The 576716-nt window shown below is 39.6% G+C and overlaps 3 protein-coding genes across 3 annotated transcripts; all 3 read right to left on the minus strand.

Moving 5' to 3' along the window:
* Window positions 1–7743: 7743 nt before the first annotated feature.
* Window positions 7744–270096, minus strand: XKR4 (XK related 4). The gene is made up of 3 exons (XM_084864907.1): window positions 269083–270096; window positions 96800–96999; window positions 7744–10253 (listed from the first exon to the last, which is right to left on the minus strand). Exons 1-3 carry the CDS (start codon window positions 269910–269912, stop codon window positions 9307–9309), a joined length of 1977 nt encoding a protein of 658 aa, XP_084721033.1. The 5' UTR covers window positions 269913–270096; the 3' UTR covers window positions 7744–9306.
* A 154759-nt stretch (window positions 270097–424855) lies between these two features.
* On the minus strand, window positions 424856–498218 carry RP1 (RP1 axonemal microtubule associated). The gene is made up of 18 exons (XM_084864901.1): window positions 498018–498218; window positions 471928–472551; window positions 471252–471423; window positions 455017–455180; window positions 452787–452873; window positions 450150–450282; window positions 444879–445030; window positions 443778–443856; window positions 441466–441541; window positions 439897–439973; window positions 439759–439790; window positions 439467–439596; window positions 437372–437475; window positions 434772–434948; window positions 432650–432862; window positions 430687–430864; window positions 426997–427128; window positions 424856–425885 (listed from the first exon to the last, which is right to left on the minus strand). The coding sequence occupies exons 2-18, from the start codon at window positions 472537–472539 to the stop codon at window positions 425869–425871; spliced, it is 2535 nt and encodes an 844-aa protein (XP_084721027.1). The 5' UTR covers window positions 472540–472551; window positions 498018–498218; the 3' UTR covers window positions 424856–425868.
* A 38252-nt stretch (window positions 498219–536470) lies between these two features.
* On the minus strand, window positions 536471–542904 carry SOX17 (SRY-box transcription factor 17). Its single transcript, XM_084864915.1, has 2 exons — window positions 542027–542904; window positions 536471–540945 (listed from the first exon to the last, which is right to left on the minus strand). The coding sequence occupies exons 1-2, from the start codon at window positions 542340–542342 to the stop codon at window positions 540050–540052; spliced, it is 1212 nt and encodes a 403-aa protein (XP_084721041.1). The 5' UTR covers window positions 542343–542904; the 3' UTR covers window positions 536471–540049.
* Between the last annotated feature and the right edge of the window lie 33812 nt (window positions 542905–576716).

Below are 576716 nucleotides of genomic sequence, written 5' to 3' on the forward strand. Positions count from 1 at the left end.
AGCAGTGCTTACTGGCAAAAGCAAATGAAGTGGGTGAATATTCATAGCATGAACGATGAGGAAGCAGTAGCAGGAATTCCCAATACTCTCCTTCACCGGGGTCTTCCTCTTCGGCAGGCCAGGCACATCACCATATGGCACAGAATGCAGGGCTCCTTCCAACTAACAGATTCATTTTCCCTTGCAGCAGCTTGGCTACCATATTATAAGTCAAGAATTTGCAAGATTCAAAGGTCTGTTGAATGAATGAACACAAATCACCTTCAGTAAAGCTTGACAAGTTCCCAGACGGCTCTGTGAAAAAGAGAAGGGAATTGATGGCATCAGCAATATGCAGCTTGTGACATGGAGGCTTGCTGTCTGCGTGTGGCTGGCTCGCCCCCTTCCCCTTCCTCAAGGCAGGGGAGGTTTCTTTTCACACAACACCAAGCTTCTGATTCAGACCAAGGAAAACGTCTCACCCCAGGCTTTCCCAACATACTTCAGAGATCTGTTTTCTTTCCTATGTACAATACATTAGAAGAGTTAATAAAGAAAGTTGACTATTTTAGTTCTTTGAAAGAAGGAGAGAAAAAGATAACTCTTTGACTAGCTGACAGACCTCCTTTGCTTACAGGATATGTGCGATGGCTCCCAACTTAAACAGAATAAGAACTTCTGGAGGGCTAGATAAAAAGCCACAGGTCAAAGGTCAGTTGCTAAGTGAATGCAACAGTACCTAACACACCCAAACACAAGAGCTCATCTTCCAGAATCACAATGGGTTGAAATGCCTGTGCTGATTAAGATATGTCCTACTGGTTTGTAACTGAATAGGAATCTCTTAAAGTAATAGAAACCCCAACTATATTTTTGGCATACGTGGGGGTGTTTTAGAACTTACTGGTAATGAATTAACTTGAAATAATTGTGTTGATTTGATACCAGAATGCCACCAGAACAGTTAGATTAAATTAGCTTAAACTCAACATCTCCATTTGTTAATATTTGTAACAGTTAATGAAATAAAAATTTGATTATTTCCATTTTAATGCAAATCAAGCAACAGAGAGAGAAGGGGGCTCCCAGCTTAATTTTGTAGATGATTGTATAATAAAAACATGAAACCTTACATTTTCCGAAATTCTAATAACAGAGTAGGTGACAGGCTGCAATAATAACACAAGAGAAAATTGTGTTGGTACTGTTCTGGTAATATTTGCCTATCAAGTTGATTAATTAGTTTTGATGTTAATCTCTTTTGTTAAACATCTTTGCTCTGCAGACATTGCATCAGAAACTATGCTTTTCTTGTTTGGTGCAGTGGCTAAAACAGCAGTAATCAGGGTAATGGGGGCATAAACCTAGAAATCGTGCCTTGGACCTCACACCATTATTCAGTCAACTATTTTATTAATGCCTAATGGGACCCACCAAGGAACTCTTTGAATTATTTGGAATCTGTAAAATTACTATATTTTTTTCTCTCTCCTTCCTTTTACTCTATAGAGGAGCTATGGGTTTATACATTCCCTGACCAGAATTATTTCACTTATAATAATTAGTTATGCAAGTTAATAGATATCTTTAAGCAACAAACTCCTTAGCTATGTGGGAAGCCAATCCCTGTGGGCCACAAAGCAGAGAGACTTGGATTTGGAATAATGCCAGCAGGAGTTTTCACACAGGGAAACTGTCCTGACTCCTGAAGGTAATGCAACACAGGGTTGCTCTTCTGGGTACCCCAGGTATGGCTTGAGCACAACCTCTCAGGTTGCAGTAACCGAGGTTCATGACTGGAAATTTGTTATTCCTAAATAATCGGTATGCTGGAGACAGATATTGTGTGCTGGGCAGGGATGTTTTCTAAAGGACAGAGAAGTGGCCTATTCAAAAGTTCTTCAGACATCTGAGAGACATCTAATTTCATGCCTTTTCTTAAAAGAAAGTCTTAGGAATATCCCCAAAATATCTAGAGGTGATTGTTTTGTGTCAAGTATTATGTGTCAAAAGAGTATTTTAACTTTTTTTGTCGTTGCTTTATGACTTTGATTGAAAAATATGTAGTTTTGGAGCAGCATAAAAATAAATTATAAAATTACTCTTCTCTTTATAGGCTGTCATCTGTTGTGCCTTTATCTTGTATTTATATCATTACCTCATATTTGTCATTGTGAGGCTTACAGAATACAATATTGGAAACCCTTATGTTTCTTTATTGCTCTGGTAGAGAATTAAATATAGATATTAAAAAGATAAGCAGTGTGGTAGAGCAGAAAAGAGGTGGAGTTGAAGTCAGAAGACTCTTACTCTGTTACTAACAACCAAATGGGAGTTGCTGGAGTGTGAGAATCCTTTTGTACTTGACCGAGTATTGCCCAATAATGCAAATCATATAGATCATGCTTTTTAAATGAAAGACTGAAGGAATTCTGATTACAAACATTTTCTGATTTTTTTAGAAGCTCAGTTGTCTCATCTATGAAAGAAGTGTGCTGAAGTAACACTTGCGTCTTTTTTTAAATGCTATTTTCTATAGAAATTAGTGACTGCTAATTTAATATAACTTCATAAAAATCGGCTTAAATCCTATCCAAGTAAGAAGATGGATGATTACTTATATTTTTAATACATAAGTTCAGATTGATCATCATCAGGGTTGAGAACATTTTTGGTTTATTATTGACTACCTTTTTAGCATCAGTTCCAACAACAACAGACAGAGCTTACTATACAGCATCATTAAATGGGCTATAACTCTGTCTTCCTGTAAAATACAGACACCTTACATCTAAAATGAGGAGGGAGATGAAACATTAATTTATTTATAATCAATTCAACAAATACTTGCCAAACATTTGCTATAGTCTTTGCATCCAACCTTTCAATCTAAGAGAAGGCTCCTAGATTTGTATGATGGGAGAATTTAGTAGTATAATAATCTTCTTAAATATTAAATTTTGTGATCTGAAAAACATGAAATAAATAAAATTTAGGGGGAAAAATATGAGAATGGAATAAAACAATGGTGCTTCAAGGATTTGTTGATCTATCTTTCCTTCTTCTCCCTCTCTCTCTCTCTCTCTCTCTCTCTCTCTCTCTCTGGTCAGGGTATCAAAGTAAGTTATGGGATTTAGTTACCTTTTAGTCTGCCTCACTGGATGACAGTAGCTAACACATATAGAATACAAGAGAAGAACCATCAAGTTAATTTATACTTATTACTTACTTTGGTGTAGAGAAGGGCCATGAAGGGGCTGGTTGTCTGGGATGGAAGAGTAGCATTGATCTGCCTACTATGAATTAGGGAGTTGAAGTAAACTTCAGTTAAGGGTGATAGAGACTTTCATTTCTCATCACTGACTTGCTTGTTTTTAATATTTCCTTCTGAAAGGCATCCTTGACTTTTAAATATAATTTTCTCTGAAAAATTTGATCGTGAGACCATGATTTTGTTTCCCCTGAAATCTTGCCAAACCAGGAATAAATTTTGGTGGGAAAATATTCTTTGGTCTCTCCGAAGGATCTGCGGTTGTTAATCATTGTTACAAGCTGTGTTTGACTCTCAGCTCCACTCTTTCGTAGCTGTGGGAGTTTGGCCATTTATTAATATCTCTGAGCTTACATTTTGTCATTTGCAAATCATATTTATCTCACAGATGATTGGGAGGATAAAATGAGATCACATACAGGTACCTCTTTAACATAGCACTAGGCAAATGATAAATTCTTGATCGTGGTAAGCTACTTGCAATATGGGGAACTGAACTGTGAAAAAATCTAAGGAAAAAATAACCAAAGAAAAATTTGATTGAGCCAGTGTTTCTGACAAATTATGTCAGTATATTATCTGTCAGTAAAATATTTTAGCAAAAACAATTAGACATTTTGGGGACATTAAGCCATCCCTTATTTAGCAGAAGACAGGCCACAGAGATTGGCTGGGGTTTTTCATTTCTGGGCTAGATCACTGGGTATAAAATAACAAAATTCTGATTTTTTTCCTTGCAGAATCTAGAGAGAAAGAGCTCCAAATAAATGGTGAAACAATGTGATACCTTAAATATCCAAGGGAGATTCTGAACGCCTCATTTCTGTGGGCAAATGGCTGTTGGCCACTTTTTCCACGTGGCTTTCCGCTGTGAGAGCAGGTTGTCTGCGAGCTCACCTAATTGCTACAATTGGCAAAATTAAATGGCTCATCGTGTTTTTATACAATTCCACCCACATTCCGCCGAGGTTTGCTTTTGACTGAGTCATGATACTGTGGAGGCTGTTGACACAGGCACACATTGACACAGCATCTGGATAAGACCTCTGTCCGTGGACGGTCTTCTGTGGATAGTCCCGGGGGAGGGAAGAGGTGCCGCCTGACTGTCACTCCACAGCCTGATCCAGGTAAGGGCCAGAGCTTTGGAAATGGACGTGGGTGGTAGAGGGAGGTGGCCTGTCCTTAGCTAGTTTGAAATGCTCCAGCTTCAGATGGGGGTAGGGGAAAGGGGAGGGTGTTATGAGTCACAAGCTGGCTAAAGCAATCGTTTTGACTGTTGTCAAAGTGACACTGGATTCCTGAAGATAAATGAATGTGAGTTCATCTGCATCCATCACTGAAATGATAGAATCGGCCACTTCAGGCCTGCTGTGTTTTCATCATGCACCTCAGCCAATGCTCTGAGCTACATTTCTGAGAGGCAGTCTGAGCTATTTTTAAAAAAGGCTGTAAGGAATGCTCCTCAGAGACGCAGGCCTCGCATCCAAGCTTTATATAGAAACAGTAATGGCTAATGGCAAAGACGTGTGAGAATGCAGGGGAGCGCATATATAGTCTAGAAAATGGTTCATTAGAAAAAAGCATCTCTGGATTTTTTGTCTAAACATTGTGTCAGAATTTCTTTCCGCTCAATCGCATCTGGTGCATTTAAAGGCAAATGTGTCACCTTACACAACCCTGGTAAGGACACCAGAGGTTTTCTTGGCTGAATTCAATCAGCTCAGAGAAAGAAACTTTGAAATGACTCAAAACTCTTCTTTTCAGCTTCTTAAAGGATGAGATCCTTGAGAAGTGATAAAGCTCATTCAAGCTGAAAGTGCTAGATCGTATCTAGGGGCTTCCAACTGGAGTTCATAGGTGTGTTGCTATCTCACAGACAGGCTCTGCAAGCTTGGGTTGGTGCTGAAAAATGAGGAGGAAGAAGTTTTATTTATCGAAAAGCTCATGTGTGAGTAACATACCAATTTATATGCATAAGAAGGGAGCACATACTTTATCCCTTTCATCTGTTACTCTATTTTTTTTTTTGTGTATGTGTGATCTATAACATACACACATATATAGGATTATATATATATATATATATTTTAAAAATCATTGAGATGTCATTTTCCCCCATTTACTTTTAAGTTCTCATTGCTATGCTATTACTTCATTTATTCATAGAGCAAACCAAAGTGGGCACTTAGAAATTAAGCATAAGGGCTTCATTATACTTTATCTTCAGGTTACCTTTATATATTTTGCTACTACTTGAACTGCATATTTTTGCTATGTCAATAAGAATTTATTTCATTTGCCGAAGCCAGTTTGGCTCAGTGGATGGAGCGTCGGCCTGTGGACTGAAAGGTCCCAGGTTCAATTCCAGTCAGGGCATGTACCTTGGTTGCGGGCACATCCCCAGTAGGGGGTGTGCAGGAGGCAGCTGATTGATGTTTCTCTCTCATCGATGTTTCTAGCTCTCTATCTCTCTTCCTTCCTCTTTGTGAGAAATTAATAAAATATATTTTAAAAAAAGAATTTATTTCATTTGTTGAGGTCACTGCAGTATCATAAATGAATAGTAACTGCAGTCAATATTACTGGACTGGACAGTACACAGTTAAGTAGGACAAAGCATATGTATGAAGAAAATTTGAAGGACATAGTCATTTTGAGGGAGCAAACTTTAACTTAGGTAAAAAAAAATTTTTTTCTTCCACACAAATACTTGAAGTCTATGTGGTCAAGATACATATGGTTCTAAATATTAGCTATGGTTTCATTTTAAAATGCTACTTTGAAAGTGAAAAAAATGTATAATATTTTCTTTAAGAAAATTGTATGGAACTATGCAAAAAGTGAGTACTGAGAGCAGACCCCTCCTCTTCAAGAAATCCAATAAGCTTATGCACAGGAGGTTGGAGCCCACAGAGAAAATGCCCAGCATTCCCAATTTGTATGCTAACCATGGGTTCTTCCTTTTGGTTCCTCACGTACTCTCTGTGGAGGGTTTAATGGCAGATTAAAAACGAAATCTTAGGAAGAACTAAAAATATAAATATCAAACTCTGTCCTTTGTACATTGACAATGTCTCTTTAAGTCCTAATGCTTTATACTCTCTGTTATCAGTGTGTCTAGAAATGAATGAGTTGTCATCCCCACACAGTCCAATGGCAGTGTCTCTAAGTCATGGAAGATTAAATTATGATTTACCTTCAGAGTAGATTTTTGTTGTTGTTATAATCTTGAAAAAAATTGTAATTTACTACATGTAGGAGATGTCATTTCCTTAGCAAGAATTTTTGACTAAAACAACATAATCTTCAAGTATGTTAGATAACAGAGTATTTACAGTATTTGGAAAATTATTGTAAAATTCAAACTTCTTACACCCTCCTGACTACATTCTCGCCTCTAAAACAAAGCACAGTACATTATCTTTTAAAAAAAAATTTACATAGCACTCATTTTGGCTCTTAACATGTTAAATGGGGTATACAGTTGAGAAATAATTTAAGACTTACATGTTTGAAGACTGATGGAGCCTGTGGCATTTGTGGTGATTAACGCTATTGTACTGTTATCTGTTATTTGCTCATGGAATCAAAGGTATAGTTCAACTGAGCAATTCAGTTTCCATAGATCATCAATTAAAAGGTGTCTTGGCAATAATAAAGCTAATAACTCATGGCTCTGCATAAAAGTGGACAATTTGTCAATATAATCATTTTTTTCCCTTCTACAGTGGAGGCAGATCATTTTCACCAATTGCTGACAAGAAGGGTATCTTCCTGGGCCTTGACGGGTGATTAGGCAATCTTTTCACACCAATCAACAGATCATTGTTTTTCAGTGAAAAATCTTGTTTGGAGGATCAAATTATAGCAGAATAGGAAAGTATACCTGCTGATAATAATGGTCTATTTTTAAACACGGCTTTAGGGCTTGTACCCAAAGAAGTCCTATGTTGAATGCTCTACCATTTCCTGTGGATGTCATCGCGGGGACAGCAGTCTCTGCAGGGCACACCCATTACAGGTTGTGGCTACAGACCTTGATTATTGGACAGTCCCAAGAACTGGATAATGAAGCTAAACTGACTGCTTTTCATTTTTACTTAGAGCCTTCACCAATATGTCAGTTGGGTTCATATAAACCAGGGAAGGAAATTTAAGACATCTTCTACTGTGGTCAAGTTTGCCATAATGGGTGGATGAAAGTAACCATTTACATCTCTGATTTCCTGCGAAGCCATGGCCAGTCTTGACAAGCCCTTTCTAGTTAAGTTGATTCTCTCATCCCCTGATATCCTGACTGCACCCCTGGCCAGGCTCCTGGGGACACAGACATGGCACACAGTAGGGTGGATCTTGCAAAAGACAAGTGTTCTCAATAAGCCAAGGCAGACTGAGGGAATTTGTGGACCCGGTTTCATCCCAAGTAATTGTGATACTTACAGTAATTTTAAATAGTTCCAGGTCTATTAAAAAAAAAAGTGATGATGCCTCTATGCATACCCTATATTTCTTTATTACAAAAATATTGAAATAATCCATGAGTTATTCCACTCTGCACCAATTACAAAAAAATACTATCAAAGTTTGACCGGCACTTTTAATGCAACAAAAAAGCACCATGACCGAGGACACTGGGAACAGAAAACGGGGAACGCTTACTTGCTGTACGGAGGTATTTAAAACCAGAAGCTCGTGGTAAGGGTACAACTTTACAAAGGATTCAAATACAAATCTTAGCTGAACCTAGTGATAAGCCCTCAATCAGTTCAGAAGGGTTTTCCCCCTACCATATTCTCTTGTCTGCTCATACTTACTAAAAAGTGTCCCAACGCCTCTAAAAGACACATCACTTTGACCTTGAATTGGTGGTGGTGGGGGAGTCTGTACACAGTGGAGAACTTGAAGAATGTTCATTCCTGTTTCCGCCTCTGTGGGGCTCATGCCACTCCATCTCAGTTATCCAGGGCTTCCAGGTGCATCCTGGGATAGGATGGTGTTTGGCACTAGAAAGATGAGGCATGGCGTGTACTGGAACTGTGCCTGCCTGTGCTCAGGCAGAGCCACGCCTTCTGAGACCTGACACATCCAGTTCCAGCCCGGTCCTCTCTCGCCAATCTGCTCTTATGTTCCAATGTGCACTGCTCAGGCCGGGAAATCAGATGCTCCTTTTGCCTTTCCCCCCACTTTCTCTTCCTGTGTTTATTATTAAATCTTTGCAATTGAACACTGAATCACAATTACCATTTAATTTATATCACTAAGTTATCGAGCCCCTTGGTCTTACCCAACGCCATCCATGTGCTGCATCGGACTTCTGTCATTAAAGATGTTCTCAAGTGAAAACTTAAGATTAAAAAAAAAAACACAAAAAAATACACCAATCCTGACATGTGTTGAAAATGAACCATCCCTTCACCTCTAATACACGTGTAAACACATTTGAGTTTGCTGTCCACTGGACAGGCTTTTCACACATTGGTTTCCAAATGAGCATAGTTTATGAATTCTTTTCTAAGCAGTACTACTTTTTTTTTTCTGGAGTCTTGAGGGATATATTCTCTCTCTGTTTTAATATTCCTGTGAGAATCAGAGCTTTTCACCAAGAAAAATCACCTAAGCTATTTTGACAGAGGACTGGTGGTGTTGTGTGTGTGTGTGTTAGTGTACGTGTGTGCATGTTATGTGTGTGCATGTAAGACAATATATTTTGACGCAAAGATCAGTTAATTTCATCAAAACACCCTATTGATCAGAGGCAACGTTTTCCATATTCGTAGGACCCTCCGGTGGATGCGCTGAAAGACAGTGTAGGAGAAGTTGGTAGCAACCAGGAGTCCTCCCAGTGGCAGGAGACTGTCGGGGCAGCTGTTTGATTTGAAAGAAGACCAGCAGCAGGCAGTCAGCTGATGGAGGGTCAGACAGTAACCATGACAACGACGGTCAGACTACAAGCATGACAGCTCATTTCCCTACTCTTAGGATGGAGTTTCATTATTGCCACACGCCTGCCACCACCCTTTATCTGGCAGTTGTGGCTCCTCCAGTGTCTTTTTGTTTCATAAAGTGGTTTCATACTCCAACCGCTCCTGAATCAGGGCATCGTCTTTGTACTGCAGCCTTGGAGGAGACGGGGAACATTCAAAGGCTAAAATGGCCTTCCGGAGGCTTCGGTCCAAAACATGTCTCTCCCATGCTGGGTACCTATTCCTGAACAGGTCAATTTTAATGACAGATTCTTCAATCCGTGGCGGGCGCGACGATGGGGTGGATGGGGCTGTGGGCCTCACCTGAAAGACAGGCACACAGCCATCCCGCTCTGTAAATTTCTGGTCGCGGTCACTGGCCACGCTGCGGTTGTTGGAGATGGACCGCAGCGTGCTCGAGGCCACCTCGGGAGGCAGGGTGAAGGCAGCGACGGGATCCTCACAAGCACAACTTGGTGACTGCCCGAATCTGGGTCCATTGGGGTGAAAGAAGGCATAATACATCAGCATGAAGACCACGCCCGTCAAAAAGCTGCTGAACACCACACACAGCGCGGGGATGGCAAATGCATCTGCAATCTGAGGGGCCTTGTAGAGGTACCAGAGGGCGCTCAAGGCGGTATTTTCTAAAAGGATCACAAAGTAGTAAATGAAGAGCCTGCAGCGTGTCCTGCCTTCCTTGACGTTGAACCAGCTGAAGATGTAGATGATCCCCACCACCATGTCGAACACAATCTCTTCCCATTTGGTGATACAGAACTCTGTCTCACAGTGGACGATCCAGAAGGTCATGATGCACCAGTGAAGGACGATGAAGATCCCAAAGTACAGCTGGAAAACCGAGGCGAAGAGGGCAAAGGTGATGACCCTGGCAGCGATGGTGAAGAAGTGCCAGCAGAACTGGATGACGACCGCCATGTAGCTGATGGGCTTCTTGTCATCTCGAGAGTCCCGGAGGGCCTTCTGGTAGGAGGCCAAGGCCCAAGCCAAGGACACCAGGGAGGCTGCCGCTGTGAAACCTACAAAGGCAAATGGGAAGACATTCTGTCAAAAGTGAGACGCAGTGTTGCCTCCTGAAAATAGTCAAGTGGGTTGGGGGGCTTGAGACAGATAGGCTAGCTTTGACCTCAGCGAAGGTTGTCATTTCTTTTGAGTTTTAACTGGGCCAAACACTCAGAGGGGGTTCCGAGTGTCTGTCCTCGGTGGGACCCAACCACATGAAGAAGTCATGAACTAACCATGAAATGTAGGATCTGGAAATGGGGTGTGGATTAACTTCCATGTATTTGGTGTACATACACTCAGGAGGTAGTTTTGTGTAGTGGGAATATAGCCGTGGGTTGGAGGTTAACAAGATGGGGTTGCTGTTTTTACTTTGCCACTTATTACCTGCATGACTTTAGATAATTGTTTAAAGTAGTGTCCTCATTTATAAAGTAGATGATCTCTAAGGCTCCCAGTCAGCTTTGAGCATCTGTGATCTAAAAGCATGAACAGTCCCAGGAAACTCGAGGGGCTAGCTGATTTACCATTCTGCTTCTAAACAAGAAAGTTGACTTAAGAATAAGAAAAGGAGCCCTAGCCGGTCTGGCTTGGTGGATAGAGCATCAGCCTGTGGACTGAAGGGTCTTGGGTTCTATTCTGGTCAAGGGCACATGCCTGAGTTGTGGGCTTGATCCCCAGTGGGAGGCATGCAGAAGGTAGCTGATTAATGATTCTCATCATTGATATTTCTATCTCTCTCTCCCTCTTCCTTCCTCTCTGAAATCAATAAAAATACATTTTAAAAAAAGAATAAGAAAAGGAGTCCATAGAACCTCGTTGGCAGTGTTTCTTGTGATACCTGCTGTGCAGTTTGTCCCTCATATAATCTGACACTTGCTCCTACAGCTTTTGTATATTCTTTGCTGTCTTTGCTGAGTGAGAAATGTCTGCTCACTCTCATCTCTGAATCTTTCATAAGTTAAAGATTATACAGAAATCACTCCTCAACTACTTCTCTCCTTGTTTGATGAGCCCCATTTGGTTAGTATTCCTTCTCAAAGTATGTTTCCAAAATTTAAAAAATCACTTGTGCTGCTTCCTTTCACTTTGTCTGAAACATCACCTCGAAGGTCCAGATGTCCACAGGGCTCACTAAAAACACACTGGCCTCTTTTAGGAGGGAGATGGTTTGGGAATTCCACTCTGCCACTGAAATGTTACACCAATTTGCATCGCAGCTGGTGTACTTATTGAGTTGTACCAAGACTTACCGAGACTACAAATAGTTTTGTGTTCTGCTGGCTTTTCTTCACCAGACTCTTACTCATCATAACCAGGCCACCTTATAGTCTTCTCCCGCTATGGAAGCAATAGGAGGGGATTGCCAAGAACTTGTACTTTCTTTTTGTTATATTTCAATAGAGAAGAGCTGTTGTCTCTGGTTCTTAAAAATGAATTTAACAAATGACTCTTCTGGAAAAGAGCCACATTAATTGATAGAAAAAAAAATTCAACCTCAATAGTTATTTCTTACTTATTCTTCTTGAGTAAGATGAATTCCAAAGAATAATTATCGATAAAGAAATTAACACCTAGGTCTCATATCTATTCCCAATAAAGTCCGTAGAAAATCTCATCCTACACTGGACCTTCAGTTTTTCTCTGGTCAGCACAAAATCCTTTATTACCGTAACTCTCAGGCAGTTAAGGCAATATTTTTAGGTCAGTTGGAGACCAGTACACAAAGGAGTTTATGTTAATGTAATTTCTACACGGTGGAAACATATTCGCCAATGATACCTAAATTATATAGCAAATTTGTAAGTGAAAAGAGAAGAAAGGAGAAAATGTTTACAAAAGAAAGAAGGTTAAGGGATAGGAAATAAAAGGTGATGGAATAAAGGTGAATTATGTACTTATTATAGTTTAGAATATAAGAACAGAAGTCGTGCAATTTTAAGTCTAACACCTTGTATTGTATAGAAGCCATTCATGACCTTGCTCTTTGCCAGTATGTACTATTAGCAAAGGTACTAACTGCTTCTTGAATAGACTGTGTTCTCTTTATGCTTTTAAGCTGTGAATGGATTGCAGCTTCTCCACAGGCACAGCTTCCTTCTTTTACCAACCCACATCCTGTAGGACAGTGTTTAAGCACAGTGCCACCTTCAGGAAGATCCAGCATGGTCCGCCAGGCTTGGCCAAAACAGTGGAGTGGACTGATCAGGGTACCAGTTTGCATAGTAAAATGCTATAAAAGGCTGTTTGTCAAAGCAGTGAAAAAGGGTAAAAAACAGCATCATAAAATTATCTGTTGTCATATTTAAAAGAATTAGAAAATAAGGTTGGTTCAAATTCTTTTGCAATTTTCATACCTTTTATTAATTCAGCCTGCTTTGACATTCAAGGAACTTGTTAAGACACTATTCTGACAGTAGAAAACGAATATTTTTCTATCAGTCTTGCTTTCTCTGTATCTTACAATTTTTAAGACATACCAATGATATATGTGATAAGGGGTTAATTTCCAAAATATATAAAGAAATCATACAATTCAACAGGAGAAAGACAAGCAATCCAATTAAAAAATGGGTAAAGAACCTGAATAGACACTTCTCCAACTAGAACATATAATGGCCAAGAGATATATGAAAAAAAGCTCAATGTCACTAATTATCAGAGAGATGCAAATTAAAACCACAAGGAGGTATCACCTCACACCTGCTAGAATGGCTACTATCAATAAATTAACAAATAACAAGTTCTGGTGAGGATGTGGAGAAAAGGGAACCCTAGTACATTGCTGGTGGGAATGCTGACTGGTGCAGCCCCTATGGAAAACAGTATGGCGTTCCCTCAAAAAATTAAAAATGGAACTGTTGTTTGACCTAGTGGTCCCACTTGGGACCATATCCTAAGAAACACCAAAACACCAATAAAAAAAAAAAAATACACACTTCTATGTCCATAGCAACACAATTTTATAATAGCTGAGGTCTGAAAACAGCTAAGTGCCCATCAGAAGATGACTGGATAAAAAAGCTGTGGTACATTTATACAATATAATACTATGCAGCAGTAAAAACGAAAGGATCTATTACCCTTTGAGACAGCATGGATGGGCCTGGAGATTATTATGTTAAGTGAAATATAACAAGAGAAAAATAATTATCACATGATCTCATTTATATGTGAAATCTAATGAATAAAATAAATTGATGAACAATAAAATAGGACTGTAGACATGGAAGAATGGAACAGACTGATAGATCTCAGAGAGCAGAAGAATGGGAAGAGATTAATCAAAGAATTTATTTGCATAGCCCATGGACACAGACAAGAGTGAGGTGAAGGTCTAAGGTGGGGTGGGAGCTAAGTGGAGGGGGATCCCAGGGTGGAAATTAGGAGACATCTGTAATACCCTCAATAATAAAAATAATTTTTTAAAGAAGAAGTATGAATCATGACCAATTACTTTATGAATTCTCCGACTTAGCAACAATTAGAATTTCCCTTGTTCGTTTGATTGTGATTTTCTTTATCATCTGTTTAGCAACTAGTTTTTAGAAGGCAAATATATTCCTGAACAGAAAACATAGGGCCATTCTAGAGTTACTCCTCATTACAAATTTATACCTGTCATGAAATGTTTAGTTCTTAGTTTTTACAAAACACTGTGAAATAAAATCTGTATGCCTGTCATGTGGTTTGATGTCTGGGTGTAAAGAAGAATTCCTGGAAATCCCCAGAGAATGTGTTAGAGGATTGAGGATTTACAGCCTACTTTTCTAAATGTACAGAGTCCGGGGAGTTGAACCAACTACTCTAATTCTATGACTTTTCAACAAACAAAATGAGTCCATCTCTTTCCTTCTCCTGTTGAAGGAAATAACCACAGCCCTTCCCCCTCAACAGGCTAGCCAAAGGTTAGTCTCAGGGAAACATCTGGCCACTGGCCCATCTTCACAACCAAACTGCAGCTGGTGAGAAGGAGCTCTTCTTTTTAGCTTAAAGAGTTGTTGTTATATAAAACTTCTGACATAAACAAAAAGCAGAGAGAAGAATACCATAGATGTACCCTTCAGATGCAGCATCAACTAAAGTCTTTTACCGAGTTCTCAACTCCATCTTAAGGCAAGCATAACTTTTGGCCAGCAGGGGGACCCCTCTCGATGGAGTCCTGGATCCACTCCTTCCTGAATCTTCCTGCATCTACCGGTCCCTGAATGCTCTTTTCTCCCCAACTGACAGACAGAAGAACTGTGTTGAAAGTTGATTGGCTACCAGCTGGTGTTTCATTGCACATCTATGGCAGCCTGACCTGGTAACTCTCTGGGCCACCTGAACACCTGGATCACGTTGGTGAGCCTCTCTGTGCTCCAGCCACATTGCCATCTCTCCAGTCCTCACAGGCTGAATGAGACCACATTTTCTGCCCAGAGCCAGGAAAGGCTGTGCTCTCCTTGGAAAGTCACCTTTCAGTTTTGGGGGTAAGCATTATTCCTTTCCGCAGGGAAGCCTGTCCTTGCCCCTAATCTAAATCCAATCACCTGGTTTTAAGTGCCACAACACTGCACTTGCTTGTTCTAGATAGCATACCTTAGCCCAACCGTTGTGGTCCTCTACCTGTGCGGGTGCTGATGGGCATGTCTCCCCATCTTTGGCTGACCGCTGTGTCCCCAGCATCTGTCACTCTGCTTGTGCAGCAATTTTTGAAATGAGTACATTTGTCATCCCGTGGCTGGATGTCATACTGTTTCCCTATCTGGTCACCATTTTGATTGCAAACATGTTGCTGTCCCTTCCTTTCTCACCATTTCTCTATCCTGCCTGTCAATTTCAATATTTTGGGGAGAAATTTAAAGTATGTTTTCACCAATAGTTTGGGAACGAATGATTTACAAGATAAACCCTCTTTGTCTATGGAGGTGAAACTATGCTATGACCATTCATAACATATTCAGTCTGTTCATCACAAACATGATAATTTTCCCCCCACTAATAGTACAATCCCTGAACAAACAAACAAACAACAAACAACAAAAACAAAAACCAACCACTGAATTTTAGATGAAAGCATAATATTGGGTTCTTATAGTCAAAGAACTTAATGATTTTCTTAATGAATCGAAGCTCAGAATCACAGACAAAAGAAGGAATAAGCATTTGTTGGGTCCTTATTTTGTGCAGTGATGTGCTCGGTACCTACATCCTTCATCCAATTTAAATTTTGTGATGACACCTATAGGCAAGCACTGTTTTTGCACTCAGGAAGAGAGGTTAAATGACTTGCCCAAGATCATGTAATTAGCAAGAAGGGCAGGCATCCAATTGCATAAATTCACAATTCTAAACCCCACAATATGGTATGGTTATCTGTACCGACAAGTGGGAAGGTGAGTTCTCGAATCTCCCACAATATAAACTCATGAGATAACAACATGGAGGGATGTCAATGACCCCGTAATAATGCCATCTCTTTAGCATCTGACCCCCCAATCTCCAAGCATCTGACTCCCAAGAGACTCCCATCACACTCCTCCTTCAAGCTCAGAGCAACTAAATTTGTCCCCAGGCCATTTTGGATTAACTTCACAAAATGAACCAGAAGCACAAGATCCTGAGAGGAAAACCATACTATTCATTTCTTCCTATTTTCTGAACTTAAACAGCTCACTTAGTTTTCCTGGATTTTCACCTAAAAAAAAAAAAAAAAAAAAAAATACTGCCCGATTTGAGCTGATCCAAGAGTAGCAGGTCATAAAAGGAATCCTGAGAAACAGAACGGTTTTCTGTTTCTTCAGCATGCAGAGCTTGTCTCTTAGGTAGACGTGAAAGGCAGTAGCTCCACTTGGCTGGGCTCCTATTTGAATACACCCAGTTGAAAGAATGTAACAATTGGGAAAAAATGTAAAGCCTTCTGGGCTCTCATCTTTGTTGAGTGCAGGTGAAGGTAAGGAAGGCAAGACAAGCTCCACTGGGCTTAAGGGCTTCTAAATCTTCTTGCACTGAAACCATTCATCTCTGGTTTAAACCTTGCAATATTCTTACTAAAAATACTCAAATGCTCTAATATAGTCAGTCTGGGCAGGGATATGCATTCTTTTTGTAAGCCATTCTGAGGATTTCAAGTTCTTTGCAAATCAAATTGTAAGGCTGTTAAAGGGTTGATAAGGGAGACACTGAATTGAAATTTAAAAAATGGTTACTATGAAAGTAGTTGAAAAAAGTTGTTGGGAGAGGCAAAGTGTCCCTCCTCCTCCTCCTCCTCCTCCTTCTCCTCTTTCTCTTTCTTCTCCTTCTTCTTCAGTTTATTTTTTATTGTTGACATTATTATATATATTCCCTATTTCCCCCCACCACCACCCACCTCACGCCCCACTCCAGGCCTTCACCAAACTACTGTCTGTGTCCATGGGTTATGAATCTATGCATATAAGTTCCCCCCAACCCCCTCCCCTCTGAGTTCTGTCAGTCTGGTCCATGCACCCATGCATCTGGACCTATTTGCTCATCAGTTCAGTTTGTTCATTAGATTCTGCATATAGGTGAGATCATGTGATATTTGTTTTGCTCCAACTGGCTTATTTCACTTAGCATAATGGTTCCCAGGTCCATCCATGCTGTTGCAAAGAGTAAGAAATCCTTCTTTTTGATAGCTGCATAGCATTCCATTGTGTAGATGTACCACAGACATTTTATCTATTCATCTGCTGCTGGGCACTTGGGCTGTTTTCAGATCTTAGCTACTGTCAATAATGCTGCTATGAACATAGGGGTACATACATTGCTCCTGATTGGTGTTTCAGGATTCTTGGGATGTATTCCCAGGAGTGGAATCATTTGCAACATGAAGGGCAAGAGGGCTCGCGTGTGCGGGCTGGTCTCCCGCAGGCTTTATTCTGTCCCTGCCTGTGGAGGGCCAGCCCCTGTCCCTGACAGGGCATCTGAGACAGAATCTTCCCTTGTTTCTCCTTTCCTATACTCCCAAGGTGCCTTTGCAGTCTGCCACATGTAGGAATTTGATGGACCGTGTGCCACAAATCACCTGTTAGCGTCACCAGTATCAGCAGTTACTGGCCTATTTAGGGGGATCTATAATTCCATGGGGGCAGTGACAGAGTCTGGGTCTCCGGGGTTTACAATCAAGCGCTCGCTCTAATGAGGACTGCTTGCAGTCACCCACATTCAGAGTTACCCATGCTTAGAGGACTTGGAAGCGAGCCCAGAAGATGGGAGATGGGACCCAGCTGTGTCCCGGGTAAATAAAGCTAAGGCGAGTGAGGCATGCTTGGGGTGGGTGGCATGGGGTGGAGGCAGAGCCAAGGATCTGGGGCGTGTGTGATGTCCATGATGCTATGAAGTGGCCTGCGTATGTGTGCTCATGGACAGCGGCAGCGGCAGCTCCTTTTTGGTAGGGGAGAGGTAAGAGTCTGTTTAAATGGGGCTCTGCTACCTTGGAGAGAGGAAGGAGGAAAGAACACCCGTGATGGGAGCGTTTCCAAAGGGGAGGCCACGGAGGGAATGCAGGGAGAATACATCGGTGCCATTTGTGCGGATGTGCGGTTGGCAGCATCTTCCAGGGACCAGGGGCTCAGCCTCAGCTCCTCCCCACCTTCCTGCCTCCCTCTGTCCTTCCTCCAGCAAAATTCTGTAACACCTATTAAGTGCCAGGCCCGGAGGCACTGGCAGTCTCTGGGAGACGGGCATTTATATGCAGCACGCAGATTTCCAACCTGGATGGGAAGGGTGGAGCAGAGAGAGAAAGGCTTTGTCCTGAGGTTCTGTCCTGGAGGGGAAGGCAGCTCAAAAAGAGATGGCAGGTGCCAGGCCTGCAGGCGTGGCTGAGGCCAGAGAGGGGAGTTTGAGGAGGTGCAGGGAGCTGGCTAGAGGACATGGACCTGATATACCAGAACAGGACTTGGATGTGGGGCTCCTCGGAGGCGATGGCACCTACAGCAGCCTCAGGGACAGGTGTGCGAACCCTGAGGTGGCAGGGTGCAAATGGGGGCCTCTCCAGGCAGAGATGGGAGGCTTTGCAATACATCCAGGGAACACAGCACCGAGGAGCAAGGAGACTTCAGACCTACCAGCTGTGTGACTCTGGGAAAGTCACTTGACTTTGAAGGAGAATTAATGAAATTGTGTCTATTCAAGTATTTTGTATCACTTCTGGCCTTTTGGCTGAGATCAAGTGCAAAGTATTTGCTGAGAAAGACTTAATATATAAATAGGGGGAAAAAAACCTTCCTATATAAATATTAGTCATTACAAACCCTAGCTTTCTTCTCAATTTTGCCCTCTTCTGCCTCCCCCCTCCCCTCTCTCACTCCCCAACTCTTTTATGCATGGATGTAAAGGACCTGTTACCTGAGGATGTTGGCTTTAATAGAATAAGGACAGAAAAAGCATAGAATTAAAGACATTTCCTTCACAGGCATTAAAGAAATTCTTTTGACAGGATACTATTTCTAACACTCACTTTGAAGTTGGAGGAAAAATAGGCGGCATTATTTATGTAGGTGGACTATGCACTTCATTTTATTTGGGTTAAAGACTGATAAAAAAAAAAAGAGGCCACTCGGTTGGAAAGAAGGAGAGGATGTAGGGGAATGGATTGAGGGTTTGCAGGAAAGGTTGAGGCAGCTTTTGAAGGGCCGGTTTTGGGAAATCCCAGGACAGTATTAGTTCTTAGGAGAATTCCTGAGGAGCTGCATGGCTTAGCTTAGAGCAGGGATGACCTCGAACCCCAGGACCTCCAGGTTCCGATCTCCAGGCCCCAGATGGTTCCCTCCCAAGGCTGGGAAGAAGGTGATGGGCAGGGAAGGGTCTAGGAGAAAGGGGGCTGGCTGGAGGACAGCGAGGGAGAATGGATGGCTGCCCCCTAACTATAATGAGGCCCTTGGGAAGGGCAATAGACACTTCAGTTCTCTGCTTTTGATTTGCTTACTTTTCCTGTTTTTTTTTTTTTTTAATATATTTTATTGATTTTACACAGAGAGGAATTGAGAGGGACAGAGAGTTAGAAACGTCAATGAGAGAGAAACACCCACCAGCTGCCTCCTGCACACCCCCCACTGGGGATGTGCCCGCAACGAAGGTACACGCCCTTGACCGGAATCGAACCCGGGACCTTTCAGTCCGCAGGCCGATGCTCTATCCACTGAGCCAAACAGGTCCCGGCTACTTTTCCTGGTTTTAGTCCTCAAACAATTTTTGCTAGAAATGGATGCCCATTTAAAGTATCTTGCTTCTTCTAAGATGTAGCTTTCTTTAAGGAAGAGGCCTCTTTTGGGGGGTGTGGGTTGGGACCCGCAGCTCCTGCCGGATTTCCCCGTGCTTTCTAGCCCAGCAACAGCTTTCTAGGTGATTTACAAAAGAAATGACTCCATACTCGGAGGACACATATACTGGTAGCATCACCTGTTCCTACGGTTGGACGGGCTCAGAGGAAGCGCACTCTGCAAGGAGGACCCCAGGCCTCACAGATGGCCCAAAGTCAGCCTTCTCAGCCACCCCTTCCTCACGCTCTCTGCCCCTGCAGGACCCGAGTCCTTTCCCCTCTCCTCTTTAGGGGTCCCCTGGCAAACTCCTACACCGCTGCCTCTGTGCTTCTGAGAAAGGAAAGCCCGAGAGGAAAGGCCATAAGAGCATCTGCTAACATGATGACGGTGGCCTTGTAGAGCAGAGGAACCAGCTGCTCTCTTTCCATGAGCCATGTCTTTTGGAAAACCTATCCTGCCCTCTTCTCACTGTCACCCGGAATCTGCTCTTCGGTGCTCCCTGAGCACCTCATGCACACTTTAACTTTAACGTTCAAGCTACTTATGAGCCTTTCTCTTTCTGTGGAATCTATGCAAGTATGGACGGAGCTCTGTTCTTGCGCTACTTCGAGAGACTCAGAAAACACCTAGCACACTTGATAATTACTTGATAAATTGCACTGAAATGAACCGAACTGAACTTGGAGATGTTTTGAATTGAAGTATTGTTCAGATGCCATTCTTGCCTATAATAAAGAGGCACAAATGACCTGAATCTGGGACTATTTATTAGCGGCGTGGGGCTGTGCCAGCCCTCAGGGACAGAGTGTGTAACTCACAAATCACCAAGATTCCAATGTGCACTCCTTCCCTGACCTGGACCTGCTCCTAATAGGATAGAAAAAAATTAAGTGCATGCCATTACCAGGTGTAAAGGTTTTTCAATTAGAATTCTGTATCCTAGGAAAGTAAAAGAATAGTAATTTCCCAAGGCAGACTCCTTTAAATGGAAATGACCAAGTCCAGATTCAAGGCTCCCTCCAAATCTTCTAAAATTGACTAGAATAAATTATTTCAAGCTTTCTAAATGCAAAGATGTGTGATTTTAAAAATTGTATTAAGGGAAATTTAAATGGAAGTTTAAAAAAAATCCTGGGATTACACCACATGGCTCAGAATTTTTCAATTAGTATAATGCAAGGAACAGTACAATTTGGAAAGGCTGATATGCAAGTAGTCCAATATCCATTACATAATCACTCTAAAGCCAATAGGCACCATTCAGTTTATTCTGAATGATAAACTTGTAAAGAAAACTTGAAGCAGGTAATTATCAAATAAACATAACTAAGTAAATGATTAATAAAGAATAACTAAGAAAGAGTAACACCACACCTGTGCTAGTATTATTATTCTAATAGAATATTGAAATTATGAATTCACAAGATGCTAAAGTTAACTGAATAAATAAATAAGTTAAATAAATAAGTAAAATAATTCTCACTATGGGATAAAAGCAAGCAGTACCGGTCATAGTAGAAGACTGTAAAAGTAATGAACCAGCACAATCATTGCATTTTTCATGGGGTGGGTCCACAGACTATTGTTTCTATCACAGATTTTTCAAAAATCTAAGCCAGTTTATGTACACACTAGGTCTGTAATGCATGTAGTTGTCTTCTCAGAAATGAGACATAAGAAGGGCAGGATGGACCTAAAATCAGAATCAAGGATGGCATGAAACTAGCTTTTGTTTCTTAAAAGGGAAAGGGGATGTCAAGCATGAACAGATAAGGAACTGGTGTGCATGTAAGGTGGTCTCTACATTGCAAAAAAGATCTAACCAAAATCACTGTTCTCTGCAAGGTAGTGGCCTTCCCGGGACTCAACAGTTCTTTATCAGACACAGAGAGAAAGCAGGCAGATCTGAAGACACTGTTACTGCTAAGTAGGAGTGAATGAAATCTTGAAGGACAGGATTATTGTGCATATCTGGCATGCAGTGCTTCCTTGTCTCTGTGGTCTTGAGGGGGGCACTTGGGCCTCGTGTGTGATTTCCACTGTGAGCCCTCCAACACTATCTATTTGATCTTCAGGTGGTAGAGATCTCAAACTGACTCAGGTGTCCTCTCCATCACTCCCTTTCCTAAGCCCTCCTGTGAGCTGAGCTGCATCTGCATTTTATGCATTCACGGGAGAGAGGGCACAACAAAACCTTTATCAGAATACAGGCGATATATTTGATGAGGAACCACATTCTACCCTTTCATCTTCCCAGGGCCTTGAAATAGTGGCTATTGCTCTGCTAAAAGCAAAATCCAATTCACAAATCCATATCCTGTATGAACAAATATGACAACTCTGGAAAAAGTTGCTTCAAATGTTCAAATATATGTATTTTGATAGAGGAAGATTATTTTACATGTGGTGGACATGGCCTGATTTGGAACAGTATCTAAAATAGTTTAGTGTCTTCTTTAGCTTATTATAACTTTTTTTAAAATCAGGTGCTGAACAACCAGAAAGAAGACAAGTAAGGAAACAGAGAACTTGAACAATGTAGTAATTAGACCTAACAGATATATACAGAATATTCTACCCAATAATGTCTCAGAATATACAGTTTTTTCTCAAGTACATGTGAAGCATTCTTCAGGATAAACCCTATGTTAGGCCACAAACCATGTTGAAATTATACAAAGTATCTTTTTGCTACAACGAAATAAAAGTAGAAATCAATAGTAAAGGAAAACTAGAGAATTCAAATATGTGAAAATTAGACAATACACTCTTCATGAGTCAATGGGTCAAAGAAGAAACCACAAGGGAAATTAGAAAACATCTTGGAACAAATAAAAACAAAAACACAACACACCAATATTTATGACTACACAGTGCAAAGAGGAAAATTTATAGCTGTAAATACTTATATTATAAAATAAGAAAGATCTCAAATAAAAAATCTAACATTATACCGTAAGAATCTAGAAAAATAAGAACAAACTAAACCCAGAGCTAGCAAAAGGAAATAATTAGAGCAGAGATGAATAAAATAGAAAAACAATATAGAAAAGTCAGTGAAATCAGAAAAAAAATTTTTTTTTTCAAAATTGACAAACCTTTAGCTATACTGACTAAGAAGGAAAGAAAGAAAGGAAGAAAGAAAACTTAAATGATTAAAGATGGGACTGTAAATATACAAGAACATAGCATGTGCCTGTTAGGCATCAGGAGTTCAGCAAATGTTGGTTTCCTTCTTCTCTTTGTCTCCATATGTGATCAGTCTTCCTTTGAAAGGGAACGGTGATTATTATACAATTGTCATAGATCAGTGTTGGGAGAGGATGGGAAGAGCGGCTTTGGTGGTTTGCATAGGGTCTCCTGTGAAGAGTTAAACTGTAACATCCCAGGGAACAAGGAATGATTGTCTTTGTTTTTTATCATAGGTCCAACATGCTGCTTAATAAGTGTGTAGATAATAATGACTGGATTTTGTCAACATGGCAAAATAAACATGAGAATGGCATTCACCTAGCTTTGATGACAATCTTCAGGGGGAAAAAATAGGTCATCCTGACCTTTGGGAATAGAATATGGCTTTCAGTCCTGGTAAAGCTAATACCTTATGCTTGCAGAAATCTGGAGAATAATGAAAACTAGGAAAGAGGGAATGCAAGGATCATGACCTTACTATTCATTCTTTCCTTCTTCTTGCAATGTTCTCATTTTTCTACATTGTGGGGGGACAATTTGCAGGAGCAATTGCTTTTCAGCTCTTCTGACCAACTTGCTCCTAAAACTGCTCCTCCTCCCTACAGCCCAGAGAATTCTGGGGGGACACATTTTGGGCAGTAACATCCCTTCCTCTCACCGTTACTCTCAAACTCAAGAGAAGTAGGATGGAAGAAATGAAAGAAGTCAATGAAGGTTCCCAAATTGCTGATACTAGCTATTATTTTCCTTCCCTCTTACTTTCAAGAGAAATGCATGCTCTGGTTCATACAAAAAGGGGGAAGGCACACTTAAGGATTAATACATTCATAAAATAAAGGAAAATCTCTAGGCTCCTTCCTGAATTCCAGCGGTAGCCCAAACAAAACAAAACAAAATCAGGAGAATTGTGAGCTAAAGACAGAGCAACAGCTGGTCTGGATACATAGCTGAACACTGTGTAAATAAATAATTAGAGACCAAATTAGTATTATTAGTGCATGATGGCTTTCCTTGCCAAACTGCTGCAATCAGTTGCTTTGAATTCACCCCGTCATCCTTGCAAGTTTCAGCTCCATGGCCTGATGGGTCCCAGGAGCCGTGTCACTGCAGGTGTGGAGAGCAAAAGCTCTCTTTGCTTGTGAACTGACCACACTTCTGGGACACTTTTCAAGTCCTTAAGCTGTAAATTTGCCAGAACATTACCAGAAAAGATACTTTGCCAGTCATTGTCTTTGCCAAAGATGGAGCCCTCTGGTCCCACGGTCTCAAGGATTAACCTTTGTGTGTCACATGGAAGGTGGGACATGCTTTACAAAAGGCAGGACAAAGGATATTGAGAGGAAGTTGCTTTAATCTTTTTATACGCTTATCTGTAGGTCTTTTTAGTGAGGTATCTGATAAGCTCTTTTTGCCTATTTTTTAAAAATCAGGTTGTTTGTTTTGCTATTATTGAGTTTTGCATACTTTATGTATTTTGGATAACAGTTCTTTATCACATGTGTCTTTACAAATAATTTTAGTCTTTTGCTTGTCTTCTCATTCTCTTGACATCTTTTTCACAGAGCAGACATTTTAAATTTTAATACAGTCCAGCTTATCAATTATTTCTTTCATAGGTCATGCCTTTGGTATGGCAGACAGTTTTGAGAGAAAGAGGAATTCAATTACGTTCATGTCAGATTTGCGTCCCTTTTGGACATCTATTTGGATATAGCGTACTGAGTTCAGGAGAAAGGTTTGGGCTAGTTCACTGGGTTCCTTCCTTGCCTTCCTCCCCAGAACTCATGCACTTGGACTGAAGCTCAGTTCCTCCTGAAGGCTCTGCAATCCATGCCACTGTCTCTTTTGGAGGCTCCCTCAGACGGTCATTGCGGCGTTCTTTTCAAAAATAGCAGGACGGCCTTCAGAGACAGGAAAAAGCTTCTGTTCCATGGCTTTCTGGGACCAACTTTTAGTCTCTGCCACTCAGGAAGCAAACACTTTCTACACGCACTGTTCTCAGGGGAGAGGCTTTTACACTGAGTGATTCTTGGCTTTGGATTCCCAAGTAGAGTCTGGGAAATCTTATTTTCAGCTGCAAGAAGTGCGTGAGAGAGAAATTGTTTAATTTGCATTCTCAAGAGGCTTTGGCTCAGATACTCCTGTTGGGATGACCATAGATTTTAAACCACAAAAAAAAGGAAGTTGCAGCATATGAGAAGGCAGCATAACTACTCTAGAAATCTGTAAGGTTTCAGTGCTGTGCTTTCTGCTTAAAATGTTGAGGACAGACCACATCTCAGGCTAACCACAGCGGACTTCACATGGCCACGTGGCATCTAGGCCCTGGTTTGTGTGGGGAGTTCTTCAACCTCTGGATGGGGGTTTGCCTGAGCCACAGAAGATGTCAGTAGAGAGACTTACTCAGGCTCCTGGTTTGGATCAATTCATAGCAAATGCTTAGAAATGAAGTGGAAGGAGATTCTGTTATTAACAATCTGAACAGGTGCCTCTTCCCTGATACCTGGAAAATAGTAAGTATCAACCCTAGAAACTTAGATCATCTCCTGGGAGATTCCTGAATTTGACTTGATATGTATCTCAAATAGGCCAAGTTGTAAAATGGGAAGAGCTGACTTGCAATGGAGTAGGATTAAAATTATTTTTTGTTTCCTTTTCCCCTTACCTTCATGTAAATCAAAGCTCTTGAGCAAGTTAAGATGTGGAGAATGAAGTTCCATTCTGTATGATTGATGTGGAGTGCATGATTCTGCAGCTTCTGTACAAGTCCCTACGACAATTCTGAACATGAAACTCTCTTTGGTTCCTGAAAGTCCATGCTGTCCAATTACAGCATCTTTTCCATAACTTTGCTGCCAGGGCATCCTGTTCCATATCAGCCCACCTCATTCTCTGACAGCCTTTCTAACCATTTCAATATCTATATTGGCCTTCTGTTATAGCCGTTAGCCTCATGATTGCTTGACCTCGTAATGAAAATCCCCATCTCCTAATTGCAATCACAAAATAATAACTTTGTTTTTGCGTTATACTGCTCTGTTTTCAAATGCTTGAACTTGGCATGCTCCTCTCATTCTCTTTCCCTTTCTCTGATCCTAATTCAGCCTTTAACTACCAACTAACAGTTATCACTATTCTGCTCTCACTTATATCCCTATCTTATTCAGGTACCATGGTCAGATATTTTAACTTATCTTTATTAATATTCAAGACCTTCTTAGCACCTTGCTGTGCCCAATTTGCTATCATTTCATATCATTTGTTCTCTTTTCTCCTGGGCTGCAGATCATTAGCAAAGAAAATGCTGGAATTTTGCCAACCTGATCTGCTACACGTCATGTAAACTTCAAATGGGCACTCATTTCTGCTCCTCAATTTCATCACTCCTGTCTTTTTGTTTCCTTAGAAGACCAGGATTGTCCTCTAAACAGGTGTATATCCTAAAATAATTTTGAAAATCTATCTATGTTCACACACATTTTTAAATGAACATGCAAAAGCTTTTAGCAAATTTCAATAGTTAAAATATGTACTTTCTGGAATATTGTAATATTGACACTTAAAAATAAAAGTGTTGCATCAATCCTAAAAATAACCCCCTGGCAATAGAAATACCTGGCATTATCTATTTAAAATGAGCAATCCACTTAAAAACACACACCAACAAAGACTTTTTTTAAACATAGATTTCACATTATTCCTTTTATCTCTTGAATTCATATTCCATTCTGCTTCCTCCAAATTTTATTCTAATGTACTTTTATGATTAATGTTGTTTCTTCATCACTCTATCAGACTTCATACAACTAAAGGCTTATGTACTTTATTCATGTTTAATTACTATGACCACAGGACTCTATGCATTAACACAGAGTTTTTTTTTCTGGAATAGATTATCATAAAAATACTTATGAGTATAGATTTGATTAAAACATCGGAAATACATGGCAGAATTTGAGAAATATTATTAAGCAAATATCTTAATCTCCGAATTAGGCATCTCTTAATTAGCCTGCTAGAAATGGGTAGCTGGTTACTTAATAAAAGGAACTGGTAAACTTTTTCTTTGTTTCCTACGCCTGAATTTTTAGACTTGGGTAATGTGTGGAATGAATGAGAGATCTGCCTACTTTTGAGGAAGTGCAGGAAGGGAGGCTGTGAGGGGGAGTGAACAGAGAACTGCAGGATGAGCCAACCCATAGGGGCTTCCTCCAGGAAGCCATGAGCAAGCAGAGGATCTGGAAATCGATTTCCTTCAAGCACCCCGTGCCCTGTGCTCTCAGGGTTCCTGGCATCCCAATTTGAAAACCAATGTTCTGAACTCTCTCCTCTCCTCAAGCCCCGGTTCCCAGGCAGTGAGGACAGTGGTTGAATGAGATCTTCATTTTCTATCCCTGCTGCTGCAAACGATCTAACTTTCCCCTTTTCTGCTCTCCTTTTCCCCCCTTTTGGAAGATGTATCATTGCATGTAAGGTTAATTTATTCCTTCTCACAAATGCTGTTTTTGCATGTTTTTAATTGCATCCTCTCTCCTACTATCATCGTCAATTTCTTTGTTTCTAGTTTCTTTCCCTTCTTCCAATAATGTGCCAGTCTTTCCTATTTGAGTATTTATAAAAATTTAGCTAAAAATTTTCTTGATCTTGTTGCCTCCTCAGTACTAAGCTATTTTCATTCTATCTGTGGCTACATTTCTAGACGTGTGTATTTAACTCTAATATGTCTGATTATCTCAATATTTTACCTGCAATGATCAACACACTCTATCCTAGATTTCCCCCACTTTATCCACACCAAGAAAGACTTAAATACATTGATTTACATTTTTTAGATATTCTACCTCTCGGACATCAACTAATCCATCTTACTTTCCTGTCTCTCCACGGGGTAGGCCCCAAGTATACCCAGGTAGCTTCTCTTGCCAAACCCTTCTCTTATCAAACCCTGCTCAATGTCGGGGTTCTCCTCTGACTCAGGATTTCTAAGCTTCCCTGAAAGGCTGCCTTTTCTTCTGAAATTCATTTATTGAATTTTTAAAGATTTCCCTTGAGACTTCACCTTTGACATATTTTGAAGTGCACTGTTTACTTTCTAGATGTTTCCACTTGGCATTCACTGACAATGCAAGAGTAAGGGGATCAGCTTGGCTTTTAAATCCCCAGTTTGGCTCAATTTGTTTTAGAGCCTCACGTCCCTTTAATACTTGCAACAGAAGCCCTAGTTCCAGCATAACTTAATGTTCCGAACCGCTTCTGAATATTACTTTGGGCTTTTCTCACTCTAAAATTTTGCTTATACTTAGGATTCTTTTAAAACCAGGTTTTCTTTTAGTTTTCCAAATAATGGTTGCAAAGTCATCTTAAGGCTAGTCTATTTCTTAGTTTAGAAAAACACTGTAGTTGAAATTATGGAAATGTGATAAGAAGTGATAATTCTGAGGAAACAGAAATAGCCTAAAGAGTGATCATATTAATGTCTAGAGATTGAGTTCCTAACCACATACCCAATTTGTTCCCACGCAATACAGAATACAAGACTTAAGAATGTCTGACGAATGTCTGTTGTTGTTTGAATGAATGACTCTATTGTCAGTTCTCACTCAAATTAATTTGCCCTGAGAATTTGAATAAATTCTTCAAGTTTTCTGAGTTTCTTTTGAACAGGGCTAATAATGATTAATTTGCAAAATGCCTGGGGTAAAACTATCTCATAGCTGCAAAGGCTTTTAAATGCATACATATGTATATAATTAATAATAGCATAGCATGAGGTTTCATAGAATAATATTACAGTATTTAATCTCAGAGAACAAGTACATATAATTGAGGCTTGTTAAATAATGGAATATAAAAATAATTTTTGAAAACCTAAAATACATTCAATAAAAATTATTAGGTAGCAAACTTAATGCAAACAATCACATTTTATTGTAACCATTTGAATTTATATTATACTTCTTAGTTCAAAGAATTTAATTAAATAATTTTTAACAAAATCAACATATAATCATCCAGTAAAACCTACTGGTGAGTAAATGAGTCATGGAATCATACTTCTCTATGTAGGTATGAACATGACTTGATAATTTCTTACATGAGATTGCACCAGTTAAAATGCTGTTTCTTGCTTTGAGTGCATTTTGACCTTTAGAGAGATCATTCTAGAATTCTTCCCTTCATTTGTACTGTTGTACTGCTGAGCAATGGCAGTTGAGAACACTGTTACTGATTTCCCTCTTATGTCACAATGGGTTGGTCTGGAGTGAGCACCATTGGCCAATGGGCCTCACATGGGAGTTTTTTCTTTTTCTCTTTTTCTTTCCTTCTTTCTTTCTTTCTTTCTTTCTTTCTTTCTTTCTTTCTTTCTTTCTTTCTTTCTTCCTTCCTTTCTTTCTCTCTCTCTCTCTCTCTCTCTCTCTCTCTCTCTCTCTCTCTCTCTCTCTCTCTTTCTTTCTTTTTTTAAACTCCTTCTTTCCTTGGGAGACTCATGAAAATGCAGACTCCTTAGCCATAGAATTGTAAAATACCAAAGTCATCCCGAAATCAGCTTTCTTTTTTTTTTTTTTTTTTTAAAGCATTCTAAGTAAAATCAGACCTTGTTAAAACTTATAAATCACTGGTCTGAAACAAGACAATCCATATTCTCAGGTATGGCATTTCTCTGTACATGGCAGAATTTGGCTCACCTACCCACATCCCTGGGGCATTAGATATAGTGTGGTCTATTTAATATTGCTCTCTATGGCTTGGCCGGTGTGGCTCAGTGGTTGAGCATAGACCCATGAACTAGGAGGTCACAGTTCAATTCTTGGTCAGGGTACATGCCCAGGTTGCAGACTCGGTCCCCCAGTGTGGGGCGTGCAGGAGGTAGTCAGTCAATGATTCTTTCTCATCCTTGATGTATGTTTCTCTCTCTCTCTCTCTCTCCCTTAATCTCTGAAATCAATAAAAATATTTAAAAATATTGCTCTCTGTATTTGCCTGTCATTTTACATCACTTCCGCATCAGCTGGTGGGAACAGAGGTTACTACTTTACTCTTTATTCTATCACTAGCTGCTATCCTTATCTACTGCATTGGTATCTGTGTATTGTTGAGTATCACTGATGACGTACTATACTCTTCTTTTCATGTGTTTATAGGTTCTTAGGTTATTGCTTTTAGTTGCATACATTATGTCTATTTTGTCTCCCTGACCAGATCTTAAGCTCCCTGTAGACAAAGAGGATGGCTTATTTCTTTAATAATCTGCACCAGTGCCTTGCTCAGAACTCTGAGACCAATAATTTTCATCAAGTGCATTTTAACAGGCTGCTTTTCTGCATGCACATATTCAATTTTAGAAGAACGAGTATGCCCTGGAAGCTCTATGACACTGTGCCTGTATATCCATGTACAGGTCACCTGATGGCATACTGCATACAGCAGTAGGCGCTGGGTTCATTTGGAAGCTCACGAGAGGGAAGGTGCCAGTTTGGTATAGTCTCATGAACAGCCAGGAGGGATTTGTGATTAATTAGAAATGTTAGTGATCATCAGTGCCTGAGAGTCAGGGAAGATAGGCATTCAGCATCTGCTCTAATTATAACTGAAGTGCCCCCCAGATTGCTTATATTCTAGTCACCTCTAAGTAGAGATATTCTAGGAACATCTTAGAATAATAGATGACATTTTACTTAAGCCAATTAGCATTTTCCAAAAACCCAAGAATGCTTTAGTTTCTTCTTCTAAAAAGAACTTTAATATTATTTTTTAAAATATTAAGATGATTGTGTGTGTGTGTGTGTGTGTGTGTGTGTGTGGTGTGTACATAGGTTGTGAACACTTAGCAAGGCTATCTGATGTTTAGCTGTAATGAGGAGAGAGCATATTTCATTAATGTGTGCTGATCCGTGGGTGGCATTTATTCACAACAATGAAAATGGAGATACAGCCCAAAGTCAGGTTTCATATCCTTGTGGTAGCTGCTCATCAATGATCAGAAAATTAGTGTGTGTGTTTTGTGTTGAAAAGTCAGTTTTTAATTTAATATTTAAGTGAAGCTTTACTGGAGGAAATTATTAGAAGCAGCCTCATGAAATGTTTCACTGCCCTTGTGCGTAGAAAATGCCATTTGTGATGTGGATCTGAAGCTTCCTTTAGAACTTAGGCAAGGAGGTACTTGGGTTTCTCAGAGAAACATGCACACATATTTCTTTATGAAAATAGGAACTGTGTAATTGACAGTGTCTGCCTTTTTTGGTTGGTTGCTAAAAAACTTAGAGCTAAATTTAAAACTGAGCTATGCCAAATTATATAGATTGAACAGCTGAATAGCTATGTTCTTTTACCATCTAGTCTTGACACTCTACTCTTAGTTTTTATTTCAAATGCCCCTACCTGGAAAAATATGGAATTATTACATTAATACAATAAATGAAATAAGGTGGTTACATTGTGATTTATAAGAGGGGAGATATTGGACAATTTTCATCTGCAAAAATAAGCACAATAATACTTTCCTATCTACTTCACAGGATGGCTGTGAGGATTAATTTAGGTCAAGTCAATTATAGGGAACAATACCAATGGTATTTTAAAAAATATATATTTTATTGATTTTTTTACAGAAAGAAAGGGAGAGGGATAGAGAGTTAGAAACATCGATGAGAGAGAAACATCAATCAGCTGCCTTCTGCACACCTCCTACTGGGAGGTGCCCGCAACCAAGGTACATGCCCTTGACCGGAATCAAACCTGGGACCTTTCAGTCCGCAGGACGATGCGCTATCCACTGAGCAAAACGGGTTATGGCCCAATGGTATTTTTTTAAGAGAAGGTCCAGCTTTAAAGTCTAAGCTACATTTACTGTGAGGATTCAGACACATCACTAAGGTTAATGAGGCAGGAAAAGCCAGACTGTTCAGAATAAGAAGAATCCTAGAAACGAACTTATCCTAGGTAAAGATAGGGTTAAGGTGAGCTCCATAGTTGTTTAGGATCAATGGATCAATATCAGTGGGTAGAATGATTTTATTTATAGTATGCTAGTTTTTTCATGCTATATTTATGCCAGGTTCCTGGGGAGAGAAAGTATAACACTTAGAAGAGTGGTTTCACTGACATTTCTGTAAGATACTGAGAATGTAAGGTGACTTTTATAACCAAAGAACAGTAAAAGCATAAATCTACCCTTGCTGCCTTCATTTCCTCATCTTCTATTTTTGATTCAACTACTTCAGTCTTCTTAGCTGATAGGTCAAAGCGACCTCAGCTTCCCTGCAGAAATGACTTTGATAAAGTTCAGCAATGAATGCTTAAGAGCAAAGCCCAATGTCTCTCCAACTGGTCTCTCTGGAATATGGCAGTGTCATCACTTCCTGTTGGAAATGCTCTTTTCTTGACTTCTGGAACACTATCCTCTCACCTCCTAACCATTTCTCCTCCCCTCTTGCTGGTCTCTCTGCTGCAGCCCATACTCCAGGATTGGAGAGAAAGGCAGTCAACTCTTCCACCTGTCTTCTTTCCACTAAACACACTTTAGGATTCTGTGTATCCCATGTGAGAAGTTCTATGTACTAATGATACTCAGAATGACAATGAAGGTTAATTATGCACTTTTAAAAATAGACCATGTTCACATCTAACAGACCACATTTGCATTTTGAGATGACTTCTTGAATAGGAAAAAAAAAGGAACCAGCATGAGAAGGATTGCACTTAAACCTAAACAGAGCCCTCAGCATTTCCAGACACATATGTAAGTGTCATTTTTGTAGAGGAAAAACATTGAGAGCCACCCATCCAATCTACCACCAAAAATGTGATGACTCTAAATCTGTATTACCATTCCAGAAGTTTGTCCTGATTTCCAGACTAACACTTCCCATCGAATTACAATACCTGAGTGTTCCTCAGGAACTCAAACTTATTGTCATTTTCCCTTGAGTACATTCTCCTCCTCGATTCATCAACCTACCTGAGTTTATCCAAGATGCAACCTTCCCCTGTACAAAGCTGTTTGTATTTCAGTGCCATTCTTTACAAATCTGTCCTTTCCTCCCAATCATTTTCATACTTTAGTAAGCATCTGAATCCCCTGCAGGGCTTGTTACCATGTAGATGGTTGGGCCCTGTCCTCAGAGTTTCTGATTCAGTGTGTCTGGCATAGAGCCAAGAATTTGCCTTTTTAACAGGTTCCCAAGTGATCTGCTGCTGCTGCTGCTGATTGGGATGGCGGTGGGGAAGGGGTGGGGGGGAGCGGGCAGGAGGGGGAAAATTACACTTTGGAAATCACTGCATTAAGTCTATTATTATTATCTTATTCTTTTCTCTAATCTTTTCTCACTCATCTTAGGTAATGGTCCCCAATGCATCTCCTATACCAGTGCTGTCCAATGGAACTTCCTGTGATGACTGAAATGTTCATTCTGTGCTGTCCAATGGAGTAGCCATTAGTTACGTGTGGCAATTGAGCATTTGAAATTTGGCTACTGCAACTGAGATACTGAGCTTTTAATTATTAAATTATTATTTAATTTCCAATGTAAGCAGTGGCCACTGTATTGGATAGTGCAACTCCATACTGTTCCAAGACAAGAATCAATTCATATTCCTTTGTTTAAAATGTTCTGATGGTTCCACATTGTTCACAGACTAAAGGTGGGTTGTAGTGTAATCAACGCCCAGCTTTCAAATCAGGTAAACCTGATTCAAATATTGGCTCCCCTACTTAATAGATGTGTTGCTTTAGGCAAGTGAGTTAATCTTTAATTTTCAACAATTTCCTTGTCTGTTAATGATCAATAAGTAGAACCCATTATTTTATTGAGAAACTGATAATCATTAATAAGCATGATAGGAACAATAATTATTATTATTGCAAACTCCTTGTAAGGCATCCAGATCCCTTCACAATGTGGAGCTTTCTTGCTTTCCAATTTTAATTTTGTCTTGTGCCTTAACTTGCAGACTTTCTAAATTATTCACATTTTCCTCAAATATTGTCACCTAATTCATACTCCTGTGCTTTTTTTCTTGGGTTTGTTTCTTGCTGGTCTACCCTGGTGAACACAACTTTTCTTTTTATATTAAATCCAAGGGGTTACCTTATCTATGAAATCCTTCTGCTTTCCCCTGTCACATTAGTCAGAACTGATTACTCCCTCCTTTTTTGTCAGAACAATGCACGATTTCTATCACAAGCATCTATCAGCTTTTATTACATTTTTATGCCCCCATGCATCTCCCCCTCCTAGGCTATGTTTCTGGAAAGCAAGGCCATTTTTTTCATTTTTGTATTTCCAGGACCTCGCTCATCACCCATTACAGGCACAGAATACATGTTTGTTCAGGGAATGAGGGGCCAGGTCCTATGAGAAGGTAGGTTTCGATAGTTCCTTGAGCTATGGAAGACTGTTCAAATCTTTGGTTCAGGATTTGTTCCTGAGCAGTTGTGTGACCTCAGTAAGCTGATTCACTTCTCTGGCTTTTTCCAGTGGGGCACTGAGGTAGAGGCTCTCAGAGCCTGTCCTGATTTAACACCCTCAGCCCTCAGTGTCTTTTACACAGACCTTTTATTTTAAAGTGCTGCTACATTCACTCATATGTCACATGCTTTTGGCACCAAGAAAAAGAAACATTGAGCTTTTTGAATGAGGATAAAGATTTACAATTATTATGAATTTTTTTTTCTTATTTTAGCTAAAGCATATATTTTAAACATTTAAACACTGAAAACAAGAATTCAAAATCAAACATAAAGGGCAAGGAAACAACAAAATATAGAATGCATTTAGGAAACAGCAAGTATGCTGGGTGGCTCAGACCCTGGGCATCAGTGGGAGAAGACAAAGAAAGGCTTGGAAAGCAAGGATGGGCATATTGCAAAGGGACTGCATCATCAACAGACATAGAGAACTACAACAACATCAACACAGCTGCAGTGTTTCGGGTTAATCATTTCAGGGAAGATATAAAGATGACAAAGAACTTCCAACACTGAGTCCTGGAATGACATGCTAGGAGCCTGATCTAATATGCTGGTAAAGATTGAAAAAAAGCTAAGAAAACCAATATTGCAGTGAACAAATATTCTGACTGTGGAGACTGATTAAATATGGGGAGAGATAAAGATGATGAAAAGCGATCCCTTATTTCAAGGTCTGCATACCGAGAAAGAGAGAGACACAAATCCCAGGAATAAGGAAAACAAGAAGACTGAGAGGGATGGCAAGAGTTTGGTTTTGGATACCAATTGTTTTATAAGAATGCAGAGTAGAAATCTGAAAATTAAGAGAGACAACCTGAAGTTGAGACTTAGGGCTGAGTGTTTGAAAAGGTCAACCAAAAAACTTAAGCAAAAAAAAAACCTTGAGTTGAACATCAAGAAGAGTCAGAACAGAGTAGGACTTAAGGGATCAGCTAGTTTAATTTTCTCACTTATGAGCTAGACGTTCCACAGATGAGCAGCTTTTGGTTTAATTAGATCAAATTCCTGTTCCATGGATTTGCCTGGATTTATTTTGATGGCAAAGATCCTTTCAACCAGTGACTTATAAAAGAGAAATGTTTAGGTGTTCAAGGCTAAGCTTTATTTTACACAAAATGGCTTTCAACTCATTGATTGTTCATTAGACACACTGCATCTCAATCTCTGGCTACAAGTCCAGATGTATGAGCATACAATGGCAGATGGAAAGTCTCTTCAACAAATATGCCCCCCCCCCCCCCCCCCCGCCGCCCCGAGTGGTGATTATTTTATATGAATAAAAACAAGTTCAATAAATCATCTGGTCATGCCAGACATATTAATAGACACATACAAAGCATAGAAAGGAAACCAATTTCTTCTAAAAATACACCGAAAATAGAAGGTGCAAAATTGTACAAGCTTGGTTCTTCCTACTTTACTGTTCTTTTTAGCCTAAGTGACAAGCAGCTTGCCTGCTGGGGAGCTTGTAACCACAGCTGACTCAATCAGGAGTGAGGGTGGCTGCCTGGTGTTGTCTAATATTCTACACCAAGAGTATTTGACAGACAGGTACCATTTACTGTGAGAGGTTAATGTTACCCCCTTTCCAAATGAGTCGTTTAATAAACCAAGCATCAAAACGGAGTTAAGAATGCTAGAAAAAAAACACACAAAAAAACACAAACAAACAAACAAACAAACAAAAACACAGATGGAAATGAAAGGTGTATATTGGCTGCCTCTTACAACCCCACAGGTTAGAAAAGGTCTCAAGAAAGAAAAAAATACCTTGCCTGAATTCTATTGCAAGCTGCAAAAAACTGCTGGTGACATGCAGTTTCTTTTCTGTGAAGGGAGGCCTGCCAGCTTGTCTTTTAGATAGTAGAGGATGGATGCTATTTCAAGGCACTCGACAAACTCAATGAAAGAATAATGATAATGTACCAAGACTGACATAGCAGTGAAAAAGTGTAAAAAGGCTTAACCAGGAAAGTCTTTGCCTCCACCCCCTGCTGTTAACCTGGTTCCTTCTTTTTTTCCTTGGCCAATCTTCTTAGAATACCAGTCTGCATTTGCTAATTTCACTTCCTCCCCGCTCCATCCATGACAAGAGCACTGGGGGTAAGAGAACACCATTTATCTTCCATTGATTTCAAACTTGGAATGATGCACAGATTTGGCTCCCACTGCACATCTGATTTAGGTCATATCTTCTTTCAACTCTGGCCACATAAAATAGCTTCTAATATTCTCCTGTATTCTTTGGTTTTTTAACTATGAACACTTCCTTAGATGTCATTTTTATTGTCTCATAACTGGCAGAACATACAGATCCTGTTCAGAAAAATGGTCCACATAGGAATCTATCTGTGCATGTTTATTGTCATGGGGTTTATTCTCTATTTCAACTTTGCTTTATTTTCCCCCAATCAAATAGGCTATACCTATTAAAAAATTGGGTGAGATATAAGACTAAGTCTCTTCTCTGAAGTTAATGTAAATTAGATTTATTCCTATCCAACTTTTCATAAAAGAGGGTATTTTTGAAAATAAGCGTAGAAATGGGTAGTACAATATACTTTTCTGTTAGGGCATATTTGTTGAAGAGACTTTCCATCTGCCATTGTATGCTTTTGGCTCCATTGTCAAAACGTAGTTGCCCATATATGTGTGAGTTTATTTCTGTTCCATTGATCTGTGTGTCTGTTTTTCTGCCAATACCTTTCTGTTTTGCTTACTGTAGCTTTGGATGTGTTCCCATACTACCTATTAAAGTTTAATATACATACAGCCCAATGGCTCAGTAATTGGGCTGTAGGTATATTAACTATATGCATATATATCCACTAGAGAAATCCTTACACATGTATCAGAAGATAAATATAAGGATATTATATCAGCATTATCTGTAATTATGGCAAAGGAACCTAAATATACTTTGATAAAGTGGGAAAATAACAATTGTGATATAACCATATCATGGAATCCTATTCTGCCATGAAAGTGAATAAACAACAGCTCTATTAATATGAAAAAAAAAATTAAGTATAGTATTTAGTGGAGTAGAAGCAAAAAACAAAAGGTGCTGTACTCTGATTCTTTTATATCCATTTAATTTTATATAAAGTAACTATATGGATACTGTATTTAATCTGCTGCTTTAGCCAGCCATTGAGAGTTTAACTTTAATTTTTTAATGTTTCACTTCTATACATTCTATTGGTCCTGCTCCACCTGATCGCCTCTTGCTTCTGCAGATAGCTTGCATTTCTTCGAAAAGACTAAAACTGCCCATTTTGACTCTGACAATTCCAATGGCTGCTCCCTTTGCAGGTCTATTTCTGAGGACTTCTGCCTCTCATTCATGGTGGCTGATTTCCTAGTATGTTTAGAGAATTTTGGCTGGGAGGCAGCTTATGCTCCTTGGGAGTGTATATGTGGACATTATTGGAGGCATGGATGTAAAGTGTATTTGTGTTTCTTTCTGACACGTGCTTAGAGGGGGGAAAAATCAATCTATCCCACTTCCATTTAAATTTTTGGCTTGAGGCTTTGTATATCCCACGGGTAATGTGAATTTAAGACACGTTTATATCAGAGGGAGCAGGTGCTTGGAAGTTCTCATTGGAGACATTTTAATCTTGTTTGCTTCTCTGCTCAGCGTCTTGGCTGAGCCATGCAAGTTCCCTATGCAAGACCATTTCCTCCATTCCCACCTCCTCTCTGCTCTGATTTCTCCACCCTTGGCAGTTCTGGATTTACAGGGGGCTCTCTGATCAGCCCTCTCCACTACTTGGGCTTGTTAAAAGTCAGGTTCTCTGCAACTGGAAATGAGCAGATGTCCTCGGACTAAAACCTGGCTTCATACTCACTGTTCTGGATTATGCTTCCCTGCTGTGTGTACCTTTCTTGTCCTTTTGTTCCTGCCAAACTCAGAGACGCCTCAATAGCCTAAAATATAGTTTTTCCAATATTTTATGAGTTTTGACCAGCGGGTTTTCTTTATGCATATAATAGGACATAGTAGCTGGCATAGAAGACCACTGATCTTTAAATTCAATTCGGACAGGCTCATTTCTTTACCTTCTTTGATAAGCTTCTCTTTTTTTATCCTCCCTTTGTGTTTTGCCTCCTATTTCCATATTTTATTCACCTTTAGGCCAGTAAGAGACCTGTTCCGAGTCACGGTTCCCTGACCATGCACTTTGGTGCATTGTGTTAGTTTATTGCTTGGTGTTCCCCTTTGAACTGAGTTCAATACTAAGTTAACTTTTTAAATCTGATAATATGCCACTAGCATGCCACTCACCGAGTCATTGTGGATCCACCCTCTCCCTCTTCAGCTGCCAACTCTCACATCTTCTCTCATGGTTATACCTAGGGCCTTTTCAGTTCTAATCTATTCATTGTAGCTTCTTTAAAGGAGAACCTATGCTTCTTCACATTCCTGCTTCTTTGCTCTTTGTAACTCACTTAACATTTTCTTTGTAAATTTTTTACTCCTATTGTTGATGCATCTAAATTGCCAATGGGGCTTATCAGTGAACCACATACAAAACAGTGCTTAGTCAAAATTATTATAAACATAGATCTATTATTTGCTAACTTGGCTTGGGTATTTTCTATGTGTTTTAATCATTATATAGCATTATTTCATTTAATCCTTCTCAGGATAGTTAGCTATCCCAAGAAGTAGGTATTATTTAAAATCCTCATTTTGTAAATGAGGAAGTTGAATTCTATACAGATTAACTAACTTGCTTACATCTTATTGTTATTGAATAGTTTAGATGGACTTGACCTAGACAATCTTCCAATAAATAAAACTATGTACAGTGGCTAGCATTGTCTGGGTCACATTTTAGGCACTCAACAAGTGTTTGTTCCTCCTCTTTATATGATTCACATTCTCAGATCCATATGATTTTGGAGGCTGCTTGGATTTCTTTATAATAAGGCTCTAAAATGACTATGTTGGTAGCTAGAAATCTAATTACAATAAAAGAAGCTTTGAACTCAGGTTATAAACCCTTCAGATTAGATCAGCATCCTTAGACTATCAGCTGTTAGACTATTGCAACCCTGATTCAAAAATGACATGAAAACTTCTAAATTTGATTGACTAGATACTTCCCTCCTTAATATAGCAGATTGAATAAGCTGCTTGCTAAAATCATTTCTTGGTTCAGGTTGGCTATCAGAATCCTGCTATCAATACCTCCATGCACATCTTACTTCCTTTACAATTTTTTTTTTTTTTTTTTTAACTGTGAAGAACACATATTCAATCTTCAACCTCTGTGTTGAATTCTGAGAAGAAATAACAAATCCCATAACTTTTGTAACATAGGTTTTTTTTTTTTTTTTTTCCTTGTTAAGGAAACTAGGTATGGAAGATATAGAAATGAGAGTAATGAAGAATTCTGAGCACGGAAGAGTGTGTCTGAGAGACCTTTCGTAGCACACAGGCCGGGGGCTCAGATGATCTAGCAGCTGGACCTTCTGTGGTATTTGGATCAATCAACTCTTGAAACTTGAAATGTGCATAGATATTATCAAGTCCAACACCTTTATTTTGCAGAGAGGGAAACAGAGGCTCAGAGAAGAGAAGTGATTTGCATGGTGACCATCCCTGAACCCTGTGCCTATTGTTATAGAAGCACGGGACTGAGCCATTCTCTCTCTCTCTCTCTCTCTCTCTCTCTCTCTCTCTCTCTCTCTCTCTCTCTCTCTCTCGTTTAGAATAGAGAACACTTCTTTGACTTAGTTGTTTTTATAAATAGCTTCGCAACTGAATGTGACAGCATAACAAACTGTGTATTATTTCGATTTTTGTTGCATGAAGCCCATGCTTTCCATATATATATTTTTAAATTTGTCCTGCAGGATGAAGACCTACAAGAGATAAAAGATTTAGCCCAAAAAGTGGAGACTCAGTTCAGCTTTTTCTGATGGTGTGATTGTGAATGACAACCTGCAAGCTGCATGTGCCAGGTGTCTGCAGTTCAGAAGGCGTAGAAGCCTCCGTGGGGGCAAGAAACATGGGTTTTCTCTGTTGCTGTCTTAATGAGGCCTCCTGCTTAATGCTAGAGTTTAACAATGCTCCCCATTACAGAGAGCTGCAGTATCAGACCCATTGTAATGTATGCAACTTTAAAGGACTGCAGTTTATTACATAATCTGAGTTGCAAAAAAAAGTATTCACCTTATGATTACATAAAGTTGCCTATTTGGCTTTTAGAAAAAAAAATAAATAAATCTTGCCTTACATCATATACAACACTGGTAGGAATCTGAGCAATATTAAGGCCCAGGTCATTTCTGCTCCTATATGCTTGGCAATAAATTCTGAATGTGTGGGGTTGGAGGTCAAAGACCATGGGAGAAGAGTCCTCTTGGAGTTGTACAAAAAAAGAGAACCAAATGTCTTTCCAAACTAATGGAAAAGGATTTCTGAGGTCAAATTGGAGCACACCTCAGGAATTTTCCAGGATAAACTTCAACTTTTGTACAGCACCATTCTAATTTGGTTGTGTTAAATATAGGCTTCTGATCAGCAACGTGTCAAACAGATTTATTTTTAAATCCCTCTTTACTTAAAAAGCACATCTGTGGAGTATTCTTAGCAGAGCTGTAAGACCAGTGACACACTCATTTCTTAACTGCAGCAATCAAGGGTTACTTTTTGGTTGGCCAAATGAATACTGTTATTAAAATAGAAGCCCTGTAAAATAAGGCACCCAGGCATTTGGTGTGAATGAAGAACCTGCTATTTTGTCTTAATAAGGAAAACGTTTCTGATTGAATATATTATATGGTTCATTAAAAACCCTATCCATAAAATGGCTTGCACATTAAAGATTATCATAGAGGTAATAGATTTGCATATGTAAGAAAAACTGTGTACTTGATAACTAGGTAGCATTTGATAAAAAAATATGCTTCAACAAAGAGTGATTTGTAACAGGGCAGCTTGTTTGGGGCAGCTCATGTGCAGATAATTTTGCAGAATGTTATGTGTTTTTTAATACTCAAAATGAACACCTGCAGCTCTTTGAGGATCAGCTGGAAGGTTTCAGGGGCAGCTAACATCTCTAAGTATATATTTTAAGAGGATTAAAAAGTTAAAATGCCTTGTTTGCCCATACAACTCCTAGGGCAAGGGAAACAAAAGAAAAAAATAAACAAATAAGACTACATCAAAATAAAAAGCTTCTGCACAGCAAAAGAAACCATCAACAAAGTGAAAAGATAGCTCATGGTATAGGAGAACATATTTGCCAATGATACAATAGATCTGATAAAGGGTTAATATGGAAAACATACAAGGAACTCATACAACTTAACAAAAGGAAGACAAGCAATCCAATTTAAAAATGGGCAAAGGACCTAAAATGACACTTCTCCAAAGTGGACATACAGAGGACAAGAAACATATGGGGGGGAAAAGCTCAAGGTCATTAATCATCAGAGTGATGGAAATTAAAGCCACAATGAGGTATCACCTCACACCTGTCAAAATGGCTACCATCAACAAATCAACAAATGACAAGTGCTGGTTAGGATATGGAGAAAGCAAACAGAGGCACTCCACCGTTCTTTCTATCATCTAATAGCATTTTGCTTTATCTCATGGTGAAGACTAAACTTCATTGTGAGCAACCCTAATTATTTTTCCATTTAATAAATGTCCAGTTACTTTAACTACATTTGTTTTATTACTTAATCAAACACCTTTACAAATACATTGTAAAATTATATAAGTTTTATTGTGAGATAACTGTAGGTTCACATGCAGCTATAAAAAATAATCCACAGAGAACCCGTATGCCCTTTCCTCAGTTTCCCCTAATGGTAACAGCTTACTGAACTATAGTACAAAATCATGATATTGAAACAATCAAGATGCACAACCATTTCATTTATATGTCTCCCTCTATCTCTATAGTTATACTCTCTTCCCTTTATCTCTACCCCCTCCTTGATTGCAGGCCACCACTAATCGGTCCTACATTTGAATGATCTTGGCCTTTCAAGGATGTTATGCAAATGGAATTATATGTTTGTTTAGCCATTGACCTGTTGAAGGAAATCTGTTTTGTTTTGTTTTCCAGTTTTTGAGTATGAAGAAGAAAGCTATTATAAACACTTATATCTAGCTTTTTATGTGAACATAGGTTTTCCTTTCTCTAGGACGAATGCCCAGGGGAGCAATTATGGGCTATGGAATTTACATAATTAGTTGTGGGTTTTTTTTTTTTTTTTTTAAAGAAATTGCAAAACTATTCTATGGAAAGATTGTACCATTTTAATTCCCACCAGCAATGTATGTGGGATCCAGTTTCTCATTATCTTACCAGCATTTGGTGTAATAGCTATTATTTACTATTCTGATAGGCATATAGTAATATCTAATTGTGGGTTTAATTTATATTTTCCTCATGGCTAATGATGTTGAACTTTTCATGTGTTTATTTGCCATCTATATATCTCTTTGGCAAAATGCTCTTCATATCTATACTCATGACTTAGATTTTTTTTTTTTCTGTTTTTTTTTCTGTTGAGTTTGAGAGATCTTGATGTTTACTAGATACTAACTTTATGGTTTGCAAATATCTTCTTCCAGCTGGTCTTTTTATCCCTTTAACAGGGTCTTCCATGGAGCAAAAGTTTTTAACTTTTATGAAGTCTAATTTATCAATATTTGTATGTATTTGCTTCTGCTGTTAAGTCTAAAAAGTCTTTGTCTAGCTCTAGATCACAAAGATTTTCATGTATATTTTTTTCTAAAGGTTTTATAGTTTTGCACTATACATGTAAGTCTATGACCCATGTCCTGATTTAATTTTTTTAAAAATATACATTTTATTAATTTTTCACAGAGAGGAAGGGAGAGGGATAGAGAGCTAGAAACATTGGTGAGAGAGAATCATCGACCAGCTGCCTCCTGCACACACCCTACTGGGGATGTGCCCACAACAGAGGTACATGCCCTTGACCGGAATCGAACCTGGGACCTTTCAGTCCGCAGGCCGACGCTCTACTCATTGAGCCAAACCGGTTTAGGCCTGATTTAATTTTTGTATAATTTTTTACTTAAGTTAATTTTTTCTCTTTGCTTTCTTTCATCAGCGTTTTGTGATTTTCGGTATCAAAGTCCTATACATGTTTTGTTAGATTTTCATAGAAGGAGGAGGGCTGCTGGGTGGAAGTGAAAGTTCAGCCTCCACATGTGGTCTCTGCTGACATGGAGAGGGGTTAAGATGATAGAACTGATCACTGCCTGGTAGGGAAGGAAGTCCAGATTCCCTACTCATCTTCTCCAATACCACTGCCATAGGATTTGGACAACTTGTTACAATCTGATGAGGAGGGAATCTAGCTTCCCCACTTAGCCTTGCTGCTGTGATTAAGATTAGGATGGGAGTATTAACTGTGATGCTTGGCTGGAGTAAAGTAGTTATTATCTAAAAGCTTTCTGTCTTGCTAGGGTTACCTCAATCTTGGTCATTTAGCTAGAGGTAGCATTTCCAGGTTGCCAGGCTTAAATTCTGGAATATATGGGGCACAAAGAAAACTCAGGAAACTCATTGCTGTGTTGTTCACTGGGTACCAAGGTCTCTACTAAGTCTCACTTATTCTCTATACCTTTCAGAGCCTTCTAATATTTATTTTGTATATCATTTCCAGAGTAATTGTATTTAGTGAGTATATATATATATATATATATATATATATATATATATATATATTTCCCCCCCAGAAGAAGTCCTACAAATATTTTTTAAAATATATTTTATTGATTTCAGAAAGAAAGGTAGAGGGAAAGAAAGATAGAAACATCAATGACGAGAGAGAATCATTGATGGACTCCCTCTTGCAAGCTCCACACTGGGATGGAGCCCACAACCTGGGCATGTGCCCTGACTGGGAATTGAGCTGTGACCTCCTGATTCATAGATGGATTCTCAACTACCGAGCCACTCCGGCTAGGCCCTACAAATGTTTTAAAGGCACAGTAAGTTACACAAGCCTTATCCAGTTTTAATCAACTGAAAAAATTATACAACACTCTGTCTCAATAAAATTCGGTTCACACAAATGATAATCTGCACTTAGAGACTTCCTATAGCAGCCCCATTATGGGAAACTGAGTATTGGTCTTTCAATTAGCTCATCTGCAGAACTGAGATAATGACTCTAAGCTATAAGAGAAGGGACCATGCCTTTTTTTTTTTTTTTTTTTTTTTACCATCATAAACTTGGAACACATACTAAGGGCTTAATAAACATTTATTGGAGGAGTAAACAAATGATATCTCTGGGAGGATATAACCATTAAGTCAGTAGAGACTTTTGGATAAGACATTTGTTCAAGAACATTTGTTTGAGAGAGTCTATTATTTAGTTGAAATAACTAGTCCTTCTAAAATTAAATACAGGCAGTTCCAAAGAGCTTATTGCATAGAGTGTGTATGACCAATAAACCTTTATAGCTTGCTAATTTTATGGAAATGGAGGGAACTGTCCCCCTTGTACTATATATTGGCCTGTAACAAAGCTTTCAACTTACAGTTAAGAATAGATTTTAATTAATGAAATAAAATATGTCAACTTTTTATACTTGCTCATATATATTTTAGAGTTAATACATCTTTTTATTTTTTTTTTAGCCATATATATTTTAGAGTTAATACATCATTTTATTTTATTTTTTTTAGCTATTTTGGTAATAATCCTGTAATATACTTTTATTTTGAGCACATCTCTTCCAGTAATTGGATGTCTATTCTATATACGGTGGAACATTGTTTACAGCTGTTTTAAGGTAAGTGCTGAACATTACATTCAATAATGCTGTTATTATCTAAATATATGTTTCTGTGGAAGCAAAATATAGTATTACAGTAATAATCTAAAAGACTGTCACTAACAATTACCGTATTTTATATGTAGCACTGAGCTAATTTGGTTTTACTACCTGAAAATTCTGGTAAATGACTTGCTGTGAATGGCAACTGTAGACAGTGGTAGGAAATTATTATTTCTCAAATGTTATTACATCATTTATAAATTTACAGAAAGTGATTCAATATTAAAAACTCAATTTATCTGTATGATTGAGTGAACTATTCTTTTGTCTAAGATACTAAGACTTTGGACAAAAAGAAAGTGTATCCAACTGCTCAATTTTTTTAGCACAATTTGAGTTGGTCTCCTGATTGGAGAGTGGTAAAAACATCATCTGATTTTACAATTATATTATCCTATATACCAAACTCTTTCTTAGTTTCTAATCCATGTTTTCAAATTTTCTGGTGTCATTATTTGTTTTCTCATTCATTCATTCACTTATTCATTCAGTAGTTTTGCTTACTTCTGGAGAATCGAAGAAGGATAATAATACATAGCTTTGCCTTTAAGCATGCACAAGTTTTAGTAAGAGAGATATAAATGTAAAGAAGGTAATTAAAATATGATTTATTAAGTTTCCTAGTAACTGTAAGGACAGGCTTTTAGGGGAACATATATTTAGAATGCCAAACAGCCTCTACATGCATGTGTGTGAGGAAGAGAGACACATACAGGGAGGTCAGGGGTGTGTGATGCTACAAATTTAGGAAAGCCTTCTGAGAGAAGTTACCTGAACACAGTCTTGAACACTGAGAAAAAAGTGAAGGCAAAGGCAAAAGGAAGAAAAGGAATTAAATTAGCATTACGAAGCAAAATAAACTCTGCAATTGTTCCTACTTCTATCTAACTTTGAAAAGTTATGTTCTTTTTTTTAACTAAATAATAGACTTCTCTACTGCTGTTTATGAACAAATTCCTTACAATAGTCTCTACCTATTTATGTTTATATCAATCTAGAGATAGCTTCTATCATTTATCTACTTGTTACCTGGGGAACTCAAAGCACTTTGGTGTCGTTGGGAAACCAAGAAGGACATAAAATGTGATGGAAACTCAGTCTGGAGGTGGGGTAGGGGTGGAGGGCTCCAAGCACTGAGAGCCTCTATGCTATATTGAAGGAAAAATGAGTCACTATTAGTTTTAAGTAGCTGGGGCGATTCAATTACATTTAAATTTTAGCTTGACCACTCCGATGTTTCTGTGCAGGGTGCCCTTGCAGAAGCCTTGGACAGCAGAATGGCTACTACAGGATCAGCTGAGAGCTACAAAGCTCAAACTAGGAAGCAGCAGAGTGGATGGTGAAGAGATAATGGCTTGAGAAATATTTAAGACCTGAGATCATCAGGTCTCAGTGTTTCAGTGATTTGAGAAGAGAAGGGGAAATCATCCCAGATTTCTGGTGCTGATGAGTGAGAGGATGGCACTGACACATTTGGACTATGATGGAAGATGCACTGTCAGGTTTGGGCATGCTGAATTGGAGGTGTCTCCAAGACATACAGGTGGAGATGTTAAGGAAATAGTGACTTAGGACTAGAGGTCTCCATCTGATAATCATCAGACACAGATTCTAAGAAAGACTAAATTCTCAAAGGGTGAGAAATCAACCTCTAGCTAAGCATGTGAATTCCAAAATGGACACTGGTGCTACTTTCTGGGACTCTTTGAAATCGTGGATGGCTTAACTTTAGGTAGAATCATAGTTAGTCCTGATCTGAGCTTACTGTATGCCTCCAGGGGCCAGGCAAGACCTACCAACCAGAGGCTGCTTGGTTGTTAGAAAATAAATAGCTAGCGGTTGAGGGCCTGTACGCTGATTTAAGGCAATGGGGCACCTCAGTTGTCTTCATACAGGATACAGGTAGAGGATGCCCACTCTTCCAGCTTTTCATGAGAATTAAGTCTAGATTTTTATGTAAAATATTCCACTTTTTCAATCTGGGAAGTTAATTGAAATTTAAAACCCAATGTAGGGTCAGAGGGAAAACATCAATGTCTGTGGCCTACACTTTGTACTCCCTGCAATAGGCAACTTGGGTTGGAATAACTGAGAACAATCCTGAGGGTCAGGGATCTGTGAAGGCCCATTCACAGGGAGAGCATTCCATCAACAAGTATTTCACTTGTGCCTAACATATGCCAGTTTTGAAGGATTTACTGGTGAATACAAGTCACAAATTCTGAAAAATTAATTACATATTAGGAGATTTCTCCCCCCTCCCCACTTTGTGGTTGGTGATATTGACATGTGGTTGAAACAAACCTCAGTGATTGTGGTAGAAGAACCAGGCCAGCACTTGGCTGCTGGTGTCAGAATTAGTTCACATTTGACGCTGCCACTTATTTGATGCCGCGTATGTGGCTCTGTTGAGGGCATCTGTGTTGATTTAAAGACAAGGGGAAACCTCAGCTGTCTTCATGACAGAATACAGAGAAAGATCCTTGAGTTCTCTGTGCTTGTTTTCTGGCCTGTAAAACGCACATAATGATAACAACTTACAGAATCATCCTGAGACTAAAGGGAGATGATGTCTATAAAGTGTTAAGCCCATGTTCTGGCTTATATTACCTACGGAAGAAGTTAGCTATCATAATGATTACGATGTCTGACTTGGCAACCTGCCCATGTGTCTAAAACAAGTGATTTAATAATGCTTACAGAATGTAAATGTGACTTTTGCTCATGGAAGTGGGAGCAGCCATTTGAGAGGCAGCCCTGTTTTTGAAAGCCGTACTTTAAGGAAATTGATTTCTGGAAACAAGGCAATGCCCTAAAGTGATTCTAAGCAGGTGCAGAATCAAATTAATTGCCAATCAGTTGTATATGCTAATACAAATACGATCCCTCCTGCTGAGCTCCTGGAGGGCACAGATGTGTATTTTGGATCCTGTAGGGATTGGGGGTTGCTCTCGATAGTGGAGCTGCTTGAGGGGAAAGAGGTTTGCTCCCATTAACACAACTGACACCTCTTGTCTTTCAAGTGAACGGAGTAACAAAAATTCTGTGCCTGACCCTCTGTGGTGAGGGGATACAGCTGACCTCATGAGTCAGAACTTGTGATTTTGATTGGATCTGATAAGAATCGTGCATATTAAAATGTCTCTCTTACACTATAAAGCATTTTCCCTTCAGTGACTATTAATGAAGCATTTCCTATGCACCAGGCACTGAGCCAGGTGCTGGGTATGAGAACAAAATGGACAAATTCCCACACTTCATGGAGTTTATAGTCTAAGGAAGAAGGCAGGCTATTCAGCAAGAACTAGCATAGGTTCAGCTTCATAGTACAGCATGTAGAAGGAGCACTTAACTTAATCCGAAGGATGAGCAATGGCCTCCCAAAGGAAGTCATGTCAAAACTGACACTTAAACTTCAGTAACAGAGTCAGCCAAACAAGAAAAATGATGAAAAAATTCAAGAAGAGTAGGAACAGTGTTTATTACAAAACTAGAGGCCTGGTGCATGAAATTCATGTACTTTGGAGGGAAGAGGGGAAGTTTCCTCAGCCCTGTCTGCACCCTCTTGTGGTTTGGGAACCCTTGGGGGATGTCCAACTGAAGGCTTAAGCCTGCTCCCTGTAGAGAGCCAGCCTAAGCTGGCAGTCAGACATCCTTAGTGCTGCTGCAGAGATGGAAGAGGCTCCTGCCTCCACCACTGCACTCACCAGCCATGAGTAGCTTCTGGCACTCCCCCTGTTGGAGTGCACTGACCACCAGGGGGCAGCTCCTGTGTTGAGCATCTACTCCCTGATGGTCAGTGCACATCATAGCAACTCGTCATTCCGCCATTCGGTTGATTTGCATATTAGCCTTTTATTATATAGGATTAAGTAAACCATCTTTTGACACTGTTGGTCACCATTTCTTAATTATGTGTCAACATTTAGTTTTAGGATCGTTTTCAAATCGTTGTTGTTGATTTAATAGATTATATTATTAAAGGACACACTGACTGGGACATGATCCTGGACTTACTGCCATTTTTATTAGCATATTGCCTCTACCAACCTCATAGATCTCAAAGACAATTGCATGTGCATCAATGTTGCAGGAAGATAATCCATCCACTCTGCATTGTCTCTTCCTCCCATTGCCACTTCTCATTTAGCTCTTGTTGCCCTTTACTGAATTACTGCTGCATTGTCTTCATTGATTTCCTTGTGTTTTATTTTCCCCCTTACTTTAGTTCCTTGTATGCTTTGATGCATTCTATCATTTGCCTGAGATGCTAGTAATGAATCATTCAACTCGGTATTCAAAGCTTTTCATGTGATTCTGGCTTACCTTCTCAGCTGCTCTCCCATGGCTCTGCAAATGAGTTTGCGGAGCGAGCTATAGCTCATACAGGTTAAGAAATGAGCAGAATAATTAAGAAGGGAAGCATGTAATTCAAACCCACAACCAAAATATCTTTGAAACAGATTCTGAAACTTCCTTTGTTAACCCAGAAGCCTCTTTTGCAAAAATCTACATGAAATGAATAACAACCATCCTTTCCATAGCCATCCGTCAGAAGCCTCCATAGCATCCCCTTTCCACACTCTGTAGCTTCATTTCTGTGGGCTTTTCTCACTGGCCCGATTTCCCAGCCCTTTAATCACTCTCAGTGCATTCCTCTGGAGAGGTCTCCTAATTCTACACATTCATTTAATGTGCAGGGTTCCAGACCAGGCCTTTAATTACAAATGTAAAAGTGATGGTGGGAGTGGAATCATAATAACCTCATATTGCTTAGTGTTACGCTTGCCTCTAAGGAAAACATTACTTTGTTTCTATTGTGTTCACTTTTAGGTTCACATTACTCTAAGCTGGCGATATTCAACCTGTTTCATCTTATGGCACACATAAACTAATTACTAAAATTCTGTGGCACACCAAATATATATATAGCCAATCTGACAAAAAAAAATAGGTATAATTTTGATTAATTCATACCAGAGGGCTGTTGTCATTTTTTAAATTTAACAATCTAAAAAAAAAAAAAAAAAAAAAAAAGAGGTTGGTGCCCTGATTAAATTGTCAGACATTTCATGTTTTAAAAATTCTTGTGTCACACTGGTTAAAAATTGCTACTCTACACCTTGAGGTTGTAACAATTTTTATCAGTGTGATTATTATGAATAATAATGATAACTTCTCTTTACTGTATGGCTATTCTATGCCAAGTTCTGCATTAGAGGATTTTCAAGGGATTGAAATCTAGGGATTATTTAAATTATTTAAATTATTAAATCTAGGGATTTAAGCTTTCTATCCAAGGTCACAGATGTTAACTTGCAAGGCCATGATCAAGCCTAGATCTCTCTGATGCCATAATTATGTGTATTCACCGCATAACCACTTCCTTAAAACTGTTTTCTAATGAAGTTTTAATTATTTGAAAATTAGAAACTAAAAATGCTGTGGACCAGGAATTCTTCTGTAATGGTCTCCTTTGAAGGAGTCTAATGATTTCCAAACACAAAAGCAATACATTGTTGATAGACATTCAGATTTGTTTTTCTTCTTCATCCATGGACCCAGCACATGGCCCATAATAAAAACTCAATGCACACTTGCTGAATGCAAGGTTAAGACCTAAGAATGTATTTCTTTTCTCACATGACATGAAGGTAACTCAGCTGATAGGCATGTAGCTTCAGATGTAATCATGACATTTGACATATGAAGTTTTGGACAGATTAATACATTCTTTTTTCCACTCTCCCCCCATGTGTAGATCTGATCCTCCCCTGCCTCAGGGCGGTGCCTCCCATCTCCCTGCCTAACACAAAGGTAACAGGGCAATCAGAAATTCGGAAAGGTAAAAGTTTTCTCTTATACCTTATCTAAATAATCTACGATGAACTCATAACTTTGAAAAGGAAGTACATAATGCTGTCTGGCATTTCTTTGTTAAGCTGTCTTTCAGACCCCAGTCCTTTCTTCAGTAAGATCACAGACTCTTGTTAGCTATGCAAGGTGAGCTCTGCCTGTTTTGACAGAACTAAACATTCCGAACAGGAAACAAGGAGAGGAGATGTGTAAAGCTATCACTTAAACACACTGCCTCCTAGCTCCTCGCTTGACATGGCTGAGGGAAAGAATATAATGATTCTTTAATACTATAGAAGACTGAGCAAGAGGCATATAGCATGTTTCTCCCGTTGCCAGCATGCTAATTAAATTTTTTATTTAAGATGGCTTTGGAAAGTTAAATGGGTAACTTCAGACAAAATAGTGAATCACGTTATCCTGAGTTAGCATTTAAAAAAGAACTATAGTATATTTGTGGTCCCCAGCCTCAAAGACAGCCCCCAGTGATCCCCACTTCCTGGTCTTCATGTGCTCATGTAAGGTCCTATCCTTGGGTGTGCACTGGACTTAATGAATAGAATATAACACATCTAAGGTGAGGTTTTAAAACAACTGTGATTTCCATCTTGGGTACTCTTAGACCACAGATGAGACTGTGGCCACAGCTGAAAGCTTGACCTTAAGCTCATGAGACACCTTTAGACAGAGGAACTTAGCTCAGCCATACCTTGACTCCTGTACTGCAGTAGCTGTGATATAATAAATATTTTGCTGTCTTAAACCTCCAAATTTTTGGGATGACTTATTGAACAGCAATCAATAATTAATATAATATTAAAAATGCAAAAAGCTTTCCCTCTACTAAACTCCTCTGGTGTTTTCTGTTCCTTGTCCTTTGTGATAAAATTCTCGTGACATGCACCAGATTTTAACCTACATTATAGATGTGTCATTTCTCCTGCTTGTCTATAAACAGAATCCCATCGCTATTAATTTTTGAATGTCTCTTCTTTCCTCTACTTCCTAGAAATGAGCCTCACATGTTGCAAATGCTGAATAAATATCTGACTAGTAAATATGTGGATAAATCTTGCCTTTAAGGACCAAGATGCAGCTGGGTAACTTGACATTAGACAAGGCTTCTATTTGATCTGCTAATCATTTCCTGACTCCTCATACATCTTAATGTATTAATAACCGACTTTCAAGAATAATCTCTGCTGAGATTTCTACTGTAGAAGATACAATTAAAGCTTGAATAAATGATGTGGCTTCATTATTTCTCTATGATGTGAGGAGTTTATAACATGCAATCACAAATCAAAACATAATCTGTATTTCTACTATCCAACAGACATGTTTTGTTTTGTTTTTGGTAAAAATTAGTAATCACTTGAATGTATAAGAAAATGAGCTTGTCTCATTAGCAATTCTTGGAACTATTACTAATAAGCAGCAAAATATAAACATAAAATTTTACGTGAAAAGCAGCAAAGCGGTATTTCACGTAAAATTTTATGTTTATATTCTTGTCTGCTAGTAGTTTGTTATTGTTATCTCTTAACATAAACAAAGCTAGTACAGGGAGAAGAAGGTCACCAAGATCAGTTTGGGGAAGTGGAAACTGTGGGCCTAATATAAACTAATGTTTCTTGTGTAACAGAACAAGCCACTCTGGTTATTACGCAAATTGTTAGGAATGATATTGAGTTTTGAAGGATTTAATCAGGTTTTAAAATTTTTTTTATATTAAAGGAAATTTAAAACGTGGCCTCTTGCTGACATCACAAAAGGAAGTAGTAAGGACGAGAATCTTTAATTAAGCCTATTAGAGGAAAGTGAAGATACATCATTGGCATATGGTCAATATAGCAGCTGACTTCTCCATTTTCATTTCTTGTCACATAAAGTGGAAACAATCAGTAAAGCAGTCATATATATGATTTTTGTACAAATGTTACCAACTAAAGGTGCTGGAAATGTCAATACAATTATCCAGGGTGAATCTGGTTTATTTGTCTTTTGTCACCCTCACTCCCCCCCTTCAGTGTAGACCGTCACTGTCAATGGCTTTGTTATCTGACTCAACAATGAGGATAGTTCTGCTGGTGGCTTTCATTACTTTCTCATCAAGGCCACATTGGGCAGTTTCAGAAATTAAATCTTTCCTTCCTAGGACACCTTAAAGGACAAAAGATCCTCCTCCCTCCTTTGTTCATCAGACATGGCAGAACATCACTTGGCTTAGTCAACTTCAGTTAGGCTCCTCAAGAGCTGTGTGTGCATGGTGGGAACAGAAGAGTTGAGGGCATTTCCCGAGTCTTCCCACATCCGTAACATGGTTGGTCTCTTCTGAGTCAAGATTCTCCAATTCAAATTACACTGACTAGCAAGAAGGTACTCCATGACTCTTAGGTTTCAATTCTAATCATTTTATAAATACATTTTTGAGGGCTTAAAATGTCTCAATTTATATATGTCATATGGCCTCTTGAGACTGAAGGAAGGGGACAGCTTACATTGGGTGAGCAAAGGGTACTTGGTACAAATGTTGTGCATAAATGAGTCAGGGCCAAGGATGTTAGTCTTGGGTCTGCCATGGTAACATCATAGATTTTGCATTCTTTTTAACAATAAAAGAGGTCGTTATTTCATCTTTTCTTATCTGAGAACGATGGACTGGGATCACAGTTTATAGGATGACAAGTTAGGAGCCAGAAAGCACTTTGGAAACCATGTAGTTTCCCCTTCCTACCTCAAATTTATAGAGAAGTGAATTCTCATTTTCACACATGACCAATGGATGCCTGAGCTTGAGCTTTATAGAGAGCTTGTTCAGGACTCAGTCCATAACCCACAACACTTGCTTCTGTTTCATTTCTACTTTCCCTTAGTGAATAGTCTAGAGATGTATACATAGCACCACCCGAATTAGCCTCTACCCTTCTGCCCCATTACAATTGTCAGCCATGGATTTCAGAGTTCCCCACATCTGGAGCATATAGAAATTTTCAACTGCTTTAAAGAGATTGGATTATGATCCAATGTTTCCCTGAGTAGGTCCCCTATGATTTTGGGGAGATTAAATGTGAATCTAGACGAGCATCTTCCAGGGAAGTGGGCTCTTCGTGGAAGCATTTCTGTGTCCATGAGCTGACAGGCTGTGTTGTCGCTGTCTTTCACGAATAAGTGCAGCCTGAGAGCCATCAGGCATGTTTGGGCCTGGGGGTGGTGGGCACCCACTGTGATCCATCATTACTGCACCTGGGCTATTTCCCTGAGCTAGTAATGATAATATCAAACTCCATTTCACTTAGCTTAAAGACAGACCCTGATGGTCAGGGAAAAGGAGGGGAATGCTGATCTACTTCACAAGGTTGACCCTATTCCCCCATGGTGAAGGAGCTTGGGTCTTCAACTTGTAGCCTGATTTTTCATGTTGTTTTTTTTGGCATCAGTGCCACATAGGCAAGTAGGCAGCTGAACAAGAACTAGCAGAAACATTCCAACTTCACATCCTTCTGGGATTGTCTGCATGTGACCCTGAGTCCCTGGACTTAACTAATTTTTCTTGGAAGAATTCCATTTTGAAAAATGCACCGAGTGATTTTCTACTATTCTGAGTACAAAACTGAGGAATAATAATAATTTTTTAAAAAATCAAAGATCACACTTAAGGAACATGAATTATGGATCAGGCTCTGAGCTAAACACAGGAAGTGGAATCAGGAACATGAAGGGAGAATAATCATATCTCTTGCCCAGCAATCCAGAGCTCATTAGTGGTGACTCATATTTCAGGTCCTGGTGGTCCTTTTGCAAGGCCTAGCCCCTTAACCACCACCTCGGACCCAAGAAACTCATGATCTCCTTGCGGGTGGCACTGCAGAAACTTCTAGTCATCATAGATATGCAAACAACTAGCATTAGCATGAGACAAAATTAAATAATTATTAAATTGTGGTGAAAGCACTATTGACGTGGGAATACAAGGTAAAAAAGCTGGATGTGACTCAGAATGCTGCTGACTGAGGCATGAGCAGGGGATGGACCAAGGCGGGGGCGTGCTGTGTCTCAGCAAGGCCAGTGCTGGGCAGGCCAGAGTGTGTGCTCCACAGAGACCTAAGGTGGGAGAAAAGCATGGAATGCAGTTTGTAACAAAGTCATGAATGAGTCTGAATCCAATCCAGTTACGTGGATTTTATCCCGTAGACAATAGGTACCAACTTTACATTTTAGAGCCGAGTGTCACGAGCTGCCCAGTGTTCTGGGGAAGCAACTTTGATGTCAGCAGGTAGATTGAGGTTGGAGAGATGGGAGCTAGGAGGCCTGTCCAGGCCCAGGTGAGAGGTAGGAGGGGTTGAAGTAGATCAGGGACAGGTGGGTGGGGGGATGTGAGAAGTAGAGACATGGCAGTGGAAGGCCTGGTGACAGCTTACACACGTTGGGGGGAGGACATTGGTTACTAGCATGGGTGTTAGAAAGGCTGCAGGAGCCTCCGGGGAAGACAAGGTAGCCGGGAAGGACAGGTTGTGGGACAGGTTTTTGAGCTGAGGATGGTAACCCCAGTGACACTCAGTTCTTGTGTGTGACGGTCCTGCAGATCCCCTAGGTGAAAATTCCTAGGGGAGCCCAAAGGAGAACCCAGGGAGAGATCAGGGCTGGGGCAATTAGTGTAGAAATGCCTGGTGAAACCCCCACCGTGGGTGGATGGCTGAGGGAGGTAGTGGAGAAGCAGACATGAGGATGAGGGCAGGATCACAGGCACCTTCCCCAGGGAGCAGAGGAGAGCTCTAGGCCAGGAGGTATCTGAAAGATGTGATAAGAAGCAGAGGATGAGAAGGAGGGTGAATCAAGAGATGGCAGGAGAGGCCCTTAAACAACAGAGAGGACTTTTCCCATTTTCATTTCAAAGGCCTAACTGATTTTTTTTAAAGGCAAATGATAGAGAGAAATCAACTAGCCATGGCAAACAGAAATAAAGCAATTCTCCATCATCCCCCAGCTCCAGTCAGACTGTTCAACACAATTTATTTCAGACACATGAAGATGTGTTCCAGTGTGTGCCTGGGAGCAGTCAATTAAAGAGATTAAAGGCAGAGAGTCACTGCAGCAAAAGTATTTAAGTTGTAGTTTCTTCTGCAGCTGTGCTTGCTCCACTTCTCAGCAATCAGAATGTCGTGATACTCTGTTCTTTCTGGCTGTTGGAATCAAAGGGAAGCTATTTCTTTTCCTTCTACTTTTTTAAAAAAAAGATCTTAGAATCATAAATTTCCATCATTTTCAGTACTTATACTATATAATAAAAGGGTAATATGCAAATTTACCCAATGATGGAACAACCTTTTGCTATGACATGCACTGACCATCAGGGGGCAGGTGCTCAATGCAGGAGCTGCCCCCAGCCCTGCTGGCCACCTCTTGGTACCTGCCCCCTGGCCAGCAGGCTCTGATCTCCCGATGGCAAACATGGAACTGGGGGTGGGAGGCAGCGGGTGTGGGTGGCACCAGGCCAAAGTCCCTGCCCTGCCAGTTGTCCCACATACAGATGGTGACCTGCAGAGAGAGGCAGACAGGCAGGCAGGCAAGCTGACAGGAACGGCCAACCTCTCGGTCTCTCCCCCTGACCTGCAGACTCTGATCACCCAATGGGGAATGGGGAACTGGCGGTGGGTGGCAGCAGAGGGTGATGCCAGCTGCTGGCAGCCAGGGAAGATGGCCTTGATCACAGGCCAGGCCTAGGGACTGTATCGTGCATGAATTTTGGGCCTCTAGTATCATCCAAGCATAGGTACACTTCATTTAGTTTAAATTACTTCAGCATGCCTAAAGAACTCATCCCTCTATCCCCAGTTTATAGCTGAGCAAATAAAAGTCAAAGGTTTTCCTAAAATTAAATATTGTAGGTTAGGCAGCTTAAAAAAGAAATCAAACCTTTGTTTGATTTCATTGATCTCTCCAGACAAACATTATGTCAATATCTGTTCTTGTTGAGTTAGGACACTTATGAACCTAGAGACTTAAAACTAAAAGCATCTGTGCAAATCACCACATTCCACCTCTTCTTTTTACTGACCAATGCTCACTCTAGTTAATGACTCCCCAAAGTCCTGTGGCCAGAGATTTCTGGGCCTCACCAGGAAAAGCCCACAGCTCCCATAGCTGCAGTATCTTCTCATTCTGCCAACAGGCTCAGTCCCAGCCCTGAGGGTGACTGATCCTTGGGCAGGAGGGAACTGAGGAACTAGCAGGCAGGTCACTTGAGCTGATGCAGCTTTGACACATGAGTTTCCACCTCACTCTTTTTTTTAATATATTTATTTTTCACAGAGAGGAAGGGAGAGAGATAGAGAGCTAGAAACGTCGATGAGAGAGAAACATCAACCAGCTGCCTCTTGCACATCCATTACTGGGGATGTGCCCGCAACCCAGGTACATGCCCTTGACCGGAATCGAACCTGGGACCTTTCAGTCCGCAGACCGACGCTCTACCACTGAGCCCAACCAGTTTCGGCCCACCTCACTCTTAAAAGCAGATCCCTGGCAGCCCAGTGGTGCTCACTGAAGGTCTGTGTTGTTTCTGTGCCTCAGTTTCTGTCTTGGTCCTATGTCTAGTATCTTAGTCCCTGCTGGACATCAGAACCTGATTTAGACTTCCTCCTGATGTCACGGCCCTATCTCTGAGCTAGAGCCAGAGTCTGGGGCCCTGTCACTTTCCCATGAGTCCTGAGCTTGAATGTCTCATTTCCTGGCTGCCAAACTTTGCTGGCCTGTCAGGAGACGTTGGCTCTCTCAGGGCTATTGTGTCTGGAAGTATTTAAATGCGAGGCTCTGGACTTCGGCCCTTTTGTGGCTGTGTTTGCTCCTTCAGAGCTGTACCACCCACTGGGAGGAGCTATTTCTGAGTCCTGCCCCCCCTCTACTCTTCCTTATCCTTAGATTTTACACAGAATTAGTGAAAAGCACAAAGCCTGGATTTCTAACTTCTGAGTCAGCATTTACCATCCTTTCTCTTTCATTTCCTGTAGGACTTAGGCCCACCACTTACTAGAGGGTGAATGTAGGCAAAAATTTCTACTTCTGTTGGCATCACTTTCATGAGATGAAGTATCGAGATGATACTATTAACTCCCAAGAATTGTTACAAGATTTAAATGAGATATAAGAATTTGTGGTATAGACAAAATATGTTTGATATCAGCTAAAGACTATGGTTTTTGACACTCACCTTCTTATAACTAATTACCTGCATTCTCCCTGTACTAACTATAACAGGAAGTTTACAACAAAGCTAAGCACTATATTTGTGGATACGCTTTGGTGCAGCAATATTGATCCAGCTCTAATGTGACTTGTTACTGATTCATGCCTTCACTTACTGCACCATTAATCTGGGTAAGTGTGGACATGCTTTTGGATGTTGGTGTTATGTTCTCAGGTTAGCTACACCGGAGCATCTAAAAATATACCCTGAGATGGAATCAGTTGGCCCTATTTTTAAGGTCCTACCAAAGCCATTTTTGGCCTATGTTCTATCTTTCACAAAATAATGGGCATGATGACACTTCCCTATGAAAGTGTAAAAGCAAAAATTCCATATGGAACAAAACCTTTTACCTGAAATATTTAGCAGACATAAGCACCTTGGGCAGAGCGTGATCTGCCCAGGAATTTCTAGGAGGTTCTCTAGCACCCGGCACTCTACGTATATTATCTGACTTAGATAAACCGAGGTCTAACCTTCCCATTAACATTCTCGATGTCTTTATAAGAGCAACTAATTAAATGTTACAAATCTTATTACTGTCAAATCACTTTTATCCAAAGGTCATGATTCCAACCAGCTGCCTGAGGAGGAAAAGAGACATCTCATTGCCGAGCCCAGGGTTAACGGATCAATTGCAAATTAGTTAAAATTGTAAAATCTAGGTGTGTTTTAATGATGGTTCACAATCACAGGGCCTTGATGATATTCATTGCTGGGTGGTTGAGATGCTGGCCACTCCTGTATGTAAACAGAAGGCCTCCTGCCTCAAAGTCACCAAGCCTATTTCCACTACTCTTACATACCACTTAACTGGCAACAGTCAAGTTCTTATTGTAGAACTACTTCCTTTTGGATAAGTTACATGGTGTTTGGATTGAGAGTGTATTTCTGAATTCACTTCTTTGTTCAGACATCCCGGAAGTAGTCATATTCCAAAAATTAAAGAAATTTGTGAATTGAAGAACTTTAAGAGTGTGTTTCAGCAGTAGACTATAGATGCCTCAGTAGCAGATCAGGGCTGGCTGAATCCTCTCAGAGGCAAATGTCTTACAGGTCAGGGGTTATAACGTCTTCCTTTCTTAACTTATATGTAACGGATAGAATCTGGGAAGCAAAGAGGTGATGCGTTGCTGGCATCTCTTGGCTCTCTCCTTGCTGTAAAAACCATGGGGTGTTTGAAGTTTCAGGAAGCAAATGATAAAGCCAACTAGCTATGCTTTCCTGATGCCAGTTGCCATCATATCCATAATTTAAGCTTTTTCAGGGAGCAAATTCCAATGTGGGCGGCGGGCTTTGCTGTCTCTTGCCATTAGATTTCCTTACTCTTTCTCTGGCCTCTCTCTTGGCCTGCCCATCCTGGCTGTCAAACCTCATTCTTTATTACACGCATCTAATCTGACCATAACAACACTGACGGATTGACTTCAAAAGAGGAGGAGAGGGTTTCTTCGCTCGCCCAAAGAGTGTTAGGAGACCTGGGACATCATTGGTATTTCAGGCAAACTGCTCTTCATTCTCACCAAGCAGAGAAACACTTTAAGAGAAATGTCTAAACCACTTGGTATATTAAGGCATCACTTTCTTGCACAAATTGTAACAGATGTTGTTTTTCTTTCTTTCTTTTTTCCCCATCGTGGAGAGACAGAGATTTGGGGAAAATGTCAAATCACATAAAGCTACAGCACACCACAGCATCAAAGATGTAATCTCTGTTTGTCTCTTTGTGAGGCAGCAAGGCAAGTAGGCATTAATATACCTCTTGGGTGAAGTGGATCTAACCACAGCTTATGTCTCTGCCACAACGGGCAGGTGACTGCTTGCCAGAGTTATCCTCCTTTTCTTGCCTCCTAGATATCCACTTCCTTTTTTCCATCCATGAAGCAGCCAGCAGGACGGGCAGGAATCAAGGGTCTATATATTAAGAACATTGGTCAAAGTCTTACTATTGAGCACTGAGATGGGCTTGGACTGAGCAGTTCAAGCATGTGAAATGTACATCTTGTTACGGATTGGTAACAGCAGAATCAGGAAGGTAAATGGATACAGGATTTTGCTGTGGTTGGCACGGAAGTGATGCTTGTTTACTTGCTGTTTCTTCGGGCTGGAAGCTCCTAGGGAATGACTCTACCTCTGCTTCCAAACACACAAGGCACAAGGCAGTGGGGTTTGTGGCTCATCCTGGTTGCTAAATGTGACTTCAGGTTAATTTTTCAGGTCCCTAATCATGCAACAAAAGGATGGTGCTCTAAATATCTCTCTACCTATCTTCTATTTCTACACATACACACATATTATAATAAAAGGCTAATATGCAAATCTGCCAAACAGCAGAACAACCAGTCACTATGATGCATACTGACTACCAGGGGGAAGACGCTCAATGCAGAAGCTGCCCCCAACCTGCAGGCCCCTGGCTGGCCAAGGCGGGTGCCCCCAAACACAGAGGTAGGTGACTGGCAGTGGTGGTGGTGGTGAAGGGGCAGGGCCTGCAAGTAGGTGGTGCCAGGACAGCCAAGGCAGGTGCCAGCAGGGGCCCCTAATCGCCCTGCCGGTCAAACCGCAAATCAGCCCTAATCACTGGCCGGTCTATGGATCCTACCCCTGCACAAATTTTGTGCATTGGGCCTCTAGTTGTTTAATATTCTTAATGTTAAAAAATATTAATAGAAACAGTGTTAATATTTTGAAATAATATAAGGACATTATAAACAGAGTTTATAGTAATTTATATATTTACACACATAATACATATATACAAACTAGTATATAGTTATATATGCACACATATATTCACATATACCGTCTTTCAGAAACTGTAACTGGCACTACTCTACTGCTCTCGTTTCAAGGTTCTAGAGCAGGCTGGTCAAGGGCATTGAGGGGTTCCAAAAGAGTGATGTTGACATCAGCTAGAAGGAGTGCAGCCAGGTGTGCTACTTGCCAGGTCTTAGCAGTGACACCAGTAAGCTTTCCACTGGGTAAAACCCAGAGTTTTTAACTGCATGGAAGTTCTTATCGTATTAAATGTTTGAGGGAGAGGGGCAAAGAAAGAAAGAGAGGAGAAAGTCGATGGGGACCGGCTGGGTAGAAAGTCTGACAGAGTCTGCTTTGATCCTTCAGGTAATTGTTCATGTTAAATTGTCTCAAACAGCATCTTACTTTCCATGGTGCTGCTTATACAGACTTGCCAGATTAATACATGGTGATGAGACAAATGGAAATGCAACCTTTTAATTACTTAATTGCTGGCCGGGAAGTGATAGCTGACTGCCAATAAGCTAAGGCTTGTCTGCAATGGGATGGCATTTGGCTAAAGAAAAGTCTATTTTCTCACTTGTCCTTTGCAGGCAGTTGTTTGTAGTTTGATCAAGTTGCTTCTAATTTACTTATCTTACTTTAATTATAAATTGTTCCCACATAAGTAGCCTTGCTTTTTTTTTTTAACTGAGAGAATGTTAAAAAGTTGGGAAAACTATTTCAAAGCCCAAATAGTAGGTCACTTTCAACCTAAAGTCAGCAATTGAAAATTTAATGGAAACTAGTTCAAAAGCGTATGTAGAAATCTCCAAATACTCAAAGCTGACATGAAATATTATTTCTGAAAATAAAAAAACTAACTACTAATAAAGTTGACTACACTAATAAAAGAAAAAGATGCAAATTGACCATACCTCTGTGATGCCCACCAGCCAATCAGGAGTGAGTATGCAAATTAACCCAACAAAGATGAGGGGTTAATTTGCATACACAGGCATGGAGTGAAGAATGAAATCTCAGGCCCAAGCAAATACTAAAGACTAAAAACTGAAGACTGAAGAGGCTAGGCCTCTCCACTCCAGCCACAGCAATGCTTGGCTTCTCCGCTGTGGCCAGAGTGAAGACCTGGGTCCTGGATGTGGGAGGAAAACCGGTGCCAGCAGCCAGGGGAAGGAAGGCCTATTGCATGAATCTTCGTTCAACGGGCCTCTAGTAATTACATAATACCTTATTATTAAAATGATGTCAGATAGACTCTGTAAGGACACCAATGGCATCTGGTGGAGCAACCAGCGAACCAGGACCTCCATATCTGGGAAGCCTGTTGCTGCCAACCCAGTGTTTTAAGATGAAGGCCAAGTCCAGCCTGCTTTGTTCTTTCTGATTCTGATGTGTGATGTCCCTGACCCTGTACTGAGTTGGCCAGAGTCTGACTCTGGCTGGTGGGTCTGGTCCCCCTTCCCGTTGCTGCATTTCTCGGCTGGGTCATCTCCATTCATCTGGCTCCAGCTTATGAACCTGGAGTTGGACCCTGTTTTCTTTCCTTGCTTGAAACTTCAGTTGATGGTCATTATCTTGAATGTGACCCTGATTGCAACCCACTAAAGGAGAAAAGCAGGCAGTGCTGGCCATGTTGCCCCATGATGGATCAGGGTCCATATTTTCAAAGTGCAACTTAAAAGAGCCAGCACTTTGCAATGAATGCCTCTAATCATTTGAACACTAGCTGTGGAAACCGGTCCTCTGAAGACTGGTGGGTCAGTCTAGGAGGGGAGGAGCTATGCCTGGCCTCCATGGAGTGGCAATCCCGCCTTTTAAGAAGCACTGCTCTGCAGGCACCATGAGAGTGACAATGTTACCGTTTGGGGACCACAGTAGCACATGAGAAACCATCAGCTCCGAGATCCATGTAGTAATGTTTCTAAGACCTATGCACAGTGGTTCATAGTCTAAGTGACTGGCCTGCATTGGTGATGGGTTCCAGAGCACACACAGCCAGGGACCTGCACAGGGCTGAGCCAACTCCACTCTCCACGTAGGGTGTGGCCACAGGACAGCGGTTCTCCAAGTGTGCCCTAGAGACCCCTGTGGTCTCCAACACTCTTAAAGGGGGAGGGGAGATCTTTGAGGTAAATTCTGTTTTCAAAATACTACTTAGGTATTTTTCACTCTCCTCATGAAGTTTTCTAGAGGCCACCTGATGATATTACAACAGACTGAATGCAGAACAAGATACAAGAATCTTCCATTAACCAGATAGAAGAGAAACTTGCAGAAATGTAAAACAATGTCACTTATTATTTTTCTTAGTTTTGAACAATGAAGTAATTTTTCATAAGCCAGACTACTATTTGTTAACATGCAATAATAATTTTAAATGAATTAATAAATGAATATTTAAAATATTCTCAGTTTTAATTTCTAAGGTGGTAAATAATCCATATATGGCCAACACGAAGGTCTTTAGGGATCCTCAGTAACTCTAGCAACTGTGGAGGGCTCCTGATCCCCAAAAGCTTGCAGACCGCTGTCCTAGTGGGAAATACGTGGGCTTTGGGATGAAACTAATGGGAGGAGGAGCTGTATTCATAGGGCCTGAGGTGGTCAGGCTTGAATCCCAACTTGTCTTAAAGTGCCTGCACTTCAATTCACTCACCTAGTTTCCCTGCACTTCAGTCTACTCACCTATGGAAGGACAGTACGACTAAGCCCCAGGGAGACGCTGCAGGTGAGCTGAGATACAGCATGGAGAGCTGTGATAGCCAGCAGGCACTCCATCACCGTGCCCACAGCCGTCCATCAGGCCCTCAGCCAACAGCTGGGGAGGAGGCTGACCTCATTTGTGCCTTTGTCCTCAGCCAGATGCAAGGAGGAGGCTGCTTTCGAAGAATTTCAAGGACCTAATTCACTCCTGTGGGCTCCTTCTCCTTCCCTCTTATCTGTCCTCTCCTGAAGAGTCATGATCATTAAAATGCCTCCTGCTCGCTCTGTGCTCTGGGATACCAGATGGTAGGGGATGGGCCACTTCATTCACTAAGGGAGGTGCACGAGGACGGCCACAATCACCGCCAGCTCAGTTGCCGTGTCCTCTTCGGTTACAGGTGGAACAAAGGGAGCACACCACGTCTGTCCACTATCTCCAGTAAGTGGGGAGTCCACACAGATCATGTTTCCTGTGTGTGTCCAGTTGGCGGCTGCCTCTAGGCTGCTCCTTGCAGATCCGTGCTTTCCCCCGGGCAGGCACCAGAACTGGCCTAATCAAGTGCCATATGTGTATGGATAGGCATGGGCAGCCATGAGCTGCCAGCTGGGTGCTAGCAGTGTGAGCTTGAGTCTACGCATCACCTGTCTTTCTCCCACGGTGGGACTTTAAGGCTATGATCTTAAGGTCTTTCTCTGGGCGATTCCGTTCCGTGTGGTACTCAGGCCTTCACTAGTCATCGGGGGAGGCTTGCAACACCCTCACAAAGCCAGCTCAGCGTATACACAGGCAAATGTGGAACACAATGTTGAGTAGGAAAAGCAAAGCACAATTACTCCAGATTTTTAAAGCAATATGTAAATATGCCCAAATCCATGTCATCCAGGAAACCACTGCTCACCTAGGTGGTAGAACTCGAGATCTTTCCATTCACTGTTGGGAAGGAAACCTCGTGGGATGGATTAGACTATGGATTGATTGGGCAGCATGGGGAGAATCTGAGTGGGCTGTGGATTCTCACGCTGTTTTACTGTCATCCGTCTGTCTGCCTCAACCTTGCTCTGACCCTCTCAGCCCCACCCAGCGGGGTTTCTTTCTCTTGCCTGGTCCTATGACCTCAAAGGGAAAATGATCCCAGAGGGACTATGTGTGCCTCATGGTCATGGTTTCACTAAGGCAACATTTCTCCAAGTGTGTTTTAGTGATCGCATGCTTTCCTACTCCACACAGGCTGCATCAGATGATCAGGGTGGGGAGACGGAAGGAGGAGCTATATTCATAGGGTCCACTGTAGTTCTGACAAAGCCCAAATTGAAGAACCATTGCATTATAATCATTACATATATGAATCTTGGGACCTTGATTTAGAGAGCACATTTGCCTGAATCTAAGGTTGGGTCTTATCTGAGTATTTTCACTGAATATTCCAGAAGACTGTATGGCTGCCATATAGGAGTAGGGAGGAAGGGATGGTTTAGGGCAGTGGTCAACAAACTCAGTCAACAGAGCCAAATATCAATAGTACAATGATTGAAATTTCTTTTGAGAGCCAAATTTTTTAAACTTAAACTTCTTCTAATGCCACTTCTTCAAAAATAGACTCGCCCAGGCCGTGGTATTTTGTGGAAGAGTCACACTCAAGGGGCCAAAGAGCCGCATGTGGCTCGTGAGCCACAGTTTACTGACCACGGGTTTAGGGGGTACAGTGATTCGCAACTCATTTATGAACAGGACACTGGAAACTGAAATTGGGAGGAAGTGTGGAGAGTGTAAGTCTGAGATTCTTTTGGTATTTCCTAGAGAGACAATCTTTAGCAGATCCCTTTTAGGGAAGAGGAAGTAAGATGGAAGTGGATGAATCTAAGGAGTGGGAGGAGAATGTGAGGCAGCCTGTCATAGACTGGAGAATTGAGGTCTCATAAAGTTCTTTGCAACTCCAGTTGGCTTCCTCAGATTTTGAAACTTGTCATTTGAAAGGCTGACTTATATGTTGGGCTGCGTCCTCTGAAATGGTGTTTTCTTCACTGTGCATGGGTATTTGAGATTTCCAACCTGTGTGAGATGTGCCACAAAGGCACCGATGAAGTCTGTCTGTGCTGGAACGTGAGCTTTCAGGAGAGTAACAGATACTGAGCATGTTGGGGACAGTGGAGACAACCCAACAGGGGAGCAGCAAACTGGAGACTCTGCAGATCCTCGATGTCCCTCCCAGTGCCCTTGGCATGCTGGGCTGCCCTGTCTGGGTAGCTTGTCCTCTACAGACTCCCAGTGTGTGTGTCTCTCTATGGGGTCCTCTCTCCTGTTCTTGTATTCACTTTGCCCAGGAAAAAGGCACAGTAGCCTGTCTGACCCCTGCCTGTTAACCAGCCTGCTCTGCCCTCCCCTGGGGCTGGACTGGCAAGAACACCCATGTCAGGAAACTGTGTGAACAGTGTTCCTTTCAAGGACAATTGGGATCACAATTGGGATCACACACTTCCTGTCTGTACCCTCATTTAAAATCTCAAGCCTCTAACACATTTCTACACATTTTGTGGGTGGGGATGGGATCAGGGACGTGCATTTTAAATGACAGAAATGGCAAGAGAGGTTTAATAAAATCAGGTAAAATTCAAGATTATACAGACTCCTCCGCTGACACATTGAACATGTAGCTTCAGAGCTGTCGCTGGGAAGAAGTTACCGCACAAACCTATTGTTTAGCTACTGGCCTGTTCCAAGAACAGTGGCTATAAATGCCACTTGTACTTGAGGCTGAATTATACCTTTTTTCTTTTGGTCCTTTCTGCCGCCTCCCAGGTCAGCCATCCACCTTTTGTACATAGGGACAGTAATAGCTATAGGAAGTGGGAGGGTGGAGAGCGAGACATGGTCGTCCCATATGGTCCTGCCAAGACGCATGTTGTGGGAAATGCAAATCCCTCTTAGAAGTCGGGGGCAGAAGACAGGTTCCAATTCCATTCTGAATAAATCTTTTTCCTTGAGGTGGTCCAGTGCAGGGCAATAGCTCACTCATCCTAGAAAACCTTTATTGGCAATAGATGGAAAACAGGAAATACAATGCTTTCGTGCACTAAAATAATGCCATGATGCATAATAAAATTTTGAAACTGAAATACTATAATATTAGCAGGCAAGTAAACTTCCATAGAAATCTTACCATTTCTATAAAACCTCTAATGCACCAAAGCATTATTTTTCTCAGATTATAATATTCAAAGGCAATAAGAACCTAAAAAACTCTTTTGTGAAAGGGTCACCCAGGATGTCCATGCAATAAAATTACCAAATGTTTTATTTGATTTAAAAACTTTTAAAGTCTTCAGATTTCCACCCAGCCCTATTTCCTTACAACCCTATCTGTTCACTCATTTCTAGCTACTTCTTGTCTCCAGCTGATGGTTATGAATCTGATGCTGGATATGTTTTTCAGATCTTTATTTTAAAGATGAAGGCACAGAGAGGTAAGGTAATTTACTTAAGGCCACAGTGCCAATTAATGCCCAAGCAAAGATGAATATCCCATCCATCTTCCATCACTTCCACTGAGTGTTCTTTCATTGCAGGATGCTGCCTTGCCTCATTTTTGTAATCCAAGCAACACATAACAAAACTTAAAAAAAATAAATAAATAAAACCAGCCAGCTTGGCTCAGTGGTTGAGTGTCAACCTATGAACCAGGTACAGTGGTCAGCAAACTCATTAGTCAAAAGAGCCAAATATCAACAGCACAATGATTGAAATTTCTTTGGAGAGCCAGATTTTTAAAACTTAAATTTATAACGCCATTTCTTTAAAATAGACTCACTCAGGCCGGAGTATTTTGTGGAAGAGCTACACTCAAGGGGCCAAAGAGCCACATGTGGCTCGCAAATCGCAGTTTGCCGACCATGGAACCAGGAGGTCAGGGCTCGATTCCTGGTCAGGGCACATGCCCAGGGTGCGGGCTCGATTACCAGTGTGAGGCGTGCAGGAGACAGTCAATCAATGATTCTCTCCATCACTGATATTTCTATCTCCTTTCTTCCCTCTCCCTTCCTCTCTGAAATCAATAAAAATATTTTTTTTAAAATTTAATTATGATATATTTTTACATAGTATGCTATTTTGTCTGACATGAAAATTTGTAAAGGCATAAAACAATATCTCCAGAATGACAGCACAGACCAAATCTAAGAATATCTAAACAAGGACCTTAGCCACTGATAAGCTTTCATTTGCACCCTAATTTGACTGGGGGGTGCCCATGGAAGTCATCATCACCTTTCTGCAGCCCCCCGTGGGGTGACCAGCTGCACTGTGAACAGGTATGTGGTTCCACATCTCCTGGTGACTCCTTTGGTTATGGACAGCTCATTTTGGAGAGAAAGAGTGTTTCCAGGAGGGCGAGAAAGTTTTATTTTTCCCATCCTTTCAAAGTACACATACACCTGCTAGGATATCAAGAGCCTTTGTATGCACAAACCAGTTTTCTATCTGTAAAAAGACTACAAGGGTTGTAAGTAAAACTGGGAGATAGTTTAGTTTGGCCCGATTTCAAATGATGTTTTAGGGTATATATAGACCCCCCCAAAGAGGAAGTCACCTCGGAGTAGTTAGATCAGAACCCCTCAGGAAAGTTCACATTCTCGGAAGGGCGGGGGTTGAGGTCTTTGGGAGGTGCCTGGGATGAGTTGCAGCAGAGCCCATGCATCCTACAGAGAATCAGCTAAATCGGATCCGCTAACTGCGTCAGAATATCAAGGGGTGGGCCCGGGCAGCAAGGTTTTGCAAGATGTGCAATGAGACCTGGGGCTTCCTTAGATAACAGCTGACTATGATAATGGGACTTAAAATGTACACCCTGCTTAGGAGTGTGTGTGCATGTGCACGCGTTTGAGTGTGCATATGTGCATGTGTGTGTGTGCGTGTGTGCACCTGTGTGTGGTGGAGTGGAACAACAGGAAGGAGTTCGGAGGAGATAAAAAGAAAGTTGTGCTTCATTAACAGCCCAGCTCTGATAATGGCAAGGTCACAGCTCACTCACTGTACGGTATCGATTGCAGTTGATCCTTAGCCACCTCTTACTTTCAGGTCACATGTTTCCAAATCGGCTAAGCCATTTCAGACAGGGGACCGATTCAGTGTCAGTGCCCTGCTCAGCCAGGGGGTGGAGGTCTGTTGAGCACAGCTGAGGGGGACTCTGGCTTTCTCTGCACTGTTTTCTGAAAACCTTTCTATCGAGGTTACACAATAGAGACTAATTATTGCAGCAAAAAGTTTAGACTAACATGATCTGTGACATGCAGTGTCTGGTGAAGAATTTAAGTGAACACCACGCAATTCACCTCTTAAAAATGTTCAATTGCAATAAAGAGAATAATTGAGGTGAAAGTTAATTTTATTCTGAATTATCTAGAATATTGCCTTATTGCTCACTTTACATGTACAGACAGAATTAGATGAGCCAATTATAGGGAAATGGTGGGGAACTCTCAGTCCTCAAAATGAAAAGACAGCAATGGTGGGGGGGGGGAAGGAACATTTGTAATAATATGAACAATAAAAACTTATTAAAAAAAAAAAAGAAGAAGAAAAAAAAAAGAATTTGAAAATTTACCAACATTTCCTTCATCTTATCTTGTTTTAAGGGTATAATAGTCAAACCGCTCTCTGAAATACAAGGATGGCTATAAAATTATTGTCAGATGTTGAAAAGTATATTCAAAGAGATTTCGCAGTAAATGTTGTGCTTTTCTTATAAATGAAAATAACTCAGCCACTACAACAGTTGAGAAATCCAACGTGTACCTTCTTTAAAACATAGTTTTGGTTATTGAAGCATTGTTAAACTTCATCAAATTATTTTTAACAAACCCATGGCTGGGTGGTAACATGAACAGAGCAATGTGCACTCAGGATATATTTATTCTTCTTCAAAGAAATCACAACTGCGTGTTGTCAGTTCTATTTCACTCTCTCATGCGAAAGTCAATATCCGAGGGGGTGGCGCTGGCCGGAAGTACAGCTGGGAAGTGGGTGAAAGCTTTGCCTTCCACTGCGCTGCCCTTGTTCTCTCCACTCCCTGGGGAGCTCTGGTGACAGCCCTGTCTTTCCTCCAATCAGGCGATGCTCTCAAACTGACCCTCAATCACCTTGAGTGTTCCACAACACTGAGTTCATCCCTTGCAGTAGACCTTCCTCTGACCCTTTATCCCAACGAAACTGTTGCAGGGTATCTGCCTACCCAAATGATAAACCAGCGAGCATAAGATAAATCTGCTGTTGGTATTTTCCCCAACCAGCCATGCATGCATTTTCAAAAAAAAGGCCTTGGGTCCCACAAGAAATGAGTCTATTGAGTATATAAAAACTGTCAGCAGTAATTTCAGTGGGAAAATAATCTGTGAAGGGCAGTTTTCTCTGCTGCCCTTAAATTGTACCTCTGGGATGACTACACTGCACCTAGATGTGAGGTCCCGGATGGACCCAGCCACTTACAACCCCTCCTCGCTGGGTCTTTGTCCTCAGCTCTTGCTTCATCCTGCTCAGTGTGCTGAGTGACCACTTTGGAGCAGTGAGGTCCAGACCACAATCCCCTCAGTAACCTTCCCTGGTTACCAATCACCAAGCAGATGAGCTCTGTTTTCTGGACATCCTGTGGGCCGGGTTTGTCCTGCCTTCCTGGCCTCTTGTTTGGTTACACTCGGGAGCTCTCATGGCATCACAGGGCAAGGTAGTGTGTGGCTGCCTTGATCTGCCCAGACCACCAAAGTTTCTTCCATATTAGCAATAAGGTGGTTTCGCTTTATTATTCAGGTGCTCACTGGAGTAGCACTTTTAATTTCCTCTAAGAGTATTTTCTCTGCATTCACAACTGGCCAAGAGGACTAACTTTCAGCCTATCTCAGCTTTTGACCTGCCTTCCTCATTAAGCTTAGTCATTTCTAGCTTTTGATTTAAAGTGAGAGACATATGACTCTTCCTTTAAAAAATATATACATATATAGTACACACACACACACACACACACACACACACACAGATATATATTTGTATTGATTTCAGAGAGGAAGGAGGAAGGGAGAGGGATAGAAAGATATAAACATCAATGATGAGAGAGAATCATCAATCGGCTGCCTCCTGTAAGCCCCCAACTGGGGAGAGAGTCTGCAATGCAACCTGGGCATGTGCCCTGACTGGGAATCAAACTTCGACCTCCTGGTTCATAGGCTGATGCTCAACCACTGAGCCACTATGGCTGATCATGACTCTTCCTTTTAGTTGAATATTTTGAGGTCTTAGTAGAATTGGCCTGATGTCTATATTTGTTGTATCTCAGGAAATAGGGAAGCCCACGGAGGGGTGGAGAGTCATGAGAATGGCTGGTAGTCAGAATACATACAATATTTATCCATTAAATTCACTGTCATATATGGGCATGGTTTATGGTGCCCCCAAAATATTATAATAGTAACATCAGAGATAACTGACCATAGTTCACCATCTTCTCTAATAAAAGAGAATCATGCAAATTGACTGTACCTTCACTATACCCACAAGTCATGCCAATCAGGATGAGTATGCAAATTAATCAAACCAAGATGGCAGCTAATTTGCATACCCAGACCAGAGCAAAGACTGAAGACAGTGTAGAAAGAAGCCAAGCACTTCAGAGAAGCATGCAAGCAGGACAGTGGAGAAGGCAGGGAAGCAGGCAGGGTGGGGAGAAGGGAGAGAAGTGGGCATGGCTGCAGAGAAGGGAGGGAAGCAGGTGGAGCAGCGGAGACCACAGGAGGAAGCCCTATTGCAGGAATCTTCCTGCAAGGATCCTCTAGTAACAAATATAATACAAGTAAAATGTTTAAAATATTGCAAGAAATATCAACATGTGACACAGGGACATGAAGTGAGCAAATGCTGCTGGGAAATGGCACTGACTGACTTTCTCCACACAAGGTGACCACATACCTGCAACTTGTGTGAAAAAACCCCACACAGTATCTGTGAAGCACAACAAAAGAATGCATGCCTGTATTTTGTTCCGGAAGCCCCAGTGGACTGAGATAGTCTGCTATCTTTTTTAATCCTCACTGGGCCAGAAATGCATTGTTCTGCACACAAGACAGAAGAAGGTCAAGGTGCTGACTAGGGAATTACTCAGGTAGATTCATGGGTACAATCTCAAGATTTGAGAAAAATCTAGTTCTCATTTATTTACCTGGAAAAAGAAGGCATCTCTAGTTTATGGTTTAAGATGGAATTTCTTTGAAGAGAATGTTGATTATTACCCATATCCTTTAAAAGGAAAGCTTTGAATATCCATTTGAAACTAGTGACCGGCTTGCTGATGTCCAACCATGACTTCCTTTCCAAGGACAGTGTCATCTACAATGGGGTTGATGACTGCGGAGGGCAAAGAGCAAGCCAATGGCTCCAAGGCTTCCATGTATCAGAAAATAACACATTTTCTGAATTTGTTATCAAGAAAAGTTTCAAACAGAACAAAAGTGGAAAGATTAATATGAGCCTGCGTATATTCATCACATAATTTCATCTGCTAGTCTGCCTTCCTTTCTTTTCATTTTTTTTCCTTAAGAAGTATATTCCATGCATTTGCCATTCCAGCCTTACTTCAGAAGAAACACAAAACTAGTTATGCTTTAGAAAGCCCAGGTTTTAGAATGTCCTGCTTGATTCATTATGATGTTATGTAACTTGATTACCTTGTTGTTCTTTTCAGGAGAGGAAGTGGAGTTATGTCCTTCAGAATGCTTCATTTTAGGAGATACACAATGTCTTGTCCCACTCTGTGATGCTACATTATGAAGTTTTCTATCAAGCTATTACCACATGATTTTATTCATTAATGGGCCTTGCTAAACCTGTTATTTTCTTTGGCATTTCAAACTAATGATTTTCTTATAATTCTTTCATTCTTTCCAATTTATTAACTGAAATTCTTTTTGAACAGGCACCTCATATTTCTTATTTTTAATTGGCAACTTTGGAGTAAAATGTTGGGATCTAAGTTATTTCTAAAGTGTTTAATAATCTTTTCCCCCTTTTGGGCTTTAAAAATATGTGCATAACAATTCAAACATAACTTTAAAATAGATTAATGCATTTCAATCAATTGCAGTTGTTATCTTAATTAAAATTGTTCCATCTTTAGCAATGAAAGTCTGTTCATGTTGGCTTAGGTTTCCTTTTAGTATGAGCTTTGAGTCTTTGGTAGCATTTTTGCTTTTCTGGGACAACAAGATATTCCAGGTTCATATTGTATATTTCCTCCCCTAGACTGGGAATCAGCCTTTCCTTCAAAGAATTCCCTCCAGTAACAAATGGTATTTAGAATTGGCAGTCTGGGCTCTTCATGTAGTGACTGCAGTTTTTCATTTCTTCTATTCCTTTTTAGTGGACATATGTGTGAATTATATATTTTGGAAAAAAATCATGAGCTCACACTGTTGTGTTAAATATAAATTAGAAATAATAGCTTTTACTTTTCTTTTCTTTTATATTTATAAACTTTTCTTTTATACCAATAATATTGGTTTCTAACACCATTAATGTAATTACTTTATTTATCATTGCACATCATATGTAGGATAGTTTCAAAATGATTGGCATTAATATTACACGGTTTGACTGCTTACAGTTCAGATTTCTTTGTAGCTCTATTTTTCTTTAGAATATGATCACTAAGTTAGCTTAGCCCAAATATTGTTTTAAGGACATCTAAATTAAGTCTTTTCTTTGTAGTTATGTTATTAACCTTGCCTACAGGTAGATTCATTTATATACTCATTTTTAATTTTTGGCATTTTTATGTTACTTCCAAAATCAAAGTTATAGGTGAGGCAAAAGTAGATTTAAAATTGTTCATGTGGAAAATAATACAATAATAAATAGATAATACTATAAGAATAAACTGTTTTACATACTTAGCTATACATTTACTTTTGCCCTACACTGTATATTACAAAATATAGTTAGAGACACCCTTTCATTCCTGTCCCTTCCATCCTATTCTTTCCTATTTTCATTAATTTTGGTTCTCCTTTTTACTGTTTCCTTTTGCAAAAATGAGAGAGATTTTTCCTTATATAAAAGGCTATCTACTAAAATACTTCTTTAAGATTTTAATTTTTAACAGTATATCTTGAAAATTGCTCCAACTAGAACATAGATTTCATTCTCTTTTCCGTTTGAAGCTAAATTATGCTTCATCGTGAGACTATATTCTAATTTATTCAACCAGTGTCTTATTGATGGACATTTGGGGCTAATTCTAATTTTTGTTATTATGGTTCATGTTGTAATGAATAAACTTGTTAAATATTTCATATTTTGGAGCCATAACTTCCTGGTAGATTCTACGAAGTGGGGTTGCAGGGACAAGGACAAATGCAAGGGCAAACTTTGTTAGGTATTGTCCCGCTCCAGTCCACAGAGTTGTATCCTTGTGTGGCCGCCATCAACTGCCCGGGGGCTCCTGTTTCTCCACAGCTGCCCCAACGGACAAAACTGTCACACGTGTGGATTTTGTTAATGTTATAGGAAAGCAATGACATCTCAGCGCAATTGCTCCTACCGTCAGGGAGGCAAACCACTTTTGCGTGTTTTATATGCCCACAGAGAATGTTGTCAAACTTACGGTTATTTTTAGAGTAAAGCACTTAATCAAACTCACCATGTAACCTGCCAGTTTGAGAAGTCAAATTTATTTTTAGGTTTAAAAATGTGGTAACAGGGAAAGAAAAAGATGGGGATGATTTACAAATCTCCCCCCTCTAATATATTGGGGGGCTACCTCAGATAATTAAATGCCACCAGCAATGACAAAGGAGCCAACTTATTGTCATGGTCACCACCATGGCCCTGGGGAAGCAACCAGCTCCAGGTGGTTTAGGGCCAGAAGTTGGCAAATGAAGAATAGACGAGAGAGCAAAATACCATTTTGCAAATTACCATAGGAGATAACATCTAGCATTGATTTCTACCCCCTCACATGTATTGTGTATTTGTGTTCCTTATTTACTACTTGCCTGTTGATTTATTCCATTTTCCTTTGAAATTTTATATTAAAATGCACTTCTTCCAATATATTTTCTGATGGCTTCCATGAGACAAACAGTACAAATTAAACTGATTCAAACATGGGTTCTAATGTAAGGAGAAAGTTCCAAGGACTCACTGCTATAGCTGTTGATAATATGGAGAGTCTCCTCCATGTTAAGGAAAAGTTGGTGTAAAGTATAATGTATGTAGATGGGACAAAAATGCAGGGCTTACTTTGTGAATTCTCAAATGTGACAGCAAATGACACAGGACAAAGTTGAATTTCTTTTTGACATTAAACTTATATTTATTATTAAGGCCCTATATTGCTAACCATAAACTTTAGGTTAAAATTGACAAATTATGGCAATAACCTAACTGCCTCTTTTTTGTGTATGTGTGCACGACTTACAAAAACATCACTAGAAGCTTAAGGCCAAGAAGTTAACTGAGGAAAGAAGTAGATTTTCTTTTTGTTTTTAAATATATATCAGCCTGAAGCCTCCACATGCTCACAAATGAGTTGTTGGATTTATCTCTTGACCGATGGGCAACCTTACTGGAAACTGAGATAACTGGAGACCCATGTTTCCATTTGTCAAAAATAGGTTCTTTCCCTTAGCATTTTCCCCTGGGACCAAGGGTTACCACAGAGGCCCCTGTGCAGCTTGCACATAACAATTAGAACATAGAAACCAGCCCATGGCAGGGACTTTGACGGTGAGCCTTGGGTCATACAGAAACAAGGAGAGGTATCAGATGTATGGGTTCTAGCAGGCACTGGAAACCCGAGGACATAAAAGTGTTTCCAAGTAACAGAAAATATAAGTAACTAAGCAGAGATGGGAGTGGTTCTGCAGGGACTTAAAGATAGGTTTACAACTTCACTTTATTTCAGCAGATATTTAAGAAGTACCAGGACTTGCCCTAACTGGTTTGGCTCATTGGATAGAGCTTCAGCCTGTGGACTCAAGGGTCCCAGGTTCGATGCTGGTCAAGGGCATGCACCTTGGTTGTGGGCATATCCCCAGTGGGGAGTATGCAGGAGGCAGCTAATCGATGTTTCTCTCTCATCGATATTTCTAACTCTTTATCCCTCTTTCTTCCTCTCTGTAAAAAATCAATTAAAAATATATATAAAGAAGCTTTATTCCAGCTGGATACAGCCATGTAGATGGGGCTTTCTTCCCCACTGATCCCCTGATTGCAAAGACATAGCTGGTTGAAAATACTGGGCCCTGATCTCCCTGCCCCATAGGACAGATGTTCTATGCTGGGAGGGACAAGTGGAGAAGACTGGAGTCTACTATCTCTACCCAGAACTCCAATAACATAGCAGGGGTTTTGTGCTGAGAAAAGTAGGTTGCTGACTGTAGTCCCAGCTTGGTTCAGTGACTATACTTAGGGGGTGTGAAAAGGTGACACAAGTGGAGCCATTTTAAAATGGAGCAAGAATAGCCATTACTCAAGAACTGCCTTGCATGTCTTGTTCTTGATCTGGGCAAAATAACCTTTAGACCGGGCCCTAGCAACATTGTCTTACAAAACAATTGCAAGGTCAACAGGAAAAGCAGACATCTTCACCCCAATGACTATTGATTATGGACATTCTTCCATAGAATCAGTAACCAGTCATCTATAGCCAAAGAGTAATACAGCTTGTCAGTACCAATAGAAATTTATTCTATTCATATAATTATTCTCTTTCGATTCTCATAAAAACTCCTTGACTTCACCCTGTAATTAAGACACTATTTGGGTTTCTGCCTGAATCTGTGCTACTCAAATTGCAATTCTTTTTTTTTTTTTTTTTTTTATCTCAAATAAATGCTGGTTGCTTCTCATTTTGGCCTTTTATTTTTAGGTGAATAGGGGAGAGGTAGGACTTAAAAACAGAATGAGTACTTCAGTGTATTTGCCTAAAAGGGATCAATTTTATTTGAAATGGAGTATACAGAAGTTCATGCTTAAGGGCATTGCCAAAAACAATGGAGAGCTAAATGGTGAGCAATTAAGGTGATCTATGACACTTTATAAAAAGAGTGAAATGATAGATCATCTAGAAGTTTAACTGAGAGAAGGAAGAAAAGAGACATCCGGAAAAGAGCCCTCCTGGGATCAGAGCAGCCTCAGGATTGACAACGTCCTGTTCCTTCAAAGGGGTACAATTTTTAAAAAATTATATATTTTATTGTTTTTTTACAGCGAGTAAGAGAGGGATAGAGAGTTAGAAACATCCATCAGCTGCCTCCTGCAACACCCCTTACTGGGAATGTGCGGGCAACCAAGATACATTACCTTGACCGGAATCGAACCTGGGACCTTTCATTCCGCAGGCTGATGCTCTATCCACTGAGCCAAACCGGTTTCAGCAAAGGGGTACAATTTTAATTAGATCAGACCATGGACAATTTATGCCACAGAGTATTATCAGAAATTAGTAGCCCTGAGCACAAATCTGTGCGCCAGTAGCGCGCTGTAGTCCTCCAATAGTTCTCTGCCCACTGCCCCACCCTCCTGTAGCTCCCCCCATCCTCCTCCTTCCCTTCATAGCTTGCTGCCCTACCCACTCCTGTAGCTCTCCACCATCCATTTGTAGCTCACTGCCCCACCCTCCTGCTGATCCGTGATCCAGTCATTACACTTCACAGCATAACAACCATTTCCATATTACATCTTTATTATATAGGATGATGGAGCAATCAGTGAGTAATTAGTGGAGTCTAATGGCCAGGTGTGATACTAACAGAGACAGACCAGGTAGAAGCCTAAGTGAAGATGAGGGAAAGAGACAGAATCCAGCAAAAGCACTGGCAAATTAAGACCAAGATTTCAAGTTGCTGTAACTTCATACGACATTTCATGTGATGTATTATGTTGTTAATAGGTATTTACTAAATGGTATGTATTAAATCTGGATTATTTATTTTTTTTTTAGGAGGGAGGGACTAGAAAATATAATACATGTTATAATAAAGTTTTTTTTTTCTTAGAAAGGAATTGAAAAATTGTTTAAAAACAAAATAAAGTAAATGTGTTAAAAGGACAAAACCCATTGGTTTAAAATAAGGTATATTGATTCCACTGGTTTGTACTTTCACTTCTCATTGTGAAATATAGGGTTCCAGAAGTTATTTTTAATTTATTTTTTCAGAAGTTATTTTTAAAAAAAATTATTAGTTCCATATTTGTCTCATCTTTGCTTCTACATCCCATGATATATTAAAGCCAAATTGCCAGAGGGGCAGCATAATTGGAATCGCCTTCATTTCCATTTTGGCACTAATGGGTGGGACTCATCAGTACAGAAAACTTTTTATTGACCACAATTTAAAAAGTGAGCACACATATTGCAAAGATGTCAATCTGCCTGGCCATTATTTAAATGAATGCCTTTTTGTTTAGCTGTATACAGGCCATTAGATGGGATTTTTACAAAAACGCTTTAATCAGTTCTTTTGTGAGGTGTGCTAATAGGCTACTGGAGACAACCAGCCACGAGAAAAATCAGGGCCATGACTCCCTTCGGAGGTACTGTCAAGCGTCCCTGCCTCATGTGTGAAGGTCATGCATGGGGTGGGCTCTCTGGGGCCAGCTCAGAGGAAGCTCAGTGACCTTGAAACACAGTGATGCAATACATACCCTAATCCCAGGAAGTGATCTTTATGGATTTGAACGTTACTAAATTTAGCATCCTCAGTGCTTAAGTTGTTGATTATTTGTTTTTCTGTAGTTCTATATAATGGATAAGCATTTTGATGTCTTGACATTTCATTAAGCATAGGTGTAGACAGTATTTGCTCTGATTTCAGAATCTCTTTAAATATACGTTGGATAGCCCTGGCCAGTGCGGCTAAGTTGGTTGGACATCTGTATGCCACAAAAGGTTTTCGATTCTATTCCTGGTGAGGGCACGTGCCCCATTTGCGGGCTTGATCCACATTAGGGGACATGCAGGAGGCAGCTGATCAATGTTCCACTCTCACATCGATGTTTCTCTTTCTCTCTCCATCTCCCTTCCTCTCTCTGTAAAATCAATAAAAATATTTTTAAATAGTCTTCGGATAAAGTGGTTTAAAAAATTTTTAAAATATTGTACATATGCAATATCTAAGCAACTGACTGAGGAAAACAAAGGCAGCACACAGAATGTGAAGGCATAATTTGTTTCTATCACATTCCTAGTTCTTTTTGGATTCCTTTTGTTGGTACAATGTAATGCCTCTCCTATTGTTTTTTTCTAATGAGATAGGCACACTATGTACAGCAGTAAGGCTGTGTACTTTCTAAATAGTCAAACTAAAAATGGACCATTTCCTTTAAAGAAATATACTAGTATACATCAAAGATAGACATTGATTTTTCAAACATGTTTCTAAAGAGGTTTTCTATCTCCTCTCTTCTGTGATGCAACTTTGCTTAACATTTTCTGGAGTTGGCTTATTTCATTCACTTACTCAGTAAATATTTATTGTGTGCTTATTATGTGCTCTCTGGAAACACCAGGTACAAAGACAAATGAAACATGATTCTTGACATCAGGAAGCATACAGCTTATAGAGGAAGGGAAAAAGAAAGGTACATGCCAGTGGATGTGTTTCATGTTCTACCGAGGGTCAGAGAAAGATTTGCAGTGAGGAGGTAATATCTGAACAAACTCTTAATGGATTTTGGCAGATTGAAATGGAAAGGGGTCAGGGATCAGGCCTAGTAAACAGTAAATGAAAATCACATGGGCCTAGAGTTTCTAAGCTTAGAGTATTAAAGTATTTTCTATCATTCAAGTAGAATATTATGGGAAATGCAGAAAGAATTGGCCAGACAGTTGGCAGAACTTCTAATAGGAGGAGCTTCAGTCAATAACACCCATGTCTTTCTTTATAATCACAATTTCTGATTGACCCCACATTGTATTGTAAATTTAAAGCATTCTTATTTTCCAGGCATAATTCTGTACTATTTTACATTTTCAAAAATCATACTTACTGTTCAATTTTTTAAAAATTGCTGTATTGAGGACATTCAAATTGTATTGAGGTCACTAGTCATGATGGTAATTCTCAAAGAGAAGTCCCTGGTGTATTTTAAGCATGACTAAGCCATTTTGAAATCTGTTTTGGAGGTAATGTAAATTATTTGAAATTTGTACATTAGGTGTAATTTCTACAGACTCAGAGTTATTACCTTATAAACATACTCCGTGAAGGCTGATAGATGGTTTCACAGGCATTGCCCAGCCACTCTCTGTTACTGGCTTCCATTTGTTTTCTCAAAAGCCTATATTTACTGTCATTATGCCTAATTCTCTGTTTACTACTTTGTAGATAAATGTTTCCACAGTAGTTTGCTGCCTCAGTAGCTGCAGGGATTTTTTCCCTCCGGTTAGAATAACCCTAACTAATTCTTTTAGTCATTCTACCCGATGGTTCAGTTAAAAGCAAACAAAGCAAAAAGCGCAGAGCCTCATCTGCAATTGCCATTTCTGATCCTATTTTTTTTTTCATTTATCTGCTCCCTTGATAAAAGTATTTCAGCAGTCAAATGGGAGTTGCAAAGCTACTATTTCTTTTAAATATATATATATATATATATATATATATATATATATATATATATATATATATATATATTATTGATTTTTTTACCGAGAGGAAGAGAGAGGGATAGAGAGCCAGAAACATTGATGAAAGAGAAACATCAATCAGCTGCCTCCTGTACACCCCCTATTGGGAATGTGCCCACAACCCAGGAACATGCCCTTCACCAGAATTGAACCTGGGACCTTTCAGTCCACAGGCTGAAGCTCTATCCACTGAGCCAAACCAGTCAGGGCAAGGCTACTATTTCTACAACTTTTGTGTTCTGACCTTGTAACCATTCTTTCTCACTCTAATTGTGATCTGACGTTAGACACAGTCAATAAGTTAATGTAAAACAAATAACAAACTTGAGATCTTGCTGTTTTCCCAATGCACACTCACTGATCCTCCAGAAAAGTATTTTCCTTAAACTTTTGTGCACATCCCTTTTCTGCCCGAGGGAAGATCTGACTCCTACTTGCTTTTCCAAACGTAGCCCAAGACTTCCACTTCGACTCCACTTCAACTCCACTCGACATCTTCCGGCAGGGAGCACAATGTGTTATTCCTGAAACATACCTCATGCCTTTTGCTTTGAGGTGGGCTGTTTCCTCCTCTTGAAAAGTCCTCCCTCCCAATAGTACACGTTCGAGTCACATTCTGCATGTCCAACATAACACAAAGACGATTTGCAGCAGAAACTTGTGGGTTAGGACTCAGAGTCTCTCTTGACTCCTCCCATTAGTGATAATATGTGATAATGTAAGACAGAATGTGACACGTTACATGGGGAAATATAGTGCGAAGTATAGTGGAGAAGGCATATGTGCTGTCTCTGCAACCAGATCAACTAAATTTGAATCCTGGTCCTATCCTTCTTTCTTCCTAGTACCTTAGACATTATTTTCCGGCACCTCTATTTCCTTTTAAATTGGCATTGGTATAATAAAGTGCCTACCCAATCTTCTCAGATAAAATTGGGATAACACTAGAACTTTAAAGGCCCACTGGGAGGGTTAAATGAAATTAAAAGGGCAACAATTAGACCATTGTTCTAATTATTAGGATAATGGAAATCATTCCAAAAATGTTAATTATTTAATACATATTATCTTGGCAAATTCCAAATCATAGCACCAGTTGCCTAAAAATTAAAAAAATAAAACTCAAATCAAAATTTTCTGTTCTTTCCAATGCTTAAAATGCCTAACCTGATTAACTGATTTACTCTCCTTCGTGTTTTCTTCAGGCCCGTAAGGAGGCCCTGTAGCTCTCTGCTGTGTGTACTGAGGATCAGAAAATGTGCCAGAGACTGGAGATATGTAAAAAAATTCTCTTCTGGTCAAATTAGATAGATCAAAGGCTGGGTGAATGCAATTGCTTGCTGTCTGTTTAGGCTTCAGCATTTGCCCTGTGGTGTATACATGTACTTATCTGACTCCCACCACCATTCAGCCTATCTTTGGACTATTTGGGGAATCAGTGAGGTCATGTACTTAAAATAATGAGTAAGCTTTGAGGAACCAGAAAAGAATCCGATATTGTACCTGGGGGGAAAAAAATAAAAATAAAATACTGAGAAATAAAAAAGATGCTAAAAAGTATAGTGTTTATAAGTGGAACTTCCCTCTAGCTAGCAGTTGGTATTAGTTGGACAACCTTCTATAACAAAACAATTTTTTATAGACTAACTAGGGGCCCAGTGCACTCAGGGGGTGTCCCTCAGCCCGGCCTGTCTCCTCTTGCAGTCCAGGACCCCTCAGGGGATGTTCACCTGCCAACTTAGGCAATTAGGCATCCCTCTGGCAGTCCAGGAGCCCTTGGGAGATGTATGACTAATGGTGAGGAGCTGGCCTAAGCTGGCTTCTGGCTGAGTGGTGCTCTCCTTGTGGAAGTGCACTGACCACCAGGGGTAAGCTCCTACGTTGAGCATCTGCCTCCCTGGTGGTCAGTGCACATCATAGCAGCCAATCGTTCTTGGTCTTTCCACTGTTAGGATCAATTTTACCCTTTTATTATAGAGGATTCTCTACGGTTGGGATGCTATAAGTGTCAATGGAGTCAACCTAACAAACTTTCAGAAGTGAAGTTCTGACCTTCCAAATGCCCTCTCTTTCTTCTTCCAAAGGCTTCGCTGTCGTGCTCTTGGCAACATTAAGCATCACCTGATTGCCTTTATTGCTATAAACTCTAAAGCAAACCCCCTCAGCCAGATCAGCCAAAATAGATCACCCCTCAGTAACTCAGTATCATATTTTATTGTGCTTTTTCAAAATCTAGAAGCTAGCATTTATTCTTTAAGTTATATTCACAACTGCTTTTAAAAAGTGGTGATCTGAAAATGAATGCTGCCAATTTATGTAAGTGTCATGTTCAAGCAATCTTGTTCCAGGTCAATGACTACTTCCATTCATTACTGCATGTTCCTATTGGAATAGAGTTAAGTATAGTCATTCTTTGAGTTCTACTAAAATATCAAACCTCAGCATTATGCACATAATAATTCTCTTTCTTTGTCATTTAGGATAAGGAAGTTGGCAAAGGCATCTCTAATTTTAATGTTATCAAGAGTTAAAGAATAACTCTTTCCTTTACTAGTGGTATTTATAATTTTTATAGTATCTAATTTTTTTAAGAGCTTTACAATAGAAACGCAGTTTAACTGGAAGACAAGACACAGGTCTCTTTCAGAACTTGATACAACTCTCCCCTTAGTATTATTAGTATTAGCTAGTATTAGCCTTCTAGGTTAAAACTCAGCTCCTTATTTGGAAAATGGGAACAAGAATACAGATCCCATATGTAGAGAGAGAAAGAGGCATGACAGAGGTGGAAATGCTTTGATATCTTTAGAGTAGTCTCTTGATGGTAGCAGTCTTTTGACTTTGCTTCTCAAGATGCCATAACACATTTTGGTGCCCAGCATTTAAATTTAAATTTGGTTATTCCTTAAGGATGCTTGGACATGTGTTTGAGAGAATTGTATGATGCCAGATCTCCTCAGCTGGGCTCTCATCAGAATCAAAGGAGCCAAAAGGCAGCAGGCAGTGCTTCCTAGGACTGAAGCTTTTCCTTCAAAAATGACTGTAGTCTGGCCTGAGTGACTCAGTGGTTGAACGGTGACCTATGAACTAGGAGGTTACAGTTTGATTCCAGGTGAGGGCACATACCCAGATTGTGGGCTTGATCCCTAATAGGGGGCATGCAGGAGGCAGCTGATCAATGATTCTCTCTCATCATTGATGTTTCTCTCTCCCTCTTCTTTCCTCCCTAAAACCATTTAATTATGTTAGTTAATATTAAGTACTAGGCCTTGAGCTCAGTGCCTTACATGCACTATGCTGTAATAAAGTGTTCAAGTGCTCATTATAATATTTGAGGTAGTTCCCAATTTCAGAGGGAATAAATTGAGCCTTTTGGAGTTTAAGACATTTGCCCCAATTTTCAGAGCTTGGTGCTCAACTTCAGAGACAAGGTGGTGGATTTTCCCACAGTCCCCCCCCCCCCATCCCCCCTAAAGTGTTTCTGGCCAGGGAACCACCCAGGCATTTGCAGGCAGCTCTGCTCTCAAGATGGAGACTAAGGAGCTGGCAGCGCCAACAAAAGTGTGTCTTGATTCAGATGACATTGGAGCCTGAAAGGAAGTCAGAAGAGAGCAGCCCAAATCTGTTCTCATTTGACTAACAAATCCAAGTGAGTACCAGTGAACACCAGAGCCTGGGAAGTTTACACAATGCCTTGAGCACATTTGTAACAAACACAGCTCTTATCTGGGCTCTGAGGAATTCAGTGGGAATCAGCAGCCAGGATGGGACTTGACCCACAGTAGGCACTCTACAACCACATGTGGAAAAATGAGGACAGTGGATGTTCCTGTCTCTGGATTCTGCAAACCAAAAGGGAGCATTTCCTGGAAATTCTATTGGTATGGTGCTAGCTTAGTCCTGAAAAGCATAGTTACTTTTTTTTTTTTTTTTTTTTTTTAATTCTGGAGAAACTATAAATCGCCTATCAGCATTAAGTAAACTGAAATAATTGCATGCCTCTTGAGTTCATTATATTGGTATTTTGCATTCAGAGAAGCTCTAGATGACAAGGTGACAGACAGAGAGAAGTGTGTAGTTTCGGTGCCAGACAGGACCACTCACTCCCTCATTGTAAGCCCCATTGCTGACTTACCGTACTATCATTCCTTATAAAGGCCCTCCAAAATTCTGCTCAACTAATAGCCAGGTTACTTATAGGGTTCACCTGGGCTAAGAAAATAAGCTACTCTACTAATCAAATTGGAGTGGATGATTGAATGGTGACTTTAAGATGTTTTGGTTGTTTGGCTAGGTGGCTCAGTTGGTTGGAGGTTATGCTGTATGCCAAAAAGTTGCAGGTTTGATTCCAGGTCAGGGGGTATATATATATGTAGGTTTCAGATTCAGTCCCCAATGGGAAACCAATAGATGTTTCTCTCTCACATTGATTTTTTTTTTCTCTTCCTCTCTCTCTAAATCAATAATAACAAAACAACAACAACAATAACAATAATAATAAACATAACCCCAGGTGAGGATTAAAAAAAGATTTTTTTGGTTTTGCATGATTAAAAGATAGTATTTCCCCAACATGACTTACTCAGCAATATTGTATTTCATATGATAAACATAGAATTGGATAGTTTCAAACTGGAAGGAAATATAGTGACCATTTAGCACACTAAGGTGACATGCTAGTTACTTAGCTAGTTAGTAGGAGACTCAAGACTTGAATCCACTGCCCCCAGTCCATTCACTTGCCATATTCTACTCTCTCCATATATCTCTTTAAGTACATTTTATTGTGAGCATCCATAGTGTCTGTGTGGAGGTCCAAGAAGAATAAAATACTCTTCAAAAATTAAAATTGGCCATTACCAGTGTTTATGAAGTGCCTCCCTCCCTCCACCTCATCCCCATGGGCAACCACTTTCCAGAATTTCAGGTTAAGCCTTCTCTTGTTTTTCTCCATAGCAGCTTACCTCTCTTGATTTGCAATATTTCTTTTATTATGAGAGCCAAATGCCCAAGTGTCCCCAGAAGCACAATGGATATTTTATAGCTCTAATATAAGGTCAGAATTTTAAAGCCATAAAAACAGCCAATTAGGCTTCCAGATCAATCTTGTACTTGTACCCATTAGTCCCTTTGACTTGAAATGACACTATTGTTTCTGACCATTAAGAACTCATGCATTTCCACATCTTTTGATAATGTGAATTCGTAAGAATAATGAGCTTCTTTTGGAGATTCTGTTTCTCTAACCTCATTGTATTTACTTATTTTATTGTTCTGCTAGAGGCCTGATGCACGAAAATTTGTGCAAGAGTAGGCCTTCCTTCCCCTGGCTGCTGGCAATGGCTTCCCTTTGGCCCCAGCTTCATTAGGAATGACGTCTGGCCTAATTAGCATATTACCCTTTATTATTATAGATTGTCTCAAAACCAGATAACAACAACAAAATCAGACTTTTCCTCTTTCCAAGCATTAAAACTGTTTACTGGGGACAAACAAGACAGTTGTTAACTTCTATTCCCTGATGAAGACAGTATCTGATTGGTACCATGGCAACATGTTGCTTTGAGCATCGAATAGGTATTACTCACACACAATCTCATAAATTTTCTTTATAAGTGTTAGAAAAGGTGTGATCTTCTCTTAGAACTCACTAAATTAAAAAAGGCTGAAGAAAATCTAATTAGGGTTTCCACAAATGCCTTTCTGGAGTCTGATAATATCAGATTATTGTTTCATATTTTTTCCTGAAGCACTTGGTGCAGGTGCAGCACATATATGTCCCAGCAATCACCAAGGAAGTAGAAAACTATGGCAACACCAGCGCATGCAAGCACAAACTCATTGGTTCTGGTGTTTATCTTTGACTTGTGATATTTCAGGCTGCTGCATTTTCCCCATTCCTTCCTTTTCACCTTCTCATGGCCCTGCAGATCTGGCTCCCAAGCATTTCCACATTCAAACTCATTTCACTCATTCTTTCAGGTCCAATACTTCTTCCACAAAATTTCCTAGCATCGTTGAGTTGAAAGAAATATCTCCTTCTGTGTCCAAAAAACATTTCAAAATGAAATTTACTTTAAATAATTTTGGTAGCTGCTTCACTTTTTGATTTTGGTTTTGAAAATCTGTGTGTTTATTTACTACCATTTAGTTCAAAAGCCAATGGTAAAATATTTGTTTCCTTTTTACATAATTGGGAATGTGTTTTAGAAATTTTAAATTTGAATTTTAACTTAGTGTTTCAGCTAACAAAAAATCTGGAAGTACCTGCCTTCATGGAAGACTACACATGGCAAACTCCGACATTTCCATCCTACCTTGAGAACTTCATGCCCTATGAAATTGTCCAAGTGTTTGAATGGATAATACTGGGGATGTTTAGAAAGTTTTGGAGTTCTGGAGTCTTCTTAGTCTCACAGACTTTTTCTACAGCTGTTGGAAAGCTGTGGCAATTTAGGTTCACAATGAAAATGCTGACAAAACCTTAGGCAGGCAGTGTGCTCAGCAGGCTCTGTCCTTCAGCAATCAGCGGCTCATTGTGAGCTTTGAGGAATGAATCTCCATGTGGTTTAATTCCAAGGGCGGTTTACATACCAATCGAATCAGTCTCTTATCCCCCTTCCTGCTGACATCTGGCTCCCTCAGGGCTCTAGATCTGTTGCATACATACACACTCCATGCATGAGCAATACATTAGGAAAAAAGCCTTTCTTGAATCACTCAACAGGAAATGATCCCAGTTCTTTATTGCTGCTGAGTCATCAAAAAAACATTAGCTTATGTGTCTAAGGAATGCTTTAAAACTCAGTCTAACTCCAATCTGCCTAATAAGTGCAAAATGAGTGGCCAGATTATTATGACCACCTGACGTTTGTAGGCAAATTAGCTGTACATTGCATCATATGGAATATGGAAGCCGAAGGTCTGTTAGAACACCTTTGCTGTCTGCAATTCACACAGGAACACAAGGATTGGACAGTCGAGCACTGGAAAAAAGTCATGCGGTCCAATGAATCACATTTCCAGTTGCATCATGCAGATGGCAGAGTGAGAATTTCACAGAAACAACATGAAGGCATGCACCCCACATGCATGAGTACAACCCTTCAAGCTGGTGGGGGCAGTGTTCTGATTTGGGACGCGTTTTCCTGCATGATTTGGGCCCATTAATTCATGTGGAACAACATCTGAATAACACAACATACCTAAGTATCATTGCTGATCAAGTTCATCCTATCATGTTGATGACGTATCCCAATGGAGATGGCTTCTTCCAACAAGACAATGAGCCATGCCACAGTGATTGTATTGTGCAGGAGTGGTTTCAAAAACATGAGGGAGACTTTACCTTGCTAGGGGGCCCCCACAATCACCAGATCCCAATGCAATTGAGCATTTGTGAGACGAAGTTAAAAGAGCCATCAGGCAGCTGGTTCTACAACCATCAAATCTCACAGAACCGGACAGTGCTACTCATCAGGCATGTGGCAGATTCCTGGCATCACCTTTCAACATCTCTTGGAGTCAATGCCAAGAAGAATCGCTGCTGTATTAACGGCAAAAGGTTGCCCAGCAAAGTACTGATGGGGTGATCATAATAATCTGGCCACTCAGTGTATTTGTAAAACAAAAGGCACCTTTTAGGATGACAATGTATGTCTATAAAGAACAGGTTTTATAATTTCATAGTGAAAACTATTTAAGTGGTTGTGGGAGTTTTGCTCATCCACTCACCCAACCAGAATTGGACAGAAAATCCTGATCACGTGACTGTCTGTGGCTTCCTTAGGAAAAAAAGCTGGTTGGAGAACTAGCACAATTAGCCATTTTTAAATTTTTTATTAAGTTGACTTCACCTTGTCCCTGCTCAGGGAGCATTTTGATTACTATTCACACTAATTATTCTTAGTGTTTAGAAATAATAGTCAAAGTATATTGATATTCAGTCTAAGGAACCTGCTCTGATTTTGGGATAAAGGTCAGGTGAATGGAAAATAAACATAGCTTCTTTCCTTGAAGGTGTGAAAGTGCTGAAAAACTACTCAAATATGAGGAGCTTGGAGGTTGGCAAAGAAAGAAGCCATGAGAAAGACAAAGGAACAGTGAGTGTCTGGGGACACTCTTCACTGCAGAGGGTCTGTTATGTGTGCTTTGTCCCGAACGGGTTGTACCAAAGTGTCTGTTTCCTGTTTACATCATTGGAAACGTGTTTTAGATTTTTAAAATGTGAATTTTAACTTAGTGTTTTAGCTAACAAAAACCTTTCACCAAGTCTCTCCCCTTCATAACCATGCATGTGCAATTAATCACACTATCTGTTCACTCACACACATGTTCCTATCTCTGAATATGCCTTTGAGCTCATTCTCATCTCACAGGAAAGAAGAGCAAGGGAGAGAGAAGGAATAGTGAGTGGAAAAATACCAAGATGTATACTTGATTATTGGAGATAATTAAGTGGAACCCAAAAATAGGCCCTTATTTCATATTATGTTCAAAATGATTCAAATTCAAAGCTATTCACAGCTGTGCTGAGGACTGATCTACCATATAGAGTTGATTTTAAGCACTCGAATCAATCATAAGCAAATGAAGCTTCTCTCTGTTCTTCTACTTTTTTTTTTTTTATGGTCCTAATTGCAATATTTATGTATGACCTAATATTCATTCTGTATGAAAATTTCCCTAGTTTTCTTCTCACATATATATTTTTTCTAAGTATAACTTGGGGTGGTATTATAACTCAGAGGCTATCAAATGTGCAATAAAGAGATCAATATTATCATTACCCCATTATACTTCATTGCTTATTTTGCCAATACTTTTCAATAGGGTAGAGCAGTGGTTCTCAACCTTTCTATTGCTGCAACCCTTTAATACAGTTCCTCATGTTGTGGTGACCCCCAACAGTAAAATTATTTTCGTTGCTACTTCATAACTGTAATTTTGCTACTGTTAATGAATTGTAATGTAAATATCTGTGTTTTCCGATGGTCTTAGGTGACCCTGCTAGCAGTTCTCAACACAACATGAGGAACTGTATTAAAGGATCACGACATTAGAAAGGTTGAGAACCACTGGGGTAGTGCAATATGGCCAATACACCATGTCAGTTTTGTAAATCACTCCTTACAAAGTTGTTGATGGTGATGAGTTTTTAAAACTCAACTGCATTAACGTACTGATCAAGCACACTGGTAGTTTACTATTTTGCTGATTTATTAATTGATAATCCCATGTATTGAACAATGCAAAACACAGGCTGAAAAGTAAGAAATACAGGAAAATGGATTGTGCTTTTTTAAAAAAGCAAATGTGCAAGGATTTACCCTAGAGGGATCTTTCAAGTCTGAGGAATATATCTTTATTTTGTGTTATAACTAACACACATTATCCCATTGTTTTGAGGACACTATTATCACCAGGACTACTGAACAGACTTAAATGTGGACCAAACTTTTTGCTGGTTTTATATTACGTTTAATCTCCTTTTCCTTACAGTACACGACAAAATGTCAGGCTTCATTGATGACACAGCCCTAAGGCTACCTTTTTCATGAAAACTTTCCTGATTTTCCAACATTCCCTGATATCCATCTCTTTCAAAAAGCATGGCTTTTCTACTTTATATCATTTCCCATAAAAGCTCATTCTGTGTCACCAGAGGGCCTTAACATGGCCAACAATAGAACATAGCACAGTGAGTTATAATAAATATTTTTGGTCTTTCTTTTCCATGAGATTGAATTATTTAAGAGCAAAAGCTATGTCCTCCACCCCCCACCCCCCCTTTTTAAATGAATCACAACTAGCATAGGGATTTGTCACATAGCAGGCATCCATTCTTTTTTCATTTAACAACTATCCATTGATCGCCTACTATGTGCCAAGTATGGTGGTTCCATGCTATCAGGAAGGCATGGGTAATAGCCTTTGGGTGCTATCGTCATCACTAGCATCACCCTTGTTTGTGTGCCCTTCCTACATTTATCAGGACTTGGGAGGGAGGACAGGCTGTCTTTCTTGCATCCCCACAGGGCTTTGCAGTGAATGGTATGGGAGGAATTTAACCTATTTACAAAGCCAAAAAGAAATCACAACTGTCCACTGGAGAGGCTGCTGTTTCACATTTATGTGTGTGTGTGATTTAGCTCTTTACATATTTTCTTTAGTCAGAATTTTGTCCTGTTTTGATAAATTTATTTCTGCTTTCCTTTTATTTTGACTCAAATCACAAGTCTCTGTTGAAGCTGTTCTTAACATTTTGTTTTATCACGAATGATATACTGCAGCTTACGAATAATAGACTAGGTTTAATCAAGTTTGTAAAGCCAGATACAATGAGGTTACAAGGGAAGGAATTAAGACAATTCTTGGAATTAAGCCCTTCATGTTCAAATAGGTACCATTAAGAGTTCCTTCCCAAATATCAAGAGATTTGCCCCAACCTCAGTCCTTGTCACATATATTGCCCTCACTGACCTCCTGTGCATTTAGACCAGAAATGTGAGACACTGTAGGATGTTTCCTAAGAAATGTACTTTAAAATGGGCAGTTTGACATTATGGATCAAAAGCCTTCAAACCTGACATGTCCCTGAATCTAGTAATTACACTTTTAGGTACTTATTGTTGAAAAGATACTTAAGGATATTTGCAAAGACTTAGTTCTTAATGTGTTTATCATAATATTATTTATTATAGAAAATATAGATGTTAACATATGATTTCAAAACCAGAGACTTAGTTGAAAGGAAAAGGATAATTCATACGTTGGTATATTATGGAGTGGTTAGAAATGATGTAGAATTATGTATTTTATTGTGGCATATGCTCATGATGTGCTGTCAAAAATTTTTAATTCTACTTTAACATAATATATTAAAACACAAAATAAGTTTTATAACTGTAAGCAATAAAATACCTGTCATCCTTAATTACTCTTCAGTGGCAAGATTTTTATTATTCCTGAGTGACAGGAAGGTGATTTTTATTTTCTCTTTTTGTATACATGTGTTTTCTATTTTATCTTCAAAAGCAGGTGTCATTGAGAATAAAAAGTTAATATTTAAATTATCCCAAATATGTAGAAGTGTTAAAAATACAATATTTTGGGGAGAACTTTTACCATCTTTGTTATTACGAGCTGCCTTCCTGGTGAGATGGTGGACCTGCGGTCGTATGTGGGTAGTGAAGGTGGAATGATCAGAGTCATGTTGCCCTTTACCATCCCTTCCAACATGGAGTCTGTGACTCAGTCAGAATTGCCCCATAATGAGCTGTAAGGCAAAGGCTGTGTGGCCTCTTCGTGGCGATGGGGAGCTACATATGCTCTCAGGGCTCCTCTCGTGCTAAACTATTCCATGTAGAAAATGGAACAGCTCATTTTGGAAGACACCCAAATAAATTAAGTGTTTCTAAATATGTTTTGTCTCATTGTTTAGAATATCAAATAAGTTTTAAAAAGAAGTGAGCTTTTTTAGGTCAAATGTTGCAGAGCTTCACACACCATCATGCACACAACAGACCGTCAATAAATGTGTGAATTGACTAATAAAAATAGCAACTGCATAGAAGGCAGATCTAAAGGGACACTGTCCCACTCACAGACTGGCACTTGGGCCTACCCTCTTCCTCCCCAGCAGAAATCCAGAGGTGGACTCAGGCACAGGCAGAGAGGAGGCAGAGATGGAAGGACTTGGGTCTGAAGGTAGCTTCTAACCTGAGACAAGTAAAGGTAGCTGGGTGTGGCTCTACCTGCTTTACCAGAAAGCTGAGTAACTCTAAGTCCAAGGATTGTCTTGAAAGTCCTCATCAGGATATGACAAATAAGATGGTTTTCTCACTTCAGGGGTGTCTTAGTTACCCCAGTTAGCTGGGTCAGTGTCTGCCACATGATGTGGACAGCCCCTTTAACTCTGACTTCCTCAGCAGTCTCACAGAATGCAAGGCAAGAATAATTAGAAACTTCTTTCAGCCTTCTCTTCTCTCTCTTACACATTTGTCACAATAAACTGTTGGCAAGAGGGGCAACTCGTGAGTTTTTAGAATACGAAGAAATCAGAATGGAAGTAGGTGTAAGAATGCTTTCCTGCTTAGCAAAGTCTTCCTGTGGGAAGGCATTTGTTCGTAACTCACTCTATACATGACAGCTAAATACACTTAGAGTGCAGAATGAGATTTTCCAAGGAGAGTAAGAAAGGTGGAGACTGGAAATGAACTAGAGCTATCAAGGAAAAGTGGAAGCATTTGGGCTGGTAGATTGGCAACCACTCGCGTCTGGTAAGGGCCTGGTTTCTTTTGTGTTATCTAGATGGCTCCTCTACAAGGAAGGATTGTTTCTGCATGATGGGCATGCACACCTGTCTGTCAGAGCCAGGTGACTGTTAAATGCAGCCTGGACTGTGGTTTACACACTCTTTGTGAAGGTTACATGGTATGCCCTGGTCCTACACAGCATTCCCTAGGCTGCTCCAAGGAGAACACTCATGGACTGCATGGAGCACGGCACTGCTAGGTTGCTAGGGAAAGCCTCCAAGCATGTCAAACTCGTGGCCAGCGGGCCGCATGCTTTGTTATTTAAACAAAGCATGCGGCCCGCTGGCCACGAGTTTGACATGCTTGAGTGGACCCTTGTTTGTAAATGAGTAGTATCTTTTCTGCCAACTATAGGAGGCTGGGTCTACAAAATCAAAACTGAATGTTCAGAGAACACACTCACAAAACTTACAGTGACTTTAGAAACCCTTTAGTCCAGCTTGCTCATTTTACAGATTCTCAGGACTATGCAAAGGTCAGTCTATAGAAGGTGGACACATATCTTCCTATCTTTGCTTTCACCATTTAGATAAAATCAAAGGTGTTAGATGGGTCTGAGATGTTGTTTGCAAACGGGACTGACAGGTCTTGGACCATATCTTCCTGTTCATGTGTCCTCTACATGGAGACTAACAGGAGTTCCATTGTCCATCTCTGTTTATTTTTTATTTTATTTTTTTAAAATATATTTTATTGATTTTGTACAGATTGGTTGGGAGAGAGATAGAGAGTTAGAAATATCTACGAGAGAGAGAGTCATCGATCAGCTGCCTCTTGCACACCTCCTACTGGGGATATGCCTGCAACCAAGGTACATGCCCCTTGACCGGAATCGAACCTGGGACCCTTCAGTCCTCAAGCCGATGCTCTATCCATTGAGCCAAACCAGTTTCGGCGCCCATTTCTGTTTACCAGGCAGTCTACTCCCCCCCTCCCCCCCCAATCTCTCTTCTCTCTCTCATTCTCTCTCTTTATCCTTCTCTTCATTGCTTCCACACTACCCCTCCCACCTCTTCTGGTGGGAATATTGGATTGGACCGGAAAACCATAACAAAGTATAAATTGGAAACTCTCTGATCACAGGATGCTATACCAGGTGCTGAATCATCTACTGTGCCATCTTAGCGGTGCATGGACTATTGGAACTCTTTGAGTGTTTTTTTATACTCGGAGTTGGATGTTCCTAGGGGAAATGCAGCAGTTCTGTCTAAGGGACAAGTGTGGCATGAAAAAAAATTGCATTCACATTCAAAGTCCCACTCTTCCCTGATTGCTGGTTTCAGAACAGGAACCAATCTGTCCTTCCTGGAACAGTACAAACTGAGAGACAATTACCCTTGAACAGTTCTCCATGGAACCTGTCAGCCTGCAGCACAAGGAGCTGCCTCTGATTTAATTATTCAATAAGTAAGGAGAGCGGAGAAAAGGTTTCCACAGTTAACGGTATTATTGCAGGGCTACATCACCTTCCTTAAGAAGAATATAATTTTTAAAGAAAAGTTTTTAAATGTCATATCTCTTGTTTGATTTTCTTATTGGTTTTCAAAGCGTATCCTTCAGCGAGTAGTAGATGGCTAACAGTCGGGTTAAAAAAGCAATTTTCTTTCTATCCTAAAAAAATAATTTTAGGCATAGTCACACACGGAAATGACTTGCAGACCTGGGACCACTCTCTATTTGCTAAATAAGAATATTTTGGAGATTTTAATTCAGAGCCATTTGCAAATTCTCCACAGGTGTCATGCCGCTGATTATTGGTATTCACTACGCAAGCTGTGTTTTTACATATAAATTTCAGGCATCTTTGACCATAAAGATGTATAAGAATATAAGTCAGACTAGGTTCCATCACATTAGTTTTTCTTTTCCTAGAGGGGAAAAGCTCTGTTCTTATCATTCATATCAATTTAATTTATAAGCTGGCTCCTCTGTCATCTATCAGAGGAGGATTATTGAATTTAGAAGCTCTTTCTGAAGACAGGTTTCTTTTCGCAATGGAAAAGGTTTTCTATAGCATTGCCTGAGGTTATTTTCAGGGGGTGTGTAGATGTTATTGTTCACTGTCAGGTATTTCCACTCTTTGGTTTTTTTTTTTAATACAGCTTTCTGCCCACCTTCCTTGTTAAAAAGTGGCAGCCGTAAGATTCACCTAGCGAGCTTATTCTTCATCGTGTGCTCCATTACTTGCATCGATCTTAGTGATCTTTGTAGCAACCTGTCTGACCACCATGGGAGTGATATGAAACATAATTTCCCTAGGACTTCCTGGTGTTGACATCAAGACTTGCCTTGGCCAGGGATGAGGTCTGGTTCCCAAAGTCTGTAGCAAACCTAATGCAAATTTGAGCTTAGTAGGTAAGTTGGGAATATGTGGTTGTCAGGAAAGAGCTGCAACGCTAAGCAACATACATTTTGATCCCTATGTTTTGGGTTAATAGTCTGATAAAAACTAAAGATGATCTTTTTTCTATTTATTTTTTGGTATAAAATTTTATATAAAACTCTCAAAATGAAAGATGATCTCATTTTCTTAGACACCCACACCCCCCCCCCCCCCCGCCACCTTTCCTCCTCTATCTCCATCCTCTTTAGGATAAAAATTTCTTCGTGATTTTCTAAATAATTGAGACAATTAGTAGAGACACTTAGTAATCTTGGGCCACAGGAAGGTGGTTAGCAACCCTCTACATTTGTCCTTGGGTTTTCCTTTTCCAGAGAGTTTTCACTGTGTAACTATGAGGGGCCAAGTTGTTCTAGAGATGAGTATTGGACTCTTTGACAGAGATTTTGCTCCATGTTGCTTTTCAAGTTGTATGCTCATTTTCTAATGCATGCTGGCCCTATGGGTTTCTTAGGCATGTATTGATGCAAACATGAAAGAATGGTCATGTAGTTTAGCTTGTGACCTTTACATGTGAGAAACTGGGGCCCAGAGAGATTAAGTGACTTGCACAAGATCTCACAGCAAGAAACGAGAAAACCAAAGCAAGAACCAACTTGTGCAGCTTTCACTGCGAAACATAGTCACTCACAACTAGTTGATAATAAGCCTTGCCTTCTCCCACATTTTCTCTCCTATTTCTGTTCAAACACTCCACTTTCTCTTTCTTCCAATTTGCTTTCTGACACTTGAGAATCACACCCATGGATCTTTTTGGAGTTTTCTTCAAACATCTTAGACCAAAGCAACTTCAGCGTGGAGCTAGGCTTGAATCAGGAATTCATAAATAAATGGGTAACTGGCTACAAGACACCCTCCATCTTCCTTTACCTATAATATGCCTCCCCAATCCCCACTTAAAGCACTCAGTCTAAGCTAATGTGCTTCTTATTATGAAAATTTATAAATGTATTCTAGAGATTCTCCAGGCCAACCCGATCAAGTCTCAAGTTAGAGCATGGCCCAGACATGCTGAAATGGAAACAAAATGAGCATAGTGTGTGACTGTTTAATAACATCTATTCAATTACGGGTTTTCACATTGCAAGGAAACTCTTTCTATCCATCACCCATCTACTTCTTTATTCTCCTGTCTACCACTGGTCTGTCTAATCTTTCTGCTTCTAGAGAAGATTTGAGCATCAGGCCTTCAGAAACATCAGAGCAAATCTGTCACAAATGGGAGAGTACTACTAATCAGATTATCAAAGAACACAGCAAAACATGAAAATATTAATCTGACAATGATATTCACTTTACAAAACTTAGTAGTATAAAAACAACATATCGTTAAATATTGACTTTTTTTCTAGGTGTCCTTTTAAAAATACTAAATTAATCCCTACCATTTTATTTTAATCTCTGGATCTTAAAGTAAAAAAAAAAAAAAAAAAAAAAGGTAGAGAGTACTCTAATATTCATATGTATAAGTAGATATTAGAGAGACAGAAAGAGCTATGACTCTTATTCAGCTTATAAAAAAATATTACTCTAGCAATACAAACCAGAAAGCCTTAGTTGACTGTATTTTCATAGTGGCTAAGTACAAAATCATAAAATTCATTTTTCCTACACAGAAGGCCAAAACAAATGTCTTTCTGTAAATTAGAGCTGACAAGAGATGGCCAAGAACAAAATACGCATCATTCCCAAATTCAGTGCCATACCAGCGGGCATATAGTGGGAAGCACCATGGCCTGTATCAACAAAGAGTATTAGAACAGTTCCTTGGATGTGACAAAAGTAGCCAGTCAGTCTTTCCCCAAATTTAGAAACCAAATCGCAAGCCCTTACCTTGGAGGGCCTGTAAGCTATGAGTCTGTACGATAATGCAGAGCTGCAGGACCAGCTGTGGAGCACTTTCCAGAAAGGTGGCTAGCAAATGCAGCATACTCACATCTGCATACTCATACACCATTTTCCAGTAAAACCTCCATCTGTCATTCTCCCCACTCTGTCGGCTTCGAATACCTAAGTATATTGTGTGGAAATATCTAGAAAGAAAACATGGGGAATAAGAAAGAGATGAGTGATAATTTATCATTCAAACACCAAGGCTATTTTTTTAAAAAATGCAAGACACCATATACCAGCACACACAAGAAACAATGACTCTAGTGGCTTTTTTTTCCAGGCCCAACGTTAACTATTTGAGTTTCCTTATTCTTAAATGTTCACTCAGAGAAGGCACTGCAATTGTAGTCTTCACTAAAAGCATTCCATTGAATTGCAATAGGAAGAGTGAGGTGAAATGTGTTAGAAACTTGGGTGTAGAAGAGATTAACCCATAAAGAAAATAAGAATTGAAAAAAAAGAGATTTGCTATTTTTAAAATCTATACACACACACACACACACACAACACACACACACACACACACACACACACACACACACACACACACATGCTGGGGTCAGTTTCCCTATGTGCTCAGCAGTGTTCAGAAGATGGATTTCTCCTGGGGCACAACACAAGTCTAAGGACTATACTGCATGGGTTTGTAAATACTCCTCACGCCTTTTAAAAACTTATCATTAAAAATTTCAAGCATATGCCAAAGGAGAAAGAGCAATAGTGTATTGAATCCACTATACACTTCATCTAGATTAAGTAATTATCAATACATTCCCAATCTTTTTTTCCTTTGTATTTTTACTCCCTGCCACCAGATTATTTTGGAGCAACTCCCAGACATCATGTTATTTCATCTGGATGTATTTTATTAAGAAGATTTACAAACAAAAATTCAATACCATTATTATACTTACAATATAAGGACAGTGTTGATATTATTAAATACTCAGTGTTCATTTTTTCCCTGATTATATATTATTTTACAGTTTGTTTGAAATACAATCCAAACAAAGCCCACACATGATGAGTATTTGATATGTCTCTTAAGTCTTTTTTACACCATAAATTCCCCTTCTGTTTTCTTTTCTTGCATATTTTTTATTGTCTTGATTTTGATGATTGTATTCGTGTGGAGTGGTTAACGTTTCTGTTCTGTGTATTTTCTTCATGTGGGTAGTATTAGAGTTTTGATCAGATTCAAGCTTGGTCATTTTTAACAGGTGATGTTGAGGACTTCCTCGAGGGATACTTTCTTGAGGAGGCACTAATGTTCTCTTTTATTGTGTCATTATCCACAAATGATCATATCCTCGGCCCACTCACTCTTTAGGGATTGAAAATACTGATATTCTGAATCTGCCACCCTTCTTTCTTATTGGCTAGACTACTTCTCAGCCCTAATGTCAATATCTTCACAGTATGTTTGGTTGTCTGAAGCTAGCAGATCTCTTAAAAAGGTGCTCAGGGACACAGTTCTCTGACTTCTGGCATGTTTATAACAGCACATGGTCATCAATCTTGTCTTGGGCGAAGATAAGGTTTCTTTTGCTGTGTAGACCCTAAAGTCTCACAACTTCACTTGGACATTGGGGGACCATTTCTAGGATATGGGAAAGAACTGAACCTACCCAGTACAAAGGCTCTCGGATGCCAAGAGAGAAGGATAATAGTGGGGATACAGCAAGGAAGTGAGAGAACAGAAAAGCCTGGGCAACTTTTTCACTGGAGGGTCCGGTTGGATAGTTGTAAAATCCATGCATATGCTGTGCAAGATCCAAGATCTGCAATTTATTTATTTGAGCATGTTAAATCTGTTACTTTATTGCATAAAGTGTTGTAGGAAAGTCTGATAACAATCTTATATTCCTTCTCTTATAAGCTACTTATTTTTTTTGCTTGGATATCTAAAAAAAATATTTTGTTTCTTTTTAAGAACTATGATTTTATTAGAATATATATTGATATTGGTTGTTCTACATCCAGTTTCCCAAAATGTGGTATGCCTCTTCATTTTATAGATTCAAGTTTCAATATGCAGTTTCAAGTGGTTTTGAACTACCGTGTTTAGTATTTCTTCTCAGATCCATTGCTTTGTTTCTTCTTTGGGGTCTCCTATTTATTTATGTTCTATCTTCTGTATGTCCTATATCTATTAGATTCTCTGAATATTTTTAATCTCAAGTTGATTTTCATATAAAGAGTTTTCCCCCTTTTCATCTTTTATAAATCTTCAAATTATGGTGTTTGAATAGTGTCAAAATTCGAGTTGAATTTTCATTTCTGACCTAATTGTTTTTAAAAATGAGAATTCTATATTGAGTTATATCATTTTCTTAAATGTTAGCTTTTCTCCTCATTTCTTTAAAAAAAAATCCTCAACAGAAGATATGTTTATTATTGATTACTAGAGAGAGAGAGAGAAGGAGAGAGAGAAAGAGAACAATTTGCACCTCCACTGGAGATCAAAGCTGGCCGGGCTATTTTCTCACTTTTTCTAATCATGATTTATATTGTTCTTTCATGGCTTTTATAATTTTCTTAAATTATTCCAGGTCATTTTGAAATATTTGTTTTTATCTGTTTTCTACATGTGTTTTTCTGGTATACTTTCATTATCTGTAGAAAAATCACCATTTTTCTTATTCATTTTTTCTCATAATAATTTTGAAAATTTTCTCATTGACAGGTTTTAAAAATTGGTTAATTTAATCTTCATATACTTTCAGGAGGGGTTAAGTGGGCTAAGAGCTTTATTGGTGTCAAAACTTCAAAGGCCTTCCTCCCTTGTTCTCATGAAGTGATAAAAACAACATCCCTTGTTAACTTTCCGAGATCAGCTGCCTCTGTTCCCCTGCCCCTTCCTTCTTTCATTGCTTGTGGTTGTCCCTGTTTTGCTCAATTTGAAATCTATTCCTGCAGATTCTCCTTAGTGTGGAGGCTTGTGGAAGGCTCTTCAGTTTGTTAGGGATGACTCAGCTTTAACAGCATAAACCCTTATTGCCTTACAGTCCCCTTTGGCTCACTCTTGCATTGAATCATTGAGAACACACTTCTAGTCTCTATTGCTCCTCTAATTTGGCCCAATGCACTTTGCAGTGAGTGCCTGTTGGGGATTTGGAGGTTCTCCTCATCTCAAGGCCTTCCCTCTGCCTCTGCCTTGCCTATGTAGTTGCAGATATCATGAGGCTCTTATAAGCTGTAACTAATTTGTTCCTGGGTAATTATGGGAGAATCTCAGCACTGAATTTTATTATATACACTAGAGGCCCAGTGCATGAAAATTTGTACACTGTGTGTGGGGGGAGTCCCTCAGCCAGGCCTGTGCCCTCTCACAGTCTGGAAGTCCTCAGGGAATGTTCTACTGACAGGGATGACACTGTCCCCACTGCTGCTGTCACCCAGCCTCCTTCTGCAGGAACTGATCAAACAGGGGATCAGGGATGGAGCCACTCCCATAACCCTGCCATTGCCACCACCTGCCTCCCTCTGTAGGAGGAACCAGACAGGGGATCAGGGGACAGTGCCAGCCCCACCCCTCCAACACTCCTCTACCGCCACTGGTTGCCACCTGCTCCCCATCAGCATCCCTGTCTCTGCCCACTGGCACATCCCTTGGCTGGCCTGTTGCCACCTGCTCGTCGGCCCCGCCCCCCACCAATTGGTCATTCCGCTGTTTGGTCTATTTGCATATTATACTTTTATTATATAGGATTGCCCATGATTCTTCAATTTTGCTCTGATTATTTTAATGGGATACTTTTGGTACATTCAAAAACTGCTGCCATTGCCACTATATTTACAGAACAGTAGCATTTTAAAACACAAAACTGATTTAATCATCCTTCTGAGTCTTTGATTTCTCTCTATTAGTAGGTATAAGATGAAGTGTGCTACAGTGCAATTTACAGAAACTTCCATGAAAAAAAACCCCATGCTCCTGTACCACGCCACAGCTATAGCTTGTTGACCAGCCCAGAGCAAGCTGCTGGTGTTACCTTTCTTATAATTGTGCCTTGTCATCAGCTCGTTCTTTTCTTAGAATAGCCTCTCTGCTTCTCTGACTGGCAAACTTGTTTTTGAACTGATAGTATTTGTTCAATCATTACCAATAATCATTCGCTCTTCCATGCATTTATCTATCTACCTGTGTCTATTAGTTTCTCAGGGCTGCTTTAACAAAGTACACAAACTGGTAGCTTAAACAACAGCAATTTACTGTCCACCAATTCTGGAGGCTAGATGTCTGAGCTCAAGGGCTGGCAAGGTTGCTTTCTCCTGAAAGCTGTGAAGGAGACTCTATTAGTGCCTTTCTCCTGGCTTCTGGTTTGCTGGCAAACTTGCTATTTCTTAGATTGTAGATTCATCACCTTAATTTCAGCTTTTATCCTCATCTGGTGTATTCTCTCTCTTTCTCTCTCTCTGTGTCAGTTTGTGTCCAAATTTCTCCTTTCAATAAACACAGTCATATTGGATTAAGACCCACCCTACCATCTCATTTTAACTTGATCATTTTCAAAGATGTTAATTCTGTTTCCAAGTAAGATCCCATTCACAGGCACAGAGCATTAAGACTCCAACATCTTTTAGGGGAACACAATTCAATTGATAATACTCCTCTATCAATGTTCGATCTGGTTAACCCTATGACTTCTCCTGTTTGGTGACTTCCAAATCTGTACCTCCCACTCCAACCCTCACCAGAGATCTGAAACTGTATGTCCATCTGCTTACACATATGTCCATCTGCTTTCCAAATTTCCCACGGGTATATGAAAACAAACATATTCAAAACACCTTATTGCCTCTAAATTTGTCCCATCTCCAATACCAATTGTCAGCAAACTGCGGCTTGAGAGCCATATGCAGCTCTTTGGCCCCTTGAGTGTGGCTCTTCCACAAAATGCTATGTGCATGCACGCACGTACAGTGTGATTGAAACTTCATGGCCCATGCACAGAAGTCAGTTTTCGGCTCTCAAAAGAAATTTCATTTATTGTACTGTTGATATTTGGCTCTGTTGACTAATGAGTTTGGCAATCACTGTCCTATACTGATAATCCATACCACCATTCATTCAGTCATTTAAGCTAGAAGCTTAGGGGCCATGCTAGGATCTTATCCTTTTCTTATCCCTTACATTTGATAAAGGACTGTGTTCTGAAATTTTCATCTCCTTAATATGTTTTCTTCTCTTTCTAAAGTCTCAGGATGATTCGGGAGCCATTACAGTATTTAAAGCCACAGGCCAAGATGAGATCACCTTTCAGTGAAATTGAGCCAACTTGGCATATCATCTCACTGGGCATGGGTGTGATGCCCATAAAGAGAGGGGTTTTCCTTTAAAAGGCACCATATCTAAGTATATGAGGTAACTCCAGGGACAGGGAATCCAACTTCTTTCGGGGAGGTGTGAATTCTCAGGAAATCTGTCCCTTCCCAAGGCATGGAGTGGGGAAGGAAGACTACCTAAGGGGACCCAGGGTTGGCTGCCTAATGTGCCAGGGTTATTTCAAACTCCTAAGAAAAAAATTGAATCATTTTTTTCTCAGTGGCTATGCTAGCAACAGCCAGTTACATTCAGAAACTTCTTACTTGTAAAGTAGTCAGAAATGGCTGGGCTGCCCTTAACTTGAAAGGAAGGAGAATAAACACAGAGAATCTAAAGCACCTTCAGGACGAGTGTGAGCCTATGGCCCCTTGTCATACATGCTCTGGTACAAGCTAAGGGTTTTCTCTCATGTACAGGGCAGCAAGGCTGAGGACTAATGTCCTGGGTCTGTCCTCTGCCAGTAACAAGGGGGAGTAGGAGGATAAATATCCTATCTGCCTCACATTAAATAATTCTGAAATGTGCTCTCTACTCCCTGGCAGGCTGGAGTCCCAGTTGCCCACAGTGGTAACCTACTCATTAACATATGCTCTTGGACTGCCTTACCTGCCCATTTCCCTGTCACTACCAGTGCTTCCCAGAATTGTCTTCAAGTAAACCACTTGCACTCAAACCCTGCCCCTAGTTACATCACAGGTTCCAAGCAGCACCCCAATAATGCACTTTGATCCTCTGGTCATAAAACCTCCAAAAATATCACTGGCATCATCTCAGTTTCATGCTCAATAACCCCAACATGGCTCCCAATTTTTCTATTGTATTTTGATTGCTCTGCTCAGTTCAGTAGAGCAACTGCCAAAGCAACTTCAAATTGCTTCATGTGCTTTTTAATCTTGACTCTCATCTATGTATATAAAAGCCTAAGTGACTGTTCAACTGGTAGCAATGATGTGCATTGACCAACAGGGGGTAGACACTCAGTGCACAGGCATAGAAACATGGAACAGACTGATGAATCTCAGAGGGAAGCGGGGAGGGGTAAGGGAATGGGAAGAAGAAATTAGCCAAAGATCTTATATGCATACTAGAGGCCTGATGCATGGATTCATGCACCAGTGGGGTCCCTCATCCTGGCCTGGGGAGATTGGGCCAAAAGTGGCAGTCTGACATCCCCCAAGGGGTCCTGGATTGCGAGAGGGTGCAGGCCAGGCTGAGGGACCCCACTGGTGCACAAATCTGTGCACCAGGCCTCTAGTTAGTTTATAATAATCCCATCAAGGTGGTTATTCTGTGCCAATCTAACTCATCAGTCTAAATTTTGATTCATTAATCTATACTTAGAGTTGTACATATCATATATAAGAATATGAACCTCATCATTCATATATATATATTCAAGAATAAACATCCTTACCATGAACACACCATATGCCACACAGGCTCAGCTGAAAATGCATCTTTGTTGGCTGACAACTGATAATTATGAATGTAATTAAATATTAAAAATTCTAATACTTTGCTTGTTTTCAGTTGATCATTCTGCTGCACAGATCTCTCTTTGGTGCCATAACACATTTATTATCAACGAGTGCCTCTGAGCCAATTTTCTTTAAAATCACAAAATAAATCAAGAGATAATCAGGCATGTACATTCTTTCAGGATATAATTTGAGCTATACTGGTAATTTATGAACTAAAATTATATACTGTGTTTTAGACTCAATTGAGTAACATCAATGGTCAGTGTAACTTGATTTTGTGTTTTTAAAATTTATCTTTATTGTTGAATAAATTGCAGATGTTCCCTTTTTCCCACCATTAACCCCCCTACACCACCCTGCTCCCGCATGCCCCCTACCCCTCGCCTTCACTGCACTATGTCATAAAGGATAATCTAAGTGATTTCCTGCTTTATTTTAGAGGATGGATTTGAAGAAAAATAATACTAGTAAAAATCTAACATGCTCTTATAGGCTTTTCCCAAAATTTCTTTTGTGGTTTATTTATAATGATGTATTAAATATTAAAAGCAATGTAAGATTTAATTGAAACTTATAGGGCAGTTTTTCTTAATTTATGGTTTATGGCATAATTTTTAGCATGTTTCATAAATAACAGAAGACAATCTACATCCTTCTGTGGTTTTACCATTACCCAGAATTAAAAGTACCCTTGCCTGACATTTTTAAAAAAAAGTGTTATCCCACCCAGACTCAAACTTCTGACCTGGTTTTGAATGGTAGCTGAGGGGCAGTCCATGGAACTGAGGTATGCCAGTGTATGTGAGTAGTTTCAAGGTTGGCCTCTGCCACTCAGTCCCATGGAATAAATGCACATGATTAGGTAAAAGGAATTAATAACAATTTTCTACCTAGAATATATTGGTACTAGGTAAAATGGTTTATATACTTTCTTTGGGGGGTCTTCCAAGACACTTTATAAAGGTAGTGTTATTCACACCCTTTAACCTATGAAGAATCTTTGCCAGAAGAGTCTGGTCAATTATGAAGCTCACAGCTAGTGAGCTGTTGAGCTGATCGCAGACACCATGTTTGTCAGCCTCCAAAATCCATGTTATCTAGACATGGCCATTTCCACTTCCTAGCATCCTAAGTCATTAAATAACCTCAGATTTCCAGTCTAGGAAAAGATGTCAACTGCCCATGACTGAATTGCCACTGGTCTTATATTAAAATACTATTTGGGTTAGAACTAACTAAGTCCCTTAATATGGACTTGAAGCTGATAATATACTGTGTAGTTCAGAGTAGCCTTTGAAGTGTGAGTTTCTAGAAGGCAAAGCTGAGATTCCTAACATCAAGCAGTCTGCTTGTCAATAGCTGCATGAGAAGGTTGAATTTATTTATTGATTAACTTCACACACAGACAAGTATGGACGAAAGGAGCCACATGCTAACCTGACAAGCTCAGGGGAGGCCTGCATGGCAGTCTTGCAAACTCAGAGACCTAAAATAACCACAAAAGATGGTTTGAAAATTAAATATTTAACTACAAACAGGTTATAGTGGGTAGTCATGTCCTACCTAGGCTATTTTCCCTGACGAAGATCAACTTAGATCTTCTTTACTGGCCTTTTTGCCTCTAAGATAACATATCTGTGAGATGTTTGGGTAACTTGTAACTTCCCTTTTTTTTCTGGAGCCCCTGGGGCACAACCAAATGTGGTGGGCGCCAGGACAGATGCCTCAAGTTCCTTCATTATCATGTTAATTGTTCCTGTACCCATCTAAGTATGTGTCCATCATTTTACTTTTTATCCAATCCCAGGGGTTTCCCACAGCTTTGCTTTATCCCACCTCCTTAATCCGTCACCAATGAATTTCATGTGACTCACCTATGTCCCTCCTTTGATTGCAATGTATAAATAGAAATGTAACCTGCCATTCTTTGGAGCATTATCTCAATTCACTGAGGTTCTGCTTCCCTGCATATGTCGACAGTTTGGCTCAAATAAACTCACAAAAATTCTTTACAGGTTTCAATGTTGTTGTTTTCTTCATTAACACAAGCATGATCTTTCTTGAGCATTTGTAAAATTGTCTCTATAAATCCAAAAATATCAAAAATCATGCCCTAAGGTTTTAAATGACTGAGAAGTGATCCTGCTTGACTCACCTCACTTCATTGTGTCCTGTCTCCCAGCCTCCAGTCCAACTTCACTCTAGCCCTTACTGAGTCCATTGGCTTTGCACAAAGGGGAACCAAATAGCACTTTGCTGAAGCTGCAGTTTTTCCTCCTAATCACTGTCCCTGGACTATTTACCCATAGGATCACCCTTGACAAGGAGGATCAGAATCATTGAATTAAAGCTCTCTTCTTCCCTTTTTTAGGCCTGTCAGCTCCAGCTGTTCTCAATGGTGGCCAGATTGAGAGAGCACCCTGGGCTGGCAGGCCTCCCATTTTGTCTGCCATTCCTGCTCCCCGAATAAACCACGTACATACTCCCTCTTAGATCAGGCTCTGGTTTTTGGTAGACTCAGGCTAAGATGTGTACCATAAGTGAATCTAAAGCTTGGTTTTTCTCATCAAAGATGTGTGGGAGGAGGGACTAGGTAAGTGACAGTTGCCCAGATTAAAGAGGCATTTTTAAAAATATATTTTATTGATTTTTAAAATTATTTTTTATTATTTATTTTTTAAAATTAATTTATTTTTTTATTAAATTATTATCTGTGTACATATGGGGGGCAATGGTAAGATATTTTATTTATTTTTTACAGAGAAGAAGAGAGAGGGATAGAGAGCTAAAAACATTGATGAGAGAGAAACATTGATCAGCTGCCTCCTGCACACACCCTCCTGGGGATGTGCCCGCAACCAAGGTACATGCCCTTGACCAGAATCGAACCTGGGACCCTTCAGTCCGCAGGCTGACTCTCTACCACTGAGCCAAACTGGTTTTGGCTAAAGAGGCATCTTTAAAAATAAAATTTAGAAGAGCAATTTTAAAAAATAGATTCTTTTTTTTAATTTTTATGAGCAGCTCTCTCTCAAATCCATCTGACTTTCCATTTTCACCATGCCTGACAGAATTCTTGCATTTTAAAAACTTATTGCTCAATTAATTTTGTCATACAGGGCATGCCAAACCACCTGTTCCTGTAATCAGCTCATGTTTTCCAGCAGCTCAGGCAGGAGACAATACAGAAGACATGCTGTTCATAGCAAAGGGAAGACACTTCCTGTTGAATATGGCAGCAGGGTAATCATTACGCGTTTGACTTTCCTATAACACCACGAGGAAAATACCTGCCTTTCTTGTCAGGAATATAAAAAAAACTACTTATCCTGTTTTCAGAAGAACCACAGGGTTCAGAGCTGAGAAAAACTACCGAAGAGTGTCCTTTTAGAAAACCTTCTTCCAAGGTATTTCAATAATGCTTTCAAGTTATGTGAACTTTTCAGAGTCATCTCCTTTATATCTACCTGTTTATTAAAATACCCATTGAATTTACCATTTGCTATTTCCCACTGAATTCATGAGTAGATGGGCAGTCACATCCACAGAGTTGGACATGATGTAACGGCAGAGAGATATATCAAACCTCAATATAAAGTATGTATTTACAAAATGTCAACATTTCTATCCCTAAACACTTGCAAATTTAGGATTATTTGATTTATGGAGTTCAACTATGAAATAGATATGTTCAGTAGTTGTTATTTGTCTAATAATAGAATGAATGAATGTTCATTGTGAACCTAATTATACAGGGTGGGGCAAAAGTAGGTTTTACAGTTGTGAGTACGTGAAACCCCTTGTATACACATCACTATGCTAGTCACTGAGAGATCCAGAAAAGACTAATAATTCATTCTTGACCTCACAGTGTGTATACACAGTAACAAAAGGTTTTCTTGGTAGTGTACCTCCAAGAAAATTATAAATCCAGGATTTAAATATACTCTGAAATATCTCCCTCTCCTTCTAGTCCCCTCATTTTTTCTTCCCATTATCACTAAAATGTACTTAATATGCATTATTTTAATGGGCCCTTGTTCTTAAAAAACTCATATAGAAACTGGAGAAATATGCTTCCCTCAATGATAACGTCTTATTTAACTACTAGAGGCCCAGTGCACACATTCCTGCATGGGTGGGTCCTCAGCCTGGCCTGTGCCCCCTCCCAATCCAGGACCCCTTAGTGGATGTCAGACTGCTGGTTTCAGCCCATCCCTGCAGGCCCTGTAGGGATCAGGCTGAAACCGCAGTCCAACACTGCCTGCTGCTCCTGCTCATCCCAGCTCTGCTGTGCCTGCTGCGGGGTCACACCCAGTCTCTTCCGCTGCCACAGCAGAGCTTGCCAGCTGTGAGCCCTGTGTCTGGTGCCCGTTGATCAGCTGAGCAGCGCTCTTGCTGTGGGAGCACACTGGCCACCAAAGGGTATTGAGCATCTGCCCCCTGGTGGTCAGTGTACATCATGGCAACTAGTTGTTTGGTCTCTTAGGCTTTTAGATAGATAGATAGATAGATAGATAGATAGATAGATAGATAGATAGATGTTAGGACAGTTATCAAACCAGGACATTGACATTGGTGCAATACTATTAACTAAGCAGCAGACCTTATTTCCCCTTTCACCAGTTTTTTCCCCCTTTTAAGTGTGTGTATGTTTAGTTATTTTTTTTTTATCATATGTGTGGATTTATCTAACTATCAAATTTCATAGCATGCATAAATTCATCTAACTTGAACCATGATCAGGATACAGATCACCTCCAAAAAAGATCTTTGTGCTAACCATTTATAATTATACCTAACACCAACGCTAACCCTGGCAACCTCTGATCTATTCTCCATCACTATACTTTTGACATTTTGAGGATGTAATATAAAAGAGAGTAATGCAGTGTTTAATATTTTGAGATTAGATTTTTTTTTTCTTTCAGTATAACACCCTTGAGGCCCATCTAAGTTATGGCATATATAAATCATTCATTTCTTTTCATTACTGACTAACACAATTTGTTTATCCATTTGCTCTTTGAAGGGAATTTGGGCTTTCTTTAGGTTTTGGTGATTATGAATATAACTCCTATCAATAATCAAATTTAGCATTTTGTGTGAATGTAAGTTTTCTTTCTCTAGAATAAATAGGCCACATGGTAAATGTATGTATAACATTCTGAGACACTGGCATTTATTCTGTTGGCATGCATTAGCATACTAAATGGCATTGTGTTAAAAATATTTTACTTTATTTTTCACCCAGTGCCATATTTTTATGATCCACAGATATTGCTATGTATATCTAATTCATATAAAAATTATTTCTTTAAACTGCTGCGTCGCATTGCAAGGAAGCTCTTTACTTCAAAGAATCCTATATTTAGTCATTTTATAAAGCAAAAAATTTCTTTAAAAAATATATATACACCGTATATAATTTGTTTAGTGAATTTAGATTTCTACTTATTGGTGTTTCTTAATATAATATGTATATTTATTGCTTCTGGGTTTGTTTCATGGTTTTGCATATTGCTGAAAACATTATTAGGTGCTAATAGCAGCTGTCTAAGATAAGACCCAGCTCATGCATGCAGAAAAGTCTCTATGTTGTCTAAGAACTTTTCAAAGTTCACAGAAGCAGAGCTCATTATCCATGCATGGAGCAGTTCCATAGGCCCAGGCTTTCTGTAGGTTGTTATCAAATCAAAACATCTGACCTTGGCATTTATTGATCCCAGTCCATGGCTGAATAACCCAGAAACAGCATGAAGTAATTCAGGAGCAGTATCATTAGCAAAAGGGCCTGGGAAAATTAGCAACAGGCCTTAAGTACATGATTTTCACACAAATCTAGAGTGCACATATCAAGTCCTTCCGACACACGTGTTTTTGTTTGTTTGTTTGTTTGTTTGTTTTGTTTGTTTTTTTTTTTGTGTGTGTGTGTGTAGCTTTCTTATATAGAAAAGGATAACTCTAGGAAAGTCCCACAGGTTATCTATAGATTTATACTTATATCCATCAACATTTCAGGCCATCAGGCCATTTGTTGCTTTATTAAAATTTAGAGGGCCGGTGCAGAGATTTGTGCACATGGAAAGGAAATTAATTAGAAGGTAGCCAGTGGGGTAGGACTGAGCAAGACGGGCGGACTTGCCCAAGAGCCAACCTCTCATGGTCCTTCACCAGCTGGCTGCACCTAGGACAGTGCCGTGGCTCAAAGGGCGTCTGCGGAATGAGTGGGTTCCCTCTGGCAGGTGGGGTCCCTCAGCCTGGTATACAGGGATCAGGCCCAAACTGGCTCTTAGACATCCCCTGAGGGGTCCCAGAATGGGAGAGGGCACTCTGCAAAGTTGCTGTCACTGGGCAGGTCCTGCATTGAGCATCTGTACCCTGATAGCCAGTGCATGGCATAGCTACCAGTTGAATGGTCAGAAGGTTGCTTATGCTTTTATATAGATAGATAGATACCTAAAACGTCTGAAAGTCACAGGTATAGGAGCCTAGTATTTTTGGTGATTCCAGAGAGTTGATATTGGAGAAAGAGACTTAGGAATATTGATTTAGATCAAGCTTAAGTGTGCATAAGAATCACCTGGAATCTAGTTATGGTAAAACACAAAGTGCTGAGACCTTCTGTCAGGGTTTCTGATATATCAGAGACAGGGAAGAAGTATTTTCTGAAGCTGCTGGATGATGTTGAGCATCTTTCCTGTAGATGGAGTGGGACCAGGACCCAGCCCTAAGATCACAATTATGCCTGATTAATATGTACGCCTGTGCCAGGCCTTCCGATTTGATTTGTATCCTCCAGACTCACAGAGGACCTCCATAATTGTATTTGTGAAATAACTGACCCCATATTTTCTTTCTGGCAGCAGCCACTTTTGTTCCCCTACACAGTTACTTCATAGCAATTACCAAACACTTGAGCTCAACATTCCAGGCCATTTGCTCCTCTCAGCCAGCCATCTATTCTCAAATAATGCTCTCTGTGCTCATATATTCAGGTTAAAAAGATTTTATTCTTTTCTGTTTCTTTCTTTTTTAAAAAATTGTCCAATGACTGATGTCAGCAAGATGGCCAACTACGAGGCCCCAGGTGCTTGCTCCCTAAGGGAGCCATTAAATAAACAAGGGAGACTGGCTAAAATAACTTGAGAAGACCTCTGGAAATCAATCAAAGAACTACGACAACCAAGTGAACTCACAATAAAAAAAAAAGCCATATTAAAAATGGTAGGATATTTCACACAATGTTATTCACCCTTTTCTTACCCCTCTCTAGCACTATGCAGCATGGTTTGGGGCAGTGTCGACAAACTCATTAGTCAACAGAGCCAAATATCAATAGTACAAAGATTGAAATTTCTTTTGAGAGCCAAATTTTTTAAACTTAAACTTTTTCTAACGCCACTTTTTCAAAATAGACTCGCCCAGGCCGTGGTATTTTGTGGAAGAGTCACACTCAAGGAGCCAAAGAGCTGCGGTTTGTCGACCACTGGTTTGAGGGAAGCAGCATCTGGTCACCAGGGTCCCTCCACAAACCAGAGAGACCAGAGCACACAAAACTTGCAATGCTTTAACCTGTTTGGGTGCAGCTGAGGGATTGGTCTCTGTGTCACTTAACAAGGAACACAGAAAGCTAATAGCAGCACAGCTTAGATTTCAGGCTAGCAGAAGCCATGGATGACAGTGGTCATGCCTCAAGGAAACTACAGACCCACAGATACCTGCAGCAAGAAATTATTTTTTTGAGGAATGCAATAAAACATCTAAATCCTTTAGAAGAAGCAGGGGTGAGACTCCTAGGGAAATTAAGACATTTAAGCCCTGCCAGCATAGCTCAGAGACTGAACATTGACCTATCTATGAACCAGGAGGTCAGGGCACATGCCCAAGTTGCTGGCTCAATCCCCAGTGTAGGGTGTGAAGGTTGCAGCTGATCAATGATTCTCTCTCATCATTGATGTTTCTAAGTCTCTCTCCCTCTCCCTTCCTCTCTGAAGTCAATAAAAATATATTTTTAAAAAGTTAGGACATTTAAAAGCAGTCATGTAAAGAGGAGAATTTCAAAAAAGCATATACACACACAAACCCAGGGGAGATGCATATTGAGAAAAGGCCTGAGCTGACCTTAAGCCTTCCCACTGGGCTGATTAGTGAGGATCTCAGATTAGTGGCTCTCATAGGGAGCTAGTTTGCAAAAACCAGGAGAGGTGGTTGTTTTTTAAATGCCAAACTTTCAGCAAAAATCACAAAGCATACAAAGAAACAGAGGAGCATGCCCACTCAAAGGGACAAAATAAAATCTCTAGAAACACAAGTATTGGACTGCATGTGTGGTGGGTAAAAATCAGGAGGGGTATCTCACCTGGGGAGGTCCCCCCTGAGGAGAGAGGAGTCTCAGCCCCACACCAGGCTCCCAGCCCAGGGTTCCAGTGAAGCATAGTAACCTCCATCTTCCAAATGGGCAGGGAAGGATACCCACCAGGTTTTGGTCCCAGTCATGAAAGAAAACTAGGAGCCAATGCTCTCTTATTGAGAAGCAGCTGGCAGCCGGCGTGTTGCCTTGCAGGCCTGGGTGACCATGCCCAGGTCAGGGGTGGCAAAAAACCCAATTTTAGGAAAGTGGGGGAGGCCTGTTTGGAACAGAGGGAAGTGGTATCAGCCCTCTGTCACAGGGATTATAGACCCTGTGAGGTCCTTTGACATCTGAGACCCTGTAAAGGGAAAAAGCTCATGTGGAAGAGCTACCCGCTTAGTCCATTCTGAGAGGGCGTGCCGCCCCTCCCAGAGACCGTATGCAGTTTAAGGACAAGTCAAGTAGGGGGGACCCTACTACAGGGACAGCTGTGACTATTTGGTATAAACACATTTTAAATTTCTTGTCATTTAAAGACAGTTACTCTTTTGTTATAATACATTTAAAAAATATATTATGTTAAAGAGTCCATGAAAAGGACTGGCAAGGAAAATCAGAAGATCTTAAAGCAGGTCAGTATATTTTTCTCCTTATATAATTCATCCGAAACTTGGCAATTCTTAATAAATAAATCATGGTGATGCATTTCTTTGCATAAATTCAAAAAGACCGGTTTTCAATAGTGGTTTTATTGACCGAAAACTTTGACGAGAATATCATATTTTAAAGAGCCCTGCCTAGACTCTGAAGACTTGAAGCCAATAAGACTGCCATGGAGAATGCCTGGTATCTTGCTCTGAAAATAGATGACGCTGGAGCACCAGGCCCATTCCCTACCATTGCTGGTGGTTGGTCAGAATAGAAGGGGGGCAATAAGGATGCCTCTGCATCTCTGTGGGACCCCCATACACTCTAGGCAACAAGGAGTAGGAGGGCTACTGAGATGAGCCTTGAAGCCTAGGGAATGGGCCCAGGTAGAGCCACTGCAGGTGAGGAATTCACCCAACTCAGCAGATACTACAGTCAGGCCAGACTGCAGCTGGATGACTTGGCTTCCCGGTCCTAAGATTCAATCATAAAATTCTGGCAAAGGTAGTCAGTTACCATTCTTACTGTGTTTATGCAAACAATCAGGCCAAATTAAATGCAATAGATAATGTAGCTCTTTTAATAAACATAAGGGTAATTTTAAGGAGAAGAATTCCATTTCAATAAAAGCTATTAGAACTGAAATGTTTTCTTTCCCTTTTGCCAGACATATTTGTTGTAACTCCTGCTATTCTAAGTGCTCAATACTACTAAATTTTTTTAATACAGTTTGTCTCTGCCAGGTCACAAGCCCACCTTCTTCTGTGCCGAAGCATCATTGTCCCCATGACAGACAGCAAGGATCTCTTGGCTCTGAAAGAAAACCCTTCAGCATGGAAGTAGTCAGAGGAGCCCACAGACGTCCATTTTCTCTGAAAGAATTCAGAACCAGGATCCTTGAGGGGATATACTAGTTAGACAGACATGAGCAGAGCAAGGACAATGGGCCAACAAGCGCTAACAGATGTAACTAAGTCTTTCCACCTCTACATATGTGAGACAAGGGGCATAGCCAACAGGGTTCTCACCCAAAGTCTCAGCTCCTAGAAAAGGCCAGTAGCCTACTTGTCAAAAGACTTGACCATGTTGCATCTGGTTGGCCCATCTGCCTCCGGGCAGTAGCAGCTGCTGCTATACTTGTCAAGATAGCAGACCAACTGACCCTAGGGCAGAAGCTAGTCCTAACCACCCCACATACGCTTAAGGCTCTACTCAGGAGCACACCGGAGTGCTGGATGTCAAACACTCAAATCACCCAGTTTCAGGCTCTTCTACTCGACCAACTATGCATCATGGTCCACAAGACTCTTGCCATCAACCCAACCTGCCTCCTCCCAGACAATGACTCTGATAAACCTCTACATGACTGTTCAAAGGTCATCAACTTAGTACAGACAGCCCACCCTGATCTCAATGACACCGCACTGGCATCTCCGGATGAGGTATTGTTCAAGGATGGGAGTGATTTTACCCAGGAAGGAATCAGGTATGCGGGGGCGGTGCTAGTTACTTTAGACCAAACCATCTGGTCTCAGGCACTCACTCACAGGATGCCTAACAGAAGGCCAAGGTAATTGCCCTTATTCAGGCTGTCCGGTGGGCAAAAGAAAAATCAGTAATGATTTATACTGATAGCAGGTATGCATTTGCAATGGCTCACGTACATAGTTCTATCATTTACAAGGAAAGGGGACTCCCTGGAAGCAAGAGGGAATTGGACCTCAGTCGAAGCGGCACGGGAAGCTGCCCTAAAACCAGTGGGGCCCTTACAGAATGTAGAAACTCTTCCAGACTCTAACCTACCCACCTCACCAGCTAACACGGAAAAGGAAATAGACTTCACAGAAATCAGGCCCGCTGCAGCAGGATATAAATATCTCTTAGTTTTCATAGACACCTTCTCAGACTAGCTAAAGCTTACCCGACTAGAATAGAAAATGCCGCCATTATAGCTACCACCTTACTCCTCAGGGCAAAGTGCACTCCATATCCAATCTTTACTCAAGTCCTTACAGGCTTTACAGTCCACACAGAAAGCAGCCCATAAGCTTGTCTGAGATGCTCTGCCTGTGCCAATTTCTGATCCGGTCCATCCCTTCCACCCTAGTGACTCTGTTTGGGTAAAGAAATTTGCCACACAAGGACTGCCTCCTACCAGGAAAGGACCACACACTGTCATCTTGACTACCTTCAAGGTAGTCAAGGTGGATGGAGTCCCTATGTGGCTTTATCACACCCAGCTTAAGGTAGCCCAGGAAGAATAGAGAGTCCAGGACTCTCCAGACCCTCTCAAGATAACTCCTGGCCCTCATTCCAGGCCCTTATCTTATAAACTGGCTTACTGAATTTATTTGGCAAAGAATTAATTCTATCAAGATTATAGTCCTCAGGGGTCAATATAACTCCCTCCCTGACAATGACCCACAAGAGTCAATGATTTGACTCAAGTACATAAAACCAGTGTAGAATAAAGCATAATAACTTCCATCTTACATAAAAACTGCTGTTTGAAATTTTAACCCTGCTATTTTGGCTTCTGAAAAACCCTTGCTTACTTAAGTAATAGGGAAAAAGAACACTACTCCCATTTCAAAGAGGCCATAAACTATGTCCCAGACAGAGTTGTAAGTGCTGGTGCCAGGCCAGGCTTTGAGATATGGTCTCATGGCCCATTCCTAGCACACAAGACTTCTTTCTCAGAAGGTCTGGAAGTCTCATTCCAAATTTGGAAGACCAAGAGCTAGAAGAAGTATAAATAGGGAAGATTTCCTCTGGTCCCCTCATGTGGGGACCAGAATTTGAGAAGCAATATTACACCGAAACCAGTTTGGCTCAGCGGTAGAGCGTCGGTCTGCGGACTGAAAGATCCCAGGTTCAATTCCGGTCAAGGGCATGTACGTTGGTTGCAGGCACATCCCCGGTAGGGGGTGTGCAAGAGGCAGCTGGTCGATGTTTCTCATTGATGTTTTTAGCTCTCCATCTCTCTCCCTTCCTCTCTGTAAAAAAAATCAATAAAATATATTTAAAAAAAAAAAAGAAGCAATATTTCCTCTGAGCCCACTAGCACTAGCATAATAAAAGTCTCCAAATTAATTTGGCTTATTAATTAAGGCATCTTCTGTTTTAGCTCGCTGATTTACAATATAACACCAGTGCTGGTAAAAAAAAAAAAAAAAAAAAAAGTCTCCATTATTTCTGGCTGTAAAAATCTAGAGGCGAGTGTGGTTGAATGATACAGGACTGCTGGAGCCCAGGCATTCCTCTTAAGGGGCCTGCAAACAGACTAACTCAGACCCACTCATTTGAGCTCCCGTGCTGAGGCAGAAGCTTAGAGTGCATCAGAGACATATGGGGAAGAACTGAGGTGTCAGATGTCAGGGTGAGATCTGTAGGAGCAGGTTTCTCTCACAGAGAAGGGCTAACCGAGGCCATTGTTCCTGGTCTGAGCCCTCCTCGCACAGAGCTGGCAGGTAGGAGCCCTAACAACTGGGCTAATTCTGTTGGCCCCACCCTAGTGATTTCTTGAGACTCTTGTAAGTCCACCCAAGCTGTTTCCAGTGGCTTTTCCATATCAACAGCCTGTCTTGGCTCAAGCTTCAGCCTTTCCTAAAATCTCTCAAACAAGGGCCATTTGGTCTTGGTGCCCCATATGTCTGCCTAAATGGCCTCATTCCCATAATCTAGCAGCAACCAGCCTTGATTCACAGCTTGGCCTCTTCTGGGCAATTCCAAGCCCAGCACAAGTAACAGCCATCTTCAGATTGCTCTGTAGCTCAAGCTGGGTGGCCCTGGGAAGGATACAGGCAGTGGTTGTCCTTGGCTTGCACCTCCTGGCAGGCCCCAGAGCCACCTCCACGAGTGACACACTCAAACAGTAGACTCAGTGAGCACCAAAGCCTACAAGTAAGTTCTGTTCTTTGGGGTCGGCCTCTGTACAGCTGATCCTCCACAGAGGTTGCAGCCAGTTCTTATAAACAATCAGCCTGGGGCTAAATCACTCTCATTGACATTCCAACAGCAATCAAGGTTCAACCACGACAAAAGAATGTGCACAGCTCACACTGGGGGTGGGGGTGGGGTTGCACCTGGAGTGCGCATCTCAGGTAATCGGAGAGGCTGTTCCAGTAAACTGGACAGAACATCTGCTGCACAAGGCCACTCTACCGAGCCCAGGAGACGCAGCAGCTCTAATGCAGAGGAACCAACACAGGGAGCCTGCCAAAATGAAGAGGCAAAGAAACATGTCCCAAATGAAAGAACTAAACAAAACTTCAGGAAAAAAACAAACAAGTGGAGGATCCACCAAACCATTATAACAAACAAGAAATGTTAAAGGGTTTTCTTTAAGAGGTAAGGGGGTTGGAGGAATGGATGAAAAAGGTGAAAGGATCCGGAAGTAAAAAATTGGTGGTTACAGAATAGTCACGGGGATATAAGACACAGCATAGGGAATATAGGCAATAATATTATAATAACTATGAGTTGCGTCAGATGGGTGATTAGACATTATATGACTAAAATAATATTGTATGTAATATAATATATAATATAATATTGTATGTTAATTGTAACTAAAAAACTAAAAAAAGTATTTAAAGTAAAAAAAAAAATTTCAATTCACAGAAACTGTACTGTGAACTTTTCTAAGAGATGCTTGACACCATCAGAACGCTTTACTAACATTTTGATCATGAAGCTGTATCTCACTTTCTGCTGCTGGTGTTAATCATGTGAATTTGGCAACTGGCATCTTCTTGTGGCTTGAAAGGTCAGGCAGACTTATTTCTGTCCATTTCAAATGTCACAAAAGTCAAAGTCATTATACGGAACATTTGTTTTTACTCCCGTATTTTGCTGAGTTGTATGTCAAATATGGTTCTTTATGACTAAAGAATGTTAATGAAGTGTGGGGCAATCACTGGAAGAGGCAGTGCCACATCTATGTTTATTAAAGGACACAAATACTATTGGATGGCAAGGTCTCATTCACAAATGGCTTTGGCAAAGTACAACTTTGAAGCAATTTAATCCTATAATGACCTTAATTATCATGTAGTGGGGAGGTTTGTTTCTAACTCCAGGTTGACATCAGTGCCATGCCCAGCAATGAATTAACATTGTTTGTTCAAAAAAAAAAAAAAAAAGGAGGGGGGACTGCCTTAAATATAGTACTTGGCAGTTTGTCTTCTTTACAAGGACCGATTTCCCTTCTTCCTCTTGATTTGGGGACAATATAAAGCCTTCAAAGCAAGAAATGGATTTTGAGCACGTATTGTAAACATTTTACTTTTCCAAATGGGGAAAAACATCTAGCAACTTCATTGAAAGGGCCCTCACATCAAGGTTACTTGTAGTCATTCTGTGCAATAAGTCAGGGTTCTTAAGATGGCCCTGTTCCCCTCATTTAGGTGCCTACTGACCTTAAGCGCTGGTTTCTGGACAGGCAGTCAAAATCTTCGGGCCAGTAATGATCAGACATGTTTCTTATGTGCTTTGGAATGAACTTAACTGATGTGTGTTTCTTCTTGTTACTAGCATCCTAGCTCTCATCTTGCCTCTTGTAAAATGATTTCAAGCATGGAGGAGCAAGTGAATGGGCTTCCTTGTTGTTCCTGAAGCCATCCTGTGCCATAGCCTCACATTTAGCTGTTGGTCATATTCATTTTCTGGACTCTTTAGGTTTCCTGGTCCTTGAAAATGCAAATTAAATAGGCTTAGGTTCATATATAATTTTGCAGGCTACATCCATAATCCTAATTCACCTAGCTTTCACAACTTTCAAAACCATTTGAGGATAACATTGTGTAGTACAGCTTAGGATCCAGAGAAAGTTGATTTATAAATCTCATTAAGCAAATAATACAGCTCTTTTTGGTTGTTGTGAGAATTGGAAGTAATGCATGTTAAACACCCATGACAGGGCCTGAAACAGAGAGTATTAAACAAATGGTGGTCATTATTACAACCAGTATCCTCATCTCCTTCCTGCCTGGACAATTACAGTATACCCCTAGAAGGTCTGCTAGCCTCTAGTTTTCTTCCCTCTACATTTATCATCCTAAAGAGTACTCACATCTGGTCATTCTGCAACTCAGATGTATTCAGAGATTCAGTGGTTTCTGTTGACTACAGGATCAAATCCAAAATATAGGGTTGGGCAAAAGTAGATGTATAGTTGTGAGTACGTGAAACACAGAATTTATCCCCGTTTTATTATGTATTAACTAGAGGCCCGATGCATGAAAATTTGTGCAGGAGTAGGCCTTCTTTCCACCAGCTGCTGGCACTGGCTTCCCTCTGGCACCCAGGACCTGGGCTGGCTTCTCTCTGGCCTTGACTTCATCCGGAAAAACACCCAGTCTCATTAGCATATTACCCTTTTATTATTTAGATTATTGTATTTTTTCCATATAAACAACTATCCACCTAACTTTGTCCATCCTGTATTTGGTTTGGCATTCAAAATCAAAAGTTACACATTCCACACTTCATCCTTATTTTTATTCTAATCACTTGCACATTTATGATTCCGATTTTAAATTTATCATATTATACAATGTATAATGGTTTTCCCCCTTATGAATAAGCTTTATCTCAGATACTGTATATGAGTTTTTTAGAAAGAAATTACCATGACTCATTCTTCTTAAAACATTTCCCATGGAATCTATTTGTATAGTGCCTCTTACATAGAAACTTCCTAAAAAAAAATTGTTCCTGATAGTGATAACATAATAGGACAAGAAGATAGAAAATTATAAATACAATGGTGAGAAAAGTGAGCAATATTTTAATAATTAGTGCTTTTTGTATTTTGTCACGTCTTCTTGAATCCTTCTAGAATTAATTAGAAAAGAAAATGACTTTAAAACTGATATAAAGGACAGTTTACATAAAGTTTTTTTCATAAAGTCTTCAACACTCTTTAGGTTGAAACAGTATTTATACTCAAATTCAAAGGAGAAATTTTTTTCATCTTAAAACTGAAGGTCCCACTGAATAATTTTATTTATTTATTCCTGCACAGTGAATCAGTGGGAAACCAAGGGTCAGAATCAGATCTTTCTATCTCACTATGTTTATACTCAAAACAGAGAGATTAATGAAAGTAATTCTTGAGGGCAGGAGGCCCTGGGAGCAGATTCAAAGTTTAGTTCAGTTAATATAATGAAATCTAATCCATCAAACTTGTAATAAATATTTAGCCAAGTGTACAGGAAACATATTCTTCTGTTTTTGTTTTCTGATATAGCATAGACATGGTAGCATCTTCCAAATGGACTACTCTTTGAGGCTGCTAGCCAAAATATAGCTAAAATTACACTTCATATTTTTTCCTTTGACTAGATTTCATTTAGATTTCTCTCCCCCACCCCCCCCAAATCTCTTTAGCATGCATTTATTTAACATCTATTTTGTGGTGACATATTTTAAGAGATACATAAAAGAAATAGAAAATTCATATTAGACTCTCAAGAATCTTTTATTCATATTGAAGACATAAAATATACAATTACCAATGGCTCTATAGGATCATATGCTTTGAAAGGTGGTAAAATATTTGTATAGGTGGCCAGCTGAAAAGCTTTTAAAATTTGTTAGGGTAAGGGGAAGCTTTATAAGGTTGTGTAAGGTAGCAGTAAAAGTATAGTTTTTTGTATTAGGCCTTCTTGAATTTGAATCCTTGTGCTGACTATTACTAATTATTTGATCTTAGAAAAGTTGTTTCCTATCCCCGAGTCTCAACCTCCTCTTATAATCATTAAAGAACAATGCTTTTGTTTTTACATAGTAAAACTATTTAAAATTCACCAAAGTGTCACAAATTGCAAAATATACTTTATTTCTGAGTATCAAGTACAAACTTAGGACTATTTTACTTTTCTTTTGAATATTTCTTAGGAAAAAAAATAAACAGAAAGATAGTTACTATAAGAGTCTTTTTTATCTGACATGATCATAAAATTTTACAGTATATTCCTCTCTTTCCTCTCTCTCTCTATAACATAGGATGTCACAATGACCTTAATAGCTTTCCATGGAAAAAAATTAGATGCAGAGAGCAGGCTGCCACAAAGAGAAAAAAGTGAACAAAAGCCAGACAATTTACCATTTCCTGGGAGGCACTGATCTTCTGTTTTGACAATATGTACACTACTAGCACATTCTTATACTGAAATTTTCATATTGAAACCGAATTTTATTATTCCCATATGCTCTTTCTTATTGTGGATCTATATCACCCTATTTGTTACATCTGATAATAGACAAACTTGTGATAACTCGTTTCCTGCAAAGTGGGAAGTGCTCTCTTGTACCAAATCCCAGTGTTGAGGTCACATGTCTGATGAGAGCAGACATGTTCATTCCTGTAGAAATGGTCTTTCTATTGGACTGTAACCTATTTCAAACCAGTAACCATCTGCATTCATATTTGCATCCCAAGAGTCCAGCACAATGTTCAACACATAGTAGGTTCTCAATAAATATTTCTAGATGGAAAGCATAAATCCATTTCCCAATTCTGAGAATTCCCATTGCACAAAAAGGCAGAACTGCACTTTGCCTCCTCCCTGGTTTGGGGCCATGCAATAAAGATACCCTTGGTTTTTGTTTGAGGTTGGAACAAACTGCTAACGGGCACAGAGGACAGGCACTGTCTTTTGTTTATACCATCATAGCCTCCTGCACTTTCTCCAGATGATAGTAGGTGCTCACTAAATATGTGCTGATATAAATGGGAAAAAATTCATTGGATTTTTATTTTACTCGAGAATAAACATTTATGATCAAGAAATTATACATTTCTTGATCATAAATGTTTATTTGGCTTCAGTATCCTCAAGATTATCTTTTATTTCTGTACCAATTTGTCACGATTCAATAAGATGAAAGAAATGGGCCAATGATTCAGGCTAGCCAGGGTAGTTTTTTTAGCAAGATGTTTACAAAATAGGAGATCACTGTGCCTGTCTCTTAAATGATTCATTACTAGAAGAGAGATGAACCCAAGCCAAATAGTGATGCAACTTAACATTAGGACAACTTTGTGCTGGTTGTAGTCTGACCCTGACCATTAATTCGAGTAAATGGAATTATTACTCAGTCCCAGTGAATAAATTACATCCAGGCACTACATTTTCAGGAAATGGTTTCCTATCTGTTTTCTTTTCTTTCTGTATTTTCCCGCCCCCCTTGAGCCTGAGGATGATGCATCTAGGTTGTAGACATTATCCTCAGGCTCAGGGTCCTGTTCTGAAGTCAGTCTCTAGGGCCAGGACTCTGCCCTTTCTTTGCCAGCAATCAAGTCTGGGCTGCTGGGTGATTTCCGGAATGTTTTCCTGACATCATGCTTTTCTTGCCTACCTGCTGTACAGGTTGAGCACAGCAGTCTGCTACCCACAGCAGTGGAGTGACCTCCAGATATTGAGCCTTTCATCACTGCCTGGGCTGAGCGTGGATGAGACCAAGGTCTGTCACAATCACTGGCTGGAAGGCTAGGGCAGACATTAAATGAAATCTGAGCTGAAAACTCTTATCCACAGAGATATCAGAGCTAATATGAGTAGTAGCTGGCATGGAAACACTGTAGGATATGAATCCTGCTTTCTCAGATGTGCTATAAATTTTTTTCTAACAAAAATTAAATGGGAGAATATTTTAATTTACCAAAACCTTGCTCAAAGAGAGACCAAAATCCCAGACCCAAAGTGACAAAATAAATCTGACATTATAAAAATGATAGCTAATTGGGGGGAAAGGGATTGAGTTTTTCTTTATTGGTACTCAATGTTTCAGACACATTTAGATGCAAAGCAAGACAAATTCCTTACCACTTCAGATGTAATTGTTTTGACCACTCATCATCTAAGATAGTATGCCAAGTAATTCAGATAAATATTTGAAATGACTGACTCTAAAATCTTTCAGAAATGAGCACGCTGAAAACGATCTGAATTTTGTTTTTGTTCCTAGTTTGTAACTTTCCAGAGCAGATGTCTTCACATACTCTTGCAGAAACAAAAACAAAAACAACAACAAAAAAGTGATTTTTGTTTAGGAGGTGGTAGGAATGCTGGGGTACATGTGAATGGGGGAAGGAAAATAGAATAGGAGGAGAGAAATGATAAAGACTGACTGGACCATTAAGAAAACAGCCAGTCTGAACGTTTCTAGAAGGAGCTGGGCTCTATGCTTGTAATAAAGCTGTATGAGTCTAACTCTCTTTCGCCTTAACTTCCTCTTCCCACGGATAAATATCTCTCCATCTTGGCACACCAGGCAGCGTGACTCTGGCTTGCCAATGTCTGCACACAGTGGGTTGCAATCCTTTATTTTTCCTGAATAAATTGTTTTGGTGACAAAACACCTCGTCAATATTAATTTTCAGTCGACAAAGTAAAAAATTCAAGTTTAAACACAATGAACTGAGTTGTATTTATTTTCTTCTAGTATTGCCCCATTCTATTCTGCATAATAGAGGAACAATATCTACTTTAGGATGGAAGAATTTGGCATAACAAAGCCACAGATATTCTTCTAAGAATGATCTTTGAAAGTTCATTAGTGCAACCTTTTTACTTTGTAGACGAGATAAGTGAGAGCAAAGTGCCCTAGAACTAGAATTCAGATCTCCAGAGCATTGTACAGATTCTCTGTCCGTCATGTTATTTAGACATTTACATGTCCATTCATTTGGATCCCTCTGTTTTTGGGGAATTATGCCAAGGTTTGCTGACAAAACACTAGGAAATCAAATGTTTCCTACCCTGGATTCTGGGTGGGACATCCAGAGAGTGAAATGTCAAGAACAGCATGTCTTATGGGAAAAAGTGGCTCAGGAAAAGAAAGGATACAGAAAGGAAGGGTGATGTAAAGAGATGTGAGCAGGGATAAGATGTAAGTGATTCTTTTGTTGTTGTTTTTGTTGGAGGATTTGGGTAAGTGATTTTTATAGTTGAAAAAATATTTAATGTAATAAGCAGGTGCTGACATGAATAAAATTTCGGAGAACTCCGATGAGTTATGCGCAGAGCACCGGCCACCACTAATTCAAGTCTTCCTGAAGCAATTATTTCGTGGGAGGTATGGTTACAGATTTAATTGACCGAGTGCCTCTAAAATGCTAGGAAAGAAAGATGGATCCTTAACTATTATAAGCAAATTTAATCAATCTCAGGCTATTTTTAACAAATGCTACAGAGTCATCCCTACCCTCTCCCTGCCCCTCTAGCGGTCTTACGTTTGAAACGTAAGACAGTACATGTTTATTAAAAGCTTCCCGGCCAGCTATCCCTTTCAATTAGCAGTCCGCTGAAGATCCGATATCCTTCAGTTATCCCCTTGGGAACCATTTTAGCTGCAATCTGCACTTAATATTGAATTTGTACCAGAGAAATTAATTAGATACAGCGAGTGTAAGAATTTCTTTATGCTTTCATTCTTTTAATTTTGTCCAAACCACTGCGCCTCTGAGTCACAGCAACATACGGTTGGGGGCTGAAGTAGAGAACAGGTGGAGGAGAGCAGGACCTGAGGCCAGAACAAAGTACTGACAAGGGAACCGGGTATTCAGATGGGTCAGCTGCCATACAGGGACCAGGTGGAGCAGGACCAGAGGAAGGGGCAAAGGGCAGGGGGAGGAATGGGATATTATATGCGGTTAGTGGCCACACAGGGCAGCTGAGTTTTTGTAAGCCATCTTTCTAAGCCAAAACCAATGCGACTTCCTTTCAAGCTGATCTACAAATGATACATCTGCTTAGCAGAGTTTCAATTTTAAATATATTTGTGCTAGAATCGACTTTGAAAAAGAGGTTTATCTAGACAAGTTACAACTTTACTGCTGACTCAAAGGGATGTGCTATGTCCTAGGCACTACCACATATCAGGACTTGAGAGCCCAGCAGTGTGAGGTGGGTGTGGCGAAGCTGGGGCCTGCATGTGACCATTCCCTTCTCCACAGCCTGAGATTTGGTGCTGCTGGTCATAAGGGCAAGAACAGGGAAGATTCGGTGTTTGAGTGGGGAACTTCCCTCAACGGACTTTTAAAACATAAAGGAGGATGCATGCGAATCTGACTTAGAAGTTGTGAAAAAGTAACAGACATCCTTGTTAGGTGAACCATCATAAAGTGGTTTAACTGAAATCATGAAGATCCTTACGTTTTAAAGACTCCACTCTTCAAATAACCAGTTTGAACGGCTCCTTTACTTTCGAGCTGATTGTTTGGCTTTATGTAGCCATGAGCCAAAGTCTAAGATCCCAAGATAGCAGAGACTTCATGAAGCTCATGAATAAGTTTTCACGCCTTTAGTTCAAATCACCCCAAACCATGAGGGTCTACCCAATTTTTAGCATTTTCAGAGATGCTATAGTGTTCCTGTGCAAAGGCTTTTACTCAGTGAAGAGTATTAAAAATATGGAAAATGCATTAAAAAACTCCAGTCTTTCTTTAAATCATTAAAATCATGGGTAGCCACTTTCTTCTGTTCATAGAATATTTATTAAGCACATCTTGGGGATTTTCTGGACAAAAGGCACCATGAGGTGGTTTTATAGCATAAATAGTTCTTCTAATATAATGGGCTCTAGGTCCTTCTTGGGAATGGCACAGCCCAAGAGTATGGTTACCAGCAGCAGATCTGTCCAGAAAGTCTCTTTAAACGACCAGGTTCATTATCCTTGCAAAGCTCTATTTATTCTGTAATATTGCCCAGAAAATAGTCCTCCCTTACACTGACCAAGGCTGGACAGGAGATTCAACCATTTCCTGCATTTCCAAAATTCCATCAGAATCATTGGACTTCAAACTCCTGACATTTAGCACCTGGTTCACTCATCTTTTTGTCCTTGGAGTCCAGTACAGTGCGGAGTGCACAGCAGCTAGTTCATCCATGAGTGCTTAGTGCTAATTGGTAATGAAGTTAGTATCTGTGGTTTCAAATAGGTCTGTCCCATTCCACTCAGGTATCAAGGTAACATTGCTCTAACCTGGATTGCTCTTTCACTAGAAGACTTCAAAAAAGTCTTAAAGATTGCTACTAATGAAAACAATGCCATATAATCACCTACTTCAGGGATGGCAAATGTACGGCATTGGTGCTCTCACCCTCATCTTCTGTCCCAGTAGTCAACATTGATGGTCCATCAGGATGTTTCTTCCAGGTGGGCCTTTGGATCTCAGAGCCTTCACCACTCTGATGTGGTATTGCAGAAGAAGCTGCTTTCCCCTCTTGATCTAATTCAGCCTTGCTATTTTATTTTATGGATGGAAAAATGAGTTCTGACTATCAGATGACTCTCTCAACAGTTAGGTAGGAGAAGAGGAGATTAGCTCCCAGACTTAGGCTAGTTGTTACCCACTGTGCTCTCTCTCTCACTTTTTCTGTCAGATCTTTTTTGTTGTTATGGTTACTGTTTGGAGGAGGGAGGAAAGAATAGGAACATAAGGATAACAGAAGTGGAAAACTTCGCAAGAATATATTTTCTTACTTTTTTCTTCTCTAATCATGAGCGAAATGAGGGCCAACTGACTTAAAAATTATTAATAGGAAAAAATGAAAGCTTGAAATTGTTTATTTTATTTTTAACTATATCTTAAGATTACTTCATAAGGACCATCTTGGATACACACTTGCTGTCATAAAAATACCTTTCTTTAATATATTGATATGGAGAGATTCAACCATATGTGAAATTTACGGGAGAAACCAAGATAGCAGCATAGGTAAACACCTAAAATTGCTACCTCGCACAACCACTTCAAAACTACAACTAAAAGACAAAATGGACATCATCCAAGACCACAGAAAGGCTGGCTGAGTGGAAATTATACAACTATAAGGAAAGAAAATTCTACAACTAGAAGCACCTGAGACTCAGAGGAGGTACAGAAGTAAAGTGCAGAGGTACAGAAGTGCACTTGGAAAGGGACTGGCAACTGAGTAAGCAGTTATCTTTGTCAATTGTAAGGGAGACACAAGCTCCCAACTGCTCTGAACTCCAGTTCTGGGAAAGACTCTGGGGACCCAGATTCATATGGGGGAAAACTGGACTGTCTGGCAAAGGGCGGAACTCGAGGGCGGCTTTCTCTTAGAGGTACTTGCAGCGATTACTGCGTAACACTGAGACCCAGGGCCTCTTAGGGCAGGGCTGAGGATCACCCATAGCAGTTTGCTCTGCATAGTTAATTCCCTGAGATTCTGCCCCACCCAAGCTGTGCACAGAGGCTTTTGCATATGAAAGGCCTAGCCCTTTGAAATCTAAAATTATTGAACAAAGTGCAGCTGAGTCAGTGAGACCCAGAACATTCAAAAAAAGGCCTAAGGCCCCAGAGCAGCTTGCAATACTTCACACCTGGGTCTCATCTGGGCACCTCCAAACCCCAAACAAAGAAGAGGAATCTAAGAAATCTCTGTAGCTTCTTCTGGGTGTCCTCAGGCAGAGGCTAAATTAGCACCTCCTTAAAGATTCAAGAGCCAGTGTACCCAGTGGTCAGAGAGGGACCATCCAGATTACAACTCCTCAGATCCAAAAAGGACACACTCAGGGGGCAGATTCAGTGAGCACCAAAGCCCCACTGAAGCAAGTCTTGCCCCATAAGGGTGTCTCCAGCACAAAAGTTCTCCCATCATAGAAAACATAGAAGTTCTCCCATCTGATCCTCACAACCAACTGGCCTGAAGGTCAATTCTTCCCAGTGATACCAACAACAATCAAGGCTTAACTACAACAAGACCGTGTACACAGCCCACAAAGGGGTGCACAAAGAGTGTCCACCTCAGGTAACTGGGGAGGCTGAGCCACTGGGCCCTATACACACAAAGCCTAACACACAAAGCCACAGGGAAGCAGCCAAAATGCAGAGACAAAGAGATAGGTCACAAATGACAGAAATGGAGGAAAACAAACTACAGTATATAGAGTTCAAAACCACGGTTATAAGGTTTTTAAAAGAATTTTCTAAAAACTGCCTAAAAAGTTAGTGAGTCCCTTGAGGATATGAAAAAGGACCAACTAGAAATTAAGCATACACTGACTGAAATAAAGAATAATATACAGAGATCCAACAACAGACTAGAGGATTGCAAGAATCAAGTCAAAGATTTGAAATATGAAGAAGCAAATAACACCCAACCTGAAAAGCAAAAAGAAAAAAGAATCCCAAAATATGAAGATAGTGTAAGAAGCCTCTGGGACAACTTCAAGTGTACCAATATCTGAATTATTGGGATGCCAGAAGAAGAGAGGGAGCAAGATATAGAAAAGTTATTTGAAGAAATAATGACAGAAAGCTTCCCCTACCTGGTGAAATAAATAGACTTACAAGTCCAGAAAATGCTGAGAACCCCAAACAAAAGGAATCCAAAGAGGACCACATCAAGACACATCATAATTAAAATGCCAAGAGCAAAAGACAAAGAGAGAATATTAAAAGCAGCAAGAGAAAAACAATTAGTTACCTACAAGGGAGTACCCATACGATTGTCAGCTGATTTCTCAACAAAAACTATGCAGGCCAGAAGGGAGTGGCAAGAAATATTCAAAGTGATGAATGGCAAGAACCTACAACCAAGATTACTTTACCCAGCAAAGCTATCATTCAGAATTGAAGGTCAGATAAAAAGCTTCACAGATAAGAACAAACTAAAGGAGTTCATCACCATCAAACCAGTATTATATGAAATACTGAAAGGTGTTCTTTAAGAAGAGGAAGAAGAAGAAAAAGGTAAAGATAAAAATTATGAACAACAAATACATATCTATCAACAAGTGAACCTAAAAATCAAGTGAATAAAAAAATCTGATGAACAGAATAAACTGGTGAATATAATAGAATCAGGGATATAGAAAGGGAGTGGACTGACAATACTTGGGAGGAAAGGGGTATGGAGGTGCAGAAAGATACTGGACAAAAATTGTACACCTATGGATGAGGCCAGTGGCAGGGTGGGGGAGTGTAAGGGCAGAGGGTGGGGTGGAAACCGGGTGGAGGGGAGCTATGATGGGGGGGGAAAGGAACAACTGTAAAAATCTAAACAATAAAGATTTATTTAAAAATAATAAAATAAAACAAAATAAATTTTCCATGGTCACAGTATCTAAATAATAATAATAATAATAATAATAATAATAATAAGTAGTAGTTGTAGGGTTTTAAAGGCAGATTTCTTAAGGCTAAAAATAAAATATTATGGTCAAAAAAGTCTGCTCCTTAAAAACAAACAAAAGCATTTCCAGTTTAAGATCTTATCAGAAACATGAAGCAATTCTCCAGTAATCTGTAATAAACACAGCAAAGGCGAATTTGGCCATCACAGCGTTGTGTGAGCATGGCCGTTTCCCAAGGACTTGAATGTCAGAACAAATGGTGCCTCCTGCTGTTCTGCAAGGTTAGTGCCCCAGAGAAGTGGGCCTGGGTCCGAAGGGCGTGCCAGGATATCTGCAGCCCAAAGAAGACCTAGTATTGGGTCGGCAGCTAAGTAATTGCGGATTTTTTAAAGAAAATCAAAGACAATTTTTTCATGGAACTAAATAACTTTATTCTGTAATGTATTGCCCATTTTGATCAATGACCTTTTGCCATCTTTCAGGCAGCATCATAATCCCACGTTCAAAAAACTTCTGTTTTTTATTAGCAAAAAACTGAATCAGGTACGATTTGACATCATCATCATTATTGAAATTTTTACCATTCAAGGAGTTTTGTAAAGATCGAAACAAAAAGTAATCAGATGGTGCAAGGTCAGGACTATATGGTGGATGTGGCAAAACATCCCAACCAAGCTCCATTAATTTTTGCCGAGTGACCAAAGATGTGTGTGGCCTTGCATTGTCATGATGGAATACAACACCTTTTCGATTTGTCAATTCGGGCCACTTTTCTTCAACTGCATTGTTTAATTTCGTTAGTTGTTCAATGTAGACATCAGAATTGATCGTTCGGTTGGGTGGTAAGAGTTCAAAGTAGACAATTCCTTTGTAATCCCACCAAACTGATAACAAAACCTTCTTTTGATGAATATCAGCTTTTGATGTTGTTTGAGTTGGTTCACCTGGCCTGCTCCACGATCTTTTCCACTTGATATTGTTGTAAACAACCCATTTTTCATCGCCAGTTATCAGTCGTTTTAAAAATGGATCATTTTCATTACGTTTCTTTAGCAAATCGCAGCTGCTAATGCGTTGCGTTAACTGTGATTCTTTCAGTTCGTGAGGAACCCATGTATCGAGTTTTTGAACATAGCCAAGTTGTTTTAAGTGATTTTCAATGCATGTATGTGATACATGAAGCTTCTCTGCAATCTCACGTGTTGTACTGTGACAGTCCGAATTGATTATTGCTTTGATTAGGGCGTCATCAACTTCAACTGGACGACCAGAGCGTCTTTCATCTTTGAGTGAAAAATCACCAGAACGAAATTTGGCAAACCAATTTTGACACTGCCGTTCTTTTAAGGCTTCGTCACCATAAACAGCACATAACTTTTTATGAGCTTGTGATGCGTTTTTCCCTTGCGGAAATAAAAAAGCAAAATATGACGAAAATGTTCCTTTTGATTTTCCATTTTTCAACGAACGCCAAACAAAAACTACAAAACAGATCAAAAAACTTTTTTTACTGATTAACAGCTGAATAGCCAACTATCAAATACAAAATGTGTTTTACATTTGTACTACGTCTGCAAACCTAAAAATTCAACTGAAGCCATATATGTGTGAAACCCGCAATTACTTAGTTGCCGACCCAATAGAACTGCCGTGTCTCCTGGGATCGGCATGTGCATGTCCGGGGCTGGGCTGTAATTGAGTTACCTCTCATCCAGGGAAAAACATCCCTGACCTAAATCCCGGGGATTTGTCTGCCAGCTTTTGGCACAAGGCTGGCTCATCATTTCACTCCCATTTAAAAATCTTAATTGCTATAATAGCTGGGCCTGCCAAGTTTACCAGTCGGCCAAAGTCTTAGAAGAATTTTAACCAAAGGATAGAATTTCCATCTGGTGGTGACTAAATCCTGAAATTGCTGCCACCGCTACTGCTGCCGCTTCTCCTTGGCTTCATTTCTGTGGGGACCGACCATGTTTGGAGCTCACCTATAAATCAGAAGTTAACATCATTGTTGGTGGCTCTCACTGACAAGGCTGAAAACTGCGGCACCCGGCGTTTTAATGATGAGGCAGGATTACTGATCCTTCTGCAGACAGAGCCTCACTTGGATTTGTCATTCTGCATTGTCTGGTTTCCTGGAGAAATGCCGTTTGCAATCGGGAATTCCAAGTGATAATGGAATGAGAATAGAGCCACAGTTGTCCAGTAATCATTCACCTCACTAGCTATAGTTAAGAGATTTTCTTACAGACCCTGAGAAACTGGAGGGTGAAGCAAGGCTGTAAAAAAATAAGCTGCCTCCATGGGCCCATTGCTCAGAAAAGAAATACATCTTGAGAACAGACCAAGGACAGGACACGCTTTGATTTGGTTGCTGTGCCAAGACCCTGATGCCCTCTGGGAGTTTCTCTTAGGAGCACTGACCATTTTCCGGTCCCAGGAACGGGCTGAGCTGTTTATAACATCATAGAAGACTAGCCGCCTTGTGATGGGACATGGAGCTCCTGAAGGTCCGACTGCAGACCCTCCCCTCCCCTTTTCCTGTTACACTGTGGCTCCCAGCTGCATGTAGCTATCTTCTCTCTTGTGTGTATAGAACCAGCCAACTGGCAAGTGGGGGGTCAGAGCAGATGTTTGTGGATGCCCTGCTGCTCTCCCATACTGCCGGCGTTATTGGAATAAACAATTAGTTAGGATTCAACCCTGTCTCTGCTTCATTGGCTCAAGGAGTGGCAGGAAGCCAGGACCCCTTGGTTGTCTGGTTACACAAGGATCAGAAGATCGAACTGGGGTCCTTCCCTAGTCAGGTCACAGCGACAGCAGGTGGCCACAGCAGACTTGGGGCGACTTCTAATATTCAGCATATTTCCCTTTCTGTAATGCAGCAATTTTCAACCTTTTTCATTTCATGGCACATATAAACTACTAAAATTCTGTGGCTGGCACAACAAAAAATATGGGTTTTTTTTGCCAATCTGACAAAAAAAAATGGGTATGATTTTGCTTCATCCACATCAGATGACTATTATTGTGTTGGTTGTCATTATTTTATTTGATAATCTAAGGGAAAAGAGGTCAGTACCCCTGACTAAATAGTCAGGTACTGCATGTTTTAAAAATTCTTGCGGTACAGTGGTTGAAGTTCACTGCTGTAGAGATGTGGCATTGGGGAATACGGAATTTACCCTCATATTTCTTTATTGCCAGCTGGCTTATGGGGTATTGACTAGATTGAATAAGTAGACACACCCAATCCATCATGTTCAGTGATTTTCAACCTTTTCCATCTCATGGCACACAAATGAGATGACAAAAAAAGGTATAATTTGATTAATTTACAAAAGAAAAAAGTAATTACCTACTCTTTTTGCTCTAGAGTGACTTTTTAAAAAATCAAATACCTATACTTGTATATAGGTATTTCTGGTACCAAGAATGAACTGGTATCAGGAATCAGACACCAGTCATGCAATGTGACCAATAAGATACAACTCTATTATATGATCTGTATATTTATGGTTTAAGACAGGGCATTCACACTGGATGGCTATTGTTATATTTTTATTTTGATAGTCTAAGTCAGTGGTTCTCAACTTTTCTAATGCTGCGATCCTTTAATACAGTTCCTCATGTTGTGGTGAGCCCCAACCATAAAATTATTTTCATTGCTACTTCTTAATTGTAATTTTGCTACTGTTAATGAATCATAATGTAAATATTTGTGTTTTCCAGTGGTCTGAGGCTCTATAGCAGTGGTTCTCAACCAGTGGGTCATGACAGGTTGAGAACAGATTACAATACATTAACAGTAGCAAAATTACAGTTATGAAGTAGCAACGAAAATAATTTTATGGTTGGGGGTCACCTCAACATGAGGAATTGTATTACAGGGTCACAGCATTAGAAAGGTTGAGAGCCACTGGTCTAAGTGAAAGGCAGTCAATGCCTTTGAATAAATAGTCAGGTATTTTATGCTTTAAAATTCTTTTGTGGCACACCCACTTAAAATCATGGAGCTGGTGGTTTTGATAGCAGCCTGCTCTCTCAGAGCATCTTGGAACTTTTTTTCCAAACATCATGCTGCTGCTATATAACTTGATTTTTTCCCAAACATCATGCTGCTGCTATATAACTTGATTCCTCTTTTCTACTGGAGCCAGAAAGTGTTCGGGAGACTGCCAAAGCTACTGCTTCCAAAGCCCTAATACCACTTTAATCTTTCCCGAAATAAATTTTAGCCAATTATTACTCCCTCCATTGCACCCATTACTCTAATAGCAACCTCAGATGGGCTGGACACTGAGCTTGTATAAATCAATGTTGTAGCTTCTTGCCAATTACTGTTTATCCTAACCTAAAGTATTCCTCCTACTCATGATAGTAATGTAAAAAGAGCGCAATGTATATAGCAATTCTATTTTGAAGAATGAATTAGGGAATCTATCAAAGCACTAACAGACTAGAAATGCATAATAACAACATTTTTTTTTACTTCCATGCATTCTACCTACCAAGAGAATTATGTGTGCTTTATATAAAGCCAAGATTAAAACACAACTAAAATGCTATGAACCCAGAGAAAGAAAGGAGAATAATGTAACCAAATAACTGTGTCATATGACGTTCTTTAAGAAAAACTAATCAAATGATCTGTCTTGTTTAAGGCATCTAAACGCAAAACTCTCCTAAGGGACTAGATAGAATGATTCTCATCTAACAGCCACTGCAGTCTGGGTCTTGTCTTTCTCCTCATCTTTATTTCATCAAGGAAGGATCTTAGACTGTAGTTGGCTTAGGATTCCAGGGACTGGAGCATTATCAGAAAGATTTAAATTAATTCCAAAACAATGAAACAAAATTTACCTTCATTATAAAAAAAAATACTCATGAAATTCATGAAAAGTGAGTATTTGTTGGGCATTAATTGCATTAATGATGGAATTGTTCCACCAAAACCCAACAGGAGGAATAGTGGTATCCCCAATAAATTCCAATGATCAGACCCTTAGGTCTGTGCAGTTTTGACTAAAGACCCACTGTTAAAAATCCAACCAAAAGTGCTAAACTGCGATCCTAGTTTAGGGCTCTCTAAGGTGGCAGATACAATCACACTTTGGGAATTTATATCAACTTGTGAAAATATGCAGAGTAATTATAATGTTGTTGTCATTGCTCATATAAATGAATGAAATAAACATCAAACTTATTACTCATGTAATGAACCTTGAAAAAGACAACAGTTTCATTGAAGGCTAATAAGAGCTGAAGTATTGGTCTTAACTAACTTGAAATAGGTTAGTAATCTGTATCAACAGAAATATATAAAGTTGATGTCCTATTTTCAGATGGAAATCTCTCATTTTTCCCTTCAAAAGAAATACAAAACTCAGAGGGAACAGGCAAAATCTTCATTGTATCCACCGCTAAAAACAACAGTACAGGTTTAAAAGTAGGTACATTTGCAACCAAAAATCACAAAGAGGCTCACGGCTAAAAGCTTTTTGGAATAATTATCATTTGACCATGAAATTAAATTGTGCTAGAACAGGCTGTTTCAGAGCAAATCTAAACAGTAACCTGCAAATTTAATTCAGTAGGTAGCAGATTATTCTGGAGCACAAAATGAGGAAAATCCATAACATTATTAACATAATCACCACAGAAATTCCTCTCATTTTTTTTTTTTAAGCAAAATTAGAGAGACATTTTTTGGGGGGTTGTTTTAGGCTATACATACATTTGCTTTTGCCTTTCAGTATGCAGAGGATACATAAAAATTTTAAACCTACATAGATTCAATTCTTTAAAAATAATCATCTATCCCCAGTGACGCCATTCTCTATAATTCATTGATGTTAATGGGAAAATAGGATGCATTCTACAGGCTATCACCTCACTGTACATTAAGAAACCTGGGTCTTCTTCTCAGCTAATACTTGTCCCTACTCAAACAGAGAATGATCCTAAGATCTCATAAATGAACTCTCCTGACTCACTTCAGCACTCAGCTGCTCCTACCCTCCAGCCTCACCATAAGCCATTCCTCTCTCTTTGGACTTGTTACAGCAGTCCCCCTTACCTGCAGTTTTGCCTTCCATGGTTTAGTTACCCATGGTCAACCACAATCCAAAAATGTTACATGGAAAGTTCCAGAAATGAACTGTGCTCCGTTCTGAGTGGTATGATGAAATCTCCCCTCTGCTTGGGATGTGAATCATCCCTTTGTCTAGCACAGTGGTCGGCAAACTCATTAGTCACCAGAGTCAAATATTAACAGTACGATTGAAATTTCTTTTGAGAGCCAAATTTTTTAAACTTAAACTATTAAAGTAGGTACATTGTTATTAACCTTAATTGGGGTACTCCTATGCTGGCCTTTGCTAAAAACTCAAGGGGCCAAAGAGCCGCATGTGGCTTGCGAGCCGCATGTGGTTTGCGAGCCACAGTTCGCAGACAACTGGTCTAGCATCTCCATGCTGTCCATGTACCATAGGACATTTTGAGAGAGACCACATTCATGTAATTTTTAATACAGGATATTGTTATAATTGTTTATTTTATTATTAGTCATTGCTGTTAATCTCTTACTATACCTAATTTATACATTAAACTTTATCATAGGTGTGTTGATAGAGGGGAGAAAACAGTATATTATTTAGGGTTTGTTACCATCAGTTTCAGACATCCATGAGCGTCTTGAAACATATCTCCCAGGGATAAGAGGGACTATTCTATACTGAGCTTATTTTAATTCTTTGCATACTATGTTCTCTTTAGCTAGTTGGACCATGCTTACTTCTCACCATCTTCCTACTTTGTTTAACTAATTCCTTCTCTTCCTTCATTGGGTCTGAAAGTCCTCCCTAAGCCCTTCCCTGCAACCAGAGGCTGCCATTAAGGCCATCCCCTCTGCAGTCTTCAGCACCCTCTGTGTATCTGCCCCTTTCTAATTGGGTAGCTGTTTGTCACTTTCCCCCAGCCCATTACAAGTGCCATTCAGAGAGAGAAAAGCTCCACCTTGCAGATGTTGTCAATGTTTTGCCTATGTCTCCTTGGATCCCTTTTTCCATTTCTGACACATTCAGCTCCCAGGTGTGTTTTCTCTCCTCGAAAAGCCAGCACTGGCATCTTTTTGCCAAAGGGCTGCCCTCAGGCAGTCAGCATTTGCTTTGCTGCCTCTTGCACAGAGCAGGAATTTACTTGAGCGTGGACGGCATTCAATAATGACCAGCTGGTACGGAGGTATAAATACCCCAGTTCTCTGGCCTCTGGTGGAGATGACGCTGGGGGTGATTTACATCGCCTCTCTCATGCCTTCTACAGGATTGACCCTTTGTGGGTCTTCACTTGACCTCTTTTATTTTTTTTCTCTGTCTCACTTCCCTATCCCCTCTAAGTTTTTCCTGGGTACTCTAGCATAAGCTTTTTCTGATGAATCACCTGCTCAAAGCTTGCCTCTGGGGAATTCAACCTAAGAGCCTAAGGGATTCCCCATACATTCTTGTTGAGCGAATTAATGCACTTTGATAAGCAGACATAGAATCACCCCAAATTCCAGTCTTAACCCTCTTCTTTTATGGATTGAGGCTCAGAGAGAGTGTGATTTGTCCAAACTTACTTGGTAAAGCAAGTCTACCAACATCAGCATCCCTTCCACTAAATTATTTACCCTGTATTCTGTTATTTTGAAAAGTTCCTTTGAAAAGCATAATCAGAAACTTTAGTTCTTTCAGTTTTAACCTAACAACACTAACAAGAGCTAATATTTATTGAGTTTTTCTATGCTAAATGATTTATATACACTATTTTATTTAAGACTCACAATAAATATAAAACATGCAATCTTATCTTTCTCATTTTTCAGGAGAGAAAACTTAGGTCTAGAATGGATAGCAACTTTGTCAAAGATCACATACCTAGTGCAAGGCAGGTCAGGGATTTGAAATTTAAAAGTCTGACCCCAGAGACCATTCTACTAAAACTGTACATGCTTTCTGATATTAAATAAAGATGCAATTGTGCATAACTTTACTTTAAATAGCGCGCACACACACACACACACACACACACACACACACTCATATATATATATAAAGTTTATACTTAGTATGTTTCTAAGGGCCTTGTTTCTAAATTATAGTATTACAACATTCTCAGGTAATCATTCTTGATCTTTTTTTAAAGTGGGTATCAAATCCTTTGAAAATTATAGACTCTTTTGAAAGATATACACACATTCACGTATATGGTTTAATATAATTTGCAGGTGAAATAAGGACCCCTGAATCTAGAGAGATAGGTTAACATCCCCTGTGTCTATTTAGACATATCACCATTAATAAAAAGCACCCAGATGATTACTGGCATATGAGAGGGAGCTAGTGCACAAAGACAATTAAATAGCCTTCTCCCTTCCTTCCACATTTTAACTAAGACAGCTCACAGTTATGGCTATACTAATCAGCAAAGATAATGTTCTGTAATATTTTTACTGAAAATGTTATTGAATAATTATATTCGCATATAGTTGTACAAATAATACAGAGAGAGCCTTTGTACATTTCATCCTGTTTTCCCCAATAAGAATATTTTGCAGCCCTAGCTGGTTTGGCTCAGTGGGTAGAGCATGGGCTGGTGGACCAAAGGGTCCTGGATTTAATTCCAGTCAAGGGCACGTACCTCAGAGAATCCTACCTCAGATGCAGGATTCTCTGGCCCAAGCCCTGCTCAAGGCACATGCAGGAGGCAACCAATCGATGTGTTGCTCTCACATCTATGTTTCTCTCTGTCTTTCCCTCTCTTCCACTCTCTCTAAAAACCAATGGAAAAATATCCTCAGGTGAGGATTAAAAAATATTTTGCAAAGATATAATAGTATAATATCTCAAAAAGAATATTGACATTTACAATCTTATTTGTATTCCAAGTTTCCATGTTCATATTTATGTGTATTAAGTTCTATACAATTTTATCACCTGTATAAGTCCATGTATACACTACCAGTCAAGATAGTGAACAATTTCATTACTACAAATACCCATTATGTTGCTTTTTTTTTTTTTTAATAACAAAACCCACTTTCCTTCCATGTTCCCCTCCTACTCCCTTTCTGAAGTCTTGGCAACTCCTAAATCTGTCCTCTTGTGGTCATGTCAAAAATGTTATCTAAAAAAAAATCAAACATTTTGTGGCTATTTTTACCACTCAATATAATATTCTAGAGATTCATCCAAGTTGTTGTGTGCATCAATTGTTATTCTTCTATTGCAGAGCAGCATTCATGGTGCATGGATTACTTTTCTATTGTTGCTGTAACAAATTACCACAAATTTAGTGGCTTAAACCAACACAAATACATTATCTTATGGTTTAGTAAGTCAGAAGTCTGGTATGGGTGTCACTGGGTGAAAATTAAGGTGTTGGCACTGCTGTGAGTTTTTGGAGGTTCTAAGGAAGAATCCATATTTTGACTTTTCCTGCATTGTGGCCTACACTCATATTTCATGATCCCCTACATCCATCTTCAAAGGATTAGGTTTTCCTCACATTGCATAACTCCAACCTCCCTCCTACATTTCTGAAGACACTTCTGGTTATATTCAGCCCACCCACAAAATCCAGGACACTTCCCATCTCACTGTCAGCTGATTATCAACCTTAATTCGCAACCTTAATTTATCTTTGCATGTGACCTAACATACTCACAGGTTATGGGGGATTGGGATGTGGATAACATTAGGGGACCATTATTGTGCACATTACAATACATATATGTTAGGTCTGATTAAATAATTAAACTGATACTTCTCCCCTGGGATTGACCATTAGGCCACTTCACAATGGACATTCCACTTGCTTAGACCACATTCCACTTACAAAGACCATTATCTTTCCCCTCTGGAGTTTCCTGGAATGCAGACCTGCACAGAGAATTCTCCCCCCCGAAAAAGCTTGCCTAGGGTCCTTTAAAAACCTCTGACTCCCCATCTTTGGGGGTCAGCGCCATTTTGGGTATCCATCTGGTATCCAGATGACCTAATAAATTCATAATTCTTCACCCCTTTGTAGCTTCATGCATTCCTCCTTCAGTGACTCTAATAGTACATATCACAGTTGACTTACCCATTCACCTATTGAAGAATATCTAGGCCGATTTCAGTTTTTGGTGGTTCCAAATAGAACACTCATGAACATTCTGGTACAGGATTTTGTATCAACCTAAGTTTTCATTTCTCTAGTATAAATGCTCAAGATTGACATTGCTAGGTATGGTGGTGACATTTTTCTTTTTTTTTTTTAAACTGCCAAGGGTTTTTCCAGAGTGGCTGTAGGATTTCATATTTCTACCAGCAATATATTAGTAATCCAGTTTTTCCACTCCCATGCCAGAAGTTGGTGTTAACACAATTTTTTATTTTAGTCATTTTTATAGACATGAGGTGACATCTCATTGTGGCTTTAATCTGCACTTCCCTAGTAGTTACTGATGTTGAACATCTTTTCCTGTGCTTATTTGCCATCTGTATATCCTCCTTAGTAAAATGTCTCTTTATATCTTTTGCCCAATTTCTAATTGGATTGTTTGTTTTTTAGCTGTTTAATTTTGAGAGTTATTTATATCTTCTAGATACTAATTCTGCGTCAGAGGTGTGGTTTGCAAATGTTTCCTCCCAGTTAGGAGCTTATCTTTTTTATCCCCTGTTATGGAGCAAAAGGTTTTCATTTTGATATATATAACTCCTTTCTTTTTACTCAGATACAGCTACTGAATATGCTGTTTGACCTATAGAAATTTCTAGTTCCGACACTCATCTATCAGCCTCCCTCTAGGTTTACTTCCTTTAATATGCAGCTTAGTCTGTTATCTATTATTTTAATTGTTTATTTGCCAAATAATTTTAACTCCCTTCTTTTATTGCTCTTTATAACGCATACACTCAACTGGCTCAACTGAACTGCTTGCTTTACTTTTTATCTGAGTATGACATGTTCCTGGAAGTCACTCTATTAACATGTTGATGTTTATGAATTCATGGTTCTCCAACCTCACTGACAGTCCTACTGTGCTCCCTAGTCACTCTCCATTTCATTTTTCAGGCAGACCTTACTCTCTAAGGTAACAGTTCTCAACCTGTGGGTCGCGACCCCTTTGGGGGTCAAACGACCCTTTCACGGGGGTTGCCTAAGACATCCTGCATATCAGACATTTATATTACAATTCATAACAGTAGCAAAATTACAGTTATGAAGTAGCAATGAAAATAATTTTATGGTTGGGGGTCACCACAACATAAGGAACTGTATTAAAGGGCCGTGACATTAGGAAGGTTGAGAACCATGTAAGGGATCTTCTCCAGTCCATAGTTTCAGTGACTGTGAGTTAATGATGCCTAAAACTATGTCTGTCTTAGAGACCTAGAAGACAGCTCTATCTGGAAGTCTGACAGATATCTCAAATGTATCATGTCTAAAAGTGTATCCAGCCACTTCCTTCATCTACAAAGCTGCTTCTTCCAATGTTCCCAGTCTTAGTGAATTGTAACACGTGACATTCAGTGCACACAACAAAATTTTAATTGTCACACTGAACTTCCCTAGTGTTCATTCTTCATATTCTATCTCTAGATATTATACCATATTTATTTCAATGTGTTCCAATTTTCATCCCAATTTTACTAAGTCCAGATCACAATAATTTCCCCTCTTCAGCACTCTGAATAAGATCAAGTCACTAAATTATCTTTAAACATTACCCTTCTAAGAAACACACAAAAAAAATATGCTCTGGACTAAAGTCCTCCAATGATCTCCATTACCCTCAGAATCAAGTTCACATCCTAAAACCTTCAGCACTTGACTCTGGATTATCTCTCTAGTCTGTTTGCTTCTCTCTCATGCTTTAACCTTAACATGTATAATACATACATGTTACCTGTATATATATACACATGGAGGGTGAGGTGAAATAATAAAAAAATATTGATATATTAAATTTGGAGATTTTAGGGTAAAGAATATAGGAGCTCTGTGTATTATTATTGCAACTTTTCTGTAAGTTAGAAATTATTTACCAAAAAAGTTTAAAAGGAAGTTCTAAGAGTTTTGATTTTTAGTTTTATAACTGTTGTCAAGCAAAAGTGAGAGATTCTGTTCTCATCATTATTTTTGGTATATTAGAGCTAAAATTAAAAGGTGTTATAGAAATTCTTACAGTACAAAATGTTTTGTTTAAAAAAATTTGCTGGGTAAAAACCAGAAGAATAAATTATAAGTATAATCAATCATATGTGATATTTAGAAGAATTTTGAGTATATATAAAATATTATCATTGAATAATAAAATTGTTGACAAAATTTTACATGATTTTATATTCCTTATTGTTTATGTTTTCTAATTTAATAAAGCAAATAGCTATATAGTGGTTAATAAAAATGAAAATAAATCTAAGTGTGCTTTAACAATGAACAGAAAAAGGAAAAGAAAGCTAATAAGTTCCATCTCCATAGCCTTGGCTGATAGGTCTGGGAATAAAGCACATTTAGACAAAGTCTTCCTTAAGAGCATCTCAGGTTACTTGATATCTACATACCTAAGGAGTATATGTCTTTCTTAGAGAAAAAGTATTCACAAAAGTGGTATAGGTTTAAAAATTATGACAATTTTCTGAGCCTCTTTTCCTTGGTTTCAATCCTTTCCCAATAAAGCAACCCTGGCCTTTGCCCTGTAGGATATGCTTTTTTTTTTATATATATATATTTTATTAATTTTTTACAGAGAGGAAGGGAGAGAGATAGAGAGCTAGAAACGTTGATGAGAGAGATACATCGACCAGCTGCCTCCTGCACACCCCCAACCGGGGATGTGCCCGCAACCAATGTACATGCCCCTGACTGGAATCGAACCCGGGACCCTTCAGTTCGCAGACCGACGCTCTACTGCTGAGCTAAACCGGTTTCGGCATGTAGGATATACTTTTGCATTACGATAGTCATGGCCAGATTATACAACAGGCACTTTATGCCAAATCTCAAAAATCTTCCTAAAATTTGGATCCTATATGCTAATGTTACGTTGTAGGCTTTTTAAGAACAGGGACCCAGCACATTTCAATCTTTGCACCATATTCTAACTTATCTTGCCTAAACAGCACATTTTCTGTCCTTTCTAATTTGACTGTCAATTTTAATTTAGTATTGGATGTTGGTTTTAATTAATAAAATTTTAGTTCAGTATTACTCATTTATCAAATCTGACAGTTCCAGTCTGAATTTGGGGCCCCTTCTAATGGTGTTTTCCAAGCACCTAATAACTCTCTTTGTAACTGCATTTATTAGATTAGACTGTATTGCAATGGCCTGTCTACTAGTATTCAGCAAGCCCTAAGCTCAACCCAAAAGAACAGAAGCTCCTTGAAGCATTACTTTTCATGTCTAGAATGCTGTGTGGCACAGAATAGGTTTTCACAGAGTATTTTCCATTGTTGACAAATCAAATTTGACATTCTCATTTTAAGATGAAGAAATAGAGACCTTGGACAGTTAAACATCTTGTTCGGGACTGCACAACTAAACATCTATGGACAGTAATAAGAATCCGGGCTTCCTCATTACCACCTATTGCTCTTTCTTTTTATTGATAAATATAATTCTGTTCTTCCTTTAATATACTTCTGTTTTTTTAAAAACATAAGTCTCTTCACCTACATATGTTCATAAACATATAAATGCTTTGAAACAAAAGCTGTAGTGAGTGTGAAAGCTGCATTTTATCTCAGCAGTCCTGCTTGATTTCCCCAATCTTAAGGTCTTCTCTGATCTAAATATCTAAAATGGGTATGTCCATCTTCTGCTCTCAACAGGAGCTCAACCATGACCTTCATGTATGCACAATTGACTTATAATTACTTATCAACTCTCTAAATTTTCATTAAAATTTAATTCCAATGATAAGTTTTTATATGGTATCTGCATTTGTTATCTTCATAAGAAAAAAAATAAAATAATAGTGACACACTAGGCAGATGGATAAAGGAGCAAGAGGCCTTCATCAATGAAATGACTTGTTTAAAATTTTAACAGATTATGACAGAAATCATTAGTCAATGCCCAATATCCAAGCCACACTTTTCTCTTAATAATAGGATGCCATATTTCAGCTGGTCCCATGGACATTCAGAGACTCCCTAGCAGCAGCAGCTGAGGATAGCTGTGTACCAACTTCTAAACAGTGGAATGAAAATGGAGTGATATGTACAGCATCTGTTTCATTCCCTTGGAGAGCACATGCCCCCACGGTTCTCTTTTTTCCTTTTTGCTGGCTGTAATGCTGGTATGTTGGTGGTAGATGGGATGGATGATGTGTGACAGGATGTCAGAGCAGCAAGATATAAGGAGCCTGGATCCCTGACAATTGCCCAGGCCCATACCAGCCATGGCCATTTATCTTTGTTTTGTATGAAAGAGAAATAAACTTCTATCTTATCAATGTCACCATTATTTTGAATTTTTCTTTTACAGCAGGCAAACTGATAGCCTATGAAATATGATCTTCATTTAATGCTATTAAATCAAAGCCTTAATAGATTTGTGGAGTATGAAATAATAAAGATAGAATAATCATGAACTAAAACCACTTGAACATAAAGTAAATACATATGATCAATAAATGTATCTCGTTTATAAGCTATCAGGAATGGATAGGTTATTAGTATTTATACTCTGCTGGACATTTTACTTAAGTTCTTGGCAATAATCTTCAAAAACAAAATTCTAACCAAGAAGAAGCTTTAAATCCAGTAAGTACTAAACAAACATACCCTGTAAATCATTAAGTAACTTCTTATCTCAACGATCCTATTTTACACACACCATTTTATCCTTTATCATCTCCTCTACCCCCACTTCACACAGCCCACTGCTCCAGCTAAACTGAATATTTTCAGTCTGACAATTTCAGCCTGATGTAAGAATCACTTAAGATTTCATTGTTTCTTTGTCCATGCTATTAGCACATAGTAGATGCTCAATTAATATGCATGGAAAGAATGGTAAAACATTTTCTTCACCCAAGAATCTATCTTATAAAACCTAAAGTATGAACCTCAAGTTAAATTTCCTCTGAAAAATAGTACTTGATGCTCATAGCTGGAAAAGACCTATTTTTCTGACTTCTCATAACACCTTTACTGTGTCTATATAATGTCATTTATTACTACTTTCTGTCAAATAAATTCATAGTTCTCTTCCCTCCTATGTGGAGCTTGAAAGCAATGGAAGAAGGGAACACATGCCAGAATCACCTCTCCATTCCTTTCATGGCCAACATTAGTAGTATTAACACATACTAGTATATTAACACATGGTATGAAATACATATATTTTAGGTATGTTTTTATAATAAATTATCCAAGTGGTTTTGTTGATTAGGCATGGAGAGATAATAAACAACAAAGAAAATATGAAAGGTATATTAATTTAATACTACTGTATTGACTTCTTAAGAAGCAAAGAAATATGAAAGTAAATGAGATTCATTATAGAAATGTAGTTGGGTTACATTTCCAACTGGTTTAGTATAAATCTCCTCATTTTACCCCTACAGCATTAAGATACACTCAGAAACAAAGGCTAAAAGAGTCACCTATTAAGCAACCAAAGTAGGTATTCCTTAAAAATGCTAAAGAATATCAGAATAATAAAATTTCCAAATGCTTAGACCCTAGGTAAACAGATTGAATAGGCTTAGAGATAAGGAGGAACAGGGATCGAGAATAAAGAATTTCAAAGTTATGGGGGTGAAGAGTCAGCAATGAATTGCTGCTCTTCACATTGTCTATTAAGAATTACCAATCATCTGATATTGTCCATCAGTTTTCTAATAGGAGAGATGTTCATTTATGTCCAAGGCTCTACCCAGAGCCCCACACTCTCACAGAATCTAATTAGTACAGGTAAAACCACTGCTCCACAGCCAAGATGGAGAGATTAGTGTATGTGTTAGGGAAGTGGAGGGGACATGGATATATTGGAGTGACGATAACACGAAGGAAAAACATGCACTTGACCAACAAAGGAGTGGTTAGTTTGAAATTTACCATTAAGGCGGGACTGCAGAGAAAGCCTTTCCCTGCTCAAGAGGTTCCTAGAGAAGGTGAGTTTTAAATTAAGTCTATGAAGATAGCAGAGAATGCCTGGAAGAGAATCCTAGACTGGGAAGCAAACTAGCAGAAATAAGCAATTCATGAGTAATGGGGACTATTGATTGGTAAGTAAAATAGTGCCCTGCCTATGTGGTTCAGTGGTTGAGCTTTGACCAATGAACTAGGAGGTCATGGTTTGATTCCCAATCAGGGCACATGCCTGAGTTGAGGGCTCAATCACCAGTGGGAGACGTGCAGGAGGCAGCCGATCAATGATTCTCTCTCAATATGGATGTTTCTATCTCCCTCTCCCTCTCCCTTCCTCTCTGAAATTAATAAAAATATATATTTAAAATAAATAAAAATAAAATAGTGATGGTGGATAATAAGAAATAAAATTGAAAATATATAAGGTAAATTGATATAAGGCTTTGAAGATTCCATATGGGTCTCAGTGCTCACATTCCTATTTCCCAGTGTCCTAGGTATGGATTATTTTAATAACTTAATGTTTGAAAAAAATCAAATTTAGATATTGATGGGACATTCAAGTAGTTAATCTGATGATAGCTGGAATGTAGAGCTTTAATTCAGATATTAAAAAACAAAAAATGAAATAATTTTTTTCCTGAGTATTTTATTTCCCAACAATTGGTCTAGGTTTTGTCATATCAAGTTGATTATGAAAGAATTAGTCTAATTAATATCCTAAGCTCAGATTTCTCATTCAACCTTATAAATGCCTATCTATACAAAGAAACAAACAAAAATAGTTAACATTTAGTACAGAAAGGTTTTAGAAAAATAATCTAAAATAGTATATTTTCTTTAAAAAAAAAAAAAAAAGGATCATCTTTCCAGTTTCTTCCTAAAATGGAAACAAAAATCTGTGGCTTTACTAGAATGCTTAAATAATAAACAAAACATATGAAGTGTTTATTTTAATAACATGCAAACTGTTTCTCAGATTTTAAAATGATAAATCTTTTAAAATGAACATAGGAAATATTTAGAAAAACACAGGAAATCTTGAGGGTCTAGGGCCAAACAAATATTCATATATTTTATACCAAAACATGATCTTTAAAAGAAGATCAACAGATTATGTGAAAATTAAAACCTTTTTCTCTGAAAAATACCTTGTTAAGAGGATGAAAAGACAAGCTATGGTTTGAAAGTATTTACAAACTACATATCCAACAAAGGACTAGTACCTAAAATACATAACAAACTTTCTTAAACTTAGCAATATTAAAAGAAAACAATTCAATTGGAAGTTGGGCAAAAATATAAGGAGACGTTTTACCAATGAGAAAGTACCAATGACAACTAAGCGTATAAAAGATGTTCAACATCCTTAGCCATTAGGGAAATGCAAATTAGAACTACTAGGAGACATCACTAAACACCTATCTGAATGGCTAACATGAAAAATAGCAGCCACACCAATGCTAGCGAGGGTGCAAAGAAACCACATCGGTCATACATTACAGGTGGGAATGTAAAATGCTATGGCTGCTCTGGAAAATAATTTGAGTTTCCCATAAAGTTTAAGATACATCTTCCATATGACTCAGAAATTGCATTTTGAATAGTTAGTCCAGGGAAATGAAATACGTTCATATAAATGTGTGTAAATGTTTCTAGCATCTTTACTCATAAGAGTAAAACACTGAAAACCACCCAGGTGTCTTTCAACAGGGAATGATACACAAACTGTTGGGTACATCCATGACTGGAATACTACTCAGCAATTTAAAAAGTACAAACTGTTACTACCTGGAACAACTTGGATGAACATAACTGCACAAAAAGCCAATGCTAGGTTACATACAATGCTAAAATGCTACATATGATTCCATTTATGTAACATTATTGAAAAGAGAACAGATTAGTGGTTGCTAGGGTTTAAATTAGGGACAGAAAGTTTGGTGTGGTTATACGTTCCTATATCAATGTTAATATCCTGGTTGTGATATTGTATTCAAGTTTTGCCAGATGTACCGTTGGGGGAAACGAGGGAGAGAAAGCACACAGCAGCAGCAGAAAATTAATTATTTGGTGCACTAGGAAGATGAAACGAAAATGACTCTTATGTGTGAATTATCATATCTCGTTTCATTCCAGAAATCACCTCGGGATCCTCTGCAGAAGCTGCTAGTTTGAAGTTTCGAAGCACAAAATTCTTAAGTGTATTAAATTTTACATCCCTTCATTTTCTTGGCAACCCCGTTAGCCGTTACTTTTTAATTAAGGCAAAGCAGCAAAACATGAAATGAAGTCACCAGGCACAGTCCTTGTCACAAACAACAGGCTCTTTGCTGGGTTCCTGGGAGCCGCGCTGCAGGCTCGGTGGGAGGCTAAGCACAGAATGCTCTCCTGGTGGGGACACACTGCGCCGCACCTGATATAATTCCCCATAATCTTCTGAGATGAGAGTCGGAAAGGACATCTCAGCCAGGCCCCAGCAGTAAGTCAGAGCCACTTTTTGTCCCACGGGTTCAGATGAGCAATGCTCAGAGGAAGCCTCTACTTACATTTTGGTTGGCAGGTTTTTGGTTTGTTTTTTGTTTTTTTTAGCAACAGTACAGTTCTCCAACAGGGTTTCTAATTCCCATAGACAAAGCCCCCGGGGAACAGCATTCTGGGTAAGGCCCTTGGGAGGGAAGGGATGGGAGAGGAGGGTGGCGTGGCTGTGCCCCTCCGCACGTGGCGAGCAATCAGTCTGCAGAGAAGGCCTTCTGGGAGCCAGCTGTGGCGGGCTCCGTTAGTTCAGCTGTGTCTGGTGAGCACACAGCACTTTCCTGCATCCATTTCCACGACGTCCCCGCTCTCATTAGGTAAAAGGTTTTCTTTTGCTCTGGGTTCCCTAACGGGAATCCTGAAGGCCTCGTAGGAGAAGCTGAAGCATCTTGGATATGGAGAACTGGTTTTTGGATATTGCGAAGGCCTGTTCTCACCAGCACTTCAGGCTTAGCAGATGCACCTGAGGTCTCTAGGATGCAAATGTGCTCACATCCAAATTGGTTTTCTAAATAGGGCCTGGAAACTCAACAGCCCGACTGCAAGGTTGCCCTTTTGAAATCTCCAGTGACCAGAGCCTGATCACTCAGTATGCAGATTGCATTCTGACTTTTAGCACTGCTGATTGACTATTTATTTTTCAAAAATATAAATTGGTTGAAAATGTTTAGTGATATGCTTTTGAATTTTTTTAAAAAAAATTTTTTTTAATGCTTTCTGGGTGATTGGAGGGTTCCCCCCCCCCCAAGAAATATTTGAAATACCTCGATGTCCAACCTCAAATTATAACTTTCTCTTCTGTAATTTGATGGTCTATAAAAATTCAAAAACAGAGTACCTCTAACCAACTAGATTTTGTTAGTTTGTATGTGTTACAGATATGGGAACAACTTGAACTAATTTGCCACAAAAAGAATTTGTAAAGTCTGGGGAGAAAAATAGAGATGCTGAAAATGAAAAACAATGTAAATCAAGAAATAATCACAAAACTATGCTGTATTTTTTTTAAGTAGATAACCCCCTAGACCAGTGGTCGGCAAACTCACTAGTCAACAGAGCCAAATATCAACAGTACAACGATTGAAATTTCTTTTGAGAGCTAAATTTTTTAAACTTAAATTTCTTCTAATGCCACTTCTACAAAATAGACTCGCCCAAGCCCTGGTATTTTGTGGAAGAGCCACACTTAAGGGACCAAAGAGCTGCATGTGGCTTGAGAGCCACAGTTTGCCTACCACAGCCCTAGACGAAATAACTATGCTGACTAAAACAGTGTAAAGACACATTTTGTTGGAGGGCATTCATCTGGTCCGAAGCAGGTCACTTCACGTGTCTTTCCTTGGGACACAGACCTTTAACATTGGATGGTAAATATTTGAAAACTCTGATATTTTGAAGAAAGGCTGCCCTATCTGATGGGAGGTGGGTCCTGACACGGAGAACATTCTCAGATGTTCTGAATTAAATTACTGCAGGTGGAGAGTGAGGGAGAGAGACCGAACTGTTCTTCGTAGAGGCTGTGAGCTGGATAACAAAAGCCTCTTCTATTCCTTTCGTGTCTGCTGGAACATCCAATTAATTTCAGCGTGCCTCTTTTCGCAGATTGTTTGGCTCGGGCACCCTCCTTTGCAGGAGCCTCTGCCTCTGTTTACCAGTGGGCTTCCCAGGCTGCAGCCCATAGCCACTCCTCGGGGCGGACAGCTCTTTATTGGAATGCTGTGCTTAGGTCAGAGCTGGCCACCCTTCACCTTCCCCCGCCCCTCTGCCTACTGCCAACGTAAATTCTTTAGGTGGTTGGCATCTTTCTTCCCCTTCCTCCGACTTGATGCATAAAAACACTTGCAGACCCTGAGACAATGGACACGTCTTTCCTACCAAGTCCTACCAAGTACATGTGGCTGGTTGGTGGTTTATACTCCATGCCCCAAGGCTGTCTCCTCCTCTTCCTCTTCTTCCCTCTCCTCCTCCCTCTTCCCCTCCCTCTCTTTTCTCTCCTCCTCCTCCTCCTCCTCTTTCTCCTCCTCCTGGGAGCAATGGTCTAACAAATCCTTTCTTTTAAAAAGACTTTCAGGCATGGAGATCAGTTTTGTTGTTGTTGTTTAACACTACTGATCACATATAAGAAGTTCCCGATCACACACGTTCACTGCCCAGGAACAGAGGACGGGGGACAGCCTCCCACATGTCATTGGCCGTCAGCGGAAGGCACATCGCCAGAAAGGCTTGCAGATCTGTTTCCTGGACAACACCGGCTGCTGGCCTCATGCCCAGGACCCGGTGCCCTGCTGTGGGAGGGCTCTCCCTCTCCAAGGATGCTCACTCCTGCCTCCCTGTGGGCTCCCACCCAGAGCACAATCCCACAACCCCATGTGCCCATGGAGCCAGGACCCATGGCTTCATACCCAGTGCTTCCAAAGCAAAGAGGCTGCTACTAGGCAAATGTGTCTTCGAAAGATGTCTGTTCTGAGCATTCACAAGAGGGGCCTGGGAGGATAAATGCAGCCTACTGTCCAAGAGAAGCCCTGAAGACTAAACCCTTTCCCTGGGAGTAGCCCTGAAGACTGATCCCTTTCCCTGGGTTGTCCTCTCTCTCTTCCCATTTTCATAAGTTCTATATTTTCCTTTTCAGCCCAGCTCCAGCCTCCCTGTCTTCTGATTTTCCCAACCTCGTTGCGGTGTGATTCCTTGTCCTTCCTCTGCCATTTTACGTTCAGAACCAGAACCGCTCGTTTCACAATTGTCATTTTGAAATGGGAGACCGTGGGGGGAATCTTCTTTATTTAGCATTGGGACTCTTTGACAAAACCTATGGCAATCCTTTTTACTTACAGGAAACAAATGTGACTATTATTCTGAGGTCATGTACTGCAGGGCTCCGTGCAGCCTCCTCAGAAGGTGGATTTATACATGCAATGGGTGAAGAATCAATAATGACGGCATGGTTCCTGCAAGCCTCCTCTTGTTCCTATTAGAAAATAAACACATGCTCGCTGCTCAGTGTCCTGCATGAGGTAATGTCTTGAATAATGTAAGAAAGAGAGGTCTGATAGGCTAGGACATAAACCTAGGAATTTTGTCCCAAAATTAAGAATAACGTTGATTTTGTTTTTTTTTTAAAGGAAAGTCAGTGTCCAATTCCTAGAGAGAAAAACTAACTCCCCCAAAATTCTGTGATTTTCCCAGAGGCAAACCAGGATTTTATTTTTCCATTGGTTCCTGTTCTCATCTGAAACCTGAACCATTATGAACCATTCCTCTTTTTAACCAATACAAAGCAGAAAATGGTAGGACGTGTAATTCTTCATCTAGTTCATTGCAATAAAACCATGAATTCAAATTCAGAATAAAATCTTCTCAGACCAATCTAGAACTATTAATTATGAGAGTTTGCTTTGATGTTCAATAGAAAGAGGATGAATTTTCTTCTTTATACCCATATGTAGTATAAAGTTTTAATGTATGGAACAGTCATTATTTAGTTCTGTTTTTCTAAACTTATTAATTTTAATAAAGTCATTAATATTATCATTAAATGGCCTCTGAATAATTTATTATCATATCTTAAACCAAATATTTCCCCCCAAATCCCAAATATCTTCCTAAAGTGATGCTTTAAAAATTGCACTGACATCCCCAGTTGGTACTTCCTTAATGGGATGAAGTTTTTCTACTAATTAAAATTAATGAAAGAATTTTAAAACTATAATAACAAAAACTTTCTAACAATACTATCTTTACAACAAAAATTTATGAAGTTATAATAATATCTTCATGATGTATGATAATAGCTACATATTTAGTGATATTGCTGATATAACATTAAGAAAAATAATATTCTGGAATAAATATATAATAATTTGTGAGTAATACATGCTATATTGTACTATTTAGCAAGTGCTGCTGATCCATAGCCTAATACTTAGACTTATGTATTAATAACTTATCTTAATCAGCATTGTTATATTTTTTCACATAGAAACAATAGAAACAATATTTACAACTTTTTGATTTTGACATTTTGAAGGCATATTTATTAAGGTAGGAAGAGGAACACACTAGAATGTATTTCATTCAATAGTTGTTAAGATTGGCTTATAACTTTTAAATATTTAGACATGATACGTTGGCCTCCATCTGTGTTCTTGCTGTATAGCCTGAACATGTCTCAGGAGATATGTGCATGTAAGTACCTATATACACTAACAAAATAGTTACCCAATAATATATTGGCGGATATACTTTATTCCATTAGCAACACCTTAGCATCATGGATTTATAAATGATGTATAGGAAACGAATGATGGTATCTGAGAGATGCACATAATTGAACAGCAATCGTTTGGAGGATCATATGGCCATAGCTCACACTGACCTCCATGGGAACTGAGTGAGTATGCTCAAGGGCAGGATCTGCACACAAATCCTGGGAGGCAGTCATTCGATCAAGCATTGCTTAATAATCCAACGTGGCTTATATCTGGCTTCTCCAAATGCTGTCAGCGTCAGAGGCAGCCGATAAAGTCTAGTCCTTCGGTTTAAATCTTCCATAAATAGTTACAAAAACAATGTTTTATGCTAATACTGTAATTTACTTGGCTTTGCCTAAAATATAATTTATTTTTCTATTGTCTGACTGTATTTATTTCATTCTTTCCCTTTCCGGCTCAGATACTAGATGTTGATTTATCTCTGGAATTTGCAAAATAAATAAAGTCGCCCCATTAAAAAATTATTGCAAAATGGAATGACAGTTAATGATTTGTTTCTGTCTGGACATTTCAAAATCAACAACAATTAATGTGTCCAATATTTACTTAAGTAGTATAAATCAAATTTATCTGTAATCACTTATTTAGAAGACAGTTAAGAAAAATGATGGACTATTTTACATTAGAACTCTCAGAGATTGTGGTGTTCTAAGGAATGGGTAGAAAATACTTAAGGTTTTGTCTTTGCATCACTGTCTACAAATTAATGCGAAGAGCTGCACTATGGTTTTCTAGTGTGCAAGCTGTCTTCTGCCAAAAGGTGGAAGGCTGGGAGTGATTATTGATTTCTATATGAAGGGAGGCACTGGGCGTCTCGATTGTTACATTTGCTATCTATGTTATAAATCTGAGCAAAGGGAATTCAAAAGAAAAGCAACCTTCTTATGCATTTGTCAGACCACGGACATAATTTTGCCTCAAACCTGTTGTTTTGGAGAAAGTAAAATATATTACTGAGAAACTTGATTTCTCCAGGTAAAAGCACCATTGGCTTTCTACTATTTATCACCAAACTGGTGTATTCCAAGAGAAAAAGCTTCTGTTCAATTCAATATGAGAACCAGAAAAATACTGGCATTTTAAATGCTGTGTGAGGTGTAGTTCAATCATTAGGGGTTCACGGTGTGATTTTGGACTTTTCTAGTAGAGAAAAGCCCTAACTCTCAGTATCTCAGAATGTGACTAGATTTGAAGCGAGGGCCATTCAAGAAGCGATTTCGCTAAAATGAGGTCTTTTGAGTGAGCCCCAATCTCATATGACTGGTGTCCTAAAATGAAGAGGAAACACACAGAGGGAAGACCGCATAAATACACAGGGAGAGGGCAGTCATCTGCAAGCCAAGGAGAGGCCGCAGAAGCAACCTACCCTGCTGACGACCAACCCTTGGTTTTGGGCCTTTGGCCTCTAGAACTGTGAGAAAATTAAGCTAGCAGATATTGTAATGCCTTCTCCCATTGAATGTGAATATATGTCACGTCCCTTGGAGACAAGCTGGGGGCATTATAGGTATTTTTGTTGTTGTTGAAATTCAGTAAACTGGGCAAGACTGGGCAGTGGTATTTATTATTTATCAGGAGTTTATGCCCAATAAGTTTGTCATCTCCAGAAATGATTCATTCGGAGAAAAAAGTAAATCAGTCTACAGATAATTAAAATTTACTCTAAAACAGAATTCTTAAAATTCATCCTTAAAGGACAGAATAGAGTGATCAACGATTCACGATAATGGCAGCTGAACACAGAGGTGTCATCTGCAGCTGATTTAAAGGGAATGAGGATGTTTCTGTAAAACAGCCCTTGTTGGGTTCACTGATTTAGCACCTTCGGGATGGTAGAGCCAGAAACCAGGGAGAGGCAGTTTGATACCAGCTGATGAAGGTGCAGAAGACAGATTCTGTGAGAGATCCTGGGGACATAGCTGGGCCTGGCAGATGGACAATTAGCAGAAATCTGGTCTGAAGTGCTAAGACCCTGTCAAAGATGTTACAAATCTGCAATTCTAGGAAACAGGCTTTGATCTAAATGCTGGATTGTCATAAGCTCTGTGGCAAATGGAGGGCCGCCTCAGTTCTGCTGGACGTCTTCTCCTTTGTCACCGCTCCTTTTTTTTTTTTTTTTTTTTTTTTATAATATATTTTTGTTGATTTTTTTTTTTTTTTTTTTTTTTACAAAGAGGAAGAGAGAGGGATAGAGAGTCAAAAACATTGATTATAGAGAAACATCCATCAGCTGCCTCTTGCACACCCCAGATGGGGATGTGCCTGCAACCAAGGTACATGCCCTTGACCGGAATCGAACCTGGAACCCTTCAGTCCACAGGCTGATGCTCTATCCACTGAGCCAAACTGGTTTTGGCTATCACTGCTCTTCTTAATGTGCTATCCCAGTGGTCGGCTTGTGAGCCTCGGTTTGCCACTCTGTTGACTAATGAGTTTGTCGACCACTGTCCTAGACTCTCAATTCCAATAATTACAGGCTGTTGTTTTTCCTTGTGATTAAGCCCCTATCCCAGTGGTCGGCAAACTCATGAGCTGCAGTTTGCCGACCACTGAGCTATTCCACTCCACAGTGGCTTTCCCTGGCAGCATCTTTAAGGCACTACTCACACCATCCTAAAGTTTATTTGCAATCTGATTGCTTGTTAATCTTGGATTACTACTCTCTTTCCCCGAAAATAAGACAGTGTCTTATATTAATTTTTGCTCCCAAAGATGCACTAGGTCTTATTTTCAGGGGATGTCTTATTTTTCCATGAAGAAGAATATGGTACACATTTATTGTTAAATGAAAATAAAGGAAATTTATTATCTGTATACGGTAATATAGTAGTTGTCAACACAAACCAGACAAACTGTGAATCCTACAGTATCAAGAATTTACTCATTTATTCAATGACAATCATGTCATCATCTTCTGGAACATCATCATAATAATCCAATTCCTGAATTTCCTGATGAATTTCTTGTGACTCCATTTCTTTCAGAATCAATGGACCAAATCTCTCATGTTCAGCCTAGGGGGGCCTTATTTTTGGCAGATGCCTTATATTTCACTCAGAAGGAAACCTGTAAGTAGGTCTTATTTTCAGGGGATGTCTTATTTTCGGGGAAACACGGTAACTTCCTCTAATTTCCCCCCCCCCAGATTAAAAGCTTTCAGTGGTGTCCTTGCTCTAAGAATGGTAGTACTTGACTATCCTTGTATGAAGATACCTTTGCCACTTTAGTAGCTGCTTCTCTTATGGAGAATGACATCATTTCTTACTCCCTGCTTTGCTAGCAGTTGTTTCTCTTAAGGTCTAGCTCTACCTAAACATCTCTATAACCAACTCTCCCAGTTTTGCAATCCCAGTTTTTGCCCCCACCATGCTTATGAAACAGCTAATTCTTAGTTCACGTCTCTGTCTTCAGAGACAGGATATACAAATGGACGATGGCCAGATGACATACATAAAAACAGAACTTCGACTCACAATCTGCAGCAACCTCCCAGGAAACCAACCTAGAGCTACAATAAAAAACCCAGGAAGTCAGTGACTGTAAGTCAGACTGCTGTCTCTAGCAACAATCCAGGAAGCTAAACAATAACTTCTGTAGTAACCAGCCCCAAACGGCCAGGACTTGATTAATAACTGACAGCCTCTCTAAATTCTGCCCCTGCTCCCAATTTAGGAGCAACCAGAGAAAGCCTAATACACTCTGCTACCAATCCCTGACTGCACCACTTCTACTGAGCTCACTGACAGCTTCCCCACACCAGCAGCCTTCAATCAGGGGAGGTGTACCAGAACCCTTCCTGTTTTGCACTATAAAGCTCTCCCACAACTCTGCATGCCCTTGAGTCTCTGCCAAAATGCAGGTAACATGGCTGACCCCTTTGCTAGAGTGAGTTCAAAATACTTTTTGCTTTTCTCATTTAGATGGCTTCATTTATTTCTACCAATTTTCTCTCTTCTCTCTCTTCATTGTTACTTTTGAAGCCTTAAAACAAAAAAAAGAAGCCATCAAAGATATGCATACTTGGCTTCAGTATATTTCCATGGGTATATTTCTTTTTGAGTCAAAATGTATACTTTCTTTAGTAATAGTTGCTACTGCTTTCCATCTGCCTCATTCCCTTAGCTTTATATTTATTAATGATTAACTCTGAGACATTATGTTCTCCTGAATTAAGAAGGAAGCAGCGGAGAAAGACAGGAGACTTCACAGGTCAAGAATCTAGGACCCGATGACTTTCTATGTGGGAGGATATACATACATGGGAGGGGTGAGGAAGAAGAGTTAGAAGTCAAAGATGACTGTGATGGATTGAAGCCCAATGATGAGGAATATGGCCATACTTTCCAAAGCAAAAAGTGGCAGTCTGGTAGAAGGGGTATAGCAGAGGTGCTAGCCATCCACCAAAATTCATGCTCTCCACTCTTCTTGAGCATGCAAATAGGACCCGTGGCCTAACCTCTCTTGCACTTAGGTATGGCAAGAGGATAATGTCCTGATCTATGGGATCGAGCAGAAGTGATGTGGTGCACTTTAGGCCAGAACCTTTAAGGCCAAGGTATACTCTCTCTTTACTCCCTGTTATTGGCCGGGATGGCTATATGCAGAATGACCTGGAAGTCACATGTTAAAGAAGAAATGAGTGGCCCTGTGAAGAGAGCATCAGTAAAATGGAACACCTATCCTGATCCTATAACCTGATCCACATTCTGCCACTCTGAAAATTTGGGTGGACTTCTTAGTAAAGCAGTCCAGCCTACATTGTAGAATGTAAGTAAGCTTGAATAATCTATTCTGAGAGGGGTATAATTGAATTTAAACCATATCGTGTGAGTACCAGTAATGCTGCAGATATTATGTTAGACCCCAGGAACATAAACTGGGATAGTACACAGTGCCTCTTTCAAGAAGAGCACAATGGGGATGATCATGTAGGCAAACAAGATCAACCCCCTGGCAGAGCTGATCCAAAGCCCTGATATTTTCATGGCTTTGGATATTTTCATGGCTTCCTGTGAGCATGGAGAGGGGTCCAAGATGAAAAACATTTGAGCTGCCGCTTGAAGGATGACAAGAAGATTCCAAATGGCCAAGATCTCAGCAGAGGCAATAGTAGGAAGTAGGAATTAAGGTATAAATAGAGTGAGTGCTGAGCCACAGCATGGCAAGGCACAGAGTAGGTATTTGGCCAATTATTATAAACCAGAGGTCAGATGCACGAAATTTGTGCAAGAGTAGACCTTCCTTCCCCCAGCTGCTGGCACCAGCTTCTCTCTGGCACCCGGGACGTGGGCTTCTCTCCGAGGACCCAGGACCAGGGCTTCCCTAAGAGCCCAGGCTCCATCCGGAAGGACGTCCGGTCTAATTAGCATAGTACGGTTTTATTATTATAGATATCAGGTAAAGATGATGACAGCAATGTCAATGGCTCCCAAATTATACTTCCAAATAAGCAGGACATTTGTACCATCAACTTACCACAGTTAACCTCTTTACTGGTTTATTTGTTCAGAATTTATTTACTGATATTTCTCTACTAGGAGTGTCCAGTTTACTCATTTACCAGTTTACACAGAATCCCTGAGCACTGTTATCAGTATGAAAATATGGGGGGAAAAAACCAAACACTAAAATAGACAAAACATCCATTTCTATATTCCAAGAGTTTTGGGGGGTTTTATCCTCTCAGTCTGTGCTCTTGGGCAGTTGTTCAAAAAAAAAAAAAAAAAAAAAAAGATTCTTAAAGGCTAACGGTAGCTCTGCACAGGTGCTGCCTTTGTGAGGCCAGCCTGCCTCACCCTGGCTCTGAGCCTGTTATTTACTAGACATGCCTTTGGGGGATCGCTCTCATTCTAATCCCTCATATCACCATTCTTACTCTGTCCACAGGCGTGCAGCATTCTGGGAAAGGAGAATTTACACACCTTCAACAACTCTGGGAACATCACGTATGCACAGAAGTACATTTTGTCCTGGAAGTTGAAGCTGAAGGCTTTCTGAACCATGCTGATACTTCCAAATTAAATAACTGCTCAGGGTGGAGTGATCATAAAAGGAATTATAGAAAGTAAAGTAATACTAACATTTTCTTCTTGTATCTTAAGCAATAGTACCTCAGATATGCCACAACCTGACTGTTTAAATCACAGCTTAGAACAAAAAGAGACCAAAATGCAAACAAATAGCTAAAAGCTCTAGAGCCACCAAAAATACATACAATTTATTTCAAAAGTGTATTATTTTGTTTAGAGCAAATCATCTGAATGTCATTGAGAGATCATTTACTGTTATTTTACACATAATTCCAACTATTTTGGGTCCTGTCGGTCTGACACCACTCAGAATAGGGGCTGCAGCCAAATGAGAACAAAATGGAACGCCTGAAGTTCACTGTGAGTAATCTAAGCCAACAAGGAAAGATTTATTGAATTCTTTTTTAGTGGAACGTGTGCTACATGCTTTAGTACAAATTCATCCAAAATGTTTAACACAAATGTAGGGACTACAAATGTCTCTTTATTTATCTGGATATTTATTTATGTAGAACTTATTCTCTAACAAAGCTAAACACTCCGAGCCTCCACTTGCTCACCTATAAAATGGGAATAGAAATATGGCATACTTACAGGATTGTTGTGGGAATTAATGATTTAATGCTGGTAAAAACAATTAGCACAGTGCTAGGCACATTGTAAGTGCTCAACAAATGTCGGTGTTGTTATTGTTATTATTAGATTGATTGTTGCGTATGTATTACTTCTATAATTAGATAATTTCCTTTTTTTAAAGCAGGGTCAATATACAAAAAAATTCTTTTTTTTTTCTAAATCACTCAGGACAGAACTTCATTTTGGATAGGTATGTAATAAATATTTATTGAATAAAAATACCGCTAATATCATATAGCAATTGTCCATACAACCTATTACCGTATCTATGATATCCCAATTAAAAACATCAACATCATTTGCCCAAACTGTCTTTTTTTTTTTTTGGTGCCATTTCTTCAACATTTTACCTTGAGGCTACCATTGCTATTATTGTACTTATTTACTATTAAGATAAAAATAAATTCCTTTTAAAATTATTATCTTAAAAAGTTATTCTTGCCAGATCTCAATTACAATGCTGAAATATGACATGCTTCTCTTTCTCGAAATGAAAATGGATGATTTTAATTTATGGAGAATCTTGTTACTCCCTCTATTCATTTTAATCTCACAAAGGTAAGAGCATAATGTACTCATGATGGCAAAATCAATAGACCCATGTACTGTTTCGACAATGCCTTTTCATAAGCATATATTACCCATTAGCTGATGTAATGAACATCCAATATAGGGCAGACCAAACTACATTGCTTTTTTCCCCTCCAATTAATCTCTCAGTCTCACATTTCCATAACTTTTTTATTCCTTAGCCAGAAGTTTTTTCTTCTAAATTAAAATCATTTAAAAAAAAATAACGTTATTTCAGTTTATACATAACTATTAACTACTCAGCAGGTCAACAATGTTTCAGGAGACCACTCCCCTTCCTGTGGAGCACTCACAAGTGTGGTAAAGGAAATAATGTCACATAAGCACAAGGACACAAATAGTCTATCTTCTCCCAAGTTCAGAAAGTGGCAAAAAATTCATCTTTTGATAATTATAAAATTATTGTAGCCATTATAAAAATAAGGAAACTTTATTACAAATATGGACAAAAATAGATTAAAAAATAAAATCCATAAGCCCACAACACTATCACAACCCTTAAGATGTTGCTTACTTTTTATTACAGAAATCTCTTAGTTATGATCTAGCTAATTCTGTCTATCTATCTGTCTGTCTGTCTATCTATCTATCTACCTATCTATCTATCTATCATCTATCAATTAACACAAGAAACCTGTCTTTGTTTATTAAGCCACTTTGGGAATGGCTTCTTACAGTAGCGAGTGTGCAAACCCCAGACTAATTCAGGTTTTCTGTCCTAGAGACTGTTGTTTGTTTTTCTGAATCTCACTTCTTCAACTGTAACTGAGAGTAATAATATCACACCATTCTACAGGGTTGTTGGGAAAGGTAAAGTATACAGTACATGTAGATGGTGTTTCATAACCTGTGCAGTGTCATATAAATGTTGGCTATTAGCATTGGTCTTCTTGTGTGATCCAATTTTATCTAATTTATTTGTAATACCTGAGAGACAAAAGAAGTCTACTACATAGTTATTATTTTCTAGTTTGAATAATCCTAATTATATTTTATTTTTGTCTGAGCCTCTGAATTAGCCTACTGATCTTCAGCTTCTCTTCCTGTATCCCCCCCACCCCTGCTCACCTGCAATCTAACCATCCTCATGTTCTCATTATACTGAACTCTACAAAATGCTTCCCTCTCCATCCCCATCTTTATCCCCATCCTCATCCTCATCTTCATCCCCATCCCCATCCCCAAAGTTCTCCATCTTCTTTTGTTCCAGCAGTTATGAAAATATCAACTACTCTTTGAGATGTTTATGTATAATGGGAGAAAATATAGCAAATGCAGTTTGACATGCAACTCCTATAATTCCTCTCTTGGCAGGTACTGAACACATATCACACAATTGATTCCATAAGCAGGTGATGCTATTGATTTTTAGGCATGATATTAACTGTTTAAAATCTGTGCTCTCTACCTGGTTTGAATAAGAGAAGTCCAGAGAAAGAGGCCATGCACCTTTAAGAGGAGCAAATAGGTCCAGGGCAGTTAGGGTGGAGGTAGAGTGGGGTATAAGAGTATGGGGTGAGGGTGTGGAAAATAGATGGCTGTTCCGGTCATTGCTCTTATAGAGAATCACAGATTCCTGATCCTTTAATAGCACTACATGGCCATGCCATATAGAAAGTCATAAAGCCTTTCATTTCTGATCTTGTACCTGAGCAAATTGCTTTTCCCTCTTTCTATGTCTACACCTTGTATATGACACTGGTTGAAACTGACCTGGTCTTCAACTTTTTCAAGGTGTGTTGAATTTATAACTTCTTTAGAAAGAACTGAGCACTCCTCCTTTGTTGGTGTGCTACCCTTATTTTCCTGCTATTATTCTATTTATGGATTATATCTGTGACCACCCTGACTACGGACTTTTAAGTTAGGACTGCCCAGTGACACATGACACACTGATGATTATAGGGGTGGCTTAAGAAAGCCACTGGAAACACTAGGCTTGCTCCGTCCCTCTCTTATACTCCTGACCATACTCATCCAGCTCCTGGTCAACTTTGCTTCATAACTGCTTCAGAGGTTGCCTCTTAATTCTAGACCATCAGACTTGTAATTTTCCATTTCTTACTCTTAGCTTGAATACGGTCTTTATATCTTTTCTAATTATCTCCCCTCTTTCCTTCTCTGGGTAATTTCTTCATCCTTCAAACCCAGCTCAGGAATTTGGGCTCCCTCTGCTCAAGAACCAGCTGCCTGGATGGGTGTACTTACTAGTACAGGCCAGCCATAAGGCCAAGTGGGGGTACTGGACTCCTGGAATAATTCATAACTGCCTCTAAGTAGCATACAAGCAAAGCTGAGTTTGGCCCTGAAATAGGCACTGCATAATGCATGTTTTGAAGCAATGGAAGATCTCACATGACACAGTTTTCTAGTCCATATTTCCTGACACGTTGGAGAGCACTCAGCGGAGATAACAATCTGCCAAGGGTCTGTACGATGATGGATCTCTACATTCAGGATAGTTTTCTTATACTGGTCACAGAATTGACAGGACCACCAGGATGAAGCCTCTGGAACATAATCTATTTGTCAGTACTGAAGTCCTACTTGCTGGAATCCCTCTGCTTGACGGACGAAGGGTAGAAACTGGCTGACAGTAGAATGTGCAGGTTTCCCCTGGTAAGTGCAAACTGAATGGTCAAAAAAAGCCATAGTTTAAGAAAATACAGATGGTTTGTGGATTTCTGGGAAACAGCTGCACCAGATAGAGCCATCTGGAAGCTAGCAGAAGGGGCTTTTCTTTCTTTTTTTTTTTTTTTTGAGTTTGGGATTCTCACATATATTGCCAGGTCTTAAAATTATTCTTCAGAGGTAAATAAAAATCATGTATATTATACATGTGTGTGCATACTATATACACACATATACAGACACAGTACATGCATTATGCCTATATTCTGTATAGAAAGAATCAGACACAGGAGGGGAGTGATGGATAATGATCACATTCATGTGTCACAATTCACAGGCTACTTAGTCATTGATGTAAGAGTTTCTGCCTTGAGACAACTTACAGACCATGGAAATATCTTCCTTTTACGTGGTTTCTATATAAAATCACAAATCTCAAAGAAATTCAAACATAGTTTCATATACTAAGCACCAATGTGTTTGAAAGCTTGACTTAAAAAAATATACCCTAAGAACAGTTAAACACAACTGTAAATAAATATACTGATTGTTCTAATCACACCACAGACATTATCCAGAGGGCATTTGTTTATCCACTTATTTATTCATACATTGAATATTTATTGAGGTCCTGTATGTTTTGGGAACAGTTTTAAGCCTAAAATACACAACAGTGAAAAAATAGGCCAAGTTCCTGTTCTCATGAGCTTGTATTATGGAAAGGAGGAAAAATAACCCCACAATATATAACCATAAAGTCTGCCGGTTGCTGATGAAGGCAGAGAAGAAATATAAAGTAGGATAAAGGGAATCAGGATGGGATAGGGATGCTATGCTGGACCCAGAAAAAGGGACTGAGTGAACTGGGATGACCATGGCGGGAAAGAGTCTCCAGCCAAGAAAAGAACAAGTTTAAAGGTCCTGAGGCCAGAACATGAACAGTACGCTCTTGTAAGAGAAAAAGACTGGAGGAATAGGAGTTAGAGGTGCAAGGGAGACGGTGATAAAACATGGCACGTGAGGTCAGGAGGCAGATCACATGGAGTCTAGAAGACACAATGCCTCAGCTATAGGGTGTGTTCTGGATGGCAAAGGTAGCATGCTGCTATAAAAACAGCATGGAGCTGCTCTGGTCATCCACACGCGGCTAAGTATTCGTTTCCTAATTTCAATCAAGAAAAGGAGAAGGGCCCCAACCTTTGGCACATTTCTGCACACCGGAGTGCAGCTTGATCACTGTATTTACTCAGGTGTTGGTCACAGCTGAGCATTGCGTTTCAGTCCCTTAGTTCTTCCATGCCCACTGAGAACTACAGCCCCAAAGACACGGACCACTGAGGACTCAGACCCCTTTGGAGTGAAGGCTTGAGTCAGTGCATCAGATACAGAACTTCAACAAGCTGAAGCCTTGGCTGAGGACCAAGGAGGCACAGACAGGGCAACACAGGAAGTTACATATGACTAAGTAGAAAAGACATTTATTCTCAGTTGTGGCCTCTATGTTTGGTAGCTAGCTGCCTAGGTCAGGTAACCCAACGAAATACCCAGGAATGGCTTGGAAGGTGAAAGGGAGAAAGAAATTTACGATTCAAAATAACATTTACAGAACAATTGAATGGAACATTGATGAGGATTAGAGAGAAAATATTTATAAACTGCTTTGCTATCCTTGGGTGAAAAGGTGTTATATAAATAGCATGGCTGATTATTTTAAATATGCATTATTTACATCTGCATGCAGTTTTAGCTTCACAATGGTAAGTATCTATTTTTGTATTTATGTCAGCCTTTATCCTTTGCAAAGCATGCCTGCTTCTTGGATCTGGCTGATCTTAAGGCGGAAGGCAGTGAAGGGACCGAGAAGGTTATTGGATCATGCGAAAGAGTCACGGGGACAGGGCACAGAGCGCCGCCCTCAGCATCTCCTTGTGATGGGTTGTATTTTCCACAAAGATATTGGGGGCACACCATTGCCCACCCCATGTGTTTCCTACAGAGGAACACTGCCACTCCCCCATTACACTGATTGATTTAAACAGGAAAGTAACATAAAAGTGTTTTTGCTTTAAAGAGATCATTCCAGAGCTAGGATGCACAGAAAGGGTAAGACTAAAGACAGAAAGACCCAGGGGGAGAAAAGTTGCCAGATTAAGGCAGGAAGAGCAGGGGAGATCAGAGAGAGGGACTGGAAATCAGGTAAAGAGATGGATGCTGTAGGGCTTAGAGACTGATTCTGTGAGGGGACTGGTGGGGAAGGGAAAACCCTAGAAAGACATTGTCTACTTTCTAGGTTTCTACTTTGGTGAGAAGGGAGTTGATCTCCATTATGCTCTAGCCCCTTGGACAACAGTGACCCAAAATCCTTTGGTGCATTCATCTAGCCCAGTGTTTCCCAAACTTCTCTCATGATGAGAATCACCTGTTGGAGTTGTTAAAATGCAGATTCCTGAATACCAACTAAGAAGTGCTAAACTAGAATTTTTGGGAACATATAGGTAAAATTGTATACTTAACTAGTGCTCTAAGCACTTCTTAGTTGGGATTCAGGAATCTGTATTTTATAACTAAGCTTAGAGCACTAGTCAAGTATACAATTTTACCTATATGTTCCCAAAGATTCTAGTTTAGTACTTCTTAGTTGGGATTCAGGAATCTGTATTTTAACAACTCCATCAGGTGATTCTCATCATGAAAGAAGTTTGGGAGACACTGGGCTAGCCCATCGATTAACCCTTGCCCATGGACAGCTTTCTTGATCCCAAATCCTTACCAGCTTGGACTTTAAAATCTGTCAGGGCGGGGTTCTGCTGGCAACTCTACCACTGTCTTAGCTCAGGCTGCTACAAACAAATATGCCAGACTGGGCAGTTTAACCATCAGTTTATTTCTATTGCCGTGAAGTGATTAAGAAGTCCAACTGCCAGCTGTAAAAACAGCCATGGGAATATAAGGTACTGCATAGGGAATACAGTCAATAACATTGTAATAATGATATATGGTGTCAGATGGTCAGTATACTTATTGGGGTGATCATTTCATAAGTTCACTGAACATCGAATCACTATTTTGTATACCTGAAACTAATATAAGATTGTATGTCTACTATAATGGAAAAAAAATTAAATTAAAAATAAACATGGGCAAATTACACTGAGGGGACGAACAAACATGTACAACTGCCCTGGGTGAAGGTCCTTTGTACAAAGTTATGTGTATGTCTCTCTAATTCGAAGGGAAGTCGCTTATCTCTTTGTGTCCCAAATAAAACCAGGGTGTTGTGAAGGGATTTCTTCATGGGTAAAAACCATAACTAATTTTATAGAAACAAAACATCTTGTCCCAGGAAAAGTAATGTTAGTGGTCAGAGCATTGCTCTCCTGCTCCTAGTATAGCCGGCAGTCTGTGGACCCTCAGCACCAGGGGTCAAGGCCTCTGGTGAGCACGGCCAACAGGGAGTTCCTGGTGCAGTGTGACAGAGTCTCCCTTCCCTGTCCCCAATTTCAGTCCCATTGTGATGAACACATTTGATTCACCACCTGGCCAAGAGAAGGCAGTTTTCTTAAATCTGGACAGATCCTAAAACGAAGATGCTATCCCACGGCTCCCTGGTGGCTGCATTTGAACAGCCCAGCCAGTCTCTGACCTTTCAAGATTGTGGCTGACACAGGAGAGCAAAGAACTGGTCAGCACTCTAGAGGCCCCTTCCCCATAGGTGTGCAGGTTTGATCATTAAAATAATAATAATAATAATAATAATAATAGTACACAGTAGACCACTAGTGTACTATTAAATTAAGATCTGTGTTGGTTAAATAGACAATAAAACTAATTGGGTTTACTTTGGATCTGACATTACTGAGACAGAGCTGTTAGGTGCCTTGCCAGAGGTCACCAGTTCAGGACTCAGGGCTGGGATTGGAACCAGGCCAGTCTACTCCTGTTCAGAGCTTGTGGCCTGATCCATTTCACTAACCATACCCACTCTGTAGTGCTCCACTGGTGGCAGGAAGAAGCCTAGTGGCGAGTGGGAGGGACACCTCAGAAGAGAGAACAGAGTTGGTGTATGAGGAAACAAATATGAGCTGAGAAACATTTTGAAAGTCAGAGAGACAAAGAAACAGAATGCAAAAAAAAACCCTTCTCTGTGAGCCCCTTCATTTAAGAGGGAGTAGTTACTATATCAGTTCAATATTAATAAAGTATCATATACCCTTAAAAGTTTAAAAGGGAAACCCATGGGTATTTGGGATATATATGTATATATAATGTTGATTCTGTATATATTTGCATAATAGTTTAAATTTCCCCCCTTGAAGAAAAACAGAAAAGGGCTGCTACAGGATTTTTAGAACATTCGGCAGAGTAGAATATAGTTTCAAATTCTCATGAAAGGGAATTTGTTTTCTCCTGTGATTCTGATCTCTCTCTCTCCTTTCCTCTTTTCCTCCCTCTCAGTTGCTCTTTATTCTTTTTCTCCTTTGCTAACTTCTCTTCCTTCCTTTTTAAGGTGACTTTCTTTCTCATTAGAAATATTTATTTTTTATATATTAAACTGTGAATATATATTATTGAATAAACTCTTATGATGTTGTTCTTTATTTTAAAATTTGTGGGTTGACGGCTTCCTCTTGTTCTTAAGAAAGCCCTAGGAAATTTAAAGTAGTCATAGGTAAGCTTTAATTGCTTTCAATTGGATCAATTTCCTACTTATTCTATTGGTACTTTAATTGTTGCTATAAACAGTAAAAATTGAATATGAAGGTTACCAACAATGTGGGTTTCTCTACCATCTACCAGGAAAACAACATAGTGTATCTTACCATTGCTTTGCATTTGGCTTCCGAGGAGGATAGAAGTTTACTGCTAACTTTACTAACAGTGAACTGAGAATAGAATATTAACATAGGAAGGAAAAAACATAGAATAGCAACTAAAATTTTCAGATCACCCAAATACTCCATCTTTTTGCAAATTGTTTCTGCACATGGAACTCTTCAACAAAGTAGTTTTTAGGCAAATGATTTGACTTTTGGTTTTGACCCTACCCTATTCATTCATGTATCACACCCTACTGGCTCTGGTTTTAGGAAACCTAGAAACCAAATTAACTTTCTCCTTTTCATCCCCACCTGAGTACAGGGCAGATTGGGGCCATGAACTCCAGGAATAGCCTGTGCTTTTCTCATTTGATCTCTCTGCTCTTTCTGATTCTGACTCACATTTGTTCTCTCCATCTTCTGCCTCGGACCCTTTCCGGGACACAGAAATGAGTTAACCCCAGCACATTTCTCTTATCATCTCAGATACTTTTATAAGTATCTCTTCCATCCAAGAAGCGTTTCGCATACACCAGCTAATCAATAATCAATAACCAATGCACTTTCTGGCATAAACAACACATGTTCTTACTTAATACATGGCCCTACAGGCAGCTTCTCCCAGGAATGGCGCAGTTTGGTGAGGGAAAAGTCTCAGCATTTTATGCATAAGACAATAGACTGATACAGCTTATGGATATCACATTATTATTTGCAGCATCTCCTGATTTTCCATCTGGGGCAAATTAGTTCCCATAGTGCAGTCTCTCATGCTGTAGCCTTTCAACAGACACTTAAATACCTGCATGGTTCCAAGCTTAGGCAGTTATGATGCAACCAGAGGCCTGGTGCATGAATTTGTGCACGGGTGGAGTTCCTCAGCCTGGCCAGTAATTGGGCTGATGGGAAGAGGCCAGCTACAGGGAGGGGCCATGTTAGGTTGGCTGTGGGAGAACACTGACCACCAGGGAGCACCTTCTGCATTGAGTGTCTGCCTCCTGGTGGTCAGTGTGCATCACAGAAACCAGTCAATCGGTCATTCAGTCGGTTGGTTGCTTAGGATTTTATATATATAGGTAATAAAACAAAAATAGTCCTGCCTTCCAGGGTGCATGGTTGAGATCCTTTAGTCTGAGGAAAAACAGGATAATCAAAGGCAAATCCTTTATACAGTTCTACATCTGCATTTTGTTTTTGAATAGGATATTTCAGCAAACTTCTCCAACTTGACGTAGAGAATCAAATAGAAAAAAATGAAGTCATGGACCAATTTGCTTTTCTTATGCTTAGTGTCAGTTGCTGCTGCTCTGAAGAGCTCTTTCTTAAACCACAGGCTGTAATGAATTTAATTGGGGAAGTTTTCTACAAATGCACATAATTTAAATCTGTTGGAGGAGAAATGACATTTTCACAAAGTTTTATCCATTCTATTCTAATGTGGGACAAATACAGATCATATATCTAGGAAGAAACTGATACTTCTACAGATACACAAAGCCTTGGTACTTATGGGATTGCCAGTGAGAATAATATGCTGTGAAAGAAATTACAATTACAGCCCATAATGGCAAACAGAACAAATATATGATATAAAAACTGACCAGATATGGAAGCAAGGTGGGCTTAGGGATGAAAAAGCGAATATATTTGTTTTAGAGACTGATAAACTATGCTGACATATTTTTTTACTGATGGCTCAAACCAAACATGTGTGAAGTCCCTAAAGGAAAAAAATGAATGTTACCCTTGTGACTGTGTTTGAAAAGAGGCATAAGGGGCAAAAGTACTAGAACAATGAATTCATGCTCACTCTGAACCTCCTAGGCTACTGTATTAAAATCAAATATAGGATAATAGACTTCCTTCATGAGATTTAGATCTTGATATTATTTTAAATTTTGGGGTTTGTTTTTTTGTTGTTTTGGTTTTTTTACTTAAACCAGAAACAGTCCCTCACTATCTCCAAGGTATATGGGTTTATACCCTCTTTTCTAGCTCCATATTTAATGATCTCATTCAATGATATTTATGTCTAAAAAAGTTAATAATTTGACAGCAGTAACAAAGACAATATCCCACATAAACCTTGCCAAATAGCCAGCTGCCACTTATATGCAAATTGAAATTCAACATCTCCTTTAGGAGTCAGTAGTTGAAAGCAGTATCAGAATCCATTCATCTTAACCCTAAATGGATGTCGGTTATTTTCAGAGGTCTGGACAACAACAGAAAGTGATAACATTGATGGGAGCAGGTAACAAGAAAGGACCTCATCTGTAATTATACCTATACCTACAACTATATCTAGTTCTATTCTGAACCTGGGACCCTTCAGTCCACAGCTTTTTGAAGGTGTATCTCATTCTGAGTTGGGTCCTTAGCCACACCGCATTACAGTCAATAAATATTGTGGAATCTATGAATATATTTTTCTCCTAGAAATAAGGATGAATTATGATGGCCACAGTTAGTGGCATAATACCAATTTGTTGTCAAACTGCAAAATAACAAAGTTTGCATTTTTTAAAGGTAAAGATCACTTATTATTTGAATTATTCAAAAAGAATTGCCTGGTATATACCAAGTTCTGTCTTCATTTCTATTTTAATTGAACATTCTAAAATTGGCATTCATGGTTGATATTACATTTTTTCCATTTCACACAAGATGATTACAAGTTAGAGGATATATTAGATACTAGAAAGTGAAAATGCTATTAAAATATTTTTAATTTAGAAGAATCCATAGCAAGCCCAGGGTAATTCTAGATTCCCTCACAGGAATTAGGTAACTCATCCAGTGCGCCTAGGGAAAAGTCTCTTTTGAAGCTCTAAAATAGACATCCAAACATACAGTACCAGGACACCCAGAGCTAGAATGTGAAAAAGCAAATACATAACGGAGACTCCGATAACCTGTTTTTTTTTAGAGATTCCTCAATTTTTATAATAAATAGTTCATTCTTCTTAGATATCCATAATAACTTTCTAGCCCAAACCATTGGAAACCCAAGATACGTTTTTTGGTGTTTTTTTTTCTGAAAGAATTATGAAATTTAAAAATGTACATTAACAAATGCCATTAAGTTATAAGTGTATGAGAAAAGGCTCATGTAGCTTATTTATGCTATAAAAAAGACACATTTAACTTCTTGGATAATTTTCTAGAAGATATTTAAAAAGTGTTAATAAGTAGTTCCTTGGTTATTGAAGTTTTTGTTTCCAAGTCACATTCTTATATACTAGAATACAAACAAAATGATGCTATTTATTAATGTATAATTCTATATACAAATTAATCTAATTAATATCGATATAAAGTAAGAATAATAGTAGACACATTATATATACAGAATACTAATCATAAATGGGATACTTAATTTGATATGGCTCCATCATTGGCTGGTTTTAAACAAAGTTTTTCTTTTTTATTTTTTTAATATATTTTTTATTGATTTCAGCAAGAAAGGGAGAGGTAGAGACAGAAACATCAACAATAAGAGAGAATCATTGATCGGCTGCCTCCTGCACACCCCCTACTGGGGATTGAGCCTGCAACCTGGGCAAATGCCCTGATCGGGAATTGAATCCAGGACCCTTCAGTCCACAGGCTGATGCTCTATTCACTGAGCCAAACTGACTAGGGCTAAACCAAGTTTTTCTATTTCACCTTTCTATAGGTCTTTGTGGACATTTTTTGGTGCCTCTTCAACTGTTGCTTAGTACAAGAGAAATTCCAGACAGTTGGAAAGAACATTATTATTGATAGAAGTCCCCAAATCTTAAAACTCAAATGGCTATCTGAAGTTGCCAACCCATAAACCATGCGTGCAGCATTGAGCACTTGGTCCAGGAATCCCTACTGGGTAGACAGAGCTAAACATGAGAACCAGGAATTCAGAGACTCAAAGGGGATGTCACATTAAGTCAGGCCCAGGCAACCATTTTGACCTTGTATAACCTTAGTTGACAAAGCCAGTCTACAGAGAGAAGGATGATGTTGTGTGAACAACAAGAGAGACACTAAAGTCCACAAGGCTCCACAAAAGGGACAATGTTATCTCCAATGACTTCTACATTTCAGATCTAGTTCTTCATGAATACTCTTACGGTATATTCATGCCTTAAACTGCACAACAGACCCCTTTCATTAGCATGAATAGAGTTTTATTTTGTTATAACCAAACAACTGCTGACCAGAATCTGAACTTCATGAAAGCAGGGACATGGCCTGTTTTGACCATGACTTAAGAACCATACTTACGATCATTAAAGATGGTTAAATGCATTAACTACATAGAGAGAAATATAAACTGCTCTAGAGGAATCTGGGAAGGAAAGGTGGTGAAGATAAAAGGGGAGTAAGGCCTTGAATACTGAGTAGGACAGAAATGAGAAAAGAAGAGGAAGAAGTTTTAGGCTGATAGGGGCACCATCTAAGTGTTTCAAAATTGTATTTGACCAACATTGAGTGTGTGCCTACGCTCCAGGAATCATGTTAAGTGATTTCACAGACATAATTAACAATGGAGGTTATGCCTCAATGCCTTAACCACACCTTGAAAAACCCAGTCATCCTTTCTTATGTCTCCACTGAGACATGACAGTGAAGTGGAATATGGAAAAGAATTGCTCACAAGTCAGTCTGAGATCAAATTGCTCTCAACCAGCTATTCTGAGACTCCAGTCTGCCTACCTTCCTCAAGGTAGTGCTTTATATAAATATCAAATTGATAGGGACAGAAAAGAATCTGGGAAAAGCAAAGGAAATAAAGTTTAACTTATGTAAAGGAATATTAAGTTTGAAAATATGCTGATGCTTATATCTGCTTGAATAAGAACATGTAAATTGTTTACATGCAGATGCCTATACGAAACATGCAAAAAAGTTAGGATAAGTGAGGCAGAGTGAATATATGAATTTGTTGAGACGTAGAAAAGCTTTCTTGTGTTTACAAGGCACTATTACGGTAATACATTATTTTGATAGGCAATACGGCATTCATCACTGTATGAAGGACACTGAGGGAAAAGCTGTGTGCAATGCAATTTGATTTTCAAACTTGGCTGACATTTCTACTAATCCTGAGCTATGATGCTAGTAAGAAGCAATCACATATATGTATGAATGTAAAACGACAGAAATTAAATTACAGAACAGAGGATAAATGCTCTTTGGGATAAATGCTATTTAGAAAGCAGATATAGCATCATATGCCTGTGAAAAGGGAAGACAAAAATATTGGAAACGTAAAGATGAAAAGTACTAGGCTTTCAGAAGAAAGATGATAAATGCTCTAGGAAGAGGCCTGCAGGCTTTCTCCATTGGACCTTTGGTAGGGTAAATCATAAAAAAAATTAATGTATTTCCATTCTGGTTACCTAAAGAGTAGCTCAGGAGAGCTGTGTGACCTGTAAGAGAGTGGCTAAAGCAATGTGCTTATAATTGTGAATGCAGAGAAGAAATGAGATTTTTAGTCAGGAAGAAAATGCAAAGGGGGTGAAAGCATAAGGGTGACAGGGAAGTTCAAGCACTATCTCCCTGAGTGTTTAGTAACATTTCTATGTTAAGAGAATATAGGATTTAGAATTGGAGGCCCTGCATTTCCATCTGACTCTATCTCTTTTGGCTGTATGGGCTCAAAAAGCCATTTCCTTTCTCTAGTAAAATGATAATAATGGCTTTTGCTCTATGGAAGGAATGTGTGAAAATCAAAAGAGCTAATGCTTGTAAAAGTACTTTCAAAATTGGTGTTATATAAAATCCATCATTAAAAAAAAAAAATCCCTTTGAGGAGTCCTAGGGCAAGGTTGGGGTTGGGCAGTTTGGCAAGTAGTTTAAGTGGTGGGTTCTTACGTTAGCTGCTTTCTCGCACTAGGGATGAGTCTGGGCATATAATTCTAGGATAATGTTTATCTCAGAGCCCCTTCACCCAGCTGGAACCTCTGGCTTCTTTATTATTTGGAGCACATTTTCACTTTCAGAAATCCCCTTGCTATTCATATTAACCCAATTCTTTTTATTTGGCTTAAAGATATTGGAGGGGGGAATGATTTCCCATAACTCTGTTCTCTAAGAATGCCCCTGCCTTTTCCTCATCTTTCTGGCTTGGATTTTATGTGACCCTTCTCCAGACATAAGATGTCTTATCTCTCTCTGCAGGTCAGCACTCAGCTCACTCCTAGAGATTTCCTCCACGAAATCCAGAGCACAGTGAATACAATGAAATCTCCATGATGCTCTGGGAGCTGGAAAATGAGGAAGGTGGGGGGCTAAATGGTAGTAATTGATTCAAAACACCACTCCAAGTCACTGATGAAGCTGAAGATGGAATCCAAATCTCCTCAATCTGGGCTCGAAATTCACTGATGTATTTCTTCTTGAAATCTCCCAGAATGTTCAATACTCTCAATAGTTTTTGGAGGCATTTGCTTTACACATCTCAGATTGAAGAGCAAAGGAAGATTTACATGCCCACTATTAATTATATCCCTGGTGGGCAGAAGAAATCCTTTCAAGGGATTAGCACAAAGAAATCTTTGGTTCCATAAGCCACAACGTCCAAAGCAAATCAGTCTATTTGATTTTTCCACAGATACAACTGACCAGGATATTTTTTCATTTCCTTCCCCAAATTATGTTCTGGCTGCTGACATTCTAAGGAAACCACAGCCATGTTCTCCTGTGATAAACTCTTCTCCTATTCCTCCCTACTGTCTGTGCTGCCCTAATGACCTGCCTCAGGTTATGTCCATTGCTACTCAGATTTCAAGCAACAGGAGATTCTCATTCAAACCAGCCTTCCTTTGAATCCTCCCCCATTTCCTATATATACACTGAGTAGCCAGATTATTATGATCTTTGAACGCATAATTATCTGGCCACTCAGAGTGTGTGTGTGTGTGTGTGTGTGTGTGTGTGTGTGTGTGGCTTGGTGCATGAATTCATGCATTCGACCAGGAGGAGGGGATATGGCATTTGGCCAGCCTGCCTGCTGGTCGAACTCCTGGTTGAGGGGACAATGACACTGGCTTCCCTCAGGCACCCAGAACCCGTTTCTAAGATAGAGCTAACTGTTGCTGTGTTGGTTTGGGTGTAGCATGAGAAAGAGAGAAGGGTCAAGGAGACCATGAAATGTCATGGCCTGGTCCAGCGGGATCTTCAGTTCCTCAGTGAAATGAGGAGACACTTGGGCAGCAAATGTCTGCAGAAAACTCAAGAGTTCTGTCTTGGACTTGGTAATCTTGGTAAACTATTGGTCCAAGTAAAGCTGCTAAATAGGCAATAGGATCAAGAACAGGAGAAATGGGACCAGCGAAAAATACACATGCACACAAACTCAGACACAAAACCAACAAAAACAACTAAGAGGAGCAATAAGCAAGCTAAAGAACAAGCAATAGCCTGGATTGATTAACTGGGAGAAGTGTAAACCACTTATTTTAAATTGCTGTACCACACTGTAGGATCTCTTTTCCATAAAAAAAGGTTGTATTTCTTTACTCCAAAATAAATGTAAGAATTTTTTTGAAAAATGTAAAATAACCAAAAAAGAAAAAGAAAAATAAGAATGTTTAATATTCAGTTTATAGCCATTGCCAATTTTTCCTCAATAAGCATTCATGTACATATACATATAATAATTATTATAATGTTCATTGTGAATTTATCAAATACATGGAAGGCACTGTGTGTGCAATTACCTGCATTGTCTCACTAAATTTCCACCATTTCTTGTCAGGTGTCAGGGATCTCACAATCATCTTCCTCCTAGAATTGTTCCCTTGGCAGAGCAGGGATTAAAACTTGGGTTTTTGGTGTTTTTTTTAAACTAATTTTTTAGAGAGAGAATGGAAGAGAAAAAGAAACATCAATTTTTTGTTCCACTTATTTATGCATTCATTGGTTGCTTCTTACATGTGCCCTGACTGGGGATCAAACCTGCAATCTTGGTGTACATATTAGGAAGACGTTCTAACTGAGCTAATGGGGCAGGGCTGAAACTCATGTTTTCTGATGCCAGAGCCTGTCTTCGCCTACTGCACCTGCCAGCCTTATAGAAATTAAAATATGCATATTCAACAACAGGAACTCCTACTCATTGCTGGTGGGAAAGCAAAATAATACAGCCACTTTGGAAGACTGTTGGGTAGTTTCTAACAAAGCTAAGCATAGTCTTACCATATGATCCAGCCGTGAAGCTCCTTGGTATTTCCCCATAAAAACTGAGAAGTTATTTCTATGCAAAAACCTGCACAAGATGTTTATAGCTGCTTTATGCATAATTGCCAAATTTTGCAAGCAACCAATGAAAAGATATGGAAAAAACTTAAATGTATTTTACTAAAGGAAAAAAACATCAACAATCCAGACAATCTGAAAAAGCCACAGACTGTATAATAACAGCAATATGACAATCTGGGAAAAGCACAACTACAGAGACTAAAAAGAGGTCACTGGTTACCAGGGATTTTGGGGAAGGGGGAAGGAATAAACAGGTGGAGAACTGGTAATTTTTAGGGCAATAAAATTTAACGTTGGAACCCTAACTGGTTTGGCTCAGTAGATAGAGTGTTGGCCTACAGACTCAAGGGCCCCAGGTTCAATTCCAGTCAAGGGCATGTACCTTGGTTGCGGGCACATACCCAGTGAGGAGTGTGCATGAGGCAGCTGATCGATATTTCTAACTCTCTATCCTTCTCCCTTCCTCTCTGTAAAAAATCAATAAAATATACTTTTATTAAAAATGGAAAACTCTACCCCGCTTAAAAAATAATTTAATGGCCGAAACCGGTTTGGCTCAGTGGTAGAGCATCAGTCTTTGGACTGAAAGGTCCAGGGTTCGATTCCGGTCAAGGGCATGTACGTTGGTTGTGGGCACATCTCCGGTGGGGGGGGGCTGGGTGCAGGAGGCGGCTGGTTGATGTTTCTCTCTCATCGACGTTTCTGGCTCTCTATCTCTCTACCTTCCTCTCTGTAAAAAATCAATAAAATATATTTTTTAAAAATAATAATAATTTAACATTGGATAGATGTTAAAACCTACAGAATGTACTATACGTACAACATCAAGAGTGAATCTTAATGTAAGCCATGGACTCTAGATGACAACGATGTGTAAATGTGGGTTCATTGATTATAACAGTGAGAGAGCTTCACAGAAAACTGTGGGGATGATGCTGCCATACCCCCCACCCCCATCCTCCCCTCCCTCCCAGGAGGCCTGGATGGCAAAGCATCAAACCAAAGAGGATTATTCTTGGGTTTTAAAATCTAATGGGTTTTGTCTTGCTAAGTTTTGGACTTGCATAGACCCATCACCCTCTACTTCTTCTCTTCTCCTTTTAGGAATGGGAATGTCTACCCTATGCCTGTTCCATCATGCTATTTTGGAGGCACATAGCCACTTGGTTTCACAGGTTCACAGCTGGAGAGGAATTTTGCCTCAGGATGAACCTATCTTAAAATCTCACCCATATCTTACTTAAGTGATACTTAGAGGAGGCTATGAATTTTAGACTTTACCATTGACACTGGAATGAGTTAAGACTTTTGGGGCTGTTGGGATGGAATACATACATTTTGCATACAAAGACATACATTTTGAGGGTTTGGGGTGGACTGTTTAGGACTGAATGTTTGTGTTGTAAACCACCTGATCTATGGTATTTTGCTATGGCATCCTACGGGTGCCATTATGGAATCTTATAGCTGATTGAAAACAAATTCAGATAGAAAGAAGTTGAAAAGAGTAAGAACAAAGCAAGTATTTAACAAGTGAATGCACATAAGTTGCACTCATTTTAGCACTTTATAAATCATTTAGAATATAAAATAGTTTTATAATAGTAATGCTTCTAGGAAAAATAAGGGATAAAAGTTTAGGACTTTTATATTTATAAATACATTTATAGCCATATCATTGTCAACGTTGTTGTTGCACACAGCTAACAACTAGGTGTAACAACAACATAAAAAGACTGGATGCTTGGTCTCTGCCGGCTAAAGCCAATCTGATTAGTAGGGTGAAATAGTCTGTTATAAGAGGGCCAGGTAGGCCGCTGCAGGGTTTGTAGAATGGCTTACCTTTCCTATAAATCAGAGCATAACACTGAAAATGAGAAAATTCTCTCAAATTGGAATTGTTTTCATCACAATTGGCTTCCAGATCGACTTCTCTCCTGGGTTCAGTTTCCCTGTAGGGAACATTAGAGTTTATTTTTCTCCTATCACTCTTTTTTAGTGTGATGAGTGAGGCTCAAGTAATTCCTGGCCACCTACAGTTTTAATCTTTTATTCCATTTAATCATGTTCTCTCACACTCTTTAACCTCTATTTTTCTCCTCTGCCCCAGGCTTACCCTTAATACAAAAAGCCTCCCAACTTCTGGGCCTTTCTCATCTGTCTAGCTCATCCCTGTTTTCCATTTAACTTCTCATTTTGTGAAGGTTTTGTTTTTATAGAGCAGTTTTAGGTTCACAGCAAAACTGAGGGGCAGGTACAGAGATTTCTCTTATGTCCCCTCTCCCATCAACAATATCCCCCACAAAATGGTACATTTGTTACAAATGATGAACATATGTTGACATATTGGGGTATTATAATTACCCCAATTCCCTAGTTTATTTAGGGCCAATAAATATATAGTATTATATATGAGTGTTATGTAGTATATGAGTTTGGACAAATGTATCAATATAATGACATATCTATTATTATAGTATCATACAGAGTATTTTTACTGCCCTAAAATCCTCTGTGCTTTGCCTTTTCATTCCTCTCCCTCCCTCTCCTTAACACCTGGCAACCAGTGGTCTTTTTACTAAGTCCATAGTTTTGCTTTTGCAGAATGTGAGATAGGTAGAATTATACAATGTATATATAGCCTTTTGGACTAGTTTTATTCACTTAGTAATACACATTTAAGTTTCCTCCCTGCCTCTTCATGGCTTGATAACTCCTTTTTTTTGGGGGGGGGGGGGGTTGGGGGGCGGTTCTGAATAATATCCCATTGTCTGGAAGTACCACAGGTTATTTATCCATTCATGTACTGAAGGACTTTTGGTAGTTTCCAAGTTTTGACAATTATGAACAAAGTTTCTGCAAAGATCTGTGCAATTTTTTTTCTAAAATATATTTTTATTGATTTTAGAGAGGAAAGGAGAGGGAGAGATATATAGAAACATCAATGATGAGAGAGAATCATTGATCAGCTGCCACCTGCACGCTCCCTACTGGGTATCGAGCCTTCAACCGGGCATGTGTCCTTGACTGGAATCGAACCTGGGACCCTTTAGTCCAAAGGCCAATGTTCAAACCACAGAGCAAAACCAGCTAGGGCTATATGCAAATTTTTTGTGGATATGTTTTCAACTCTGGGTAAATAGCAAGGTTTCCATTGCTGGATCACATGGTCAGCATGTTCAGTTTTGTCTTTTGTTAAAAAAACACACACTACCAGGCTGTCCTCCAAGGTGGCTATACCATCTTACATTCTCACCAGCAATAAATGAGTTTTCATTGCTTCACATCTTCTTTAGCATTTGGGATTTTCTGGGTCTAGATTTCAGCCTTTCTAATACAGGAGTACTTAGGAGATAGAGCAGGTATTTGACCACTGCAATAAAGTGAGTCATAAATCTTTTTGCTGGTGGAGGGTCTTGTCTTCAATTTGTAAAAATATATCTGTCAAGCACAATAAAGCAAAGTGGGATAAAATAAGCTATGCCTCCCCTGATTGGCTCAGTGGTTGGAGCATCGAATCTCAGACTGAAGGGTCCAGGGTTCAGTTCCGGTCAAGGGCATATACCTCAGTTGCAGGCTCGATGATCCTGATCCTGACCCAATAGGGGAAGAGTGTAGGAGGCAACTAATCGATGTTTCTCTCTGTCTCTCTCCCTCCTTCCGCTCTGTCTAAAAATCAATGGGGGGAAAAAATACTCTGGGGTGAGGATTGATAACAATAACAAAAACAAGGTATGCCTATAGGTGTATATTGGCATCTCATTGTTATTTCGATTTGCCCTATGGACACATATGTGAAGCAACTTTTCATATGCTTCTTTGTCATCTATATTTTTTCTTTGGTGAGCTGTCTGTTGGGGTCTTTGGCCCCATCTTGGTTGGGTTTTTTTTTTTTTGGTTTTTTTTTTTAAGTTTCAGAGTTCTTTGTGTGTTTTAAGCGGTGTTTTTACCCTTTAAAAAAAATCTTCATGATCCTTACTATTGAGGATATAAATAAATGTGATCTTACTGGCCAACTCATGAGAAATAACTGGAGAATAGAATCTGTTTAATTCAGCTCAAAGTTGTGTGCACAGAGACTGTGCCAGGCCCTGCACCACGTGTAGCCAGGAGGGGTCATGGCTAGACATACGAATGTAGTCATTTTCCTAATTGTTGAAGAAACGGGGATGAACGGGTTTTTAAAGGAGAACATCCAGCCTAGGAGAGTTCCAGGGCAGAATGTTAGGAAAGTGTCCACATGGAAAGGCCAAAGAGGGAAGAGCAGCACAACGATGGCGTGGAAACTGGGCAGAGGAGCTGGGGGAGCACACAGTGGTGAGGACAGTGTAGGAAGCACCGCGCACAGAGACACGCTCCAATTCTCAGGGGCGTCAGTGAAAAGATGCTGTGTGGTTTTCAAGGAGCAGGAGGCATTTTGAAATTGCTCTGGGCTGCAGGCAGTATGTCTTTTGCATATAAAAAACATCATATGGTCGAGCCTCGAGTTTATGGATATTGATCTGTTGCCTTCCTTTTCTATCTGAACCCAATTTGAGCTATCACCCATGACCAAACAAGATACTTTACGGATAAAGTGACATGAATTCATGACGTTTCTACCAAACATGGAGCAGCGAAGCTAATAGGCTTTTCAAGCTTCATGTTCCAAGAATCTATTGATATTTCAAACATCACTGTATAAATAAAATTTACAATTGTGAACGACAAAGGCCATTAAAACAGACCCCCCCCCCCATGATTACGTTTTTCACATATTTAACCATTGAAACTGAAATAAATCTTAGCATGTATTCACTCAAATGCATCCATAACTAGTAGAGGACAAACATGTAGATTTGAAGTCAGATTTAGGACTGAGTCTAAACTCCACTTATTTACTTACTCTCTATATGAACCGAGATAAATTATTCCTGTTCGCGAAACCTCATTTATTCATCCTTAAAGTGCAATCAGAATAGCTTTGTCACCAACATAATTGGGCAATACTTAAGGTTGTAATTTATGTTTTTGTTTTCTCTTGTATGTGATAGACAGCTGACTAGGTTCCAGCACTAATTCTCCCCCTTTCCTTCTACTGATGGAACCACCCTTTCCTCCAGGATTTTGGCTAAGCTCATGGCAGCCAGCTCCTAACCGTGTCTTCCCCATCTTGCCTCTGGGTGTGGCCATATTTAGTTTAGAGCAAAGCGGGTGAGCAGAAATGATGTGAGGAACTCCAGGTCACCACCTCAGCCATGCTTGCTCGGGATTGTGCTTCCTTCTCCCCGCTGGCTGGAAGATGGAGCACTTTTTCAGTGCACACCAGGTGTGATGCCGACACTGGCTAAGCAGGCCAGAAGGGAGACGAGCCTCGGGGTTTAAAATAGTCAGACCACAACTTTATGCCAAGAGGCCTGAGCCGGCGCACCACAGAGCCAAACTCAATATGAAAAATCATAGCCCAGAGCTCAGTCAGAGGCAATTTAATTAAAGTGAGTTGGTTATCTAGGCTCAATTTGTAACTTGGCAACCAGCAGCAAAATGCTTTTTTGACGGATTCTTTGTCCTCTGTCACCCAGGATCCGGCTGTGGATTGGTTTGGCTTTCTTTTCCCTTTTTATTACTGTGGCAGCATTTTGTGACAAGTTTTGCTTTCAGGTCCTTTTTTAAAAACAACAACAACAAGACATGGACAGTTTGTATGTAAAGGAGAAGGGAGGTAGGGAGGTACTTGATGTTGTGGGGAAAGGTGATGTGCCTATAAATGTACCTGCAGGTGACTCTACGACAAATAAAAATGAATTTACATTTATTAAGTGTGATCTTTTTACTTATCACAGTAATTAAGAGCTAAAACATATATGCTCTGCTTATCACATACAAAGTACTGTTCTAAGTGCTCTATATCCATTACCTGATCCTATCTAATAAAAGGGTAATATGCAAATTAACCATCACTTCATCACAAAGATGGTAGCACCCATAGCCACAAGATGGTGGTGCCTAGTCCTCTCAGCCCCACCAGAGTCCCCCAATCTTGTGGGGGTGAGGGTGCATGGCCTCTGAGAGCCACAGCATGAGTGGCCTGGAGGAACACTTGCTTCATCACCACGGCGACAAGGCAAACATTTAGCGGTCCAGCTTTGGATGGGCCTCTGGGCAGTGGGCATGGAGTGGCCAGGCTCCATAGAGAGCTACTGGCACACAGATTTGTGCGCAGGGCTACCAGTATATCAATCTATGAGTCCAATAGTCTTAGCATCCACATTTTGCAATGGAGGCAACTATAATGGCTTAAATAGTGACCACTTCCCCCCAAATTCATGTCCACCAGGAACTTCAGGCTGTAACCTTGTTTGGAAATAGGATCTCTGAAGATATAATTAAACTAAGAATTGAGATGAGAGCCTACTGGAATCGAGTAGCCCGTAAATCTAATGGTTGGTAACATTATAAGAAGAGGACACACAGAGATATAAAGGAGAGGTCACGTGAAGATAGAGGCAGGGATAAGAGTGATGCATCTACCAGCCAAGGAGCCCCCAAGGACTGCTGGCCACAGCAGAAGATAGGAGAGAAGCATGAAACGGATTCTCCCTCAGAGCCTCCAGGAAACACCAAAACAAACCTGCCAACAACTTAATTTCAAACTTCCAGCCTCTTGGACTGCGAGGATACATTTCAGTGTCTTAAGCCACTCAGTTTGTATAATTTGTATGGAAGCCACAGGAAACTAATACAGAGACAAAGCCCTTGCCCAAGGACACATGGTGGTAAGTACAGAGTCCCTATTCCTAATCACTCAGCTGTGCTGCTCCCACAGCCAAAGGGAATTGTGGGTCCTGAAAGGTTCCCTAGCCCTCATACCTGCCTCTCCCTGTGCCTTCAATGCATATGATTATTGTATTCTCGGGGATAAGCCATTCAATTTCCCCATTTGCTATATAATATTCCTGTGTTTGCTTCGCTGGCTGCCAGATTACAATGCCTGTTAAAATAAATATGCTCCAATTACCTTAAAATCACTCAGCATTGCCAGTGTTCCTACTGATAGGAAACTACTGGGGTGATACAAATTTTAACAGGAGTTTGAATTTGGAGGTAATAAGGTTTTGTGATATGTGTAATGTGGAGTGATTTCAGGAGAAGACATTTAGAAAGGTCTGGTCCAGGCTGAAAACATGGAAGTTCAGAGGCAGTCTGAGACTTGGCCCTCAATGGTATTTAATTTGGGGTGACTACAAAATCTGTGCCTCCTGATTTTAGCATTGTAGTTCAAAATATATGTTTGCTTTTTGAAAAGGTATTTTAAAGGTAGTTTTAAATGTATAAGAATAGAAAACAAAGCATTTTTCCAAAAATCTGACTCTGCATTGCTTTCAATGTAATAAGAACATTTTACTTTTTGTTTTAGAAGAATATTCAAATCTATAGGTTGGGTAGAAGCTTGACAGATTTTCAGGTCTGAGGCAGTGTCAGGTCTAAGGAGCTCCTGGCTGTTAAAATTGTACTAGTGTGAAATTGAAAGCTTCATCTATGTGGTAATGAAGGTTTCCCTATTCTGGTCCATGGGAATTACATTTTTCTCATAGCTTTCTTGGCCACAACCTCCTAAATCTTGTGTGATATTAATTTGGACTTCAGGGGATCGATAATGGCCTTAACTGTGGTACTTACCCATCAGCTCCTCCTGCCTCTAACACACATTTTCAGGGTTTCCCATTTAGGACAGTTTTTCTTATCTAAGTTCTGTTTTTCATCTCTAAATTCACAAATGCAATAATCACAACCTCTGAAATACTGTATTCTGCTCCCGCATTTTTTCAGAGTACTTGCAGCTGGTATATTCTTGTTATATTTCTTAACCCAATATTAAAGGACAGTGTTTCGATTGGGGTTAAGGAGCTAAAGCAAATGTGGGAAAACCTCAACTTCACAATTTTTCTGCTTTCTCTTAAAGTCATAGTTTAGGCATTCGCACACTCTGGGGATATTTCTCTCCCACAAAGAAGCTCTATGATTGGGACATCATGTCTACTTGGCTGTGGCAGGGGTCATGGTTCTTGGCCATGTAATTAGATGTGCTCTGCATAGGTGGCATGCCCACACCTTCTCAAAGAAGCCACTTCCTTCCAGAGCCTGTGGAGTGAGTGTAAGCCTGAGGGCACACCTTCCTCCAGCATAGCTCACTGAATCAAGTGCAGTTCTGCCCTGAAAGGGTGCCAAGTACCTTTGGACTGATAGAAACAAGGGCGGGCTGGGTCAGATTCTCCCATGGGGAATTAGGAATGGGATAAGAGATCAAGTTAGTAGCAAAACAGAAACCAGTAGACATGAAGGAAAATAGATGACTTTCATTCATGGCAGAACACTAAAGTAAAAGTCCATAAACTGAAATCAATGAGCATGCTCTAATTCCTGCCCATTCTGAGGCCAAGTCTGTGAGACATCTCTGTGTCCTTAAAAAGCATTTCCTTTTCCCACTGAGTGACTTTAACTAAGTCCAATCAATTGCTTAGATTAGAATACAGAGTGAAAAGTGGCCAATAAAGAGAACTTTCCCCAAATCAGTCTGTTCAGGCTCCATATACCACTTTCTCTACCGTTAATGCACTGTCCCTCCTTCCTGTCCAGGCTCCACTCAAAGCGGGCAAAGAAGACATAGATAGACACAGCCTGAAAAGAATGTAGGCATAGAAGGGGCTACAAGGTCCATCGGCCTGGCCTGAGCCCTCTCACAATCCAGGACCCCTTGGGAATTGTCAGAGAGTGTTTTTTTGCCCAACCCCACAGGTCAAGTAGAGGGACCCCACTGGTATACGAATTCATGCACCGGGCCTCTAGTATGTTCATGAAAATAGAAAAAAAGCTTGATCATTCCTCTGACATTTCCATGGAAACTCCACATATACCAAATGTACAGGGATTGACCAAATTTTTCCTTTCTTTTTTTATATCTAGGGATAAAGTATTAATGTAATGGTGGTATATGATTCATCTTTACATGCTTTGCAAACCGTCTGCAGATACTGAGAGAAGCTCAGTTTCAAGGCTGTGAACATATAGCACACTCCACATCCCAAACCCTGGCTGGCAGCTGGGCCCTAATGGGCGCTTCCCAGCGGTGCTCCCAGCTAATGGCCTATTCCTGGCTCTCAATCAAGCATTACTGAGGACCAGTACATTGCCTGTGCACACCAAAAGTGAGAATTCCACTTTTACATCTGAAGAGAGCTATCCAGGGGTCCCTCCATTTGTCCATGACTTTTAAGAAGCAAGATGTGAGAAGGGATTCAATTTTGAACCAACAGTGTCTTCTCCGGAAAGGAAAAAAAAAAAAAATCTTTGTTTTATGAGCCCATCCATCAGTTTGATTCTGATGTCAATACCAAAGAAGTATTTTTGAAACTTCCAGGTACATTAAAAGAATCTGAGATGAAAACCTCACCACCACCACTCTCAGCCCCAGGGTTGGAAATCTGCATATGAATATACCCCAGCTAAGTATCTTCAGCTCTCTCAGCCCTGTGTTCCTCACTACAATGACTGGTGGGGAATCTTTCAAATTAGATGGATCAGAGTAGAATGTATAGGGTTAAGTACTTGTGCTCTGTAGACCCTGTGTTCATGTCCTGCACTCATTTTTCACTCAGCTCTTCCAGGATAGCATAGAAGTCTACATCACAGGCTCATGAGATCACACCCATAGGCCAAAATTATGGATCACAAACCTAACAATTCCTTTGCCAAAATTATACTAATTGCTATGAATGATTGATCATCATCCTCCCCTTTTTTGTTTTGTTTTGTTTTGCTTTGTTTTGTTTTGTTTTGGATAGTTCAACTTGAACTCTACTTTAGTCAGAAAGGGAAGGATGGGGGTGAGGTGGAGGTAAACAAAACAAAATCAAAGTGCCCAAAAACAACAATATAAGTTAAATTAGTAGTTCCTTCAAGGCTAAATTAAGTGGGAGGAAAGATAGTCTCTTATGATAATTAGTGATGGATTCAACCTCTGCTGCCCCACATACACACACACACACACACACACACACACACACACACTAAAATGATGTGTATAAAAGGAGTATTTTTCATCATCCTATCCCCCTTCACTCATGATGTTCTCTGCTTTCCCAATTTACAGATGTCCATTTAAGCAGGAGTGAATAAAGAATGGTTTCAACTTAATACTCTGGCTTTCCCCTCATCCTTTGATGGGAAAATCATTGCATACAATCCTATATATTTTGAGTTTATGTAACAGAAAACCAGATTTAAGTGAATATAATTATCACCTTTGATTAGGTAAATCAATCAACATTGAAATCTTTTTTAAAAATTATTGATTGATCTTAGAGAGAAAGGAAGATAGAGGAGGAAAAAATACATTTGTTGTTCCAGTTATTTATGCATTCATTGTTGATTTGTGCATGTGCTTTGACCGAAGATGGAATCTGCAACTTTGGCATATCAAAATGATGCTCTGACTGGCTGGTGTCTCTTGGTGGTTGAGCATTGACCCATGAACCATGAGATCACAGTTCGATTCCCTGTTGGGGCACATACTCAGGTTGTGGGCTCAATCAATCCCCAGTAAGGAGTGTGCAGGAACCAGCCAATCAATGATTCTCTCTCATCATTGATGTTTCTATCCCTCTCTTTCTCTCTCTTCCTCTCTCTGAAATGAACAAAAAGATATTAAAAAAAAAAAAAAAAAAAAAAAAAAGATAATGCTCAACCAACTGAACAATCTGGCCAGGGCAACAATACAATCTTTAGAACTAGAAGAAATCTCATCATCTTTAACTTCAAAGTGTTCATTTCAAGGAAGAGTATAGTGAGGCCTAAAGAGGTCAGGCAACATGTCATTTGCCTCTTCTTTTTAATTTTTCTTTTTAATTTTTATTGAATGTGTTGGGGTGACATTGATGAATAAAATTATATAGGTTTCAGGTGCACAATTCTATAACACATCATCTGTATTTTGTACTGTGTATTCACTACCCTGAGTCACGTCTCCTTCCATCATCATTTATCTGCCTCTTAAGTAAAATCGCCAGTGTCGGAAGTAATCAGACGGGGCTGCGTCAGGAGGAGAGATAGACGAAGAAGAAACACAGAGAACTCCTTGAGGCTCAATGGGGCTGGATAGTGCGTGCTGCTGCAGGGACGTCTTCGCCAGTCCGAGGAACAAGGAGATAAAGGGGAGCTTTTCATAAAAGCATTGTTTCCCATTTAAAAGGTTGTCTTCTATCCTGAGTTTGTCATGACTACTTTTTAAAAATATATATATTTTATTGATTTTTTTATAGAGAGGAAGAGCAAGGAATAGAGAGTTAGAAACATCGATGAGAGAGAATCATTTATCAGCTGCCTCTTGCACACCCCCTACTGGGGATGTGCCACAACCAAGGTACATGCCCCTGACCAGAATCGAACCCAGGACCTTTCAGTCTGCAGGCCGACACTCTATCCACTGAGCCAAACCGGCTTCGACATCATGACTACTTTTTAGGTTAACATGTCTTTCCCTAAAAGTAATAATGGCTATCATAGATGGCAATTTTAAAAACGTTTTCTAGGAAAAATAAAATAAGCAATTTCTCTAATTTTTTTCCTTTTTTTTTTTTCCTCCCTAATTGCTCTATTTACTGCTCTGTCATTTCTAAAATTTTGGGAAACCACTGCCTTGAGCCATAACGACTCACTGGAGATTTCTAAATCAGAGACTAGAATGAACAGAGAAGTAATTTGGGAAAATTAATTGTTCTTCAGTGGATAGAATCAACTTTAGTGAGAAAGAAAATGGAGTCAGGAAGCCTGCCTAGAAAACAATTACATCGCAGTCAGCATAGAGTAGGAAGAATGAGCTGGGGGGCGGGGGGATGGAGGGAGGCAGCAAAGGCCGAAACAAAGGAGAAGCATGAGGCGTAGATGACTGGGAGATTTCAAGCTCAGGCACTCAAAGGGTAATAATTTACATTGGTCCAGGAAAACTTAGAGAAATTAGCAAAATGAAAAATAAACCTCATTACTGTGGTGATTGCTATATTTGCTTTGAGGATATAGTCGATGCATAATAGAGAGTACCCAACGAGGAAATTTGGCCAAGCAGAACCAAGATTCTATAGGGAGGCCAAGGGAATACTAAGGGAAAGCCACAAACGTGGAGGAGCCACAAGAATGGAGAGAAGAGAGACATACAGAGGACCAGGGGCTGGAGAGGGTGATATGTGCCTTCAGAGAGGGAAGGATTTGCAGATAGTGATGGACACGGAAGATCATCAGCCCAACAGAGAGAAGAAACCCTGGAAGAAAGGCGAGTTTTAATATGAAGGAAATTAGGTTCAATTCATTCCTTTCTCCCTCTACCTCCCTATTCCCATCCTTCTTCTCATCTACCCATCCCTTCTTCCATGTATTTATTGAGCATTCACTATGTCCCAGACTCAGACTGTTGCTCTGGGTAAGGGGAATCCTGCAGTCTTGGTTTGGAGAAGGAAGCTATCAGGTTCCAATGAAGGGTGGAGTGCAAGGTGAGGCTGTACCTTCCCTCTGCTAGCTCAGGGTCCCCCAGCTCCACCTCTCTCCCCCCATGCTCTTTTACCTCACGCCTCTGGTCCCGATCGAGTGCTGAGCCAAAAAAGAAAAGATGTGGACTGTGAACGCTGCCCACTGTTGCAGGGAGCAGGGCAGGCTCCCATGGCCGCCTATGCTACAGGCAGAGGAAACTTAGGCAAAGACCATGAGGTTCCTTATCCAGGGCAGGCCTGCTTGGTTTGGGAACCCCATGGATGCCTGACAGCGTGCATCCAGTTGCGAACAGCAGCTGCTGCTCCGCTCCTTTGCCAAGACTTTATTCAGTTCTTCAGAAAGAAAAAGGCTTTAATGGCAAGATAGAGACATTTCTGACTGAAGTGGAAAGCGATTCTTCCTGAACCAAACAGCAGTCAAATAGAAGAGTCCTAACCACCAGGGCTGTTTGGAAACAACCTTTACTTTTAATAAATCCCCAGATCCAGAATCACATTTCAGAGAGAGAAATCTCTCTCTCTCTCTCTCTCTCTCTCTCTCTCTCTCTCTCACACACACACACACACACACACACACACACACAAATGCATAATCACATTTCAACAAGTATTTATGAAACAAAATGAAAACAAATAAAATAATTACAACATGGTAAGCTATGAAGAATGCAGATATGGTGCTCCTATATAAGGACCAACAAGAGAAGTCCTGCATTTAGTTAGGTCTAATTTCCTCACTTTGTAGATGAGGGTGAAGGCCTTATTAAATTATTCAACCTGTTACACATTTTAAGCAATTTCCTTAATTAAATTGTAACCAACAACATACTGATTTTTTTCCCCTTTGTGGGTATTTTAACTATTGAATTTAATTATTCCATTTCTGTTTCACACCTATGCCCAAGGCTTCTGAGAAATGAGAGCTCTGGCAATACGTCAGATAAATAATACATGATAACTAAAAGATACTCTGAAATGACTTTATGTTCAAAGATGACTTTCCTTAGAAGCTACCATTTCCTATAGGTTCACCCTCTGTAGATGAAGAGTAGTTACTTTGTAAGTGTTGTTTTTTTCCTGACACCTGGTATTTATGGCAAATCGAAACCAATGGCTATGTTGTAAAATTTGCTATACTCAAATATATGCATGCCTTCTGTCTCCTGTCTTTCACTATCTCGATTCCTACAATACAGACATGCTAAAATCATGTGATGTCCATGAACATAAAGACTACACATACATATCCAGTAGGAGTGAAGGGAAGGTAGTGCTGGGAGCTGCTTAGAAAATAGGACAGGTCACACTGGATGATTTGACTGGGCATCAGGGATTCCAATGAAAAGGGAGGAATCTAGAAGAATCTTTAAAAAATGAATCAGGAAGATATATTTCTTTTTCTTTTTCTTTTTTTACCCAACAGGATTTGTCTCATTCCAACACTGCTCCCATTCTTATAAGCAGACACTCATTTCACAGGTCACAGACCGTGTGAAGTCCTTCTTTATCATTCTTTTAATTTCACACTTAACAAAATTTCTCCTTCAGTCTAATTTATATGTTCAGTCACCCTACCGCTGTGTGTTTTCTCTCTCCAGTGAATTAATTCAAGATTCCTGTATATCTGAGAAAAGAATTATAACCCTACCTTAATGTTGAAGCTTCTTTTTTTGTTTGGTTGTTTATTGTGGTTCACAGATGTGGTTTTTACAAATTGAAGGTAAGACCTTCCACCAGCAAACAGATTAGGACTCACTTTGGTGAGTCCTAATATTTGCTTTATTGTGGTATTTGAAACTGAATCCACCGTACCTCTGAGGTATGCTTGTATAATTTATATAAAGGTATGATTATATGTATAAGTATATTTTAAAATTTACCTTTATTGTTGAAATTTCTTAAAACACATTTCCTGCCTTTTCTGTCTCCTTTTGTAAATCCTTAAATAAACTGTATTTTGTTCATCTTTATATATAAAAATGTTATTGGCCTACCCTCATTAGGGAATGTTGAGGTTCTTGGTTATATTTTGAAGGACCTTTTAAATGCTGCTTCATGAATGGTTTTGGCCCAGGCATCTATGTGAATGGACCATGGTCGCTGGTGGATGCAGAATGGATGACCATGGAAGAGGGCAGTTATCTGACTCATACAGAAACATGGGTCCTAAGACTTTGGCCATTTTCCACTTGTTATACCCAGATTTCAAGATCACCAAAGACCACCAGGGAGCCAAATCCGATGCAAAAACAAAGAGCCTTTTATTCAAGCTAGAGCCCGGTCTCTCCACCTCTATTGAAGCAGTGGCAGGATGCAGAGAGCCCCAAGTTCTGAAAGTACAGCCTTTTTATAGGGCTTAGGGTTGGGTGATGGGGTGAGGGCCAGGGTCCAGTTACACAAGTGGCTGGATGTGGTTAGCTTATTTGGCCTTCTGCATTCCTATTGGCTGATTTAAGGGTGAGTTAGGCAACTGGTATTATTTTTTTTTAAAAAAAAACTGCTGTTTAAAAATGTTTGCTTTCTAGCCTGTGTTAGCCTGTTTGAAGATAAACTCAGCTATATGACCTTGTAGGCCAGAGACTAGATATGCCCATACTCTCAATGCCATGCCAGGTGCATTTTTCAATTGAATAGAACTATGTTGTTTTCAAGGCCAGCATTGAGATAACCACTAAGTGCACACAGGGCTGGTTCTTCAACAAAAAGGGAAGTACTGCTTATAGCCTTGCTCTGCCCTTTCACACTCTTGTCAACTCTGGTCACAAAATGCCTCCCATGTTGCTTCACCTCTTACAAAAAACACACAAACTTCCTGACTTTAAAAAAAGCTTAAGATATACTAAGACCCTTGAGGTATTATAACAATACAGCTGATGTGGAGTATCTAGTTTTACTTGCTGGTTAGTACCTGTTTCCAATATTCTCTAGAAAACAATGAAAACTGTCAGCACCATACAGTACAATGTCATTCATTCAAAACAACCAGTCACTGTGCTGGAATGACTTTGATGTACATATGATGCTGTGGGCATTTGCTAAGAATGTGATAATTTCATGCTTAATTCAGCCCTCGGCTCTGGGGTCGACTAGCTAGCATTATGGGTCATTGCTAAACCTACCATTTGTCTCCATAGGAAGAGAACAGACAGTCCCATCTATATTTCCGCAACATATGGCTAATATAATCATTTGTCATAGTACCATGATGGAGTCAATAATAACAATGATTCTATTACACAACCCATTTAGGCTGTAGGAAATGCAAAGAGGCTAACAGGCAAAGAACACCAAATAGCTCATTTTATAATCTCTGCCACCTAAAGTGCAATTTCTAAATTTTAAATTGTGTTATACAATGCATATGTTTATATGTAAATAATTATATAACTTTGTTGAGTTAGTCATTATCTTCTTAAAACAGTGGGAAGTATGAATTGAAACATTATTCCTTACCAAAAATAAAAAGTAGCCAAATGAGGAAGTAAAAGAATCATTCAAGCTCATGAAATTTGAAGAATGGCTTGTCACGCAGTGTGACTTTATGTTGTTTCTATACTAAATGAAACAGATGTACTCACATTAATAAATTAATGGGAGCACAGGAAAAGCTCAACAAGGGTAAAGAGTGAAGTTTAAAAAAATACATATATATAAATTTATATAAATTTAGTAAAGCAGTATTCTTTCCTTCTCACTAAATATAATGTAAATAATTCTAAATAATTTTTACCTGCAAATTTAGTCATTGTTTAGAGCTAAGTCTCTCCTTTGATTTTTTTTCTTTTCTTTTCTACAAGAAGACATGCATATCTGTCACCAGGAGAGAAGTTGTGGAAGAATAAACAGGTTAACCTTACCATGTATAACACCAAAACCATCTTTCCGCACCCTGTCAAGTCTGAAACCCTCCAAAGACAGATAATAATATGTGTCCAAGTGCGCATGACAGAAACCTAGCCTTCATGCTGAATGTCTTTGTCTCCCTTACCCCTATATTAATTCAACTAACAGCTAAAGCAACTGTTCAAGGAGGTTTGGACTGAAGGTAACCAACCACCTTTTTCATTCTAACTACACCAAAAATTTAGAGGAATTTCAGTTACTTTCTAGAAATGCACTGAAAGAATTTCCTCTACTTTCTTGAAATGGAGACTGAGAGAAATGCCATCGTTTCCTTTACAAATCTTGAAACATTCGTTCATTATATCACTCCCTGGATGTGTGAAGTATCTCGACTATCAGGTGGACTATAAGCAGGAGGAAGAGCACGCTTTGCCTTGCTTTCATCTTTTAAATTTTTACAGCATCTTATTTATTACTGAACCTAAATGACATTTTAAATAATCTCTGGACAAATTGATGAATAATAATACTAATACAAAATCAGAGTACAATGTAAGTACTTTATTCATCATGTGTATTTGGAGAAGTGAAGGATTTGTGAGACTAAGAAATGGTATCTCAGTTATGTAGCCAACATTTCACCCTGGCTGTCTTTGTTAATTCTTGCAATAATGGTGGTCATAAACACATGTGTTTTATGGACATTCTTTGATTTTGTTTATCCAGTCCTATCACAGTTTTTCTTTGAGTAACTGAGTGTGCCTCCCACTGCAGTCTGGCTCTCGGTAAGGTGTTCTGTCCTCTCCTGGTCAGGAGTGGGAAACAATGTAAGTTCAGCCAATCAGATGCTCTTCGCAAGTAATTTGAACATCAAGTGGAGATCATTGAACCTCATGATGTTATCTAAAGAGACATTCCTCTATATCCACTACCTTGATCCCTAAAGCTGCCTGGATCCTGCCCTTTCTATGGCATGAATACCTTATATTTCTCAAAAAAAAAAAAAAAAGAGGCCCTTCCTTGGGGGGGAAAAAAAAAAAACTAGCCAGAATTAGGTAAATGAAACAGAGAATCATAATGCTCTCAAGAACTAGGCTTCCTTATACATACACATACAATAAAGTTTTTAATCATTAAATCAATTCAACAAAGATATACCAGGGGCTCGATGCTGGGAATAGAATGGTGACAAGACAAAGTTCAGCCTTTGTGGATCTTTCACTTAAGGAGATAGAGATAAGTACATAAACAAAAGGATAAAATACATACAGATTGTGATTATTGTTATAAAGGGAATTAATAAAGTTCTATGATGAGTAATATTTCTTATCTACCTTAGATTAAGTGATCAGAGAAGGCTCTGAGATGAACAAAAGCGTCCTCACTAGCACTAAAGTAGAGTGTAGTATATGCAAGGCATAGTTTTAAGTACTCTACATTTAATTTTCACAACAGTCCTGTAAATGAATATCCCTCTTTTTAAAGACTATGATTAAAGAATAAAATTGAGATTAAGTAACTAGCTCCTGAACAACTAGTTAGTAAGTGGTAAAGCTAGAACCAGATATTGGAAGTAGAGGATAGAGAAAAGAGATGGTAAAGCCTACAGGACAGAGAGCCCAAACAAAACTGGCTGAGGTTTAGGAGTGGAGTTCAGTGGAAGACTCTGATTGGGGGCAGGGGGCACATGGGTCCATGAAGCTTTGTCCAGTCACATCATCATCTTCCCTACCTCACATAGAGCTGGGCTTGATGTGTATTGGTTCAGGAATCGCAGGTTTCAGTATATAAAGCTACCTGGTTCCTGGAGCCACAGACACTGTTATATCTTTTTAAAATTTTGTTTTTTATCCCAAGAAAATGAATCATCTCATTATTTAATGTCCAAGAAGACTCACATGCCTTCCTTCCCTTGTGGCATTTAACTATTTCCAGAGTCTTACCTTTGTTATACTTAATCACTCGTTTATTCTATTCATCTGATTATACAAGCCAAGATTTGAAATCTATAGTTTTTAATACCACAACTTTTTGATCTAACAAATGAAGAACCCAGTCATCTGGAGGGAAAGATAGATGTAGAATTAGGGGCACAATTTTTTTTCTAGGACTTCCTGTTTCAGCAATGCATTTGCTATGGGCACATACTCTAGCATTTTATGGGAGGACATGCTCCCACTTCTTCAGAATTCTTTATTTTAGCCATACCTACTTATCACTTGCATATTAACTTTAATAGTTTAGTTTCCATAATTATCAGGAACTTTATAAGGACATAATGTAAAGTGTTGCTATATAAGACTCAAGGAGGTAAAGCATCAGTTCATTAAGACTGTACTAAGTGCCAATGTTCTAAGTGCCAATCATGTGCTAGTCATGGGGCAGTGTGAGGAGAATATTAAGAAAATATGTTCTCAGCCTTTGAGAGCTCATGGTCTAAAATATACACATGTAAAAACATACATAGGAGAGTCCTAGGTGGTGTGGCTCAATTGGTTGGAGCATCATCCCATGCACTGAAAGGTTGCCAGTTTGATTCCTGGGCACATACCTGACTGTGGTTTTGGTCGCTGATGGAGGTACATGTGGGAGGCAACCAATTGATGTTTCTCTTTCACATCGGTGTTTCTTTCTCTCTCATTCTCTAAAACCCATCTTCAGGTGAGGATTAAAAGAATACACTGGAAAAACAAAAAAGGAACTACCAATTCTTCTCTTTCCTTAAAGCTCCCCTAGGCCCTAACCGGTTTGGCTCAGTGGCTAGAGCATTGGCTGAAGGGTCCTGGGTTTGATTTTAGTCAAGGACATATTGCCTTGGTTGCAGGCTCGATCCCCAGTACGGGTTGTATAGGAGGCAACTGATCGATGCTTCTTTCTCATCTATCCCTCTCCCTTGCTCTCTATAAAAATCAATCTATAATAATAAAAGTGTAATATGCTAATTAGACCAGACATCCTTCCTGGATGAAGCTGAGGCTGCAGCTTGGGATTGAGGCAGACGCTGGGGCTGTGAAGGCCCACTCTTGCACCAACTTCATGTATCGGGCCTCTAGTAAAATATATTTTTTAAATACCTCCCTAGAACAGAACATGTATAGACATATACATCATATTTTAACTCTATTTCTATGCTCTTGTCATCAAAGCATAAGAATAGCGAAGGTTATAAGAAAGCAAACATTTATGGAATAGTTTACCTATCTACACACCTCAGGTTTGGCGTCTTAAAACAAACATTTTTCCAATGGGAATGAATGCACTATTTGGCTCTGAGGGGCGAAGAGAGGTTGTTGGTTGCAAGGCTTGAGGTTTGGGTACCTTCCTGACTTATCAGAAATTGACTGAAGAGCGAGTACCATTCATTATGCAGAAACACGCACACATCCTTTTCAGAGTTCAGCAAAAATAACTGTGATATTTTAGTTTCCAGAGCCTCTTGGTAAGCAGATCCATTTTGAGAAACCACTAATGCCACTTCCATCGCTGCACCTCAGCCAGCGCCTCAGCCTGCATGTTCATCGCAGGGCAGTTACACTAGGGCTGTGTGATCCTTTGCCAAGAATGAATTGCTCCTCTCAGCAGGAACTACAAACATCCAGGGTGAAGTGGGAAGAGCGGTTCTGAATGGGAGGAACAAAGGTCCATGGCAGGACCAGGAATGAAGCAGCCATCCTTTGCTATTCAAGGGCCTGGCAAATGACAATGCATTTGACAGGTACCTGAAGCATTACCGCCATTTCCTGTCATCCCTTAGCCAGGAAGGGAACTGAGCACCAGATTGCTTGGGAATGGCTTCCGGAAGTCCAAACTCTGGCAGGGTTCATGGCAGAATAAAGGTCTTTGTAAAAAGAAAAAAGACTGCTTCAAGAGTGTGATGTGAGGTGGAGCTTATTGAACCTTGGAGGTGTTTGCCTGCTCCTGTGTGTGTCTCGGATGTGAGAATAATTCCTGCAGAACGCTAACTTCTCCATAAACCAAGCAACAGTTCTGAATGGATGAGGGGAATGCTTCTTTTTGCAGAAATGTGATAACATCATGGGAATTGTGGCACCATTATCTTTCCTTGTTCAAATTGATGCCTATTTCAAAGAACATGCTAACTTGTGACTAAAAACTGAAATGTTCTGTATGAAGGTTTATGTCATGAAGGCAAACAAGATCTATGGGCCCACAAATACTGGAACTATTTTAAAACCAGGTTTCAAGAAGAGATGTAAAATCGCCCTATTCTTATAACTGAGAAGGAATTGGTTGCAATAATTTTGATACCAGTTTTTACTGTTTAAATTTAACTCTGCTGAGGACTTTTATTTATTTTTATCACTTACAATCTATGCAGGATAAATACATATGAGATGGTGTCTCAGACTCTTCTCACATGTAGATAATTCCCACTTAAATTTTAGGTTACCTTCCCTCATATTATGCTACATAGAGAGTTTGGTTTTTTGACAAAAGCAAACTGAAAGTCCTCCTCTTCCTACAGAAAACATCCTTTGGTTTTAAAGGATAATAACCACATGCCACAGGACATAATTGAATCACTTGTTACAAAAATTAGCTTTCATAACATAACTGTGAATGCAAAACTTAGCTCTACCATTTCAGAGCTGTGTGATTTTGTGTGGATAATTATACTTTCTTGGCTTTAGTTTTCTTATCTCTAGAGTCTAGTAGCATAATAAGTAGCTTACTGATTCTTGTGAGGTGTAAATGAGAACATTTGTTAAGTGCTGACCCCACAGTCCCTGTTCTCCATCTCCTATTACCTTTTGAGAGAGACAATTGTGAAGAAGTCTAAGAAAAAAATGAAGGTAAAGAGGCATGGGGAGAGTTAAGAAACATCATTTACTGTTATTTTCATTTTGTTTTTCTTTCTCTCTTTAAATATATTCTTAATCATTTCAGAGAGGGATAAGAGGGAGAGATAGAAACATCAACGATGAGAGAGAATCATTGATCTGCTGCCTCCTGCATATCTCCCACTGGGGATTGAGCTCACAATCCGGGCATGTGCCCTTAACCAGAATAGGGGCGTGCAGGAAGCAGTCAATCAATAATTCTCTCTCATCACTGATGTTTCTGTATCACTCCCTTCCCCTCACTTAAATCAATAAAAATATATTTTAAAAATATTTTAAAAAACACAGTATTGCTCTTATATAGATTGTATCTACAAGTTATTTATTTATAGTTTTACATAAATCATTTTTTCTGAGCAACATTCTATCATTTGAATATACCCCAAAAGAGCAAAGATATTTCTAGGTTATAGACTCAGGAAAGAAATAGTGAGTATAGAGAGCATTCTTGTGTTCCATTTTACAAGGTGATGCCAAGTTCCTTTCTAATATGGTAGCACCAACTTAACTCCCACTAGCAGTATTATAGAAGATCTTATGGCTTCAGTCTCCTCCAGTGCTTGTTACTAGATTTCTTAAATTTTATGAATCTAGAGCACATGTGTCAAACACAAGGCCCGCGGGCCAAATCCAGCCTGCCAGGCCTTGCAATGTGGCCCGCACCGCGCTGTCATCACTGCACTCCGCTGTCAGTTTATGACATTGTCAGTTTATGACTGTTCAGTAAACCATTCGGCCCGCGATTTAGGCTGGATTTTAGATTTTGGACCCTTCTCTGATTGAGTTCGACACCCCTAATCTAGAGGATACAAAATGGTATCTTTTGGTAGATTGCATTTGGGTTTTTCATATTACTAATGTGATTTAGCATATTTTCATGTGCTGATTAGTCATTCGCTTATCTGTTCTGTGAAAGAACTATCCATGTTATTTGTGATAGTCTTTTGAACTTTTTTTTTTTGCCAAAGATATTTATTTATTTGCAATTTTAATGCTTTCTTGCTTGCATGTATGAGACATATATCTTATTTTAGATTTAGGCTTGTTCTTCCCTTATCTTTATGGTAATTTTATTAACAGACATTTTTTATTTTAATGTTGTTGAACTCATCAACCTTTTATGGCTATCACTGTTTTATGCTTTGTTTAAAACTCATCACCTTTTTATGACTAAAACCTTTATTGTCTAGTTTAAAAATATTGTTTCCTACCCTGAGTAATTAACGATATCACTCTATATAGACTTCTAAAGTGTTGCTTCTAAGATTTATCTTTAATCCATGTGGACTTTATTTTTTGTATGATGTGAAGTAAGATCCAACTTCAACTTTCCCATATTAATAAACAATTGACTCAGCACCATTTGTTGAATGGCTAGTTCTCTCAGTTATTCTACTTATTATTATTGATTTAATCCCAAATCAAGTATGGAGTGGGGCAGTCAAATTTTCCTCTTCTTTGAAATGGGTATATATAAATAACAAAACAGTAATAATTAAAGTTTCAGAAAAATATATACATACTGTGAATGATCTTTAGATGTTTTAGGACCTTCTTAATAAAGTTGTCTCTGACCAATTAACAAGTTAAGAACCCAATTTGAAACCCACAAGAATTTCCATTTTTCCTTCTTCTTATCATTACTTACAAATCTGCCACTTTATTCATGAGAGACAGATTTAAAATATGCAAAAGCTCTAACAATTGTCATAGAGAATAATTAAGCTCACATTAGTTCATTTTGATCATACCTATGTGTGCCAGATTTGCCGAAGAAATGTCAACTCCAAGACCAGATCAAAAGAACTGGCCATGTAAACACATAAGAATCCAAAACAGATGATATCTGTGTTTCTTGACCTGGTCTCCAATATAAGTTCATAGTTCAACCTGGTCTCCAATATAAATTCATAGTTCAACCTTTGTACAAATCACTGGATCTTTCCATAACTAGGTCTTGAAAAAACAAGTGCTCTTTTAAAAATACGTTCTTATTAATTTTAGGGAGAGAGGAAGGAAGAGGGAAAAGAAAGATCGACATGGGAGACACATCATTTGATTGCCTTCCTCACATGCCCCAAACAAGGACCATCAAGGGCAATCTGGGCATGTGCCCTGATGGGAATCGAACTGATGACCTTCCATTGCATGGGATTATGTTCAACCAATGGAACCAACTGGCCAGGACAAAAACAAAGCAAGCAAACAAAAAAACACAAGTGCTCTTGCATCTAAAATTCTTTTACTTATGTCTTGGGGGAGCTGGGGAGAGAAGGGGTGTGGATTTGAATCAGAAAAAGGCATGATTCTAACACTGGCCCTCCCATTTAAATCTTACTTGGAAGGTCTAGCAGGAACCCAAGCCATACGCAGGCTTCTCTGGGAAGGGATTTGCTATGGCTGATGGATGTCACTGGGCGGGCTGTGTGTTGTGAGGTGAAGACAGGAGGAGATTCCCCTGACCTACAGAGCAGAAGAACAGCTGCATCCAGCAAGACCCACCTGAGGGTGTAGCAAGGTCACCATCAAAGCCATATGCAGGGCTTTGGGCTGCCCTGGACCCTGAGGTGAACTTGGTGACCCCATCAACATGCCTGCTGAGCACACCATAGCTGGTATGTGAAAGAATTTTGCAAACTTTACAGTTAGGATTGCTGGCCCCTCACCCTACCTCCCTGAACAACTACCTTAAAAACCGTGTTTTAACAGGGTCAGGTAGAGGCTGCACAGGGTAGTTTTTAAAGTTTTTTTTTCTTTTTCAATGTCATTTAATGTCATTTTGTACTAGTTTCAGATGCACAGCACAATAGTCAACTAACCACACACTCCACAGAGTGCACCCACCTGGCCCCACACAAAGTCATTGTGACACTATTGACCGTATGGCAAAACAGTTGCAGAGATGTGGTTGCAGCATGGGGAATATGGTCAATAGTGCACAGGGTAGTTTTGGGGAGGATGTGCTCTGGGGCCCCTGAGCACCTGGTTCAAATTCCAGATCTGCCAACTAGCTAGCTTGAGAACCTAACTAACTAGCAGATTAACTGACCTCTCCGGGCTCAGCCTGCTGGTCTGAAAATGGGAATGAAGAGGATGATGCCAAAAGGGTGATTCTGACAATGAAGTATGTAAATACAAGTAAGCCACTGAGCACAGTGCCTGTACTTAGGAAGCACTAGGCAGGAGGATAAAAGATTTAAAACACACACACACACACACACACACACTCACACACACACGATATCTCTTTTCCCACCATTTTTCTTTCTCCCAGGGGTGTTCTGAGAACCCCTCCCCCAATTAAAAACACTCTAAGTCACATGTGTCAAACACAAGGCCCACGGGCCAAATCCAGCCCGCCAGGCCTTGCAATGTGGCCCGCACCGCGCTGTCATCACTGCACTCCGCTGTCAGTTTATGACATTGTCAGTTTATGACTGTTCAGTAAACCATTCGGCCCGCGATTTAGGCTGGATTTTAGATTTTGGCCCCTTCTCTGATTGAGTTCGACACCCCTACAAGTGGAAAGGGAGTTTAGCTGGCTTATAATAGCCTATTTGTAATCAGGGCCTGGGTCCCACAGCTGTCTGGTCAGGCACATTCACTTTAGAGAACCGCGTAACAGTAGAGCTGGCGTTCACTTGAGTGGGTTGACTTTCCAGAGACTCCCAGTGGGTACTGCATGGCCTCGACTGGGGAACCTGCTGCCTGGGAGCAAAGAGTACTTTTCTGGGAAGATACTAACTTACAAGATGAGAAAAAAGAGGGGGAAAAAGGAAAGAACAAGGAAACCATTGGCAATGCCAGTAGGCTATGAGTACAACAGAACTCTCTTTTCTTCATCCTCTGCACCCTCTCTGCTGGCGTCTGTCAACCAGAAGGATCATGTGCGTAATAGGTGGGGATTGACAACACAACAGCATGTCTACTCGTGTGTATCAGCACAGGCCAGGCTTGCGGGGGTGGAGGGAGGGATCCCCACTCAGTAGGGATTCCCTTCATAAAACAAAACAAACCACAGCTATGAGTAACTGCTCCATTTAATCACCGTACTCAAAATAGCACAATTAGAAATTCCTTTAGCATATTTTCATGAGTGGGTAAGAGATGTATTGGGAGGGAAAATGGAACATGAGAAATTGATATCTCTACGATGATGTGTGTCATAGTATTATCTGGTCTGGTGCCATAAACTTGCGTTCTTTAAACTAAAAGACAACGGTTGGATGAGAGTATCTCCATCGTTCTGCTCAAGAGGGGAGGTAGCAGGAAGACTGTGGGTCCAACATCTATCAGTGCGTGTATGAACTGTTTCCCCACATTAGCTTTATTCAGGGGAGCAGAGGATGAGGAGAGAGGGCCAGAGGAACTCGGAGCCTGAGAAGGATGAGGATAGAGGCAAGGTCTAGACACCACCATTCACCTCATTGGCTTACTTTGATCTAATCACATTGCAGATGTGAACTTGGTTTTTTGTTTTTTTCTTCTTCTTCTTCCTCTACGTAGCTTCCTTTGTTGTGTGGCTTGACCCACTTTATGAGAAGATAAACAGGGATTAAGTTCCCAGGTAGTAGGCATTCCATAGGGGCAAGAGATGTGTGTGTGTGTGTGTGTGTGTGTGTGTGTGTGTGTGTAGGGTAGATAAAATAGTGTTTGCAGGGGAATGAAGAAAGCAATAGAAGGAGGAGCAGGGACAAGGATAATGATGACAAGATAATAATGACACCTGCTATGGCAGAACTCAAAACCTAGTGGAGTTGACAAAAATGTCATACATAAAAGAAACCCTAGTACAAGCACAGTCCCATCCAGGGGAAGAGACTTCATGGGAATTAGGGCTGGGGAGACCACTGAGAAAAGGTTTGGAGACAGAGAATGTGAGATTTGCACAGCATCCCGAAGAAGCACTGGGGCTCACGTCAGGGAGGGGAGAGCTGGGTTGTCCCCATTTGAGCAGAGGTCAGTGCACAAATGGCCCACCAGTGGGAGCAGCAGGGGTGGTGGGCAAGCCACTGGGCTGAGGTCAAGTACACAGCCTCTGCCTATCCCACCCTGAGCCAGGCCCCCAGGACCCATGCATGCCAGATGTTAAATTATAACTAAAAGCTCAAATTATAACTGGAAAAAAAATAAAGCTGTCCTCACAGCTGAGGCAGGGATAGTTGAGAACGTGGCGGGGCAAAGTACCAAGTTATTTATAGCTTTGCCTCCCCTCCTCTGCTCGGGGCACCTTCAGAAAAGAATGACAAACTTCAACATGGTTTGGGAATCTGGGGAGTGTGAAATTTTTCTTTCAAGCCCCTATTTCTTGTTGAAATGCCATGAGGTTCACAGGACTCAGACAGCTGGGTGTTCCTGAGTTGACAGACTGTCCCCGTGAGGCTGAATGGCATTCTAATGTGTGCTGGTTGCTCTGTGAACAAGACAGACTACAATGGCCTTCTTGCAGAAATGGTCTGGCATGCTAAGCCTTGGTATCTTTAGTATAATTCACCTCCTTTCTTTCTGTGATAATTACATGGAATTTCCTTCACCACTTCCAAGCTACATCTTTACTCCTGACTCTGTGTGTATGTGTGTGTGTGGGGAGGGGGGGGGGGAGGGGGGGGACGGACACAGTCTCCAAAACTGTATTTTTCATCAGAAATTGGTCTCTTTCCAAATTCATAAATATGTCAAAAATCAAATACATGCCAAGTGAATGGTGCATCTTCTTTTGCAACAATATTTTCACGCTTATCCAGCAATTTCTTTCTCAAAGGCTGGAATTTTCTTCTTTATAGTTGTAGGCTTGCCCTGCTCTCCTCTCTGGCTCATAGCAGACACTCAGTAAATGCATATGATCAGAAAAAGCCCACATCATTATGGTGTGTTGTGGATAAATGAAATTTCAAAGCCCTAGCCAGTTTGGCTCAGTGGATAGAGCGTTGGCCTACAGACTGAAGGGTCCCGGGTTTGATTCTGGTCAAGGGCACATGCCTGGGTTGTGGGCTTGATCCTCAATAGGGGGCGTGCAGGAAGCAGCTAATCAATAGTTCTCTCTAATCATTGATGTTTCTATCTCTCCCTCTCCCTTTCTCTCTGAAATCAAATAAATAAACAAACAAAAGGGAACTTCATAGACTCCACGTACTATTTTTAGCGTCATAAGAAGACATGACACATAAAGTTCTCAGCATGAGGTCTTCACAAACAAAGCATCTACTTGAATTTTTGCATCTGGTGTTTTACTAAACATAGACATTTTGTTGTGGATTTACAACTTCCTTAGCTTGTTAAATAAACTGTATTACAAAAGAATAGAAATTAAACAGTGTTGAGTTCTCCTGGTCAAACTTGTCACTAATAATTAACTTCCTCTGACTGCCCTGTGAAGATCAACCTGTGAGGGTATAACCTATACAGATTAGCAAGACTATCCTATACATTCCATTCCCTGGGTCTGAGATGGAGTCGCTCATATCCAATCTAAACATCTGGGATGTTTGAAGAAGGAATTTGAAAATGGCTCACAGCTCCTCTGAAAGGAATGAGGTGCACTGTTGCCAACTCACATTCATCAGAGCTACGCTATTTTCATCCCAACTTCCAAGTCCCTTTTCCCCAGTGAATGCAGACATGAGGTGTGCTAAGGCATGATTTGGGTGCCAGGGGAGGCAGAGGAGGGGGAGGACAGCATGGCACAATAGCCCAAAGCCAAGTTACAGCCTCTGGAAGCAGGACAACTGTTGGCAGGTGTTCAGGTCTGCCTATTACTACAGATAATGAATCACAGCCGGTGCCAACTGTGACATGCGCACCACATGCCTGTCATTTTATCAAGTGCTTGGTAGCCATTCTATGCCCAGCTCTGGACTTTGTTCCACACGGACCAAGCACTCAGGGACGTGCTCTTATCTGCCACCTCACATGCCTGCACCTTTGGGAATAACCCCCAACTGTGGCTGGATTCAAAGGTCCTCCCTAAAGGTCTAGGAGTGTGGGTGGGCTGAGCTGCTCGGTAGACTTTGAAAATGGCCACCACTCAGACCTTGTAAAAAAATAGTTTGCATCTGACTTTCGAAATGGTCTTATTTGTTTCTTCATCTTCATCTGTGATGAAGTCTGACTGTCCTTGGCTGAAAAGCAAAATCAAATCTTACCCAACAGAAGGCACTCTTACACCTCAAAAGGGTCACAAGTGTACAGAGATCCTTGGGCAGGACATTGGAGCAGCTGAAGTCTCCAGACCAGTGTCCTTGAGCCATAAGTGCTCATCATTTCTAGGTCAGCAGTGATGACAAAAAGTTGGGAAGCACTGTCTAAGTAATGGTAAGTAGAATGCTGAGCAGTAAGCCTAATGTGTTTGAGGAGCATACAGATTATATCTCGGGTAAATGTTAATGATGGTCTGGAACTGTTTTTGAAGGCATGGAAGATGAATTCAAAATCTGTCAAGGGTCCCTGTGGGGTGGGCATCCTTTCAAGGAAGCACTCCAGTCTAGAAGGTACATTGTTTGGTCCTTTTCTCTCAACCTCCTAAGGCAACTCCCAACCTCCCTTGGTAGCCATCCCACTCTGGTTCTATAAATCATTTCACTTCTCGTAAGGCCTCGAGCCAGCTGGCTGTAATGACATATCGAACTTCTGGTCCCTCATGCCCCTGGCTAATTAGATATTCACTAGCTTTTAAAAGGCAAGCCCAAGCTGTTGAGTATCCTTCAAATTTTGGAACCAATTCCCTTGTTAGGACTTTGTCCTTCTGAGGAACTGAATAGTTGTTGGCACCAGTTCCTTCCTCTTCACACTATTGGCCGAAGTCAGAAGGATTCTTGAGCAATGACTATTCTTTACTGTAGAAAATACTGAACAATGCTAATATCAAAGCTTCCATTTTACACATAAAGACATTTTGTCTCAGTTTTAGCAAGCAAAAAATGATGCTCTTTTTCAATATTAAGAATGAATCTGATTTAATAACAGATTTCCCAAACGACATAAAGAGAGCCTTTATTTGGACAACAAGATGTTGATTGGAAGCTGTCTCTTCCTATAAATGTTCAACTATGAAGACAACAAGATGCCGTGCAAACTTAATGGGAATCCACGGGCAATTCCAGTGCCTTTGCAGAGCCATCAGTATGTGGGCTTTCATTTTGGCCATGCAGTAGTCACCTCTCATTTCACAGAACACTGGAAAATTCCAGAATCAGATCTGAAGCTCCATCCTTACATCTCATAATTACAAAGCTCTCTCTCTCTTGCCAGTTCCACAGCAGGGTAAGAGGTGAAGCTGGAGGGAGGAGAAGGCTGCTCACTGCACAGTTGTGCAATCTCTGATGAATTACATAAATTCTCTTGATCGCAATTTTCCTAGAAACGCTATGAGAAAATGACGTATTTTAAATTACTCTGGAGTCTAGGGAAGACAGGAATATGTAAGTGTAACACAGTATTCTCCTTACTGTGTGGGTTAAACTAAGTTTGCATTATAACAGCCTGGGCTCAGTCACCACACAAATCATCGACATAGAAATGTCCCAGTGACATGACAATTTTGCAGATGCATTGTCTTCTCAATCTGCAGCCACAAATATCTGTGAGTCCCTTTTATTTGCCTGCACTGTATCCAAGGCTCTGTAGATGTAATTGTCAAGACAGAGAAAGTACAGGTTAATCTTGATTTCTTCAAGAATTTCAACTAGGAGATATAAAGTCAGCTTTATGTACTTGATTTACTTTCAGATTCATATTTGTTTCATTATCTGGGCTGGAACCAATACTTATCCTTTAAAAAAGCCAGAAAACAGTAATAGCAACAACAAAAATCCCTGAAGAGATTTATAAGATGTTCTGCTAAAAGGAAATGCTACTCAAATAAATAATAGTTCATTATAGCTAATACAAACAAAAATGTTTTAGTGAGATTCAGCTAGTTTACACTGTTAACTAGGATTCAACACTGGTATAGCTTAAAGCAACTGCTTATAAATATTTAGTTTGTCTTGGTTTGTTACCTGTTCAGCACTTATTAAAACATGAAAAACATTATTGTTTCTGTTGACATTTGCCCTGGAAGTCAAGGAAGGACAGACTGGTGATCAAGCTACCAGTGCTCCTTACAACTTTCATAAACAAAGCTTTCTTAAATATTAAAAAAACAATAAAAAAAAAAAAAAAAACAAAAAACGGTCTAAATCATACTACTGTGTCATCATAGTATTTCAAATGTGAATTAAATAATGACCAGATTTACTGGATAAATACAGTGATTTTTAACTAACTTCTCAAATGATTGGGAACACTTTGATCACTTCTATTTCCAATAACACTTCACTGATATCATTTTTTAAGATATATTTTATACAGAGAGGAAGTGAGAGGGATAGAGAGTTAGAAACATCCATGAGAGAGAAACATTGGTCAGCTGCCTCCTGCACACTCCCTACTGGGGATGTGCCCGCAACCGAGGTACATGGCCTTGACTGGAATCGAACCTGGGACCTTTCAGTCCACAGGCCAATGCTCTATCCGCTGAGCCAAACCAGTTTTGGCCACTGATATCATTTTTACAATTAACTTTCTTGGCAAGTAGATGAAACATAAACTTTTGGATTGCCTAAAAGATCTGCCAAAAGTTCTGAATATTTCACTCTAACTGTAATAATTTTCCTGGCTACCTTTGTCCTCACCATCTCTGATCAGAGCTGTAGCTGGAGTGCAGACTTAGCCACATGGTATCTTCTAATTGAAGTGAACTGATAGAGTGAAACAGTTAGAAGTTGAGGGTTCTGGATGTTTCATAGTTTCCCCAATTTGCCAGCTACACAACTTCAGGAAAGTAACTTTATCTTTTTAAGCCTGAGCTTCTTCATCTAAAAAATGGTGGGGGGCGAGGGGGGGAGTGAGAGTGGGCTAGAGAAGGTCAATAAGGGGAAAAAAGAGAGACATCTGTAATACTTTCAACAATAAAAATACATTAAAAAATACATTTAACAATGGGGATGATAGCACCTACCTCAGAAAGATATTGAGTGGATTAAAGGACAATGCAGGTTAAGTGCTTAGTTCAATCAGTGTCACATAGTAAGTTTGGGGAAGATATTAGAGGTTAATATTGTGTAGCTATTTTATATACATAATTCAACATTAAATCAGCCATTCACTAAGTAGAGGATTTTCTGTTTGTCTATTTTCTCCAAGGTTGGTGGTATATAGCTATGTATGGTCAAGAAAGCTGGCAAACAGGAGAGGCCATGGAATTAAGAGTGCAGTCTTTGTGCATTAATCCTGTAACTTTCTCTGAAACTAGAGGGATGGGCAAAAGTAGGTTTACAGTTATGAATGCGTGAAACTCAGAGTTTATTCTTATATTATTTATTTATAATTATTGGATTATTATTAACCTACTTTTGCCCACCACTGAATATGCAGGTCATTAATGTCCATGAGCCTTTCTTCCCTATCTACACAATAGGAAATAACCTACAGGAAAGTTGGTCAAGAAGATGTAATAAAATAACCATATGTAAAAGTACTTTTTAAATTGTACAGCACCTATGACATCTAAGCAATTATTAATGGGTAGGAAGTAACAATGAATTAATGATGATAACTAATAATTATCCAGTGTTCCACATGAGGCAGACACAGTGCTAAGCACTTTAGACACATTGTCTCCTGTCTCTACATATAATCTGAGATTATGTATATGGAATTTTGCTGATTTTAACCTCTCTTCCCTTACATTACAATTATTTTTTTAAAGCCTCACCCAGTTCATCGTAGTTTGGAAAATGCCTTTGACCTTTTGTCATTGTGCTCTTATTACCTCTAGCTTTGTAATGGACCATTTTATAATACTACATTAATACATAAGAAATAGAGCTATGACCACATTTATTGCCTTAATCTTGATGCCTACATTAAGATAAGTTTTTAATAGCTTCTTTGTATGTGAAATGAATACTTTCTTTACTTTTAAAATCACTTTATATATCCTTTCCAATTGTAGGAAACAGGTGTTTTTAGCTGTTTCAAACGCTAGACTATCAATGTGCTAAATTTATGGTCAAATTATATTTTCTGTAGACATAGGATTTACACTTTCACCATAAAGCAGAGAAGGTGGAGATGTGTTTGTTACATTTGTCCTAATGTTATAATGGGACTCTGGGCCACCATCTACACATACTCACATTGTAATGATTATTTATTTATTGTGACAAATTTCTGACATATATGAGTATATTTTTTCTGGAAGTTTTAAAGATGAGTACAATTTTTCTAATAAAAATAAGTGTTTCACAACTATTTTCTAACTGATGACAAGTATATATCCAAAAGTGGAGCCTACTTCTTAATTTTTTAAAGGTACCCATATGGGTTATGTCTTATGGGTTATGTCTATATAAATGTGTGTATTTATGTAACATATATTTGTACATAATAAAAATATTTATATACTTAGAAGGTTATATTTATAACTATTGGTGACTTAGACATTCAATAATTTAATCCTTATTTTTAAGTTTTTAAAAAATTATTTTGATTGATTTTTTTTATTCATCTATATCATATTCTGAAAAAAAGTTATTGATGTTCAGGAAGTTGTGTTTTAGATTTTGCATCAAACTATGTTATTGATGTAGAGTAGATGAAAGTTAACCTTCTTATGAGCCATTACTTTGATAAAATCACTATCAGGATAGCAGATATATGTCCACCCAGGGAGGCCCACCTAGCTGACATTTGCAGGCAGAGAACTTCTATTCTTTCTATTTCAGCTGCTATTTTGGGATCAATGGCAGCCATAATAATGATATTCCAATATTTCCTGAAAAACAAAACAGTACTAGGGGCTGATACTGCCAAGTAGGCAAGACCTTTGATTTTCAAAAACACACCACTTTTTTGGTCCCTGTAGATATTTTTAGGTTTTTCTGATAGTCTCAAAATATTAAGCAAATATTTTGTAATATACTTTCAAACAAGGGTCTCAGTTATTAAACTTCATTTCTCAAAATTTTGTTGAAGCCAGTGCTTTGGTGCTGGACAAATTCTATTCTAAAGATTGAAATATAAAACTCATTAGGAGCTTATTTTTTCCATTTATTGAATCACATCACAGTGATCACAAAGTGAATGCCTATTGTCCATAGAATATAAAAAAATAAAATTTTTACAATAAGCTCGTGAACAATTGTCATGGCTAAGGATACTTTTTAACAAATATTACAATAGCAATGTATTACCTAATATGAAGGTGAGTGGTGAGTGGAAGGATCTGTGAAACATGTCATTGGTATTTTAATAGGGATTGCCTTGAATCTATAGATAGCTTTGGGTAATATAGACCTTTTAATTATGTTAATTTTTTTGATTCATGGTCATCATCTTAAACAGTAGTCTTCATATATTTGTTTGTATACTCAAAAGAATTATAAAACTAGACACATCCTCTGATATTTAACACAAATAATCTGAACTTTTTCATTATGTTTTAAAAATTGCAAGATTTATGCCATTGTAAATTTTTAACTGTTATATCATCTCTTTAAATGTTTGCAATGGAGTCTACATATCTAACTAATTTGATAGCAAAAATCGTCCACTTAAATATATGAAAATGTTATTTTTTAAACTAGAATTTTTAAAATAATTCATTTTTTCTTAAATTTGTATTTTCTTTTTACTTCCTTTATTGTACTTTAATATATTTTTATTTTGAAAATTTAATTGAAACATTATATATTTAAAATAAAATTGAAAAAATTGATGTGCACTGTAGTTCTCTGAAGTGTCTTACTGGTAAAAAAAAAAACAACAAAAAAACTTGTTACTTTTCATTATATTATTAGTAGTATAAAAATAATAAAAAACATAAATATAGTTTTGATAGATATTTATTAATATTAAGACTCAAATTTGATGGCAAATGCATCAACAAATAAGATGGATAATGCTTTTTTCTCAATTAGTTCATAACCTTATGTGTGAAAATATATAGTTGGAATTGACAAAGGGCAATATTAACTCTTCCTTTTTGCTCCCTTTTTTTAGAATTAAGAAACAGAACACTCTGTCTACCCAAACAGATGTGCATGGAAGTAGTTTCATTGTAGTGACCTACTCAATTCATTGTATTCCTTCCAAGCCGAATGTATCAAATCATAGTCATTTATCAAAAAATACAATTTCTAATTGTATCAACTTCCTTAGCTCCTCCTTCAATTTTGTTTAAAGCACAGTATTGGAAACCAGCTAATTGTAAAAGGATTTGTTAGCCATAATTTTTACCCATTCATTAGCATCACTAATTTCTTTTAACAACAGCATTCCTGCTCTATTAATTTGACACCTAGGAAGTGTGTAAGCTCTAGCACTATGAACCATATTAGGGTTCCAAATGCATATGACTTTTTTCCCCCCTAAAGTTGAAAAAGCCTGACGGTGAAAGGGATAATAGAAAGGGGGAGAGATGAGTAGATTAATTTTAGGGAAATGCATAAGGAAACAGATGATATAAGAACTCTTTGAACTGAAACTCAGTGGATAGAGTGTCGGCCTGCAGACTGAAAGGTCCCAGGTTCGATTCTGGTCAAGAGCATGTACCTTTGTTGCGGGCACATCCCTAATGGGGGGTGTGCAAGAGGCAGCTGATCGATGATTCTCTTTCATCGATGTTTCTAACTCTCTATCCCTCTCTCTTCCTCTCTGTAAAAAAATCAATTATATATATTTGATTTTTTAAAAAAGAACTCTTTTACATGCTCAAAACCACCATGTTTCTCCAAAGGTATGTTTATACCCTTACAAGGACTTGCCTTAAAGTCTGCAGAGATTCTCTAAAACAGACTGGTACCCATGGGGTGTACCAGTATAAGAAAAGAATGGTATCAGACAGCCATGACATATGGGCCGAAGGTGCCCAACCCTGAATCTCCTGTGGGGAGAAGGGACACTCCCTCGTCTTGCTGGTGAGGTCCTCAAAGTAGGTCAGCCCTAAGACTTGCCATAGCGCCCAAGTTCCTCCTCAGGAAGAGAGATTTATCCGAAGCAGCCAGAGAGAGTGGGCTGGCACCCCACAGTCATCAGCTGACTAAAAATATTCCAGGCACTGCAGGGTTGAATGACCTGTCATTTCAGTGGCTGCTGGGGGCACCAATCTGTCAGTGTGTTCAGTTGCAGAACAGAGAGATCATTCAAGGGGGATGGAGGAGCTGTTCCTTCTCCTAGACATCAGAAAATCTGACCTGGCATTGAGTTACTCAGTTACTCTGAAGGAAGGTGGCAGCTGACCCAGAGACAGGTGAGTGCTGCAGGGTATCTGGAGCGCAGACTGAAAGGTAAAGAGGGGTTGGAGCGGGACCTGGGGCTCAATGTGACGGGAGGCAATGGCAGGCCCCTCTGGGGAAGGGGAAGAGGATGCAAGGCCAGCAAGGAGCCTGCAGAGACCTCAAGTTCTCAGAGCTGTTGTTTGAGTTGGGAGAGCGGTCAGGCAGGTGGCCTAAGTTCCTGCATCTGTCCTTCAGTGATCTCATACCCAGAGCCCCCAAATGCAGCAGGGGCATGGCTCAGCAGCAGCTGGGTGGCTGGGGCTCAGGTGGCCTGAGGGCGCCTGCCTTGAACGTCTGAGAAAATCCCACTGAGTTCCAGTCTTTCCAGGGAGGCTTGGGCTCTGCTTTGCTTCAGGTCTTTTCTAACTTGGGAACTCCTGCTTCTGCAGACAAGCAGGTTTGTTGCTCACTGCAGGAGAGAACAGGAGTAACTTGCTCCTGAGGGCATGGTCAGGAAGGAGAACACAAGTGCATGGACCCCAGAAATGCTAATGAGGGGCCCACAGTGGGACCCTGGGCCACCCCAGACTCTGCCTCCATAAGAGAATCAAGCCTCAGGTGGGTGAAGGTTAGGCCGCAGTGGGATTGTCATGTGTGGGAAGTGTCGTAGGAGTTGTCAAAGTAGAAGAACAGGAGAAAAAACCCACCTATAAAGACCATCACCTTTAAGGGCTAGATTTTCAAAATATGAATTTAGGGTGGAAGAAAAAACACAAACGTTCAGACCATAACAACTATGTTTCCTGAGTCCCATCACTACCAATAGCAGGCATTTTTATCTTTTGTTCCTGGACACAGAGCTTCTCCCACTGGACAAGAGACCCTCTGTCTCATGACCCTGGGGTGTAATGCCAGGCAGTCTAGGATCCTGCAAAGAAACACTGCAGGAAATTATTCAAATTCTTGTTGTACAGTAGTTACAGTAAGCCACTGTCCTAGCCACTTATCCACTAGGTTGTAATTGAGGATGTCAAATTCACAAATGCAAGGGTTCCTGTATTAAATTGTGCGTAACAGATACATATTCTGTCAGACCAAAACAAACATTCTCTGTGGATTAGGGACTGTGTTATGTAAATGCTGGTCTTAAAAAAAAAATAACTAAGAGAGGTTTATCTCTCATCGTAATTACTTCTTTAGTAATCACAGCTCATATAATTGCTTGTTCCCTAGATACTGGCCACTTATTTGATGACTACATAATTACTGATTACAAATATAATGGTCTATTATTTCATTATTACTATTATTTTAATCTAAGGAGAATACTTTCCTTCAAGAAAACCAAGACGTATTATAAAGCACATTTGAGGTGGAAAAAGTATACACTCTGTTTAAAAATTCAGTTGATTATCTCAGATGGATCACTTCTACTTGGATTTTTTAAATATTGTTTTAAAATTCTTACAATTTTGTAATCTGTTTGACTTGTGTAAGCGCTTTGTTAACATAAATGGGGTCCACGTATCTGCAGGAATTAGAAGAGAAGACTTACATCTAAACTATCATTTCCCTGACCTTTCGGGAAAACATCAATTAGTAATTTTGTTATGTGGATCACGCATGGGCTTATACTGATATTTCACACTATTTTGAGAGGTGAAACAGTCCATTGCCAGCGAGGGTGGGATCATTAAATCACTGAGTTTGCAGTTTTCTTTTATCACACTCTGGGGGCACATTGAATGTCTGGAACCTTAGAGAAGGTGTTAGAGAAATATGGGGGTTTATTTACTAACATAAATATGAAACTCTTCCCCCCAAAACATAAATAATTTCGAAATTACCAATCTTTTTCAATGAGCGATTCCATGCTTTGGTTCCATTAACAACCCCATTGGCTTTTTTGAGCCTAAGAAGTTCACAGGAACTTGGAAATGACCTGATTGTATTAAGGCCTCAGCTGGGCAAAGATGGCAATGAGTTTACAGTCAATTAGCCTCCCTCGGTATTTTTACTCTCTTCTGGGAAATTTTTACTGTAGATTAATAAGTGAATAGTCTTTAATTTCAACTACAGCCATGATGCATGTAGTTCTCTACAGAGCTACATATTTTACCCAGACATTTTATTTTATTTTATTTTATTTGCTTACCCACAGAAAGTGATGGCAAACCCTTAAGAGTTCAGAGTTTTTGCATTTCACATAATGCTTAAATATTTACCACTGATTTTCAACAAAAAGTTCCAATTTTATTACTCTAGTTATTATACGAATGGGTATGCTAGCCAGAAGGCCTTTCATTAATTTCTGAATTGTCTTACAATTACTTAAAAGGTCACTCAAATTGTAGTTATTTTCTGTTCGTGTCCATCTGAAAACCCAGCAGATATCAAAAACAGACTCATGAAAGGTAGCACATGAGCATTGGATGCATAAAGGAGACAAGGTGAGAATAAAGCAATGGAAGGTGACCTTTCAACAGGAATGATTGCCTCAATGCCACTAGGTAGGCATGGGATTTCTAAACTCAAACTTATCAATACTGGAAACAATGACTCTAGTGATGGATGGGCTTTGGTTTGAAATGGTTTTGCAAATGAGGCTGCCTCAAGCAGTAAAAACAGAATCCCCATATTTCTCTAACACCTTTTCATCAAGCCAGGCTATTAAAATATAAGCTTGCTTTGTGTCACTGCTTAACAATACAATGTCTTGGGATCAGGGCACATGCAAAAATTATTGTTTTTGTTTTTTTTATAAATTTAAATGGACTCTCAAGTGGTATAAGATTATAAGATTAAAATGCTATAACTGAAAATTGGCATTCACTATTGAATATTAACATAATTGATATTTATGCCTTTTCATAGTTAATTCTACAGTTGCATATTATTATGCTGTGACTAATAATGACTTAGCCCTAAAAATGAAAAATGAAAATATTCCTAAGAAGAATGATTTTTATTATCTAAACACAACACATATCCTGAATAGAAGACAGAAAAGCTAAGATTAATGCTAGAGAAAATTAGCTTTAAAGACTACAGAAAAGTGATGTTTACCACAGACAGTGCTAAGATCATTACCGTGCTTATTTAACATGTACTCAAGAGTGAGCCATTTTGGCACAGATGTACAAGGAGTTTGTTTCTTTAAAAGCACCAATGTAGCTGTACAGACACACAGAACAGGTACACATGAATATGGAAGAGAATAGCAGGAAAATACAGAATTTTTATTGTGAAAAGTCAGTGCTTATAAGTGTCTAGAAATATGTAAGTAACATTCTGCCAGCAGAGAGCTTCAAGAGACCATAATTCCTACAAACAGGGAAGCCCAAGGGCAAAACAGCACAAATTTTTATCAGTAAGATGTGGCGACAAAAAAAAAAAAAAAAAAAAAAAAAACCACAGAGATTTTCAGTTCTCAAAAATATTGAGGGCATCTAGTTTCAGCTTGGGGGTGTTGAAAATGTCATGCCCACTCTTACAAGAAAAAGATTCAACAAAAACAAATTAACTTGTCTTAAACCTATGAGAAAATTGTGGTTGGAAAGCAACCAATGACAATGAACTCTGAGGAAAGAAAGACATCTACAGGGGGCAACAGAACCCAAGCACTTGATTACCTGGAGCAACAACACTGCTGGGCACTAAATGAGCTGGTGAGAGGAGTCAGCTAAAAATATTTTTACCAAATTGCTAAAGACCAAATGTGGTCCATTTAAAAAAAAAAAATGCAGACTAGGAGGATTCACACTCTCTTCTAGGATTTCTCTCCATGAATCGAAATGAAATGCCAGAATGAACCCTGTGATGCTGAATTAGAGTTTAATCTATCAGTATGTACTCATGTTTATTTTAACAGATAGATGATAGATGGCAGATGATGATAGATGATAGATAGATAGATGATAGATAGATAGATAGATAGATAGATGATAGATAGATAGATAGATAGATAGATAGATAGATAGATAGAGAGAAATAGGTGATAGAGGTAGAAATATAAATAAGTGGCCAAAGCTGGTTTGGCTCAATGGATAGAGCGTCGGTCTGCATACTGAAGGGTCCCAGGTTCAATTCCGGTCAAGGGCATGTACATTGGTTACAGGCACATTCCTGGTGGAGAATGTGCAAGAGGCAGCTGGTCGATGTTTCTTTCTCATCGATATTTCTAACTCTCTATCCCTCTCCCTTTCTCTCTGTAAAAAAAAATAATAAAATATATAATTTTAAAAAAAGAAATATAAATAAGTGTATATACATGCCTTAGTATGCACACATGTATTTCCTAACTACTAGTACCTAGTGAAAAGGACTAGAAGCAGTGACCCCAGGTAGCAACCAACACATCTAGTGCCCCGATCTTGGATTCTAAACTGCATTCTCCAGAAGAAGGAATTGGGCTCCTTGGAGAAACTGTTGATTATAGGAATAGGGGAAATACTTGATGAGTGTGGAGCCTCTTGCTGTGCTAAAAAGTAAGAAAGTGCTTAACCACCCCTTCCCCCATAAGTTAATCATGGGTCAAATGAAAAAGGCACAGCGGCTAATTGAAAAAACTCCCAAAGGCCAAAACTAGAAAAATTTTAGCAATAAAAAATATAATGATAGTTCTGCATTTTAACACAAAAATTAAAATAAATATCCATGCCATGCAAATATACATAAGTGATCAAATAAATAAACAAATGGGAGAGAAGCCACAAGTCTTCCATATAGAAGCATTATAATCAACAAATGTATGAAAGTTAGAGAAACAAACAAAAAAATCACTATTATATCACTGTGGCATTAATTGCTACAGGCAAAAATTCATTGGTGAATGCCAAAATTACTGAGTGCAACTCTGAGGAACAGTAGAATATTTGCATAGCCTTAGAGTACCTCCTCCACAATATTTACTATTATGGCCATTTTAACATCTATCCACAAATTCTTTGACATTCCTCCCTCCAGGAGGCAGAGCTTAACTGGTAAGTTCCCTTCCCTTGAGAATGGGCTGGACTTACCAGTAGTGACTTGCTTACAAAGAATATAGTTTGTAAAGGGAAAATGGTAACTTACAGTAGAGAAAAATACCTGGCAATAGTTCCAAAGTATTAAGATTATAAAACTAAAAGAATGACTCCCAAATTCCTTTGGCCACATTGACACCCCCTCTCCCCCCAACAATAACAGCAAAAGTGATGTGTGGGGATTGAGGTACCTCTTAAATAAGGTAAGCAGGTATTTTCATTGGAGCTATGAAATTTACATATTCATTTTTCTTGCCAAAGGCTGATACTAGTTTCATAGTCATCTAATTCATGCACATTCACACAAGAAGCATTCGCACACCACTCCATGCAGCTGTGCCTATCTAGGAAATCTCTGATGGATTAATTATCAACAAATGCTGAAATATGTGATGCCATCAGTGGCCTTTATAAAATGCCTTTTGTTCGTGAATCTTTTCAACTATCCAAACTAAGATGGTTTAGTTCACTTGAACCAGTATTTAATTCCAATAGAAAGGTTTATAATCCATGTATTGACATCAATATGTAGCTCATTATGTGTATAATTGTAGTAATATTGTGCTTGAACATCGGAGCACAAAAAGAATGACTTTAATCAAAGTCTTCTAGGAGCATACTAAATAATTCTAGTTTCTCCTAGAAGGGGAAGAAACTCTTCTATAAAGGCTTCTCAGACATTTCCAATTTTCAGTGAAACGAAAATCTAATTATATTTGTTACTTGTAATTTTATTATAATAAGGATATTAATGGAAATGGCACAAAAGACAAATAAAAAAGGGTAAAGCGGAGAGAATTCCTACTATATTCCATTACACCAGCCACACTTGCTTTTTATTACAATCCATTCTGTTCTATTATGGTGCATCCAAGGAGCCCAAACAAAGCTGTGTTATTACCTAGGCCACAAAAATAGAGTTGCTCATTTTCTGGTTACAAATGTAGAGAATAAATATCCTATTTAGAGTTAGCCATGCCTTTGGCATTTGCCAATCTGAATGCAAATCTAAACTTCCATAATTTATACAAAAAGTTGACTATTAAATCATATTTTAAAAAACCAACCATTTTTAGGCTATAGATTATTTTCTAATAATCAGAAGCATAGCACAAAATCAATTAATTGGTGGAAATCTATGGGTGAATTGAAATTTGAAAATGTGAAAGATTACTTATTTGGGGGCAAAACAATATCTCTCTTAATAAAACTGGAGAATTTTAGAACTGAAATGGATTTGGTAAGCCTTGCATATGAACACTGACCTACAACAGGCACACACTCAGGGCAAGATGAGTGAGTGATGAATAGATTGAGTGTCTGCCCGGTGATGTGGCTCAGTGGTTGAGCATAGATGAACCAGGAGGCTAGGGTTTGATTCCCAGTCAGGGCATATACATGGGTTACAGGCTCAATTCCTAGTGTGGGGCATGCAGAGGCAGCCAATCAATGACCCACTCTCATCATTAGTGCTTCAATCTCTCTCTCCCCCTCCCTTACTCTCTGAATCAATAAAAATATTTAAAGGAAAAAACGCTCCTGCCAGTGAACAGAGCAGTACTTTAACCATCCCAGGAAAATTAACCTGTTTTAAAGTTTCAAACGCAGATATTCCAAAAACTGTGTGGTAATTTAATTCGTGATTATTATTATTGGGACTTTTCCTACTAACAAATTCTATTACTCTATACTAATTTCCTATTCCACAAATTCTTACTCAATCTGCTGCATAAGCTTGCTTCCTCTTGTCTACTTTTTTAGAGGGAAAAAAGGAAAACCAGGTTCTTACACACCTATTAACACAGTGCTCAGATAAATCCACTTTGCCTCACCACATTCCATTAAGAAAAGGAAAAACAGCAGCATAGTCTGAATTCTTAGAAGAGTAGGATTGGATTATTCTGCAAGGAAAGCTGAGGCAGCTGGAGCGATGGTAATACCCAATATCCTGACCCAAGAGTGAGCAGTTGGAATGGCTATTTTCATATTTGTAAACCAAGAACTGTTAGAGATGACATAGTTCCCCAGGGTTTTGTATTTCCTAGTCTTCATGCTGTATATGAGGAAATGAAGGTCAAAAGAAGTATTGATTTTTCTAAGGTCACATGACTAGTAGTATCCAACCGGGGCTAGAAACCAAGTTTTCTGATGGTCAGCAGGGTTCTGTCCTTACCCACAATATACACATCTTGATGGGATATTTTACCAGGAGAAGACATGATGGAATGATAGAAGAGGCCTTCTGCTGGCTAGGGTCAGCAGATCTGCTTTACTAATAATTATTAAACCGAGAACACTTAAAAGTATGGCAATACCATTTTTAACCTTCACAATGATTTAATGAATTAGGTGATATCACCATTTCCATTTTGCAAATTAAAGCACTGAGTTTAAGTTGTTAGCTCAAGATCACATAGTAATTGGCATAGCTTGTCCTTGAAATTCACCCAACTAGATCATTTAACATTTCTCAGTTATTACTTAGTCAAGACAATGAAGGAATAAAACTCTTAGGCCACATAGTTTATGAAACAAATGAAAGAAATAACCTCTGCTTTGCTGAAAATTTCCTAAAGGGCCTCCAATATCTCTTACCTCTAAGCCCCTTATATAGCCACAAGCACAAGAATGTGTTAACACCAGTCAGCAATGCAGAAATTGATGATGGTGAGATTTGCTTTAGTCCTTGATAGGACAATTCCAGAGCCCCTCTGTAGGGTGAGCCAATGCTGGTTGCTGATTGCCTACTATTATAGTATGTAGTTCTAGCCAGTGGCCTAAGGGGTTGGGAACTAGAGTTGAGCAGGGACTCTGTAGACATCACTTTAAAAAAAGGAAATCTGCTTTCAAGAGATAAAGAACAGTATGAGAAATGCAAAACAAATCAGAACCATCTTAAAATTCACAGCAGCCATGCTATGAAGCCAAACCCTCTTCGAAAAAAGCAATGTGACCTTTATAACTTCAGAACAATGACATCCCTTCGGATGGTGTCAGTGAATGCTATGTGTAAGGAATGACAAAGAGGACAAGTCTTTTCCCACAGGAGGGAAGCTTCCAGGACTCATAGACCAGCTCACGGAGACCCTCAGAGCTAGCTCAAGTCAGGGAGAATAAATACCTTTCAAAGATAATAGGAGATGTAGGCCTGCGGAACATGTCTAGTAAAAAGGAGATTCAGAGGTGAGCACAGAGTACAGATATTCTTGTACTCTGCCACGCTCAGTTTCTCCCTGAAAAATTGACTATGCTTGGATTGAGATGGCTCTTGGGTGGGAGCTCAACATGTAACTGATTAGGTATCCTTACAAATATAAGAGTCAATCAAGGAGAAATATATTGTGTTATATAGTTTTTGTGGTTTTTTTTGTTTTTGTTTTTTGTTTTTTTTAAAAAGGATACCTGACTGATATTTATGAATTTAACATTTCTGCATGTAATTATTTGAAAATTATTATTAGTAATTACATCTGTTGTTTTGTAATTTGTCAATGCACAAATTTGCCTTGTGCACAGTGAGATCAGTGTTGGAATATAGAAGTGAGTTTTCCAGGGAGTGAGATAACTGGTCCACACTTCCATGGCTCACCCCATCACCCTCATCCTTGGCATATGGTTCCATTGAAATCATCAGACTATCATTTACTGAAAAAATAGAAAAGAAGGAAGAAAATGGCCATCCAGTGGGAGAAACTTTTAATAAATGTGAAAAGTATACCAAGGTGTGCCGTGAGGCTTATGAACAGGAAACACACGATTCTCGACAGAAATAGGTCAGATCAAAATCAGAAGCTAGGCCACATTTGAAGATTTAGACATTTACAAAGGCCCAGAGAGAAAACCCTTGTGAATGCCTGGTGCCTACCAAAATAGATTGCTTTCAGAGAGCATGGCTTCCTGCAGTGTTTCCAACCCTGACACACATAAGAATGAACGGGGAGGCTTTCCTCCATACGTACATGCACATGCTCTCACACACTAGCCCCTAGCCCACGCGTGGAGTCTCTGAACACTTGATGGAGTTGGGGGCTCTGCCTTCAGATGTCTCTTCTAGAGGCAGGGGCTGAGCACAGGATGCAAAGATGGGTTCGTTTTGAGCCCTTTGGGTCATGAAGGGACCTAAGCTGTGTTGTGGTGTTAATCCCTAAATCAAGATGCTATATTTATAGACTATATACTTCTGACTCTTTGAAAAATGATGAAATGTAAGTTTTATTTATATTAGTTGCTGTGCAGAATTTGTTCTTTTGTCCTGACAATGCAGATCTGCGTTTTGTCTCAGACCACCTGCATCCTCTGTGATTTATTTTATTAGGTAGCGTAGAGGATGTGTGCTTATCTCAAGCCTTAGAAGGGAGTTTCAACTTCATATCTATCAAGCACAGACAGAAAAAAATCTCACATTTTTACATATATTAGAAATTCCATTCTCTAGAGTATGAAGTGCCTATTAAGTGATTTAACCTATTTCCCCCAAGTACAGTAACTAGTAGGAAGGGTCCTACACCCTCAAACATCCCTAAAAGTATGGACCAGTCGCAGAGTTGATACTTGTTTATTTTATTTATTTACTAATTGTTTTAAATATTTTTATACATTGGCATATTCCTTTCATTTATAAGTGAGTCAAAAGCAGATCCCTTTTTATAAAGAGAACCTAAAATCAAGCTCAATCAAGAATAGTGTGTTATTTCTAATCTGACACTGTTGGTATTCTTTATTTGCACGACATAGGTCTAGCTATTAGGAAAGCTGAAATTTGGAATAGGATGCTTTCTTCATGAACCTAGTGTCCTGACAGAACTCTGAACTTAATAAAGAGCTCACGGCCGAGACCGGTTTGGCTCAATGGATAGAGCGTCGGCTTGGGGACTGAAGGGACCCGGGTTCGATTCCGGTCAGGGGCATGTACCTTGGTTGCGGGCATGTCCCCGGTGGGGGGTGTGCAGGAGGCAGCTGATCGATGACTCTCTCTCATCGATGTTTCTGACTCTCTATCTCTCTCCCTTCCTCTCTGTACAAAATCAATAAAATATATTTAAAAAAAAAAAAATAAATAAATAAATAAATAAATAAAGAGCTCACGGAAGACTTCTTGAGCCACTGAATAACAAAGCACAAATCTTGATTATTTCAGCAGGAAGCTTTAATAATAAAACTAGACACTAAAAAAATTAATCAACATTCATTGGTCAAGTAGCTATATCCCTTAACTATGATTCCAGAGCTTTAGAAAGCCAGACCTTATATTATTCTTATATTATTGATAATCCATTTAAACTTTAGTACATAGCAACCAAAATATTGGATAGCAAACTGCTTTTTTACAAAGCTAATTTTTACTATACAGCTTTGCGCTATAAAACCTAAGCTTCTCATTAAAATGTCTTGAAAGCCTCTTCAACCATCAGGTGAAAGTTTGGCTTTAAAATCAAATTATTCATCATCTCCTGGGTTTCCTGAAAAATCTTATATAGATGATAATAATGTTCAAAATGCTATCTTTGGGTACACTCTGAGCCAAATGTAACAGCATTTTATTCCTTGTTATTTTTTGAAGTATATTATTTAACATTAATGTGTTTGTGCATACAAAATTCTGGTCTACTGAGAAAATCACCTCCTTCCAGATTTCCACTGAGAGATATATTGCCTTGGTCACATCGCTCTGATTGTCTTCTCATCTGGGGAGGAACTTAAGACTCCAAATGGGGGTTGTGGAGAACAACCACAGAAAAAAAGGCATGATATGAGGTAGTTGATGGGGACAATTCCAGAGACCACATCTGTGGAAGGCGTCTCTGGCACTGCCGAAGAAGTTCCATTTCAAGCCTTGTAGGCGATAAACCAACCCTGAATTATCTTTAACTGCAGTGTGATTGTCCTGTCAACGGGGAGAGACTAGTGACATTTACTACTTCAAACACCTGATAAACAGTTGAAAGAGGTCAACACCCCAAGCCGTCCAAAGGAGCCTTTATGACAAGGAGCCATGTATGACAAGGAGCCATTCAGTCATGGATGGAAGGTAATAGAAATAAACATAAAGCCACGCACGGCATATTTGCTGTATCTTTTTTCTGGGAAACGACTGCAACAAACAACAAAAAAACCAACAATGTTCAATTAGATATTCAGCAAGCATTACTGAATGTTGTACACCAAGCACTGTGCAACACACTGCACACTGAAGAATATAGAAGGTGTGGTTTCCATTCTTTTACTAGAGCGCAAGCAATAAATACCCATTTGTTCTTTGGAAGGAATTCAATACAGGATGCAAAGAGACTGGTTCTCCCCTTCTTTTAGGCGGATGTGAGATCCATTAATGCTGTTAATAAAAATTGACCTCTAAAAGCCAGGTGATTCGACATCTTACGATGAAGGGTTTATGCAAGAAATCTAGAAGACATTTTTTTCAGAGCTTTTTCTAACATAAACACTGAAAACTGTCATTGGATTAAACATCTTCATCTTTTTTTTTTAAATATATTTAATGATTTTTTTACAGAAAGGAAAGGAGAGAGATAGAGAGTTAGAAACATCGATGAAAGAGAATCATTGATTAGCTGCCTCCTGCACACCTCCTACTGGGGATGTGCCCACAACCAAGGTACATGCCTTTGACCAGAATCGAAGCTGAGACCTTTCAGTCTGCAGGCCGACGCTCTATCCACTGAGCCAAACCGGTTTTGGCTAAACATCCTCATCTTAATTGGTGGTATTACCGCACAAGCCACATATGTTTGGGCAAAGCTAACGTGCTGGCCCTATAACCATCCATTGGTTCAACAAGCATTGTTCCTACAATGTGCCTGGCCCTGTGGTAGGCAATGGGTTGCAGAGATGAGAAAACTGGAATAAAAAGCAGTTCCTCCATGAGGAAACCAGAAAGGGGGGTGGAAGCATTGGGGAGAAGGGCAGTCCAAGAAGAAAGGGCAGCATAATTAAAGGCATAAAGCATGAAACAATGTCAAGTTTTAAAGCCACACATACTTCTATACTGATGGTGCATGACATATAAGACAATAGCGGAAGGAGAATATTTCAAAATTAATTTAGAGAAGCAAGGAGGGGTAGGTCATACTAATAGTAACAGCAACAGTGCGCCCATGTGACAGGCCGGGAATTGGTGCTGGCGTGCCCGCGTTAACCCATCTAATTCTCACCACACTGCTGGAGGGGCACTGCTGGCTGAGTGCCCGGGGGAAGCAGAGCAGGACACTGCAGTGGTTGAGCATTTATCTGTGATGCTTCAAAGCTGAAGGTCTAGCACGCTGCGAGGAGAGCACCCACAGCAACCCAGCTGCAAACAGTGTGGAAGCAACACTGACCGCTTCCCTGGTGCCATGATGAAGGCATTGCACAGTCAAAGGAAAACAATCACACTGTGCTGCGAAACCAAACCCACCAAACATCAATCACACAACAGCAACAAAGACACAGGGTCAGCACATCAAGCTCTAGCTCCCCAGGTAAATGAAACCTTGAGCGGTTCCCATAAATTGCTGATACCTGAAGAGAAGCCATCTTACCCCTGGCTTTTCCACTGCTGATGTCTGACCATGTGTCACAGACTTTGTGGATATGCTAATCATGTGAGAAAGTGAATGTTTTTTTCTTTATGAACAGACTAACTGTAAACTTGTTAAATCTGGTAACATTATGTGTGTGTTTTAAATACCTGTGCTATTTTAAATTCGGTTTTCTTCCTTGCATTCCCACACAAGTTAATTGCTTTCTTTTTCTAAGTGCTTTTGATTCTGAGTTGTTTTCTTTTGTGGTGTAAAAAAGTTGCTTCTTTTTTTGGACATTTTAAAGGTTTTATATATATTTATATGTGTGTGTATGTGTGTGCATGTCAATTCTACTTTTATTAAAGAACATAAAAGAATGCATAGTATGAAATTCATTGCCCACTTGCAGCAAAAGGAGCAACTTTTGGGAGAGGCAAATGCAGGAGTAAGATTTTTCACGTGTTTCATTTTTAAACCATGGAAATATTTTACCTATTTTAAATACAGTGAAGTTCTGAAATCCTTGAAGGGCACATAGTATTATTATTTCAATTTCTAGAGATGAGAAAGCTGAAGCAGAGAAAAAGTGAGTAACTGTTGAAAACCCTTATCTTGTACATGAAGGAAACTGTCAAATAATTTTAATGGCTGGACAGGTGTATTTTACAAAGATCTCTGTTGGGGGGGAGGAGAACAAAATGGCAGAGCTGGACCTGGAGGTGGGGGAAGCCAGGAGGCAGTATTTCAGGTGAGGGATGGTGAGGGTTTGACTCAGGAAGTCCCGGGAAGGGAGCTCAGGGGTATTATTATAGAAGGAGACATAAACTGAACCTGTTACCCAACTGGCAGGTGAAGTGATGGGAGAGTCTGGAGCAATTCATGGTCTGTAGCTTAAAGTCAATGGATTACAATGTCCCCAACTGAGATGAGGAAGGAAAAAAAAAAAAAAACCCACGAAATGCAACATTCAGGTGGAGATCTCATAGATACAGAGGGAGTAATTTAGGGGACTGGATGAAAAAGATGAAGGGATTGAGAAGTATGAATCGGTAGTTACAACATAGTCACGGGGATTTAAAGTACAGCATAGGCAATATTGTCAACACTTAGATGGTGCTGGGTGGGTATTGGAAATATCAGGGGGAATGCTTAATAAATTATATGATTGTCTAACCACCATGCTATACACCAGAAAGTAAATAAAAATAATATTAAATATAACCTGTAATTGAACAATAAAAAATAAAAGTTATGCACTAAATATATACTTTTTTTTTTAATCCCCTCCCCCCCCCCCCCCCCCAGTCAGATTAGACAACTGTGCAGTGGTGCAAGTCAGAGCTGGAAACAAAGAATAGGGAGACTTAACATGATGCCTAGGTAAAATGTCAGTGACCCTGATAAGTAGGTAAAAGGACATATAAATATGTGAAATAAGACCCATATTGTTCCATTTTGTAGGTAGACTCATGAAGACGCTGGGCTTTTTAAGAGACTGTCAAAGGGTGTATGGCTAAGTATAAGACGTGGGATTCTAACCCAGGTTTCTCAGCCCCAAGTCCCATTTTCTTCCCTTCTTCCCACTTTGCCTCACCTTCAGATGTTGTGACAGATGCTTGTAAGAACGCATTTTCTATCAAACGCATTTTCTATAAAATTCTGCGTTATTATTTCATACATGTTCTTTGTTCAGAATCGCATTTTTATTTTTCTGTCATAAATACTGAAAATCATCTTCATTATCCCCTGAGCTCTTTTTATTGTATAGTGTATAGATGTATCAGTATTTAGATCCATTTTCTACCCATCTGAAGTAAATATATTAGATATTTTCAGTAAACATGAATTTCTAGGAAGTATATAATAATGTGGCACCAAAACGTACTCCAGAAGAATTGACTGATTATTGGATAACAGTTCCAGGAGGCAGAAAATTGACTGCTTAGGGAGGAAGGGTTGACAACACATTTGACTTCTCTGACGCTAGGTTTTCTCATCTATAAACTGTGGAATAATAACTATCTTATACACTTGTGAGGAGATTGAATGGAAAAAAAGAAAAGGAAGTGTTGAGAGACTTTGACCTTCTGCGCTGACAGGGAAATTATGAGCTGGGTGGGCCACCCTTTGCCTTACACTTACTAATACCCAGAAAGTCAGACACTGCTACCCCGAATGTCCTGTTTCCTGTTGACTGACGGCACTGTTGCCATAGAACCCCTCATGGTGGTCTCCTTGCCTTCCATATTCAAATGAGTGCAACCAGTAGATATGAAAGATGATCAATGCAGCTGTCTCACTAGTAATTTCCTATTGCTACTGTAACAAACTGCACACATCCAGTGGCTTAAAACACACAACTTTATTTTCTTACGGTTCTATGGGCCTCCCTGGGCTCAAATCAAGGTGGCGGTAGGGCTGCATTCCTTCTGGAGGGTCTAGGGGGAATTGTTTTCTGGTCTTTGCCAGCTTTTTGAGGCCACCCGCCTTCCTTGACTCATGGTCCCATCCCTCCATCTTCAAAGCCACAGACAAGGACCTGAATCTCTCTGGTCCTTGTCTGGGTCACATCTCCCTCTGACTCTCCTTGGGTGCCTCCCTCTTCTGCTTTTAATGATTCTGTGATTATATTGTGTGCACCTGCATACTCTAGAATAACCACCCTACTTTAAAGTCAGCTGAGGATATCATTGGGGGGGGGGGGGGGGGCCATTATTCTGCCTAGCACGGTGCCCTACATACCTGACTAGTTCATCATTTGTAATCCAACAGTGGTATGCTTGGAATATGCTGTAAACTTTTGTTGAAGTAAGTAAATATGAAGAATATGAATATGTGTATAGAGGAGGACCGTTACTGCCTGTTTTGTTACAGTATAACATGATAAGTTACTTTCATAACTCAGCATGTATGACAGATTATAAAATGGCAAATAAATAAAAGCTGAACTAGGGGTCAAGTAGATATTAGCTCACATTGATTATCCTTACAAGGATCAATATTGGTTTAGTAAGAAATTAAGAACTCCTTACATCCAATGTCCCCTTTTTATTTAGTATTTATTTGCAATATATATAATAATAATAAAAGCATAAGCCGGGACCGGTTTGGCTCAGTGGATAGAGCGTCGGCCTGCGGACTGAAAGGTCCCGGGTTCGATTCCGGTCGGGGGCATGTGCCTTGGTTGCGGGCACATCCCCAGTGGGGGGGGGGGGGGGGTGGTGCAAGAGGCAGCTGGTCGGTGTTTCTCTCTCATCGATGTTTCTAACTCTCTGTCCCTCTCGATTCCTCTCTGTGTAAAATCAATAAAATATATTTAAAAAAATAATAATAAAAGCATAATATGATTTTAAGGATGACCTTCTGGAGACAAAGCTGGGGCTTTGAGGGAAGCCCGGGTCCTGGGTGCTGGAGGGAAGCCAGTGCCAGCAGCTGAGGAAGGAAGACTTACTCTTGCACGAATTTTATGCATCGGGCCTCTAGTGTGTGTGTGTGTGTGTGTGTGTGTGTGTGTGTGTGTGTGTGTGTGTATATATATATATATATATATATATATATATATATATCTCCAAGATCTAAAATTTAATTTCTGATTAGTAGATATTTCCTGCAGTTATACAATTTTGTCTTTATTTAATTGAGGAAACAACTTAATGTCATTTTATCTGAGATAAGTAAAGTTTAATTTGATGGAAAAAAGAAAACAATGAAAATTTTGCACACTGGTACTTCTGAGGACACAGGAGGGAGGATGTCCCAATCTTGAGTGCCCCTTCAGTCATAGTTTTATGAAAGGACCAACCCTGATGCTGGATTCTTATCCACCTGATATTACAATATGTAGGAATGGGACATAAGACACAGAGGGCCTTGAGAAAGCAACAAGTCAGAGCTCCTGTGTAACCCTGAACTGAAGACTTTCATATTGGCATCTACTGTTCAGATTCTACCATGTTTCCCCGAAAATAAGACATCCTCTGAAAATAAGACCTACTTACAGGTTTCCTTCTGAGTGAAATATAAGGCATCCCCCCGAAAATAAGGCCCTCCCAGGCTAAACATGAGAGATTTGGTCCACTGATTCTGAAAGAAATGGAGTCACAAGAAATTCACCAGGAAATTCAGGAATTGGATTGTTATGATGATGTTCCAGAAGATGATGACATGATTGTCATTGAATAAATGAGTAAATTCTTGATCCTGTAGGAGTCACAGTTTGTCTGGTTTGCGTTGACAACTACTGTACTACCGTACCGTATACAGGTAATAAATTTCCTTTATTTTCATTTAACAATAAATGTGTACCGTATTCTTCTTCATGGAAAAATAAGACATCCCCTGAAACTAAGACCTAGCGCCTCTTTGGGAGCAAAAATTAATATAAGACACTGTCTTATTTTCGGGGAAACAGGGTATCTTCACAAAGAGATGAAACCACTGATGAGCATTACTGCCCTTTTTACCTGGCCGCCTGTCTTCTTCCTGGCAACTTCAGTCCAGACAGGCGATTAGAAACCACCCCTGGCAGAAAGGCTTAAAGAGCTGCAGAGCCTTCCCCAGGGCCAAGGTCATGGGAAATGAGTTTTACCTTCTGAACTGTACGTAAGACATTAGCAAATGCACCAGGTACAAGAACTTTGAAGCGTGCATTTCAAAAAGCATACGTTAAAAACCTGACTGCTTACTCTTCAGAATTCAATATGCAACATGTGCCTTTAAAGACTAAAAACTGGATCAAAAATAGTTTTAAAGGAACATGACTTGAAAAGCTGTACTTGTTTCTGAAATGCTCATTAGGAAGCAGTCTACCAAACGTGAAGTGGATTTTCCGTAGGCCTGCAGTCTGTTCCACAGGACCAGAGTTAATCAGTGAAATAGATCCAAACAGAACAGTAGACTCAACGGAATTCAGTGTATATACTTCGGACTTAATTGCCATGTCCTGATTTGTAAAACAAAGGTAAAAGTCTTGGAATTTCTTGCTTATGTAAATGAAGATAGTATAATCACCAATGAAAAGCTGACAATGTGGTTTCCCAAAGATCATAAGGATGATCTGAATGGGTTTTTACCGTAATTCTGATAGAAGATACAGTGAATAGGCATATGAATTAAAACAACAGAGCAAACAAAGACACGGGGTATGTAGACAACAGGGCATCTGTTCTTCCCTTAGTGGGGCTCGGTGCCATTCATTTTAATTACCTCAGAGCAATATTTCCAGATTGATTTTTCTGACTCTATAAAATAAAGCACAGGAAAGAGGAAAAGTTTACAAAAGGGGGAAAACGGATGCATTTAAAAACTATTATAAAGTAATTCAGGAACTTCTCATGTAATTTAGAATTCAACACAGGATGAAGAATTTGATATGTCACTCATCTCCCACTTCTCAATTTAAAGCATTTATTATTTCCTCTATATCCTTGATGAAAAACAGCATCACAAAGCAAAAGAAGTAATGAAATCAACTCAGATCCATTCCAACCAGTTTACCACTTCTAGCCCAGTCCAAGCTTCCTTAAAATTGGCAAAAACTTTAAACTTCTATCCTTGCCTTCTTACAATCTGTTCTCAACACTTAGTCTAAATGATCCCTTTAAAATGTAAATCATATCATTACCCTCTAATGTCTCCATGTCTCATTCAAAGCAGACCATCTTTGCTCAGGCCCAAGAGGTGGTACTGGATTCAGACCCCTTTATTTAGGTATAAATAGGCAGAGACATGGTTATTTGTTTTTGTTGCCGTGTCCACAAAGCAGGGATATAGTATTGGACATATAGTAGGGGCTTAAGAAATGTTTTAAAATTAACAAATGAGGCATTTATCTTTAAATGCTCTGGCTAGATGCCTGCTCACTAAGTATTGCCACAATGCCATGTATCATGGCAAAAGAAAATGATAACTGCTCTGGCTCAACAGAACAGAGACAGTTGGGTTGATGAATTATTGCCAATGCAACAGTTATTGGACCACAGTTTGGGCAACACCAACACCATGGCTTCCTCCTTCCCCAACTCATTTGCTTCATAGAGACAGCCAACTCCACTGACTTTGTAGCACATTCAATGGTTTTCTTGCTCCCCATTAATTTTGTTCAAAGTTGTGCCCAAAGTCCTTTCTGAATAGATCATACTTGACCCTGCATGGGAAAGATATACAAAGAGCAAAAGTAAAAAGGATCCCCACTCATTTTATTTGCACTTTGGTTATTTTCTCTCAGGACATATAAGCATTGGCATCCTACTTTTCCAAAAGTTTCTTTGATTCTCAACTACCTTTTAGATGAAGAGATAAAGATTAAAGTCACTTTAATTTTAAAATACCTCTTTACCGAGATTGCAACACCAAAATTAATTATAGAAATTTAGAATTTAGCAAAGGTTTTATAGATTAGTTTCAGATTTTTGTTTTGTTTTGTTTTTTAAAACATACTTCACGATATTTGTAAGTTCAGTATTGCCAAAGTTTTATAGAAAACTATTCAGGCAGCCCTAACCAATTTGGCTCAGTGGACAGAGCATTGGCCTGCGGACTCAAGGGTCCCAGGTTCAATTCAGGTCAAGGGCATGTACCTTGGTTGTGGGCACATACCCAAGTGGGGAGTGTGCAGGAGGCAGCTGATTGATGTTTCTCTCTCATCGATGTTTCTAAATATCCCTCTCCCTTCCTCTCTTTAAAAAAAAAATCAATAAAATAAATTAAAAAAAACAAACAAACACTACTCAGGCAAATGAGTGGGGGTGAGAAGGGGCAATGGGGAGATAGAGACACATGTAATACCTTAATCAATAAAGAACAAAAATATCTTATTGCTGGGACTTATAATTAATGTTTTATAACATCAAGAAAATTAAAAATATATAATTTTCATGAATACTAATGGTGCATAATATGTATGAAGGTCATTACATGGTCAAGGAAAGGTCTTAAAATAACTGGCATTTTGATTAGCCCTGATTCCTCTTTTGTCTTCCTGTACATGGATTCATTAATACACCTCTAAGATGTCATTAGTCTCACAATGAGAGGTTCTTTGAAATCAGCACTCTAATTCTAAGTAAAGAACAGTTAACCAACTTTGTCTCTTCATCCAAAAAGAATTTTTTTGGGGAAAAACAAGAATATTGAATTTTCATGATCTCATCTTCTATGGGACCTGAACATCCTTCTTCCTCTGTGCTACAAAGCCATAATTTTACAGATTTTTGCCTTCTGCCAAAAAAAAAAAAAAAAAAAATGATCACCCTGCCTCCATGTGAATTCAAAGAACTGATTCTGAACAATCAGTCCCGAAGGGCAATGGAGAGATAAGAAAATTGTCTCCGGGAAGTGATTTTAGAACTATATAGACCAAGTCAGGAAAGTAGATTATAAGGGTTAGTTTAAGCATGTAAAGCAATACAGGGGTCAGCAAAAGTAGGTTTACAGTTGTTAGTATGCAAAGAGGAGTTTATTCTTATTATTTACTTACTTATTATTGTATTATTAATACAACTGCAAACCTACTTTTGCCCACCCTTGTATATTCTAGCTACTCTAGTGAACAAAGTTGAACACAAATCTTCCACATAATGGTTATATGAGTTATTATATGCCATACAACTGCATATTGAACAGATATTGAAAATATTTACTAAAGAGCTTATAAAATTGAGGAAATTCTTAGTATGATAAATGAAAAATATAAGACGCAAAACACTATGCACAGTGGGATCAGAATCATCCAATAAATGCAGAGAGAGAGAGAGAGAGAGAGAGAGAGAGAGAGAGAGAGAGAGAATTTGGCTTTATGTGGTATAACTATAGATGATTTTTAATTTTTAGTTTTAGTTTTCTGTATACTTAAATTTGCCAATAATAAGTGTACAATAAATTTAAAATAGGAAAGAGATATATTTTACAGTGGTTTTTTTTTTTTAATATTTCTCTAAATTTGATGTGACTTTCATGCCATTTACAGGCAGTTTAACGATGTTCCTTCCTCTCATGCAGCCAACAGCTAAGCATTCTCAGCAGCCTCTTGCATAAGCACTTACAGAAAGGGTACTAATCAGAAGGGTCATTTCTGGGACTCTGGTGCTCTGTCAACTAAGCAGTATTCCCAGAAAACTTCAGGTCAGATTAGGACCAGGTTTACATATACCCTGTGATATGTGAAGCTTCTTCCTCCCCTACCTCCACTAAAAGCTGTTGATGTGAGGATTTTGGCCCTTCTAAGAAAGTCAGAAGAGGATGGCTCTTAAATAGATCTGAAGTTGTCAAAGTGGATGCCTTTGCCCAGCCCTGTTCTCCCCGCTTACTCCTTTTAGTCCAGTGGTCTCAGCAGTCCGTGGTTACACTTGGATTTAGTCTGCTATTATCAAATGCGTATGATTAGAACAGTGATGCTAAGGAGACATTTTTTTCATGACATAACTCCAACTTGGTACTCTTATAAATGATCTCTGCCTGTGAGATCCCTAATACAAATCTCTCTCTTGGCAGACAGTCACATGGCAGCCAATCTAGGTGATGATTGTCATCCTTCTCGCTGAGAGGTCTTGGCATAGGACCAGGAGTGGCATCAGATTCAAGAGCTGTAGGTATCGTGGTGGCTGACGGGAAAGAGAAAAATAAAGATACCAACTCTGAATTGGTAAATTCACATTCCACACCAGAGCTGTCTGAAATATCTAAATCTCGGCTGAATAAAAGCAAGAAATGTTAAGAATGTCCCAATTATATTTCTCTTTTGTCTGAATCATATTAATTTTCTCTAGTATTCTAATTTCACAATGACTACATAAGTTTCCCTTGTAAGTTTCTACTACCTCTATTTTTAAACCGTCGCTAAATATCTCTATAAATAATATAAGACAAGGATCAATGTTTGGTCAACAGATAACATAAAAAATCATTAAAGTTCACAACTTGCCCAAAGTCACACAGTGTAGATGGTGGTTTGTTCTAGAATCCCATAGGATGACTACGCCATGAAAAGTTGCTGTAGAAGCTATAGGAGCAGATAGTAATAGCCAGAGTGGATTGGGATAGGTGGTCAATGATGGAATAGTCAACACAAATGTGGTCGGAATAGCATTAACTAAGACCAGATAGGGGGCCAAAAGCTGGAGTAAGAGAGGTGCCTCAGGGTGCAGACTGCAAGAGAGGCAATTTAGTATCCTGATAAATCAGCATAAATCTGGATACTGTCAATAAAGAAAAGCATCAGTACAAATCCAAATGGAATGAGACAGTCTAAGAGTAAGAATCAAGTTGTGTTGGTGGATAAGGCAGTCAATTATCTTAATTCTTCTTGTTTTTATTTCTCTGAAAATAGAGCAGAATCCAGACCTTAAGTGGCACACATCTGAAGGCTTTCTAGGAAAGACCACTGGATTTAGAAAAGACCAAATTTGGGGAAAGAATTTAGGAAGTGGATCTTTCGTTATATTCCAACATGTTGAAAGTTCAGACAGAGCCAGCCCAAAAATGAAAATCTTCCATTTCGAGAGCAGTGAATAGCCAAGAGATCACTTGGCTAAATAGCAAAGGGTTGATTTCATTTTCTAGGTCCCTACGCAGTGGGGAGTAAAGACAACAGAACAATGAACTATCTGCAGGAACAGCATGCACCTTAAAACACAATGAAAAATGATTATATATATTCACTGAGTACCAATTTAGAACATGATGTAATGGGCCCTATGAAAACTGCTTTATCTTTTACTAGAGGCCCAGTGCACAGATTAATGCACCGGTGAGGTCCCTCTGGCCTGAGTCCTCTCACTATCTGGGACTTCTTGGGAGATGTCAGACTGCTAGTTTCAGCCGATCACCGCAGGCCAGGCCGAGGAACCCCACCAGTGCATGAATCCATGCACAGGGCCTCTAGTGTGCATATAAGATCTTTAGTTAATCTCTTCCCTGTTCTCCCCTTCCCTCTGAGATTCATCAATCTGTTCAATGTTTCCATATCTGTGTATTGTGCATTTGCCCCCTCAAGGTTAGTGCAGGTTAGAGCTATTGGTTGAATGGTTGAACGGTCACTTAGGCTTTTATATAGATAGATAAATGATTGATAGATAGATAGATAGATAGATAGATAGATAGATAGATCTGATACTACATTTGGAACTTGAGATATTCAGTTCAGCTCCCTGGCTAGCAATTTTCTTAGGAGCTGGTTTACCTCAAAAGATTCTGGAGACAATCTGTTAGTGTAGCCTTTCGCCCTCTACACCATGATGTGGGTCTTCCTATGGAAATAACAAGATGTTGACTCCCTGATCACATTTATGGTGTGCACTCCTTTTCCTGTCTCTTCATTCCTTTAAGCATTTTAAAACTTTTATTTAAGTTTAAAATCTGTGTTATTATTATTTTAAAAGTCAAATAGTATTTAGATTTACATAGGAATAAGGGCTACCCATGCTCTATTTTTTTTTTTTTTTAATTTCAATGCCCAATCCCATACCCCAAATACTTTCAACTCTTTTAGGTTATTTTTGCAAGCATTTATCTACTATCTTTTGTTTCTATTTGTTGCCTTTAGACATGTTTACAGAATTAACTACCTTTTAACATAAAGTTTTAACTCAGATCCAACCCACTGTTGCCTCTCTTTACTGTCTCATATTATGACAATGTGATATAATCATCATCTGCTGTTCAATTCACTTGATTACATACCCCTACTGACAAATATTTGTGAATATTTCTTTAAATTAAAAATTGTCTCTTTTTCATGTCTGTTTTCTTATATATCAATTGCTCCAAACATCCAACAGATTTGCCAAAAGCCTTGCAAGATATTTTGCCAAATATACAAAAACAACAGCAAACAGTCTACTTCATATTTTCTCCATGGAACTTTCCCTTCCACCATCACAAGCATGATTCTCAGCTCCACTGAAAACTGGGTGCTCCTGAAGGCTGCTCTCCTATGTCCAGAGCCCAGTTTCTTGTATCTGCTGCGTTACTCCTCCGGGGGGAATTCTTCTTTTGACTGAATCACATCTCCCAGCAGGTTTATGAGATAGGTTGTATGAGAAATAATTTTTTAAGTGTGTGAGTCATTGTATGTCTCAAAGTAGCTTTATTCTGCTCTTATTCTTGACAAATCGCTGAATGTAGAATTTTATATGAAAACCATATTCCCCTCAGAATTTTAGGGTGTATACACACTATTTCCTATTACCTAATGCTGATATGATGGTTAACTGCTATTCCCTGTGAGTCAGTGAGTGATCCTTTTTCAACATTTTATCTCTGTTATTCTGATATTTTACAATGTTTAGCATGGGTATGCGTGTGCTTTCTTATTTAATTAGGCTGAGCATTTGATGGTTTCTTTTAATTTAGAACTTTATATTATTTTTTAATATATATTTTTATTGATTTCAGAGATGAAGGGAGAGGGAGAGATAGAAACATCAGTGATGAAAGAGAATCATTGATCAGCTGCCTCTTGCACACCCCATACTGGGGATCAAGCTCACAACCTGGGCATGTGCCCTGACCAGGAATCGAACCATGACTTCCTGGTTCATTGGTCGATGTTCAACCACTGAGCCATGCTGTTATTTATGTGTTATTTCTTAAATAATAACTTCCCTATGTTTTTACCTGTTCTTTTTTTTTTTTTCCAACTTCAATTCGTTATGTTACACTTTTTGGATCACTCACTTAAGATTCTTATCATTTTTTTAACTTAATGTCTTTACTTTCTAGAAGGTTTATTGACTTCTTAAAAACCCTCAACATTTTTTTTCTTTTTCAACCTTATTTCAAATTTCCAGGAACTGTTCATTGTTTTCTGATGTTCCTCTTATTACAACAGCTCCTTATTTTATATTATATGAAATATCTTATCTTTAAAAAATATTATTATTTTGAATTTTTTTCTTCTGCTCCTGTGTTATGTTTCCTCCAAGAACTCTTTTAAACAAATGCTGGTGGGAATGTAAATTGGTACAGCCTCCATATAAAACAGTATAGAGGTTCCTCAAAAAATTTAAAATTCAACTACCAAAGAGCCAGCAATCCCACTTCTGGGTATACATCCAAAAAATAAAAACACTAACTCTTAAAAAAAAAAAAAAAAGTATCTACACCCCCATGTTTATTGCTGCATTAATTATAATAGCCAAGATATGGAAGCAGCCTAAGTATCCAATGACAAATAAATGGATTAAAAAAAAATGTGATAACCACACACACACACCCCACAATGAAATACTATTTAACCATAAACAGAGGGAAATCCTGCCATCTGTGATAATATAAATCTCACTTATATGTGAAAATCTAAACTAATTTTTCTAAGTCATTGAAAAAGAGCTCAGATTATTTACCATTGCCAGAGACAGGGGGTGGGGTTAGGGGAATTGGATAAAGGTGGTAAAATAAGTGTTATAAAATAAATAAGTTCTGAGGATATTATAACAACATGATCATTATGATTAACACTTCTGCATATTTATAATCAAGTTTAGAGAGAGAGGAAGGGAGAGGGGGAGAGAGAGAGAAACATTGATTGGCTGACAGGGGACTATTAACTATTAACCTGTAATTTGGATATGTGCCCTGACTGGCAATCAAACCACAACCATAGGGTGCATGGGACAATATTACAACCAACCGAGCCATACTGGCCAGGACTACATGGTATATATGCAAGTTGCTAAGAGATAGTATATTCTAATATCAATAGTTCCCACTGCAGGAAAATACATGTATGTAAAGTCACCTGTGCACCTTAAAGTTATAGAGTTTGTGTATCAACTATATATCAACAAAACTGGGGGAAAGAAAACTCTTACTTTAAAAGTTTTTGGTCTCAGTTTTTCACTGGGAATGTTCTAATGTCTGGTGAGTTTTGGTATCTGCTCATATTGAGATATTTGTGATTTTGCTTTCTCTAGGGTTGTTCATTTTCTTCCAAGAATACCGAGGAGTATACAGCTAGTTACAGGGTGTCTGGGACCAGAGTGGGGAGGTGGCGGGGGATCTCATAGATCAGCAGCACTGTATTCATTCTCTGTTTTCATTCTTACATCTCAAACCCTACTTCCACTAGACCTGTTGACCCAAGTCAAGGCTCTCTTACTTGACTTCTCTAGGAAATCAATTTCTGGTCTGTAGAAATGGTGAGAAAGAAAAGTCATCTTTCTGCCTGGAGTAGAGAAGGGAGCTCCATGAACTGCTCAGACACCATGTGGTTAATATGCCATGTGTATACAGAAATCTTCTTACTTAGTCCTCACACTGTATTCTGGTGCTATTTTCTGACTGTGAATATAAATTTTATAATAATCCTTCCCAGTGAATATGTACCTCTAAATCTTCATTTAATTAACCTATTTGCACCTTAATAAATAAGTTGCTTTTAATTAACTATAACCACTTTCTACTAAAGCTGTTTAAATGAGTTGAAGTAATAAACTAATAATGAAAATAAAGTTCTTATTTCTATTAAAGTACAGTGTCCTGAAGAACAGACCTTTGGCCCCAGTATATATCCAGTAAAAGTTTTTAAGATGATTTTGCCCAGTATCAGGAATATGGAAAGGATGCTATGAGGTCTGAAGCCTAAGGCAAGCTAAAGAAAGTGAGTTAACCAGTTCCTACCAACATTTTACGTAGCTTGGTGGAATCTCATATCTGATGTCATTGATATTAAACACATTTTCTATATAATCTTTAATTTTTTAATAGAGAAAGGTCCCTAAAGTTTTAGATACATCAACTTTTGCTGAGTTTTTTTGTTTTTATTTATATATTTTTTTTATTTCAGAGAGCAAAGGAGAGAGAGAGAGAGAGAGAGAGAGAGAGAGAGAGAGAGAGAGAGAGATCCATGATGAGAGAGAATCATGGATCGACTGCCTCCTGCACACTCCCCACTGGAGATCGATCCCAAAACTTGGGCACATGCCCCGATCAGGAATCAAATCATAACCTCCTGGTGTAGAGGTCAACACTCAACCACAGAGCCATGTCGGCCGGCAATCAATTTTTCCTGGAGTTAAGATTTTAATACATATGATATACACACACAAATCACAAGAATAATATAAAACTTTTTCATACAACTTTCTCAAAATTTTGTTAATATAGATTCAACAACCATGACTTGAGTGATCATATTCAAAATATTATTAAATTTTTCCAAGAATTACAGTAAAACAATCTCTTTAAATAATTACTGAATTAGTAACAGAATCCAAAAGTAGATTTGCAAATTCAAAAGTGTGTGTTAAGACCAAAAATGAAATGCTACTAACCTTCCCTGTGTTTCTAAGGAGAGGAATTCAATCTTCTCTCCTGTCATTAAGAGCCCTAAATGCAATCAATGGGCCATATATGCTCTAATCTGTGCCTAGAGCTATAAGAAATGTCAATAGAATCCGTGAGGGAAGATCAAGGGCAATGAGTTTATCAATGTGTTTACCCTTCCTGGGAATACACTGGCATCAAAAGTATGCTCAAAGCCAACATGCTTTGTCAATTCCCCAATACCTTTGAATTGTCTGTATGCCTAATATTTTCATGAATTAGCAAGCCTGACTTTCCTTTTCCAAGTGGATTTGCATAGACTCAAGCACTGAATTTATCAGTTAGAAATGGAGAAAATATTTTATCTGTCTGCACTAAGGACTTGATCTCTATTTTCATGCTCAGAATCTCAACAGAACTGGGCACTTAAAAGTAAGTTAAAATTTGGTGTCAAAACAAGCCATTCAAAGAGTGGTAAACTTATTAATTTGAGCATGTTGCCTTTGTATTGGAACTCAAGGAATGTTCTCAGGGTTGCCATCTACAATTAAGTGTGTAGAAACAAGAAATCCAACCTGACCCACTTGTCATGTGTTTTGTTTTTGTCATTAAGTGGATATACATCAGTGAAGACAGTTCTCCTGCAAAAACAGTGCTAACTTCCTCCTGGTCTCCTCTCTGGAAGGCTGAGATGTTGTTGTATATGCTCTTTGAAGGTCTACAGGTCACAGAATACTAGTCTCTGAATATTTCTCTTTTAAAAGTCCAGTGTTTTGAGACATAACTGGATCTTTCTCCCTTATATTTTCACTTGCAAGAAAACTAGAAGATAAAAGCTCTGAAGTGTCATTTTTAAAAATTTGTCCCAGAAAAAGGTTTCCTATAGCTCACTTGGACCACGAGTTGTATATAAGCTGAGTAAACACAAATAACCCAAGCCTTTTAAAATTTAGAGATCTTTGCAAGGCCAATTTGATGATACAATTTATGTGGCAATTAAAGCAACTAAGGTCAACTCTAGTGTGGAACTTCACTCTTAATCGTTCTAAACCAAACAAGTACACTAAACTCAACCCAGCGTAAGCCTAGACTCTTCTGAGGGAGCACCTGAACACTATGGGTCAAAAGAAATAGGAACTATGACCTCTAGCTCTTCACCAGGTCAATCCCAAAGCTTTGGGTTATAAAGAATATGTACCATATCAAGTTAGGCCCTCCAGTAACATTGCATCATTCAGTTCTCACACTTCCTAAGTGACTAATCAAGGCTCGTAACAATGAACTCACTTGCCTAGGGTGAATCTAGTTAAGAGGTGAGTTGGAATTAGATCTCAGTGTCTCAGTCCACAATGTTATGTAATCCATTACATTCTCTGATAAATATCACTTCTCATTTGGATCCAATTGCTGAATTGACTGCACTTATAGCAATATAAATCAATTGACTTTCTCCTTCACTTTATAAGATGGCTGGCAGGGGAGGACAGTTGTGGGCAATCAGGTCAGCAGAGGAGGGCAGTTGGGGTGACTGGGCTGGCAGAGGAGGGCATTTTGGGGTTCCAGGCCTGCAGGGGATGACAGTTGGGAGGAACCCAGGCCTGCAGAGGAGGGAAGTTAGGGAAGAGGGGGGCGGAGAGACCAGGCCTGCAGTGGAGAACAGTTACAGTTAAAGGTGACCAGGCTTGCAGCAGAGGGCAGTTAGGTATGACCAGGCCAGCAGCAGAGGGCAATTAGGGGCAATCGGGCCTGCAGGGGAGCAGTTAGGCATCGATCAAGCAGTCAGGGGAGTGGTTAAAAGGTGATCCAGCTGGCAGGCAAAAGCGGTTAGGGGCAATCAGGCAGGCAGGCAGGTGAACGGTTGGGAGCCAGCAGTCCTGGATTGTGAGATGGATCCCAGATTGGAGAGGGTACAGGCTGGGCTGTGGGACACACACACACACACACACACACACACACACACACACATGCACACACACGTGCACGAATTTTGTGCACCGGGCCTCTAGTCCTTTTCATAAAGAGCTGAAGTGAGATGGGGAGGGAAATATTAGCCCTCTTATTGATGTAAACTTAGACAAAGCATCTATTCATTCTCCATTCTCTCTTAATCTTTCTAACATTGATTTTTGGCACTTACTGTGCACAAGACTTTGTGGAACTCTCTATAAAGAAGACACTATCCTTTTCCTATGGATCTCACAGTTTATTAGAGTATAAAAACACACAAGTGGTAGTGATGTGTGATAAGATAATTACAAAGGGCTATGCAAGTCTAGAAGATAAAACATTTAATTGTCTGATAACATCTGAACTGGCATTTCTAGGATGAGAAGTTTGCTAAGCAGAAAAGGTGAAGAGGGAGAGAGTACATTCTACACAGCAAGTGGAGTATAGGGCTTACCAGCAGGAAGACTCGAGGCCAGCTCATGGACCAGTGAGCATCATGGTGAGACTAAGGTACAGAGGTACTGGCAGGGGCAGTGTGTATTAGGTTTAGAAATGGGAGAGTTATGAAGGATCATGCATGATTTGCTAAGTATGAGTGATATCTTTAGATAGATCATTTCATAATTGTTGGATAGTCAAATTGTATTTGATCTACATAGTTAGAATAGCTAAATCTGCCCCTCTAATTATCAACTCTCTCCCTCAGTATTCCTTCTTCAGCAACTTGTAAAGCATACCAGTGTTAGTTTGCAATGAACCTGCTGTGTTTAATCTATAACCACACATTTGGATGTAAAATCAACAAAATAAGAAAAAAAGCAGTTGCGGTGAGTTACCCAATGCATTTGGGTACAGTTATAAAAAAGTGCTTGATGATGAAACTATTGCTTTGATTAATTTCAAGACTAAAAAGCAATGACAATTTTAGCAAATAATCCTTGAAATACTCTTTATGTTATCTTAGAGATGTAAAGCACAATAAGGATCATATTTTTCTACATTTTTACAGATGGGAAAAAAATGAGGCTTTATGTTGATTTGTCCAGCCAGGGGTAGAATGGCTAGTACTCATTCGGAATCCCAAGTTCTTCCTAGTTCACCATTGGTACACCAATGAAAGTCAGGCATATCCAAGATAAATAACAGATCAATATGGTTTTGCCTTGTACGGGATTATTACCAATAAATACCTAAGGTTCCCAGTATGGATTTTGATAGGCAAGCCTCCCTAGACCAAGCCCCTCATGCTGCTATGAAAGGTTCCCATAAATCGCACCATAAGGTAGAACCTGTTTCTGCAATAGGTTACAAAGAACAAGGCTCAAGTACAACAGCCAGTTCTTTCTCTCTCTCTCTTTCTTTCTTTCTTTCTTTCTTAATATATTTTATTGATGTTTTACAGAGAGGAAGGGAGAGGGATAGAAAGCTAGAAACATCGATGAGAGAGGGACATCGATCAGCTGCCTCTTGCACACCTACCACTGGGAATGTGCCCTCAACCACGGTACATGCCCTTGACCGGAATCGAACCCGGGACCTTTCAGTCCGCAGGCCGACGCTCTATCCACTGAGCCAAACTGCCCAGTGTCATCCCTTCCTTTTGTTCACACTGCCCACATCCTCGCTCTTTCTAAAGACTTTTCACTTTGAGAAATTAAAACACAAAGACCTTCACTGAAAACATTTGGGGGTCTTGAGCCAAACAAGAACAAAAATTAGCCCTAACCAGTTTGGCCCAGTGGATAGAGTGTCGGTCTGTGGACTAAAAGGTTCCAGGTTCAATTCCGGTCAAGGGCATGTGCCTTGGTTGCAGGCACATTCCCAGTGGGAGGTGTGCAAGAGGTGCTGATGGATGTTTCTCATCAATGTTTCTAGCTCTCTATCCCTCTCTCTTCCTCTCTATAAAAAAAAAAATCAATAAAATATATTTTTTAAAAGAACAAAAATTATTTTAAGCCTATATTTTCCTCTATAATTATACTGTCCAATATGGTTGCCACTAGTTACCATATTTTTCTCATTCCAGGTGATGATCATGTATAAGATGCTTCCATGTATAAGACACCCCCCATTTTTCCTATCCAAAATTAAGAAATCAATATTTCAAACATAAAACAGAACACATTTTTATTTAGAAATTGCCACAGGTAATGTTCACATGCCAGTACTATGATATTATACAGCATATCACTTTAACTTTGTTAGTGTTCTCATGGCCAATCCTTCTTCCCTCATAAAATTTAAGCACCATTTTGCCTTTTCTGTAAAATCAATAATGTTCATTTCGCTTGCAAACATTCTTGTCTGACACTGAATAAGCTTGGTTGACACACATAAGCCACTCTGGCACTGCTCCACAATCCAAGTCTGAAGCCTCTGCTCCAGGTTTGCCCATTTTGATGGTTTTCCTCTTAAGCCTTATTCTTTTTTGGCATCTTAAGGAGTTGTTCTTCCTGTTTTCTCCACTGTCTGATCATACACTCAGTGGGAGGAGGTCCAAATTATCTCTCTGCAGCTCTATTTCCGTGCTCTTTTGCATAGCTGATTACATTCAGTTTGAATTTTGCAGAGTAAGACAATGGGTTACCAGTACTTATCTTTTTGTTTTTTGACATCTTACTGGGCTCAGAATGCTCCAGTCCCTGTTGCATCTGGCACTCTCCACCTCCACCTCCAATGACAGCATCAGCTGACATTAGTAACCATAAGGATCCTGATTGGAGGAAACCTGTTTGACAAGGTCTGGGCAGCTACACACTCACTCAACTCCCTCCTTGGCTGACTTCCCTGTATAAGACACCCCTCAATTTTCAGTCTAACAATTTTAGAAAAAAATAGCATTTTATACATGGAAAAATACGATAGTTCAAGTTCAAATTTCATTTTCTCAAACACAATTGCTAACTTTCAAGTGCTCAATAGCCACATATTGGACAGCACAGATGTAAAATATTCCCAAAATCGCAGGAAGTTCTATAACAAAACGTGCTACTCTAGAAAATACGGTACTTTATAATAGAATGGTATTTGTCCTATTGGGAGCTAATTTGCACCTCAATGTAATCATTACATGCTATTAACACAGTTTCAGCTAAGTGGGCTTCATCAGCTTCTTGGAAACCTGAAGCTTGTATTTCTCACCCCCACTGCAAAATGTCCTTCCTGCCTATTGTCTCTGTGAAGTGTGTAGCAGCTGTTTGGGAGGGCTCCTGGGAAAGTCTTGGCTTTTCCTAGGAATTTCAGTCTTGTTATGGGGGTAGGTAAGGAATGCACATGCCAGACCTCCTGGAACGCTAGCAGTGGAGTCACTTTGCAGAACATAAAAGGTATAACAAAAACCGTGTAGCCTTAGATCACATTTCATGCTTTGTGGTAACTCAGGTTACAATGTCACTTCATTGTTCATTTCCAAAGCACTAGCTTTACTTCACAGCTTACCCACCCAGTAAAAATAGACCTAAGATAATATCTACATTACCAAGGGAGCTTAAGATAATTTTTCTAAATATAAATGAGGGGTGATATCTTTATTTCACAAATAGATCTGCTTCCAATAATAAAATGCTTCAAATCTCATGAGACTACTTGATTGAACTGACCAACCAACAGGTATTCATGTTGTACATAAAATTTATGTGATGGAAAGCTATAAATAGATGACCCTGGTCTTATGGATTTCTCCAGAAAAATGCACCATAATGAGCATTTATATAATTAAACGCATTTAACTCAAAATCCAGACTATTCAAATGTTTTTAGGTTCTTAAATAGCAAACAAAACATTTTGAATTAAAGTATGTGTGCATAGCAACTAACTGAACAGTTGCTAAAATATTTTGATCATTTTGATGAGCTATAGATGCCATCTCACAATCAGCCAAACAAAAGAGCTATTGAGCATTCTATACATGCCACAAGTTATATCAAATTTTGCTGGGAGGAGGGGTGCAACAAAAATGGATCTAAAATGTGAGAGCAAATAATCCCATTAGAAAAATTAATTTTTTGAATTATAAATATACTGATATTAAATCTATTCTGTTAAAAAAAAAAAAAAAAAAAAAAAAAAAAAAAAAAAAAAAAAAAAACGGGAAAAAAACAACAACAATGTATCCGGAAGTATTAAGAACGACTTCATGGACAAACTAGGATGTTAGGGGAACTTTAAAGAAGTGGGATGGATGAGTGAATTAAAATGCAAAAATGGCCTGAGAGACGGCCACAGAAATGAGTGGATTTGTTCTATGAAAATAGGGGACGGCCCAATCTAATTAAAACTAAGCACTTGTGTTGGAGAGAAAGGGAAATAATGTTAACTGGGAGGGGAGCCTAGCGACCGAGGGTCAGAACTACTGGATGAGGTAAATGCATATATTTATTTGATGCAGGGCAGAACTCACAAGTAGCTTGGGAACCACACTTCACAGACAGAACTTTTCCCCCCTATGGTTTGGTTTTTGACTTACAAGTTTTCCCCAAAATCTAAATATACAGAGATTTCACAGGAAAATCTGGCCTTCCCAATTCATTTGAAAAATGGAAAATCTAAAAACTCTAGGCCAAAATCCATCATGGCAATGATCCTAGAGCTAAATAGCTGCAGAAATCTCTCTTTAAATGGGGTTTCCTGGGTTTCCACCACTGTTTCCAGTTGGTATTGTGCTGTTGCTATTGATTTTCTTATTGTAAGATTAAAAGGGAGGTAATTTTTTTTCTTTTGATGTGGTCTGTATCAAATCAGGGAAATGAAACCAAGGCCAAGAGGTGCTTGGTTAAAAAAAAAAAAAAAAAAAAAAAAAAAAAAAAAAAAGGGAACAAAGAAGAATTTTCCATGTACTTAAAGAATATTACTGGATACATAATATCCCATATACATAAAAGACCATTATTTGGCTTCCTTTATTCATTTGCATTACCTAGTCCCATAGGCATATGGGTGTGTATAATTGCTGTTGAAGAGTACTGACCAGAAGAAGTGCAAAATGAATGTGTTATTTTGTAAAGACTAATTCAATCAGTAATATGATGAAATATATTAGAGGTATTAAAGGTGAAAGAAAATACAGGTGAGGAAGCCAGCTAAGTAAGAGGTTGTTGCAATAATTCAGTCCTGGAGCAACGAGGATCTGAATTAGGGAAAAGTAATGAAAATGAAAAGGTAAAGGAAAAGGGTCAATCTGGTGTAAATGCCAGATTAGCGATTATAGATAAATGTCAAGTAAGAATAAAAAATCACTCCAGCAAAGCCCTGGATGATATGGCTCTGTTAGATGGAGCATAGTCCCATTTGATTCCAATTAGTGCACATACCCAGGTTGTGGGTTCAATTCCCGGTCAGTGCATATGCAAGAGGCAACTGATGTCTCTATCTGTTTATCTCACTCTCCTTTTCTTTCCCTAAAGTCAATTTTTAAAACTCACTCCAGCAAAAATACTGTAGAGATTTTCTCTTCCATGAAGGCTTAAGCTCCTACACCATAATACTTTTTTTTCTGCCTTTACTAGAAATTCCCACAATGTTTAGTGTACTTTCCAGAGGAGGATGCCAAACTTGTCTGTGGAATTGAATTATAATAAAAGAACATGGATCATACACATAAAAGACTTGAAGGCAAGTTCTTCCCTGCCACTCTTTCATGGTATGACTATGTAGTCACAGGGTATTTCCAAACCCTAGGGGATGTGTTTCATATCTGGATGCTCTAGATGTCCTCTATGATCTCTTACTTGAAAAAGTTCAGACTCTTCTGTGCCATTTCCTTCTTTGATGAATGGTTCCTATTGTTTCAGAAATGAGCAAAATGCAGTTTTTACACCTCAAAGATATTAGCTCGTTTGAGAAAAATTAAAAATTCATCAAATGTTAAATAATTTCTTTACAATTTAGAATCATCATCAAGAGGTAAGACAGCTTTGTAGACTACTGTGCAGCGCCTATTAAGGCCAAACATATACATACCTTATGACTCAGCAATTCTACTCCCATTCGTATGCCCAAGAGAAATGTGGACATATGTTCACCAAAAGGCACGCATAAGAATGATCACAGTAGCACTTCCTGTAATAGCCCAAACTGGAATAAGTTCCCAAACATCCAGCAATAATTGAATGATGTGGTAAATTTGCAAGATGAAGTACTTCACAGGAAGGGGACTAAATGAGCCATAACAACACACAACAAGAATAAATCTCCTCAGTTTAATGTTGAGTGAAAGAAGTCAGACAAAAATGAAAATATATTGTAGGATTCCATTTATGTGGCCTAAATAAATAGGAAAAACTACGCCCTGGCTGGTGTGGCTCAGGTGGTTGGGCATCCTTCTGTGCTTGGAAGGGTTGCTGGCTCGATATTTTTAAAAAGAAAGTTACACCTGATTAGATGCAACATCTTTGCTTTGGTGGAGCTTAGCATCAATTCTCAGACACCATGTTTTAGAAATATCCAGGTATTCTTTAGCTGTTGTTATAATTGTAACATATTTCTAGAGCATCTAAGTAAGACTTTGTTTTTTAATCTAACATATATATTTTTTTCTAGAAGATTCTCTGAATATTTTCCTGTGAGTTAACTTTAAGAACTTCTCTCATTGCTCCATGTTGCAGATTTCTTCTCCTCCTCCTCCTCCTCCTCCTCCTCCTCCTCCTCCTGAGTACATATTCTTATCTACCCATTGATGGACGGCAAAAATAGAATGAATTTCCTCTTTTTTCTTTTTATTTAATACTAGAGGCCCAGTGCAAAAAATTTGTGTGTGGGGGGGGGGGAGGGGGGGAGGGAGGGGCGTGTACCTCAGCCTGACTTGCACCCTCTCTAATCTGGGAGCCCTCAGGGGATGTCCTACTGATGCCTTAGACCCACTCCTTGTGGTTCTCTGCTCTCTGTGGGGCCTGCGTGCTCCACACCATGGCCATGCTGGATGCTGCCGGCCGGCTGCGCTTCACTGCTCCCAGTCACTGAGGCTGTGCTGGGTGCTTCCTGCGGCCATACTTGCCTGCTCCCCAGTAGCCACCGTGATGGCCAAGCAGGCCATGCTGGGAGTTGCCTCCTCCCTGCTGTCAGAGGCAATGAGGTTAACTTGCATACTCACTTCTGATTGGCTGGTGGGGCATCACGAAGTGACAGTCAATTTGCAAGTTTCTCTTTTATTAGTGTAGATGTGTTTTTTTTATTGATGAGAGAGAGAGAGAGAGAGAGAGAGAGAGAGAGAGAGAGAGAGAGAGAGAGAGAGAGAGGAAATGAAAAGGAAAGAACAACATAGATTAGCTATTTCCTGTACTCTCCTCAAACCTGCAACCTGGGCACATGCCCTGACTAGGAATCAAACCAGTGACCCTTCGGTGCTCCAGATGATGTTTAACTAACTGAGCCACACCATCATATCTTTTTATAAAAATATGTTTTTATTGATTTCAGAGAGGAAGGGTAAGGGAGAGAGAGAGAAAAGCATCAATGATGAGAGAAAATCATTGATTGGCTGCCTCCTGCAATCCCTATACTGGGGATTGCACCCCCAACATGGGCATGTGCCCTGACTGGGAACCAAACTATAACCACCACTGAGCAACACCAGCCAGACACCATCATATCTTTTTAACTAACTTATTAACAGCTAATAAACTGGCCTAAATAAGCTAAATGTTAATAAATAAATAATTGAAGAGGCTACCCTAAAACAAAAAAGGCATCCTTTGCACTGATGAGACATAAATAGAAACTTTCTTTGGAACTAGCTCTCCTCCTTTGCCATTTTAGGATAACAAAGTAATGGCAGGACTTTAAAGAGTGAAGAGCCAGGCTCCTCGTGTCTTTTTAAATATAGAAATCTAAGTCCCATACCTTCCCCTCCCCCAGGAAAATAAAACTTTTGGTTTTAAGTATTAGACCTTCCTTAGCTATGAGAATTTATAAATTAAACATGCAAAAACATTCTTTCAGAATACCAGAACATACTTCTTAGTACAAATAATACCATTATGTGTGCCCTCCAAACCAGATATTTAAAATTTTCTATTCTAAGTATTCTCTCATTCAAGGTTAGTTCTTCCCTCTTCTGTAATTTTCTGTGATTTGTCCATGTGTCATCATTTTTAGCTTTATTAGTTGTTTGTATTATTTCAGGTATTTTTATATTTTATTTATCCAATTACGTAATAACCCTTAAAGGATTTGAGAAAAACTGCTATTCTTTAGATTCCCCTTTAACTTAACCAATGCCTTGATTAGAGTAGGTGTTCAAAATATAATTTGATTGGATAATAATGGATAACCAAGTGATCACCTTAACAGTAAATTTACCACATAATTCAATTATTGATGATGGGTTGGTATCAGAAGTATTCCTACAAATGAGTGTACTTTATGATGACATGTAACCAAGTAAATAGGATGTGGTTATTCTGCCATTTGTTTTTGTCCCATCAGAATTAAGTGAAAAATGTAGTGTTAGGGTCTAAGAAAATGGTGGAAATTGTATCTCTTGCTCACTCTTCTCCATTAGACAAAATAAGAATGGGACCATCGGAGTAATAACTCATGGCTGTCGCTAGGGAGCCCTGGGGGACCTTCCCGGTGGGATGCTCCCTTCAGGTGTGTGATATGCGAAGACAGGTTTCTGTGGCTGCTTCTGGAAAGGGGCAGCAAAACAGCAAGACTAAAGCTTCTATTTTTAAGGGCCAGGTTCATCTTGGGTTTGGGAACCCAAAAAGGTACACAGTTTTCTCTAGGAGTCACCAGCCCCTCTTACAATGTTCTTAAAGGGAAATGAAGGGAAATGATAGGCAAACTTGGATTACCCAGTGTTTTTGCAAGCCAGGGACTCTGAAGTCCTGTGGCCTATGCCCTGGGGTCAGTGTCAATCCTGCAGAAATCCACTCCTTTGGTCCTCTGGCCTGATACCAACCATGATATCCAACAGAAAGAGCATGAGGCATGCTACCAGGTGATGTCCTGGGCATCATATGTATTTTTAATCCATGGATTGAATTCACAAGTAAAATGGAACATATAGAAATGAGATATTTACCCAAGTCTTTCATTATAAAGAACATAAAGCTCTCTAATAATCTGCTGATTTTCTTTCCATTCATTTCATTGACAAAATATCTGTTAAGTGATAACAATGTGCCAGACACCATATTATGCTGGGGACACTACAGTGAACAAATCAAAGTTTCTGCCCTCACAGAACACATTCCAGAAAGGACCAGAATTTGCTAATGAAAGTGACTAGTGTGAGTCTGATAAAACCGCCATCTATCAGTCTGAATAACTAAATTCAAAATAAGCAAGAAATATTATTGAAGACATGGACACCAGTATATAAATATCTTCCAAATGGCTTCTCAAAGTTGTTCCTTTTATTTAATTTTTTTAAAATCCTCACTTGAAGATATTTTTTCCATTGATTTCAAGAGAGAGTGGAAGGGAGGGGAGAGACAGAGAGCGAGAAACATTGATGTGAGAGAGACACGTGGATTGGTTGCCTCCTGCACGTGCCCCAACCAGGGCCGAGGATCCAGCCTGCAATCCAGCTACCTGCTCTTGACCAGAACCAAACCCTGGGCCCTTCAGTCCACACAATCCATTGAGCCAAACCGGCTGGGCCCCAAAGGTATTCTTCTACACACCTGACCCACTGCCTAGCCTCTCCTCTCCCCTCCTTCCAGTGCACTTCCTCTCATTTCCCTCCGAGGCCCCCAGGTGACCACAAGAGAAGCTTCCAGTGACTGTGGTTTAATGAACTTTTCCTTACATAGCACAAAAGAAAGACAGCACTTTGCTGCAAGTCACAGCATTGAGACCAGAGTTCACGGGAGCCATATTTCTTTTCCTATCATTATTGCTAATTTGCTGGATTTCAGAGCTTTCATGTCTATAGATAATTTAAACATGGCTCTTCCTTTCAAGCACGTGAAAAGTGACTATTCAGCATTTCTGTTAAACCGCCCCAAAAGTGCCCACAGACTGCCCACTCACAAATCATCCCATTCACATCAACAGACTTAGATTTATACTCAGGACAGAGAAGCACGATCGTAATCCCTCTCACCGCTAAGAATTCGGTCTCAACCAGATAAAATGCCTGACTTTATTTAACGCACTAAGTTTTAGTGTCCTTCCCAGCCTTTACTAGAATTGTCCTTACACATCATGTAACAATTCCAGCTTTACAAATATTTGGATACAATTTTAAAGTCCCAAAAGTTGGAGATACAGAGACGAATCTGGAACATGTAGTGAAATGACTATGCATAATGCAAAGACACTGGACACTGCCACCCAAGTTGCTTGTATGTAGTACAGAGGAAATAAGGAAATTATCTGATTACCTCATTTAGGCTAAAAAGTATTCATGTGCATCTCCTTTGTTGCTGTAGTTGAACAGATGAGAAAAACAATTTTAATTCATTATCTGCTTTTAAAAATTGCAAAAATAATTCAGATCAATCTTAATTAATACCATAACAATTTTAAAAAAAACAATTCTGAAAAGGCCTTTTAAAATGTAGAGAAAGTAATTTTCCACCATTCAATTGTATACAGTTTCCCTTCAAGACCATGGGCATCCAAGTAAAAGCTGAACATAATGAGTGTATAGGCTGCAGCCACCCCTGGGCAATTGATTGCTCATGTCTTTGGCAGAAATCCAGAATGTCAGAAGGTGTGTGTGTGTGTGTGTGTGTGTGTGTGTGTGTGTGCGCGCGCATATGTGTGTATGCATGCGAATTGGAGTGGGTTGTGCATTTTTTCCCTGAAAAACAGAAAGTATTTACCTCGTGGTTAGATTATTTAAGAAATAATTATTGAGCAAGTTTACAAACCCATGAAAATCACTCATTTCAAAGGTAACATTTAAAAAGACTAATCTTATTCCAATAGTTTTTCTTTCATCCATGTGAAACTAGAGAGTTGGTGCCAGAAATCAATGTCTAGATGTCTAGCAGAATAATGCCACACAACGACTTAAATTCATCACTGGAGTAATTACAGTATTTTACTGTAATTTAAATTTTTATTATTTTACCCATTTCTGATTTAAGAATAATTATATGATTTGTACTCTAAAGCACAGATTATAACCAGTAAAACACTCCAAAATTTTAGTGTGTCTGTAACTTGGACCAATTAACTGTTTCTAGAATAACATTTTGCCTCCTGGTTCACCACCTTTGTACCCTAGAATGGGGGCATTTGGCATATGAAATGGTACGGCCACTTTAAAAGACAGTTTGGCAGTTAGTTTCTTATAAAACTAAACATACTCTTCTTATAAGTTCCAACAATCATGTTCCTTGATATTTACCCAAATGAGCTGAAAACTTACATCCACACAAAACCTGCACACAAATGTTTGTAGCAGCCTTTTTCATACTGTCCCTGTCAACACTTGGAAGCAACCAAGAGGTCCTTCAATAAATAGGTGAATAGGTAACTGTGGTGCATCCGGCACTGGAATATTATTCGGTGCTAAGTAGAAATGAGCTACCAAGCCACAAAACATATGGAGGAACCTTAAATGCATATTGCTAAGTGAAAGAAGCCAATCTGAAAAGGTTACACACTGTCAGCTTCCAAGCACACGGCATTCTGGAAAAGGTGAAACTAAGGATGGGTGAAAAGATCAGTGGTTGCCAGAGGGGAGGAAGGAATGAATTAAGTGGAAAACAGGGGCTTTTCAGTGAAACTGTGTTGGATCTATGATCTGTAATAATAGATACATGTCATTATACATTTGTCAGAATCATGCAATTTACAACACAAAGAGTAAACTCTAATGTAAAGTATGGCCTTTAGTTAAAGATACTATTTCAGTATTAGGCTACCAATTATATCAAAAGCACCACACTAATACAATATCAGGGAATAACAATAATCAGTAACAGGGGAAAGTGGAGATGAGAGGCTGTATATGAGAATTCTGTACATTCCATTCAATTGCTTTGTAAACCTAAAACAGTTCCAAAAAAATAGTAAAGTCTACTATTTTAAAAATTGAAAACATGTTTAAAGTTGTTAGGTGAAGATGTGCTGAAATAAAGGAGGTTACCTCAAAAGTACCTCTCTCTGTGGAATCTTTATTGAGCTAAGTACCAAAGGAGTACTTGCCACATCCTAATGTCTTAAAGGACCCTGTCGGTTCAAGGAACGCTCCTTCATCTACAGATTTCTTTTCCAGGTTGAAGTTCACCTACCTACAAAGAGAACAGAAATTCACTTCCTAATGCAAGAAAGGCAAATCCCACTGAGAACTAAAAAAAAAAAGAAAAGAAAAAGAAAAAGAAAAAAAGCATCCAGAGGCAAGGAAATTGAGGAAAGGGAGCATCAAATTTACCACCAAACTTCTTTTTTTTTTTATAAAAAATATATTTTATTGATTTTACACAGAGAGGAATTGAGAGGGACAGAGAATTAGAAACATCGATGAGAGAGAATCATCGATCAGCTGCCTCTTGCACACCCCCCACTGGGGATGTGCCCGCAACCAAGGTACATGCCCTTGACCGGAATCGAACCCGGGACCTTTCAGTCTGCAGGCCGATGCTCTATCCACTGAGTTAAACCGGTCCCGGCTACAACCAAACTTCTTTTAGGCTCAACAAGAAGCCCATGAGTCCAGCCGGTGTTGTTCAGTGGTTGAGCATGGACTTATGAGCCAGGAGTTCAGGTTTGATTCCCAATCAGGGCATGTGTCCAGGTTGCTAGATCTGTCCCCAAGAGGGGGTGTGTAGGAGCATCCAATCAATGATTCTCTCTCCTCATTGATGATTCTATCTCTCTCTCCCTCTCCCTTCCTCTGTGAAATCAATAAAAACATGTATTCTTAAAAACAACAACAACCAAGAAATCTATGAATGAATAGCAGTCAGTCACCTTTGGCTCGGGAGGTTAATCGGCTGGCTCATCACCAGGAATCCCAAAGTAACCTTTCTGAGGGGAATCCGCCCCCCCCCCCCCCGCCCCCGCCCCCCTTCCCGCAACTGGTGTTGACTGTAAAAACAAACCCTCCTTCTGAGGAGCACATATGTTAATGTGCTATTGTAAAAGTTCAGGGTAGTTATTACCGAGTTGTCACAGGCCCATTAATTATCCACTACACTGTATTTAGCTTTACTCTAGTAAATCTTTTTTAATTACCCAGCGCATCTTTGCTCCCAACTCTGTTTATGTTTATGCCTTTTCCAATAGCTCATTAAATAAGAATTCTTAACCAGGACTATCAGAATCCTCAGTGCGAACCAGCCACTGAAATGGCTTTTATCTCACTCCCTCCTAACAGAGCAGTTTAAAGTTCTCAATATTGTTCTAGTCTAACTCGCACTTTTTCTTGTCCCTGCTTCTGAGGAGTACAGGACACATCCTCATCCATTACTTCCAGGCTGTGAGTCAACCCTCCCCACTGCTACAAGGCAATTGAGAATGCATTTCTGACAGTGTTCCCTGAGCCTCTATTCACCAACGGAATCAAGCCCAGGTAATGAGGAAAGCACCCAAGGCCCGGGTTAGTTTGGCCCCAAACTCAACCTACCTGCTACATTCTTTCCCTCACAAGTTCCACAACAATCATTTACAGAACACAGCAAGCATATACACTGAGTGGCCAGATTATTATGATCTCTGAATGCATAATAATCTGGCCACTTAATATATATATATTAGAGGCCCAGTACATGAATTCATGCAGGGTGAGGTCCAACCAGCCTGGCCAGGGGGAGAGGACATAGGTAGTTGGCTGGCCTGCCTGCTGGTCGAACTCATGGTCGAGGAGACAATTTGCATATTAGCCTTTTATAATATAGACTATTCACTGAGTGGCCAGATTATTATGTGTTCTGAGATCATAATAATCTGGCCACTCAGTGTAGTGTCTCTTCCCTTCTTTTCTTTCTGTTGAAAAGTCTCGTAGGTCCCACTGATATATTACTCCCTCCTGAAACCTTCCAGACAGAAGTCCCCCATGTCAGCCCTACCCTCCCAATCAATTTGGTTCCTGCCATTGTTGATGCTTGACCCCCTGAGGTATAAGCAGGTATAAGTGAGAGACAGGGAGTGCATTTCATAGACCTTGGTGTGTTCAGAACCTGCCCACAGCGAATGGTCAACAACTATGTATTATAAGAATGAATGGAGGCATTTTTCACTCCAGGCTATTTGAGTTTAATTACATCATTTCTGCTTTTTCCAGCATAGCCTAACCTACATAACCACATGATCAGCTAGATACATAGAAGAAAATCATTAGAAAAATAACAGTAATGTAGATACACATATTTCTTAAAGCATAATTACTACTTAGGACTAAAAAAAATCTAATAAATCAGAACCCATTGCATGTCATGAACATTAAAAATATTTGGAGCCCTGGCTGATGTGGCACAGTTGATTGGAGCATCATTCCATGCACCTAAGGGTCTTGGGTTCAATTCCTGGTCAGGACACATAACCAGGTTGTGGGTTTGTTCCCAAGTCATGGAGCATGTAGGAGGCAACCTATGGATGTTCCTCTCAGATTGATGTTTCTCTTTCTCCCTCTCTCTCCCTTCCTCTCTATCTAAAATAAATTAAAAAGAAAAAATTTGGAAATCACTCAATCTCTTAGAAACATTATACTTTGCAAAGATGCCATTGATCTGAAAGAAAAAATTATGACATTTTTCATGAAATGCCACCCCAAAAGGAGTTGTAATAAGACTGCAGCTGGAGCCGAAACCAGTTTGGCTCAGTGGTAGAGTGTTGGTCTGTGGACTGAAAGGTCCCAGGTTCGATTCCGGTCAAGGGCATGTATCTTGGTTGCGAGCACATCCCCAGTAGGGGGTGTGCAAGAGGTAGCTGGTCGATGTTTCTCTGTCATCGACCTTTCTAGCTCTCTATCTCTCTCCCTTCCTCTCTGTAAAAAATCAATAAAATATATTTAAAAAAAAAAAAAAAAGACTGCAGCTGGAAAGCCCTTTCTAAGTAACTCATGTCCACTTTGGGGGAGCATCTTTTAAATACACACAAGGGAATTCTTTTTATCTTTGGAGATGAACATTTAGAATTGCTTTTATAAAGATTCTGATTCTAAAGATTTACATTGTGTGCATTTGAGAATGAATTTTTTAGCTGTGTCTGCTTCTGAAAACGTTGAATTGTGTGTATTTGAGAATGAATTTTCTAACACTTGCATATGCTAGACTATTAGAGAGTTGGTCCTCTGAGATAGGTCTTAGGGGTTGATTTTGAAGTTATGTCACGTAGATGTAAATCCTGCTGGTCTCAGAGGGAGAGATGTGACCGAGAGAAGGGCTCTGCCTTGCATGCTTGTAGCTGAATTTCTAATTCATAAGCAGATGTGGGGTAGAATAATAGTATATGCAAAGCATGACTGCATGCAAACTGAGGATTTAAATATAGGTTAATTACACACTATTCACACTGGACTGGAGCCTACTTAATATTCTTTAGTGTCATGATTTCCCAATGGCAATTACATGTACTAGTATTTTACCAGTACATGTTATCAAAGGATATGGACACATTTTGGATAAAATTGATCCATAGTATCTGTGTTTGAAATAAGGTATAAAATACCAATGCCCTGAATAGTATATTAGAAACCTAGACTGTCAATAAAACATGAATATTGTTCCCCACGTGGTTATGCAATTAGGTGTATAATATGCTCCATTTGCATACCATGTGTCATAGAATTATAGATATGGAAGAGTTTTTAGAAATTATTGGATATCTCCCACCCATCATTTTATAGCTGAGAAGCTTTGGCAGAGTCACAAATCAAATCTGACCTCCCTTAATCAGGTGCGTCAGAGGAGAATCCATCATTGGTCTTAACTAATTCCCAATGGTGTCAGTAAAATTTAATTCATCATAGTTTTCAGCACAGTTGCTGAAATGCTTCTCCAGGTCAGGAAATGCTTCTCCGGGTGATTCTCTTGGATTAATTGTGGAGAGGGAAGATAGGGAAAAGCATAGATTTGGAAGCTGAAGTCATGAATGTGAGTGCAGACACTTGCTGCTCAGTAGCTGTGTGCACTTGGGCAAGTCTCCTACCTTCTCTGAACCTCAGTCAGTTCATCTCCAAATGACAACAATTATAATATCTACCTTGAGAGGCCGATGAAAAGACTGGATGGTTGAATATGAGTGAATGTGCTTGGCAAACTACAGTGGCGCTTTCAAAGGTTTAGGCTTTATTGTCATCATTAAATACTATTCATTAAACCACCATATAAGCCCAGCATGTCATTAGGCCCTAAGCAAGGCAGGAGCAGGGAAGACAATGGGCTTTACTCACATGGAGGGTTTTATCTTCCAAAGAGTCCGTTTTTCCCAGCAGGTAATCTTACTGGCAAAATCCATTAAGTCAACCTGCCCCCAGCAGTGTAACTGCTCACTATGCATCCCCTGGTAACTTGTAGCAAAGTCTTGTTCTTGGTATTTTGAAACAATTCACTTTGGATTTTCCCTCTTCTCACTTCTAGAGCAGCTCTTCCCAGTAGAAAAATAATGCACACATGTAATTTTAATTTTCGGGTAGTCACATTTAACAAGTGGGGAGAGGGGGGGTGAAGGCAGCAGATGAAATTAATAATATATTTTACTTTACCCAATATATCCAAAATGTTATTGGTTCAACATGTAATTAATATAAAAATCATCAATGAGATATTCATCACCTCCCCCTCTTTTTTCCCCCTCTACACTAAGTCTTCAAAATCAAAATCCCCCCTGCCCTAACCAGTTTGGCTCAGTGGAAAGAGCGTTGGCCTGCTGACACAAGGGTCCCAGGTTTGATTCGGTTAAGGGCATGTACCTTTATTATGAGCACATACCCGGTAGGGAGTGTGCAGGAGGCAGCTGATCGATGTTTCTAACTCTCTATTCCTCTCCCTCCCTCTCTGTAAAAAATCAATTTTATATATTTGATTATATATATATATGATTTTATATATACATATATTATTGATTATATTATATGATTATATATATAATCAATATATATAATATATAATATATATATTATATATAATCAATATATAATATATAATATATATTATATATATAATCTATATATATAATATAATCATATAATTATATTATATGATTATATATATAATCAATATATATATAATCAATAATACATGTATATATAAAATCATATATATATATATAATCAAAATCCCCTGGGTATCTGACACTCACAACACACTTCAATTGTAAACAGACACACCTCCAATGCTCACTAGCCATGTGCAGCTAGTAGCTCCCATACTGAAAAGCCATACAGGTCAAGAGAGCTGGCAGGGTGACCACGCCTACCCATAAAGCCGACAGTGAAAAATCAACTTGGTAACTCTCCATGGAAACACTGAAGAACACTAAAGGAAACAATCTCATCCCAGCACATAGACGGGGAAAGAACCCTAGCAACAAAAGTGACAGCATAGCAACACCAGCTGTTGTATGAAAGGGAAATTAGAAAACTATTACTCTGAAAAGAAGCACTTCTGGGAAGGTCATCCTTTTCTATTTTGTTTAATGCGAAATAGGAAAATTGATGCTACAGCTACACAAATATACATTTTATAAGGCACCATTCTCGTTATCTCATTATTCTACAATGCAAACAGTGCCATGTTTTGTCATATTGTTGAGTGTTATTGGGAGGATAAACAGTAAAGTATGAAATCAGACTGAAGCATCATATTTTTTCCCATGTGATAGCCTGCCTTATGGGTGACTGTGAGGAGGTGAACTGCATGGAGCAGGTGGATTGACAATCCTTCCTTATTATTATTATCTAAAAATACCCTTGGAACTCCTGGCCAGCACCTGCTCTTGCAGGCCTAGATGCCTAGCTCCATTTTCTTCTATTCCTCCCTTAGTTCCTCTTTCCCAGTAGAGATACACACACTAAAGACGAGGGTGAGAGAGATGCCTGGCTACCTGACCTCCTGCTTCACTTGATATCTAATGGTGGAATGGCCTTTATTCATCCTCATGGCCGCTTCTTTCTCACTAAAGTGTGACTAAGAATGCCACAACCAGCCCAGCTCCACCTCTCTGAGCAAAGACTACAATCCTTTGTCTTGGTAAAAGGTGCCAGCCCTACACCCCTCTCCTCATTCTCTATCCTCAAGGTCTGGTTACTCTGAACCCAATACTTTCCTTAGTGCCCACCTACACTGAGAAGGTTGGTCTTTCTCTCACCACCCAATGCCTACTCCATCCCAAATGAGAGCATGGCACAAGGTCAGAGTACAGTGTAAAACTGTGTGAGGTGGGCAGTCAACGTGCTGGATTATTTTCCTAAAGATCAGCTGTGAACAATAAAACTACAAAGTGATACATTTTTAATAAAAATTCACTAAAATTTCTCACTTTCTTTAGCAATGGAAGATGTTATAGTTTTCTTTCTTTCTATAAGAAGGTTCCTTTGTGTGTATATGTGTCTATCCATTATAATTTCTAAGCACCAGACCCTCACTGTCATACTGGGTGAGCTAACTTTGGTGAGAAGGCAAGTTAACATGTGAGGATCCACCATAATGTCCAGCTCAATTAGCTTACCCTCACCATGGCAGCGGAAAGGGGTCATTCCGTCTTCTATAGCAGAGTGGATGCTACTCTGCTTCTCCAGCTTTCATGTGTGTACTAATCTGTATGAATCCTTTGGCAGTCTTCAAATTCCATTTGTGCTTAAACAGGTTTTGGGTGAGCTTGAGAATCTGCATTTCTGAGACACCTCCAAGAGAGACTGATACTGCGGCTGCAAACCCTACTTTGAGTTGCAAAGCAATAGCTCTCCTCTTTAACCTGTATCAGACAGATTTCAGGGGTATGAACATGACTAGTCTCCTTTCCTAGACAGTGACAGCACATCCTTTTTAATATAAGTTCCTTGCTATGATTTTAAGCTGATGTGTTGTGGAATCCCTGACTGAAAATGTAGACTCCGAGAGGGAAGGCGGGGTAGGTGGGTGGGTGGGAAAAGATTAACCAAAGAACTTGTATGCATATATGCATAACTCATGCACACAGACAATAGTGCAGTAAAAACCTGGGGCAGGGGGTGGGCATGGACTAGAAGGGGTCAATGGGGAAGAAAAGGAGACATCTGTAATACTTTCAACCATATAGATTTTTTAAAAACTTACCATTAGCCACTTTTTTTTTGTCATGCTATTCTCAGCAACTGATCAGAATGACCAAGTAGCATGAGAATGAATCAATGAGCTTTTAATGAATTTGCACATATCTATAGTGACTGAGTGAACACCTGCCTTTAATCACAGCACTCTGCCATTCCCACACTGAAATGAGAACTTGGTCTCCATTCTTTGGTCTTACTTTCAATATTTGACCAGGAAGAAATTATATAATGAGAACATTAGTGAAAGAAATTTCCTTCTAGTTTTACATTTTGAAGCATGAACATCATGATTGGCTTTTGTGAAGCCCTAGAATTCAGATTCTTCCCAACATTTACTATTAGCAAATTTGTTTCCAGCCTCACTCGGATTCTCATTTGTGATGACATGCCTTGCTTGAACTTGACCCTCTGGCCGCTGACTCCTTGCCTATTTCGGATGTGTGTGATAACACAGGACTCTCAGATCCAATACCTTCAGGTTGTAGATCCCACTGGTGCCCTCATATCAAATTGATCCCACAAACTTAACCATTGTTATCACAAATTCAGATCCACTCACTTGATTCAAAACTGATTTTAAAGCAGATATTGTGTCTTTAAGTAACTGGAACTATTATTGATTGCTTCTCAGAAGTATGAACACAGCTAATATTCATGCTTTCATTAGGATGATATTATGTTAGCTGTTTCTATCTAGAAGTCAATTTGTCAAGCCCGACCATCACTAAATCAGGAAAATTCCCAAAGGACATCTGTGACTGCTACTCTTAATAGTACTACATCCCCTGGAAATACGAATTCCTATGGTACATACTTCCTAATTTCTGTTATAACAACAGACCCAAGTATTCTAAATCGCTTCGGGGAATCTTCTGGAATTGACCTACATTTTTAAAAAAAGATAATTATTAGTTTTATTTTTGTAAAACAGGAAATTAATTGAGAAGCTGAAAGTCTATCAAAACAAAGGAAGCCTTTACAGATCCTTTCCCCTGCCTTCCTGAAGGAGCATTTCTTCACTGTCATGTTATATTGATACCGTGATTATGCCATGTGAACTAATGATGGAAATTATGGGGAACCATTTTGCTACAATGGCTACCTTTGTTTTAGTTATTGACTCTCTGTTACTGATAAAAAAAAAAGACCTGAAAAGTAAAGAAGTCAGCCCAAAACTAATACCATTATTCATAACTATTATCTGAGCTACAGAAAGAGAAATCCAGACTGCTTTTAACATGGCTGAAATCTCCAGATTGGTGGTGCATAAAGGTGACTTTGTCCATTTTAAATAGAGTGTGCTTGATGGGGAGTCATATCAAAGTCATTTCAAGTCTTTCAGACTCCTATTCCCTACAGACCATAACTTTTCTATATATTCATGATTTTCTGTTTGATTAATCCTCACCCATCTCACACACTGCCCACTGCTTTGTTTACCTCAAGGAATCCCTTGACAGGAAAACAGGGCATATGCATAAATTAAACAAACAAAGTAGAACTGATTCAGACAGCCTGTTTATGAGTCATGAAGATGAGCGTGCTTCAGATGATTTTAAAACAAGTGCTTTTCTTTTCATTTAAAAATCTGCAATGTTGTCATGGGATTGAAATTGTTCAGCTTCACAACAAATCCTTAGTACTCAAGGGATCCAGTCAATGCCCATGAGGGAAGGTTAATGCTTCGTCCTCTTCCTGAAGCTGAGTGTAACATATCCCTATTCTTTAACAAGTACAGCCCTGGACACAGGATGGCTATATAGAGTTTAAATTCGATTTCTAGCACATTAGGTCAGTGACAGTGTAGCCTAGGCCAAGCTTTTCACTTCAAGGCAAACCTGGCTCTAACAACACTTTCTCGTTGACATAACAGATAGTTCCTTTTAAGCCTGTGAAGCATTGTTCCTATTTATGAATCATAGCACTCCAGCTGTGCATTCCTGACTACATGAACTATAGATGGCAATTTTAGCTCCCCAATCTATATGGTATGTACCTTTAAATTTGTTATAAGTTAACACTTTTACCATCAACTCCAAATATTTAGATACATTTTTGTGAAAATGACTTCATTCGATTATAACTAAAATTCAAAAATGAGACAAATAAGTTACATTATACTAATAAGCTTGACATTGTCTTTTTGTGTGTAAATATCAGTTCTTGGGGATTGGACGGTAATACTACCAAATCTTGGAAATCCTTTGTAGAGTGCCCTTTGACTTACTGGTATAGAAACAGAGAAATGCTGTAACAATGGCCTTAAAAGAATAAATTCAGAACTTCTGGTGCCTGTACCCTGGGGACTGGGCAAACAAATAATTTATAATAAGATCAAGATCAGAATTTTAGACCAGAAAAAAACACTTGGATACTCTTTTTTTTTTTTTTTTTTTTTTAACCAATCACTTCATACAGATAGAAACATGACACACAGAAAAAAAGATCTATACTGTGTGGGGCCCTAAAGGCTGGCTACCTCATCTACCATGTGGCTACAGGTAAGTGAGAGCAGTTGCAGAGACTGGTTTGGCTCAGTGGATAGAGTGTCGGCCTACAGACTGAAAGGTCCCAGGTTCGATTCCAGTCAAGGGCATGTACCTTGGTTGCGGGCCCATCCCCAGTGGGAGGTGTGCAGGAGGCAGCTGATCGATGTCTCTCTCTCTCATTGATGTTTCTAACTCTCTATCCCTCTCCTTTCTTCTATGTAAAAAAAATCAATAAAATATATTTTTTTTAAAAAGGTCTGAACTATGGAGCTGCCAAATCATCTCTCTGACCCTTTACTGAGTTTAATTCCCCTCTCGAAGCAAGATCATCACTAGTATTCTGACTAGGATGCTTTACCTTATGTTAGTGTTAGGGAAGATTGAATGGTGTCATACAGACCACTTCCTGCCTCTAGGAAATTTCTATCCCTTCCTTAATTTCCCTAGCAATCAGTAATCTGTACCAGTTCTATCCATGTACTAGGTGGTGGTAGAAATACTGGTGAGAGCTACGAACTTTCATTGAGTATATAAACAGAAAGACCCAAAATACCAAATACCACTTTGTACATAAGTATATTCTCAAGCAATCAAGCGTAGGTAAGAAAATTAAGGGGAAAACATCTATCCCAAATCTTCCCCAGTCTGGCTTTTCTATCAACAAGAGCAGGAATGCCAAATTGAGATTCTAAATGAATCTTTCTCAGGGGATAACTGGCATTTTGTAAAATGTAGCCCTCTTCCCCTAATGATGGTAATCTAAAAGGGAGCTGGGTGATTGGTTGTATCCTTTCTAGGTAACATGGCACCTTTTCAGATTCATTGTCCCATTAGAAACTCAAGAAGCAACCATGCAGCAAGTTCAGCTACAGGGTCATAAAGAAGAATAGGCTCAGAAAGGAACTCACTACAGACTGATTCATTTGCCTCTCAGCATAACCATTATGGCTTGTCTCAGTTTCGGTTCTTATAAGGGTATTTCTTGGATCACATGATCTCAAGCATCTAGGGGAAATAATGAACAACATAAACTGATGAACAAAAACAGACGTAGACACAGAAACAGCAATCAGACTGTCAAACCTCAGAGGGAAGGTAGGGAAGGGTAGGGATACGGGGGAGAGATCAACCAAAGGACTTGTTTGCATGCATATAACCTAGGCAGTGGTCATGGACAACATGGGGGTGGGGACATACATGGGGAGGAGTTTGGGATGGGAATGGGGGGATGAGGACAATTATGTGATACCATAATCAATAAATCAATAATAATAATAATAATAATAATAATAATAATAATAGAAGAATAGGCCTCATTCCCAGATCAGTAAATACTCATTGGCCATATATTCCTACAAATGGAAGCTCCACACCCACGAGAATGACGTGTTGAGGACTTGCCATGGTCCTCCTTTCTGACCAGCCATGCCAACAGTTACAAAGACACCATCATATAGCTGTGAGGAAGTCAGAATGATGCAATGCCATTCGAAATTATATTTCCTGTTGAGAATTATTAAATGTGTTGTCCCCAAAATCCATCTATATATTACAACTCTGTTATGAGATTACACCTGGTACACATTTTCGGCCCAGAACTAGCACCACATTGCACCTTATATTTGATAATTCCTGGTCTTGCTTCCAGAGGCCATGCAATTCTAAAGCAAGTCAATTAACTGTGCTAGTGAGATCAGCCTACGAGTCCATGCAAAGGGAATTATTCTATGTATCTGTTTCTCAGTGACTAGTGTGATTTAAATTAACAGGTAGTCTATTCATTCAAACTGTAAAATCTGAAACCTATTTAACAGCAAGTTGTGTACTTGAATATTCAGACATAAGTGACTGAGCGAAGACTTTGAAAGCTACTGACTCAAGAATTTGGAGACGCTGTTCAAAAATGATAGCATACGTGTGTATAGATATAACTCTCAGCTGCTCTGTGGAGTTAGCCTGCAATTCCATTGGGAAGCAAAGAGTGTATTGTTCAAGGAAATGGAAAAAAATTACAGACTGCACTTATTATTGCAAAGGTATTAAAACTTACCACATGAATTTATGCACAAATTATTCCAATTCATACTGAAACCTAGGTCAGTTCTCAGAGGACTGTCTGATTGTGTGTGGATTTGCTAATATACGGTAAAGTCAGAGATTTAAATACCAAGCCCAGGACTCAAGGATGTTGCATGGATTTTCTGATGCTCCACTGAAGATATTGGGCTCATAAACCAATGAATAGATTTCCAAGTGACACAACTCCAGTATTTCAAGCAAACTCCTTCTTTATCATCCACAAAAAAAAAAGCAAAGGTAAGTCCACTATGTTTAGAGCAGCACGTAATGACAGAAACTCAAACTCTCAGGGCTGGAAGATAATCTTGTTCATAATAAAGTCTCTTCTTCTGCAACTCTGCCTACAATTTTCCAAACAATACTTAGACACTTCAGTGACAGGGAACTCACTGCTTCTAAGGAATCTTAATTGATCTTGAGATCCCTTAGACCACTCAAAAAATTCATCTTTACATTAACTCATATCTCTGCCTGTCAGTACCAGAGCCTAAGTAAAGTCCATTGCCTCTTCTAGGTTAAAATATTTCAGTGCTTTCTAGAAAGCTCTCAAGTTTTTAGGCTCCTTTTCTACCTAATCATCTTCAATCTCATTAACCATTTTTCATGTTGCTTTTCCCCCTCCCATGTCAATTATCACAGATTATTCTGAGGATCAAATAAGATAAAAAATATGGAAGCACTCTGAAAATTGAAGTGTGATAAAAATATAAGGAATAAGTTTCTAAAGATCAGGAAATCTAAATTTCAATAAAGGTGAAGACCACAGTATCCTTAGAACAAAGAAATCTTCAAAAAATAGCAAAATAAATATTTGTCAAGGATCTACCTTATTATAAATGCAATTAAAAATTTCAACCATGCTAAAACCGGTTTGGCTCAGTGGTAGAGCGTCGGTCTGCAGACTGAAAGGTCCCAGGTTCGATTCCAGTCAAGGGCATGTACATTGGTTGCAGGCACATCACCGGTAGGGGGTGTGCAAGAGGCAGCTGGTCAATGTTTCTCTCTCATAGACATTTCTAGCTCTCTATCTCTCTCCCCTCCTCTCTGTAAAAAAAAATCAATAAAATATATTTAAAAAAATTTTTTTAAAAAAATTTTTAATTTTAAAAAAATAAAAATTTCAACCAATCTGTTTTTCTGGAAAAAACATTTCCACCATGTTAGGCCTATTATATGCCCCAATTATATCTAATATCAAACTCTTTAAAATCAATAAATTTCCATGAATAAAAAAAATATGACTGAGTTATTGGGGAATTGATTGCATGTCCTCTGAAACTCAACATTTTACCATTCCATTGGGTAAGCCCTATTAACACTTTATAACAATCCCTTGCCCTTATAATCCTTCAATGGTTTCTCACTGCCTTCAGAATAAAATCTAAAATCCTTTCATTGTCCAGCCCAATTAATTCCCTAGTCTCATCTATAGCTACTACCTCTCACTCACTCTATTCCAAACACACACTTAACCTGCCTTGTTCGTTCTTGCCCCTCTGCCTTCACAATAATCATATCCAAAGCTTTGCAGCCAATGCTCCACTTTATTCATATAGCAGATTTCTTCATCATTCCAACCTTTGTTCCAACATTCACTGCTCCAGAGTCTTACCTGAAACACTTAGGTAGTTTGAATTTCCTGTTTCTATTACAGTGCTTACTTATTTTCTTATGTTGAAATTGTTTATCTACTTTTCTGTCTTCCTCATTAGACGGTAGATTCCTTGAAAGAAGATCTGTATTTTATTCATCTTGGGATAATTAGTAACTAGCATAGCACTCTGCATAGACTTGGTGCTCAATATATGTTGACTGAATAAACTCATGAATATGCAATAAAAGGAATACAAATATACAGAAAATGACCACTCAATAAACTCAGAAAAGGGCACCAACCTTGTCTGATCTATATCAGAATTCAGAACTAACTCAATCAATAAAGCCTTTTTTTCAATAGCCAAAGTGGTAATCTATATGTTTTCTATTTTCCTACCCAATCCTTATTTCTAGAACCTCTTTATCATTTGCAAAGCACTTTCAATTATTCATATACATTATACCATTTAATCATTAATGCTACTACAAGATCATGTTACTCAGCTGGGATTTAATACAACAACCTCAACACGTCCAAATGGTATAGTAAGAGCACTGGACTTAAGAGTCAGAAAATCTGAGCTTAAGTCTATGTTCTGCCATTTAACTACTGGAGTGTTCTTAGAAAGATCTCCTAACTTATCCAAACTGCAACTCCCATTTTGCCATCCTTAGTCAAAGTAAACTGTCATTTTTATTCATTATTGTCCTTGTTATCCAAGTTGGCATTTGGAGGCAGCTAACTGAGCCAGAAAGAACATACACTTTAGGGTAAACAGGCCTGGTTTTGGGTCCTAGCCACATCACATAATAGTTGAGTGATCTTGTGCCAGTTACTTAATCTCTCTGAGCTGGTTTCTCATACAGAGAGATACTAATGGTGTTTCCTCTTAGATTACTGTAAAACTTAGAGAAAATAAGGAATATAAGCACATTTGTAGATTTTTAAGGAACTATATAAAATTGTTATTATAGTTCCTTTTTGGCCAGGAACTATATAAAATTGCTATTATGGTTCCTTTTTGGCCAGGTTTAAGAATGGCATAGCCCCGTGGTCAGCAAACTGTGGCTTACAAGCCACATGCGACTCTTTGGCCCCTTGAGTGTGGCTCTTCCACAAAATACCACGGCCTGGGCAAGTCTATTTTGAAGAAGTGGCATTAGAAGAAGTTTAAAAAATTTGGCTCTCAAAAGAAATTTCAATCGTTGTACTGTTGATATTTGGCTCTGTTGACTAATGAGTTTCCCGACCACTGGCATAGAACAATATTCCTCAAAGTGCTTTGTGTGCCACATCAAGTACAAGTTATTGACAACTGCACATTAGCCTATTAAAGGCTCTGAGAAGTCCTGCTGTAGATAGATCTGTCATTTTCCCAATATATTTGAATATGGAGCACATGCTAATACCTTGGAAAGCACCAAGTATAAAAAGAGCAGAAAAGCTGTTTTTTCACCCCTGTCACTCTCATGATAAATGTCCAGAAACAAAATCCAAACTAGCAAAAATAGTAAATACTCCCCCACCTTACTACAAAAGTGAGGGAGTATTTACTAAAATAACAAACAAAACAAACAAAAGCAATCAGGTAGAATTTTAAGAATAAGTCATAAATTCTGAAGGAAGAAGATATCTAGAAATACTTGATCAGAGGTATAAACTAAAGACTGTTCTGATTGAGCATTTCTGATTCCCACTGGATGAACTAGCAACTTCTGGGATTATTTGAAATAACAAGAAAGAAAAATACTTTCTCATTCATTCTCAGACACTGTTCCTTTAAACTTTAAAGTTTAAAGGCATAATTGCTCTTTTCACATGGTAGCAAAAGTTTTTTCCCAGAATAAACTCCTGTGACTTTAAAAGTTACCATTAATTTCCCCATGGTAAATTTTAATTAAAATGAATATGTATCATTGCTTCCAGCAGTTGAATCTGTAATAAATGTATAAATAAATGTGAATCCATCCAAAATATGCAGAACAGATATTTCTGAACAAGCAAACACTTTGATGTTATTTCAAAAGATTTTATCTACAACAAGCTTTTAGAATCTGGCTCTTACCTAAAGTAACTAGAATTTCATGGATATACACTGAGCAGTTACCAACTTGACTAAAATCTATTCTATTGACCTTAGTTAGAAAGTAGCATGTTAAAAAATGAATAATGACCTCTGAACTTTGAACCATTCAGTACCCTTGTGTTTTTGCAATATTTGTGTACTCTTCATTGAAAAGAAAAGTTAGAAGAGGCAGAGGGATGTTCTAATTTAAGAAATCATAGTGGTACATAGTACAATAATATTAGATTAATTGCAGTTCACTAGTTTGTTGTCAAAGATGCATCTCTAAGGTGATCAGACGTCCCACTTTTGGCGGGACAGTCCCAATTTTTAACAATTTGTCCCACTTCCCGCAGCGTTTTAAAAAAGTCCCATTTTTTGGAAAGATCCTACACTTGAAGAAGATGAAACTATTTAAGGTGCATCTGACTGTTAAATTCAAAGAACTTTTTGATCCGCTTTCAATTCAGGTTAAAGTTTTAAGAAAATGAGGTCGTCTCAGATCATGCTTTGAACCAAGTTCCCCCCTTCATCCTCCCAATATCTGAACCACAATCCAGGAACAGTTATAGTAGGTCATTCAGATTTATATATTAAACACATTATTCCGAAACGTGGATAAATATCTTAAAATATTTTCAACAATACTTCCTTCCAGGTGACCATGCATTAGCAGAAGAAACTTTAGAGGATCTCAGGAAAACATTGCAGAAATGCTTAACAAAAAGGTGTACTTTGTGAACATGTTTCTCCATGGGCTGGATCAGTTAATGCATTTGTCTGACAGCCTGTGGTTTTCCTTCTGCCTTCAGCCTTACCCCTCCTCTTCTCCTCCCCTTTGACATCTTGTCGGTATGGTATGGCCAGTTGACCCACTGTCTGTGGTCTCATTGAGATGTGTTTAGGCCCTTTTCTTACTTATTTCCCTCTTGCCACATTTTAAGTCTTGAGATAATAAACATCATTTCTAATTGGGAAAAATGTTTGATGTATTAAAGGGTAGTAAATACAACTGTAATTAAAACAGCTTCCTCAGTTCACAGAATTTGATACCAATTTCCCATCAAGTATCCATCAGTGGGAAACATGGATAATTCTTCAGTCAATAGATTGAGAAGGGTTTGCATTATATACATAAACACAGAATTTTAAAGGTGACTAAAAGTGATTTCCAAATTGTGCATAAAGTTTGCAAAAGTTGCCAGATACAATGTTAAGCAGGTTAAAACTGCTAATCATATGCATTCTAGCCACTAAACAATATCAGTAATTAAGTCAAGCATTCAATTCAATTCAAGAAGAGCACTAAGCTGTACATCTTCACAATAGTCAACCGTGGGAAATACAGCAATCACATTTAAGTGACATTTTATAAAGTCCTTTGAGTCCAAGATATGGAAGTCTCCAAGATCAATTTGTCTGACTGCATATTATATACCACTTTTTCAGAAATTGTCTGCTTGGAAATAAAAGTTTCACAATCTCAAAGGTCACTGCCTCTGGCAAGGCTTGCCCTGGTTTACAAAGCACGAGTCCCAGGAAAGGTTGCAAAAGAATTACCAAACTTGCTCTTTGCAATAAAACACTATTGTTCATCATAAACAAGCATACGTTTTTGGTTCTGTTCTACAAGTGATTATGAACTTATCACAAAGTTACTCTTATCACCTGGCACAAAAATAACTACATATGAAATGGAAAAGGACACTGGCATAGCAGAATGTAGCCCCATACAGTGCACTTGCTAAGTAGGGTTTTTCATCATTTCACTTACAGTAGGTCATTTTAACCCAAAACGCTCTGGGATGTAAGCATGTAAATCCTTTGAGACAGAGAACTTTTGTAGATATAAAATACTGCTTCAAAAGCTCTTAAAAGCATGTAAAAGTCCCAGAACACATTCCTGAGCAGACTGCTCCGTTATATTCCTAAACCCAGGCAGTGACTGCTCAAAGGATAGTTCCCTCTGCCTGACAAGTTTAGCCTCAAATTCCAGTTTGAAAGTGGAAGTGATATCCGTGTAAGGAGACTTGGTAGGGAAGATGACAAGTAGCAATGCAGCCAAAGAAGATGCCAAGAACTATTAAAGTTTGCAGGATGCACCGCCCCTTTCCAAAGGGTTCTTAGTTATATGAGAAATTAGATAACAATAAAGCGCACCAGAAAAGTAAGTCTAGGTCCCATAAAATGTACTAACTCATTTTTGGAGATATATAGAGATATTAGATATTCTCCAAAAAAAAGGCAAGCCATAGCCCTCCTAAGCTTTTGACGTGGAGCACAGCACTCCTCTAGCAGTGATCATTAAAATGTGGGTACTCTTCAAAAGCAACTACTCCCACCTAACTAGAATTGGCAATTTTTCTCAGGGAACAAAAGAAGCCATCCAAATTGCCACATACACCTCAAATTCAACATAATTTTTTTTAAAAAAAAAGGATTTTTCAGACGATGTGACAAGGATCCTCTCCTATTCACTGAAACACTATCACTAAAAATAGGAGGGGGGAGGGTTGAAGCATATAAAGAGAGATGCTAGTGAAGCAGAGTGGAGAGACAGAGGGATGAGGTGAGCAACGCCACTTTGCTGCTTTCCCTTGTTTCTCACTTCCCTCCCACCCTAGGTTGTGATCACAAATTTAAAAAATGCAGAACCCAGTTTAAAAAAAAACAAACAAAACTGAGAGTGTGACTAGGGTTACTACACAGCAACCCTACACGATTTTCGTGCAAAAGCAAAAGCAGTGGGGATGTAGTAGCAGCAGCAGCAGCAGCAAATCTCCCTCTTCCCCCACCCCTGATACGGTACCTCCAGATTTGCCCGAGCTGCAAGATGTGGATGAGTGACTGCAGGAGCCAGATGCAGAAGGAGCAGGAGGCAGACCTGTGTTTGCCGCTGGCCCCGCTGCTGTTGCTGCCACTGTTGGGAGCGGCAATGTTGCTCTTGCTGGCGTTGGAGGCTTGCCTTTGAGGCGTGGAAGGACGAACCTCTCCTTCCGCGGCTGCAGATCCACTTCTCACCAAGGTCTTGCAATCTGCTCCAGCTCCGGGCTGCGAGCAGCTGGAGGCGGCGGCCGCGGCGGCGGCGGCCGTGGCGCTGTCCTCGGTGCTGAAATCGTGCACAAACCAGCGGAAGCTGAACACTTGCACCGAGAGCGAGCCGAGCACCACGAAGAAGAGCGTGAGTCCGAACCACCAGCGCTGGCCGCGCAAGTAGTAGTCCACGGCGAGCCAGATGTCCGTGCCCACGTCCGCGAAGTACACGGCCACGGCGGCCAGGATCCAGAGGCAGTCCCACAGCGAGTAGCGCCGCTGCTCCCTGCCCAGGCGCAGGCACAGCGCCGCCGAGCTCGCCCCGCCGCCGGGGCCACCAGCCACGCTGCCGCCGGCGCCGCCGGAGCCCCCGGAGCCGCCGCCCGAGCCGCCGCTGCCCGAGCAGCAGCAGCAGCAGCGCGAACAGCCGCCACCGTCCGGGCAGCAGCCGCTCCCAGCCGCCTCCTCGTCCTCGGCTCCCGACCCCGACGGCAAGCCCGGCGCCAACCCCTGCACCGAGCCCGAGTGGTCCGAGTTCTGCAGCGGGGTGAACGCCACGTCGCTGCTCTTCTTCATTTTCAGCCTCCCGTCTGACTTAGCGGCCATGATGCCTCCGAAGCGGAGGAGAACCCTCCTTTATCTGACACCTTTCCCCCACGCTGTCTCCTCCTCCTCCCGCCACCTCCTCGCCTCGCCTCGCCTCGCCTCGGCTTCCCTCCCTGGGCGTCGCGGCTCCCCCTCCTCCCGCTGCGCTCCTGCGCCGGCTCGCCAGCCGCCCCGCCGCCCGCCTGCCGCCGCCCGCCCGCCGTCCTGGGCGCGGGGCCGGGCTAGCGGCGCGCCCGGGGCCGGCTGGAGCGCCGCCTGGCTGCCTGCGCGGAGCCAAGCTGCTCGCGGCGCCCCACGCGCGCCCCTGCCCGCCGCCCGCGCTCCTGGCCGCCCTGGCCCCGCCGCTCACGCCCGGTCCGCCGCCGCCGCCGGCAGCTGGAGCAGCAGCGGCCGCCCCGGCGCTCCTCGGACAGGCACATGCCTCTCCTCCCCGCGCGCGCGCTCCCTCCTCCCTCTGCCTCCCTCCACCAGCTGACTCCGAGGGAGAGGATGACCTCATCCCTTCTCTTCCAGCCGCCGCCGCCGCTCCCACCTCGGCTCGGGAGGGGCCGGGGAAGAGGAGGGCCCCGGAGGAGGGGCCGGGGCCGAGCCGAGCCGCCGGGTGAGGGCGGTGGGTTTGGCTGTCCCCTGGGGGGTCCGGAGGAGCGGCGCGGGGTTGCAAAGGGAGACGGATGCCGGGATCTCGGGGAACCCTGGGTGTGTGCGAGTCTCAGACCGGCCATGGCGGGAGGGGCAGGAGGGTGCGAGAGGAAGGGTCCCGGCTCGGGTGGCGGGGGCGGTGGCGGTGGCCTGGCGAGGGAGGCGCAGGCCGCTTTGTATTCGCTCTGCTCTGCGGGTGCCTGGGAAGGGCTGGGTGTGCTGCTGGGGCCCGAGAGGGCTGAGAGACTGGGTGTAACCGGTAGGCGCAGTGGGTGTGCCCAGCCGCGGAGAGCTGGGCTGGGAGACGGTGTGCAGAGCGCGCGGAGGCGCAGAGCGAGGCGCACAGCCTTGGGCCGCGAAGGTGGCGGCGGAGGGTGGGCGGGTCCGCCGGAAACCAGGAGCCGGAGCCGCCCCTCGGGGGTAGGAGCGGACAGCCCAGAGGCTCCGGGCTTCTCCAGGAGGCCCGGCACCTGGCTCCGCGGGGTGAGGGAGCGAATCGGGCGCCCTCCGCGGCCCAGAAGCGTCCAAGCCTGGAGGAGCGGCGGGCAGGCAGCGCGGGGCCCCCCTCGCTCCTCCGCGGCTCCCAGCGCTGCTAGGCGGCGGGGCGGGGCCAGCGGCCGCGGGAAAGTACCTGCCCGAAGGCTGAGCCTGTGGCTGAGATCTGGAAGCTGGTGCCACCTCCCTACTCCAAAGCCAGAATCACCTTCTCTTAACGCTGTAGGAGTTGCAGACTCGATGTATGGTCCCAGGACTCCCGAAATGACTTGAATAAATTAAACCTGTGATTAGAGTGGTTCACCAAATTAGACATAAAGAGAATATGAAATATTTTGCTGCTTGGAAAAGATTCTTAAATATTCAGTGCATATAAAATTCTCACGTCCTTTTTTAAAAAAATAAAATAAAATAAAATAAGAAAATTTAGCCGAAACCGGTTTGGCTCAGCGTCAGCCTTTGGACTAGAAGGTCCCAGGTTCGATTCCAGTGGGGGAGAGGGGTTGCAGTAGGCAGCTGATCGATGTCTCTCTCATCGATGTTTCTAACTTTCTATCCCACTCCCTTCCTCTCTGTTAAAAATCAATAAAATATATTTATTTTTTAAGTCCCTTTCTGTGAGTTTTTTTAAAAAAAGAAAATTTAGGGTTTTTTAAATTTGTCTTACCTAGCTCTTGCAATGGGAGAGTAAGGGAGTGTAATTCTTAAATTATACTGTGAGTCACATGTTTTAAGACCAGAGGGAAGTGAGATAACGCGTGTTACACTGTGGTCTTCTAAATCTGGAGGCAAAACCTAACACCCTCCTTCTTCCCTGTCGTAGACATCAGGCCCAGCTCGGACTGGTGCTATGTGCCATTCTTCATTGGTAGCATTCTGAAGTAGGAGTGCACAAATGTCTCTGCATGTAGAAATAGCCACCCCAGACATGTGCTACAGCTCATCCAACCTGGACAAAGTGGAGTTTGCCCCAGCCCTGGAGGCATCATTCTTTATTGTTAGACTGGTGCCCTGGGCACTGCCTTACTTGGCAGGTACAAGTCCAGTTTTTCTTAAAAAAAAAAAAAAGAAAAAAAAGAAAGAGCATGATTACTTGGTGAATGACTGTCAGTGCAGTACCATTCAGCCAGGCAGAGTCTACGTTCAAATCTAGCTTTAAAATTGGACCCTCTCGCAATAGAAAAATCCTTTTGGGGAAAACACGTTGGTTCTATTTCCCCAACGTCCAAATCTAGGATTCCATCTCCAAGGCACTACAGCTGAACTTATTTTGGACCAAACCAATGGGGAGAGAAATGGTCTCTCAGGCAACTGGGTCCTAGGGGATAGAAGAGTATATTGTAGGTTGAATGCAGCACCTTAAAGTTGCAACCAGGTGTGAAAGGTTCTGCAGAGTGTCTGAGCTTCAGGAGGCCTGAGCTCACTGAAGGTTCGTTCCTTATTTAATCACATGTTCTGTGCCGAGCATAGAGCCTGCACGGAATATTTGCTCAATAAATTGCACTTGAATGAACGCATGAGTTTATAGAAAGAACATTGCACAAGAATAAGAGTGCTACATTCCGTGTTAATGTTCCCATGGAATTATGAAACTTACCTTGTTAGGTTCTAAGAAAGAAGTAACTAGTAATGGTTTCCTGATTAGCATTTATTAAAAACTGATTGGACTCTTTAAAGTATCTGTCTGAACCATCCCTAGAAGTTAGTGGAAGGAGTAGACAAACAGGAGGTCGGAGGAGGATCATTCACATCCAAGCTCAGCTACTTACTGGCCCCACCAGGACCTGGGCAAATTGCCTAATGCAAAGGGTTAAGATGAGGATGAAATGAGATAACGCATATTATTGGGCTTTGCCAACAACATTCATCTCAAGAATCTCTAATCCCATTAGTCTATTATTCTCATCTCAGGATGCAGATTTTAATATCACCTGTTCTGTCACAACCAGTACACATGACATAGGGGTAAGAGCTCAGAGTTCAGACTCAACCAGAGGTATCCTTGGACATGTTATGTAACTTTCCTGGCCCTCATGTAAAATTAAAATAATAACAATCTCTAGCAATGGATGCAGTTGCTAGGAATAAATAAAATGAGGCATATAAACTGTTTAACATGGTGTTCAGCACATTTAAACACACGATAAACAATATCTGTTAACATTCCTCATGCTTTTTCCACCTCTTCATGAAACTTCACTTGTAAAACACAAATTGAAGGTTAAAAGATGGCAACTGCATGCTGAAACTGGTTTGGGTCAGTGGATAGAGCATCAGTCTTCGGACTGAAAGGTCCCAGGTTAAGTTCCAGTCAAGGGCATGTGCACTGGTTGCGGGCACATCTCCGGTGGGGAGTGTGCAGGAGGCAGCTGGTCTATGTCTCTCTCATCGATGTTTCTAACTCTCTATCCCTCTCCCTTCCTCTCTGTGAAAAATCAATAAAATATATTTTTTTAAAAAATAAAATATGGCAACTGCAGCTTATTAAAAGCTTGAGGTCCTTCTAAGCATGGAGCCCAGATCTGCACAAGTCACACACACCCATAAAGCCAGCCCTGACTGATTTCTCCAACATCTTCTCATCTTGCACTGTATAAGGAAAGTTTTCATATGGGCGTGCAAGGCCCTACACAATCTGATTCCCAAGCAGCCGGTTTCCCTCTGACCCTATTTCCTGCCATTCACCCTCTCATTCCTTCTGCTCCGGCTACACTGTTATGATTTCTCAAACACACCAGGGGCTTCGCATGTGCTCTCCTTTCTTTCTGTGATGCTCTTCTCCATGTAGCCAGACGGCTTGTTTCATTTATCCAAGTCCTCACTTCAAATCTTCCTTTGTGTGGCCCTTTATCTCCAGCTTAGTCATCTTCGTTTGAGTAGAGACCCTCTCTTCCCCTTACACACTTTGTTCTGGTCAAGAGAAAGAGGCCTGATTCTTTTGCCTGTCTACCAAAGGCTCCTACTCAGTTTTTCCATTCAAGGTTCTACCATGTTCTGTGGCTAAGCTGGGAATAACCTGTGGATAACCTCCCCATTCTTGCAGAGAGCTCACACACTTCCCACTAGGCTCTTAGCTTATCCAGTAGGCTCCAACACAAAAGCAGCATCTAAAAAAATTCACATCAGGCGAATTTAGAGGAGGGAGAGCAGAATTTGTTAGGGTTCACCTACTGTTGTTTTTATTTTCTTATAATCCAAGTTTAAGGAGGAAATATATGGACTCAGGAGAAGTAGGGAGTACAAAAAAAAAGTCAATTTTAAATATTCTGTGTCACTTGATTTGACCCTGAAAAGGTGGAGGTGAAATAAAGAATTAAGGATACTTCTTGTGTGTTATAGACTGAATCTCTGTGTCCTCGTAGTCTATGGTATTTTGTTATAGCAATTATGTTGTACCCTATGTTTTTCCAAAACAATTGCCATATTAAGACCTAATAACATGTTTGTGAAAGAACACAAACAGACATCCTATCATAATATCAAAAAAGAGAGGGAGAGTCAAACAAGACTTTAAGATTTTGAAAGACTCAAAACACAATTCTTGTGAGATAAGTTAATTCCCCCCTCCCCTCCACCCAAAGCTATAGAGAATCTTAAAGCATCATATATAATAAAAGGCTAATATACAAATTGTCCCCTCTACTGTGAGACCAGGGGGCAAGGCCAGCCAGCCAACAGCCCCCAGCCCTTCCCCACAGCTGGCCCAGCTTAATCACCCTGATTAGGGTGGGCTGGCCAGACCCCACCCATGCACAAATTTGTGCACTGGGCCTCTAATTTAAAATAAAAGAGTGGCATGACTATTTTTTTATTTTAGGCAGACCATTATTATAGCAGAGTGGAGAATTATAGGGAAATCTTATATTAAACTCTTTATAATTTTTAATATTCCATCAATCCTCCATGTATATGTATTAGGAATTTTATTTATTTATTTATTATTTTTTAAAATATATTTTATTGATTTTTCACAGAGAGGAAGAGAGAGGGCTAGAGAGTTAGAAACATCGATGAGGGAGAATCATTGATCAGCTGCCTCTTGCACACCCTCCACCTGGGATATACCCGCAACCAAGGTACATGCCCTTGACCAGAATCAAACCTGGGACCTTTCAGTCCGCAGGCCGATGCTCTATCCACTGAGCCAAACCGGTCCTGGCGTATTAGGAATTTTAGAGGGATATAGGCAGGTTTAGGGAATTTTTAGAATTGGGTGTCCATGAAAAAAAAACACAAAAACCCACAGGTCTACAAACTGAGAGAAGTTACATTTCCATAAGTCAAGGAAGCAGCAACAGCTACATTTACATAAGACAAAGGAACTGGGAGTAACAAAAGGTCTATATTTACAAAATAAAGAAGGAGTAAGAAAGCCCAGAAAGTATAGGAGAACAATGAAAGAGGAGGGCTTCCCAAGTCCCATGTAAAGTTTGACCTTTAAACTCAGGAGTTACAATAGTAAGCAATTAAAAAAGGAATATTGACCAATCAGAGGGGCTATCAGGACACAGGAACTGCATTGGTAATAAACTGGGGAAACAGGAAGTCCATGGGACATTTTCCCCCTCCCCATGTGGGAGTCTGTGTTGTGAGATTCTTTCCCCTTCTTCATGTGGGAGTCTGTACTTGTTCTTCAGTAAATATCCACCTTTGCTATACCATCTTCAGTCCATGGATTCATTCTTTGACTCAGACGAACAAAGAATCTGGGGAACACCACGTGTTCCAGGCCAAAAATCACGTCTGATATACACTTTGTACTCAGAGCCTTACACAGTCTCTGCCATATAAACAGATATTTGATAAATATTCTGAAAAACATTCCTCAGATGAATAATCTGCACCTCTTCCGAGAACAATTAGAACTATAACAGTGGCTTTCAAAGGGCAAAACTAAAGCTCCCAAAACAGAGACTTCTGAAATGGAAGAAAAAAAAGAATTAACACAAATAGCCATTAAACAAAATTTAGAGCAATATAAGAAATGTAAAGTTTGGAAGTAATTAGGGAAGGAGTAGATGAGTGCTAAGGGATACAAGTACCAAAACCGATCATTAGTGGGATTCGGAGGGTTGAATTACCCCAATTAATTTAATTTCCAAATTGGTATAGCAACACAAGCTGAGTAAAAGAAAAGAAAAGAGGATGCAGTTTAGGGTCTAAAATAAAGTGTCTACCAAAGATTCCTACTCAGTTCTGGGAACACAGGTTTTGACTTGATGTAGTAAAGGGGGAGCCCTGGGTTTCTTTCTATATTTCATAATAGCCATCAACAGCTAAGTGCATTTTGTTTCTCAAGTGTGTTAGTGAGTCATTTAGGTCTGAAAATGCATTTTTTTTTTTTTTCTGTAAGAAAAGAAAACGTTCAGTGGTGATTAAGTCCCCAAGTCAGTCAGTTAAAACCTGTTTAACCCTGACATAATTGGAATGTTCATTTGCAATAAAAAATTTTAAAAAATTAAAAAAAAACCACAGAATACACATCATTTCCGTATGAGGACTTAGAAAAAATTTTAAGTTACTACAGTATTGGAAAATAAAGAGTTTTATTTGTTTTAGATGCTGGTACTTGATAGGGAAGTAAGAGAATTAAAAAGCATTCAAACCCCTTCAGAATAGGGAGCTTAATTTCTCCCCTCACCCTCCACCTTGAGTGTGGCCTGCGCTTTAATAAATCACTCCGAAGAACAGAGTTTGAGAAAGGAGGGGGAGTAAAGAAGTGTTCCAGTGGAGAAACTGGCAGACATTTCCTTGGCTGAAGTCAACATTGACAGTGATAAATCATGTTGATAGCAGGTATCTCTAAAAAAATGGGATGAAGACAATTATCTGTGGTCTTCCCCCCTACACCCCAAAATATCAATACCACCTACATCCCTAGTCTTAAGTACCAGGAGTGGTCTGAATTTTTAAAATCGATCACTTTATTAATTCAACAAATACTGGTTGCACATTTCCTAGTGTCAGAAACTGTGATCTGTGTAGCTGCCCACAGGAAGTGAGCATAGTGGTGTCTTAAGTGAGCCTGGACTTTGACATCCAACTGGCCACAATTTCTTCCTGTACTGGAATGCTTTCTTTGGGAAAGTGGTTTCTTTGAACAGCATTCTCTGAGCTTCACTCTTCTCAACTAAAACTATATTTGAGATGCTGTTTTTCTTTTTGTGATGGCTGTGAAAATGGTTTTAAAATTAGAGACAATGTCAACAATATGGACAGTAAGTTTATATACAGTAATCCTGGCACGTGGGAGAGGAGCATAAAAAGTGGAGAAGATATGAATGATTTTTTCAAAAGCTTTTAGTCTAGTCCAGGCAAACAGGTACACATACTACTAATATAGTATGAAAAACATAAAAGCAATATGTTTTAAAAGATAGAATAAGAACTCAAGGTCAAGTATAATTAAACTCCTGGAACCAAAGATGCCTTTGCAGGGAGATAATGTTGGGTGAGGGTTCCTAAAGAATCAGCAGAGCAAGTAGAATTTCTAAGAATAAAGAGGCATAAAACATTTAGCATATTTACTAAACTATTTGAAATTAAATTTCACGAAAAGGTAAAAACAAGATAACTTTCGAAACCATGAATCTAAATGGAATATACTCAAGATGATTAGTGAAAAAATAAGTCCACTGAAATCCTTAAAAAAAAATTGTTTATCTTAAACTCATACTACCTCTAACCCTAATTCTAATTTTACCTCAACTCTAATGTTCTTCCTAATTCCAACACTAACCTTTTTTTTTTTAAATATATTTTATTAATTTTTTTTTACGGAGAGGAAGAGAAAGGGATAGAGTTAGAAACATCAATGAGAGAGAAACATCAATCAGCTGCCTCCTGCACACCCACCACTGGGGATGTGCCCGCAACCAAAGTACATGCCCTTGACCAGAATAGAACCTGGGACCTTTTAGTCTGCAGGCCGATGCTCTATTCACTGAGCCAAACCGGTTTGGGCCCAACACTAACCTTAACACAATTCATCATAAACCTAATACTAACACTAATCCTAAACATAACCCAAAACTACCCTGACCCTAGCCCCTAATCCCTACCCTACACTAACCCAAAATATAACCCTAATTTGAGCCATCACCAATATCTTGTGTTATAAGATAAAAGTTTCTGGTATTGATATGAGCAAAGCCTTTCCACAACACTTGACCTGCTACCTTTCATCCTTCTCTAGACTGGCTCCCTGAGCTTTAAAGGATCACAGAGAGCAGATCCTGGCTCCCTGAGCTTTAAAGGATCACAGAGAGCAGATCCTTAGGTGCCAGAGGCCCATGCTCCTATCTCCTCCTGAATCTTCTGGCAGCTGGAGCGCCCTTGGAAGTCTGAGGGAGAATGGGGCTGGGCCTGGATTCAGAGGCTGCTGAACTCTTTTTCCTAATTAAGCTCCCAGGTTCCTTGAGGAAGAGTGTTAGAGCAAATTGAGGTGATTCATGCATGCTTCAGAAAATATGAACGCAGGGAAGGCAGTGGAAATGGAAATTCCCTCTTGTTTGTCTAATGAAACTGGAAGTAATTGAAGAACCCGGTGGCTTTACATTTTAACTTCTTCATAATTTAGATGTAGAATTAAAGTATTTTTTAATTATTCTGATAGAAAAGATATGACTAAACAAAAATTAAAATGACTAATAATGCAATAATTATCTTTTCTCTCATATGGCACTTTCAAAAAAAGCAAAAAGGAAAACACCCAGCAATACTCAGCCAGAATTATAATAGATATTTAATGTTTTAGTGCTTCTGCTGCTTCCAAAATATATGTTATAGATAAATTGTGAAAACATAATAAACCACTTGTCAGGAAGAATAAAAATATGATAGTCTTTTACCTAAACAATCTCAGGAGTATTTGAATACAATTGAACTAAATTAAATCATGACACAATTTTAAAGGTGATAATAAACAGACATTAGTAAAGCAGCAACCAAAATATATAGATGTCATTTTGAACAATGGGAAAATCTTAAGGAATTATATAAATATATTAAAAATGTACAGAGGGTGAATGTGAATAATTAAATAGCCTAAAAAGCCTAGCAAAATAATTTCTCCACTCAAAAGCAGTTTTTATTTTCTAAATTTATAAAGGTTACATTTGATTGTCTGCTGCACATAGGAATAAGAACAGAGAGAATTATGAAAGAACTCTCAGAAGGCAGGTTCAAATGAGAAATTTGGCTCACTTAAACTTGCTAGGGATAACATAGTGAATAGTGTGTGATCTGAACACCCATAACAGCCTCCCAAAGAATTTGAAATTCCCTGGAGTTTATTACTGTGTAAATTCAACACAAGAATGTTTTTTAATAGACAAGTTATAACCAAAATTGGCATGTGCTTCATTCACAGAGACTCTCGTTCTGGTTGAGCCCTGGGTATCGTTAAGTCCAAGGACACTGAGGTCAGTTGGACTTTGCTCTTTGCTTTCAAACCTTGGAGGAAGTAGACTGAGTTCTCTGAATCAAGAAAATGGGGTGTCTACAGCTTTTTTCATAGGTGATAGTTCTGGTACAAGAGGTACTTAATGGTGAAAAAGAAGATCTGGCCAGGGTTGGGGTTAGGAAAGTCAAGACTTGTAACTGCTCAGATTTTAGCATCAACAGAGGGAAGAGAGACATAGCTCTAGATCACATATGTCAAACACAAGGCCCGCGGGCCAAATCCAGCCCGCCAGGCCTTGCAATGTGGCCCGCACCGCGCTGTCATCACTGCACTCCGCTGTCAGTTTATGACATTGTCAGTTTATGACTGTTCAGTAAACCATTCGGCCCGCGATTTAGGCTGGATTTTAGATTTTGGCCCCTTCTCTGATTGAGTTCGACACCCCTACTCTAGATTCTTGAATCTTGTATTGCACTTGAATCTTGAAAATAATCTAGCTGATAATAAAAATTAGTTGAAGCCCTGAAGCTGGATGGTAGACCAAAGTGTTGTTGCCCAGACATCAGTGGGGATTGTTATGCTTCCAACTGTGTTGAACACATCAGTATAAAGACCTATAAGAGTTGAGGAATGTGGAAAAGAACACAGTGATCTTCACTCAGAAACACTGGATCAATAACCATGCAGCTAGCTGCTAATCAGACTCCCCTGGGGTATCAGGGTAGGACTTCCTACTCTTGGCCACCCAGGAAAGGGCATGGCAAATCTTAAAATGGGATCTGTCTATGGTTGTGCTTTTCAAAGATGTAAATAAGTCAGGTAAAATTAATGAGTGAAATAAACTTGTATTTTGAGGTTTTAAAAACAAAAATTGAGGTGCACAACGTAGCTTGTTGTTCTGACAAATACATTGTAAGGAATCATTGAAGGTTCCCACAACCACAGAATTTTATTGACATAAGTTCACCATAAAGAAACCTTGTGTAATGTTCACTTTTGTTATATTAATAAAAACTATGTGTCCAATGTGGATATATTCAAATATATATTGTTGAAATAGACTCAAATGAACAAAATTCAATACCTTGTGGCATCATATCCATCATCTAAATGTGATAAAGAACAATAATAGCAAATTTCCTATAGAGTAATGGCTAAATGATAGGATCAAATTTGTTAGATTAACTCAATAAATACTTGCCATTACAAAAATATTTTTATTCCTCTACAGATCTTTTTACCCTAATAAATGTTAAAATCTCCTAACTAATGGTTTCCTGAATATATGAAATTTTAAAGTGATTTTTTAAAATATATTTTATTGATTTTTTACAGAGAGGAGGAGAGAGGGATAGAGAGCCAGAAACATCGATGAGAGAGAAACATCGACCAGTCAACTCCTGCACACCCCCTACCAGGATGTGCCCACAGCCAATGTACATGCCCTTGACCGGAATCGAACCTGGGACCCTTCAGTCCGCAGACCAACACTCTACCACTAGCCAAACTGGTTTGGGCTAAAGTGATTTCTTTACTAATAATGCCTCATAGTTAAATTTATACCAACATATGTGACTATCTATTGTATATACCTACCTACTTATTCAGAGTCAGATATATTAAATATCTATCTAAAGTGCAGAAAGTGTAAATGCTGAAAGAGAAAGGGCCTCGTTCTTTGTTAAAAATGGATAACCCATTCTTCTATATGTGCCTCTTCTCTCCTTTTCAAATAAATCCTTCCTAGTTATTCATTCAGTTGATTTCCCCAACACTATATTAATATAAACAACTTAGAAAAGACTCTCCTTCTTAATGGCCTGGAACTATAATCTCCAAGGACAATCTCTAAATTAAGAACTGGAAGTTGCCACTCACTCCTTGATCAAAATAAAAACAATATATCTGAATATGTTTAAGGTCAAAATACAGTTATTCTGCATGTTGTTGATCCATAATGGATGAGCACACTGATTAGACAGACAGATGTGGTAAAGGCCAGCTCTTTTGCCCCAAAAACAATATAGTTAAGAAAGGAAAGTATTCTTTATTCATAATGGAAAATAAGTTTAGTTAGGGTTTATTTACACATGAAAATCCAATATTGTAAAAAGAGAATTAACGCCAAAACTGATTTGGCTCAGTGGATAGAGCATTGGTCTGCGAACTGAAAGGCCCCAGGTTCGATTCTGGTCAAGGGCATGTACCTTGGTTGCTGGCATGTCCCCAGTGTGGGGTGTGCAGGAGTCAGCTGATCGATATTTCTCTCTCATTGATGTTTTCAACTCTCTATCCCTCTCTCTTCCTCTCTGTAAAAAAAAATCAATAAAATATATTTTTTTTAAAAAAGAAGAGAATTAACATTACATACAATGAGTGAAAGCATAGTAATGTGACCAGTAATGCACACAGCTAGTCACAACAAAGAGGTTTATTTAATGAGTACTGATACTAAGTAACAAGACTATACTCCCCAGATCAGAGTTAAGATATGTACCAAGCCCTACAGAAATTATATTTCTGAAGAACTACTGTGTTTCCCCGAAAATAAGACCTATCTACAGGTTTCCTTCTGAGTGAAATATAAGGCATCCCCCGGAAAATAAGGCCCCCCCCTAGGCTAAACATGAGAGATTTGGTCCACTGATTCTGAAAGAAATGGAGTCACAAGAAATTCACCAGGAAATTCAGGAATTGGATTGTTATGATGATGTTCCAGAAGATGATGACATGATTGTCGCTGAATAAAGGAGAAAATTCTTGATACTGTAGGATTCACAGTTTGTCTGGTTTGTGTTGACAACTACTGTACTACCATACCGTATACAGGTAATAAATGTCCTTTATTTTCATTTAACAATAAATGTGTACCGTATTCTTCTTCAAGGAAAAATAAGACATCCCCTGAAAATAAGACCTAGCGCATCTTTGGGAGCAAAAATTAATATAAGACACTGTCTTATTTTTGGGGAAACAGGGTAATATAAAGCCATTATTTGTCTACTTGGTTTCTTTGAGAAACGACTTGACTTATACCATATTAGGACACTCACAAGAAGGATAGGCACTTCCAGGAAGAACTGATGACTTTCTGTTGGAAGAAAGGATACAGCTATAGAAGATGGTCAGTCAATAATCATTCCTGAGTGTGCATGAGCAAAAAGCTTTAATCTTAATTCTTAAATTAGTGTTATCACACATAAACTTTGTATTAAGCAAACGACTAGAGGACAAATATTTGGTCTACAGGGAAAAGTCAAGAGAACTGGGTAATATCAGAATCTGGGTCTGATATTTGAAAGTTCCCATGTGTATGTAGAACACTTCAGGTATATTTTTCTAGTCAATTTTTTGAAACCTCTACAATTCTTATTTCTGATCAGAGCAAGAAGCAGATGCCAAATCTTATGAGAAAGGCTGTTCACAGGGTATTTCTGGCCTGCCTGAAAATAGGAAGTGCTAGAAATTTCATAGGAAAGTCAGTTCTTGTTAGCTTTCAGATTCAATTTTTGCAAACCAAAGTGATTTGGCTAATTAAAACCTGAGAAAAACAATAATTATTTTAAAAATGGTAATAATCAATGTGAGAAAGCAGTAAAATATAATGAAATGAAAAAATATATATATAATGAAATGCCACTAGAAAATAGATCAGAAAACCTGAAATTTCTTTCTAATCCTTTTTTTAAAAAATATATTTTATTGATTTTGTACAGAGAGGAAGGGAGAGAGATAGAGAGTTAGAAACATCAATGAGAGAGAGTCATCGATCAGCTGCCTCTTGCACACCCCCTTACTGGGGATATGCCCGCAACCAAGGTACATGCCCTTGACCAGAATCGAACCCGGGACCTTTCAGTCCCCAAGCCGACACTCTATCCATTGAGCCAAACCGGTTTCAGCTCTTTCTAATCCTTAAATTTACTGTGAGACCTTGGACAAACCATTTAACTTCCTTTAGCCTCAAATTTGTAATATTTAAGATGAAAAGGTTATGCTAAATCAGTAGTTCATATATTTAACTCCCTAAAAGTTTCTTCAAAATAAATATTCTGTGGATGTTAAATAGCAAAATCATAAAAATGGATATGCTATTTTTGAGAAGAGGCTGGTTGTCACATAGCATGTGTTCAATGAACACTTGTTGAATGATAGACTCTCAAAGTCTGTAAGAGGCAGCTGAAGAACACCACAGTGTATTTGGTTGAATTGTTTTTAAAAATTTGATTAAAGAGTAAAGGCTTTTTCTGACATAGGAAGATCTAAAGAGAAAGAGGGAGAGCTTTAGGAAAAGTACAACTAAAATGAAATAGATGTCTGAGTCTTCCTTAGATATCTGGGAGGTTGCATTCATTTGCATGCTTCATTTGCCAAAAACAGAAAGCATGATGCAAGCTGGTATGAGAAAACCTGGTAATATATTGATGAATGTAATAAACCATGGTAGAGCTCTAGCCAGTGTGATTCAGCAGTTAGAGTGTTGACCCACACACTGAAGGGTTGTGGGTTTGATTCCTGATCAAAGGTATGTACATGCAAAAGTATTCTGCCAACGACAGAATGTTGGGGTCCTTGGAGGAGCCAAAATGTGCTCACAAGGGTTGAGTACATCTCAGTTATTACTAGGGCTGAAGCAGTGGGCCTGATGAAGTTCCCACAACAATCTCACTCCATCCATTTTTTTTTAATTGATATCAAAGAGAAAGGGAGTGGGAGAGAGAGGTGGAAACATCAATGATGAAAGAGAATCATTGATTGGCTGCCTCCTGCACACCCCTACTGAGAATCCAGCCAGTATCCTGGGCATATATCCTGAACAGATTCAAACCATGACCTTGTGGTTCATAGGTCAACTCTCAACCACTGAAGCCACACTGCCATTTTTATGTGCATATATGTGCATTCTGACCTGGGAGAAGATTTAAAGCTTTTCTAAGGCTTGTTAAAGAGACAACCTATTTCAAGTGATTAAAATCCTGCAGATTTCAATGTTACGGTTTTGTGGGGAGCAATATGGGTAACATCCATGCTGGCACATGAGACCCTGGTTTCTCAGCGGGCTTGTGACGTACCAGTGAGTGAGTTCTGACAATTCATTGAATCTCTCTGAGCCTCAGTTTTCCCATCTGTGTAGTAGAGATTTTTACACAGTCTCAAGGGCTTTTGTCTGATGCACTATCTGGTGCAAGGGTGTCTGGGAAATGCTCAGTCCCTTCCCTTTCCTCCTGTATGTCATTCAAATACAGATTATTTTCTGATTTTGAGCAAGTTGTGCCAGGATGAGATGAAGGTAAAAGCAAAGCAAAGAGCCCAGGGGTGGGAGCAGCTACAGAGTTTGGACAGGTTCAAGCCTCGGACTGAGGAGAGGGCACAGTCCTCTCATGGCCACGTGCAAGTCCCAGCTTGGAGGGCAGGGCTCTCCCAGCACAATGATAGCCAGCAGCTGTAGTTGTAAGCTCGAACCTGTGATCCGAACACATGGCTCCATGTGCCTAAGTGATAGAGGCTGCAAGTAAACAAAGCTTGATCAGGTGCATGTAACTGAGTAGAATTGAAGCCCATGAGAATGTTGTAAACATCTTGACCATGCCCTTACTTTGACTCATGGCATCTGCTACAAAATAAAGACACGGATTGTGGGCGTGGTCACTGTCTCTCAGAGAAGCAGTATCCCTCTGAGACCCAGCTTTCATTCTCTTGTCTGTCTTTTCTAAGCCTTTCCTCAATCCCACTCAGAGTCACCCTTGGCCGTGCCGGAGTGGCACACCCAGGTGTGAGAATTATTTCATTTTTGGATGGATATTTCAGGACAAGAGAAAACCCCTGCTTTATGTTTCCTTTACATGAGCTAGTTCTTGAACTATTAGCTTTCTTACCAGTTCTTAAACCTCTTGGGTGGCGGTTGAGAGAGGCAGTGAGGATTTGAGGGCCACACTGAGCAAGGAGAACAGCTGAAGAGGAACATTCAGGTTTAAATAGCACTTTATGTTTTGTTCATGTAGCAAGCACTAATAGAAAAAAATATAATTACACAACACTATTAATAATGTTAGAGAGTGAGAATGTTGGACCATACTTCCAGAAAGGCCCTGGACTGTGTCCCAGATAGAGTTATCAGTGCTGACACAAGGCCAGGCCTTGAGATACTGTCTCATGGCCCCTTCCCAGCACGTAGGCCTTCTTTCAAGGGCAGAGCAGGACTGACTCCGTTTTGTATTATGTCTTCCATCTTGTATAAAATGTATTTATACATTTACCCAACCCACCCTTAAATCAGCCAATAGAAATGCAGAGGGAAGTAAACCAGCATAACCGGATCCTGGCCCTGACCCCACCAATCAGAACCAGCCTACTCAGTGGTCCGAGCATCACCCCACCACCCAACCCTAAAAGCCTATAAAAAGACCACACTTTCAGAGCTCGGGGCTCTCTGCATTCTGCATCTATAGAGGCAGAGAGACCAGACTCGAGTTTGAATAAAGGCTCCCTGGTGGTCCTTGGGGATCTTGAAATCTGGGCATAACAATAAGATCCCCTTCAGTGTTGGAGTCTCAACTTATTCCCAACTCTGCCTTCTTAGGTGCCAGGTTGAAGTTCACAGACACTTATCAGGCAGGCCATCACTCTAAAGCTAATCATTCTAAACTTTATATTAATTGTATTTATTTTATTTGGATTGGCCTGTGTTAGGGACTGAACATTTGTGTCCCTGCAAAATTCATGTCGATATGTCCATCCCTGAGCCCCCAGTGTGACAATATTTGAAGATAGGGTGTTGGAAGATAATTGGGGTTAGATGAGCTCATGAGGATAGGGTCTTGATTTAGTGCCCTTATAATAAGAGACTATATATATATATATATATATATATATATATATATATATATATCCCTCTTCCCCCTCTCTCCATGCACAGGAACTGAAGAAAAACCACGTGAGAACACAATGAGAGGGCATCCATCAAATGTCTTGTTAGTTAAACCAATAGTTTGTGATATTAATATTTTGTTATAGCAACTTGAGAAGACTGATACAGCCTATTTTTAAGATATTACAGTAATAGAAACTCTCACTTTCTAAAATGTGTGTTACCAAATTTGAATCTTTCTACTTCTTAGAAATTTATTACTGCATGAGGTGTATTGTATCCAAAGTCCTCAGTCTGACACTATAGGCCCTCCATGATCTTATTTCCAATGAATTTCTAGCCAAATTTTTCCTCTTTATCCCTGTGTTCCAGGCAAGCCAGGTTGTTCCCTCTTGCCTTCCTGTGGTGTATCCATTTGCTCACAGTATTCCTTCTACCAGCAATGCCTTTTTCTTATGCTTGGTAATCCCAAGGCTTCCTCCTCTCAAATGCTCTTTCCCCATATCCATTTCTACTCTAAAGTAAAACAGACTCAAATGCAAAATACCAGAAACATAGCCTGAGGGAAAGAGGGGAAAACAGAGGTGGACAAAGTGGGGAAAATGGGGAAGGAAAGAGACTGCTTGGGGCGATGGGTGCGCGATGCAGTGCAGATGATGTTTTATTGAGTTGCACACTTGAGACCTGTATGGTTTTGCTAACCATTGTCACCCCAATAAATTGAATAAGAAATAATTTGTTATAAGAAAAGCAATATGCATGCCAATACCTCCTCTCCAGTATTAGAGTGGAATTGCCCCACTTCAGAGATAATATATATAAACCTTGCATTCCTCTTTTCAGCACAATATTATTTGATGAAATGAATGACTGAAAGCTATATAACATTATTTTTTGGTTCCCACATTTATATTCTCTGAGTTTTGCCTGTGTATGTAGGGAAGAGAATGACTAAAAATCAAAATGAAAAAAAAAACTAAATAAAATTTTAAAAGAGCCCACATGACAGGTTTGTGATTTCCTCTCATAGATGTAGCTGTTGACATTTTTCAAAGTCAGGTGTGTACTGTATGTCTCATCTATATGTGTTTTCTGCTCTCTTCAAGAGATTGTCAAGACATTCCCTAAAAGAAGATAGGAATATCAGAAAACTGTGGGAACTCAAAATTTGAGTTTAAATTCCCAGGACAATATTGAATAAAAAATGTTTTATAACGTGAAATTGTGAATAATAAGATCTATAAGTAAAAATTTAGGGATTTTGTATGGGGAGGGGGATAAATAAAATATAGTAAATGAAGTTATCAAAATAAATTTGAATTTATAGAAATCCTTAAGAATATCATTTTCTGGCCAAAACCGGTTTGGCTCAGTGATAGAGTGTCGGTCTGTGGACTGAAAGGTCCCAGGTTCAATTCCGGTCAAGGGCATGTACCTTGGTTGTGGGCACATCCCCGGTGGGGGGGTACAAGAGGCAGCTGGTTGATGTTTCTCTCTCATTGACGTTTCTAGCTCTCTATCTCTCTCCCTTCCTCTCTGTAAAATATCAATAAAATATATTTTTTAAAAGAATATCATTTTCTGAAGTTTAAAAATATGAAATATTCAGAGAGAAACTTAATTCAAGTTGCTCTTAAAATGGTATTATCACTTCTCCTTTCTTACACTTTCTAACTAATCATTGTTGTCTTTGAGCAAGGATAAATTCTTTTCTTTCATCAAAAGGTGGAAAAAGTTTAATCAAGCAGACTTTAGTTATCCTAACCCAACCTCCATCCTTTTCTTTCTTTCACTCAGCTTCTCTTACTTTAAAAAAAAAACCAAAAAAAAAAAAACCTTTCTCTCCTCTTTTCTCTCCAACAGGTCACAGCTTGCCAGCTATTATCACCTTCTGAGACAATCCCTGGCAAAATGTTAAAAATGTTGGTAAGCTAATGAGAATTCTTGGTCTCCTCAGGCCACTGTTCTTGCCCATTATGCCATCTGATTAGCAAGGCCATATTGAAGCACATGCTGGGTTCTCAGAAAAAAATAGGTCTTTAAATGTGATATAACTAATAGAGAACAGAATCTGGACTCGAAAACCTACATCTGAATCCCATCTCTGTGACTACCAGTTTTGTCACCTGATACTCTCACAATCCCACTGACCTTCATCTTCCTCACAGGAAAACTGGATATTAACAACCTCCTCCGAGGGGGCTCTGAAGACTAAGTGAGAAAATACAAAGCTCTTGTATGAGAGGGCGTTGTGTGCTTATACAACCATGTATGTGCCAATGTAACATTGGGCTCTTAATTCAAGAGGCTTCCGCATTCCAAATTGCTATGGTCCATTCACAGCTTGAGAAGTAGAGGTAGGAAAATAACAACAACGAAAACAATATCCTTGATAATAATGCTGACTGCTGCTTATTAAAAGCTTACTTCTCAGCATGTTATTCACATGCTTTATGGGTATCATTTCTTTTTTTAAAAATAATAATAATATAATAATATAATATATTTGACTACTTTCTCAGGGTTTGAATTTTAAGATTTGCTTTCTTTTTTTTATTTTTATTAAGGTATTATATGTGTACATATCTTTCCATTGCCCTCCCCCTCAGAGTTTTTCGTCCATTGGTTTTGCTTATATGCATGAATACAAGTCTTTCAGTTGATCTCTTATCTCCCCCATATCTCCCTACCCTCCCCGCTGTAATTTGACAGTCTGCTTGTTGCTTTACTGTCTATATATATATCTTTTTGTTCATCAGTTTATAACATTCTTTATTATCCATAAATGAGTGAGGTCATGTGGTGTTTCTCTTTTATTGATGGGTATCATTTCAATAAATCTTCACAATAACCCAATGAGGTAGAAACTGAGACTCAGGGAAGTTTGGGTCACAAGTCACTGAATTGTCAAGCTAGGATTTGAACCTTTATCTTCTCTTACACCAAAGCCTGTGTTCTAATAACAATGTGACCTGTTTATTGATAGCCATTCTGTCTTATCCACACCTCAGACATCTACTTCTGTCCCTGGGCAGGAAAGCTGGACCCACCCTCATGGCAGAGAGGAAGGCTGGTGCAAAGGACAATAGCTAAGAAACCTGCCCACCCCCCCACCCCCCCCCTTCCCCCAACAAACCATAGTAGCTAACATTTTTGGCTTGACTGGCACATTCTCTTGTCCCTTTTTCTTATATTTATAGCACCCCCTCTGTTTGTAGAACTTTTTCCCATGCCCCATTGCTGATGGAGCTATCACATACTGTGTCCCAAACTCAATCTCTAGCTGAAGGGCGGGCATGTGACCCAGGCTGGGCCTATAACAGTAACGCATCTCTTAGGCAACAGTTATTAATCTACGGTTGGGGACCTGACTCAGGAAGGTCAACCAGAGTCCATTCCCTGGAATGAGGTTTGGACTGGGAAGTGATGAAGTCTCTTTATTCAAATAATGCTAAGTAGAAATGTAGGAAAATTATGAACCTAAGGTTCTGTCTTGCCTTCTACCCTGGCAAAATAGAGAAGGTACATCTTCAATAGGAAATAATCAGAAGAAATTATGAGAGAGCTGATGTTATTACTTTTATTCCTAGATCCAGCCTTGCCCAAGGCCAAATCCGCCTCTAGGTTTCCTAGGAACCCAAACAAAAAAATTTCCTTTTTTGAGTTGAGCTAATTTTAATTGGAAGTCTACCTCTTGCAAACAAAATAATCTTTAGCAAAGTGAAGCAAGCTATAATAGAAAGCTTAGAGGTAGAGATGGAAATATATTAATAAATAGATTTTTTGAGATAGTTTCACTATCATAAACAACTTACAAGGTAGTTCCACTCTAAGACAAAATACAAATTTGTGTACAGACCTATTGCAAAGATGGAGCTGTGTTTTCTCCCTGAACATTCCTCTAATTTCTACTTTAAAGAAGAAAACAGTTATAAGCTATTAGGGAAAAATACTCAAGTGACAAAGCATTTTTATATGCTAAACATTCAGATATAAAGATTCTCTGTGTTTCTATTCTTACTGCTGGCCTGAGGCTTATAGAGAAACACTCCCAGGGAGGTACTTATTACTATCTCCATACCCCGCACCAAAAACCATAACATAAAGCTTTAAAATTTTAGAAAGTTATTCATAGGTGATAATGGGCATCTTGAGGACAATTCTCAAAACTCTAAAGGTGAGTTTTGATCTCAGTTAAAGTACAGTCCAAACTGCAGTTAACTGAATCCCACTAAATTAACAACATCAAGCAATAGAAGACCGACTTCTACATTTTAAATTTTGTTTCTTCTCCCAGTGTGAAATGCTATTAAAGAATGTTTCTATAACCTATTGAGATAGATCTTGATGCTCTGGCTAGGTCAGTGGTTAGCAAACTCATTAGTCAACAGAACCAAATATCAACAGTACAACGATTGAAATTTCTTTTGAGAGCCAAAAACCGACTTCTGTCCATGGGCCAGGAAATTTCAATTGCACTGTACATGTGCACCCGCATGTGGTATTTTGTGGAAGAGCCACACTCAAGGAGCCAAAGAGCCCCATGGGGCTTGTGTGCCACAGTTTGCAGAATCATTGGGCTAGGTAAACAGGCAGTCATGTTAGATTTTATGTTTTTCTGAAACACACACACACAGATTTCTGAGTAAATCAGACTTAGTGAAGATAATTCATCATTTTTAGGTTTGGGACTATATGTATTTACTCACTGAATATATTAGCGATTTTGATAAGTACATATAAGTACCATATTTCAATTTTGAATCCTTCGAATTAGTTATTTGAGGCTACTTTGCTGACTTAAGTCATGCAATGTCAAAGTCAGTGAACTGGGTCAAAAGCTTTGTGACCTTCACCTCTTTGAACGTTACATACTTTATAGATAAAATTATAAGATTGTGGTAAGTTGTCTATGCAGCCCTTCTAATATATAACTTCCGATGAATACAAACACCAATACTTATCCCAAAGAATAGTGTTGTAGCATTCCTCTCACTTGTACAAAATCAACTCATTCTTATTTATTTCATAGTTCTGGCATTTAATAAACATGAACATTGTTTTTTTTTTGTGTATGTGTTTTTTAATCTAAGTGATCATAACAGTCTAGTTTATTTATGTTCATAAAATATAAGGAACATACTTTTCTACCACTATTCCAAGGAGAAATGCTGACATGTAATTCATTGATTTGACTTATGACAAAGCACATGAAGAAAACAGTAGACTCAAGCATATTTAAAAATGCTCACTGAAATTTGATTAAAATGTATGGCTTTCTGCATGCTAGTATTTTAGTAAGGACTATTGTACTATAGAAACTGGTTCCAAAAGTTAAACAGTCTGCCTCTAATTATTTAAATAATTGGTAGAAGGGGAGGCCTAAATATCCTACATATTTTGTCCCATGACCTTTGAATTGCTGAAGAAAGATAAGGCTTTCACATCCTTATCATGATCACAAGAAAGAAGAGGATCATAAAAAAAACTGAGCAAACAATTCATCTGTCAACTCTCCAGTGATGGCAAGAACCTGGCCAATTAAAACATTCTATAAACTCTGGATTTTGCCAATCTTATAGATTTTATAAGTGATATACAAAATTGTTTATATGAATGAGAATTTCCCATACCTTCATTAACTTAACATACGTTAGTATAGTTTGCACATATAAGAAATCATTTATTTGTCATAGCAACCCTATGATGTAACTATTACTAATACCCTGGCTGTACGGATAATTTGGAAGATAAGAAGGTGCATCGCTTCTATAGGACACAAGCTCACAAGGGGCAAAGCCCAGTGAGGATGTCCAGCACCATGCCTCTCACCATGAGGAGGAGAATAACCAAGTTTGACTCTGGAGGATCTTGTGTGTTCCCATCAGCTAGACCATAGACAGTTTATAAATTGTATAATGGTTTCTATTGAATCCTGTTTAGAGGGAAATATTAAAGAGTTCTTATTTTATCTGAGAATGTCCCTAATAGATGAGAAGAACATTGAAGCTGTATATGAAGGTCACAGCAGGGAACATTTGAGCTGCCTAGCTAATGGGTAATGGACTCAAATGAACAAAGTACTCTAGTGATACAGGAGGACCTGGTGAGTAGGAGTATATGGCCTTTAATGTCAATGAATGTAGGCCAGAGGAATAAATGTCTAGAGCCTGGAGGATTATGCAAGACATTCCATTCTGTGGATCACTCATGCAATAAGGGAGAGTTACCCAGTGGGAAATAGATGTTCTGTGTCCATCTACATAAAGCCAGAGATTTCCTCCACCAATTAAGATCCCCAAGGCGTATTCAGACTGTGTTCCTGGGAGTCAAGACGTAAAATAAGCAGATGACTGACACCAATAAAGATGGTGGCCATGTGGGCAGAGGGGCTGTGATGACATGAGGAGTTAAGCTGCAGAAGGTCTAAGTGCTGACAGGTGCCGGGTTTACATCCCTATGGCTGAGAGGCTTGGATCCACTTCAGACTTCACATGCATCATTTAGGACGGCTTCAGCAGTGTTACCCAGGAGCCAATACCCATTAATAAACTGCTAGATGGGAATAAAAAATCAAAAGCAAAAACGAAGCCTTGGAATTCAGCCAGTGAACCTGCTACCCTACAACACTGCAAGTTTGCTGCTGTACATGTGATGCTAATGTGCAACTATGGATTCCATAAGCAGCAACTGCAATAGACTGAACTGAAAAAATAGGGAACAGAAACCATAGGAGTAACAGCCGAGTACAGTCCAAGCCCATGGAAGGTGCAGAGAGCAGCTAGGCATAGGGGTTACCAGAGATGGTGTGACTTTTCCTTTTTTTTTTTTTCTTCCTTTTCCTTTTCTTTTTGAAGAAGCAGAATCAAAAATAGCAACGAGCTCAGCAAACAACCTCTACAGCTGCTCGGGAAAGAACAGCCTTCATTCAAATGCACTGCAGAAAAATACAGCTGGTCACATTGGTCTTTTCAGCCTTCCTCGTGCACATATTTAGCAACACAGTCAGTGGCGGTATCTTGAATATAAAAGGCCCTGATAGCTATCTGGGATGACTCCAGCTCAGTGAAGTGCTTCTTAAGGAGAACTTAACCAGTCCTTTTCCATCATGCCCAAATTCAGTCCCCTCTGCCTGTCCCAGATTCTTTGTTTTAAAAAGGCATGTCGCAGCCTTTAAAATAGAAAGGTGTGGGGCCAAAGCAGGTTTACAGTGGTGAGTATGTGAAACAGAGTTTATTTTTGTGTTATTATTTATTAATTATTGTATTATTTTCCATACAAGCAATGGGAACCCTTTTGTCCCACCCTGTATAGAGAAGTCAGAGTATTGGAAGGTGAGATTTGGGCTGGTCCAGGTTTGTGACTATACCAAGGAGGTGGATAACAGGATATTTCCTGTATTTGTTCAGGGTTAATATACTCTTTTTTTAAAACCAGTGTGGCTCAGTTGTTGAGCCTCGATCTAAGAACCAGGAGGTCACAGTTGATTCCCAATCAGGGCACATGCCTGTGTTGTGGGCTGATCCTCAGTGTGGGGAGTGCAGGAGGCAGTCAAAAGGTTGGTAACCTTTTCAAGTTACCAACCAGCAATTCTTAATTTTGAAATGGAGTACCTAGAGGAATGAGGTCCCCACCCAGTTACAGTTTGAGAAATGGACCCAGCAGACAGGCATTTAGTGACACCACACTGAGCAGCCTACAGTAGTGGAGCCTGCCTTTCCTCTGGGAAGATGTTGACACTCAGACATAGGCAGAGCTGATGCACAAATAATTTACAATACAAGGCAGAACAATTACATACAAGAAAGTATAGGTACTAAACTCCTGGGCCCTGGTCTTAGAGAAGAATTTATGAATTTGATCCCAGAGATAAAAAAAGGAAAAGCAAAAATAAATGAATGGGATTATACCAAACTAAAAAAAACTTCAGCACAGCCAAGGAAACCACCAACAAAACAAAAAGACAACCTACCAAATAGGAGATGGTACTTGCAAAGAACAGCTCTGGCAAAGGGCCTGCAACTGAGATATGTACCCTTGGCAGGAATCGAATCCAAGACCCTTCAGTCTGAGGGCTGATGCTCTTTCCACTGAGCCAAACCAGCTAGGGCTAAAAATATTTTTTTAAAGTAAAAATGAATGAAATGCACATGCACATGCACCCCTGCACATTTTCTAAGAGGATAGAAAGAGGGAGAGTTTACACCAAGAAGAATGAATCAAGAAATGTGTAGGACATGGACCTGAAAGAATTAGCAGATGCTGACAGATGACTTTGAAATAGGACAGTGGGAGGAGTAAACTTGAGAAACCATGAAGTCACTTAGTTCAGATATAAAAGAAAAAGCCAGAAGGAAAAGCTGAGCCATATGGAAGGTTTTTGAGCAAGAGAGTGGCATGGTTAGGGCTGCTGTTTCAGAAACTATCCTACATACTCAGATATTTTACTTTTTATGATTGCTGCCCTCTGAATGCAGGAAGATCAGTGAAAGAATTATACAGAATAAGTTTGGAAATGTAAGATTATTTCTCATAACCTCTTAGTAAAAAAATGGAATAAATTTCAAATTAAAATCTTTATTCTAGACAGACAAGAAGCATACAGACAAAAAAGAAGAATTATGATTTCAAAGACTAATATGGTCCCAATGCATTCAATGGTTCATCTAATGCATTCTGACAAAATGGGGAAGGTTTTTTTTAATCTACATTTTCAGAATGGGAAGCTCAGGATTCGCCTTCAGTGTCAGATCCTGGTCCTGTACAGTCATGAGGTCATGATCCTCTGTGGCCTCCCACTAAGCCCCTCATGTTTCTTCCTGGCTTCCTTCTCTAGAAGTTTGTCCCTTGTGCTTTGACATTTAAAAATATCTTCAGTAAAAGCATCAAACAGTGTCAATCCTCAGAGGGAAGGCAGGGGAGGGTTGGGGCGGGGTGGGTGGGGGGTGGGTGGGTAAAAGATCAACCAAAGAACTTGTATACCTGCACATACTAGTAAGCATAACCAATGGACACAGACACTAGGGGGATGGGGGCATGTACTGGGGGATGCGGGTGGCCAATGGGCGGGGGGGGGGGGGGGGGAAGAGCATATGTAATACTATATGTAATACTTTAAACAATAAAGAATTAAAAATAAATAAAGTATCTTCAGCTGGGTAAGAAGTCCTTCACTACCCTTTATCTTTCTGTTTTTCTTCTTCATAAGTCTATTTTGGGAGACATAGCCTGCAAATGTAGTTGTCAAGGTAAACATTTCTTGTTAGAGAAGAAAAGTCTTGAACGGTTTTGGAACTGATTAGCAATATAATGTGGAAGGGAGACCAAGAAAACAGCCCAAAAAACTCTCACAGACCTGTGTGACCATCAGAGCAATGGCACAGGAATTATGGACAGAACTAGACTGGTGCAACTAGAGCAGATATTAAAAGAGAGTTTAGCCCAGCCGGTGTAGCTCAGTGGTTGAGCCTCCATCTACGAACCAGGAAGTCACAGTTAGATTCCCAATCAGTGCACATGCCTGGGTTATGGGCTGGATCCCCAGTGTGGGGAATGCAGTAGGCAGCCAATCAATGATTCTCTCTCATCATTGATGTTTCTATCTCTTTTTCTCCCTCTCCTTTCTTCTCTGAAAGCAATAAAAATATATTTTTTAAAAATAATGAAAGAGATAGATTTTTTTTTCTTGAATTTCAAGCTTACCAGGGTTAATAATGAACTTCCTGCCAAGTAAATCAATATAAAAATAAGATTTGTTAGCACTTTAGCTGGGAAGCATCAGGAAGAAAAAAAAAGATTAAACTTGTATTATATAATAAGCTTGGAAATTTGCCTTTTGAAGTCCCTTGTTTTTCTAGAACTAAGCACTCCCCATCAGGAGGAAAGAGAGCTCAAACATAGGCTTCTAGACTTAGAGAAGCAGGAGTCATCTTTACCTCATGCTGATCCAGTGTCATCCAAGACAGGAATAGGTGTTTGCTCCGTGGGTGTGAGGGGGAATCTGTGCCCAGTAGTCAAGCCCACCTTTCCTCTACCTTCTTAGGAGATGCTCTCTTTTCCAAGCAGGTAGCTTGTGACCTCTAAAAGCTGGGGTCACTTGTGCCAGAGAAAATCACCTGCCAGACAGGACAAGGCTAAGGTAAGAGAGAGGAAGCTTGTTCTTTTAAAAATGCCCAGCGAAAGGAACGATTCCTCCAAAACCACGAATCTTTCGTTGTAGAGTTCCAAGCACCTGGGCGTTGGGGTAGAGTTGAGTGGGCGTGATGGAAGGGTCCCTCGGGAGCATCAAGCTGCAGAGGCAGCTGCACCACTAATTGACACACTTTTAGTCAAGAGCAACAGCTTCAGGAGAGAGGCTGGTTCACGGGTAGGTCCTGGCAGGTACCTCAAGCTGCAAACACAACTGCAGCGCCCTAGGCCATGAGAATCTACATCCCATCTGGTGAGGGGAGGGAGAGTGACCCCACTGGGCCTTGGAATGAACAGAGATCCCAGGAGTGGCTTCGGTAGGCCTTTTGGATACGAATGAATGGAACGTTTGCTTTTCCTTTCTCCTTCTTTTCCCAGGAAATGCAAAGCCATGGGCATAGCTTGCAGAGCTTTCGGATATAAACATTCACCGGGAGAAAGACTGTGCTAGACCCACAGTCTTTTGCAATTCAGAATTAAGGTGTCAGGAGTACCTTATTGGAATGCAGACACTAAAGAGGAAGGTTTATAAAAAGTTGTTGTTTAAATATTTATTAAGTATGCTAAAGAAAATAAGAAGGCCCCGGGAAGACCCGAGGGCTAGATTTGCCTGCAGCTAAAGTTTCTAAAGTGAGTCAGAAAAATAGTGTTTCTGGAGACATTCTGCTGAGAGGAGGCAGTCTGCATAGTTTTGGTAATATTTTTATAGTCAACCTACTTATGGGAAACTTCCCCCAAATGCATTTTACATTCACTGTTGACAGTGTTTTGATAATTGGTGTGGACCTAAATTAAAATGGCTCTCCCCTTTTCTCTATCTATGTGTTTCCTCCTACAGGCACTATCTCTGCTCTCCTCCACAGATAATAACAGCATAATAATAGCATCCGGGTCTAGAGGGCAGTGTGGTTTGGCTTCTGCTTGCTGGGGAGACATTTATTGTGTGAAGTTCTTTTATGCACTATGGTGTCGGGCTCTGGAATTTAACACTTTTAACATCTTATAGATGTGGAATGGTGGCTGCAATTCACTGCTTTGTTCACTTAGCTCCTGAAAAGGAAACGGTGGAAATATAATAATGTTAGTGATAACACTGTAATTAGTCCTTGTCCAGACCTTTTATAATAGAGGCTTTATCTAATCCACCACTTTTGACCATGAAATTTAACAGGTGAGCTGAAACTGGTTTAGCTCAGTGGATAGAGCATTGGCCTGCGGACTGAAAGGCCGCAGGTTCAATTCTGGTCAAGGGCATGTACCTTGGTTGCGGGCATATCCCCAGTGAGGAGGCAGCTGATCAAGGTATCTCTCTCATCGATGTTTCTAACTCTCTATCTCTCTCCCTTCCTCTCTGTAAAAAATCAATAAAATATATTTTTTTCAAAAAAAGTAATTTAACAGATGACTGATCTGGATCTCTACTCTATGAGAAGTGAGATTTATTTGAGATTTCTAAAGCTCTTGGACTGATATTTCACCAGGAAATCTTGGTAAAATAGCACTAGAGTAGGAGTCAGACCTGGTTACTAAGAGCTGTTTGGTCTTGGGCAAGTTATTTCCTTCCTGAGTTTCATTACCTTTAGAAAAAAGAGGTTGAACTAGATGATTTATCATGTCTAGTTATTAATAACTAGGGGCCCAGTGCACGAATTCATGCACCTTGAATGGCACTGTGGGATGCAAGACTGTGGTAGGCACAGGGGCAGGTCTCGGCCATCCTCCATGTCCCTGCCTGGCCCCTCCTGTCATGGCCGCCGGTTCCCTGCCTGCCAGTAGCCCTGGTCCCACTGCCGCCGCTCCCATGTGCTGACAATGCAGAGTGATTGGGGCCAGTGCCATCAGCAGTGCGAGCCATGGCTGCCGGCCCTGACCACCCCTCAGGCCGAGCAATTGGGACAAGCACTGGGCATCAGCAGTGGATGCAGGTGAGAGCAAACCCAGCACCAGCAGCAGATGCGGGTGCTGGGTGGGAATGCAAAGCACGGGAGCAAAGAATTTTCAGTAATCACCAGAGGCTCACCCTGATGACAGCAAACGACACCTCACCTTGGTCTGGCACCCCAGCTCACCTGCTGCAACATCCCACAGCGTCCAACACCTGCCATGTTCTTCGCACGCCCCCTGGTGATCAGTGCACATCATAGCAACTGGTTGTTCAGTTGTTCCGTCATTTGGTCTATTTGCATGTTAGCCTTTTATTATATAGGATAGAAAAGAAGCAAAGAGAAAGCCAGACATTATAGGCATGTCATTTGGGCAGCTTCACCAGGAAACTGGAACTTTGCACTCCCCCAGGAACCACTGGCCTATTCCCTACAAAACATTGGGGGAAGGGACCCAACAAAGGGAAGATAGGTGCATTACCTGTAAAGCTGTGGTGACATAGGGAAGGTACTGTCTATCAGTAAAGCCTGGGGAACCATGGATTGGCCAGAGTAGGCAGGGACACTGCAAGTGCACAAAAATTGGAGAATACATAATCTCCTGAACAATGGAACTTTTTCTCTTGTTGCTCTTGGAGTGCCTGGCTAATGACTCTTCTGACTCTTGGCTCTCTTACATTTGCCTGTATGTTCCTTGGACATGTGGACCCCACACGCAATGGACTAATGGGTTTCAGTGAGGACTCACAAGCTACACTAGTCTGATGTTGGACTGGACCTGGCTCCAACATGGAAAGGAAACTCTGGACACTGCCTCTGATTTTAGCTATACTTCTTCTATGACTGGACTAAGAGAAATGGGACATTGGGAACTCAGGAATTTAAAACCACACAAATAAAAAGCATTCAATCTCAGCGCAAGTGTCAGAAAATTCTTTTTTTCCGGATATTGCAAGAAATCCACCCCCACCAGCTATCAGGGGAGACAAGGCCCTCCCCCCTCTGTTAACATTAGCATTGACTTACTCATCTTTGAAGGTGTGTAAGGAACTGAATTAATTCCAGTGGAAGGTGACTCAAACTTCAACCATTGAGCCAGATACCCTAGACCACACCTGGGACCCACTGGCCAGGGCTGAGGAAAAAAAAAGAGAGAGAGAGAGAGAGAGAGAGAGAGAGAGAGAGAGAGAGAGAGAGTAAGGAAGGGGGAAACTTTGTATGTATCTTGAAAGTTTTCTTTCTCTAAATTATCAGATAATAGAAAATTTAAGCAACTTATACTGATACTATTCTAGTTTACGGAGAGTATTCAGTACACATTGCTTTCTTCTATTCATTGGACTTAACTGGTTGATGCAGTTGAACATAACTCAAGGTAATAGAGATAAGGGTGATTTTCTGTCCTAGTGATTAAAGGGTATTTTTTTTTTTAATTTTAGCACAATTTACTGCACAGTGAAATATAAAGATCTCTATTTTATAGTGCTATGAGTTTTGACAAATGTTTGTAATGCACACCCTGATTGAGATATAGATCATTGTGAGATTATAGAAAATACAGATACTAGTATATTAATCTCTGCCCTTATTTTTTTTGGTTTGTTTGTTTTTTTTTTGGCATAAGATTACTTAAACCCTTATAAATTCCTAAATGATAAGAGAACTAGGAACATCTTTGGTTCTAATGTAGCAACTTGAGTGGCTCCTGGATGAGAGCTGGTCACCAGAAAGACCAAGCCATGATTAGAAGCTGTGGATTTTCAGCCCCAGCCAACCCCCCACCCCACCCCCCACCCCCCACCCCCGTTCTCCAGAGAAGGGAGGGGGGCTGGAAATGGAGTTAGTAATTGATCATGCATATGTAAGGAAGCCTCCATAAAAACCTCACAAGAGCTTGGAAAGCTTGGGGGTGGGGGGGGAGGGAGGTGAAAAACCCCACGCATGGAGGGTGAACAGATGCTTCGGGGCTTGGATGTATGTCTTCCTGAATTCTATGAGCTGCTCTAGCAAATTAATCAAACCCCAGGCGGTGTGGTGGGAATCTTCATTCTATAGCAGGCAGGTTCAAAAGCACAGGTGATTATCTGAGCTTGGGACTGGTGTCTGGAGTGTGTACCTGTGCTAGCAGTTGGGGCAGTCTTGTGGGACTGAGCCCTTGGGATCTGACACTATCTCCAGGTAGGTAAATCTCTAGGTAGATAGTGTCAGAATTTAATTAAAGTGTAGGACACCCAGCTGGTGTCGCAGAGAATTGCTTGGTGTGGGAAAAATCTCCACACATTTAATGATCAGAAGTGAACTATTTTATGTGGGCAGTAAAAGGGACTCATAGGAGAAACTTGGTTTTTCCCTATGTAGGAATTTCATTCATGATACAAGCTTTTAACAAACTGTAAGAGATTTCCTCGATTAGAAAATGGCATGATAAAAGCCCACAGCTAACATTAAACCCAATGGTAAAGACTGTATCTTGCTCTTTTTGGGTGGAGTGTCCCATACATGTCAACAAGGTTAAGATAATTGATGGTTTTGGTCAAACATATATTCTCACAGGTTTTAGTCTAATGGTTCTATCAATTATTGAAAGAGAAGTGTTAAAATATTTAACTATAATTGAACTCAACTATATTTCTTTTATTTGTCTCATTTTTTAATACATTTATTTTGAAGCTCTGTTATGAGTTAAAAACAGTTAGGTTTGTTATGTCTTCCTAGTGAATTGACCTCTTTATCTTTATAAAATGTCTGTCTTATCTCTGATCATATTCCTTGTCTTGAATTATACTTTGTCTGACTTTAATATGATCACATTAATTTCTTATGCTCAGTCCTTTCTATTTTATATCATTCCCATGTTTTCACTTTCAGCTTCTCTTTATATTTAAAACTTATAAACCATATGCAGTTTGTCTGCTATGTTTTTGTTTAGTCTGAAAAATCTCTGATCTTTAATGAGAGCATTTAGTTTACATACATTTATTTTTAAAAAGGTTTTGTTTATATCTATCTTTTCATTGTTTTCTAATTATCCACTCTACTCCTTTGTTTCTCTTTTCCTGAGTTTAAAAATATTATTTAAGCAATTTTAATCTACCTTGAAATAATATTTTACTACTTCTTATAAAATATGTAGTGGTATACTTTGAGCCATACTCCTTCAGTTTTTGTATTGCTATAGATATATTTTTCTACACATGTTATAAACTCAATGATACAGTGTTTTTTGTTTATTTTTATTTAAAAATGTCGAGTCACTTAATGTAAATATAATAAAAGAAAAATCTTGTTTTATATACATGCATTACATGCATATTTTTCTTCCCATAGAGTCAAATTGTTTATGGTATCATTTATTTCCATCCAAAATTACTTCCTTTAGCCTTTCTTAAAATGCAAGTATGCTGGTGAAAAATTTTCAGAGCTTTCATTTATTTAAAAGTGTCATTATTGTACTTTAATGTATAAATATTATTTTTCCTGAATAATAGAATAGAATTATATGTTGTTAATTACTTTTTATTTAACACTTTAAAGATGTTGTTTTAGCCCTGGCTGGTATTTCTCAGTGGTTAGAGCGTCAGCCTGTGCATGGAGGGTTGCAGGTTCAATACCCTGCCAGTCAGGGCACATGGGAGGCAACCAATCAATGTGTCTCTTTCACATCAATGTCTCTCCCCTCCTCCTCCTCCTCCTCCTCCTTCTCTTCCTCTTCCTTCTCCTCCTCCCTCCCTCCCTCCTTCCCTCTCTTCTTCACTCCCTCCCTTCCACTCTCTCTAAATAATTAATGGAAAAAATTTCCTCAGGTAAGGATTAACCAAAAACAATTTTTTAAAAAGATGTAATTTTATTACTTTCTGATGTACATTATTTCTGATTAGAAATCTGCTATAATTTTATTGTTGTTTATTTATATGGAATGTGTCATTTCTTCTTGTTAAAGTGTTGGATTTTTTTTGTCTGTATTTCAGCAAACTGCATAGATCTGTCTCTTATAATTATTCTACTTATTTACTTTAATTTCTTAGGTCTATAGGTCTAGAATTCTTATCAAAAATTGGAAAATGTCTTTTTTGTTGTTATTCTGTGTGACATCTAACTGGGTTGCAGTTTTTCTTTTATTGAGACATAATTGACATATAACATTACATTAGTTTCAGGTGCACAACATAATGATTAGATATTTGTATATATTGTGAAATCATCATGATAAGTCTATTTAACATTTATTACCATCCATACTTGCTATTACTGTTGCCACTGTGGTCTAAGGCTCAGCTAATTTCCCTCATTTCTGAAATGTGTCTCTATCTACAGTTAACCAACTTCTCTGGTCTGACTATACCTATATTTGATACCTGGCCTCATTTACATAAGTTGCTACTATGTCTGAATCTATTAAGAGCTAATTTCTTCCTGTGATTCAGTGCAGCAGGGTTCACTTGTATCACTTCTAGCCCTGAAGAAAACATGCTCAGAATTTTATCTGGGTTTTTCTTACTGCTTTTGAGAATATAAAGATTTCTTCTCTTTTTCAAAATCCTAAATACAGCACACCTTTCTGAGGTGGACTGGGGCAATGTCAAATTGGTACAACATCAATATAAACAAAGCTAAGACAAATTTGGAAAACTGGTCTCAGAGGGATGCAGAGAAGACTTTTTCTGATTATTTGGTTCCTCTTTCTTAGGTGGGACACTGGCATGATTAAGATTCTCCATGGGCATGAAGGGCAAAATCACCTTCCACTTCTCACTTGTGTGGAGGAGAATTGGTGAGAAAGATCACCAGCAATGTCTATGGGGCAGAGATGGTAGAGGTGAGGTAGAGATTTGGGACAGTTCTTGCTTTTTGTGGTATTGCTGACTCTGGATTATTTCTTTCTTTCTTTGTCTTGTTTAGACTTTGTATTTCCATTTTGGAATGTTTTTGCCTCTTTGGTGACCTAAGATTTATCCGTGGCCTCCTCACACTTAGAAACAGATGACTCTATCTTTACATGATCAAGTGAGAACAAGGGTTAGGTCAGGGAAAAAGGGGTTAAGAAAAAAAGACAGGAGGTTTATCTTTGGTCCAGCCTTATTCACCAGATTAAAAGATCACAAGCTTTTCATAGTATGAGAGTCTTTCTTTGCCTGGAGAATTCTGTGAGGTCATCACCTTTAAAATATGTGGTGATTATAGACAGCTAAGCAAAAAGTCCTTGATTTGGGAGGTTAGCCGAATGCTTCTCTCTTACAATGCTTGACATTTGTTCCCTATATTGTTGTGAGAAGCAGATGAGGTTCTATATAGAAGAGGACTCCTCAATCTCTAAAGTCCTCTGTGAATAATAATAACTACTTATTTTTTTATTATTATAACCTATATTTTTGTAAAGAGGAGCTTGGCTGGACCAACCCATTTGGACATGGACTTCCAAGTCATCATAAATTATAGTTGGGCATCTAACATCTCTCTTAGATGTGAGGGGAAAAAACAGAACTGAACCTCCAGGCAGGAGATGACTTGCAGCTCCAATGTTTTTGATCACAGTGTTTTGCTTTGGGCTGCACTATCTTTCCATTGCAGAGCTGGGTAAGGCTGCCTGGCACTGGGTGACCCTGGCCTGGGCTGGGAGAGGGGGGTACATTTTTTCCCTGAAGAATGTAAAATAGGCACTGTGGGCCCCAAATAGCAGAGTTGAGCTCCATTATGGTAATTGGCTTTCTATTCCATTGTCTGTGCATAAAACCTTATTCGGGGGACTGAGAAGGATTTGCAGGGTCTATAATCACTGAAACGTCTGCCTATGTCCTGACAATGGCTCTATGAGAGCAGTCACAGGGGGCTGAAGACAACCCATATTTAGGGGGCTAGAGGTGAGCATCTTTAAAAGTCTTCCTCTTTTTTATGCCCATGTAGTGTAGGAAATAGCTGGGTGGAAGCATTTGACCTCTTCATGTGACACGTGGGGGAGATCTATTGTAGAAGTCTGCATCTTGGTTAAAAGTGCTTCCCCCAAGCTCCCTACACACCAGGTTGCCTGGCGAGTTTTAAGGATCAAATTTATTTACTTGCTTCAAAAACATAAATGAGCTCTCTTCTATGAGTTTCTTCAGATGCAGTGCTTTAATATCTAATTTGCAGCCAAGAAAAAGAAAGTAAGACAGCATTTACTTGGAAAGGTTATCTCTGAGCACTGGCTTTCAGCAGACACTTAGTGTTCCCGGGCCATCTCAATATAACGCAAGGGTCTGCTTGTCCATGATCTGACTATTGTACACTCCCCCAAACAAACTATTATTAGTCAGTATTACTGATACCACTGTAATAACCAGGTAATTAATAACTGGCAAGAAGCAAAGGGAAGCTGCAATTTAGATGCATGCCCAGTAAGGTCTGGGTGATGCTTGCCTGTCAGTCACACCTAGGAACAGCTCAGTGGCCAGAATTGTGGCCACCACAAGGGCCTGAAACCTGACATACTTAACTCCTGAGCAAAGGATGTTCTCTCTCTTGCTACTCACTCATGCATGACTCCTGTCTTGCAGGGCTCTTATGCTCTGCCCTCCTCCATGTGGCTCACAGCCATGTGGACGCCACACAATGGACTAACGGACTTTAGCCTGGTGCTACATCAGACCCCCCTCCGCCATGGAACAAAAACCCTGGACTCTGGCTTTGCTTCTAGCTCCACTAAAGACCCAGCCACACCTTTCCTATGACTGGCTTGAGGGACATAGGACTTTGCAAATTGAGGGATGTTAACTCTACACAAATAAAACCCACTCATTCTCCTGTGAGAGTCTCAGAAAATTCTTTTTCTCAAGATATCACAAGTACCCCACACCCTAGTGACGGAGAAACTCCACCAGTGCAATTCTCTGGCAACATTTTTAGTCCTCTGAATACTATGAGAAATATACTTCGTTGTCCCCATTTGATAGAAGTATCGATTAAAGAGAGACAGCTTCCCCAAGATTACATGACTGCCAAGCGATAGAGATGAACTTCAAAATTCAAATCACTTAACCACTAGGCATGCTGTCTCCCAGACTCCTAGGAAGTAATTTTCCAGAGATTACCCAGCATATGAGTAATGGAACCAGGATTCAAATTAAGGTCTTTCTAATTCTCCAGCCTCACTCTTTCTACTTCTGCCTCATCCTTTTTCTTTCTTTCTTTTTTTTTTTTTTTTTTTTAATATATTTATAATGATTTTAAAGAGGAAAGGAGAGGGAGAGACAAATAGAAAATGAGAATCACTGATCTGTTGCCTCCTACTGTCTCCTGCACGCCATGCCTGCACTGGGGATTGAGCCTACAACCTGGGCATGTGCCCTTGACTGGAATCACACCCGAGACCCTTCGTCCACAGGCCAGGCACTCTCTCCACTGAGCCTAACCAGGTAGGGCTGCCTCACCCCTTTTCAAGATCCATTGAGGAGATAACAGGCAGCCTTCAGAGTACTAAGAGGCAGAAAACTCTGCATACGGTAGATTGTTAATTCCTTCCCCAGAAAGTGGGAGATGAGATAGTTAACATTTGTTTCACATTTTACACATACAAAACACTTCAAAATGTTCAAGGCTTTCAGTGCTCACAATAAGCCTGATAAACAAGAATTATTATTTCCATTTCCATCTGAGGAAGCCATGGCCAAAGACACGGGCATTTGCTCAAAGTCATAGTATTCAACTCCAAGCCACCCCATCGGGCTCCAGACTCTTTGGTGCTCCCAGTGTACAATTTTGCATAAACATTTCACCCTTTAGGAGGTTGAATTCTCTTTGTCCTTTGAAATGAACCAAAGAGTTATGGTACCTTTTGTGGATGTAAAATTTGCATGGGATACGCAGTTTTTCAACTTCAGCATGGGCATTTGGATGTTCTTGCCAAAGTAAAACTTAGGACCTTACCTAGGGTGACCTCGTTTTATTCAACATAGCAGTGGCTATGTAATGATATATGTGACATGGTATCTGCTAATAATAATTAGTTTCCTTCCTTCTCTTATCCGAATTTTCCTTTTGCTAGGACTGCTGTAGACTCTGCTTCCTATGGCCTTTAACTGGTGGTGGAGAAATGAATTCAACAAGTGTGTCCTTCTGTAATCAGTAGTTAGACAGATGTGAAATAGCAAGAAGGGTAGGCCAGGTACAGAAGGTCACCAGGACAGAAAGTAAGTCCCAGGTCCCTAGCAATGGGCAAAACTGGGAAAACAAGACCCTCATCCCCAGGGTAACCTTCCCTCCTCAGCACATCACTGGGAAGGTGGTATAGACCCCCTGGCACTTCGTATCACTGGTCATTTACAATAGTTCGGACCCGCCCTTGACCTTTTCTCCCCTAACACGTTGCTGGTCATGTGGGAGACAAACAAGGGGACCTGAGAATAGCCCTTAAGCATGAAGTCCCCAGGGAAATGAAATTTTGACCTGCCTCAGTTGTGTTTCAGTTCCAGCCCCAGGAAAGCAGCAAGGTCACGGGACAAGTGACACTAAGGCTGTCCTCAGGACCAGCCTTTGCATTAACTAATGACTGCCTGCCCTGGTGCCTACCAATCAGTGGAGACCACCACCCTGAAAGAACACACCTGAAAATATTCTGTTGAGATCTTCCTCCAGGGACCTCCCCTAAAATCCCTTCCCTTAAAAGCCCTTAGGACAGAGTACCTTCTATGCTGGCCCCTTTCCTCTCCCCACCCTCACCCAGCACATTTTGCTTACCTCTCTTTCTCCTAAGCTCCAAAGACCCTCCTTTTGCCTCAATAATTTGTTTTCTAAGCCCCTTTCTTTTGTGGGTCACTTCTTCTATCTCCATGACTTTTTTGTTTTGTTTTAAATAATCTTCACCCAAGGCTATTTTTCCACTTCTTTTTAGGGAGAGTGCAAGAGAGAGGGAAACATAGAGAGAAACATCGATGTGAGAGAAACACATCAATTGGTTGCCTCTTGCAGGAGCCCTGGCTGCCCGGGCTGAGAAGGAGCCTGCAACTGAGGTACATGCCCTTGACTGGAATTGAACCTGGGGCCCTTTGGTCCACAGGCTGATGCTCTATCCACTGAGATAGCTTGGGCTATCTCTGTGACTTTTGAAATAAACTTCCTCTTATAGTTTGAGTCTTGGCTCTGAAATCTTTCTTACCCAGAATTCAAGTACCGAGGTTGCTCAACTGAGGTCAGGTCAGACCCCATGGGTATAAACACCAGGTGTGTTTTCCACCAAGACACTTGCTGCCATGAGGATATAAATAGTGAGGGCCACCGAAACCAGTTTGGCTCAATGGATAGAGCGTCGGCTTGGGGACTGAAAGGTCCCGGGTTTGATTCCGGTCAAGGGCATGTACCTTGGTCGCAGGCATATCCCCAGTAGGGGGTGTGCAAGAGCAGCTGATCGATGACTCTCTCTCATCGATGTTTCTAACTCTCTATCTCTCTCCCTTCCTCTCTGCACAAAATCAATAAAATATATTTAAAGAAAAATAGTGAGGGCCTATTCCCATTGTGCCCTGGGCTTTCTGGGGTGAGCAGAAATAGAATCCTGGTATACTTCAGCCTCCTGCCTGAGTTCTGATTTTCCTGCCTGTCATAATGGCTCAGGTCCCCAAGGCGATCTGTGTTGGATACATTTGCTTTCAACTTTTCTAGCTTACTTAAAGGATCCATTTGACTTGCTAATATGGAAGGTAATGTGATGCAGGTTTCCCAGTTCAACAGCCTCCAGGACAAAAAAAAAAACAACAAAAACCCTCACAAGAACAACAGCAAAAGACATCCAGGGTTGTGATTAAGCCATTGAAAAGAGAGTGGAGAAAACATTCAAAGGTAAAAAAATAGAAATGTATTTTCTAGAGAGAATGAAAAGTGGAACATTTTCCTGCCTTTCTGAGGACATGCTTCTGATTAGAGAGGTCTCTATGTTTCTACTGCTTCTGAAGATGAACATTTTAAGATGAACTCAATTTCCCAAGTCAGGAGCAGGAGTAGAAGTCAGTGTCACCTGCCACAAGCTCCCGTGTGGTAAGAAAACCACATTCTAAAAAAGGCTATGCTCTAAATATAACCTGGAAATGTGCTTTTAAGTGATGGCATCATCTTTTCACTTAAAAGGAACACACCCAAATAAAAGCTGAAACAATTTTCATTAAAAAGTTACATTGAGTTCCAAATTTTTACTACTACTGTAATGATTGTAATAACAATGACAAACTGTTTTATTTCAAAGATCTATAATATGGCTTCATATACACTATCAGTAATGTATATACATTTAGATCTGTATAATGTATTAAATCCTATAAGTATATGGATAACTTTTTCAGTAAAATATATATTGATTTGAAGCTTTTCCGAACCACACATTTAAGAGAAACTAAATTCTGAGAAATAATATCAACTAAAAGTTTGCAACCACTATTCAACAAGTCTATATGGCATAGATATTATATCTATTACTTCAGTTATTAAGTATTACTAACTTAAACATTATGCCATATACTATATTTGGTGCTAAGAATACAGAGATAGTAAGTTAAACCATAATTGCTTTTTTGATAAGTTAAAAACAATTAATAGCAAATTAAACAGCCATTTAACGTGACATAAACTAATTCAAACATGATCCTTGTCCTTAGTCTGGTAAGGAAGACAGACTTATAAACTGATATGTGCAAGTGTAGGGTGAATAATTAGAGCAGATTTTAAACGGTAAGTTATATTTTTTTTAAAGTAGGAGCAGAATGGGTGGTACAGCAACAGATGGACTTGGTTACTGTGGATTAGAACACTGAAGACGAATTGAAGGGCTGGAAAGAGGAAATGCAATACATCATTTCTAAAAGTTTGGCTGAGAAGCTGAGCGCATCATTATGTTTGGATATGGGTGTGTTTTGGGACACATACGTTTGCTTTTCTCTTAAGAGGGGAGAAGGATGTTTATGCGCTGAAGGGGTCAAGGAGTGAGGAGGAAGGTTGTGGAGAGTGACCCTGAAGAGGCCAGAGGAGAGAGTCGAGCATGGAATGTTTGAGTCCTGGGATAACATGGATTGTGTGCACAAGATGTAGCAAGCAGGAAGCATGCAACAAATGTTTCTTGAACTGGAATAAAAACAATGCTAGATTTTTTTCCCATCTAATTTTTGATAGTACATTGTTCTTCTCTACTAAGGAAAATCATGATTGAGCATCAATTCTGGGGAAGTCTTGAGATTTTATTTCTAAAATTTTTAAGGAAGTAATGTCATGAGGAAAGGAAAATAAAAAGAAGGGAAACAAATACTTAAAAGATTTTGAGCAGAGCCCAAAGCTTAGTCAAAGAACAGTTTGAGATAGAAGCAAGAAAGAGATCAACAGCAAGAGGATGAGCCTTGCAGTGGAAGGACGAATGAATGAAGACTGGATAAGATTAAAGGTGTTAAAGACGAAAAAAAAATCATGAAAACGATGGGCTGTTGAAGCTTAGAGTACAGAATTCTAGAAGAGGCAGCAAGAAAACTATTAGTCCCATTTGACAGAAAGAATGTTGTTGTTAGTTACTTTGTGTGATATAACGGCTCTCCCTTTGTCTGACTGAAGGCTAATCCATAGAGTGTGTGAGTCAGTGAATGGAGAATTAAAAGATGGTTACATTCTGAGGAGGCATCAGAATCAGGATGACTGCTACAGTAAAATAAGCCCACTTTCTAAATTAACGGGGCGGGGGGAAGGGGGAGGTGGAGCTAAATAGTCAAGGAATATAAATATTTCTAAAATCCTGAAGTTAAAGTAAAATAAATGAGAAGATTTTCAAAATATTTCAGGCCAATTTAACTCCTATTTCAGAGCTCTTGCCCCAAGGAGTACTTTCCTGAAAGGACAAAGCTTATCTGTCACCTCCATGGTGTAAAGACAGACAGATCTGCTCTGCTGGTGGGCTGGTGGGGATCCAGAGCATCATCATTTCAATTCTCCCTCCTCCTCAGCCCATCCCTTTCTAACCTGTCCCTTTCCCCAGCCTCCTGTCTGGTAAGGCGTCTCCATGGATCTCAACGTGAAAACTATTCTGTACTCTATTGAGTCTTTTAAAAATGATCCTTGATTTTGGAAATTTTATTCAAGTGACCAGGGGTCAACATAACTCCCCGAATCCCAAGTCCCACCCCTACCCTGTCCCCACCATCCCCTAGAACTCACTACTGCTGGCTTCCCTAGATACTAAACTAGTGGCCGGCGAACTCATTCGTCAACAGAGCCAAATATCAACAGTACAAGGATTGAAATTTCTTTTGAGAGCCACAGTTTTTAAACTTAAATTTCTTCTAACAACACTTCTTCAAAATAGACTTGCCCAGGCCGTGGTATTTTGTGGAAGAGCCACACTCAAGGGGCCAAAGAGCTGCAGTTTCTGGTTCACGAGCCGCAGTTTGCCGACCACGGCAATAGACCATAAGTGGCCCAAAATCACCAATTAGTGGGCTGGTTTCTGGGTGGTGCCAAGTGTGTGTCTGGATTATGTATGGTTGTTACTACTTCACAGAGGGGCTCTGCTATGTAGCACCCACTCCATCCCCATATCCTGCTTTGCTTTGTCACCAAGGGGAAGACAACTGATATTACTAAGAGTTGGAAGCCTCAAACTGTTAACTCTTTGTCTGATATCCCAGAGGTCAAAAAGAGAGAGAGCAGATCAAGTAAATTGGAGATCTTCTTTAAGCAAAGTACCAATGTTTTTAATAACATAGACTTTACCTCAGATGGTTCTATCTTCAACTCCTTTTAACAGGCATTACCTGCCAAGAGAGTTTAGCTGAGTGACTTTACCTTTCGGAGTCTCAGTTTCACCAAATGTACAAAGAAGACAGTAGTCTCTATGAATAGTTTTGATTTTTAGAAAGGATAGAGGTAAAATTTCTAGCACCATTCCTGACTCAGGGAAACCACTCAACAAGTAATCATTATTAGTATTATTTTCATATGGTCTATTTTTTCCCTCAACTTTTCCAGAACCTATGATTGAAATGGCTTCTTACATAGAATGCATCAGAGTTGGGATAATGCATACACCAGAGTCGCCTGCTTAAGAACAGAACTGAAGGTGGATCGATACTGCTAGCACCCATACTTCCCCGTCATAACATTCTACTTAAACAATCAATAGACAAATAGAAAGACCTTAATGATTTAGCATATCATTAGCATAATGCAGTGTCTGCTTGGAAGGCAACCTGAGCTACAATGGGAAATTTGAAGTCAGTGATTTTTTAAAAGGCCATTCTGCTTTTTTGGCAACTCTCCACTGACAGCATGTTACTTTTGCTTTCTTTGTCAAGCACAGAAAAACAGGAAGCACAAAATCAATTCGTCCGGGGGTGGGGAGGCAGAGCTGGCAGAGACACAAGCTGTTTTGCGCAGTAGGGTCTGATCCAGATTTTGCAGCAAGAGATGGCTATGAACTTGGCCAGGGTCTCCTGCTTTGAGCATCTTCAGACACACAGAGAAATTCTTCTGTACGTGTGGGGTTTGTAATTCTCTCCTTAGGACCTGGCTTTTTTTTTTTTTTTTTTTTTTTAATGCCTGCTGGGTGTGCAGGGCCGTGGAGTAAGTGGGGGATGAGAAGACTGAGACATGGATATGGTCACAGCTTTGCAATGTATTAGCTATGGGACCTCGATAAAATATTTTAATAACTTATGACATCAGTTTTTTTAATCTATAAGAGCATTAAACAAAGAGGACGAATTTCCCACTCAAATTCCAAGGAAGGCAGGTGCTGTGGGAAAGCAGTGGAGGTGACCTGGAGGCCGGTCTGGGCTTGTGCCCAACCTAAGGCATTAAAATTCAATAAAAAAAAATAGTTATGTTTCAAGAGAGAACACTTGTTAGCTGTCCCTTTGAGCCTTCTCGACCAGGTTATGCGTAAGGTCCTTTTTGGTTCTATGATTCGGGCCATGTTGGCACCAAAGGATCTTGAAGAATGTGCAACTAGAGCCACTTACCAAATAACACTTAGCTATGCATTATAAGAAAAGTTTCATAATGAACAACGTAAACTGATGAACAAAAACAGATCCAGAGACAGAGAAGCATTGATCAGACCATCAAACCTCAGAGGGAAGGTAGGGGACGGTGTGTGTGTGTGTGTGTGTGTGTAAGGGGGAGAGATCAACCAAAGGACTTGTACACATGCATATAAGCCTAACAGACACAGACAGACACCAGGGGAGTGAGTGAGGGCATAAGTGGGGAGGTGGGGGATGTGGACATGTGTGTGTGTGTGTGGGCGGGGGGGGGGAATGGTAAGAAAACATATGTAATACCTTAATCAATAAAATATATTTTTTTAAAAATCAAAAATTAAAAAAAGAAAAGTTTCATGTGTGTAAAAAGCAAGCTTGCTCTAGTTATACTAATTCTAAAACTAAATAAATTCCAGTTAAATTAGAATGAAATCTAGGACTCATAGGTAGCTTTTCAGGAATTTTTAAGCATACCAAAAATGTAGTACTTTGAGAAAAATCTATTAGATGATATTAGCTCCAGAATCAATTATCATCTTCCGTGCAACTGGATACATACCTAGCAGACAGTGCTTCCCTTAATGGCCACTCAGCAGGGACTCAACCCATCTGTCTCCAGTAACAGAAAGAGGAAGTGTTTTATTTATAGACCAACTAAAATATCCACTGTTGCTTTATTCTGCGTTTTAAAATAATGAAGAAACACAGATGCTGCTTCCCAAATTCTTCAGCCCAAGTAGGACTTTATTGATCAATTCCCAAGTCCAAAGAGTAAGAACCTAGAAGGCAGTGACCCAAACTATCACGTGACGGACAAGCATCTCAATTTGCATCCTTTAAAGGGTTCCTGATTCTGCAGCACACCACGTCTTAGAAATAGTGAGCTCCACGAAGCATCAGAGCCAAATTAGAATTAAAAACAAAAACAAAAAACCTCTTTGTTTTGAAATAATTACTCTGTATAGGTTCATAGGAAATTGCAAAGACAGCACAGAAGAGACCAGAGTACCTTCACCCAGTTTCTCTCTGCTGGTTACTCTTGATTACACTCTCAAAACTAGGAAACTTGACACTGGGATAAAGCATGTGGATGGTTCTGTCACTGCATGAGCAGATTTGTGTCTCCATCACCAGAATCAAGATACTCCACTATTTCATTGCCACAAAGTTCTCCGTGTGGTACCCTTCCACAGTCACCCTCATCTTCCTACTCCCACCATCCCTGATCCCTGGCATTAACTTGCTCTCCATCTCTACTATTGTGTCATTGTGAGAATGTTATACAATGGAATCATATGGGAAATTATACAGTGACTTTTTTATATTGGATTTTTTTTCACCTGGCATAATGTCCTAGAAATGTATGCAAGTTGTTCCACTCCTTTCTATTTTTGTGCATTCTTTTGATTACAGAATAATATTCTATGCCATGGGTTTAACTGTTCACCTATTATAGGACATCGTTGTTGTTTCTAGTTTAGGGCTTTTTTTTAAAACGAAGGTGCTATAAACAATCACATATGCTTTTTTGTGGACAATGATTTTTTTAAAATGTATTGTTGACAATATTACAGAGGTTCCCCCGTTTTCCTGTTTATATCCCTCTACCCATCCCCTGCCCCACCCCAGGTGTTCATCTCACAATTGCCTGTGTCCATTGGCTATGCATATATGTTCTTTGGTTAATTTCTTCCTATTCTACCCAAACCCCTTCCCCTCTGAGATCTGTGGATCTGTTTCATGAATACATGCCTCTGGACCTATTTATTTCATCAGTTTATTTGAAAATGAAATGTATTTTAATAAACACTGCCTTTATAGTTATTCAAAGTATATGTATACATTTGGGGGGGGGGGAACTCCCTATATATGTTATGTTTTCTTATCCATTCAGCTATTCTAAGTCTTTTGATTGAAGCATTTGATCCATTTACATTTAAGGTTAATGTTACATACTTATTTATTGCCCTTTTTTTCTTTATACATGTGTTTCTCTTCTTAAAGCTGTCCCTTTAATATTTCTTACAATGCTGCTGGTGGTAATGTACTCCTTTAGCTGTTTTTTGTCTGGGAAACTCTATCATTTTGTCTTAAATTTTAAATGATAGCTTTGCTCGATAGAGCAGTCGTGGGTTCAGGTCCTTGCTTTTCATTACTTTCAGTACTTCATGCCAATCCCTTTTGGCCTGACATGTTTCTGTTGAGAAATCAGTTGCCAGCCCAATGAGAACTCTCTTATAGGTCACTCTGTCTCTCTCTTGTTGCCTTTAAGATTCTTTCTTTGTCTCTAAAGTTTGTCATTTTGATTATGATGTGTCTTGGTGTGAGGTTCCTTGCATTCATCTTGTCTAGGACTCTGCTTCTTGAACTTGTGTGACTTTTTCCTTCTCCAGGTTAGGGAAGTTTTCTGTCATTATTTCTTTAAAGAAATTGCCAATCCCTGTCCTTCATTTGATGCATTTATACCATTTACAGTAAGAAGTCCAATGTACCATGTACCGTGAAGCCACCTATTAGATTATTTTTAATGTGGTATTAACATTATAGTGCCCGCAACCAAGGTACATGCCCTTGACCAGAACTGAACCTAGGACCTTTCAGTCTGCAGGCTGACGCTCTATCCACTGAGCCAAACCAGTTTCGGCATTTTTTTTTTTTCTTAACCCTTTAGCTATATTTCCCATGTACCTTCTGACTCAGTTATAGAAGGATATAATAAATGTAAGATAAAACTGTTTTAATTTTAAAAACAGAGATAGAAAAAAAAATCAGGAAAAGGAAATGCATTTTCACTTTTTTCAATCAGCCACTTATCTGAGCAGAACAGAACACAACAATGTGCTCTTTCTGTGGCTTATATTGCTTCTACTTTAAAGCAGAAAGCCAGGCAGTTAGGAGAACTGAGCTGTTTTAGAAATTGTATATGTTTCTTAGGGGGATAAATTTATACCAGACAGTAATTTAAGAACCAAAAAGAAATTGCTCTAGTAAATAAAAATGTGTATGATGGCTGGATAGTAAAATATAACTCTATTTTTGAGTAGCATGAGGAAAATGTAAAAAGACTCTCCTGTAAAGGCAATCCTCACATAGGTCTTAGCAGCTGAGCAGCTGATGTATGACTAGATTTCAGCTGACTGGCACAATATTGGTGGCAGTGGCATATGTCTCACCTGATTTCCAATATCGGTGTCTTGGTGGCAAAGGCATTACTTCACTGCTTTCCTGAATTCTAATTAAAAAGGAAACTGAAATTCAAATTAACGTTTTGGCAAAACAGTATGTAAATGATAATGTGCATATGTATTTATTTGTGGTAAGGCAGTTGAGTATCATTAGATTAAGATTAAACTGGGAAGTCTACAATGTGATTTTCTATTTAACTTTATCCTCTTAGACACTGTTCTGCATACTGAACTGGTTTGTAAACACACACAGTATTTTTGTTTTTAATCTTCACCTGAGAATATGTATTCATTGATTTGAGAGAGAGAGGAAGGAAATGGGAGAGAAAAAGAGAAACATTGATATGAGAGCGAAACATCAATCTGTTGCCTCCTGCATGCGCCCCAACCAGAAATTGAACATGCAACTGGGTTATGTGTCCGAACCCATGACGTTTTGGTATAACGGATAATGCTCTAAAGAGAGTCACATTGGCCAGGGTACACACAGAGTTATTTTGAAAAGCTTTAAATCTATACATCATTTTTCATTTTTTTTATGCTTCTTTGACATAATCAGTACTTTCACTGGTTTGGATATGTCTGAAATACTTCTAATACCAAATTAATTACTTAAGACCTAATACAATACAAAAGAAAACAATAAAATGCAACTCTCCTTCTGATTTTGTGATAAAGTCAGCAAAAGCCCTTTGTATTCTTGAAATTCACAAAATACTTTATAACAATGTTTGCAATATTTATTGTTCTTCAGAAATATTTGTTAAATTACAGAAGTTATTCAAGATTTTTAATAGCACATCGTCTATAACTTAATTTTCTAAAAGCAGATAACAATGATACACTTTCTTTAATAAAATAATGAAATTAAGGCTAGGTTATTAAAAAAAAAATTAGATAACCTGTGGAAATAATGCAGAGTTAAGTAACAAAATATTTTCTTTCTTTTCCTCTTATAATAGAAATAAATTATAAAATACATGTAAGATAAGCATTTTGCTGTTTGCAATTGTATCACACTTGTACCTTTTGAGAACAGTATTAAACGAATCTAATAAATTTCCAGACTTGACCTTCTAATTGCATTTCCTAATTTAATAAGAGAAGATGCAAGAATGGTCAGTACAACTCATGATAATTTTTACATGCCTGGATCATCCAACTGAACATCACAATCCCTCCCAATTACTGTAGCTCAGAGAATATGAGTTTTGTGGTTTTAGGAGTGAATTTATTAGTATCTTTTCTCAAATTCTACCAATAAGTGATCTCAAAAATGGAAATAAAATCAAGTTCTGCTGACTTCAGCACTGCCTGTTATTCTGAATCTAATCCAAACTCTTATATTTGCCATAAAATAGAAACAGTTTTAATGCTCCCTAACAACAACATCAACAAAAATGCTTGGCTATATCAATTCTCTTCCAATACTATTTTAGAAAATTATTAGCAAGAAGTCCAAAGACACTTTGTCAATTTGAAACATTTTTACTGTGATAATTCCTCATTTCATAAAAAACTTCTAATCTAAGCATGGGTCCTTGAGCAGCTACTTTTATCCCAAGGGGCTTGTCGGTGGTTGCTGAGACAGCTAGCAGGTGAACCAAAGGTCTCTTCATGACAATCAAGCCTAATGGCAGTTTATCCTTGAGCACAGATGACTAAGCAGTAGCTATAAGAAGTATTGGCTAAATAGAAGAGTATGCACGTGTATATATTACATGTAATTATTTAGGCCTCATAAAATACAAATGAATAAATGTCTTCTATACATATTAATTCATTTTAATTGAATTTATTGGGGTGACATTGGTGAATAAAATTATATATGTTTCAGGTGTACAATTCTATAATACATCATCTGTACATTGTATTGTCTGTTCACCACCCTAAGTCAAGTTTCCTTCTATCACCATGTATCACCCCTTTACCACCCTCTTTTATCTTCCCTCCCCCAACCCTTTTTCCTCTTGTAATCACCGCTTATCTGTGTCTATTTTTTCCCCTTTGCTTAATCACTCAAAGCGAGTGGGAGAGAAATAAAGACAGAAAAGCAGCCTAGCTGGTGTGGCTCAGTGGTTAAGTGTTGACCTATGAACCAGGAGGTCACAGTTCTATTCCTGGTCATGGTACCTGCCCAGGTTGCAATTCCATCCCCTCTTCTTCCTCTCCCTTCCTCTCTCTTCCTCTCCCTTCCTCTCTGAAATCAATAAAAATATATTGAAAGAGAGAGAGAGAGAGAGAGAGAGAGAGAGAGAGAGAGAGAGAGAGAGAGAGAGATATCAGAAATGGGTACCACAGACATAGCCCAGAGTTCATTCTGGGTCTCAGAGAGGGAAGGAATCAGGTTGCCACCTGCACTCTCTGCATTCTAGTAAAGTAAATAAATACCGTGATCATTCTTGCCTGAGTGTTTGGTAAGCACTGTGGCGGAGCCCAGTGACCAGGTGGATACAGAGCACAGAGGTGTAGCTGTGACTGTCTAGCAGCTGCCATTGCCAGGCAGAAATGAAAGCCATGGAGCCTGGCCCCTCAGGCCCCTCCAGAGCTAGTAGCAGGCCCAGAAGAAGCTGTAGCAGTGAGTGCTGGGCTACAGATCACATTATCTGCAGCGCTGAGAACTGAAGAGGCAGAATCATTTTTCCCTGAGTGGTAGATACACGCACGCTGCAGCTAATCCCAGTGATAGGGGTGTGGGTACAGAGGTGAGACAGCTGAGGACTCAACTGCACATCAGCCAATCTCTTCCAGCTCACCCTGACCCACCCACTGTGACTGAGCTCACCCAGGGTACCTGGCACTCCTGTGGCAGTGAGGGCAGCATCTGGTTGCAGGGGACAGAAATGGAATTTCACAGGCTCAGAAGCCATTCCCACCACATTTCCCCATGAGGATGATGTCCTGAAATGAAGACGACCTGGTCACAGAAGAGATGCCACCTACTCAGGAAATACAGGGCATTTTCCACTGACCGGAAGAGACGCTAGAAGCCAGAGCATTCCAAGAGAAGCTAAAAAACTGCACTTCAGCACCACCTACTGGAAACCAAAAGAAAGACTTCTTATCAACCTACTAAATAGAGAAGTGCTTGCTAGCTATAATAATAAAAGCGTAACATGCTAATTAGACCAGTCCACCTTCCAGATGAAAGCCAGGGCTGCAAGAGAAACACAATCCTGGGTGCCAGAGGAAAGCCGGTGCCAGCAGCCGGGGAGAAGGAAGGCCTACTCTTGCACGAATTTCATGCATTGGGCCTCTAGTTCTTAAATAAAAAGCAGATGTCATTACCATAGAGTCATTCCCATAGATACCTAGATAGAGAGGAATCCATCAAATGAGGCAGCTCAGAAATAAAGATAAAAAATCTCCATCAACTGAAATATGCGATTTAGATCATAAAGAATTCAAAATTGCACTTCTGACAAAACTCAACAAGAAAACTCAGATAGGCAGTTCAATGAACTCAGAAATAAAATTAATGAGAAAAAGGAGTACTTTACCAAAGAAATTGAAACTTTAAAAATGAACAGTTGAAATTCTGGCAATGAATAACTCCATAAAAGATATGAAGAATGAACTAGCAAATTTAGGAAATAGGGCTGATAAATGGAGGAAAGAGTTAGTAGTATTCAAGATAGAAATCTAGAAATGATGCAGATGGGGGAAAAATAGAGACTTAAGAATAATAAATAAATAAATAAATAAATAAATAAATAAATAAAAACTCTATAAGAAGTATCTGACTTCATCAGAGAGAACAATAAAAAATAATGGGTATACCGGAAGAAGAAAGGAAGGAGACAGAGAGCCTAATCAAACAAATAGTTGATTAGAACTTCCCAAACACCTAGAAAGAAGCAGATCTTCCGATCCAAGGAGCAAAAAGAATAGCCAATTATCTTAATCAAATAGGTCTATTTACTGGTAAGGCACATTGTATTAAAATTGTCAAGAATGAATAACAAAGAAAAATTCTAAAGGCAGCCAGGGGAGAGAAGACAATAAACTACAAAGGAAATCCCATTAGATTATCACCAGATTTTTTTTAGTAGAAATCCACAAGCTAGGAGAAAACTATTGAAAGAGAAAATTACCAGCTGAGAATAATATATCCAGCAAAGTTATCCTTTAGATATGAAGGAAAAATAAAGACTTTTTCAGATATACAGAAGCTGAGGGAATTTTCCACCACTAGAACTCCAAACAGAAAATACTGTAGGGGGTTTTTCTACCTGAAACGAAAGACAAAATAATACAAAAGTATAAATAAGGTGACTAACAGATAGACAGAAGCAGGATATTACAATCCTTTTTCAGAATAGGGTATTTATATACTTAAATATAACTTCAATGTTGAAGGAGGTAAAAACATTAAAAATAGATAGAGGAATAAGACAATATACACTGTAATTTGGAAATGAACTCATAGCATAAATAGGAATAATTTGTGACAACAGAAACATAAAATGGGAGGAAGTAAAGATCTGAGTTTGCAAAGGGAAATGGAGATAAGTTGCATTCAGAAGAAAAAAGACTACTATATATATATATAAAACTTTCTTTTGCATAATCATAATGGTAACCACACACACACAAAAAAAAATCCAAATCTGAGAGATATAACTTAAAAAAAATAAAAATAGCCCTGGCCAATGTGGCTTGATTAGTTAGAGCATATTCTTATCCTGTGCAGTAAAGAGTCATGGGTTCGATTCTCAGTCAGGGCACCTACCCAAGTTTCAGGTTTGGTTCACAATTGGGGCACATATGGGAGACGACTGATCAAAATTTCTCTCTCACATTGATGTTTCTCTCTCTCTCTCTCTCTCTCTCTCTCTCTCTCTCTCTCTCTCTTTCTCTCTCTCTCTCCCTCCCTCCCTCCCTCCCTCTCTCCCTCCCTCCCTCCCATCCTCTCTTTCTATTATTAATAGAAAACATATCCTAAGTGAGGATTTTAAAAAAAACAAAGAGGAATAAATCATAGAATAGGACCATTAAAACAACAGACAGAAACACAAGAGGAAAGAAACAATGGAGACACAGAGCTACCAGAAAACAAATATAAAACGCCTTTAGGAAATCTTCATATATCAATAATCACGCTAAATGTAAATCAACTGAACTCACCAATAAAAAGGCACAGAAGAGCAGATTTGATCAAAAACAAACACAACCATATGATGCTATAGGAGACACATCTCTTAGCAGCGAGGACAAATATAGACTAAAAGTGAAAGAGGAGAAAATGATCCTCCAAGCACATGGAATCCAGAGAAAGTGGGTGTGGCCACACTTATATCTGACAAAATAGATTTCAATATTAAAAAAAGGTAAAAAGATGCCAAAACCGGTTTGGCTCAGTGGATAGAGCATCAGACTGGGGACTGAAAGGTCTCAGGTTTGATTCCAGTCAAGGGCATGTACCTTGGTTGCGGGCACATCCCCAGTAGGGGGTGTGCAAGAGGCAGCTGATCAATGATTCTCTCTTATCGATGTTTCTAGCTCTCTATCCCTCTCTCTTCCTCTCTGTAAAAAAATCATACATACATACACACACACACACACACACACACACACACATACATATGTATATATATGTGTATATATATATAGTAAAAGGGAACAAAGATGGTCATTTTATAATGACAAAGGGGACAATGTACCAAGAAGACATAACCCTACTCAATTTATATGTACCCAATCAGGGAGCACCAAAATATACAAAGCAACCACTAATAGAACAAAACGGAGAAACTGACAAAAACACAATCATAGTAGGGGACTTATGTATTAAATTATACAAATTCTGGTCTACTTCCAATTCATTCTACACACTTCAGCCAGAATGACTTTATTAAAAACTTTAATGTACATTTTCTGGGGAATTCCCTTTTTAATTATGCAACATACAACGGGCGCATACTCTTTCACTAGGAAGTGTCAGTACATCACACCCAGTGGATGTAATTTTATATTATTATTTTTTAAATTTATACTTAATTAAAATAAATGAAATATATTTTTCCTTTATTTATATATAAAGCATAAAGGAAAATACAAAATTACAAACAAATAGAAAAGAATACCAACAAAAAAAATGGAAACATCGAATTAAAAAATTATAAATTTTACAAACAATTATAAAGATTACAAAAAATATATACCGTTCCTCTCAGGGCGCAACATATATTTCAAGGACGTATTCATATGTCCTACCTGTTCCCGATAGTGTTTACCTTTGACGTATTTATAAGTCCCGCTCGGTTAACAGGTTAACAATCCTCTAAATCCCTACACTCTTGCCAACCTCAGCACGTGCTCTCAAACCATTCTCCTCCATGCTGACTGCTCTCTAATCACAGTGGACTTCTTTTATTCTCCCCAAGCATTCCAGGCACCTCCTCTGTGTGATGTGTTCTTCTGTCTGGAAGACTGTGCCCTCTCCCCTCCTCCCTCTACTTTCTCATCTTCCTACTCCTCTGATCAGTGTTATGACGTCTTGACAGAAGCTCTTCCTGATACTAGGCCAGAAGCTACTGTCTAATGCTCCCCAAATACCAGAGTATTCATCTCACTTTGTATAATAATTATACACTCATTTGTGTAATTTTTAAATTAATATTTGAGGAAAGGAGCTATATTTGAGAAAATGGGCTATATTTGTATACCTAACACAATGTTTAGCACATAATAGGTTACAGTTTTTTCATGCAGGCTGGAGATGGTAGCTTGGGAATATGAGGGTTGAAAAGGGCAAGAGAAGGTCACTAATTAGAGTAGGATAGAAGGTTCAACAACACAGTGTGGAGAAGTTGGTGCTTAGGGAAGGTCTATAATGGACCAGGTCAATCGTCTTTTAGAGCAGTGATAGCTGGGCAATTTTTCATTGTCGTTCTTTTGAAATTACCTTATGACACAGATTTCCAGCAAGTTAGTTAACTAGTACAGTCAAGTTTTCCTTATTTTCTGGGAAATAAAGGTAAAATTTCATATAGGAGACTAACTAGATCAACAAGAGGTAAAACCATATATTGAGACGGTAGTTAGATGGCAAGAAGTGATTAGGAAGGGAGTCCTAATAGCAGTAGTTTGAAGTGAGAGATAATAAATGACAACTTGGAGAAGAAACCCTCAGAAATCTTTAAAAAAATGATGGAATGTCTTATACTCACACCATATGGAAGCCATAAAGTATTTAATTTGGATATTAAAAGAAAATTATGATCCAAGAAGATCTTAAAAGAACAGGATAATCAGTTTACACAGAGAAAGAATAGTTCAAGATTAACATTGATAGTGCTGGTTTGCTAAGGCAATAGACTCAGGAAATTATTTCATTGGCAAAATAATCACACTATGATGATAAATTCATCAAACTGCCTTAGTCTGATGCCATTAAATATTCAAATCACTTATTGATTTTCCCTTGATATGAATCTATGCTTACCCAGCAAACTTCTGGTTTTATTCAGCTTCCCACATAAAACTAACCAAGAGACACCACCCTTTAGCGTTTATGACAGTTCATTTCTCACTGTGCATTAATAAATTGATGTTCTGATTTTATTCATCAACCTCATGCATTTGTTTATCTTAAAAATGAAACCATTCTCCATTTGCTGTTGAAGTCAATTTTCAAAGTTAACAAGGCTAAGTGCTAACCTCTGGACTGAAATTCTGCCATCCTTCGGGGTCCTGTCTGAGTGGGATCCTTTTCCAAATGATTCCCCTCATTCTCACTTGAGCATTTTCTCTGTTCCTTTACCATACATACAAGGATCTGTGTGGGGGGAAAAACACACATTCATTATAAAAAAGTACAAATCTGATCCCTAAAAATTTTGAGAGTTTATAGCCTATTTAGGAAGAAGAAACATCTTTATAAATACCTTAATTTATTCAAAATATTTATTGATTGAATAGTACTATATGTTAATGATACAGAAAATAAGTACCAGCATAAAACTATTTTAAAGACAAATTAAAATAACTTCATTTTTAAAATTAAGTCAACTCCAGTTAGAGAAATTAAAGAAAAGCTCCAGATAGGAGAGCATTGAATTAGACTTGCAGGATGAGAGAGATTTGGGTAGGAACAGATTTTAGGAAAGCAAAAAGAACAAAAGAGTCAAGGGAACAAGGTGTGTTCAAATGCTACAAGTAAAACAATACCATTTGTTGAGTTGACTGCCCACTCCCTCCCCCCAATTTATACTTTGAAGTTCTACCTTCAGGACTTCAACATATAACCTTATCTGGAAATAGTGTTGAAGACATAAGTACTTAAAATGATATCATTAGAATGGATTCTAATGCAATATAATTGGTTTCCTTATTTTTAAAATAAAGAAGGAGACATTTGGACATAGGGATACACATGGGAGAATGTTATGTGAATATGAGAACACCCTTCAACTAACCAAAGCAAGAGAACTGGAGCAGATCATTTCCTCACGGCTCTTAGAAAAATCCAGCAGACACGTTGGTCTGGGACATTTGGCCTCCAGAACAATGGGTCCAAAAAGTTCAGTTATTTAAATGCACCCTCCCTGATGTGTGGTACTAGGAAATTATACCATTGTTTTAATAGGAGTTTCAGACATGAAAGTGATAAGAAATACACTAGATAGGCGCTTGAAAGGTTTATTTCTTCAAGAGTCATAAACAATTCAATGTTTTATCTTGAAGAGGATAGAAAGGGGCAAGACAATAATTATTTACCAATCCCCTCCCAGTTAACAAGTATCGTTATCTCATTTATTTCTCACAGGAAACCCTAGGGAATGTGCTGTTAACATAGCTATAAACTGGACACCAGTGATCAGAACCTAACTACTCTGGCACTCAGTGGGTTGAGTGAATGAACAAATAATGGGACTGCCTTGCTTGGGTTCAACCACTCAAAAGTCTTAGTGCAGTGCTTTCTGCTTGGTAGATTTTTCATAATATTTCTTGGGTACATTCCCAAATGTCCTGGCTCTCTCCACAGTTCCTACTAAATGTAAAACATACCACATTTTCCGGCGTATAAGATGACCCCCCTAATAATTTTTTTTTTTTTTTTACAGTTAAAACATAGGTTTAGGCCTATATTCTCTGTATAAGACTACCCCTCACTTCAAAGAAAAGACTTACTTTGCCGTCAAGATCTGCAGGTAATTTTTGTGCAATTTTGTTTTTTTGCCCCCGATTTTCGGTTGACTTTTTTTCATTTCAAAAGTCGTCTAATACGCCGGAAAATACTAATCAATTTTATTTCTATTTTAAGGGCCAGTGCCTCACAGAGGAAGAGCAATTTTTTTCTTTTTAATAGCAAGATCAGATGAAACAAAATGAATTATATTTTAACTTGAAAATGTATTTTCACAACTATAACTTCATATGTTCACTACCTACATACTATACTTTTTTTTTTTTTTTAAAGAAAGCTAATTATCTGTTTTCTAGTTCATATTCATCACTAGGACATGGAAAAAATGCCAGCATCTCTGGTCCAGGGAATTGATTGTCTTTGGTACCTTCTTCCTGTTTCTATGCATTGTGCTCCTTTCTTCCTTCAAGCATTTGTGGCCAGATTAAGTAAAAATTAGAAAGGTCAAAAGTCTTTTTTTTGGAGAATCCAAGATGGCTGCTCGGGTAGGCACCTAGCCGCAGCCGCACGCAACGATTTCAATAAAATACAACTAAAATATAAAATGGACATTACCCAGAACTACAGGAAAGTCGACTGACTGGAAATTCTACAACGAGCAGCAAGGAGAAAACCAGAAGGAAGCGCGGAGGAGCTGTAAAAGCCCAAGGTACGGAGACACGCAGTGCGCGCGGAGAGGACGGAGCCGGAGAGGAGGGAGGCCGAGTGCCTGGCTGGCGTTCCCTAGCGGGAAGGAGATAAAACTCCGACTGTGCTGGGCCCCCGACTGCTCTGAACCCCAGTTCTACGCCAGACCCCAGGGACCCAGGCTCATCCATAGGGAGCTGGGCTGTAAGGCGAAACCCCGGGGAAGTGGCGAAAGGAGGTCCCTGCTGCGAGCACACTGCGTGCGCGCAGAGAAGGGCCGGCCGGCTGTGCCGTAGAACTGCCCTGGCGGGAAGGAGACAGGGGCTCCAGACTGCTCTGAACTCCATCTCCAACTCCACTTCCAACTGAACTGAACCCCCGTTTCGGGCCCATTGCGGGAGAGCCTACACTGTTTGGTAGCAGGCAAAAATCGAGGGCACCTTTCTCTCAGAGGTGCTTACAACAAGTACTGAAGGACCCTGAGTCTCAGGAGTCGCATAGGGCGGGGCTGACAGAAGCCAAGGCTGTAGGCTCCACCCTGAAACCCCGCCCCCATCAGAAAAGCTGCCTGCGAAAATGCCTAAACCAAATAGATCACAAACGAAAGAAATGGAGGACGAAAAGCGACTGGATATAGAGTTCAAAACCACACTTATAAGGTTTTTCAAGAGTATCCTAGAAAAGGCCGATAAAATAAATGAGACCTATGAGGATATGAAAAGGAATCAACAAGAAATAAAGAATACATTGTCTGAAATAAAAAATATTATACAGAGTCCTAAAAACAGAATAGAAGATCGCAAGAATCAAGTCAAAGATTTGGAACATAAAGAGCCAGAAGACATTCCCCTGCAGAAGCTAGAAGGCAAGAGAATCCAGAAAATTGAAGATAATGTAAGAAACCTCTGGGACAACTTCAAACGATCCAACATCAGAATCATGGGGGTCCCAGAAGATGAGAGAGAGCAAGATATCAAAAACATACTGAAAGAAATAGTGACAGAAAACTTCCCCCACCTGGGGAAAGAATTGGACTTACAAGTCCAGGAAGCACACAGAACTCCAAATAAGAGGAATCCAAAGAGGACCACACCAAGACAAATCATAATTAAGATTCCAAGAGCAAAGGACAAAGAGAGAATATTAAAAGCAGCAAGAGCTAAGCAGGTGGTTACCTATAAAGGAGCTCCTATACGATTGTCAGCTGATTTCTCAACAGAAACCATGCAGGCCAGACGGGAATGGCAAGAAATATTCAAGGTGATGAATAGCAAGAACCTACAGCCAAAAATACTCTACCCAGCAAAGCTATCACTCAGAATCGAAGGTCAGATAAAGAGCTTCACTAATAAAAAAAAGCTAAAGGAGTTCATCACCACCAAACCAGAATTATATGAATTGCTGAAGGGGGTTCTTTCAGAAGAGAAAGTAAATAAAGATAAAAATTATGAACAACAAATATGTAACTATCAACAAGTGAATCTAAAAACCAAGGAAATTAAAAAAAAAAATCTGATGAACAATATTAACTGGTGAATATAATAGAATCAGAGGTACAGAAGGGGAGTGAACCGACAATTCTTGGGGAAAAGGAGAGTGGGGGGTGTGGGAAGAGACCGAACATAAACTGTGCACCTATGGATGAGGACAATGGGGGTTGGGGAAAGGGCAGAGGGTGGGGTGGGAAGGGGGGGGGGAAAGGAACACTTGTAATAATATGAACAATAAAAATTTATTTAAAAAAAAAAAAAAAAAGTCTTTTTTTTTTTTTTTTTTTTTTGCCAGTAAAATAGTCTTTTCTAAGGCTCCTTTATACTTTGTAAGCCTGGTCAACTAGAGAGAGTAATAATGTAGAATTGCTCAAATCATTGTATCATTCTGCTGTAATGAAACAAGAAGAGAAAGCCCTCACACACAGGAAATAAAAACTACTGATTTTCTGTCCCTTTTTAGGAAGCATCATAAAATGCTGTGGCTCAGTCCACATAGCTCACCCACCTAATGTGCACTTCTGAATATTGTTGGTGTATAAATGGATTAACATGTAAATTCTCCTTAACATACTCAAACCCAAGCTGAATTCCTTCTCATTCTGAGACCTAGCTGTACCTGTGAAGACTGGTAGGGAGACCGATCACACATGGAAAACTGAGAGCCTCATGGAAAAGAAAGAAAGAATTTACCTCAAGGGACTAGAAAGTCCATGTGTTCCAAGCTAAAAATTATGGGGAATGAAGGATAAGACATGCTGCTTATTGCTCAGGTTGACTTAAGGTGTGGTCTCCAAATGTCCTAAGTCCTCGGAAAAGAAGACCACCATACAATAAAGAATAAAGAGCTTTCCTATAACCATGGTGGCAGCCCCAAAGAGGCTGAGGGCAGTCTGGGTGCCTGTGGACAGGAGATAAAAGCCACATGAGAAGCAGTGGTAGTCACGGGAGGGTCTCTAAATCCCAGTACAGTTCTCCACCATCCAGGGCTTCCCTGTTACTCAGCCAGGGACATGACTCTGAGCTGGACATTGGAGGACATAGTGCCTCACTGGGCTTCTGCCCCAGCGCAGGTGAGCTGGAGCTCTCAAGAATGAAGGAAAACAATGTTCTTTGCTGGTAGACAGGTGCTCTTCCTTTTAGCTCCCAGGAGGCACGGCTTCCTGGAGTCTCCAAGACCTATTTGAGGGTGCCTAAGATGTGAATGCTTCCGCAAGGTGTGCAGGTAATAGATTAGACAAACACAGTTTTGATGTTGCCTGGGCTAGCCTTCCCATCACTGAAGTCTCAACTCAAATGTCAGCTTTTCAAAGCAGCCCTCCCTGAGTTCTCCATCCATCTTGAAACCAGCCTTGAAGTATGAAACCTGCCTGGTTGGTAGTTTTTAAATCACTTACAAGTACAGCATTTAAAAATAAATGCCTACTACATAGGTACTATTGTTACGTACTATTTTATCTTGTGTCTCTCCTAGTGAATTTAAGGTCTGAGAAGATAAGGACCCTAAATGGAATTTCCCTTTTCCATCTCTAGTGTCTAAAATAGTACTGGGCAAAAGGCAAGTTCTTAACAGGAGCTTGTTAACTGCATGAGCCCTGACCATGCAATAACGTATGCAGGAAGAGGTTGGGATACAAAGGAATAACCTTAAGTTATCCATATCTTACTATAAAGTGAGATCTGGGACTCAAGGTGAATAGGATATTTTTAAGGTAAAGGCATTATTATGGGGGCCCAGAGAGTGGCCTGGATTCCGGTGAGGGTCCCAAAGCTCATTGGTATGCCTCCTTCAGCCGCCTCTTGGTCTTCAGAGATATGGGTGACAGCAGTGCTCAGATGGCCTGCTTCCCCTGTTGCAAGATTGAAGAACAGCCAGGCATGTAGCCTTGGCCAGGCAGTATCTTTAATCTCGCTGGAGTGGCACTAAGTAAGTACCTCCTGAGAGCATGCATGAGCCTCTCTTGCTCACATTTCTTTGTTCAGCAGTTGCCATGGCACCGACCTGCCTGGTTGACGTCTAAATATAGTGATAAAAGATTTCATCTGCTTTCAACAACTAGAAGACAAATTTGAGGAGCAAAGAAAAATAAATGTTCTTGTGCCATTTTTTTAAGGAGGGGGGGGGACACTTTTTAATCTATTAATTTTCAGATATAAGGAAGAGAGTGATTTATAACTTTTATTTATATTTCTGAAATTATTTTTGCATTATCATATTGATGCTGTTTTGAAGTTTGATTTCTTTAAAGATCATAAGCTTTTTTGGTGGTGGGGTGGTGAAGAACAAATAACTATGTTTTAGAATGACTATTTCAATAATTCTTAAGTAGGTGTTACATACATGAAAATAACCCAGAGGAAATTCCCTGATATCATTCAGAACAATCTAGGTTAAAAAGAGAAAATATATATTGAGAGAAAAAAAGGAGGGAGGGGCAGAATTTCTCTATCCAAAACCATAACCTAAAGAGAAATGAGACACTGCATTGCTTTGTGGCCACATATTGTAGAACACTGCAGTTTAGAAACAATCAAGTTGACAACCCATTGCAATGTTCACATTCATTAAAAGGCCAATAAAAGAATTTGTTCCTTCTCATTTCCAAAATATTGAGCAACAACTGGAACTTTGATAGAACTCACAACATGTGAGGCACTGAGAAACAAAAGATAATGCATTAAATCTCTTGAACCCTCACCTTCATTCAATATGTGGACCACAGCACAGGTATGAGGTACAATATGTACACAAATCCTGAACCTCATCAGCTCCTTCTTTGAGTACTTCACTTAAGGCGTGGCACCCTCACAGGAAGTTCTCATTGTTCCAGGAAGTTCATGCCTATGCCATTTCCTCATCTAAACCACCTCACTTCCACTAGTTTTGTTACATCCATTCAGGCTTAACTCCACCCAAAACCTTCCCCTAAAAACTCTACTTTAGATCACTCATTTCCCTTAACTTCCATAATGTTCACAATATAGTCAGAGAATAATTGATATTTCTTCTTTTATATAACTCCCTGGTTTGTGTTTATAGTTTTGTCTCTACCCTTTCTCCTCCGCCCCATGCCTTCCAATGTCTTTGAAGTCAGTGATCATTTCTTCATTTAACAAGCACACACCCTAAATTGTTCATTGACCTGATCTAGTAGAAAAAAAGGCACTGAATTGCCCTGATCCTAGTGGAAAAAAAGGCACTGAACAACAACAACAAAAAGTACATACAAATATGATAAATCGTGACAAGTGAAAAGAAAAAGAACCAAATATTATGAGCAAAAAAAAAACACTGGCTGAAGCTAAGTGATAGAGGAGGAAATTGAAAGCAGATGATGTAGCACAACTTGTCAAAAGGGCATTTATTTGTGGGGGGGGGGGGGGGGGGGTTGGGGGGTGTCTCACAAGTCACTATGAAGGGTCCAAGATGTTAATTGGAGGAAAAGGAGGCCAATGAAAAGATTTAAGCAAGAGAGTGACATAATCTGTTATATATTCCATCACATAATTCTATCAAGCAACCAGCCCAACTTTAGGCATAAAGTTTATTATTGAGTCCATGAAGAAAAGAACAGAGAGTAATGGTAATTTAATTGACTTAACACTGAAATACCTTTAGTTAGATATGCTCAGGAGTGACCCTGTACTATTATTATAAGGGAACAAACTCTGAGAGAGACTACAACATGCCATATAATGTTTTTTTCTTTCCTTTCTATTGGAAATTTTATCAACTTAAAATAAATCGGTCAATTTACATAGATGGCTAGAGTTACCAGATGTAGAGTTCAAGCACTATTCCTAAACAAATTTTACTTTGAAGATAAATTTTTTATCACAAAGAAATTTTAACATCTTTAGACTCTTTATTGAGTTGAAATAACTTATTTCTCTGTCAATTGAGAAAAAAATAAACATTTAAAAAGTGTATTATTCTCTCCATATGCTCTGAAAGGGGCAGCTTAGCTAAAATGATATGATAATAGTTCGTCAATATTTGAAGTCTCTTTCCAGACCTATTCAAACATACAGATCAGCTGTGATAGTTTATTTCATGCCTTTAACCAACAAGTAGATATTAGACACCTATGTGATTCACGAAGACCTATTATAAATGTTGTTGGAGCAAAATCCTGGAAATAGACATTTTCATGGAAATGCATTCACCTGTTATCTCCTTGGCTTATTTGCCTGGCCTATTTGTGGATCTGGAATTTTATTTCCATTGTTACTATCTTTGAATAGAAAATTAAATGTGAAATTTAATCTCCATTGACCTTACAGCTGGTGTTTGGCTCACAAGGATGAAAAGTCTATCATTTTCTAAATGAGCTTTCAGTTCATGGCAAATCCATTTCAATATTGATGTTTTCCATTCTTCTTTGTACATGCCAATTCTAGAATGCAACAAATCTAATATTTATGTCCTCAGGAGCTGGGTTGTTGTATAACTAATTTAATATTTTGACAGCACTTTATTTCAATGGTAAAATATAGTTGCTGTTTACTAGAATCTTTGAGGCAAGATAAAGTCTTACAGATAAATCTTACAAGAAAATTGTATTTTGTAAGAATGTTAATGCAACTTTAAAAATGAAAAATCCCATTTCTGGTATCCTTACAAATGTTTTTATAGTCTAGACCTAATGGAGCACTTTTCTACATTAACCCGTTAACCGAGCGGGACCTATAAATACGTCAAACGTAAACTATATCGGGAACGGGTAGGACATATGAATACGTCCTTGAAATATATGTTGCACCCTGAGAGGGACAGTATATATTTTTTGTAATCTTTATAGTTGTTTGTAAAATTTATAATTTTTTAATTCGATGTTTCCATTTTTTTGTTGGTATTCTTTTCTGTTTGTAATTTTGTATTTTCCTTTGTGCTTTATATATAAATAAAGAAAAAATATATATATTTCATTTATTTTAATTAAGTATAAATTAAAAAAAATAATAATATGAAATTACATCCTCTGGGCGTGACGTACTGACACGTCCTCGTGAAAGAGTACAAGCCCTTTACAGGTTGCGTAATTAAAAAGGGAACTCCCCGGTTAACAGGTTAAAACTATATGGAAATTAGGCATAATTGGCAACTACACCTTTTAATTACCTTCTTTAACTCACTAGCCCAAAGCCATAATATGTGGCCATTCACTAAATTTATTAATCTAGTTAATAAAAGTATCTTATTTTTCAGAAGATAATAATATCTATACACTTTATTTTGTATTGAATGATTTCATTAGTCCCCAAATAAATATTGATGAACATGTAATAGTTCATCATAGCATAATAATTAAGAGTTAGTTATAGTTAAGATTTGGAAACAGCCTAAGTACCCATCAGCAGATGAGTGGATTAGAAAACTGTGGTACATCTACACAATGGAATACTATGCTGCGGTAAGAAAGAAGGAATTCTTACCATTTGCAACAGCATAAATGGAATTCTAGAGCATTATGCTAGGTAAAATAAGTCAGTCATAGAAAGATAAATATCACATGATCTCACTAATTTGTGGAATATAATGAACATAAACTGAAGAACAAAAACAGATCCAGAGACAGAGAAGCATCAATCAGAACATCAAACCTCAGAGGGAAGGTCTGATGTCCTTGATGCCATCTAGATCTATTTTTGTTAATCTTCACCTGAGGATATTTTTTCCATTGATTTTTCTTTAGAGAGAGTGGGAGGGAGAGAGGAGGAGAGAGATGGGAGGAGAGAGAAAGAGGGAGAGAGGGGGGGAGAGAGAGAATGGAATATCCATGTGAGAGAGACACATCAATTTATGGATTGAACCTGCATCCCTGATAGGTACCCTTGACAGAAATCAAACCTGGACCCTTTGGTGCTTGGGCCAGTGCTCTAACCACTTAGCAACACCAGACAGGCTGAAGTCAACTAATTCTAATCAATTATAATATACCTGGAAAGGCACTGTGCAAATGATCTTTTTCAGAGGCAACATATCATCTTCAAGAGAGAAATTCCTTTTTGAATTTGAAAGAACCAGTGACCCTCAGGACAGGGTGATCATTTACTTCAAAGAAATTTCCTTTTAGGACTTGGACATACTTCTAAGGAGCCCAAGGTCATTTTAAAATATTATCCCAGGAATCAGGGAGGAAGGCATTTACCTTAAGCCAGTGGCGTTCTATTTCAATTAATGGAGCAGTGAACTATTTCCTAAAGAATGTGGCAGTGTTGAAGAATTCATTCACCTTCTGAAGGTGAAGAGGATGTAACTTGGTGCAGCCCAAGCACTCAGAATAGCTCCTGATGTAGGTAGTAATTATCAGCTTTATATTTCAAATGGGGAAAACAAGGCAGAAGATCCAAATGATTCTGTGTTCGTGTTTAGGAGAGTCTCTGTCTCTTACCTTGAGCACAGCTGTGACTGAGGGCTGTGATCATGACAACCAGCCCTGCTACGTGATGGATATTGTCCTAAGAGTCTTCCAAGGTGTATTTTCACAAAAGCCCTAGGAGGTTGGTGCCGATTTCATGTTTGTGTTATAAATTAAGAAAGAAAGAAGAAAGGAAGGAAGGAAGAAAGGAAGGAAGGAAGGAAGGAAGGAAGGAAGGAAGGAAGGAAGGAAGGAAGGAAGGAAGGAAGCAGAAAGAAAGAAGAAAGAAAGAAAGAAAGAAAGAAAGAAAGAAAGAAAGAAAGAAAGAAAGAAAGAAAGAAAGAAAGGTGGCACAGAGTGGTTCAGTGTTGAGGAGCTAGGACTAGAAGTAAGGCAACCTCTTGGTGAAGCCTGTGTTCCTAAGTGCTGCTACTACCCCAAACCAAGAGGCGGAACTGCAATGGCTGACCAGTAAGTGAGCAGGGAAGGAAAGGAAAGGCTGAGAGGACCCTCAGCAGAGGGCACATAGGAGGGAGGGTCAGAGAAAACCTGATGCTTTCAATGAGGAAAAAGAAGGGTCTGTGGGGTGCACACTGAGTGTGAGTTGGAAGAGGCAAGGTCTGGAAACAGCACTGTTCTCGACCTAAGGAAAGATACCTGGTTGACTTTACCAAGTCACAGTCATCAAAACCTATAAAGCCTGGGAAAGACAAATATCACATGTTTTCACTTACTGTCTTGATCCAGCATTTAGAAGGAAGGGTTAAAGAATCTGGAGGAGATGCTGTGTGTAAATTGATTAAAGAGTCCAGAGACAAAACATAATTTTGGAAGACATTCTGGGGGCCAGAGAAGACTTAGCTAAAGAATCTAAGTTCCCCCTTGTCTCAGGACCCCTTGATTTTTATTAACACAAATTGTCCTAAGGCAGTGGAAGGCAAACTGAGGCTCACGAGTTGTGGTTTGCCACTCTGATGAGTTTTTAGACCACTAAAAACACTTAAAAAAAAACATTTTAATAATGTACTAATGTCTTTAACCTGAAGTCAAAACTTCTGGGTAAGGGTAATGTCTCACGCAGTGGTAGGCAAACTCATTAGTCAACAGAGCCACAATTTGCCAACCACTGTCCTAAGGCAAAGTAGATAGACATCAAAGGCCAGGGTTTAGTATACAGAATCCATTGTCAGATTGGAGGAATTGCCTATGGCTGTCCAGGTGTTTGGCCAGTAAGAGGCAATAACATATAAATTGAAATGCCCTCAGTTATCTGACAGCAAGCAATCATTGTATGCATCCTTTTCAGGTTTGGGGAAATGCCCTCAGCCATTCCAGATGATTCAGCCCTGCAGACCTGCTCGAATTGGCTTCTGGCATATGTGGAATGTAGAGAACAAAATAAATGAACAACAACAACATGACCAGCTGGCATGGCTCAGTGGCTGAGCATTGACTAGACCTAGGAGGTCCCCTTGCAATTCCTGATCAGGGCACATGCCTGGGTTTTAGACTCAATCCCTAGTATGGGGCATGCAGGAGGCAGCTGATCAATATACTCTCTTGCCACTGATGTTTCTCTCTCTCTCCCCCTCTCCCTTCCTCTCTGAAATCAATAAAAATATATTTAAACAACAACAACAACAGAAACAGACTCATAGATACAGAGAACAAACTGATGGCTGCTAGTTAGGAGAGGGCTTGGTTAAAAAGGTGAAGAAATTAGAAGTACATATTGGTACTTACAAAGTAGTCACAGAATTGTAAAGTACAGAATGGAAATATAGTCAATAATATTGTAATAACTATGTATGGTACCAGGTGAGTATTAGACTTATTCAGGGATCACTTTTCAAATTATATAAATGCCTAACCACTATAATGTATATCTGAAACTATTATAAACTAATATTGAATGTAAATATATGTATAATTATGCTAAATGTCTTAAAAGAACCTAAAGTGAATGTAAAAGATATTGGAGAATACAGAGCCCAAATAAGCAAGAATATGGTTTATAGGGGGTATCTAAACATAAATAAGGTAAACATCAACAGAGCACCATTTTGAAAATGTTGAAAGAACACTCACATCGAATCAGAATTCTATAATACACCCCCTTGAAAAAATATATAAATATTTTTTCTGTGCTGAAAAAAAATATCAAAAGGAGGGAAATAATCTGATTCCTTAAAAAAAAAATACGTTGCATAAGATACTGTGTTTAAATGTCCATAAAAATGTAACCACAATTCAGAAGAAAGGAAATAGAATCAAAAGTCAGGGAATCTGGAAAAGGACCACTCACTTTCCTCTTGCTGAGCCTCTTTCCCCGCATCTGAGGTCCCTGAAGCTTGCCAGGCGTGTCTGCTGCAGTAACAATGGAAGGAACGGCTTCTCTCCCTGAAGCAGGCACTCATTCTCATAAGCTAAAAACACTCTTGATTGGTGCACACATAAACTGAGTTTCATGTGACCTCTTGCCCTGGTTTATTTCCATTTTAAGTGAAAGATGGAGCTACAGCAAACCAGGACCTTTGCATCTTTATCAATTTCACCGTGTGATTGGATGGCGCATAAAGTTCTTTGGTCCACAACTTTGTGGTTAAATCTCACTGAAGGCTAAAGCACTCACATTAGCTATAAGATTGCAAATGGGGATGATCTATGTTGTAAAGATCATCCATTGTCCATGTTTCCAGCAGTGTCCAGAGGTGACACCTCCACGGGGGTCCTAACCCTGTGGGTAAGCCTCCAGCTATCAGAGGTGATATAAGTGTGCAGTGATCCATAGTCTGAAAATCATATGGTTAAAGAAAGTAAAGAAATATGGTCCTTTTGAGAAGAACAAGTGTGGTCAATAAAACCCAAGAAGGGAAATCTGGGTCATTTTCAATAAAAAGCAAACTTTTTCCCCCCATCACAAAGGTAACCTTGCTGTGGGTTTTACTAAAGCAGCTTTCTGGTATTTACTTTGCATGTCTATAAAAAGAGTAAACCCAGGAGAGGTTGAGCTGAGATTACCCACTTGGCTGTAAAACAGACTTGGGTTCCCTTTCTCTCCGCACCACTCACAATCTGTGTGTCCCTATGTAAGTTATTTAAAGTCTCTCGACCTCAGTGACCTTATAGATAAGAAAGAGGTAATAGTCATGTCTCTCACAGTGTCTCTGTGAACAGGACAGAAGGAATATAAGCAGGATGAGAGAAAGTGCATGCAAAATGCTGACAAAACCCCAGCATCTAGTTGAGATGCTCACAGTGATCCTGTAATTATTCACACCGTCTGAGATTTCTAGCTCTTGACCATTCCCCCATCATTTGTGTTCAGGGCACAAGTGTTGACTAAGTGGCCCATTTGGAGTGATCTAAAATTAGAAGCAGATCAGGGAAGAGCATTGTTCAAGGTTTTCAAAGAGATAAAGCAATTTCTTAAGGGTCACCTTTTTTTAATTTGAATGAAAATCATATCCTGCTCTACGGTGCACGACATCATAGCTGGCGGTAGACACAGCAAAGAACTGGGAGTGACCTTGTACCTGCCAACCTACTACTCAGAGACTACCTCTGAAAATGATCAATAAGTAATACAACTTAAATAATTGTTATCTTCACTAGAGCAGTGTTTGCATATTGTGACATCAATTGTAGAATTTTAGAACTGAAAAGAAGAGACCATTTGCTTCACTCATTCTTTTAACAGATAAGGAAACAGATTTAGAAAGGCCTAAATGCCCCCAATATAGACTTTGCATTTGACATTTAAGTATAAGTAATAAAAGTACTGGCAGTACACTCCTAAGCAGCAAGTGCTCATTGGGTGGCACAAGCCTATTTAAGTAATTTAAGGTATCATCAACTCCAAACATTTCAGTATTTTGTCTCAAGCATGATGAGTGTGTTTGGGAGGGATAGGTGGCCTTAACCCTGCATCCTCAGCCACTGGGCCCCTTCTGCACTGATGAAGAGCTTCCGGAAACAGAACTCTAGGCTCACTGACTTGCCCTGTGCTGAAGTTTCACTGAGTAGACCAGATGGAAAGTAATTTCCATCACAAGTAGTTATACCAGCCCCATGCTATTCTAAGTAGCAAGAAGTTACATGGTTCTCAAAACATTATTTTAAGATTAAAGCTAGAGTCAATTGGGGTGGAGGGATAATGCTCAGATTAACAAGACATCTAAGGATTTTCTCCATCACTAAAATTCTAAGAATAAGATCCCACTCCTTGGAAAAGTCATTCTGTGTCTCAAGGTGGGGAGAAAAACACCTTGTACTCTTGGCTTAATCTGGTTTTGCAATACCACTTTTTTTTGGTACTGTCTTTTACACTGAATAACAACCCTCATAACAAATGAGGAAATTATTTTTTCAGGACTCCTTGGATATCTGGGAACATATAGGAGAATTTGCTAAATTGATAATTCTGTTGCTGTTTTTCACATAAATTCTACAGGCCAAATTTTTTAGAGAAAAGCACCCTAACTGGAGTAGCAGGATAATGCTAAGTGAGCAAAGAGAGGAGTAGTAAAACCAGCAGATCTGGTTTTAAAACGGTTCTTCTACAAATATAAATGCATGGCATAGATTTTTAGGAAAATATTTTACACCCTGCAGAAGTTACTTTCAGTCGTTGGTGAGCATACTGAAGACTGTGAAATCTCTCTGTATTTTATTTTATTTTTGGTTTTATGTAGTGGTTGTCAATGCCACTGTTTCTCATTTACTGTCCACATGCACATATAATATTCTTCTGGTTAAGAGGGCAGAAAACATAATGTCCTTCAACTCAAGGCACTTGTTTTTGCTTTTGCCATTAATTAGTTGACTAGCATAGATGTCAAGTTTAATATAATCACCATCATCTGGCTGCTCACTTACCTTGAAAACCATTTCACTGATGTGCCAAGTCGACTCATCTAATGAAGCAATTGGGTTCCTTAGTAAGAAATCTTTACCAGAATGAAGTGCCTCAGTGATGGTATCTTGACCTAATCAAACTAAATTAGAGTCTAAATCCACACAGATTTGCTTCATTAGGATGACAACCCAAATAGGCCTAGACCAGGATTTTTAACAAGGATGTATGAATTTTAAAAGGCATAACCAAGTAGGTCATTCATACAGAAATGCCACTTCACTCCCCAGCAATTTCAGACTCCCTGTACATACAACGCTCTCCTCCCTCTCCTATCCTACCCTCTAAGCCACATGTGTCAAACACAAGGCCCGCGGGCCAAATCCAGCCCGCCAGGCCTTGCAATGTGGCCCGCACCGCGCTGTCATCACTGCACTCCGCTGTCAGTTTATGACATTGTCAGTTTATGACTGTTCAGTAAACCATTCGGCCCGCAATTTAGGCTGGATTTTAGATTTTGGCCCCTTCGCTGATTGAGTTCGACACCCCTACTCTAAGCCTTCCCCTTCCCAATCCTTTTAGAGGGATAAGACTTATTTATGTTTTTTAAAGATAGTCAATTATCATTTACTTTTAATAGCCTTCTCTGCTCACCCCCAAATTTACCTCTAAGTCCTATTGATTCTTCTTAGTGCTTCTGTAATTCCCAGCTGCCTCCGCATACCCATCAGAGATCTTTCTGCATGTATCATAGTTACATCTTAGTATGGCTTACTCTCCCACTGGAGTTATAAGTGTACGGTCCATAAAAGAGGGCATAGTAATTCCCTAATTATCCTCAAGTGGGCTAGGACCTAAACTAGAACAGAATCTAGATATAATAAAATATACTTTATGGATATATGATCTAGTAATATTCCTTTTCAAATAAATTTCCAAGAAAATATTTATTTGCACTAAACCCTGAGAAGAATGTAGAAGACAGCGTATTCCATGAGGGCAAAAAAATATGAGTTCTTTATCTATATTCCCAGAAGCTTAGCATAGATGGAATAAATGAGCGCAAAGATGAGTGAGGCAAAACAATACAGAAACAACAAAACCAAAAGTTTTTCTTTGAAAAGATAAACAGGATTGACACAATCTTAGCTAGGCTATGTGGGTGGCTTAAAACCTCTTACATATTAGGAAATATATATTTCTCACAGTTCTGGAGGCTAGAAGTTCAAGAACAATAAGATCAGTGTCCTTACAAAAAGAGGTATCAGAGAGCTTGCTCCCTTTCTTTGCTTGCTCAGTGAGTGGGAAAAGCCCGTATGAGTACATGGGTGGAAGGTGATTACCAACAAGCCATTTCTCAGCAGGAATCCATTCAGCCTTTACCTTGATTTTAGACTTCCAACCTTTAGAACTGTGAAAAAATAAACTTCTGCTGTGTAAGCTACCCAAACTGTGGTATTTTGTTATGGTAGCCTGAACAGACTAATCCACCAAACAAAAACAACAGAACACTCAAATTACTAAAATTGGGGGTGGGGGTGGGGGTGGGGGGAGAAGTTATTTTATACAAACTAAAATGGTTTTGAATAAGTACTAAGAATAACAACAACAAAAGAAGAATTACTAAGAACAGCTGTATGCCAACAAAGAAGAGGATTAACAGAAGAACAGGACTGGAAAAGATAATACAGTTGCTTAATAGCTAAGACATCAATTACCACCCTAGCCAGTTTGGCTCACTGGATAGAGCATCAGCCTGTGGACCAACCAGTCCGGGGTTTGAGTTTCATTCCGGTCAAAGGCACGTACCCTGGTTGCAGGCTCCTCCCCAGCCCAGTCCCTGGTCAGGGCTTGAGCAGGAGGCAACCAATCAATGTGTTTCTTCTCACATCCATGTTCCTCGCTGTCTTCCCCTCTCTCTTCCCCTCTCCCTAAAAATCAATGGAAAAATATCCTCAGGTGAGGATTAATAACAACAACAAAAAGACACAAATTGCCTTTATGACTGTCCAATGGTACACCTTAAAGCATTGGAATGCCTCTGCCAAGAACCATGTGGCTATAGTCTCCTTCTGTGCTTGTTCCTTTGTTTTTCATAAGCCCGGTGTTCCCGGATGGGCACAGTTTATTTTGGAGGCAATGAAATGCTGTAGCCGAAGCAACTCTGAACATATCCTCCATTCTAGAATGTCACTGGAGCAACACAACCCATTAGGACACAGTCCCCAGAGAGGTGCAAGTCAATACTGGGCCAGGCCACATTGGGCTTCCTGACATTTGTGGCTTAATAGTGTCCGCTTTGTGGACATACTGCTATAACCAGAAGCTTAAATGCTCGTTTCATTTTCTCTGCGGCCCTGTTGCGATGTGTGCTACACAGTAGATTGGGAACCAGAAAACCCCATGCAAGTCCCCTGCATAGCTTCCCAACTATGTGGAGCAAATGCCTGCCTGTCTCCAGACTTCCTCCAGATAATCATCTAGATCAGTGGTCTGTAAACTGTGGCTCTCAGCCACGGTTTGCTGCTCTGTGGACTAATGAGTTTGCCGACCACTGCGTAAGGCATTACCCTTAACAGAAGTTCTGACTTCAGTTTAAAGACATAAGTACAGCCCTAGCCGGTTTGACTCAGTGGATAGAGCCTGTGGACTGAAAGGTCCCAGGTTCAATTCTGATCAAGGGCATGTACCTTGGTTGCAGGCACATACCCAGTAGGAGGTGTGCAGGAGGCAGCTGATCAATGTTTCTCTTCCATCGATGTTTCTGACTCCCTCTCCTTCTCCCTCCCTTTCTGTAAAAAAAAAAAAAAATCAATAAAAATATATATTTTTTAAAAGACATTAGCACATGATTAAAAACTTTTAAAAGTATTTTTCCCTAAGGCAGTGGTCTGCAAACTCATTAGTCAACAGAGCGGCAAATGGCAGCTTGCGAGCCACATGTGGCTCTTGAGCCACAGTTTGCCTGCCTACCACTAATCTAGATTATCCTATTTTTTATTTTTTTTTAATGTCAGAGGAAGATCAAATCAGCAAGGGCACATTCACAAAACACAACTTCTAAAAATGGTGACTTTTGTTGGAAATTATAATACTGTATCAATAATGCCACTTCAATGACAAGAGCCCCTTGTGTAAATTAGTTGAGGAGAAAAAAAAAAAGAAAATAAATCTTTTGTTGGTGTGAAGGAATGATCATATACCTAAATACATATGCATACATCTACACTATTTGATGCCTAGTCATATTAGCTGGTTATCCCTGACATTCCATCACATGGAAGCCTGTATTTTGAAATTCTGACTCTGAGCTGATTTGCTGCACAGGGCTTTCCTGGTAATTAGCTGCAGCTCCTGTGGGGCAGGCACAGAACCCGGAGTGTGATTATCAGTAAACTCCTCAGACCTGAATGAGCGGTGCAGGGAGCCCTCTCTCCGTGTTTGTCATGAGAAACTCCAACATACTTAACAGCTCAGGAGGCCAGCAATGCCAAACTGACACACCAGCTGCGCAAACCTTCAGGGTTGAATTATTATTATTACTCCAATAGCTCTCTCTTAATGTAGTTTTGAATCATCACTGAGGGTCCTGTGCCAGCAGCTCATTACAAAGTTCTAACCCTGAGTGTTTGCCCGCTATGGAGATCCACCGGCCAGAGAGTGCATTCTTTAAAATCACTTTCGAATTAATTTACCCACCGGCCCACCACTCACATCTATCACGGGAGGAGGATGGTGAAATTGGCAGGCGGGCCTGCCGATTAAGGTTGGCTGTTTGTTTCATGATCCTACCAGCTTCAGCACTTAACAAAAAATAAAGAGATTTTCTATCTGTTCTTACAAAGAAAAACAACAAGATATTCTTAAGTGCGGGCTAGGAAACATTTAAGGAGAGTTTTTCCCTTGCTTTTTTTTCTTTATTGCCAGGACAGATGAATCAGGATCTAATATGCTTACAACTGAGGGATTTACACAGAGATTTTGATGTCATCAGAGGATTATCTTCAGCATCTCAGATACTTAAACTATTCTTTTTATTTTTAGCAGGTCAACCAAAGTGGCAGATGCTTTTGTCAAAAAGCACCTCCAGAAACTCAGTTTATTACCTTTTGGGGATTATATGTTCTGAGCACATAGCAGCACATTTGGAACAATAGTAATGACCTCTTGCAGGAAAACAACAGTGAAAATGGGTTAATATAGGATGACTTTGAAGCTTGATTTCCATAGGCAACCACCTGCTGTTCTCCTCCAATTATAAACAATCCTGCAATTTTTAGATCATCTAATAAAAATCAGAGGAGGTGTATTTTCCAACACAATAAAAACCTTTACTACTGTAACTTAGCAATTAAAATATTTTAAAAAAATAAGAACCTTAAAAAAAATAAGAACCTTGTATGATAGCATGTCATTAGCACAATTGTAAAAGAGCAAGCCAAATCACGCTAAGAGTTTTATACTTGAAAAGGATCTGTCCTTCGCTGGTTTGGCTCAGTGGTTTGGCCTGTGGATTGAAGAGCCCAGGGTTCGATTCCAGTCAAGGACACATGCCTAGGTTGTGGGCTTGATCCCCAGTGGAAAGAGGTGGGAGGCAGCCCATCAATGATTCTCTCACATTATTATGTTTCTCTCTCCCCCCACTTCCTCTCTGAAATCAATATGATCTGTCAAATTCCTGCCTGTATGGAACCAGGGCTCAGCCCTTGTATACTTCCTATCCTCCAGAAATAGGTAAGAAAAGGTGAAACACAAACAGAAGAGGATGCAAATGTTTTGAATTTTTACTTGATGGCAGCCTCAGCTTTCTCTATCTGTGGCGTCTCTGCTGTGCAGACCCACGGTGTTTATGGCGGCTCCTTCACTCCCAGCTGTTCACACTGCCCTCTCATACACCTGTGCTTTCTGAAGAGCGGCTTTGGGGACCAACCCAGAGCACACAGACTGCTCACAGCCAACGACAAAGGTCAGCTCAAAGCTCAGGTTTTGGTAGGAACATCACTGTGATTCCCCAACTTAAAGCACAAACACATACAAACACACACAAAAAAAAATAGTTACACTCATGGCCTCTGATACATACAGTGCTTGCTCCAGGGATTATAAAGATGAGCATAACCTCTATCTTCAAGCATCTTTAATCATTCTTCAGAAATTACATGAAAAGAGAATAATGGAACTGAGATGCTGCTTCTACTTCTAATATTGCTATAGAATAATCCAGAACAATGCTTTTCTATCAAAATGGAAGGTGTGCTATATATGCAGTTTTACAATACATTTTCTATAATAGTAGCCTCCTTAAAAAGGCAAAAGAGCCCTGCCTGGTGTTGCACAGTAGTTAGAGCATCAGCCCATGTAACAAAGGGTCACTGGTTTGATTCCTGGTCAAGGGTACTTACCTGGGTTGCAGGTTTAATCCCCTGCCCCGGTCAGGGGGCATGCGGGAGGCATCCAACCCATGGGTCTCTCTCACATCGATGTTTCTCTCTCTCTCCCTCTCTCTCTCCCCTCTCTCTCTTCCCTTTCCTTCCTTCCACTCTCTCTAAAAATCAATGGGAAAAATATCCTTGGGTGAGGAGTAAAAAAAAATAATTAAAAAACGGTAAAAGAAAAAAGTGAAACTAATTCTAACAATACATTTTATCCAACACTATTCTAAAATATCATTCAGCTTGTAATCAATATAAAAATATTACTTCTTTGTACTAAGTGATTGAAAGCTGTGGTATGTTTTACAGGTAAAGCACCTCTCCATTTGCACTAGCCATGTTTCAAGAGTTTGTCACTAGTAGCTATTGTACTGTACATGGCAGGTCTAGATTGCAAAATGTAAATTTTGAATTTCTGTTGACGCAGGTGATGAATCTGATCTCATGTATTTTATGCATTATTGATCCCAGTGTTACTATTTTTATTTTTGACTACATTTGTTTAAGTTTTTGCTTTCTTGTTGGTTGCTCCAGGAATTATAAAGATGAGCATAACCGAGGGTGAGAGTTGGAATTTTATCAACTGTTGCCTTCTTCATAAGAGGTGACATACTCTAATAGAAACAGTCCTAATTAAGTAAAAGCTGTGACTTTTCCTTAAAAAAGAAGATTCTGTTTGCTTGGGGACATGAAGAAATAAAAAAACTTAATTAAGAAGTAGGTATGAAACAAAAATATACAGTTCAGCACAAATTTGACTAATTCAAATCCTGTCGAATACAGTCCTAGATCCCCACTGTGATTTTCTGTGCCTTTTATCTGCCCAACTCTGCCCTCTGTTCCAGCTTCTTTGCTTTCCAGGCCCCCAACCACACTCCATGATCTAGTCATACTGAATTATTTACCCTTCCCCTAACGTGATTATACACTAGCCAAAAAGGCAGGTGTTTTTACCACTCTGTCACAGGTAAATATGTGAAGGTCAGTAGGAGTAAATGACTTGTCCAAGCTCACGCACATACTAAGTGGTGAAGCTGGAAAACAGATCTTTTTTTCTTTTAAATATATTTTATTGACTTTTTACAGAGAGGAAGGGAGAAGGAGAGAGAGTTAGGAACATCGATGAGAGAGAAACATCAATCAGCTGCCTCCTGCACACCCCGAGGATGTGCCCGCAACTAACATACATACCCTTGACCGGAATTGAACCTGGGATCCTTGAGTCCACAGGCCGAGGCTCTATCCACTGAGAAAAACCAGTTAGGGCAGGAAACAGATCTTTTGACACTTGCAGTGACCCTGCCCCTCTCCGTAGGAGGTAAGTAGACCTGGCTCTGCAGCCCCTTCGGGAAGAGCAGCCTTGGTTGCTCAAATGATAGTGCAAGTAGCCAGACCAAGCTTCCTGCCTGTTCCCTTTCAGCTTGCTGCTCTTCACGAGACAAACAAAATCTCTTATTACAAGCATTTGACTCGTATTTTGCAGTGGAACCTAGCATGTCAAACTCATGGCCCAAGGACCGCATGCCCCATTTATTTGGCCTGTATTAGCCTTTGAATTTGACATGCTTTCTGTACACACTTACAAAACACAAAAAGGCAAGGAATTATGGTTTTGTTTCCATTTCAAACCGTACTAAGTATTTAACTTCTGTTATGTGGAAGGCAGATCGGTCTAAGAGCCTGACAAGGTAATTTGAGGGAACATTACAAATGATGCCTTTGAAATTACTGTTGTGGCTTTGGGTTTTTCTCCCGTTGTTTCTAACAACCTACTATTTGACATGGGTGAATAAAAAGTTGTTTTCACTTAGAAATTGCTGGTATTACAGGAGTGAGTTTGTGGGTTAGCAAATATTTTAAAGGTGAGGACCCTTTTTTGGAAATAAGGCTTAATACCTCGCAACTGCTGCTGTGGTCCTAGAAGCCTGGAGAAGATGTCAGCCAATGCCAAGCCAAGCAGAAATGCCGGAGGTGCCTTGTCAAATTGTCCAGGAAGGAATAGAGAAGCTTAGGGAGGTGGGTGAGCTGGAATGAATATTGTTTGTGCAGCCAGAAGACCCACCGGGGGATTACATTCCATGAGACAGTCCAGAGCCATGGTCGGCAAACTGCGGCTCGAGAACCACATGCGGCTCTTTGGCCCCTTGAGTGTGGCTCTTCTATAAAATACCATGGCCTGGGCAAGACTATTTTTGAAGAAGTGGCGTTAGAAGTTTAAGTTTAAAACATTTGGCTCTCAAAAGAAATTTCAATCGCTGTACCGTTGATATTTGGCTCTGTGGACTAAGGAGTTTGCTGATCACTGGTCCAGAGAATACATCATTCACCAAAGCCATGAGGAATGCGCTGGTGAGAGGGGTGCCCACATTACTAAGGAGCTCAGTGTTGGCTCCTCTGCAGCAGGGCTGACCATAAGAGAGGCATCCCAGACTGGGCCCATTATGCCATTCTAGTCTTCAGAGTTATAAAGGCCTGGGGGTAGCACTGGGCCACCAGAAGCCAGCAGGCTACAGTTACTATGACTAGGATGGTTAGCGGGGTGTCCAATGGGGCTTGGCCCACAAAGAGTTATAGACCTGCTCCACGAAAAATGATACACCTGTGATTAAAAACATAGGAGAGCCACCAAAACATGCCACTTGGCATCTATAGTCAAAAAGAATAAGAAGACTAAGGGCAGTTGTCCCCAATTAAACATCACAATCCCCTGTGTCTTTCTAAGACCTGAGCAGACTTTCAGGTTTGGAATCATTGGTTAAAGAAGAGTCCAGGTTCCTAGGAAGAAGGACCCCACAAGACCACAAAAGTAGATACTCTAATGGTTCTCCCAGTCTGTCCCAAAGAGACGTGTGGCCATTTACCTGGGTGATATATACTGAGGAAAGGTGAACACCCAAGTATTTGGAGTCCTACTTGTCATAGAGACTTAATTGATGTTATACCTGAAGACCTTAGGTGTCATCATGGTTCCTCCTTAAGGTGGGGATGGAGGAGTGAAATTAATAAGCAAAGGCCTGACAGTCTGCAATAAAGTTCAGCCCACAGAGTTCCAGTCATCCTCCCCCCAGGTCCCAAATGTATGATTAAAATTGGTGTAATTAGCAGTTTTATATTTCTTGTATTTTCTTCTCAATATTAACAAGTATTTTCATATGAAGTTTTATGTAATTCTCAATTTCTCTCTATATATGCTTTTGGAAAAATTTTGGATTTTATTTTTATATCAGCACACCTCTATGTTTTTACTTCCCCCCCCCCCCCCATTGTGAATTGTGTATTGCATTATGGATACACTGTCTATTCTATTTTAAGTTGTTAACTTAGTGTTTCAAAGAGAAATAACTGTGATTATAAGTACTTTATGCAGTTAGTAATGTTTTAAGACCTGACATTTCAGTAAAGCAACATACACTTTATAGGTTTACAGCAAGGTCAGTCCAAATATTAATATTTAGGAACCATCAACAAAGAAATGGAAAAAAAAGAAAAACCCTAACAATTTTTTAAATCTTCACTTAAAATATTAATAAAATATATGTAAAGTCTTCTTTTTTTAAAGCCACTGTTCTGTAGATATTAAAATATAGTTTCAAATAATTTTTTCAATATTGTCTTTGTTTAATAAATTACATGCTAGGTATGCTGGGACATGAGAATTTGCATTTGCAGCAACTGCATTCTTGGATATCTACTTCTAACGTCTCCTTTTCCAAAATTACTTCTCTGTTGCAAAACTTGAGTTTTTATTTTACAGGAAGGATCCTTTTTCTCGAATAGGCAGGGAAGATGTCGTATCTGTTCCAGATGCTGACTGCACCCCTATTCACACTCACCCATAAATGAACAAAGTTTGTATAAAATAATACTATGAGTGATGTTCTCTATTATTTCATTTCATTACAGAGGCTTTGAACTGAAGTTTGGAAAAGATGGAGGGAAATTATGTAATGCAGCAGCAAAACCAAGTTGCTGTGATAAAGACAAACAACAGCATGGCTATTACCAGAAGCAAGGAAGTGGGGGGGGGGGGAGTAAAGGGTAAGGGGCTAAAAGTGTTGGCAGAAGATGATCTGACTTTGGGTGGTGGGCACATAACGCAATATACAATATATATCATTTACATGGAAATGTACACCTGAAACCTATATGACCTTATGAACCAATGTCACCCCAATACATTTAATTAACAATAAGCTAATTACAAAAGATGATTATGATGTAAAAAAATGCAATCTGCTACATTGTTTAGACTTTTAACCCCTAACCTATCATGAGTTTCATTTACATGAAATTTCTATTACACTAAGTAGAGAAATTGCCTTCATTTCACTGTCCATAAGAAACACAGAAGAGTGAAATGAGCAGGGTTAAAAACTTTGATCTATTAGTTAAATGTTACATGCATCCATTCAAATGTAACAATTGATATGCAATACTGAGCAGTACCTTGTTTTGCTTCATTTCTCTCTCCAAACATAGGCTAGGTTATAGAAAAGGAACTTTAATTGTAGCCCTATGCCCTCAACATGAAACTATAAAATGACAAAAACAAATTGCGGGGGGGGGGGGGGGGGAGGAGAAAGGCATTATAAACAGGAATCCTTTCATAATAGAATTCAAAGCATATTTGGTTATTGACATTTTTCTAAAGTAGGGTGGCATCTGAGCAGTTTTGCTTCCTGTCAACACTGTTGCATGTAACATCACCAAGCCCAGCCTTTGGAAAATGATGTCGAGCAGCTAGACTGAATTTTCAAGGCGTCTGCCAAGACTCTCTGGCATTTGGGATTGGCAGAAAGTTGCAAAATAAATTTTCTTAGACAATTCTGGTCTTTGCTGCATACCCAAATGTCTGAGAAGTAATCCCAAATGTTCCTCTGATCACGGGTGTTCCTTCACATCTCTTGCTTTTGTTACTTTTTATCTGCCGGGGTTAAGACAGCAAGTCATGCCCGCTTGGGAAGAGATCTGAGGCCATGCTTCTTTACTCTGTAAATCCCCTTTAAAAAGCTACTGTGATTAAAATTAACACTTTTAAAGGTAAACTTGCCAAATTTGGGTCATTATTTTAAAGACTTTAAAAAAATATATTTTATTGATTTTTTTTTTTTTTTTTTTTTTTTTTTTTTTACAAAGAGGAAGAGGGAGGGGGGGAGAGAGTTAGAAACATCAATGAGAGAGAAACATCGATCAGCTGCCTCCTGCACACCCCCTACTGGGGAGGTGCCCGCAACCAAGGTACATGCCCTTGACCAGAATTGAACCTATGATCCTTCAGTCCACAGGCCGATGCTCTATCCATTGAGCAAAACCAGTTTGGGTTTAAAGACTTTTTTTTTAATAGCAGTTTTAAGGTGTTAGGAAAATTGAGAGCAAGGAACAGAGATGTCCCATATACTCCCTCCCTTTACACATAAACAGTCTCTCCCAGTAATAACATCCCCCACCAGATGGTACATGTGTTACAACTGATAAATTTACATTGACATATCATCACCCAAAGTCCATAGTTTACAGTAGGGCTAACTCTTGATATTTTATATTCTGTGGAGGTAGACAAATGCATAATGACATGTAAGCAGCAATCTATATATATAAAAACCTAAGCAACCATTCAGACCAAACAACTGGAACAACCAGAACAATTGGTCAAACAGTCGCTATGTTGTGCACTGACCACCAGGGGGCAGACACTCAACACAGGAGCTGTCCCCTGGTGGTCAGTGCACTCCCACAGCCAACCCCCCCGTGGCCAGCCAATCTCCCATGGACCCTCCCTCATTCCTCCCTCGTCCCAGTGATGGGTGCCCCACCTTGGTCTGGTGCCCCTGCTCACCTGCTCCACCATCTTGCCACAGTCGACAGCCACCATGTTCCATGCTCTGCCATCTGCTGCCAATGTCCGCCATGTTCTGCACACACACCCTAGTGGTCAGCACACATCATAGGGACCAGTTATTCGGTTGTTCCATCATTCGGTCTATTTTCATATTTGCCTTTTATTAAATAGAACTAGAGGCTTGGTGCATGAAAATTCATGCACTGAAAGGAGTGGGGGGGTCCCTCAGCTTGGCCTACCCCCTTTCAGGGGTGAAAAGCTACCTGGCAATCAGAGGAAGGCGATGCCCCATCATACCTCTGCTGCTGGCACTGCCAGCAGTGCAAACCTCAGCCAGCCCTGGTTACCTGAGCTTTGGGCAGCCCTGGGCAGCTAGGGGGCTGAGAGTGGGTCCAGCCACACCATGAGCCTGCTGCCCTTCTCCCTCGGGCAGGGCTGAAAGGACTGGGGGACTCCGACTGGCCTGAGGAATCTGGGCATCACCATCTTTGTGATGGCATGACAATTTGCATATTCCCTCTTTATTATATAGGATTCACCTATTGAAGAACATCTTGGTTGCTTCCAGGTTTTTGCAATTACAAATAAAGCTGCCATAAACATCCACATGTAGGTTTCTGTATGGATGTCAATTTTCAACTCCTTTGGTTGATAGTCAGGGCTAGGATTGCTGGATCGCATGGTAAGTGTGTTTAGTTCTGTAAGAAACTGCCTACTTCCTTCCAAAGTGGCTGCACCATTTAGCATTCCCACCAGCAATGGGAGCTCACATCTCCTCCAGCATCTGGTCTTGTCAGTGTTTCTTCATTCTAATAAGAGGTTAATGGTATCTCATTGTTGTTTCATTTGCGTTTGCCTGATTACACAAGACTGGGAGCATCTTTTCATATGCCTATCTGCTATCTGTGTGTCTTCTCTGCGGAGGTGTCTGTTAAAGTCATTGGGCCACTTTCCAATTGAGTGAACCTCACAAGTGTTTCTTAGTTGCCTTCTCCTCCCTTTATGTGGGACAGGATGGCTAGCACTGAGTACTACACACTTTCCCCTCTGTCAGCTCAGACAGGCTCCAATAAAACTCAACAGGTGGGCTGTGCTTAGACAGTTTCTCCTGAGTGTTGGCCTTGCGAAGAAGAACAGAGTGCTCTGGCATGTTGCAAAAATGGTTCCTTCCCCCCTTCCTCATGGAGGTGAAGGGAACCCCCCACCAGAACCCTGACAATATCTACTGTGAGAACCTGTTAGAACTCCTGGAGGTAAAACTCACAGAAATGTGGGTCCCCTAATGGCTGGGTCCCCTTGAGGTTTTTAACTATCAAACCTGTCTACTTTGAGCTTCCAGCAATTCATCCATCACAGTTTAACACTTCCTACTCTGGCTTTGGTTCCTGTGCAGATTTCAGCTCCTAACTCTATGCTCTAGTAAGTTTCAATTCTCTGTTTTTGCTTGTTAGTCTCTAATTTGTATTATTATTATTATCATTATTATTATTATTATTTATTAGTATTATTTCTTGTGCAGTTTGTTCAATAACTTTTTACTTGTTGTTATGAGAAAATGGCGACTTCCAAGGTCCTTACATGTGGAACCAGAAACTGGAATTCCCTGGGCCATTTGTCAGATTTGTAATATTCTATGCAGCAGACTTCCCTCTGGTTCCAACACAGACACACTGTTAGAGCAGGCAGATAGAGAGATAGGAGCTGGGAGAGGATGGAGAGGCAGCTGGGGCTTGGAGGAACTAAGTGTGAGACGTGACAAACTGAAAATAGACAATGGAGGCGTCAGGCCCTCTGCAAGCAGGAAAGATTCAGAGCCCTCCGGGGTGGGATCTAATGGCAGAATACCTAAATAAAGAAGACTAATAAATTAAAGACACTTTTATTTTTTATTTTTTTAGAAAAAAGGAAGGGGGAGACTTACTGAGGAGCACTCAAGTCCAGGGTATAAATGTCCCAAACCCCACCCAAGTGGGGCACTCAGTTTCACCAGCTGAGTTGCCCACTCAGATTCTATCTGAGTGTATTTCTTTTCTACAAATAAATCCTCACTTGTTTTTGCTGCCATTTGTAGTCTATTGTATAAATTCATTCCTACAAGCAAGACAAAAACTGGGTTCACAGAGTACTGCCTCTAGACAGAGACCCCCTTGACCACCGCTGACAGTGCCATTATGAGACCCATCACTTGGCAGAAGGATGTGTTGACCTCCCTCCTTTCTCTTTCCTCTTCTTTTATTAAATCAAGATAACAATTTCCTCCTAATCTTTGAAATAATCATTATTCAAATCTGCAAATATTGTTTATACTATATTTAGGCAATGCAGAGAAAATTTTTTTTTGGAATAGGTTTTTCTACTTCATATTGCAGTACATGATATTTGCTAGGTACACAGCACTTTGTAACTCACAATAAAATTCAATGTCTCCCTCCTTCCCTTCTACTCTTTCTAAAAATCAATGGAATAAATATCCTCAAGTGAGGATTAACAAGAACAAAAAAAAGAAACAACAAAAAAGTTATACATAAAAAAGACTAAAAGCTTGACTTAAAAGCCATTTTGAAATATAAGATGGTATTATATCATAAATATATGCATCATTACAAATTTGAAAGAAGCCAGACAAAAGAAGCAAAAGTTATAAAGGTGAAAATATGTAAGAAGGCAGGTTTTATGTAGCTCCACTAAAAACTGGGATTTACCATGAAGTCAAATGGCAGTGAGTGTCTATCACTGTCCCCATTTGATAGAAATCCAAGTAGGGAAAATGATTCTTTACATTAGATGGTAAACAAGTCTTTGCTTTACAAACTATGCATGATCAGAAAAAGAAAAGACCTCTTCTTTTGATAGAAAATAACATTCTTTGCCAAAATCCTGACAGTAAATGCGAAGAACTAGATGAGTCAAAAATTTGCTGGCAAAAGTAAATGCAAAAGTTTCAAAATGTATCACATTTATGAAAAGTGTTTGTGAAGTGTCTTTACTGTCTGTGATCCCTAGGGGTATGACTGTATTATTGAAGCCAAGAGTCACCCAGTGACCCTGAAATATAAAGCTAGATCTAAAAGCAGGGCAGCATGCTCATCTCAATAGTTCAGCTGGGATTCATAGTGGTACATGTTGCTCTCATGGGATAGCACCCCAAACCCCTTGGTAACCAACCTACGCAGACTTACTGGCAAGAAATCTCCTTGTCAGGAGACAGAAACTGGCCTCCATTCTCTGATGTGAATAAGCAGTTGAAAAATGTACGTGGATTACAATAGAAGGCTCATTTGCTGATCTCTACCCTCATACCACTTTCCTCTTCCATGTTCTTGGACTTTTACATTAGTACAATACTGTCTCAATGTCCTCCTAATTATGGAATCAATCCTCTGTCTGAACACCTTCTTACATTAATATGCAAACCAGATTTAAAGCAGAGGAACTCTGTACTGAAGATACAGAGTTATAGAAGAGGAGGGAAGAATACCCCATGTCATATCCACAAAAAATCCCAGCTGGTGGTTTACTTGGCTTTTATATGGGAAGTGATGGGAAGGTAATCCGCTGGGAAATAAGATTCTATTTCCCCTGTATTCCTCACCTTTGGATGCATATTAGCATGAAAGATGGAAGAGTGTGTGAAGATTCATTCCCACAACAAGCTTCTAGAATGCTAGAAGCAAGATACTATGGGAAACAGCCCAGAGATGGAAGACGCTGAGGACACCTTACCATACTAGCAGTCAGCAGCTGTGCATCACTGCAGGTTGCCCAGGACCAAACCAGAGAGGGTCAAACCTACATCACCACCATTTGTCCACCATCCAGAAATGAAATATCATTGCTGACACGTACACATAAGGAATTGTTTGACATAGAAATTGGGACTTAAAAGAACTGTAGGCCCAGAAAGAAACTCACCAGAGACTGATTCATTTGCCTCTCAGCATAACCATTATTGCTTGTCTCATTTTCAGTTCTTATAAGTGTATTTCTTGTATCACATGATCTCACTCATCTAGGGGAAATAATGAACAACATAAACTAATGAACAAAAACAGACCTAGAGACGGAAAGCATCGATCAGACTGTTGAACCCTAGAGGGAAGGTAGGGGAGGGTGGGGATAAGAGGGAGAGATCAACCAAAGAACTTACATGCATGCATATAAGCCTAACCAGTGGTCATGGACAACAGGGGGCTGGGAGCATGCATGGGGAGGGGTTGGGGATGGGAATGGAGGGATGAGGACAAATATGTGATACCTTAATCAATAAAAAAAAAATTATAAAAAGACACAATGGGGGATACAAAGTATGTTTCTCACTCATGTTGTGTTCCAATACAGTTGGATTTTTTTAAATTGCCATTTAGTCATATATTGACTTCAATATTCTAATTAATTAGATAATTCAAATATCACTTATATGCATTTTAGAATTAAACATTTCAAAAAATAACTTGAAAAATTAACTCAATTTCTCAGTCGTCTATTGTTTTCTCTAAACATTATTTAATTCACTGTTGGATTTTGATTTTAGATAAATTGGATTTTTTTATAAATACTATTAAGCAGGTTCAAAACGTATTTTTACTTATGTTTTATAATATTCAAGCAAAGTGTGTATCTTAAAGTCACACAAAATGAATGTCTTGAAGCAGTGGCATGGGTCAAGATGAAAAGCCAGTCACATCTGAACTCACATCTTACCAATCTAAGCCACCTATAAATTGAAATAAAAACAAATACATGGAAATAATGTTTTCTTTTATATCTTGAAATTTAAAATGCAGGCAGACTCAAGTGAAAGATTCTGGACAGTATAACAAGCAGGTTGGAAATTGTAGCCATTTTCTCTCTGATTCTCCCTTCCTAATTTGTTACTAAAAATGAACTTAATGAATGTCTGTTGTCTTTTCTTCATTGAACATGGATACTTTCTGATAAGAAAGGGCACTGAGAATTTCCATGTTTGAAAATCTAAGAGTATAACCCAAAACTTCTAAATTAATTGGTCCCTGGAAATCTATGCACTCTTGGGACTACATTCCCCAACACTTGCTTTAATAAATAGGAACAATCCTGACCAGTTTGGCTCAGTGGATATATTGTCGGCCTGCTGACTCAAGGGTCCTAGATTTGATTCCAGTCAAGGGCATGTACCTTGGTTGTGGACACATCCCCAGTAAGGAGTATGCAGGAGGCAGCTGATTGATGTTTCTCCCTCATAAATGTTTCTAACTCTCTCTCCCTCTCCCTTCCTCTCTGTTAAAAAAATCAACAAAATATATATTTTAAAAAAGAAACAGGAATATAGTCTAACAAACTACATATATAAAAGCCTAAGCAACCAACCGACCAACCGACCGACCGACCATTTGACCATTGACCATTCAGCTGGTAGCTATGATATGCACTCTGACCATAAGGGGGCATATGCTCAACATATAGGCATGGAAACATGGAACAGATTGATGAATCTCAGAGGGAAGTGGTGGGGGGAGGGAGGTGGGAAGATATTAACCAAAGATCTTATATGCATACTAGAGACCCAGTGCATGGATTTGTGCACTGGTGGGGTTCCTCAGGTTGGCTTGCAAGGATCCAACTGAAACCAACAATACAACACCTCCTGAGGGGTCCTGGATTTGGAGAGGGTCCTGAATTTGGAGACCCCACTGGTGCATGAATCCATGCACTGGGTCTCTAGTATGACATAAAACCAGTAAACCTAGCATTTTTTGTTTTTTCAAAGTGAAGGGCTTCTTTAAAATTTTTTAATAATAAGAATGCTTAGACACTTGTAGATTATGTTGTAGCAATGCAGTTCTATTTAAATGTGTTATTTTTATCTTATTCTGTTATAGATGAGAATGAAGTTCCATTTTGAAAATTATTGCATGTGTTACTACTTAAGAACAATATGGAATTAATCTAAAATAATGAAAGAAGTTAAAATAGCAATGCTTCATTAAATGTCCCTAAGTATATTTAAAATAGCACAAAGTGGTATGGTCAGCTTAGAGGTAATTATTTTAGAGTCCAAACACTGTACCTTCTTATAAACTCTTGGGATTCAACGTAACTTGCGACAGCCTAAGGAATGCACTGTTCCTCCTGTAATTAAAGAGCAAGCACCTTGGGGATGCTGAAGGGAAAACAGACATTGGAGGCCACCAATTGACTTAAAATACGTCTTCCCTCCTATTTTTTGGCAGCTTGTGAATATTTTTGTGTGCATTTAACTTGTGTTGATATCCTTATCTTCTTAAAAATTTAACATCAACACAGTTCAAATAATCCTATTATATTTGTGGCTTTTAAGAAACTTTTCTAGGTAAAAAAAACAACAACACCAACAACAAAAAACAAACAACAACAACAAAAAACTAAAGTGCAATGACTCCGAGTTGCCCATGGGAACAGAGTTGGTTAAGGCAAGCCAGAATTGGAACTCAGGTACCCTGAGGCTTGGTCGGGTACCCTGAGCTCTACTGGTATAGAAGCAATTAGGAATTTTAAGCACTGCCACTGTCAATGATATACAGTGTTTCTAGAAGCGTCCATGCTCTGTTTAAAGTTCCACTAAACATATCATTGCTTGTCAGCTGCTGGGACATACGTAGCTAAGATGTCACATGATCGCATGTGCAGGAAGACAGACAGGGTATCTTAAAGGAGAACCAGAAGCCCCATCAATTATTACAGCCTCTGTATTCAGCCTCAGGAGCTCAGAGGGCCACACAGAGTGGCTCAGAATTGAGTTCATGTCTCAGGAGCTGAAAACAAGCATGCAAAGAGCGCAGAAGGAAACCAAAACTTGGGTCGCTGCCTAATCTTACCATGAACAGGAAATAGAGAAGGGGAGAAAGGTGAACTTAGACCAAAACCACATGGAGATATTTTCATTATAAAATTACTTTTCAAAAAATATATTATGTTAACAAAAGGACCCATCTCTTATTTTCCAAAAGATTGACCCAACATAGAAGACAGAGCAATGTTTTATATGTCTTATATAACTCAATAGCACCTTAATAAGTATCAAGGTAATAATTAGGAGCTAATACTGTACTGTGAATGTTACTAAGGATAATTTATCACTATTCAAGTTGCCAATGCCCTCAGAACTAGAAAAAGGCAATAGACTGAGGAGTGCCAGTGCGGGGGAAAATCACTATTATTTTCTCTTCCTCAAGGTGATTCTGTTGCTCCAGAACAGTACATTCAGTAATCTTCCTGTCTGGGTACAATTTGAAAAAAGCGGCAATCACTATTGAAAAATAAAATCACCAAAAAACAGAGGCAAGCCTAATTTGAGGTTTTTAAGTCTTTTTCTGGCTCAATCTGGTACATTTTAAAAAAGCATTTTGAATCACAGGACAATGTACCTAATTCACGGCATTACATCCTCTCTTGGGTTAGTAAAGATCACAAAATAATTTTTCATCAATCCAGTCAAAACAAAGGTTTAAAACAAAACACATTTTGCCGAAACCGGTTTGGCTCAGTGGATAGAGCGTCGGCTTGCGGACTGAAAGGTCCCGGGTTCGATTCCGGTCAAGGGCATGTACCTTGGTTGTGGGCACATCCTCAGTAGGGGGTGTGCAAGAGGCAGCTGATCAATGATTCTCTCTCATCGATGTTTCTAACTATCTCTCTCTTCCTCTCTGCAAAAAATCAATAAAATATATTTAAAAACAAAAACAAAAACAAAAACAAAAAAAAAACCACCACATTTTAAAACAGATAGATGCAGCACCTGTGAGAGAATGGTGGCTGACGGGGGCACTTAGTCTGATTGGGGAAGTTGGTAAATTGACGAGGGGGAGGAGCTAAGGAAAAACAAGATGCCCTATGTTATTTTGATTCACAGGTGATAGGAAAAAAATGTCTTGAAGATATTTATTTTTAAACATGTTCTTGCAGCTCTTTTCAAAAGCTTTTCCCATTGGATGATATAATGAAAGGGTTCAATTCCAAATATTATGACATTTTATGCAGTCATTATTTAAAATACTTCTTAAAATGCCAAAAAGAGCATAATGCTAATGAGAAAAAGGCAATTTTGCATAGTCTTGTCAGAATTAGAATAAAAAATATACTCTCTCTTGGGAGCAGACGCTAAATACAGAATTAATATACTTAATAAAGGTATAATACTTGGAAGGATATAAATCCATAAGAAAAACACAACGTTCTAACTTCTTTATGAATTGTAAAGTGAACAAAACTCACAAAAGGGAAAACAAGTTTTTAGTGTCACTAGAAAATTCATTTGGCACAAACATTAAATATGCACTGAGCTTAAACTATGAACATAATATTATAGAAACACCAACCCATACATTTTTAGAGCTATAGTCAACAATAGGAGGTACTTAAATAGATTTTCTTAGTAGAAGACTACATTACCCGCTCATAAACATAGCTTTAGAATTGAGTTAAATATTCCTCCTTAGATCATTTAGTTCTGCTGGTACTTTTAGTTGGTTTCAATATCTTGTGTGACTAGCAGTCTGACATACAGAGAAAGCAATAGCAGTCAGCATGAAAACCTTGGAAGGTTGAGTTCAGAACACCAGGTCCTTCTATACCAAATTTTCTAGAACTGTGAGCTTCACTAAAAGAATCTATCTGTGAACGCCAGAAACTTTTGAGTGCCGGAGAGCAGAGTCCCTGATGTCTCATTTTTGGTTGCATAAAAAAAGAAGCTTGTTCGGCCCTGGCTAGCAGCTTGATTGGTTGGAGTGTACACCACCTCTGAAACCCTCTGGGATCCAAACTGGAACCCTCCCATACACACCCGGACAGGGAACCAAATCACAACAAAAGGTCTGGGTGTGTATGGGAGGGTTCCAGTTTGGATCCCAGGTGGGAGACAGCTGATCAATGTTTCTCTCTCACATGGATATTTCTCTCCCTTCCATTCTCTCTCCCCCTCTCTCTCTCTCAAATGATGTAATCATGTCAATAGATGCAGAAAATTGACAAAATTCACTATTGTCTCATGATACAGACTCTCAACAAATTAGTATAGAAGTAATGTAACTCAACATAATGAGAAAAAATGTTAAATATGTGCTAAATATATAAAAATTAATTACATTTCTATTGACCAGAAAGAAAGAGTTAAGAAGCATAATCCAATGAAACTTACAGTGTTGAATTGCTATAAAAATTTAAGAATGTATTGGCAAATCTATAGACAGATGTAGTATAATTCATAGAAAAATTTATTTAAATTTAAGGAATGACATACACAAAGAGCTATCCCATATCTGTAAGTACAAAAATAATTAGAGAGGTATAGGTCTCTCAAACCAATTTAAACTTTAGTGTCATTAAATCAAATTCACCACAAGGTTTTACAAGAATATTGATGAGCAGATGATAAAATGTATGTGGATGAGGGAAGCCCAAGACTGTCAGAGCCACTCCTGATCAGAGTAAGGTAAGAGAGTCAGACTAATGGTGATCAAAATGTATTACTATAAATCTATACTAATTACAACGAGGCAGCATTGTTGTTGGCGCACATAAGTTGACCGATAGAACAGGAAAAAGAATTCAGGATTGACCTACACATTTACACAAATGTGACACTTATAGTCCTTGCTTTGTGCAGCGGTGCAGAGCCGCCTAAAAGACAGCACGCTGAAGCCCTGCCAAGCCATCCTTCTAACTGACGAGGAAAATGATGATCATTCATTGTGAAACATGTTTGCTGAAACATCCAAAGCTCTCTTACTGCTAGTTAGAAAGTCAGAAGAAAATAAAAATTTAACATGAATATTTAATATATCACAATCTAAAATAGAAACATTGAGAATTATAAGGTCTAGTTCTTTGTAAATAATTTTTTTAAAACCTTCAAAAGTATTTGATGAACAAGAATAGATGCAGGGACAAATGGCAGGGGAGGGGAGAGTTAGAGAGCAACCAAAGGACTTGTATGCACACATATTAGCATAACCAATGGACACAGACACTGGGGTGGTGGGGGCTTGCCCGGGATGGGAAGTGAGAGGGTGGTCAAGCAGGGGAAAAGGAGACATATGTAAAACTTTAGACAATAAATTTTTTTAAAAAGGAAAAGAAAAGTATTTTGGATAGTGCTTGCCTTTTTTACAATATACAGTAAAAAGCAAGTATCTTTTCTATTCCAAATTGTAATACCCCTTTCTTAGTTTTCATCAGCTTCAACATTTTATCACTCTGTGCTGTTAATGTTGTACAACATGTCTGAGCGTTCCTTCAAGGTAAAGTTTTTACCAACATCACTTCCTCGGGGAGGTGTTCATCCTTTTTGTCACAACCACTTTTCTCGCTTATGGTCAAAAGCTCCCTTCCCAAGTTTCTCTGCTGCTTAGAAAGTCTCTCAAAAGTCTCGCAGCACTCCCACAGTCACATTTTTCTTTGGCATCCCATTTGTGTTTGATTTGAACTCCAGCATTATTACTTTCTATTATTTTTTTGTCATGCTTTCATCTTTGAAGTATACATTTTTGTAAAATGTCACATGCGTGGATCACTGGGAGACATGGAGTCAATACAATGACTTGCTTTGCTGTTTGTGCATGAACTTGTGACACATACATGGGTAGTAACACATCACCAAAAGGCTCGGGAAGAAGTAAAGTGACTGGCTGCAGATCACAATGTGCATCAACTATTTATGCAGTGATCTGTGGACTGAAGAACTAGCAGTGAGTGAAGTTTATACTTTATACAATAACAAACTGTGGTACCTGACATGTGAACTATGTTGTCGGTGGATTTGTCCTAATTAACTAAATAAATGTAATTGAAAGCAGAGCAAGGACTGCCTAAATTTGGTAAAGATAACTTTGTAGAGCACGGAGGAAAAGATGGAGTGGGTGATAAATAGTGGTGGCACAACTGATTACCCACACAGGGAAAAAATGAAAGTGGATTCCAGCTTCAAGTCATAAACAAATATCAACTACAGATCCAGTAAATCTCTATAGCTTAAAGGCTTAATATATGTATACATGTGTTCAAACTTGTTAATACATGCACATACAAATATATGAACATTTATTTATAGAACACCCTAGGAGTAGACTTCTTAAAATACAAAACATGCTGAACATTAGAAAAAATGTCACATTGTTAAATTCAACTAGATTAGAGTTAATAATTTAAGTACATTAAAATATATCACAAACTGGACAAAATAGTGTGGTAGTACTGCTAGTTGTTTTCCCCTTATTCAATCCTGGCAGTGTTAGAGCTCACATTTCCCAGGATTCTTTGCACTATGTATAACATATGACTAATTTCTCAGCAAGAAAACATGAAGAGAAGTAGTGTGGGCAGTTTCCACCTCACTTGCTTTGAAATGACTTTTGCCTTCACCCTAAATATTATCATCAAGAACATGTATTTCCACAGAAAAAGAAACATTAAAAAAATGAAAGAATGCGGAATCTTCTTAGAAATCAGGAAAATGCAAATTAAGAACACAATAGGATACCAGTTCATAACCATTCAGAGAAGGCAAATATTAAGTGTTCCAGGTGTTTGTGGGGATATTGCACAACAGAAATTCTTGCTTACTGCAGGGAAGAGTAAAATAGTACAATCCCTTTTGGGGGGAAAGTGCTTGATCTTATAAAGCTGAATATAATCATATTCATTGATCCAGCAATTTAATTCTATGCATCTACCCTGCTGCAGGGTTTCTAAGCCTCAGTATTATTGACATTTGACTTAACAATTCTTTGCTGTGGAGACTGTCGTGTGCATTATAGACTGTTTAGCAGCAACCAGGCCTCCACCCACTAGATACTGGTAGCACCCCAAACCAATGTAATAACCTGAAAGACCTTCAGACATTGCCAAATGTCCCTGGAGAAGGCACAATCATTTCCACTGGGAATCCCTATCATAGTGGAAGTTTGTTTTTATACACTAGAGGTACATAGTCTATTCAGTTTGTTTGCGACAGCCAAACTGGAAAAAACACATTTTATAAACAAGAGATAAAAATTTAATTATGTGAATCACGCAACAAAACATTCCATAGGCATGAAAATAAATTATCTATAGCATCACCTAAGAAGACGAGTGAATCTTAAAAGCATAATCTTGAGTGGAAAAATTAGTCACGAAAGATTTCAGATAGCATATCTCAATTTTTACAAGACACAACTGTCAAAAGTATTTTCAAGGATACCTGCATGATTAGTAGAGCCTTTAAAAAAAAAAAAAGCAAAGATAAAACATCAAGGAATAATAAGCCAAAAATTCAGAATAGCTACTTTGGTGGAGAGGAATAGCAAATACAGGTAGAAGCGCTGGTATTGGTAATTTTCTAAGGCTCAAAGTGGGGCAGTGGGTTATCAGACCTTATATAATACAAATTTTGAAAATCATAGCCTACGTTTTCTATTATAGTAATTTTCTTTTCTTTTAGTGAAAAATGTGCAGAATGTATAAAGGAGAGATTAGTTAAAGACTTTTAACACTATGTATAAAGCCCTGGCTGAGCAGCTTAGGTGGTTAGAGCATTATCTGCCAAGTTTGTGGGTTCAATTCCCAGTCAGGGCACATATAAGAATCAACTGATGAATGCAAAAACAAGTGGAACAACAAATGGGTGTTTCTCTCTCCATTTCTCTCTCTGTCAAATCAATAATTTAAAAAAGGAAAATTATGCTAAAGAAATTACTTTCAACCTTTCTTAACTGAGGTCAAATTGCCTTACCCTATCAGAGAAATACATCAAAATTCCCAACCATCCTGCCAAAATCTAGCTCTCACCTTCAGCCTGCCTATCATATTGTTTGTGTAATATATATATATATATATATATATATATATATATATATATATATATATAATGTCTATCATGTTTTCATCGTTTCTTGGAGGAGAGAATTATATACTTCTGGACTTGGCAAGGCCGCCTTGCCTGTGGTAGCACCCTGTGTGTCACTTTAACACTGTGTGTCATACTTTATTATACTTGCTTATTTCCTCTGTGTCTGCTCCCACTAGGCCCTGCCTTGTTCACATTTGAATGCCCAACCTGTGGCAAAGGGCCAGGCATAGCATCTCCTCCTCAAAGCACTCTTTTCTTTTTTTAAAATTTTATTTTGTTGTTTAAAGTATTACAAATAGTAGTACATATGTCTCCTTTTTTTCCCCATTGACCTTCCCTCGGCCTCCCTTACCCGCTGGGCCCTCCTTTCCCCCCTCTCCCCCCCCCCCACCCCGACACACACATGCCCTCACCCCACCTTCCTAGTGTCTTGTGTCCATTAGTTATGCTTATATGCATGCATACAAGTCCTTCGGTTGATCTCTTACCTCCCCACTCCACTCCCACCCCCAACCTTCCCCAGACTTCCTGCTGAGACTTGATCCAAAGCTTTTCAACAAATGATCTGAGTACCACATGAATCAAAATTCCCTCAGGTGCTCATAAAAAAATAAACCAAAACAAGCAAACAAACAAAAAACCAGACAGCATGTTTCTGATGACTCAATAACCACTGAATCAGAATCTCTGGGTGTAGGTCCAGGAGGCTATGTGTTTGTTTTAAGATATTCAGGTATTTCCTAAATATTTTGAGTCTTTGCTAAGTTTGCTGTAAACATAAGGCTCTACTGAGGCTTTCTCTTTATTCTATTTGAGATTAGATACCCACAGACACAACTTGGTTCAAGTTAAAAGAATAATGTTGGGGGAGGGGCATGGAACAAGGGAATTGGGGGAGAAAGGAACATATGTAATACTTTCAACAGTAAAGATTTTTAAAAAGAAAAAGAATAGTGTTAAGAAACTTCTCTTTTTAGCAATGGAAAGGAAAATAAAAGGGTTGCATGTTTTTGCTGAAGTGTTTCCTATACATGCACAGATTTTGTTAATTGGTGTTTCACTGACAAACAAACAAACAAACAAACAAACCACTATTAAGACATTTGTAGCTTTTAGCTCTTTAAACATTAAAAATTATAATGTTTTTTTCCTTTTTTCCTTCCATCATTTTTATTTTTCTTAATCAACCAAGTTGGTAATAGCACCTTACCCTGCAAATGTCCAGCCAGTTCATTCAAACAAACCCCTCCCTCTTCCTCCTTTGACCTGAAGTCCCTGGGATTGCCGTGCAGGTGCTGTTGCTATTGTTACCACAGCGCCTCAACATCGTCTCTTTCAGCATTTGGGGTTAGATCTTCTGTTTCTCTCTCAACCAAGAGGAGTCTCAAAATGATTTTTTTTAAATGTAGAGCCTGGTTAAGCCAGGAATTCCTATCAGCTGCTCTGTTTGATTCATGCCCAAGTCTACAATCTTGACTCTCATCAGCTTTTCTGCAAATCCATGCACTTGGGATTTCCAGGGAGACTTGGGATAAATGCTAAATCTCAATAGAAGTTTTCATCCTTCATGACACCGTGTATAGAAGACAGTATATTATGTCTTTCCTTCCTCTATTTAATTCCTTATTCCTGCCTCTTTCTAACAATTTCTTCCATATAGTCCTCAACTCATTTTATCATGCATCTATTTTCTTCCTCTACAATGCCACCTTCCCTTTTCTTCTTCCTTTCTCTTTGAGTTGTATCTAGAATACCATGCTTCTTTCTGGTAAAGGCCATTTTTAAGCTCTAAGGACTGTATTTGGTGCTAGGAGAAAGGTGAATAATATGTTATACCATACATCAAAAAACTAAAAATCTAGCAAAAAGAAAAAAAATATAGAAATAAATGTAATAAATGGTTACTTTTGGGTCCTATGATATAAGTTAAAATATGTGGTTGCATTTTAGTAGTGAAGAACGGAGGTTCTAGAGTCAAACAAACATATGTTTGAATTTAATACATCTAAGGAAAATAAGGGAGATATTTATTTATTTATTTATTTATTTATTTATTTAAATATATTTTATTGATTTTTTACAGAGAGGAAGGGAGAGAGATAGAGAGCTAGAAACATCAATGAGAGAGAAACATCAACCAGCTGCCTCTTGCACACCCCCTACCATGGATGTGCCCGCAACCAATGTACATGCCCTTGACAGGAATCGAACCTGGGACTTTTCAGTCCGCAGACCGACGCTCTACCGTTGAGCCAAAAGCTAAGGGAGATATTTAAATATTGGAATTGACTGGACTAGTTAACAGGTGTGGAAGAGGTAGAAGGTGAGGAGAGAAAGGGAGAGTCAGGATGATTTCACTTTCCTGGTTTGCTAAAAGTGTGGGATAAGGAACCCAGCAGAGACACATCTGTAGGGAAACATGATAGATGAAATTTTGAATATTACCGAGTAGAGCTGGGTACTTTACATAGACACACACACACACACACACACACACACACATTTTCCTAGAAATTTTTCTTCATAATAAGTAGCAGTGAGCTTTTTAAGTCCTATAATAAATATAATCTGACAACAATTCATTTAACTCTAATTTACTAAAAGAAAATTTTCTCATCTCAATTTTACATGAATTGTACATTCATTATTTGTTTCACCTGCCTTTTATGTGTCTTTTTATAAATATTCAAAACAAATTTTTTACCAAGAAAGCAAATCTTACTGGGACCTGTGCCATCATGACTAATCAGTACTTTCTTCAATTTTCCAAGGGACACTGCCTCAATGGAAAAAATATCAACCTGTAAAAGTAACGGAGTGCTGTTAAGATAATCCCTTTATCTAGAAGGAAAAAAAAGCATTGCAATCAGTACATTATTAGTAACTACAGTACAATGTTACTATATTATTATATTGCTATATATTACTACTATATCATTATTACTGCCACTATAAGAATCACATTTATTATGTTATGCACAGTCCTATGTTAAATATACAAACATGTAATATAATTCTTCCCCTCCTCAATCATATAGTTTAATAAAAATATTTTAAAATTTTAATCACAACATTTATTCTAAGTCTACTACTGCTAATTTCTTACTCATTTTCTTATTTTATTTAAAAAAATATATATATTTTTTATTGACCTAGCTGGTTTGGCTCAGTGGATAGAGTGTTGGTCTTTGGCCTGAAAACTCCCAGGTTCAATTCCAGTCAAGGGCACATGCCTAGGTTGTGGGCTTGCACCCCAGAAGGGGCCGTGCAGGAGGCAGCTGATCAATGATTCTCTCTCTCCCTTCCTCTTTGAAATAAAAAATATATTTTAAAAAGCAATTCCAACTTAGGTATGTAAATATTCCTTTCTAACTTAGAGTTAATTGATTGCCAATAAGAAGGTGGAAACGAATAAATAAAAATTGATGCTGAGGTCCTAGAGGTTCCCAGTCCCTGCTGCAGTCAGCAGTGACATCTAGAATACACATCTTGATTATACTGTCTCCACCTCTTTCCTTCTCTCCTTCGCTGCATTTCTTCTTTGTGCTTCCTGGGTCACCTCCTGTCCAGGATCTGCCCTAGGCTCTGTTTGGGGAGAATTCACATGAAGGTCTCACTTTTCAAGTGAGAGTTTACGACAGCCTGCCTTTACTGCTGGGCCCAGACTGAATCCCAGCCTGATGAGACCTCTTAAGTCTCCACACAGCATCACAGGCCTTCACTGTCATTTTCTGATTGGCTTCTTGCTTCTAAGCTTCCATTTACAAATGGCTTCTCCTTTGGACTTTCTTCTTTCCAAACTTTTGAGCCCTTAAGCCTTAACTTCCTTGGCAGCTCTCCAATGCCTTTGAAACCTATTTAAAAGATGTTTATCACCCTGGCCGGCCGGTTTAGCTCAGTGGATAAAGCATTAACCTGTGGACTGAAGGGCCCCAGGTTTGATTCTGGTCAAGGATATGTCCCCTGGCTTTGGTTGGGGTTTGTGTGGGAGGCAACCAATTGATCTCTCTCTCTCTCTCTCTCTCTCTCTCTCTCTCTCTCTCTCTCTTCCTTCTTACCACTCGCTCTAAAAATAAATGGGAAAATATCCTCAGGTGAGGATTAACAGCAACAAAAATAAATAAATAATAAAAGATGTTCATCAAACATTTCTAATTCTCAGCAGGATGGCCATTTTGATACACGTTAGACTGCCCTAGCTGGAAGTAGAACCTTGATTGTTTGTTTTTACTTTTGTTTCGTTTATTTTTAATAGGAGAACCTAGGACTTACTATGGTTGCATTGTCCTGGTTTAGGCCCACTTCAACTCAACTCCAGAACAGTAAGATGCACACCAAGGAGTGACCTCACCTCTCTATATTTCCTATTTGGTACCAAATGACTATCGCAGAAATTTTCTGAGTGTGTGTCTTTTTAGATAAAAAAAAAAATTACAGGAAGGGTTGGTGGGGGGAGAGAACAATTTATAAAGATCTTTTTATTTTTAAGTTCATGTTGAAACTTGACTTTGTTATTTTTGGACTGATGAAGCCTTCGATTCCCCGAATCCCCCTGGAGCCCATGAGGTTGATAAATACATTAGACTCTGTCCCAGCACCTGGCTTCCTGCCAGTGCATATGTAGACTTCATAAGCCACCACTGAAATGTCAGAAATCTCATATTATTTTTCTCATTTTCATTTTCTCTTTGTATTTATTAGAGACCCTGAAGAAAAATCCAACTGTCCGTTAATCTAGTTGACACAACTTTCTCTATGGTACTTGGGCTCACTCCTTTTTTTATGTGTACCCCTATTCAAGCATACTCTCCACCACTTCATGTTTATCTCATTCATACAGATGCCCAGCCATGCCCACAACTACTGTTTCAAAATAATTGTTAACAATTATGATTTCCATTAATCACTATACTTTCACAGTTATTATAAGAAGTTGTACTTAAAACACACACACACACACACACACAAAACAAAACAAAAAAACACCTCTTTTTTCTCTTAATTAGATGAAAGTGGCAATTCCCCTCCCCCCGAAGTTGGCCTATTTTAATCACAGCTGGTCATTCATGCTGCTCCTTCATGGAGATTACTATTCTGTGGGGATTTTTAATAATCTTGATAGATAAGTACAAAGATCCTAGAGAATTGCAAATTTAAATATAAGTCTAAAGAAAGAGTGAGGTACCAGCAAATCTTAATCCACCATTTTTAAAAAATATATTTTATTAATTTTTCACAGAGAGTAAGGGAGAGGGATAGAGAGCTTGAAACATAGATGAGAGAGAAACATCGATCAGCTGCCTCCTGCACACCCCCTACTGGGGATGTGCCTGCAACCAAGGTACATGCCCTTGACTGGAATCAAACCCGGGACCCTTGAGTCCGTAGGCCGATGCTCTATCCACTAAGCCAAACCGGTTTTGACTTAATCCACCATTTTTGACCTTAGAATTAAGGTAATTTCTGAGACACTGGTAAAAGTCACTAAATTTAGAAAAGAGACTATTCTTGCTGGCACTACTAATATGAATAATATCTTGGACACAATGAGTACTCGTTATTTCAAGTTCTAGAATTCTTTATAAGTCACACTCTGTGCAGTTGAACAGTTGCATTTATAGAAATCTACATTAACATTTTCAAAAAAAACTCAGACATAAAAATCCAACAAGAAAACAAGGTACGTGAGAAACATTGCCTGTTTCCATCATGCCTGACCTTTAAAAAGACAAATGTGGTATATTGGGAAATGGTGTAAGCAGAGAAGATAAATCAGCTTCTTGTGCAGTCTTACATATTCTAAAATACCCCAGAGTGAAAGCCAGCTGAGCTGAAGCAAAAATTTAGAACACTTCTCATGAATTTAGGACAATGAAGAAAATCTTTTAAACCGCCTATAAAGGAGATCTGGTATCACAGCCTGTGCAGCTACCTGAGATGAACTGGCTGAACTTACCCTGGAATGCTTCATGAAAACAAGTATGTGGACAAGCATGATTGGAAGTCTTACAGGGAGACCATGATTTTGTTTACTAGAATTTTTTTTCTTCATTTCAGATGATAGGTGAACTTTTTTACAACTGGAAATAAAAAAGAGTACATTTAAAATATTAAAACATCCCGGCTTGGTGGCTCTGTGGTTGAGAGTTGACCTATGAAGCAGGAGGTCATGGTTCAATTCCCGGTCAGGGTACATGCTCCAGTTGCAGGCTGGATCCCCAGTAAGGGGTGTGCAGGAGGCAGACAATCAATGATTCTCTCTCATCTATCTCTCTTTCTCTCTCTCCTTTCCCTCTTTGAAGTCAATAAAAATATTTTTAAAAATATTATAACATAAAGTTAAACAAACTAATCATTCATGGTTTAAAAAGTATACACCAAAAATTATTTAGAACACAGACCATATATTTGTAGCACTAAATGCACCACTCAGCCCTCCCTCAACCATTGTACCTGCCCTGTGATCAATCCATGCCCCTTCTCTGCTATCTGCACACACCTCAAATACTTCTCAACACTGTTCCCAGGAACAAGTTTAATACACACAAATGGGCCAGAAAATTTCCTCCTAGATTTAGGCAGCTACTGACAAAGAAATGTCTGGGAAGTCATCTTCACAATTTAGGATGATTTTGGGTAAATTATGAAAGTATGTTAAGTATGTTTTTCATGTCACCAGAATTATCAATGATAATTATCAATTATCAAAAAGCAATAGCCATGTTGACAGGATTGTCTATTGTCAAAGCCACTGTCTACCCTCACACTGAGCATATCCTGCAGGACTGCACTTATCCAGGTATTGTGCGTCTTGGTCTGTGTCCTAAACCTCATGTGCCGTTAAGTGCAGTGCTCACATCTTTTTCCATTTTGAACCACTACTTCCCAGCACATGTTAAATGTTTACTGAATAATCCTGAGTAAGTGAATGCCTTTCACTCCCTCCATCTAGGAAAAGTGTTGTGTGCTGCTCACAGAACTGCTCAAGCATGAATCACTTAAAACATTCTGTGGCTGCTCACAAGACTGAGTCTCAAATCAACCCCACCTTCCTAGGATCGTTTTGCTACTAACTTTGCTCTCATTGCCCAGATTATTTCAGGGTCCAGATGGCTTCTGGCCCTTTGGATTTTTCTTCTGGTCTTAGATTGATATGAGCTATCAGGAATTGACAATAGAATTTGGCTTCCTAGACTGAGCCTCTCTGAAGACATAAAAAGTATCATCCTTCCAGCTGTACCCTTAAAAGTCACAGGCTTTCATTCTCCTCCCAGTGTACATGGTTGAAATTTTCATTAGGAAGTGACATATGGAACTTATCCTAGAGAGATGTGCCCCTGTGCAAACGTGTGTAGATGGACACACACACACACACACACACACACGCTCCCTGCCCTAAGTGGAAGCAAACATATTACTGCTCAGTGAAACTCATGGGACCTGACATTTAAAGTAGGGCCCAAAATGGAAAATTCTCCACCCAGGGCCTCCCAAATATTTAGCTCCCCAATTCAGAGATGATGGTACGGCAGAGTCTCCCAACTCCTTCCAGCTGGCAAATGACCATGAGGCCACGGGGCCCTAATTTCTCAGTCCCCTTCCCTCCATTCATGGAGAAAGACTCTCAAAACATTTCAGGTCCTATCAACCTGGGGTGACATAAACAAATAATCACTGCGTCTAAGGTCATGAACTTTGCACTTGTGCCCCCAAAGTGCACACAATAGCTTTAGTGGATGTAAGGGTTTTTTATTTTTTATTTTTTTTCTAATTAGAAAAAAGAAATTCAGCTGTTTATGTTTGGAGGACTTCCCTCGTGCCATGTTTTTATCATGATGTTCAAATGTTCCTAGGTAATACTCAGTGACCTTGCCCTGCCAAGCCCTTATGCCCTGTCGGGTCCTTATATGCTGTGTGAGGCAGCTCTTCTCTACACATGGGTACCTGTGATGCTGCTCCTGCCACCTCAGGAGCATAAGCATCACTGCTGAAACATGGGGAACTCCACAGGCAGCACAACTGAACTTCCCAAGACAAACCTCTCGGCTGAATCTTTAATTTGATTTAATTAATGGACTGTTTCAGTGCTTTCTCTCTGTCACCAAGAATGAAGCTTTCTCAGCATTCATCATGGTGAGATCACATTGATACAAACTGCCCAAGGAAATCAGATCTCAGATACAGATGGTAAATGAGATTCATTGGTAAGCATGTGCCGACACTTTAGTCTGCACTGAAGGTTTGTGGTCCAAGATTTTATATACATGGGTGTTTAGGGCCGAAGCTTCATGTGCCTCTAGATGGTAAAATATTTATTTCACCTTTGAGCTGTAGGAGGAAGTCCCAGGGTGGGGAGGGAAATGGAATTTCTTGCTATTTTGTAGAAGGTCTTTTCACTAGACCTAGTGAAAAGATCCCTTGGACCGGAAACCTGACCCAAAGTAAAGGAGCTGGCTATGCAGAGGCCGGGGAGGCACAGCACAGCAGATAAAATGGAAGAGCAGAGGCCCGAGGGCTAAGGGGGCAGGTGCCCTGAGGGAGCACTGAGGCTGGAGTTGTGAGAAGGGTGATAGGCCTTGCAAGAAGTTGTGATGATTTCGCTTTTACTCTTGGTAAGTGGGGAAACCTTTGGAGGGTTATAAGTGAAGGAGTGACATAACCTGCCTGATATTTTCAGGAGACCACACTGGCTATGGGGCTGAGAACAGCCTGTCCTAAAGCCAAGGTTTCTTTGTGTTTGCCCTCCCATTGTGATAGCAGCTCAGTGCTATGAAGGAAGCATCAAAGAAAGACAAGTCAAAGGGAGGATGCAAAGGCACTGCTGAGTGCCTGCTATGTGAAAAATACTGTATTCATACCTTTTCACATACTCCTGATGGACACATATTTCTGGTTTGCCTGGAATGGTCCCAATTGATACCTGTTATTCTCACATAGTCATTAACAGTCATTCTCTTCTCAAAAAAATGTCCTGGTTTGGATGGTGAATTATAATGGTGATCATGATCTAATCCTATATAATAAAAGCTAGGTAGCATCATGCCCTCATGCGCAACATTGTCACAAGATGGCCTCCACAAGACAGTCGCCACAAGATGGCCGCCCTTACATTGTCACAAGATGGCCTCCACAAGATGGCCAGCAGGGGAGGGTAGTTGGGGATGAACAGGCCAGCAGGGGAGGGCAGTTGGTGGCAATCAGGCTGGCAGGGGAGCAGTAAGGCATCAATCAGGCCAGCAGGGGAGCAGTAGGGGGTGATCAGGCTGGCAGGCAGAAGTGGATAGAAGCAATCAGGCAGGCAGGCGAGCAGTTAGGAGCCAGCTGTCCTGGATTATGAGAGGGATGTCTGACTGCTGGTTTAACCATTTGGACATCCCTGAAGGGGCTCCAGATTGGAGAGGGTGCAGGCTGAGCTGAGGGACCACCCCTCCCCGCATGCACAAATTTCATGCACTGGGCTTCTAGCTTAATAATAAGATTAATGTGCTCCATTTCATAGGCAAACTAACTAAAATTGAGAAAAGCGGTGCAACTTGCCCTCATTCCAAAGCCAGTGATTGAGACCAATATTTGATCCAGACTCTGCTTCTCTGAGCTCCAGCTGTTTCGTTAATGAAAGGGTCTGTCTCTGTCCAAAGCCCACATTTCCCCTTGAACCTAGTTATTGTAGTAAAGGCTAAAGCATTAAAAGAAACCTGGTTATTTTTTTTTCTAAACTTATCTTAACTTGGCTATTATCATCCACAACTTGCTGTAAGGTATCAGAAAATGTTCCAGAAACATATATTTTCTCACTATTTGAAGTCTAATAAATGTATATATTTGGAAGCAGACACGTTTTCTATTCTGATGGTACTTTCTTACAGTCACAGATAGTTATTTCCTATCTCGGAGCAAACCGCCAAGCACAACTGTGCACTTGCAGGAACCAAGCATCAAACACTTCCTCAAGCACAGAGGTGGTCCAAGACCTCACCTCACATCATCATCTGTCTCTCCTGAAGAAAGCCTGGAGCCAGAACGTGTGGAGCAGCTATGGTGAGCTCAGTTGACATTCTTATCATCTCTAGGCCAACCCCACCAGCCATTAAACTAAAGATTTTTAAGGACAACCAACCAAGGGCGATCAGCAGCTCCTGGTGCCTGTGCCCAGGAACAGGACAGACAGTGAGCAAATCGGAGCTGGTGTGGATGAGTTCAGCTTGGCATACTAGCACCTGGGAGGAGATTGCTCTGATCCCACCAGCTACCTAGCTCAGCCCCCGAAGCGTGGGGATTTATAGACAGATACTCCCAGAAAACCTTTTCTTTGGAAAACATTCCAGTTATCATTTGAAAAGAAGAGGCAGTCATAAAATTAATTGGCTCGAGTGTTAAGTTCCAATGATAAGGGGAAGGATTATTTTCTGTCCCACTAAATTAAATAAATAAATAAACAAACAAATAAAAAAAACCCTCAAGGGTATCACTAGAACGCTATCCAGCCTGGCAACCCTAAGCATTAGTTTTATTAAAAACAAAAAGTTCCCCTACATTTTTCTTTGTGTTCTTCCCTGGGCTACTTCAGAAAATGTTGACAGATGGACAGACATATCCCAAAGTGAAGGTCAACCCCTCCTTTCAAACCCAGAACAGAGAAGCACCAAAGCATTGGTTTGAGTCTGCTCTGCCTTCCTTTGATGGCATAGGAACAGGAAGTGAACCTATCAGTGGCACCAAGAATGACTTTCCAAAAGCAATACTAAGCAGGACCAGACTGCCCCTTGCTCCTCAGTAGGTTTGTATCCCCCGTTAATTCCTGAACATTGATGTGTTTTGTTATTTTTTAATTTTCTTATTTTAATGATTTCCCTCTCAATGTCTGGGAAAAGGGCAGCTGAATTGATTTGCCAGAATTGGAATAAATGGAAAGGACTGGATCAGATTAGCTTTAGGTGTCGTGTATTACATGACATTACTTTATAGGAGAAATTGCTGTAAGAAAGGGTGGGTGTGCTTCGGCTAAGAAAATACACCTCTAAATGGGAGATGCTAATGGGTAAAGTTTCATTAGCTAGTTTGGGAAACGGGTGAACAGAAAGATGCAGAGGAGACATGCTGAGCTTTTATTGCTGCTCAAGTTAAATGAACCCCAAAAATCAATAGTTCATTTAAAGTATAATGAGTTTCTTTTGTAGCCTGAATTTTTTTTTAAACCCACACAATGGCTTTCTATGCTTTTGCATACAATATAGTTGTGCAGTTGAGTTTAAGTAAAGTTCTTTTTTTAAATAATGCAGCTTTTAAAAACACAATACATTGAGAAATAACAGTATATCAGACCAATAAGATTTCTTCTGTTTCTTATTGGCATTATGTATTTAAAAGTTCTTCTATATATCACTTGTAGAAAGAGTGGATTCTTGACTGAGTGGAGAATAGTATAGCTAGGTCCTAGAATTCTGGACTGCTAGATGTTAGCTCTAGTTTTTTCCTTATCTATCCTCTGTAATTGCTAACATTCCTATATTAGTTAAGACCGATTCATGTAGCAGAGCATGAAGCATTTGCTGAGTCTTTAAAATTTTTTATTCAGTTTATTTAAACAACATAAATAAGACAGTTTACCCATTTCTCCCAAACCCCAACTCTCTCCACTTGTAATAACTAATCTGTTCTCTGTATCTAGCTGGTTGTTTTTTGTTTGGGTATTTTTCTACATATAAGAAAGATAATACAGGATTTGTCCTTCTCTGTATTTTATTTCATAGCATAATGCCCTAGACATCTGTCCATGTTGTTGTAAATGTCAAGATTTCGATTGATAACCACTTATATTATTTCTATACATTGGTTATTGCAAGTAATGAACATGATAGTGGATATATCTTTTTCAATTTATATTTTCATTTTCTTCAGATAAACACCCAGAAGTGAAATTGCTGGACTACATGGTGGTTTTATTTTTTAGCATTTAAAGGAAATGCCATACTGTTTTTCATAGTGGCTGCACTATAGCATGCCTACCAACAGCAGCACACTAGGATTCCCTTTTATCCACATGCTCAGGTTGGGATGTGGTAGTTCAAAGCACGAGTGAGCTGTGGAGGGAAGCCTTCTGAGGAGAGCTTAAGAGAAGAAACTGATGAAAGGGCAGAGGGAGGGAAGACAACAGACTGAACATGTTAACTGAAGCCATGAAAACTAAACAGTTTTTGGGGAAGAGGAGCCCTGTCTGAATTATTGTATGTCCTCTGGGTCCCATTACACCAGGCAGCTAATGACCACTGTATACATATGTTTACCTTTATTTGTGTGGAATGGCAGGATAGACCATGAACAGGTATTGAAGATAATGAGAGTGAATTGCCTAATGAAATACTGAGGTTCTAAGCAAGAAAGAGGACAAGGCTGAAGATGAAATGTTAGTCCTCTGTGTAAAGTTAGCAACAGGAGTTAGGGAGAGGCTGAAAAGGACAGTGACAAATCAAGTATTTAAACCTATATGTTCAAGGAAAGAGAACCACTTAGAGGTAGTTATTAAAAAAATTTTAATGGAGGAATCAGTAAAGAATTATGTTTGTATCATATAGCCAAGGTCATGGTTAGAGGATAATAGCTAGTATTTATTACTTGATTCTATGTACCAGGAAGACTAAGTACATTATGTCATGACTTAAAACAATCATATTTTCGTCATTTCATAGATGAGGTATTCTGGCTAAGGTTAGCACAACTAAATATATCACCAAGCCAAGACTAAACCAATGTGTTTAGTTCCAGAGTCCCTAGAAGTCTCTGCCTATTCAAATGAGAGATCAACAGTGTCAAATGCAGTAAAGAGTCCTAGGACACAGAGAAAACACACAGACACACAGTTAATTTAGGACAAAATGGCCGTTCGTATCCATTAGGAGAATATTTTCAATACAGCAGTGAAAACAAGGTGATTACAGTGAATTAACAAACAAAAACAAAAAACCTGAGTGAGGGATTTAGGTGCTCCTAAATTCATGATTGATAACATTTACTAACACTATAGCCAAGAAGAAAGCCACTTTGAAATGGCCAGCAAACCATTTGCAGAAAGATGAATTGACAACACACATACATCCTTGTACATTTTCACCTTTGAACAACCATGCAAGTGTTAATCCTAAAGCCTGATGTAAGGAAAGCTACGGCCTATCTGCCAAATCTTCTAGCATCCATTTTTGTGCAGTCCAGTAGCTAAGAAAGCTTTTCACTTTTCTTAATGGTTAAAAAATTTTAAAAATAAAAGATTATTCCTTGATAAATTAAAATTATATAAAACTATAACTACAGTGCCCATAAATAATTTTTAATACAGCCACACTATTACTTTACATATTATCTATAGGACCTGAACAGTTTCAAGACTCCATGGCCCACAAAGAATAGATATTTAGTGTTTGGATCTTTACTGGAAAAAGTTCCTATTCTCTGTTCTGTATCATTTAAATTATTTTTATCTTTAATATCAATCACAAAGGAAGCAAAATTAAATACCTGGCAAAGATGCTTTATTATTTCTCACAATGGGCATTTCTTTCCATCTATTGCAATCGTTTTCATTCTCAGCCATCCAGGAGTCAACAGTTAGACAAAACAGCTCCTGTGTGTCCATGTTTTCAAGATGAATTCCTTCCAGTTACCACCTGGGATCCTTTCCACTGTTGTCATGTCCAATGCGTACTTTGTAGATTTCACCAATACCTTTAAGATTAACCTGCAACACAAAGGAGAAAGGGGAAATAAAATTTCCTACTTCTCTGATATGATTTGTCAAATTACAAATTCACATTCCATTGTGAACTCATATCTACTCCCCTCCTAAATATTTCTTACTAATTTCCTTTAAAACTAGTTACTTGTAAACCGGTTTGGCTCAGTGGTAGAGCGTCGGTCTGCGGACCTGAAAGGTCCCAGGTTCGATTCCGGTCAGGGGCGTGTACATTTGTTGCAGGCACATCCCCAGTAGGGGGTGTGCAAGAGGCAGCTAGTCGGTGTTTCTCTCTCATCGACGTTTCTAGCTCTCTATCTCTCTCCCTTCCTCTCTGTAAAAAATCAAGAAAAATATATTTTTTTAAAAAAAGAAAACTGCTACATTAAAATAAATAAATAAATAAATAAATAAATAAATAAACAAACAAACAAAACTAGTTACTTGTAAATGCTAGTACTTATGGCAAAGCATAAATAGTTCTTCCTCCAGGCACTTGGCTAATTCACAATTTTGGAGCTCACATAACCCCTATTTACTTGGCCATTGTGTATGGCATAGGGTGGAGGCAGTCCTTCCTCGCCTTAGTGTAGTACAGTGTCTACTTCTTCCTGGACTATTTGAATTACTCACAATGCTCTGTATTTTTTTTTTCTTTCTTCCCGTACAGATAGAAACAAATACATTTTTGTACATAAATAAGAAACAAAGCATATATTCATGGTATACACAATAAATTTTCAGTTTTTAAATTTATTACATTTGTATCTATAGAAGATATAAACAATTTGCAAAATATAGAAAATCTACTTATCATTTAAATTAAATTATTCATGAGTCACGTTTCTCATTTATTTCTTTAGTATTCCATGTGATGGAAACTCTGCTGCACTGAATGACATCAAAACTATCCAAAATCATGGTTGATACACTGAAAGCTAACATTCCTACAATCAAATATGCTACTCGCTGGGTAACTTCTTGTCACAATTTGCAGATTGTTTAGGTCCTTTACAGAAGTTAATTTATTAAAATGTCAAATGACCTGGAGCTTTACAGGAATCCCATTTATTAACACCCCTTTATTTATTAAAATCATAAGTAATAAAACATAAACTGTTATATATACCCTTCTTTGCATGACTGCATTTTCTACACTTCTTATTCTCTTTTCTCTTTTGAATATAATTACTAATTCATGGCTTTTCACAGACTCTCCTTGTTTCAATTAACTGTTATGATTATTATCACTGTTACGAAGATGGCACTTCCAATGTAGCCAATGAAAGCCCCTTTAAATTCACTCTCTGTCAGCACTGCCCTTGACATTTTTGAAGCTATCATTGACTGCAGAAACAGATGGATATTCCAGACCAATTCTGTTGTGTGTTTTTTTCCTGATCAAAGACAAAGAATGAATGTATCCTGATTCTTTTAGGCAGTATGTATTATTCAAGACAAAATACGGGCACCAGCAGACACATGTGGGTTGTGTGTGTGTGTGTTTTGTGTGTCCCAGCTGCTGTTGGGACAATTAATGGTGACATATTATTATAGTAAAAACCATTTCCTGCTTTCCCATCTTGATGCTTCTTCTCAGGGTACTCTCTCCATATGGATCTTCTTGTGGATTCCTGGGGACCAGGGTTCCTTTTACTCTTGCGCGGACATCAGTCTCCTGTGTTCTGGGCCCTGCAGTCATGCACCTCACCTTTCCCAGGTCCTCCCACATGCCCAGTCCCATCCCTTCTCTGTCCTCTGTGGTGAGGTCAGAACTGACCTCCTCTTGAGTTCCCTCTGCAGTCTTCAGAGCTTCACTCATAGATTCCACCTCACCACACGGCCCTCCTCCTTCGGCAACTCCATCATTTCCTCCTTCTTTGGCTCCATGGTTTCTGGGGTTGGCAGGATCTCTGCCTTGTTCTGAGACCCTGGCAGTCATTTGCCTCTGAAAGTTTCTTGGGAGCAAAGAGAGGTGGCTGGCTTTTCCCAGGGGCATGCACCCTGAGCAAGGCGGGTGTTACCACACCTTCCACCCTTCCCCAGCAGGGCCTCTCCTAGAGGGGACCTGGGCCTCAAGTTCCTATGAGATGTCCTACATCCCAGGTCTGTGGTTACTCTTAGTTTTCCATGTTGAGATTTCTCACTGCTACCAAATCTCAATGTGTTGTGAGATAGATGCTGTTCTGAAAAGCCTCAGGCTAAATAAATCAGATGGCTTTTTATAAAATAGCATTTCTTAGAAGCAAGAGGACAGGAAATGTCCTGCCAGAACAGGCCATCATTAGCATAAGGTTTGCATTTCTGCAAAGACGATGCTTATTGAATCCATCTCACAGTTGAGGAAATTGAGCTAAAGTAACTGGTCCAAGGTTGCAGAAGAAGCATGCAAATTAAAAATGCAGATGCAGTGCACATTTGGTTCAAAACTGCCAGTCAAATTATTTCCTAACCAGGGCAGCTTTACATGGCCTTGGCATGAGAAAATGACCTAACCAAGTGCTGTTAACATACCGAATCTTTGAGATGTTAAAAACGATTAAAGAGTTTTATTTGTATCATTTTCCTTACTTTATAGAAAAATTCTGCTTGTGAGCATTTAGGTTGGTCAAATTTCCTGGTAGGAAACACAAGCTCTATAAAGAATGGTTACATTTTCCAATTATGAAATGGCTTTCATAGTTCTTTTCTGAAAGTAAAATGAAGTAGGCCACATATTAATTATGACTTTCTCTGCAAGTGGAATTTTGCAATACTTTAACCCAAGTCTAATTACAATAAAGAGTGCATATTACTTTTAGAAATACATATTATGTCTGTATGAGCATCAATAGAATTAACAGGTGGAATAATGAGGTATTTTAAAGTCATTTAACAAAATAATATTTCCCTACATATGTAAGGGATGAAATTATTTAGAAAATTAACTGTGACCATTCCCTCTGTATTAAACATAGTTTTATTCTGCACACACACACAAAGACACATATTCAGTTCCACAGAGTCACCTACTTTTTCTGCAGTTTTCAATTGCAAAATCTGAACTATCATTCTAAAAAACATTAACATTATAGAACTTCAAGGCAAGCATCTATTTTCTTTTAAGTGCAGGGTGGGGTAAAACTAGCTTTACAGTTGTTTGCATGGGAAATAATACACTAATTAATAAATAATAACACAAGAATTTTGGTTTGAGTGCTTACAAGTATAAAACCCCTTTTGCCCTATCCTATATTAGAATTGATATTCATAATTTCTCTCTCTCTCTCTCTCTCTCTCTCTCTCTCTCTCTCTCTCGAGATTTGAAATAATTTGAAAACAATATTTGAAATAATTTGATAATAATCTACTTCAAATGTTAAGAATATTGTTATCAAACTATATTGTCCACAGTATGATAAATCAATATTGGATATGCTTATACATTAGAATACTAAAAGTGAACACAGTCCTTGAGTTGATGCAAATATTAAGTACTGATTATTAATAGGCCATTTATTTCATTTAATAAAATTATAAGAAGAGAGTTTCTAATTAATTTATTTTGATGGCTTTATTGCAGTATACTAGTGACATACAAAAAGCTATATGTGTTTAATGAACGTAATTTGATGAATGAACACATGCATTCAACTACCAAAATCAAAGTAATAAACATGTTTCTCACCTCAAAAAGTTTCTCTTTTTTGAGGTGAGAAGAGAGGGAAATTTTAAAGCTTGATTCTGACTTGAGAACTAGACAATAAGCTTTTCTCAGCTTAGAGCCATTCAACAAACATTTCGTAAAGTATTTTGAAACTAGTTCTTCCATATACCACCTGACTTATAAAAGTGTGATTCTGTCGCAAGGGATAGAACTCTGTGGTGAGTGGAGTCAGAGCAGAAGAGAGCTGTGTGAGCCTCTCCAACGGATGGCTTAGGCTTGCTCCTCAGGGCAGTCGGACATCCTTAGCACTGCCACAGAGAGGAGAGAGGCTTCCTCCACTGCCACTGTGCTTGCCAGCCATGAGCGGGCTTTTGGTTGAGCAGCACTCCCCCTGTGGAAGTGCACTGACCACAGGAGGCAGCTCCTGCATTGAGTGTCTGCCCTCTGGTGGTCAGTGCATGTCATAGTGACTGGTCATTCCACAGTTTGGTCAATTTGCATATTAGCCTTTTACTATTCTATATAATAAAAGCCTAATCTGCAAATCAATTGAACAGCAGAACGACGGTCGCTATGATGCACACTGACCACCAGGGGGCAGACACTCAACACAGGAATTGCCCCCAGCCCACAGGCCCCTTCTGGTGGCGATGGCTAGCCAAGGCTGGTGCCAGCGGGGGTGGGGAGGGCCTATTTACCCTATCAGTTGCCCCAAATTTGGCCCTGATCACTTGCCAGGCCTAGCGACCCAACCCATGCACGAATTCTGTGCACCAGGCCTCTAGTATAGGATTGTAAGTACTGTTAATGATAATATTCTGAAGGTGGATTTGGGGATAGTTAGAGGGAAATTCTGGCAGGAGGGCCATTAATAAAGATGCTGCAGAAGTGAGAAGACAAAGTCTGGCTGAGGTTGGAAGTGGTAACATTTGCAATGAAATTTGCACATCACAACAAAGCAAGAGGGATAGAAACTTATGCCAATCAAGGAGATTTAAAAGTTTCTGGGAACAACACTTTGACAATCAAATTCAGTAATAATAATAATGGAAAAATTCAACAGATAAATTTCAGAAAATCTTTTTTAACAAATGATTCACTATATGCAAGAAAATAATTGCCCATGGAAGAGGACTAAAAATTACAAATGTTCAGAAAATGCCTTATCAAATAATCTTTTTTTCTTTTTTAATCCGCACCCGAGGATATTTTTTCATTGATTTTAGAGAGAGTGGAAGAGAGAGGGAAAGAGAGAGAGAAACATCCATATATTTTTGGTTGCCTCCTACACATACCCTGACAAGAACCTGTGCCGGGGAGAAGTCTGTAACCAAGGTACCCACCCCTGACCAGAATCAAACCCATGTCCCTTCAGTTCACAGGCCGACCCTCTTCCCACTGAGCCAAACCAGCTAGGGCTCTAAAATATTGATGCTAAGATAAAAGCAACCAGCTTAGTTCCTGTCCCTCTTACTGAAAGCCTTTTGAGAAGTAGGGAACTCCAGCATACAAGTTGTTTTAAAATATTGCTTTGTATCATTTTTATCCCAAGATAATTACAAGTTCATGTTGGTGCCAAATGCAAATTATGTTTATTTTGTTCTGAAAACCATGGCAGGGATTTTAATGGCATTTGCTAGAACATATGGTCAGATGTGTGCATTCTTTTGTAAGATTACTCATGTATGTGTGCTCAAACACACATGTAACACTGTCTAGAATGGGGCTAGTGCTCACTGCTCTAAGCTCTCATCAGTTGATTGCATTTTCAGGTGAGCTTTTGCACTGAATGCTCAGCAGTATTGACTGATGAAAATCATACTGTTTTGCCAACTGGAATACTGTCAAACATTTTCAGCTTTCTTTTTTCACACTGCATTTGGAAGAAAATGCTCTCACTATCACACTGCATCACCAATGACTTTCTTAGTCCCACCTTCAGCAGAAGTCGCTACTTCATTGTCAGCATTCACCTCACAACTGCAAATGTCGTGCATGCAGTTCTCTGGATCAAGGTAGGTTGCACAATTAGCTCCTGGAGAGAGAGCTAATTTTTCCTAGGAAAGCCATCAAGCAAAATAGATTTTTATTTTCCTTATGGTACAATGGCTGTGAAAGAAACAGTCATCTCTAAGTACAGCAGGTCTTTCTGGAACAAGGTTAAAGTAAATACAGGGAATATGTTTAAATTTAAGGGTTTTAAGAACAACTCAGTCCCTTACTACTTGCCCCCTGCATGAATAGTTTTTCATAACTCCATGTCAGCACCATATCCCACCTCTTCCAGTGGACTCTCTTCACTGACACTGTCTTGCCAGGCTAGTTAGATGTCCGGGGAGAACTGGACCTCCTCTGGGAGCATCCACAGAACTCCCCCTGATCCTGATCCAAATGTTGCAGCACAGAATGAAGAAAAAGAATGGAGGAGTAAGAATATGAGTCTCTTCTCTGTGATAGCATAAGGTGTTAACAAGCTGTAGGTGCCTCTACACTTCAGAAAGATCTGCAATTTCACGGAGAGACCCACATTCTTTTCTAAGTAAAGGCAATAAAAGAAAAAGCAAATGCCCAGGAAGAGTCGGTAAAGTATTATGCAACGAAGGTCAGAGTACCACGGGAAATCATTTGGATAATTTAAAACTATTCAAGAATTTTCTGCAAATAGAACTTTTAACTTTATAAAGAGCTCATCTTCCTTATTCACGCTGTAAAAATGCATTGATTATTTATGCTATAGGACAGATAATATTGACAGATAGAAAGAACTTACACATTTTAGTGGACTCTATGAAGTGGATCTTGGTTGAACTGGATGTGGCCATCAAGGACTATTTTAATCACACCACTGACTTTTCAGATAGAAAAGAAGGACAAATATTAAGCAAGTATATATATATCAATGTCTGTGCATCAGACCCTCCCTAGTTCTAGAAAGTTATTATATCCATGCAGGAGTAAGTTTTTAAAGAAACAAATGATAAAGAATGAATCTAAAAAATGAATAAAATTTGTACACAGGTAGGGCCCCTAGGCCTGGCTGGTGATTTGGGCTGATCTGCAGGACAACCAGTGGGATGCCCATCTTGGCTGGCCTGCCTCACTGGCCCTACCCTCTGCCATTGCTGCTGATCGCCTCCCTTGTGGGGTGACTGGCGGGGAGATCAGGGAGGCTCCTGCTTGCAGCCGCCTTGGCTAAGCCTGGCCCCCTGCCACTGCCACTCAGGGTCTGCAGGCTGGGGGAAACTCCTGCGTTGAGCATCTGCCCTCTGGTGGTCAGTGCATGTCATAGCAACTGGTTGTTCCCCCAGTGTTTCTGCCATTTGGTCTATTTGCATATTAGGCTTTTATTCTATAGGATAGCTTTGAACAAATGTGTGATGCCATTATAATCTCATACAGAATATTTTCAGTGCCTTTAAACCCTCTGTGCCTTGCCTATTCCTCTCTCCCACCACCCAATCCCTGGAATCCTTTTACTGTCTGCATAGTTTTGCCTTTTCCAGAATGTTAGATAATTGAATTCATGCAGGCTGGGGATCAAACCTGCAACCCAGATATGGGCCCTTGATCAGGAATAGAACTCAAGACCCTTAGTGCATAGGCCCATGCTCCAATTCCTGAACCACACAGGCCAGGACACTTTGCTAATATTTTGTTGAGGATTTTTTGTATCTATGTTCACCAGAAATATTGGTCTGTAGTCTCTTCTCTAGTTATGTCTTTGTCTGATTTTGGTACTATAATAATGTTGATCTCGTAAAATGAGTCTGGAAGGACTCCTTCTGCTTCCATATTCTCAAAAAAAAAAAAAAAATCATCTTCTTTAAATGTCTGATAAAACATCAGTGAACCCACCTTGGCCTATTGCTTTCAGTTTTGAAGGTTATTCATTATGATTCCATTTCTTTATTAGATAAAAGTTATTTCTTTTGTATGAGTGTTGCAAACTGTGTCTTTCACAAAATTGGTCCATGTTATCTTGACCCTTTATTTGTTTTATTTCAAATTTATACCTTCAGTTTAGTGGAAAAGTCACAAACACCATTCTTATTTACTCTGATGCTAGAGCCCAATATTCAAGCTTAGTGAAGAATGTCAAGGACAATAATACCGCTGTAATATGATATTTCACCTGAAAGGCAGCTTAGCATTAGAAATAAATAACCAGTGAGGCATAACGAATTCATAAAAATGCATAAATACATTCACAAGAATAAAAGAATTAATTTATTGAAACAATGTTCAGAAGATGTTTGAAAGATCTGAGCAGGAAAAAAAAAATCAAAGGTGTTGATAAAAACTCTGTTACCCAGGATGATCTAAAACATTCTCAGTAACAAATATTTTGTCAGTATTTTCTCAAATTCTAGACACTGACAATGTACCTTATGGAATCTGTCTCCTTTGTCAGGGCTCTTCAGATGTTGATAAAAATCAGAATAATGTGAGCAGCATTTCAGACCTCAGAATCATACGCTCCAAGGTGAAACTTGAGCAGTTCTACATGAAAACTCCACACGTTTCTACTGGCATGCAAATTTAATCAGGAATTCCATGTGCATTTGAAATAAGAAAATATTATTTATTAATAGGGTGTAGCACTTGATATATAAATAAAACATCAGTCTTATTGATTATGTTATTTACTTTTTTATATAATTGATTAATTCGAATCAACTTGACATGTCTTGAAATAAGAGTAACATGAAAGCTTCTTAATATTAGTGGGTTTCTATTCAAATTCTTGCATCCCCTTGTAGTTTTTGTTTAGTATGGGTATTTCTTGTGTTATTTTATGCACTGGTATTCATAACAGTTTTATCTTCCTTGTGGAATGTAGCTTTTAACATTACAAAGTGTTCTTTTTATCTCATTTAATGTTTTTTGGCTTTAATGCTTTTAGTTGTCAGTTTGCTGCCCTTGTTTTCTTTCTTCTTTTTTTTTTAAAAAAAATATATATTTCTATTGATTCCGGAGAGGAAAAGAGGGAGAGAGAGAAATTAAGAGAGAGAGAGAGAGAATGGGAGAGAATTAAGAGAGAGAATTAAGAGAGAGAGAGAATTTGGGAGATGATGAGAGAGAATCATGGACCAGCAGCCTCCTGCACACCCCACACTGGGGATCGAGGCCTGCAACCTAGGCATGTGCCCCAACCAGAAATCGAACCTGACCTCCTGGTTCATAGGTCAACACCCAACCACTGAGCAACACCAGCCAGGCAGCCCTTGTTTTCTTACTTTTCCTTTTTGCTTGGTAAATCTTTGTCCACATTTTTTTTATATTAGCCTTTTTGAACTAGCAAATTTTAAGTGGTTCTCCAAGATATTAACATTCATGTGTTTTATCCCACTAAATTATTACAATATATACTATTAGGGTTGGTAGTCAAATTTTTAGGTTTTAATGTAACTTGAAATAATTATTGTCTGTGTCCTTACATCATCCAGATACAAAAGTTGTTTCATTTTTCTTTCACTTTTATGGGTTATTATTTTTTTAAAATTACATAAAATATATGTTTCCAAATCAAAACTGCAATATGAGGTTTATTCAAAGAGGTTTAGTTTCCCTTCCTAACCCCTCTGACCTAGCCCATCCTTCCACAAATGTAATCATTTATTAGCTTATAGTTAATCTTTCAACGATTTATTTTTTTAAATTTAAGAATATATATGTGTAAACATATGGATATATTCACATAATGTCCCTTTTCTTAAAATATGGTAGCATATATGTTTTCTCTACCTTTTTAACTATTTATATATCCTGTAAACTTAATAATAGTATATGAAAATAACTCTACTCCTTGATACAATAAGGAATTATATTAATGAACTTATTCAACAGCACTTTTTTCTGAATAACATTTGGGAGATGATACTTTGTAATTCCATTCTTTTTCATACATTTTTTCTGGACCCTTAATTTTCTTAGGTGAATACTTATAACTAAAGAATAAGCCAAAGTGTTTAGTGGTTTTTAAAATATATATATATATAAGATTTTGCAGGCTTGGATGCCTGACAAGTTTATAGGGAATGCTCAGCAAAGGGATAACTCCTGCTGTGTTTGGGTTGACAGTCTTATATTTGGGAAACACAAAGAAGACCGGAGGAAAAATGAGCCAGGAATCCAAAGAGAGGCCAACATCCTTGCTCCCTTGAGCTACGTAAGCTACCTGGCTTTCAAAGAACGACATCTCCAGCTCACCTTGATCCCAGTTGAAAGGCCCACCAGTCAACAGCTATAAAGGGTTTAGCTCTGGCTGGTCCCAAGAGAGAATGCAGATCCTTTCTCTGAGCCCCTAAGCATGTTCATCTATACTGCTGAAAGGGCACCAACTCATAAAATTTCTGGAATCCTACCTGTCTTATGTGTACATGTCCTTTTTCTTCAATGTGATTGCTTTGTATTTTATAGTTCTATGCCTATCAGAGGTCTTAACACAGTGTTGAAAATGTTGTGTGCTCTATAAACACTTGATGAATTATATTACAATAAATGATATCATTTGAACATCCTATCTTTAGAAAGAAGGAACAATTTGGTCTTCTTAAAATTATTTTTGAGGAACTGGATCAAACCTTTTGTTTATATTTTATTCTACTCCACTTAAGAACTGTGATAGGGGTTTTCCAGTGTTCCTATTCCAACTTGAAGATATTTATTATTTTCCTCCTTAAAAAGCCTATGTTCTTAAATGTCTAATGCATGTACAATATCAAAGATCATGATTAGAGGGAAAATTTTTAATTTAAAAAGTAAATTTTCTTAGTTATAGGCTGTTTTCATCTAAATTAAGGTATACTAAAAACTATCCAGTTGTTTAATATTATTGGAGAAGAAGAAAACATAGTAAATATTATTCCAAGACTATTTTACCTTGATTTATAGTTCTTTCTTGATTACAACTTCAATTTCTCTTGCTAGTGTCTAGGGCATTTATTCTCTTCTTAGAGAAAATGGAGCATTGTTGATTTATATTCTAAATAATATCTTATAATATTAACTGATTACTGATTAACAACTTCAGTTAATAACAACTGAGGAGATAATTAAGACTTCACTGCTGACCCTAGAAAACATGGATTATATGGGGTGATAGGAGAGAATCCCAAACTGCAAGTGATTTAGGAGGAAATGGGAAGAGAAAGAAGTGAAGCAATAGGGTAAGTTCATATTTCAAAAGGTTTGTAAAGAGCAGAGTAAGAATCATTTTTTTAAAAGGGAAGACATATGTATGTTGGTAGTTTGAAGGCAAGGGTTAAATAGAATCATCAACTTTACTAAATATATAACATTTAGTTCAGAGTAAAGATCAGCAAATGCCATTTTTTTTTCTTCCCACTAAAGTTTTGGCTTCTTCAGGAGTGCTCATGCCAAACTCTTTTGGTAACCCTCCAATAAACAAACAAAAATGATTGCTATCTGAGGCCAAAACCTTTGCATTTTAATATTTAGCTATTCTGAGAAAATTCAGCTATTAGAAAATGATAATCTGCTTTCTGTAATGTATTCTGTATTGGGGTTTTGGTTTCGGTAGTTTGTTCTATATTTAAGTAGAGAAACTCCTCTGGGTTCTCTTGATAAGAATTTATATGTGAAAATGTGGTGGTCCAGATATATATGCTTTTAGAAAATACTTCAAATTTGGTAGCTAAAGAAAAGATTAAGTTAAATTGTCCCTGGGATCTGCCACCCACAGGAATGTCGGCTGTGTTGGCAGGACACTGCTCAGCGCTGCCAAATGGAGTCAAAACTCCATTACTGAACTCCAAATTTCAAGTCCATCAGGAAAAGAAAAGGAGGGGAAGGAAAAGGAGGGGAGGAGAAAGGGGAGGAGAGATGAGAGGAGAAGGGAGGGGAGGAGAGGGGGAAAAATAGATAAAGAAAGAGGATGGCTAGGAGGAGGAGAGGGGAAAAGAAAAATATAAAAAAAGAAAGTCATACAGAGTTGTGCCAAAATCAAAATGACACACTGGCATCAATGTAGTTAATGGCTAGTAATTTTCAGATCCACACAGACACCTGACCTTTAAACACTGAAAGGGCCCAAGAAAAACGTTCTTGCTATTACTTATGCGTTCGCTGCTTTACTCTAGTCCAGCCAACCTAGTCTTGGCTCCCTCTACTCCTTCCTCCTACTCCAGCCTCCTGACATGTTTCGACATAGAACTCCCACGCCAGCAATAGCCACCTACCAGCCATCTGCCAAGCTGCCTTCCTGCCTTCATTCATCTGAAAACTTATTTTCAATTTCACCCCAACAAGAAGTCTACCCCGATTTGTGGGCAGGAGTATAAAGACAATAATATTTTATACTTCATACCAAGTATTTTGATTTTTAACTCTTTCAATATATACAATAATATTATAAGGTCTTATTGTACCCATTTTACAAAGGAGGAAATTAAAGCTTAGAAATGTTAAGTGATTTGTCCATATTTCCTTAGCTAGTAAAGGTCAGAGGTGGAACTCAAACAGAGATCCTCTAATCCCTGCTGATCTAAATTGCATTTTAAAAGGCAAAAAAGTCTATTTTACATTTTATTCTAGGAATATAAGGAATATTCAAATAATTGTGAAAGTGCCCTATGAGCTCATAATATTAAACCTATCTATCTACAAAATTAATTGACTTTATATAGTTCTGAATCAGAAACGGGAAACTATTTTCTAAGAGTGAATGGCTTAGCCATTAACTTTTCCCAAGCAACAGAGAATACTATTTAATGTTTTGATTTACAAAAATGCAATAAAAGGCTCAGCTAAATCTCTGGAAAGATTTATAAGTAAATAATAACCATACAAGAGACACGGGATGCCTTTATTATGCCCTTAAGGTGAGAATGATCACAGGAAAATTCAACAATGAATGCCTCAGGTGAAAGTAACAAATATTAAATACATTCCAGCAAAGTCATTTCCATTAAGCTTTCATGCTTTCAACAAATATTCATGAGTGTCTAATCTATGCTACTCAATGGAGAAGATTAACAAAGGTGAACAGAATAGCCAGAGTTTATATGCATATTCCATGGACACAGACAAAAATGTGGTTAGGGCCAGAGGAAGGGAAGGGGAGGGCCTGCATAGAGGGGGGCAAAAGGAAGTAGGGGACATCTGTAATAATGTCAACATAAAGAAAACAATAATTCACGACTTAGCGAATGAATGAGATCTAGCCCCTGCAGTCTAGGAAATCCCCTCTGACTATCTTCAAACTTTCTGCTATAATGGACTCTTTGTTCTGATTTTTGAGTTGGTCATTTTTCTGAGGATGTCTCGTTTCCTTCAGTCTAGTTCTATGAATCTTAGCAAGAACAGAAGGGTTAGTGCATTATAACTTGGTCTATTTCTATTTCTCTCTCCCAAGCTCCACAATACCCTACAAAAAAAACACAAAAAAACAAAAACAAAAAAACAAAAAAAAACACTGTGACTGTGGCAGCTGAGAAAAACAGCAGGAAGACAGTCTACATCAGTGATTCCCAAAGTGGTCTATATCGACCCCCAGGGGTCTATGACAACCTGCAAGGGGTCTACGTCAGCGAAAAAAAAATTTGGGGGTCCATGAAATGAAAATGGGGGTCCACGATAGTGGATCTCAACATACACTGATAGTACCTATTTACTTACATCATATTATCTTATAATATAAAAACATATAAATTATTTGTAAAAGTACCTATGAAGTAAAAAATTTATTATATATGTTTATAAAATTGTGTAAGTTGTAGGATAAAAACCTGCACATAATGATATACCAGTATCATCTTGTTACAAGCATACGCGCAGTAAACATTCTTGCCAATTTTTGTCTCAAAGCTTCCCGAACTTGCACCGACTTGTTCAATTCGTCACTCTATAAATATGAATGTGAGAAAAATACGTTCATTCGTTTCCTGAATCTTGAATAGGAAAGTGCTGAGAAAATATTTAAAAAAATATAAACTGGTAGTTTATCATACAAATTATAGTGAATCAGTGTTATTTTGTTTGAGAATGCCGGAGAAAAGTAGGTACATTATTTTTTATTAAGTTTTAACACTAAACTTCACTACAGTTAGAAATTTACAAAAAAATCAATATCAGGTAAGTAGGGGGTCTACCCAAAACCGAAAAACATGGCAAGGGGTCTACGGCACAAACAAGTATGGGAACCTCTGGTCTACATAGTCTAACTATTGAAAGCCAAAAACAAGAAGAAAATTTAAAAAGTGGCAAAGAAAACAATTCATCACATATAAGGTATTTTCAAAAAAGTTAGCAGTTGACTTCTCATCAGAAATCATGAAAGCCAGAAAGTAGTAGGGTGACACTGTCAAAGAATTGAAAGAAAAATTGTCAACAAAATTTTTCATCTTAATTTGACAAAAACAAAACAAAACAGAGAGTTCATCACTAGCTGAATTTCCCTACAAGAAATACTACAGGGCCCTAGCTGGTTTGGCACCATGGAGAGAGTGTCTGCCTGTGGACTGAAGGGTCCCTGATTTGATTCCAGCCAAGGACCTGTGCCTGGGTTGCAGGCTCGATCCCTAGTAGGGGGCATAAAGGAGACAGCCAATCAATAATTCTCTCTCATCGTTGATGTTTCTATGTCTCTCTCCCTCTCCCTTCTTCTCTTAAATCGATAAAAAAATATATTTTAAAAAAGAAATTCTTCAGGCAGAATTAAAATTCAAACAGAAGTAATTCAAATCCATCAGGAAAATTAAAAGACAAACAGAAGTAATTCAAATACCATCAGAAAAATTAAAAGACAAACCACAAAATGGGAGAAAACATATGTAAGTCAGATGTGTGATAAGAGACTCATATCCAAAATATATTAAAAAAAACCCTTCCACTTATTAGTAAAAATATTAAATAATGCAATTAAAAAATGAACAAAGGATTTGAATAAACATTTATTTCAGTGAAAATGAAAATATACAAATGCTCAACCAGCACATGAAAAGATGCTCGATATAATCAGTAATTAAGGAAATCCATATCAAAATCACAATGACACATTACTTCACATCCACTAGGATGGCTAGAACCAAAAGATAGACAATAACAAATTTCCATGAAAAGAGAAATAGGAACCCTCATATATTGCTTGTGAGAATGTAAAAATGACTTCGTTACTTTGGGAAACAATTTGGCAATTCCTCAAAATTGTAAAACATAGTCACACATAATACAGTAATTATTATGTGTATCTACCCTAGGTATCTACCCAAGAGAAATGATAACATATATCTATACAAAAACTTATATGTGGATGTTCATAGCCCATAATCGTATTCCTAGAAGAAAATTGGGAACAATCAAAATGTCTACTCACTGATGAATAAAAACAACATGATATATCCATACAGTGGAATATTATTTAGCCATAAACAATGAAATAGTTATACATGCTACAACATGGATTAACCTTAGAATCTTATACTAAGTAAAAGGAGAAAAGGCCATTCACAAAAGACTCCATGCTGTAATGCTTCCATTTATACAAAAAAACCCAGAGCAGGAAGATCTATAGCCATTGTAAGAAAATTCCTGGTTTCCTACGGCTGGAGAATAAGGGATTGGAAAGACAATGGGTACCAGCTTTCCTCTGGGGTGATGAAATGTTCTAAAATTAGAGTGTGGTGATAGTTACACAACTCTGATTATACCAAACACCCACTGTGAATTATTTTTAAATGGATGATTGCTATTGTATTTCAATAAATCTTTTTTAATAAAAAGATAAGAAGTAAAGATAAATTGCATTGATCCACAGTCACATACTTAACTTGAAAAGAGGTGCTGAGAATTTTAATTAAAAGGTGTTAAGAACTACGTATGGCAGAAACAGATACCATGTTTTGGGGTGTGTATTAATGATTTAATAACAATGAAAATTTATCAATTGCTTACTATATCTTGCCAGGCACTGTGCTGTAAATTAGACACTTTTCAAAAATTTAATTATTTTTAATTGCACCACAGGATATATTTTTACTGATTTTTAGAGAGAGAGTAAGGGAGAGAGAGAGAAACATCAATATGAGAGAGAAACATGGATATGAGCAACACCAATCAGTTGCCTCAATCAGAATCAAACCTGCAACATGGGTATATATCCTAACCAGAAATCGAAACCGCAACCTTTTGGACGATGCTCCAACTAACTGAGCCACCTGGCCAGGGCTAAATTAGACACTATTAAAAGTACTTTGTTACAAAAGGAACATAAACAATCCAATCAAAAAAATGGGCAATGGACCTAAATAGATACTTTTCAAAAGAGGACGTAAAGAAGGTCAAGAGACATGAAAACATGCTCAAAGTCACTAATCATCCGAGAGATGCAAATCAAAATGACAATGCGGTACCATCTCACATCTGTCAGAATGACATTCATCAACAAATCAACAAATGACAAGTGTTGGTGAGGATGCAGAGAAAAAGGAACCCTCATGTACCTACACCCCAATAGGGGGCGGGGCCAGGTGCCAACCACCCATGGACCCTTTCCCCAGCCAGCCTGGCCCAGATCGGCCCCCATTGGGGCCAGCTGGCCAGACCCCACTCATGCACAAAATCATGCACGAGGACTCCAGTTATTTATAATAGTAAGAATCTAGAAGCCATTTAAATGTCCATCAACAGCAAATAAAATGATAAACTTCGAATACACAACATTTATTTAATAAAATTTATAATTATCTCCTTTTGCAAATAAGGTACTACAAAAATGTTTATGTACTATAATATTCATAGCAAACACTCATTAAGCATTTTAGGCACTACACTAAATACTTTACATGGATTAATTTATTTAATCCTCATGATAACCCTTTGAGGTAAGGCTTATTGAGGCACATAGCAATTAAGGAACTTGTACAAGTAGCCATGCTAATAAGTGCTAATTCTTGGCCATTCAAATCCTGGCCACCTGACTCCTTCGACCCTGTCTTGGCCATTCAAATCCTGGCCACCTGACTCCTTCGATCCTGTCTTGGCCATGGAGCTCACTACCTTTCCATCACATTGTACTCCTTGGACATGAACAAGGACGAGAAAAGAGAGTCAAAATGGAAATACTTGACCTGATGGTGGACTAGAAGTAAATTTTTCCTTAATATATTTTAAATTTTCCAAAGTTCATATACTGTGCTGCAAATAAAAAGGGGAAACAAGCAAAAACTTTATTTCTATTATTACTCCTGTTTTCCAACTCCATCAGGATAAAAAAGAAATCACATTTCCCAAAAAAATGTCACGTACATGCGAAACAGACACAATTCTCTATTTCATCTTAGGGATTGTGGATCAGGAGATATCTTTATAAGCAGGTGATAGCATATCAATTTTACCTTGAACATATCTGCGGTGTTGGGGTTAAACAGCTGGTGTTTCCCAGATCCTAAAATAATTGGACCCGAACATCTTGCTTCTCCATACACATAAAGGGATACTGTTGCCGTGGTGCCTGCATTTTCAATATTCCTCAGTGACAACAGTCACCTTCCAATCTCCTTCTGCAAAAGGAAAAAGAAAATCAATAAGAAATTGTGGAGGAAAACCATATTAATATTAGGAAATGAGGAATTCTACATAATCTAGTTAGTTGTGAAATGAATAATTTGTGAAATCGTGAAGTATTGAGATAATTGTTAATCATGAACTCCTTTTGAAGCTAGCATGTAGAAAAATTTTAGAAATATTATAGCATTTTAACTGCAAAGCAAAAAAGTAGCAAGCTTTTTCAGGACAGCATATATTTGAAGCAAAAATGCAGTGTTGGAGGCATTTAATACTGTTTGGCTAGAAAAATTAGAAGTTTATTTAGGCATCCCTGTCAAATCTTTGAGTGGGAAGAATGACAGACATACTGATATCCGGACACTATATGTTGTCATCTGTACCAGAAAATGCCCTATCAGGTTGAGGTTAGTAATATAGTCCTAGCAGAATCACGGTAAGAACACAGAAGACCACGATGAAGCAAAAAGAGCTAAAAACGTTTTCAAGAAAGATTGCTGGAGTCCCTTAAAGGTTGGAATGAACCAATAAATAAGGAGCAACACATTGAAAGCAGTACTTACAAAAGGAGTTAGGTTTGAGAGAGGGAGGGTGAAGAAAAGATGTATTTGAAATGGAGAAAGACAGGGTGTATTATAAGCAGACTGGATCCCCATGGTGATGGTGGAGGCACAGGGAGACTAAGACAAGCAGGACATGACAGAAAACATCTTTTAGATTCTAAAATTTAGAAGATCTACAACTTGTGCTGTGACTGGTTGGGTTGGAAAGATAAATTGAGATAGGATTTCTTTATCCTTCTGTGCACTTTGGAAAATTATACCATCAAACCCACAGCAGGAAAACCTGCTCATGCTGAGCCCACTCCACGTAGTCAAGCGTAACAGAGGGTAGTCTTTTCCGCTAGAACTCTACGGAGGGCGTGCAACGCCACCCACCCGGGTTATCCCTGGATTGAAGGGACAACTTAAAGATGTCTTTATTGCTATTTTCAAAGGCTCCGCCAATGCATACTGCCTTGTGAGTATTTTTAACGTTTACAAAGATGAGTAAGGCCTGCCACCATTCTGGACACACGGGTTCTCAGTCACTCCTCCACTCAGATGTTATCTTTCTTTTTAATACATAACGTTTTTCCCTTCCCCCAATACATTCACAAAGATCATTTTATTATCTCTAAGCCGTTTAATAATACTTGCAACAAGTAAATTTTGCATAATGTTACAGTTGATTTAAGAAAAAATTAGAACTTAAGCCTCAGCACCCAAATGCCATAGGAGGTGAACTCAAGTGGGGTTCACTCTACACTCCACAGATGCTCTGAAGAATTTCAGCTCATCTGGGAATATAAGAAACTTTTCCAACTATAGTCCCATTGAGAATCCTATCATGATATTAGTTCCTACAGAAAGCCTTTTTTCCACCTGTGTTTGGATGCATAGTTCCAAAAGTTACAGAATCTCTTTCCTTTTTATAAGATCTTTTTATAGATCTTCTTTCCCACCCCTTCCTTACCTCCTTCCCCTGCCCTCTGAGCCTACTCTGGGATTTTCATGTCACGCTATCACGGGGGGAAGGACTGGCATAGCTTTGTTCGTGGGCTTACGGATCTTGTTCAATGAAACAGAGACAAACAGCAGGGAACCATGGAATTATATAATGCTCCTGTGACCTTTCCACCGGGAATTAGCACGTCACCATTGCAGGAGCTTTGAACGTGGGGTCACTAATGGAACGTCTTCCGTGGCAATTTTTGTGGATTCTCAAGTTTTCCTGGACATCATTTTCTTTTTCTACTGCCAGAATAAAATACGTGTTTCCTACTATTTTGTATAGTTTACTTTTTAAAATATGATCGCTTATCTTTTCCAAGAATGTCTCACTACCTAAAATACAAAACGGTTATGATGAGAGATGTAAACAATGCAAGCAAATCTATTAACCCTCATTAATCTCCCAGCTCAAGAAACCGTTTCCAGTCACGCTCCCACCAACCCATAAACACCAGGTTTATTCACCATCGGCAACCTGGACAAAGGGCCACATCCTGCTATGTCTGGGAGCATATTCAAAGAAGGCCTGACTGATACCTACTAACCCACTTGCTCTTTTGCAGTAACCATTTGACTGCTCTATTAAGAGGTGGAGTCTGTTCCCCTCCCTTTGAGTCTGGGTTACCCTTGTCCAACAGAATGCATCACAAGTGACATTCTAGACCCATTCCAGGGTCTAGATAGACCTGGGTCTGTTAGAACACTCCCTCTTAGGCCCCAAGAGTCTCCAAGCAAAAGTCATATACCTGAGCCACATCAACCCACTGAAAGGTGCAAGATAATTAATCATTGTTTAGAGTCACTCGATTTGGGGGTGGTTTCTTGTGCAGCAACAGAAAACTGGAATGGCTGCTGAAAGCAATTCTCAGATAAGAGCTCTCTATTATCTTTTTACTTAAAAATACCATTAGTGTGTATTTTTAAGTAATAAAATCAGGAGGTCTGATTATTAGCGTGTATGCCAGGGGATTTGATGGAGGCATCACTCTCATTTCCCAGGTAAAGGGAGGAAACAGATTGCAGGCCTGCTGTTAACCTTTTCCTTTCTAAAGGTTTCCTTATTTAATGGGATATTTATTTTCAGGAAGGCATAGGTGGTTTCTGTTGGTGAACAAAGTCCCTATAGATGTTGAATAGCCCCTTCCTTAGATCTTAACATTTTATCCTTCTTATCCTGCTCAGAATCCTGTTACAGAGCTGGCATGCATTTTTTACTCTGTAGCTCAGAAAATGGACCCTGTGGTTGAATAAACATCTGTGTCTAGACACATTTTCAGTTACTTGGCAACTACCCACTGAAGACAGTCCTCAAAGAGATGCAGGGAAGATGCATGTAAATGAAGCTCTTCACGTGTAATTGTTAGTCCAACAGACGGAGGGAAAACTCAAAGCCTAAGTCACCAGAATGCACAGGGAAAACGATGGAACAGGCGTGCTTTGCCTGATGACACACCGGACAGCAAGCACAGTCACTTACCTTAACAGCAGGGCGCAGTGAGATGCAGTGAGAGGGACAAAACCCACTGCTCCTCTGCAGACCGCAGCCTCCCTGAGTACTCGGTGCATGTGGCCCTGACTTGGTGGAGAGGCTGAGCATTGTGGCAGAGGGAGATGGAGGAGAATGGGGACAGCAGGTGACTTAAGGAGCAAAGGCTCTAACGTGAACCAGATTCACCCCCTTTCCCATAGCACTGTGAGGATCCTCTGGACTCCAGAGGGTGAATCCAAGAATTCCTTCCACCCACATCCCCTTTGTTTCCAGAGAGAGGTCAGAATAAGTAAAATGACCTCCCTCTTTACATCCTTAGTGACGTTTTAACATGGCTCATAAATCGGCATGCCTAAATTCAACTCTGTTCATGATACTGGTGCCCACAGCACCACTTTAAGCAGCCTCTGCCCCCTAAGAACCCATTCCCCCTGTAGCCACTTTCCCTTGCACCATCCTTTATCTATCCTAAAGGCTCCTTCCCACCTCTGGGACTTTGCCTGAAATACCTCTGCCAGAATGTTTCTCCTCCAACTCTCTTCTCCTCCTTCCATCTGGTGAACACCTTTGATTCCAGGCTCAGCTCACAAGTTACCTTCTCTAAGAAGCAATTCCAGACATCCCTCGCAATAACTGGAATGAACCCATCTCTCCTTGTTTCTGTTGGGCCCTGTGCACACTTCGATTCTTAGATATGTGAATAAACGCCATCGGTCTGTTAGCCCTACCCCCATATACCCACCGAGATTGTGAGTCACTTAAAGGCGAACTTTTGGTTTTAAGTGTCTCCATATTCCCATTGCCTCATTATTAGTACAATACTTCACACATAGTAGTCTCTCAAAAAAAAAAAAAATGAAGGAGTGAATGATTTATAAAACCTTTTGGGATCCATTAAGGAGTATTTTTTGAAAGACTGCATATGTGAGGAAGAATATTCAAGGTACCATCAAAATGTTTCAGAACAATATTTAACTATTTTATAATTTAAAAAGAACAAGTCCTTCTGATGAGGTTTCATTAGTGTCATTTTTTGGTACAAAGGAAAAGACATTGTTATTTGCCTTGTAATTCATCTTGTTATTAGTACAATAATAATAAAAACATTATTGACCTTGTATCATCCAAATATTGAAGGGCATGTAAATATATTTAAATGAGATCTGGCAAAGATACTATAGAGACAAACTATTACTTTATTCTAATTTTTGATAATTTCATCTCCAAACAAGTCTATGTAAATAAACTCACAAGTCCTTCAAAATATAGATTCTTAAGATCATGAGATTTTTTTTGAATTTTTTAAGTACTTCAGAAGAACTTTTATTTTTTCCAAGAACAAATAATATTAATCCTACTATACATGAAAAGCAATCGAAAAATTATGTGCTGACTAGCATAGGAGTTGGGATATTTGACACAGAATTAGAAGCAGCTATGCTGCTTAGAATAAAAGGGTTTCAAATAATGCTCAGGTCCCATGATGCATTTTAACTCAAGGAAAAATGTAGTCTAAAAAATTAACATTTATTGGGTAGACGTTTTATAGATATTATTTTACCTAATCATTACAGCAACCCTGATAGTTTCTATTATTGTCTCTATTGTATCAGAAAGTAGGAGGCATGGAAAGTACAGTGATTGCTCCATGCCACGCAGTGAGCAAGAAATATAGTGAAGATTTAGAAGCGGCACTATCCCCAGGATGCTCAGGAGCTTTCTTGCTTGTTGGCAGCTGGTTGTATGTCTCTGTTAAGGAAGGTTAACTATTCTTCAGAGCAGTGTACCATGAAGCCCTGCCTCTCTGCTTAGTACATTCAACTCCATTTCAAACCTTGATCCTTGTCAGGGAGAGCAGCATGATAGCTAAATGTCATGTTCTTCCCAGGTGCCCCAGAGTCCTGCCAATCAGGATTCTAGCTTCTCATCAATGGCATTTCCATCTTGCCTTTACTCCAAATTCCCCTCAAGCGTATCCTTCATTGTTGCTGCTAAACTTCCCCCATATCCCTGCCTTGACTGATCATCCACCTTACCTTAGCTAACATAGAAACCTATTCTTACGTCTCTGAGTATTTACTAACAGTTCTCAAGTGCTTCATTTGCCAACCTCCAAGCAATTTACTAGATCCACTTCACGGTATACCTCTCATTAGGATAGCAACTCATAATCCTCAATATATCCAGAATTCAAAGCTTGACCTACATACATAGGCAGGTCTACATAAACTACCCTCTACCAATTCCATGGCTATAATTATCTATTGCTTTGTAACCAACCATTCTAAGCTTAATAGGTTAAAACAATGATAGTCATTTATTTTGCCAGTGAATCTACAATTTGGGTCAGACTTGGCATAGAAGGACCAATCCCTGCTTCACAGTGTCACCTGAGATCGCTCAACTGTGGACAGGAGGATCAGTCTCCAAGATGGCCCTCTCAGATGCCTGGCAAGCTGGTGCTGGCCACTGGCTGGAAGCTCAGCCAGGGGACGGGGAAATAGCCTGTGTGCCTCTCTGCAGAGCTCTCCATGTGGTCTGTGCTCCCTTATGGCCGTGGTAAGTGGCTGGGTTCTAAGGACAAACATCTCCTGAGAGAGATGAAGAGGGAAACAGCCAGGCAGAGCAGCACTGATTTTGGTGACCTGCTAGTGTTCAGCGGAAAAATCGCATAGTATGTATGACTCCGGCTGCATACTCAATCTCAAAGGTCCACCCAGGTTGATCCTGCCTTTTAATGGGGGATAGCCAAGGTCTGGAAGAGCACATGGGACAGGAAATGTTCTAGATGTTTTCAGTAAATGCAGTCTGCCACATCTACCTTTCCAGACTTGCCATTGAACATTTCTCAGCCTCTCTCCCATCAGGACCACTAGTCTCTAGGTCAGTGGTTCTCAACTGGGGATGATCTTGCCCCAGAGGACATTTGGTGATGCCTGAAGATATATTTTGTGGTCACAATTTAGGGAATGGGGTAGGTGTTATTAGCATTCAGGAATGATGATATATTTGACAGTCTCCCAAGAGAAAAAAGTTATTCAGCCCAAGTAATAGTTGTAAGGTTGAGAAGCCTTGCCTCATATTAAGAATCACTTAATTAATTATATTTTACCCAAAACTGTACTATGCTTTCTGTGAATTAACTCTAAACTGTTTGAGAATAACTCTTTTGGCAATGTTTCTTCATTGCTTTTAAACACTCTGAAGATGCTAAGATCATAGTATTACTGTTTCAATGTCAAATCCATTCCATTCAATTTCTATGTTGAAAAATGGATATTCTGTCTGTCAGGGAAAGGTATAAAACAAGGTTTTAGAATCAAGGAAGGCTGAATGGCTATCTAAACACTGGATATTTAACTTGTTTGCATATTGCTTATCTGCATTTATCCATCACATTCATATCAGCTTTAAAATGTAAACATACCAATAATACAATTGTGGTGGATTTAAAGAAGACATAATTGAAAAAGCTAACCTCAAAAGACTTAACAAGAAAACTAGAAATCAATATACAAATTTAATAAAGAAAAAGTACAATGAATAGAAATTAATCATTTGAAAATGATTGTTTCTCTTATATTTAAATTATTGAAAGGAAAAAGCATTTGGAGCTAAGGTCGTTTATGTTATTTTCTTTATAAATCAAGCAATAATTTGGTCCGAAGGTTGTGGGTTATTGTTAAGCTGATTAACATAAATCAAGCAATAATTTAATGTTTGTGCCTATATTCATTTTAAATATTTTTCTATCAATAGTTTAATAATATACAATAAGAATAATAAAAACTGGTCAGGCTAGGTCATCTTGAAAAATAAATTGGTTATTTTAGATGATTAAAAGATGAAAAGTGGCAACGAGATTTACCATTTGCTTCCTCTTGTATTTTAGGTTGATGATTTATTTGCATTTCTGCAAAAAAATAAATAAATAAAAGTGAAGTGCAGTTAATAATAGATCTGTCTGATGATATAAGTGGAAGAAAAAGAAGTATGAGTTTAACTATTTAACAGTATAGCAAATCCTTGGACTAATTTTTAACTTACAGTAGGGCAGATAACACTGCAAGACACATCTTCATATATGTTTTTATTTTCACAGTGAAAAATAATTATAAATTTGATGCAAAGGGTAAACTATCAAAGAGGACATTCTGGGGACAACTGGGGATTATTCCATGGCATCCAGTTTATCAAAATCATCTTGTACTTTCTTGTACTGAAGATTTTGTTAATCCTCACCTTGAAGATAAAGTTTAATTCCTGAATAAATTATGCTCTGAGCTGAAACCGGTTTGGCTCAATGGAGACTGAAGGGATCCGGGTTCGATTCCAGTCATGTACCTTGGTTGCGGGCATATCCCCAGTGGGGGGTGTGCAAGAGGCAGCTGATGGATGACTCTCTCTCTCATTGATGTTTCTGGCTATCTCTCTCCCTTCCTCTCTGTACAAAATCAATAAAATATATATATATATATTTTTTAAAAATATGCCCTGAGACATAAAGGGAAGCAATCGGAAAAAAGAGAGAAAATTAATTTCTGTTTTCTTAATTTTTACAATAAGTCTTATTCTTCATTGATTTTGAATATTAAAAGGTAATTATTAAAATAGCTTTAAATCAAACATACTCCAATATGCTATGGACTCATCACTGGTAAGTCACAACTGTTGTTTGCAGAATAAAATACATAAATTACTAACCCTGATAACCATCTACCCTTTCAGGTTTACCAGTCCTTAGTCAGGAACACTTGTAAATGCAACTGCGGCCCCTAGGGAGCACTCTCCACACACCAAGCTGTAACAAAGGCAAGCCGGGTCTAAGACTGAGCCTGATACGTGGGCTAGGTTCAAAAATGCGGCCTGCAGATAATTTGACACAGAAAAATAAGCCTCCACCCTTTTAATAAATCCCCAATCTTTAATACAACCTGTATCTCTAACATCCTCTGTCTTGCTTTCTCATAGCTTTCTTTAATATCTTTCCTTCATTGTCTCCAAAAAGAATATTACCCTAAAATTTGATGAAAATATTACCACTTTGGAAAATGTACTCAGGGTGAATAATAGCTAATCATACTGGCTTCCCTCTCAACCAACAAATTCTGTTAGAAGTTCCTTTTGGCAGAAAAAGCCAAGGCTGAACCCGGAAAGCCATCCTTCCCACTTGCTGGCTTTGTGATACTCCTCTCTCTACTAAGTTGCCTGCCTCACAGAGGTGTTGTGAAGCTGAAATGAATAGTCACGTAAAAATATTTTATGTACTCTGAAGTGGTACATAAATGTTACTATTTTCCACAATAACCACAGTTATTGTTATTTGAGTGATTCCACATTTGAACATACTTCCATTCCTTCCATCTATTCAATAAATATTTAGAAGCACCTTTTGTGTGGCAGGCACTTTGCTAAGTGCTGGGAATACAAGAACGAGAGGGACAAGGAAACTGTGCTGAAGAAAATTTCAGTGTGAAAGAAGAAAACAGATGTGGAAAGATATCAATTCACCAATCGATACCTTTAGGTGTTGTAGGTGATGTAAGAAATAATTACAGATATTATAGGAGAAGAGGCGACTGACCACTTCTTAATGTCAAGAATGGGGAAGTAAAGGAATAAAGAACAAACAAATTTCAATAAGGGTATGATATTTGAGCGACAGGTTGAACAGTAAGTAGATGTTTGACAGGCAAACAAGAGGTCAGGAAGGCACCTTAGGGAGAGACAATAGCACTGGCCATGGTACAGAAATGAGACTCCATGTGGCTGGAGCACGGGAGCTGCAGGAAAAGACATGAGAGGTGGGGAGTAGGAAAATGTGGTGGTTACTGAACCCCAAAATGCCAAAGTATTCCAAGGCTGAGTTGTGGGACTTATTACTCCACACTGGCCTTGGAGTCACCAGATAGTGCTGGAGTTGGGGTGTAAAGGTGAACTGTGAGCTCAGACAGTTCTACTGAGCTGTCAGCACTGCTCATCTTTCCATTTTTCAAAAGCTAGGGACTTGCTTATCCATACTTTGTATGCAGCCGTCAGCAAAAAAGCATACTTGAACAGCCCAGAATTGTGGGCTAAATAAAAATACAGAAACAAAACAAAAAATCTAGAAAAAAACATTTTCCCCAGACTTTTATGGTGAAAGTAGACAACCATGGAATGCGTTTGAGTGATCTTGCCCTTAAAAATATGGGCTGTTTCCGTGGGAAAAGAGCATAAAAAGTTGACATAGCCTAGATCTTGTCTGTGATACATTTTACATGTGGCAACCCCTGACTCACATTGAATATGGCAGAAGAAATGCTAAATGCATGTAAGAAGGTTCTATGTCTCCGGCCCCATCCGAAAAAACGAGCAAGACTCATCCCTGCGCCTCATTCTGTCAGTTTCCCACCATCACTTCTTGTCAGTTTTGTACCAAGGATTGGCTCAAACTGACAAAGAAGAGACCAGAAGTCTGCAGCAGCACAAATACACTCTCAGAATAGCAAGAAATTATTAAGAGTGGCCTCTTTTAGAGAAAAAAATAATCTGTGAAGGCTGTTGGACAGTTCCCAACATTAAAGATTCAAAATGCCAAAAACAGCACAAAGTTTCTTATTCCATGTCCACAATAGATTGGGTTTTCACATGGAAACCTCTTCTTATTCAACCGCAGTAAAGGGTGTGGGGCCCATCTGCTTCCCTGGGACTGAGAGACCAAGTGACACTACACTCAGTGCCTCTGTGCCAGCGGGGAGTTTTCCTGAGACTCAGTGAAAATCTAGAGAGCAAGGCTTATAGGCAGGAGGGCCAGGTCAGAGATGGAGGGAGTTGCTTCCTGGGCTTGTCATTATGGGGCTCAAGGGAAATCCCAAATTATCTAGATCTTAATCGTTGTCGTTTGTCTTTCTTTCTTTCTTTTTTTTTTTTTAAATATATTTTATTGATTTTTCACAGAGAGGAAGAGAGAGACAGAGAGTTAGAAACATCGATGAGAGAGAATCATCGATCAGCTGCCTCTTGCACACCCCCCACTGGGGATGTGCCCGCAACCAAGGTACATGCCCTTGCCCGGAATCGAACCCGGGACCTTTCAGTCCGCAGGCCGATGCTCTATCCACTGAGCCAAACCGGTCCCGGCTCGTTTGTCTTTCTTATGTGCTGTTCTGAGAGTTCTCTCTAAAATTTCCCTCACTTAATTCCCTTATGAAATTGTTATATCTCGACGATTTTACTAATGTAAAGAAACCAATATTTAAACAAATATTCTTACCATGTATGTGATAATTCTCAGTGTTAATCTTTTGGCCCTTTTGTGACATAGAGCACATTGAAATACCAAGAAATTACAAGACCATTTTCAAGTATATTTTTATTGATTTGAGTGAGGAAGATAGAAACATCAATGATGAGAGAGAACCATTGATCAGCTGCCTCCTGCACGTCCCCTACTGGGGATCCAGCCTGCAGTCTGGGCATGTGCCCTTGATCAGAGATGAACCTTTCAGTGTATAGGCCAACTAACTTTCCACTGAGCCAAATCAGCTAGGGGGCAGGATAATTTTTACTACCAATAGATTATTTACTTAAACAATAATGAGTGATACATGCTGTGGAATACTGAGTCAATGACACAACTCCACACACCTGAAACACACACATACACTCACACACACAGCATTGTCCACACTGAAGCACACTCTCTTGAAGTACCATGGAGACCAGCCCTACCTTTCACAGGTGAAGAGGGACTGGGACTTGGTGCCAGGTTCTCTGAAGATGACCTTCTCACAATACCAGTACTGAGATTTGTCACTGGCCTCACAGCCCAACAGCACCTCCTGCAGTTGGCCAAGTGAAACTGCTTCTACCTAAAACGTGTCAGTCTGGTGCAGGAGACAGAGGAAAACCCCACAGAAATAACTTGAGTCCAGCACATGACAAATGCAGGTAATAATAACAATAGCCCAAGGACGGCCTGAAGTAGCATAATACTTTAAAAAAAGATCATGTTACTACAGCCAGCATCAAAGGGGGTAATCAGGAAAGAAAAGTAAGCAAATTACTTTTTTTATCTATTAAAAATATATTTCTGGCTGTGCTTCTTTCTCTCTTGCAGTTTTCTTTTCTCCATTTGCAGTATTATCCAGTGTAACAAATAAATAAGCCCTAAGACAAAGGCTCCCGGTCCATGGCTTTCCTCTGGCTTGTACTCCTGCCCCTGGATGTAGCTTATCAGGTGCTCAGATTGCAGCATGTGGCCCCATATGTAACACGCTTCGTTTTCATGAATGCTCATCTACTTTGAGGCATGTAGTCACAAATTTCTCCTCTCTTCCCACCTCCCCCTTCTCCCTTCCATTCTCCAAAAATTCTCTCCTGTACCTCTCTCCATGAATGAGATAGAGCATATTCTTGGGTTTATTGTGAAAAAGCATCCTGGCATCTTCATTTCTAAATAGGCTTGCTTTGCCATATCAAAATGTTACTGAATTTCCAGAGAGGTGTAAGGCCTAAAGAGAATGCTACATTGATCAGAATAAAAAGAACTTCTTTACACATTCCTTCCTCGTAGATTGTTGGTGGGACTAACCACCCTAAAGTTTTCTGAAAAAGGGATCATGAATTTATCTATGTCTGAGACATTCCCAGTCATGCCATGTGACTATTAGCCACTTTTCTCTACTTTGTGGTAGAAATGCTGACTCAGGGCTGCTTCTTTTGCTTACATTGCCACCAGGTTAGATTTCAATTTGGTATTTCATGGCATATTACTGGGTGTCAACTGTGGGTTCCATGTTTTTTGTTTGTTTTTTTGTTTTTATGGAAATCTCTTATTTAGACCAAGCTGAAACCATTACTAGTCCCATGACATTTCTGTAAATCAGATAATGATTGTGCATGTTCTCTGGGGCGCCTTTAAAGGGATATTTCTTGAAATGCATCACCCGCTGAGGCAGATATAATTGATGCGTCCTGTCATCTGAGTCCATTTCTGGGCTCATCAGCTACTTTGCTGGCTGGCGTAGGCATGCTGGCCGCTTTCTTTCTCAGACCCTGTGCCTCACTGCTTCTTTGCCTGAGGACTTCCTGTGGTGGGACAATTTTGAGGGATGTTCTGCGGAGTTTCTCTAAAGGTACCCTATCAAAAAAGGTTCCAGTATAATTAACTCATTACTGTCCCTATATTGGCTTTTCCCATTTCCTGCCTCACTTTCCCTACACTTCGCTTCAAAGTACTCACCGGGATCACCTCCCAAATAAACTGCCTGTACTCCAGCCTTTGTCTTAAGGTCTGTCGTAGAGCAAATACCTCAAGGTCTAGAAAGTTTTCCTGAATCAGCTTTCTGGTTTCTTCTTGTCTCTTAAAGTAACTTAACTTTTGAAGATAAAATTAAACTCAGTGGCTGCCTTTTGATTACATCGCTGGACACTTTGTGGAGTAAATGACAACAACCAGACCAATCAGTGGCTAACGACGTGAGTTGTGGCTGGTGTGAAATTGCTCTGGGGATAAACCAAAAGATTGTCGCCACAGTTTCTTGACTGCAAAATTCTTGCAATCATTCCGCATTCCCATTACATTCTAAGCAGTGAGGAAAATAGCAGGAAAATGTTAGATCTATAATAAATCAGGAAAGAAGACACTTTTCTACCTCTAGTCCTAAATTTTAAAATCATGCCACTTATTTATGTACTGATTGCAACTTTACTTTCAACCTATAATACATCTTCTCTATTCTGTGGTAAATGATGAGCTGTCAAAACTGAGCATGTAACTTCACACAATACTGCATGCTGGCAACCAACTAGCAGGTACTGAAGCTTCACAACTGATCACGAAGTGGTAGGGGGAGCATCTGGGACTGAGGGAAAGCTGGGAAGATTCTCCAGTGGAGCACTTCACTGATCACTTGGCGTAATAGTAACAATAATATCATGGTACAGAAAATTGTGCTTCTGCTCAAAATTTATAACTCAGTTTCACAGCAAAATTAAGCATAATTTTGTGTTTCCCCTCATCCATTCCAGTTCTAGTTTCCCTCTTCATCCTGATGAAAGCTTCTGTATAATGGGCCATGATAAATGCAAACTCAGGTGAGCTTTAACATCTCTGATGTTTCAAAATATCCCATGAACTATAACTACAAAAGAAAGTATGAGAAGCAGCATTCTCCTACTGGTTTGGGAACCTTCATTTTTAAAAATATACCCTTGGGTTATATAATCTCTACTCTTAAGTTCAGACCCTCTAAATAGCACTGTATTTCTATAGATAGCAAAATAACTTTAAAAATTAATTGGATTGCCTGGCTTGGTGGTTTGATTGGTTGGATCATGGACCCTTACACCAAAAAATTAGGGGTTTGATTCCTAGTTAGGGCACATTCCGAGGCTGTGTGTTCAATTCCCGGTGGGGGGGGGGGGGAAGGGGGGGATAGAGGGGACAATTGGTCAATGTTTCTTCCTTACATTGACATTTTTATCACTATCTCTCTCTATTCCTTTATCTAAAATAAATTTTAAAAAAACCCATATCCTCAGGTGAGGATAAAAAAATTAAACTAGTTCGATTATGTATCTCAGCACAACTCCACAGATACCCAATACATAGAAAGATTTATATGTATATATATTTTGTCCTCATATATGTATATATATATATAAGAGAGAGAGAGAGAGAGAGAGAGAGAGAGAGAGAGAGAGAGAGAGAGAGAAGAGAGAGAGAGAGAGAGAGAGAGAGAGAGAGAGAGAGAGAGAGAGAGAGAGGACAAAATAAATAACAAAGCACTTTAGTGTGTGAAAATGATTTAGTTGGCACCAGGCAAGATGCTTAAAGAAATGCTACTGTGTTGTTATGAAAAATGTACTATAATGGCCTTTCTATAACCTCACCTTTTAGCACAAACTTTGTAACTTTCAGTCAAAAACAGAGCATGTTCATGTATATTTTTCACATTAGAGAAAAGATGTCCATTCTCTAAACCCCAGGGACCTGCACTGTCTCTACTCCTCTCCATGTGTTTACTTCTTCTGCTAATGTCCTCCCTATTTAGCCCTTCAGAGATGGCCCTGTAGCCTCTCCCTACATGTCTTTATTGCCTATCTTTCAGACCAACCAGGACTTCCAATGGAGTAAGGATCAGGTCCAGGAAGCTCAGAGAACACACCGGCTGGATCAGAGGGCAGAGTAAGCCAACCGCTCTTCTCTTTGGTCCAAGCTCCGTATATGCCTTTCCTGCCTGTTATGACCAAGATTAAATGCAACTAAAAACCAAAAATCATTACTACCACCACCTACATTTATATTGTACTTTGATTTATAAAATACTCTTCATATATATATATATATATATATATATATATATATATATTATTTAATTCTAAATTTAATCTTATCTTTTCTTGGAGGAGAAGTAATATAAAACCAAATCAAACAAACACTTTCTGTGAACTAAATTTTGTATCTAGTTGTCTACTGGAGACAGGCTATAAAAACAAAGAGTGTACTAGGAGAAAAAAAAATACTTTTAGAAATGCTACTCTGAAATGCCATAAAGCTTTGTTCTATAAAACAAAAAATATGTAACATTTCTATTCTTATTATATATTAAATTTATCCAAAGCTCCTTTTAAAAATAATAAAGGCAACACATTTGTTGGGCCCTTAACGTGTTTAAAATATTATACTAGACTAGAGGCCTAGTGCATGAAATTCAGCCCAGCCTGTGTATTCACAAGGAGCCTTCAGGGGATGTCCAACTGCTACGGAGGCAGAAGAGGCTCCCGCCACCACCACTGCACTGTGAGCCCAGCTTCTGGCTGAATGGCCTTCCCCTCCCCCCCCCCCCCCCCGCCCCCGTGGGAGTGCACTGACCACCAGGGGGCAGCTCCTGCATTGAGCATCTGCCGCCCCGTGGTCAGTGCGCATCATAGTGAACGATCATTCTGCCGTTTGGTCAATTTGCATATTAGCCTTTTATTATATAGGATAAAGTAATAAAGCTTTATGAGGGTGGGAGGAATTTGGTTCTTGGATCAGGTTAGTAAGTACTAATGTCAGCCATCAGTATTTTCTTTTTGGAGTTGGAAATATGAAAATAAAATAAGGTCTAAATTTGTTCTCAGAGAACACACTAAGTGTTCTTACAAATAAGATACAAAGTTAAAGCTTGACTCTAAGTCTCCTTATTTCTGGGACTATTCTTTGTGATGACACCCTAGTTATTACAAGGACTGTACAAGGAGCATCAATTATGGTATTTACAACAGACTGAAGGTCTGTCAAATATAAGAATGTTTCTTTGGTTCAAATAAGCTGGCACAGCTTTTAGAATATTTCTATAAACTGCTGGAGTCTTTTGAGATTAAACATTTGACTGGGGATTGGGGGAGATAAAGAAGCAGGTGCTTCCTGCTGTTCATTGAACTAGAAAATCCTCAAAAACAAACTGTTTTCCTCACTGCATTTCAGAACTTGCTCTTTCTTTTCCATGGTTCTTCCTAGAACCCTGAAGTGAAGAAGTAACTGAAAATGAACAGGAACTGGAAATATTTACAAGATGCTTTAAAACTTCAAAGGTAAATAAATAATTTCCTACCTAGTTTAGCTAATCTCAAGACTGCTGGGAGTTCATATCAAGTAGGTTATTATATCATATTAAGAAGTAGTGGTTTAAAGAAACAAATGTTCCCCTGCTGAAAATCTAAATGTTAAGCAAAACAAACAAACAAAACATGTTTTCATCTATTTTAATTTGGAACACCAGGAATAACTTCAACAAATACTTGTTAGAAGCACTGGCTTCCCCAAAACAATAACATTCCATAAGTACTCTCCTTGTTCATCACAAGAAACTATTTGGCTATAAAAAATACATTATGATTGATGGGGGGGAAAGTCCTTCAGGTGTACATGCTAATAATGGCAGGCTTTCTTTTAGATTTTCTCAGTCTACCGAAGGAAGCCTTTGATCATTACAGAACCGATCATTATCTTTCTGAAAATGACATTTCCATTTCGCTTTCAGATCGGGACATCATCTAGCATACTTCTAGACTAACACAACCAGAAGCCCTGACTTGTGCTTTAGCTTTCACACAGAGCTGCCAACTGTGAGCAATATAAAAAAGTCAGTGTTGCTGAGGAAAAAATGCAGTCATATGAAACTTCAAAGCCAAACCTTATGTTGGGGTAGATGTGGAAAAAAAATGTGAGTTTCCAAAAATATTTTTTTCAGTGAAACATATACTCATTTTTTTCTAAAACAAACAAATAAATAAATAAAATATTTTAAAAACTGCAATGTCTTTTTCATATAAAATCTTCAGTTTTATTTTTCTAAATGAATAGAAACCATTTTAGGATCAGCCTCAGTAGAAACTAAAGTTTATTTGTTGAGCTCCCCCTGCTGATTTAGAACAGCAAACATTAGTTATTTCACGAGAATACATTACCATAAAAACTCGCTCTTGGTTACTTAGAAACCTCAACTTTCTGGGTTATTTTAAGAAACTTCAACCAAGTAGTTAAATACACCTCCTAAAAATAGCTGCCTGCAACAAACATAAAGTGGCATTTACAATGTCTGAATGAACACATTGAGGTTATAACACCTCAGTCAGGTTACCCAACCTTTCTGCTTAGAACCTGAGAGAATGAGAGAAATCAATTTACCTCCTTCAGTAAGTCCTCTGAAAGACAGATGTAGTAAGAAAGGCATTTTCACTGAGATATGACAATTAAAATTAAAACTCCAAGGAGAACAAATCCACAATCTAGTTTCTAGTCGGGTTATTTATAGAATGAACCCTTAGAAGAAAAGAACTATATCTTAGTCGTGTCGGCATGCTCAAACTCCTAGCAGAACCTCTTCCACGTAATGGGTGTGCTAGCAATACTTGGTGAAGTACTTTGATAATGAGTACAATTGTGTATGCCTTTATGCATCTGTATTTTAACACCAAAGCCCACAAAGGAGAGAACTGTTGCTCTCTTCCTCCCATTGAAACATAAAAGGGAAATTATCTTGGTCCTGACCTGTCTCAAAATATAGAGTTAATTAGAATAGAACCATGCTAGACCTAGTAAGAAAAAGGGAAAAGTCCTTTAAGAAAAGGGAAATATTAATAAAAAGGAATATCTTATACAATAAAAGCCCAGCCACCAAAACATTGACAAAAGAACACCATGGCTCCTTGTCTCCACTGGCCCTGCCCACCAAGGAGCAGTCAGGGGTGATTAGGGGCAATCAGGCAGGCAGCAAGCAGTTAGGAGCCAGCAGTCCCGGATTGCGATAGGGATGTCGCCTGCCAGTTTAGGCCTGATCCCATAGGGATCCCTGCAAGATTGGGCCTAAACCAGCAGTTGGACATCTGCTGAAAGGTCCCAGATTATGAGAGGATGCAGGCTCCCTCCCCCACACACCCCACCCCGGCCCATGCATGAATTCCATGCACCAGGCCTCTAGCATGAAAGATATAAAGATCACCGAATTGTTTCACTAGCCAATTCATATAGATGAATTGAACTTTATTTTGCATAGGGATAAATTTCAGGTGAAACTGTAAACTATTGGAAAAAGAAATAATGACTGAAGTTTAATTATCAGATGGGGGAGGGAGGGGACATATGTAATACTTTCAACAATAAAGAATTGTTAAATAAAAATTAAAAACATATATATCAGACAGAATATGGTAATCATGTACACAGAATGTACACCTGAGAAGACATGATGTTGATAAACCTATAAGCCTGTGTGTTTATCAACTAACTCCACCCAAACAAGGTCACACAATTTATGTCTAATAAATTTCAGGCTATTTGAAGACCATTCAAATACAAGGAATCTACTATAGCTTTGCAAAAGGGCATTTTCCCTCTCAGTAGGAAACAAATAATTTTACATACATAGTTATTTCATGATAATCTATGTGCAGCACTGAAAATAGAAATATGCAATCTTCAAGTTACTTTCCATTCACCATCCCTCCTCCCTACTTTGCCCATACTCAACACCTCTCTGCTCTTTAAAATCCTCCTTGTCCACAAAGCCTTACCACTTCCTCCAGGGCAGTGATTCTCAACCCATTAGGAATATTTAAAACATACAATACCTGGCTATTTAGTCAGGGCACTGACCTCTTTTCCCTTACATTGTCAAATTTAAAAATGACAACAGCCAACACAATAGCCATCTGGTGTGTGTGGATCAAAATTATACCTTTTTTTTTTTGTCAGATTGGCAAAAAATACAATTTTGAGTGTGTCACAGAATTTAAGTAATTAGTGTGTGTCATGAGATGAAAAAGGTTGAAAATCTATACTCTAGAGCACACATGTATTTTTCTTATTAGAAACCTACTGTGATTAGGGTCTGAACATGCAGCTCAGCCTTTAACTGCTCTTTAATTATTATATTTGCTACTTGATTTTGTTTCTTCACCCTGATTGAAAGCAGAATCTATGGTTGATTCTAAGTTTATATCCTTGCAAAGGCTAAGGCCAGGCTTATGGCAAGTTCATTTTCTCTTAGATATAACATCATAACCCAATAATTGACCTAGCTTTTTTTAGGTTAAAATGGTTTCTTGAATCTCATGTTAATAGCTTCTCCCAGAACTCTCCATAGCTTTACAGAGCTCAAAAGAATGGATTACTACACAGGCTAGTCATTTTCTAAATCATATAAATTATAAGTGATAACTATTATTGGATTCATGCAAACATTAGTCACATTTCCAGATGTGGAATTATTATATAAACGAGTCAAAGATGGCCCCTGTATATTGTCCCCTACATTGATTATTTCTTCCCTGAAGATTGAAACCCATTAGTTTAAAAGTCAACTGGCAGCAAACTCAAATTTAAAAAATTTTTAAATAGCCCCTATGACAGTTATATGAAAAAATGCTCAACTTCACTAGCTACAAAAGAAATGCAAATCAAAACCACAATGAGATACCACTTCACACGTGTTATAATGTCTGTAATCAGTAAGACAAGAAATAACAACTGTTAAAGAGGATATGTATACTGCTTGTAAAATGTAAATTGGTATAGCCACTATAGAAAAAGTATGGAGATTTTTCAAAAAATTAAGAATAGAGCTACCATCTGATCTAGCAAATCCTCTTCTGGGTATCAACATGAAAACTCTAAAACATTTCTTCATAAAGACATATATATCCCTATATTTGCTAAAACATTATACTAGTACACAGTAGACACTAGTACATGTGGGGTATAAAACAGTAGACAAGATATGAACACAACCGAAGTGTCTTTTGATGAATGATTAGGGGGGGGAAATGATGTGGTACATATATACAGCAGAACACTACTCATTCATAAGAAAGGATGAAATACTGCCATTTGCAACACTATGGATAGACCTTCAGAGTAGAATACTAAGTGAAATAAGTCAGATGGGAAAGGACAAGAACAATATGATTTCATTCATTTATATGTGGGATATAAAACAGAAAGCATCAGGACCTCCTGTCAAGATGGCAGAATAGGTAAAGTCTATGCCTGCCTCCTCCTCCCAAGACCACATCAAAATGACAACTAAATTATAGAACAACCATCCTTCACAACCACCTGAAGACTAGTTGAACAGAACACTTATAACTGAGGATGTTAAGAAGCTATGTCGAGACTGGTAGGAGGGGTGGAGATGCCTAATGGGCTAGTCCCACGTGAAGCAGCTAAGAATCGGCAGGAATCTCTCATCTGTGGAGGAACCCCCTGTGGAGCGTGGATTCCAGCCCAACACTGGGCTCCCCAGCTGAGATCACCAGGGCTAGGAAGAGGAGTCCCCACCGTGTCTGGCTGTAAAATTCAACAAGGATTTCATCCTGGTGAGATGGAGGGCTGCTGTAAACTCAGGCATTGTCATAGGGACTGAGAATAGACTCACTCAGTCACAAACATTAGCCTTAAACTCCAGAGAAGGACAGCAGCTCAAAAAGCGCCAGGGACATACGAGGAGGAATTGAATTATCTGTTTTCAGAGCAAGTGTTAGAGGGCAGCTCTCTCCTGGGGTAAAGTATCCGCAGGAATCACTGTCCTTTTGTTGATCCCTCCTCTGAACCAGACTGCAGGCACATGTGAGTGCCAAGTCTGAGTATCTATTAACCAGGCTCAAAGCACTTTTTCCCCACCCTGTTGATTCTCTGCTACCCAATTCACACACATGGCCGTAACCTCTTTCCAAGGCTCATCCACACAAGTGACCAATCAGTGGATGCACTAAGGACTTTCCTAAAATCTCTGAAAGGTCCACAAACTGCAAATAAAGTGTGTGCTGTACCTATTGCTAAGTGGCCCTAAGCCCAGCACTAGTGAACCAACCACATAGTGTAACCACTCAGAGGCACAGCTGATGAAGAAAATAGACATATAAGTCCAGAAAAAGCAGAGAGTCCCAAAGAGGCCCACACTAAGACACACCAGTAGTAAAATGGCAAAGATTAAAGACAAAGAGAAAATCTTAAAGCAGAAAGAGAAAAGCAATTTATTATGTTCAAGGGAATATAAAAATTTCTCAATAGAAACTTTGCAGGCCAGAAGGTACTGGCAAGGAATATTCAAAGTGATGAAAAACAAGGACCTATAACATGATTACTCCATCCAGTAGCTCTTATGTGTCAAGTGTTTGATATAGTCCAAGAGTATTTGTTTATCTAGGTAGCGTTGTGGAAACTTTAGCTTCCCAGAAAAGTAAAAGCTAAAGGAGTTCATCACCAGCAAACCAGCATTACATTAAATGTTAAAGGGTCTTCTTTAAGAAGAATAAGGGGGAAAAATATTTAAAATATGAATAATAAAATGGTAACAAATACACCTCTATCAACAATTGAATCTAAAAAACAAACAAAAAAAGCAGAACAGAAACAGACTCAGAGATACAGAGAACATTCTTGTAATTGCCTAATGAGATGTGGGTTGCAGGGATGTACAATTTGGAGGTAATAGAATAGTCATGGGGATGAAAAGTTCATGGGGAATATAGTCAGTAATATAATTACTATCAATGGTGTCAGATAGGTATTAAATTTATTGGGATGATCACTTAGTAAGTTATAGAATGTCTAATCACTGGGTTGTACAACTGAAACTAATATAATATTGTATGTCAACTGCAACTGAAAAAAAATAAAAATTTGTTCACATTAATAGCAACAATTAGGAAAATATGTTATCTTTCTCACTGGTTAAGATTTCTGCTATTTCTTTTCATAATAACTATGAAGCACAAAATATAAAACATTACCTTCTGTGCGTTCCATTGAGGTTGAGGTTGTTCACTAGTTGTATCATGTCCTATCTTTATTTTATATCTCTCTCCAATGTTTCCTTCTTCAACCTGAATGAAATGCAAAGGAGAAAAAAAATAGCAGAATGTTTTAAATTCAGCACATTAAATTTTTGCTTTCCTACCAAATGCTTTTTTGTTTGTTTGTTTCTAATAATTGAAAAGGTCTCAGGGACCCTTTCAGAGTCTAAAAATTAAGCCCTTTCCAGAAGCTATCAGTGGATTACACAGACACAGAATATAAGACAGAAATATCATGAGACTTGACTAAAAATATGTGGAAGGAGTTAGATGAAAGAATAGGATAAAGAGCAGACATATGCTCAGTACTCTGACTACATTTCTCACTAGAAACCAATGTGTTTTGAGATGAGTTCCAATGACATAAACATGAGTTTTTATTTTAAGAAAATAAGCAACTTTTATCAAAGCTAAGTATGGTGAGCTCTACAAACTTAAGGAAAAGTACCAATGACTCTAGGACTTTCCTTTACTCTGAAAATCCTCTTGTTTGTCTCATAGGCTAAGACACAGATGCTCAAAGTTCAAGGAAGTGAAACAAACCTGTCCACACACTATGTATACTTGGCAAGTGTTTGATATGGTCCAAGAGTATTTGTTTATCTAGGTAGCGTTGTGGAAAACTGACTTTGGAATCACTCTGTGCTCAGTTTGTGTCCTGGCTGTTGTAATATGAGTAAAATACGGTGTTTTATATCTCAATGTCTTTATCTGTTGAACAGACATAATATCTACTTCATACAATTTTCAGTTCAACTAAATAAATGTTTGTTTAACACAATAATGTAGGCATTGTGCAAGGTCACAGATATACAAAGATGAAAATAATGGCACCCTCCCTAACATAGAGATGCATATAATCTAGTGAGGAAGACCGGTTTATAAGTTGACACCTTCTGTATTATAAGATATATCTAGGATACTGAACTCTGAGTATTAAAAAAGGTGAAATGCCCCCTTATTATTTAATAGCTTAAGTAATAGCGAACCATCAGAATTTCATAATCTCTTTTATAACATTTCCCATACTTAAAAATTTTCTTAAGTACCCACCACCACCATCACTTCCTCCCATAGACTACAGAGCTAGACCAGCCTGGGGATATTACAACACCAGGAAGGAATATCCTGGCATTGACTGGGAGGAAGAAATAGAGGGCTCTTAATCTGTATAACCAACTTCTCCCCCACTTTCTTATACCCAGAGTTGATCTCAGAGGCAGAACTCAAGCTAGCTCTTCTCAGCAGATGTAGCAAGAAGTTATCCCATAGTCCAAGCCTGGTTTCTCTCTGCAAGGTAAGCCAACTTTTATATACACTACTTTTGTCCCAAGAATCTATTAGCACTTAAGGGCAAATTTACTCTTTTTACACATTCTAAGTGAAAAAAATTAAGGATAATAGAATAGTCAGGTTACCTATATATGTGGCTTCATGCCTGTCTGCCTGTTACTCTAGAGCACATGTGTCAAACACAAGGCCCGCGGGCCAAATCCAGCCCGCCAGGCCTTGCAATGTGGCCCGCACCGCGCTGTCATCACTGCACTCCGCTGTCAGTTTATGACATTGTCAGTTTATGACTGTTCAGTAAACCATTCGGCCCGCAATTTAGGCTGGATTTTAGATTTTGGCCCCTTCTATGATTGAGTTCGACACCCCTACTCTAGAGAATGGAACTACCATGCAATCAGCTCAACTACATGTCAGCCAGGGGGCAAGTGCCTGGCATGCATTGTCTCTTCCAATCTGCAGAGTAGCCCTGGGAAGAATAAGGTTCTTTAAAGAAAGAATCTACTTTAAAGAAGGAAGAAACTGAAAGAGGTTAAGTAATTTGTCTAAGGATACACAGATGGATACATAGCTGGTGAATTCCAAAGTAAAATTCAAATGCAAGCTTGTTTGATCAGAAATATCCCACTGTCCTCAAAAATGGTTCACTTCAGGATTGGAAGAAAGGAAAAGAGAACGAAAAACTAATTCAGAAGTGGTAAATGGTAATGGGGAAAGAATAAACAAGGCAATGCTTACAGAAGAGAGAGCAGATAGGAATGAGCTGGCTAGTCCTAATGTAGGTTCTCAGACTATCAAGAGGTCCCAGCATTGTGCCTTAAGCGCTAGACTATGCTTCTTAAATATCAGTATAAATACAAATTACATGGGGGGTCTTTTAAAATGTAGAATCTGATTCAATAGATCTGCTATGGGGCCTGAGATTTTGCATGTCAAAGCACCTCCCAGGTGATGCCCCTGCTGCTGGCCTGAGGTCCACAAGGCCCTCACTCCTACAGGTCTTTCATACCCATCCCTCATCTCTACTGCTGAGATAGTATCTCAGAGCTAAGTCCTTGCTCTCACTGTACAGTAAATAGGAGGAGCTAGAAGAAAACATACGCTGATGCCATTGACCAGGAGAGAGTCCTCTGTAACTATAACATTCGTCGAGCACTTCCCATCCACCAGGGACAGTGCATATCACATACATTCCCAGACATTCTTTTAAGATCACAACAAGCCTTTTTAGTAAGTATTTTATGCTCCACTTTTACCAAAATGAAAATTAAAGATTAGTGGGAATAAGCAATCTGTTCAAGGTCAATCTGGCTTTGAACCTGGTCTCCTTGACTCCAAGACCTCTATTCCTAACATTTACTATATTCCCTATATTTCAATAGAATTTTTTTTAATGTTATGTATTTTTCTCTTTTGGTCATCAGACTAGGGGAGGGGGGAGAACATATCACTGCCTCTATTCTACATCTAAAAATAAGTCTGGCCTGCGAAAAATAAATGATATATTCAGGGTCCCACAGTGAATACATGGAAAGCTAGGACTCCAATCCAGCTCATATGATTTACAGTCTAGCGCTGGACCTGGGATATTCAACCTTTACTGCACTTTGGGAACACTTGGGGAGCTTCTAAAAATCTCATTGTCCAGGCGGTACCCTAGGCAAAATAAACCCCAGTCTCTGGAAGTGGGACCAGGCAGCAGTAGTTTTTAAAATTCCTCAGGAGATTCTAATGCAATCAGTGCAATCAACACTGAGAATCTATTGTATACCATTATCCTTTCCAAGACTGAACCCTGGGTAAATAAAAACATTGACAGGATTTACCAGCACACTAGTGTATATGCCACAAGATATAGTACGGGTAATCATAGACCTGTGGGTTGGCCTAGTGATCTAACCATAGCATACATATAGTGAATTCTAAAATATTGCCTTCAAATAATCTTTTGAAATATATATCTGCATTGAGCAAAAGTGCTTTTTCATGACTTCATAATAGCTTTCTTTTTTTTCCCCACAAAAAATTGGCAAAAACAGAATGCCAGGCTCTGATCTGAAGATCTAGAAACCATGGGGATAGTCATGATTGGCAGGTACTGCAGCCTCAAACAGCCTTGGGTTCTAGTGACTTGAGTAAACCTCAATCATTCTCTATCCAGTCTTATGATACTAAGGAATATTCTCCAGGGAGCACAACTGATTTTCAACAGCCTTCACCCTGTGGGGATGGGGGTGGCATGGGGATTAGTGAAGTAGAATGTGATTGTCCTAATTAAAGTCTGTCCAAAACCCTGAGGAACCAAGAGAGGCAACCAATGATGCTCAATGCAGCCCAGTTTTCTCTGATGCTAATTAAAATAGAGAGATATTCCAACGGACATTGGCAGAACTTCAAAATATGGCTTCTGAAGATGCCAAAAAAGATGATTTCACACCATACAGCTCAGCTGAGTGACATCTAAAAGCATGTGCAAATATAAAGAGAAAAGGGTTTTCATTATCAGAAGAATCTCTAAATCTGGTTAAAATTGAGTTGAAATTGATGACTTATGGGGGCAATTTCAAACCAATAGCCTAAAAAATTATCTTTAAAGCCATAAATTTCTTCTATAACTTTCTTTATTTGGCCCTAGCTGATTTGGCTCAGTGGGTAGAGTGTCAGCCTGCAGACTGAAGGGTCCTGGATTCAATTCTGGCCAATGGCACATGCCCAGGTTGCAGGCTCAATCACCAGTAGGGGGTATGCAGGAGGCAGCTGATCAATGATTCTCTCTCATCATTGATGTTTCTATCTTTCCTTCTCCCTTCCTCTCTAAAATCAATAAAAATATATATTTAAAAAATAAACTTTTCTTGTTTGTATAAGATATGTGAGGGGGAAATGTTTTCTTTGATGATTACAATAGGCATTAGGATAACTCATGGGAATTCTAATAGACCAGAGATTTATTTTACACAGAACACACATGCACACACAATCATACCCTCCTGTATTATAGAAATACCTTTGAAATGGTCAAAACACTATATTCCTTCTGATGTTGTTTACCTGAAACTCCTCCTCCTGGTTTTGGAAGGAAGAGCTGCTTTGGGCTGTCCTTGCTAAGATGCATTGGTCCAGTGACTCCTTCATCTCCATACACCCGGAGTGTGACATTGGCTCGAGTCCCTGTGTTTCCTGTCAGCACTAACACCTTCCATTCATCTTCTGACAGAAGAGTCTCACTGCTCTGGGAAGGTCTGATTTCTTCTATGAGGGGTAAAAAAGCATTAGTGGCAGATCAGATGCAATGTCAGGCTGACAGCATCCTTTGTCTCATGGAGCCCAAGGACATTAAAACAGAGCAGTGAGGGGTGGGGCGGGCAGGGAGGCACTGAACTGCTACAAACTCCAGAGAGCTGATTTGTCCTCATCTCCTCTCAACAAGGCTCTGGTCAACGGGAACTGGACTACTGAAAAAATTCAATGAAGACGATAAACATGGGAAATGCTTGTCCTCAACACTTCAGCATGGTTGCGTGCTGGAATTTGCAGTCTGTGTCCATAGATTTCTCACAAAGCTGCCTGCCTGGCTCACAGGTTTTTAGACAGAGCTACTGCAACATAAAATAACAAAGAAAAATGGAATTAAAACACATTTTTCAAATGAGATGTAAAAATAGCAATTTTTGAGGAGAAAACTTTTCTGAAATAATTCTAGGGGTGGGAGTGGGGAGGAGCCCTACAGGAAAGAGCAATGTAAGGATCAGAAACCACAGACAGGATTTTCCCAAATGCAAGTGGTTTCTTAGTGCTTAGAGCAGGTTTGTCGACGGGGGGGGGGGGGGGGGGGGGGGGGGGGGGGGGGGCGGGGGAGGGGGGGGGGGCGGGGGAGGGGCGGGGGGGGGCGCATGGAGCAGAGACCACATAGCAGCAGTGTGTCCCAAGGCAGCTTCCATCAGCCAGGAGAAGTCAAACAGCAAGCAGCTCCTTGTTTGTAAGAGATGCTACAAAGGGAAGTTCCCAACTCGCTGTCTTCTTTGCACTCTGCTTAGCCTGTAGTGTCATGAAGGAGATACTGGGGAAAGGAGTGATAAGAGCATTGGCCCAGCTACTCTGCAGTGGTTGTTTAAATTGCCCCAACATTTGCATGTTAATTCTTTTTTTTAAAATATACTTTATTTATTTTTTATAGAGAGGAAGAGAGAGGGATAGAGAGTTAGAAACATCCATCAGCTGCCTCTTGCACACCCCCTACTAGGGATGTGCCTGCAACCAAGGTACATGTCCTTGACCAGAATCGAACCTGAGACCCTTGAGTCCGTAGGTCGACACTCTATCCACTGAGCCAAACCGGTTTCAGCTGCATGTTAATTCTTAACTGAGTTTTTCAGGTAGAAATCATATATTACAGACTTAGGTCATGAAATAAAATTTCTTTAGTCATATGGTTAAAAGGAAGCCAAGACTCCCTACATTTAATTATATTGATTGAAATAATAGGCAACCTTAGAAAGCACCTAGGATCTTAGTACAGCATTAGCAATGATGACAACAAACCCAGGAAGTGGCTAGTTACTTCCTGATATAATAAACAAATTTTAAAATAAAATAAAAAGTATGCCAAAAGATGTATTTGCTAGGAAAGGACTTACCTTTATCTTTTAAAGGTGCCTCCTCTTTACTGTCCTAGATCATCTCTATCATTATAATAGCAAGCATTTTTTCAATTATAATAATAATCACCATTTATTAAGCTCCTATTAATATGCTAGGCTCTGTGTTGAATGCTTCATATTCATTTTTTCATCCCATGAAGTAAGTCAAATTATGTTGTCCATTTTAAAATGAGAAAAAGGGATAGAGGTGAAGTAATGTGCGCAAGTCACATAATAAGTAAATAATGAAATGTCTAAATTCAGAGCCTCTGTACTTAAAATAGCTGGGTAGCTGTTCTGTGTTCATCTAAAGACAGTTCAGCAGGATACAAGATTTTATTCAGTGCTAAGCACTGTCCTAAAAACTTAGCATTCATTAGCATGTCAACCTTACTCAATCCTCACACCAGTCCTAGGAGGTACTGTCCTCTGGGAGATAATTGAACAAACCAGGACTTGGAAGTTAAGACATTTGCTGGCAGTAACAAAAAATTAAACTGCAAACGCAGGCAGAGCAAGGTTAAATCCCACGTCATTCTGGGTGTTACATCAAAGGCAGCTGGCCTAGAAAAGGTCACAAATATTTTTCCAACAAGATTTTATGGTACAATTTAATTTTCAAGTATTTTATGTAAACATCTGACTGTTATTTGTAGTCTATCGCAATCAGGAGCCTTGCAAACATAGTTGGAATTTCTTCAGAGCCCAGCAACAGCAGTCAGATCTCTACTGATGGGAACTCCACAGGACGTCCATGAGTCCTTCCCGGAGAGTAACTGGTGATATAGGTCAGCAGGATACTCTTTAGGATACTAATTATCTACTTAAGATCTTATGAATATATTTGACTCAGCTAAAAGGATCATTTTTGCTCAATTTAAGAAAACTTCCTTTAGTTCCTACTGTTTGTTAGGCACTGTGTTAGGTTTATTGCTCCCTCAATATTATTGGCAGAGATTAAAAGTTTGAAAGATAAATAATGACAGTTTCACTCTGGACATAAGCACTACCTAGTAGGAAAGGCAGACATATGCAAACACATGCATAGGAAACAAAAGAAACAGGACAAAGTTTAGATGTAGCAGAGAATCATTGACTACAGAGGGTGGCAGGAAGGTTCGTAGAGGTAACCTGGGTGCTGGATATGGAAGGATGAACTAGAATTTTTCAGAAAGTGAAGGAAAGGGTATTTCGGGTAAAGGGAATACCTGTCCAGCATGTACGAAGACTTGCAGTATCAGGCATTATGAAAGAAGTACACACTAAGTGAGATGTGCTTGAACAAGACAATGAGACCATGGAAGGCACTGGGCAAGTTGAAAGTGGGCACACCTTTGTGCAGACAACAGGAATAAGTCAAGATTCTAAATTATGGTGGTGACATGCTCTGAGTATTAGAAAGATCTGTCCGAAACAGGGTGGGCTGTATATAGCAGGGAGAGACTGAGGCAGGAAGGCCAGTGAACAAAATGAAAAAACAAATGGGGTCAAGACACCATGGTTACTTGGTTTTAGTTTTTGGGTGTCCAAATATGAACACATGCGTGTGTGTGTGTGTGTGTGTGTGTGTGTGTGTGTGTGTGTGTTTAGCTTGTTTGTTTGATTTAACCTGCAAACATGTTATTGTCTCTAAAGTCTCTTCGTCTTGCTATAACATTTGCACAAACAAACAATCATCATCAGGATGCACTGTTTCAAAATTCATGTCTTAATATTGTATAATTAATAATATAGAACAATGAATTAAAATTTGTACTGTGACCAATTAAAAATTAGTTCCATCCAATACCCTGATCTTTTGGAAATGAACCAAAATTCATTAGTCTCAGGTAATAAATTTATCCATTTGAGAACCATAAAAGCAGTTGCTTTTGTTGACTAGAGGTTTAAAATATGAGAGAATATTTTATTGAGATTCTGAATTCATCATCTGACTTATTCAGGGGTTTCCCCCCCAAAAAATCTATAGTACCTAAAACTTACTCAGATTTTTCAAAATGTTCTTCATGAGGGTGACAGACACTTTAATTAAGCACCACTAAAGTTGACTCAGTCAATATAAAATAAAATAAAGCTAAGCTACCTCTGGTGCTGTTGATCTCCTGAAGCTCTGAAAAAAAATTCTTTAATTACACACAGATATAAATAACAAATTAGCTGATTCCATACATAGTTCATGGGTTGATTAAAGTTGAGGTCAATTAAAGGCATTAATCATCATCAGAAAGTGTGGGCATAAAAGACAAGTTCCATAAACCTTTGTGTGCTTTTCCAAGACAGTGTTTAAGAAAGCTGGTTTACACTAAAATGTAAAGCAGAAACTGAAATCAAATGTTCCTTAATTGTGATAGTACAAAATGATTATTATTTAACCCTATTTTTAAAAATGTAAAATAATCTAGGAAAAAAATAAAAAGTTAAAGCATTTTCTCTATAGGTATCGTGCAAGGTAAAAAGTATTTCTAAAAAATTAATACAAATAGTCTTGTGTTATTCATTAATTTGTCAGTTTCTTGGTACAAGGTATAGTAGACTTTTATATTAGAGCACAGGAAGCACAACGTTGGTAGGGATAGCTAACAGAAAATAAGATCTAGTAACCAAGGCTATCTCAACAGGCTAGAATATTGGACTGATACCAAGAAGAAAAAAATCTGTTATCAAGGTAAAGGCCTAAATTTGGTTTAGAAATCAGTTGCATCTTTTTCAGTGAAAGAATATTATAAACACAATATTCTAGTGACTTTAGTATATACCAAAAGGGCAATAAAAGATGTGCTCCAAGCAACATTATATTGACAGATATATGGGGTCCACATTAAAGAAATACCATTATTCTAACTGTCCTGATTAAATGAGAAGATAGTCTCCTATTTAGACTTACACTTTAAAATATATATTTATTCATGGCTTCCAGTCAAGATGGCATCGTAGGTAAACATGGCACTTGAATCCTCCCACAACCACATTGAAATTGCAAGAAAAGAACAGCCATCATTTAGAACTGCCTAAAATCTACAGAAATCCTACAACTAAAGATATAAAGAAGCCACATGGAGACCTGTAGGAGGGGCAGAGACCCAGAATGGGCTGGTCCCCCCCCCCCCCACACACACACACACACACGTGGCAGGTAAGTATTGTGAGGGAAACTCAGCTGCAGAGGTCTCCCCTGAGAAGCCAGGTGTTACAGCCCCACAACTGGCCACCCGGCCCAGGGTTCCAGAGCCAGGAAGAGAAGTCCCCATAATTTCTGACTTAAAAACTAGCAAGGTTTGTGGCTGAGTGGGATGGAGGCTGCTGGAGTCCCAGGTGTTCCACACACCAACTTACTCTGACTTACTCAAGTTCCAGGTCTGGGACAGCAGTTCAAAGGAACCAGGAACGCACAGGGAGGGACTTCTCTTCCTAACAAAACTAGCATCAAAATTCAACTTGGCCTTAAAGTAAAACCCTGCAAATTTAAGGACATACACCTCTACTTACTACTACAAAAACACTATTTATTGTACATTAGAGGCCCAGTGCATGAAATTCGGGCTGTCTTGCCCAGTTCTAATCAGGGCCAGGCCGGCTGGGGCCTGCCAGCTGCTGGCTGGAACTTCCTGCCAACTGCCAGATGGGACCTGCCAGATTCGGGGGAGGAACAGGGGGGGTTAGCTAGCTGTAGGAGGTTGGCTGTGGGAGGGCACTGTCTACCAGAAGGCAGCTCCTACATTGAGTGTCTGCCCCCTGGTGGTCAGTGCACATCATAGTGACTGGTCAACCAGTCGTTCCAGTCATTCCAGTCATTTGGTCGCTTAGGTTTTTATATATATAGATGTGATATTATATAAGTTCTAGATCTTAGTCTTCCTTTCTTTTCTAATACATGAATCCTTTGAATACAGAGGACAGATTTATTTTATCTATAATACCTAACCCCCAAATTACATACATCTTGCCCTATCTTAAAGGTAGACTGACAAATATAATCTCATTCTTCAGGAATGAATAGTTGGTTTTGATGTCTTTAAGGTATAAAATAAGCTTTATGAGTTTTCTAAAGTATTTTTCTACTAATTTATTTTTATATGAATTAACATAACCCAAATCTATCTAGCATAAGTGCTAAATTGCAAAACAAAGAGGAAGGTATTTCTCACAATAAATAAGTTTTAACCAATGCTTGATAGAAGTAGAAAGAGAATCATGATCTGATCACTCAGTAATGAATCAGTCTTTTAAGTAATATTAATATGTAAAGACATTTTTCCCCACCTGAAGGATACTTATAAAAACCATTTTTACTGCAATCACAGAAGGCAAAATTTAAACAAATCATGGGCATATTGTAGATGACATTTGCATTAGGAAACCTTTACCATCTAGATTTTCAGGATTTAATGTCTAAACACAAAGTTAAACAGCTTAATTAATAAAGTCTCCCTTTTCTCAATTCCTGGCCCATTCTCCATTTCTATTGCCATAACATGTAGTATTGCCATTAACTACAATAAAGAAATTATGTCTTTTTATAATGACTTAAATTTTATTTTGTACCTAGCATGACCTGGATATTTCTTCACATGAACCAGACATCCCACTTCTGGATATATACAGAAATATTATTCAGCCATGAGAAAGAAGGAAATCCTGCCATTTGTAACAACATGGGTGGAACTTGAGGACATTTATATCACTTATAGACGGGGGAGGAGGGGTGGAGAAAGAGAGCCAAACTTGTAAAAACAGAAAGTGAAATGGTAGTTATCAACAGCAAGGATGGGACAAAAGGGAACCATATTTAAGGGTGCAAACTTCTAGCTAGTAGATTAATAAGACTTGGAGATTTAATGTATAGTATATCAATTATAGACAACATCTTATTATAAATATCAAACTTACTAAGAGACTAATCTTAATCTTATCATAAAAAACGAAATAATAATTATATGACATGATAGAGGGGCTAATCCTACAATGGCAATCATAGTGCAATATATAAATGTATCAAATCAGCATCTTGTGCACCTTAAATTTTAAAGAAAATTAACAATGGTAAATTTTTTCTTTTTTCTTTCACCATATTTTGTTTGTTTGTTTAAAGTATTACAAATAGTAGTACATATGTCTCCTTTTGTTCCCCCACTGAACAATGGTAAATTTTTTTAAATGTCTTCTCCAGAACAAATTTTCATAAAATACATAGATTGTTTTCTCTTAAATGTTTTGCTACTCAGAAAAATGTATCTACTCCCAGATATTTCAGCTAGCATGCTATTTTTAGCCAAGTCAAATTTAACTTGAGGTGGCCATCTCAGATTGAGGTTCCATGCCTCCTGACACAAGATCGAATTCTCCCTGTGAGAAAAATTTTAACTAAGCACATGTTTCTCACGCAATGTGATTTGTCCCACTGCTCCATGGATTCATGACTTGACATGGAAATATAACACTGGGCCTTGTCCGTACTGCAAAATTCAAAAGGCTCATTTCTCTTTTCTCTGATTGATATGATAGTATCATAGGGCTGTCAGAAAGAGACATCTATTTTCTGTTGCTATCTGAAATAAAAAAGAAAGCACACCCAATAACTGATTTTCAAAAAGTACATTTTAAAGGTAACATTATAATTTATCTATTTCCTAAGATTGATTTAAAAAATGGTTCATTTTTATTTTTTTAAAAAATGGTTCAGAGACAGTGGTCACTATGTCAGTTTACCCAAAGATGCTAGATTCTGAGGCACAGAATTTGTCAGATATCATTCAGAAAAGATAATACATTTAAGAGTGGGAAAAAGCCAAAACCGGTTTGGCTCAGTGGATAGAGCATTGGCCCATGGACTGAAAGGTCCCAGGTTTGATTCCAGACAAGGGCACATACCTTGGTTGCGGGCACATCTCTAGTGATGTGCCCACAACCAAGAGGCAGCTAATCTATGATTCTCTCTCATAGATGTTTCTAACTCTCTATCCCTCTCTCTTCCTCGCTGTTAAAAATCAATAAAATTTAAAAAAGAGAGTGAGAAAAATGATCAAACAGACTAAAACTAAAAACTAAAAATCCAAACCTCTGAGGCCTAAAGGTTTGTGCCTCATTTTCTATATCAGAGAAATTAAGGAGTTTATTTTTGTTGTTGTTTAGACTTTGGTGAGAATTTGCTGTTATTTATAAAATATATTCATAAGATATTTTGTAGGTAATAGTTCAATATGATGTCATGCTATCTTCTTTTCAAGTCATCATTCAGGAGTGATCATTGAATTCAAGGTAAAGAAATAAACACATCTATAATTAAAAAAAAAAGTGTAATATGTAATTAGACCAGACATCCTTCCGGATGTCCTTCTTTCCAGATAAAGATGCAGCAGGTGGGGGCCATGGCAGAGGCCCCCCCCAGCCATGGCAGCATTGGTGGCAGGCAGGGGCCAGGGCCAAGGCCCTTGCACAAATTTCGTGCACTGGGCCTCTAGTTTTTAAATATATGTATGTTTTGCAATATAGAGCCAAAGCATAAAAAAAGGTAAGATAACAGCTTAAAAGCTAGTTCATATGCTATAACGTAACCTATATTATAAGAATAGCTTGGCGTTCTTCTTGAGGTGTTCACAAAGAACCAGTGCAGACAAACAAACCGGAAGAAGAAAAACTAAAAATGAAACTGCTGCTTACCTGCAGCTGAAGAGAGCGAGAAACCTCTGGCCCCAGATTCGGGTGGTATTTCTCGCTGATGTCTTGACTCCTGGATCTTTTCCTCTTCTTTCCTGGGTGTTGCAGACATGCCCATTGGGTTTTCTCTGCCAACTGAAATTAAGATTTTAAAGGAGATCATCCTTTCAAAATCACTTGCTTCTTCTCAGAAAACTCACCATATGTTTAAACTATGCAAGTTTAAGTTTTGCTATTATTTCCATTTCAATGCCTAGTCTAATCTTTTTATTCTGTATTACATAGTTACCAGAAAATGACTTTTTATTCTTAGCAGCAGGCTGTGCATAAATGGTATTCCTACGAAATCTACTCACTGCTTTATAAATCAAAGCAATAATTTAACGTCACAGCATGAATCAAAGGACTTATTCAAGATACTTTTTATAGATTATAAACAGGAACTCCTTTGATAATCTGCTACTTTGCCTTCATCAAAAGGGTAAACTGACTTGCTGAAACCAGTCTGGCTCAGTGGATAGAGCGCTGGTCTGTGGACTGAGGGGTCCCAGATTCGATTCCGGTCAAGGACATGTACATTGGTTGCGGGCACATTCGCAGTAAGGGGTGTGCAGAAGGCAGCTGGTCGATGTTTCTCTCACATCGATGTTTCTGGCTCTCTATCCCCCCTCTCCCTTCCTCTCTGTAAAAAATCAATAAAATATATTTTTTTAAGAAAGGGTAAACTGACTAAAACTTCATTTAAACAATACTTCATGTGACTGTACTAAAATATAAGAATCAAATAAATATACCCATACTTAGAAATGATGAAAACATTCGCTATTTTACTGCCTTTTATTTCGAGGCAAGTTGTTTTGATGTCTTGTTCAGGAATAGATATCACAACCTAGCTGAATAATAATTCCAATTTTATAGTCCATGCTCAGGAGTACTATTTGTATTTAGAATTTCAAAGTTTAAGTTTGTGTTTTATTCTTAGGGATTAGTCATAGTACAGCCATTTTTAAATTATAGTAATTCAAACTATGACTGTCAGAAAATAGAGGGATCGTCAGCAACAAAAAAAATGATATAGATGTCTGATTTTATATAATAAGAAATAATACCAGCTATTTCTTGATACCGTGATTACAGTCAATAAGTTAAGATGACTCATAAAATATATGTTAGCATGAGAAGGCATAACCTCAGAGGTATGGCTAACAGGAATTAACAAAAATTAATCTTATGGAGTGATGGCACAGACTATTATAACACTGGTGTCTGAACTGCCGATGTTCATATCGTCAGATATATATCCTTCAAGGATTATAAGATAAAGTTTCAGATAATAATACATTCTTCAACACCAAACCCTGTAAGATATATTTTTCCATATGGTTTATTTATAATGCAGAGATTAATGCTGGTTTAAAAAAAAAAAAAAAAAAAACAACTTTAAAACATTAAAAGGAAAATCAGAAAACAGGAAGTATGTATGCTAAGATAAATTAGCTTATGAAGAGGAAAGAAAAAGTATAATTTAGGGTGCATTTTATCACGATCTAATTAATATAATACAAGCACACATGCACACAGACCCACACTCACAGAGATACACACACATACACAACTGCACACCCAATTTAAAAAACTATAAAGGGGCTTGATGTAGCAAAATCTTCATACCAAGTATTAAATACCAGAATTTGAGGTATGTGGTTGTTATTATAGGGAGGTTTTTTTTTTTACTGCTTCTAGAATAGCAACCAGAAAGAGCCTAACAGCAGAAATTTGCTGAGAAAAAAAAAATGATGACAATATCAGGGTGTATAACCATTATGAAGCAAATTATCAAATAATCAGAGTGCAGTCTCAAAAGACAATAAAAAATAGTATGCCTACTTTTCAAAATCATGTTGAATGATGTAACCTGTACTTGGCAGTGGCTAGCACAAAATAACTGTCTGTAATAGTTAGCTATTATCACTGAGACAAGGACTTTCCCAGACACTTAACTCACTTGGTCCCCAACAGCTCTGTGGGGCAGATAGAAAAGATGTTACTATTACCCCAGTTACTCAGATATAGAAACCAAAACTCTTTATATTAATACAGCTGGTAAGTAGAGAAGAAAACTCAGATCATCCATCTCTATAATAGAACTATTATACCTTGTAAGAAAGAATACTTTTGCCTTGACCGGTTTTGTTCAGTGGATAGAGCGTTGGCCTGCGGACTCAAGGGTCCCGGGTTTGACTCCAGTCAAGGGCATGTACCTTGGTTGCGGGCACATACCCAGTGGGGAGTGTGCAGGAGGCAGCTGATTGATGTTTCTAACTCTCTATCCCTCTCCCTTCCTCTCTGTAAAAAATCAATAATATATTTTTTTTTTAAAAAAAAAAAGAAAGGATACTTTTGTTTCTAGTGGTTCTACTGGTACTAATACCCTCGGCTGACCCATTTATTATCTCTTTTGTGTATTATCACAATTTATTTTTTCTTCTACTCATCTTCTTTTCTAATCAGTGCTATCTCTTTCATTTGTCATCTTTGCTTCATTACCCTATCCTCTCCTTTGTATGAGTTTTTCTTTCTCCCTGTGCTCTTCCCACATGTGTGCTGTCGGCTGCTAGCTATTTCTCACTGCTTTTTCTTCTACACCACCCTGCATCTTTCTGCTTTCTCTCTCGTCATCTGTTTCCCTCCAGAGCTGCTGAGACAGATGGCATGCCCAGTTTGTTGAGTAGGAGTGCCGCTCTGTGCCAGGTTGTGGAAACACAGAGCACAGAGGGCGTGGTGGTGTAGATGGCAGTGAGCTAAGGTATACTAGCCCAATAATTAGCAAACTTTTAAATATGGCAACTAAAAGCTAAAAAGGAATTGATGCATATAGTGATAATATATATACAAACTTTACATGAGTATATATATATATACAGACTTTGATAAGAAAAGAATAGGCAGACTTTGATAAGAAAAAGAGAAGTTAAATAAGAGTCAGACTACTAAGAAAATCATCAGGATTTTGATTAAGCCTACATTTATGGAACTACAGCAGGGACAAATTAAACTGCAAACTATATTTTGAAATAGTTTAAGAACACAACAGAGTTGCCTCATTGTGGTGTTCAAGCAAGTACATTCTAAGTTTAAATTGTTTATGTAAAGATTTCAGATTCTTACTTTAATTTGCTAGAGGCCCTAAACTTAGATACGAAAAAAATCAGTTTAAAAATACTCACATTCCTGTCCTCTCCTTAGACTTCTTTTCAAATTCTATTTTTAATTCAAATAACATTTGTGTTAATTTTTTCCAACCTCCTTTCCTACTGTGATTATAAAAAATTAATAGCAATTAATCTGAGAATGTTTCTAATAGCCACATCCCCTCTAAGTGTATATGGAGATATTCTCAAATAAAATACAAGCACACATGCACACAGACACACACTCACAGAGATACACACCCACAAACAATTGCACACCAATTTAAAAAACTATAAAGGGACTTGATGTAGCAAAATCTTCATACCAAATATTAAATACCAGAATTTGAGGTAAGTGGTCGTTATTATAGGGTTGCTGTTGTTTTTTGTACTGCTTCTAGAATAGCAACCAGAAATTTGCTGAGAAAAAAAAAATGATGAAAATATCAGGGTGCATAACCATCATGAAGCAAAACAACAAAATATTTCAGAGTAAACGTACATTTGATGACTTGTGGGTAGAAGAAAACATTCCCATGCTTGGTATAAACAACTGGTTTCACCTGCCCATCTGACTGGAGTCCAACAAACAACCCTGGGCTCTTTGTAGTTTCCAGGCTTACAGATGCATTTTCCAAGTTCTTCTTAATTTTAAAATGACAGTCACTATCTCCTGTGCCCTGCAACCAATATAACATGATTTTGTAACTACGAGCAAACTCTGAAGGACAGGATTTAAAACCAGTCAGCTCACAAGGATATAATTTTGCTTCATTTTCAAATCCTCATGACAAATCTAGACACTGTTACATGAATTGCCTCTATGCACTTGACTCTGGTCTATAAGATCCAGAAACAGAGACCATTGGAGTGGCTGAGGCAAAGGTACACACCTTGGACAAAAGAGCTCGGAATCACAGAGAAGCTATTTCTGTCTCAGTGTTGCCCATCTGTAGGCGAAGAGAGAATAGTGAATTGTGAAATTTTCCTTTCAGGAAATAGCATAATGATGAAAAACGGGGAACTTTTGCCATAAAGTTTATTTATATTTACTAATAAACATAAACTAATTTTCTGGGCTAGTCCACATTTTCTGGATTGAATTGCTACCAGTAAATCGAGTTCACACAAATCGCTCAAAGACTATATAACAAAAATTCAAGACTTAGAAGCCTAGAAGTCATCTCTATATCAGATAATCAAAATCACCTCTCTTTTTTAATGCCATTTATAATTGAATATTAGAAATGTCACTTTGTTCACATTTGATGGCCTTAAGAAAGTTTTCTTATAAGATGTAAGAGTCCCAGAAGAGAAAGGTTTGTATGCTATGTGGATGTTGGTGATACGAAGGAAAGGCTACTTCCTAAGGTACAGAGAGAGAGAGAGAGATTGTTTTCCACTTATTTGTGCATGCATCGGTTGATTATTGTACTGGGAATCAAACCCACAACCTTGTTATATCTGGATGATTCTCTAACCAACTGAGCTTCAAAACCAGGCCTGTTACCTGTTTTTTTTATCTCAGTTAGTCCACTTACCAGTTTAAAGACGATAAGTCTGACACTGTTTCTGAAGCAAGACTCCCTCTTCTGTGAAGTGGGATATAGCCCTTTACAACCCTCTGGTGAGTCCACCAAGGACGCTAATTAAATGTGTTGTGTGCACATGCTTTTCTCTTTTGTCCTGTGAACATCAGTGCAGACTCACCAGTCTGCTCAAGACAGGAACCCAGAAGCTCATGCAAACTCTCCCACACAGGCAGAGCTTACACTGGTAGGGGAGTAGGGGAGAGGGAGCATTTCTGAGATTATCCGAAAAATAGTTTAAACTGTTTCAAATAAGAACCGATACATGAAGCATTAATTGGTAAGTTGAAAGTATTATCCTTTTGCCACTCAATCCATAGGAAAATTATAAATCTATAAAAGATGTCATGTTAGTTGCCTCCCACTTCCCCTCCTAAGGTGCTAAAGAAGAGCCCTTAATACTTAGAATTTACAATTGCTTCCTTATTCAAAGTACAGGGTTTCCATTGGTGGCAATTCAGGCACCAAAAACAGCAGCTAGGAAATACTGTTGAACTGAGACTTTCTAGTACCTTGGTTCTCAAAGTGTGGTTTGCAGACCAACTCATCAACAGCTGGTTGTTATTAGAAATGCAAGCACACAGTCCCACTGCAGTCTAAGATATCCCTGCTTTCTAACACAATTCCCAGGTGATTTGTACACACATTATGTTTCAGAAATAGTGTCTAAAGGGTCCAGATTCCTCTCCAATCATACCAAGCATTCAGCTGCTGTCCCCACTCATTAAAAACACTAGCTAAGGGAGACCACCATATATAAGGCCCTATTTCCAGGTTAAAACTTAAAAAAGGAAATGTTAAGAAACTGCTATTCTCTTATATATTATTGGCAAATGGCTTAAACATTTGCTGAGAATAATAAGAACAGATGCTTACTGTTCCATCACACTGGCCATCTTTGATCCTCAGATACATCCGTGCTTTTTTCACACTTTCAAACATGCAGACCCCAGCGCTGATTTTATGCACTTTCCAGTAGGATTTTTCAGACTGGTTGCCCACTCCAGTGCAGCTGCCATCCGGCTGGAGACACAAGGCTTGGCACAGGCTTGTGGCAAGCAGAACCACAGCACTGTTGAGGAACACACCCTTCAGAGCAACAAGCAGAATAGAAAAGCAATAAATAATAAGCTCATGTATTGCGTGAGGAAGGTGGCAATAGAGGCCACTCTCTTATAGGAGCTGCAGTGACCAGGATCTTACCAGCAGCTCGGTGATTAAAAATGAGCAAAGAATGCCCGGCTGGCATGCAAAGTGGTTGTGTGCCAACCTATGAACCTGGATGTCACGGTTCCATTCCCGGTCAGGGCACATGCTGGGTTGTGGGCTCAATCCCCAGTGTGGGGAGTGCAGGAGGCAGCCAATCAATGATTCTCTCTCATCACCTGTGTTTCTATCTCTCTCTCCCCTTCTCTCTTCCTCTGTGAAATCAATAAAAATATTTTTAAACGAGCAAAAGAAAATACCAAATAGCTTAACTGCAATGCAAAACTGAGCAAAAATAAAGGAGGTTATCTGGTAGACTCCTGATTTACATGAATCATTTTTTATTAAGAGTGTGAAGGTCAGCATCAGATGCTGCAGAGATTTTAAAGATACAAAACATATATACACATATATATATTCCACATAGAGACAGACAGCAGTGTAGTGACAGTCAGAGGAAAGGGGGTGGGCAGGAGGTGGAGGTGGAGGTGAGCAAAGGGGTGGGGGAAATGAGGGTGAAAAGAGACTTTGCTTGGGATGATGGGCACACCATGCATTGTGCAGATGGTGTTTTGTTGAGTTGTATACTTGAAACCTGTATGGTTTTATAAACCAATGTCACCCCAATAAATTCAATTTTATTTATAACTTCTTAATATATTTTATTGATTTTTTTTTTTTTACAGAAAGGAGAAGAGAGGGATAGAGAGTTAAAAACATCGATGAGAGAGAATCATCGATTAGCTGCCTCTTGCACACCCCCCACTGGAGATGTGACCACAACCAAGGTACATGCCCTTGACTGGAATTGAACCTGGGACCTTTCAGTCCACAGGCCGACGCTCTATCCACTGAGCCAAACCGGTTTTGGCAATAAATTCAATTTTTAAAAAACGATACAAACCACAAACACTTCTCTTAATAAATTTACAATCATTATTAAAAATTGTTTTAATACTAATATAAAACAGAATATTCTGCTAGCAGAGTACCTGAATCATAAAATGCATTGTATGAATATTAGTTAAATGTATTCATATAATAAATAAATGAATAAAAGATATATTAAATATATAAGGTATGTTTAAGAAAATTTTATGCAATCAACAGCTTAAAAGGAAGATATAAATAGTTCTTTAAAATTAATTAAAAATACACTAACACTGTAGAAAAAATGGATAAAATACATAAACACATAAGTCACAAAAGACAAATGGTGTATAAACATAAAGAAAGGTAACCCACACTAGTAATTAAAAAATAAATAAAGCTAAAATTATATGTTATTCCCCCTAGAAAATTGTCAGATGTTATTTTGTAAGGACCATACTCAACACTTGAGTCAATGAAATGGATACTTGCCTACACTGCCGATGGGAGTTAGGTAGTAAAGAATTTAATATTACATAGAGAGGTCTGTGGCCTTCAGAGAGATTTAATGTCTAAACCCTTAATGTAATACCTGATAGGAGTGTTTTTGTTTGTTTGAGGGTCTTGGGTCAACCATATAATAAAAGTGTGATTTAGGGAAGGAACTTTGAGTCACAAGATGCCGTTGACCTCCTTAGAGGTTGGAGACTGAAATTAGCCACATGTACTCCCATCGGTTTGTTGCTGCTGTTATGATCCCTATGGCCTTTCAGTCTGGGTAAATAAAAGGCAACAGGCATCAATGCCACCTCGTGAGAAGACATCTGATTACCCCATATGATTCCATTCAAGAGCTTTCCTTAACAGAGCAAAAGAAAGTAGGCTCAGCAATATAAACTTTAGTGACTTTCCTCCATTTTACCTTGACTAAAACCACAAATTCTTTTGAAAGGCCCGCATAGCCTGTTGATGATTCATCAGCTATTTTGCCATGAGAGTCAAAGATAACTGTGTGCCCAGGAACCTGTGCTGACTCAAGAAGTGCACAGCGGTTGGGCTGATAACGCACCCGTAGCTCAGTAGCGGCTCCACCACTAGCCTGAAAGAAAAGGGGGAAATCCTTTGAATTAACAATAGAGAGTAAATTTAAAACGTTTTGACATTACATGTATGTAGAGGTCTACTCCATTCTACAGCACTCTTGAACTATTTGTATAATCTCAAGTCTTTGTAATTTAATAGTTTTGATTCCCTGACATAATTTCCAGCGTCTTTCCCCAAGAACTTTCTTTTTCTCCTGATTCTCAGAACCTATGGTAGACTATTGGGTAACAATAAAAATAATTCCACAACAGGATAATTTAATGATATGTTGATATGTATTTTATCATTGTTTATTTTTTTACTTCTTCATTTGTGTCTTCCTAACTCGAGAGAGACTACCTGAGACCAAAAGCTAAAATGGACACATGTGTTTTACTTTAAAAGAAATAAACAAATCAAGGACGTTTTGCTACAGGGAGACATTCCTTGTTTGGGGGTACTGTTTGAGGTCTTATCCTATCTCCCCTCAGTACCCCAGAAGGTATTTGGGCCTGAAAAGGAAGGAGTCTTGGGTGCCTCTTGAATGGCTTGACCCATGACACTAGGGTCATAGGCTAAGTTCCCTTGTGTAGGTATGGTAGATGAGCAACAGAGCTAATGACCTTCAAGAAACTATCTTGTTTGATGAGTACTTTACCAGTGACCAGTGTGGCCCTAAGCTAAGAGGGCTGTCCAGACATTCCGAGACCCGATTCCATGTGAAATCTTGTGTGTAACAAGACGATTCTCATAATAACTAGGCTGGAATATATCTCATCAACCAAGGAACTTTGAGATAGTATTAATTTGATTTTAGAAAAATAAAGCAGTAGAACATTTGTTAAACTCAATTTAATTGAGTAGATTCCACATCCACTACATTCCTATTTATTAAGCACTTACTATGACCAGGACCTATACAGGGCAGAATGTGCTATGAAGCATAGTACAGAAGGCACCTTGCTAAATCTGGGGCAGAGGGGAAAAGACTTCATGGAGGAAGTTTGACTAATTAACCACTTAGCCTAAATTTTGGTGACACAAATCACATAAGATTTTTTCAATAATTATTAATTTCCCTTAGTTAAATAACATGCTGTGAATTTAAAATCATCATGTAATATTATGTAAAAATTATTAGAGGCCTGGTACACAAATTCATACATGGGTGGTGTCCAGCCAGCCGGCCTGGTGGGGAGGGCCACAGGAGGTTGGCCGGTTGGCCCTGCCCTCATTGGGCCAGTTGGCCAGGTGCAGTGTGCATCATGGCAACCAGTCATTCTGGTAGTTCCAGTTGTTCTGGTTGCTTGGCTTTTATATATACAGATATGAGGAAGCTGTCACATGAGAGCTGGAGTCTGATGGCCTGTGTTCAATTCCTGCTTTCCCACTTACTAGCTCTGAGATTTGGGCAGCTCACGTAATCCTCCTATACTTCAGGTTCCTCTTTCTGTTAAGTTGGCATAATAATGGATTCTCTCATATGGTAGATGTAAAGACTAAAATTTATAACACCTATTAAGCACATAAAATAGCATATGACAGTAATGCTGTCTCACTTTTCAAAATACATAATATGCATGGACTTTTATTTATTTATTAAATATATTTTATTGATTTTACACAGAGAGGAATTGAGAGGGAGAGAGAGTTAGAAACGTCGATGAGAGAGAAACATTGATCAGCTGCCTCTTGCACTCCCCCACTGGGGATGTGCCTGCAACCAAGGTACGTGCCCTTGACGGGAATCAAACCCGGGATTTTTCAGTTCGCAGACCGACACTTTATCCACTGAGCCAAACCGGTTTCAGCTATGCATGGACTTTTAAAGATAGTTTTCTATATTTGTGCATTTCAAGCACAACTAAGCAATACAAAGCATAATTACATGAAATTATAGGATTCTGTTTCCAAATAACAGTAACACTGAAAGGGTCTTTGACAAGTCCTTTGGGAGGCTTACCAAAATTTTGAATGTTATCAGAGAAGTGGTCTGCTTTTTGGTTTGGGTCTAAATTCTAATTGTAGACATTTAGGAACATGTATGCATTAGAATCTCAAAAATTAGTGAGACAAAACAGAATGAGCTGAAACCGGTTTGGCTCAGAAGATAGAGTGTCGGCCAGCAGACTGAAAGGTCCCAGGTTTGATTCCGGTCAAGGGCATGTACCTAGGTTGTGGGCACATCCCCAGTAGGGGGTGTGCAGGAGGCAGCTGATCAATATCTCTCATCGATGTTTCTAACTCTCTATCCTTCTCCCTTCCTCTCCGTAAAAAAATCAATAAAATATATTATTTTTTTAAAAAAAACAGAATGAAGAAAGTAAAAACCAAAGGAAAATATAATTCGATAATCTTATAAAAGTACCTTATGCAAAAATATGTTATATATAAATACAATGCTATTGATATATGACAAATAGGAAAATTACTACTTACCATTCCAGTGACAAAGCCATTGTTAAGAGCAAGAGAAAGATGCCTTATTTCATGACTTTGGAATATGCATATATTTCCTTTGTTGTAAATAATATCAAAGAGACCTGGAAAACATTTTAAGTATAGCAATTAATTCACAGTTTTAAGGATTTTTTGTTATTCAATTATACATTGAAGTCTCCTAATAATATCTCTCAGTTGAATATTTTTAATTAGTGAAAAGGTAGAATGTCAGTAGCCGTTGATTATCTATATCTTGCTTGGCAATTTGGTGGAATGTCCAGGGAAAATCTTTAATCCCTTCCCATGCTAAACTTCTGAGACAAGCTCCATGCCCCCTTCCCCCCCCAAAAAAATAACCACTAGTGGTGCCAGGAAGATAAATAATCCTAGTGTAAAAACACCTTACCATTCTATAAATCTCAGAGATTTGGGATAAAATAAAATAATATACTGCAAAAGTAATTACATATGATTTGGGCATTGGTGACTGGTTCATATGATTGTGATGACAAAGATTCTTTCGTTATATACTTCCTGCTTTTTATTCTCAGTGTACTTTTATATATCTTTTATCTTAAAATTTAAGCTTTTGAAGCATAAATTTTTGTCTACTCTGTGTACAGTTATATAACAGAACTTAGAAGAGTTCCTAGAATATAGAGGGTGCTCAAGAAATATCCTTTAGATAAATTAGTTAACTTAAGCTATGGGGTTGTGGGCTCAATTCCCAGTAGGATCGAGGCAGCCAATCAATGATTCTCTCTCACCATTGATGTTTCAATTTCTCTTTCCCTCTATGAAATGAATAAAATATATATTTTAAAAATAAACCAATCTTTCCTTCTTCACCACTGTCAACATAGCTCATTTTGCATTAACTCAAAACTTTGAGCATAGTCAACATATAACAAATGAAGCAGAATTACGGTAGTCATTGAGTGATTTCGGTTCCTTAAATCCCAATTTTTAACATGGAATTATTTACGTATTTGCTTTACTTATTCACCTTCTATGTGTATATTCATCTAGAGTTAACAAGTGCAATGAATAAACTCTCTTTATATTTTTTTTTATTGATTTTAGAGAGGAAGGGAGAGGGAGAGAGAGATTGAAACATCAATGAGGAGAGAGAATCATTGATTAGCTGCCTCTTGCATGCCTCCTACTAGGGATCAAACCTGCAACCCAGACATGTACCTTTGACTGGAATCGAACTTGGAATCCTTCAGTCCTCAGGCTGATGCTCTATCCACTGAGCCAAACTAGCTAGGTCTACCTTTATATTTTTATTTCAATTAATTCATTGGCAAAAGCTTTTAGTTAAGAATTAGGTCTGATGAAGAGATTAACTCTACTATTTCAATTTTTAAAAGGATTTCACTGTATATTGAAATTCTCTTATATTAATTTAAAGTCATATTTCCAAAAGTGAAGGACTTACATTATTAGTTCTACAAATCACTCCAAATGGAAGGCTTTCTGCCTAATTAAGCTCTAACTTATTTTTGTCTCCTTAATAAAATTCATCTTAATGGCTAAAAAATAAGAATCTTCATAAAATTAAATCATGTTGATGCATATTTCTAGATAATCCTGGGCATTACAAGGTGTGGGATGTTATTAAATTTTGTCTTCATCATTACATTTTGAATCTCTGGAATTCAAAATAATGTCTTAGTTATTTCTGTGGCCCTCAAATTATTTAAAATTATGTTTTGAACAGGACAGGCACTCAGTATTGAGTAGCACTTAATTCCTTAAATGACCACACTGTGTAAGAGCTACATTGTGGCTTTCTATGAACAATTATAATGTTAATTTCCTACATTTTAATCTTCAATTTAGTAATATTAAATATTGTTTTCATGGTGCAGTGCTCTGGTCAATGACATTTTCTGCCCAGAGTTAAGGCCTGCCATCTATTGATCATTTGTATTAATGCAGATAGTGAATTATTTAAATGACCCAATACTGGTATAAAGACATCTGAAAAAGAAGAAGCAAAACTGTAAATTAAACTAGGTCTAGAAATCTGTCTTTCTCCAGCTCCCAAAACCACCACAGCACCACATGCTTTGCCCAGTGATTTTACCATATTTGTCTGTCTTCTCTCCAACTGCATCAACTGTGCCATCTGGATGCAGACGGACAAACCCTCTGGTAAGCTTGTTGTAGAACTGAAGAGTATTTCCCTTCATAAACTTCCAACTTTCTGCAGCCCACTAAATAAAAAAAAAATTTTTTTAATCAATACGAAAAGACAAAGAGAAGAAAATTACTAAGAAATACCCCTTACCAAACATCCTATAATGTTATCTTTTAACACATCAATAGCTACTTGAACACTCTACCAAATAATGTTTAAGCCAAAAATAAAGTCTTACTGTTTCCTTTCTATTGCGTTCGAGCTTCTGCCCTGAGGATATAAAGGGAAGAGAGGGCCATTAATTTCTGCAGAGCCACGCTCTCCTCAATCATCATACAATAGAGTTCTTCCAGAAATGTGTGTACATGACACTCACTTGCAGAGACGATATTGTTATCCCTGGCATACAGTTCTCTGACAATTTTACCATCATCTTCCCCTTGATCCAGCCATCTGTGGAAAGAAAGTGTACCTAGTATATTCTGGCTTTATATTTACACTAACCACGGGCAATTATCTAGCCCAGTCAGAAATAATGGATAATGGACATTGCAAAAAGCCATAGGTATCTGGTTGGTAAAATCAGAGTGGAAAATGGAAAAGGAAATGCTTAAAATGACTAGGTGAGTGCGGGGGAAGTAGGAGAAGCTACTAGCAGGTAAGGATGAAATGTGTTTCCCTAATCGACAGGTGCATTATTCAATCAGACTGCCCAGCTCATACATTTTACATCCACTGGACCAATTATTTCATCCTCTTCTCTGGCCACCAATTAGAGTACAAACCATATCAGTTATTTTATAAATGGCTGTTACTGGTTCCATGGGAAAAGAGACAGGAAAATGTCAAAAGATAGAGCAAATTTATCACCACTATTGGGAAAATAACCCAAATATCAAGGCCTGGTGACAATGGGTCAACATGTCATCCTATATAATAAAAGGTTAATATGCAAATAGACCAAATGGTGGGAACAACCGAACAACCGCTCACTATGATTTGTGCTGACCACCAGGGACTGTGTGCAGAATATGGCAGGCATTGGCCATGGCGGGACGGTGAAGGTGAGCAGGGGTGCCAGACCAAGGCGGGGTACCGGTCACTGTTATTGGGGTGAGCCTCTGGTGGTTACTGAAAATTCTTTGCTTCCATGCACTGCAGTCCCACTCAGCAATTGCACCTGCTGGTCCCACTTGCATCTGCTACCTGCACTGGAGATGCTGTTCACACCCTCTGCCAGCACTGGCTCTGCTCACACTGCTGCTGGTCCCTATCACCCCTGAGGACTTCTCCACCTCCCCCTGCTTGGAAGGGGTGATTGGAGCAGCAGCCACTGCTCACACCCGCTGATGGTGCTGGCCCCAATCACTCCATGCCATCAGCAGGTGAAAGCAGGCTGGCACCATCAGCGTGTGAGAGTGGCAGCAGTGGGAGTGGGTCTGCCGGCAGACAGGGGACCAGGGGCTGCAGCGGGAGGGGCCAGGCAGGGGCATGGAGGATGGGCCGAAGCCTGCCCCTGTGCCTACCACAGCCTCACAGCTCCTAGTTTCCTTCAAGGTGCACAAATTCATGTACTGAGCCCCTAGTTTTTGTATAAAAAGCCACATACATTTATTTTATACATCTATTTTTGAACCTAATTTGGGATCTAATCCAATGAGAATAAGTTTTCTTAACAGACTTTCATTCTCCTTACTAGAGAGAATTTTTATTTTTAAAATCTATCTTAATTTCCCAAGGAATATTTAAATTTATATCATCAGGAATAATGATAATTATAATAAATATATTTCTACATAGAAGAAATAATACCTAAAATTAATGTTCAAAAAAGTTACCCAACAAAGCACTATTAACCAGGAATAACTGAATAATTTATCCATTTCTCCAGAACTTGGAACTAATGTGAAATGAATTTAGTCAATGTAAAAGCACATCTACAAACCTGTGGCAGAAGAAAGCATATTCATGATTGGTTGTGGGATCCCTGATTACAACATCATCAAGAAACCAGCCATTTCCTAAACACAAATTTAAAAAAAAAAAAAATGAGGTGTGAGTATGTATTGTCCAGATTTTACTTGAAGTTTTGAGAAAGAGGTTCTAGTTTATAAAGGCCTTGGGCACCTTTAAGTTTTCATTCTTCTAATAAAGCAAGACATAAGAGAAGTAAGCTCGAAGAAGCACTTAAAACTATTTCTTATACATGTAACAAAAGCACAGTATATTTCAAGGCCTTATGTTCTGTTGCCTACTTCAATGTTTTTCCTAACAGTTAAAAATAGAACAATTCTGCAATTGCTGTTGATTTCATAAACTGCATTTATAATTCCGGTCCTGGCATCTCCCAAAGAATACATGTCTGAACTATTTCCAAAATACGTTTGTGGGTGAAAAGGGGCCACATGCTAACCTGACTAGCTCAGGGAAGGCCTGTGTGGTGGCCTTGCAAACTCAGAGGTCTAATGTAACCACAACAGATGGTCTAAAATTAAAACTTTTTAACTAAAAGCAAATCATAGGTCATAGTCATGTCCTAGACTAACATCTTCCCCTACAAGGGTCAATCATTACCTTAACTGAGACTGTCTATTGTCCTTCTGAATCAATGATAACATGTCTTTGGAATGTCAAAGTAATTTTCCTTTCTCCTGACCCCTCAACGCACAGGCACTGCTCTGCAAAGAGCATAAATACACTGCAGTTGTTAACTGTTAACTAGCCTGTACCCACCTATGCAAAAGAAGCATGTACCTATCATTTTACTTTTTATCCAATCCCAGAGGCTTCCCCACTTTGCTTTCTCCCATCTCCCTAATCTAGCACCAATGGATTTCATGTAACCCACATGCATGGCATCTTTGGATTGGATTGTATAAAATGAGGGGCAAATCTGCCATTTCCCGGAGCATTCTCTCAATTTGTTGAGATTTTGCTTCCTAGAAATTGTCGACAGTTTGGCTCAAATAAACTCGCAAAAAATTATTCACAGGTTTGAATGATTCTTACGTTGACAAAACTCTCAGCAAAGTGGGAATAGAGAGATCATATCTCAACATAATAAAGGTCATATATGGAAAAACCTACAGCCAACATCATACTCAATGGGCAAAAACTAATATATTTCCCCCTTAAGGACAGCAACATCACTCTTATTCAACATAGTACTGCAGTCTTAGCCACAGCCATCAGACAAGAAGAAAAAATAACAGGCATACACATTGAAAGGAGGAAGTTAAAACTGTCACTGTTTGCAGATGACATGATTTTGTACCTAGAAAACCCTAAAGCCTACACCATGTGGGCTCTTCCTCCTGTCTCTGTTGCTCTGGGTTTGGGATCCCAGAGTGGAGTTGAGACCTCACACTCCCAAGAAAACAAAGCTTTGCAGTGGATGTCACAGGGGCTGAGGCCGGCCACAGCTTTTCGAGGGGTGCTGCCCCTGAGACTCCCCTTCTCTTACCAGTCTCTACATGGTTTCTTCAGTTCTCCTTACACATATGTCCTGTCAGCTGCACTTCACCTGGTTTTTCAAGTTGATTGTGACGTATTTTAGAAGTAAATCTGGTCCCTGGCTGGGAAGGAAAGGATCCTCAGCCTCTGGCTACGCTGCAGACATTCTGGGGACTCTGGGGACTTTGTTCTTAACATTTTGAAAATTACATATTGATACTTTTAAGAAGTTTATTTTTTTTATCATTTTTGTGGTGTAGGCACATTAATACTCTTGTCTTTCGTTAAAGGATTTTGTTTATCTTGTGGTTATTTCATAGACAAGAAGAAAATGATTGCATTGGGAAGAAGTGGGTCACCTCTCGGCACTGATGGGAAATCTGAGGAAGGAGCTCACACAAATGGCGGCAGAAAATACAGTTGGGACCTTGCTGCCAGGACAGTCTCCCTAACGTGCCACGCTTGGCAGGAGAGCTTGTACTTCATGGACTATCCTGCTGCTGTATCCACCAGTAGCACGCTGAGATGTTTCCCCTGCCACAGCATTTCATCCCAAATTCCCCCAATATTTATGCATCCCTTTTCCTAGCACTGTAGGCAGAAGAGCTACTTAGTCAAGCCTATGTTATTTCAATGAAAAAAATATATCCACCTTAAATTTAAAGAATATCTGGGGACACTATTTTAATTTCAGATGGTCAATACTTAAGCATCATCCTATTAAAAGTTTCCTATAATTATTCTCTAAATTTGTACAGAGTTTCCTATGAGTATAATGGAAGCAGACCTATGGAAGATACTTACCTGGGCCAAGCCCATCATGTCCTATGACAATTTTGTACAAATCCCCAAGGTGCACAGCCTCTAGGGAGAAGGTGTCAGTCTGCAACAAATCAAACAAGTATAGTTAGATCTGTACTATGAGTCTGATTTCTAACAAGAGCATAAATTTAGGTAGAGTAAAAATTGTGAAAAGAATTAGGTTCATTCAAATATGTTTAAAGTAAAAGTCAAACAATAATATTAATTTCTAGAACAGGATACCCAGTTTTCTAATATACCCAACTCATTTTCACTACCAATTTTTCATTACAAGAGCATAAATTGGGTCTCCCTACAAACATATTTTTCAAAGCACATTGAGATTGGTAGGAGGGATGGAGGTGCGAACTGAGATAATCTGACATCCACCTGTGCTGTTTTATTCATCAGGAGGGGGAGCGTCTCTGTGGAGGCCACTCGTGAGGAGCAAGGGGTCCCAACTCCACACCAGACCCCCAGCCCAGGGTCCCAGAGCTGGGAAGAGAAGCCCCTATGTCTACTGACTGTAAAAAGTCACTAGCTGTTCTCTAGGATTCTTCCCCTCTTTTGTCTCTTTGCTGCACTAGATCTTACTTCAGGGTCACTGAGCCTCTATCTAACTAAAAATCTATCCAATAATGTTTAGTTTTGCCTACATTTTAACACTTGCTTGAAGTGAAACACTGCTTTGTCACTGACAGATTTATCACACAGTTTGCTAGTACTTTGTCAGGGTGATATTTCTCAATAAATATTCACAGCACAATTTCCTGTGAAAACAATACAAGGTTTTGCAGTAAACTGACTCATGCTTACGCGTTCTCTCCTTTGTTTGTCATTTGAGAGACACATGATCGATCATACCGGTATCAATATGAAAGGGTTGCTGGGTCAAGAATCAAAGTTTTGTTAGACATTTTTTCTGTAAACAACTTGGTCAAGAACCAAAGCATTCAAGATGGGAGACATTTGAGAACTGAGGTTTGACTACATACTCTACACTACTGAACTGTGCACTTACAATAGCTAAGATAGTACATTTTATTTTATGTATTCTTACAATAACTTTTTTAAAAATCAGACAAAGGACTTTTCATCACTTACTTGTCCTCTTAAAAAACTGATGGAGCTCTTTGATCGAAATAGTTGTCTGGATCCTGTATCTCCCTTTTTCCCATAGATTGATATGTAGACATTTGCTACTGTCCCAGAATTCCAAAGCTCACCCGTTGCCACATGCACTTCATAGACTGTCACTGACAACAAAAGAAAAATAAGCTTCTTATGCCAAGCATTACTTTTATGATAGAAAAATTATAATATATATACATATATATATGATCAAGAGTTCCAGTTTCAGGTAAGATGGAGTTACACACTCCACCCTGTCTCTCCTACTGAATACAGCTATAAAATCTTGACAGGATGCATGGAACAGCTATAAGAAGGCATTGAAAAATAAAGAGTAGCAGAAATTGGAGAAGACCAGCGCCGAAACCGGTTTGGCTCAGGGGTAGAACGTAGGTCTGCGGACTGAAAGGTCCCAGGTTCGATTCCGGTCAAGGGCATGTACCTGAGTTGCGGGCACATCCCCAGTAGGGGGTGTGCAAGAGGCAGCTGGTCGATGTTTCTCTCTCATCGACGTTTCTATCTCTCTATATCTCTCCCTTCCTCTCTGTGAAAAATCAATAAAATATATTTAAAAAAAAAAAAAAGAAATTGGAGAAGACCAGTATTTAAAGTACCAACATGTGGCAGTGATTTTACTATATATATATATATTTTTTTTTTTTCATCCTCTGTTATCTCCCACCTGGGACTCAATGTTCCAGGAACCTGGAAGTAGGCACAGGAGCTGAGTAGAGAAGCTTTCTTGCTCTGACTCAAGAAACAGGAAATGGAACACTTAGCATATGGAGAAGGTACAGATATTCTACCATCTTTTTCCTCTTTAATTTCTCCATTCTCTCACATTCCATTGTCTGGGCAGAGAAGCACACAGGACCCAACCCTTGAAAGGAAAAGAACTTCATTTCAATGAAGAAGAAAGAACTGAGCTTCAATAGGACGAGGCCAATATCATTGCCTCAGGGGGCTGTGGAAAGTAAGAAAAAGCTTAATATTCACATCATGCAATATCTGGAGAAGAGAAGAGAAATATGAAGCTCAAAAACTATTTAAAGAAGTAATGGCTAAATTTTCCCCAAATTTGGCAAAGATATATACCAGATATATTCAGTAAACCCTAAATACAGTGAGTTCAAGTCAATCCATGACTGGTAACATTATAATCAAACTACTGAAAACATAAGACAAACAAAAAAATTTAAAATAGCCAGAGAAAATGATACATTACTATAAAGGAATAATCATGCTAATGAGAATAGATTTCTCATCAGCATCAGAAACCACAGATGCACAAAAGAAGTGGCACGATATTGTTAATGGGCTGAAAGCAAAGAACTATCAACACAGAATTCTATGTCCATCAAAAATATCCTTCAGGCCCTAGCCAGGTGGCTCAGTTGGTTAGAGCACCATCCTGCACAGCAAATTCCCAGTCAGAAAACATACCTGGGTTGCAGGTTTAATCCTCAGTCAAGGAACATTGATGTCTCTCCTTCTCTCTCTCTCTCTCTCTCTCTCTCTCTCTCTCTCTCTCTCTCTCTCTCTCTCAAAAGCAATACAAACATATCATATCTTTGGATGAGGCATACTTATATATATGCCTCATCCAAAGATATATATATTTTTCCCCTTCAAGAATGAAGGTGGCATAAAGACATTCTTATATTAATGAAAATTAAGAGAATTTCTTGCCATAAGACCTGCTCTAAAAGAATTGTTAAAGGAAATTCTTCAGAGAGAAGGCAAATGATGCCAAAAGGAAACTTGGAACATCAAGAATAAAAGGAGAGCAAACAAAAACGAGCCTGCATAGAAACAAAGTGAATGAACATAAAACTGAGATTGTAGTTACCAGAGGGGTGGAGGAATTAGATAAAGGTGATCAAAAGGTACAAACTTCCAGTTATAAGATAAATAAGTTCTGTAGATATAATGTACAACATGATTATTATAATTAATAGTGTTAGATGATATATTAGTATTTGGAAGTTGCTAAGAGAGTAAATCCTAAAAGTTCTCATCACAAGGAAAAAAAACATTATTTTTCTTTTTCTTTTTTTTTATATCTATATGATGTGATAGTTATTAACTAAACTTGCAGCAATCACTTTGCTATAGATCAATTCATTATGTTGACCACCTTAAATTCATACAGTGCTTTATGTCAATTATGTCTCAATAAAACTGAAAGAAAAAAGTAAAGGGGAATCTTCCTTATTAAATAATATATTCACCCAGGGGTTAATTATGCAAATTGAATGCAAAATAGATTTTTCAATAAAATAGCTTTCACAGAACCTCAGCAAGATACTGGAATAGGAAGCCCCAGTCCTATTTTCTTAGGCACCAACTTAATTTTGTTAATTAACAAATTGCTTTAGTCAAAACTCCAGAAACTCCTGAGTGAAAACACATAAACCTTTTCAAGTAGGAGACCATAAGCATAATCAAAGAGGAAGCAAAGCTAGCCAAAACCGGTTTTGCTCAGTGGATAGAGCGTTGATCTGTGGACTAAAAGGTCCCAGGTCAAGGGCATGTACCTTGGTTGCAGGCACATCCCCAGGAGGGGGTGTGCAAGAGGCAACTGATCAATGATTCTCTCTCATCGATGTTTCTAACTCTCTGTCCCTCTCTCTTCCTCTCTGTAAGAAATCAATAAAACATATATTAAAAAAAAAAAAAGAAAGAAAGAAATGCAACTATTATATAGTCAATGCTTTGGAAGTTAAAAAAAAAAAAGAGGAAGCAAAGCTGGAAAAGGATAGAGAGGTCTGCAGGATAACTAGTGGGGCTAATTAGTGAAGATGTTCCTATTTTTGAAGCTAGTCCCCAAAGACTAGACAGGTAGTGTTTTTTCAAATGCCCAAACTGAAACAAAAAATCACAGACAGAGCAAATAACAGAGAAATATGGCCCAAACAAAAGAACACATTACATCCTAAGAAACCAACCACAAAGCAATGGAGATCTATGAATACCTGACAATTAGTTCAAATAACTATTTTAAAGGTGAATAATGAATTAAAAGGGAACATAGATATTTAAAGGACACCAAAACACCATGCACAAACAAAAAGAAAATGTAAAAAAAAAAAAAAAAAAAAAAAAAAAAAGATACAGAAACTGTGAAGAAGCAAGGACACGGGGCAAACTGTGCCCCGCAAGATTTGAGGGGCACCCGGGTGAACCCTGGGAGTAACAACTTATGGTAGCAGAGTCTTAGTGGCAGAAACTGCCACAGGAACCACTGCTGGGGTAGGAAGTCTGAACTGTACTTAACAACTGCTGGAGGCTCACTGCAGAAAAGTCTGCGTGTTTAAGACTCCAGGGGCACCCAGTCATACCTTCGTGTCTTTTGTCTCCAGGAGCCCAGCTGGATTCTGACAGTAAATATCAGAGAAAATGTTCCTCCTGTTTCTTTCCTCGGGAAGAGGAGAAAGGGGAGCAATCTGACATACACCAGAACATTCTGTTCTTAATAAGGCCTGTCCTCTGGAGAAATGATTTATTTATTATAATGTGTTAATTACAATTAAAATCAAATTTAAAAAATACCTTGCACAGCCTGAGAGAGCCCACTTTTGCCCTGGTTTTCTCAGCAACCCTTGTTGTCTTCAGGAAAATAATTCCATAATTAAAAGATATTTTTCAGGTTAACCAGGCAAACACTTTTAGACTTCCTTTTACCTTAAAGGACAAATACTATTATACTTGTTTATAGACTCAAAAGTATATAATATAGGGTGGAAAAACACTAATTCAGTCTTTCCTTACTGTATGTACAATGACATCATTTCATACACAGCACCAAATCTCTGCTAGAATTTTGGGCAAAAAATATGTCTGTCAGTCATCATTTCCTATATCTACCACTGACCTAGATAACTAAAGGCCTACCGAATTTATAAATAGCACATGAGATGATATAGATAGCACACAAGAGACACCACTTGAGAGGTTTCTCCAAGCCAAGAGGAAAAACTAAAAGTAATTTTTTTTTATTATTAATCAACCATTATACCAAGTACTATAAGGAAGGCGATGGAAATCAGTAAGTATTTGTAGAATATGCCTTCTTTTGAGCAGAATTATACAATTAAAATGAAACGAAGAAGCAAAAAGTAACTACTGCATCATTACTAACAGTGGATAGGAACAGGGAACCTAGCAAATGTCTCTTAGGGAAGAGAATGGGCTGATGAGAAAGGATGTTGAGAAGAATACTTAGGAGTGATGAGAACAGTGCTCATACATAGCTTTCAGTTTTTAGCAACTGGAACTGTTCATATCACTTCAAAAAATATTTTTAACTTCAGAAACTTAACCAGGGCAGAAGTGGGCTCTCTCAGGCTGTGCAAAGTATTTTTTAAAATTTTATTTTCATTGTAATTAACACATTATAATGCACCTTATTTAAAAACTACAAAGGAATAATCAGTCTGCAAATGTTTTACCAACCTATGTTCCCTAAAAAAGATACCCAAGTTATTAGCTAAACATAACATAGATCTATGGTATTGTGTAACTCTTGCTAATCTTCACAACATATTTATTATCATTTCTTTCTTTAGAAAACTAAGGTATCACATTTTTAGTAGAAAATATCCTAGATTGGAGAAAAATTGATTTTTTCGATTTCCCAAATCATAATTCTCATTTACCCTTTTTCTATTCTTTTCCAAAGCAGAGGCCAGCAGACACAACAGCAAATTGCTGCTATAGACAATCACCCTGAATCCTTGTGGCAGTCAAGCGGTGCATAGTGTAACCCTAAGCACAGCCCACTTCTCAGCCACATATACACAAGGCTTGAACACACCTTTGCCTTTGATCAAATGCTTTCAAAGTCATTGAGCAGTTCTGTTTTTATTTCCTAATCAAATAAATAATTTTTCAAAAGTAAGGCAGAGTCTGGTGGGAAAAGCATACACGGAGCTGCATTTCTTAGTCCTGGAGTAAATTCATTGGACATTCAATTTCTCATGACCCTCTCAGAATTCATTTTCTTGTTTTGATTAAGAGGCTTTTCAGCTGACCTTCCTACAGGGTTGACTGTTGATAAGAAACATATTTCTGACTGCCAGCTAAAAAATATAGCACCAGCAAAGATAAGAAATTAGCAATTCCTCATTCATTAATTTATTCATTCATTAATTTACTCAACATGTATTTATCAAGCCCCCTGTTCTTCAGCAGTTAGGGAAACAAGTTTTTTTTGTGTGCTGCCTGGAGTTGGATCTTTCCCACCTGGAAGAGTGGGTTGTCCTCTGTTTAAAACAGGAAATTCTCGACAGATTTCCCCATCTTCTTGATCTCGCGCTAACCATCGTTGTACAGGTATATAAAACTTTTTCCCAGAATCCATGTCCCACAATTGTATCTACAAAAGCAACAAGAGTACTTGTAAAAATATTTAAGAATACTTTTTTTATTCTAAAGTGACTTTCATAAAAATATTAGCATGAGCTCGTATTTCATGCACTACAGACTCGAAATGGTAGTTACTTCACTGGGGTCTTAGCAATGAATGAAATTCAAGCAATAATTATTTATTCGAGCACCTATCGATATTATACCGTGCTATATCTAATCATTTATCCTGTAGTTAAACAAAGATGTTAATAAATGCCCAAAATCATCAAAAAGTAGAAACTATGTTTTCTCATTCTAAAATCTAACATTTCATAGTACTGTACTATTATTGCCATTGTTATCTGTTAAATTAATCTTTAAAATGTCTTAAATCTGAGATTTTCAACTTAATGTGTTTAAGAAATCGTGCTGTTATAAAGGTAGATTTTCAAGACCTAAACTTACTAAATCTGTGGGTCTTGGTAAGGTACAGAAATTTACATTAATAAATTCATGTCAGGTGTGATTATGGTGTAATCATATGTTTAGAAAGGCTCTCAAAGAGCCACACAGAATTACCATTGGCTTACAAAACTGCTACTGCTGCCACTAGTATTTGATTTGATTATTTTCATTAAAGCTTAAGAAGATTATTTGAGAAGTACACAAAATAAATCACCAACTGAAACTCTTTATTTCGTACTCTTCCTTAGCTGAACTTGAAAGGATCGAGATTAAGGTCCCAAGAACAATGTGAATATTTTATGTGCTATGAAAATATTGTATCATTATTGCTATAAAGGACTATCTTTTCATTCAAGTCCCTTCAAGTTAGAAACACAAGTTGGCTTACTACTTAAAATTTTAAATTTCAAAATTCTTCACTGTATTATAAGCATTGAATAGAAAATCCCCAGCCAATTATCTAGCATCTTAATTTGAAATAATGAGTAAATTATATACAGGTTTTACACACTCAGAATAAAACTTTGAATCAAGAATATCTTTCTTCTTTATTGGTACTCAAAGATAGGGGAGGTAAACCTCAGGCAAACAAGTTACCTTGCAGTGAGAAAGAACTTGCCATAGAGAGAAAGACAATAGGAATTTTCAGCCTGACTTTTTTGTCTTTCTTCTGCGATATTATACAAACTTTTTCAGGTAATGTAACCAATGTATTAGCATTCCAGCTTCAAAATGGATATAACATTGTTTATTGATTATAAATCAAATGAGATAGCAGGGAAATTAATGATCATTTTCATGTTAGTTAATTAAGAGAGAAAATGAAAATATATTATTATATATGATCACTTATTAATTTGAATATCATCCTTTAAAAACTCTATATAGTATAAAAGAGAGAATTATTTTATATTGAAACCAGGAAGTAATTTTGAATTTTGAAATCAAATTTCAACCCTCTATATTTGCTTTTATGAGTTGCATTTTTTTTTTTTTCATTCTGGCTCAAGATTTTTCATGACTTGATGCAAAGAAGATGGCATTATTAACTATATATTTCCACTAATAAATTAAAATGTTTATCTTACATAAATTTTTCATTTATTTTCTCACATTATAAAACTACTAAACAAGTTTGCCAAAAATATCAGGAGTTTGACTAGATGTTCCTTGCATTTTAAGAACTTGTTTAATTTGACATCATTTGTTTTTGAAATGACAAGAGATGGAAATATACCACATATAAAAATGAATGACAAACTGTATGATTTCCAGTTCTCAAGATTTGCATTTATTGGCAATCATGCTAATAAGTAAAATTTTTAAAGAAAAATGTAAACAGGTTTTTTTGTTGTTGTTTTCTGTGGGGACTTTTGCTCTTAAAATTATTCAGGAGGCATTATCTTGGTTTAGCATGAGCAGATTAAATTTGAGAGTTGGAAGTCAAGGTCTAATAGATTATTATTTCACCAACACTAATGTTCTATTTTTAAAAATCTACTGAAGCAGCTGAAACTGGTTTGGCTCAGTGGATAGAGCGTCGGCCTGTGGACTGAAGGGTCCTGGGTTCGATTCCGGTCAAGGGCATGTACCTTGGTTGTGGGCACATCTCCAATGGGGGGTGTGCAAGAGGCAGCTGATCGATGTCTCTCTCTCATCGATGTTTCTAACTCTCTATCTCTCTCTCTTCCTCTCTGTAAAAAATCAATAAAATAAAAACATAAAAAAAGATTAAAAGAAAAAAAAAATCTACTGAAGCAGATAACATCCACCTAGTTACTAATGCGGCAATGTCAAGAAGCAGTGTTATTCCAGAGTCCCAAGTATTTTCTTCTCTTTCCAAAGAAATAAGAGAATTTATTAGTTGAGGTGCTTCCCTTAATTAATATGGGATTAAATTACTAACAAGGGCACGTGATACTACCACCTTAAGGATTACACTGACTAAAAAGTTCCAGGTTTGACTTCATCAACTCATAATAGGCATGAAATGTTCCCTTGAGGTTTGATTCCTAAATAGAATTTGCAAAGTTTTTGGAAAGGATAGGAGTGTGGATATGTCTTTACCTGTTTACAGTGCCAAGAAGGGGAGATGCCAGAGTTTGTATGACCAATACGAATTTTAAAGAGTGTACCAATGTCTCCAACCATGATCTACAAAGTAATTATGAGAAAATCAATGCAATTTCACAAAATCTCATTAAAAACAGCCAATCTTAGGGCATTAAATATTGATAAAGGGGTCAAACCATAAGAAGATATCTATACTAATAAAAGAGAAATACGTATAGAAATTGACTGTACCTCTGTGTCACCCACCAGCCAATCAGAAAGGAATATGCAAATTAGCAGGACAAAGATGGTGATGCCCCTGCTCCCCAGCCACTCCAGGCACAGAGCAGCTGGGAAGGACATGAAGCCTGCTAAGAGGAGGAAGGTTGGGGGGTGGGGGGGGGAGGAGTAGCAGAGGAAGCTACAGAAGCGGTGCTCTGGCCCAAGCAAAGCTAAGACTGCAGAATCCAGCTGGAGTCAGTGAGAAGCCTGCAGACTATGGCCAGCATATGCAAAAACTCTGGCCAGAGTCAAGACTGTGGCCGGAAAGAAGGCAGAAGGTGGTAGCCAGAGCGAAGGCCTGGGTCCCAGGTGCCAGAGGAAAACAGGTGCCAGCAGTCAGATGAAGGGAGGTCTATTGCACAAATCTTCGTGCAACAGGCCTCTAGTAAGAATTATAAACATGTATGAACCTCATGACAGAGCATCAAAATGTATGAGGCAAAAATTGACCGAACTGAATGGAGAAATTGTCTACAATTATAGTTAGAGACTTCAGTATCCCACTTTGAATAATGGATATAACTAGACAGGAGATCAATAAGGAAAAAGAGGACTTGAACAACATCAACTAAGTCTAACAGACATGTATAGAACATTCCACTCAACAGCAGAATATAGTTTCTCAAGTGTACATGAAACATTCTCCAGAGAAACTATATGTTATGTCACAAGAACAAGTTTTGAAAATTAAAAATAACTGAAGTCATCTATCTTTTCGAATTACAATGGAATGTAACTAAAAATCAATACAAGAAGAAAAACTGAAAAATCCACACATATGGTGTAAATTAACATACTCTTAAGTGACCCATAAATTTTTTTAAAAAATGCAAGAGATATTTTTAAATACCTTGAGATAAATATTTAAAAAACAGATACAAAAACAGAGGGGATTCGATAAAAACATAACTCAGAGGGAAATTTTAGATGTAATTCCATAAAATTTGAATGTACTTTTTGAACCCTGAGAACAGACACCTACTAAGAAGGGCTGCTGGTGGATAACTGAGCTCAAATTTAAAAACAGTGCCTAGCAGCCACTTCTACCCAGGGGGTCTCTCATATAAACTGCGCTTCAATGTGAAATTTCCACTGAACTGCCTGACTCTGCATTAAACTGCCTTACTCTGCACTGACCTGCCTACCTGCATGCTGTTTCTGCCATCTGAGCCAACCCTTATAAAGGAGTTCCTGGAAGCCTATTTAACCAATAGGGCCAAGGCTTTCCCTATCCCATTATAGTTACATAGCTCCGGCCAACCAGGGCAGCTCTACTCTGACTAATCACACTGTGAGGAGTTGGAGTCCTCATGTGTATGAGGACACATCAACCAAATACCAGGGGCAGGGACTTCTCTATCTCTACCCAGTTTAAAACAGTCCCTCTATGCATTCATTCATTCAACAGACATTATTAAATATATATATAAAGTGCAAGGTGCTTGACTCATCTTAAGTCTTGCCTTTCATACTAATCTTTCTGACTTTAGTTTAACAATATAATACTAGTCTCCCCTGCTATTTATTTCTTTAATACCTGTTTCTCTCTGCTTCCTGCTTCTCCCTTGCTCTTGATCTCAATGTGTCTAGTTACGAACTAATAATTTGATGACAGCTTTTTTGTCCTCCTTCACTTGACAATTTTACTTTTCCCTTTTTGATCATGACTGAGAGTCTTGTCTGTTAAAGCCTTAGCCAGAAAGGCATAAGCCCTTGCTTTTGACCACAAGTATAAAAACAATACATGTTGGCTACCTCGTTTTTTCTTGTTGTATTGCAGTTTTATTTGTGTTTAATCTGCTTAAGCACAATTGAGCAAAGCTGCCATAAATTATTTTTGATTGACTGTCTACAGGACACATGTAGTCATAATGGAAAGTGATGAATTCAATAGATTGCATTCATTCCAAAGTACTAACTGTATCAGTTATATTATCAAGTTTTACTTGATTTGATTACTTACAGTAAATATGTCTTCATGGCCATCCTGAAATCGAGCTCCATCTGTCCCATAAAGATATATGGGGGCTGAGCTTCTCCACTGTCCATATAGTATAATATAAACCTGTGAGCTGGTTCCTGCATTTGGCAAGTCACTGGTGGTTATGGAAACTTTCCAGTTACCACCTACAGCAGCACAAATAACACACAGCATTACAGCAACTTATAAAAATGGGAAGACTCAGAACAGCAGGTCATTATAACCTAGGAGAGTTTAGGTCAGACATAATTCACTCTTCTCCACCTCCTCTGGAAAAGTTTGTAACACAGCGTTAGATTGTTGTTTCAATACTCAGTAAAATTAATATGTCCTACAATATAACTCTGAGAATATTTCCTAACGGATCTTTAAAAATAAGGTTAGAAGGAGACCATTATCCTGTCATTGTTAGTTGGTCATTCTGGCTTCCAGGATACTAATATAACTTCTCAAGTTTTTGACAGCCAATTTATTGACCAGGTCAAGGCCTGCATTATAATTATGTGTGGTGGACAGCCAAACAGGGTATATCCAGCTGAGATCAATATTAGCCTCCTGAAGAAATAGAGCACCAGAATGAATCCCCATAATGCTATTCTACACCACACATTCTGGAAAGGAGAGAGACAAAGATAAGTTCTATGAAACAAAAGACAGAGTTCAATGTACACATTGGTATATACTAATGGGTTAACAGGAAGAAAGTAAGCAAAAGCACAAAAGTACATATCTAGAGAATTTTCTGTTGATCCAACTCATTCTTTACATAATAACTTTATCTTTTGACTGAGAATTCCCACAGTCTAATAGTTGTATACTTAAATGTGAGTCTAAAAGAATTCCCAATATCATATAAATAACAGGGAATTATTATTTTAGATTTTCTACAATACATTAAGACCAAAATATAATAAAAGCCCAGCGACCAAAACAGCAGAACAACCAGAAAGACCAGAGACCAGAATGACTGCAAGCCTCACCTTGGCTGCCTGCCCCGCCCGCCAGAAGGGAGTCCCACCCTGATTCAAGGCCCCTGTCTGGGCAGCCAGCCCCACCTGTGCACCAGACCTCTATCCTATATAATAAAAGGGCAATATGCAAATTGACCCTAATGGTGGAATGACCAGAACAACCACTCAACCAGTCACTATGAGGCGCACTGACCACCTCTTGGTCCCTTTCCCCAGCCAGCAGGCTCCAATCCCCCAATGGCTAATGGGAGTGGGGGGGCAGGACCAGCAAGCAGATGGAACAGCCAGCCTCTTGGATCATCCCCCTGGCTGTCAGGCTCCAATGGCAAATGGGGACTTGAGAGTGGGTGGCAGGGGATGCAGGCAGCACCAGGCCAAGGTCCCCGTCCCATCAGTCGCCCCACACACAGAGGGCAACCTGTGCCGGGGTGGGGCCAGTGAGCGGGTGGTGAAAGAGGGCAGGGCCATCTGCAAGCAGCCGGGGAAGATGGCCCAGATCATAGGCCAGGCCTAAGGACCATACCTATGCACAAATATCATGCATCCCCTCACCCTGGCTCACACACACACACACACACACACACACACACACACACACACACACACAGTATAGATATATATTAGAAGCCCTTTGCAGGAAGATTTGTGCAATAGGCCTTCCTTCCCCTGGCTGCCAGCACCAGTTTTCCTCTGGCAGCAGGGACCCAGGCCTTCACTCTGGCTGCCACCTTCCATCTTCACTCCAGCCAGAGCCTTCAGTCTTTGCTTGGCACGGCTGCCCTCGCCTCCCAGGACAGCAATGGCCCCAATCCTACGGGCGTGGCCTGGTGTACCCACCCTCACCTCCCAGGGCGGCGATGGTCCCAGGAGCCTGCGGGTATGGTGCCTGCTGGAGGCTGAGATCCACACCAGCAGCTTATGCCCAGCTTGCTGAGGCTGCATGAATGCAAGATGCCATGTAGGCCCCTGAAGCTAACTCTTGCCACTGTGTCCCCTCCAGGCCAATACTTCTAGCTTTGTACTTGCACTTGAACTGCCTAATACATCACCAACCTCTACTGCCCTGTATGCACCCATGGTGAGATGCTGTAGCCATGGTACACTATTGGTGGGAATGTAAACTGATAGCAGCACTATGGAATACAGTATGGAGGACCCTCAAAAAATTGAAAATAGAACTACCATAGGTGTAGCAATCTCATTGCAAAAGAGATGGAAGCATTATCTCAAAGAGATATCTACATTCCCGTGTTGTTCATTCCAGCATCATTCACATGGAAACAGCCTAAGTGTTAATCAACAAATAAATAAAATGTGGTATGTATGTATGTATGTGTGTATATAATTTTATTGGAATATTATTCAGCCATAAAAATGAAGGAAATCCTGCCATTTGTAACAGATTGGCATGATGTTAAATAAAATAAACCAGACATATGAAGATGAATGATCTCACTTATAGGGGGAATCAACAAACAACAAACTCATAGAGACAGAGTATAATGGTGGTTGCCAGGAGCTGAAGGGTGGGTGAAATGGGGAGATGTTGGTCAAAGGGTGAAACTTTCAGTTATAAGATGAAATAATTCTGAAACCTTATGCACAGCATGGTTGACCATAGTTAACAATACTATATTGTATACTTGTGAGTTGTTATCAAAGTATATTATGTTCTAGCCATACCAACAAAACAGTCATTATGTGAGATGAAGCATGTGTTACCTAACCTTATTGTGAAAAACATTTCCTATTATGTGTGTATATCAGACCACCACGTACACCTTAAACTTACACAATGCTATATGCCATTTATAGCTCAGTAAAACTAGGAGGGGTGGGGAGAAAGACTGATCTTGCAAAAGATAAGAACTACTCTCAAGAAAAAAAGCAGTTACATGACTGGTTTTTTTTGTTTTTTTTTTTTTTTTTACTCCATCACCTTTTACTGTTTTTGTTGTTGCTATTAAGGTTATGGTAATCTCTGTATATAAACAAGAATATAAAAGTTGGTAATTGAAAATATGTATGCATAGAAAAATGGATAATTGAAAATATGTATGCATAGAAAATAATGTTTATGCCCTTTGAGAATTCTAATCATTGACACCTATCACTATATATTGCACTTAAAATCTAGGCAGGGCATTATTCACTGCTTATTTCCAGAATTACAGGAAGAACAGATCTGCCTTAAACCATCAAATATACCAAAACTCCCTCCTCGAGGGTTTCTTGTTTGTTGTTTAGTTTTCAAAGAAGTTTCCAGTCATAAACTGTGTGCTACTTCTCTGTGTGGAAAAATTATGAACCACTTTGAAATGGACTTAAAAATTACTGAAATGCCTTATCAAGTAATCTCAGGGATATCTGCCTTCCATTGTTTTAATTATCTTACAATCCTGTAAATTGTAAAAAATAAAATAAAATAAAGATTAGTAATGTAAATTATTCTTATCTATAGAAATATAAATGTGTCCAATGGAATGCAATTAATTACTGTCCTAGACAGACGCATATACATTTCGGCATTCTTTTTCTCACTATTTTTGTGTGATACGTTAAATTCTTCTTTGAGTCCACCGTAATATATTACTGGTTCCTTAGTTAATTAATGAGTTAAATAAAATACTTGGCATGTGTTTATATTATATCCTGTATGGAAAAAGTATTCTACTTTATATTATAATAATTTTGATTTACAAGGCTACTCTGGGCAGTTACAAAACCCCATTTAGCTCCAATAAACAGGGAATACAAAGTATTTTTACATTTTTAAAGTAGAGATGTTTATAGCATATCCACAAAACTCTGGGCTATTTGTGAGGATGAAATACAGGTGATATCGTAGGCTCAGTTCCAGACTACTGCAAAAAAAAAAAAAAAGAATGATAATAAAGAAAGTCACACAAATACTTTGGTTTCCCAGAGCATATAACAGTTATGTTTACACTACTAGTATGCTCTAGTCTATTAAATGTATCATAGCATTATGTCTTTTTAAAATGTACTTTCAATAAGTTAGAAAATACCTTATTGCTAGAAACTGCTGACCATCATCTGAACCTGTTAGGAAAATGGTGCTGACAGACAAACCTTCAATTGATCTAAAATGTATCCACAAAGCACAATAAAACGAGCTGTGCCTATACAGATACAGAAGAAAAAATACTTCTTCCTTGGGTCCCATGAGCCTCAGTTTTCTCTAAATTATGCTAAAGATACTATGGCCCATCTGAGGGAGTTATTGTAAGGACTAAGACAGTATACATATAGCACCTAGCATAATTTTGGCACCAAGCAGGACTCAAAATGTTAGTCACCTTTACTTTTTTTAAAAAAATTATCTTTGTACATATACCACTGTCTCCCCCCCCCCCATACCTACCCCCCCTCCCCAGAGTTTTGTGACCACTGGTTATACTTATATGCATGTATACAAGTCCTTCGGTTGATCTCTTATCTCCCCCAGATCTCCCTAACCTCCCCGCTGTAATTTGACAGTCTGCTTGTTGTTTTACTGCCTCTATATCTATCTTTTAGTCACCTTTACTTTTATAAAGGGTCATAGGAAAAGATGTTGAAATTATATTTACTTTATGTTTCTTAGTACCCATGCGAGCTAAATAATTCTTGATTAGACAAATACCAACTTTTTAAAAGTATATCAAAGACATTAGTACTAATGGCTTTAAAAAACAGCTAAGCCAAAACCAGTTTGGCTCAGTGGATAGAGAGTCGGTCTGCAGACTGAAGGGTCCCAGGTTCGATTCCGGCCAAGGGCATGTACATTGGTTGTGGACACATCCCTAGTAGGGGGTGTGCAGGAGGCAGCTGGTCGATGTTTCTCTCTCATCGATGTTTCTAGCTCTCTATCCCTCTCTCTTCCTCTCTGTAAAAAATCAATTAAAAAAAAAAACAGCTAAAATTCATTCAGTACTATCTGGCAAGGTCCATGCTAAGAGCTTTAAAATCATTCTCTCCAGGGAACCTCTCCCAGTAATCTTATAAAGGTAGCTTCTCATAGGAATGTTAAAGTGGGTGGCCCTATTTTATAAATGAGAAAACTAACAAAGTGAGTATTACAAACATGCAAAATAGCGTGGAGACCTCAAATTTAACCTTGATAGGGGTATGTTTTGTGTCACGGAAAGGTTTAGGAGGTAAAATATTATTTCATGTAAAAATAACCCCTCCCCCACTAAGCCAATCACTCATTAACTTAAGTGCAACTTAAGTTAGGATTTCTGGTTGCTCCCATTATCCCCAAATTCAGCTTTCCTGAGGATCAACTCTGAGGATTCTTAATAGCTGGCATTTTTCTCCGAATTCCCTTTTGAACTCTAGCTCCAGGCTACTAACAGCATATTTCCATTAATTGCTAACACCACTGTACCTTCTGGGTTTAAGGCAGGGCTGCCTGCACAACTGGGTCCTCTGCTTTCTTTGAAGCAGAAGCAAGCAGCCCTGAGATGGTCCTAATGCCCGAGGCACTCCCTTTAGTCCTGCAGCCTGCTGAGGGAGCCTGTGCTCCGGCAGCACAGCACAGCTGCCATCTGCTGGACATGAGCTGTAACTGCACCACTCCACTTGAGGATCCAAAATCCTGAAATCCAGTTTCTTCCCTAGAACACAATAAACAGGCTAGAATCGCTTCCTCAGCCCCGAGGCACTACATCTCTAAAGCAACAGCCAGGTCTGGGTAACATTCTTAAATTTCCTCTAACGTTTCATGTAGTCTTCTAAATTTCACGATGTTACAAGATTTTTTTCAATAATACAATCATTGTGAAAAAATATTTTTTTAAAGTTTTTGGCCCTAACTGGTTTGGCTCCGTGGATAGAGCATCGGCCTGAGGACTGAAAGGTCCTAGGTTCAATTCTGGTCAAGAGCATGTACTTGGTTGCGGGCACATCACCAGTGGGAGTTGTACAGGAGGAAGCTTTCGATGTTTCATCAATGTTTCTAACTCTCTATCCCTCTCTCTTCCTGTAAAAAAATCAATTTTATATATATATATATATATGTTTTTGAATGTTTAAAAGAAAAAAATCACTTCCACAGACATTTTTTAAGGTGAATGAAGTATTGCTTCATAAAATACAAGAAACTTAGATCTACCCCTCAGTATCTTTGCATACTTCTACACGTATGTATCCAAAGTTAGTAAGATGTAAAGAAAAAGCATTCAAAAGCTCTTTTTGTCCATTCAACACACATTCACTAGGTGCTTTCTATGATCTAAGAAATACGCTAGATTTGGGATATAACCATAAGATGTGGCTGGACTTCAATAAAATGTTATTTTAAATAAAAAGTACATTACATGGCCATCACTCCCAACTTCTTTTCCCCAATATCTTCTGAGCTACCTAGGCCCATTGTTTGATGTAGTATTACTAAAAACCATATGCTACCATGCCAAATTTTCTAAAAACTACCAGTTATTATGAGCGATTTCCCCAATCTTCTTGATACATCTGTATATAACACTCTTTCCAAGTTAAAGACAAAAATAATTTCCTTGTCTCTCTGCTCCAGGAAAAGTACTACATAATTTTTTATTCATTTTAGCCCATCTACCTCATATACAGAATAAAGATGCAGCAAAACAGCATGTTTTCAAGAATGAATGACTGGGTGCTAATCCTGACATGATGCCTACTGTGCACCTGGACAAAAGTACTCTGGCTTTCTGCTTGCAGGTTGTCTCATCTGCAAAAAGGTAGTATCAAAGCCAACAGTGCCTTTATAAGGAAATCTGTAAAACTATCATAGTCTCTGGTAAATAGTAGACACAAAATTAATGTTAACTCTTCTCTTTCTATTATTTCTCCACAATTTCACCAAAACTACTCATTGCTCAATATAGAAGCTTACATAACATTAAGCTTTCACCTTTCAATTAGAAGTATGTATCACAACGTAGAAAAACCATACTCTGTATGTAGAGGCAGTCTTCACCTGGTGAAATAAATAGCAACTCATAATTTCTTATGGATTTATTATTCATATTCAACTGACCAAAGGTATTCTCCATAAAATTAATTACCTTTTAGTTTCTTAATACCAACTTTGTTATTTTAGCACCTCTACGTGTGACTCCACAAAACATTCATCGTTCTACTTTGAGTCAATTCCAGACAAGAGACATAGATTTCAGTATTTTATAAGACTCATTTCTATAACATCATATAGTCAGGAAGAAGAAGGGATCTTAAAAGGTTCCTGGATTAAGTTTCAGGCAAAATATCACAATATTCAAAGCAGAGAATTTATGGTTCAGAGTTTAGCTGAATTTTCCTCTAAGCAACATGTTTTCGTTTATATATAATTAATTTTTTATTAATGCAGGTTAACACAGAAAGAATTCTGTCAAGTTCCTCTTCATAGAAGCACTTTTTCAATCCTGAAGTTTAGTTACCTCTAAAATCATCTCTTTTCTTTTCCAAGTTAAATTGTTCCAGCTCCTTCAATTTTTCTTCACAGAGCATGCCTCAAAATTTTCCATTTTGTATGACCTATTTGAATCTCTTGACATTTTACTAATATTTAAAAGATTATAACTTATAGGCAAAGTACTGGAGAGGCAGCTTAGTAGTAGAACATCTTTTTCTAATCATGAAGAAAAATGGTGAATCCTGTTCCATGGAAATGCTTACAAGTTCATTTAACAGATGCTCTGAGGAAAACTAAATTCAACACATTTGGCACAAGAAACTTTAGAGATTACAATCATGCTTCTATCCTAGGAGAAAAATTACAGATATAGGAAATGATTATCAGAAACACACACACACTTCTGAAATAATAGAATAGAAACTGAGTCTGTAATTATCGAAAAAATGAAGAACAGAGGGATGGTATGTCAAATCGGATCGACATTTTGAAGAAGTAGGAAATTCTTAGAGGTTATCTAATCCATATCCATCCCATGTACATCATCTTATTACAAGGAAAAAAACTCATGATGAAAAAAAAGCTGTGGTGATGTTGAAATTATATGTCTTCCTCTTCCTCGCTACTTTCAAAATTACTTAATTTAGTTGGTTTTCCTCTTCCCAAAAGAAAAAATTTTCACCCTAAAAAACATAAAATATTTTAATACATTTCTGTTGCTAATATTTAAGGATGTCTCATGTTGGCAAACTAGGCAGGCTTGACCAAACATTTCAAAGAAGAAATAATAGTTGATATTTTCTCTTATTACTTGGTTCAGATTTGTCCTTGAGCTCTGGAATCTGTTGTTTAATAAGTTGTTATTCTCATCAACTACTTCAAATATTTCATTTGTCTGATTGTTGGGACCTTGTGTATTTGAGTTCACATCACCCACAACTAGTAGTAATGTGTGTAAGAAATTCACACAAAACCTTTTTTTTAAATATAATTGAAAATTTAATTTATTTTCTTCCTCTAAGTCCAAGAAGTTAATTCTTTTTGATTTTCTTCTTTTACCCATCAAGTCACGTGTGCTATTGAAATAAAGTTGATCAAATATATCACCAATGGCTTCATCAATAAATGCCTTTCTACTACTTGCTTTCTTATTTCTGAACATGGTCTTGTTTGACTCTAGGAAACAGGGGCGTATTTTCATCCATAAATAGTTGTCCAAGGAATTTTCAATATCAGAATCTTTGCAATATGCAAAGCCTCTGTCCTCCTCATTTATAGGTTGGATAATAACTGTTAGAATTGGGCAATGTTGACCACAAAAGGCATAGAGTTTATCCAGAGAGTCACCTTCCTGAAGTGCACCATGAGTATTATTATTTCCAGGCAATGGCTGATGTTTAATAGTATCATTAGAGGCGGGATGGACTTTGTTGGCAGTAGTAAAGACATGAGTGACAGAGGTGCATACTCTTTCCGACCTATCATGACCCGTCTCCTCTGCATGATGGTTTCGTATTTTCTCCTTAGGACAAGTTTTATTTTGAACATCTAGCAAATCCTCTTGAAAAGGCTCAGAGTCGCTACAATGAGGCATGTTGAAATAATTGCATTTCAGTTCAAGGGGTTGAGTCAGTTCCTCCAATTCTGAAGAGGAGAGCTCAGCCATGTTTGGGTCTGGGGCCAAATTTCCAAAAGGTGAATATGGTGCCTCATTACTATTCTCAAGAAGAGTATCCACTGACATAGTATCTGCATTGCCACATATGCCAGAATTTTCAGGAGATGATACTCTTAGCAAATGATTTTCTTTCAGGAGCCACTTGCCCTTGTCAATCAGTACTCCTTCCTCTCTGTCCCTGAGGATACTGTTATGATCATTTTGTTTTGTGCTATGTTCTACAATATCTCTCCCATGATAATTGGCCTTCATCTCACTAAAGTCACATTTATCTTGACTTTCCTCCTGAAATTTCTGCAACTTAGATGAACCTCTGGATACCTGTTCAGACGAGCCAAATGACTGACCTTCAGAATCATAAAGACCCGCTTTTCTAGCACACTGAAATTCCACAGAATTGTAAGGACAAACCTGAGATCTGTTCGGAGGGAAAAAAGATGGTTTAACAACATCCACTTTACCATAAAGTTTTTCTATTGTTCTCTTAACAAATCCTTTATTATTGTCTTTCTCTTGAGCAATCTCCTCACTGCTGTCATTGGAGCTATCACTGGATGTTTTCCATGGCTGATCATTCTCACTGTCTTGTGTATAGTCTGACCAATCAGAAGTCACTGTTCTCTTGAAGCCATTTTTAACATCAAGAGGGGACTCTGAACAACTTCCAATTTCCATGCTTTTCACCATCATTTTTACCCTCGTATTAGTTTCTCCTTCATTGAATTCCTTTTCAGGAACAGGGCAAAACACTAAAGATGGTGGTGGTGCCAGCCCCCTACTGTTTGCCTTACAAATTACACCATTCCTTCTTTCTTCTTCCACAATGTTCCTGCTAGAGACTTCTATTAATTCCATATTTTTACTAGTCTCTAACTCTTTTTGGATCAATTCTTCAGTTGTTTGCTCTCCAGAATTTAGCTTTGTATTAAAGATATCAATGTTTTGCTTTTCTAATTCCTCAAAGGATTCCAGTTCTGAAATGTGTCTTTCATTTGATGTTATGCTTTCAGTTACTGAACCTGATTCTTTAGAAGTCTTTGATTCTTCCTTATCAAAGGTTGTATATAAATTTTTATCCTGAGATTTCTTTAATACACCACCTTTAGATTCATCTAGAGCACTATGTTCCTTATCAAATTCTGGTTCAGCTGCATTTAGGGAAACACCATAATGGCTTAAATTGCTATTTTGGTGTGGCATCAATACATTAAAGCCATGTTTATTATACTCATGGTCTGCCAAAGTATTCAGGTCTTTCTGAACTTCATCAACTCTTTCTAGCTCTTCAATGAATCCCAAATTATCAGTATATGTGATTTCTTTGGAATTTCTTTGGAAAAAGTCACGGGTATTGCAGACTTTGATGGGAATGTAGGCCCCATCCATTGGGCAAGCTTTCTCATAAGTATGTTTTTCCTCATGAGCACAAACTTTATGGGAAGATACTGCATCAGTAAGTGAGTAGCCCTTTCCTAGGAAACAAGCCTGATTCATAGAGTTCTGATCCATGGTACAGCCATCACTATGGGGAAAAATGTTACTGAGGTTACAAGTCTCTTTTGGAAGATAAATCTTACTCCCAGTGCACACCTCACATGGAGAGGAAGTCACCTCTGAAACACAAACTCCAGAAGCACAGTCCTCACTGGCATTTAAAGAGAAGATGTTCTGTGCTTTTTCATTCTCAGTGCACTCAGAAACTCTCTGAATAGTAGGTGTGGAACAATTTGTGGAAAGACCGACTGGAACCATGTCTTGTCCTTTCTCAGGGAGTCCAAAGGGACTTGGAGTGGACTCCACTAAATTGGCCACAGCAGCCTTCAAGTCATCAGCTTCCTCTGGGATGGCAACCTGCTTTAGGACCTCCAACAATGCAAGTGATTCGGAAGTCCTGTTGGTAGTCTTGTGAGCATCACCTTGGCAGAGGCTATTCACACTTCCCTTTAGGTTTAGCACCAAGAGCCACGCTAGGAGGACATTAGTGGGTGAATCACATATTGGAGAATGGAAAGGAACATCTACAAGTGAACCTGGCATTGGAACAATACCATTCTGGGTCTGGTGAATACTGGAAGCTAAAGCTTGCAGTTGGCGAAGCAAAAGTACTAGAAAGAGGTCTTTTGGAGTGCCTTCTTCCATTGGACCTACTTGGGTGGCAGCCTCTGCACTTTGCCCTTTTGTAGGTAGGTTTATTTCTTGGTAAACAAGGCTTGGTAAACAATGTCCTGACTTTTCAACAGCTCCGTGACGTTTAGTATTATGATCATCAATAGCTGACTGTGACACAGTACAACATTCATGTAGGGAAAGCAAGTAAGCATCATTCAGAGACTCAACCTGCCTCTCATGGAGATCTTCGGTCAGTTCTTCACTGTTATCTTTGTCAAAAGACTTACCTACCTCTTTATCTAGATTATCTCCTGTCAAACTATCATTTTTAGTTATGCGTTTATTACTCTCCATGACACAGATATTTCCTGTTTCAGAACTTGTGTGATAATTGTTTCCTGCAAAACCATTGTTACAACTTACCACACGCCTTTCCTTTTTGCATATTGGTGCTGATTTTTTAGGTTGCAAAGCTGAATGTGGATTTATGTTCTGCAACCATCTCTGTATATAATTTTGAACTGAATGATGGGTAATGTCCTCAGGAAAAACAGTGTTTTTCAAAGATGGTAAGGGATTTACCCTTGTTGTAGCACGTTGTTTACTTACAATAGTTCCTGATTTTGACTTATCCCTTTTTTGTTTTTTCTGACTTTTTAAAGTTATGTGTGAATTGCTAACTTTTGAAACTAAACTCTTCTTTTCCATTCCTCCCAAATACCAAGATGCTATTTCTGCTTGAGCCTGTGGTCTTCCAAACGCACTGGGGTTTGGCTCAAGAAAGTTAACCATGTGAAATACATTTTGATTTTCAAAAATATTTTTGCAATATCTGAGTTTATTATGGGGAAATGCTTTATCTCCTTGACCAGCTTCTTTTTTTGCATGGCCTCCAAAGCTTACTTTGTTTAATGGTCTGGATTTTCTTTTGGCTCTAAGTCCTTGGACCTTAGGATTCTGAATCACATTTAATTTATTTATTTGGAAATTCTTAGAATTCACAGGATTGAGATTACTTTTGGAACAAAAATCATTTGTTTCAATTACCCTGTCACTTGCATGAAGATCTTCCTCAAAAAGCAACCCTCCTTCAATAGGACTGTGTGAATCTTGCAATATGGCTTCCTGTGCAATTCTACCTCTTGTATTTATTTTCTTACTAGGGATTCCTTTAGCTGCAATCTCTCCATCCTGATGCCTATAACTTTTCACTTGCTGCTGAGATATCAGCTTTTTGCTGGCAACAGATGATAGAATCTGCTTTTCATTTTCTGGAACTTTAGTTAAACTGCACTGAGAAAATTGATTAATTAGTCTGTCAATTCTTCTGGTGATAGTAGAGGATCCTACTGAAGCTGGGGACTCAGAAATAGATTTGTCAGTTCCAGAATTTTTACTTGAAGAAGGAGCTGCATCTGCTAAAATAGGACAGAACCTATCATTGGTGTTACCATAAGTTCTTGAGCTCTTCATACTAGTTTTATTGGCTGGTGTTTCATTATCAACTATATCTTCCTCCACAACTACGTTTTCTGGCACAGTATGTGGAAAGCCATTAACATGGGACATCTCTAACATCTTCTGACTCGTAATTTCTGTAACACCAGCCTTTACTGAACTTGATTTGAGTTGTCTGCTTCCCTTTTTTCTTTCTAAAGATGACTCCATCTGCTCATTGTTATCTATCTGAACAAGTACTGGTTTGTTACATACGGATGACATTTTACTGCAAGAATGTGTAAACATGTGATACTCAGATTTGTTTTCCCCATCTTTCCTTTCTTCGCTATAAAATTGTCCAATCATTTTTTCTTGAACTTCACTTTCAGTTACTAAGGTTACACTCCCGATCACAGATTTCTTTTGTCGCTTTCTCTTTGGTCCAGGTGTAGGGGGCCTATAAAAATGATGTTCTGCTTGATCCTGAGTTCTCTGGGTGGCATTTGTGTCCAAAGCAGAATTCTCCCAACTAGAACCATGAGTTTCAGCCTCCTGATTTGTTACGTGAGTGTTTATCTCCTCAGCTAAACTGTCCTCTTGATCATTGCCTTTCTCCAAAGGTGAGACATCTGCAGACAATGAGCATGCTGCAATCTTTAAACCAGATTTCAGATCATCTGTTCTTCCTGGAAAACTGTTTATATCACTCTTTTCATGATTATTAGAAAGACCAGCTCTACTGACACTGGTTGTCCATTTTATGGTTTCCTCTTCTTTTATCTTGAATCGAACTTTCATCTCAACTGTCATGGTGCCATCCTGATTAAATATAATTGATTTCTCAACATTATCTTCAGAAGGATATATCAATAAATTCTGAGAATCCTTTTTTTCTAAGGCCAAGTAATGTTCAGGAGCAAAGGAATGGTCCGAGTAGCAAACATTATTATGCATTTTATCAGCAGAACCGGAATAAATCTGAGACCTTGGGCTTGAAGGCATAAGTGTGCCCACTTTCAAGATTTTAAGAGTACAAGATGCCCCGCGTCAAAATATAATGTGGAAGATAGAAAAGTCATATATACATATATCCAATAGAAGAGGCAGCAAAGAAAAAAGAAAAGGAAAAAGAAAATAATTAGTATGAAAAATATAATTTTTCTAAATCTCATAGTAAAATATCATTAATATGTTCTCACCTCTATGTATTCATTAATTAATTGAGTTCACTGTAATGTCTGGTACATTTTTACAAATTTTTTCTTTTAAAAATCATAATTCATATGAGGGTATTCACAGAATTTTAATTCTTAGTTGAATAAGGCAATTTTAAAAAGGAAAGTATAAGTTGCCAAGTATTCTAGCAAAAAATAGATTTTTGTGGCCTTTACTTTTGTTGTTTGATTTTCTTTACCAGTACTGATATTGGAGTATACCCAAGTTCTGCTCAGTTATTCAAACAAAGCAAGTAATAATTTATGGTGGTATTTATTTTCCCATCTATGCATATCCAAGAGAAGCATTATTAAAGCTAAAGTACTTTTAAGGCTACATTAATCAAATAATTATTATTAATTTAGCATTCACTTTGCATAATCAGTGAATCTGATTTAACGTAAGGCACAAAAGAGAGCTAGACATAAGGCCTAGATATCTCATTATCTTTATAATGTGTATTTCTAGAGATAGCCTTGGCACTCATGCTTCTTATACTCAATCAAATTCCTATTAGTGTTTGCATAGAAATTTTACATGCTTGCCATCAATTATATGCCCTTAACTTTTCAAAATATAAACCTAGAAGTATTTTCTCTTATCCCTCTATACTTTTACCAAAACTTTAAATGAAAATGTCTCACTGATAATTTTTTAAAGTAAAACTTAAGGAAGCCCTCAGATTCCCTGAAACCATCTAAAATCATACTCAACAACCCATATTAAACACAAAATAATAAAATCAGTTTGGCAAAATGACCAAGGTAAATGGTAGAATTGTATACATAATGAATACTCAGCAGTCAATGTGTACAAAACAAAAACATTAATAATTATCTATTGAGATTATACATAAAATAACTAAATGACAACAATAAATAAATGAGTTTCACCCACTTTAATAGTAAGTAGAGGATTAATACTACTTATCTATTTCCAGTTAAAATCCTATATGATAAAGAGGTAATATGCAAATTGACCACCACGCCCTCACAAGATGGCTGCCTATGACCAGGCTGGCAGGGGGGTTAGTGAGAGTCAACCAAATGACTGAACAAGCAGGTTGTGTGGGGCAACCAGGCTGATAGGAAGGTTAGTGAGGGACAATCAAACGACTGAACAGCAGGCTGTATAGGGCAACCAGGCTGGCAGGAGCAGTGAGGAATAACCAAATGATTGAACAAGCAGGCTGCGTGAGGAGACCAGGTGGCCAGGGGGGGTTAGTGAAGGGGGATCAAACAAATAAACAGCAGGCTGTGTGGAGTGATCAGGCCGGTGGGGGGGAGGGGGCAGCTGGGGGCAACCTGGCCAGTAGGGATAGCAGTAAGAGGCGACCAGGCCAGTGGGGTGAGGGGGGCAGTTAGGGGCAACCAGGCTGGGGGGGGGGGTGCAGTTGGGAGTTACCAAGTCGGCAGGGGTGGGGGTGGGGGGGAGAGACAGTTGGGAGCAATTAGGCTGACAGAAGGGACAGTGAGGGGTGACTGGGCGGGGGGGGGGGGCGGTTGGGGGCAACCAGGCCAGCAGAGGGGGTCAGTTGTGGGCAACTAGGCCAACAGGGGGGCACTGACGGGTCGGGCTTAAACTGGCAGTCGGATATCCCCTGAAAGGTCCTGTATTGGAGAGGGTGCGGGCTGGGCTGAGGGAGACCCCACACCACGCTCATTCCGACCCCATGCACAAATTTTGTGCACCGGGCCTCTAGTTTAAGTATAAATGGCAACCAATACACTAGCATGGTGCTAAAATACTTAACACAATGAATAATGAAATTAGCCATGCCTACATAGGGAATTTACAGCCTATCCCACACTCTTTAGCATCAAGAAGCCCTCCTCCTCCCCCATCCACACTGTGCAGTATTTCCTGAAAAATTATCAATCTAGATTATTATTAGCCAGCATGAAGTGGCTACATAAATCTTTGCTTTAAACAAATAAAAAGTGAATCTAAGGGCCTGTGTTTTTTCCTTCAGTAAGTGGAGAATACATGTAGTTAGAGATTTTTTAAAATATAGTCACTCAACTAACCTACTGTGCTCTGCATGATACAATTAAGAGAAAACTGTAACTACCAGAGATGTCATCTACATATTCCAAAGAATTCCTCTCCAAATAGAGAACTGCTGGCGTTTTTCTTAAATCTAGGTATATGAAAGAAACCTATACCTCATCAATTCAATTTAAACAAAAATATCACAGATTGATTTGGAAAAATCTTTTTCACATTATGAAATAACCTTTTATGATACTTTTCAACTATAACTATAATAATTTCAGTTTAGAATATTTTTATTCCATTTTCTCTTCTGTGATGAAGAAAATTGGTCATTTCAGCATGGATTTGCTGTTGTTGAGCTAAAAAAAAATCTCAGTACTAAGTAGAAACACTGTATATTTAAGTGACTTACTCTTTCTGCCTTCTGACCTAGTATTTCCCTTGGGGTACACACGACGAGAGATCCATGGTAATCTAGCTGGCAGCAAGTACTTCTGGATGTCATAATTTCCCGGTTTAAACGGCTCCCTCCCGGCTGCCACCACAACTCCAGGGCTCACAATCACGGCTTCGAGACTGGGAACCTAGAAGAAAACAAAGAGGTATGATCCCTCCATAAGTAGCATGAAGTTCTTTTCATAGGATAACTGTACCACTGATTGAATCAATTCAACAACCTCCTGGGCTTGAAAGAGATAATCACCAAATATTTGTTAGGCACCAATGATGCATACAAAATAACGAAATACCAACGTGCGTATGGGGGCGGGGGGCAGGTGAAGGCATATACAGGGGGGTAAGGGAGATACTGATGGGAGATCAAGGGGGGGCGGGGGGGAAATGAGACATATATACTACTATTTCTAATGCTTCAAACAATAAAAAAAAATTTTTTTTTAAGAAAATCTATGCCAACACACCATAACTCAGTGCTCAGGGAAGGAAGAAAAGGGGAGGGAGCATAGAAGAAAAACCACCCTCTGGGGGAGAAAAAGCAACCGCCCACAAGGCTGGGAGCTCGCAAGCACACGCAGGGGTACCTAAGCCTTCCTTCCCGGGGCATGGGGAGCTTCTTCCAGAACCCTCACCTTTCTGCCATCCGTGGAGAACAGCTTGGTCACTCGGCACCGCATGACCTCCGCCAGGTGCTGCAGAAGCGCCTCGAAGCTCTTGGTGATCCTTCTGCTTAGCAGAACCACGCGCCTGGCGCCGGGGTCCCCGTTCCTGAACACCAGCAGCCTGCGTGGGGCGGGCAGCATGCCCAGAGCAGCGGCAGCCGGGAGGTGGTGCACACGCGTGCCTGTGGCCAGGCTGCTGTGCCAGGGCCGCGGGCGCCGACGGGCTTTGCCCAGGTCCACGGGCTGCACCCTCCTGCTGTGCGAACACAGGTACGACTGGCCGTCCTCCAGCTGCTCCAGGCACGTGATGCTGTGCCTTCCCCCAGGGGTGCTGATGTTCCTCACCCCGAAAGGCAAAGGCACCTTTCCGGACAAGCTGTCCAGCAGGGCATCGAACGTCTTGCAGGAACGAGGGTTGACCACCACCCTGACCCCCCCAAACTGCGGGTCTCCGCTCTTGTAGAAGCTGATCCTCTTGGCCACCACGGGGTGCGTGACGCTCAGGTGGTGAAGAGAAGGAGCCTGGCCTTCAGAAGAAGCCGGATGGATCATGGAAAAACTAGAAGAAGGCGTTTCACTCATGTTGGCCAAGACCTAGGCAGGGAAGAAAATTATTTCATCTCCAGAATAACAGCACCAAAAAGAGCACATGATAGTGATAATGCAAACTCATTGTAGTTGTAAATATCCAGGCTTTTCCCGGGATTTCGTTTATTCATTATTCATTCATTATACCTGCCTGTTTTGAAAGATCATTTTAAGGAGCTAACAGTAAAAAAAAAAAAAAAAAAAAAGACATAAGTGAAACAGTTAAATAATGGTATTTCTCTCTTAAAGATATAAATTACCTAAAGACATTCATAAGTGACTAGGTAAATAAGTTATGATATATGCACTCATGCAATGGAAACCTAGGCAACTATCACACATGACTTTGTAGATCTGTATTTATTGGCATAGGAAAATGATCATGACCCATTATTAAGTGAAAATGCAGTTTGTAAAGTACATATACTATGGCACTGCTAGTGTATTCAACAGCCCTACCTATCCGTGGATTTCACATCTGTAAATAAAACCAACTGCCGATGGGAGATATTCGGGGCGGGGGGTTACGTTTTTTGCTGATGTGTACTATGTAAATTAATTTAGCCTACAATGGTTGCATCTGTATTGAATGTGTACAGACCTTTTTGCTTGTCATTATTCCCTAAACAATACAGTATAACAACTATTTATATAGCATTTACATTGTGTCAGGTGTAATCATCTTGAGGTAATTTAAAGTATAATTTGCACATAGGTTATATGCAAATACTGTAACATTTTATGGGACTTGAACATCCATGGATTTTCATATCTGCAGTGTTCCTGGAAACAATCCCCCCATGGATACTGATGTTCAACTTATATATACAGAGATGGGCAAACGGAGGTTAATAATAATTACTAATGTAATAATTAATAAATGAATAATACAAAGGTAAACTCTGTTTTGTGTATTCACATCTATAAACCTACTTTTGCCCACCCCTGTATTTATTATACTAGTGGGAAAAGTCTAAAACTATGTACAGCCCACTATTTGTAACAGTTACCTGTGGATGGCAGTGTTTAGGGATAATACTGATGGGTTATTTTATACATAACTAATTTTATGAATCTTTAACAGGTATTCTTGAACAATTTAAAAAAATAAAGAGACATAAGTTAGAAACCATCCACTGAGAAAATTAGTTCTGCATGCCCTCACAGTTAAAGAAAAGAGGGGAAGTAGGAAATGTTTATGAAGTTCAAATTGTCTGTTGGAGGCAACCAAATAATTTCATCTGGAGGAAAATGTTTTCTGACATTAAATTCTAGAAGAAGTGTATCACGTAAATCCTTAAATAATAGCCACAATTACAGATTGTAGAATGCAGGAAAATTATCTAACACACCACTAAACCTGCTTGGAGAAACTGCAGTCAATAACTGTGTTTTGAATGACAGCATTGTTATGGGCGCTAAAACTGGTGCCATCAGTACTGCTCCCACTACTGATTCTCAAATGAAAATTTGAAGAAGAAATTTTAGAGCCATTTTCAGCCAATCTCTGAGAATCTGACCGACAAGTAAGCCTCTTGTGGAAGGGTTTATCCGTTTGGGGGCTTGTTTTCCATTTGCAGCATGTATAGCTGCTTTCTATTGTTTTAAATCAACATACAGTAATTATTAGTGTCTTTTGACATGGGGGGGGGGGGACACACCTCTGCAGCCTTGAAGACAAATTAAACTCACTAAATAAATGTGATCAGTATTATAGAGATGGCAACAGCATGTTTGCCATTATAAATGAACTACAATAAATCTAGCCCAAATCGCCTATCTAAATGTTTGCAAGTTGTCATCTAAGATTGTCCAGTATAATTTGTAAATCTTACTTCTATGTAATTTAGGAAAATGAATTTAAAGATCAACATATAAATTAGGTGTCTCCCTTTCTGCCTCCCCACAGGGTTTAAAGCAATTATGGGACTTAGGACAATAAAGGCAGCTGCAGCCGGCGTGCGGATCAGGACTGGGGAATCCAGCTTTGCCTTGGAGTCAGCAAACCGCAGCCTTTTCTCATCCTCCGCTCATAAACTGTGTCCTGACCTTGAGCGCGCTGCTTAATCTCCGTGCCCTCACCAACCATAAGAGGGAGGAATTCCTTCAGAATTTAAAGAAAAAACTCCAGAACTCATTGCCTCCAATTACTTTTTAGGTTGGCTTACGTACACATTTTCCATGAATAGTGTTTGAAATACATTTTTCTCCTAATTTTGGAAAATAATATTTATGTGTAAGTACACAGTGCGGCTTTTCATTCCAATAGCTTTCTGACGGATCTCGCTATTTGGAGAGCTGTTGACCTGGTGATCATAATGGGAACACAGTCATGTGAGCTGCTAGGCTACGGATTTTGGTCTGTGGTGAGTGTGTATGTGGAAGGCTGACTGAAAAAGAGAAAGCAGATTTTGTGCTGGGACCAGGAAGGAGAACATAGAAGACTAGAAGCCTCATGCACAAAATCGTGCCAGGGGCTTGGCCCTTGCAGCCCCAGCTGCCTCACAGCCCCACCCCCAGCCACTGGTTGTCCCAGAAGGTCATTCTGGAAGGTTGTTCTGCTGTCTGGTCTAATTAGCATATTAGCTCTTTATTGTATAGGATAGGGGTGTCGAACTCAATCAGAGAAGGGGCCAAAATCTAAAATCCAGCCTAAATCGCGGGCCGAATGGTTTACTGAACAGTCATAAACTGACAATGTCATAAACTGACAGCGGAGTGCAGTGATGACAGCGCGATGTGGGCCACATTGCAAGGCCTGGCGGGCTGGATTTGGCCCCCGGGCCTTGTGTTTGACACATGTGGTATAGGATAAGGATAATTGGAAAGAAGGGATGGCCCCATTGTTCCTATCCCACTGCTGCCCAGCCCTGAGCACTGGTTTTGAGTCTGATGCATGAAGCGGGGAAACTGAAAGTACCATACCCTAAACTATGGAGTTTACCCAACAATGGTTGCATCTGTACTGAATAGGTACAGTCCCTGAGAAGATGCCAGATTCCCATCAGTGAAGGGGCATTTGCAGAGAAAGTGCCTGCAACAGGGTGGTTGCTAGCACCTTGATGAAGAGGCAGTAGCAAAAAACAACAAAAACACAAGTTCGTATGTTCCTAGTGGCATGTAAGAGGATCTCCGGGAACTCCCAGAAGCACTGGGAGAAGTCTTAGATAATGGTGAGATTTTTGCATGCATGCAGATGAGGCTCAAAAGCCTACAGTAAGGTTGGCATTGTGTGTATAGCATAAAAGATGATGCAAATTCAGTGTTATTGTTGACTAATGGGATCTATATGCATACAGTGCACAGTACAATAATCATGGAAGAGAGTACAAGCCAGATTCCTTCCATGGGAAGTGTTTCCGCCTTTGCCTTGATCATATGTATCTCCTAAAGGGATTATGGGAATTGCACAGAGCATCTCAATAGCACGACTGAGGAAGAGTCCAGGTAGCACGAGGATCTCTAGGAGAGATGTGCAGCCCAGCCTGAGGGACTGGGGCTGTGGGTGTGAAGCGATGGCAGCATCCAGAGGAAAGCCTATGAGGAGCTGCGGTACCAGGAGCAGGGGCAGAGGGGTAGAGATGCCCTCCATGAAGAAGGCAGGAATGAGTGGAGAATCTACCAGTGCACCAGAGCAAGGCCAGGGATTGGTTAGTAAGCCTCCACACTAGTGTCCCCTTTCATGAAACAAAGCTACCAGCCTTCCACAACTGACTCCATTGTGCTTTAAGAGCTAATCAGAGCCCTAACCAGTTTGGCTCAGTGGATAGAATGTTGGCCTGCAGACTGAGGGATTCCAGGTTCAATTCCGGTCAAGGGCATGTACCTTGGTTGCGGGCACATCCCCAATGGGGGGTGCACAGGAGGCAGCTCATCAATGTTTCTTTCCCATTGATGTTTCTGACTCTCTATCTCTCTCCCTTCCTCTCTGTAAAAAATCAATAATTTTTTTTTTTTTTAAAGAAGAAGAAGAAAAAAAAACTAATCAGAGCCCTGGCTGGGTAGTTCATTTGGTTAGAGGGCCATTCCAGTATGCCAAGGTCACAGGTTTGATCCCTTAGTCAGGGCACATACAAAAAACAACCAATTAATGCATAAATAAGTGGTAAACAAATTGATCTCTCTCTCCCTTTCTCCCTCCCTCCCCTTCCCCCCATTCCTTCCTCTCTCAAACCAGTAATAAAGAATGAATCAGAATCTGGATGGAATTTTTTAAATGTTTCTTTACATATGTTTTGAATAATAAGGTTTATTCTATCCCTCTGATATTGGGATGTGGCAATAATATTCGTTTGGGATATCTAGTGGATGAAAACACTCCGTAGCCTAAAGCAGTCTAATTCTCCCACCAGGTTAGGCTGAAGGAGAAGCGGAAACAGGTAACAAGAGAAACTGTAGAATCTTTAGGCCCATCACCTTCCTCACCACTGACTTCCCTAGAAGTAACAAACCACCCTGCCTCCAGCCCAAATTATATTGAAATCTGCTTCGAATGATTAGGCAGCTTGCTACCAGTATCTTCTCTTCCATTCATTCTCTTCCGTGCCTAGAGTGAGACCATGAACTATCATGAATAGTTGCACATGTATGGCTTCTGAAGATGAAGCAGGTTTTTTTTAAGCACCCTTTGGTTCCCTCGGGTCATGATTGGTCTCAATTGCCTGTGCTGCTCTGAGCTAAAGGCAGTGGTTGCCTCTACCAAGAGAATTGCTGTACCTTCTCTACACTACTCATTGGACAAAACAAATGGCAGATTTACAAGAGCCATGCATCATTTCACTAATTGTATTTTAAATGTAATTTTCTACCATGAAGTAGAAACAAAACAAGGAAAATGGTATATTCATAATATTAGTCCTGTGGCATTTTCAGATACTATTAATGTTACAAGAAAAATTGGTTCATTTCACAGATTATCGTAGCTATGTAATGGAATTGAGGGGTGGGAGCTCAGAAAGGAAATACAGGCGTCCGCTATGGTAGTCACAGCATTGTTGAATTATAAGCAGCTTTCTTCATGAGTTGCATAGATTTTTCTAATCGGTAGTGATTTTATAATCAGTAAAAAGAAAATGGTACTCCTATTTTATTACACTAGAACTTCTTCATTTCCTGACAATGAGGTTCCCCTTCTACTTCAATGTCAGCATACTGTGAAGGTTTGTGGCATATTTAGGTATTAGGAATATTTCTTCCTTTTCTAGTGGTTAAAGATAGAACATAGATACACAATCTAGATATGAAATAAAAAATAAAAGTATAACTAGCTAAGCATAGCTTATTTTCAAAATAAAGATTTCAAATAATTTTGTACTTACCAGAACTTGAAACTTCCTTATTTAAAAAAAAAAAAAAAAAAAAGAAAGAAAAAGAAAAAAAAGATGTTTTTAGTTGTTTGTAGAATTCACATGAAGGTTACTGGATATGTAACCTGCTCATTTCGTGCAAAGAAATGAATGTCTTTGGGTTTATTGTTAGCGCATCCTCTCAGGGCTTTAGCACAGCCAATTAATTTAATTCAAGGTGATGCTAATCACCAGACAGGATTCACCTTAAAGGGGACCACAGCCAGACACAAATCAGTTTCTAGCATGCTCCACAGTTCTGAAATCTGCCTAATAGGATGTCCTTTGTATTATCGTGCTTACCTAGTGTCATTCTCAGGAGAAAACACTTTGCCAATTTATAAACATTTCTCTCCCAGACAACCTTAAGTCCTCACTTATTGATGTTGAAGAGAAAAAATTGTTATGCTGCCCAAAATAAAATAGCTTGACAGTTTATCATTCTTTGAGAAGTAATTCTGGGTCAACATTTGCTCATGGTAGTCATTAAATAAGCAAAGGACCTAAGCCTTTTTGTTTTTAATGTGAGCACTCCTCATTACCTCATCAGCGTAGTTCTAATGAAAATGGCTGGAAGCGTGAACAAATTCTCTGCTCAGCATCCCACAGGACAAATGAGAGAGGCAGAGCATGATGACTCGAAATAATGTTACGCTTCTGCATACACAGCACTCTTCCATTGCTTTGCTTAATCACGATGGGAATTTGAACATGTTCCAGAACTTTCCACACATGAAGTCCCCAGATAGCCCTGCAGCCTATCACTCTGCATAGAGTGGACATGGCAGCACATACCAGATGGCCACGAGATTAGCTGGATTTGTGAGTGATTACTAATCAAATGGCTGATGTGGGGGAGGTAACGGACAGCTAATGCAAAGAGTTGAATCCCGGTCTGAGAGACTGAGATTTACCAAAACAGAGCTAACACAGATTTTGGAGAAAGAAAGGGACAAGACAAAAATGGTATTTAAGATGATATTCTAGTAGCAGCATTCAGTAAATGTACGCAGAGGATGGAAAAGACTGGGGAAAGGAATGCAGCATGGAAACAAATCTTTAAGAATTGTCTTGGAATAAAATGGTGACTCTGTAATGAAAGCAAAAGGTATTTCCCAAGCACTGGTCTAGCTCCACAGAGACAGCACAAATGAAGCACAAACTCTGCCCTCCAGGAACCGTCCTTCTAAAGGGGAAACTAAAGCCCTAGCTGGTTTGGCTCAGTGGATCAAGCATCACCCTGCAGACTGAGGGGTTCCGGGTTCAATTCTGGTCAAGGGCACATGCCCGGGTTGTGGGTTCCATCCTCAGTAGGATGCATGCAGGAGGCAACCTTTCAATGATTCTCCTCCTCGTTGACGTTTCTATCTCTCTCTCCCCTCTCCCATCCTCTCTGAAATCAATAAAAATATATCTAAAAATAAAAATAAAGGGGAAACTAATAATGCAATAGGCACCACTCATACCTTATTTGACACACATTCTCAAGTTTTCTCCCTGTATGCCTTCCTCAGAGAAGTTAGAAAGCACCTCCCAATCTCTATGTCAGTAGTCTAAGTGATCTTGTTTAGGCCAAGACAATGTAAGGGAGCTCTGAAAGAGCTCTTCTAGAAACTTTTGCTTTCTTGATAAAAGACACACCTGGTGCCACCCCCTTTTCTGTCTTCATGCCTGGAACACGAAAATAACACATGGAACTACTAAGAGGCAACAAAGTATGAAGATAAAATGTTAACACACTAAGGATGGCCAAGTAGAGAGATAGGAGAAGCCGGCTGGTGTGTCTCATTTATTGATAGTAGACCTATGAACCAGAAGTCACAGTTCAATTCCCAGTCAGGGCATTGCTTAGATTGGGGGCTCAACCCCCAGCAAGGGAGTGTGCAGAAAGCAGCCAATCAAGATTCTCAGCATTGATCTTTCTATGATATATCTATCTCCCTCTCCCTTCCTCTCTAAAATTAAAAAAAGAAAGAAGAAAAGGAAAGGAAAGGAAAGGGAAGGGAAGGGAAGGGAAGGGAAGGGAAGGGAAGGGAAGGGAAGGGAAGGGAAGGAAAGGGAAGGGAAGGGAAGGGAAGGGAAGGGAAGGGAAGGGAAGGGAAGGGAAGGGAAAGGAAGGGAAGGGAAGAGAAGGGAAGGGAAGAGAAGAGAAGAAAAGAGAAGAAAAGAAAAGAAAAGAAAAGAAAAGAAAAGAAAAGAAAAGAAAAGAAAAGAAAAGAAAAGAAAAGAAAAGAGAAAAGAAAAGGCAGGACAGAGAAAAGATAGAAAAAGAGTCCTGATAGCTGTGTGAGCAACTGGACTAATCTGGCAACCACCTAACTCTTCTAATGAGAAAAATTAACCCCATTCCTGATACCAACTGCTGAAATGGAACTCCTTATGGCAAGCAACCATGTCTGACTCTGGGAGATTACATTAAAAAGATGTCTATTAAAAGAAGAGTGAATGGCTCACAGAATCTTTGAAAGTTCTAAGGAATGAGGCTCAAACGTAAGATTCTTGGAACAACATAAAAACCTTTCCTGGAACTGGCCTGAGGAGGAATCACCTGCACACCACAGAGCCCGTGGTATGCGAGTTTGCACCCTTGCCACTTTTCTACCAGGAGCACAATTATACTTCCAATAAGACCAACCTAGCTATTCACCTGTGCTGTCACCCTAACCAGAAAATCAATTTCATGGGAACCGTCCTTCTAAAGGGGAAACTAAAGCCCTAGCTGGTTTGGCTCAGTGGATCAACTTTTTTTTTTTAATTGGGGAAAAGTTGGAAGAATGGATTTAAGAGATTAGTAGGAGAGAGAGAAAGAGAGAGAGAGAGAGAGAGAGAGAGAGAGAGAGAGAGAGAGACAGAGAGACAGAGAGACAGAGAGACAGAGAGACAGAGAGACAGAGAAACAGACAGACACCTTGCTCACCTCCAACCTACACTAGTGCCTGTGCCCTCGCTGGGGGAGCGTAGGGAGGGTGGAAAGAAAACATGTAGCTTATTTAGCTCCCACAGGAGAAACAGACAGACACCTTGCTCACCTCCAACCTACACTAGTGCCTGTGCCCTCGCTGGGGGAGCGTAGGGAGGGTGGAAAGAAAACATGTAGCTTATTTAGCTCCCACAGGAAGAAATCGTCTTTGCCCTATGAAGATTCATAAGGTGAATAATCTCCCAAACTCAAACAGGGTGATTTTCAAAAATGACTGCAACTCCCTGCAAACCCCTTTCCTATGTAATCTGTAGCTCCAACCATCAAGCGGTGATATCTGGTTGTTTTCTCCCCTACTCCCTGAATTTTGACTGCTTTGACCAATGGAATGAGGCAGAGAGGATATTATGCCAGCAACAAAACTAAACCTGCCTCAAGAGGGTGGGTATACTCTGTCCTCCTAAGAATCCTCTATTATTCATTAACTAGAGGCCCAATGCATGAATTTCATGTAAGCCATGGTGCCCGGCTTCGTCTGTCCGAAAGGTTGTCCAGAAGGTCATCAGGACCATCATTCTGCTGTTCAGCTGTCTGGTCTAATTAGCATACTCTGCCTTTATTATTATAGGTAAGCCTTGTCTGGCCTGCTAGATGATGAAAAAAACTTACTCCATGTGTCCCATTCACCCCAGCTAACAGCTGGCCAACCCTCAGAAACAGACCACCTACCTGATCGCAGACTCATAAGTAAAAGCTGCCAAACACAGAAGATCATCCATCTGAGCCCGGTCTGCTTGGCTCACCCAAAGAAGGATAAGCTCAGTAAAAGTTTGAGGTGATGTTTTAGGTCATAAAAGCTAATGGACACAGATACAAGTTGATAGGAGAAGATGTGACTTTAAGTGGTGGGCACAGAGTGCAATATACAGGTCTTACAACATAGAAACCCACATATGAAACATATGTTCATGTTGACCAATGTCACCCCAAACAATTTAATAAATATTTGTAAGCTAATGGGAAAAATTACAGAGAGCATAAAAAACAAAATAGTAAATGAGACAATTTAAGATTTGAAAAAAATAAAGCAGTATAATTTAGTAGAAAGTCATGAGGTCCACTCAATTTCTCAGGGAAGTCCTCACTGAGAAAGCAATATTTAAGGTGAAACTTAACTCCGAAGAATTTAAAACTATTCCAAACAAAAGGAGCAGCCCATTTGCAAAGGTCCTGGGACAGGGAATGTGACTAGCACTGCTTAAAAATGTGAACGAAGTAGAGAGTGACGAAAGATAACATCAGAGAAATAGGAAGAGACCAGGTTGTTCAGGGCTCTCTAAACCTGGTAAGGATTTTGGATCTTATTGTGGTGAGTTTTGGATCTTATTTTGGTCAGTTTTGATGTACATTTTAGAGAGATCGCTCACTTGCTGTGAGGCACATGGGCGTTAGAACAGCAGGAGGAGAGGCCCAGAGCCCTGTTTGGTAGTTGCTATAATAATCATAGGCGATATCTGCTCAATTTTGCTGTGAGCATAAAACTGCTCTTAAAGAATAACTTTTTTTTTTAATTGGGGAAAAGTTGGAAGAATGGATTTAAGAGATTAGTAGGAGAGAGAGAGAGAGAGAGAGAGAGAGAGAGAGAGAGAGAGAGACAGAGAAACAGACAGACAAAGTCAACAGGATCTAATGGGACTTACTGAAAGCTGCTGTGTGCCAGGCCCGGGCCTGGAGGCACTGGGCATCTATAGGAGGCAGCCTGGTGGCGTGAAAAGGGTGGGGACTTTGAATCACGCAAACCTGGAAGCGAATCCACAGACCCCCACTTAGGAACTGAGCGCACCAGGGTGGGTTACTTATCTCCCTGAGCCTCCACATCTCCTGTAAAAACAAGATAAAAATAACCGTCTCATGGGCCGCTCTGACAGCTCCATGTGCGGCATATGCAAAGTGCCGAGCCAAGGACTTTTTAAGTAACAGACATCCTAGAAGTGTTGGTTTCATTTCCTTTCATTTTACTTCCCTGATAGAAGATCCAGTGTCTGAAATAATAAAAGCTGAAAGTCAAGGGATCCTGACACCAAGGTAGGCCTGTGTCTGGATATGTAATCAAGTCAACCACGATCTTTCCTTCTTTAAATCTTACGCAGTAACATTTCCCCTGGATATTCCCATTTAGCTACACTGGCGCCTTCAGGCAACTGACACCAGCTACAGACCTAGCATGCCAAGAAGTACAAAAACTCCAGGCTAAACTGAAATGTCAGTTTAGTGTCCAAAGCCTTTTTTTTTTTTTTTTTTTTTTCGGTCGCCAACGCCTGTGAGCCACTTCCTTCTTTCGGGTCCTGCTTCCCGCTGTGCTGACTTCCAAACACTGAAGCTGCTTTCCCAAACTCCAGCCCAGCCGCTGGCTCTAATCTTCAAAGAGCACTTCCTGTGCCAGTCCGGATGCTGGGCCTAACTCTGAACCTCAGCGCCATGATTGACTTTCCTTCGGTCCCTCTTATGTGGCCTCTCCGATGGCTTCTCCAATCTTGCTTTTGCTCTTTCACACCCAACTCCCTTCCATCTGCTCAAAGCCAATGACACTCTTTCAGAACAGTCCATCCTGAGAGCATTACCCACCACGGAAGCATTGTTTCTGTAAGAGTGCTTCCTTAATCTTACAGCACGAAGTATTCTTCTGCCTTTGAACTGGCTTTCTATCCCAAGGACTAACTTAAATTGAAAAATGTTCTGGAACGTGCAGCAGTATTCACAACAAGTTGACCTGCCAATGAATATTAAATCCCTTATCAAAGATGGATTAACTCTGCCGTAAATGTAGCTCAAAAATAGCAACAGACATAAGGCAACATGATTGGACAGCTTTGCTTTGTGGGAAAAGAAATCTGCAAGACAGGATTTAAAATGCACTAAACTCAACAGTGTATGAAATGGCACTTTTGTTGTAATTTTAAGCTTGATAAGTAGAATCTATAAATATATCTAAAAATTCCAATACGGCTAAAGAAAAAAAATACATGAGGAAACACACAAAAGAGAGATAGAGGAAGAGATTAGACATGGAATTAGAAATGGAAAAAGTCCTTAGGCCACGTAGTCCATTTCCCAGCCAGCTAGCTCATTCTCCAGGGTTTGTCCAGTCTAATTTTAGGTGACTGGAGAGTCTTGATTTCAGGCACTTCATTTGTAAAACCATTCTGCTAATGAACCTTCATGATCTGTCAGTCCTTCTAGTTCTTGTGCCTAAATTTTCTACCTTCCAATAGGTTCCCAGGGTCTCCTGGCCTTCGCTGGCTGCAATGCCCACATAAGTGCTAGAGGGGGAATGTTCTCTTTGTCAGATCTATCTATAAAATACCTGAGAAAGGTGAGATCTCATCAAAACCAAGACAGGCATTCTCCAAAGAGCACCACTGGGCTGGTGCAGGAGAACTTGGGTCCTGATTTGTTTTCAATATTACAAAGCACCCAGAGGCTTAAGGATCTCTACTTACAATAGATTTTTCTTTCCTAAGTCCAAAGAGTTCACTGAAAGGCATAGTAAACACCACCAGTTATGAAACAGCTAATACTTGCCAGACATTACCCCTGATGCTTTATATACATTGACTCTGACCTTACAACAACCCTACACAGCAGTGATTCACCCCTTCCTACATGTGAAGAAACTGAGACTTGTGGGTTGGAGTTCAGTCATGTCCGTCTGGCTGAAACCCTTGCTTTTCCCATTGCCTATGCCATTTCTAGAATACCTTTGTCAGAGAACGTGAGCACCTGGTTCTGGGCTCTCCACGTCCAAGCAGATGATGGATGTCTCCTGCCCCAGGTGGACTGTGAGGAGATGGATGGGGCAGAGAACCACACTTCCCCGAAGACAAACTGCCTCTGAGCGTTCTGGAAACAAGCTCAGAGAGAACCAGGTAGGCATTGCAGCTCTGTTGCAGAAATGAGGAACCCAGACTCGGGGGGCTAGGAAACACCAGGGTAGGCAGTGGGGTAGAAACACCCAAGCTTGCCTAAATGGGGAGTGAGCAGGACAGAGCAGCAGCTCCTGCTACCTGGCAAACACATTTAGATTGCTGACCTTCCCATTGTGGCTTCGGCTGCTTTGGATCCACCCTAGGCTTTGAATCAGGGTCTGAACAGACTTGTGGGACCGGGTGTTTTAAAGAACCTGACTCAGAACTTCTTCTTGACCCGGGCCCTAAGAGGAATATCAGGACTCATTCCTATAGCTCAGTCATCCCCAATGCCCCACATGAACAAAGGGTAACAAAATGCCACCAGGCACCAAAGCCTTCCTTAGCCCAAGTGCCAAGGGAGGAGCAGATCTGCCCAGGTAGGTGAGTCATTGATACCTCCCTGCTTGTCAGCCTTCAGAATCGATCCTACATTTTTAGCTTCTTGGACTAGACTCCTCATCAGTTTGCTTCGTTTTCTCCCTCATTTGGAGGGAAGCGTTGAGAATCATCAAAGAGCCTGCCTGCAGCTGCTGATTTACAGCTGTGTGTCTGCTGAGACAACACAGAGTGGAAATCTGGACACCTCAGGCCCCTGATTTCAGCTTCCTAGACAAAAGCTCTGCTGATTAGATTGGCAGTTCTTGAAACAACACAATGATGCAGCTTTTTCAAACACGAATTGGAGCTCACATCGACTGCACATCCAACCTTACGTTCCAGCGCTGGAACCGAGAACTGTAGGGTGATGAAGAATCTGCTTATTTGGAGAAATGATTTTATTCCTCTCACTTTTCAAAGGACAATAGATCGATTTCTAAGAAGAGCCCAAGGCAGACATGAGTTGGAATCCCAGCCCTGTGGCTTACAGTATGCCCAACTTCTGTGAAGGCACTTAGCTTTCTCTGAAATGGCTCCCTCAGCTGAAAAATGGCTGCCCTAACCCCCTGCTGACACAGTGCTGGTGAGAATTAAATCAAGAAACTTGCTTAGCACAGTGTTTTGTGCTTAACAAATGCTGGAGTCCTTCCTTTGGTAAACTGCACATAAGAACACAGCAGCTCATTTAAAAAAAAAAAAAAAAAAAAAAAAAAAGATATTTTTATTTGAAAGATAACACATCACCCTTGCGAGAAATATTAAAATACTCTACTCCCAGAGAAAAATCAGAGGTAAAAGAAATGAAATGTAGTTGTAAAATTTCAACTAATTTTTGTCAACTCATATTCTTTCAGAAACGAATAAATTCCTCTAAGCTAGGGGTGTCAAACTCAATCAGAGAAGGGGCCAAAATCTAAAATCCAGCCTAAATCGCGGGCCGAATGGTTTACTGAACAGTCATAAACTGACAATGTCATAAACTGACAGCAGAGTGCAGTGATGACAGCGCGGTGTGGGCCACATTGCAAGGCCTGGCGGGCTGGATTTGGCCCGCGGGCCTTGTGTTTGACACATGTGCTCTAAGCCATGTCTTACTCTGTAATTAGAAAATGCTTCTAAAAATCTTCTTTCTGAAAATGTCTACACAAACTTCTCATCAGGAATTTGTCCAGTTTGTCCAAGTCTGAGGTTACCAAGGCACCATGTGTAAAGCCAGTGGAGCACGCTAATTAAAGGGATGGTTTGGCAATGGACACACCTGGACTGGAGACCCACCTTTATTTACACTTCCAAGCTGTGACCTGGGTAATTATACAGCCTAAGTCTCCATTTCCTCATCTATAATAGGGGGAGGGAGGTTATCATAGTATAATCTTTTAATATTCTTTTGAGTACTAAATGAAACAAAGTAGTGAAACACTAGTAAGAAATCATGTTAGTCATTTTATTATTAATGAGCAATTCATAACACATGTGACTGATTCATAACATACTATGTAAGAAAGGAATGTGAATTTAAACACCATTATCAAATAGCATAAACAAAATTCATTTATTCATATATGGGAAACCACATAGACTATAAACTCTGAATGAGGTTTCATTACTTCTAGTATTTTTTTTTTTATCATTTTCCTCCTTCTATGGAAGTCCCACATAAATGATTGCTTATATCTTACCAAAATGTAAGAAATCTTGTGTCTTAGATAACTTTCTCTTATTTAAAGAAGTTATCGTTTCATATTTAAAATTGTAGAATAGAAGATAATTCTACTTGTATTTCTAGGGAAATTAGAAATAATAAGTAATCTAAAACATGTTCTGATAGATCAATGCCTATCAAATTTAACCTTGGGCTATTGATAACACCGGCCATACCTAGGATTGCCTCACCACCACATCCCTGTTGTCCTGCTGTAGGGAGTCTTATCTAGGAAACTAAGCCCATGAATTTCCGGACCCAAAGTGGAAAGAGATTAGCTCTCGCCCTAAAATAAATCACTTCCCAGTGTTTTCACTTCCAGACTTCTAACACTTTCCCTGCAGTTTTGAATGTGAACAACTGTTACATGTCTGTAACAAAGATGATCAATTGTACTCTGATCCCAAATTAAAGGGGAACCTGTAGTTTAGAATTTCTTCATTGTGACTCACAGGGTATCCTTTTTTCAGCATAGCTGTCAGTGACTTTTCTGGTATCTAGCATACCTTTGAAGAATGTCTTTAAAGCATGAAAAGAAGCGTAGTGTAAATTAGGTTACCATTAAGTAATGCAAAAGAAGTTGAAACATTCCCCGCCCCCTTAGCTGCTAAAGACATTGTTAAGCAAGTAGCTGTTGCAAGACTGATTACCAGCATTAATCAGTGGTAAGAATGACATACATATTCATTCATTCTTTCCTCCTTGGGGACCTGTAAATAGCACCAAAGAGTGATTGAAAAAGGGATGTCTTCCTTCTCTCTGCTCACACCCTCAGGTGAAAAAGAACCACTCTCTCACCAGTTAATCACTGGAAGCTTAATTTGAAATGCCTATTCACATAGAATAGGCATTTCTATTCACATAGAATAGGCATTTCTAAGCTTCCAGTTAGTAAGCGCACTGTTTTTCAGACACTTCATTGGTTTTTCTCCATCTCAATAGCTTTGTTACATTAGGAAACAACTAATTCAGGACCTATAAATTCCAAGTCATTGTAAGAACATCATCTAGTGCAGTTGTCGTCAAACTGCGGCTCACCAGCCAAGTGTGGTTCTTTGGCCCCTTGAGTGTGGCTCTTCCACAAAATACCACGGCCTACGCGAGTCTATTTTGAAGAAGTGGCATTAGAAGAAGTTTAAGTTTAAAAAATGTGGCTCTCACCGAAACCGGTTTGGCTCAGTGGTAGAGGGTCGGTCTGCGGACTGAAAGGTTTATTTCTAGTCTGCAGCTGCAAGATTTTTCAAAGAAAGTAAATGGGGCCGAAATGGTTTGGCTCAGTGGATAGAGCGTTGGCCTGTGGACTGAGGGGTCCCAGGTTCGATTCTGGTCAAGGGCATGTACCTTGGTTGCGGGCACATCCCCAATGGGGGGTGTGCAGGAGGCAGCTGGTCGATGTTTCTCTCTCATCGACGTTTCTAGCTCTCTATCTCTCTCCCTTCCTCTCTGTAAAAAAATCAATAAACTATATTTTAAAAAATGTGGCTCTCAAAAGAAATTTCAATCGTTGTACTGTTGAATTTGGCTCTGTTGATTAATAAGTTTGCCAACCACTGATCTAGTGTCATAGTCTTAGAATGAAGGAACTGCTTTGCAGAATCCCTGAGTTGCAGTTATGCGTCCACTACTTTAATTCATCTAAAGGTGAAGTACTCCTTAACAAGCCCATAGTTAGCTCCAGATATAAGAAAGTTCTTACTTATGTTATGTTACACTGGTCCTCAAGATGTCCATCTACTCTTCTGTATAAGTTCCACATGGCCAGCAACAGGAGTTTCTATGTGAATTGTGAAAATATCTGCAAAGGTAGCCTTTGATGGGGAACCCCTTGATGAGATTGGCTGTTACTTCAAACTCTTGGTGGTATGGCAGGCACTAAGTACATTGGTGGCCTGAAAATAGGCAATAGGACCCCAAACACCTATCTGAGGTTCTATGTCAAATTTCTAGTTCCCGGATGAACCAACCAGCCCAGATTGCAAAGTCATGAGAAATAATAAATCGTTGTTGTTTTAAGTCAGTTCGTTTTTTAAATTGCTTTGGTGTAGTTTGTTATGCAGCAATAGAAAACTGAAACATGGACATACACTCCATGTTTCAAGTTAAACTTCATAGACAAAATCAACCCCGTTCCTAGGCTTCTTAGAGAGCATGAGACCACCTCCCAGACCCCAATCTTATAAACTTAGGGTTGCATTTCCAAATATTTGTTCTAAACAAAGCAACTCTACAAAAAGGGTTCCACTTTTACCCCACTGTCTTCCCATTCTCTCTTGGAATGCCATCTCACACGCAAATTTCTTCTTACTGAAGCCTCAACCATCCTTCAGGCCCATTCCATGTGCCCCTTCCTCCAACAGGTCTTTCCTCATCCTCTCACCCAGTGATACAGCCACCACCCTCAATAGTCATGTGGATTAGAGATCAGAACAACTTTTGCATATCAGGATCTCTCTCTCCTTAAGCTCCTCATAGCATTATTTCATACATTTTTTATTTTATTTTAATTTAAATTCTTTATTATTTAAAGTAGTACATGAATCTCCTTTTTTCCCCATTGACCTCTCCCTGGCCGATCCCACTCCCCAGCACATACCCTCACCCCCTATTATCTCTGTCCATTGGTTATCCTCACATGCATGCATACAAATCTTTTGATTGATCTCTTGCCCCCTCAAAACCCCCACAACCACCCCCTGCCTTCCCTCATAGGTTGGACAGTATGCTCAATGCTTCTATGTCTCTAATTCTATTTTTGATCATCAGTTTATGTTGTTCATTATATTCCATTCATAGACTTTCTCATGGCACTTTTATTCTCTCTCTCTCTTTTTTAATATATTTTTACTTCAGAGAGGAAGGGAGAGGGAGAAATAGAAACATATGTGATGAGAGAGAATCATCATCAGGCTGTCTTCTGCATGCCCCCTTATTAGAGATGGAGCCTGTAACTTGGGCATGTGCCCTGATCAGGAATCAAACCATGACTTCCTGGTTTATAGGTCAACTCTCAACTACTGAGCCACACCAGCTGGGCTGTCCTCTTTAATCATAATGATAGCATGCACTTTCAGGATCCTCCAAAAAGCACTCTGAGAAACTGTGTTTCCTTCATCTCTGCATGCTCCCTAGTACCTATTATTTCCAATCCTTCTAAATCCGCCAGTCCTGGCCTGGCTTTGAGCAAAGATGCCATAACAAGGCCTTCGTATTTGCCTGAATCTCATGCCTGGAAAGCTGTGTAACAGCAACATTTGCATAAATCAGGCTCTATTAATAGAACCTCAGACTTTTGGGAAAGGCTCAGGGCCTGACTCAAATGGTCCCGCTCCATGCTGGAATCCCAACTATACAATTTCATATTTGGATGAATTTAACATTATTTTCATCTATAAATTGACACTGTTCCAATCTCATAAGGTTTTTTTGTTTGTTTGTTTTTTGCTTTAAATGATATCATGTATGCTCAACACCTAACCTAGTGACTAATACATAACAGACTATACAATGTTGGGATAAAATACTTTGATGACTGACTCTATTGTGATATTGCTGCAAATCCACTCTTTGCCTCATTGTAATATTGTTGGGTGTGACTTTTTTTTTTTTTTTTTTTTGGCAAAAAGCAAAGTTCTGAAATCGCATGCCATTTAAATGTAAATCTGAGTATTTTTAAATTTGAGGGAAAGGCTATTATATTGAGAGCTGTCTCCCTAGCTTCATATCAAATCTATATTCCTCTCAACCATTAAACTAGAAGTAAATTTATTAATCAATTCTCCTTCCTCCTGAGGTGAGAATTTTTGTGTGAGAGATTATTTTTGGTCTCAACATTGAATAAGAAAAAACATTGACAATTTTACCTCCCTCTTTAATGAGCGTTGCATCCGTAAAACCAAATACCACATAACTGACACAACACAATTAGCAGATGTTCTTTTTTTTCTGTTTGCTTTGGAAAGACTGAATGGAAAATAGAGTCTATACCTCACTCAAGCTACTCTCCCTCATTTTTCTTGGAAAAAAGAAGGTGATGACTGATTTATCCAAACATGTTTAAGGCATCTGGTCTACTTTGTATCCTCCCTATGATCAAGGGTCACAGTTTTATGACAAAGTAAAGAAAAAGAATTAACACACATTGAGCATTGTAAGAGGCAGTATAATAGAAGGACGGGCACCTAAAAATATCTATTTATAGTAAAGATGCTATTATTAGCAGGAGTTTCGATGCCAAGATTATAAAGAGTGAGCAAGTACAGCCAGAGGCTCAGCTGTACAAGTACCAAGTAATTAAAACTGTGATTTGGTTTTTAAATATGTTGTCAGACACTCACAGAAATAGGTCTTCAAAAAACTTATTCTGAGGATGAAAACGGTACATTCAACCCCTTTGAATTCTGATGCCACAAACCCACCAGCGTGTGACCACTGGGGTGACAAGGGGTATAGCGCCCTGTGAACATGAGTGCTACGTGCTGGTCCATAGCATATAAGGAGCAGACACTGAGCACATAAAAATTGATGAAGGCAGGGATCAAGTCTCTTTCTTCTGTGCTGAGACTCATATCTACTAATGAGAATAGAAAAAGTGCTTCAACAATTGATTCCTTTTTCATACTTGCACAGACCAGTTCCTTAGAGGATTTTCCTCTGTTTTCAACTCTGAAAGAACCACATAATTCCCAAAAGGCTCCAGCCAGAAGGTCCTTTGAGGTTACCTAATCCAGTGCCAGAACTTTATGGATATGCGTTGATGTCCAGCCAATTACGTCACTTACCTAGGGCCACACTGCTAATAGGTGGCAAAATTTTGAGTTATTTCTAATTTCAAACATTGGGTGACTTTAATTAAATTGGTAACAAAGTCACTTTCTTAAAATAATTGTTTATTGATTCACGAGAATAAATGAACTCCTGTGATTGTGCCTCTTGGATATGTAAATTGGGTCTAATGTCAGTCAGTAGAAAACATATGGAGACAATTTTTTCAAACTTAGCAAGCAAGCTCCATTACCTGAGCAAACCAATCCTTAATTTGTAACCCAGGTTGTCCTCTGTCTTAAGGTTCTTGCTCACAAAAGACAGCAAGACTATAATGCAACCCTTATCTTCTAAAAATGTTGGGTGATTATCATCATCTTTTTGTAAAGAGGACAATGTGTTATTAAGTTAGTCATTGTTACTGGCTAAATCCTGCCCAGCCCCAAGATGTTGAAGTCCTAACCTCAGTACCTCTGAATGTAACTTTACTTGGAAGCAAGATCTTTGCAAATGGACAAGTGAAAAACGGAGGTCCTTTTGGTAGGCCCTAACCCAGTGGTCGGCAAACTCAGAGGGAAGGTAGGGGAGGTTGGGAGTAAGGAGGCGAGATCAACCAAAGGACCTATATGCACATAAGCCTAACCAGTGGACACAGACACCAGGGGGGTGAGGGCATGAGTGGAGGAGTGTAAGGAGCCATGGGGGGATAAGGACACATGTAATATCTTAATCAATAAAGAAAAAGAGGAAAAAAACAGCACACATACAAAAAAAGGATGGGGTAAACTAATTGATCTTACTGGCCTTTCAGGCCTAACACCTGTAGTTCCATAAAAGCAACTGTTCAGAGGCTCCGAGTCCTGGGAACCTGCCTATGGTAATAAGAGGGGAGGGGCTGCATCTCTCAGACAATGAACAGATATTTACTAAGCAACTGTTATGTCCGGCATCAGTCTGGGCCTGGGACACAGCCATGAACAGGAAGACACAATCCCTGTGGCCCAGAATTCCCAGGGAAGATCTGCTCTAAACCAGGAATCACAAGTATGATGTGTGCTGTGGAAATGCAGAGACTGCCCTGGGACAATTCGACCAGTAAATGAGGTTTACAGAGAGACAGAATTGGGCGAAGAATTGGCACCCCAACAAAAAGGTGGGGTGGCAGGGGGTGGTGTGCATGTTCCAGGCAGGGCCACCACAGAGCTCCCACAGTCTAGCTCTTCTCTAAGGGAAGGGCCAGCCTCGACAGGCAGAAAGGGGAAAATGGAGGGTTGACAAACAAAGCGACAAATGTCCTCCATAATACAGACATAGCTGCCACAAGAGGCTAAGGAGGTACTATTTCCAGCAGCAGCAGCAGCAACAGCACAAGTTTCAAAGGAATCCTTCTGTCCTAGACTCACATCATGAGTCGCTTCCAAACTTCAGTTATATTTAGATTTCTGTTGGGCCTAATGGCGTTCTTTCTGGTTTCTATTTTAAAGTGGTGCCGAGCAGGGTGAACACAGAATTTGTGAATAAGCATGCATTATTTAATCTAGATCGCAAAGCCCATTTTCCTTCCCAACGTGTTTTGGCCTTTAGGTTTCTGTGAAAAGGCACTTTCTGTGTGTCTGCTTATTTGTTTGAAAAATAGCTAAGAACGTTTTAATAAATACTCCTAACTATATGTAACAAAAGATACCCGGGACACTAGATACGTACTTAGCAAATTGTTCTCTGAAAAATGATGACAACATTCTAGAGGATTAATATTGTGATATGTACCAGATTTCCTCTTCCCTCCCTCAAGACAACCCAGGAATAAAGGCATTTGGGTTATTGAATTTTCCACCTGTTAAGATTTTGGTTCTGCTCTTTACATTATTGATAATTACAATTTATATTTACAGAGTACTTAATATGTGCCAGGCACTGAGCAAGGCTCTTACATTCGAAGTTTTTCTTAATTCTCCTAACAGTCCCGAAACTAGGAATGTTTATGGTCCCCATTATAAAGATGAGGGAACTGAGGCTTAGTGTTATTGAATAACTTATCCTCAGTCACACAGAAAATAAATGGTGGAGCCACTGCTAATGTCAACGCCTTCTGAATTGATGAGGAATCAGGAGTCTTCCCTAGGTTTCATCCCAGGTATTGACTACACAAAGGAAATGAGATATCCTCTGCTCCTTCTCACTCATCGTCAGAGCACTTGATTTTCATCTTAAGGAACTTGAAGTATTTGTCTCACACTATTCATGTTCACTCCCAACTTCCTGAAGGATAAAAGAGCACAAGGGTTTTAGTGTCCTTGTGCACAGTAAATCGAGGCCAGTCCGATATGTGTCCAGAACCAGTGCTCTCTCTCCTAACTCCCATATGAATCATACTGTGAGGTACAGAAGCCTCCTACTGAGATACCAATCAACAAAATATCTCATGTGTACTGTTCTGGCCAATGGATCCAATTCAATTCAACAAGTATTTTTTGAGCCATATGCAAGGGATTGCTAGCTCTATCTTAAAATCCAATATTTCCTTCCTTTTAGTAAAAGGACTCTGACTTTGTGTGTGTGTGTGTTTTTGTAAGCCAAACAGATTTGTCCAGTCTCTGCTGCAGCCACCTTGCCCATGTCACTGTTCTGGCCACTGAACTGGAAGCAGTAGGGAAGATATGGTTCAATGGCTGGAACTCCTGCCACCATCTAGGACCCCAAGATGACCTTGAGAATGGTAGCCATTCACAGCAGAGAGAAAAGACGGAGGAATCTTGGGTCTCAGCGTTGCAGATGAACTGTATCAGCCCTGGACTATATATTCACATTTTAGTAAGAAGGAAACATAGTCAGGTCTATATTTTATGTTTCAGTTATGTTCAGCCAAAATTATCTGAGAGTACCACCTCCTACCTGCCAGGCATTGGTCTGGATACAATTCCTTCCACTTCCCACACCCCCAGTACCCACATACATGCAATGTATGTATGGGTATTTGGGCAATGCTTGATATAATGAAACAAAGAGATCTCACCTACCACTAACATCTCTCCTAAAGGTTTGACAGAAATGCTTTAGAGGACCACAAAATTTAATGAAACATTCTCAAATCCATGATCCTATCGTTGATCCTTCTCCCACACAGAGTGGTATTTTTATTCCTGAATATACAAAATGAGGTCTAGCTTCCCATTGCTGATCACATTCAAAGACCATTACACTAAAAATAATTACCTCAAACCCAGTAGGAACATTTTGTCTTCTCCATTCCACCTGATAAAAAGTTGAGTTATGGATGTCTACATGCCTCTTGATAATAAGTGAAATGCCTGTGACCTGGGTAAGCTTTGAATTATGCAGTAAAAATAAAGCCTTTTATAGTTTCCTGAAAGACATTTGGATCTGAGGCTGTAAAATATTGCTGAGTTATTGATGCCCATATTAAATTGGCCCTTTTACCAGGATATAATGAAAGTGTGAGCATCCCTCTATACGTCCAAAGACCTTAACTGATGAATAACAATAGTACATTCTGTGACTAAAGGAAGGTTTGGCAAAATTTGTATCAATAGTACTTTTTTTGTGGTAAGTGATATTTATAATCAATGTCTCTGAAATGGTATAAAAAATTGAAATACCTTCTCAGAGAAAAAAACAAACTTATTTTCATGTATTTGAGTAGATTTTGATTATCTGAGTAGAGTTGTTATATCATGATATGATATTAATTCATATTATTAGGATATATAATTGGAATATGGCATTCATCAACCATGCATAGAATTAGAATGTTCTAGCAATGATATTTGCTGTTGATCTTTTTTTCTGTTTAGTTACTAAAATGATTTTGTGACTAAGTAATTCAATAGGGATAAAACAATCCAATGACCAGAATTTATACATTGTGCCAATTAATCACCTGAAAAGCCACAATTTATAATTTTTAGAGCAGACCAACTGTGTTTCCTATATGACTGACCAGTGAAGCCATACCTGCCAAACTACTCTAGCAATTCCTTACCCTGAAGGAACCCTTCAGCTGTGGCAATGGCCAGGTCTGCACTGTATTTCCTAGTTTCCAAGGATGTTGTCTGGCTTTGGTAGTATGTTGCTATTGAATGATACTAAGGTACTAAATAAAGTAAATACAAACAGAAACTAAACACCCATTGCTATGGTGCCAATGGCAAGTAACTTTCACAAGCACTTTGAGTTTACTCAGAATTTATATTAAAAATTATAAATATAGAAATTCTGGTTAGCCAACAAGAAGAAAGTGATTTCATCATATCTCCTATAGAAATATTATGCCATTAATTTCAAATTACCAGGTGAAAGAAGGAAATTGGGGAGTTATTAAGAAGTGTTAGTAGTAGAAGGTTTTTGTTTTGTTTTGTTTTTTAATATATTTTATTGATTTTACACAGAGAGGAATTGAGAGGGTCAGAAAGTTAGAAACGTCGATGAGAGAGAAACACCGACCAGCTGCCTCCTGCACACCCCCCACTGGGGATGTGCCCGCAACCAAGGTACATGCCCTTGACCGGAATCGAACCCGGGACCCTTCAGTCCGCAGGCCGACGCTCTATCCACTGAGCCAAACCGGTCCTGGCAGTAGTAGAAGGTTTTGCTTGGGTTGGTTTTCAGTCTGTGGGGCCAGATGGACAGACCTTTTCTGAAGAGCCACGTCTCCCAGGGTAACATGGCTCATCCAGTGGCGCCACCTACTGACCAAGCAGTTCTGCTGCATGTCCCTCCCCAATCAGCTGTGATCTCTCTAGCATCAAATAGTGTATCACACCTCCTCAGGCTGCCAAGAGGCCCTGTCTTCAATGCTGAGGGGACTACGAGAGCAGCCACTGGAAGCTATGACTCAATGACACCTGGAAGCTCCACTTCTAGCCCCACATAAAGCCCCTGAATGCCACCCACATAGAGATGACACCAAATGTGCAAAGGCCTCCGTAGACAATGTCAGCATGTCAGACTCAGAACACATAACATCTATTGGTTTAGATATTGAGTGCTCACAAAATACTAGGCACTGTGTATAGTGTCTGCACCCAGCTCTACCGTTATCATTTCCAATATTCAGATTTTGGAAACAGGAAGGGGGAGGTGAAAGAACACTCACACATGAAGGACTTGGAGCAGGCCTTCTGAGCCACCATGCCCTCCTGCCTCCAGGCAGAAACCTTGGGGACCAGTGACATTCTGCTCACTGAACACAGCACGAGTGGGTTAGGACCACGGCTCTCTGCACTCTTCTGGCGCCTATGCTAAGACTTCTGGTCTATCTCACGTCTGACATAATGCTCCGTCCAGCGCAGAAGTCAGAACACCTAGTGACTTAAAATGAAAACGAACTTGCACTTGAACTGGTAGGAAAAGAAATCCAAGATACTAACATTCACGTAGCACTAACTTAGAGAGTGAGGGAGTGCTGAGGCACACACACAGGAGGAGCCGGGTTCCAGCTCAGACCCACGCCACACCCCCTGACTCCCCATCCCGTGTTCCTGCTATGATGCCCCAATGCTGCTCCTCTGCAGCTTGAAGGTGACTAAGTGAACATGAGAAGTTGCAATCAAAAGAACATGAGAAATGGTCATTAGAGTTCGAAGCCACAGAACTTAAGGAGCAACTAAAACTACTCCTCTCCCATTTGGAGACTGAGTCCCTACATACAGTCCGTCACCATCTCATGTTCTCAATATTCTCTTCATATTCTTTGACCTGACCCTTCTCACCCCTAAAAATCATCTCATATCAGTCTGTCTCAATAGCCACCCAGCTGGTGTTCAGGCATCTGTCTAATCCTGCAAAGAATAGAGCTAGTCTCAGGTTCATGGTTGTTATTATGTATTGGTGAGCGAATTCCTCTTATTCTGATAAAGAAACATACAGAGTATAGCACATATAACTGTGTTCCCTTATCCCACCATGAACCCACCGCTCTCCTGTTGGCCCCCATAGTAGTAAATAAATTGTCCGTTATGATTTCTAAAATCTAAGACTGGTCATACTAATCCTCTGCCTAACAGCCTCCAGGGCTCCCCCATGGCTTTAAGGATCAAGTACCAAGTCTGAGTATGGCCCATGGGCTATGGAACTTGGGGACAATTGTCCAAACAACCTCTCAAACCTAAAATATCTTGGAAACACCTGCAAAAATGCCAGTGCAAGAAAAATAAGTTTGCTCACCTTCCCCATAGTAACCAAGACTAAACAGTAGCTAGCTCAGGCCTTTTCTGCTTTCTTTGCCATCTCTGGCATGTTTTCTACACCATTAAGCAATCTTCCACATTTAAATAAAAGTTAAATAGTCTCCCTTTGAAACCTAATGATAAAACTTAAAAATCGTAATTACCACTCCCAATAACAAAGGCAAGGAGAAGAAAAAAAAGCATATAACTTACCTGTAATTTCTAAAACGCATATAGAAATTCCTCAGATGCTTCCAGCATGGCTTCCTCAAGAGGACTCCAGTTCAGAATAATCAGAGCAAAGAACCTGGCAACACTGAGAGACTGTGGCTCAAATGCAGCTTAGGAGTCAGCCTGGCTTCTGTGAGCACTGGTCAAAGGGAAAAGCGATGTTTGCGTTGTCACCTGTATTACCTGTAACAACAACAAACACTTTACATAACTCCCAAACCATTCACTGGCAAAGAATAGAGCTGGTCTGTCCTAGCTGGTTTGGCTCAGTGGATGGAGCTTCAGCCTGGGGACTGAAGGGTCCCGGGTTCAATTTTGGTCAAGGGCACATGCCTGGGTTATGGCTTGGTCCCCAGTGTGTGTGTGGGGGAGGGGGAATGTGGTGTGTGGGAGGCAACCAATCAATGATTCTCTCTCATCATGGATGTTCCTATCTCTCTTTCCCCCTTCCTCTCTCAAATCAATAAAAATATATTAAAAAAATAAAAAAAAAGAATAGAGCTAGTCTGAGGTTCATGTTGTTATATATTGGTGAGCGAATCCCTCTTATTCTGATAAAGAAACATACAAAATATAGCACATATAACAGTATTCCCTATAATTTCTAATAACCTATACTAAATAAAATTACATTTTATTAATGGACCAAAAATCCCATTGTGTTCTTATTCTAATAAATAGAACTTTTGTGGCATATACATATTTGACATACAGATGTGCTGTTTACCTTATTTTGGTATTTTGAATATTTTTTGTGAAAAATATGTTTTAATTTAGTTAGGTGCCATGGAGGTCATGTTCCCATGACAAGTACATTGTTAAATTCAACAGACATTTGTTTAGAGTCTGCTGCATTTCAGACATGAGCCTGCAAACAAACCAACAAAAAGCCCTCTGACTTCTAAGTGTTCGTGAGCCAATTACCTTTCATCCTAGGTGATTATCAACATGCACATATTGTTTCTACTCTTCACTTACTCTCTCAAAACCACATAAGCACCTATGCAGGCCGGGCTGAGCTAGGCTCTGAGCACTGCCAGCAGCCCAGGGAGGGGCTCCCGTGGTGATAAATGTCTCAAATCACTTGTCATCATCCTCAGCTTCATTTTGGTCACCAGAACCCCAGGTTGAAGGTCTCATGTTGTTTTGTGTGTATTTAACAGCTTTATGGAGGTGTAACTGATAGACAGGGAACTGTACATGTGTAATGTGCACAGTTTGATGAATTTGCACAATGTGCAAGCATCTGTCATACCATCACCACGATCAAGGGAACGGACAGATCCAGCACCGCCCAGAGTTTCCTTGTGTCCCTTTGTTTCTGTTGTTTGTTTGTTTGTTTGTTTGTTTGAAGCAAGAATCCTTAACATGAAACCTGTGTTGCTCGGTAGTTGGGTATCAACCTATGAATTGGGGAGGTCTTGGTTGGATTCCTGGTCAGGACACATGCACAGGTTGTGGGCTCAATCTCCTGTAGTGAGCATGCAGGAGGCAGCCCATCAGTGATTCTCTCTCATCATTGATGTTTCTATCGCTCTCCCCTTCTTCCTTCCTCCCTGAAATCAATAAAAAATAAAAAAATGCTTTCTAAAAGAATACCACCCAGTACATAGTGAGCACCTGGTACATATTAACTGCTGCTTTTTCATCCTCATGTTTATCAGCTCCTCTCTCCCAACTCCAACCTGAGGCACAAAGTGCACAAACTTCCTTTGCTTCAGCAGCCCCTCCTTTCAGCTCACTTCAAACTAGATACTATCTAGAGTAACTAGGGTGCTATTGGACTCTATTCATCTGAGAAATCAGAATTAACCTGTTTAAGTCTCCTGAAAGAACCCCCCCAAAATAAATGTGTCAATTGCATTCTAAAAGTCAAGCTCAATCTGAGATGCCAACAGATAACGACGGAGTTAATATGTTATCCAGGACTACAGTGACGTTCCAACTTTCCTCAATTAGAATCCAATTTTGCTCCAGGTATCTGGCTATCACATTGGACAGTAAGCAATTGAGCAGCAAGATCAATAGACTCTAACTCCCCCAGCTTCGTGTCAAACACCATGAACATGGCTGTGACTCTAAGCCACAAACACAGCATCACCAGAAGCATCCAACCCTCTCCCCACAACTTATACCACTTCGGTTCGGACCTTTCATTTCCGTGGCCCAGTTTTGCTCCCAGGTTTCCCAGCCACGTAACCTTTGAGTCATTCTTGACACCTCTCTTCCCCTTCCTTCCTGAATTTAATAAACTACCGACAAATCTGCTGCTATTGGTTGCAATGCAATGCCCTCCCCAGCAGCGATAGTGCAAGCCTCTATTGTGACCGCCTTTCAGGGGGAATTCCAGCGACAGGCAGTTGGAGGCCCCAGTGGAAACCTGGGAGGAACTGCCCCAGCCTCGCACTCCCTCTCGACCTGACTCACACGGAGAGCCAGCTCTCAGCTGGAGCCCAGAAGGGAGGTAAACAACGGGGCAAGTGCTTCCTCCCCCTCAGAGTCTCAGGAACTGGGGGCTTTCCCACAAGGCCAGGCCAGTCTCTAAGCAGATGAATGTCTGTGTGCCAAGGCGCAGCCGGGGCTGGAGATTTTCACCGCTCTTGGAAATCACTTTGAAGCCGTGCAAAAGTCTTGCCAACACTGAGCCCGAGAGCTCCTCTGCTTACCGCGGGAGGGGCAGTTTCCTGCCGGCCTTTCACATGTGGGAAGTGGAGGAACAATCATTCTGCAAGGTGCTCCTTTTACCACCAAAATCTGAAAACCCAATAGAGTTGAGCTCTCTGTAAGAGAATGCATCAGACAAGACATTCAGTCCTGAAGAATAATGCTCCTACCTTAGGGACTGGTAGTCATGACATGCTGAATTTGTAAAGTCAGTTTAGAAGCTCTTCTCCTCCAAAATCAGATTAAACATGCTTGGCTCCTTAAATAATTCCAGAACCTTCCCCACCTCGATGATCTTTCTCTCAACATGGTTCAGGTTCTGAACTGAGAAAAATGGGTTTGAAGGCTCTTGTGTATTTTGGCGTTTTGTTTGTTTGTTTGTTTTTTAGGAGAATCAGAGAACATTAGAACAAAAGAGTCCATAGAAATTGCTGGTTCAGTGTCTTTAAGCTGCGGGTTGCAGCTCATTCGTGGGTCATGAAATCAATTTAATAGCACACCACCAGCTTTTTCTTTTAAAATTAAATAGAATAGAATGGAAAATATCAGAGTGTGTTGCATTTATGAAGGATACGCATTATTCATAGAACCTTTGTTTCAGGTTGTGTATGTGTGTGTGTATATCTGCTAGGTTATGATCACCATAGAGCTTCAGTCCAACCAGGAACTAGCCATTTGCTATAACGAATAAACATTTGTTTGCAATTTAGAGTCAGAAAATCCTTGGTTTTAAGTCTGGTCTCTGGCACTTAGAAATTGCGTGACCACAGGATCCTATGAAGCATGGCTGAAACTTAGCTCAGTTCCTCATCTATAAACAAAGGGATGACAATAGTATTTTCTGCAAGGAGGTGTTAAAGAGAAACACACTAACACTCACTTCCAGGTCCTAAGCTCAGACCATGGGCCAGGAATCAGGACATGAGCTTTACTTGCATTATCTACCACAACCACCCTGTTAGACAGCATTGTTCTCACCGGTCACAGGAGGACATGGAGGTTAGGTCCAGGTATCTTTACTTAAATCCCACTACACTGGCCTTCACTACACTATGCCTCAATACCAGTGGCTCTCAACCTTCCTGATGCAATGCAGTTCCTCATGTTGTGGTGACTTCCAACCATAAAATTATTTTCGTTGCTATTTCACAACTGTCATTTTGCCACTGTTAGGAATGGTAACGTAAATATCTGTGTTTTCCAATGGTCTTAGGCTCTACAGCAGGGACCTACAGGTTGAAAACTGCTGCTGTAGAGCCTAAGACCATCGGAAAACACAGATATTTATGTTACCATTCCTAACAGTAGCAAAATGACAGTTATGAAGCAGCAACAAAAATAAGAAACTGTATTAAAGGGTCGCAGCATTAGGAAGGCTGAGAACCACTGCTCTGTACAAATGTGATGATGCATGTAAGGTACTTAGCACAATTAACATGAAGTACTTAGTACTGACACCAAAGAACCTTTAAAATTGAATGCCGCTCCAAAGGGGGCCAGGGGGCCTTTAAGAGATGGAGTGTTCGTGCTGGTAGGTGGGTTGATGTCCCGCTTCCTTCACCAGGAAAGTTTTGTTTGTCTCTCTAACCAACGTGCTCTGTGATGGAGTTCATTGACACCCTGGCAGGAGCACAATCGTCAACAAGTAACTGGTGGTCCGTAGACAACACCTTGAGCAGCCCTGTATAATCATCACAGTCACCCTGGCCATGTTAATATTATCTCGGACACATATTCAGATCTCCTCTCTCACTGACCAAAGGTCACTTGACCACTCCGTCAAAGGTAAACTTGTACATTGATCCCTGTTCACGTTCATTGTGTAGATTGCAGCCCATTGTACGTTTTTAGAATTTTTATAGTATCATCCAAATGATAGTATCATACCAACTATTCTCTCTGGCTTTGTGGCATCCACACACCTGCTAAGCAGGCCTTGTGTGTCTTCACGGAAAATACTAATCAGGATAGAGCCTGTGACAGATTGGCTTTCAGTGTAACAATGAGAACAATGCCCTAGCTCCCCTCAAGGCCTGTGGACACTGTTTCGCTGTCCCAGACACTCACAAACCCGGACCTTCACTTTCCAAAGGGGAAGGAAATGGACTGAAAACACTGGGAAATAAACTGCTTTGAAGGCGCCATCTTGTGGTGCGTAAGCATCAGTGCATCTGGATGGCAAACCAAAGGGGGGAGGCTTTTACGGAGAAGTATGTAGGTCATAAGAGCACGTGAGAGCTAGAGTATTTGCGTCCCTCTCTTGATCTGCACAGCAAATCCTTTTTTCTCATCCTGTCTCAAATTAAAATCGGACTGGCCCTTTCTTTCTGTTCATCACTGTGAATTAAATGAAGGTAACACCACACCTATTTGATTAATGGCCCAGAAAAAAAAAGTACATTTTTAATGAGCCACAGAAAGAGAACATTTTAAAAATACCTTCTTTCACCCTTAGTTGTAGACTTGAAATAAATATTCCCTTTTCTTCCGCTCATGATTTGGAAATTATCTCTAAGGAGTCCTGGGTTTGATGGGGGGCATTTATGAAGAGGGAAGGAATGCTAAATTTTGCTGGCCAAGCAGCTACCTCATAACCTTAAAAGGCTGAGACTAGCATGATGCCCTGGTCCCTCAGGCCTGCTTGGTCCACAGCTGGGCCCTACTTCCTGCAGATGTCAGGTGATGCTGCCTTCCTAGTTGCTCAGACATCTGCTTCCTTCCTCCAGACAGCCAGCACCAAATGAGGCCTTCAAATGCAAGAGCAGGCTTGAGTCTTCAATGTGAGTTTAAATAATCATGGTTGAACTGTAGTCTACAATATCACTTTGTTAACAATGGGTGATGGAAATCCCTAGGATTCCGAAATTAAGAGAAGACTCCCTCTACCCAGAGGGATTCAATAGGGATTTTAGACTTTGGCCCAAACGCCGGAATTTTATTGCCCAGGGGAGCGGCAGAGAAGAGAGAATGGAATTGGACTGAGTCACCTGCTCAGCGTGCGAATGTGTTGAAGAGCTGAAAAACATGCAAGAGAATTCTGCTCACTGGTCCTAGAAAGAACCAAGGAAACATTCCGTCTATAGTTGCCTTGCATTTAAAAAATAAATAAATAAATAACCTGCAAGAATGCACACCCTCCGACAATATCATGGGCAGATGTGAATTTACTAGTGTATCACCCACAGCAGACAGGAACCACAATTTGGGAATTAAACATAAAGATTGGTCAGGACAGTTGAGACCCTGATTCATAGGAATACTTGCACAACCCTGGGCATATAGAAAGGACTGAGCCAACAATAAATCAAAATTCAAAGTAACATAATCAAAACTCTACATGTGCCCTGCCGGTGTGGCTCAGTGGTTGAGCATTGACCTATGAACCAGGAGGTCACAGTTCAATTCCCAGCCAGGGCACATGCCTGGGTTGTGGGCTCGATCCCCAGTGGGGTGTGTGCAGGAGGCAGCCAATGATTCTGTCTCATCAATGATGTTTCTTTCTCTCCCTCTCCCTTCCTCTATAAAAATAATGAAAACTCTATAAGCAACCACCATCTAACTACATGAGGGCCAGCATGAAAGATGGGCAGAATCAATATAGGAAGAATTAGCACTCAAGAATGAGAGGAAATAGAAAAACCTGAAAGATACTAGTAAAAAGATATATTTAAGCTTATTGTAGATGAAGAAAGGAATATAAACAATCATAAAAGGCAGGGCAGCATTTGAAAAGATCAAGAAAATTGGGAAAGGGGAAAGGGAAGAAATGTAGGAATTTAAAAAGCAGATTATTAGAATTTCCAGATTCAGCAGGGAGATGTAGAGAGCTAGAAAGCCACCCTTGCAACAAGAAAAAATGATGGACAAACTGCAAATCAATGACTTTTATTGAACCTCTCAGAGAACTAAGGTCAGAAGATCAAACATCAAACAAGAAATATTCAAAGAGGCAGGTTTGGAAGAAGAAGCGGAACTCAAGCTTTTCCTTATCTAGGACAGATGCCATCACAGCCCATAGAAGCCAATAAGAAAATTCAGCTATAAATATTTAACGAAATTGCTAAAGGCCAAGTGTAAAAGCAGAAACCCTGGGGGCTGCAGAAAGGGGGAAATGGGGATTGGCAGTATTTCAAACCATTGCCAGCATCCAACTCTATACAAAATGTTTAAAGAAGCTCTTCAGTCAGAAGGAATATAATATAGGTCAGAAACTCGGATCTACAAAAAGAAATGAACAGAATTAGAAATAATAAAAAATGTATGCCGAAGCTGGTTTGGCTCAGTGGATAGAGCGTCGGCCTGCTAACTGCAAGGTCCGGGGTTCAATGCCAGTCAAGCGCATGTACCTTGATTGCGGGCACATCCCCAGTAGGGGGTGTGCAAGAGGCAGCTGATCAATGTTTCTCTCTCATCGATGTTTCTGGCTCTCTATCCCTCTCTGTAAAAAAAAAATCAATAAAATATATTTTTTTTAGAAAATGTAAATTAAAATAAAAGTTTTTATTGTAATTGCTCTAAAAAAATTTAATGTTTGAGTAATTGTAATAATGTATTTTGTATTGAAGACTAGCATAAAGGTAAAATATATGATAACAATAGCACAAAGGCTATAGTAACCAGGAATTGAGGATATGCTGTTGTATAAGTTCCTTATACCACACTGAATAATATTACCATTTTTTTAGGATAAATTATATTTTAATGTATATTATAAACCCTAAGGTCATAGCTAAATAAAATTTTGAGGCATGAGTTACTTAAATGAAAAAATATATAAAATGAGATAACAAAAAACTATGCTCAAATGAAATCAGAGAGAAATAAACAAAAAAATCAATAGAACAAGTAGAAAACAGCAAAGTACAGGTAGGTTAGAAGTAAAAGTATAGAAAAACATACTTTTTTTCTATACTTTTGCTGGCGTGGAATCCAGGTTCTGTCACTCCCTAGCTGTTGACACAATTATTCAACTTCTCCACCCTATGATCTTCCCCAATCTCTTCTCTCCCCCTTTCTGAATTTGGTTTTTAATATCTCCAAGGATGCATTTGTTTATTTTTAATAATGTATATAATGTAACTAAAATATAGTACTTTTTTCTATTTTAACACTTTAAACAACTTAAACAGTTTAACTAAACACTGCATATTTCTGTAACTTACCATTTTGTCCAGCATCACCTTTGATATTTGTCTATGTTAATACTTAGAGCTCTAGTTTATTTATTTTCATAAAAGTACCTACTATTTCATTATCTAAAAAGGAGCCAATTTATTTATGCATTCTCCTATTGATGGATCTTTTGGACATTTCCGATTTTTCACTTTTGGAATGAGTGCTGTAATGATCATCTTTGCACAGTATCTTTGCTGCAATGATGCATCTTTGCATATCTCAGCTAAAAATGGAATTATGGTGTTATAGTTCATTGGAGATTTTAATTTTATTAAATATTATAGCTGAAACCGGTTTGGCTCAGTGGATAGAGCGTTGGCCTGTGGACTGAAAGGTCCTAGGTTCTATTCTGGTCAAGAGCATGTACCTTGGTTGCGGGCACATCCCCAGTAGGGGGTGTGCAAGAGGCAGCTGATCGATGATTCTCATCTATATTTCTAACTCTATCCCTCTCTCTTCCTCTCTGTAAAAAATCAATAAAATATATTTTTTTAAATTATAAAATTGCTCAAAGAGTAGTGTGCAAGTTTATATCTCCAGCAGCAGCATGAGTTTCTCTTGCTTTACAATTTCAGTGAACTTGTGCCTATCTGGTGGGTGAGAACTAGTGTATACTGCAGACCAAACTACATTTATTTGCCTGAGAACTGAGGAGGTTGAGCATCTTATACTGAATTGGCAAAAGTAGGTTTACAGTTGCATCGTGACATTCTTGAGTTAATAAAGCTATTGTAATAATCATAACCGTCATGTTTTTTTTCATATGAACAACTGTAAATCTTTACCCACCACTGTCCTATGTTTATTGGCCATCCCAATTCCCTTTCTGTGACTTGGCTATTTACATCATCTGCATATTTCCTCTTCAGTTGTCTTTCTCTTCTTGATATTTAGGAGTTTATTGTATATATTTTGTACTAAAACTTTGTCAATTTATGCAATGCAAATATCTTTTCAGTTTGCTTTTTAACTTTGCTGATGGTGCCTTTGAGTATGCTAAAATTTTAATTTACTTGAATTTATCTATTACAATTTGTGCATCTTATGCTTGTTTTCTCCCAAAAAATGACTCCATGTCCTATTATAAAATATTGTCCCATTTTCCCCAAACTTTCCAAATATGATTTTTCAAATGAAATTCTAAAGGTCTACCTCCAGGTCTTTCTCTCTCTCTCTCTCTCTCTCTCTCTCTCTCTCTCTCTCTCTCTCTCTCTGTGTGTGTGTGTGTGTGTGTGTGTGTGTGTGTGTGTGTGTGTAATATTATGAGATGGGTTTTACTTTCTTCCATATTCATTAATAAAGTTTACATTTTCATCAACTCTTCAGATAGATGTTTCATGGTTGACAGATAAGGAAAATAAAAAACTGGGGGGGGGGAATATATATATATATTCCATTGATTTTTTAGAGAGAGGGAGGGAGAGAGCTAGAAACATGGAAGAGAGAGAAACATCGATCAGCTGCCTCCAGCACACCCCCCACTGGGGACGTGCCCGCAACTGGAATCGAGCCCAGAACCCCTCAGTCCACAGGCCGATGCACTGAGCCAAACCAGTTTTGGCTGGAAATATATTTAACTGGCCCAAGGACACCCAGCTTGTCAGGGTCCAAAAAAATCGGAAGTGAGCATCTCCATCTAAATGACTTCAGGTATATCAAGTTCCTGAACATTTAAATCTGGAGCCTTATCTTTATCTCTGCCTCTGCCTCCCCACCCGCATTGCTCTCCACAGGCAGTTTCCTGCTCAGGGCCCAGCTCTGCCTGCGGCCAGGCCAGGTGCTGCAGCCTCAAACCACAGGCCTTCCCTAAAGCTGCCGGGGTCATCCCCCTCCGTCCCCACCAGGGATTAGAATATGATCCGACTGGGCGAGACCAGGGATTGATAGTTCCTAAAGCAGCCCAGGTGACTTTAATATTTAGCAGGACTATGAACCACTGGAGAGCATCACCACTTGCTCATGATATTATTCTTTTTCTTTTTAATTCTCACCTGAGGAGGATATTTCTCCATTGATTTTTAAAGAGAGTGGAAGAGAAAAGGAAAGAGAAATACTGATGTGAGAGAAACATATGGATTGGTTGTCGCCCTGGCCTGCAATCGAGGTACATGCCCTTGACTGAAATCGAACCCAGGACCCTTCCGTGCACAGGCCAACTCTCTATCCACTGGGCCAAACCAACCAGGGCATCTTTTTCGTTTTTATAGTCCTGAAATTTCTTACACTTATAAGTACAAACGACTAAAGCTCTCATCACAACAAACGGATGCCTGTGTGTACCCAGCGTTCTGCGCCCATAATATTGCTTCCTGAGGCCCAACTCTGACTTCCCAAGAGCCTTTCTCTGCAGACTCAGAGGCATCCTCAGCTGATTGCAGGAGGTGAGAATTTATAAACACTTTTTCATGTTTGAGTGTCCAGGTGAAGAAGCTGGCCGACGACAGAAGAAACAGGACTTGAATCAGGATGAGAGAGAAAGATTTGGAGCCAGGAATTTTACACAGAAAACATTTCAGTCCCCCCTGTGGAGATGATGGGCAAAACCACTCTGTTTATTTTAAAACACCGAGAACCTCACTGACACTGGGTTACAAATTTCAAGGTACAGCCAACATTCACACACTCCCCATCCCCATTTGGAAAAAGATTGTGAATCTTACTTAATAAAGAATAGCGCATACGCGTTAAAGAAAAGGCTTTTCCAAACAAATATCTTGAAACGGTTCCATGGCAGTGTTGTTTTATATCTGCCCTTTTACCATTATAATAACTTATTTCTCTTTCCCCTCTTAAAACAAACAAACAAAAACCTTGTTTGCTTTTAAAATATCACCTCTTTTTCACTTTGATTTACTGCCCTTTGGCCACCAGCCCACTGGTCCCTGGCCAAGTCATCAGACTCCCCCGGCCGCCTTGGCAGGGGAGGGACACGGAGCTGCAGCTCAGGAAGCCTGCACGGGGCCAGCATCCCTACAAAGTGCCCCCTACGTGTCCACTGCCATCTGTCCTGCTGTCTCTCCTTGGGCAGGGCAGGTCCTCAGAGATGCCCATTCCCTCCTCGCCCCTCCGGCCAAGGCTCTGTCCACAGCCCCAGAGACACAGGGGGGAAAGGCAGGGCCTTCTCAGGGACCCACTGAGAGGAAGCAGCCTCTGTGTGTTTGCAAGTGTTGACAAGGACCTATCCCAGGAAAACAGCTACCGTATCTCAAAACAAAACAACCCTCTTCTCTCCCAAGGACCCTCCGTCCTCAATGCTGGAATCATTTCCTTGCTTTCTGTGTGAGTTAGAGCTGCACGTGAGTCTGTCACCACAGACAGCAAGTGAGCAGACTCATACACAAGCGTGTGGGTCTTACGTAAAGAGCGCATTTGAATGTATTTGGTGGTTGGTGTTACCTGGTTTGACACCAGCTCTACCACTTACCGGCTACCTTGAATGGGTTACAGAATTCCATTTGAGCATTCCAGGAGTTCCCTCCACTGCTTCAAGACTTCTGATTTTTGCCTGATTTATCAGAGTATTGATTTAAAATAACCAATTCTCTTTGCTATAAGAAGAGAATTTTTTTAAGGGTAAGGCTTTCTTGGCATTGAGACAAGTTCTCTGAGCAGAAACTTCTCTGGGTTGACATTTTTCCAGCTTAACACAATAAGAAGAAATAATTATGGAGTATAAAGAAACAATTCTTTTCTGCCTTTTGAATCTATACCCTTTGAATATGTATTCCCCAACAGTTTGTAAAAACAGAATATGTACATTTTTTTCAATGATGAAACTATTATTTTTTTAAGAGTATAGCAAGAAAAAAAATTCATATTGATTTAGGGTGTCTATCCAATTTCACATAAAATCAACTAAAATCCCTATGGTACTAAACTTCATGGACATGTGCATGCACACACAAAAATGTGTGTATAAGGAAGTACGGATATTAGAGAAGAAACTAATGTGTTTCTTTTCCTTGCATACCAACCTTGAAATGCTTTTTCATTCAACATTGGGGATGCTCTAGCTCTTCGCCTATAGAAAAGCCACAAAACAATGCATGGTATACAATTCTATTCTGATCAATAAAACACCAATACAGCACTTCCCAAACGCAAAAACCTTTGCATTCAAGGATCTATTCAGGTCTCAGGCTCTGAGGTCAATGATTCTCTTCCATTAAACAACTTCCTGTTTTGGTCTATAGTATCGTTTATCACACTAGACCCTTTGACTGCACTATTTTTGTCTTGCTTTTTTTTTTTTTTTTCTACCAGCAAAATCATTGCACCTGAACAAGAAACTTTTTTTTTTTAATCTGGTTTTCTCACAGAATCAATGACATAAGAGGATTAATTGTTTGTTTTCAGTCCTGACTTTTTCTTCTCCTAGATCTATTTTTGAAACAAATTTTATTTTGGGATGTCCTGACTAGGATGATACAAAATTGGAAAGCCTGGTGCAAATTTTATTGACCTCCATTTCCTACTATAAAGGATGTCCCCACTAATCTGTCATGCACAGGGCAGACAAAGGCCAGAGCCAGGGGAAGCCAAGCCAGATGGTGTGTCCAAGAAGCCCGGGCCAGACTCTCTGTTTTGTTGGTGTGTTTTTAAACAAACGGTCAACTAGGAGGAGGAAAAAACATGTGGGCATCCTTCTTCTTGTTCCAAGCCAAGCGAAGTTAAATGTGAGATGTAATATGCCTGGCAAACACAATGTCTGAGAAGAGGTACTTATTAAATGTGCTTGGATAGGATAGGATAAATGGATGGAATTATGGATGGGTGAATAGATAGGTGGGTGGGTGGGTGGATGGATAGGTAATGGATTGATGAGTAGATTAACTAGTGAATTAATTAATATTATTCTTTTTAAAATTTAAACAATTTTTAAAAAATGTAAAAATATAGAAGTTTACCACTTTGGGGACTATATGGGACTACATACATTTTTAGAAAGAAAAAAAAGTACAATGTGTTCCATATATTTTTTGTCATGATTTTTATGAATTTAAAATCAAACATGTAGTGCTAGTCAGTTTGGCTCAGTGGATAGAGCATCAGCCTGCAGACTGAAGGGTCCCAGGTTTGATTCCAGTTAAGGGAACATACCCAGGTTTCAGGCTCAATCCCCAGTAGAGGGCCTGCAGGAGGCAGCCAATCAATGATTCCCTCTCATCATCATTGTTTCCATCTTTTTCTCTCTCTCCCTTCCTCTCTGAAATCTATTTTAAAATAATAATAAACAATAAACATGTAGCTGAGATATTTTTTAATTAAAACACATATTTTGATCTTTTCAGAGAGGGAGAGGGAGAGAGAGCTAGAAACATCAATGAGAGAGAAACATCAATCAGCCGCCTCCTGCACTCCCGCACTGGGGATGTGCCCTCAACCAAGGTAAATGCCCTTGACCAGAACTGAACCAGGAACCCTTGAGTCCACAAACGGATACTCCATCCACTGAGCCAAACCAGCCAGGGCATAACTGACATCTTTTACATTTCCTCTCAAAACCCAACTGCCTTGCCCAAAAATGGTGAGATGTTTGCATGCAATAAGATATTAGGTAGAAATAAATATGTATATTATTCAGCATAAATACTGCTAATAAGCTAATTTCAGCATAATTTCATTTTCAATGCAAATGTAGAGATGTTAAAACAGTACATTTTAAATGTATTGATGTATAAATTTTATAAAACATATCTCCTTTTCAGAGAAAAATTATGTTAATAGTTTTGTCCATATTATTCCTGTATGCCATATTATTTATCTAATTATATTATGTATCAATCATCTATATTTTTAATTTTTCCCAAATTATAGTCAGATTGTCCATAGTAACTTACATCTCTTTTTCCCACTTTTATATCAAGAGCATCTGTTTCTATCACTGTAGAAATCTATCTTGTTCTTTTTTTAAAATATATTTTTATTGATTTCAGAGAGGAAGGGAGAGGGAGAGATAGAAACATCAATGATGAGAAAGAATCATGGATCGGCTGCCCCCTACATGCCCCCACTTAGGATCAAGCCTGCAATCCAGGCATGTGCCCTTGAACGGAATCGAACCCAGGACCTTTCTGTCCGAAGTCAACGCTCTATCCACTGAGCCAAACCAGCCAGGGCTATCTTGTTCTCTTTTAATGACTGCATGGTATTCTGTTGTATAGATACACCATACACAATTCAGTCAGACTACTATTGAGAATTAAACTGTTTTTTCAATATTTATATCACTACCAGCAATGTACTTCCTTGAAGATATATGAATGACCATCTTTATTTTTGAATTTTTAGCAATCTTTGCTATGCTCTCTAATAGTTTGTCATTTTTTTTTTTTTTTTTTATAGAGAGGGGAAGAGAGAGGGAGAAATAGAAACATAGATCGGCTGCCTCTTGCATGCCCCCTACTGGGGATTGAGCCTGAAACCCCAGGCACGTGCCCTGACCAGGAATTGAGCCAGAGTTACTTCTTGATTCATGATGGATCGAAGCTCAACCACTGAGGCACATGGGACAGATTTATATGGGCTTGTTGTGGGGTTTTTTAATCTTTCTTTCCTTTTTGGTTCTTCGGGTTCTATTGATATACAGTATCTTCTAACTCAGAGTACATTCTACCTTTGGCCTTATCTAATCTGCTAATAAACCCATCAAAGGCATTCTTCATTTCTATTAGAGTTTTTTATCTCTAGCATTCCTTTTAGTATATCACTTCCTCTAGTCCAAAGGTGGGGAATGTCCGGGCCCTTGGCTGTATAAGGCCTGAGAAACCAGTCCAGTTTCAGCATTCTTATTTTTTTTATGTCTTTGCTGAGACTCTATTTGTTTGTTTCTTTGTTTGTTTGTTTCAAGTGTTTATAGCTTCTCATTGAAGCATATTTATGATGGCTGCTTTAAAATTTGTTAGCCCAGCCAGCATGCTCAATGATTGAGCATCAATCTATGAACCAGGAGGTCCCGGTTAGATTCCAGCTCAGAGCACAGGCCCATGTTTCAGGTTTCATACCCAGTGTGGTGCATGCAGGAGGCAGTCAATCACTGAATCTCTTTCATCATTGATCTTTTTATCTCTCTCTCCCTCCCTCTCTTTTCCTCTCTAAAATCAATAAAAATATATATTAAAAAATAATAAAATAAAATTTCTATTAGATATTTTTAATACCTGTATCACCTCAGGTTTGCCTTCATTGATTGCCGCTTTTATTCTAGTTGAGGTTTTTTGATTCTTTGCTATGATGAGTGAGATTCAGTTAAAATCTGGTCATTTGGGGTATTACATTACAAAGCCCAAGTCTTACTTAAAGCTTATGTTTTAGCAGGTCTCCTTTGATACCATTCTAGTGAAAGAAGGAAGATGTCACTCATCAATGCCACGCTTCCTAGTTGGCCTTTGTTGAGACCCCGGGAGAAGGGTCTTCATTACTGCTCCATGTACACTGGAGGATGACCGCACTACTGCCTAGCAGCAATGAGAGCCCTGGTCCTCTCTTGGCTTCCTCTGACACCAGCACGAGGGGACGGTGGAAGTTCAGTCATTCTATATTGCCTCTACTGACAGTGCAGAGTGGGGGTGTGTAAGTCCCTACTCCCCACTCAGCCCTCACTGAAGCTACCTTGATTGTACCTTGGTTGCGGGCACATCCCCAGTGGGGAGTGTGCAGGAGACAGCTGATCAATGTTTCTCTCTTATCGATGTTTCTAACTCTCTATCCCTCTCCTTTCCTCTCTGTAAAAAATCAATAAAATATAAAAAATAAAACCATCAAGGATATATTGCTATAGCATAAAAAACAATGAACTTGCATGTTATTTTTTTTAATTTTTTATGCTTTTCTAAAATTTTTTCTTTAAGAATTAAAAGTCCATGTCCATGAGTTTTCTTTTCTTTTTTCATATTTTACTCAATCCCTCCACCTCCAACCAAGACCTCCCCACACCAGAGCTTAAAATTTTTTAAAGATCTTTAAAAACAAGTAAGTGATGGTTCAGCCAAATAAATAAGAAATGTTTTAGTTTTTCAATAGCTATGCTCTAAGAGCAATTTCATACGGCTTATCCATTTCATGTTCACAACATGTATAGCCAGGGAAGGCATTATTCCGAGTTAACTTCTAGTTCAACACAGTTTCTAGGTGCCACACACTTTTCTATAATATATAAATCTCTTGGGCTCCCAATGCAATCATATTTGCCTTTTTATAATCATCTATTTGAAAAGCATCTTATGGTGTAAGATAAACAAATGTGACATTGCATAGGGAATCAAAACTGCAAACTTCAGCTCCCTAATCCTTCAGAGGCCATTTTCAACAAACAGGTGTTTCTTCTTTTCTATGTACTCGACATACACAGCAGATAAACAGTCTTAACGCTGTTAATCACAAGGTCTATGATATATGACTTCTCTACTTCAAAGTACTCTAATAATAGCACATGCATAGAAATATAGCACTCTGAGCAAAGTAAACAAACACTTTTCTCTCCTGAGAGGGATCAGATGAATCCGCTTATGTCAGATCTCTCCCAGAATTCCATTGTTGTCTCTCCAAACAGGCTTTAAGGAAAACCACCAGATCTGGGATTGGGAGCTTTTCTCAAACGTGTTTCCTTTCAAAACACAGGGAAACAGGATTTTTGGCCACGGGAGGTCAAGGTCAGCCATCTAACAGAAATGGTCCTTTTGAACTTCCTTTCTGAGAAACGCATTATGTTATCTGAGCAAAGTTGTTACATTGAAAATCTCTGCTGACACTCAAGTGATGATCAAGTTTGTTCATTGCACAAGGAATGATTTCAGGAAGCATACCTATGAAACCCACAAATCAGTCTAATGATACTAAAATGTAAATTTCCAAGACAATGAGAATACCAAACTCAGTGAGGATTGGGACAGTGTTTTAGCATTTTTGTGTGCTCCAAAAAGTACTGTTGAGTGCCTAACACATAATAAGTAATCGATAATTACCTATTTAATGAATGGTTGTATTTTTAACAATAAAAAAGATCCACACATAATGAAAAAAGAATTAAGATTGCAAAGAGTAACGCTATTATATTTAAAATTATTTTTAATTGAAAAAAATTTAAAAAGCATAGAAATGCAAATAAAACACTCAAATTGCCTTCCTCATATAATGTATTGCTTTCAAACCTGAATTTATATGAAATGTTTGCAAATATGGGTATTGTTACCAAATAGGATATAAAGACATTTCTGTTAAGATGATTTTCATACCACTGTCTTATATGTTTACAATATTTTTAAAAATATATTTTATTGATTTTTTTTACAGAGAGGAAGGGAGAGGATAGAGAGTTAGAAACATCAATGAGAGAGGAACATTGATCAGCTGCCTCCTGCACACCTCCAACAGGGGAGTGCCCTTGACCAGAATCGAACCTGGGACCTTTCAGTCCGCAGACTGACGCTCTATCCACTGAGCCAAACCGGTTTCGGCTGTTTACAGTATTTTTTGAGAATTTTCAATAAATTAGCTCATTTTAGTGTTACAGGAATTTCAATATTATTATCTCCATTATAAAGTTGGAAAAGTTCAGATGATATTTACCTAAAGGCACCCAATGAATGAGCATCAAGCTTGACCTTTGCTCCTGAAGATGAGACTGTCTTTCATTTCTGTAAGGAAGGCAGCTCCTCAAGTTCTTATCTGGCAGAAAGGCTTAAAGTTAAAGGGCCAGCCCTCAGCATACAATGCTCTCTCTAATCTCTGTAAGCTGCAGTTTGACCTGCTTTTTCTGATATTAAACTGTCACTGAGCTTTGGTTTAGTTTTAAGAAAGAAATACAAAAAAAAAAAAAAAAGAAGAAAACACATCAAGCAGGGGGAGTAGATCTTTTGGCACGCTAGCAGATTTTCTTCCCATCTGATGGACACATTTCCAGTTGACACTGCCACTTCCTGTCCAGAGGAGAATGTTTAAGGAAAATGTCTGAAACACATTTATTTCCCTTTGCTTTAAACTGAATCGTGAAAACCTATACATTTTTCTTCCTTCTACACTAGGAAATTGGTATTCTAGAATATTTTAGCAATTCTAAATTTAAAAAAAATAAGAAGAAGCATTAAACAACAGAGTAGTGTGTTTGCATGAAATGCCATAATATTGTTATTCACACTTGGGTAGTGTGTTTGCATGAAATGCCATAATATTGTTATTCACACTTGGCCTTACTTAGGTTTTACTAAGTTGGACTTATTTCCATTTAATATATGAAAACTTCTGGTTTCTCTTTTTAAAAACTGCCCAAACCGGTTTGGCTCAGTGGATAGAGCATCAGCATGCGGACTGAAGAGTCCTGGGTTTGATTCCAGTTGGGGCATGTTACAGGGTGACCACTTGGTTGCGGGCACAGCCCCAGTGCGGGGTGTGCAGGGGGCAGCTGATCGATGTCTCTCTCTCGTTGATGTTTCTGACTCTCTATCCCTCTCACTTCCTCTCTCTGTAAAAAATAAATAAATAAATAAATAAATAAATAAATAAATAAATAAATAAAATAAAACATATTTTTTTAAAAACTCACTTCAATAAGAATCAATATTGGAACTGTGTTAAAAAGGCATGTGACATCTGTCATCAATTTATGTTTGGAAACTATAATAAGATTAGAACTAATAACTGATCACTATTCTTCCCTTAACTAAATTTTCCTTTTAATGCTTGAAACATACAGATTTTGCCGTATGATATATTAATTAGGAACTAGTTAAAAATGTTTTCTAGAAAGGCACAAAATGTCTATCCAGTGATGAGATTAGCTGGGCCAAAATGCTAAAAGCAGTGAGCATCATGTTATAATAAAACACGCCTGTGAGGTGAGTGACAGAAATTGCCAATGCAGTGGGCTGTGTGCCCCAACCTACAGTGTTGAAAGGTAAAACATCCCGGGATTGTAGGATTTTATAGCTCTCTTCGGTCTTGGCCTGATATACCAGGCAGTTTAATGAGCCAAACACAGCAGGTAGCCTCACAGGAAGTTCCGCTCTCTATCAAGGCTCTTGCTTCCTTTCCTGCCCCAGACTCACAATTCCCATGGGCAGCAGTTGGAGTTTAAGTCTCAAGGAAATGCAGAACCAGCTTAAATGTATTGCTACTCTAGATAATGTCTAACCTTTCTTGTAAATGAAAAAAAATATTCCTTCTTCTAGAACAGTACCTTGTTCATGAGACAACTCAATAAAGTCATGTCCAATTGAATACATAGAATGATATTAGGCAGCAATATTGTTGTGAGTATTTCTTATCATCTTATATTTGGAAATTTTGTCTTAACATGACATTTTGCTTTGAAAACATCTGCATTCTTTGAACTTAGAAGATACTCTTTATATCAAAAGTGATGTCTTGGTTTCTAGAATTTTGCAACAAAAAGTTCATCTTTCTCAGTAATTCCTGAAAGTAATCATAAATCACTACCTAGTTACAAAGAGTCATCCTTGATAAAAACTCAGGTTCCTTTTCTGCAACATGGAGAGGTCAAGTGTATGTGATCTGAACAACAGTCGAGACAAGAGAAGGAGAAAGGAGACGTGAGAAGGAGGAAGCAGTTGGAAGGATTTCAGAATGAGCTACTTTAAGGTAAAAGTCAGAATTCTTGTCGCCTAAGATCAGAAACAAGACAGGAATGTTTGCACTCACTGCTTCCATTCAAAATTATATTTGAAGTTCTAGCCAGAGCAATCAGGCAAGAAAAAAAAAAAAAAAGATAAAAGTCATCCAGATTAGAAAAAAGAAAAAAAGTACAATTTCCTGTATTCACAGATAACATAATCATTTATGTAGAAAATCTGACAAAATTTACAGAAAAACTAAGAAAACCAATAAGTGAGTTTAGCCAGATTTCAGTTTACAAAATCAATATACAAAAATAAATTTTATTCCTACATACTAGCAATAGAAAATAAGAAAATTTAAATTTTTAAAAATCACAATAACATAAAAAATATGAAATACTTGGTCATAAATCTGAATCTGATAAAACATGTGAAAGACTTTACACATTAGGAAGTATTGCTGGTAGAAATTAAAGAATACTTAAAATAAATTGAGAAATATATCTTGTTCATGGTATGGAACACTAAATTTTTTAAAATATATTTTATTGATTTTTTTCAGAGAGGAAGGGAGACGGACAGTTAGAAACATCGATGAGAGAGAAACATCGATTCAGCAGCCTCTTGCACACCCCCTACTGGGGATGTGCCCACAACCAAAGGACAAGTCCTTGACCGGAACTGAACCTGGGACCTTTCAGTCCGCAGGTGGACGCTCTGTCCACTGAGCCAAACTGCTTAGGGCAAGACTAAATATTTTTAAAGTATTAATTCTTCCCAAATTAACCCATAGATTTTGGAATCCCCATCCAATAAAATCCCAATCAAAATCCCCAGTGGCTAGTTTGAAGAAACTTGCAAGTTCATTTTAAAATTCATATGGACCCGGCCAGTGTTGCTCAATGGTTGGTGTCGACAAATGTACTAAGAGGTCACTGGTTCGATTCCTAGTTGGGGCACATGCCTGGATTGCAGGCTTGATCCCCAATGTGGAGCATGCAGGAGGCAGCTGATCAATAATTCTCTCTCATCATTGATGTTTCTTTCTCTCTAATCCTCTCTCTTCCTCTGTGAAATCAATAAAAATATTTAAAAAAACAAAAAACAAAAAAACTTTAGATCAACATTCTTTATAAATTGATATAAAAATTTATCAACAAAATACCAGCAAACAGAATTCAGCAGCATATTGAAAAAGATACTCTATACCATGACCAAGTGGGATTTATTCCTGGAATGCAAGGGTGCTTTAATCAATATAGTAATATGCCACTTCAAAATAAAAAATAAAAATCATTATCTCACTAGATGCAAAAAAAAAATAAAATATAGCATTTGACAAAATCCAACACACTTTTTAGACACAGACACTCAACAAAATAGAAATAAGAGGAAATTGGCTTAAAATAATAAAATCTACAATGAGAAACCTACAGCAAACATTGTACTCAATGGTGAAAGACTCAAGGCTTTTTCTTTAAGACTATGAATAGGGCCGGGACCGGTTTGGCTCAGTGGACAGAGCATCGGTCTGTGGATTGAGAGGTCCCGGGTTCGATTCCAGTCAAGGGCATGTACCTTGGTTACAGGCACATCCCCAGTGGGGGGTGTGCAGGAGGCAGCTGGTCGATGTTTCTCTCTCATCGACGTTTCTAATTCTATTTAACACTAGAGGCCCGATGCACAAAATTTGTGCAAGGGCCTTAGCCCTGACCCCCGCCCGCCATCACAACTGTTGTGGCCGGGGGTCTCTGCTGTCGCCCCCACCCGCTGCAGCTTTGTCCAGAAGGAAGGACATCTGGAAGGACTCCCGTCTAATTAGCATTTCCGTTTTTATTATTATAGACTAGGGACCAGTGCATGAATTTATGTACCTTGAAAGGAACTGTGGGCCGTGAGGCTGCGGTGGGCACAGGAGTGGGTCTCAGCCCATCCTCTGCACCCCTGCCCGCCACCTCCTGGCACAGCCCCCATCCCCCCCACCCCTGGTCCCCTCTCTGCCGGCAGCCCCACTCCCGCTGCTGCCACTCCCATGCACTGAAGGCATTAGCCCAGCTTGCACCTGCAGCCGACAGCGGATGTGAGCGGGGCTGGTGCTGGCAGCAGGTACAAGCACCAGGTGGGACCACAGGGCACAGGAGCAAAGAATTTTCAGTAAAAACCGGTGCCCCGCCTTGGTCTGACACCCACGCTCACCTGCTCCACCATCCTGCCATGGCCACTGCCCGCCATGTTCCGTGCACTCCCCCTGGTGGTCAGTGCACATCATAGTGACTGGTGTTCGGTTGTTCAGCTGTTTGGTCTATTTACATATTAGCCTTATTGTATTATACAGGATAGTAGTGGACATTCTAGCCAGAACTATTAGACAAGAAAAAGACTGGAGGCCTCTTAAGCCTGCTCTGTGTATGCATCTTCTGTGGACTTGTCCTTGTAAATTCCCAGGTACAGGAATTTTCCAGTTCCTTTTCCCCCAGGAGTTCATAATCTCTTGCTCCCTCTGGTGTCAGTCTGCTATACAATGGGTTTTTTGAAGCAGTGGCAAAACTCCATTTATTTGTTGTTTTTGGTGTCTTGTTGTTGTTGTTCTTAGTAGCCTCCAGACATGTATAGCATGTGAGGTCCCATCTGCACTCTGAGACTGCCAAAAATCAAGTCAGTCTCAGGCAGCCACTAAACAGTCTGAATATCAGGTGTTAGTTTCAGTCTCCTCTTTCTGTGTCCAGGGGTAAGCCAGGGACTGGGATCCTTGCCAATGGTGTTATCCTGAGCTGGTGCAGGATCTCTGGTAGGTGACTGTGTACTGGTCTAAGTCTTTACCTCTGTTCCTGGTGACCCCCAGGCATCTAAAGTGCACCGGGGCCCTCGGTGCTCCAAGAGAGCGAAACAAGCCAGTACTTCAGCTCCCATAAAAGTTGGAACATTGGACACATAATCCAACTCTTTCTCTCCCCAGAGAGAAGTTAGGATTTGGAGTATTTTTCCTGTTCACTCTGGAGGGGTTATGTGGGTGCTTGCCTGTGAGTTTATATCTCCATCTTTATCTCAGTTCTCTTGAGATTTTTCCTGTCAGTGCTCAGATGCAGGCAAGACAGGAACCAGTAATGGGTCAATCCCCACAAAAAAATATCAGAATACTGGGCATATAATCTAGTTCTTCCTTTCCCAGGGAGGTGTTTTCTTCTAATCATTTGGGGCGGGGGGAGGGGATTATAGTGAGAAAGTGTCTCCAATATTCCTACTGGCTTGGATGTGGCTAGTTTCAGGCTCACCGTATTCTTAAGAACTGACCACCACCTTCATTAAGTTACTCAAGACATAAGCAAATTACACTTTCAAATGTATATTTGATTTGTGCCTCCTTCTGCCATGAACCTCTAATATCAAAATGAACTAATGCTATGAAATGCATATTTTTTGCATTCTTTATCAAGGCTTAATGGAAGAGAAAATTCTGTTTTTAAACAGAATGTGTACAGGATAAATTTTGCTTCTAAAACTGCAATAACAACTTTAGTGTAAATCAGTCACTATAAAATGATTTTACAATGTCTTGGAAAGAGCCCAAGACCATGAGTTTTTAAATAGGTTCTCTGTGGCAAATGGGCTGCCGACCTCCGTGTAAACAATAAGCCTGTTCCCTAATAATGCTAAGAAATGTCCACTGACACGAATTTTAGTCTGATAAGGAAAAGAGGGGAAATATGTTCTGATCCTTGAATTGTTTTTAACCAATTGTGGGAAAGTTATCTTTAAGGAGCGCTGCTCAGGGCTTTTTCTTTCCTAGTGCTTTTAATCTTACTTTCTACTCTACTCCAAACAGACTAATTGACTTGTCATTAGCATTCAACTTACCTGTCTTAGCCTCCATGAGTATACAGTTGCTCATGAGGCTATTTTGCATACCTATTGTTTTATTTTTCAAAAAATATTTAAGCCAAACCAAAATCGGTTTGGCTCAGTGGTAGAGCGTCGGTCTGCGAACTGAAGGGTCCCAGGTTCGATTCCGGTCAAGGGCATGTACATTGGTTACCGGCACATTCCCAGTGGGGGGTGTGCAGGAGGCAGCTGGTCAATGTTTCTCTCTCATTGACGTTTCTAGCTCTCTATCTCTCTCCCTTCCTCTCTGTAAAAAAAAAAAAAAAAACAAACATTTAAGCCAAAATCGGTTTGGCTCAGTGGATAGAGTGGTGGCCTGTGGACTCAAGGGTCCCAGGGTCGATTCCAGTCTAGGTCATGTACCTTGGTTGCGGGCACATCCCCGGTGAAGGGTGTGCAGGAGGCAGCTGATTGATGTTTCTAACTTTCTATTCCTCTCTGTAAAAAATCAATAAAATATATTTTTTTGAAAAAACAAACATTTAATGATTCTGCTTTGTCTATAGTAAATTCAGTTCAAATACTTCAGCCTGATTTTCAAAAAGCTCCAATAATCTGACTTCAACTCATTGTAAGCAACATAAACAACGCTTAACACTTGAAATTCAAGTACTTTTCATTTATTTCCCCAATTAAATTAAAACCAGTTCAACTCCCAATGTCTGACAGTGGTAGGAAGTACAATTTCACCCTCTTAGGGGTTCTCTTTCCCTTTCAGGGATCATCCAAGAACTTCGGGCTCTTTTGCAGTCCCTAGAAAGATCCTTTGGACATCCATTACCAAGTGAACAAGAGACCTTGCATCTTTCAACCACTGCCACCGGGATTATCCTATTCTGTCACCCAGGACTGTCACTAAATGCTGTCCTCTCTATTTCTGAAACAAAGGCTGATTTGCCCTATTTCCTAGCTTAGGCTGGCAGGGATTTTGAAGGTAAATACTGCCCTCCCCCCCCCCCAAAAAAAAAAAAAATACACACAAGAAAAACAACCTCCATTTCTTCAAAGGCACACCTGATTTAAAGAGTTTCTAACTGTATTTACCATGTTGTAGCTAACCATCCAATCCTCTCAGTTACAAGAGGACTGACCATTCTCCTCTGAGTCCAACTGTCCCAAAGACATGTTTAGGGACCCATGGGTCCACTAGGGACCCATAATCACAGGGAGCCCATTCAAGGGAAAAGAGCCATAACAACTGTTGAATCAGTCTCCTTTTCAGCTCCCAAACTACCAAAATTCATCCTAATCCCTTTTCAAACTAACTGGGATGTAATGGAGGCAGATCCTAGAAACAAAATATCCATTTTCCCTCTTGGGAGGGGACTTGCTACTGAGTCACATCACAAGAGAAAGAAGAAAGATTCTTAGATACTTCTCCTTTTCAACAGGTATAGAAAGTTTTACCCAATGCAGTAAGACACACACACACACACACACACACACACACACACACACAAAAGAAAAAGAAAGAAAAAGAAAAAGAAAGGCATGCACATTTGAAAAAAGTAAAGCTATCTTTATTTACAGAGGACATAATTGTTTATAAACAAAATCTGAAATCATTTACAAAACAACAAAAAAACAAAAACACCCTCCTATACTACTAAGATTGGAAAGCCACAAGACACAAGATTAATTTTTTTTTAATCAACTATATTCCTATAAAGTAGCAACAATTTGAAATGTAAAATATAGTTATATTGCCCTGGCTGGTGTGTCCAGTTGGTTGAGCATTGTCCCATGAGCTTAGCGATCACTGGTTCCATTCCCAGTCAGGGCACATGCCTGGGGTTGTAGGCGTGATCCCCAGTGTGGGGAATGCAGGGGGCAGCCAATCAATGATTCTCTCTCATCATTGATGGTTCTATCTCTCTCTCCCTCTCCCTTCCTCTCTGAAGTCAATAAAAATATTTTTTTTTTAAAGAGAAAGAAAAGAAAGTTGCTTTTCACGTGGGAGTGCCTCTGCATGACGGCTGTGGGTTCACTGTCCATGGCAGAGATTGAGAGAAGGAGATGTGAATAAGTCCAGCCACAATCCATCTCCCACTCAGGGAAGGAGGCAGTGTGGTGGCACTGCAGTGCTCCCTAAGACCCTCACATGTGACCCACAAAAGAGCCAAACTTTGTCTCATAGGGGCTTTTAAGCCAGTAAATGATTTCCAGAGACACACCAGAGAGAACTACAGCAGTGGCCAGGCAAGAAAAAAGACATTCGTTGTTTCCTACTCCTTCCTCCAAACCCCCAACCCCTCATCTCACACACACACACACACACACACAGAGAGAGAGAGAGAGAGAGAGAGAGAGAGAGAGAGAGAGAGAGCGCGCACATGAATGAGCTGGCCTTAATGAGAGAGGGGAGAGGGGATATCTCTAAGACAAGCAGCATCCTCCAGGACTAGAAGAGAGTGCCTAAGCCCTCAGAGTAGAAGAAATAAGATTTAAACTAAGATTGAGGCTTTACAGTGAATTGACTTTTTACATTCTTGGTTTCAAAACAAATAAGATTCGTTTTTAACAACTAAAAATAACAAGAAAGCAATAAACTCTTCCCAAGCGTTTATTAAAGAGCAAGACAGGAAAATTCAAGAGAGCCCAGTTAAAGCCATACTTAAAAGCACAAAACCATTTTGTGTTTATGTCCCAGTGCCTGGTCAGTAAACTGATGCCTCTGCAGGCTCGGGCTGGGCAGACGCTCTCTCTGGGCACACACCCACCCGTGGAAATACAGCTTAGAGGAGCACAGATTTCCTCCCAATGCCACCACTCAGCGAGGCATGCACAAATAGTTCTAGTCCTTGCAATGGTTATTATGACCCACATTTAGTAGATGAGGAGACAGAGGATCTGAGTGGTCCGGTGAGGGCCCCAGGTTTTGAGTCAGCTGGTGGTCTCTCTGGAGTGCAAACTCAGGTTTCCCTGCCGGTGTGGCCCTTGCCTGACCGCCCACAGTATGCTGCTTTCACTAGCTCTCCTCTGAGCATCTCAGAAACCCTCTCTGAGCCCTCAGGCTGGTCTCCCCACGGTGGCTGGAACATAGGGGCTCCTGAGCCTGTCCCTACTTTGGGCAGCTCCCTGTTGCCACCTTCATAGATGTTTCCAAGTCCCTCCCCACCCTTCGTGCTTCTTCCCAAGGTTCACACTGAGCTTCCTGCTTCCAAATCTGCAATAACCCAGGACCCTGAATCCAGGAGGTTTGATGTGATCGCGGAGGGGGCAGAGGAAACACATCTCCAGGAACCCCTGAAGCTGGAAAACAAGCCTGGAGTGAGCGCTGCCTGAGGGAGGAAGTGGGGTGGGTCAACTAGAAAGGATGTTGACCCCCACAGGTCAGACGAGAGGAGGGGCCCTCTGGTCAGAGGGAAGTGAAAACAGGGAGTGCCTGGAAGAGATTGTTCACGCTTTAAACCCGGGCCAAACTAAATGAGTAATGAGAGAGGGTGTGCGGGACCGCACTATATATAGCTGGACCCAGGGCTTCCCGAAGGAAAAAAAGAGTCCATCTGCCCCCAAATAGTCTTAGGACCCGTTCCTGGGTAACCCACCCAATGATGTAGCAGGGGACAGCCCGGGGAGGGATGGGGTGGGGGTGGGGGGGGACGAGAACTCCATCTTCCCCTCTGGGACGCTCCCGAGTGGAGTCAGTGGGACAGGATGTAGAGCCCACTTGGGAAGGGAAGGCCTCCCTTCCGCTGCGAACACGTATGTCTCAGCCCTTAGTAATGAATTCCTGCGGGAGGCTGACGCCTGTCTTCCCACCAGCGCCAGGCTGCGGGAGGCGTGAGGATGCTGGCCCCCGTCTGTGGATCTGGGGAACAGGGCTTCTCTCTTTGGAGGTCTTTGGACTACTCTCCACCCCACCCCCCCCCACCCCCCGTCTCTCCCCGTTGGAGGTGCACCTTGCAGAGTCTCTATGGCAGTCTTTTTGGAGATAATATTCTCTGGAAAAGGAGGGTTCTGGGAGCACTCCAGCACCCATGTGTCATGTCTAGGTGCAGCTCTCTCCCCTCACGGGAAATTCCGAAGAACTTATGGAGTTCCATCTTGGATGGGATAGTGCCCCTCCTGACACAAGGCGTTGTCATCAGATAAGGTGCCTAATCAGCATCCCTCACTGTTAGGATAAAAGGAGCTCTTTAGGATCTGGGGCAAGGTAGGAGTTCAAATGCCAGAAGGGTACCCTTCCAGGCTGAGCAGAACCCGAATGCCAGGTGAATGGGGCTTGGTCTCAAGGTGTCAATTTGAGCTAACTGGGTGGGGGTGGGGGAGGAATGTTTTCTTAATAATGATTTTTAAAATTTAGCTCCTAGCAACCGAGAACAACTAATTCAAACAGGAAATCCTTACACACAGGGCATTGCTAATGACACTTATCTCTAAGCCCTACCATTGATTACAAAATTGATAAGAGATACTCTCTTCCTCGGCTTTCAGCTGCGGTTACGGGCAACAAAATTTCCAAAGTCTAGAGCTTTTACCCCTAAGCTAAGAAAATCCATCTCCGGGTTTGCAGAAGGGGACACAAAGCTTTCATCACTAGGAATTTCTGCCACTTCCTTCCTCCCCGTTTTCCATTCCGAGTGGGGTTTTCCTGTTTCACCAGTGCTGTACTTTGTGGCATGCCCCTGCTCCTGCTCTAACTCCCCTCCTTCCTCTCCTGAATGAGTTGGCTAAATCCACTCCCACTAGTGGCGTGTCTCCTAAAACAGGCCCAACGAGCATTACAGTCTTCCTCCCCTCTTCTCCTCCCACTGCGGGGGCTTCAGCATCCACACCGGGAATCCATCCCATTCTCCTGGCAGCAGACCCTACCCAACCCACCCTTGTACGTTATCATCACCCTGACCGATTTCATCTCTGAAATCCCCCTCTGGTGCATTCTTTTCAGCCCAGTTTCTCCCTCCAGTTTGTGTGTGTGTGTGTGTGTGTGTGTGTGTGTGTGTGTGTTTAAGCCTAACAGTTCTCTCCAGACCATATTTTCTTCATAGACATCTCCATTAAACTCTTTTTTTTTAAATTTCTCTAACATACATTTTTTTATTATTATTTTTTATTATATATTTTTTAAATCCTCACCTGAGGATATTTTTTCCATTAATTTTTTTTATTTTTTTTTTAATCAATCTTTATTGTTCATATCATTACAAAGGTTCCTCATTTCTTCCCCCCTCTCCATTAAACTCTTGAGCCAAAATCTCATCTCTACAGTCCCATCTCTCTCTTTCAACATTGGAACTGCTGAGTATGCAATCCTGAAGATCAAAACCAATCTATGAAACCCAAGTTCATCTGCGCCTCCACCAGTGCACCAAGGGCTCTCTGCCTGGAGCCCCTCTTCTCTAGTCAGGACTCCACCCTTCCACCACCCTCCCCCATTCTCCCTGAGGTCAGACTCTACCCTGATTTCACAAAGAAACTAGGAGGAACCTCCCTTAGTCTCTTCAACCCATTCACCCCGTCTCCATCAACCTCAGCTCAGAACTACCTCCCCCAACCCCCACCTTCTCCTTCCAGGCCTCAGGTAAAATGTCAGCACTTCCCTGGGGCCTTCTGGCTCCATAGTAAGTACTCAATAAATGTCAACTATTATTATGTTTATCCCATGCCCCTTCACACGGAATCTACCACTGTGCTTTCTGCCAGATAATAATACTTTGTGTTTTATTGCACTAACCACATATTAATGATTATTTATCTGCATGCCCTTTTCTCATATAAAACCACAAGCTCCTTGAGAACAGGGACTGTGCCTTGTGTATCACTGGAAGCAATGTCGGGTCTGGCATATAATAGGTGCTCAATAAACATTTGGTGAAATAAAACAGAACTGACTTTTCAGTTCTCAACTGTGAAGTCAATATGTCCATCTACTTAATGGCTGCAATTCAAAACACCTTAAGAGACCAATCACTGTGACTGCAAACCAAACCAACTAACTCAGAATCTCTTAGAGCAATGGTGGGCAAACTGCGGCTCTCAAGCCACATGCAGCTCGCGAGGTTTGCCAGTTTGCCACTCTGTTAGCTAATGAGTTTGCCAACCACAGCTTGACTAAATATTACCGTGTAGTTGGAAGCTGTGAGGATTAGGCAACTGCGACATATTGTGTGCAAAGAGGTAAAGGGTAGTATATGACAGTGGTAGGCAAACTCATTCATCAAAAGAGCGGCAAACCACGGCTCACGAGCTACAGTTTGCCAACCACTGTCTTAGAGGGAGACAGGTCTCAGGCTTTATTTTTTTTTTTTTGAACTGATTGTAGTGTGTAGCTTGTTTTGAGAATCACTGGCTGACAGAAGGTGGAGAGACTCAGAAAACTCAGAAGGTATCTAATTCTAACATGTTGTATTATAAGAAATGCCTACCTTATCTAATCAGAGAGACAAGCAAACAAGAAACAGATTCATGAAACATTAAACAATAATGAAGTTGGGGTGAGACCAGTAGAAATGCCCAGTGAGTGGACACTGCGGGCAATGGCTTTTCGCTGGCACCAACACTGGGGCTATTCCTCCTCAGGTCCATCAAGTTCCCAGCTTTGGGGACCCAGATACTTACTGTTCATCTCCCCGCTTCCTCCTCTCAACCGGCATCATCATTTCCTAGTGCTATTACACCCGTGGTTCTATCTTGAGCATTTACAGGACTTTAGAGGAAAGCAAGATAATTAAGACAAGTTGAGAGGACAGGCTGTGTGGGGGGTGAAAAGCAGGGCAGACATGGCTGGCAGGAAAAAACGACCCCAAACTGTCTAGTCCAGTGGCTCTTCTGAAATTACTCCATGGTGTTTGTTCCTACCCTGGAGGCGTTTTAGGCCAAGAACCGTGCCTAAGAAGTCAGCGTGGACAAGGGGTCTAGGGTCTGACACTCAAGGTGTAGTCTCTGCCTCCTCTAGGAATTTGTTAGAATCTTGGCCCTACTCTGCCAGAATGTTGTTTTAGCAAGATTCCCCCAGGTGCTTCATACACACATTCAAGTCCCAGAAGTACTGTTCTAGGCAGGAATCTGGGGCAATGCAAATGCTGCTGGTCCCAGACACCCCGCGATTGGGTATTTGCCTCTGACCACCAAAGCAATTAGCAATCATGACCACAGCCTGCTCTATCTCTGGTTATCTGTTATGAATCCCTGTTTCAAGTGAGAAGAAAAGCAACTTAAAGGGGCGTAAACAGTTAAATGACTTGCACACACTCACATAACGGGAGAATTCAGAGGTATGGCTCACCTCCCAGGAGCCTTGATTCACAGGCTCAAATACTGTCACCCGGATCCAGATTCTCTCATGTCCCTGCTCTACCACCCGCCACCATGGCTTCATTCCCAGGCTCCACTGGGTGGCCTCGAGGCTCTCCCCATCATGAGCAAAATGTCTGAGATTGAGAAGATCAGCAGCTAAGATTCCTTCTTAGCATCTATTACATTTCAGTCACATAGTAAGGCAGTCAGCTTTACTCAGTGAGGTCTGAAGTGCTGTGCTGAACTGCCACCTGAGTAGCTGTGGAGGAGAAAGCCCGGACTTCTCCTCTCCATCCCCTTTCCTGTGGCCACATCCACAGGCTCCCTGTCCTCTAGTTTGGTGGTTAGGTTTGGCCAATGAGAGGCACCATCCAAAAGTCAGAAGAGCAACAGGATTTTTTTTTTTTTTTCTCCAAGATCCATTTTCTGGCACTCCCTCTCCTGGGCCACAGGGGGCAGTAGTTTCATTCCTCTTCTCAAGGCCATTGCCTCCAGCTGCCATTACCTTGGGTTCCAGTAACTGCCTCTCCCAAGCCCAACCATGGCTGATGGCTGGTGGCTGATGCTCTGAGCTACTGTCTGACTTAGGATGCCTCCAGACCCTCTACAGATTCTCTTGCATAAACGGTCCTTGATCTTCCTTGGTTCACCTATTTTAAGTACAGCATGCTTCCTGTAGGCCTCTGACCCAGACACATCCCATTTACTTTTGCACAAGCTTTAGTTTATATTTTTATTTTTAAAATATATTTTATTGATTTTTTTACAGGGAGGAAGGGAGAGTTAGAGAGATAGAGAGTTAGAAACATCGATGAGAGAGAAACATCAACCAGCTGCCTCCTGCACACCTCCCACCGGGGATGTGCCCGCAACCAAGGCACATGCCCTTGACCGGAATCAAACCTGGGACCTTTCAGTCCGCCGACGCTCTAGCCACTGAGCCAAACCGGTCCCGGCTGCACAAGCTTTATTTTAAACAACCTTTCTTTCCCAATTCCAAAGATGTCTGTAACCAAGAACTTTAGGAACAATGATTTGAAATATGAAAGATACACAATAAGTGTTTAATGTTTAAAACTAGCCGGAAATGACATACTTTAGAAACAACAACAAAAAAAGTGCTTTCTAGCACGGTTCATCCATTTTTTCACTGTACAAAAAGAATCTAACCTTAATGTAAAAGTAGTGAGCAAATATGCAAAATGAAAAAAGATGGGCTTTACATATACTTAAGCAGAGCACACTTTTGCATTGCCTTCTTTGAGATGTTAACAGTTGTTCTTAGTGGGATGGATGCTCATGATGAGAAAGGAAACTTTTATCTAGTGTGCCAATTGTAGTAATACAGGGTAAACTGGCTATGGAACTCAGGCTGACGAAGTCGAAGGGTTCAAGCCAGTACCCCCAGCTGGCTTAGGTCCCACCATTCTCTGAGATGGCAGCGCCTTTGCGGGGGGGGGGGGGGGGGGGGGGGGGCTCTGGCATTTGGAATCTGGCCCCAACACCAGCCACAGGCAAGCACAGATTAGTGCATGTGCAGGGCGCTGGGGGTGCCAGGAGACTCCACATTGTGGGGAGGGGGAGAAGTCCACCAATTGGGGGCCTAGCCAGGGTGCCAGGGGCCAGCAGGCCTCTCCAGCCCCCCTGCCCCACCGGATAGTCAGAGGGGTGTAGGGGCAGGTTGCCTAATAGTCCTCATCCAGCAGCCAAGCGTAGAAGGCAGGATCTGGCTGCACACAGTCCAGGGGGAAAAATCCCGCGTGGGTAGTGGTTAAACTGGGAGGTGGGGGAGGGCCCGGGGGGCGAGGGTGAGGAGGGCACTCCCAGACCCTGACAGTCACGGTGGTGGCCGCTCATGTACAGAACAGCAGTGACACGCCTGCAGGAAAGTCCTAAGAGGTGCAGGCCCAGGCCACCCATGGCCAAGTGGCCACCTGTGGCTTGGGACAAAGGGTAAGGGGTACCGGTCCCTGCCGCTGCTCTGTCCAGCAGGGGCCAAGCACAGTGTCACCTCCACTTGGCTGGGGATCTAGTCGCTTTCCAAATCTCAGAGCTCGGACACCTCACTAACCGGCCGGAAGCACATTTTAGCGTTCAAATTAAGGCAGTGTACTAGTGAGGGTTAATATTAACCTAGTGTCAGACAGGAATACCAGTGACCATCAGCCAATGATTACTGGGCAGGTTTCAGCACCTACAAGGAATCAGCTTCTTGTAATATAAGGTCCCAGAAGCGCAAAGGAGGCATCCTGGTAGCCAACACCTGCCCCAGTCAGGTGGGCAACTCAGAGACAGTCCCCCAGAGGGGACCGCCTGTGGAGTTTTCTGTCCGGCGGTACAGAAAGCACTGGGCTTGTAAAAGATTGCACTTAGGATACACAGTTCCTGCTCCTTTTCTTCTCTGGTGAAAAAATAAACGTTTTTTGCATGAGTCTTAAGGACACTTTAAAAAAAAAAAATATATATATATATATATATATATATATATATATATATATATATATATATATATATATTATTGACTTTTTACAGAGAGGAAGGGAGAGAGATAGAAAGTTAAAAACATTGATGAGAGAGAAACATCGATCAGCTGCCTCCTGCACATCCCCCACCGAGGATGTGCCTGCAACCAAGGTACATGCCCTTGACCAGAATCAAACCAGGGACCTTTCAGTCCGCAGGCAGACACTATCCACTGAGCCAAACCGGTTTCGGCTTAAGGACTCTTAACTGTACCTGAAAAGATTAAAGAAAAGAAAAAAGACTTACGTTGGACTGGAGATGGGACAAGTAGAACTGACCCCACCCAAGGGTGAAGAGGACCCCTGTGGGGCACAGCTACAGTGGCTGGACACGTTCAAGCCTCGGACTAAGGAGAGGGCACAGTCCACTCATGGCCACGTGCAAGCCCCAGCTTGGAGGGCAGAGCACTAAGAGGCTGCAAGTAAACAAAGCTGGATCAGGTGCATGTCATTGAGTAGGATCGAAGCCCACCAGAAGCTGTAAATGTCTTGACCACGCCCTTACTTTGCCTTGTGGCATTTGCTATAAAATAAAGACTCGGCTTGTGGGTGTCTGCGCTGCTGGGTCCCCATCAGGGAAGCAGCATCCCACTTTCATTCCTCTCGTCTGTCTTTTCTCAATCCTTTCATCGCCCCCACTCGGGTTCACCCATGCTGGCCTGGCACAGACCCCCAACCAGGTTAATAGAGGTTGGACTTCTCGGAACAAGAGCCCAATAGACACTGCTACCTGGGAGACAAACTGCAGCAGAGGAGGGGAGTGTGAGCCCACTGTTGGGTGGGGAAGAGAGAAAATCCTACACGTCTTTATGATTGTAGATGCGGAGAAAATGGATGCAAGGGGAAACAGGATTTGTGGGCAGCCGCTAGCCTGAAGTTCAGACCAGGAGTGGGGTGAGGCCTTGGGAGGGGGGTGGGGGGTGTACATAGTTTTTCCTTAATCTGTCCTATTTTTATGAAAATGGTACATTTAAAAATTTTAATAAAGCTATTTACGAAGATAAACGGTTTTATACTGGTAAGACGAAAACAAAGTCTGGCGATTTTATTCCTTCTTTAAACAAAAGGCCAAGGTTCCCTCAACTTTAAAACGCGGAGTCAGAGCCTGAACTTGCCACATTCAGAGGTCACCAACTCCCTCTCTGGTCAAACACCAACTTTAGCATAAAAAATAAAGCTCTTAGCGCTACAGCCTGCCTGGCTTTGCTGGTACATGCATTTCCAGCTCCTTCAGTAACGAACGCTTATCTCTGCAGTAAGTCACTTGGTTTCTTACCTGAGAAATGAAGGAGAAATCAACTCTTTTTTTCAAACTTGGAAATAAGAGCATTCCCGAGTGTTCTCTGCCATTGACACCTGGCGGTGCCGAACAATGCGAACAATGCGGTCGGCAACCTTCCTGTTGAATGTCATCTCCCGGCCCCAAGGCGGTTCTGCACCTGCCAGCGGATGGCCGCCCCAGAGGTGCACCTCCCTACCCGCGAGTTCCCAGGTGCAGCCTCTGGCCGGCCAACGCCAATTTTCCCGGGTCCCGCGTCTCCGCTGAGGGAGCCCCCTCCTCCCACATCCCCCCGGGTTCTCAGCGCCTCCCCCCACATCCCCGAGCTCCTTCTCTCCGGGCACAGGACGCAGCTCCGTGCCCCGCGGGGCGCATTCCCCACCCCAGGCGCGGCCCCCGCCTCCGCCTCACCTTGAAGATGCCGAGCGAGTGCCAGACTCGCCCTGGGCCCCGCTGCTCGCCGCCGCCTCGCCCTTCATCTTCCTGTCCCCGAGGGGACCCAGCGGCTCAGTCCGGGACAGAGGCCCGAGGCCGGCCACTCCGCGGGCAGCGCGCTCCGGGTCTGGCTCTGAGTGCCCCTGGCGCACCCCGCATCCGGCTGCCCGGGCGCTCCGGCCCTTCCTGGGAGCCTGGCCACCTTCAGCCAGGCCGGCCGCCGCCCCCAACCCCTGGGGGTGGGAGGAGATGGGGAGCGAAAGAGGGAGGGAGATGCCACGGGGGCTGCTCGGCCAGAACCCGACGCCTGCGTCCCCTGCCAGGCCCTGCTCACCGAGTGACCAGCGCCCCCGCCGGCCCCTGACACTGCGGGCACCCCTGGGCCCTGGGCTTTTTCTGCACCGACGGGGCCCATCGAGAACCCAGCGCCCAGCATCGCGACTCTCGGCCATCCGTTCCCTAAGTTCACCCCGTGTTTATGGTGTTTCTTCTCCTCCTCAGCAGAAAACAATCCCCACGAGACCCCAGTGCCCTCCCCTCACCGAAGGAAAGTCCGTCCAGGGCTCCCGGAGGAGTTCAGAGGGGAAGCCCCGCTCCGACCTCCCAGCCCGATGGGTTTGGGGCCGCGGGCACCCAGCGCGGGTCGCAGTCTTGTCGTCCTGGTTCCCCGGGTGGCCAGGCTCTCCTGGGCACGCTCACGGTTTCTTTTTTTATGGTTATGTACACCAAACTTAAGATCTTTTAAAAGATCTGTTAAATGACCTAAGCTAAAATCCTTGCAAAGTATTGCTACAACGTTCCTCTGGGTTAACAGCAGCTGCGGTGCCGGTTCCGGGCGAGAGGAGCGCGGCGCCCGGGCTTCCAGCCTCTCCCGCTCCGAGGCTCCCCTGGGCGAGGGAAGTGGGACCGAGGAGAGCCCCGGGGGAGAGGAGGGGACCGGTGGAAACCGACCGCTGAGCTTACAGTTTGTCCTTTACACGATTTTATTTTTTCTTTAAATAAGCTTCACTAACTAGTGGGTGTAAGAAGTGCGTGGATGTAAAATTCCAACCCCAGTAGTAAGCAATCCGGGTTGCCTGGTATTGACTGAAATGCTGTAAACAGATCTTTCCATATAATGTGTGCATCAGTATTTTAGCTGTTCCCCACTGGGGGGGGGGGGGTAATTAAAAATGCACATTCTCAAAATAGAGGAGTGTGCCCTGAGAAAGATGGGAGCACCCATATCCTCATCTTCTCACAGCCGAGTCAAGACTCCTTAGCGATGGATGAAGAAAAGGGGTGTGTGATCTTAGTGCTTGAAAAGGCAATGATAATCCATAGAAGATGCGGAAATAAGGATTATTCGTTAGATAGAGGAGCACAGGAAATGCTTAGTGATTATAGCAAGAAGTCAATGCTCAGAACTGATAAACAGTATTGGCTGCTCAGGCATATTAATTAACCGCCAGAGGAAGAAAGTTGTTAATGTAGATAACAGCCAATAGAACTTAAAAAAAAAAAAAAAGGGGGGGGGGATGGGCTGGAGGTGGAGAGGGTTGAATCTTGCTATAACTCTTAGTTTATATTACAAGCCCATTTTCAATGACACCTTTTTTGTGTGTGTGCATCATTTAAATTTTTAAAATTATTTTAAATGAATAAATAAAATGTATACACTTTCCATACTTACAGTCTCTACTGAAACTACAAACTTGAATTTTTATTTTCATTTCTCCCCCTTTCCAGTACCTCCCCCCACCCCTGCAACTTCACTAAGCCCTCTTTAGTTTCATATTTGTGGTATGTGTGTACACCTGCAATTCCTACTATTGCTTTCAAATGTCCAAGTAGGCTTATTAAAATGCAGAAGAACCCACTACATAGGGAACAACTGTAAAATTGTTTCTTCGGTTCGGAAATGTCTCAGAAATTTTTTCTCTTCATCCTTTTACCATTGTCCTGGGAAATTGACTTTTGAGAACTGAATGATTCAAAAAACCTGAGTATCAAGCTAGAAATGATTTCTTCCTGTCCTCCCCCATTCCACTTTGGTTATTCCCCCTCAAAAATTCTAACTCTGTTCATTGTGTGTGTGTGTGTGTGTGTGTGTGTGTGTGTGAGAGAGAGAGAGAGAGAGAGAGAGAGAGAGAGAGAGAGAGAGAGAGAGGAAGAAAGAAGACCTTGAGATTTTTAGTAAAAAGGATTTTGTGTGAATTGGGGCCTTTGATATGAAATTCTTTAAGTTACAGTTATTTCTAGACTTACTTTGCAATCAAAAAGACTGTCTAGTCCACAGATGGTCTGTGTTTCCTGTTAATACGGACAATCTTACAAGGCTAATAAAATTCTCAGTCCACTAATCCAAATACCAAGTACTGTTGTCTTCTCTTTCCCAATGGAATAACAAAATGAAACCACCCAAGTCTTGGGGGGAGAGGGGGCACACATAGACATACATACAATCGAAGGGGAGAGAGCATTTGCGGGGACACAGAAGCAATCCTTTAGACACAACCTCTTTTAATCCCTACAACATCCAGTGAGAGAGAGTCAGGGCTTTTTCATTATCCCTACTTTAATCCCAACATCCAGTGAGAGAGAGTCAGGGCTTTTTCATTATCCCTACTATGCCTCATCATCCTTACAGATGAGCAGATTGTTTAGAAAAATATGAGTAATTTCTCCAAACTCACAAAGCTAAGTTGCTGAGCCAAATGAATTTCTGACTCAAAATGCAAAGGTTTTTCTTCTTTTGGAATAGTGCCACGGTGGCATGCAGTCAGTCTCAGAGTAATAGCCGCTGGCAACTCTCTCAAATAGAAGAGAGGCAACAGAGAACTCCGGATTTCTCCAATAACTTTGGAAATCACTGAGGTGTCAACAACCAAGGTACTCAGCACAATTTGCTTTTCCTGATACCAGCACAAATGTAAAGAGTTATACTGGTGTCTTCTGCAGTATAACTCAAAGGTACAGTAATATCCAGATATAATAATAATAATAATAATAATAATAATAAATAATAGTAATAATAATAGACAGTTTCGTTGTAATATCCTCTCAGCAGCTTACAGAAGTAACTTACAAATTTATTTGCAACTTATCGGACCCACCCTCATAGCTTTAACAGAGAAGTAGTCGCTGTCTCAGTGGAAGGAAAATGCCCTTTTCCGGACCATTCCGGATCCTTCAAACAGGTGTAGACTCTGTGCTGGCATGGAGACAGGATATCTCAGTCCATGAAAGGGCTGGACCCTACCTCCTGTCACACAACAAAGTATATCTCAGAAGTAGAGATGGGGGAAGAGGAGCTATGTATTCTCTATGTATTTGTTCCCTAAATAGAACCATTAAAAAAAAGGCAAATGTAATACTTTTTAAAAAATCACTAGGTACCTCTGATCACTTTATCTGCATCTCGCTTGAGGAAACTGGAGTCTCTCCATGTAATGATATAAATGAGTCCAAGTTTTACATTCTGTCCTTCACATTAAAACTATATTGGCATCTCTGACAGGCCCCAAAGCCCCCTTTCATCGATGCCCACATTCCTATACTTAAACATATAAAAGGCTCACTTAAGGAGAACTGTTTCAATAATCCATTGCCGTATAACAAAACACACCCAAATTCAGTGGCTTACAACTATCTTTTTTTTTTTTCTTTTTCTTTAATCTTTCCCACCTGTGAATTGCCTCAGCTCATCTGGGCTTTTATTCTTCTGGCCTCTCTTGAGTTCCTATCAGATGGTGGTAGGTGGGCAGGCAGCAGGTGGGAGTCAGCTGTCAGCAGGGCTGATACCTCTCTCTTCTCAGGGCATCACAGGGTGTCTCCTCGGCAGTGGCCTCTCCACCATCTCCCACCTTGGTAACCAGACCGTTTGCACCGTAGCTCCTCCGGGCTCCCAGGAGTACAAGAAAGGAAATCTGCTGAGTCTTTCTAGGGCCTGGGAGCTGGCACCGCATCACTTCCACTGAATTCTATCGAGTTAGAATAACAAGTCTGACCCAGCTTCAGTGTGGGAGGAGTTTATACAAGGAGGTAAATACCCAAGGTCTGGTTCATGGGGCCAGTCTTGGAGCCTAGATACCACCACCACCACAACTGCACAGAAGACCAGATCATGTATTCATCTTGGCAGGGCATCATGGGTTTCCTTTGCACTCAGAGGGACATACTACTCCCCCACCCCACCATCTTCCTTGACTCACGTCTCAAAAAGGGAGAACTGAATTACTTGAGCGAGTTCTAGAGCTACCCCTTTGTGTTTTTAAATATAGGGAAATTGCCTTTTTGATATTGGAGTATCATGCTTCCCAACAAACCTTCAGATTCTGTTAGGGCTTCAGATTCCTACAATGCTTGGATGAGTTACAAGGGGTCCTCAATTGCCTAAAATTCATAAAATATTGTACAAATATATGTGTGCATTCTCACAGGAGGGAATTCTCAGCTTCTCTCATATAAGGTGAATTCAAAGAAGGTATCTAAGGCTGCTTAAAACTTAGTGAGAGCTGCCCTGGATTTTTATCACCTAAGGTATTTTTTAAGCCTCTCAGAAGCAGAGACGGGAAGAAAGCAATAACTATCTTTTGTGTGTTTGCTTCCAAAGTAAAACAAAAGCAATAGCATTAGCTAGTGCCTGAGGTCACTTCATCTGAGTCTGAGTGGGCTGGGTATTTCTGCAACCCCCCTCTTCCCCCCCCCCCCACTTATTGGGAGACTAATCCCCCTCCCTTGGGGTGAAAGGCATTGGAAACACCTAATATTTTGGCTCTTATTTTCCCACCTGTCCTTAGTGAGTACTTAAAACTAACTTCATGGGATTTTTGATTCTCCCACCTACGCACTCTTTCTTTTCTTTTCCCTGTTTATTTTGTTTAGAGGTGGCGGCCAAGGGTACAACTGAGTCTCATTGGGCCAACCAAGTCCTCTCTAAAATGTGCTGTGTGATCTGAACTGGTGTCTCAGTCTTGAACCTGAACATGTGAGGCCTCGTGAGGCACCTGGGAGAAGGTCTTCAGGCTGGAAGCAGAAGCTGTCTAGGGTCAGAGAAAGAAAACATGTGGAAAAGGGTATTGCACTAGAGGCAAAAAGCAAAACAAAGACTTACCTTTCCTCCTTGAAACTTTCTGTTCCAAACATTACATCAGACTGGGATACCCTAATGCTGTTTTGTTTTGTTTTTTAAGAGCTTCTCTTTGAAATCAGTTAGTCCAACTCTCATAAGAGAATGAGAAATGTACAGTAACCATGTGCTAAATGTCACCATTAAAATGCCTAACCCTGTTCATAGTTAACATTGGTCTCAAGAAATGGCGTTTGTGACAAAGGCACTAGCAAAGTGAAAAAGTAGGATTCCAGATTTTATTTTTTCAGATTCACAAATTACACCGGAGACAAAATATTTGCAGGTACTTTTCCACAAAAAAAAAACGTGAACCCTAACATTCCTCCAGAGAATCTAGCCGTCCATTTCAGCTGAGCAGCCCTCTTTAACATAAATGTTTCAAGCTATCCCCTTACTCCTTCCCTTTATCTATAGAAATTTATTAGTATGGAAAGTTAGTTTCTCACCACCAGAAGGTAAGTTCTCCCATTGCCCAAGGACATACCCTGATACAAAGGAAAACGGAACAAAGGTTGTAAGAACTTAAACACCAAATTTTTACAGTTCATGTGGCAGATGAGGGCTCTTTATCGCCTCCCCTCACTTGCAAAATGGGGAGAATAGCACCTAAGCTCACAGGATTGATCAGGCTCAGGCTCAGCACAAAATGGCACCGACAACACCCCTGGCACAGCAAGTGCCCATGACAAGTCATCCATTTATGTCTCAATCTGTACAATGTGATGGAAAGGGACACACAATATGTGCCTCTCACCCCTGACTCGGTGTCTTCTCTGGAATGGCAGCACAGTGATGTCCCAGGGCTGTAGCTGGAGTTGTAACACATACAAGTCATCCCTGGATCCCTCCACAGTTCACTGCAGGTGCCAAGAAATGTAATTGGCACAAACACAGTGAACCTGTAATATCAAACTACCCTAATGAAATTAGAGATGGTTAAGGTTCATTAAAAGTTAAGGTCAAGCCATGGCAGGTTGGCTCTGTTGGTTGGAGCATCATCCCTAATGGCTGCAGGCTCAGGGCACATAAGTTGCAACAAATCGATGTTTCTCTCTCCCTTTTTCTCTCTCTAAAAGTCAATTAAAACAAATCCTTGAGTGAAAATTTAAAAAAAAAAAAACAAAAAAACATGTAAGATCAAAATGCACATTTTATTCCTGTGGCTCCTTCAAATTATTTGCAATCCAGTAACACTCCTTCCCCAAGGTGTGGATATGAGGATTATTAAAAACAAGTTCATTGTTGAGAGGAAATAGAAATACTATTGATAAAATGCAGGTGAAAAAAAACAAAAACTCAAAAGCCTCTTTGAGCAGTTCTCAAGAAATTTAAAAAATATAGAAAACCAAAATTACTTGACCATACTCTTCTGGTAAAAATGATGTTAAAATTGAAAGTATTTAAAGTATTAAGATTAAGCATTATTTTTTAGAGACTTCAATCACTTGAAATAGGCTCATTTGGTAATAAGAGTGCTTTTCCTAGCAAAAAAAAATTACATCAGAGTGGGATATCCTAATGGTCATTTTTAGGGCTTCTTTTTGAAGTCAGTTAGGCCTCCTCTTACAAGAACATAGAACTTTACAGTAACTATGAGCTAAATGTCACCATTAAAATGCCTACTCCTATTCATAGTTAAACACTGGTCTCAAGAAATGGCGTTTGTGACAAAGGCACTAGAGCAAAGTGAAAAAGTAGGATTCCAGATTTTATTTCTTAAGATTGAAAAAAAAAAATGACACCCCAGACAGCATTTCTGTGATCAATCAAATTTCAGGAAATGGAGCAAGTGGTTCTGGGACAATCAAACTGGCAAACTTAAACTTGGAAACAGGGTTTTGGCAAGGACTCTGTGGGAATAAACCTTATTAAGCACACACACAGCCTCACATTTTTTTTTTTTTTTTGCTCCCCCAACTGTTCAAGTGTCAAGACAAAATAAATTACCATAAATTATATATGCCAAGGCAACTTCAAAAACAAAAAAACGAAAACAACATGAGGCTAAGGATTTCCTTAGCTCCTCCGGGAAGTGTGTAACACTTGGTTGTGTTTTTTTTTTGTTTTGTTTTTTTTTGGTGTTTTTTTTTTTTTTGTGCTTCTGGCCTGCAGGCTGGGTTGGAATCGGAGACAGACCGTCACACGTCAGGGTAGCTGCAGTAATATACCGCGGAGCTGGCGTCGGACACCACGGAGGAGATGGCCCCGTGGCCGTCGGGGAGGTTCACGCTCGAGTCGTGTCCCTGGTACGGGGGGAGCCCCATCTCGGGCTTGCACACGTAGTGCAGGTACTGTTCGAATTCCGTGCGGTCCATCTCCCCGAGGAGCTCGCCGGGCTGGCTCGGGTCCGCCCCGTCCCGGCAGGACAGCGCCTCGGGAGGGGGCGACGGCTGCCCCGGGCCCTGCGGGTGCTGCTGCTGCTGCTGCGGGTGCATCTGGGGGAAGCCGCGCCCGGCCCCTGGCGAGCCCATGGCGCCGTAGTACATGTGCAGGGCGCTGGGGGGCGCCAGGAGGCCCGGCATGGCATGGCCCGAGGGCTCCGGGGGCCCCGCGTAGTCCGAGGCCTGCGCGTAGCCGTAGGGACCCGCCGCCCCGGGACAGTCTCCGTGCAGCGGCGCGGCGAAGAAGGCCGGGTCCGGGTCCACGCCGTCCAGGGGAGACGTGTCGGGCGTGGGCAGCGGGTAGCCATCGAGCGGGGGCGCTGGTCCCAGGCCCTGGCAGTCGCGGTAGGGCCCGCCCAGGTGCGGGAGCAGTGGCGGCGGCGGCGCGCCCGCGGGGAAGCCCTGGTCGGGGAAGGCCAGGCCCAGGCCGTCCAGGGCCACGCGGCCGCCCTCGGGGCCCAGCGCGGCGGCCTGCGGCTCGGCCAGGCCGTGCAGGAAGCCGCCCTCCACCCGCTTCAGCCGCTTCACCTGCTTGCGCCGCCGCGGCCGGTACTTGTAGTTGGGGTGGTCCTGCATGTGCTGCACCCGCAGCCGCTCGGCCTCCTCCACGAACGGCCGCTTCTCCGCCAGCGTCAGCGCCTTCCACGACTTGCCTGCGGGGCCGCGAAGAAGGGGGAGAGGGGCGCGGGGCTCACTGACTATGCGAGTTCCCCCTCCCAAGCCTCCCTCTCCTCCCCTCCGACCCTGAATTGTGCAACTAGAGCAGTGTTTCCCAAACTTCTCTCATGGTGAGAATCACCCGGTGGAGTGGTTAAACTACAGATTCCTGAATCCCAACTAAGAAGTGCTAAACTAGAATATTTGGGAACATATAGGTAAACTTGTATACTTAAGAAGTGCTAAACTTAGAATATTTGGGAACATATAGGTGAAATTGTATACTTAACTAAGTATACAATTTCACCTATATGTTCCCAAATATTTTAGTTTACCTATCTATTCTAGTTTAGCACTTCTTAGTTGGGATTCAGGAATCCGTATTGTAACCACTCCACCAGGTGATTCTCATCGTGAGAGAAGTTTGGGAAACACTGAACTAGAGGAATAAGGGGGCCACGTTAAAAAGTGAAAGTATGGACTCGGGAGGTGGAGCGGAATCCGAGCACTTGGGGGGACACACAAGAGATCTAGGATCTTATCTAAGGTAAGGTTACCAGACGTCCCGCTTTGGGCGGGACAGGCCCGACTTTTAACTATTTGTCCCGCCGCGTTTTATTCTTTCCAAAAATCGGGACCGATTTAACACGCCGCGGGCGGGACGCGGGACAAATTGTTAAAAGTCGGGACCTCTGGTCCCCTTATTCTAAGGGCATCCCTCCCGGATGGTAGCCTCCTGGGAGCGGCTTCCCGGCTCATCCACTCCCGGTGGTTGGAGGAACTGAAACAGTCTACCCGGGAAAGGGTCAGCCCAGCCCCGCTGGACGCCAGGGGTGCCCTCGCCATCCCTGGGATGAGCGCGGGAAGCGGCCTCTCCAGAGCCCTGGTACCCGGGCTCCTGTTCGGACACGGAGGGCCGAGGCTGGATGCCCGTTTGCAAAGCCCGGAGAGCGAGGAGCGGGACGGGGACGGCCGGCCGGCGGGCCCTAAGGAAGGACTGGCGCCGCCGTGCACCGCCGGCCTCGGGCGCAGGACCCGCACCCTCTTAGGTTCCAGCAAGCAGGTCCCCTGACTCACCCAGCATCTTGCTCAGCTCGGCGTTGTGCAGGTCGGGGTTCTGCTGCGCCAGGCGCTTGCGCTCGTCCTTCGCCCACACCATGAAGGCGTTCATGGGCCGCCGAATGCGGGACTCGCCCTTGGCCCGGCCCGCGGCCCCGGCCGGCGCCCCCCCGCTCGCCGCCGCCGCCTCGCCCTTCACCACCTTCACGTCCCCGAGGGGACTCAGCGACTCGGCCCAGGAGCAGGGGCCCAGGCCGGCCATCACCGCGGGCAGCGCGATCCGGGGGGTCTGGCTCTGGTCGTCACTGGCGTACCCCGCATCCGGGCTGCTCATGGCGCTCCAGCCCTGCTCCGCGCCCCACAGCTCTCGGCCAGACACGCCGCCTCCCCCGATGCGGGGGGGGAGGAGGGCGGGGAGCGAGAGAGGGAGATGCTGGAGTGTCTCGGCCCGAAACCGCCACCGGCGTTCCGGGTCAGTCCCAGCCCACCGCGCAGCCAGCGCCCCCGCCGGCCCAATGACACTGCGGGCACCCCAGGGCTGCGGGGCCTTTTCTGCAGCGCGGCGGCCAATAGAGCCGCGGGGGCGGGCCGGCCGGAGTCCTTAGGCCCACGCCCAGCCGGCTTTCCGAGTCCCCAGTCCCAGCTCAGTCCCACGTTTTCTCCTCCCCAATCCTCAGAACCGAAAACCTACACCTGCCTGCGGGGAAAACTGGCTGGAGGAGCCCGGCTCTGGCGCCACTGTCCTCTCAGACCCGGAAAAGGGGATTCTTGCAAAACATTCAAGTGTCTGGGTAGAGGTAGTTGGGTACAGTAATTTGGATCAACACACTAAACACCCACTCTTGATTGCAGGAGCTAAAGCATTTCAGTGTGGACCTCGCTTCTACCAAGGAACCCCACAGGTGTCTTTTTTCAAATGTGTTTTAGCCAACCCAATAGACACTGTTGATAATAAATAAAAGAGGTTATCTTCCCAAGGATTCGACTTGCTTGGTGTATTATATTCAAAATGCTATGTACGAGGTAAATTTTAATTAAAAAAAAAAGGCTATAGCCAATATCCCATCATCCAGAAAGATTTAAAGCCTTGGTGCATAACGAGAACCAACCACTGAAAATGTGTACATGTATGTGTAGTAAGTAAGGTCTTCTCATGTGTATCCCGTAAAATAGACAAGACTTAGTTCTGATTTCAAAAATGTGATTAAAAAAAAAAAGAGCAGCAATATCTATCTAAATGCCCATCTTTAGAGGGAAAGACAGCCATCCTTTTGAGTGGCAAAATAACTAGCTCTTAGAGGCTGTGTAAGGTCGTTTTTGCTGGAGGTATTAAGGATTCCTATATGCTTCTGCAGACAGAAATGAGAAATCTGAATGACTATTAAACTTGTGTTTAAATCTGAGAAAACTTCTCAGGGGAATTTTTGAACAAGCCCTCATATTGCACTCATATATGGCACATGGCACACTGTTCTTAGAGCCACGCAAACAGCAAATCATCCTTAGAACCCCAGGGGGTGGACACTTTGTATCTTCACCAGAGGAAACAGGCACAGAGAAGTTCAGGAACTTGCCTGAGGTCACACAGCATTGGGGAGTAGAGTTCCTTTCAGGGAGTCTGCCTTCACACTTGGAATCCCCAATCACTGAGTTGTATTTGTGTATTCGTGTTGTTTTCTAAGGCAATGGAGGAAGGAAACGGTTTTTGCATAATTAGATAACGTTGCAAAGAAATCAATGCATCAAATCTCAAGAACAGATTTTTTTGTTTTGTTTTGTTTACTTTGAAGGGGTGATGAAAAACCAGGGTTTCCATCCCAGACCTGGGAAGTATACGCTGCAGCTTTTTGTGTGCTAGTACAATGACAGAGTAATCGGTCAAGTCTGCTTATTAATGGCATCAAGAAAAATAAAGAAACACAGAGCTTTGGAAACTGACATTTGTCGGGTCTCAGAAAAAGTCCCACACACTTATTTTAAGCCAGTGTTCACTGTGTGAGGATCTGTGGACGCTGCCCTCCCCCCTCCCTCCTCTCTTCTCCCCCCCCCCCCCTTACCTGTAGCAACCAGTCTTCATTCTGGGGACAAACTGAGAAAGTATTTCTAGTTCCTGGATCTCTCCTATTCAGACAAGAAAAAATAATCTAATTAAGAAAATCTTAGGGAGGTGATGGGTGACTTAAACAAATTTAATGTATTACATACTTTTCCTTTAAAGCTTTATTTGTTTCTGGGGGGAGTGGGGTAGGGCATGAACATGAAGCATAATTGCATTGCAAATGATTATATAAGTGAGGAAATGATAGGCAAAGAGAGAACACAAATGAATCCCCCAGTGCCTTTTCCTCCCTGATGTTTCCTTGGCAATCTCTTCTAACTTTTCTAGATTGTCATAAAGGTCCTTTCCAAGATGTCGATGTAGAATTTTCTATTAGTGCAAAGTGTTTTGTGTTGTTTTTTTTTTTACGAATTCGTAAATATTATTTTAGAATAAAGATTAAACACTAAACAAAAGCAATGCCCACTCCAGAATCCATTTTATCGGTCACAATCCACTTTTATTTATCTCGGTCACATCTATTTGACTAATTCCGTAAAAAATAAAATGAGAACACATTCTAGGTGTGAGTCCAAAAAATTCATATGCACCCATCTGCCCCTGTGCACTTCCTTCATCCTCTGGTTCTATCTCCCCCTCTCCTTTGCAGGGAGAAGTGCCAAGAGCGTGGGCAAACTGGAAGAAAACCTGGGTCCCCCCAGGAGTACGTGCCCTTGTGCTGAAGACTCACGACTGGTTTTCCTTGGGTAAGATGACTGAGAACCAGGTGAGAGGACTGCATCCGCGTCCTAGGAGCTTCAGAGGTGAGCGCCCCTCCCCCTACTCCTGATAGCATTTCCCCGGAGCGTCATCCAGCAGCAATTTACTTCCAGTGACCAGGAAGACCTGAGGATGCCTTTCCAAGATGAGTCCATCTTGCATACCGTTACCTAGACCCAGTTTCTTGTAATGATCATTCGTGTGTCATATTTTCAGGGGGGCGGGGAAGGGCGTCGGGGGCTGCGGGCCCGCGCACACCCGTCCCAGCGTGCGGACTCCCTGTTCCCCTCTCTCCATGCGGCGTTGGAAGCGGAGCTTGGGACGTTATCGGAGCCAGCCACAAATGCCACATGAAACGCAGCAAACATCCGGAGCGGCTTCCTGCAAGCCTTGCTTTTCTCAACACGAGAGATTTGCAGGCGAGGGGGGTGGGGAGGATAGGCAGGAGAGGGGGGGGAGGTGATTCTAGCAACTTTCGCGAGGAAGAGAGCCTTATGCACCGGCTCGCGTGGTGCATTCGCTTTGCACCGTCTAGGATTTCTGGGCTCCTGGCTTACTAATCGCGCTCAAGGTCCCCAGGCCAGACCCGAGGCTCCAAAGGCTGGGCGAAGAAGCGACTAGCGCGGCGAGGAATTGTGCGCGTTACCGCTTGGGACCTTGGCCGGCCGAGCGCAGAAACCCCCGGGTAGGTGAGGAGCTGCGGCTCGGACCCGGAGTTCAAAGTGCGCTTTCCCGGGGCCCCTGCGTGGCTAGGCAAAGGCTGGGTGACTTCCTGCGGCTTCTGTGTTTCAGATGCTCAGGAAGCGGGAACCAAACCCAGGGCCCTCACGTCCTTAGGGAAGGCCGGGGGCACCCAGAGGGGTGCGGGTTGGCCCTGGGGAGTAAGTCCTCCTCCGTGGAGGCGGGGTGGGGAGCGCGCGCCGCAAACCCCGGGGAAAGGGGAAACGCAAGGGCGCCCTCCAGTAGACAATGGTGTCTTTTGGACAAAGAACAACAATAAGGCTTTTGCACATATAAACCTCGGCAGCCTCCAGGAGCCGATGTCGAAGCGGGTGCATCGTGCATCGAAGTGCGGGCCGGGCTCCGCGCAGCTAAGGTAGGGCCATTGCGCCTCTGGATACCTTCTGCATGTCCTCCAGGTCCCTGGGCCGGCAAGCGAAATCGGAGAGATCGGAGGTCTGTCTTGAGAGGTGAGGAGGAAGGAGTGGTGGGGTAGATCGCGACCACCCACTCCCGCGCTGCTCAGCACCCCCCCCCCCCCAAGGCCCCGAGGGTCCGACCTCCGCGCCTCTCCGCCTGGCGCCTCCACTCTGCCCTTCTGCTGCCTCGGCTGGCTTCTCCCAGAGCAGAAAAAGGGCCTTGGCTAGAGAGGGTCTTTGGGGATACTTGTTCCGAAAGAGGGTAGGAGGCGGGCATGCGTCCAGGGTTCACTCCCTTTCTCAGTCTCCGGCCCCTGCATTTCTCCCCAGTTCACCGGCCCCTCCAGGCCACCCGGACCCCTTCCTGGCAGCGGGCGACAACTGGACCGTAACCCTGTTCCCGCTTGGCCCCGCCTGGGGTTTGCACAGGCAAAGCAGGAAATGTGCTGTTCCCGGTCCACTTCCCTGCTCAGAACTGGTCCGCGGGGGTGTTTCTTAGACACCCTCCCCCCAGTCCCCGCTGTGGTCCAGGGTTGAAGTGTGGGCGCCTTCCCTTTATCTTCTGAATCTGGGAACCTCTGACTGTGTCGTGTGTGTGTGTGTGTGTGTGTGTGTGTGTGTGTGTGTGTGTGTGTGTGTGTGTGACTGTGAGATGGGGGAGCCTCGGGTGTACGGGAGAAGCAGCCAGCTCATTCCCCGAGACAAATCACACACACACACCGCCCAGTCCAGTCCCTTCACGTCGGCCTCGTCACTTTACAGGAAATTTCAATAACCCGTGGCTTCCATACGCCCGTTTTGCTTGCTAACCTCCACTCTCACCTTATTCACACCCTAGAAGAGGCCAGACTCCCCTGTAGAGTTCTCCCAACGGACCAGACAGCCTCTTATCAGTTGCATATCCACTCCCACTCCCACCCAAAGGAGGGCAGACACGGCCCCTGCCTCGGAGGAATGTACAGTGCCCTACCTCCCTGACTTGTCCACTCCCAGCTGGGTGTCCTAAGGCCTGCTCCACCGCAATTCCCCACCCCCTGCCACCCCCCACCCCCCACCCTCCACCACCGCATGTAGAGTGTTGCTGACATCAGTAGGTCAAGCACTTTGAGATATTTTTTCTAGTAGGTGTAATAGGTTGCCTTTCCACCCCAAATACTCTGGCTTGCCAACTTTCCCAAGTCAGCAGGGCTGGGTTTTTGCCAGGGGTTGCTTAGGGCAAGGTGTGCCTTCTGTGACCATGGAAGTGATCAAAGGTAATAGATCCTAGGACAGACCACTCCCGGCAGCTCTGTGCTGCTTTAGCCACAAACATATATCAGGTTTTAAAACTGAACCTGAATTCACTGTCAAATAACAGGAGAGACGTTGTTAGGCATCCTTGCTGGCTTTCTTTGCGGTCATTCTTCAGTTGACCCTCTGTTAACCTGAGTTTTCCTCTCTGTCCATTCCTTGGACCTTGCTAACTACTTTGTCAACACGCTTTAACAGCAACACAGGGCCTTTGGTTCGTTTCATCTTTATGTTCCTTCAGTAATCCATTGGTATTCAATAAATGCTTATGGATACTATAATGGTTGTCCTTTTTGATAGTCATATGGTCCTCTCCCTCAAGGCAAGGCACTAAGAATTAACTCCATAAACCTCAGCAAACTCAGTTTTCATCTCAGTCACGTCTGTGCAGGCCATGTGATCATCTGACCTGAGGCTTGCTCTTTCTCCCTCGCCCTCTCCTTCACCAGGAGTTCAGCCTCCAACCATTAAGCACCTGAAATCCCACCTCTTCTGAGGATTAAGTCCTATTGCTTTTCTGAACTCATTCGACATGGAGCTCCAGGCCAAGAACCCACAATGAAAATTTTGTGTGTGGGTATAATGCATAAGCAAATTTCTATTTTTGGAGATTTTTAAACACCAGCATCTTTAGTATTGATTTCTTCATAACCACAGAATACAGTTTACAAAGCAATTTCAACATACATTAACTAGTCTGATCCTCACGGTAGCCCTGGAGGTAGGCAGCCTTTGTCATTATCCTCAATTTTCAGAAGAGGAGATGGAGCCTGAGAAAAGATTGGTGACTTGTTTATTTGGGCCACTTGTGTGTCCTTGCTGGTAACTGGAGTGGATCCTGTTTTTAATTTCTTTCCATGCCATGTCTATAGCTAATGAAAAACCTGCTGGCATTGGTAGGCACTGAACAAAGATAGTGATGGGTTAGGAGATAGATTAAGGACCCTTGGAACAGAAATTTCTAGAATTGTCCCTAACCAGGTCCTGATTAAATATTTAACATCAGTGATGCAGGGCGATAACAAGAAAGCATTTTCTTTCTTTTTTAAAAAAAATATATTTTTATTGATTTTTTTTACAGAGAGGAAGGGAGAGGGATAGAGTTAGAAACATAGATGAGAGAGAAACATCAGCTGCCTCCTGCACACCCTACTGGGAATGTGCCCACAACCAAGGTACACGCCCTTGACCAGAATCAAACCTGGAACCTTTCAGTCCGCAGGTCAAAGCCCTATCCACTGAGCCAAACTGGTTAGGGCCAAGAAAGCATTTTTATTTCAGAGATCTACAATTAGGTATTTTTATTAGGTCAGACAGTCTAAGCCCTAGGCGACATCTCAGTTATTTTGAGTATTATTTCATACAAATTCTAACTCAGCTGGAAGAAAAAATGAAAACAGTTCAAAATTATATGGGTATAAAGTTGAAATAAAAGGAAGTTGAGGTCTCCATGGTGTACTTCACACTCATTCAGACAAGACCATTAATTATACTGAATTGTTGTCATCTCATCACATGTGTAAGGTCTATTGATGTTGGTCTCCTCTAGACTTACTGCTGACTGAGCCTTTGAGGCATAAAAACATACACATAGCAGTCAGATAAAGTAAATTCTCTCCATTCTTACTGTTGTTTAGAAGAGAAATGGGTGGCAAATATTATCAATTCTTTTTTTTTACAAAGTGGAAAATTCAGGCACAGAGCAATTGGATAATTTGTGTAGAGCTTCCAAATCAGTCTAAGAGACAAGAGAATGATCTATTCATTTAATCGACAGATAATTCTCCAGCATCTGTAAGTCTGAGGCTCTGTGCAGCATGGCACATTACTTATGAGCACAGATTTGGGAACTGAACTGCTTGGGACTGAATCCTAGTTCTACAGTGCCCAGCTGTGCATCCTTGAACATACTACTTCACGTCTCTGGACTCACTGTGTAAAGTGGAGGATCATCATAGTAATGACCTCAGAGAGTTTTATGAGGATAAAGTGGGTTAATTGTCCATGAGCTGCTCAGAACAGAGGCTGGTACATAGTAAGTGCTTACATAGGTACTTAATAATAAAATAAAATTTAAATAAATGCATGCTAGTATCTGAGAATATCTTGGGTGAATAAATAAGAAAAAGTTACCCTACTACTGCAGGTAAATGTATTTTAAACAAATGTACTCAAGAAAAAAAATAATAGAATTTGATAATATTGTGGCATCTATTTATAGCTAGTAATAACTAATGTCATGCTTTAATAAAAATTATTCCTGGCATTAGCAAAAGCTTTCAGAGAGGTCTATAAACTACTTTGTATTTTCTAATTGCATTTGAATGTGAACATTTTTACTTTGTTGGTAAAAACCTTTTGCTTTATCTGTCAGTCTTCTAAACCTATGTTAAGACTGAAAAGAAAAAAAATACACTGAATTATAAAACATCCAGTGTTCCATTAGAAAAAAAACTTTTGCAATGCAGAGAGACACCTTGTAGTCAGCACTTTCCTAGATAGGACTAGGTTCTTCTTCTAAAGGCATGGAGACAACGTTTTATTTTGATACTGTCAGGTACACAAGTATTTTTTTAAAATATATTTTTATTGATTTTACACAGAGAGGAACTGAGAGGGACAGAGAGTCAGAAACATCGATGAGAGAGAAACATCGACAAGCTGCCTCTTGCACATCCCCCAGTGGGGATGTGCCCTTGACTGAATTCGAACCCGGGACCTTTCAGTCCAGAGTCCTACGCTCTATCCACTGAGCCAAACCGGTTTCAGCCAGGTACACAAGTATTTAAGGAAGAGTAACCTAAGATATGCAAACTTTGCCTCGATCTTTCAGTGCAGTATAACGAAAAGATTCTAAATTCTAGTCTTGGTTATTCAATAACATGGTACCAGATAAACTGTAGTCACTTAAACTGCCGCATTCTCTTAAAAAATTATTTTCTTTAAAAATGAAGGGGGGGGAAAGATCTGATCTCTTCCTAAATTTTTCAGAAAAAGAAGTGAGTAAAAAATCCCAAAAGGGTTTGCAAGATAAAGTTGAGTAAAAGTGTGCTAGTGTGTGTGTATGTATGTCTGGAAGTCTGGGTATATATGCTTTTAAAGAAAGATCTTTGTACAGAAAAATTTAGCAATTTAAGATAAAATGAAAGTAGGGATTACAAAGAAGACTCTACTGCTTTTAATTATAATGGAATGCTGATGTTTTTAGATGCAAAGTGGGGTGTTTTTTTTCCCTTTCAATTACTGCACAGAAGGTTCCATCTTTATTTCAGGGCAAAGTAAATACTATTTTTTTAAAATAAATTTAGGCTATAAACTTACTGGATAGCCATTATTTTAGTAAAGCTAATAGATTATTTCAACTAGATTTTGAACACAAATACCGTGTTTCCCCAAAAATAAGACATCCTCCGAAAATAAGACCTTGCGCATGGAAAGATAAGACATCCCCTGAAAATAAGACCTAGCACAACTTTGGGAGAAAAAATTAATATAAGACACTGTCTTATTTTCGGGGAAACAGGGTAGATAACTCTTTCTTTGTGACATTTTCTTATTATGTAGCACTAGGGGGCCAGTGTACAAATTCATGCACCTTGAAAGTAACTGTGGGCCATAAGACTGCAGTAGGCATAGGAGCGGGTCTCAGCCCATCCTCCACTCCCCCTCCAGGCCCCTCCCACCACAGCCCTGGTCACCTGGTCCCCTGTCTGCCAGCAGCCCCACTCCTGCTGCTGCTCCCATGTGCTAAAGGTGGCAGCTCCACTTGCACCTGCTGATGGTGCTATCAATAGGTGCAAGCAGCAGCTGCTGCCCCGATTGCCCCTCAGGAGCAGGGGGAGGTGGAGAAGTCCTCAGGTGCGATCTGGACTGGCAGCTGCCTCTCGCACCCACTGATAGCACCCAGTGATCAGCACCAGCACTGGGCACTGGAAGTGGGTGCGAGTGGTGGCTCTGGTGCTGGCAGCAGGTGTGAGCACCGGGTGGGATTACTGCATGCAGTAGCAAAGAGTTTTCAGTAACCACCAGAGGCTCACCCCAAAGACAGCAACTGGTGCCCCACCTTGGTCTGGTGCCCTCACTCACCTGCTCCACCATCCTGCCACAGCCAATGCCTGCCATTTCCGCAAATGCCCCGTGGAGGTTAGTGCACGTCATAGCAACCAGTTGTTTAGTTGTTTGGTTGTTCTGGTTGTACCACTCTTTAGTCTATTTTCATATTAGCCTTTTATTATGTAGGATTTTCCTGGAACTCACCTGACATTTGTAGACTTCTGGGGTTGAAAAAGACTGTGTAACCCACTCCCTGCTTTTCAGGTTCTATAAAATTATTCCAGTGGGAGTTTGGAAACATGGAAATGTTTTAAGTAGGAAATATCACATATTGAACTATTATAAAAGCACTTGGTAGTTAATTATATGGCTATCTAAAGACACAGGTATTTTTATTATATAATTTATTTTGAAGTAATTGCAAACCTACAAGAAAGTTGTAAGAACAGTGTAAAGTACTCTACCACCTTCACTGAGATTCTCCAAGCTATTATCATTTTATCACTTTTGCTCCTAAAAAACAAAAATGTTTTTGCTCTAAGTCTAAAAATATGTAAACATCTAGAACAATATATATAAATATATAAGACATTAATATATAATAGATATATTAGTTATCATATAACATATTAACATATATCAATACATTATAGATACTACATAAATACATAATACATGAGTATACTATGTTATATATAAAACATATTTATGTATGGATATATGTCATTAGCCTTTTATTGAACCATTTGAGAGCAAGTTGTGACATGATGTTCTATGCACTCTAATTACTCCATATGATGCTCTCCACATAACCACCAAATAACCAAACAAATCAGGAAATTAACATTACTACCACACATTACTCTCAGCTAAGCTACATGCCCAATTCAAACCTTACAATTGTTCCAACAAAGTCTCCTTTTTCTTTCTGGTCCAACATTGAATCCATGCTCACACACCGCATTTACTAGTAGTTATCATGTCTCTTCAGACTTCCATCTGTCTTTCCCTGTCTCCTTTATCTTGTATCATTTGAAGAGTACAGGACTTTTATTCCAAAGGATGCACCACAACAGGTTTGTCTGACATCAGCTCAGAAAATTACAGAAATGTGAGGTGGTCTCTTTTGGGCATAACAAGGGAGGCCAGAAGTCAGCCCTTATCACTGGTAAATTAACCTCGATTGCTTGATCAAATTGCTATCCACCCAGTTACTGTGCCATTATACTATCACCTAATTCTCATCAAGCCTCCACTCACCTGCCTTAAGCATCACTTAAATCAGTATTTCCCAAACTTCTCTCATGATGAGAATCACCTGGTGGAGTTGTTAAAACACAGATTCCTGAATCCCAACTAAGAAGTGCTAAACTAGAATTTTTGGGAACATATAGGTAAAATTGTATACTTAACTAGTGCTCTAAGACAGATTTTATATACAGAGCACTAAGTTAGGTATGCAATTTTACCTATATGTTCTCAAAAATTCTAGTTTAGCACTTCTTAGTTGGGATTCAGGAATCTGTGTTTTAACAACTCCACCAGGTGATTCTCATCATGAGAGAAGTTTGGGAAACACTGCCTTAAATGGTGGTTTTCTTCCTTTTTTTTTTTTTTTTTTTTTTTTTTAATGTTCACATTCATTTCTTTTTTCCCCCAATTTTTTTTTAATTGATTATAAAAAGAAAAAGAGGTAGGGAAAGGAAAAGAGAGAGAAACATGGATTGGCTGCCTCCTGCATGCGCCCTTCTGGGGATGGAGCTTGCAACCTGAATCCAACTGGAGACTTTTTTTTTTTTTCCTTATGTTTCCTTTTTTTAATATATTTTATTGATTTTGTACAGAGAAGAAGGGAGAGAGATAGAGTGTTAGAAACATCGATGAGGGAGAGTCATCGATCAGCTCCCTCTTGCACACCCCCTACTGGGGATATGCCCGCAACCAAGATACATGCCCTTGACTGGAATCGAACCCGGGACCCTTCAGTCCCCAAGCCGACGCTCTATCCACTGAGCCAAACCAGTTTTGGCCCAACTGGAGACTTTTTAATGTATGGGACAATGTTCAATCAACTGAGTCACATCAGCCAGGACAACAATTTGTGGTTATTTATTCCTTCTACTGTAAATAAGTTTTTTCTTCTTTTATTTATTTATTTATTTATTTATTTATTTAATCAGTATAGACTCATGGATTTCTTCTTTATTCGGTGGTTCAGCATCCTTAACCAATATTGTTTGTTTTATTTAGGCAGCAGGGCACCTTCCAAGCTGGCTCCTGTAACCTGTTGATATGTTCCTATCATTCTTTAATCATTCCTTTCTTTTTGGCACTAACATGATATTCCAGGCTCGTCTTGTACTGTCTGTGTCTGTGCCCTGATTCAGTGACTTTCCCAAGGAATCGAGACGATCATTTAGTGAAAGGTGACATTTGGAAACCAAGATGTGGGTGTTCATCAACACTGGGATACCATCACTTCTACTAGTAAATACTCTCAGTAGACGGAGCTAGGAAACATACGCATATATTGTGCATGTACAGATACACACCTCTATCTACAACTATTTCTATATTTACTTCTAAAAACTGTTAAAACTATGAGTTAATTGATGCTAACACCAACCCAACATCTTAGGTTCTTGCTAGCCTGCTACCTGTCCATGTTTGTAAACCCCTTTTCTAACATAAGAAACCTGGCTCCCATTACCTTCACTATGTCCACATATTTGCTCACTGTAATTCATCTTCCAGCTGTTCCACCTGTCTGCTCTGGTCCCCTTTTCTGGGCTTCCAGGCACACTGCTACCTCTGTGTAGCTCTCCCCAGCATCCCATGTTTTCCATGTTTGGAAGCAAGGGAAGGAAATACTTGTTTAAATTTGTTCTAAAATTATTTTAAGTATAAAATGTGACCATAAACTAAAATATCAAAGTTTCCCCTCTTTACTATCCTTACTTACTAGAAAAATCCACAAGAGTAAATTTAAAACAAAATCACAAGGTATTATTTTTGTTTGTTTTGTATGGGACAGCCTATACTTTTGAAATTATAAGATAGTACATAAAAAAAAAGTGTTCTTTGGGTTTCAGTCATGGCTAAAGCAAAACTAGTATTTCTTTTACTCAAGGTATAAGGAAGAAATAGAAATAAGTATTACATAATATTTTCCAGAAGTGTTCATAGAATTTGTGGCGACTTTGAGGAAACACTTGATAAATATATTGCTTCTCCCCTCTGTCAGCCACACACACACACACACACACACACACACACACACACACACTACTCTCCGTGATCTTAAACACACACCCCCCCCAAATAATAATGCATAACGTCAAATTTCATGATTTGCCCAAAGAGCAGAGGTTGACCAATCTAATTTACACTGCTTCAATGCATCATTGAGTTCCCATGAGTCATTTCCATCTTCAGGGAGAGAGAAAAAGCAAGTTCAGTGGAATTATATTACAATGCAGGCCAGCCAGGGAGCCTCCAAATCAGGCCCAGCTTCTACCTGAACTGCATCCTCCAGGACTCCTCTCTCTCAGCTTAGCTCAGGGAATGTGCTGCTGGCAGCCTCCGCCGCCCTGACATGGAGAGGGCAAAGTTTAGCTGCAATAGACAGCTCAGGCCACATCACAGGCTCTTCTCTCCTTGGAAAATATTTTCTCCCTTTAGGAACTGACGGAGAAAATCCTTACTGGTCCTTCCTGCAGAGAAGGGGGGTGATAAAAGCTAGAGCTGGAAGAGCAGCCTCTGGTTAAAGAAAGGCTACAAGCATGCATGATTTAACAAATAGGAACCATTTGTGTATGCAACAGCTGGGTTGGCCATTGTATGTGGTAAAACCTACAAAACAGACCTAATAGACCAATTTGATTTTAGGATAGTTGTTCAAATTGAAGCTTTAATTTTTTAGCAGATTAAGTCTTCAATAGTTGAAGGGCCTTTGCTAATTTGATTTTGCCAATTCTTATTTTATTCTACTTAAATTAATTATAAATAGCTGTCTATAAGGATAATTAATGTAAAATTTTTTTAAAAAAAATTTAAATTGCTTTTAAAGTGGGAGAGAGAAACATTAATTTGTTGTTCCATTTAGTTATGCATTCATTAGTTGATTCTGCTAGTTGCCCTGACCAGGGATGGAACCCCAAACATTGGCATATCGGGGATGATGCTCTAATTGAGCTACCCGACCAGGGCTTAATGTAAGGAAATTCCAACATTTTGCCTAGCATTAGATTCGGCCATGATTTTAATAGTGAACATTGCTGATACACATGCATAACATATAAACACGAATTCTAGTTCAATCACATGCACATATCCTATCCATCATGGTAGCCCATGTGGTCCCACACAAACTGGCTATTTTCTCTCTCTTTACTCCCATCTCTCACTATTCTTTGTCTTCATCAAGATATTCTCAACAATTGGCCTTTGGCTGTTTCTAAAACCTGCTGAGCTCTTTCCCTTTGAAAGCATATGTCCTCTTTCCTCTGCATAAAACCAAGGTCCCCAATATTTATTTATTTTTAATTGACTTTTTACAGAGAGGAAGGGAGAGAGATAGAGAGCTAGAAACGTTGATGAGAAACATCAACCAGCTGCCTCTTGCACACCCCCTACTGGGGATGTGCCCGCAACCAACGTACATGCCCCTGACCAGAATCGAACCTGGGACCCTTCAGTCAGCAGACCGATGCTCTATCCACTGAGCCAAACCGGTTTTGGCCCCAATATTTTTTTTATGGCTAGCTCCCTCATTCCATGACACCTACCTTGAGAGACCATCCTACCTGAAATAGCCAATGTCTGCCACCTCCCCCACAAATTTGACACCTGCTTTATAAATTCTTAAAACACTCATTATTCACAGTCATCATGTTTTGTGTTTATTTATTGTCTAGACCTCTTCCCATTAAAATGCTAGCTTTCTGAGACATGTTCTGCGATGTGCATTGCTGTATCCCTGTGCCCAGAACAGTTAGTGATTGTTACGTCATGGGAGCTCAACAGATTGGTTGAATGAATGAAAGATCGCCTGAGACTGAGCTCCTTAAAGGATTTCCCCTATGTCTTCAGAAGGACCATAACTGGGGACACTTTTGACTGCGGGTTAGTTTTTTACTGTGCATTTTCATGTCCTTTGTTTAAAAACAAAAAGCACCCTTCCCTCTTAGAGTTCCTATTGTTTTCATTGAAGCTTCGTTATGTCACTTTAAGAGGAGGAATGCTCCCTGTGGACATGTGTTTCATTAACAGTATTATCTCACCGAGGAACTAAGACTTTCCAAAAGGAGGGTGATGGTTATAAGAGCATCTAAATAATTTGGACTGATTAGATACCTTAATCCAGTTGCCAGTTAATTGTGTTTGCTCGTGATTAAGAATATGATTTTCACCTACTCTCCGTCCACAATCTCCCTCTGTTTGGAAAGAGCCAATCTCCCTGCCCACTTCATATCTGCCGCCGGCTCTTTGAAGGTGTTTGCTGAGGGGATGAGACCGCAGCTATCACCTGGAGCCAGGAGCTGGGAAGAAGGAATCTCTGTCGAGCCACCTGCAGGTTGACTAAGAAAGGTCCCTACGCCCATGGCAAACAATGGGGAGATCTGAGGGCAGGCGCCCTGTCCCTTCCCCACCCCCTCTCTCTATGCCCAGGTCACCATTTCTAGGGAGAAAATGACTTCTACGTGATACACTGAAATGCTGATAAAAGTGAAATTTTCTTTAAAGCAGGGCTTTTCAAACTGTCTGTGGAGAAAGATCATATTTTTTCCACTTTATTTCCAATCTGTCACACAATGAAACTTAAAATACAGGGGGGGGGGGGGGATTACTAGAAAAATAAAAATGTTTTGCTATTTTGTGCAAAATACAAGCTTCCATTTTTTTTTAGAAGGTTCAGCAGACATCAAATTAATTTCAAATTGCTACCAAAGTTCCAACCTATTTACTTGCAGTTTCTCTACCTCCACTGCAGGCCAACACAGACAGGGGGTAGGCAGTCCTCCCTGAGGGCCCAGGCCTCAGTCTCAGCCTCTTGCAGAAAGAGCAGGGCCTTAGAACAGCAGCCCTTTTTTCATTTTCATTTCAGGTTCCTACTTATTTATTTTGTGTAAAGGAGATATCAAACTGATTATAAAAGTGGCATTAGATGAAAACTTCAACCATTAACAAAAAGCCATTTATTGACATACTGACTGTTGAACAAGGCGGTTATTTATGAGACAAGCAGTGAGTGGAGGTGGGGGTGCCTTCAGTTCCTCTGCGGGGATTTGGGGAAGGTGTAGAAGAGGGGAGAGGATTGAAAAACAGCCTTGGTGGCAAAAAGGATTGGACCGTTTAGATTAACGTGATCTTCCAGGAACCTGCTTTTAAGGCATGGATTTGAATTCTTTCCAAACATTTAAACATATATTTCTATATTATTAACCTCAGCTACACATCATATATATGGTTCCTTTTACCAGTGAAGAAACTGAAGTTTCTAACAGTTAGTTTGGGGGCTCTGATGCCAGAAGGCAGAGCCAAAGGATGAAGTCCTGCATCTAGAGCTACGACAGCACACGCTGAGGTGTGCTGCTCTGTAAGTGGTATTGTAGGTTCATTCCCGGTGCCTGCTGTCTTTTTATTCATTTTTAAATATATTTTTATTGATTTCAGAGAGGAAAGGAGAGGGAGAGAAAGAAACATCAATGATGAGAGAGAATCATTGATTGGCTGACTCCTGCACACTCCCTACTGGGGATCAAGCCCACAATCCCGGGCATGTGCTCTGACCAGGAATCAAACCATGACCTCCTGGTTCATAGGTCAATTCTCAACCACTGAGTCCTGCCCACCAGGCTATTCAGTATTTTTGCAATGATACTTTCTATGTCCATAGACTAACTTTGAATAACAAATATGGTAACACATTATCCTAAATTTGGTTTATTATCATAAACTCCTAGGAGAGCATGCTCCAAACTCCTCACAAGAGAGATTCTACTCAGTCTGGAGAGAGCTCTGGGAACCTGTATCTCAAGCATCTTAGTGGTCCTGGAAAACATTGCTTTACCACGTTAAAAATAGTAAATTGTTAATGATATACAATGGAATTGTTGCACCACAGAGGAAAACTGTACTGTATGCCAATTTAAATTTACAGCACACTGAGTGCTATTATTTCTAAAAAAGCTGCGGGTCCTGAGAAAGGAAATGCCAACCAAGAAAGGCTCCTGGAGGCTAACTGGGATCCAATTTAAAAGCAGAGCCTAGCATGGTTTCTCACTCACGCAAACTACACTTCAGGGAGAATCCTGCACGGAATTGCCTACCTTCACTATTCTGCTGTCTGAACCAGTCCTTATAAAGGAGTTCCTGTAATCATATCTCAACCGGTAGGACGGAGACTTTCCCCATCCAATCAGAGCTGTGCAGGTAACTCCCCCACACCTTTTGCCGACCCATCAGAGGGGCTCCATTCTGACCAATCAGGACAGTGCTTTTTGGACCAATCAAACTGTGAGGCCTTGGAGTCCTCATTTGCATGAGGAGGGGCCAGTCAGGGATGGGAATAGAAATTTCTCTGTAAATCAGCTCCTCTCTGATTAGCTGGAGAGCTATCTAGACCCAGGGCCACCTCTAGCTATGCTGTACACAGCTGTGCTGTATCATAATTGAACTGTAACATTACTGAGCTGTTCCATAGCTGTGCTGTTCTCATAGTCATATTGTCCCACATTTGAGCTGTCTTGGGCTGAAAAGTTTTCCTTCTTTACTGCACCCCCAAGCTGGGGATTCCTGTTGGTATTGAATTGGTGTCAATGACTTAACGGTTGAAAAAGTTAAAAAAAAAAAAAAAAAAAAAGCTATCTTAGGTTCTTAGCCTCTGATTATTTGTCCTAAAATTTTTTTTTTCAAAGGAAAGGATCTTAACTTTATATCTTATCACTTTTTTTCATAAAAAAGATTTAGCCTGGGCCATCTTTAATGCCTTTCACCAAAGGCAAATATTATTACTCAAATCTTTCTCAAGATGCGTCTCCTTCAGTGATTCCCATAGTGTTTTCCTCTAGAAAGGATTAATTATGCACTTAATAGCTATTTTCCATAATTTTATTAACAGTCCAGGCCACAGTATATTGTAGTTGTTTATTTTTGTTAAAATTGACCTGTCATATTCTTCTTTATACCACTTTCTACCTGTTTATACCATTTTGGGACACAGAGTAAAGTGTTTAATAAATCCTAACTGATTATAGTTCCAATGTTATAAGAATGGTGGAAAGGGACTGTTTCCTGTGTGTTTACTTCAGTTCCTTTAAGTTGCTAGCTGTTAAGATTTCATGCATTGCTGGACAAACATAAAAAATCATCTGGTCTATATCAAATACCTATCTCCCACAGAATTAACCCCTGGGTTTTAAGAAATTTTAAGAAGATTCAAAATGGAAAATTATTTATAAGCATAGCATTTATTAGGTAAAACTAATTAAACTATTTTATTGCTGCAGCAAAAGACATTGAAAATGTTTAGACATTTAATTAACAATAGATGGATATGGATAAGGGATGTGTAGATTTTTTTTGTATAATTTTTATTTTAGTAATTCTTTGGTAAGTTTGAAATCATTCCCAAGTGCAAGTGTTTGTGTGTTTTTTTAATTAGAAGTTAAACATTGAAAACACATTATCCTAAGTGAAAAAGGCCAATCACAAAGGACCACAAGTTGCATGATTTAATTTATATGAAATGTCTAGAATAGATAAACCTGTAGACAGAATATAGATTATTGATGGCTTAGGGGTGGTGTGGGTATAAAGGAGCAGGGGTGAAGTGATGGCTAAAAAGGATGGGGTTACTTTTCAGGTTAATAAAAACGTTGTCAACTTGATTGTGCTGATGACTGCACAACTCTAAATTTACTAAAAACCACTCAATTGTACACTGAAGTAGGTGAGTTCTATAGTATGCAAATGAAATCTCAACAAAGCTGTTATTTAAAAAAAGAAAGAAATCGGAGACAATCTAGAAAAGACACAGATTTTAAAAGTTTGTTTTGAAATTAAAAGCTGGTTGGAACATGCAGTCACTTTAGATCACACCAATCAAGCTATCATTCCCTCCTGCTCCCCCTACCTCACTCAGGCACATTTCCACATTAGCAGTAAATGGATTACCTTCTCTCCAGAGTAGTTAATAGAAAAATGTGCTAGCACATAAGCTAATTGATTTATGATTAGCCATGGAATCATTTTAACACCTGCAAGTTTCATTTTAAACTTTATCTACTAATGCATGTCTTATTTTCAAGTTGAATTCATGGGTACTATTGAAAGAGATTTTGTGTAAAGCATTATACAAATCTACTTTAGAATCCTAAATGTGATATTTCCTCTCTTCCCACCTTCCTGTATGAAATGGGTAAGATGAATTTTCACTCTCTGTCTTAAGATTAAATGGCAATTAAGATTTGTGGCAGGAATACTGATAAAATTTTTAGAAAGAAAGATAAGCTTACCTTAATCAAATTTAAAAAGACACTTAAGTAATTGAAGGAAGAGAAGAAAATGTTCACATACAACCTTTGTTTGTCTAATATTATACATTAATTAGTGTATTTTTAACAGATATTATCTCTCACTTATTCATTTTGGGACTCTATGAGATATTTCAGAAAACTTTACATAATGTTCAGTGATATTAAGTAAGGTTGGGGCTTAAGTGACTTTGAAAAATATTTGTGTAGGAGAAAATTATCATCAGTGATGAATATTTTTTTTTTTTTTACATATGAAGGGAAATATGTTTACAGATAGCTTAAAAGGCATTATCACCATATTCTGTGCTTTCTTTGGGTGCCCGAAGAGTGTAAAATTATAGAGAGAACTGTTATTTCTCCACAAATTGAATGCTGTATTAACCAGAATGTTTCCAAATTTAAGCACAAGTTTCTGTGGCAACATACCATAATATGAAAATCGCTAGAGAATTCTCCTGGGGTGCAGAATACTCTGTCGATTCATTGAAGCGAGACATCACCGGTGTCGGTGATGTCGGCATCATTCTACCAGCCGGAGGGTTAGCAAATGCTTTTACTAGCTGCTATTCAAACATCTTGTTTGTTCTTCCTGCCTCAGAGAGAAACATTTTTCTAAAATTGTGGCAACTTTTGTTTGAAAACCTTTGTTGGAAGAGAAAAATGAATTCTACTGGTAAGCAAAACCACAGGCTTACTATTCAGTTTTGAAATCTGCATCCCCTTACCAAAACAAGTAGTTTATTATAGTCAGAAAGAAAAAGTTTTATTTATTCCCCCCCCCCCTTTTTTTTAATTACCCCACACTTTGGAGATCTTACTCATTTTTATTTTTGGCCAGAAAAGAAAGGGGCTGTAGCCTCATCAAGATATCAGATTCCTGGATAACCAAATGGATGATATAACTTTTAGCCACTTTAAACTAATTTGATCTTCCCATAAAAATGGAATTTTTACTTCCATAGAATCAGATAATCCCTATCATAAACAAAAAAATATATTAATATAATTTAACATTCAAGGAAAGACAATTCTTTTTATGGTTCCCAAACAAAGCAAACTAACCAACAAAAACATCAACAACAAATTTGAGTCTAAAATTATGAGTCTTCTATCCTAATTATTTATGTGTGCTTATATACAGACAGTTTCTCCATTTCTAATTTCAGGAAGTTAATTGGTGGAGGAGGGTTACATAATTATTATTCTCTGTACTGTTCTGATTATTCAGATTTTTTAAAGTTTACACTTAATTTCAGAAGATACAGCCTTTTAATACCATCAGGTAACATATTTAACTCGAATGGGGTAAACATCAGTAGAACAGAATTCTTTGATAATATCAACCACACCAAATAATTCTGTGGTCTGCTTTATGGTCTCAATTTCAATTTTGACTCACTAGACATTTTCTAGAAGAACCAAATCACTGAGTTTACTTGGAATCAGCTCTGAAATGGGGACACTTATTCACCCCACAATCTATCATAAAGTATTCGTTAGTAGAAGATACCCCCAAATTGCAAATAAAATATCATCTTGGTAAAAAACAGACAAACAAAAAAAACCCAAAAAACTTTGAATTTTAGAATGTCATCATTTTGGCCCCCTTTTTCACACTGGGATTCATTTATTAAGTAACATCAAACGCAGGCTCTTGGCTTCAACTAAACGGACATGCTAAACTGGCTCCGAAGTTGATTTGTGGAACTCATTATGGACTTCACAAAGTGTTCAAGGTTACTTTTCAATTTGTTTCTGCCAGAATCAATAAATCTCTCACTTGGTTTCTTTGCTGTACGTATTGTACTGGTTAATCATGTATACACATGGCATAGCACATTAGACTCAGAGAAAGAGCTTTCTGAAGGGAGCCAATTTTTAACTACTGTGCTGTTGAAATTGGAAAACAAAGGGGAACTGCTCCAGTTTATTATTAAGGTGTGCTATGAACTAAGAGCCATAAATAATCTTGCTGGCCAATTTCCAGATCCAGAAGGAAGGGGGTGGGAAGAGAGAGGGGGGGTTGGGGGGGAGAGGAGAGAGAGGAGAGAGAGAGGAGAGAAAGAACTATCTTATAAAATTGCTTGGTTGAAAAACCTCAATATTTAGGAAATTCTTAATAGGGAGCCACAGCACCCAACAAGTACAGGAGATATAGTCAACTCTACAAATACAGAATTAAGTTTTTTTTATAACATGCATGCATAATATTTTAAGAGAGAGCATGAAATCTTCTTAGAGGCTATTGAACTTTAAATTTAGGTGGGTGAATATAGAAGACTTATGGCAAAGAACATTTTTAAAAATCATCTCTGCAGTGACCCTTTCTCATACTATTTTACTCCATTTTTCTCTGGGCCACCCTCCTTACATATACAATTGAGATTCAAGGTTCCACCTGATGGAACCTGATGGTGGATGGCTGTTGCATGTCATTCAGTGATGCCAAATCTACCCAATTCTGCCACAACTGAGCCTGAGTTAGCTGTATGGCTTTCGACTAATCATCTTCTTTCATAAAATGTGAGGGGTGCTTCCTTCTCAATGTTCACATTCTGGAATTCTGGAATTCACCATATGGCAATGAGATTCTCTGGTGAAGTTGGGAAGTAGAGTTTTTCTAACCCTCCATACTCTAGTATGCAAAAATATCACCTGGGGCTGTGGTTGGTTTAAGATAACTTCCATGAATAGCATGTTTACCAAGCAATTGAGGAAATTCTCACCTGGTTGGTTCTTAAGACCCAGAATTAGTGAAGCCTTCTTGCCTTCAGGATTTTTTAAGTTTCTACTGCAGAAGAAGTCACTTTTTAAACGAGTTTACCTAGGGGTATTTTTCACATATTGAATGAAAATAACAGCTTGTGTATTTAGAAAATTTACATATGTAAGAGACAATCCCAGGAAGAGGGACAGTAGTGATAGCTGGGGGACAATTTCCAGATTTAAGACACTTGTTCATCTTGCTTGTAAAAAAATGAGTATGGGAAATAAAGAATAAGAACAATGTGTCTATTTTCTTTTTTTTTTTATAATATATTTTTATTGATTTCAGAGAGGGAAGGAGAGAGAGAGATAGAAATATCAATGATGAGAGAGAATCATTGATTGGCTGCCTCCTGCATGCCCCACACTGGGAATCAAGCCAGCAACCTGGACATGTGCTCTTTAGAGGAATCGAACGTGGGACCCTGCAGTCTGCAGGCTGACACTCTATTCACTGAGCCAAACTGGCTAGGGCCAGTGTCTTAGTGGAAATTATTTATTGTACCAGAATAAATGTTCAATCTGTAAAACACTATGCTAGTACCCTGTTTCCCCAAAAATAAGACAGTGTCTTATATTAATTTTTGCTCCCAAAGATGCGCTAGGTCTTATTTTCAGGGGATGTCTTATTTTTCCATGAAGAAGAATACGGTACACATTTATTGTTAAATGAAAATAAAGGAAATTTATTACCTGTATACGATACGGTAGTACGGTAGTTATCAACACAAACCAGACAAACTGTGAATCTACAGTATCAAGAATTTACTCATTTATTCAATGATAATCATGTCATCATCTTCTGGAACATCATCGTAACAAACCAATTCCTGAATTTCCTGGTGAATTTCTTGTGACTCTATTTCTTTCAGGATCAGTGGACCAAATCTCTCATGTTTGGCCTAGGGGGGCCTTATTTTCGGGGGATGCCTTTTATTTCACTCAGAAGGAAACCTGTAAGGTCTTATTTACGGTAGTAACCTCACATTCATTAAATCTAAACTCTAATAATTTTATATACTTAAATATAATTCAAAGTTTTATAATTTCTCTTTCTAGTTTGACTCATTCTAAATCTTTATTTTAATCAATCTCAAAAGTTATAGATGGTGAATATAGTATTGATCCATTTACTCTTTTTTTTTTTTTTTTACTGACAGCTCTTTTTGAAATACAGTTCACATATCATAGAATTCATCTTTTAAAAAGGTATAATTCAATGGCTTTCAGTATATTTACAGATATCTGTAACTATAGCCACAATCAATTTTAAAATGTTTTCATCACCTTTGAAAGAAATCGTTAGTATTCACTCCTCATTGTCCCCCAGACCTCCATACCCTTAGGTCATTCATGTACATTCTGTGTCTATAGTTTTTCCAATTTTGGACATTTAACATAAATGAAAGTATAAACTATATGGTCTTTTATGACTGGCTTCTCTAGCTACCAAGATGTTTTCAAGATTCATCCAGGTTGCAGCATATATCAGTACTTCTTTTCTTTTTCTAGCTTAATAATATCCCATTGTATGGATATACCACAGTTTATTTACTAATTCATCATCAGTTAATAGGCATTTCGTTTGATTCTACTTTTTTTTTTCTATTATGAGCAATGCTATGAACATTTGCATACAGGTTTTTGTGCAGATTTGCATTTTCAGTTCTATTGGGGTGGAATTGTGAGACCACCAGGTATTTTTATGTTTCACCATTTGAGGAACTGCCAAACTGTCATTTTAAAATCCTACCAGCAAAATATGTGGGTTCAATTTATCCACACCCTTGCCAATACCTGGAATTACCAATCTTTTTCAACTATGACCATTCTAATGGGTAAAAATTGTATCTCAATTGTTATTTTGATTTGCATTTCCTGAATGGCATTTTTTTTCATTGCTTATTGGTGATTTCTATATCTTCCTTGGAGAAATGTTTATTTAGACTTTTATGCCCACTTTGAAATTGGGTTGTCTTTTTATTATTGAGTGTAAGAATTTTTTTTATATTCTAGCACAAGTCCCTTATCAGATATATTATTTGCAAATGCTTCCTCCCAGGTTGTCTTTTTACTCTCTCGATGGAGTCTTTGGAAGCACAAAAGTTTTAAACTTTGAAGTCCATTTTGTCTAATTTTCACTGGTTGCTCCTGTTTTGAGTGTCATATCTAAGAAATAATGGCCTAATTCAAGATTGTAAAGATTTACTCCTGCGTTTTCTTTTATGAATTTTATCATTGTAATTCTAGCTTTTATATTTGTTTGCTCCGTTTCTTAGAATTTTCTTTATTTTTTAAAATTGTGATACAATGCACATAATATAAAATTTACCATTTTAACCATGTTTCCATACTCAGTAGTGTTAAATAGTTCAGTAGTGTTCAGTACATTGACATTATCATTTAACTAATATTCAGAACTCTTTATCTTGCAAAACTGAAATTCTGTAGCAGTTAAGCAACATCTCAATTCTCCTTCCCCCAGCCTCTGGCAACCATCATTTTCTTTCAGTCCATGAATTTGGCTACCTTTTAATTGTCTTTTTGTAATTGGCTTATTTCACTTAGCATAATGCTCCCCAGATTTATCCATACTCTTCTATTGTATGCATATACCACATTTTGAGCTATTATAGTGTGAAGTAAAGTTCAACTTTATTCTTTTGCATGTGGAAATCCAGTTGTTTCAGCATATTTGTGGCCCATCTATTCTTAACACAGACAAGGACAAAGACAACCCAATCAATGAAAAATGCCGTTCAGGAAATGCAAATCAAAATAACAATTGAGATACCATTCTTATCCATTAGGATTATCATAATAAAATAATTTAAGTAACTATTATTTCAAATTCTTAAAAATCAGGGGGATAAAATCCAAAGACTGTTTTCAAAGACATAGTGAGTGCATAGAATACTTTGTGTTGTGAGTGACCATATGCATTTCTAGACAAGTACACAAAACAAAATGTGAAGATGTCATGTTATTTTTCTTCCTTGTACTCCAGAATCGTTCTACTTTTTTTTGTTTTACTTTTGAAAAGTAGACTGTCACTGCAAGTGCTGCTCTGAACAATACAAAATATAACTTAGAAAAATTTAATGATTATGATTATCATAATATTTAAATATATTAGTAATCACAAAGTATGCATGTACATATGAATCGGGAGAAAAAAAGAATTATCAAAAGCACTTCTATTTCTTTAGTGGAAATATCAAGTCACCAAGAATCAACGTTTACTTGATAACCAATAGGTGGCGCTAGAAATTTAGTCAGGATTTCATTCAATTTTACATTGCCCTTATGTACATAGCTGTAATGTTTCCCACTGGAAAAGAGAAACAATCTCTAGAGAGAATATAAAATTAGTGAGGAAAAAATGGGCTGTCTTTGTCATAGTCACATTCAATATGATAATAAATGAAGGCAGTTTTTAATTAAATTAGTACCACAGGGACATGTTCATAGGTTTTAGTTGCCCCAACCCTTTCCCCCTCCCCCCCCCCAAAAAAAAGGAAGAAAAAGAAAAAAGGATTTACTGCTTGTATTCAGATGACCTTTGAGATCAATGATACAATCAGACCTTCAGGAATCTACTGAGAATTAGCCAGGAAAACTTTGGAGGTGTTTATTTCTTTAAGTCTTGAAAGAAAAAATGCAATTACAAGTCAATAGCTATAGAAACAAACAAACAAACAATTGAGACCAGGAAAGAATTCAACAATTTGTATATTTTTTTCTGTATTGTTACAATAGTTATCAATATGACCACTGTAAATTAAATATGATATATATATCTATGTCTATATATACTAAATCACACATATCCAGTCAATTGTTGTTATATTAGAAACAAAACAAAAATAATTTACAAACTGACTTTTACATTAAAAGCCTGTATTATATATTGAACATAGTGTTTTGAACCAACCTCATTTTTATTTGTATTGTCTTCTATTATTGAGGAATTATACTTTTTAAAAATAAATAAACCTCATGCTATCATTTAATATACAAACAGAAGCCTAATATGGAAGATAAACTCACAAAACAAAAATAATGTACTCTCCAACCCATCCCTAGAGTATGTCCAACTCTTTTCGTAGATTTTTGAGCTGTGGATAACCTTGGGATAGTATAGGAACAGTCCAGGAGTCCTGAGCTATTTTGAACCCTTAGGTCTAGAATCTTTGGTCCTAGAATCCCACCTTAGTCCAAGACAGTCCAGCTTTTCAGATGACCTCGTACAAGGTTAAATCTTTCCAGGCTTCTCTGAAACAGAGCAATCTTACTTCACCTATTTTTCAGCATACTTGGTGAGGGTAAAAATCCTTGCATTGTTTAGTTTGTCTTTGAAGTGCAATTTACTACCAAGCTAGATACATGTATCTCCTTCCTACCCCCAACACACACACATACACACCATTTGGCATAATATCAGTCATAGTATATTCTACAGTAGGAAGTATCCACTATGTTTACAAACACTAAATGGAAAATATGGGAATAGGATGAGCAAAATATCTTTTAATAGTTCCAGATAATGTAATACATGAAATTTCTTCACAAACTTTTCCCCTTCCAGTAATAAAACCTGGGCATTGTAAATTTAACTGAATTAATTTCCAATCAAATACAGTGAGATTTTATTGGTTTATTTTTTTTAAATTTACTTCCCATCTTTAGAAATCAGGTTTGGTAAATTATTTAACCTTTATAAGAAAGTACTGCCCTTTTTGGCAGGACTCCATTAGATGCCAAAGATACTTATGTATTTTTAATCACACCAGAGGAAACTACTTGAAGACAGGAGAGCTTTGGTAGGTAGGCTGAATAAATTCATATGCTTATCTTGTGTTTTTTTATTTTATTTTTCATTTTCAAATATATTTTTATTGATTTCTGAGAGGAAGGGAAAGGGAGAGAGAGCTAGAAACATAATGATGAAAGAGAATTATTGATCGGCTGCCTTCTGCATGCCCCACACTGGGGATGAAGCCCTGGTCAGGAATCGAATCATGACCTCCTGGTGCATAGATCTACACTCAACCACTGAGCCAGTCTGGCTTGTGTTTTTTAAAGTAGGATTTGTAGGTCTTTAAACCTCATTCTTGGAGATTTATTAATTCTATGCAATATAATATTTTTTGTTTTTGATTGGTGTTTGTCATACATAATACATTTTAATTTTTTTCCAGGTCACAAGGATAACAAACTCATAACCAATCGCTGCCACTCAGTTTCAGTCTCAGGGCTAGGGCTTGGATTTGTGTTTACGTACAATGGCACCACGCAATATGACTAATTATTAGGAGGGAAAAAACCCTGGGGGTTTGGAAGACTTATTTATAAAGGTGTTGTTGTTGTGTTTTGTGTTTTTTTTTTGCTTGTTGAAATCACACTCCTTTCTATAGGTTTTCAAATACAATTTAAATGATGTTTAGTAATTCCTAAATATCATTTAATGTTTTTTTCATTTTAACATATGGGCAGGTTTATGATCAATGTTAAAATAACTTCACATCTTCTTGGGCAAGGGAATCAAAAGAAAAATATATACAAATGGGACTGCATCAAACTAAAGAGTGTTTGTATCACAGAGGAAACCATCAGAAGATGAAAAAACAACCCCCTGTCTGGGAGAACTTATTTGCCAATGATAGAAGGGGTTCATATTCAATGTTTATAAAGAATATATAAAACTCACCCCCCTCCCCCAAAGCAATCCAAAATGGCAAAAGATCTAAACACACACTTTTCCAAAGAGGACATACAGATGGTCTACAGACTCATAAAAAAATGCTCATCATCAGTAACCCTCAGAGAAATGCAAATTAAAAACAGAATGAGATATCAACTCAGACCTGTCAGAATGGCTACCATCAATAAATCAACAAACAGTGTTGGCCAGGAATGCAGAGGTGCAGCCACTGTGGAAAGCGGTATGGAGTTACCTCAAAAAATTAAAAATGGAACTGCCTTATGACCCAGCGATTCCGCCTGTGGGAATTTAAGCACAAAGGGAGTGGACCGGAGGAATATGGACAACTGAAAACACCTGCAGAAGGAGCTATAAGTAGACGGATTATAAGTGGAGGAGCAGAGGAAGTAGGGTTAATGTAGGAGGACTGGCTCCTGTAATTCCTGTTATGTGTTATTCAAGTCAAGATGGGAGATCTGGAAGAGTGGAATGCTGGCACCTAGACTGTAGATAGAGATAGGGGATGGTTTTCAACTCTCTATCCATAATTTCTATACCAAGACCATGTCTAGGAAGAAGCAACTCAATTTCTGTGCTTTCTAGTTTCAATAAATAACGCATTACGCCCTAGCCAGTTTGGCTCAATGGATAGAGCCCATGAACTCAAGGGTCCCGGGTTTGATTCTGGTCAAGGGCATGTACCTCAGTTGCAGGCTTGATCTCTAGACCTGCAGGAGCAACCAATCCATGTGTCTCTCTCACATCGATGTTTCTTTCTATCTCTTCTTTCCTCTCTCTCTCTCTCTCTCTCTCTCTCTCTCTCTCTCTCTCTCAAAACAAAACAAACAAACAAACAAACAAAAAACAACAACAACAACCACCCCCTCCCCAAAAAGGAAAAGAATCCTTGGGTGAGGATTAACTAACTAAATAAATAAATAAGACATTATAAACACAGGGGTAAAGGAGCTGGTAAGAGAACAGCATTATTTATGTAATAATATTTAAAGTCTAATCTCAAATTTCAAAGCCTGGTCTCAAACCTTGGCCCTGCTGTTAATGTATGTGACATTGGGCAAATTCCATTAATCTTTGCAGTAGGTGATAATGGTGCTTGCTTCATTTGATTGCAATGAGATTCAATGAGATGATAGATGTACAATACAACACCCAAAAGAAAGCAAGGCCCCTGTAAAGCTCCCAGGGATTGGTACTTTCTATGCCCTTATACTCACCCGTATGTTAACTTTGGCAGTTTTCAAACCAAACATCTAACTAAACAAGGTAAATCTTCAAGTCATTCTGCTGTATCCTTAGCTACCCTTTGGAGGGAACGCAGTTCCCAAAAGTAAATATAGCAACCACCAGAATGAGTAACTCCACATCAAAGCTGCTCTCAGGGAGGTTGTCTGAAACAGTGGTTGGTTAAACTGTGACTAAGAGGCTCTCTGAGGGCACAGTTTGGATTTATTCCTCCCCCCCCCCTTCCTTCTTTCCTTCCTTCCTTCCTTCCTTCCTTCCTTCCTTCCTTCCTTCCTTCCTTCCTTCCTTCCTTATTTTCTTCCTTCCTTCCATTCCACTCCAAGGGCTGGGACAGCTCACCAATGATGGGTATACTTGAGGCTCAGAAATATATTTTAGGGATGGTTTAAAACAGTGGTTGGCAAACTGCGGCTCTCAAGCCACATGCGGCTCTTTGACCCCTTGAGTTTTTAGCAAAGGCCAGCTTAGGAGTACCCTAATTAAGTTAATAACAATGTACCTACCTATATAGTTTACGTTTAAAAAATTTGGCTCTCAAAAGAAATTTCAATTGTCGTACTGTTGATATTTGGCTCTGTTGACTAGACCACTGGTTTAAGACAATACTAATTGATTGTCTCCTTCTATTTAGTTATTTCACTAAAATAAAATAACTGGGAAATACATATATTTAAATTCTGCATATAAATATATATATTAAGTCTACCCACAAGACAAAAAAGAAAAGGCATGCCCTGAAAACACACAGCTCTGTCAGGAGAGCAGTGGCATAGTAGAGCTAAGAATCATCGATAAGAAAATTCAGTTCAGTAAATTCTCCACAGTCTTTTCTTATTTTTTCAAAAGTCACTACAAGTCAGCCCTGCTGGTGTGGGTCAGTAATTGATTGTTGAGCCATGAATCAAGAGGTCACAGTTCGATTCCTAGTCAGGGCACATGCCCAGTTGTGGGCTCAATCCCCAGTGTGGGGCATGCAGTAGGCAGCTGATCAATGATTCATCATTTAAAAAAAATATTTATTAATTTCAGAGAGGAAGGAAGAGGGAGATAGAAATATCAATGATGAGATCGAATCATTCATTGACTGCTTTCTGCATACCCCCTACTAGGGATCAAGCTGCAACCCGGGCATGTGCCCTTAATGGGACTCAAACCTGGGACCCTTCAGTCCGCAGGCTGATGCTCTACCCAGGGAACCAAACCAGGTAAGGCCCTCTCTAGCATCAGAGGACATCCAGATAGTCCGACTGCTTTCCCCCCTTGCCTGACTCTGTCTGAACTTGTGGAGACCATATTTATGATTTTCATCGGTCAAGGCTTTGGTTCCCAGCCAAGAAGCCCTTCACTAGTAGTAGCTGTGGAATCCAAGGATCTCAGTTCCCACCCCACAAGGATAGATTTTTCTACTATTCCATGATCTACTTTCTCCAACATAAGCAATCAGAGATAATTCCCAACCAACTCGGTCAAATTACACGATTCAGCTGGATGAGAGATTAGCTAAAACAGACTTTTTCTGAACAATCAACGTAATTCTGAGGAATGTTGAAGTTCCAAGAGGTATAAACTGCCAGACTGGCATGGGTGGTAACAGGGCTAGTCACCTAAAGAGTAAGAGAGGTCACTAAGACCAAGAGATGACAAGGTTCAGGACTTCATTTAAAGCCACAGGGATGCTGTAGGTGTCACTGGCAAGGGAGAATGGGAGGAGAGACAGTGAATGGAAGCCACGGTGCTGATGATTCTTGGGCAAAGGGCTGGCCTGCCCCCATGTAGAGAGATGACTAGGTTGGGTGGGGGTGAGAGTAGCTGAGGGAAGGAACTTTGCAGAGAAGGGGGTGGATTGCCCTGGCTTCGGAAGAGCCAGCCAGGACAAGGAGGAGGTTGCTCACCAAAAGCAGCACTGAGCACAAGGGGCTGTTTTCTCTCTCTGTTGGTTTGTTCTAAAGGCAGCCCAGATAGGGATAGTCCTGATCACAAGGGGGGGGGGGGGGGGAAGCAAATCTGGAAGTATGGCCTGCCTTTTGCTGAAACATATCCCAAACTGCTAGAACGCTCTCATAAAGGGTAATCTAAATACCTCAGGAACATTTTCCTCTCTTCAAATTATCCTATAGATTATGTCACCTCTTATCCCTGATCAATGTGCCTTGATTTGGTCTTTGCGCACCATAAGTGTGTTAGTGTCCTGCCCATCTAGTTTTGTGTGGATTGGTCTCAATTTGGCTCAAATATCCAGGAAGAGTGGCCCAGTGCTCTTAGTTCTTGCAGCAGAACTCTTGGCCAGCGCCTATGAACTGGGCTTTTCAATACATTCTAATTTTGATATTTCTCAGAAAGGTTGTAGTTTTTTTTTTCTTTCATTTTTTTTATTAAGGTATTATATGTGTACATATCTTATCAATTCCCTCCCCCTCCCTTAGATGCCCTGCCTCCATAAAGTTTTGCGTACATTGTATCAATAGTTTTTTTTTTATTATGTTTATAAAAGAAAAACCAATTTTTCATTGAGCATTTCAGTAAAATAATTTCTGATGTGAAAAGGGGGAGTTTAGGGTGCTGAGCTTGCAAGGGGGGTGACCAATTGGAGTAGGAGAAGAATGTTTCTGTTTCCCCAATCATTTTTGTGGATAGACCTTAGTTTACTTTTAGCAATACACCAAAAGTATTTTCCTGCTTTGGAAAGATTTTCTTTAATGACTTTGAGAATAGTAATACAGTAATGTAATTTACAACTTAAGATTTTAGAGAAATTAAGCTTTGTGTAGGAAAAAAATCCCAACATGTTTGTTTTTAAATAACTAGGTAATTAAGCACAAGAAATTATTTCAGTGAATATACAAGTATTAATATGGTTGAATATTTTAATTGTTTATTTTTCTGTAGATCTAGGATTTTCACTTTCAATATGACTGGCTCATAATAGAAATAAATAAATTGGTTGACCTTGCTAAAATGAATAATCTAAATATCATGGTTTGAAATTATTCTTAAACACAGCAATATATATTCAAACTTCAAATATAGGGTTAGAATTAGGTTTAGGATTAGGATTAGGAACTAGGGTTAGTGTTAAGTGTAGTTTTACAGTTAGGATAAATAAATATTTAGAATTAGTCTTAGAGTTAGGGTTATAGTTAAGGAGTTGGTTTAGATTGGTGATTAAGGTTAGGGATAGTCCTGACTAGGTGGCTCAGTTAGTTGGAGCATCATACTGTACACCAAAAAGTTGCAGGTTTGATTCTCATCAGGTCACATATCTAGATTGAGGGTCAATCCCCTGAGGTGAGTATGGGAGGCAACTGATCTCTCTCTCTCTCTCTCTCAAATAAATAAACATACCCTTGGGTGAGGATAAAAATAAAAGATTAGGGGTAGGTTTAATGTATCATGATTAAAGTTGGGAATAGGGTATGGGTTAGAATTATAGTTATATTTTAGTGTGTGTGTTAGGGCTGAAGTTAGGTGTAAGGTTTGGATTAGAGTTAGCATTAGTGATTAGGTTAGGGTTTTGTTTACAGTTAGGATCAAGGTTAGATTTAGGTTAGCTATTTATTTAGGATGAGGATGAAGATTAGAGTTTAGGATTTGGTTAGGGTTAGTGTTAGGATTAGGGTTTGATGAATTGTATAGACAAACTGTAATGGAGAATTCCTTGGCAACAGGGACTTAGGCATCTTCTAGCCATTGGTTCTATGAAAGAGATGAGTCAGATCAGCCAAACATATTCTTATCCCACTTTAGAATGCATCCAAAAGAAATACAAAAGACTCTGACATCTGAAAATACCTGTTGACTTTGGAGCATCCATATCAATAACAGCAAACACACAGCAGATGTTAGCCTGCTCTGTTGGGGTAAAAGGAATGTCAAGTACGAAAAATATCAAGAGGAAATGGAGGTAGATACTTCCAAATTCTTTTACCTCTTTGTAAATATGACATTAATTACATTATTTTGTTAAATCTGGCCTCAAAAACAATTCTAGTATCATATTTTCAGTTTTCCATTATCATAAAAATCTGGTTATAGATATTTAAAAAGATCAATAGCTTTATGACCTCAATCCCCAAGTTTAACCTAAAATGTTTATAGTAACCATCAATAATGAATGATACTATGGGAAGTAAAATTAGTTTTGAAAATATTTAGCAATTTATCTAAATATTTCAATATATTATCTTAAAAAAGGAAATGCTGAAATGACAGTTCTTATGAGGACTCTTCATTTAAATTTACTAGAATCAGGAGAAATATACAGGATGGGGCAAAAGTCAGTTTACAATTGTTCATATAGAAAATAATACAATAATTAATAAATAATAATACAAGAATAAACTCTTTGTTTTGTGTATGCACAACTCTAAACCACTTTTGTCCTATCATATACAAGACTGGGGGGGAATTTTAAATTTCTAACCTTGTTAGATGAAAATAACATTTTTGTTTTTTTAGAGTTTTTTTATTTCTACATAAGAGTAATGAAGAAACTACAGAACATTAATGTAAAAATGGCAATTAAATAAATGGGAAAATGTTTAATGTTTTTGAATTGATAGGCTTAATATTATTAAAATGGCAATACTCTCCAAATTGATCTCTAGATTCAATGCTATCCCTTTCAAAATCCATGTTATTTTCACATGTTTACAAGCTGATCCTAAAATTGATATGCAAATTTAAAGGATCCAGATAGCCAAGTTATCTTAGAAAAGATGAACAAAGTTGGAAGACTCAATACTTCCCGATTTCAAAACTTCCTAAAAAGCTATAGTAAACCAGACTGGGAGGTACAGTCATAAGAATAGACATATAGACAAATGGAATAAAAATGAGAGTCTAGAAATAAACCTATATATTGTATTTATGGTCAATTAATTTTGTACATGGATGTCAAGACACTTCAATGGGAGAAAAATAGTTTTTCAAAAAATGGTGGTGAGTATCAACTTGCCAAAGAATGAAGTTGAACTGCGTGCACACCCCCCCCCCCCACACACACACACGTACCATATATACAAATTAACTGAAAATGAATCAAAAACCTAAATGTAAGAACTAAAATATATAAAACCCTTGGACAAAACATGGGCTTAAATCTTCATGATTTTTGGTTAGGTCAAAGTTTCTTGGATGTGACGTCAAAAGCACAAGTAACAAAAGAAAAATATATATGTTGGACTTTATCATAATTAAAAATTTTCATGCTTAGAAATGGCTATAAATAAAGTTAAAAGGCAACCACACAGAATGGGAGAAAATATTTGCAAATCATATATTTGGTAAGAGTCTAGTATCAGGAATAAAGACCTCTTAGTAATCAATAACAAAAAGACATATAGTATTTAAAATAGACATATAAAGGTTTAAATTAATTTTACTACTTCAGAATGTACTTGAAGTAAAATTAATCCACATGTATGTATATATTACAATAGCCAACCTGGTTTTAAAATAACCATGCCAAAGGCACCCCATTCTCTTGTCTCTGGTTCTAAAGGTAGCTTAATAGGAGATGGAGAGGAATGGCCAGAATTCAAAGCAAAGGAAGGAGTCCTGAGGGGTTGAGAGGAGGGTCCCCAAGGAAAGTCAGGCACTATCGCCAGAAATAGGGGAAATGGATGATGGATGGATGGATGGATGGTGTGTGTGTGTGTGTGTGTGTGTGTGTGTGTGTGTGTGTATGTGAAAGAACAGTGGCCCATGAAAGCACATTAAGGTTGCTAGGCAGTGGGACCACCAAACTATTATATGTGTCCATGTTGATGCCTCATGGAGACAATGATGGAAGGCAGCAGCATTAGAGACAAGGACATTGACTTGGAAGTAGCTGTATTAATTCAGGTAACCCATTTATTGTTGCTTAAATAAAGAGTGCCACTACAAATAAAAATGCTTGATAAATTCAAACCATAAGGAAATGGCAAAACTCGGGTAACTGGTTAAAAGTGGAAGCTGTGTGGGTGAAAGGGGTGGGAGAGTTGAGTGTGTGCAAGTTTAATGCTTGTGCAACAAAGTGAATTGTGGCCACTGACCAGGGCCCAGGAGCAGCATAAGCCGCTCTAGAGGAGGGCAGTGATTTTAATGTACTTGTGTGATATCTGAGTGCAGCGAAACCTAGAATTCCTAGTCAGAA

The sequence above is a fragment of the Pipistrellus hanaki genome (genome assembly GCF_964339955.1).
Source record: "Pipistrellus hanaki genome assembly, chromosome: 17".
Taxonomy (NCBI): Eukaryota; Metazoa; Chordata; class Mammalia; order Chiroptera; family Vespertilionidae; genus Pipistrellus; species Pipistrellus hanaki.

What these genes read in the sequence shown, in the direction of transcription:
- XKR4 (XM_084864907.1), bottom strand. Translation starts at nt 269,912, where the DNA reads ATGGCCGCTAAGTCAGACGGGAGGCTGAAAATGAAGAAGAGCAGCGAC. An exon ending in CAGCTCGGGCAAATCTGGAG is followed by an intron (nt 97,000 to 269,082) that starts GTACCGTATCAG and finishes TTTTCTTTCTAG; the next exon opens with ATATTTCCACACAATATACT. An exon ending in TAGCTTACAGGCCCTCCAAG is followed by an intron (nt 10,254 to 96,799) that starts GTAAGGGCTTGC and finishes TTGCCTTTGTAG; the next exon opens with GTTTCACAGCGGCAGCCTCC.
- RP1 (XM_084864901.1), bottom strand. Translation starts at nt 472,539, where the DNA reads ATGAGTGAAACGCCTTCTTCTAGTTTTTCCATGATCCATCCGGCTTCT. An exon ending in ATGGCTTTGTCACTGGAATG is followed by an intron (nt 434,949 to 437,371) that starts GTAAGTAGTAAT and finishes CTTTTCTTTCAG; the next exon opens with GCTAGTGGTGGAGCCGCTAC. An exon ending in ATGGCCAGTGTGATGGAACA is followed by an intron (nt 430,865 to 432,649) that starts GTAAGCATCTGT and finishes TATTGGTTGCAG; the next exon opens with GGCACAGGAGATAGTGACTG.
- SOX17 (XM_084864915.1), bottom strand. Translation starts at nt 542,342, where the DNA reads ATGAGCAGCCCGGATGCGGGGTACGCCAGTGACGACCAGAGCCAGACC. An exon ending in CGAGCTGAGCAAGATGCTGG is followed by an intron (nt 540,946 to 542,026) that starts GTGAGTCAGGGG and finishes GCGGCCCCGCAG; the next exon opens with GCAAGTCGTGGAAGGCGCTG.